The 501,617-nt window shown below is 39.6% G+C and overlaps 8 protein-coding genes and 4 pseudogenes across 15 annotated transcripts; 6 read left to right on the top strand and 6 right to left on the bottom strand.

Moving 5' to 3' along the window:
- The first annotated feature begins 18,813 nt into the window (after positions 1–18,813).
- LOC147644313 (uncharacterized) lies at positions 18,814–21,024 on the top strand. The gene has a single exon (XM_086829180.1). It carries the CDS (start codon positions 18,814–18,816, stop codon positions 21,022–21,024), a length of 2,211 nt encoding a protein of 736 aa, XP_086685306.1.
- Positions 21,025–28,028: 7,004 nt separating this feature from the next.
- Positions 28,029–96,553, top strand: kl-3 (dynein heavy chain 8, axonemal kl-3). The gene is made up of 6 exons (XM_086829172.1): positions 28,029–28,269; positions 57,817–58,625; positions 59,238–60,698; positions 85,448–88,323; positions 95,613–95,791; positions 95,851–96,553. The coding sequence occupies exons 1-6, from the start codon at positions 28,177–28,179 to the stop codon at positions 96,520–96,522; spliced, it is 6,090 nt and encodes a 2,029-aa protein (XP_086685298.1). The 5' UTR covers positions 28,029–28,176; the 3' UTR covers positions 96,523–96,553.
- A 39,484-nt stretch (positions 96,554–136,037) lies between these two features.
- Positions 136,038–138,836, top strand: LOC147644315 (uncharacterized). Its single transcript, XM_086829181.1, has one exon. The coding sequence runs from the start codon at positions 136,038–136,040 to the stop codon at positions 138,834–138,836; it is 2,799 nt and encodes a 932-aa protein (XP_086685307.1).
- An 11,524-nt stretch (positions 138,837–150,360) lies between these two features.
- On the bottom strand, positions 150,361–161,741 carry LOC147644316 (uncharacterized). Its single transcript, XM_086829182.1, has 4 exons — positions 161,549–161,741; positions 160,397–160,465; positions 150,426–150,511; positions 150,361–150,372 (listed from the first exon to the last, which is right to left on the bottom strand). Exons 1-4 carry the CDS (start codon positions 161,739–161,741, stop codon positions 150,361–150,363), a joined length of 360 nt encoding a protein of 119 aa, XP_086685308.1.
- A 167-nt stretch (positions 161,742–161,908) lies between these two features.
- LOC147644317 (uncharacterized) lies at positions 161,909–164,023 on the top strand (annotated as a pseudogene).
- A 27,336-nt stretch (positions 164,024–191,359) lies between these two features.
- Positions 191,360–192,597, top strand: LOC110182447 (serine/threonine-protein phosphatase alpha-1 isoform pseudogene; annotated as a pseudogene). Its single transcript, XR_015270806.1, has one exon. The product of XR_015270806.1 is annotated as a serine/threonine-protein phosphatase alpha-1 isoform pseudogene (transcript).
- A 21,502-nt stretch (positions 192,598–214,099) lies between these two features.
- Positions 214,100–215,488, bottom strand: LOC110182446 (Succinyl-coenzyme A synthetase alpha subunit 2). Its single transcript, XM_086829183.1, has 2 exons — positions 215,357–215,488; positions 214,100–215,285 (listed from the first exon to the last, which is right to left on the bottom strand). The coding sequence occupies exon 2, from the start codon at positions 215,245–215,247 to the stop codon at positions 214,189–214,191; it is 1,059 nt and encodes a 352-aa protein (XP_086685309.1). The 5' UTR covers positions 215,248–215,285; positions 215,357–215,488; the 3' UTR covers positions 214,100–214,188.
- Positions 215,489–219,005: 3,517 nt separating this feature from the next.
- On the bottom strand, positions 219,006–220,083 carry LOC147644318 (succinate--CoA ligase [ADP/GDP-forming] subunit alpha, mitochondrial pseudogene; annotated as a pseudogene). Its single transcript, XR_015270807.1, has 2 exons — positions 219,952–220,083; positions 219,006–219,880 (listed from the first exon to the last, which is right to left on the bottom strand). The product of XR_015270807.1 is annotated as a succinate--CoA ligase [ADP/GDP-forming] subunit alpha, mitochondrial pseudogene (transcript).
- Positions 220,084–239,506: 19,423 nt separating this feature from the next.
- Positions 239,507–485,756, top strand: LOC110180214 (dynein regulatory complex subunit 3). 5 transcript variants are annotated; one of them, XM_086829175.1, is made up of 7 exons: positions 239,535–239,722; positions 239,775–239,851; positions 262,367–262,650; positions 267,831–268,009; positions 278,015–278,591; positions 283,885–284,219; positions 485,469–485,756. In XM_086829175.1, exons 2-7 carry the CDS (start codon positions 239,833–239,835, stop codon positions 485,593–485,595), a joined length of 1,521 nt encoding a protein of 506 aa, XP_086685301.1. In that variant the 5' UTR covers positions 239,535–239,722; positions 239,775–239,832; the 3' UTR covers positions 485,596–485,756. The 5 variants fall into 5 exon arrangements, with proteins under 5 accessions (XP_086685300.1, XP_086685299.1, XP_086685301.1 ...); XM_086829174.1 differs by lacking the exon at positions 485,469–485,756 and adding an exon at positions 480,633–480,750 and having other exon boundaries at positions 239,507–239,851; XM_086829173.1 differs by having other exon boundaries at positions 239,508–239,851.
- LOC147644319 (small ribosomal subunit protein uS9 pseudogene) lies at positions 292,415–292,981 on the bottom strand (annotated as a pseudogene). The gene has a single exon (XR_015270805.1). The product of XR_015270805.1 is annotated as a small ribosomal subunit protein uS9 pseudogene (transcript).
- Positions 313,648–313,983, bottom strand: LOC147644320 (uncharacterized). The gene has a single exon (XM_086829178.1). It carries the CDS (start codon positions 313,981–313,983, stop codon positions 313,648–313,650), a length of 336 nt encoding a protein of 111 aa, XP_086685304.1.
- On the bottom strand, positions 412,857–423,215 carry LOC147644321 (uncharacterized). Its single transcript, XM_086829179.1, has 3 exons — positions 423,165–423,215; positions 413,548–414,614; positions 412,857–413,483 (listed from the first exon to the last, which is right to left on the bottom strand). Exons 1-2 carry the CDS (start codon positions 423,213–423,215, stop codon positions 413,703–413,705), a joined length of 963 nt encoding a protein of 320 aa, XP_086685305.1. The 3' UTR covers positions 412,857–413,483; positions 413,548–413,702.
- Positions 485,757–501,617: the final 15,861 nt, after the last annotated feature.

Genomic DNA, 501,617 nt, shown 5'->3' on the forward strand with positions numbered 1-501,617 from the left:
GTTACAAATATCGCGGATTATTCTAATCTAGCGGTTTTCGTTACATTACCCCCCTCTCAGACTCGAGCCTCCTGGCCGAGTAATTCTGGATTCGGATCCCGATAGGGTGACAGGCGGTTGACATGAACGGTCCTTGTGGTACGCTTCCTCGGTAAGCGGATCTCGTACACTAGGTCAGAGTGACGTAGATGACGGTGGCGGGTCCAATCCAATCCGACTGCAACTTAGGGCATCGTCCTACCCTTCGGGTAGGAGCGTATAGCCATACTTCTTCTCCAACGACGAACTCCACTGGGTGCGATCGAAGGTCATAGCGTAACTTGTTGACGTTAGCGGCCGCAATTAAATGTCGTCGTCCGAGCTGCTGCGTTTGTCGGAGACGGTTCTGCAGTTGGTCCACGAATGCTGGGTAACTTTCCGGATTCGGGGACGGTCGCCCATACAAAAATTCGCCTGGTAGCCTGAGTTCACGTCCCAGGGTCAGTAGTGACGGCGAGAACCCAGTCGCCTCATGTGGGGCCGATCGATAGGCCCACAGAGCTAGCGGCAACAATTGGTCCCAATCGCGTTGATCTGCGGCAACGAATAGTCCAGGAGAGTTCGGTTAAACCTCTCAACCATTCCGTCTGATTGAGGGTGCAACGGCGTCGTACGAGTCTTTTCCACATCAAGCAGGCGCAGGCAAGCTTGGAATATTTCTGACTCAAAGTTTCGGCCTTGATCTGAGTGAAGGATAAAGGGGACTCCAAATCGGCAAAAGACTTCTTGCACTAGCGCTCGGGCTACCGTTTCAGCCGTTTGATTATGCAGCGCTATGCATTCCGGCCATTTGGTTAAGTAGCACATCACTACGGCGATGTAGCGGTTTCCTAATTCTGTAGTGGGCAGCGGACCCAGTATGTCGATTGCAAGTCGCTCGAATGGAGCGTCTAGAACTTTGGGTTGCAGTTGGCCTACCGTTCGACGAGTAGGTCCTGTTCTGGCATTGCATTCCGTACAGCGGGCGCACCAAATGGCTACGTCGGCTGTTTGTCCAATCCAAAAGTAGCGTTTCTTCAGCTTGGCAACTGTCTTCTTGATGCCAAAATGTCCACCGGTCGTAGAGTTATGGGCGCTACGAATGGCTCCTTCCTGAAGAGAGCGCGGAACTACCAGAGCTGGGTCGGCTGTTTTGGTAGTAATCATCAACAGGCCTTTATCCATGAGAGCTGTTCGAACAAATGCCAATAAGCTTTTACTTCGGGGCTTTCACTCCATGTTGCAGGTTTTGCTGGTCGCTCTCCCTTCTCTACCAATTGTAAAATCAATCCGACAGTGGGGTCCTTTTCCTGGCTGCGAGCGATGTCGAGGGGTTGAGTCTGCAGAAAGAGGATCTCGTGACCATCGTTTTGCTCGGCCCTGGTACATACGCGGCAGTCACCGCAGGGTCGACGAGACAAGGCGTCGGCATTTCCATGTTGCTTTCCGCTGCGGTGCTGGATGTCCATGTCATACTGTTGGAGTCTTTCAATCCATCGAGCTAGTTGTCCTTCAGGCTCCCGGAAGTTAAACAGCCATCGGAGACATGAGTGATCCGTGCGCAGTAGGAATCTCCGGCCATATAGGTAGTGGTGGAAATGCTTCGTAGCCAAAACAACGGCTAGCAGTTCTCGTCTAGTTACACAGTATTTTCGCTCCGCAGCGCTAAACGACTTGCTGTAATACTCCAATACACGCTACGTTCTGCAATCTATCGAAGACTTGCTGCAAGTGGTCCAGGTGTTGCTCGGCGGTACGAGAATGTACAATAATGTCGTCGAGGTACACCAGAGTGAATTTCCTTGTAGAACCGGAGAAAAATCCGTCCATCAATCTCTCAAAGGTGGCTGGCGCGTTGGTCAAGCCAAACGGTATTACGTTGAATTCGAACAGACCAGCGTCATACGTAAACGCGGTCTTAGGTCTAGAGTCCTCGTCTATCTCCACTTGCCAGTAGCCGCTCTGGAGGTCTATGGTAGAGAACCAGCAGGCTCCGTGCATAGTGGCGAGGATGTCGTCCATTCTCGGTAGGGGGTATGAATCTTTGACGGTGATGTCGTTCAGACGTCGATAATCCACACAGAACCGTGTGAAACCGTCCTTTTTCTTTACTAGGACAACCGGCGAGGCCCATGGGCTGGTGGACGGCCGAATTATGCCTCTAGTCTTCATATCGGCGACGAGCTGCTCTACCTCGTCCATTCTTGCCATCGCTATGCGACGCACTGGCTGTTTAATGGGTCGAGATTGACCCGTGTCTATGACATGCCGTGTTAAATCGGTATGTCCTGAATCATCGTCGTTGCTGGCAAACACCCGAGGGAAGCGGCCGATCAGTGCCGTCCATTTTGGGTGAAGGTGGGCCGTCAAATCCGGGGGCACCTCTGAGTGGGAGGATGCTCCGGCCCCGTCTACTTCTGGGATCGAGGTGGGCATGGGTTCCACGGGCTCCACCTGTCCCACTATCATCTGCGCGGGTAGCAGGTATTTCTGTGCGCTAAGGTTTACTAGGTGCAGGGTGTTAGTGTCGTTGGAGGTGTCCACCAAAGTGCTGCCTAGTAGAACATGGGGTGGCAGTTGAAGCTTCCCACGTTCTAGCAAAGCCAGAGGGAGCAGTTTTTCCGACCTGCATCGCACTGCTACGTGGATGTCGCTATGTGGCAGGATAATGGTGGGAGCAGTCGAATAAAGCAAATTTCGATGCTGGGTATCCGGGGCATATAGCGGCAGAGATCCCCACGGGAGTCGTAACTGAAGATCCTTTTAGATCCACGGTGGCCTCATGGCGCAGCAGAAAGTCCATACCCAAGAGGCTAGGAGTGCTGCCCTCCACCAGTAAGAATTCGTGGGTGACCGGCCTTCCGGCAATTTCCAGTCTGGCGTTGACTCGAGCGGTGGCCACGAATTGTTCTGCCGAGGGTCCTTGTAGAGTCACTCGGCACGGTGTGCTCGGCAGTCGTTCTGGCAGAACGCTACCATTTGGTAAGGAGACAGCGGCTCCGGTGTCGACGATGTGAGGCGAACCGGATGCTTCTGTAAAAACATCAAACAATGTAAATGTGGGCCACTAGCGGCACTACACGTATACGTAGCTTGACTGGGGGAGGCTGGATCCCGCGAAGCTCCAGGGTCAGGATTTCCAGGTTTCCTCCGGTTGGGTGGTGGTACTTAGGGTGGGCGTTCGGCAAAACGGAACGGCTCAAGATGGAGTCCACATGGGTCAGGTCCGAATCCTCTTCCTCGGCTGGCGGCGGAGATACTTGTCCAGCGTACTCGGCAGCGGTCGTATTTCGGATCGAAGTCCTTGGGCAGAACGGCGGGCGGAAGGCGCTCTCGCCTGGCCCGGCACCGGGACTCCGGCAACTTGGGCCGGCCATTTCGTTTCTGTGCGGGCCTCGATTTCCTCCTCGGGATGCACCGAAGTGATCGGCTGTAGGCACGGCGGCGACAGTCATCACGGCAGCCGCTGGGCGTCGTCGACATTGTGCTTCGATGCGGCAGGCCATGTCCAGAGCCTGGGTCAGCGAGCGCGGATTGCTGCTGATGATAGGGACCTGGTATCCAGTCTCCGGATCCGTCGGTGAAGCGTTGTACTATGATGCTGTTGCAAGTCGCGGGCGGTAACTTCGCCAGGACGCATCTGCCTAAACGCTCCAGCTCCATTGCGAAGTCCTCGAATGACTCTCGTGGTCCTTGCATCCGATTATGAAAGGCGTGATAGCCGGCGTGCTTGCCAGACTGTGAAATATTCGCGCATGGCGGCGGTTACGGCGTCATACGAGCGGAGTGTGGCCTCTGGGAGGGTGGCGTGAAAACGCTGCCCACGCCCTCGAAGGCTTGTATACAGCTTCCGGCACCTCTTCCTCTCTGACCAGTGGTATTCCTCGGCCATGTCATCTAAAAGGCGCTGAAATTCCGGCCAGGGACGAGTGCCGTCGAAGGTGGGCGGTAGTTCTGCGTCCGACACTTCCAAAATTCCCCAATGTGAGGTTAGGTCGCACGCTGTGGGCGGCGCAGAGATTGGTGCTGCACCTGGCCCGGTACCCATCCCTCGATGAAACACCTGCCGCGCCTGTCCGGAGTCCACGTTCGATGCCTCGACTACGCGCGCGGTGCTCGCAGAATGTCGTTCTTCCCTGGCTGACGGCATGCTACCACAACGGAGGGCCTGCTGGCTGCCGTTGCTTCCAGAACGGTCACCCAGCATAGTCCTCTCAAAAGTCGCCCACATTTGCTCAAACTTCTGCTCCAGTTTAAGGTGGAGCGACTGATCCAACGCGTCCACTTTCTGCTCCATTCGCCGGAACGAGCGGTCGACGGCTCGGTCCACGGCGTCCATCGCTGCGACTCCTTCTCGCAGCTCTCCCTGTTTACCACCTTCGGGTGAGGCCTGACGGCGGTGGCGAGCTGAATTCTTAGGCATTTTCATAGGTCAGGGTTTTCGCAAACCCTAGTAGCCCGCATCTGGCACCAATGTAACGAATTTCCTCTGTCCTGGTTGTTGTTGGGCCACAGGCAGAGTTAATTACGGAAAGCCGAGCGGAACTTTTTATTAGGTGTGGCTGCCTAGAACCCGGTCTGACTCGACTCATTCGTCCAAATCTACACTTGGCCCGATGTGGAAAGGTGGTTATTACTTAGCGTTTCTTTATTGGTGATCAGAGACGCGTGCTTTTCCGGACACGTCCGTAAGAAGAGAGAGAATATCGAGAGCGCTTAGAGAGACCAGGCATCCTGGCTGTCAAAAGCTCTAATAATTGCGCCTATAAGGGATTTCGCGGTTTCTCGCGTTGCCAACGGTTACAAATATCGCGGATTATTCTAATCTAGCGGTTTTCGTTACATTACCCCCCTCTCAGACGCGAGCCTCCTGGCCGAGTAATTCGGGATTCGGATCCCGATAGGGTGACAGGCGGTTGACATGAACGGGCCTAGTGGTACGCTTCCTCGGTAAGCGGATCTCGTACACTAGGTCAGAGTGACGTCGGATGACGGTGGCGGGTCCAATCCAATCCGACTGCAACTTAGGGCGTCGTCCTACCCTTCGGGTAGGAGCGTATACGCCATACTTCTTCTCCAACGACGAACTCCACTGGGTGCGATCGAAGGTCATAGCGTAACTTGTTGACGTTGGCGGCCGCAATTAAATGTCGTCGTCCGAGCTGCTGCGTTTGTCGGAGACGGTGCTGCAGTTGGTCCACGAATGCTGGGTAACTTTCCGGATTCGGGGACGGTCGCCCATACAACAATTCGCCTGGTAGCCTGAGTTCACGTCCCAGGGTCAGTAGTGACGGCTAGAACCCAGTCGCCTCATGTGGGGCCGATCGATAGGCCCACAGAGCTAGCGGCAACAATTGGTCCCAATCGCGTTGATCTGCGGCAAACCATTCCGTCTGATTGAGGGTGCAACGGCGTCGTACGAGTCTTTTCCACATCAAGCAGGCGCAGGCAAGCTTGGAATATTTCTGACTCAAAGTTTTGGCCTTGATCCGAGTGAAGGATAAATGGGACACCAAATCGGCAAAAGACTTCTTGCACTATCGCTCGGGCTACCGTTTCAGCCGTTTGATTAGGTAGCGCTACGCATTCCGGCCATTTGGTGAAGTAGCACATCACTACGGCGATGTAGCGGTTTCCTAGTGCTGTAGTGGGCAGCGGACCCAGTATGTCGATTGCAAGTCGCTCGAATGGAGCGCCTAGAACTTTGGGTTGCAGTTGGCCTACCGTTCGACGAGTAGGTCCTCTTCTGGCATTGCATTCCGTACAGCGGGCGCACCAAATGGCTACGTCGGCTGTTTGTCCAATCCAAAAGTAGCGTTTCTTCAACTTGGCAACTGTCTTCTTGATGCCAAAATGTCCACCGGTCGTGGAGTTATGGGCGCTACGAATGGCTCCTTCCTGAAGAGAGCGAGGAACTACCAGAGCTGGGTCGGCTGTTTTGGTAGTAATCATCAACAGGCCTTTATCCATGAAGAGCTGTTAGAACAAATGCCAATAAGCTTTTACTTCGGGGCTTTCACTCCATGTTGCAGGTTTTGCTGGTCGCTCCCCCTTCTCTACCCATTGTAAAATCAAGGCGAGAGTGGGGTCCTTTTCCTGGCTGCGAGCGATGTCGAGGGGTTGAGTCTGCAGAAAGAGGATCTCGTGACCATCGTTTTGCTCGGCCCTGGTACATACGCGGCAGTCACCGCAGGGTCGACGAGACAAGGCGTCGGCATTTCCATGTTGCTTTCCGCTGCGGTGCTGGATGTCCATGTCGTACTGTTGGAGTCTTTCAATCCATCGAGCTAGTTGTCCTTCAGGCTCCCGGAAGTTAAACAGCCATCGGAGACATGAGTGATCCGTGCGCAGTAGGAATCTCCGGCCATATAGGTAGTGGTGGAAATGCTTTGTAGCCAAAACAACGGCTAGCAGTTCTCGTCTAGTTACACCGTAGTTGCGCTCTGCAGCGCTAAACGACTTGCTGTAATACTCCAATACACGCTCCTGGCCGTCTTGCCGTTGTCCGAGCACCGCCGGCACCGTGGTTTGACGCGTCGGCATCCACGATGAATATCCCATCGGGAGCGGGAAACGTTAGTACCGGGGGCGTGGTTAGTTTGATTTTGAGCGCCTCGAAGGCGCCGTGAGCAGCTGTTGACCATGTGAAGGAGCGCTTAGCTTCCGTTAGGTCATGTAAAGGGCGCGCAATTGTGGCGAAGTCCGGAATAAACTTCCGATAATAAGAACATAGCCCCACAAAGGAACGCACTTCCTTTTTGTTTCGAGGTGGTGGCCAATCGACGACTTTTCGAACCTTCTCTGGGCGCGCTCTTAAGCCCTTGCGGCTGACAATGTGACCCAGATAGTTAACCTCGGTCCGATGAGGAGCTCAGCCGCACGTTCTGCAATCTATCGAAGACTTGCTGCAAGTGGTCCAGGTGTTGCTCGGCGGTACGAGAATGTACAATGATGTCGTCGAGGTACACCAGGGTGAATTTCCTTGTTAGAACCGGAGAACAATCCGTTCCATCAATCTCTCAAAGGTGGCTGGCGCGTTGGTCAAGCCAAACGGCATTACGTTGAATTCGAACAGACCAGCGTCACACGTAAACGCGGTCTTAGGTCTAGAGTCCTCGTCCATCTCCACTTGCCAGTAGCCGCTCTGGAGGTCCATGGTAGAGAACCAGCAGGCTCCGTGCATAGTGGCGAGGATGTCGTCCATTCTCTGTAGGGGTATGAATCTTTGACGGTGATGTCGTTCAGACGTCGATAATCCACACAAGAACCGTGTGGAACCGTCCTTTTTCTTTACTAGGACAACCGGCGAGGCCCATGGGCTGGTGGACGGCCGAATTATGCCTCTAGTCTTCATATCGGCGACGAGCCGCTCTACCTCGTCCTTTCTTGCCATCGCTATGCGAACGCACTGGTTGTTTAATGGGTCGAGATTGACCCGTGTCTATGACATGCCGTGTTGAATCGGTATGTCCCGAGTCATCGACGTTTCTGGCAAACACCCGGGGGAAGCGGCCGATCAGTGCCGTCCATTTTTGGTGAAGGTGGGCCGGCAAATCCGGGGGCACCTCTGCGTTGGAGGATGCTCCGGCCCCGTCTACTTCTGGGATCGAGGTGGGCATGGGTTCCACGGGCTCCACCTGTCCCACTATCATCTGCGCGGGTAGCAGGTATTCCTGTGCGCTAAGGTTCACTAGGTGCAGGGTGTTGGTGTCGTTGGAGGTGTCCACCAAAGTGCTGCCTAGTAGAACATGGGGTGGCAGTTGAGAACTTTTCCCACGTTCCAGCAAATCCAGAGGAAGCAGTTTTTCCGACCTGCATCGCACTGCTACGTGGGTGTCGCTATGTGGCGGGATACTGGTGGGTGCAGTCGAATAAAGCAAATTTCGATGCTGGGTATCCGGGGCATATAGCGGCAGAGATCCGCCACGGGAGTCGTAACTGAAGATCCTTTAGATCCACGGTGGCCTCATGGCGCAGCAGAAAGTCCATACCCAAGAGGCTAGGAGTGCTGCCCTCCACCAGTAGGAATTCGTGGGTGACCGGTCTTCTGACAATTTCCAGTCTGGCGTTGACTCGAGCGGTGGCCACGAATTGTTCTGCCTTGTAGAGTCACTCGGCACGGTGTGCTCGGCAGTCGTTCGGGTAGAACGCTACCATTTAAGGAAGAGAGACAGCGGCTCCGGTGTCGACGATGAGGCGAACCGGATGCTTCTGTAAAAACATCAAACAATGTAAATGTGGGCCACTAGCGGCACTACACGTATACGTAGCTTGACTAGGTGGAGGCTGGATCCCGCGAAGCTCAGGATTTCCAGGTTTCCTCCGGCTCCCCGCAGTTAAGGGGATGGGTGGTGGTTCTTCAGGTGGGCGTTCGGCAAACAAACGGCTCAAGATGGAGTCCACATGGGTCAGGTCCGAAATCCTCTTCCTCGGCTGGCGGCGGAAGAGACACTGGTTCCATAGTACTCGGCGGCGGTCCGTATTTCGGATCGAGGTCCTTGGGCAGAACGGCGGGCGGAAGGCGGTCTCGCCTGGCGCCGGCTCCTGCGACAACTGTGAACGGGCGGCCTGCGCCTCCTCCGAGGGGGGGCCCGTTGGGACAGTTCTTCTCGGGGTGCTCGACGACTCTCTTGGTCGGCGCAGCGTGGCGGTATTCTATATTGCGGCAAGCTCTGACGCTCGGGGACGGGGCGGCAGTCTCTCGGGCGGCGGCAGCGAAAGCAAGGGGGCGAGGCCGGCTTCGATTCCCTTCGAGGAGGAAGGCTGTGGCGGGCACCAGGTCGCTCATTGGGTGGCGGCGGCGGCGCAATGAGGTGCGGCGAAGGGTCGCGGAGGGGAGGAATCCGGTCCAGGGTTCCGTGTACGAAGGGAAGTGCCATGTCCGGGCACTCCTTTTGAAAGGCAGAACGGCGGGCGGCAGGCGATCGTGCCTGGCGCTGGCTCCTGCGACAACTGTGAACGGGCGGCCTGCGCCTCCTCTGTGAGGGGGCGCCCCTTGGGGCAGTTCTTCTCGGGGTGCTCGACGACTCTCTTGGTCGGCGCAGCGTGGCGGTGTTCCGGATCGCGGCAGACTCTGACACTCGGGGACGGGGGGGCATTCTTGGGCGGCGGCGGCGAGAGCAAGGGGGCCAGGCCGGCTTCGATTCCCTTAGGAGGAAGACTGTGGCGGGCGCCAGGTTGCTCATTGGGTGGCGGCGGCGGCGCAATGAGGTGCGGCGAAGGGTCGCGGAGGTAGGAATCCGGTCCAGTATTCCGTGAATGAAGAGAAATACCGTGTCCGGGCGCTTTCTTTGAAGGGAGGCCCGTTGGGACATCGGTTATTTGGGGGGTGCTCGACGACACTCTTGGTCGGCGCAGCGTGGCGGTATTCTGGATTGCGGCAGACTCTACACTCGGGGACGGGGCGCCATTCTTGGGCGGCGGCGGCGAGAGCAAGGGGGCCAGGCCGGCTTCGATTCCCTTAGGAGGAAGGCTGTGGCGGGCACCAGGTCGCTCATTGGGTGGCGGCGGCGGCGCAATGAGGTGCGGCGAAGGGTCGCAGAGGTAGGATTCCGGTCCAGGATTCCGTGCACAAAGAGGGGTAGGAGACGTGGGGAGCGGATACTCGCTGGGGCTTTCGGTGTGGGATGTCAACCTGAGAGAAGTTGACGGCAGTTAGTTTCCCGAGGACGACACGGGATTCCGGGAGGAACTTGGGCCGGTCATTTCGTTTCAGTATGGGCCTCGATTTCCTCCTCGGGATGCACCGAAGTGATCGGCTGTAGGCACGGCGGCGACAGTCATCACGGCGGCCGCTGGGCGTCGTCGACATTGTGCTTCGATGCGGCAGGCCATGTCCAGAGCCTCGGTCAGCGAGCACGGATTGCTGCTGATGATAGGGACCTGGTATCCGGTCTCCCGGATCCCGTCGACACTTCCAAAATTCCCCAATGTGAGCATAGGTCGCACGCTGTAGGCGGCGCAGAGATTGGTGCTGCACCTGGCCCGGTACCCATCCCTCGATGAAACACCTGCCGTGCCTGTCCGGAGTCCACGTTCGATGCCTCGACTACGCGTGGGGTGCTCGCAGAATGTCGATCGTCCCCGGCTGACGGCATGCTACCACAACGGAGGGCCTGCTGGCTGCCGTTGCTTCCAGAACGGTCACCCAGCATAGTCCTCTAAAAAGTCGCCCACATTTGCTCAAACTTCTGCTCCAGTTTAAGGTGGAGCGACTGATCCAACGCGTCCACTTTCTGCTCCATTCGCCGGAACGAGCGGTCGACGGCTCGGTCCACGGCGTCCATCGCTGCGACTCCTTCTCGCAGCTCTCCCTGTTTACCACCTTCGGGTGAGGCCTGACGGCGGTGGCGAGCGGAATTCTTAGGCATTTTCATAGGTCAGGGTTTTCGCAAACCCTAGTGACCCCACACCTGGCACCAATGTAACGAATTTCCTCTGTCCTGGTTGTTGTTGGGCCACAGGCAGAGTTCATTACGGAAAGCCGAGCGGAACTTTTTATTAGGTGTGGCTGCCTAGAACCCGGTCTGACCCACTCACTCGTCCAAATCTACACTTGGCCCCATGTGGAAAGGTGGTTATTACATAGCTTTTCTTTATTGGTGATCAGAGACGCGTGCTTTTTCGGACACGTCCGTAAGAAGAAGAGAAGGAAATCGAGAGCACTTAGAGAGACCAGGCATCCTGGCTGTCAAAAGCTCTCATAATTGCGCCTATAAGGGATTTCGCGGTTTCTCGCATTGCCAACGGTTACAAATATCGCGGATTATTCTAATCTAGCGGTTTTCGTTACAATATGTTGTCTGGCTTATACAAGCTTCTTGCCTTCTGGTATACTTCAATTTGCCACTTTAACTTTTTGAGATTTCTAGCCTGATTTAACATTGATTTATTCGATCTAACATCTTGTATACCTTCTAGGAAGTACACTATTAGACTTTCATCTTCCAAACGTATAGGCTTAGCTATCTCCATTAGGGCATATAAAAACCCTCACCCTCAACCATCAACACAAAATGAGTTACCAATCATTGTTTTAAATTGTTAAATCATTGTTACGGGAGCTATATGATTTCATTTTCATTAAATTAAAACTGATATTCTAGAATAATATAAAACGGCTATATCTCAAATTTGATGAAAATCTGTTGAAAACTGGAAAAGTTTAAAATTTTAATTGTTTTATTTTCTCGATCGTTCCTATTGCAGCTATATGATATAGTAGCCTGATTTTCATATAACACATAATTGTAGAATAATAAAAAAAAGCTATATCTTAAATTTGATGATAATCTGTTGAAAACTGAAAGATATAGTTTCTAATTGTATTAATTTCTTAATCGTTCCTATCCGATTTCCTGATTTTCATAAAATTTTACTTAAAATTTTAGAATAATATGAAATGGCTTTAACTTAAGTTTACTAAAAATCTGTTGAAAACTAAAGGAGTTATAATTTTAATTGTATTAATTTCTCGATCGTTCCTATGGGAGCTATAGGATATAGTAGTAGCACAAAATTGATGAATAAAATATAATGGCTATATCTTAAGTTCTTCTGTTGAAAACTGAAAATGTTATATTTTTTTTTTAATTTTCCGATCATTCCTATGGCAGCTATATTATGTAGTCGTCCGATCTGGCTCGTTCCGACATATATACGAGTGAGAGTATATAGAAGGCTTACTACAAAGTTTAACTCAACTTCAAAACTGAGAAACTAGTTTGCGTACAAATGGACAGACTGACAGAAGGACAGACGGACAAACGGACAGACGGACATGGGTAGATCGACTAGGCTGTTGATGCTGATCAAGAATATATATACTTTATATGGTCGGAGGTGCCTCCTTTACTACGTTGCAAACTTCTGACTCAAATTATAATACCCTGCAAAGGTATAAAAACATTGGTTACCGCAAGATGGCGCACCTTGTATAAACACACAGCTTAACTGGTGAGAAAATATTTAGTAGCTGCAAGCAACCGTCGGGTGGTCATAGTACTTTTGCACTTAGAAGTGCTGACCACTAAAGTTTAATGTTGGGACTTATTCTTTTGGATACTCTGTTGGTACATTATGATCTTTATATATACGCATCCCAAAATTTTGTAATCCTTTAAAGTTATGGAAAATCCAATAGCTTAACTTTTTCAGCATGCATTTGGAAATATTTGAATTGTTTATTAATAATCCAATATATTTACAGCGCATTATTGAATCGTACGTCGAAAAAAGGCAAGGCACAACATATGGACCACCAAATCAACGTTCCATGACCATTTTCATTGATGACATTAATATGCCAGTCATTAACGAATGGGGAGATCAAATAACCAACGAAATAGTGCGTCAAATGATAGAACAACATGGCTTTTATTCTTTGGAGCGCCCTGGTGACTTTTCAACAATAATGGATATTCAGTTATTGTCAGCCATGATTCATCCAGGAGGAGGAAGAAACGATATTCCTAACCGTTTAAAGCGACATTTGAGCATATTTAATTGCACTTTACCCAGTAATAATTCAATGGATCAAATTTTTAAGAGTATTGGGGCCGGATATTTTTGCCCGGGCCGATTTAATGACGAGGTTGTTGTTGTAGTCCCTCTTTTGGTACCATTAACTAGAATGTTTTGGCAAAATGTCAAATCCAAAATGTTACCAACACCAGCCAATTTTCATTACGTATTTAATTTGCGTGATCTTTCTCGAATCTGGGAAGGAATTCTTAAAGTGAAAGGTGAAGAATGTCAAACTGCACAGCAGGTCCTAAAATTATGGTGCCATGAATGCACCAGAGTTATAGCTGACCGTTTTACGGCTGAAAAGGACAAAATTTGGTTTTTGGCAAAAATGAGAAGTGATGCAGAGGCAAATTTATCAGATATTTTTGAGCACTATCCGGAAGACGCAACATATTGGGTAGACTTTTTGCGTGATGCGCCAGAAGGCCAAGAAGAAGAAGATGAAGATATGTCGTTTGAGCCCCCTAAAATATATGAAGAAATACCAAGGTAACTCAAAATATATATCAGATATAACATATATAATGTATATCAATTTTTGTTGGCCTTTTATGTTAAATACTACCAATGGCCAGTGATAAATAGTTGACATTACACAGGCCGACAAATTAAAAAAGAAATGCAAAACCAAGATCCAGAATATACTTTGTACTCGATTTCGACCTCAGAAAATCCCCTTTACGCCAGGTTCCAAAGGTGTGATAAGTTCCCTAAAAGTGTGATAAGTTCATTTTTTTTTCAAACGATCCGTTTTTTTTTTTTGTTTGCCTGACCCGCTTGCCAACGCTGGACTCGAAAGCTCTTCCTCTACTTGTTTGCGAATTTACCGAGGAATTTTCCCCAAACTTTTCTTACTCAAACTTTTTTTTTTTAAGTTCTAAAGCAGTACTTTAAATGACATCTTATAAAAGGTTTCGAGTCCAGCGTTGGCAAGCGGATCAGGCAAACACGTATATTTATGGTTAGATTCCCAAAACATAAGAGTTTCAACATATGATGTCTCATAATCTTGGTTCTAAAATTTGTCGGCCGGTGTTCATGAACCATTGCAAATATTTGCAAGTGAAAATATATATATATATATTTATTTTCATTTACAGTTTTGAATTTGTAAGAGCGAAAGTTATGATATTTATGGCCCAATTTAATGAATACATACGGGGATATCACATGGATCTAGTCTTTTTCACGGACGCATTAAAACACCTTATGATTGTTTCCAGGATTTTAAGTAATCCAAGAGGTAACGCCTTACTTGTTGGTGTGGGAGGCTCCGGAAAGCAAAGCTTGACTAGATTAGCTTCATTCATAGCTGGATACAAATTTTTTCAAATTACCCTCACACGCTCGTATAATACCGGAAATTTAAATGAAGATCTGAAATTATTATATCGAACAGCAGGACTCGATGGAGATGGGATGACTTTCATATTTACAGATAATGAAATCAAAGAGGAATCATTTTTAGAGTTTATTAATAACATTTTAAGTTCTGGTGAAATTGCCAATCTCTTTGCTAAAGATGAGCTGGACGAGATGTATTCCGAGCTTATACCAATAATGAAGAAACTTCAGCCTAGACGACCAGCTACACAAGACAATCTCTACGACTTTTTCATTTCACGCGCTCGCTACAATCTTCACATAGCTCTTTGTTTTTCTCCAGTTGGTGAAAAGTTTCGAATGCGGTCTCTAAGGTTTCCTGGCCTTATATCGGGATGTGTTATCGACTGGTTTCAAAAATGGCCGGAGGATGCGCGAATTGCAGTTTCCAGACATTATTTGTCTGAATTTCAACTAGTTTGCACGGATAAGGTAAAAGAACAAGTTATTGATATAATGAGCTGGATTCACGAGTCAGTTCAAGATTCATGTATAAGTTACTACGACAGATTTCGCCGAGTTACTTTTGTCACTCCAAAGTCACTAATATCTTTCCTCGAAAGTTATAAGTTATTATATAAAGACAAGCAGGACCATATTGTGATCATGTCAGAAAGAATGAGCTCTGGATTAGACAAGCTTGATGAGGCTGGAGCTTCAGTAGCAATTTTAAAAAAAGATTTAATTGAAATGAATAAAGTGATTGCTGTTGCAAGTGAAGAGGCGGAGGAAGTTTTAGCAACTGTTGAACTTTCGAAAGCTGCGGCGGAAATAGTAAAAATAGAGGTAGCAGAAAAAAAAGGACAGGCTGAAGTTCTTGTTAAAAATATTTCAGCAGTAAAACAAGTTGCTGAAGCAAAATTGGAAAAAGCTCTACCAGCTTTAGAAGAAGCAGAAGCTGCCTTAAAAACTATCAAAGCGGCTGATATTGCGACAGTAAGGAAACTAGGAAAACCTCCATACCTCATAACATTAATTATGGACTGCGTTTGTATATTATTTAGAAGAAAAATAAAACCCATTCGACCAGATACCGATAAAGCGTTTATACAGAATTCATGGGAAGAATCTTTAAAAGTCATGTCGGACACAAGTTTTTTAAGAAAAATTGTAGAATACCCAACCGATTTGATCAATGCAGAAATGGTCGATATGATGGTTCCATATTTTCAGTACCCGTAAGTAGTAACCAGGCAATTACTAAGTATGCATTCTACAGTGAACATATTTTCTTATTAACATTGACATACATAAATTGCATTATATGCGCATTTACAGTTACAGTTTTACCTTCACAGTTTTGCATTTTTCACAATATTTAACAATTGATTTTTATACCCTTGCAGGGTATTATAATTTCAGTCAGCAGTTTGCAGCGCAGTAAAGGAGGCACCTCCGACCATATAAAGTAAATATATTCTTGATCAGGATCAACAGCCGAGTCTATCTTGCCATGTCTGTCTGTCCGTTTCTACGCAAACTTGTCCCTCAGTTTTTAACCTATCTGAATGAAACTTTGTTATTACCCTGCAGTACCGCATGTCATCAACCCGTCATCAATGCGCCGACTGCGACTTTTATAGAGTCGACGCTCTGCCGGCTGCGCCTTCTATAAAGTCGACGCTCTGCCGACTACGACTTGTACGGATCCTACGCTCTTATGTATGTTGCCATGGTGATTGTCTCTCTCACTGCCTCACTCACTCTTCAAACGAGCGAGATGAGCCAAAAGCAAATAAGTTAATAATTAAAATCGAACCAACTGTTTCGCACCCTAGAAAATTAGCACCGCTCATCAGTGATGCCATATATTTGAAAAAAAAAAAGACAGATTGAGAAAAAACAAGAAAGGAAGCTAACTTCGGTACATCGAAGTTTATACACCCTTGCAGATAGAATTTCGATGACTAGGAATCCATACAATATAAAATATATATATTAATATTAAAAAACAATGAAGTAATAACTGCTTTCATTTCATTCACCTATACATATTATATTTTCAGTTTTACATTCACAGCTTTGCATTTTTGCTCCACATCTAACGATCTTTTTATATGGCACCTATGTGATATAGTCGTCGGATTTTCATAAAATTTTACACAAAATTTAAGACTGATATAAAATGGCTATATCTCAAATTTTATAAAAATCTGCTGAAAACTGAAAACGTTATAATTTTTAATTCTATTCATTTTTTGATCGTTCCTATGTCAGCTATGTGATATAGTAGTCCGGCTTTCTTATAACTTTACACAAAATTGTTGTTTGGGAACGAGACACCCTGTAATATTTGTTTTGTTTACTGGCTTTGTCCGCCGCTTATCAGCGGAATCAATTCGAGCTTCTCGCCGCTGCACTGGCTATAGAGCTTACCTAGTACTTTTCCATAACTTCATAACTGTAACTTGTTTACATCGTCGACTCAACTTATCGTATGATGTGCAAGCTTTTTTTTTATTCACATTTTTGCTCTCAATGCAATCAAACGCATCGCGGTCGTCGTAATCATTTCGGGTATTTAAAATTAACCAAAAAACATACAAAACAGGAACACTGGTGGATTCGTTTATAAACATTAAAAATCTGGTCCTTCGAGCCGGATTCGCCAGTAAAGCGTTACTTTTGGATATTTTATTTGATTATTGTTTTTTTTTGTAAACGGCGATCTGGACATTTCTTATCTCGATCACGATGCGGAGTGTGATTCAACAACGGGGCTTCTGCAAAAGCCAAATTACTCGGGCATATAACAACGCAGTCAAATTTGTTGATGACATTCATTCAGTGCAAACTATAGAGGTTCGCCTGGCGCAACTGCAAGACAATTATATGCGGTTTGTGCGGCTCTCGGAGGAGCTGTATGCGTTTCAGTCGGAACCAGATTGGGAAAACCCCGACGCCGATTTTGATGCCTATGAGGAAAAACACTACGCTACACACGCCATTTTGAGCACTTTGGAGGAATTACGACGTGATCTCCCATCTCAAACCAGTATTTCGGCCACTGTCCAAGCAGCGGATGCGTCTCAAAGAAGCCAGGTGGATTTTCAGTTCGAGCGAATCAAACTCCCAACATTTTCCGGTAACTATGAGGACTGGAAACATTTTTCGGATATGTTTACTGGATCAATCGCTTGCAATCCGAGCCTGACGGATTGCCAACGATTTTATTATTTAAAATCGTACCTTTCCGGAGACGCGCTGACATTAGTTAAACATATTACGGTTACCAATGAAAACTATCGTGAAGCATGGTATCGCCTGGAACAGCGATATAACAAACAATCGCTAATTATCCGATCATTTCTAAACAGTTTTATGACGCTCCCCAGTACTGCAACCTCTAACATCAGTACAGTGCGTAAACTTGCCGATGGTGCAGATGAAGTTATTCGTGGCTTACGCGCTCTTAACTGCGAGGAACGGGATCCCTGGCTAATCTTCATATTATTGTCAAAGTTGGATTCGGAGTCCCGCCAAGCTTGGGCTCAGTGCCCAGACTCTGAGAAGAAAGGCGTGACGATAACTCAATTTTTGAAATTTCTCACCGCACGCTAAGACACCTTGGAGGCCTATCACTTAGTTCAACCAATCCAAGCTCGACGCGCAGCTACAACGCATCACGCAGATATGCATTCAAGACGAGACGAACCTAAGTGTACATCGTGCCAGCAGAATCATCAAATGTTTAAATGTCCGCAATTCATCGCCCTCGACATTGCATCTCGCCGGGAGTTCCTCAAGTCGAAGAAGCTCTGTTTCAATTGCCTCAGCCCCACTCACATGGTGGGAAACTGTACCTCAAAGCATACTTGTCGGATCTGTCGCCGCAAGCATCATACTTTTGTTCATGGCTCGTCCCAGCCAAGTCAAAATGTTAACTACGTTGCGCCAGCCAATGTGGACAGCCATGAGCGAACATCACAGCAGGAATCTACAATTGGCCATAATCAACCGCCTGTTCGAAGTCATCATTTAGCGAATGAACCTCCCATGGAAACCAATTTCACTCATCATACTCTGGAGAATATTCCTGCACACTCTTCGCACACTCTATTGCCAACCATCCTCGCAGACGTCGTCGACGCTTGGGGAAGCACTACAACTTGCAGGATGCTCCCGGACACTGGATCTACAATTACCTTGGCTTCGGAATCATTCGTTCAGCGAATAGGCGTGCGTCGAACGCACGCAAGGATTTCTGTTCTCGGTCTCGCCGCCAACAGCGCGGGCGTTACCCGAGGACGCGCACATATCAAGTTGCGCTCTCGCCATTCGGACCAAACTATCGAATTGGTCTCATTCATTCTCAGCTCGTTGACGTCATCACTTCCAGCCCAAGCTATTGACACCTCATCTTCTACGTGAAAGCACATTTGCAAGCTTCCTTTGGCAGACCCAACGTTCTGCACGCCAGGATCCATCGATGTCATCGTTGGATCAGATCAGCTGTGGTCTCTTTATACTGGAGAACGCAAATATTTTGGTAACGACTTTCCTATTTCTCTGAATACTGTTTTTGGTTGGATTATTGCAGGCTCGTACAATGCATGCGATGATCACCTGACTTCTGCCGTGACACACCACGCGGACTTAGTTACGATGGTTCGCTCATTCATGGAAATGGACAGTATACAGCCAAGCCAGGCTCTTCTGGACGCCAATGATCCCACCGAGCGACATTTTGCTGCCACACATACGCGTTCTGAGAGCGGGGCTTATATCGTTCAGTACCCTTTCAAGGAGGAGGCACCGCCTATTGGCTAAACTTTGCAGCAGGCTATTAATCGCTTCTTCTCGCTAAAACGCAAATTTTGTCGGTCTCCGGAATTGAAGCAGCAGTACGAAGCGTTCCTGGACGACTATTTAAAACGTGGACACATGGAACAAATAACATCAACTCAAGTGGACGAGTCCCTAGAAGGTTGCTTCTACCTACCGCACCACGCTGTTATCAAACTTGACAGTTTGACTACCAAATGCCGTGTAGTTTTCGATGGATCGGGAAAGGACAGCCGTGGACTATCACTTAATGATCGACTTTATGTTGGTCCTCCAATTCAACGCGATCTCCTTGGCGTTTGTTTACGTTTCCGTCAGCACCAATATGTTCTATGTGCAGATATCGAAAAGATGTTCCGAGGGATTCACGTATATAAGCCGCACACCAATTTTCAGTTCATTGTTTGGCGAAAGAATGAGAATGAGCCGCTACGTCATTTCCGCCTTTTGACGGTAACTTATGGATTGGCACCGTCCCCGTTTCTGGCCGTTCGAGTTCTAAAACAATTAGCTGACGATCACCGCCAAGAGTTCCCTGCAGCTGCCCATGCCCTCCAACACGATGCCTACGTGGATGATATCCCAACGGGATGCAACTCATTCGGGGAACTTATGAATCTAAAGAACGAGCTAATTGGACTTTTGGAAAAGGGGCAATTCAAACTCCGGAAATGGAGTTCCAATAGTTGGCGTCTTCTAAAATCATTGCCAGAAGAAGATAGGTATTTTGAGCCTATCCAGCTCCTTAACAAATCTGCTGCGGACTCACATGTAAAAATTCTTGGTATCCAATGGAATCCCGGAAAGGACGTCATGTATCTTAATCTCAAGGAATGTGATACGACTATTTCACCTACAAAACGAGAACTCTTGTCGCAACTATCGAGAATCTATGATCCGCTTGGACTTATAGCGCCGGTCACAGTTTTACTCAAGCTTATATTTCAAGAAAGCTGGACAAGTGTACTGCACTGGGATGAGCTGGGACTTCATCCGTCAAAGCTTCTGGAGCACCGGCTGTGGTGGAAAGGTCCGTCTTGGTTGGCCGCACCGACTTCGGATTGGCCACCTTCCACAAGCAAGTTCAGCGTATCTTCAAATTTCTATGTCAACGCCGAAAAACGAGCTATAAAACCTACGACTCTGCATAACTTTCTTGATGAAAGTTTTAACGAGTTACTTATCCACAAATTCTCTACCTGGACGCGTCTAATAAGGGTATCTAGTTATTGTTATCGCTCTATTCAAACTCTTCGATCTCATCATCGGAATTCTTCATCATTCCTTACGTCCAAAGAGCTGCTGGAAGCACGACTACGACTCATTCGACATGTGCAACTGAAATTCTTTGCCAGAGAATATGCGCAGCTCGAGAATATACGCCAGCTTAATGCTAAATTGCATTTACTCCGGTTCTCCCCATATCTAGATGAAAATGGGATAATGCGAGTCGGTGGAAGAATCGAGCGGTCTACATTAAACTACAATGCTAAACACCCAATCCTAATACCAAAGGAGACACCACTAGCTGGACTACTTGTTCGACATTTTCATATCTCCAATCTGCACACGGGAGTTGATGCAACGTTTACGAATCTTCGTCAGCAGTACTGTATTCTGGGTGCTCGAAATCTCGTCAGAAGGGCTGTTTTCCTTTGTAAGCGCTGCATCCTACAACGCAAAGGCACCAGTCAACAGATCATGGGAGAACTACCAATACCTAGAGTGCAAGCTAGTCACTGTTTCCAACATACAGGGCTAGACTATGCTGGGCCAATCGCAATCAAGGAATCCAAGGGACGAACTCCACGGATCGGAAAAGCATGGTTCGCTATTTTTGTGTGCCTCACTACAAAGGCTCTCCACATCGAGCTTGTCAGTGATCTGACAACAAAGGCCTTCATCGCCGCCTTTCAACGATTCATTGCCCGCCGAGCGAGGCCCACTGACCTTTATTCGGACAACGGAACCACATTTCATGGCGGCAGGCAAACCCTAGACTACATGAGACGCCTGGCCATCGAGCAAGCAAAGGATGGAGAATTAGCTGGGTTTTTCGCCAATGAAGGCATTTCTTGGCACTTTATACCTCCTTCTGCTCCCCATTTCGGAGGGATGTGGGAAGCCGGAGTCCGCTCCATCAAACTTCATATGCGACGGATTCTTGGATCGAAGGCCCTAACCTTCAAGGAACTATCAACTGTACTGACTCAAATTGAAGCCATTCTGAATTCCCGCCCACTGTCTCCCAATGGGGATACTCCGTTGGATCCGCTGACGCCGGCTCATTTTTTGACTGGAGCTCCATAAACAGCGCTACCTGAACCTTGTCGTCTAGATACGCAAATTAATCGATTGGAAAGGTGGAATCAGCTACAAGCCATGGTCCAAGGTTTTTGGAAACGCTGGCATATGGAATACCTGACATCGCTTCACGAACGTACAAAATGGCATCTAGAAACTGAGAATTTAAAGATCGACACACTGGTAGTCCCCAAGGAACCTAATCTACCACCCTCTAAATGGATCCTTGGACGTATGACGGAGGTGTACCCAGGATTGGATGACAAGGTCCGGGTCGTAACGGATAAAACTGCCCACGGATCATTCAAACGCCCAATTTCCAAGATTGCTGTCCTGCCTCTGTGCCTCATAACTGTAACTTGTTTACATCTTCGACTCAACTTATCGTATGATGTGCAAGCTTTTTTTTTATTCACATTTTTGCTCTCAATGCAATCAAACGCATCGCGGTCGTCGTAATCAAATCGGGTATTTAAAATTAACCAAAAAACATACAAAACAGGAACACTGGTGGATTCGTTTATAAACAAGTACATTTATCTTAAACATTGCAATGTATGATTAACATAAACAGTACCAACTTAACCTCCGAAAAGACAAGTCGTATACATTTATCTTAAACATTGCAATGTATGTTTAACATAAACAGTACCACTTCAACCTCCGAAAAGACAAATCGTATTAGAACATCGTCGATCCCGCGTTCGCAAAAAAACCCATTGAGCTTATCAGCAAAAGTTGAAAAACAAATATTAAACACAAAACAAAAAAAAAAACAACAACAAAAAACACACAATTTCTTACTACTCGGGCGCAAGCCCTTTACACGTAACCATGCACGAGCCACCAGACATAGCTAAATACACTACGAGATTGTATCAACTACGAGATCGTATCAACGAGATCGTATCAACTATTGTCATTAAAAGTAAAAATGAATCCTCATTTAAAACTGTTTCACCTTGCATCATCGAGAAATCTGTGGACTTCGCCTACGGAGGAGGAGTTGATTCTGTTAAAAAAAATACCAGAGACGGCGGACTATTGATAAAAACAAAAAACAACACACAAGCCACAAAACTTCTTAAACTTACCAAAACCGCAGATATGGATATAACAGCTACCGAATACAAGAAACTTAATTTTTCAAAAGGCGTTATCTACTGTAATTACCTTAGATACATAGACCAAGAAACAATCCTCCAAGAACTAAAACCACAGAAAGTAATTGAAGTCAAAAAAATTATGAAGAGACAAAACACCAACAATAACACCAACACCAGCACCAACAACTACAGCAACACCACCAACAACAAAAACACCAACAACAACAACAACACCAACAACCTAACAGAAACCGGACTCATAATAATTACTTTCGAATCCCATCAACTCCCTGAAATACTGCGAGTCGGCTATGAAACTGTTTGCGTACGCAACTACATCCCTCTCCCACTGCGTTGCAGAAAGTGCCTCCGCTTCGGACACCCTACACCCATATGCAAAAGCACCGAAAAATGCTTAAACTGCTCAAATGAAAAACACACCAGCGAAGGAGAACTCTACAAAAACGAAAAAAAAAAATGCCTAAATTGCGTAAACAATCCTGAAATCGATCCCCAACACAGCCCTTTGGACCGCAAATGCCCCACATTCCTTAAACAACAAGAACTCACTGCCATAAAAACGACCAATAAAGCCGATCATAAAACTGCTCTGGGTATTTACTTTGAGCGACACGGATACAAAACAAGAAACTCTTATGCAAACACACTTACAAACACCACAACTACAATAAGAACTAGATCTCCAAATACGCTCACCTCAACATCTTCAAATGCACAAACTACATCCACATCCTGCGATCACAGCCATTCAAACACACCTTCAACCTCATATGCATCAATCAAAACAACACCGGCACCGGAAAAAATGCTCCAAAGCCACAACCAACACGACAAGGACAAAAGATAAGTTAAACCCACTGTGTTTTAACTTCAAACCACCTAAATCAAAAGCCAAATCCTCTAACAAAAACAAACATTCCACTAACAGCGACAGCGATTCGGTTTAAAAGCCACAGATCTCCTATACTTTAAGGTTCAACCTTAGAACTCCTTACACTACTAGTATGTCACAAATTTTAATTTAATGGAACATACAAGGATATACAAATAACTATTATAATCTTATTCTGATCAAAAAATACCCTCCGCAAATCATTACACTTGAAGAAACTCACATACAATATACAAACAATATACCAACTCCAATAAATTACACACTACTAACAAACATAGCCACCAATAGATTTGGCGGTGTAGCGCTATTAGTACACAAGTTAATTCAATATTCCATAGTTAACATTCCAAACGACCTCGAGGCTCTAGCAATACACATAAAATCGAAGAAGAACATGCACATAAAGACAACATAGATCGCCCCAAACAGAACCGTCACAAACCAAATGCTTGAAAACACTTTGTACATTAACCAAACACCATCACTAATTCTAGGAGACTTTAACGGATGGCACCCTGCCTGGGGTTTCCCGAAAGCAAATTTCTAGAGGACAAAGAATACAACAATTTATTGACAACATACAGCGAACCTTACTAAATGACAAATCCCCCACACATTTCACGACACAACACATACACGCATATCGACCATTCACTTTGCTCAGCTACACTAACCCCACACGCCAGGTGGGAAATACTTAATGATCTCCACTGCAGCGACCACTTTCCGATAGTTATCTCTCTATTCCTTCCAAACACTATAAACTAATTTTCATAACCATTCTTTATATTAAAAAAAGCCAACTGGGAGCAATACGAGACTCTCACACACAAAAATAACGAAATATTCCCCACTTCACTAAACGTCAACAAAGAAAGCCGCATAACTTAACAAAATTATATCACATACCGCAAACATTTCCATCCCACAAACTTCAGCAAATACAAAGCCCTACAAGGTTCCCTGGTGGAACAAAAAACTAGCACAGCAAAACAAAAAAAAACAATTAGCTTGGAAAGCACTTAATCGCAACATCAACCTTACAAATATTATACTACTGACGCTTAAACGCCAAGTACAAGTTCGAAATTAAACAAGAAGGAAAGCTAACTTCGGCACGCCGAAGTTTATATACCCTTGCAGATAGAACTTCTATGAATAGGAATCCATACAATATAAATTATATATATTTGTGTTAAAAAACAATGAAGTAATAGCTGCTTTCATTTCATTCACCTATACATATTATATTTGCAGTTTTACATACACAGATTTGCATTTTTCCTCTACATCAAACGATCGTTTGTATGGCACCTATAAGATATAGTCGTCCGATTTTCATAAAATTTGACACAAAATTTAAGACTAATATAAAATAGCTATACCTTAAATTTGATGAAAATCAGTTGAAAACTGAAAAAGTTATAAATTTAATTGTATTAATTTCTCGATCGTTCCTATGGGAGCTATATGATATATTAGTCCGATTTTCATAAAATTTTACACAAAATTGTAGAGTATAGTAAAATGGCTATATCTTAAATTTGATCCAATTCTATTAAAAACTGAAAAAGTTAAACATTTTTTTGTAAAAATTTTACGATCATTCCTATGGCAGCTATATGATATAGTCGTCCGATCCGGCCCGTTCCGACATATATAGGAGTGAGAGTATACAGAAGGCTAACTACAAAGTTTCATTCAGATAGCTTTAAAACTGAGAGACTAGTTTGCGTAGAAACGGACAGACGGACAGAAGGACAGAAGGACAGACGGACAGACGGACATGGCTAGATCGACTCGGCTGTTGATCCTGATCAAGAATATATATACTTTATATAGTCGGAGGTGCCTCCTTCACTGCGTTGCAAACTTCTGAATGAAATTATAATACCCTGCAAGGGTATAAAAAAAGTAAAAGCGAAGCTTCCAGCTCCTTTACATCAACCATACAGCCACAAACCCCGTCAACTAAAATATGGAGCAACATAGGGCGCTTCTGCGGTCTTAACCCAAGCAAACAAATTCACGCCATACATAATCCCAAAAACAACACAACAACAACAGATACTCTCGAAATAGCCAACTTCCTCTCGCAACACTTCTCAGAGCTCTCAAGCGACCTAAACTTCTCACACGAATTCCGAAACAACAAATATAAAAACAACACAACCAATTATACACCGACCCCAACAGCCAAAACTATAAAGGAAAACATAACTCACCTTGAATTAATTGCAATACTACAAACACTTAAAGGATCCACTCCAGGATTAAATGATTTAATGATACGCAACAGCTCCCCTACCACAAAAAATAGAATCAAAAACCTCTTTAACCAAATTTTCGACAGCCACATACCTCAAGCGTACAAAATAAGCCTAGTCATACCGGTACTTAAACCTAAAACTGACAAAACAAACATCTCTTCGTACAGACCCATTTCCCTCAATTGCTGTCTAGCAAAAACACTAGACAAAATCATAGCGAAAAGACTTTGGTGGTTTGTGACCCACAACAAATTTTTAAATACAAACCAATTCGGCTTCAAAAAAGGCAAATCGACTTCGGATAGTCTCCTATACGTAGACCATCTCATAACGAAGTCGAAGAGGCACACCTCCCTCGTCACTCTTGACTTTTCAAGAGCCTTTGATCGAGTAGGTGTACACACTATAATTGATCAACTCCAGGAATGGAAAACAGGCCCTAAAATAATCAACTATGTCAAAAATTTCATGCTCAAACGTAAAATAATTGTCAGAGTCGGTCCACACATATCAAATTCACTTCCAATTATCCCACAAGGATCACCTATACCGGTAATCCTATTTCTCATCGCATACAACAAACTCTCAAACACAATATCTCTACACAGAGAAGCTAAATTTAACGCTTACGCTGACGATTTTTTCTTAATAATAATAAACTTCAGAAACAACAAAAGCCTTAATATTAACCTAGACAACCTATTACATGACATAAGCAACTGGTGCTCATACTCAGGGGCATCTCTATCCTTAGTTAAATGCCAACACCTCCATATATGCCAAAAACACAATTGCACCAGCACCATAAGCTGTAGCAATACACCAATAAAACAAGTTACAGCACTTAAAATCTTAAGGATAACAATAAACAGTAAATACAAATAGGACACACACATAAAATCACTTCTGCCATTACTACACCAAAAATTGAATATCATAAAATGGCTATCCAACCTCAAATTCAATTGTAACACACAAACACTACTTCACGTCGCAAAAGCAACAGTCATAGCAAAAATCGAATATGGCCTGTTTCTATACGGACAGGCTCCGAAAAGCGTTCTAAACAAATTAAAAACCCCCTTTAACACTGCAATCCGTCTAGCCCTTGCCGCCTACCAAACCACACCCATAAATAACTTGATATACGAAGCCAACATCCTCCCATTAGAGCAAAAACGAGACCTTCAAACAGCCAAACTCACAAAAAAACCTTATATTTTCCAAAGATACACCAATACACAAACTTGTCAAACAAAGAAAATCAAAAATGAACCCATCAACCATAGACCGCACAGTAAACCTCTGTCAAGCACTAAACCTACCCTACGAACCAGTTAAACAACACAAATACCAGCCACCTTGGGATCTCCCAAACCTCATAGACACAACATTTAGAGCGCACAAGAAACAAACCACACCACCAGATACATACATGAAACTATACGAACATATCAAAGACAGCCATAAAACACACAAATTCATATTTACGGATGGATCAAAAATGAACTCCACTGTATCATGTGCAATCACAACAGACACTTATATTATTAAATATGGTATCCTACCCTCGCACTCATCAGTACTCTCCGCAGAAATAATAGCCATATTAGTAGCGATCGACCAAGTCAAAAGCACAAGGGGAAAGTTCATGATCTGCTCTGACTCTCTCTCAGCAATTGACGCCATAAGAAACACAAACATCAACAATTTTTACCCCAACAAAATTAGATTACTTCTTACAAAACTAGCCCCAAAAATTAAAATATTATAGATCCCTGGTCATGTAGACATAGCAGGCAACGAGCTAGCCGACCAAACAGCAAAATCGACATGCAATATGCCCCTTATTTACACCCCAAACATTAATTTAACAGACATAAACAGACACTTAAAACTAGAATTCCTAACAAGGAAGAAACTAAACATAGAACACTGCAATCAATGGTATAAAAGCATTAACAAAGACAATTTAAACATCGGCAATTATTGCTGATCCTTCCATCCCAAATCGAGCAGGCTCGATCAAATTAAAATAATACGCCTTAGACTAGGCCACACAAAACTTACACACGAGCACTACTTTAATCAAATCCAAACCCCACCCTGCCCCTTCTGCCAAGGCGACAATACCTTACCCCACCTATTAAATTCATGCCCATCACTCCTTTCTACTAAACTGTCTATCTTCAAAAATACATTAAATCTCCTTAACAAACTCACCCCCGATAATTTAGAAAAATTCTTAATTTTCTTAAAAAGTTCTAACCTATACCACAAAATTTAATAATATCAAAAATATACATAAATATAATCTACCAACTAAGTAGCCTTAATACAACCAAGAATATGAAATTAATTTAATAGACTTAAAGACTATCATTAACCTTATAAGCCGTAGGCCTTGCCGCCAGCGCTTTACCACCTATGTTAAGTTAGTCTAGTTTTGCAAACTTCACTATCTTTAATAATAAATAAATAAATAAATGTTTAACATAAAACCGTTTAACTTAAAAAGTTATTTTTACCTATTTTTATTTTTATTTAATTATTAATGTTTGATGAGGAAAAAAACATTTTGGGTTCTATATTTATTACTACACTATTTTTTAACATCATTTTAGGTTGGCCTAAGCGTGGAGCCAATGAGACAATATTTGAGTATTATGTAGATGAAAACGGAAACTGGCAGCATTGGAGCACTAAAGTAGAGGAATTTCGATATCCTGAGGACGAAACTCCGGAATTCGCATCTATCTTAGTTCCAAATGTAGATAACGTACGCACTGCATTTTTACTTAATAATAGTGCTAAGCAACTTAAACAAGTTCTATTAATCGGAGAGCAAGGTACTGCAAAGACGGTAATGATCAAAGCATATATGGGTCTCTATGACCCAGAAGTGCACATTTTCAAATCATTTAATTTTTCTTCTGCGACGACACCCAATATGTTTCAGGTAAGATAAAATATTTAATTGTATTCCATTTGAGTGAATATTTATTATAATAATAATTAAAATAATAATTTTGACCAGTAGCTTGGGACAAAGTCAATGAGTCATTTCCCATCCTATAAAGAATATATCTTAGATCAATATAAAAAACTTGTACGAATTGCTATCTTTTTGGTGGATGTAGCATATACATAAGACATATACATGGCCAGATCGCACGATCATACAAAATTACTACCAAATACTCTTCTATTTATGTATATATATTTTTATGTTTTCTTTTTACACCCATGCAGGGTATTATAATTTCAGTCAGAAGTTTGCAACGCACTGAAGGAGGCACCTCCGACTATATAAAGTATATATATTCTTGATCAGGATCAACAGCCGAGTCGATCTAGCCATGTCCGTCTATCCGTCTGTCCTTCTTCCGTTTCTACGCAAACAAGTCTCTCAGTTTTAAAGCTATCTGAATGAAACATTGTAGTTAGTCTTCCATATACTTTTACTCGTATATATGTCGGAATGGGCCGGATCGGACGACTATATCATATAGCTGCCATAGGAATGATCCGAAAATTTTTACAAAAATAATTATAACATTTTCAGTTTTCAACAGAATGTAATCAAATTTGAAATATAGCCATTTTATGTTACACTAAAATTTTGTGTTAAATTTTATGAAAATCAGACTACTATACCCTATATCTTCCATGGGAACAATCGAGAAATTAATTCAATTAAAACCTATAACTTTTTCAGTTTTCAACTAAATTTGATGAAATTTGAGATATAGGTATTTTATATTAGTCTTAAACTTTGTGTCAACTTTAATGAAAATCGGACGACTATATCATATAGGTGCCATAAAAACGACGAGGCAAATCTGTGAATGTAAAACTGTTAATATTTATTTATTTATTTATTTACTATTAGCTTATAATACATAAAAATATTTATAATATAATAACTAATCAAAGATAAGAGTAACTAGCTACTAAGGCCATCGACTCGATAATTAATATTGCAATTTGTTTCAGTGGGCTTAATACTTAATGAGAGTTATAACATGTCGTGCTATTTAAATTAGGTGTATGATTTTACTTTTTCTTAAGAACGATATTATTAGGTTTAAGTTAGTAGTTGTTAGGGTAGCTAATAAGTTGGAGGGCGGTGTTGTAGCGCTTGCTCGGTATGAGATACTTTTATTAGCGCCATCTGTTGGTCGATCATATGTCGAAAGGCGGCTTTGCCAGTGTAGCAAGCGTAGGTCGGCTAGGGCACGACAGATCGGGTGTGAGAGCAACAGAGGCATTTGTCAACGGTCTCCCCGTTTCCCCCACTTTCACATTGGGTTACCGCCACTTTTCCGGCGTCATCTTCCAGCATTCCATTTTGGGCTGCTGAAGCGTAGTGACTCCCATATTTTGAGCTGGCGACAGATTTTCGAAAAAAGTATTCGCGAGTGTGCAAAGTGCTGAGAATAAAATTTTGGTTATTGGCCACTGAGCCGCGAACAAAAGGTGAGCGTACAGAAAGGGGAAAGCATAGGCAGCTTAAACTTATTTAAGAATTTTAAAGGCTGCATTTGTACCGCTCGAAGGCCCGAGGAGAGGCGAGGGGCAGGCAACGAAACGACGCCGGCGCAGCTTCTTGGATTCTTTTAAGCGGCTGGATCTGAATTCTAGGAGGAGGACTTCCCCGTCGCCCCGCTCACCAGAGGTGGGGAAAATATTACTTTTTATATAATTTTATGGGGTTGAAGCATAATTAATCGCCGAATGCGGTAGAACGACCTTTGTCCCCTTGGCGAACAGCTCTAGAGAGCACAACTAAGAAGAGAATTCGGTAGTAGTCGTACGAGCTTTTATGCCGGAGTCGGTGTAGGCGTAGGCTTCGGCAAAGCATTGCGATTAGTTTAATGTAATTCTTTCGGGCGTTTTGAACTCGCCGCCGCAATGCGATCCCGGCCAAAGTACATTTAATTCGAGCCCCATGCCTCATCGCGACGAACTATTATAAAGAAAAAGGGAATTTTCGACCCCCATTTTGCTCCAGTGTCAGTGAAGATGATATGGGAAAATTAGTGTAAGAAAAAATATAAATTTTAAGTTAGGTTAAATTTCGGAAAAATTGCAAGGAAAAAAAGAATGATGTGAAATGAACATAGGCATATGTAAAGAGCAATGTGCGGCAAAGAGAAATGTTAATTCGTTGCATTCCGGTGAAAATTAATGAGAAAGTCGATTTAAATAGCGCGGGCCGTATGCGTCTCTTTTTTTTTTATCCCCCCCCCATCTTCGTAATCTCTTTTAGGGATGTGAATTTCTTTTTTTTGCATGTATCATTTTCATCCCAATTTTCAGCTAGCCTCCGAGGAAAGCGCTTTCATCGGTGGAGTTAAGAAAATGGTGAGTGTCGAAGTAATAATTTAAATAATTTCAAGTACAAGAAAGAAAGAAAAAGAAATAAAATGAGAAGAAAGAAAATGTCCCAAATTATGAGCCGTTAATATAAAAGAAAGATCGAAAGTCAACCGAACCAACGGCAGAAAACGAAGAGGGAAAGAGAAAGAAAAGAGAAACGCTGATACATAAGGCGTTTGCGTTTAAGGCTATTTATGCTGAGAGCTTTTATGCTTCTCCAATTCGAATTATTATTTTTGTTGTTGCAACATGTAAAATTTAACTTTAGACGGCGCGAATAATATTTTCCTTCAACTTGCCAAAGATTGTTTTGCCATCATTTTTATTAAGGCCCGAAATTGAGTCGAAGGGCGTATATTTATTTATCATTGGTATTCTAAGTTTTAATGTTTAATTGTCTATCTACGCCTTCTAGTTTAAGTAATGAATTTATATTTTTCTAGTTTTAAATAAAATTATTATAATGTTTTAAAATGTCGGGTATTGGCCGCAGCTGGCATGCGTGGTGATGTAGGATAGCACTTGTCGAAGGGGTCGCTCAAGCTATATAGCTTTGAGGATGGGAGCGACCATAGGAAGGGTGGGCAAACTAGAGCCTCCAGAACACCAGGAGTGCTAAAAAAAGGGGAAGTAAGCCGAAGAGAGTTCAATTTTCTTCAACTTTTATTTATGTGTTGTTTGTTTCTCTGTCCCGGTTTAAGATTGTTGTAGCACGCAATTTTTTTCTGTTTAAAATTATGCAAAGGCAACCCGAGATCTGAGCAAGACCATCACTCCCGTAGCCGACGAGCCGACGAGCCGAAGCCTGAAAAATATCTTGCGTGCGCTCCGATCTCGAGCTAACAACTTGCCTGTGACATTTGTTTTGAGTGTAGCGATTCGTTACATTTATAAATAATATGTTTATCTTTTTATAATTTTAATAAAATTGGCGCCCAACGTTAAGGCCACATACATATCATATATGATTATCATTTATGATTATCAGTTCATAGTTTTAATAAAATTGGCCAACGTGAAGGCCACATATATGTTCAATGTGACTCACACAGACACACACACAAATAATTGTTAAACTTTTCGTCCAGCCAAGGGGTGGACTAAGACTAGGTTGTGCTTACAGGTAGTCACCAAGCCACGGTTGCTCCAGCTGGTAGGAAGGCATGTCAATTCCCACTCATAGTTGTTCGGAAGCATAGGAACACGGAAGAAGATGACTCAGGTTTGAAGCATCTAGCCGGCCGCAGACGACAACAGAGGAATAGGGAGTAGACAAACTCGTGTATACTCTACACCGTGTAGCCCGAGTCGGTGCATATCACACGCATAGGACTAGCAGGTGCATTTGCTTTCAGAAGCGATCACTTGACCACGGATGATAGGCATAGGCAAAGGGACACAACAGATTTCATAGGGGCTTATTAATTTTGTTATTATTTGCATAGGACTTACTGAGCGTTTATCTTTCAGAAATGAAACTCAGGCCACGGATATTAGCAGAAGGCATAGACCCAACATTGACGGAAGAGTAGAAGCGTGGGCCGATCGGATAGCAGACAGCGAAGCTTTCGTCTGACCACGGCAACACGCTCTGCAGTGTTGTTGTTATTGCCAAATAGCGATTAACAACGCTCGTCATAATTTTTTTCTCGATTCTCTTTTGTGCTTACCGAAACCTTTTGTTTGTATATGTATAAGTGCATTTTAATTACAAGCATTGCTATGCTTGCTGGCCAGACTTTTTGTATTGATTTGTTTATTGTCGATTTTTGATTTGATTTGATTTTCGTTGCGAAACAAAATTTTATTGCTTGTGTTTATATTTTTCTATATTTCAGGTGTTATCATTGTATTTCTTCAATATTATTATTATTATTAATTACATTTAATGAAGGGATTTGAGTTGAGGCTTCGATCTATATAGATTCCATAGCGATCTTAAGGTTCGGAACTTGGATAAATTCTTCATTATTTATGTTCAATTCTTTTTTCTTGTATATTAATTTTAGATTAATTTTCTAGCTGGTTTTAGGTATTATATAGGGATATAAGATATTAGGAGTTTCTATTTTGAATCCGTTTCGTTTCGACTGGTAGTCGTCCTGAATTTATTATTCCGCTTCGTTTTTATTTAAAAACTAGCCATGGATCCAAAAGCTTCGGGATCCACGAAATGCATGCTCTGCGGAAAGGCTTTGTCACCAGATCAAGTAAGCCGTGGGAGTTGTGGGCATATATTCCACAAGGAATGTGCAGACGCGTTGGTCAAGAAGCAGGGCAGCTGTCCTGGTTGCGAGGCCAAGGGAAATTCCGCCAAGGCGAAGACCCCAGCTCCAAAAAAGCAAGCGATGAGCAGCATTGATGCTGAAGCGATCAGCGACATTGTAGCGCAACAACTAAGGGCAGTGCAGCATAATTTGCTTACCAAGCTTACGGAACAGATGGGCCAAATAATTCAGGCAAATTTCGCGGCGCAGATGCAGGAGCCGCCAAGGTCAAACGAATCTGTCCATAACTTCGGAACTCAATCAGTAGCGGGGGATATTGAAATCCCAGACAGGCCCACGTCAGCTTTTTCTAGCTCCGATTTAGGTAGTCGTCCGGATAAGGTTGGACAAATTATTAGCAGTTGGAAGCTGCGATTCAACGGGTCTCCAGACGGATTGAGCGTAGATAAATTTTTGTATCGAGTGGAGGCGTTAACTCGACCAACCCTCAACTTGCATTTTGATTTGATTTGCGGAAATGCCAGCGTACTGTTCGAGGGACAAGCGAGAGAGTTTTATTGGCGGTTTCATAAAGAATCCGATAGTTCCAGTTGGGATTTGCTTACTGAAGCTTTACGAAAGCAGTTCCGAGATATGCGTACGGATGTGGATCTGAGAGAGACAATTCGTGACAGAAAGCAGAGAGAGAGGGAAAGCTTTGACTCCTTTTACGATGCTGTGGTACAGATCACAGACTGCCTAACAGTTCCCATGCCAGAAAAAGATCTGGTAGAAGCTCTTAGCCGGAACTTGCGGCCGGAAATAAGGCACGAGCTGTTGAACGTGAGCATAGACTCAGTCCAAAAGCTTCGAGATATCTGCCGGCGTAGGGAAGGTTTCCTTGAAGATGTGAAGCGTACGTATGGGTATCAGAAACCTGTTCCTTTTCGGAAGCAAGTGTCTGAACTTGTGCAGGAGTATCTGTCGGACGTTGAGCAGGTAGCAGAGGTAGATGTTCTAGCATTGGTATGCTGGAATTGTAGAAAGGAAGGGCACCGGTATCACGATTGTGAGGAAAGACGGAAAATATTCTGTTACGGTTGCGGTACCCCTAATTCTTACAAGCCGTCCTGCCACAAATGCCAAAAAAACGGGAAGTTGAACACACGACCCCGACAACAGCCGTGTGTTCTCCGAAACAAGCCAGCGAATTCCGATGTCAGTCAGCAATGAATACTAGCTTAGAGGAGGCAGCTACTGATGCAACAGTTTTTTGGCATCAGCAAATACAGCACAGACAATTACCGGACTTATCGATAAACCCAGTTAGAACTCATTCTCGAAATGCAAAAAGAATGAGAGACTTTTGGCGAGCGGCTGAAACGATAAATGCCATCAGATACAAAAACATGGATAGACGGCCGTACGCAGAGGTTCAAATTCTAGGCAGATTGGTGCTCGGTCTTTTAGATACTGGTGCATCTATGAGTGCCGTCGGTGGGAATTTGGCCAACCAAATTGTTAAGCAGGGAATAGCGTTCAAAAGGGTGGCAACTACGGTAAATACAGCCGATGGCCAACAGCAAAAAGTGGTAGGCCGATTAAAGACTCCAATTCAGTATGAGGGAAAGATACATGAGCTTGATTTTTATATTATTCCTTCTCTGAGTCAGGACCTGTATTTGGGTATTGACTTTTGGACCAATTTCGAACTTTTGCCCCCTGAAATGAGTATAGATGAATTAAGTAGCGATGCCCATGTTTTGTCTGACATCCAGCAGTCTAAATTGCAGTCAGTCATTAAGCAGTTTCCATCTTTTCCGGTTTTAGGTTTGGGAAAAACTTTCTACTTTCTACTTTCTCATTCTATCGATGTTGGAGATGCCAAGCCTGTGAAACAGAGACATTTTCCAGTTTCGCCAGCTGTGGAAAAGTTGCTTTACGAGGAAGTCAACCGTATGATTCAGCTAGGCGTAATTGAGGAATCAGATAGTCCTTGGTCTTCGCCCGTCGTGTTGGTGCAGAAGCCAGGAAAGGTACGACTCTACCTCGATAGCAGGAAGGTAAACGCCGTAACCAAGAAAGATGCGTACCCTTTGCCACAAATTGATGCCATATTAAGTCTTCTTCCCAAAGCCAATTTTATTTCAAGTCTGGATCTTAAGGACGCCATTGGCAAATCCCATTAGATCCACAGTCACGCGATAAAACCGCGTTCACGATCCCTGGCAAGCCGTTATACCAGTATAAGGTAATGCCTTTCGGTTTAACTAATGCTTCGCAGACGATGACCAGGTTGATGGATAAGGTAATACCCGCAGAACTCAGAAATGAAGTCTTTGTATATCTAGATGATCTCTTGATTGTATCAGATAGTTTTGAGGGTCATCTAAAGGTTTTAGAAACGGTTTCCAGTCGCATAAGGGCCGCTGGATTAACTTTGAATGTGGAGAAGAGCAAATTTTGCATGAAAAGTGTTAAATTTTTGGGCCATATTGTGGGCGAGGGAGTAGTTCGAACAGACCCCGAAAAAATATCGGCAATGACGGATTTTCCACTGCCATGATCTTTGAAGGCACTGAGAAGATTTCTCGGAATGGTCGGATGGTATCGGAAATTTATCAGTAATTTTGCAGCTGTATCAGCTCCTTTGACAGACCTTTTAAAGCCTAGGCAGAAGTTTGTGATGACTCCGAAAGGAGAAGAAGCGTTTACTAAATTAAAGGAAATGCTTTGCTCGGCTCCAGTGCTTCGTAGTCCTGATTTTAGTAAACCATTTTACATTCATTGCGATGCTAGCAACTCCGGAGTGGGAGGAGTTTTGGTTCAGAAAACTGAGAGTGGTGAAGAATGCCCGATAGCCTTTGTAACGAAAAAGTTAAACAAGGCTCAAAAGTCGTACACGGTTAGCGAAAAGGAATGTTTGGCGGCAATTATTTGCATAAAACGGTTTCGAGCGTATGTGGAGGGCCACGACTTTACAGTCATTACGGATCATGCGTCCCTCAAATGGTTGATGTCCCAAACGGATTTGAACTCCAGGCTTGCTCGGTGGGCGTTGAAACTTCAAGGATTCACGTTCAAAATTGAGCATCGAAGTGGTAAGCTGAACGAGTCCCTGACGCGTTATTCCGAGTCAATTAGTGGATTATTAGATGATTTGCAATCTGCACATTTTCGTGATCCTGGCTATGTAAAGTTGATCGAAAAAGTTAAGGCTAACGCTAGCAGTTTGCCAGATTTAAAAGTAGCGGTCGGATTTCTCTATAGGAAGACAGATCATTAACAGGGGATACTATGCATGACTGTTTTTGTTGGAAACTATGGATTCCGGCGGGCTTGGTGCCCGAAGTTCTTAAAAAGGCTCATGATGATCCTTTAGCGTCACATGGAGGTGTCCATAAAACTCTAGAGAGACTAAGGAGGTATTATTATTGGCCAAGACTGGTGAAGGATGTGAAGGAATATATTCAGGCGTGCGACATCTGTAAGACGACCAAGGCTCCCAATAGCACTTTAAGACCACCTATAGGAGTAGCACCAGAGTCCGCGAGGCCTTTCCAAAAACTTTACGTGGATTTTTTGGGCCCGTATCCTAGGTCAAGAAGTGGAAATGTGGCCATATTTATCGTGCTAGATCACTACAGCAAGTTCGTTTTTCTGAAGGCGGTGAAGAAATTGACAGCGGGCGTGGTTGTGAAATATATGCTGGATGATTTATTCCATACTTTTGGGGTCCCAGAGACCATTGTTTCAGATAATGGGTCTCAATTTAAGTCAGAATTGTTCCAAAAGCTGTTGAGGGAGTACAAAATTTCACACACTTTTACCGCCGTTTACTCGCCACAAGCTAATGCATCCGAGAGGGTAAATCGATCGGTGATAGCTGCCATACGATCGTATGTACGCAGCGACCAGAAAGATTGGGACGAGCAGCTAAGCAGCATCTGCTGTGCTCACAGATCAGCGGTTCACTCTAGTTTAGGCACTTCGCCCTATTATATGATTTTTGGGCAGCATTTCATCTCATCCGGTGCAACGTATAAGGTGTTGAGAGCTCTTAGTTTGCTTGAAGATAGGTCTTTGGCATTCACGAAAGAGGATTCTTTAGAACTTGCTCGCAGCAAAGCATTGGAGATAATGAAAAACCAATTCGAAAAGAATGAAAGAAGATATAATCTGCGATCGAAGTAAGTATCTTTTAGTAAAGGCCAAGAAGTTTATCGAAGGAACTTTAAGCAGAGCAACTTTGCAGCTGGTTACAACGCGAAGTTGGGTCCGTCTTTCATTAAAGCTAGAGTAAGAGATAAGATTGGACAAGTTTACTATGATCTTGAAGATTTGCAGGGGCGTTATGTAGGCCGATTCCACGCCAAGGATATAAAGCAGTAGCCTCGCAAGCTGTTTATCAGTCTTGGAGTGTTGATCCCCAAGCCTGATCTTGCTAGGGGGGTATTTTGTAGCGCTTGCTCGGTATGAGATACTTTTATTAGCGCCATCTGTTGGTCGATCATATGTCGAAAGGCGGCTTTGCCAGTGTAGCAAGCGTAGGTCGGCTAGGGCACGACAGATCGGGTGTGAGAGCAACAGAGGCATTTGTCAACGGTCTCCCCGTTTCCCCCACTTTCACATTGGGTTACCGCCACTTTTCCGGCGTCATCTTCCAGCATTCCATTTTGGGCTGCTGAAGCGTAGTGACTCCCATATTTTGAGCTGGCGACAGATTTTCGAAAAAAGTATTCGCGAGTGTGCAAAGTGCTGAGAATAAAATTTTGGTTATTGGCCACTGAGCCGCGAACAAAAGGTGAGCGTACAGAAAGGGGAAAGCATAGGCAGCTTAAACTTATTTAAGAATTTTAAAGGCTGCATTTGTACCGCTCGAAGGCCCGAGGAGAGGCGAGGGGCAGGCAACGAAACGACGCCGGCGCAGCTTCTTGGATTCTTTTAAGCGGCTGGATCTGAATTCTAGGAGGAGGACTTCCCCGTCGCCCCGCTCACCAGAGCTGGGGAAAATATTACTTTTTATATAATTTTATGGGGTTGAAGCATAATTAATCGCCGAATGCGGTAGAACGACCTTTGTCCCCTTGGCGAACAGCTCTAGAGAGCACAACTAAGAAGAGAATTCGGTAGTAGTCGTACGAGCTTTTATGCCAGAGTCGGTGTAGGCGTAGGCTTCGGCAAAGCATTGCGATTAGTTTAATGTAATTCTTTCGGGCGTTTTGAACTCGCCGCCGCAATGCGATCCCGGCCAAAGTACATTTAATTCGAGCCCCATGCCTCATCGCGACGAGCTATTGTAAAGAAAAAGGGAATTTTCGACCCCCATTTTGCTCCAGTGTCAGTGAAGATGATATGGGAAAATTAGTGTAAGAAAAAATATAAATTTTAAGTTAGGTTAAATTTCGGAAAAATTGCAAGGAAAAAAAGAATGATGTGAAATGAACATAGGCATATGTAAAGAGCAATGTGCGGCAAAGAGAAATGTTAATTCGTTGCATTCCGGTGAAAATTAATGAGAAAGTCGATTTAAATAGCGCGGGCCGTATGCGTCTCTTTTTTTTATAGTTTCCCCCCCCCCCATCTTCGTAATCTCTTTTAGGGATGTGAATTTCTTTTTTTTGGATGTATCATTTTCATCCCAATTTTCAGCTAGCCTCCGAGGAAAGCGCTTTCATCGGTGGAGTTAAGAAAATGGTGAGTGTCGAAGTAATAATTTAAATAATTTCAAGTACAAGAAAGAAAGAAAAAGAAATAAAATGAGAAGAAAGAAAATGTCCCAAATTATGAGCCGTTAATATAAAAGAAAGATCGAAAGTCAACCGAACCAACGGCAGAAAACGAAGAGGGAAAGAGAAAGAAAAGAGGAACGCTGATACATAAGGCGTTTGCGTTTAAGGCTATTTATGCTGAGAGCTTTTATGCTTCTCCAATTCCAATTATTATTTTTGTTGTTGCAACATGTAAAATTTAACTTTAGACGGCGCGAATAATATTTTCCTTCAACTTGCCAAAGATTGTTTTGCCATCATTTTTATTAAGGCCCGAAGTTGAGTCGAAGGGCGTATATTTATTTATCATTGGTATTCTAAGTTTTAATGTTTAATTGTCTATCTACGCCTTCTAGTTTAAGTAATGAATTTATATTTTTCTAGTTTTAAATAAAATTATTATAATGTTTTAAAATGTCGGGTATTGGCCGCAGCTGGCATGCGTGGTGATGTAGGATAGCACTTGTCGAAGGGGTCGCTCAAGCTATATAGCTTTGAGGATGGGAGCGACCATAGGAAGGGTGGGCAAACTAGAGCCTCCAGAACACCAGGAGTGCTAAAAAAAGGGGAAGTAAGCCGAAGAGAGTTCAATTTTCTTCAACTTTTATTTATGTGTTGTTTGTTTCTCTGTCCCGGTTTAAGATTGTTGTAGCACGCAATTTTTTTCTGTTTAAAATTATGCAAAGGCAACCCGAGATCTGAGCAAGACCATCACTCCCGTAGCCGACGAGCCGAAGCCGGAAAAATATCTTGCGTGCGCTCCGATCTCGAGCTAACAACTTGCCTGTGACATTTGTTTTGAGTGTAGCGATTCGTTACAGTGTAAGCCCGAAGAGGTTGGTCCTAAGTTTATGGTAGTGTCTGCATGAATCCAGTATTTGTTTGACTGATAGATCCTCCTCCCCACAGTTAGGACAGTTTTGCCGCCTATCGCCGTTTAGTATGTGCTTGTGTGTGAGTTTTGTGTGTCCAGTTCTTAATCGACTGATAATGGCGCATTCTCTTCTGTCGCACGACGCAGGGTATTTGGTAGCCTTTTTTTCAGGGTTAAATTGTTTATACCAGTGGACAAATGACGACCAGTCTTCCAATTCGATGTCAAGCAGTATCTGTTTGATATTTTTCCAGATGTCCTGCTGTACTCCAGGTATAATTGTATAGCACGGAGCCCTGCCGGCTAACTGCTAAGCTGCCTTGTCAGCTAACTAGTTCCCAGGTATTCCTATATGTGCTGCTACCCATAGTAGCTTAATTTTGGCACTATTATGTATGCAGAGGTGACGAATTTCACATAGAAGGTTGCTGTTATTGTAGAAGTTTTGGACTCCTTGCAGGGTTGAAAGACAGTCACTGCAGATGATATATCTTCCTTTTAGTTCGAGGGCCAGTTTGATTGCTTTAATGATGGCTACTGCTTCTGCAGCAAAAACCGAGTAGTGGTGCGGTAGTTGGCCCCACGAGATAATTATTCCGCGATCGTCTACCATTGCGAAGGAGGTTGTGGCTTCTGACTTGGATCCGTCCGTATAGAACCATTTCCAGTCAGAGTAGTTGTAGGTAACTTCTTGAAATAGCTGCATAAATGTTGTGACCGGTGTCCTGGATTTTTGCAGGATATGGAGTGACGTGTCGATGGTCGTGGAGCGAAGTTTCCATGGGGGAGACGGGATGACTTTATTCCATCGGTAAGGCTTTTCAATGTTGTTTCTCTTCACAAACTGTATACATCTTCGAATTGTGGATTGTACTTTGAATTGCCTTCGATGCTTCAGGGCCACATCGTAGTCCTTGCAGAGAATGGAGTTCGTGGAGCACATATGGTTTGGTATCAGTTTAAAAGTGGTTTGGGCTACTCTGGTTTTGATATCTGGTAATCCGGCTTCGGCCAGGAAGCATTTCGTTGGAGTCGTTGGAAAGGCGCCAATACTCCGTCTCACAGCAGCGTGATAAGGAGGAAGGATCTTATTTAGGTTAGATGGCGCACACCATCCGTAGATAGGGAGGCCATACTCAATTTTGGATACCATCAAGGCTCTCGTCGCTTGTATAAGTGTTGAGGGGTGGATTAATGAATGCTTAGTTGTTAAGAATTTTATAATGTTAAGTCTATTGATAAGGTTTATTCTAAGATCTATACAATGTTGTTTGAATGTGAGTCGTTTATCGATAGTCAGGCCGAGAATTTTAAGGAATGGAACGAGTTCTATGTCTATGTTATTGAAAAACAAGAAAGGAAGCTAACTTCGGCCCGCCGAAGTTTAAATACCCTTGCAGATAGAAATTCTATGACTAGGAATCCATACCATATAAATTATATATATATGTGTTTAAAAACAATGAAGTAATACCTGCTTTTATTTCATTCACCTATACATATTATATTTGCAGCTTTATATTCACAGATTTGTATTTTTCTTCTACATCAAACGATCGTTTGTATGGCACCTATATGATATAGTAATCCGATTTTCATAAAATTTTACACAAAATTGTAGAATAATATGAAACGGCTATATCTCAAATTTGATGAAAATCTGTTGAAAACTGGAAAGTTATAATTTCTCGATCGTTCCTATGGGAGCTATATGATATATTAGTCCGATTTTCATAAAATTTTACACAAACTTGTAGAATAATATTAAATGGCTTTATCTCAAATTTGATCCAATTCTATTGAAAACTGAAAAAGTTAAAATTTTTGTTGTAAAAATTTTCGGATCATTCCTATGGCAGCTATATGATATAGTCGTCCGATCCGGCCCGTTCCGACATATATACGAGTGAGAGTATATAGAAGACTAACTACAAAGTTTCATTCAGATAGCTTCAAAACTGAGAGACTAGTTTGCGTAGAAACGGACAGACGGACATGGCTAGATCGACTCGGCTGTTGATCCTGATCAAGAATATATATACTTTATATAGTCGGAGGTGCCTCCTTCACTGCGTTGCAAACTTCTGACTGAAATTATAATACCCTGCAAGGGTATAATAATTATGGATATTTACAGTGTTGTTTTTTACAAATATGGAAGAGTTTACATTTATTTACAGCAAGGGTAGCACCGGAAGTGTTTCCCCATTTTTGGATTTCATTAAGAATGTCTGTGAACTTATTGTTGAGTAAATTTGTATTCTTACATTTGCTAAAAATAATGGCATAATCAGCATAGATTGAAAGGTTAATTTGCTTATATCTTAAAATTATGGTATTTAAGGATTGGAAGGCAATCATGAACAACACCCCAGAAAGGGGCGATCCTTGTGGGATGCCATTGTGGAGAGTATAGAACTTTGATAGAGTGTTGTTTACTCTTACTCGAAATGAACGGTTGATCATGAAAGCCTTCTCTAAGTTGAAGGTCTTTTGACCTACCCTCCACCGGGAAAGTTGATCCAGTACTGTATGCACCCCTATGCGATCAAAAGCCCTTTCGAAATCAGTTGCCAGAATGGTAACATGATTTTTGGTGGAAAGGACATCAGATGCATAATGATGGAGATGCAGAAGAGAGTCAAGGGTGCTATGCTGTTGTTTGAAAGCTGTTTGGTGGGGACTGATAAGTCTTTGTTTAGTAATAAACCACATAAGTCTTTTGGCTAACATTTTTTCCAGAATCTTGCTTAAACAAGGAAGGAGAGAAATGGGTCTAAATGAAGATATTTCGTGAGCTGGTTTATTTCGTTTTAAAATTGGGATTATAGTGGCGGATTTCCAGACGTGGGGGTAGGAGCCTTTACTAAGCATTACGTTGTACATTTCTAATAGGCAAAGTTTAGCTTCGGAGGGCAAAGGTTTGAGCATTGGGTATGCGATCCGGTCTATACCGGGAGTTTTACATTTCGCGTACTGAAGGGCATAATCCTGCGAGAGAATATCGCCTTTTCGGGTCTTGTATTGGTGGGAGAAGTTGTCGTCCTTGGAATAGTCCGACCAGAAGTTCCCAAAAGCGTCGCGAATGTCTGTAGAGTGATGCAGCTCTTTATCTTTATATTTAATTGTTTTGAGGCTATATGAGGAGTTACAGATTAGGCGATTTAGATCGGACCATGTCTTCTTAGTAGAAGAAAGAGGGTTAATATTTGATGTGAATCTTTCAAAGGATTCCCATTTTGCTCTTTTAGCTTTGTATTTAAATAGGGCATTGGATTTCCTGTAAGATATCAAAGCAGCAGTGCTCCTAGTTTGTTTATAACTATGCCAAAGGGATTGCTTTAGATTCCTCAGATCTTGAAGCGTTGGACTCCACCAAGAGACAGTTCGCTGATGCTGGCAGGGTTTGGTTTGCGGAATTGCTACATTAGCTGCTGCTTTAATTCCTTTTGTGATTTTGGCTGCAAACTGATTTAGGTCGTTGGTTGAAGGAAAATTTAAGTTAACTTTGCATACGGCGCGGTACAGATTCCAGTTTGCCTTATCTAATTTAAATTTCGGAGGAAGTGGAAAGTCTTTGGGATTGGTTTGCAAATGTATATGTGTTACTATAGGATAGTGATCACTTCCATATAGAGAGTCTTTTACGGACCACTTACAGAAAGGGAGCAACGATGTGGATGCTAAAGTAAGGTCAATGGACGTGAAGGAGTTGTGGGTGGAATGGTGGGTAGCTGAGCCATCATTGAGAATAGTCAAGATTGATTTCGTAATTACCTCTTCTATTTGGAGGCCTCTTGAGTTATATGAAGTTGACCCCACATTGGACTCCAAGCATTGAAATCACCAACATACAGGATTGGTTTCGTGGTAAGATCTACTATTTGGAGTATTTCGTACTATAGTACGTATTGAAAATACAGATATTGGGTTGTAGGATTTCGATACCTAAAGAGCATGTACTGCCATTTATTGGTATAGGCTTGTGAGGAATGTCTTTCCGGATGAGTATGCTAACACCTTGCTTAGAGTTGGCATTAAAGATTGAGTTGTAAAAAAATGCAGTACATTGCTTGGGGGAGGCAACATTCGTAAGATTGGCTTTTATATGCGTTTCCTGCAGGCAAATAATATCCGGGTTGGTAACGTTAATCAATAGTTGTAGTTCGTGATAATTGTTAAAGTAACCATTCATTTTCCATTGTACTAAAGTAATGGACATAAGCGGGAAAAGAAATTGGATATTAAAGGGTAGAGATCTGGATTAGACGATTTTATGAGTCACTCATAGCATCGTCAGACAGGTCATTTTTATGTTTTTGGGTATTCGATTTATTTGTGTCGGGAGTTGAAATATTATGGTAAGAAGATGTTGTTGGGCTATTTGCTTCATGTTCAGCATGCATTTGTTGTAATAGTGCAAAAGATGCAGGGGATAGGTTATATTTGTTTTGATCATGTAGAGCGGTTCGGTTGGACTGATAAGAGCTTGTGTGGATAGTGGAAAGGGGGAATGAGGGAGAGGGAGGGGAAGGGGAAACGGAATGGGAGTTGTTTGGGATTTCATCGGAGGAGATGTTTTTGGTTTTGTCATTTGTTTTGTTTTGGTTTGCGTTTTCGCTGCGTTGGTGTGATAATTTAGCTACCGAAGAGTAGGAAGCGGCATTACCCGAAGAATTTGACGTTGTCTTGAATATTGTTTTGGCCTCTCGCATGGTTTTTTTTTTTGTTGTTTTAATTCTTAGTATTTCCTTTTGTTCTTGGTACTTCGGGAGGAGGCGGGGTGCTCACCACCGCAATTGGCGCAGCTAGTTTTTGTGCATTTACTTGGGGTATGTGGGGGAAGGGCACATTCGGAGCAGCGAGGAGAGTTTTTACAGTGCTTGGCTGTGTGGCCGAGCAATTGGCATGTCTTACAACGCATAGGGCTTGGTATGTACTCACGAACTTTAACAGAGTGCCAGGAAATTTCGACTTTAGCTGGGAGGCTATATAGTTCAAAGGTTAATAGGATGACTCCACTCGGCTTGGAAACACCATCGTATGACTTCATAAATTTGTACACGTCCGTCACTTTTTGTGCTTTAAGTTCGTTGACAATTTCTTCATTTGGGATGTCGGAGAGATAGGGAGCATAAACCGTTCCTTTTACAAAATTGAGGGCCTTATGGAGTTTGCACTTTATTTTGCATAAACCAGTAAGTTCGGTAGTGTTTATAAATTTTTCAGCATCGGCTTGGGATCTTACTAGCATTAGTAAATTTCCGTCCCGGAGGATCGAAATAGACACAATGTTTTTGGAGATCATTTTTAAGGCACGGTGGACGGCAAAGCATGAGAATTGGGAGATTGTCTTTTCGTTGTTGGTGGAGGCAATTATTATATACTTTGGATTGTCCGATTAGGTTGGAGGAGGGCGGGGAAAGCCATATCCAGTTTCTGGGGTTGTTTTCTTTTTTTCGATGAGGGGAGGGAGAAGGCGAGCGGTGCGAACCGGTTGTCGCCCAGGTTGGGCGGTCCTGGGGCCATATTAAAGCTTCACGATTATTAATTCGTATATTATGTAAGTAATTGTTTCGGAAATTAACGCGAGAGAATAGGATGAAAAAGAAGGAAAAATAAAGACCACGAGGGTCGATAAGAGTAGAGACTGATCGAGAACCGCTGTTGGGAGATAAGAGACGTCCGCTCGCAACGAAAGATAGTCGAAGACTGAAAACTGTTAATATAATATGTATAGGTGAATGAAATGAAAGCAGGTATTACTTCATTGTTTTAAAACATAAATATATATAATTTATATTGTATGGATTCCTAGTCATTGCAGCTCTAAATGCAACGGTATATAAACTTCGGCGTGCCGAAGTTAGCTTCCTTCTTGTTGTTAAACGGTTTTATTTAGCTCACCCTGTTTGTTTTATTATTTAGTCTTGGGTCAAATTTAGTAATTCAAATTTGACCCTTTTCCTGTCAACCGATTAATCTGAAATTTTGTATACACTTTGGATTTTGGTGACAATATAATTATCTTTATTCATTATCATTATAAATTTAAGATGGCCGCCGCTACAAAATGGCGGATAACTTAGGTTTTATCAATCCCATCAACATGGGTATCAAATGAAAGGTCTCAACAAGTATAATGCAATTTACTATGCAAAATTGAAATCTAAGATGGCCGCCGCTACCAAATGGCTGATATCAAAAGCGCAGGATCAGCTAGTACACGCCACACGAAATGCAGACAATGTGGATATAGCTACTATAATACCAGCTGATATCAATAAAACTGGGGGTTTACCAGCGAAACTGGAAATATTTGTGGGGGCAAAAGTCATGCTACGGTCCAATATTGTCGTTCCAAAGGGATAAGTAAATGGCGCTGTAGGCTACATCAACGAAATCGTTTGGCCTCAATTTCGTCGAACTCAGATGTATGCAACAGATGTACCTTCCGTCCGAAGTGATTTCGCAAGAGACGGAGTACATCTTATACATCCGAGAGCCATACAGTTTCCAGCTAAGTACTATTACGGGACGGCTGAAAGAAGAATGTTGCCTTTAATACTATCATGGGCTTCTACAATACATAAAATGCAGGGCAGCACTGTGGATCACGCAGTCGTATACCTAGGTGCGAAACTGTTTGAAGAAGGTCAAGCCTACGTGGCTCTTAGTAGAGTAAGATATTTGCAGGGTCTACGTATAGAGGAGTTGGACTGCAATAAACTAACGGGCAAGAAACCTTGCAATAATGATGCACCTAATGAATTAAGCAGAATGCGAAATAAAAACTAAAAACTAAAACTAAAAAAACTAGAATATAAAAATAGGCAAAAAAAACTGTTTAAGTTAAACGGTTTTATGTTAAACATACACTGCAATGTTTAAGATAAATGTACTAAGAACCAAAAAATAATAAAATAGATACAGTCGTAGGAATTGTAAACATATGCATAGACTAGACCAAAATAAAACCAGCGGGCACATCAATTGTCGTGCCAAAGTTAGCTTCCTTTCTTGTTTTATGCTCATTATTGTGTGGTATCTCGTATTAGGGGACTGGCGTTTTAGACGTCCAACAAAAGTTTTCCCATTGGGTTCCATACTATTTAACTTGTTAACATTTTATCCCAAAATAAAATGACTTTCTTAGCTTGGGTCTTTGCAAAGAACGAACGCGTTTTAATATTTACCTTTGACAGGAGCTTTTTCCTTCTGCCTATGCATTTATAGAGCCCAGTTTTATTTAGCCTCCGATGTACTCATTCGATTTGATCCTTTCGAGGCCTTTACATTCGAATATTTTGTTTTGTCATATACAAAGAACTTGTATTTACTAATGCCATTGCATTCTATAGCATTTTTCAAAAACAATCCATGATTTTACCTATTTTAGCACGTGATTGGATCCTTTAAATTCTTTGCTTTTTTAAAGTACAAGTTTTTTTCTACTTATTTAAGCTTAAATGTAGTACAAGTAACACTAATTAAATTACAAAGAACATAAAATAGCGTTCTTGACATAAAATGTGGTATGTTACCAACGGTTTGTCACTTTTGTCTTCCGGCTTTTGTATTCACTAAAAAAAACTCTACACAGCTCTCGACAATTCTCGCTATCTTCTCTTTCACCTTGGGAATGTAATAAGACTTTTCGATCAACTCTTGAGTATTTTTTTATGAAAAATGTCTTTGCTTACGGGCTTTTTGTATTATTTCATCTTCCATAAGCGATGGAACTACAAGCAACTCCCTATTCGGGTCTTTGAATAAATTTCCTTTCGATGTATAGAAATCTTCATACTCTTTTGCTTCAACAATACTCTTCTTAGCCTTGGTCCAATCATCTGATAGCTGTAATTCTCGCAAACGGTTTATTAAACTATCTGTCACAACAAAACAGAACACCCTGCTTAACGCTTTCACATGACTCATCTTGTTACCTGATCTATGTTCGATTTCATAGTCTGTCTTGCAAGTACTCTGCCCAATGCCAAACCCTAAGCGGAATCTCCTTCTTCCTCATAGTCATGTCAAATTCATTGCAGTCTGTGACTATTTTAAATTTTTTCCCAAGAACGTACACTCGCCACTTAACATCTTCCTTGTCTTTTGAAGCGTCAGTAATATTTCCGTTTCGAATTAAGGGGGTTGACCACCCTGACATTTTTTAAGAATCTGATTTTTTATTTAATCTTGATGCCGATATTCTTACGGCCATTTTAAGACTTCGGGCTTAAAAATATCTCATTACTTGTGGATTCTACAGCCATTAGAAGTGAGCGCTGCCGGTATACCATAGAGTACCTTCTTTATCTTCTTTTGCGTTTTTCTCAAAACTACGTTTTTGAAAACGGTGTACATGATTTCTCAAAAACTGTTGGACCGATTCTCTTCAAATTTTTTACACAGCTTCTCTATAACGTCCTCTATGGCATAAGTGATAGATGATTGATATAATTTTTCGTTTCGAAGTTCTAAATTTTTAATTCCAAAATTTTGTAAAAATTTTTTTTTTTCAAAATGCTCCCATTTGCTCAAAAAAAAATTATTCAAAAAACGGCTACGTCATGCATTAGCCATACTTATATAGTTTATAAAAAAACTTTGTTTTTGACCATCCATTTTGACCATCCGACCATTCCCTAAAAAAACTGGCTATACCTCCACCATTCGTAAATATTTTTTTTCTTTCAAGAAGTATTTTTTAGTTTAACATATGTACTTTTATGTACTAATAAATAAAAAGGTGTATTCTTAATAATTTTGTCAAAATGAATTTTTGAAAAACCCTCAAATTTTCGGGCCTTCAGGGTGGTCCTACCCCCTTAAGGGTTATAAAATTTTAGAACGATCCCATTCATAAGCGCTGCTTTCAATTTATCAAACGCTCCTACTGCTTATCCTTGAACTTAAACTTAGCTTCTTTACACAATAGATCAGACAATGTCTTAGCAATCACTGAGAAGTTTTCTACGAACCTCCTGAAAGACGAAGTCAAAACTAAAAACCTCTGGATTCCGTTTTATTTCGAGGAATTTGAAAATCAGCAACCGCTTTTGTCTCCTCCTTACCTGGTTTGATTGTAACCATTTCCACGATATATCCTAAGAAATTTACTGTCTTCTTTAATACCTGTCAATTGCTCCAACCTTTACGCCACTTTTAATACTTTTAATCTCTACGTCCTGTGCTGCACTCTGGCAATGATCACATCGTCTATGTACACTACGGCATCATCGTTTCTTAACACCTTTCAAAGGACGGCCATTATAAACCTGATAAACACTGCTGGCGAATTTGTGATACCGAAAGGTACAAACATGAACTCGTAGTGCCCCCTCATATTGTAGTTACAAATGGTTTGTACTTCTGAGATTCTGGTGACACAGGAAAAAGAAAGCATTCATTTGTCAAATCCAGAGTCGTGAAAATCTCTCCACCATGAAGTTTTTGCAGCACAAACTATGATTACAATAGGCCAAACGCCTTGGATGTTGTAATAAGCAGCTCGCCTGTCACCAAAATTCGGCTTGTCATTTTTCACCAACTAACTAACTCTGCTTCTGCAGCGACATTTTCACTTTTATGATCAAATTTCATGCTTAACTTACTATCTTCGGTGCTTAAAATGCAAAGGCTGCCAAATTCGTTCATTAGCTGCATACTGGAACTTTCCCTTGCCCTCGCCTCTTCTGGCTGCACACTTTGACCCCTTTTGAAAACACGGTTCCTTTCTTTGTAACCATCATGTCTACGTTTTCCGAATTTGTAGTATTCCTAAAATTGCATCAAACTTCATGTCCTCATCCGGGATCACGTGGAACTCCAGTTAAAACTTTTTGCCTGCCATAAAACTGCTAACGCTCACATTAAGCTTTAAAAATCCACGCCTACGCATCTAACACGCAGAGTTGTGTTCCTACAAGTGCTTTGAGTTCAACATCCAAACAAAATACGGACTTTACTTCTAGAGCACAAGGTGCACGGGAATGCTTTGGCATTATTTTCTGTGCCTGAACCACATTAGTTGTTTTTTCCTTTTTCAGTTGAGCCTCTACATTAAAATTCGCTGCTGGATGCCCTGTCCGATTACACTTTGAAACATTTCTCTTGTACTGGACAGTCTCTCTTCGGATCTCCGCACCTGAAACATTTCCTATCCGAATCTGTTGTCTTTTCGCTGACCGATTCTTTAGCTACCTTACTACCTTGGAAAGTATATATTGTAACGAATTTCCTCTGTCCTGGTTGTTGTTGGGCCACAGGCAGAGTTCATTACGGAAAGCCGAGCGGAACTTTTTATTAGGTGTGGCTGCCTAGAACCCGGTCTGACCCACTCATTCGTCCAAATCTACACTTGGCCCCATGTGGAAAGGTGGTTATTACTTAGCGTTTCTTTATTGGTGATCAGAGACGCGTGCTTTTCCGGACACGTCCGTAAGAAGAAGAGAAGAATATCGAGAGCGCTTAGAGAGACCAGGCATCCTGGCTGTCAAAAGCTCTCATAATTGCGCCTATAAGGGATTTCGCGGTTTCTCTCGTTGCCAACGGTTACAAATATCGCGGATTATTCTAATCTAGCGGTTTTCGTTACATTACCCCCCTCTCAGACTCGAGCCTCCTGGCCGAGTAATTCGGGATTCGGATCCCGATAGGGTGACAGGCGGTTGACATGAACGGGCCTAGTGGTACGCTTCCTCGGTAAGCGGATCTCGTACACTAGGTCAGAGTGACGTCGGATGACGGTGGCGGGTCTAATCCAATCCGACTGCAACTTAGGGCATCGTCCTACCCTTCGGGTAGGAGCGTATAGCCATACTTCTTCTCCAACGACGAACTCCACTGGGTGCGATCGAAGGTCATAGCGTAACTTGTTGACGTTGGCGGCCGCAATTAAATGTCGTCGTCCGAGCTGCTGCGTTTGTTGGAGACGGTGCTGCAGTTGGTCCACGAATGCTGGGTAACTTTCCGGATTCGGGGACGGTCGCCCATACAACAATTCGCCTGGTAGCCTGAGTTCACGTCCCAGGGTCAGTAGTGACGGCGAGAACCCAGTCGCCTCATGTGGAGCCGATCGATAGGCCCACAGAGCTAGCGGCAACAATTGGTCCCAATCGCGTTGATCTGCGGCAACGAAGTTCGCCAGATAGTCCAGGAGAGTTCGGTTAAACCTCTCAACCATTCCGTCCGATTGAGGGTGCAACGGCGTCGTACGAGTGTTTTCCACATCAAGCAGGCGCAGGCAAGCTTTGGAATATTTCTGACTCAAAGTTTCGGCCTTGATCCGAGTGAAGGATAAGGGGGACACCAAATCGGCAAAAGACTTCTTGCACTAGCGCTCGGGCTACCGTTTCAGCCGTTTGATTAGGCAGCGCTATGCATTCCGGCCATTTGGTAAAGTAGCACATCACTACGGCGATGTAGGGGTTTCCTAGTGCTGTAGTGGGCAGCGGACCCAATATGTCGATTGCAAGTCGCTCGAATGGAGCGCCTAGAACTTTGGGTTGCAGTTGGCCTACCGTTCGACGAGTAAGTCCTCTTCTGGCATTGCATTCCGAACAGCGGGCGCACCAAATGGCTACGTCGGCTATTTGTCCAATCCAAAAGTAGCGTTTCTTCAGCTTGGCAACTGTCTTCTTGATGCCAAAATGTCCACCGGTCGTAGAGTTATGGGCGCTACGAATGGCTCCTTCCTGAAGAGAGCGAGGAACTACCAGAGCTGGGTCGGCTGTTTTGGTAGTAATCATCAACAGGCCTTTATCCATGAAGAGCTGTTCGAACAAATGCCAATAAGCTTTTACTTCGGGGCTTTCACTCCATGTTGCAGGTTTTGCTGGTCGCTCTCCCTTCTCTACCAATTGTAAAATCAATCCGAGAGTGGGGTCCTTTTCCTGGCTGCGAGCGATGTCGAGGGGTTGAGTCTGCAGAAAGAGGATCTCGTGACCATCGTTTTGCTCGGCCCTGGTACATACGCGGCAGTCACCGCAGGGTCGACGAGACAAGGCGTCGGCATTTCCATGTTGCTTTCCGCTGCGGTGCTGGATGTCCATGTCATACTGTTGGAGTCTTTCAATCCATCGAGCTAGTTGTCCTTCAGGCTCCCGGAAGTTAAACAGCCATCGGAGACATGAGTGATCCGTGCGCAGTAGGAATCTCCGGCCATATAGGTAGTGGTGGAAATGCTTTGTAGCCAAAACAACGGCTAGCAGTTCTCGTCTAGTTACACCGTAGTTGCGCTCTGCAGCGCTAAACGACTTGCTGTAATACTCCAATACACGCTCCTGGCCGTCTTTCCGTTGTCCGAGCACCGCCCCGGCACCGTGGTTTGACGCGTCGGCATCCACGATGAATATCCAATCGGGAGCGGGAAACGTTAGTACCGGGGGCGTGGTTAGTTTGATTTTGAGCGCCTTGAAGGCGCCGTGAGCAGCTGTTGACCATGTGAAGGAGCGCTTAGCTTCCGTTAGGTCATGTAAAGGGCGCGCAATTGTGGCGAAGTCCGGAATAAACTTCCGATAATAAGAACATAGCCCCACAAAGGAACGCACTTCCTTTTTTTTTCGAGGTGGTGGCCAATCGACGACTTTTCGAACCTTCTCTGGGCGCGCTCTTAAGCCCTTGCGGCTGACAATGTGACCCAGATAGTTAACCTCGGTCCGAAAGAAATGACACTTGTTGAGGCTCAGCTTCAGCCCTACGTTCTGCAATCTATCGAAGACTTGCTGCAAGTGGTCCAGGTGTTGCTCGGCGGTACGAGAATGTACAATGATGTCGTCGAGGTACACCAGGGTGAATTTCCTTGTTGAACCGGAGAATAATCCGTCCATCAATCTTTCAAAGGTGGCTGGCGCGTTGGTCAAGCCAAACGGCATTACGTTCGAACAGACCAGCGTCACACGTAAACGCGGTCTTAGGTCTAGAGTCCTCGTCCATCTCCACTTGCCAGTAGCCGCTCTGGAGGTCCATGGTAGAGAACCAGCAGGCTCCGTGCATAGTGGCGAGGATGTTGTCCATTCTCGGTAGGGGGTATGAATCTTTGACGGTGATGTCGTTCAGACGTCGATAATCCACAAAGAACCGTGTGGAACCGTCCTTTTTCTTTACTAGGACAACCGGCGAGGCCCATGGGCTGGTGGACGGCCGAATTATGCCTCTAGTCTTCATATCGGCGACGAGCTGCTCTACCTCGTCCTTTCTTGCCATCGCTATCCGTGTTAAATCGGTATGTCCCGAATCATCGTCGTTTCTGGTAAACACCCGGTGGAAACGGCCGATCAGTGCCGTCCATTTTGGGTGAAGGTGGGCCGGCAAATCCGGGGGCACCTCTGCGTGGGAGGATGCTCCGGCCCCGTCTACTTCTGGGATCGAGGTGGGCATGTGTTCCACGGGCTCCACCTGTCCCACTATCATCTGTGCGGGTAGCAGGTATTCCTGTGCGCTAAGGTTCACTAGGTGCAGGGTGTTGGTGTCGTTGGAGGTGTCCACCAAAGTGCTGCCTAGTAGAACATGGGGTGGCAGTTGAGAACTTTTCCCACGTTCCAACAAATCCAGAGGAAGCAGTTTTTCCGACCTGCATCGCACTGCTACGTGGGTGTCGCTATGTGGCGGGATACTGGTGGGTGCAGTCGAATAAAGCAAATTTCGATGCTGGGTATCCGGGGCATATAGCAGCAGAGATCCCACGGGAGTCGTAACTGAAGATCCTTTAGATCCACGGTTTCCTCATGGCGCAGCAGAAAGTCCATACCCAAGAGGCTAGGAGTGCTGCCCTCCACCAGTAGGAATTCGTGGGTGACCGGTCTTCTGACAATTTCCAGTCTGGCGTTGACTCGAGCGGTGGCCACGAATTGTTCTGCCTTGTAGAGTCACTCGGCACGGTGTGCTCGGCAGTCGTTCGGGTAGAACGCTACCATTTAGTAAAGAGACAGCGGCTCCGGTGTCGACGATGAGGCGAACCGGATGCTTCTGTAAAAACATCAAACAATGTAAATGTGGGCCACTAGCGGCACTACACGTATACGTAGCTTGACTAGGTGGAGGCTGGATCCCGCGAAGCTCAGGATTTCCAGGTTTCCTCCGGCTCCCCGCAGTTAAGGGGATGGGTGGTGGTTCTTCAGGTGGGCGTTCGGCAAACAAACGGCTCAAGATGGAGTCCACATGGGTCAGGTCCGAATCCTCTTCCTCGGCTGGCGGCGGAGATACTGTTCCATAGTACTCGGCGGCGGTCGTATTTCGGATCGAAGTCCTTGGGCAGAACGGCGGGCGGAAGGCGGTCTCGCCTGGCGCCGGCTCCTGCGACAACTGTGAACGGGCGGCCTGCGCCTCCTCTGAGGGGGGGCCCGTTGGGACAGTTCTTCTCGGGGTGCTCGACGACTCTCTTGGTCGGCGCAGCGTGGCGGTATTCTATATTGCGGCAAGCTCTATGCTCTGGGACGGGGCGGCACTCTTGGGCGGCGGCAGCGAAAGCAAGGGGGCCAGGCCGGCTTCGATTCCCTTAGGAGGAAGGCTGTGGCGGGCACCAGGTCGCTCATTGGGTGGCGGCGGCGGCGCAATGAGGTGCGGCGAAGGGTCGCGGAGGTAGGAATCCGGTCCAGGGTTCCGTGTACGAAGGGAAGTGCCATGTCCGGGCACTTCTTTTGAAAGGCAGAACGGCGGGCGGCAGGCGATCGTGCCTGGCGCTGGCTCCTGCGACAACTGTGAACGGGCGGCCTGCGCCTCCTCTGAGGGGGCGCCCCTTGGGACAGTTCTTCTCGGGGTGCTCGACGACTCTCTTGGTCGGCGCAGCGTGGCGGTATTCTGGATTGCGGCAGACTCTACACTCGGGGACGGGGCGGCATTCTTGGGCGGCGGCGGCGAGAGCAAGGGGGCCAGGCCGGCTTCGATTCCCTTAGGAGGAAGACTGTGGCGGGCGCCAGGTTGCTCATTGGGTGGCGGCGGCGGCGGCGGCGCAATGAGGTGCGGCGAAGGGTCGCGGAGGTAGGAATCCGGTCCAGTATTCCGTGAATGAAGAGAAATACCGTGTCCGGGCGCTTTCTTTGAAGGGAGGCCCGTTGGGACATCGGTTATTTGGGGGGTGCTCGACGACACTCTTGGTCGGCGTAGCGTGGCGGTGTTCCGGATGGCGGAAAGCTCTATGCTCTGGGACGGAGCGGCATTCTTGGGCGGCGGCGGCGAGAGCAAGGGGGCCAGGCCGGCTTCGATTCCCTTAGGAGGAAGACTGTGGCGGGCGCCAGGTTGCTCATTGGGTGGCGGCGGCGGCGCAATGAGGTGCGGCGAAGGGTCGCGGAGGTAGGAATCCGGTCCAGTATTCCGTGAATGAAGAGAAATACCGTGTCCGGGCGCTTTCTTTGAAGGGAGGCCCGTTGGGACATCGGTTATTTGGGGGGTGCTCGACGACACTCTTGGTCGGCGCAGCGTGGCGGTATTCTGGATTGCGGCAGACTCTACACTCGGGGACGGGGCGCCATTCTTGGGCGGCGGCGGTGAGAGCAAGGGGGCCAGGCCGGCTTCGATTCCCTTAGGAGGAAGGCTGTGGCGGGCGCCAGGTTGCTCATTGGGCGGCGGCGGCGGCGCAATGAGGTGCGGCGAAGGGTCGCAGAGGTAGGATTCCGGTCCAGGATTCCGTGCACAAAGAGGGGTAGGAGACGTGGGGAGCGGATACTCGCTGGGGCTTTCGGTGTGGGATGTCAACCTGAGAGAAGTTGACGGCAGTTAGTTTCCCGAGGACGACACGGGATTCCGGGAGGAACTTGGGCCGGTCATTTCGTTTCAGTATGGGCCTCGATTTCCTCCTCGGGATGCACCGAAGTGATCGGCTGTAGGCACGGCGGCGACAGTCATCACGGCGGCCGCTGGGCGTCGTCGACATTGTGCTTCGATGCGGCAGGCCATGTCCAGAGCCTCGGTCAGCGAGCACGGATTGCTGCTGATGATAGGGACCTGGTATCCGGTCTCCCGGATCCCGTCGACACTTCCAAAATTCCCCAATGTGAGCATAGGTCGCACGCTGTAGGCGGCGCAGAGATTGGTGCTGCACCTGGCCCGGTACCCATCCCTCGATGAAACACCTGCCGTGCCTGTCCGGAGTCCACGTTCGATGCCTCGACTACGCGTGGGGTGCTCGCAGAATGTCGATCGTCCCCGGCTGACGGCATGCTACCACAACGGAGGGCCTGCTGGCTGCCGTTGCTTCCAGAACGGTCACCCAGCATAGTCCTCTAAAAAGTCGCCCACATTTGCTCAAACTTCTGCTCCAGTTTAAGGTGGAGCGACTGATCCAACGCGTCCACTTTCTGCTCCATTCGCCGGAACGAGCGGTCGACGGCTCGGTCCACGGCGTCCATCGCTGCGACTCCTTCTCGCAGCTCTCCCTGTTTACCACCTTCGGGTGAGGCCTGACGGCGGTGGCGAGCGGAATTCTTAGGCATTTTCATAGGTCAGGGTTTTCGCAAACCCTAGTGACCCCACACCTGGCACCAATGTAACGAATTTCCTCTGTCCTGGTTGTTGTTGGGCCACAGGCAGAGTTCATTACGGAAAGCCGAGCGGAACTTTTTATTAGGTGTGGCTGCCTAGAACCCGGTCTGACCCACTCACTCGTCCAAATCTACACTTGGCCCCATGTGGAAAGGTGGTTATTACATAGCTTTTCTTTATTGGTGATCAGAGACGCGTGCTTTTTCGGACACGTCCGTAAGAAGAAGAGAAGGAAATCGAGAGCACTTAGAGAGACCAGGCATCCTGGCTGTCAAAAGCTCTCATAATTGCGCCTATAAGGGATTTCGCGGTTTCTCGCATTGCCAACGGTTACAAATATCGCGGATTATTCTAATCTAGCGGTTTTCGTTACAATATGTTGTCTGGCTTATACAAGCTTCTTGCCTTCTGGTATACTTCAATTTGCCACTTTAACTTTTTGAGATTTCTAGCCTGATTTAACATTGATTTATTCGATCTAACATCTTGTATACCTTCTAGGAAGTACACTATTAGACTTTCATCTTCCAAACGTATAGGCTTAGCTATCTCCATTAGGGCATATAAAAACCCTCACCCTCAACCATCAACACAAAATGAGTTACCAATCATTGTTTTAAATTGTTAAATCATTGTTACGGGAGCTATATGATTTCATTTTCATTAAATTAAAACTGATATTCTAGAATAATATAAAACGGCTATATCTCAAATTTGATGAAAATCTGTTGAAAACTGGAAAAGTTTAAAATTTTAATTGTTTTATTTTCTCGATCGTTCCTATTGCAGCTATATGATATAGTAGCCTGATTTTCATATAACACATAATTGTAGAATAATAAAAAAAAGCTATATCTTAAATTTGATGATAATCTGTTGAAAACTGAAAGATATAGTTTCTAATTGTATTAATTTCTTAATCGTTCCTATCCGATTTCCTGATTTTCATAAAATTTTACTTAAAATTTTAGAATAATATGAAATGGCTTTAACTTAAGTTTACTAAAAATCTGTTGAAAACTAAAGGAGTTATAATTTTAATTGTATTAATTTCTCGATCGTTCCTATGGGAGCTATAGGATATAGTAGTAGCACAAAATTGATGAATAAAATATAATGGCTATATCTTAAGTTCTTCTGTTGAAAACTGAAAATGTTATATTTTTTTTTTTAATTTTCCGATCATTCCTATGGCAGCTATATTATGTAGTCGTCCGATCTGGCTCGTTCCGACATATATACGAGTGAGAGTATATAGAAGGCTTACTACAAAGTTTAACTCAACTTCAAAACTGAGAAACTAGTTTGCGTACAAATGGACAGACTGACAGAAGGACAGACGGACAAACGGACAGACGGACATGGGTAGATCGACTAGGCTGTTGATGCTGATCAAGAATATATATACTTTATATGGTCGGAGGTGCCTCCTTTACTACGTTGCAAACTTCTGACTCAAATTATAATACCCTGCAAAGGTATAAAAACATTGGTTACCGCAAGATGGCGCACCTTGTATAAACACACAGCTTAACTGGTGAGAAAATATTTAGTAGCTGCAAGCAACCGTCGGGTGGTCATAGTACTTTTGCACTTAGAAGTGCTGACCACTAAAGTTTAATGTTGGGACTTATTCTTTTGGATACTCTGTTGGTACATTATGATCTTTATATATACGCATCCCAAAATTTTGTAATCCTTTAAAGTTATGGAAAATCCAATAGCTTAACTTTTTCAGCATGCATTTGGAAATATTTGAATTGTTTATTAATAATCCAATATATTTACAGCGCATTATTGAATCGTACGTCGAAAAAAGGCAAGGCACAACATATGGACCACCAAATCAACGTTCCATGACCATTTTCATTGATGACATTAATATGCCAGTCATTAACGAATGGGGAGATCAAATAACCAACGAAATAGTGCGTCAAATGATAGAACAACATGGCTTTTATTCTTTGGAGCGCCCTGGTGACTTTTCAACAATAATGGATATTCAGTTATTGTCAGCCATGATTCATCCAGGAGGAGGAAGAAACGATATTCCTAACCGTTTAAAGCGACATTTGAGCATATTTAATTGCACTTTACCCAGTAATAATTCAATGGATCAAATTTTTAAGAGTATTGGGGCCGGATATTTTTGCCCGGGCCGATTTAATGACGAGGTTGTTGTTGTAGTCCCTCTTTTGGTACCATTAACTAGAATGTTTTGGCAAAATGTCAAATCCAAAATGTTACCAACACCAGCCAATTTTCATTACGTATTTAATTTGCGTGATCTTTCTCGAATCTGGGAAGGAATTCTTAAAGTGAAAGGTGAAGAATGTCAAACTGCACAGCAGGTCCTAAAATTATGGTGCCATGAATGCACCAGAGTTATAGCTGACCGTTTTACGGCTGAAAAGGACAAAATTTGGTTTTTGGCAAAAATGAGAAGTGATGCAGAGGCAAATTTATCAGATATTTTTGAGCACTATCCGGAAGACGCAACATATTGGGTAGACTTTTTGCGTGATGCGCCAGAAGGCCAAGAAGAAGAAGATGAAGATATGTCGTTTGAGCCCCCTAAAATATATGAAGAAATACCAAGGTAACTCAAAATATATATCAGATATAACATATATAATGTATATCAATTTTTGTTGGCCTTTTATGTTAAATACTACCAATGGCCAGTGATAAATAGTTGACATTACACAGGCCGACAAATTAAAAAAGAAATGCAAAACCAAGATCCAGAATATACTTTGTACTCGATTTCGACCTCAGAAAATCCCCTTTACGCCAGGTTCCAAAGGTGTGATAAGTTCCCTAAAAGTGTGATAAGTTCATTTTTTTTTCAAACGATCCGTTTTTTTTTTTTTGTTTGCCTGACCCGCTTGCCAACGCTGGACTCGAAAGCTCTTCCTCTACTTGTTTGCGAATTTACCGAGGAATTTTCCCCAAACTTTTCTTACTCAAACTTTTTTTTTTTAAGTTCTAAAGCAGTACTTTAAATGACATCTTATAAAATTCTTCGAGTCCAGCGTTGGCAAGCGGATCAGGCAAACACGTATATTTATGGTTAGATTCCCAAAACATAAGAGTTTCAACATATGATGTCTCATAATCTTGGTTCTAAAATTTGTCGGCCGGTGTTCATGAACCATTGCAAATATTTGCAAGTGAAAATATATATATATATATTTATTTTCATTTACAGTTTTGAATTTGTAAGAGCGAAAGTTATGATATTTATGGCCCAATTTAATGAATACATACGGGGATATCACATGGATCTAGTCTTTTTCACGGACGCATTAAAACACCTTATGATTGTTTCCAGGATTTTAAGTAATCCAAGAGGTAACGCCTTACTTGTTGGTGTGGGAGGCTCCGGAAAGCAAAGCTTGACTAGATTAGCTTCATTCATAGCTGGATACAAATTTTTTCAAATTACCCTCACACGCTCGTATAATACCGGAAATTTAAATGAAGATCTGAAATTATTATATCGAACAGCAGGACTCGATGGAGATGGGATGACTTTCATATTTACAGATAATGAAATCAAAGAGGAATCATTTTTAGAGTTTATTAATAACATTTTAAGTTCTGGTGAAATTGCCAATCTCTTTGCTAAAGATGAGCTGGACGAGATGTATTCCGAGCTTATACCAATAATGAAGAAACTTCAGCCTAGACGACCAGCTACACAAGACAATCTCTACGACTTTTTCATTTCACGCGCTCGCTACAATCTTCACATAGCTCTTTGTTTTTCTCCAGTTGGTGAAAAGTTTCGAATGCGGTCTCTAAGGTTTCCTGGCCTTATATCGGGATGTGTTATCGACTGGTTTCAAAAATGGCCGGAGGATGCGCGAATTGCAGTTTCCAGACATTATTTGTCTGAATTTCAACTAGTTTGCACGGATAAGGTAAAAGAACAAGTTATTGATATAATGAGCTGGATTCACGAGTCAGTTCAAGATTCATGTATAAGTTACTACGACAGATTTCGCCGAGTTACTTTTGTCACTCCAAAGTCACTAATATCTTTCCTCGAAAGTTATAAGTTATTATATAAAGACAAGCAGGACCATATTGTGATCATGTCAGAAAGAATGAGCTCTGGATTAGACAAGCTTGATGAGGCTGGAGCTTCAGTAGCAATTTTAAAAAAAGATTTAATTGAAATGAATAAAGTGATTGCTGTTGCAAGTGAAGAGGCGGAGGAAGTTTTAGCAACTGTTGAACTTTCGAAAGCTGCGGCGGAAATAGTAAAAATAGAGGTAGCAGAAAAAAAAGGACAGGCTGAAGTTCTTGTTAAAAATATTTCAGCAGTAAAACAAGTTGCTGAAGCAAAATTGGAAAAAGCTCTACCAGCTTTAGAAGAAGCAGAAGCTGCCTTAAAAACTATCAAAGCGGCTGATATTGCGACAGTAAGGAAACTAGGAAAACCTCCATACCTCATAACATTAATTATGGACTGCGTTTGTATATTATTTAGAAGAAAAATAAAACCCATTCGACCAGATACCGATAAAGCGTTTATACAGAATTCATGGGAAGAATCTTTAAAAGTCATGTCGGACACAAGTTTTTTAAGAAAAATTGTAGAATACCCAACCGATTTGATCAATGCAGAAATGGTCGATATGATGGTTCCATATTTTCAGTACCCGTAAGTAGTAACCAGGCAATTACTAAGTATGCATTCTACAGTGAACATATTTTCTTATTAACATTGACATACATAAATTGCATTATATGCGCATTTACAGTTACAGTTTTACCTTCACAGTTTTGCATTTTTCACAATATTTAACAATTGATTTTTATACCCTTGCAGGGTATTATAATTTCAGTCAGCAGTTTGCAGCGCAGTAAAGGAGGCACCTCCGACCATATAAAGTAAATATATTCTTGATCAGGATCAACAGCCGAGTCTATCTTGCCATGTCTGTCTGTCCGTTTCTACGCAAACTTGTCCCTCAGTTTTTAACCTATCTGAATGAAACTTTGTTATTACCCTGCAGTACCGCATGTCATCAACCCGTCATCAATGCGCCGACTGCGACTTTTATAGAGTCGACGCTCTGCCGGCTGCGCCTTCTATAAAGTCGACGCTCTGCCGACTACGACTTGTACGGATCCTACGCTCTTATGTATGTTGCCATGGTGATTGTCTCTCTCACTGCCTCACTCACTCTTCAAACGAGCGAGATGAGCCAAAAGCAAATAAGTTAATAATTAAAATCGAACCAACTGTTTCGCACCCTAGAAAATTAGCACCGCTCATCAGTGATGCCATATATTTGAAAAAAAAAAAGACAGATTGAGAAAAAACAAGAAAGGAAGCTAACTTCGGTACATCGAAGTTTATACACCCTTGCAGATAGAATTTCGATGACTAGGAATCCATACAATATAAAATATATATATTAATATTAAAAAACAATGAAGTAATAACTGCTTTCATTTCATTCACCTATACATATTATATTTTCAGTTTTACATTCACAGCTTTGCATTTTTGCTCCACATCTAACGATCTTTTTATATGGCACCTATGTGATATAGTCGTCGGATTTTCATAAAATTTTACACAAAATTTAAGACTGATATAAAATGGCTATATCTCAAATTTTATAAAAATCTGCTGAAAACTGAAAACGTTATAATTTTTAATTCTATTCATTTTTTGATCGTTCCTATGTCAGCTATGTGATATAGTAGTCCGGCTTTCTTATAACTTTACACAAAATTGTTGTTTGGGAACGAGACACCCTGTAATATTTGTTTTGTTTACTGGCTTTGTCCGCCGCTTATCAGCGGAATCAATTCGAGCTTCTCGCCGCTGCACTGGCTATAGAGCTTACCTAGTACTTTTCCATAACTTCATAACTGTAACTTGTTTACATCTTCGACTCAACTTATCGTATGATGTGCAAGCTTTTTTTTTATTCACATTTTTGCTCTCAATGCAATCAAACGCATCGCGGTCGTCGTAATCAAATCGGGTATTTAAAATTAACCAAAAAACATACAAAACAGGAACAGGAACAGAACTGGTGGATTCGTTTATAAACATTAAAAATCTGGTCCTTCGAGCCGGATTCGCCAGTAAAGCGTTACTTTTGGATATTTTATTTGATTATTGTTTTTTTTGTAAACGGCGATCTGGACATTTCTTATCTCGATCACGATGCGGAGTGTGATTCAACAACGGGGCTTCTGCAAAAGCCAAATTACTCGGGCATATAACAACGCAGTCAAATTTGTTGATGACATTCATTCAGTGCAAACTATAGAGGTTCGCCTGGCGCAACTGCAAGACAATTATATGCGGTTTGTGCGGCTCTCGGAGGAGCTGTATGCGTTTCAGTCGGAACCAGATTGGGAAAACCCCGACGCCGATTTTGATGCCTATGAGGAAAAACACTACGCTACACACGCCATTTTGAGAAACACTTTGGAGGAATTACGACGTGATCTCCCATCTCAAACCAGTATTTCGGCCACTGTCCAAGCAGCGGATGCGTCTCAAAGAAGCCAGGTGGATTTTCAGTTCGAGCGAATCAAACTCCCAACATTTTCCGGTAACTATGAGGACTGGAAACATTTTTCGGATATGTTTACTGGATCAATCGCTTGCAATCCGAGCCTGACGGATTGCCAACGATTTTATTATTTAAAATCGTACCTTTCCGGAGACGCGCTGACATTAGTTAAACATATTACGGTTACCAATGAAAACTATCGTGAAGCATGGGATCGCCTGGAACAGCGATATAACAAACAATCGCTAATTATCCGATCATTTCTAAACAGTTTTATGACGCTCCCCAGTACTGCAACCTCTAACATCAGTACAGTGCGTAAACTTGCCGATGGTGCAGATGAAGTTATTCGTGGCTTACGCGCTCTTAACTGCGAGGAACGGGATCCCTGGCTAATCTTCATATTATTGTCAAAGTTGGATTCGGAGTCCCGCCAAGCTTGGGCTCAGTGCCCAGACTCTGAGAAGAAAGGCGTGACGATAACTCAATTTTTGAAATTTCTCACCGCACGCTAAGACACCTTGGAGGCCTATCACTTAGTTCAACCAATCCAAGCTCGACGCGCAGCTACAACGCATCACGCAGATATGCATTCAAGACGAGACGAACCTAAGTGTACATCGTGCCAGCAGAATCATCAAATGTTTAAATGTCCGCAATTCATCGCCCTCGACATTGCATCTCGCCGGGAGTTCCTCAAGTCGAAGAAGCTCTGTTTCAATTGCCTCAGCCCCACTCACATGGTGGGAAACTGTACCTCAAAGCATACTTGTCGGATCTGTCGCCGCAAGCATCATACTTTTGTTCATGGCTCGTCCCAGCCAAGTCAAAATGTTAACTACGTTGCGCCAGCCAATGTGGACAGCCATGAGCGAACATCACAGCAGGAATCTACAATTGGCCATAATCAACCGCCTGTTCGAAGTCATCATTTAGCGAATGAACCTCCCATGGAAACCAATTTCACTCATCATACTCTGGAGAATATTCCTGCACACTCTTCGCACACTCTTCGCACCCTCTATTGCCAACCATCCTCGCAGACGTCGTCGACGCTTGGGGAAGCACTACAACTTGCAGGATGCTCCCGGACACTGGATCTACAATTACCTTGGCTTCGGAATCATTCGTTCAGCGAATAGGCGTGCGTCGAACGCACGCAAGGATTTCTGTTCTCGGTCTCGCCGCCAACAGCGCGGGCGTTACCCGAGGACGCGCACATATCAAGTTGCGCTCTCGCCATTCGGACCAAACTATCGAATTGGTCTCATTCATTCTCAGCTCGTTGACGTCATCACTTCCAGCCCAAGCTATTGACACCTCATCTTCTACGTGAAAGCACATTTGCAAGCTTCCTTTGGCAGACCCAACGTTCTGCACGCCAGGATCCATCGATGTCATCGTTGGATCAGATCAGCTGAGGTCTCTTTATACTGGAGAACGCAAATATTTTGGTAACGACTTTCCTATTGCTCTGAATACTGTTTTTGGTTGGATTATTGCAGGCTCGTACAATGCATGCGATGATCACCTGACTTCTGCCGTGACACACCACGCGGACTTAGTTACGATGGTTCGCTCATTCATGGAAATGGACAGTATACAGCCAAGCCAGGCTCTCCTGGACGCCAACGATCCCACCGAGCGACATTTTGCTGCCAAACATACGCGTTCTGAGAGCGGGGCTTACATGGTTCAGTACCCCTTCAAGGAGAAGGCACCGCCTATTAGCTCCACTTTGCTGCAGGCTATTAATCACTTCTTCTCGCTAGAACGCAAATTTCGTCGGTCTCCGGAATTTAAGCAGCAGTACGAAGCGTTCCTAGACGACTATTTAAAACGTGGACATATGGAACAAATAACATCAACTCAAGTGGACAAGTCCCCAGAAGGTTGCTTCTACCTACCGCACCACGCTGTTATCAAACTTGACAGTTTGACTACCAAATGCCGTGTAGTTTTCGATAGATCGGGAAAGGACAGCCGTGGACTATCACTTAATGATCGACTTTATGTTGGTCCTCCAATTCAACGCGATCTCCTTGGCGTTTGTTTACGTTTCCGTCAGCACCAATATGTTCTATGTGCAGATATCGAAAAGATGTTCCGAGGGATTCACGTATATAAGCCGCACACCAATTTTCAGCGCATTGTTTGGCGAAAGAATGAGAATGAGCCGCTACGTCATTTTCGTCTTTTGACGGTAACTTATGGATTGGCACCGTCCCCGTTTCTGGCCGTTCGAGTTCTAAAACAATTAGCTGACGATCACCGCCAAGAGTTCCCTGCAGCTGCCCATGCCCTCCAACACGATGCCTACGTGGATGATATCCCAACGGGATGCAACTCATTCGGGGAACTTATGAATCTAAAGAACGAGCTAATTGGACTTTTGGAAAAGGGGCAATTCAAACTCCGGAAATGGAGTTCCAATAGTTGGCGTCTTCTAAAATCATTGCCAGAAGAAGATAGGTATTTTGAGCCTATCCAGCTCCTTAACAAATCTGCTGCGGACTCACATGTAAAAGTTCTTGGTATCCAATGGAATCCCGGAAGGGACGTCATGTATCTCAATCTCAAGGAATGCGATACGACTATTTCACCTACAAAACGAGAGCTCTTGTCGCAACTATCGAGAATCTATGATCCGCTTGGACTTATAGCGCCGGTCACAGTTTTACTCAAGCTTATATTTCAAGAAAGCTGGACAAGTGTACTACACTGGGATGAGCTGGGACTTCATCCGTCAAAGCTTCTGGAGCACCGGCTGTGGTGGAAAGGTCCGTCTTGGTTGGCCGCACCGACTTCGGATTGGCCACCTTCCACAAGCAAGTTCAGCGTATCTTCAAATTTCTATGTCAACGCCGAAAAACGAGCTATAAAACCTACGACTCTGCATAACTTTCTTGATGAAAGTTTTAACGAGTTACTTATCCACAAATTCTCTACCTGGACGCGTCTAATAAGGGTATCTAGTTATTGTTATCGCTCTATTCAAACTCTTCGATCTCATCATCGGAATTCTTCATCATTCCTTACGTCCAAAGAGCTGCTGGAAGCACGACTACGACTCATTCGACATGTGCAACTGAAATTCTTTGCCAGAGAATATGCGCAGCTCGAGAATATACGCCAGCTTAATGCTAAATTGCATTTACTCCGGTTCTCCCCATATCTAGATGAAAATGGGATAATGCGAGTCGGTGGAAGAATCGAGCAGTCTACATTAAACTACAATGCTAAACACCCAATCCTAATACCAAAGGAGACACCACTAGCTGGACTACTTGTTCGACATTTTCATATCTCCAATCTGCACACGGGAGTTGATGCAACGTTTACGAATCTTCGTCAGCAGTACTGTATTCTGGGTGCTCGAAATCTCGTCAGAAGGGCTGTTTTCCTTTGTAAGCGCTGCTTCCTACAACGCAAAGGCACCAGTCAACAGATCATGGGAGAACTACCAATACCTAGAGTGCAAGCTAGTCACTGTTTCCAACATACAGGGCTAGACTATGCTGGGCCAATCGCAATCAAGGAATCCAAGGGACGAACTCCACGGATCGGAAAAGCATGGTTCGCTATTTTTGTGTGCCTCACTACAAAGGCTCTCCACATCGAGCTTGTCAGTGATCTGACAACAAAGGCCTTCATCGCCGCCTTTCAACGATTCATTGCCCGCCGAGCGAGGCCCACTGACCTTTATTCGGACAACGGAACCACATTTCATGGCGGCAGGCAAACCCTAGACGACATGAGACGCCTGGCCATCGAGCAAGCAAAGGATGGAGAATTAGCTGGGTTTTTCGCCAATGAAGGCATTTCTTGGCACTTTATACCTCCTTCTGCTCCCCATTTCGGAGGGATGTGGGAAGCCGGAGTCCGCTCCATCAAACTTCATATGCGACGGATTCTTGGATCGAAGGCCCTAACCTTCAAGGAACTATCAACTGTACTGACTCAAATTGAAGCCATTCTGAATTCCCGCCCACTGTCTCCCAATGGGGATACTCCGTTGGATCCGCTGACGCCGGCTCATTTTTTGACTGGAGCTCCATAAACAGCGCTACCTGAACCTTGTCGTCTAGATACGCAAATTAATCGATTGGAAAGGTGGAATCAGCTACAAGCCATGGTCCAAGGTTTTTGGAAACGCTGGCATATGGAATACCTGACATCGCTTCACGAACGTACAAAATGGCATCTAGAAACTGAGAATTTAAAGATCGACACACTGGTAGTCCTCAAGGAACCTAATCTACCACCCTCTAAATGGATCCTTGGACGTATCACGGAGGTGTACCCAGGATTGGATGACAAGGTCCGGGTCGTAACGGTTAAAACTGCCCACGGATCATTAAAACGCCCAATTTCCAAGATTGCTGTCCTGCCTCTGTGCTGAACGACCGTTCAGGGGGGCCGGTATGTTTGGGAACGAGACACCCTGTAATATTTGTTTTGTTTACTGGCTTTGTCCGCCGCTTATCAGCGGAATCAATTCGAGCTTCTCGCCGCTGCACTGGCTATAGAGCTTACCTAGTACTTTTCCATAACTTCATAACTGTAACTTGTTTACATCTTCGACTCAACTTATCGTATGATGTGCAAGCTTTTTTTTTATTCACATTTTTGCTCGCAATGCAATCAAACGCATCGCGGTCGTAATCAAATCGGGTATTTAAAATTAACCAAAAAACATATAAAACAGGAACACTGGTGGATTCGTTTATAAACAATTGTAGATTAAAATAAAATGGCTATATCTCATATTTGATGAAAATCTGTTGAAAACTGAAAATGTTATACTTTTTAATTGAATTAATTTCTCGATCGTTCCTATAGGAGCTATATGATATAGTCGTCCAATTTTCATAAAATTGTACACAAAATTTTAGAACAATATGAAATGGCTATATCTTAAATTTGATTAAATTCTGTTGAAAACTAAAAATGTTATCGCCACCGCGATTGTCAGTCTTCCGACAACAGCCACCGCCATTCTCATTCCTCTCAAATTTCTCGATCGTTCCTATAGGAGCTATATGATATATTAGTCTGATTTTCATAAAATTTTACACAAAATTGTAGAATTATATGAAACGGCTATATCTCAAATTTGATGAAAATCTGTTGAAAACTAAAAATGCTATACTTTTTAATTGAATTAATTTCTCGATCGTTCCTATGGGAGCTATATGATATAGTCGTCCAATTTTCATAAAATTTTACACAAAGTTGTAGAATAATATGAAATGGCTATATCTCATCATCGTTTTCCTGTTTATTTTTCACCTTCTTGCTCCTCTCCTGCGCCGCCGGGCTAGTGACCGTCTTCTTCTAAAGTGTCGAGTTCGGGGTTTCGATCACTGTATTGCCAGGTACGTATTCATTGGCTTTTTTTGTTTCCTTTGACCTCGCCCTTTGTAGAATAATATGAAACGGCTATATCTCAAATTTGATGAAAATCTGTTGAAAATTAAAAATGTTATACTTTTTAATTGAATTAATTTCTCGATCGTTCCTATAGGAGTATATGATATAGTCGTCCAATTTTCATAAAATTTTAGAAAAAATTGTAGAATAATATGAAATGGCTATATGTCAAATTTGATTAAATTATGTTGAAAACTAAAAATGTTATAATTTTTTTTGTAAAAATTTTCCGATCCTTCCTATGGCAGCTATATGATATAGTCGTCCGATCCGGCCCGTTCCGACATATATACGAGTGAGAGTATATAGAAGCACTAAGCAAGAAACACATAGAGGTGTCAAACAGTACCAAAAAGTACTATCACAAAAACGGCTGAGCCTGGAACCCCAGAGCACCCGAACGATATGTCTAGAACCCCAGAGTGCCTTCGGCTTTTTCGAGTTCGAAGCAGTCGTTCGAAACCGAGCACAACAAGAATTCACTTTTCAGTGGCAGATCGACCGTGGAAGGATGAGCGGGGGTGCGTTTCTTTGCGCTGTGCTCTCGTTTCTGTGTATATGTGTATATGTGTACAAGCGCTCACACGTTTGTATGCGTGTGCAAATTTCTGTTCGCAGAGTCTTTTTTAAAGATTTTAGGCGGCCACAGCCAGTGGGCCGAAGCGGCGGCTCACTTGCTTATGACGTCACAGCAATACTTAGCCAGCGCTTGCATTGGGGGACAAATTATTTAAGTTATCTAACTATAATTACCAATTATTTTAATTTAATTTTTTTCGTCTGACAATATGTTTCCCAAAAGTCATTTTGTTGATGAATCATCGAAGAATTTGTTGAGGAATTGTTGATGAATGATCGATGAATTGTTGATGAATGATCGATGAATTGTTAAATATTGGAATTAAACGAAGTATTTTTATTTTTTGCATTACTTATAAAAATAATATAACTAAAAATAAAGAAAAAAAGAACAATATAAAGGGACTCAGGCACTTTAAAAATGTAAACAAACTAAAATCAAAACAAACAAACACATCGATATGCACATGTATGTATACATCAGCTGTTTTTGCTGCCGTTCTCGTCCCCCTCTCTACCACACAAGCGGTCTTCAGCCAAAATATAAAATTTTAATTTTTCGTCGTTGGGCATGCGAACAGAAGCACACACATATTCACGCACACATGCGCACTTTTTTGTTCTGTGTTTACTCATACATGCAAACGCATTCTATTTTTAGATATTTACGCTCTCAACTTTGTGAGAGCAGGGAGAGCGCCATTGTCGTTTGAATCAAAAAATTAGCCTCATATTGCAAAACGAATGTATGGCCGTGAGGCATCTTATAAGTTATTAAGTCTTTGATCATACCAACATTTAAATTTTGCAAGTTTTCTGTGATGATAAGGGGGTGCATATCATCCAAAGGAGTTGGTGAGCTGCGGATTTTTAATGATATAATGACGAAGGAGTTTTATTTGGACATCCTTAAAAAGGAATTGAACAGAAGCGCGGAGAAATTTGGTCTGCATGACGTAACTTGTCCAAAAAAGAAATAAATATTAACTGCACCAGGAAAACGAACTCCAGCTCAAATCGCAGCTGTGCAGGACCTGGCTCCTGTTAATTGCAAAAAAGTCATTGACACTCGGAAAGCCCAGATATAAATATACAGTTTGTCAAGTAATTCTTTGCAAAACGAAAAATCCCTCACAATTTTGGGTTTAAACTGAAAATTTATTGACAAATACAAGAATTTTTAAAAATTTTCTTTTATAATATTATTAGGATAACTTTAATCTATAAATATAAAAAACAAAACTTAAATATTTTAACTTAAAACATAGTAAAAAATAACAAAAACAAAAACATTGCAATTCGTATGCTGTCAATTAATTCTTTGCAATTTGCAAAGACGTTATAGTTAACCAAGGATAACTTAAAAATTATAATAGCTGCGGCGTTAATATTTTATATGGAGTCCATTTGCATCAATTACAGCATGGAGGCGTCGCGACATTGGCATTATTAGCCCTTTCAAGTCGTAATATTCTGGAATTTTCTCCCATTTCTCCTCTATTACTTTAATTAAACCCTTTTTATTTGTTGGAGTCCGTTTAGTCACTTTCTTTTCCAAAAAATCCCAAAAATTTTCTATTTATATTTATATCTGGGCTTTCCGCAGGAGTGTCAATGACTTTTTTGCAATTAACAGGAGCCAGGTCCTGCACAGCTGCGATTTGAACTGGAGTTTGTTTTCCTGGTGCAGTTAATATTTATTTCTTTTTGGACAAGTTACGTCATGCAGACCAAATTTCTCCGCGCTTCTGGTCAATTCCTTTTTAAGGATGTCCAAATAAAACTCCTTCGTCATTATATCATTAAAAATCCGCAGCTCACCAACTCCTTTGGATGATATGCACCCCCTTATCATCACAGAAAACTTGCCAAGTTTGAATGTTGGTATGATATTCTTCGGCTGGACACCTGTGTTTGGTTTCCTCCAAACTTTATTGGGTCATCCATGAGTGTATAGCATTATTTTACTCTCGTCACAAAAAAAAACTTCATCCCCATACTCAGGAGGCTGGTTAACGTGGCCGATAGAGAAATTAAACCGCCATTCAATATTTATAGCTGAAAGCATTGGTTTCTTCCTGGCAATGTGTGAGGAGTATTTGTGGAGATTCAGGACTTTCCTCACAGTCTCATGGCAACCTGTTTTTCTGCAATCATTTTATAAGTCCAAAGCCAACTTTCTGAGGGTTGTTGGCGGGTTTTTATCAATTTGTTTCGAAATTTTATAATGGTCGCGTTTGGAGAGCTTTTGGTAATCTGCCTGTAGAATTGTACAGGTCAAGTCTATTTTTCTTTTTAGGCCGTTTAATTATTTTATACATTGTTCCTAACTTAATATCAAAAATTTTTGAATGTTCCGACGCCGATTACCCTTTATAATGGTTAAAGTAAACCAATTCTATGTTATTATCGTCAATTCGTTTGCCGAGCATGATTAAAATTCTGGACTCGATCAAACACGAACTTTTTCCAACGAAATTTTTCAAGAATATAAAAGTAAAGACCACTAAGAAGTGGCAAGCGTTAATTTTCCTCAGAATTTGCTTTGCGTTGCTTAATTCTAGGAACCTCTTCAACTCCTGTTTGCATTTTGCAAAGAATTAATTGACAGCATACGAATTGCAATGTTTTTGTTATTGCTATTTTTACTATGTTTTAAGATAAAATATTTAAGTTTTGTTTTTTATATTTATAGATTAAAGTTATCCTAATAATCTTATAAAAAAAAATTTTTTTTAATTCTTGTATTTGTCAATAAATTTTCAGTTTAAACCCAAAATTATGAGGGATTTTTCGTTTTGCAAAGAATTACTTGACATTGTATTTACACTTAGCTATTTACATATAGTACATACATTAAAATATAATCTTAACAATAAAATTTTGGTCTTACACATTTTTCTATTTCCCAGCTTGTGCGTTTCGGTTGAGTTTTGCCTTTGTTTCGGAGATCTTGTTGTTGAAAGGAATTTTGGTACTGAAGGGAAGCAAGTGCGTATGTGTGTGTATATGTGTGCGCATATTTTAAATTGTATTGTCTTTGGTTAGGGTCCAATGTCTCAAAAAAGATGATGCAATTATGCACCATCACCAGAGCTGTCGACCGATTTTTTTCTTGCGCTCTCGTTGCGAGCATGATACAATTATACAAGGTAGTCTCGTCGGCTGCCTAACCGTTCGGCTTATTTTCAGTGCGTTCGTGTTTGTCAAACAGAATTGTTGTGTGCGGACGATTTTTTTGTTACTTTTAACCCTTGTGTGCGATGTCGTTCTGCTAAGAACATAAACATTAATTTAGATATAAAAAAATTTTAATTTAAGATTCGGATATATTTTAAAATTAAGAATTTAAACAAAAAAATAGCTTTACAAAAACAAAAACAAAGATTAATGTCAAATTCCAAACTATTAAAAATTAAGTTATAAAACACTTCAACTCCTTTTACTATGTATGAACAATTTAACCCCCATGGACCATCTAAGGGCTAAACTAAAAGCTCTTTTGTCGTTTCACTCGCACTTACTACGCAGACTCCTCTCACTCGCACTTGTTGTGAGTAATGAATAGGGGAGTGCTTTTGCCGACGAGACTACCTTGTATAATTCTACCATGGTTGCGAGCACAACCGAAAAAGTTCATACTCTCTCGCTCTCGCTCTGAGCAAGAGACTCTTGCTGTATTCTTTTATGTTTTCTGTTGAACGTTTTTCGTTGAGCTCTTTGTGTGTCGCTCTTTCAATGAGCATTGCGAGCGCGAGCGAGCTGATTTAAGCACTCTTATTTCGGTTGCACTCTGAGTTTTTTCGAAGTGTCAGGAAAAAACACTTATTTGCAGACAACGAGAAACAGTCGACAGTTATTTGCGAGCTCTGACCATCACGGATGTAGGCATACATATACATATACATATGAATGTTTATGTACATGCTTGTTTTTTGACTACTTATTGCAAATAATATAGTTAATATTGAGTTACTTACATTACGCCCGAGTTTTTTAAGGTTATAAAACTCCACGGCCACAGCAGCAAGCTCCGTTGGAATTTCCCCTCGAAATAAACAATAATAATAAACTTACCTTCAAAAATGTTGAACATCATATCCCTGTTCAATTTTTTTTTTAATTTGCTCCATGGGTGCACTTTTTAGTTATACGCGACTTGACTCTTTGATCTTTTCAAAACGCACTAAAAACCCGAAGCTAATCCTTACCCCTAACACGATCTGAAATCCCGAAGTCCTCCCGAAGTTTTTTTTAAAAAGAATACCGAAAACACTTTCCCAAGCCTGTGAAACAGAGGCATTTTCCAGTTTCGCCAGCTGTGGAAAAGTTGCTTTACGAAGAAGTCCACCGTATGATTCAGCTTGGCGTAATTAAGGAATCGGACAGTCCTTGGTCTTCGCCCGTTGTTTTGGTGCAAAAGCCAGGAAAAGTAGGACTCTGCCTCGATAGCAGAAAGGTAAACGCCGTAACTAAGAAAGATGCGTACCCTTTGCCACAAATTGATGCCATATTAAGTCTTCTTCCCAAAGCCAATTTTATTTCAAGTCTGGATCTTAAGGACGCCATTGGCAAATCCCATTAGATCCGCAGTCACGCGATAAAACCGGGTTCACGATTCCTGGCAAGCCGTTATATTAGTATAAGGTGATGCCTTTCGGTTTAACGAATGCTTCGCAGACAATGACTAGGTTGATGGATATGGTGATGCCCGCAGAACTCAGAAATGAAGTCTTTGTGTATCTACATGATCTCAGATAGTTTTGAGGGTCATTTAAAGGTTTTGGAAATAGTTTTCAGTCTTATAAGGCCCGCTGGGTTAACTTTGAATGTGGAGTAGAGCAAATTTTGCATAAAAAGCGTTAAATATTTGGGCCATATTGTGGGCAAGGGAGTAGTTCGAGCAGACCCCGAAAAAATATCGGCAATAACGGATTTTCCACTGCCACGATCTTTGAAGGCATTAAGAAGATTTCTCTGAATGGTCGGGTGGTACCGGAAATTCATTAGCAATTTTGCAGCAGTATCAACAAGCAAGGAGATGCTTTGTTCTGCTCCAGTGCTTCGTAGTCCGGATTTTAGTAAGCCATTTTACATTCATTGCGATCCTAGCAACTCCGGAGTAGGAGGGTTTTTGGTTCAAAAAGCTGAGAGTGGTGAAGAATGCCCGATAGCATTTGTTTCAATGAAGTTAAACAAGGCTCAAAAGTCGTACACGGTTAGTGAAAAAGAGTGTTTGGCGGCAATTATTTGCATAAAACGATTTTGAGCTTATGTGGAGGGCCATGACTTCACAGTCACGGATCATGCGTCCCTCAAATGGCTGATGTCCCAAACGGTTTTAAACTCCAGGCTTGCTCGGTAGACGTTGAAACTTCAAGGGTTACCTTTTAAAATTGAGCATTGAAGTGGTAAGCTGAACGAGTCCCTGACGCGTTATTCCGAGTCAATTAGTGGATTATTAGATGATTTGCAATCTGCACATTTTCGTGATCCTGGCTATGTAAAGTTGATCGAAAAAGTTAAGGCTAACGCTAGCAGTTTGCCAGATTTAAAAGTAGCGGTCGGATTTCTCTATAGGAAGACAGATCATTAACAGGGGATACTATGCATGACTGTTTTTGTTGGAAACTATGGATTCCGGCGGGCTTGGTGCCCGAAGTTCTTAAAAAGGCTCATGATGATCCTTTAGCGTCACATGGAGGTGTCCATAAAACTCTAGAGAGACTAAGGAGGTATTATTATTGGCCAAGACTGGTGAAGGATGTGAAGGAATATATTCAGGCGTGCGACATCTGTAAGATGACCAAGGCTCCCAATAGCACTTTAAGACCACCTATGGGAGAAGCACCAGAGTCCGCGAGGCCTTTCCAAAAACTTTACGTGGATTTTTTGGGCCCGTATCCTAGGTCAAATCTGGTGGAAATCTGGCCATATTTATCGTGCTAGATCACTACAGCAAGTTCGTTTTTCTAAAGGCGGTGAAGAAATCGACAGCGGGCGTGGTTGTGAAATATATGCAGGATGATTTATTCCATACTTTTGGGGTCCCAGAGACCATTGCACTATGGGGCATTTGACTCGTTTCGTTGGCTTTAATTGATTTTTTACAAGTATTAAAAATAACGATATTTTAATGCAAACACATTTTAAATACATCAAAATGTTATGTTACATACCAGAAATGTTAACTCAAAATGGCACTGTTAAAGTAGCAGCTGTTAAAGTCAGCTGTTGTAAACAAGAACCACGCGGCTTGTTTAAGCTTAATTTTGAAGTGCATTTTCGAATTGTTATAAAACGAGAAAAAAAAAGAAAATAACTAAAATTTGAAATGAATAATATAAATACAGGTTTGTTTTATGTGTTTTTACTAATTCGTTGTTTTATTTGTGCGTGTCTTTCTAACAATTTGTATATTTAACATGTAGTGTCAACAGCTGACTTTTGGAAAAAAAGTTCAACTTTGATAAGATTTTTAATCAACTGTTGAAGTTTGTTGAGTAAGTGTCTATATCCATGTCGTAGATTTATCATTTCCTAATTCAGAGCATCCAATCTTAATTTCCACTTTTCTCTACCCTTTACGTAATTTCATTTTTAAGGAAGCAACCTCTTATTTAAAAATGTTGACTTGTTCGAAGTGTGGCGAAAGGAAAGGTGCCGCCGTGACAAAAATGATGCCGTTTTTAATTTTATATGTCGCCATGTTGATTCGAGTACTCTGGCTTTAAATAAAAGCTATTTTAAAGAAAAATCAAGAATGTTTTGCACAAACTTGTTTGTCATGTGGCAAAAATGTAAGGCAAACATTAAATATTTTTCAACTCGAAATTCAAAATGGCTTCAAGACAATTTAAGCATCTCTTTAAATAAAGAAGATGGTAACAGAAAACTAAATAGACCCGGACGTCCAAAAATATCATTTAACTTTAAAGGGAAAAGAGCGCAGAGAAAGCAAGCAGCTGATCTTTCCAAGGCGTATAAACACAATGCACGTTTGCTAGTTCAAGCTGCCAGTATAGCTGCCCGTAAGCGCGGGCTCCTCGATATTGCTGCCGTTCTAAAGTTGCTAGCGCTCAACCCTGCTAAAGCCAAGAGCATCAGGAAGCTATTGAAGACACCGATTACGAAACCTTTGCGTTCTTCCCCAGAAGAAGCCCTGGCTTTGATTTTGGACCAAGGCTTAACTAAAAATCAGTATTGCGCATTGCGAGAGGACGCTAAGTGCAGAAGGGCGGATATCTATCCAAGATATAAAGAAGTGGCGGAGAAAAAAAAGGATTGCCGGCCACCAAATATTGAAGTTAGTGACACAGTAGCTAAAACTTCACTTCAGGACCCATTAAATCACACAGCTATTCGGATTGTGGCCTTACAGGAAGCAAGCATTGCAATGGCAATGAAAAATCAACAAACTGACTTCTTATCAGACGAATTAATATTAAGTTATGGCTTTGACGGAAGTACGGGACAGGCCAATTATAACCAGGCATACACTGATAATCACTCACATGATACAGATTCAAGTCTATTTGCTACAACAGTTATGCCTTTACGCCTTATTGATAGCTCGGCAAACATTTTATGGAACAATCGCACTCCTCAGAGTATACGATTCTGTCGTCCATTAAAACTGGAATTCCTTAAGGAAACAAAGGAAGTTATTATAAGAGAAAGCATGAATATAAGAAAAGAAATTGACAACTTGATGTCTTGCAAAGTACTACTCAACGAGAGGCAATGCATATATGTTCAATTTAGTCTTTACTTAACCGTTATCGATGGCAAAGTGCTTAATGCTTTAACAGGAGCAAAATCATTTCAAGCTTGTCCTATTTGCAGTGCGACACCCAAAGATTTTCTGGGTAACAAGAACTTTAAGTGCCTCAAATTTCTTCCTATTTTAGATAACTTAAAACATGGAGTCAGCCCACTACATTGCCGGATCAGATTTTTTGAATTTTTGCTGCATGCCGGATATAAAACAGGTATACAAAAGTGGAGAATTTCAAACCCGGTCGAAAAAAGTCTTGTCTCCGAGAGAAAAGAAAGTATTCAACGTATGTTTTGGGAAAAACTTTCATTAAAAGTTGACCAGCCAAAACAATCAGGATTTGGGAACACAAACGTGGGAAATACCGCCCGACGAGCATTCAATAGCTATAAAATATTTTCTGAAATAATTGGCATTGATGAAGAGCTCATATTTAACATGAGGACAATATTAATATGCCTGTCATGTCAACTGCCCATAAACCTGGAAAAATATGAAAAATTGTGTCAAAAGACGGGAGAATTAATTATAGACAAATATCCTTGGCTTGCAATGACAGCGACAGTTCATAAAATTTTGGTGCACTCAACAGAAATACTGCAAAATACAGTACTTCCAGTCGGTTATTTTGGTGAAGAGGCGGCTGAATCGCGAAATAAAATTTATAAATCAGACAGACTACACCATGCAAGGAAGAATAGCCGGTTATGCAACTTCACTGACGTGTTCCATAGAGCATTGGATACGTCAGACCCCATAATTTCGTCAGTAAACTTAAAGAGGCGCATACGAAAACATAGGCGCATTTCTCTTCCAACTGAAGTCATAGAACTGCTATCCTGCGAATTTGACGAATTGGATGAATCTTTGGATGATTGCATTGATGAATTAGATGAAACTTTGATTGATTGTTATGTAGACGAAGAAATCAATGATTTTTTGTTCAATATAGAACTTGATAATGAGGAAAATATTGAGTAATATATACATATATATACATATTTATACGTTATTATTAAAATATAAAAAATATCTATATTTGGTATAAAAAATTGTACTTTATGCTCAAAAAAAAAAATGGTGGCGGGGGGTAGTGACACGCCCACTTTTCAAAATATTTCTAAGAGTGTTTTTAATACTAAAAAAAAAACCCCAGCAAAATATGTTTTCATTTTAAGGAGTTATTAATTAAAGCCAACAAAACGATAGCATACAAATTTGGTACACCCTAAAAGGGGCGGTGCCACGCCTCCATTTTTTTACAGTTAAATCTTATCAATAACACGAACTAAATACCGAAAACCAAATCAAAAAATCTCTTTTCGTTCTCAAGTTATTAATTAATGCCAACGAAACGAGTCAAATGCCCCATAGTGCATTGTTTCAGATAATGGACCTCAATTTAAATCAGGATTGTTCCAAAAGCTGTTGAGGGAGTACAAAATTTCACACACTTTTACCGCCGTTTTCTCGCCACAAGGTAATGCATCCGAGAGGGTAAATCGATCGGTAATAGCTGCTATACGATCGTATGTACGCAGCGACCAGAAGGATTGGGACGAGCAGCTAAGCAGCATCTGCTGTGCTCTCAGATCAGCGGCTCACTCTAGTTTAGGCACTTCACCCTATTATATAATTATCGGGCAGCATTTCATCTCATCTGGTGCAACATATAAGGTGTCGAGAGCTCTTAGTTTGCTCGAAGATAGGTCTTTGGCATTCACGAAAGAGGATTCTTTAGAAATGGCTCGCAGCAAAGCATCGGAGTTAATGAAAAATCAATTCGAGAAGAATGAAAGAAGATATAATCTGCGATCGAAGGAAGTATCTTTTACTAAAGGCCAAGAAGTTTATCGAAGGAACTTTAAGCTGAGCAATTTCGCAGCTGGGTACAACGCGAAGTTTGGTCCGTCTTTCAAAAAAGCTAGAGTAAGAGATAAGATTGGACAAGTTTACTACGCTATTGAAGACTTACAGGGGAGTTGGGTTACCGCCACTTTTCCGGCCTCATCTTCCAGTATTCCATTTTTGGCTGCTGAAGTGTAGTGACTCCTATCTTTTTCGACTGGCGGGCAGATTTTCGATACCAAGTATTAAAAGACTAAATAAACAACAGGGCTTCGATATCTACCCACCATATTCGAAAATAGTGGAGGAGAAATTAAAATGTAGGCCTAATGCAATAGTTTGCAGCGAAAATGAAGCTCAAGTCTCCTTACAAAACTTGTTGAACCATACCGCTTCCCGAATACTAATCATGCCAGAGGAAGTCTGTGAAACGCTTACGGATATAACTCAGTGCTTACTTATTTTCAGGTTTTGATGGTTCTACAGGTCATAGCTTATACGAACAAAAATTTAACATAACTGAATCTCCAACTTTAGATGACTCTCTTTTTGTGACCTCAATAATACCCATTAAAATGGTAGATCAAGCAGAAAGAGTTATTTGGCTGAATAAATCGCCGCAATCCACAAGATTTTGCCGTCCTCTGAAAATTTCGTATATTAAAGAATCAACATCTCTCATAATAAACGAAAAAGAAAACTTAGACACTCATATTAAAAATCTGAATGTCTGCATGCACTCTTATAAGAAAAGCGAAATATCAGAGAAATTTGATGGTCACCTAACCCTAATAGACGGCAAGGTTTTAAATATATTAACAGGAACGAAATCTTGTCAGTCATGTCCAAAACCAAGTCAAATTCTTGAAATAAATGATTTCTATTCCAAAACATTTGGTATGAAGCCAAATACGGATCAATATGGAAGCCCCCTTTAAGCGTAGATACGTTGTTTTAAATTAGTACTTAAATTATCATATAGAATCGAGCTAAAAAAGTGGCATGTCAAAGGTATAGACAAAGACAAACTGGCGGCACGGAAACAGCAAATTCAAAATTCGTTTTGGAAGGATATGGGACTTCATGTAGACAAGCCGAGGCAAAATGGTATGAGCAAAACAGTAATGACGGAAACACGGCAAGAAGAGCATTCTCTAATTTAGAACAACTGTCTTCGATTTTAGGAGTTGACCACCATTTGATTCATCGCCTTTACATTATTTTGATTGCTATAAATTGTAATAATTCTATAAATTTTGAAAAATTCAAATTATTTTGTTTTGAAACTTTCGCCACATATATATATGTCGAGCTATTCTTGGTACCCCATGTCTCCGACTGTAAACAAAATGTTAGTACACGGATATAAAATCATACAAGGCTCAATCGTTCCAGTTGGCTCTTTGGGAGAAGGTGCATCGGAAGCAAGGCACATATTATTTAAAGCTGACAGAAAGCATCACGCAAGAAAATGTAGCCGCATTGACAATATGTCTGATGTGTTTCACAGGGCTATGGATTCGTCCGATCGTTTACTCTCTAATCTCCGCATCACCAAAGGGCAAAACAAAAGAAAGCGTCTTCCAGCAGAGGTTACCTATCTTTTTGAGGAGCCAATATTGAATGAAAAGGACACCTCCGTAAGCTCGTCCGAAGATGAATCCGATTACGATAATGAAAGTGATTGTTAGGAAATATATTCAGAGGAAGAGGAATCTGATTAAAAGAAGACCACAGAGGCCTTGGTGGAGCTGGAAGGCGCGGTGCTGCTGGCGGCCACGAAGCTGCTGGAAAGAAAAGGACAAAGATACCTACGTATGTAACCTCGTCCGAATATGAATCCGATTACGATAATGAAAGTGATTGTTTGGAAATATATTTAGAGGAAGAGGAATCTGATTAAACTGTACATTATTTATAATCTATATATATAAAAATGCTCTGTTCGTGTCTACATCCTTCATAGACTCGAAAAGTTCTGAACCGTTTAAGCCCAAATTTTTACACAACATGCGTTGAGGTTCCAGCTCGGTTATTGACTACTTTTGATGTTGATAGCTTATCTGCGGTTGCGAATATATCTATTTTTTTAGCGTTTCCAAGTGCCCCTACTGCTGCGCCATCTACAGGCAGCCAGCTGAATCAAAGCATTTCCTGTCAAACATTCAAAACATATTGAAAGAAGAAACTTGAAAAGTTCTGAACCGTTTAAGGCCAAATTTTTAGAGAACATGCGTTGAGGTTCCAGCTCGGTTATTGACTACTTTTGATGTTGATAGCTTATCTGCGGTTGCGAATATATCTATTTTTTAGCGTTTCCCCGTGCCCCTACTACTGCGCCCTCTACAGGCAAATCAAAGCATTTCCTGTCAAACATTAAAAACATATTGAAAGAAGAAATTGGAGATAAAAATTTTATTTTTTGTTCAGGTTCAGTAAGAAACGAAGTCATGCCACCAAAAAAGTCGAGATTGGGTCGTTGTATTCGCAATACAGAAGCAAAAAGACGTAAGATTACGAAGAACGGGCCTCCTTCCGAGAGACTGAGCGGCTGAGAGCAATGCATGGGAACGCGTTAATATTGCTCGCAGGGGATTTCAGACAAACGTTGCCTGTGATTTCCCGATCGACACCAGCTGACGAGATAAATGCTTGCCTGAAATATTCTATATTGTGGAAACATGTACGTACATTACAGTTGAAGACGAATATGCGTGTCCAGTTACAGAACAATGACTCAGCCGACGTATTCTCACGACAGCTACTGGACATTGGGAACGGAAAGCTGCCAGTCAATGAGACGTCGAGAAAAATAGTATTGCCCGGGAATTTCTGTAATTTAGTTACATCGAAGGAAGAACTTATCCAAAAAGTGTTCCCCAATATCCGAATAAATTATAGGAATCACGATTGGCTCAGTGGACGAGCGATTCTCGCTGCCAAGAACAAAGATGTCTACCAGCTCAATCATGTAATCCAAAAAAGCATAGAAACTGACGAAATTACATATAAGTCGATAGATACCGTAGTGGAAGCAGAGGAAGCAGTTAATTACCCTACCGAATTTCTAAACTCACTTGATCTGCCTGGAATGCCACCACACATATTGAAATTAAAAACAGGTGTGCCGATTATCATGCTCCGGAATATAAATCAGCCGAAACTCTGCAACGGTACGCGACTCGCAGTCAAGAAATTGATGAACAACATAGTAGAAGCAACGATCATAACTGGTCCTTTCAAAGGTGAAGATGTCCTCATTCCTAGGATTCCTATGATCCCGACAGATACACCGTTGTAGTTCAAGAGATTGCAGTTTCCCATTCGTTTGGCGTTTGCAATGACCATAAATAAAGCTCAAGGTCAATCTCTGGAGTTGTGTGGTCTGGATTTGGATGAAGATTGTTTTTCAAACGGACAATTATATGTTGCGTGTTCACGAGTCGGAAAACCAAAAAGTCTTTATATTTACGCGGAGAATGGAGAAACAAAGAATATTGTATACCAACAAGTATTACAGAATTAAATTAATTTGAAAATGATTATTTTTTGTTTGACTTATTTCTTATGCGTTCAACCACAATATGCCACAGAGAAACGTGGCAGTCCATTTGGAGAATCGTCAACGTGTCTATTCCACAGAAAACAAGAAAGGAAGCTAACTTCGGCACGCCGAAGTTTATATACCCTTGCAGATAGAACTTCTATGAATAGGAATCCATACAATATAAATTATATATATTTGTGTTAAAAAACAATGAAGTAATACCTGCTTTCATTTCATTCACCTATACATATTATATTTGCAGTTTTACATTCGCAGATTTGCATTTTTCCTCTACATCTAACGATCGTTTGTATGGCACCTATATGATATAGTCGTCCGATTTTTATGAAATTTGCCACAAAATTTAAAACTTATATAAAATGGCTATACCTCAAATTTGATGAAAATCAGCTGAAAACTAAAAAAGTTATACATTTAATTGTATTAATTTCTCGATCGGTCCTATGGGAGCTATGTGATATAATAATCCGATTTTCATAAAATTTTACATAAAATTTTAGAATAATATGAAATGGCTATATTACAAATTTGATTAAATTCTGTTGAAAACTAAAAATGTTATCGCCACCGCGATTGTCAGTCTTCCGACAACAGCCACCGCCATTCTCATTCCTCTCAAATTTCTCGATCGTTCCTATGGGAGCTATATGATATATTAGTCCGATTTTCATAAAATTTTACACAAAATTGTAGAATAATATGAAACGGCTATATCTCAAATTTGATGAAAATCTGAAAACTGAAAATGTTATACTTATTAATTGAATTAATTTCTCGATCGTTCCTATGGGAGCTATATGATATAGTCGTCCGATTTTCATCAAATTTTACACAAAATTGTAGAATAATATGAAATGGCTATATCTCAAATTTAATCAAATTCTGTTGAAAACTAAAAATTTTATAATTTTTTTTGTAAAACTTTTCCGATCATTCCTATGACAGCTATATGATATAGTCGTCCGATCCGGCCCGTTCCGACATATATACGAGTGAGAGTATATAGAAGGCTAACTACAAAGTTTCATTCAGATAGCTTCAAAACTGAGAGACTAGTTTGCGTAGAAACGGAAAGACGGACAGACGGACAGACGGACATGGCTAGATCGACTCGGCTGTTGATCCTGATCAAGAATATATATACTTTATATAGTCGGAGGTGCCCCCTTCACTGCGTTGCAAACTTCTGACTGAAATTATAATACCCTGCAAGGGTATAAAAATTATAAGTGGCTTGCAGCAATTTTAGAAATTTAACTTATTAAAAGGGTAATGTGATAAATCTAATCACAAAGGTCAGTTTCTTTATATGCGGCGTGAGGGGGGTCCGATTTAAAAAGCAACAAAAACCGAAATTACACATTAATCTTAATGGTATATATAAAAAATTTCAAGTTTTTATCTTTAAAACTAGAGTTTATGCCAAAAAAAATCGACGTTTTTTTCCATAGTGCAGTGTAGCAAGCGTAGGTCGGCTAGGGCACGAGAGATCGGGTGAGAGAGCAACAGAGGCATTTGTCAACGGTCTCCCCGTTTCCCCCACTTTCACATTGGGTTACCGCCACTTTTCCGGCGTCATCTTCCAGCATTCCATTTTTGGCTGCTGAAGTGTAGTGTCGCCTATCTTTTTCTACTGGCCGGCAGATTTTCCGTCCAAAGTATTCGAGAGTGTTTAAAATATCGAGATTACGATTTTGGTTGTTGGCCACCGAGCCGCGAACAGAAGGTGAGCGAATAGAAGGGGGGAACGCATAAGAAGCGTGAATTTATTGGAGAATTTTATAGGCTGCAGTTTGTATCACTCGATGGCCCCAGGAGAGGAGAGGGGCAGGCTGAGAAACGACGCCGGCGCAGCAAGCTTCTTGGATCATTCAAGCACGTGGAGCCAAATCCCTGGACGAGGACATCCCCGTTGCCCCGTTCAGCAGAGCTGGATAAAAATGTTATTTTATTTTGAGAACAGCTCTAGAGAGCACAGCTAAGTAAAAAATTCGTTAGCAGCCGTACGAGCTTTTATGCCAGAGTCGGCGTAGGCGTAGATATTATCTACGTTCTCTATTTTAAGGAATGAATTTATACTTTATAGTTTTAAATAAAATTATTATAATGTTTTAAATTGTGGAGAATTGGCCGCAGCTGGCATGCCTTGTAATCGAACTTGTAGCACTTGTGAAAGGGGTCGCTCAAGCTATATAGCTTTGAGGATGGGAGCGACCATAGGAAGGGTGGGCAAACTAGAGCCTCCAGAACACCAGGAGTGCTGAAAAGGGGCAAGTAAGCCAAAGAGAGATCAATTTTTCCTTAACTTTTATTTGTGTGTTGTCTGCATCTCTGTCCCGGTATAAGCTTTTTGTTGAACGCATTCATTTATGTTTAAAATTATGCAAAGGCAACCCGAGATCCGAGCAAGACCATCACTCCCGTAGCCGACGAGCCGAACCCGGAAAAATATCTTGCGTGCGCTCAGATCTCGAGCTAACAACTTGCCTGTAATATTCATTTGTGAGAGTAGCGATTCGTTACAATTTTCTCCTGTAGAAAGATGTTTGGATAATAAAATGGCTCTGTACAGCAGTTGAAAGACCCATACCTTCATACGGAGCTCTAGTATGGTGGCTAGTACTAACTGGGTTCCACAACAACAAGAAAGTCTGAAGAATTAAAAGCTGAAAGCAAGCCAAAGCTGGAAGAGCCACACCAGGCAGTACAGAAACCCGGACGACATAAACGCGAAATAATCGAGGTAAGGCAGACAGCCAGGCGGCTTGCTTGAAAGCGCAAGAACTAAATTTACATTATTGACCAAAGGCAAAGAGTCACTAAATAGACTCGCAAAAGAGAACAAAAGGGAATACAACGACATCCATGGAAGCAAGAAGGATAAGAAGCTGGTCAAGAAACGGTCAGAGGGAAATTCAAGTACAGTACACATTCAGTACTTAGTCCAGTCGGAAATTCATGACCATTTCAAAATATCATATTGCTGGCATAGAAACAATCGGAAAATGTTTAGAGTTAAAATTATAACTTTTCCAGTTTTCAATATATTTTCATCAAATTTAATATATAGCTATTTTGTACCGTTCTAGAATTTCGGTTTAAGTTTTATAAAAATCAGACGTCTATATTATATACATAGTTGTCATGTAAAAATGTAACTGTGAAACTGTGTATGTATAGGTAAATATTACATACCAAAAGTCGTTATTAATTCAATGTTTTTCATCATAAATATATAAAATGTATATTGTATTTATTATTAATAATCTAATTAAAATCAGCAAGGATATTCAAAACTTGGTGTGCTAGCTTCCTTTCTTGTTATACTTTATATTTAAACTTAGAACTACTACTCCAAAATTATCAATATTTGTAACGAACCCCGACAACGGCGAGCTGCGCTTCTATAGAAGCGATTTATTATAAAAAAATCTTTTTATTTAAACTATTGAAATAAAGTATGAACAAAACGATGCAACAAAAGAATTTAAATAAAGTGCTGAAGTCAGTTTATTTGAATTGATTGTTCTTGTAACACTAAAAACCTAATTGGTTAAAATTATTAGATATATTTTTAACATACAATTTATATTTGTGCAATCCATAAGCTTTTTAATTAATTTTTTATAAATCTAATAATAACTTCAATTTTTTCTACTTTTTAGGCAGTATACATTTGAAGCTGCAAAAGTTGCATGTGGTAATGTAGCTGGCCTGTTATCATGGACAATGGCAATGGCAAAATACTTTGAAGTAAATAAAGAGGTTTTGCCGTTGAAGGCTAATCTAGCTGTGCAAGAGGCTAAATATCAAAAAGCTTCTGGTGACCTACAGGAAGCTGAAGACTTACTACAGCAAAAGGAAAATGAATTGGCCGATGTACAACAAACATTGGAGGATGCTGTTTCAAAGAAAGATGCTGTATTAGCTGAGGCTAAAAAGTGTCAAGATAAGATGGATGCAGCAACAGCACTCATAGGTGGATTAGCAGGCGAAAAAATACGATGGACCGAACAAATAGCTTCTTTTAAAACTGAAACAGATCGATTGGTAGGTGATGTAATTCTCTTGACAGCTTTTTTGTCATACACTGGACCCTTTAATCAAGAATTTCGAAGTGACCTCCAAAATATTTGGACGAAAACTATTATTGAAAAAATGATACCCATATCGGCAAACGTAAATATAATTGAAAGCCTTACTGATCGGTCACAAATTGGTGAATGGAATATACAGGGCTTACCAACCGATGAATTGTCAATTCAAAATGGAATAATTGCTACAAAGGCTATGCGATTTCCACTATTAATAGATCCGCAATCTCAAGGAAAAGTTTGGATCAAAAACAAGGAGAAACAAAATAAATTAATTGTAACAGCTCTAAACCATAAATATTTTAGAAATCATTTAGAAGATTCTGTTAATTTAGGAGTTCCTATTATTATAGAAGATGTTGCAGAGGAATTGGATCCTTGTTTAGATAATTTATTAGATCGCAACCTATTAAAAGTTGGAACTCAATATAAAGTTAAAATAGGTGACAAGGAAGTAGATTGGAATCCTGCATTTAGGTGCTACATAACGACAAAACTCCCAAACCCAGCATACACACCAGAAATTTTTGCACGCACATCAATTATTGACTTTACTGTAACAATGCGTGGATTGGAAGACCAATTACTAGGAAGAGTTATTCTTGCTGAAAGAAAAGAACTGGAAGACGAACGCGTGCAGTTGGTCGAAACTGTAACAGGAAATATGAAGAAAATGAAAGAACTTGAAGCTAACTTGCTTCATAAACTGTCCACTACTCAGGGAAGTCTGTTAGATGATGTCACAGTTATTGAAGTTTTAAATACTAGTAAGAATACCGCCATTGAAGTAAAAGAGAAAATTGAAATAGCGAAAGTTACAGAGGCAAAAATTAATGCTGCTCGAGAGGAATATCGTGTCGTCGCTACCAGAGGCAGCGTATTATACTTTCTTGTATGCAGCATGGCAAGAGTTAACAATATGTATCAAACATCACTAGTTCAATTTCTTGAACGTTTCGATGCTTCTATGTATAATTCAGCAAAAGCTCATATAACACAAAAACGCATTAAACGAATTATTAACTACTTAACATTTGAAATATACCGATACAAGTCTCGTGGACTCTATGAAAAAGATAAATATTTACTTGTCCTGTTAATGGCTTTAAGTATTGATCGGCAGCTTGAGCTTATTACCTTCGATGAGTTTCAAACATTTATAAAAGGAGGGGCAGCCTTAAATTTAAATGATTGCCCCCCAGTACCTTTTCGGTGGATGACTGATGAAACATGGCTAAATCTAGTCCAACTGACAGTTTTGTCACCTTTTGTCAACATACTGTCAAAAGTTAGTGGTAATGAACGAGGTTGGCTTACATGGTACAAAAAAGATGCCCCTGAAAATGAAATTATACCAGATGGATATAATGCGTTAGACCCATTTCGCAAAATGTTACTTATACGTTCATGGTGTATGGATCGAACTATTGCGCAATCTCGAAAATATATTGCAAACTCATTAGGTGAACGATTTGCAGAGCCTGTTGTTTTGAATTTCGAAGAGTTGTTATCAGAAAGTAGGGAATTAATGCCAATGGTTTGCTTTTTATCCCTTGGCTCGGATCCTTCGTCGAATATAGAACTTCTAGCAAAAAAAAATGAACTCAAGTGTCATCCTATATCCATGGGTCAAGGTCAAGAGATTCATGCGAGAAAGCTAATATTAAACTGCCTGGAAGATGGGGGATGGGTTTTGCTACAAAATTGCCACCTTGGGTTAGAATATATGGTTGAACTGACACTTCAAATATTAGACCTAGAGCGCCAAGGCAAAGATGCTGTCGTCAGCCCGAACTTTCGAATTTGGATTACAACTGAACCCCATCCTAAATTTCCAATAACATTGCTGCAAATGGCTCTAAAATATACTAATGAACCACCAGCTGGAATACGTGCGGGACTAAAACGAACTTATACAAACTTATCTCAGGATTTTTTGGACTACTCACAGTCACCATTTTATTTACCAGTAATCTATTCGATATCATTCCTTCACACTGTTGTCCAGGAAAGACGAAAGTTTGGTCCACTAGGCTGGAACATACCATATGAATTTAATTCTTCTGACTGGTATGCTAGTTGTTTATTTGTTCAAAATCATTTAGATGACTTAGAGCAAGGAAAAGGTATAAGTTGGGTGACTGTGCGCTACATGCTGGGAGAAGTACAATACGGTGGCCGAGTAACCGATGACTATGATAAGCGTTTGCTCAATACATTTACTAGAGTATGGTTTCATGATGCTCTTTTTGAAGAAACGTTTCAATTTTTCAAAGGGTATAAGGTGTATAGTTTTAAAGAGCAAGAGGCCTATTTGTCAGCTATTGACGAAATGCCAAACGTGGATCCCCCTCAAGTATATGGATTTCATTCAAATGCTGAAATAACTTATCAAACAAATACAATGAGAAATATTTTGGAAGAAATAATGTCAATTCAGCCTAAAGGTAATTATTATAACTGGGACTTGACCACTTGTATAGGGTAAAACATGATGTGTCTCCTTCAAACTTTTTGACACTATTTGCTCGTGTGACTCCTGTGGGCTTACGCAGCAAGCTCTCGTCGATGTATATTGATAGCTTCTCTTTTGCATACTTTGCTCCGAAATTCTTCCGGATAAGTACACAATTTATCGATTAGACCATCTTTCCCAGCGATGAGGTGGAGTTTTAATTGCCGTTGACTCCTTATCGCGAAACTGGTAGTGTCTGAAGATTTTACGGATATAGAATTTATTTGTGTGAAACTTTCATTTCCAGTAGCTTTATTTATATTCCATGTTCGTATATCCCTCTATCGTCTGAAGAGCCAACTTATTGGAAACACCTTTCGGCAATTCGGGCAGTTTCCAAAAGGCTTTCAAATAGAGACCAACAATTGGGGACTTTAATATACCTGGAGCTCGTTAGTCTTCTGATGGTGTGCCAAATGTCCTTCAGACTGCAGCATAACATGACCCCATAAATGGCTTGCTTGATTTGTTCATCTCAAGTTAGCCATGTCCATAAGTCATTAAACCGCATATCTGTGCTTCATCTCTGATCCTGTAGGCTTAGTAGAGTTCTTCCATTGACGCAACCTGAAGATCCTTACCGAGCGCATATTCCTTGTTGTGCAGGGCCCTCTCAATGGTGGCTACTAACGAACGCAGCGCCGTCTCCACTGATTTCCTTTTTGTGTATGCGTGCTGGTTGGTTGACAGTGATCTGCCCACATCGTTTCTGATGTATAAGTTCAACAGCTTTTCTAACGTTTTGAGTAAAAAGGAGGTGAGGCTTATCGGCCTGTAGTCCTTTGGACAGACGTGGCTGCTCTTCCCTGCTTTAGGCAGGAAGATAATCCTCGAAGTCGTCCATTGAATTGGGATAAAGACCGTACTGAGACAGGCTGTATATATTGCGTATAGCCATGGAGTGATGACTTCTTTGGTCGCCTGCAGCATGGCTGGAAATATTCCATCTAGTCCTGGCACTTTTATCCCCGCGAAGGGGTCTATAGCCCAGTGAATTCTTCTAGAGGATATGAGATCATTTGGGAGATGCTCTTCCCTAGTTGCTTGTACCTGGTGCTCGTTGTCATCGGTGATTTCTGTGCAACTTGGGAAGTGCGCGTGCATTAGTGCTGTTAGGGCCTCTTCGCTGCTTTCAGTCCATATATATATATATCTATACGGTGTGTTGCTTTCAGCAGAAATTTCTCCAAGAGCTTCTTTGCGGCCTGCGTATTTCCTCGTTGATTAAAGCATCCTTCGCCTGTTTGGCGAGTTTGATGAATTCTCTGAGGTTATCGCATTGAAGCGAGAGGTCCTTGTTCAATCGGGCATGATGATGATATGCGCCTAGTAATTCCTTTGATAGGATCTCTTTTCTGTATCTTCAACGGACTTTATTGTGCCCGGACAAGTCGCGAGTTTACGAGAGATTATTTCTTTGAACTCTCCCGAGTTTGTGTTCCGCGGGTTTGTAAAGACTGTTAGTTTGGAATAGTGATCGAATTCGCATTGGAACTTTATGTACCAATGGTCTGGGAAGGATGGTCTCTCAAGGAATTTCCAATCTGACCATTGTGCTTTTTCCCGCTACGAGTGTTATATCTAGAACGTTGGACGAGGTGGACCCCACAAAGGTGTGTTCCTTTTTGTGGCTCCGGTATACGCTACCCATGCCCCACGCCATCTTCCCGTATCAGTAATACAGGATGTCCTCCGCCTCCTTGCTTACCTGGAGGACCACGCATTGGCCCCCCTCTTGGGCAACGGGCTCATAATGTCCAGTACCTTTTAGTCTGCGGATGGGGTATCAGGATTCTGACGCTGCAGCAGCTTTTGGGCCTGCTTCCTTGGGCACGCTTTTCTTTTGCTCGGCGGAGTTGAGCTTTACCCTCGCCTTCGGATAGGGCAGCTTTTGTCTGTGCTTGGCATTGAACTCTCCGCCTATGACAAACATTGAAAGCCTTCATCGATACAAAATCAAATTTGTTTAACCATTAAAAAAGTAGCTTATGAGATTTTCGTTAAAAACAATATTAAATTTTAATAGCATTAAACATGGGACGAAAACAAATTATGTCTAAATATTGCACTGTAGATGCATCTATTCTATTACTTATAGCATTTTTCTATGAACCGTTAACTTTCGAATTCATTTTTGGCTTGCTTCTGCATAGATCAGTCTACGCGATAAATAAAAAAATCGGTCAACAAAAAGAATAAAAACTAAAGGAAACTTGGCATTGGAAATGGTCTTTGTGTAAATACTCTGATCACCTACAGCGTGTCAAGTAATTTATTGCAAAACGAAAAATTCCTTATAATTTATTATTAAATTTATTAACAAATAAAAGAATTTTTCAAATTTTCTTTTATAATATTATTAGGATAACTTTAATCTGTGAATATAAAAAAACAAAACTTAAATATTTCAACTTAAAACATAGTAAAAAATAACAAAAAACAAAAACATTGCAATTCGAATGCTGTCAATTAATTCTTTGCAATTTGCAAAGACGTTATAGTTTACCAAGGATACCTTAAAAACTATAATAGCTGCGGCGTTTATTTTTATGTGGAGTCTCTTGAAATCTCTTACAGCATGGATACTTCGCGACATTGGCTTTATATTATCTCACATTTATGGCTTTAATTAAAGCCTTCTTATTTTTTCTATACAGCCTACAGATTTTCTATGGGATTTAAGTCTGGGCATTGCGCAGGAGTTGCATTTACGTTTTTGCAATTATGGCATTACATTTTTTTTTTTTTCAAATTGAACGCATAATATCTAAAGAAAATTGTGTTACAATTTCAAGTCAATTGAAGCAAAATTGACAAACTTATGAGTATATTTGCTTATGAACGTTTTTGTGTTTGAAACTCTATAGCGTTTGTCCCATATTTTATGTCTGTCGACCTGGGGTAAACTATTATTATAGGAATGAACTCCAGCACCAAGTTATGAGGGGCACCGAAATTCAACTTTTTTCGAGACACGTCCGGACATTGCCATATATTTAAATATTTCTTTGTACAAATTTGGTAAGTCATTCTTCAAATGTCATACTTTAATGTAATGTTCAGTTCGCAGCAAAATAAAATTTGACATCCAACGACCCAGTCAAGAAAACTCGGTGCAATGTGCACAAAATTCCGTAAACACCACCCACGGCGACATAACAGTAGCCATTACCCAATGTCCTCCCAAACACTGGGCCACGAATGAGGATTTCTGCATTTTTATTAACAGCCCAGTCGGTATTTTTACCCAGATTCCTTCTAAATTTCATGCGAACTCGTTCAGTGGGTTGGACCCACTGTTAATGTAAAGTTCTCACTCGCTTTTATTCATGCGTGGCCGGGGTAATTCATGATGCTGACCTCTGCTTGATTCATTATGAAATTCACCCTCAGCGCTCATGGTGCCATAATGAAATTAGGCTCATAATGAAATTCATCATGAGAGGTATAAAACAAATTCAAGAAAAAATGTCGATTCCAAAAAATAAAAATCTATATATATTTGATGCTTAGATGTTTTTACAAGGTGTTTTTTTTCATTTAAATTGTAAATTCAATTGAATTATTTTCAACGATACTCACAAACTTTTTTAGAATATTAATGATTAACAGTTCTGTTTTTACTTTATTTTTTCATTTGTATTTTCTCTTAAAAAATGTTGTTTCTGTTCAAGATTGATGTAATTAACGTATACAAAATTAAATAAATCAATAACTGTGATTAAATAAGATTGCAACATTATATAATTTTACCTATAGTTTTATGCTTCTAAAATTATGCAACATTTTCCAACATTTCCAGAGCAAAAGGTTTGAGTTAAAAAAAAAGTAGACAAACTCCAGAAAATATATGATTTAGTTCATATTAATAGGATAGGAGTCTCTAGATTTCTTCTGATTTGTATTTAAAGAAATTCTACATAGTTTGAAAAGCATAACATAAAATAATTGCTAAGTTTTTCGTTTTTTTTTTTTGTCGTCGGACTTAGTGTTAAAAAAATGAGTAACAGCCGTTCCTAGTGCTTTTAGTATTAAGGGGGTAGACCACCCTGAACGCATGAAAATTGGAGGTTTTTTCAAAAATTCATTTTGACTAAGTTATTGGAAATACAACTTTTTATTTATTAGTACTTGTTGAAAGAAAAAAAATATTTACGAATGGCGGAGATATAGCCAGTCAAAAAACGAATTTTTTTTAGGGAATGATCGGATAGTGTACATGCTGCACACCACATTTGTAATCCGAAATTAAAAATTTTTTATAAACTATATAAGTATGGCTATAGCATGACGTAGCCGTTTTTGGAAATAATTTTTTTTGAGCAAATGAGAGCACTTTGAATTTTTTATTTTTTTTACGAAATTTTTATTTTAAAAATGTATAAATTAAAAAGAAACAAGAAAGGAAGCTAACTTCGGCACGCCGAAGTTTATATACCCTTGCAGATAGAACTTCTATGAATAAAAAACCATACAATACAAATTATATATCTTTGTGTTAAAAAACAATGAAGTAAGTAATACCTGCTTTCATTTCATTCACCTATACATATTATATTTGCAGTTTTACATTCACTGATTTGCATTTTTCCTCCACATCAAACGATCGTTTGTATGGCACCTATATGATATAGTCGTCCGATTTTCATGAAATTTACCACAAAATTTAGGACTTAAATTAAATGCCTATACCTAAAATTTGATGAAAATCAGTTGAAAACTGAAAAGGTTATAAATTTAATTGTATTAATTTCTCGATCGTTCCTATGGGGGCTATATGATATAGTAGTCCGATTTTCATAAAATTTTATGCAAAATTGTAGAGTATAGTAAAATGGCTATATCTCAAATTTGATCCAATTCTATTGAAAACTGAAAAAGTTAAAAGAATTTTTGTAAAAATTTTCCGATCATTCCTATGGCAGCTATATGATATAGTCGTCCGATCCGGCCCGTTCCGACATATATACGAGTGAGAGTATATAGAAGGCTAACTACAAAGTTTCATTCAGATAGCTTCAAAACTGAGAGACTAGTTTGCGTAGAAACGGACAGACGGACAGACGGACAGACGGACAGACGGACAGACGGACATGGCTAGATCGACTCGGCTGTTGATCCTGATCAAGAATATATATACTTTATATAGTCGGAGGTGCCTCCTTCACTGCGTTGCAAACTTCTGGCTGAAATTATAATACCCTGCAAGGGTATAAAAAACATATCGAAAAAATCCTACGTCATGCCATAGAGAGCGTTATAGAGAAGCTGTGTAAAAAATTTGAAGAGAATCGGTCTAGCGGTTTTTGAGAAATCATGTACACCGTTGTAAAAAACGTAGTTTTGAGAAAAACGCAAAAGAAGATAAAGAAAGTACTCTATGGTATACCGGCAGCGCTCACTTCTAATGGCTGTAGAATCCACAAGTAATGAGATATTTTTAAGCCCGAAGTCTTAAAATGGCCGTAAGAATATCGGCATCAAGATTGAGTAAAAAAAAATTACATTTTTAAAAATTGTCAGGGTGGTCTACCCCCTTAAAGGTTAGCTTCGATTAAACTTTGTATTGATGACCAACGACAATATACATAAGATATAAGAGAGTGGGAGGTAAATTCAAGGTTATACGAGGGGCCGAAACTTTGTATAACTTTTTATGAATATTGGACTACTATATCATACAGTTTCCAAAGGAACGATCCAGAAATTAATACAATTAAATATGATAACTTTCCCTTTTTATAACAGATTTTTATTAAATTTAAGATACACCCCTTTTATATCATTCTAGAATTTCGGTTTTATTTTATGAAAATTGTACGGCTATTTCATACAGCTGGCATACAAACGACCGTTAGACATAGAGGAAAACGCAAAACTGTGAATGTAAAACTGTTAAATTAAATTAAATTAATACAATATAATTAATTAATTCCTAGTGATCGAATATCTATCTGCAAGGGCATATAAACTTCGGCGGGCAGAAGGTAGCTTCCATCGTTCCTATGGCAGCTATGTGATAAATTATTGTGATTTTTATAAAATTTAATCCGAAATTCTAGAATAATACAAAATGGTTAGATCTCAAATTAAAAGAAAATTAGTTAAAAACTGAAAAGGTTTAACTGTTTTTTTTTTAATTTTCCGATATATGATACAGTTGCCCAATCCGCCCCGTTCCGACTTATATACGAGTAAAAGTATATAAAAGACTAACTACAAAGTTTCATTCAGAGACGAACAGACATGGGTATATCGACTCCGCTGTTGATCCTGATCAAGAATATATATACTTTATGTGGTCGGAGGTGCCTGCTTTACTGCGTTGCAAACTGCTGACTGAAAATATAATACCCTGCAAGGGTATAAAAATCGAATGTTAAATGTTGTGGAAAATGCAAAACTGTGAAGTAAAACTGTAACTGTAAATACCCTTATAATGCAATTTATGTAGAAAGGAACAGACGGACGGACAGAAGGAAATGACTACGTCGACTCGGCTGTTGATGTTGATCAAGAATACATGCAATACATGCGTTGCAAACTTCTGACTGAAATTATATTACCCTGCAAGGGTATAAAAAGAATTTAGTGTATATCATATATTGTATATTGTTTAGCAATAAAAAATGGAACATATTGAATAGATTTTTTTTCATGACATCATACTAATCTCTTTACTTTCAATTATTTTAAGAGGATGAATTACACACGAAATGGATGATAAGCCACCTTTTAAAATTTTCTTAAGAGAACCATAAAGTCTTATTTATCTAAATTTTAGTGTGAAGAGCTATAATAAGTCAAATTGATACTTGTAAGGTTATAATTAAAAACCGCTATAAAGACACCCATGATTGCCAATAAGTAGGGGAAAAGTAGATCCAACGGTATTACTTTGGACCTACATGCAGGTGGCGGCGGGAGCTGTATTAGCTTAGACTAGTCACAAAGCAATGTGTTTCAAACAGTATAATTTATTGATTTACCAAGCCTTTAGGGTTTCCCTCTCATATGTTTTAAAGTCGTGGTTTTATTATTTATGGAATCTAAATTAATTTACACAAACAAACAAACATTTTTCCCATATTAAGATGATTTTCAAGAAGATCTTTCAAGATAATTTAAGCTTTGGACCCCGGAGCTAGTTTTAATTTCAGTTTTCGTTAATATTAAATATATATATATATTTTTTTTTTCATTTATTTTGATTTAATAAAGAGTCATCCGCTGGTACTGGTGAATCGAGAGAAGATCGAGTAGCGCGACAAGTCAAGGAAATGTTAAGTAAGACCCCGTTAGCTTTTGATTTATTCGATGTAAAACAGCACCTTATTGCAATGGGAGCAACAAGCTCAATGAATATTTTTCTCCGCCAGGAAATTGACCGAATGCAGCGTGTGCGTAAAATTAAGTTGCTTTTACTGTCATTTGTTCTAATTTAAATATTTTTTTACAGATTATAGTATTAGTACGAACTACTTTTAAAGATTTATTGCTGGCCGTCGAAGGAACTATTATAATGAGCGAGAATCTCCGAGATGCTTTAGATAATATTTTCAATGCCCGAGTGCCAACTATTTTTAAACGTGGTAGTTGGGTATCTTCAAGCTTGGGTTTTTGGTTTACAGAACTCCTTGAACGGCATACTCAATTTTATAATTGGTGCTTTGGATCTCGACCAGTAGTATTTTGGATGTCCGGATTTTTCAATCCACAAGGGTTCTTGACGGCAATGCGGCAAGAGGTAGCTCGAGCCCACCAAGGATGGGCTTTGGATCAAGTGACAATGCATAACGACATACTAAAAGTAGGACCCGAAGAGTGTAAGAAGCCACCGAAAGAAGGAGTCTTTGTATATGGACTATTTGTCGATGGGGCTGGCTGGGATAGGCGCACCTCCCGCTTGGTTGAAGCAACAAATAAGGTTCTTTTTACATTAATGCCGGTTGTTCATATCTATGCTATATTCTCAACTGCTGCAAAAAATCCAAAATTATACACGTGCCCAGTATACAAAAAAATTAATAGAACAGATTTAAATTATATATGTGCTTTGTGGCTGCAATCCAATAAACCTCCCGATCATTGGACTTTAAGGGGTGTTGCACTCTTATGTGATGTAAAATAAAGTGAAATATATATAAAGTATATTAAAATTATATTTTTATGTGATTTCATTGTAGTGCTTATAATCATTAATCTTTTAATATCAATATCAAAATCTTTTCCACAATGATAGATCTATGTATATATATTTATATGATCATTTCCCATCTCAGTAAACGTCCAAAACCTAAACACAGATTGTGGTGTTTCCTACTCAAGTATTGTGGACTTAGTCGAGGAAAGTCCTTAGCTTACCGTGTAATATTAAATATAATGCACGCTAAATCTTTCTCTTACTGAATATTTCTTTTATAGTAGTTAAGTAGTAGTAGTTAGTAGGCAGATTTCTACTGTTTGGAGATATTTTTGTCAGCAGCTTGGATTCGGATGCCTCAGAATGGAGAGTGGCAAACATAACAAAAGTGAATCAGGCACAGCCAAACATCATTAAGCATCATTGAACATTCATCGCCAGCAAAGCAAAGAGTCAAAACGGAAAAGTCACAAGCGACTCATATACATATCTAAAAATTCGATGAAACTATGTTGCAAACTGATCAATCGTTCCGATGGAATCTAAATGATATAGTGGTCAGAGCCTACCCCATACGTTGCAAACTGAAATTATAATACCCTGCAAGGGTATAAAAACTACCAAGCATATCTGAGTTTTATAGTTAAAAGGAAATAATTTCAAAAGAATTATTCAAATATTTTAGTACCACAGCTTTTCTATTATGTTAGTAAAGTACGGATCGCTCTTAAATTTGATTGTGTGGCATTTATTGAGGACAAATGATGAGGCAAATGGTGGGTACTTTCAATAAGCTGGCGCTTGTTTACATAATACATGTATTTGATAAATTTTATGAAAAATTAACAATAGTCTCAAGACTACTATTTCTATGGCAGTAATCATTGCCTTAAAGGATGAGAAGATGCGGCCCAAGTATTGGGTAAGCCCATATCTGCGGCAGAGATCTTCCCATATAAATATTGTATACATATTTGTATGTCAATAATTATATACTTATTATTATCTTTTCGTTGTGTTATAGTTCGAAAATTTGATGCAAACTTTCGTTATGTTCTTTAAAATCTTCCACATGATGGAGAACAACTTTAACAAACTGTTCGGATTGGTAAACCAGTACCTTGTCCGGAAGCGGAATACGCGCCATGGTGCTATATCACCAAAAACCAAATTGGCTACCGTTCTAGGATCATTGAATTATGAAATTATTTAAATAATAAGGTCAAATATTTTAATCATAGCAAAAAAAAAAATTGGAAATATCGGCCGACTATATCCTATAGCTAACATACAAATTCTCGGAACAAATTTCAAACGCGTTGCTATTTTCAGTTTTAAACTTTTTTATTTAAGTATTATGTTATTAAATGTACTTAAATAATATTTGAAGAATAAGAAGCGTGGTTTATTATCCACCCACCAATATTACTCCGTTAATTTAGAGCCTTTAATTTAATTTCTTAGCCTTTAACAGTTGACTGTAGCTTGAAAAAAAGGCCACAGGATGTCTTTGCGTTCACATAGCTTCGAATGAGAAAATATTGATGCTTGCTCAAGTTTGCCTCCATGAGAAGCGATAGGACTTCATCGATGTTAGCTTTGCTACATATTGCATTCGATTGAAAGGTGCACGATCGGAAGTCACAAGCTGCAGATTCATTAATTATTGAAAGCTCAGCAATTCTTCGTCTTTCTTTTTGATGACTCCACGCTTAGCAGTTTTGATCTTTTCTTGAGGCTTACTTGGAGTGCGTTTTATTAAAACTGGTTCCTTTTCGTTAAGATTGGAATTCAAGAACGTATGCCGTTTTTCGTTTATATTGTGTCCAAAACGAATCAATTTTTTTGCAAATGTATCCAATTCATTTCGTTAACATGTCCATCTCGGACACGTAGCCAATGTTTTCAAAACTGCTGTTCACATAATCGATGACCTTCCGTAATTTTTCTGCATTGGTGCCGATTGATGTACACCTATAATTGAATATGTACAACTGAGTACCAAAATTAAATTAAACAAAAAAGGAAGCTAACTTCGGCACGCCGAAGTTTATATACCCTTGCAGATAGAACTTCGATGACTAGGAATCCATACAATATAAAATATATACATTAATATTAAACAAGAAAGGAAGCTAACTTCGGCATGCCGAAGTTTATATACCCTTGCAGATAGAACTTCTATGCATAGGAATCCATACAATATAAATTATATATATTTGTGTTAAAAAACAATGAAGTAATACCTGCTTTCATTTCATTCACCTATACATATTATATTTGCAGTTTTACATTCACAGATTTGCATTTTTCCTCTACATCAAACGATCGTTTGTATGGCACCTATATGATATAGACGTCCGATTTTTATGAAATTTGCCACAAAATTTAAGACTTATATAAAATGGCTATACCTCAAATTTAATGAAAATCAGCTGAAAACTAAAAAAGTTCCTATGGGAGCTATATGCTATAGTCGTCCTATTTTCATAAAATTTTACACAAAATTTTAGAATAATATGAAATGGCTATATTTCAAATTTGATTAAATTCTGTTGAAAACTAAAAATGTTATCGCCACCGCGATTGTCAGTCTTCCGACAACAGCCACCGCCATTCTCATTCCTCTCAAATTTCTCGATCGTTCCTATGGGAGCTATATGATATATTAGTCCGATTTTCATAAAATTTTACACAAAATTGTAGAATAATATGAAACGGCTATATCTCAAATTTTATGAAAATCTGTTGAAAACTGAAAATGTTATACTTTTTAATTGAATTAATTTCTCGATCGTTCCTATGGGAGCTATATGATATAGTCGTCCGATTTTCATCAAATTTTACACAAAATTGTAGAATAATATGAAATGGCTATATCTCAAATTTGATCAAATTCTGTTGAAAACTAAAAATTTTATAATTTTTTTTGTAAAACTTTTCCGATCATTCCTATGACAGCTATATGATATAGTCGTCCGATCCGGCCCGTTCCGACATATATACGAGTGAGAGTATATAGAAGACTAACTGCAAAGTTTCATTCAGATAGCTTCAAAACTGAGAGACTAGTTTGCGTAGAAACGGACAGACGGACATGGTTAGATCGACTCGGCTGTTGATCCTGATCAAGAATATATATACTTTATATAGTCGGAGGTGCCTCCTTCACTGCGTTGGGTATAAAAACAATGAAGTAATACCTGCTTTCATTACATTCACCTATACATATTATATTTTCAGTTTTAAATTTTTTCCTCCTTCATCGCGTTGCAAACTTCTGACTGAAATTATAATACCCTGCAAGGGTATAAAAATCGACCTACCTTTTTTTAAAGTTCTCTCTGTCCTGTTGAAAACTGATCTGCACGCAATAATAGGTTTTTTTTTATATTCGAATTTATTCCTGTTATTTTAGGTTAGAAACAACACCTAAAGTAACATAAATACTTAAAACTAGGAACGAGGCAAGGACCCATATTGTGCGGTACGGCCGCAAAGCAATGCTTCGCACAATAGTAGGCCTCTTAGCCCGTCCGCTCCCTTCTACCCCTCTCCAGCACTCTGAGAGCCTTCAGCACCTTGGCAGAGAATGCTGCTGTCGCTTCCCACATCCTGGGAGTATCCATCACCAGCGGCACCAGCGTGTCAACCCTGATCTCCGCTCCAGCTACCTCCTCCAGGGCGGCCCTCTCATCGTCGAATCGGCAGCATTCGAACACTATGTGGTGCACATCCTCCGCAACTCCAGTTCCCACTCCGGCCAACCAACCTCATCGTCACGGCCGAACCTCTTGAGGTAGCTACGGAAGCAACCATGCCCGCTCAAAACCTGGGTCAGGTAGAAATCCATCTGCCCATGCTTCCGTTCCATCCATGCCACTAGATTGAGGATCAGCCTGTGCGTCCAACGCCCTTTCGTCTCGTCTGCTTCTGCCCACTCCGGCGCCGGATACAAGATTTGGGAAGTTACGACGCTCGTCAGCAGCTTCCTGGTGATCTGCTTGGGCCCTCTAGTGTTGAGCAGTATGCTGGTGAGACGTCCTGCCGTCCCGCTGGCCTGCTTCTGGGCATACTCCAGGTGCTCCCTGAATGACAGCCGTGTGTCGATTAGGACGCCAAGGTATTTGATCGCCCTCTGCGATCTGATCACGGTTCCACTGACCCGGATCTCGGCCGTTTCCACCGCTTTCCTGCTCGAGATCAGGACTGCCTCCGTTTTGTGCGCCGCTAGTTCCAGGCCAGCGCTCGTAAGCCATGCCTCCATCGATCCGATCGCTTCGTTCGCCAAGTCTTCCGCAGCGGTACGCTCCTTGGCGGTTACGACCACTGCCACGTCGTCGGCGAACCCGACGACATTAGTCCCACTGGGCATAGGGAGTCGCAGAACCCCGTCGTACATGGTGTTCCAGAGCAGGGGTCCCAAAACGGAGCTTGGGGACTCCGGCAGAGACTTCGTACGCTCTGAAACCCATAGCTGACGCCACTAAAAGCACTCTCACTAAAGTAGCTCCTTACTACTTTTAGTAAGTACCCTGGGATATTCAGGGCGACGAGGGACTCCAAGGTTCGGTTCCAGTCCGCGGTGTTAAAGGCGTTCCTTATGTCCAGCGTTACCACAAGACAGTAGCTCTTGGAGCCGCCTTTCCACCTCTTACCCGCGGGCGAACGAGCTATATCCTTGACCATCTCAATGGCGTCAAGCGTGGACCTCCCTTTCCGGAAACCGAACTGGCTCGGGGAGAGACCTCCGAACTCCTCGATGGCCGCAGTCAGTCTGGCTGCCACGATCTTCTCGAACACCTTGCCAGTGGTGTCAGTCAGGCAGATTGGCCTATAGGAGGATGGCTCCTCCGGTGGCTTGCCCGGCTTGGAGAGCAGCAGTAGCTTCTGCCTTTTTCACCTCTCCGGAAAGATTCCCTCCTCCAGGCACTTGGAGTACATTGTGGCGAACTCCCCCGGGTGAAGCGCTATAGATATTTTCAGAGCCCTGTTGGGTATGGCATCCGGCCCCGGCGCCTTCTTGTGGTGCACGCTCCTTCACAGTCGGATAACCTCCTCTTCCGAGACTTCGCAGGCGGCATTGGGGTGGCGGTCCGCGCTCGTGAACAGCGCTCTCACGATGCCATCCAGCTCCTCGGGGTCCGATGGAGCTGTGTTGTCAGTTCTCAGGCCCTTGACCACCATCCGGTAAGCTCCGCCCCAGGGGTCGTCCTCCGCGACCAAGCTCGCGCACCGTCTGCGTCAGCAGGTCCTGCTCAGCCCTACAGTGGTTTAAGTTGAGCTGGATCAGCTGCATTCGGATCTTGAAGGGACAAGCCCGCCATTTGTGCCCGGAATCCTTTTTCTGCCCGGGTGATGGTTCGCCTCTCCAGGCTGACTAATCTGCCGGAACTGCAGCCAGCAGCCTTGTGGCCTGCTTCGCCACCCTTGATGCAGCAACCGCTTTTGTCCACCAGGCTCTTACACCTGATGGCGATGTGCCCAAGTTCCAGGCATCTAAAGCAGCGAGGGGGGTCCTCGCGTTCTCGGACTCTACATCGGGTCCATCCTATGCGGACCACGCCTCGCCGACGCCAAAGAGCTAGGCAGGCTGAGGACCGCCGTTTTAGTTTTCCCATACCCGGGGCGGAGGCTTCGGATCCTCACTGCACCTTCACTCAGCTGGTATTGCTCTGAGAAGGCTGTGCGGATCTCGCTCTGTCGTGATCGCGTCAAGGTTACGAATCTCGAAGACGCAGACCTTCGAGAGATGCTGTCCCTCAAGGACTCGGCACTCTCGTGACTCCCTCTGGCTACCACCAGGAGCAAGTTGCCCCTGGCCGTCCTACGCACCTTGCTGACTGACCCTCCGAGGTTGGTCAGCTTGCTGTCCTCCCTTCTATTAACTAGCGCCAGGATCTCGTTGTAGCTTTTTCCTGGTGCCTCTACTATCACCGCGTCGGGGCGAGCTTTGCGGGTCTGACCTCGGTGCTCCACGAGTCCCCGCCGTTCGCTGGCACGGGATCTGGTGGTCTTGTTGGTCCTGCCGCGTTCCCTGTCCCGTACTCTGTTGGCCGAGACTTTGCTTGGGGAGCTCGTTGGGCATTCCGGATACCCCTCGCCGTAGCTGCAGGAGCTGTAGGTTGGATTTGTGGGGCTCGCGTCCGAATTGGGACTTCGCTACTCGCACGCGCGTCTGTCGGCTGGCTGACCCTTCGCCACGGCTCCGTCTGGACTGCCCGGTCCTTCCTCCCTGCGGCAACCGTTTATTGGGCCTTGCTTACACCAGGCTTGCCGCCAGGCGCGGTCTGAGAGAACTTGGCGCAGACGCTCTCCCGAGCGTACGGCTCCCTGGGCTCCTCAGGTCCTTTGGCCGCCAGCTCTGTAAAAGATTTCAGCTTCCGCATCTCGTTAATCATCGACTTCATGGCGATATTGATGTGGCGAACCTGCTTCTCGTGAACAAGGCTGTGAAGCTCGTCCAGCAGCTTTCCAAACCTGCAAGCGCTCTCTGTGCGCGTAAGCGTCCGCTCCTTGTCCCCCTCAGTGTCGGATGGGGCTCGACGATGGTAGATTTGCTCCTTTTATGAAGCGTGCCCCTGGAACCGCTCACCGGGCTGGCCGGGTCCCTACCTCTCTTGGCCGAGTCCGCGGGATCGCCGGTTTTACTCCTCGCCGGCGCCGGGGACGCCGCGAGGGGTGGGGATCGGGCCATCAAGCTGCTCTTCCTGAATGCAGCAGGATCCCCCTTGCCCATTACCGTCTCCTGGCTTGGTGCAGTACCTACCGCGGCGGCCAAGTCAGCCACCGCCACGACGGGGTGTGATGGAGTGTTGGGTATGGCCTCCAGAATCCTTGCCCTAGCCGTGAGATTCCTCACGGGTGGATTTCCACTTTTGTGGCTGCCACCTGGAGTCTTTATGTTATATTCCAACATTCCAATAAAGGGTGCATTGTCGTCCAATGCAAGGCTGCATTTTATACCTTCTGCCAGGTTCTTTGGCTGCCGGCCACTATGGCACAGGCGCAGACCAGGTAGTCGCCCACTGTGGGTCAGACGCTACCTGGGTTTGGAATTTATGTGCAGCTTACGCCTGCTGCCAGGCATGTTCCACCGCCGGCCACTATGGCACCGACGCGGATCTCGCAGCCGCCCATTTTGGGACCGACGCTGCGAGGGGGTTGGGTAGGACAGACAAAACGGCCAGTGCACTTTCGGGGTCCCACGTTAGCCAGGAGTTTCTCCGTCACTGAACAGGTGGGAGTTATACCGCTGCTGCTCGGTCGCCAGAGCCCCGTTTGGAAAGGTGAGCCGCGTAGCGGTGGGGTTGGCAGTTGGTCAGATTCTTGACCTTTACCACCCTCAGGCCTCCCAGTGCAGCCTAAGGCTCGGGTTTCACCCACTTCCCCTCACCTCTTGCCAGAGATCAAGAGCAGCAGCCCAAAAATGTATGCTACCTCCAGCATATGCAGAGCAGACGTGGGTGTCGCAACATGGAGCTTTCTACAGCGTGAGAAGGGCTTAAGCAAAGGGCTTGAGAGCGCCACAATAATAGGTAGTTCATGACATCTGTGTTTGTTAAAGTACAAGAAACTTTCCAGCGGGTAATTTTTAAACTTCTCGACATTAATTTGTATCCCGAGGCCATGGCTTGCAAAAATGTTGCACATCCATGAATCAAAGGTGCATCAATTCATGTTATTTCGGAACTCAAATCTGCATTAAAAAAGAATTTTCTTCTTATATTTTCTTCGTTTGAAGATCTCCTATCCCATCTCTAGGTTTGTTCACTAGTATTCCCATTTTTTCGCGAAATTCCTCCTGAATGTATTTCTTCCTGTTCAATATTTGAATCTTGTTTTCCTCATCTCGTAGTTGCTACATTTTGACCTCTAGCTTATATGAAATGTGTAGAAAGTATTCACATAAGAGTATATAAGAATTCAGTGGAGATAGGCCAAATTTTTAAAATCTTGGGCGAACATTTTTGTATAATGTTCATTTCTATTGGCTTTGCTCCACTGATGGCGTTGCACAACTTTCCATCTACCATAGTAAGATGCAAGCTTCGCGTAATAAGAACTTTTTCATTAGAGAAGTTTAATTCTTTTGGCTTTCTGCTTCATCTTCTGCCACCTTAGCCGTCTCTTTCTTAAATTTAAATCTAATCGACAGTAACTAGTTAATGATGGCCGGGGGTTTTCAAAAAATGCTGACCAATTGTAGTCGGGCGGACCTAAGCAAGTCTTCAAACAGCCTCCCCTCAAGTCAAGTCGCAGCTGAGGGGTTAATCTAGCTGTATCTGTACGGAGACTTCCCAGGGCGTGGGAACCCTGGGTCGGAAGTGGCCTTGCCGCAGTTTTGGGGTGAAGCTGCGGTTTCGATGCCCCAAACCCCCTCAGGCCCGCTGCGTTTGGCAGGTCAAAAGAAAGAACAAGCACAGAAGGTCAAAGGAATGATGGCCGAAAAACGACAAAAAAAATAAAGGTTTCCTTACTGACTCTGGTTGGTACTGATAGTGATCAGGACCACCAATAACAAACAGAGGGAGTGGAGAAAAAAGGAGCTTAGCTCTAATTGGAGGCTCTAGTCTTGGGCCTCACCCTACAATCTACCTACCGTGATAATTGGGAACAAATTTAAGGGATATTTTACTATTTATAAAGTTTCTTAACAGCAAATATTGGTGTTTCGTCCTCCATTAAAGCGAAATAACTTCCATGGGATATGCCGGCAGGAAATTTTGGCTTCGATAATCATTGCGTAGAGCTGAAACAGCGGACATTAATTTTAATGAGCTGACCTACATGTCGTCGCTTTGTTCTCTCTGAATCCTCCTCAAAATTAAGTTTAGGTCTGCGCTGTACTATGCGCACTTATCGAAACTCCACTGTATCTAAGTACGAGTGTAGAGGTACACATAAATTATATGTTTGTATACACTGTGACACTTTGTCGCAGTGTTCAAGTAAATATTCAAGTTTAAGTGCATTTGTAACATGATCGCAATTATGCGCTATGCACTTGAAGTGCTGACCACGCGTTTACCCGCTAGCCGTCGCACACATAAGTACATAACAAAGAGCGTGCATTTCGCATTCTCTCTCTGCAACATATGTAATGCATAAGTTACTCATAAGCATATATACATAAGGTAGCTGAGCTGCTGCAGCGCAGCCCCGCTGTTTAGCCTAAGAGTAGCCTTAAGCAATTTTTGTAAAACCAGAAGGGTTTCAGACTTTGAAGCGACATATCTAGTCGCTCCAGAGAAACTAACCAAACTAATAAAAATAAACCCTAAAATCAATCATTACATGGCGACCGTGACGAGAGGTCCTGGAGGACCTCAGGACTAAAGACAAACACAACCATAATACAAATTGCATGGACGATTGGGCAGCAGCAAAAAACTGGAGGAGAGAAACAACAACAAAAAAAAATATAAATGAAATATTCTAAAATTAAAATGTTCAATATAAACTATGCGCAGTAATAGTATTAGCAAAGATTATTATACCCAAAGAGACATACAAGAAAATACAGACAAAAGAATAGGACAATACAGAATAATATATAGGAATAATTCATTAACCGACATGGGGTTAATAGACACAAAAACAGTGGACTCCACTGCAAACGTCATTAATAAAGTTGAGGTTGAAAATAAAGACATGGGTTTAGTAACCACACTCTTAATAATCATCGTTGTCATTATGTGCGCAAATGTATTCTTCAAAATTTATAAACTGCACAATAAGTGCTTAAGAAAAAAATATATATAAGCAAGGCTAATGACCTTGACAAAATTTAAAAAAAAAAAAAAAATTTTTTTTTATTTTAATATACAAATATGAATACAATTGAAGCCATAAGTAAGACACATGAATATGACACATATATACAAACTAAGACAAATATGCTATGGAATGGCATAAAATAAGTATTGAGCTAACTAATATAAAAACTGAATTCGATAAATCATATAAATGTTTATCGCAAAATAGACATATTACAGACGTGACTATAAGCAGACACGCAACAATACTAGTTGCATGCTTTAACCAAGCACGATCATTAATACACGACAATAGAGAGAAACTCAGTTCTCACCACTGGTCGTACGTATCTAGACTCCTAAACAGGTTAAAGACTAACTTAACCAGTGTCAAGACAAAGTTTTTACTTGACATAACAATACCTTCGATACTTAACACACCTGTAGTAATCGAAGAAGTATCAAACACGGAGACAGAAGCAGCAAGCGACTCCGATATCAGTGACCCTGAACAAGCAATTAAAGAAGAAAATCTACACTATCTAACAATACCTGCGGTAATAACATTACCAGAATATTTAAAGTCAGAGTCACCTGAACCATTAAACATGGACGAATTAACAACTACTCAGCAATTTGTCAAATACGTCTCGTCGACAGTACCGAGCTTTGATGGAAAGAGGGATAACCTTAAAAGTTTCATCAATGCCCTGGAAATAGTCGACTTAACAAAAGGTGAAAATGAGGAAATTGCATTGCGAGTTATTAAATCCAAAATATTAGGAACAACCGCAAATAGAGTAGAAGATGAGATGTCGATAAGAGCTATAATCGAGAAATTAAAATCGACAATAGTGGGTGAAAAATCAAGCAATGTCAAAGCCAAGTTGAAAACAATTCAACAAAAAGGTAAGACATCTACACAATTCACCACTGAGTTAGATAGTTTGAGGAAACAATTAGAATCGGCATATATTGATGAAGGTATGCCAGCGGCTCATGCAGACAAAGTAAGCACAAACGATGCTATAGAAGTTCTGATCGAAAAAGCCGAATACGAAAGTATAAAAGCAACCCTAGAGTCAGGATCATTCATCACCATGGATGATGCCATAGGTGCATACATACGGACTTGCACCAGATTAACTGGAAGCGTAAATACCGTATTTTATGCAAAAAGAAACCACTATCGCGGAAATACATACAGAACGAATTTCCGAGGTAGAGGGAACCCAAGATTCAACAATAATTACGGAGGTAACTACAACAACAACTACAATGCTACAAACAGAAGTAATGGAAATAGCAGGGGACGTGGAAATTTTGGACGGGGAAATAATAATAATTACCGACCACGTACCAACACTAGCAATTCAAATGTCAGAGTTACCCACAACACTTCGGGAAACTCCCAAGCTCCCTTAAATACTCAAAATAAGATTATAAAATACACACCATAAACTTTAGTCTCAACATGTTTGTAACACTTAAAAACGTAAGCACCAATAAAAATCTAATATTCTTGCTCGATACAGGAGCTGATATTTCACTGATAAAAGAAAACTCAGATTTTTTTAATAATGTCCAAAAAGAGAACATAATAAATATTCAAGGCATTGGACATGGAGTAATCATGTCCAATGGCCTTACTCAGATTGAACTACAGTCCGATAAGTACATTATTCCATATAAATTTCATTTAGTTTCAGCAGATTTTGCAATACCGTGTGATGGAATAATAGGACTTGACTTCATACAAAAATTCAATTGCAAAATTGATTGCAAACCCTCTAACCATTCTTTCATACTAAGGCCAAATAACCTCAAATATCCAATCAATATCCCGATCGAGTTTAGTCCGGGTAATAATTCAATATTATTACCAGCAAGGTCTGAAGTTGTTCGACAGTTAGAATTAAATACAACAGAGGACTCTGTTTTAATTCCCAACCAAGAAATTGCACCAGGCATATACACTGCCAACACAATTTCTACATCCAAAAACACATTTGTCCGTTTGCTAAATACAAATAGCACCAACCAACTAGTTAACGTAAATAATCTAAAGTATGAAAAACTCTCGAATTATGAAATAATAAAAATAAACTCAAATACCAGAAAACAAGAAGTCATAGCCCAATTACAGAACAATTTTCCAATACAATTCAAGCCACAATTAACTGAATTATGTTCAAAATATAGTGACGTATTCGGACTTGAAACCGAAGCAGTCACGACAAATAACTTTTATAAACAAACATTGAGACTTAAGGATAATGAACCAGTGTATATTAAAAATTACAGATGCCCACATAGTCATGTTGAGGAAATACAGAAACAGGTTGGCAAATTAATAGATAACAATATTGTTGAACCGTCTGTGTCTGAATACAATAGCCCACTCTTATTAGTACCCAAAAAATCGCTCCCAGGTTCAGATGAGAAAAAATGGAGATTAGTAATTGACTATCGCCAAATAAATAAAAAACTACTGTCCGACAAATTTCCGCTACCTAGAATTGATGACATTCTGGATCAACTAGGTAGAGCTAAATATTTTTCATGCCTTGACTTAATGTCAGGTTTCCATCAGATTGAACTTGAGGAAAGTTCAAGAAACATAACGTCATTTTCAATAAACAATGGTTCATATCGCTTTACGCGACTACCCTTTGGACTAAAGATAGCAACCAATTCATTCCAGAGAATGATGACCATAGCATTCTCAGGGCTAGAACCCACTCAAGCCTTCCTCTATATGGATGATTTAATTGTTATTGGATGTTCAGAGAAACACATGATTAAAAATTTAACCAATGTGTTCGAACTATGCAGAAAAAACAATCTAAAATTGCATCCGCAAAAGTGCAAATTTTTCATGCATGAAGTTACATTCCTTGGTCACAAATGCACAGACAAAGGAATTCTTCCCGATGACAAAAAATATGACGTTATAAAAAACTATCCAGTCCCACATGACGCGGATAGTGCAAGGCGTTTTGTTGCATTTTGCAATTACTATCGACGCTTTATAAAAAACTTCGCCGACTATTCACGGCACATAACTAGTTTATGTAAAAAGAACGTTCCTTTCCAATGGACGAGGGAATGCCAAAACGCATTCCAATATCTAAAAACAAAATTATGTGAACCAACTCTGTTACAATACCCAGACTTCACCAAAGAATTTTGCATAATTACCGATGCTAGCAAACAAGCGTGTGGAGCTGTTTTAACTCAAAACCATAATGGACTCCAACTTCCAATTGCATATGCATCAAGAACATTTACCAAAGGTGAAAGTAACAAGAGTACCACAGAGCAAGAGTTAGCTGCGATCCACTGGGCAATACAACATTTTCGACCATATATATATGGCAAACATTTCGTAGTTAAAACAGACCACAGACCCTTGACATATTTATTTTCAATGGTAAATCCAAGTTCCAAATTAACACGTATGCGTCTAGAATTAGAAGAATACGACTTCACAGTAGAGTATTTAAAGGGAAAAGACAATCATGTAGCAGATGCGTTATCACGCATAACAATTGACGAATTAAAAGATATACAAAATAAAGTCCTGAAAGTCACTACCAGGCACCAAAGTAGACAAAAATCCTGCGCAGGAGAAAACATTAAAGTAGATACGCCTAAGCAATCTACAGATAAAGCTTCAAAGCCCAATGTATACGAAGTCATTACTAATGACGAAGTACGCAAAGTAGTGACCTTGCATATGAGCTATTCTGAATGTTTATTTAAACATGGGAAAAGGATTATAGCAAGATATGAAGTTAACGATATATGTACCAATGGAACCTTCGACTTAGGTCAATTCTTCCAAAGGCTTGAATTGCAAGCCGGTATGTATTCAATCAGCGAACTTAAATTGGCACCTTGGGAAAACATCTTTGAACATGTTTCAATTGATGAATTTAAAAATATGGGCAATAAGAAATTGAAAACATTGAGAGTAGCGCTACTCAACCCACAATAACAAATAATAAAGAGAAAGAAGCACTATTGTCTACATTACATGATGATCCAATACAAGGAGGTCATACAGGCATTACAAAAACCTTGGCCAAGGTCAAAAGAAATTATTATTGGAAAGGTATGACTCGAGATATTACTGAGTACATACGCAAATGTCAAAAATGCCAAAAATCAAAGATAACAAAACATAATAAGACCCCTTTAACTATCACTGACACACCTATACATGCCTTCGACAAGGTCATAGTAGACACTATTGGTCCACTACCCAAGTCAGAAAATGGTAACGAATACGCAGTCACATTAATTTGTGACTTGACTAAATATCTAGTCGCGATTCCAATACCAAATAAAAACGCTAATACAGTAGCTAAGGCAATATTTGAGAATTTTATTCTGAAGTTCGGTCCAATGAAGACGTTCATTACAGACATGGGAACAGAATACAAAAACTCAATAATTAATGACATGTGCAAATACTTAAAAATCGATAATATAACATCAACTGCACATCATCATCAGACAGTTGGAACAGTAGAAAGAAGCCACAGAACATTTAACGAATATATACGATCCTATATATCAACAGATAAAACTGATTGGGACGTATGGCTCCAATACTTTGTGTACTGTTTCAACACTACCCCCTCTATGGCACATAATTATGCCCCATACGAACTTGTGTTTGGTAAAACAAGTAATTTACCAAAATATTTTAATACAATAAATAATATAGACACTATATACAACATTGAAGACTATGCTAAGGAAAGTAAATATAGACTAGAAATAGCACATAAACGAGCTAGAAATATGCTAGAGAAATATAAGGATAAAAATAAAGAATTATATGACTTAAAAACTAGAGATATAAAATTATCCGTAGGAGATAAAGTTTTATTAAGAAACGAAGTAGGTCATAAACTAGATTTTAAATATACGGGACCCTATAGAGTAGAACAAATAGAAGATAGAGATAATATAGTCATATCAGGGAATAAGAACAAAAAACAAATAGTGCATAAAAATAGACTTAAACGGTATAATACTTGACAAGAATACTTTCATTTGATAAAAAAAAAAATAATAAGTTCGAACAAATAATACAAAATTTTTATAACCTGTTCTATTTTTGTTTATTAAAAATATATTTTTTCTTTGAACACTCTGATTATTAAGAATATATAAAAAAAAAATAAATAAATAAATAAATAAATAAATAAAAAAAAAATTACTTACAAAAATGACTTCACTATGTACATATGTTACGTCATTTTTCAAAAGGAGGGAGATGTACTATGCGCACTTATCGAAACTCCACTGTATCTAAGTACGAGTGTAGAGGTACACATAAATTATATGTTTGTATACACTGTGACACTTTGTCGCAGTGTTCAAGTAAATATTCAAGTTTAAGTGCATTTGTAACATGATCGCAATTATGCGCTATGCACTTGAAGTGCTGACCACGCGTTTACCCGCTAGCCGTCGCACACATAAGTACATAACAAAGAGCGTGCATTTCGCATTCTCTCTCTGCAACATATGTAATGCATAAGTTACTCATAAGCATATATACATAAGGTAGCTGAGCTGCTGCAGCGCAGCCCCGCTGTTTAGCCTAAGAGTAGCCTTAAGCAATTTTTGTAAAACCAGAAGGGTTTCAGACTTTGAAGCGACATATCTAGTCGCTCCAGAGAAACTAACCAAACTAATAAAAATAAACCCTAAAATCAATCATTACAGCGCCGATAACCTCTTTCCTCTATTTAATTTGATTTGCAATAGGGGCGATGTTTTGAAATGTATTGTTTTTTATTGAGCCATCCAGATTGATATTAAAGATTTGGATATTGAAGATTTTTTGTGTTTGTACTTTTTCCAAAAAGTCCCAATAGTTTTGGAGATGTTTTGATTGGTTTTTGATTGGTAGCGCTGAAGTATTTCAATATTTGAATTGCTAGCTATTCCCCAGAGCTGGATAGCGTAGATCCAAACAGGCTTCAAAATGGCTTTGTAGAGGAGAATTTTGTTTTTCAAAGTGTCTGCTGATTTTCTTTTTAGTAACCAGGACATTTTCAGAGTTTTTATTTTGAGTTGTTGATATTTTGCTTGTATGTGTGGTTTCCATGTTAGTCTGCGGTCGAGGTGCATGCCAAGATACTTCACACGGAATCTTGTGGAATTGCTGAGCCGTAAAGTGTGACAGCTTCCTGGTCTTAGTGCAAGAGTTATTTGAACAGACTTTAGGGAGTTAATTTTAATTTTCCAACTAAGAAACCAGGCTTCAATCAGACTGAGCTCACATTGCAAGAGTTGAGATGCTTCGTCTCAAGGTGAGCTTGTTGCCAGAATGGCTGTATCGTCAGCACATGTTGCAATGGTGCAGTTGTTTGTTACAGGCTTATCTGCCGTGTATAGAGTGTAAAGGACTGGTCTCGCTCGCGTTCAACAATCCGTGATAATTTACAAAAAAATTCTACAGAACTTTGTATGGAGAGGCGGGGAACAACACAAAACTTGGCGACACTGCTGCCAATTTGTATTTTTCCCCGTCAAAACTGTATTTTTTACGGCTAACAGCGGGAAATGTTGTGAAAAGCGGGCATTCTGGCTTATTTAGAAATTAAGTTGGCTTTTCCCGAATTTTTTTTTGTGTTTTTAACACTTAAGTACAAAGTGACAGCTTTACGATTATAAACAAACCAGATAATGTGGTGGCGTATCGATTGTTTTACTCGATATATGCTAATGTCATAACTCGCTTAGTGTTTCCATCTTTATATAATAAGTGCTCGTAAATTCTTAGCAATTCTCGATTAGATCAATTGGTACAACACCAGCGACAAATAACAAATTTTAATTTGAGGTGCTACACTTTACAGATTCTGGTGGAAACCGCAGATTTTTTGAGTTGGCAACTGAAGCCATCCAAATATTTTGTTTGCCCTGATCAAACACGGAAATAGAAAGGGTTTTTAACAAGGTTAACCTAATTAAATCAAAATTAAGGAACTCGATAGGCCTCAACACGATTAACTGCATTCTAAGCATAAGGTATTGTGTTAATTTTAAGCAAAAGATATGCTGTATTTATTATACCCTTGCATGGTATTATAATTTCAGTCAGAAGTTTGCCGAATCGGACGACTATATCATATAGCTGCCATAGAAATGATCGGAAAATTTGTACAAAAAAACAACAGAATTTAATCAAATTTGAGATATAGCCATATTATTCTACAATTTTGTGTAAAATTTTATGAAAATCGGACTACTATATCATATAGCTCCCATAGGAACGATCGAGAAATTAATACAATTAAAAGTTATAACTTTTTCAGTTTTCATCAGATTTTCATCAAATTTGAGATATATTAGTCTTAAGTTTTGTGTCAAGTTTTATGAAAATCGGACGACTATATCATGTTGGTGCCATACAAACTATCGTTGGATATGGAGGAAAAATGAAAATCTGTGAATGTAAGTCTGCAAATATAATATGTATAGGTGAATGAAATGAAAGCAGGCATTACTCCATTGTTTAAAATAAATGTATATTTTTTTTTTATTATTACTATTATTCACAGATAAACGAAAATTATAAATTCGCGCTTAACTTATAAATTGAAGCTATAGCAACTAAGGCCTTAAGCTTATTCGATTTAGTATCTTTGTACATATATGTATGTACACGGTATAGTTTTTAGTTATTGGGATGGACGCTTATGTACAGGGGTTTGTTTTTTATAATATTTCTTAGATATTGCTTATGTACAGGCGTTTGGTTTAAGATATTATTACATAGGTGTTACATTATATATTAAATTAAATGGTAAAGCTTTGTGTCTTTGAGAAAGTCTATTGTTTTGCTTAAGTTTTTGTAGGATGTGAATTCCTCTATAGTTGATTCAAAGTGTTTGTTTCTTTGGCTGTTGTAGAGAGGGCAATCTATTAGGATGTGGGGAATTGTAAGGGTTGTGTTACAATTGGGACAGAGTGAAGGGGGGAATTTATTGAGGATATGGTTGTGGGTTAAATTGGTGTGTCCGAGTCTGATTCTACTAAATTTCTTAAAGTCTGTTCGTAAGGTATTATTGATTATTTCAGGAGAAGGTCTTATGTGGCTAATTAATTTGTAGTATGGTGATGTTTTCCTTAATGTCCTTTCGTTTAGTATTTGTGAGTTTTGTTTGATGTATTCATTTATTTCTGATGGGTTGTAGTTGCGTTCGGTGATAAGAGGAAAGTTGAGTGCGTTTTTAGCTGCTTTGTCTGCATTATCATTTCCTTTATCCCGCTGTGCCCGGGAATCCAAAGCAGTGTCAGTTTGTCCGTTTTGTATTTTCCTACTATGTTTCGAATTGAGTTTGTGTAATAGTTTTGGTTGTTGGTGTTATTAATTGCTTTTAGTGAGGATAGGGAGTCGGTGCATATAACGTATTTTCCTCTATGTCGGCTAGCATATAAGCATGCGGCGAGGATTGCCACAATTTCCGCAGTAAAAATGGAAGAAAATTCGGGGAGCAGTTTGGTAAGGATTGTTTCGGTATCAGTTGTGACACTGTATGATACGCCTATTGGTGACTTGGAACCATCGGTGTACAGAAATGTATGGTTTTCCATTGAGTTTAGAATTTCCTTAAATTTTTGTTGATAGGCAACTGGGAGTGTGTTGGTTTTGCTGACTGAACTTAAGGAGGTGTTGGTCATTGGCTGCTTATTTAGCCAGTTGGGTGTTTTTTCTTTTTTGCTCGTTATTGGGGAGAGTGAAATATTTAGTTTGTTACATAGATGAATAGTGTTGTAAAGGGAGGAGGGTATCTTTGGCACTTTTTTAGCATTAATAATATGTTTATATATTTGTTCGATGGGTGAGTGTTTTGAGTTTAAGATAATTTTAAAGTTTTTTTGGGTAGCATGAATCTTTCTAAACTCAAGGGGTGTTATATTTGCTTCTATTCAGAGATTATTTATTGGTGTTGTACGGTGAGCAGAGAAGGCAAGTCGGATGGCTGAGTGGTAGAAAGTTTTTATTTTGTTTAGGATGGACTTTGGGGCTTTTCCGTATAGGTGAATTCCATAGTCAATTTTGGTCAGTAGGATGGTTTTTACCACGTAAAGAATTGTGGTAGTGTTGGTTTCGCACCTGTTGTTGGATAGACACTTGATTACGTTAAGCCTTTTTGTTAGTTGCAATGATAAGTTTTCAATGTGGTTGTTTATTTGTATTTCCTATTTATTGTTATTCCTAGCAGTTTTAGTACTTCTACGTTTGGAATGGAATATTGTGTGTTTGAATCGAAAAGTTACAGTTCCTTTTCCTGCATACATGTAAGTGATTACATTTGGTTTCTGATAAAGAGGCTCCTGAGTATTCACACCATCTTTGGATTTCTCTAAAGAGTGGATTTATGTTAAGGTTATTAGTTTTTTTGTTTAATTTGTAAATAATGGTGTAATCGTCTGCGTAGGCCGTGAATTGACAGTTGTTTAGTCGGCTTATTATTTGATTGAGTTTATTGTAGGCTATGACAAAAAGGATAACCGAGAAGGGTGAGCCTTGTGGTATTCCGTTGTCTAATGGTCGGGAATATGAATAAGCTTTATTGGAAAGGACTGTAATTTTTCTGTTGGTAAGGAAGTTAAATACGTATTTCGCTATCATTGGTCCTATTTTCCAAACTGAGCTCGTCGATGATGGTGTGGATGCCTATCCTGTCGAATGCTTTAGTGAAGTTTAATGAGATAATGGAGACGTGGTTTTTGTTTGATAAGGAGGAGGTTATCTGGTAATCTAGCATAGCTAGTGAATCAGATACTGATTTTCCCTTTTTGAATCCAAATTGATGGCTGTCTAACAGTTTGCCGTTTGTAGCAAGCCACCACAGCCGTTTAGAAATGATTTTATCTAAAACTTTTGCTATGCAAGGGTTGAGAGAGATTGGGCGGTAAGAGTTTGTAGAAGTCTTGTCCGTATTTGATTTGGGTATGGGTATGACTGTGCTGACTTTAAATTGGTGAGGTATTATTGAGTTAATAATGTTGTTAAAAAGATTGAGGAGTCTTAGCATTAGGCTTGTGGGTAGGTTTTTTATCATTGGGTAGCTAATACGATCTCGGCCAGGGGTTTTTCCTTTTAATTGGTTGATGGAGGCTAACATTTCGATCATGGTAATGTCCTTTTCGATACTAAGTGCTATTTGGGATGGGGTGTGGGATATGTTGGGGTTAAGGTTATTTTTTTGTTGTATAAAGGTTGGGTGGAAATTACTGTCTAGCGCTGAATTCGACCAATGGTCAGTAAGAATGTTGGAGATTTCATTTTTGTCGAGAATGTTTTGTGTTGGGTTATTAGGGCCTGTGAGGCAATGGATATCGTGTCGATTTATGTTTGACCATATTTTGGGGATAGACGATTTTGGATTTATCTCGGCAGTGAAGTTTAGAACAGATTTCCGTTTCCTAATCTTAATTTCCCGTTTAAATCTGGCGTTTGCTTTTTTGTAGGCAAGTATAGTTGTCATGTTAATGTTGCTTTTAAGACTCTGCCAACATAAGTTTTTTTCATTCTTAAGTTTTTGAAGGGTTTGGTCCCACCATGGGACAGATTTCTGTGTCTTGAATGTCTGTGTTTGGGGGATGGTTTCGTTAGCTGCTTGTATAATTATTTTCGTTATGTTAGCTGTTTCATTATTGACGTTTGAGCTAGGAGATATTTTAATGGATAGTTTTTCGGAAATTTTCTGGAACAGTGGCCAATTTGCTTTTTTAAGGTTAAATCTTGGTCTTTCAATAGAGACGGTGTTGGGTTCATCAAAAATGTCGATATGTATGGGGTAGTGATCACTTCCAGCTAGGAAGTTCTCCGTATGCCATTTAGAGTTGATAGAGAGGGGGGGGGGGGGGGATGCTAGGGAAAGGTCTATGTGGGTGAGAGTATGATGTGTGGAAAAGAGAGTTGGTGAGCCATTATTGAGAGTTATGTGTGAAGACTGGTAAATGTATTTAAATAATATGTTGCCTCTAGTGTTGTTGGCTAGTGAGCCCCAGCTTCTGTGCCAGCTGTTGAAATCTCCAGTTATAAGTAAGGGACGTTGAATTGTATCGTACATGTTTCTAAGGTTATGGATGTTAAAGGTTTTATTGGGAGGTATGTACGAGGAGACTATTGTGAATTTGATCTTGGAGTGGACTGTTACTGCTATTTTATCGAAGTCGGAAGCATTAATTGTGACGTTTTGTTGTTGTATGGAGTTGTGGAATAGGAGCGCCACGCCTCCATATCCGTTAGTGGCAGTATTAGTGTGGTAAAGCCTGTAGGTTATTGGGATGGGGATATTTTGTATAGAGAATAGGTGGGTTTCTTGTAGGGATATAATTTTAGGATTGTGGATTTTAATGAGCGTTTGTAATTCGTAATAATTATTTATGTATCCGTTTTAATTCCATTGAAGTACTTTTACCATTGATTAAGCGAAGTATTGTATGTATACAGACTTACTTATGTACTAAAGTGTGGGTGTATTTGGATTGGATTAGATATAATTAAATGCTGTCGCTGTCACTATTGAGTAGAGGGTTTTTGTTTTCATTATTCTTTTTAGGTTTTTGTTCGTTTTTTTCTTTGGTTTGGAGGGGTTTGGCAAGTGTGTGTTAATAAAAGTGTTAATAAACATTAGAATAAATTCTAAGTTTTAGACAGGTGATAGGGATGAGCTGTGTGAAGGTATTGATGTTGATGATGATGTTGATGCTGATGTTGATGTTGATTTTGTTGTTGCGTGAGAGGGGGTGAGGTGTCCATGGGAGTGTCGAGGTCGTCGTATGTTATTGATTTCCTTTGTTGTGATTTGGGCGGATTTGACAAGGAGCCAGGTGGGTTTGCTGGTATAGTTGAATTTTTGTTAGGTTGTTCTGTTAATTTTGTAGAGTATAGTGTTGTTTTGTGGATTTGACGAGTGTGGTATATTTTAAGAGCTGTTTTGTGGTCGACTTTTTCCAGTGTTTTGATTGCTGTGAGCTGTGGGCTGTGTTTGTTGTTTGGTGTTTCATATTTGCAGTTTATGCAGAATTTTTCGTTGTTACATGTTTCTTCTGAGGTTGTGTGTTTCTCAGCGGAACAGTTGTTGCATAGTGCGGGTCCTTTACAAGCTGTTGTGGGATGTCCAAGTTTATGACAGTTGCGACATCTGAGTGGGCGTGGTACGTATGGTCGTGTGTTTACCTTTTCATAACCGATCATCATTGACCGTGGGGGAATTAATGAGGCAAAGGTTATAATGATGAGTCCTGTTTCTTTAAGTTCTTTTCGTTCCATTTTTTTTATTTTGCGTATTTCTGTTACTTTTTGAGATTTCAGTTCTTCCAATATAGTTTCTTCATCGATGCCTCTCAATTCGTTAGAGTAAATAACTCCTTTGGAGAAGTTAAGAGTTCTATGCTCAGAAACTGATACAGGGAAATCATGAAAGGTATTAAGTCTTAAAAGTTTCATTGCTTGGAGTGTGTTTTTGGTCTTGATAAGTAGTGTGCCGGTTCTTGTTTTTTTACGAGATTCAACTACACCGTTGCATGTATGATCGATTACTTCTTTTATTAGAAAGGGGTTTATATTTTCAAATGATTTATTGTCCGTTCTGTTTATGACGATGAATTTGGGTTCTGTTTCACTTGCTTTAAAAAGTCTATTATTTTTCAATATTCTTATATTATATTTAATAATTTCGTTGATTGTTATTTTATTTATTTTTACCTGTTATTTATTTATTTAATAATTATTATTTTTGACTTTTTAATTAGGGTCTCTAAGATTGGGTTCTAAGGGAATTTTCATAAATAGAAATTAAATATATTAGAGCTAAATATCAAATTTAACGGCTTTTAGCCAACCGCCATGGAAGGAGCAGAAGCTACGCAAATCAACTGCATCTTGTGCGGGAAGGAGTTAGGGCAAGAAGGCATCTTCAAAACCCGATGCAAACAGGAGTACCACAAAGCCTGTCTTGTGGCCTACTCTAAGTAGCATGGGAAATGCCCGTTCTGCAATACGGTTTGCTTTGAAGTAGCGTCTGCGAGCTCAACAGCGCAAGGCCCGAAGCAGGCGTCAGGAAGTAAAGAACGGCAGCTAAGAACTTGGAAGAGAGAAGCGGAAGCGAAACAACATCGCAGCCGGCCATCTCCACCGATGCGGTAGGAGCCATGATTACGGAAGCTGTAAAGAACATGCAAAGTGAGATGATGGCACAGTTGTTCGGTCATATGGCTCAACTGATCCAATCAAATGTAGCTGCGCAGTTCCAATCTCTGTCCTTAGGGAAAAATACTACTTCAGTATCTTTAGGGTAGGATCAATATCCGTTAGATTTTCAGATACCCCCAGAATTCCAACCTGAGGGAAGACAAACTCCCCGAAGCCAAACATCTGATCTAGATAATAGGCCAGACATAGGTTGTCCAGATCATAAATGGCTGGAAAATACGCTTCGACGGTAGTCCAGGAAGTATTCCTGTGGATCATTTCATGTACCGAGTCGAAACCAAGACTCAACAGACTTTCGAGGGAGATTTTCCAATACTGTGCAGCAATGCCAGCATTCTTTTCGATGGTAAGGCAAGGGAATTTTATTGGAGGTTGCGCAAAGCCTCGAGGAATATTCGGTGGGACTTGCTCTGCCAAGCATTGAGGAAACAGTTTAAGGACACTCGGTCAGAGGGTGACATCGAGTAGGCTAAAAAGGGCCGAAAACAGCAAGAAAAGGAGAGCTTTGATTGCTTTTACAAGGCCATTCCTCAGCTGATGGACAGCTCTGTCGGAAAAGAGATTAGTGGATATATAACGGAGAAATCTCAGGCCCGAAACAAGGTACCAATTGGTGAATTTCAAAATTGAAACGGTAGAGGAACTTAGGAAGAAGTGTAGACGGAGTGAGGAGTTCCACGAAGAGAGGAAACAAAATTTTGGGTATCAGAACAATGGGCTAGCTCGAAAGCAGGTGGCCGATATCGTCGAGAATCAGTTAGTTGAAGATGCGACTGAGTTTTTAGAGAGCGAATTGGTGGGATGCGAAATAGAGGCGTTACCTTTGATCTGTTGGAACTGCCGCAAGGAGAGTCATCGCTACCAACATTGTGGGGAAAAACGAAAAGTTTTTTGCTATGGTTGCGGTGCAGTGTTGCCGTTTTATCCTTTTTCCGGACAGAGCTGTCCGGTTTTTTACTGCGTCAGCCGGAAAAAAATTATAACATCCCCTATCCTTTTATCTGTCCTTTTTTTATTTTGCCTTTTTTATCCGCTTTACATTACACACATTACATTACTTTTATAGCAGCACTTTAAAATAATTGCAACTCTTTTGTAATCGTCAATCGTATATATCGTTATACAGTGCTATCAGTTGTTACTTTTATTGTGAAATTTGTGCGGGAAAGATGCCAAAATAAGTTTAAAAACAAAAGTTCCGTGATTCTGGGCTAAATCAGCCGGATCTGGTGCAGTGGATGTGTCGTGATCAAAAAGACCATGAAAAGGAGTACTGCAAATACTGCAAATGCAGTATAAACCCGAAAATTGACCAGATCCGTGCACATATGGTGACGAAAAAGCACATACAAAATGCGCAGCCTTATGCCCAGGCTAATAAAATTAATTTTAAGCCGATAGCAACAAATTCAAGAAGCGGCACTGGCTATGTTTGTTGCACAGCATGCTGCCACGAATCCAGTTGGCCACCTCAGCAAATTATGCAGTAGTCATTTTGGCGCCAAAGATTTGAGCAATATTTAAATATAATTGGAAGCAACCAATCTACAAAAATCAAAGTTTAGAAGCTTGCAATGATGAGCTCAAAGAAGCTCATGGGCAACATGGGCAAACGATGGGCAATCGATTCCAGCTTTCAAATTTAAAAAAAAAAAAGTTTACGAACCCAGTTTTTTTGAGCTTGCAATGATGACATTGACGATGTTTTAAACGAGTTGGAAACCAATAAAGATTGATATTACATAAAATGTATGGAAAAAATATATTTTGTCTTGTTTTTTGTCCTTTTTTTTGTTCTTTTCAATTCTTTTTTTGTAATCAATCTAGCTTTTTTCTGTAACGAGCTGACGGCAACACTGTTGAGGTGCCGCAAACACATACAAACAATCGTGGGAAAAATGCTAGCAAAAAAACCCCATGGCGAACACACAGCCTCGTCAGCTGACGCGTGTTTGTCGACCTCAGCCCTCGAATCGCGACGACATCTAGGAAAAATTAGTTCTAATAGAGTTAGTAATAAAATCGTCGAGTTAAGTCCTATAAGTAGCAAGGTAGTTTATAACAAGAAAGGAAGCTAACTTCGGCACGCCGAAGTTTATATACCCTTGCAGATAGAACTTCTATGAATAGGAATCAATACAATATAAATTATATATATTTGTGTTAAAAAAAACAATGAAGTAATACCTGCTTTCATTTCATTCACCTATACATATTATATTTGCAGTTTTACATTCACAGATTTGCATTATATACATATTTTATGATATAGTCGTCCGATTTTCATGAAATTTAACACAAAATTTAGGACTAATATAAAATGGCTATACCTCAAATTTGATGAAAAGCAGCTGAAAACTGAAAAAGTTATAAATTTAATTGTATTAATTTCTCGATCGTTCCTATGGGAGCTATATGATATGGTAGTCCGATTTTCATAAAATTTTATGCAAAATTGTAGAGTATAGTAAAATGGCTATATCTCAAATTTGATCCAATTCTATTGAAAGCTGAAAATGTTAAAAAATTTGTTGTTAAAATTTTACGATCATTCCTATGGCAGCTATATGATATAGTCGTCCGATCCGGCCCGTTCCGACATATATACGAGTGAGAGTATATAGAAGGCTAACTACAAAGTTTCATTCAGATAGCTTTAAAACTGAGAGACTGGTTTGCGTAGAAACGGACAGACGGACAGAAGGACAGACGGACAGACGGGCAGACGGACATGGCTAGATATATATACTTTATATAGTCGGAGGTGCCTCCTTCACTGCGTTGCAAACTTCTGACTGAAATTATAATACCCTGCAAGGGTATAAAAATGTAATAATTAAGCCGAACATTTTAGCGAGTGAGGATAATGTCCGTACAAAAGCCACCTTAAGAAGGTCTAGGCGAATGAGGGCTTTTTGGGAGGCAGCCAAAACAATAAACGCCATTCGATACAAGAAAATGGATAAACGACCTTAAGCTAGAAACACACAATGCAAAGAATTTGCAGCAAGTTGATTGCTGCAATCAAATTTGCACGTATAAATACGAGTGAAAACATTTTACTGCAAACAAAGAACTTGCAAAGTTTTGTTGTATAAATATTTGTTGCTTGTCGTCTGAATAAATTTTCTTTTACCGCTATCTTGGTTGCGTCAGTCGAAATAGCTATGCAAAAGATTGCGTGCAAAACAAAAATTTATTGGAGCAAGAAATTTTCTTGCAATATTTGCATAGGTGTACCCATTTGTGCAAACTTTTTCTGCAAATTATTTTCAACTTGCTGCAATTTGTTTGCATCGTGTGTTTCTAGCTTTACGCTGAAGTAAAAGTTATAGGCCAGACATTTTTAGGCCTGCTAGATACAGGCGCAGCCATGAGCGTAGTAGGTGAAAATTTGGTAAGGGAACTCAATACAGAACGGATTCCGTTCAAACGAAGTCAGTCCGTGGGGCACACCGCCGACGGTGGCCAGCAACAAGCCATTGGGCGATCACTAAAACACTAGAATTTTTTGTTATTCCATCCCTAAGTCAGGACATGTATCTAGGGATCGATTTTTGATCCCTTTTTAATCTTCTACCGCCAGAAATGCAGGTGGCCGAGCTAAGCCCGGAATTGTATGATTTGTCCACCGGCCAGAAGCAGCAGCTGGACAAAGTTATAGGGAAATTCCCTTCGTTTGCTATTTCAGGATCGATGTAGGAGATACCAAGCCCGTAAAGCAACGGCATTTTCCGGTATCTCCAGCTATTGAAAAACTCCTTTATGCGGAAGTAGACCGAATGTTGAAGTTTGGAGTTATAGACGAATACGAGAGTGCATGGTCCTCTCCAGTAGTGCTTGTACAGAAACCGGGAAAGTAAATGCTTTTACGAAAAAGGATGCTTATCCGTTGCCGCAAATAGATCGCATTTTAAGTCGTTTGCCAGAACAATGATTATTTCAAGTATGGATTTTAAGGATGCGTATTGGCAGATACCTTTGGATTCAGAGTCACGAGACAAAACAGCTTTTACTATCCCTGGCAAGCCATTATATCAATATAAACTTATGCCGCTCGGGCTCACCAATGCGTCTCAAACGATGACTCGGTTGATGGACAAGGTAATACCGGCGGATTTGAGGAATGAGGTATTCGTCTATTTAGATAATTTGTTGATAGTTTCCGATAGCTTTGATTCACACTTAAAATTTTTTAAGAGAGTAGCTTGATGTATTAGATTGGCGGGTTTGACCTTAAATGTATAGAAGAGTTCTGCATTCGTTCAGTGGAGTATCTGGGACACTTCGTTGGAAAGGGGGTCATAAGAACGGATCCGGAAAAACTTTCGGCCGTGACTGACTTTCCAATACCAATTTCTTTAAAGGCTCTTCGGGGATTTCTTGGAATGGTGGGGTGGTACCGGAAGTTTATAAACAATTTTGCCTCGGTAGCTTCGACACTCACAGATTTGTTGAAACCTAAATGCAAGTTTGCCATGACTCCAGAAGGAAGAAGGGCGTTTGAGAGCCTAAAAAGTATGCTATGTGCGGCACCAGTTTTTCGTAGTCCCGATTTTGGCCATAGTATGCATCAATCGCTTTAGAGCCTATGTGGAAGGACATGAGTTCACGGTGATCACCGATCACGGGTCGCTTAAATGGCTCATGTCCCAGTCAGACTTAAATTCCCGATTAGAAAGATGGGCTTTAAAACTGCAGGGGTTTAGTTTCAAAATAGAGCATCGCAGCGGGCGGCTGAATGTGGTACCGGATGCCCTTTCTAGGGTTAATCAGGAAGACTTGGCGGCGGTGGACACGATTCCCGGGATTGATTTAGAGTCCCCAGCTTTCAAGTCGGCAGAGCATCTAACCATGGCAGACCAAGTCAAAGCTAATTAAGATAGTTTGCCGGATGTTAAGGTTGCGGATGGGGGTCTGTATAAAATGACACAGCATGCAACAGGCGATGGGCTCCATGATACTTATGTATGGAAACTTTGGATTCCGCGAGAACTAGTACCCGAGGTTTTAGCGGAAGCGCATGAAAGTCCCCTTGCTTCGCATGGTGGCATCCATAAAACGCTGGAGTGAGTGAGGCAACTTTATTATTGGCCAAGTTTCGTTAAAGACGTTAAGGAGCATGTCCTCGCTTGCGACACTTGCAAGACGACAAAGGCACCGACTGGCGTGCCAAGGCCGCCAATGGGAGCAGCCATAGATTCTCAGAGCTTCTTTCAGCGGTTGTACGCAGACTTTTTGGGACCATATCCATGTTTGAGAAGCGGGCACATAGGCATATTTATAGTGCTTGATCACTATTCCAAATTCTTGTTTTTGAAGACGGTGAAAAAGTTAACGGCGGATGTGGAAATAATCAAGTATTTGCAGCAGGAACTTTTCCAGACTTTCGGATTTCCGGGAACCATAATCTAGGATAACGGATCACAATTTAAATCGGACCACTTTCAGAAATTCCTTAGCAGTTGCAATGTAAAGCCTGATCAAAGGAATTGGGATGAGGAACTGAGCAGCATTGCTTGTGCGCTTGCGAACGGCTGTCCATGCAAGTTTGGGTACTTCACCGTACTATATGGTGTTCAGCCAGCAGTTCGAGTCATCTGGTGCGAACTATAAGTTATTAAGGGCTCTGAAACTGTTAGAAGATAGGTCTATCGGGTTTTCTAAACCGGATTCCCTGGAACTGGTAAGAATCAGGGCTCTTGAGGTAATGGGAAAACAGAGGGCTAAGAATGAAAGGATCTATAACCTAAGAACAAGGGTCGGCCAGGAGGTATTTCGGAATTTTAAGCAGAGTAACTTCCAGGCCGGTTACAGCTCAGTTGGGCCTTGCTTACGTCAAGGCCAGAGTGCGCAAGAAAATAGGCAGCGCGTATTACGAGTTGGAGGATCTCCAAGGTCGTCCGGTTGGGCGCTATCATGCCAAGGACTTGAAGCAGTAAGGATCCAAGCTTAGTTGGGATCAGCCTTGGCTAGTCTACCCCCAAGTCTTATCTTTGGTGGGGGGTATTTGTAACGCTTGGATACGAATATCCGTGGCGTTATCTAGGAGTCTGCAAGTGAGTTGTTAAGCGACCCCTGGCAGTAGGCATAGGAGGGTTGCGGAGCGTTTTAAACTTTAAGAGAGTTTAACAGGGCCAAGGTTTCGCCTTTCACCCGAAAAATTAGCTATCTTCGGGAAGGTCGATCGGCTCTTCTCGCTTGTAGGTATAGCGGGCTGCTTCTAACTCGCAACCGAGCAGTTAAATGCAGCTGAAGACAAGCTCTAAGTTTAATAAGTGACACTCAAGAAGATTGGAAAAGAAGGAAAAAAAGAAAGAACCTTTTGGTAAGCGAGAGACTTTGAAATAAGCACGGCGCTAAGAAAATTCTTGTGTAGGAATATCGACAGCTTTAAATTTTCGTCGCCGAATTGGGCAGCCGAAAAACGCTCACCCTGAGAGGGGAACGTAGCAAGCCAAGCCCAAAGAAGAGGAGACGAAGAAGCGGTACTCATCCCAGCGCGGGAGACCGGCGTCGGAAGGAGAAGGAGGAACTGAGGCGGGAAATGAGCCCCGTCAGAGTTGGCCTAAAAGAAGAGGCATTAGGCGCAATCGCCATTTAATTTACAATTTCTTTTTTGTATTTTTCATTATGTCAATTTCTGAGATCCAATGCCCAGAAGCGTCAGGAAAAAGCTATCGGCAGCTCAACAAAGAGTTTTATTATGAACATTGGCTTATTGAATTTAAGCATTCGGGAAGAGGGCCAAATTTTCGGTAGGATAGGAGTAAAATTTTTGATTTGCAGCCTCCTCATCAACAGCTCTACGCAGGAAAGCGCTTTCTTCGCGGGATGATTACTGGTGAGTAAGTAAGTGGATGGCTCGTAGCCATTAATTTGTAATTACGGCCCAAATGCGCCATGCAAAGTCCTCCTAGACTTTGAGTCCCAGTTCCATATAAAAAAAAGGAAAACCCAGAGAATGCTAGCTTAAAGTAAAAAGGAAAATAATAATCGAAAGCCTTTAAAACCTAATTAAGAGGTTCTTTGCGAGCCTCGATCTGTTCCCTATGATTTTGACCTCTACACCGAGGGAAATTGTGTTTCTGTTTACAAATGCGAATGTTTGCAGAGGATATTTTATTTTGTTGTTTGTATATCGATTCGCAATTAAAACAATATTATTGTCGTTCAATTTCCAAATAGTTTAATTTCGGTATAAGTTTTATGGTACATGGTTAATAAGGAATTTACATTGTCTAATTTCATGGATGCAGTTTTAGATTTTAAGGAATAAACTTTTTATAATGAGGTAAACAGCCACTCTCAATATGTCTTCAGCTAGCCAACCTTCCTTAGGTATGCCTTGATCAGGATTAAAAAGGGGTCATCAAATGGCATGTAGAATGTGATGACCATGGAAGGGACGGCAAAGCCGCTTCAACTCCATCAGGAGTTGTAGTCTCAGTGTATGTGTTTGTTTGGTTATGTTTTTATTTTTGTCGTAGCACGCATTGATGTAAACTATGGGATTTATTTAATAGCCATTTCCTGGTGAGGCAAGAATACCACCCATTAGCCGACGAGCCCGAGCTAGGAATGCTGGGAATAAGAACATCTGCCAGAATCGTTACAAGAAGTAAGCAAAGTTTCAATTTCATCACATATCTGGAAACCTTCAAAATAGTGTATAAAGATTCAATTACATACATACACACATCCATCCCGAACTAATAAAAATGTATTAAAAACAGACGATGTTAGTGTATGGTTATTATGCACACATCTACAAATATCTGCAGGTTTGTTGATGAATCATCGATGAATTGTTGATGACTTGTTGATGAATTGTTGATGACAGCCTAGGACATGCCTATGTTAAATTCACCAACAATTTGTATGGCCATTCATTGATGAATCAGGAATTTAAATTGTACAGCGCACTATGGGAAAAAAGTCAATTTTTTTGGCATAAAATCAAATTAATAAATTAAATTAATTTTGAATTTACATACCCTAGGCAAGAACCGTTATCAAAGATTTTTTACTAACAACACTATAGTGTTGATAAACGAACAAAGTCAGCTGTTCGATTGACTTTGTTGTGCGCTTAAATTAGTGAAAATTCTTTGTAAGCTTTCACTGTTTATTTTGTGGCGCAACAAATTGATTTATTATTTCTGATTATGGCAAATCGTAGCAAAGGTATTTATAAATGTATTTTAGATTACATGTTTTGATTATTATGACTTGTTGTCCAACTGTGATCTGTTTTATATGTGTATCTTTATACCCTTGCAGGGTATTATAATTTCAGTCAGAAGTTTGCAACGCAGTGAAGGAGGCACCTCCGACTATATAAAGTATATATATTCTTGATCAGGATCAACAGCCGAGTCGATCTAGCCATGTCCGTCTGTCCGTCTGTCCGTCTGTCCGTCTGTCCTTCTGTCCGTCTGTCCGTTTCTACGCAAACTAGTCTCTCAGTTTTGAAGCTATCTGAATGAAACTTTGTAGTTAGCCTTCTATATACTCTCACTCGTATATATGTCGGAACGGGCCGGATCGGACGACTATATCATATAGCTTCCATAGGAATGATCGTAAAATTTTTACAAAAAAATTTTTAACTTTTTCAGTTTTCAAGAGAATTGGATCAAATTTAAGATATAGTCATTTCATATTATTCTACAATTTTGTGTAAAATTTTATGAAAATCGGACTAATATATCATATAGCTCCCATAGGAACGACCGAGAAATTAATACAATTAAATTTACAACTTTCTCAGTTTTCAACTGATTTTCATCAAATTTAAGGTATAGCTATTTTATATTAGTCTTAAATTTTGTGTCAAATTTTATGAAAATCGGACGACTATATCTTATAGGTGCCATACAAACGATCGTTTGATGTAGAGGAAAAATGCAAATCTGTGTATGTAAAACTGCAAATATAATATGTATAGGTGAATGAAATGAAAGCAGCTATTACTTCATTGTTTTTTAACACAAATATATATAATTTATATTGTATGGATTCCTATTCATAGAAGTTCTATCTGCAAGGGTATATAAACTTCGGCGTGCCGAAGTTAGCTTTCTTTCTTGTTTTAGCTTAAAACTAACAAGTTTGTTTGCGTTCTGTGGTTTTTAACTTTTAAATGGCACAAAGTGCAAACAGTTACCAATTACCAAATGTATCCTTAATATCGCAAAACTTATCATTTTTGCAAAAATGATGAATGAAAGCTAACTTCGGCACGCCGAAGTTTATATACCCTTGCAGATAGAACTTCTATGAATAGGAATCCATACAATATAAATTTTTGCACGTTTCTTCAAAAAAATGACTTATGGCCAGCAACTTATGAGCTGCACTTCACGAAGTTTTGGAGAAAAACAGCCACTCGAAAGATGCTCTAAGAAGCTACATACAAACACAATTTTACGGCGAGCAATTTGATGAAACTTTAAATCAGCAAATATCAACCAAAATTAAATGTTTCATTGGTTATATTATATTGCCAAAATGCTACCCTATTACGGACCAATTTAAGAAAAAACACTCTTTGTGGTTAGCCGGCAATATGAGTTTAAGCTTTTGTGCTCAAAATATGTCATCAAATAATCGAGTTTATAATATATATAATATATAATATATATATATAATATATATAATAGTTTAACTAAACAGCAATAACAAAATACTAAAAAACTAAATAAACAACAGGGCTTAGATATCTACCCACCATATTCGAAAATGGTGGAGGAGAAATTAAAATGTAGGCCTAATGCAATAGTTTGCAGCGAAAATGAAGCTCAAGTCTCCTTACAAAACTTGTTGAACCATACCACTTCCCAAATACTAATCATGCAAGAGGAAGTATGTGAAACGCTTACGGATATAACTCAGTGCTTACTTATTTTCAGGTTTTGATGGTTCTACAGGTCATAGCTTATACGAACAAAAATTTAACATAACTGAATCTCCAACTTTAGATGACTCTCTTTTTGTGACCTCAATAATACCCATTAAAATGGTAGATCAAGCAGAAAGAATTATTTGGCTGAATAAATCGCCGCAATACACAAGATTTTGCCGTCCTCTGAAAATTTCGTATATTAAATAATCAACATCTCTCATAAAATCTCATAACATCTCTCAAACGAAAAAGAAAACTTAGACACTCAAATTAAAAATCTGAATGTCTGCATGCACTCTTATAAGAAAAGCGAAATATCAGAGAAATTTGATGGTCACCTAACCCTAATAGACGGCAAGGTTTTAAATATATTAACAGGAACGAAATCTTGTCAGTCATGTCCAAAACCAAGTCAAATTCTTGAAATAAATGATTTCTATTCCAAAACATTTGGTATGAAGCCAAATACGGATCAATATGGAAGCCCCCTTTAAGCGTAGATACGTTGTTTTAAATTAGTACTTAAATTATCATATAGAATCGAGCTAAAAAAGTGGCATGTCAAAGGTATAGACAAAGACAAACTGGCGGCACGGAAACAGCAAATTCAAAATTCGTTTTGGAACGATATGGGACTTCGTGTAGACAAGCCGAGGCAAAATGGTATGGGCAACAGTAATGACGGAAACACGGCAAGAAGAGCATTCTCTAATTCAAAACAACTGTCTTCGATTTTAGGAGTTGACCACCATTTGATTCATCGCCTTTACATTATTTTGATTGCTATAAATTGTAATAATTCTATAAATTTTGAAAAATTCGAATTATTTTGTTTTGAAACTTTCGCCACATACATATATGTCGAGCTATCCTTGGTACCCCATGTCTCCGACTGTAAACAAAATGTTAGTACACGGATATAAAATCATACAAGGCTCAATCGTTCCAGTTGGCTCTTTGGGAGAAGGTGCATCGGAAGCAAGGCACATATTATTTAAAGCTGACAGAAAGCATCACGCAAGAAAATGTAGCCGCATTGACAATATGTCTGATGTGTTTCACAGGGCTATGGATTCGTCCGATCGTTTACTCTCTAATCTCCGCATCACCAAAGGGCAAAACAAAAGAAAGCGTCTTCCAGCAGAGGTTACCTATCTTTTTGAGGAGCCAATATTGAATGAAAAGGACACCTCCGTAAGCTCGTCCGAAGATGAATCCGATTACGATAATGAAAGTGATTGTTAGGAAATATATTCAGAGGAAGAGGAATCTGATTAAAAGAAGACCACAGAGGCCTTGGTGGAGCTGGAAGGCGCGGTGCTGCTGGCGGCCACGAAGCTGCTGGAGGCCGTGGATCTGTTAGCCTTAACCCTCACCTTGCATAACGCAACCAATGTAACCATTATACACAAAAAAACGAAAAAAAATTGACAAAATTTAAAAACCAGAATTCCCGCTGCCCGCTGTTTGCCAATTTTTTCTAGCAAATGGCATTTAGAATTTGTGAAAAAAAACGTATCAGGCAACAATGGTGTTTATTGAACTAACAGTAGCAAATGTGTCAATAACACCCCGTTTACTTCGCGTATGCATGCAGCTATTCTGATTTGTGTTTATAATTCGTTTTATTTCCAAATTTAGTTGTGCTGCTAGTGCTAGCTTTTGCATATTTTGCATTCCTTTTTGTGCCTTCTTCTTTTTGCTTTTGTTTGCGCCGTGGCAACAGCTGAACGCTCTCTCGCTTTCGCTGTGCCGCTGCACTTCTGATCTTATGTGGTCTCCAACGCTCTTCCGCTCTCTCGCTCTCGCTGTGACTCTTCACTTCTTATCTTCATAGCTCTGTTGTTTTTTGCCTCTCTTTTTCTCAAGTACAAGTACAGTGGTAAGTCTTAATAATATCCGGAACTATTGTATTTTTCGCCAAAACCTGCAAAAAGGCTATTTCTGCAGGTGACCTTATAATTGGTGTTGCAGCTCGTACAGTGGACGATGTAAAAATAATCGGCCTACATATCTGCTGCGAGGCTTGTCGCGGTGTAGAAAGGGAAATTATGTCTTTTATGCTGCAAACCAAAAGCTGATTTAAGGGCATATTGACGAGTTTTCGTAAAACTCTTGATATGTTCTTGGAACTGGACACCCAATTTAATAGCCCTACGCTATTAAATAAGTCTCCTAGGCGCAAAAAACTGCTATTGGTGGGCAGCATGCAGACGGACCCCAACTACCTGCAAAGGGCTCTCAGCAGAAGCCTCCCTCGGCACAGCCCTCGACCTCAGCATTAATTCCAAGAGTGCTGAAATCGAGCGCTAAGAAAGATTGGGTACCCGAATGTGCAGCGGGAGTTCCCGTACCGTATCTGCCCAGGGTGTTAGGTCCGAAATACCGGCCGACAATGGCACGGATTATAGAGGTGGATTTCTTATAGAGGTGGACTCCTCACTCACGTCTGAATTATTAGCCTTCGAGGAATGCAACGATGTTGAATTTCTTTGTGTGAAGGTATTTATCAAAGGTAGCTCCATTTTTATTACCTGTTCCTACATTACCTCCATTGTCGGGTCTTCCTATTTATTGGAATCACCTTTCCGCTATTCAGATGGTTTCCAGTAGACTTTTGGATAGAGACCAGTTGGTAGTCCTAGGAGATTTTAATATGCCTGGTTCTATTTGGTGCTTAAGTAATTCCACAAATACTCTCCATACACCTACACAACATGACTTTTTCGCTGGCTTGTTCGACATTTCGCTGTCTCAAATTCCTTACAGCGCTTGCTTGATCTTTGCTTCGTCTCTGATCCTGCGAGAGTCAGCTTAGCCTTATCATTCAACTTTCGATTTGACTCTTGATATTGGGTGTGACGTACAGAATATTTCTGACCGTCCTGTCAATAATTTTATAAACGAGTTCAATTGGTCCGATCTATACATGTGCACTGACATGGCAGTTGCCGTGGATATTTTTTACAGTGCAATGAATTCATTTCTTACTGAATGTGTTTCGTTATATTATCCGCAAAGCTCGAATAAACCGCTGTGGTTTACTAAAGAGTTGAGCCGACTTAAGAATAAAAAATCTAGTGTATGCTACATTTTGTGACCGAATGTTAGTGTTAATAACTTTCCTTATTAATTATTTTATTCTGTTCTTAATTGTTCAAAATACTGTTTTATACTTTATTCTTGTCTTGTCTGTTCTTTACTTTAACACGTCTTATCTTATTCGGCTCTTCTTAAACAGTGATCTGCCGCTCGCAGGCAACTTCTTTTCTACCCCTTTTTCACATAGAGGCCCTTCCTCGAAAGAGTAACATGCTCTCTCGAGAGAGCGCATCTCAACAAATAGTGTGCCCATAGTCTACTTTTATTAATTGCAGTGTTGCCAGGTTAGCTTATTATAAGCTAGTTCTAGCATATTTGAAACTAGAAAAGTTTGAAAAATTTCCATCTAGCTTATAGCTTGAAATATAGCTTATTTTTAAAGTCACCTAGCATATCTTAGCTTTTTATGTATTTTTGACATCCACGAAATGTTTTGTACGAAAAATATGCTTTATGGCATGAAAATATCGGAGTTTGTTCTTTTTTTGCCGATGGTTATGTGCATTTCATGTGATCATGAACTTATTTCTAATCGAAAGTGTCATCGGAGATCGATTTGTTGGCTGAAGTGTTACCACCAATAATTTTGTTGTGTTGTGAAAATAAGTAAAACGTGTGCTCAAAATGCCGAAAGTTATATACAAACAGATTTTTCGGGATGCCTTGCACCAAAAGAACGAATTCAAGGCGTGGTTACGCAGTGTCAAGAGAAGGAACCAAAGCATATTGTTGCTACTGTAAGTCGACAATATCAGCCAAAATCTTTGAAATCTGGCAGCATGCGGCATCGAAAAAGCACACTTTCAATGGGATCAGTTGCTGAATCGCAAAAAATAAATTTTCCGGTTAAGTGTTGCAAGACTCAGGATCAGGAAGCAGCGGTTTGTTTGTTCATTGCCGAACACTCGGCAATATTGCCAGTGGACCATTTGTCGCGGTTGTGCACAACTAAATTTAATTTTAATTTTAACATATTCAATAAATTATCGGTCCATTAACAATAAATTGTGAATTAAAATTTAAGTTTAAAGACCTTATCATAAATATAGCCCCCAATGATTGTTGCCATCCATATAAAAGAATAATAATGTTTCGTGTTTTCTCTAATTTGGTTGTAGCTTGTTTTTTTAGCATTTTTAAAAAATTTGTTAGCTTATTCTAGCTTTTTTTTAATCTAGCTTATACGGGCGCTCAATACCTGGCAACACTGATTAATTGGCCTGTTACAATTTAAGTTCACCGGCTCTCAACCTGCCCTTTCATTATATTTATCAGCTCGGTCAAACTTTACCGTGCTGAACGCGCAGTGTTATAAAAACTATTTAACTCGTAGTAGAGCCCAGTTCTTACAGGACCAAAACAGTTTTATAATTTTGTTAACACCAAACGTAAGCCTTAAATAAATCATCCTCGCTTTCATTTGGAAATACTACCGCAAATAATGATCAGGCAAATCAAACTTAATTTTCTGTCCTGGCCTAAACGAAAGCTCTCTCCTTTTAGATCTTCATCGTGTCAAGCCAGTTTATTCGCCAGGTCCCGACGGAATTCCTGGCTGTGTGCTCAGGTATTGTGCCGACGCCCTGTGCTATCCCCTTCTGAAATTGTTTACCTTGTCCTTATAAACCTCCCACTTTCCCATTATTTGGGAGGAATCGTTTATTATTCCTCTCCACAAAAAAGGTAGCAAATTGGATGCCAGCAATTATAGAGGAATCTCTTAGTTGTCTGCTATCCCTAAACTATTCGAAAACATAATTACTCCTCACTTGCAGAACCTTTACAGATCAGTTATTTCAACATGGTTTTATTAAGCGATGATTAACAACAATAAATCTTTTGGAGCTCTCTTCCTATATTATAAAGGGCTTCCATAATAATTTTTAGACAGATGTAATCTATACTGATTTAAGTAAAGCATTTGACTCTGTTAACCATTCTCTCCTCGTAAGGAAAATTCGATTTAATTGGATTCCCAGTTGATCTTCTAAGTTGAATTTCAAGTTATCCGAATGGCAGGACGCAAAAGGACCTTTTTAAGAATAATTTATCTAATGTTCTAAGGGTTACTTCTGGCGTTCCGCAAGAAAACCATTTGGGACCATTATTGTTTACATTATTTATAAATGACCTGCCCAAAGTCTTGACTAACTCCAGAGTGCTTATGTACGCTGAGGACGTCAAGCTTTGCGTGCAATACAAGGGCGTCCCCTGTCAGGCGGGTTTAAAAACAGATCTCAATAATTTCCAAACTTGGTGCCGTGTAAACTTAAACAACTCGAAATGCAAGCTAATGAAATTCTCTCGTGTCGCTCCTAAGCGTTGACGATTTGGGCCTCCGCTTGGACCCAAAACTTGACTTTATTGATCATATTTCGTCTATGGTGAATAGGTGCTTGGATTTATTAAACGGTGGTCGCAGGAATTCAATGACCCCGATGTCACTAAATCCTTAGATACCTCTTTGGGGCCAGTTGAGTGTACTGACCGTAGTGCATCAACGTCAATATTTATTAGTTTTCGTATTGTATTAACAACCATGAGTTTCAAATATAAGGCCCTTAAAAGCCGAAGCAAACGATGATATGATGATATTTATTGTGAGTCACAAAAACATTTTAAAACTTGCGGGAAATCAAAAGTTGACATTGGACATCGCGAAATATTCGAAATGAGTGGGGAACGTAAAACAAATAATATAAACGTTTTAATAAGCTCGGAAAATAATAAGAGTTTTGAAAGAAATTAAAGCAACGAACAGTGAAGTGATAATATTCAAAATCCAAATGACCAGCTAAGAAAGTGGTAAATAAATTATTTGCAAAAGTACATCAAGTGATCTATTACTAATACTACGTGAAAATAGTTTAAGTATACCCAAAGACTGCCGGACATTAAAAAGAACCCCAAGAAACTCGATTGCGTAAAAAATTAGAGATGCATATTATACCCATTGTGGTGTGGAAAATGCCATATTCAATTTGTTTATAAAAAAATATATACGAAAATAAATGGCTGCATATTAACACTGACGGGTAAGTTTTATTTTTTGGGGAGAATGGGGGGGGGTATATAAGGTAAAGTGTCTTATTGCATTCAACTTGGTGAATGCCAGCATGATCCTTATCACTGCTCTCCCCAAGCCGACGCACTACCTCCACGTGGTTCTCCCTGGATTGTCACTCAACACCCGTTGTTTGACAAACTAAAGCGCGCGACGAGAGTCCTAGCTCTTCAAACTAGGTTGTGGCGTAGGACTTGAAATCCACCCACGGAAAACAAATCTTTAGTGAAGGAAGCAGATGAAGCCTCGGAACGGAACCGATCTAAAGTTGACGACCATGGCACACGTAAAAAGGACAATGATTTGAGAGTATGCACTTGGAATGTACGCACATTGTACAGACCAGGTGCTGCTCAACAACTAGCAGATATCCTCAATAAATGTAGGGCTGACATCACTGCTATCCAGGAAATGCGATGGATAGGACAAGGTTGCCTTAAGAAGAAGAACTGCGACATTTACTACAGCTGCCATCCAGAACGGCATGAATTTGGCTGTGGCTTCGTTGTAGGCGCCAGACTGCGGCGCCGGGTCTCTCACTTTCTGCCAATAAACGAGAGACTTGCAACGATCCGAATTACTGCCAAATTCTTCAACATCAGCCTGATATGCGCGCATGCCCCAACCGAAGAAAAGGACGATGTCACCAAGGATGCTTTCTATGCGGAGCTCGACCGGGCTTATGGCCGCTGTCCTTCCCATGACATTAAGATCCTCCCTGGGGATTTTAATGCCAAGGTAGGGCGAGAAGACATCTTTGGTGCCACCGTCGGGCAATTTAGTCTACACGAGACCACCTCGAGCAATGGTCTCAGATTAATAGGCTTTGCTGCAGCGCATAATATGGTAGTTCGTAGTACTGGGTTTCGTCATTTGGACATACACAAGGCATCATGGCTCTCTCCTGATCGACTGACCAGAAATCAGATCGATCATGTTGTGATCGATGCAAGGCATGCACCTAACGTACTCGACGTGCGATCCTGTCGGGGTCCCAACATCGACTCCGACCATTATCTTGTTGCAGCTAAGATTCGCACACGGCTATGTGTTGCGAAGGTTGCACGTCGAGGACTGTTGAGAAAGCTGGACATCGGGAAGCTGCAATCACAACGGACAAGGGATGCATTCTCCACTCAAGTCTCAGGCCTGCTGAGCCGAGCAACTCCAACACCTGAAGACATCAGCAATATGTGGGCACTCATATCCCACTCCCTGCGAACTTCTGCAGAAGAGGTCATCGGATTCCAACGTGCCCCAACGAGGAATCCATGGTACGACCAGGAGTGTCGCGACGCAACAGCTGCAAAAGACGCCGCCTACAGAAGAACACTGCAAGCTGGGGCCACAAGGGCTGTTGTCGAGGTCTACAGGTCAAGGAGGAGAGATGAGAAACGCCTCTTCAGACGCAAGAAGAGAGAACAGGAGAGGCGTGAGTGTGAGAGCATTGAGAGCAGCAGATGCCGGAATGAAGCTCGTAACTTCTACCAGAGGGTTAAGCGTCTGACCCAAGGTTTTAAGACTGGAGGAGTTGCGTGCAAGGACGATGACGGAAACCTAGTCACTGATGCAGAGATTGTGCTGAGGTTATGGAGGGAGCACTTCTCAAGTCTATTAGCTGGCTCTGGCTATGATGACTATGGAGAGTATGATCCACAAACCCCAATCTATGGTACTGATGTGGACGTACCGACCCCAAGCCATGCCGAAGTCAAGGTTGCAATCCAACGACTTAAAAACAATAAATCCGCAGGTGCTGACGGCCTGCCGGCTGAATTGTTTAAGGCTGCTGGTGATATGTTGGTAGGGAGCATGCACCAACTAATCAGCAAGATATGGCTAACGGAGAGCATGCCCGACGATTGGAACCACAGCATGATCTGTCCTATCCTGAAGAAGGGTGATGCCACATTGCGCACCAATTACCGTGGCATTAGTCTTCTTCCAGTCGCATACAAGGTCCTTACGAGCGTACTATGTGAAAACCTGAAACCCCATGCTGAAGCACTGATTGGACCTTATCAGTGCGGGTTCAGGCCTGGCAAATCCACTATGGACCAGATTTTCACCTTGCGCCAAATCCTGGAGAAGTCCTACGAAAATCAGATCGACACATATCACCTCTTCGTCGATTACAAGGCTGCATTCGATAGTCCCCGGCGAGATCGCCTGTATGCCGCCATGTCTGAGCTTGGTATACCAGCAAAGCTAATACGGCTTTGCATGATGACATTGAGCAACACCATCAGCTCTGTCAGGGTAGGAAATGACCAATCCGAAACCTTTTATACCAAGTGTGGTCTCAGACAAGGCGACTCGCTGTCTTGTATGCTCTTCAACATTCTAATGGAGAGTATTATAAGGAAGGCTGGAGTGCATCGGACGGGCACTATTCTAACAAACAGATGTGTCCAACTCCTTGGCTACGCTGATGATATTGATATCATTGGCCGAACCAAGCGTGATGTTACAGCAGCCTTCGGGGCTATTGAAAAAGAGTCAGCTAAAGTAGGACTGGCAGTTAACATGGATAAGACAAAGTTTATGGTGTGCTCTAGCAGGGAATCGCGGCGTCTTGATTCCCAGCTATCTGCAGGAAGCCATAGCTTTGAGTTCGTGAAGGAATTCATTTACCTTGGATCTGCAATAAGTGGCACAAATGATGTCAGCCTGGAGATTAAGCGAAGAATCACACTTGCCAACAGGTGCTACTTTGGGCTCAGTAGGCACTTTAACAGTAGAGCTCTCTCTCGACCGACAAAAATAACACTCTACAGGACACTCATTCTTCCAGTACTCTTATATGGTGCGGAGTGCTGGACAGTGGTGCAATCCGATGCAGCTGCTCTTGGAGTGTTCGAGAGAAAGATTCTCCGCAAAATCTTTGGTCCAATCTGCGTTGGCGATGCTTATCGCATCAGATGGAACCACGAGCTGTATGAGCTGTACGGGGATGTTGATATAGTAAGCCGAGTCAAAATTCAAAGACTCCGCTGGCTGGGTCACATCGCCCGCATGGAAGAAGACGCTCCGGCTCGTAAGGTATTTGATGCGGTAATCGTCGGAAAACGGAGGAGAGGACGACCCCGGATACGTTGGCAGGACCAGGTGATGGAAGCCCTGTCTACATCTGGTGTTACCAACTGGCGAGCGCGGGCCCAGGACAGGGAAGCGTGGAGGCAGATTGTGCAACAGGCTGTGACCCGATAGGGTTGTGATGGCCATTAAAAAAAAAAAAAAAAAAAAAAGTTTTATCCATTGCCAATACTTGCAATGTTCCATGGTTTGAAAATGTTATGTTAATTGGAGCTTACGAAGGTTACAGCAAACCGAAACACTGAGACAATATTTTTTGCAGTTTACCAATGAGATGAACCATTTATCATTTATAAACTAAAAATCAGGTGCTTCATAATGCATCAGCACGATCATTTGCATTAGAAATTAAAGGACACAACGTGTTTTATTCGTGCACGAGATGTACACACAATGGAGAAATGCTTTAAAACCGCCTTGTTTTTCCCAGTGCTGCAAAGAACCGATGAATCATTTAGAAGTTGACATCAGCGTCAGCATCATAATCAAGTCTCAGAAACTTCCATTGAAAAGATTTTTATTAATCTACTCAAAGAAGTGGGATTAGATTATTAGCACATTGTATGCCTTGCTGTTACCAGAACTTTACTGAAGGCCTGGGTAAGAAGTATTTGTGACAATATTGAAAAATATTTTAACGAATTACATATATGTGTTAATTTTATGAAATTGTTTCTGGCTGTTCGAATTTTATTTTACAAACGCCAAAATAATATTTTTGATAACTTTGCAAAATACCTATTTTTTGTACAATAAATGCCTAAATTTTACGATAAGTCGTATCTTACTACCAATTTTCATTACTTATTGCACCTCCAGGAAGACGCATCAATGTACAACAGCTTGAAGACAATGAGTGCATTTAACAACTAACTTTAAAAATGAAAAAAAAAGAAAACCAAACTTTGTTGCTGCTTAAGTTTTTAAAAGAATATCCACAGAAAAATCCATCAAATCCAAAGAACGAAATAATTTTGTTGAAGATTAAACCGAGCGTTTTAATTCGTACTTTTTTATTTCACTCATCACAACCGAATGTTCACTTCTCCCGTTTCACATGATTTTTACATCCCTTAACATAGGCTTAACATACATAGGCTTAACATACATACGCTTAACATAGATAAGCTTAACATATATGGCTCTCTGCTAGCCTACTACAATTCGGCCATTCTGACCATCTAGATCCCCTGATCCAGGTTTCTTTTGAAATAAACATTTTTTATAACCAATTCTTCATTTTCTTATAGTAAATTTATCGAATAATGGTTTCTTTATGACTTCGTTCGTTTTCCTATCCAAGGTTTTATGTTGTGAGCACTCCAAACACCCCTGTATGGATTCCGAGAAACTTGAAAACCTTCAACATCCTTTAATAAAAACCTGTCATTACGAAGCACTTGAGCTATTACATACGGCACCTTATTCTTTGGGATTAACTTCCTAGGAACTCCCATAGTACTGTCAAAATTTTTAACCATTACATAATCTCCTATAGCATAATCCTTTGGCTTTTTCCTTCTTTTATCATAATATGTTTCGTTATATACCTGTGCTCGATTTTGATTATCCATAGATAGTTTTCTGATTTTCTCTAAGCTTTCTACCTGTGTTGTATCGTTAATTTCTACCAATCCCTGAGCTCATCAATAATTTGACCTTTTTGCTCTACACCGAAGTGCATCTTGCTGGGAACTTGTTTAATATTTCGGTGTATAGTGTTATTGAGTGTAAATTCTACTTGCCCGATTACATTGACCCAGTGTATTCCATTTTCAGGCTCAGTTAATTTTGCTATCATAGGTCCCATGGTCCTGTTTATGCGTTCCACTTGTCCATTTGCTTGTGGGGAACCTGTCGCTATCTTCAAATGTTTAATATTGTTTGCCGTTGTAAATTGTGCGAATTCATTAGATGTGAAACAACTGCCTCTATCAGAAACTATACATTTCGGTTTGCTGTACGACCTGAAATAATCGGCTAAAGCTTTCAGAACTTCAATTGTGCTTGCCGTCTCTGTCGTATATAATCTAACAAATTTCGTGAACCCATCTACTATTAAAAATATGTGTTTATTTGCTCTTCCTGCCGCAACTGGTCCATAATGGTCGATGTGTATCAATTCAAAAGGCTTATCCCCTTTTGGAATGCAATGTAAGAAACCTTCTGATTTTCCAGAGTTTGGAGAAAATGCTACACATTTTAGGCAGTTCTCTACGTGATTTTGGATTTTTTCTTTGATGTTCTTAAACCAATAACCCCTTGTAATCGCTATCATTTTATCCCTGCCAATGTGCCCAAGCTCATTGTGGTATTTGTGTAAAACGTGACTTTCCATTTCTTCAGGGACAAAGAATAATAAACGGTCGTCAATAGTTTTCCTGTAAACAACGCCATTTCTCATTTCGAATAGTTTCTGCTGATTTTCTTTCTAGTTCTTCTTTAATTTGTTGTATTCTTAAATCTTTCGATTGACAGATTAAGAGATTGTCTTCAAAACTAGTGGTTTCTACGACTAAAATGTTACATCTGCTCAAAGCATCTACGTGTTGCATCTTTGTCCTGGATCTATGGATGAGTTCAAAATCATAATTTTGAAGTTCAAGTGCCCATCGTGCGATTCTAGGACTTAGTTCGACTCTGTTCAAAGAAAGCGTTAGAGAATTGCAATCGGTTATTATTTTGAAATGTCTGTCTTGTAAATAGATTCGGAATCTACGCAAGGCGTAGATAATGGCCAGAGTTTCCAGCTCAAAGCTGTGATACTTTGCTTGAGTCTCAGTGCTTCGCTTAGAAAAATAGAACACAGGATGGAGTTTTCCATCTCCCTTTCTTTGCATCAATACCGCACCAAAGCCCATAGAACTTGCATCGCAATGCAATTCAACCTCGTCTGTGAGATTATAAATGGCTAAAACCGGTGCCTCTATAAGTGTTTTCTTAAGGTTTAAAAAACAATTTAGCTCTCTTTCAAAAAAAAAAAAATCCTTTTCTTTTTTTAAGTATCGTAAAGTGGATTAGCTAACGTAGAGAAATCTTTTATAAATCTTCTAAAGTAGGAACATAAACCTAAGAAACTTTGGACGTTGTGTACTTTTTCAGGAATTGGAAAATTTGTAATAGCATCAATACCCCTGTCATTAGCTCTGATTCTTTTTTTATCAATGAAAAATCCCAGGTACTTTATACTGGATTGCATAAACTCACATTTGTCCATACGAAGTTCTAACTTGTTGTTAAACAATCTTATGAACACTTCTTTTAATACGATTAAATGATCTTTCATGTTTGCGCTGGCTATCAATATGTCATCAATGTATACTATGACTTTATTTACGCGTATTAAATCCGAAAAAATCGTATTTACAAAGCGCTGGAATACTGCTGATGCGTTCTTGATGTCCATGGGCATCCTTAAAAATTCCTTCGAATTGTCCAAGGGGGGTGACAAATGATGTGTATTTGACAGAATCTGCGCCAACGAATACGTGAAAATATCCATCTGGTCTCTTTGCTTTGACATGAAATTCTTCGAACATTTTGACAAATCTACATTTTGTTTCACAGTTTACATCACACCCACAGCTGTAGTCTAAGAATTGATCATCGACTACGTTTATTATCAATATTTCGTTTTCAAAGTTGTCTGTTAAAAGTTATGTTCTTTCAATCTGCGGCATCTCATCAAAGTTTTGAATGTTTCTTACATGTGGTTCACTTCCTACGTTCTTTCCGCAATCAGTTTCTTTTTCCGAAATTTTCCCATAACAGTTGAGTTTATAAACGCTTGTTCCTTGACGGTTCATCTTCTCTTCGCAATCTAACATTTTCTCTTTAACAGTTTCATTTCCTAACAGTTGCTCTTTAACAGTTTCAATTCCTAACAGTTGCTCTTTAACAGTTTAATTTCCCAATAGTTTCTCTCTAACAGTTTTATTTCCATTAATATTTTCGCTGGAATCGCAATTGGGTACTATCACTAAGCAAGAAATACATAGAGGTGTCAAACAGTACCAAAAAGTACTATCACAAAAACAGCTGAGCCTGGAACCCCAGAGCACCCGAACGATATGTCTAGAACCCCAGAGCAGTGCTGCCAACTTTTGACCAACAAAAAAAGCTGTTTTTGACGGGAGAAGTGAAAAAAAAAGCTTAAAAAATTTATAAAAAAAATCCAAAAAAAGGCTGAAACAAATCTATAAAAAATAGAAAAAATGTCAAAAAATATAACAATTTAATAAGTTCATTTTTGTTCAAAAGATTTCCATAATTTGATCAATTTCTTCATGGTCTTCCTTATTTTCGTAAGACCTAATAGTTCCTATAATCTGCAGATATTTGATTGGCACTGCATAGTCGACGCAGCATTTCCCGACCCTTCGCAATCTGTTTCTGTATATTAAAATAAAAATGAATATAAATAGAAATGAATATCTTTTGCTTGCACAAGTATGCTTCTTTGTTGCAGCGTGAGCTCGCAGATCACTAAGTTTAGCTGTAATAGTAGTCTTGCAATAGTTGCAATAAACCCTTTGCAGGTCTGTGTCATCCCTGCGAATCCATGCCTTAAATTCATCACTTTTAAGCCAGACATCGCGGCATTTTTGTTTATACTCCTTCGGCATTTTAGAACTTGCTAACAATTTACGCGCACTTTTTATATAGAGATGGAAACACTAAGCGAGTTATGACATTAGCGTATATCAATTAAACCAAACGATACGTCGCTACATTATCTGGTTTGTTTGTAAAGCTAATTTTTTAGCTGCCACTTTTTCATATTTTGTATTTAAGTTTTAACAACACAAAAAAAATCGGGAAAAAGCCAATTCAATTTCCAAAAAAGCCAGAATTCCCGCTTTTCACAATTCCCGCAATTCACAAATTTTTCCAGCAGTTAGCCTTTAAAAAAAGCCAGTTTTGACGGGAAAAAATCCAAATTGGCAGCACTGCCCCAGAGTGCCTTCGGCTTTTTCGAGTTCGAAGCAGTCGTTCGAAACCGAGCACAAGAATTTACTTTTCAGTGGCAGATCGGCCGTGTAAGGATGAGCAGGGGTGCGTTTCTTTGCGCTGTGCTCTCCTTTCTGTGTATATGTGTACATATATGTGTACAAGCGCTCACACGTTTGTATGCGTGTGCAAATTTCTGTTCGCAGTCTTTTTCATAGGTTTCGGACGGCAACAGCCAGTGGGCCGAAGCGACGGCTTACTTGCTTATGACGTCACAGCAATACTTAGCGGCTAGCGCTTGCATTGGGGGACAAATTATTTAAGTTATCTAACTATAATTACCAATTATTTTAATTTAATTTTTTTCGTCTGACAATATATTTCCCAAAAGACATTTTTTACCGACCAGAAATTATTATTGCCATATTGTATTAAAACATTTTTATTTGTTTCTGTACATTTGCATATTAATAAAATTATAATTAGAAACTAATTGTATAGTTAATTTATTATTTGTAAACTAGAAAATAATAGATTTATGACATTATTTTTCAACTATGAACAGAACATACTCACATACATACTTATGTATGTATGCAACAATACACCCGAAATCGTCTTTTGTTGAGGTAGGTCTCAAAGTTGACGAAATGCGCGTTAGGTGCCTGCATGTATGTTTGTATACATACATATGTGTGTGTGTTCATATGTTGTTGTTGTCTATAAAAGTGATTTGCGAGTGTCACTTTTTGTTTTGTTTTGATTTTCCAAGATTCTTTGATTTGTTTTGATTATGCCTATGTCAATATGTATGTATGTATGTATGTATGCATATTTGGGCGCGCTTTTGTTTTAGCGCACTTCTTTGTTGTTGCTTCTGCATGTGATTTTCTTCTTGCTTTTTGTTTTGTTTTGATATCTATTTGTTTTAGAGCTCATAATTGGGCGCGCTTTTGCTACCGCGCTTTTAGTGCATCTTCAGTGGTCGACTAAATTAGATCTCGCGCGTGTTTGCGAAAGTTTAAAATTCGTGTGTGGATAATTGGTGAAGTAATATTAATTAAGAACAATGCTTAAAGCAAAGTTATGTGATGGCAGGAAAAGTGGGTTGAAGTGCGCTATAGATTCATGCATGCGAAGCTATAGAGACAGCACAGAACATTTCCCCGTCCGCCTTTTTAAGTTCCCCAAAAATGAACTTATGCGTCGCCAGTGGATCTCAAAATGTAAATTGCAAAGCGGCACCAATGTTAATGTTGCACTGATTTGCAATTTGCATTTTGAGTCAAAGTACATTGGCCAAAAATATTTAAAAGCGGGGGCTATACCGACTCTGTGCTTGAGTGATGAGCCAAATTTAAATTTAAATATATTCCAAGAAAAAGAAGACGTGTTTTCGTTTAATGAAGAAAGCGTGACGGACAATGATATGTATATTTTTCAAACTGCTCGTAGGCCCTCGGCAGGAATGATGAGCACTGATATTGCTGAAAGCCCGATAATAGATTGTGAAACCGGCAGCTCCATTTGTGAAATTAATAATAATAATATTGTATATTGCGCGAATTGTTTAAAAAAAGAGAAAACTGAATTATTTTACAGAAATAAATATTGGAAAGTAACAGAAGATTTAAAAAAAGAGAAGCAAAAGTCTAAAGTTTATGCCAAAAAGATAAGGCAGTTAAAAATGTTATTGCGAAGCGATAGAGCCATGAAGCTAAAATATTTAAGAGATAGAAAAAGTAAGGGCAATATAAATAAAACCATTGATAGGATTGGTTTATCTGAAAATACAAATACTGTTTGCAAGATGCTGATAAAGAACAAAAAATATATTCGAAATTAACAACATATGAACACATATGTACATACAATTTGTCACAAAAGTGTTTTCGCATGAACTTTTTCTTATATTTTTCCCAATTTTATTAATATAAATCAACTATGAAATAAGTTTTGAACAAATTTTTTTATTATTTTATATTCTACATTTATTTCTTAATAGTATTCAAAAAACAAAACTTAAATTCTTCAATTAACAAAAAACATATAACAAAAACAAAAAAAGTCTCCCTAAAGCCCACTGTCACAAAAGTGTTTTCGTTTTTACCATCTCTGCTGTTTCTCGTCTTTCGCATATGCTTGTACCGTTATAACGGTAGTTTTTCTGCGAATAGATGAAATTAATGTGCATTTCGAGCATTTCGTGGTCATTTTTTGGTTATATGCAGACCGACAGTAAAATTCGGCAAATTGGTGTGGGGGTGCATCTCCATCAAAGGTGTCGGCGATTTGGTTTTTATTGAAAGTACAATGGATGCTAATCAATATCTAGATATTTTAAAAACCAATTTAGTAAATAGCGCGAAAAAATTTTGATTTGGACAGAGCTTTAAGTTTTACCAAGACAACGACCCAAAGCATAAAGCTCAGAATGTACGACTATGGACACTGTATAATTGCGGTAAAGTGATCGACACTCCTGCTCAGAGCCCGGATATTAACCCCATAGAGAATGTGTGGGCGTTTTTAAAGAAAAAGGTCGCAAAAAGACATCCCACATCCCGACCAATGCTAAAAGCAGTCATTTTGGAAGAGTGGAATCAGATCCCACTGGATTATATAGAAAAATTAATAAATTCGATGAATTCACGACTAACATCTGTTATTAAGGCCAAAGGTCATCATACAAAATATTAATTTCTTCTAATTATAAGTCTAGCTTTAAAATATCACCGATATGTTAAAAACGAAAACACTTTTGTGACAGTGGGCTTTAGGGAGACATTTTTTGTTTTTGTTATATGTTTTTTGTTAATTGAAGAATTTAAGTTTTGTTTTTTGAATACTATTAAGAAATAAATGTAGAATATAAAATAATAAAAAAATTTGTTCAAAACTTATTTCATAGTTGATTTATATTAATAAAATTGGGAAAAATATAAGAAAAAGTTCATGCGAAAACACTTTTGTGACAAATTGTATGTACATATGTGTTCATATGTTGTTAATTTCGAATATATTTTTTGTTCTTTATCAGCATCTTGCAAACAGTATTTGTATTTTCAGATAAACCAATCCTATCAATGGTTTTATTTATATTGCCCTTACTTTTTCTATCTCTTAAATATTTTAGCTTCATGGCTCTATCGCTTCGCAATAACATTTTTAACTGCCTTATCTTTTTGGCATAAACTTTAGACTTTTGCTTCTCTTTTTTTAAATCTTCTGTTACTTTCCAATATTTATTTCTGTAAAATAATTCAGTTTTCTCTTTTTTTAAACAATTCGCGCAATATACAATATTATTATTATTAATTTCACAAATGGAGCTGCCGGTTTCACAATCTATTATCGGGCTTTCAACAATATCAGTGCTCATCATTCCTGCCGAGGGCCTACGAGCAGTTTGAAAAATATACATATCATTGTCCGTCACGCTTTCTTCATTAAACGAAAACACGTCTTCTTTTTCTTGGAATATATTTAAATTTAAATTTGGCTCATCACTCAAGCACAGAGTCGGTATAGCCCCCGCTTTTAAATATTTTTGGCCAATGTACTTTGACTCAAAATGCAAATTGCAAATCAGTGCAACATTAACATTGGTGCCGCTTTGCAATTTACATTTTGAGATCCACTGGCGACGCATAAGTTCATTTTTGGGGAACTTAAAAAGGCGGACGGGGAAATGTTCTGTGCTGTCTCTATAGCTTCGCATGCATGAATCTATAGCGCACTTCAACCCACTTTTCCTGCCATCACATAACTTTGCTTTAAGCATTGTTCTTAATTAATATTACTTCACCAATTATCCACACACGAATTTTAAACTTTCGCAAACACGCGCGAGATCTAATTTAGTCGACCACTGAAGATGCACTAAAAGCGCGGTAGCAAAAGCGCGCCCAATTATGAGCTCTAAAACAAATAGATATCAAAACAAAACAAAAAGCAAGAAGAAAATCACATGCAGAAGCAACAACAAAGAAGTGCGCTAAAACAAAAGCGCGCCCAAATATGCATACATACATACATACATACATATTGACATAGGCATAATCAAAACAAATCAAAGAATCTTGGAAAATCAAAACAAAACAAAAAGTGACACTCGCAAATCACTTTTATAGACAACAACAACATATGAACACACACACATATGTATGTATACAAACATACATGCAGGCACCTAACGCGCATTTCGTCAACTTTGAGACCTACCTCAACAAAAGACGATTTCGGGTGTATTGTTGCATACATACATAAGTATGTATGTGAGTATGTTCTGTTCATAGTTGAAAAATAATGTCATAAATCTATTATTTTCTAGTTTACAAATAATAAATTAACTATACAATTAGTTTCTAATTATAATTTTATTAATATGCAAATGTACAGAAACAAATAAAAATGTTTTAATACAATATGGCAATAATAATTTCTGGTCGGTCAAAAATGCCTTTTGGGAAATATATTGTCAGACGAAAAAAATTAAATTAAAATAATTGGTAATTATAGTTAGATAACTTAAATAATTTGTCCCCCAATGCAAGCGCTAGCCGCTAAGTATTGCTGTGACGTCATAAGCAAGTGAGCCGTCGCTTCGGCCCACTGGCTGTGGCCGTCCGAAACCTATGAAAAAGACTGCGAACAGAAATTTTCACACGCATACAAACGTGTGAGCGCTTGTACACATATACACATATACACAGAAAGGAGAGCACAGCGCAAAGAAACGCACCCCTGCTCATCCTTACACGGCCGATCTGCCACTGAAAAGTAAATTCTTGTTGTGCTCGGTTTCGAACGACTGCTTCGAACTCGAAAAAGCCGAAGGCGCTCTGGGGCATGGTAGAATTATACAAGGTAGTCTCGTCCATGGTAGAATTATACAAGGTAGTCTCGTCGGCAAAAGCACTCCGCTATTCATTACTCACAACAAGTGCGAGTGAGAGGAGTCTGCGTAGTAAGTGCGAGTGAAACGACAAAAGAGCTTTTAGTTTAGCCCTTAGATGGTCCATGGGGGTTAAATTGTTCATACATAGTAAAAAGAGTTGATGTGTTTTATAACTTAATTTTTAATAGAAGATTTAAAATGCGTTTCGCAAAGCTTGGACTTTTCGCCAAGTTTGCAGCCAAGGCTTTCCTCCGACAAAGTCCTTTTTGTTACGCATTTTGGCTTTTATAAATTTCACGCCATGCACGTGTTTCCGACACAAATTGCAGAACGACATCGCACACAAGGGTTAATAGTAAGAAAAAAATCGTCCGCACACAACCTTTCTGCTTGACAAACACGAACGCACTGAAAATAAGCCGAACGGATAGGCAGCCGACGAGACTACCTTGTATAATTGGATCATGTTCTAGACATATCGTTCGGGTGCAGTGCTGCCAATTTAGATTTTTTCCCGTCAGAACTGGCTTTTTTTAAAGGCTAACTGCGGGAAAAATTTGTGAATTGCGGGAATTGTGAAAAGCGGGAATTCTGGCTTTTTTGGAAATTGAATTGGCTTTTTCCCGATTTTTTTTTTGTGTTGTTAAAACTTAAGTACAAAATATGAAAAAGTGGCAGCTAAAAAGTTAGCTTTACGAACAAACCAGATAATGTAGCGACGTATCGATTGTTTTAATCGATATACGCTAATGTCATAACTCGCTTAGTATTTCCATATCTATATAAAAAGTGCGCGTAAATTGTTAGCACGTTCTAAAATGCCGAAGGAGTATAAACAAAAATGCCGCGATGTCTGGCTTAAAAGTGATGAATTTAAGGCATGGATTCGCAGGGATGACACAGACCTGCAAAGGGTTTTTTTCAACTTTTACAAGACTACTATTACAGCTAAACTCAGTGCGAGCTCACGCTGCAACAAAGAAGCATACTAGTGCAAGCAAAAGATATTCATTTCTATTTATATTCATTTATATTTTAATATAAAGAAACGGATTGCGAAGGGTCGGGAAATGCTGCGTTGACTATGAAGTGCCAATCAAATATCTGCAGATGAAAGGAACTATTAGGTCTTACGAAAATAAGGAAGACCATGAAGAAATTGATCAAATTATGGAAATCTTTTGAACAAAAATGAACTTATTAAATTGTTATATTTTTTGACATTTTTTCTATTTTTTATATATTTGTTTCAGCTTTTTTTGGGATTTTTTTATAAATTTTTTAAGCTTTATTTTTCACTTCTCCCGTCAAAAACAGCTTTTTTTGTTGGTCAAAAGTTGGCAGCACTGTTCGGGTGCTCTGGGGTTCCAGGCTCAGCTGTTTTTGTGATAGTACTTTTTGGTACTGTTTGACACCTCTATGTATTTCTTGCTTAGTGGTACTATGGCAGTTGCTAGTTGTTGATGATTTTCCTCTGAACGCGAGTTCAAATGATAGGTGCCTTCCTTACTAATATTAATATCTCCGTCAATACCAAGGGTGCCTAGATTTATGCACAAACCATAATGATCCATGAAATCCCTTCCTAGGATTGCATCGTGTTTCATTGACTCATTAGCGACAACAATAATTTCAAATTTAATTTTTATTTTTCCTTTTAAAACGTAACAGATAGTTTTTCCAAAAATTTCAAGTCGGCTCTTGTTTAAACAATGATAAATTTCGTTCACGTTTCCCAATGATACTTCAGATGGAATTTTGGATTGAAAGATATCGCGTTTCCTGAGTCTATGAGGCATTCTGCAATAATGGGTACAGTAAAATCAATAAAAAAAAACTCTTAATCTTCTTACGTAGTTGTTAACGTTGCTGCCGTTACTTTTTCGTTGGCGGCATTCTCCTACGAAATGGCTCATCTCACCGCAAGCATAGCAGGATCAAAGACTTTATAACTTAATATTAAGTTCCTAATAAATATTGGTTTAAATCGTTTCCACACCACCACAGAGGTAGATTTTCTGGCGCGTTTTATTTATTGTGGTACCCCCAATAGACCTAGTCCACATTCATTATCAAATCATAAAAATCATTGCCGTTTATTATTTATTACATAAAATACTGAGCTTAGCATGCTTCTTCTGCTTATCAGCTATCACAGTCCATTTACAATGCTTAAAAAGTAAAACTTTTACAAGTTTATTTAAGAGATCAATCTTATGCACATAACATTCATTATTTTTATCGAACCATAATGAGTAATCAATACTTTCATTTGTGCATTTAATGCATTGTTCCACAATAAATTTTCTAATATTAATTTGTTGTTTATTATTTTTGAAAATATTTTCAAAAACCTTTATATGGATTTTGCAGACATTAAAAAATATATCAGATGGTGCTTTTAATTTTCCAAAGTCCGAGTCGCTCGAGTAGTTTTTTTCATGTATAAAAAGCTCGGATGGAGCTGTTAATTGCTCGTCTTCTTTAATCAGTAACGATCTGCAATTATCACAACTCGATGCCTTTGCAATATATCCACAAAAATATCTACTCGAGGTTAATTCAATGGGTACAGTATTGCTCAAAAAATTATCCATATTTTTGTCAAAGTACCTCTCATTGTCTTGGATAATTTCTGAATATGATACAGAAAACTCTTGCTTCTGTATTTCTTTCTTTTCAATGCCAGGTTGATATATAATTGAATCAAACTCTACTGGCAACATAACATCCTCATCTGATTCGCAATTTGTCTTTTGGGAAAATTTAAAAATATGCAAAGATATTAGTTTGGCTATTATTATATTAAATTCATTAACTGAAGGGTTTCTGCAGTTACCACCTTTTGCACGAACGCACGCAAATATATTTTCTAGCGGATCCTGGTTAACTCGACTAGTCAAGAAGAAAAAATGATCCGAGTGGTCTTTAAAAAGATCTTTAACGAGTCCAAACATAGCCTCAGTAGTTTGGAGCAAGCCATCAAGACAATATATATTATTTCCTTGGTATTTAACGTTCTTTAGGTATTCCTGCATTTCCTTCAGTTTGTTTCAAACCATATTATCAATTCGCAGTGCACATTTCATGGGGTTTTTGTCAGTTAATACTCTGCTATTCAGGCAATCAAAGTAATCATTAACTCTTTATACAAATGCAGCAGTAGAGGCTGCCACTTCTGAACTATTTCGTTGGAGCTGCTTGTTTTGATTACAAGCTTTAATTGCCGCAGAAACAGTGTGACTAAATGTCTGTGTCGCCAAACATACCCGCATAAGCTCAAATCTATTTGGATTAACGTGACTTTTTGTTAATTTAGTCATTCTCGTTACTGATCCCTGCTCTAATTCGTATACCTCTCGTATAACATCGAAATCAACTATTCCATCAGGGGTTTCAAACTTAGCTTTTAGTAAGTTATTTCTTATTGATTTGAAAAGATGCGGAATGTCATAAAACATATAATATTTCTGATTATTGAAGCTAAAGTAAGGTTTCTCATTCGTGACTTCAAGTAACGAGGTACATTTTCTATTGTTACCTCCTTGATCATACACAACACCCCTTACTTTGAACCCAATATTTTCAGCAATATTAATGTTTTTATGAATAAGCCTTTTAAGGCATTCTCCTTTAATGTTTGTTTCTGCCACAAAATAGTTCAATATAAATTTCCATTTTTTTAAAATACCCCTTATAACAAATACGCAAATGTGGCTTCCCATTTTATCTGAGCGTTCAAGTAAATGCTCTAAGCCATCAATTACGTCAACTGAGGAATTGTATGTTAAATTTATTTTTATTGCAACTTCATCACATGTTATTATGCATTCTTTTTCAGATTCTGTCATTTCCTTAATAGTGTCTTTAAGGGCTGAGTACAAACATTCGTTGTCTCCCGGCTGTAATTTTTTTATGCTGTTCCACTTTTGCAGAGACGATGGACTGGGAAGATTTAATTCCAAAGAGTCCCTTAAAAACATATACATATGTTGACGTCGACCTGTAATAAATGCTCTGAGCAACAACTTTTCGGAATCATTCCATCTCATATTTGTTCCCTTTTTTTCTTTTAGAAGCATTTTCGCCAATATCTTTTCGTTTCCAGTTAAATTCATTTTCTCAATTTCAGAAAGTAGGTTTTTTTGCGTCTTTGCTTCTAACCTAATCACCTTTCGTTTTAAATTCGAATTTTCTTTTTGCAGCTTCTTTATTCTTATTTGTCTATCATCAGACAATTTCCTGAAGGCAAAATATTTCTTTTGGAAACATTTTAAAGTTTTTATGCTTTTATGGCACTGACGACAAATTTCAACAGGTGACTGTGAGCGGCGTCTTTTTAGTGGAGGGAAGCTTACAGCATTAAAATCTGTTTCAGCATTATCACAACTGTAATCTATTACTAGATTGCAATCTGGGATTGTTCCTCGCCTCAGATATTTTATCCCAATATCATCTGGGCAGAAATGATCTTGGCATAAAAACAGTGATGAAGTGTTCGCCACAAAATCCTCACTAAAATTGCATTTTTCTGCCCATTTCATTAGAATTTCTGGGTCTTTTTCTGGAAATTTGAACAATTTAAGGGCGGGGAAATCGCGCTTAGATTTTTGGCAGTGGGGCAGGCTGCACTTGTTTCCACTGATTTGTGCTCTCTTTTTATCTGCCATTGTCATAAGGGCTTTTAAATGGCCTTATTTTTAACAACTAAACAACAAATAATGCTAAAACTCAAACCTGTGTCAATAGCAGCAGCACGTAAAATTGGCGCGCAAAGTTCCGAAACAACGAAAAAAGTTGTAATTTGCTATTTATACCACTTATTTGCACAATTTTTACACTCATTTATTATAGTTTATGTCACAAATGCAACGGGTTAGATTTTTTTTTTGATAACAAAGCGTTTGAATAATTAATAATCTTATTAATCGCCACTCTATGCCGATGTAGGCCTTTAGCGATCGCAAGAAGAGAAACAAAAGGGGGAATACAAAGAATTGGCGCGCTTTTCTTGCTCGAGCTTTTCTTGCCCGGGCGCGCAAATCAAATAAATTTGAATTACAGAAAATCATGTAACTAAATTTTATTTTCATATCAAATACTAAAAATGGGTTATTTACATAATATGTACATACAGAATATATAAATATGTATGTATATTATATATTTGAATTATTAAATATATACATATATTAAATATTATTATTATAATAACAAAAAATACCATTTAAATTCATATTTATATATGTATTTATAATTATTTAATTCAATTGACTTAGAAATAATATTTATATATATATATTTATATATATATATATATATATATATATATATATATAGTGAAGTGTTTTAATATTGTGAGTCGAACTAATGTCCCGTCAATTGACTAAGGACAACGCTAAGTTGAATTAAAACAACGAATATTCCGCTTCACGTCTTTATTCAATTGATCTCAGCTTAAGACTAAATTATTGTGACAAAAATCTTACTTCTACTGCCCTTTGTTTACAAGAGTTGGGGAGCGAGATCGCCCGCTTGGGATATTGATTGAAGAATTATTTATGTTATTGAGAAGGAGCATTGCTTGCTCCGGATGTGGATTGTTTACATTGGTTCAGCGTGGGATCGCCTACGCTGCAGATTCATATTTCTTGGAACATAGCTGAATTTGTGAATATGTCACTTCCCTCCCCTTACAAGGGTTGCCTATGATTGGGTTGGCATTTCAGGGTACAATGCAGGCAACTGATTTTGTGCCGGTTCTAATTCTTGTTGTGGTTCTTGATTATTTTTTGCTTGTTTTCTAAATTTTGTATATAAAAAGGTAAGTGAATTTTGTGTATACAATTTTGATAGGACAACAAAAATAATAAGAACGATAACTACTAATATTATAATTACGTAAAGTGTGGTATTATTTTCTGAAATTAGTTTTAAAACGTCATTATGTTCTACTATTTTTATCTTAGTTACATTAATCGGTGAATACAATGCTGTTAAATCAAATTCTGGACGTAATGAATTTTCGCTTAAAATAACATTTCCAATTTTAACTCTACATTGTTTTATTCTAATAATTTTGCTTCCATTTATTTTAATATCGCCATTTAATTCTTGACAATTTTGTTCGATTGTAGTTTCAGTTAGATTCCATGTAAGTATAATATTTGGTTCTACATATTGAATCATTTCTTTTGTAGGAGTTGGTATAAAATTACAAATTGGATTTTTACGCTTAATTATATTTTTAATGCATTCATTATTAACTTCTTTATTGTCTTGATTATAAATTTTATTCTTATCTTCAAAATATGATTGTTGATCTGAATAGTCTAACTGATATCCATTATGGTCGGGATAGGGAATTATTTTAATGGTGTTAATGGTTTTGTGGTTAATAGGGATATGTGAAATAAGTAACAATTCGTTATTTTTGTAGTCAATCCACGTAGATGTTTTGATTAAAAGTATATTTTGGCTGTTAATGCGTTCTAGTTTGTCGTAATTGAGTAACTTTGGGTTAAAAAGTGAATAATAGAAATAACATCATCGTACAGAAGATTCCTTTGGAAGTTTAACGGTATTAGTTTTCTTTTGTTTCTTAAATTGTGTTTTGTAGTATTGGGTTTCCCTATTTCGATTAATAATTTTGTAATGGTCTTCGTCTATTTTTTCTACATTATACCCTTGCAGGGTATTTTAATTTCAGTCAGAAGTTTGCAACGCAGTGAAGGAGGCACCTCCGACTATATAAAGTATATATATTCTTGATCAGGATCAACAGCCGAGTCGATCTAGCCATGTCCGTCTGTCCGTCTGTCCGTCTGTCCGTTTCTACGCAAACTAGTCTCTCAGTTTTGAAGCTATCTGAATGAAACTTTGCAGTTAGTCTTCTATATACTCTCACTCGTATATATGTCGGAACGGGCCGGATCGGACGACTATATCATATAGCTGTCATAGGAATGATCGGAAAAGTTTTACAAAAAAAATTATAAAATTTTTAGTTTTCAACAGAATTTGATCAAATTTGAGATATAGCCATTTCATATTATTCTACAATTTTAAGTAAAATTTTATGAAAATCGGACTTATATATCATATAGCTCCCATAGGAACGATCGAGAAAATTGAGAGGAATGAGAATGGCGGTGGCTGTTGTCGGAAGATTGACAATCGCGGTGGCGATAACATTTTTAGTTTTCAACAGAATTTAATCAAATTTGAAATATAGCCATTTCATATTATTCTAAAATTTTGTGTAAAATTTTATGAAAATCGGATTACTATATCATATAGCTCCCATAGGAACGATCGAGAAATTAATACAATTAAATTTATAACTTTTTTCGTTTTCAGCTGATTTTCATCAAATTTGAGGTATAGCCATTCTATATAAGTCTTAAATTTTGTGGCATAAAATTCGGACGACTATATCATATAGGTGCCATACAAACGATCGTTTGATGTAGAGGAAAAATGCAATTCTGTGAATGTAAAACTGCAAATATAATATGTATAGGTGAATGAAATGAAAGCAGGTATTACTTCACTGTTTTTTAACACAAATATATATAATTTATATTATATGGATTCCTAGTCATAGAAGTTCTATCTGCAAGGGTATATAAACTTCGGCGTGCCGAAGTTAGCTTCCATTCTTGTTTTTATTTGCTTTAAATGGATTTTCTAATTTTCCCTTTTGAAGTGGACCTTTTCTGTATCTAGTGTCAATGTCAAATTCCTGTCGATCTTCATTTATTTTATCTATTTTCCTTTCTTTAATATTTTGAGTATTTAATATTGGATGTCCAGCGTATAAGAATATTTGAGCAGGTGTATGTCCAGTGGTGTCATGTTTTATTTTATGATTGTATGTGTAAAGAATTGTCTCTATCTGGCTTAATTTTACTTCTTCATCATCGGATGAGTTGATTATTCGGATTTTTTCATTTATTGTCTTATGTAGTCTTTCGACGTCTGCTACACCGGTTTTTGCCATGTTAAGTTGTAATTCAATTCCTTCTGCTTCAAGCCATCGCTTTAGAGTCAAGCTGGTGAAAGCTCCGTCTCTGTCTGCTTTTAGTAATTTGAGTTTACCTAACTGATTAAAAATGCGCATTAGTGCGTTCCTGCATTCTATCCAATCCTTTGATTTAATAACATATGTTCAAGTGTAGCGAATTTTGAATAAATGTCAATGCAACTGATGTAATGTTTTCCCTCAGATGAATAAATATCTACCACAAATTTGTCTCGACAATGTTCAGGGTTGGGTGTGATTTTAAGAGGCATTTTGGTATTTCTGTGTTCTGTTTTAGCCAAATTGCATATGTTGCATTCATTTATTATATTCTGAATTAATAGTTGGCTATTTGGAAAAAAGTGATTTTCTTTGAATAATTTAGTCATTTTCTGTATACCTGGATGTAAAAGTTTTTCATGTGATTGAAGTATAATTTCTTTGAATTCGGCGTATGAACAAACATTCTTTAATAAGTGGAGGCTGCGAATTACTTTAGTGTAAGTGGTATTAATAATTTCTCTGTGTGCTCTTTGAATGATTTCAAAATCTACATCGCTTTCAATATGAATGGTAATGTTTCTATGAATAAAATGATCAAGTAAAATTTGTTTGGCTTTGTCGAGTGTCATTACATTATATTGGATTGTTGTAATGGAGTTACCGAATATTGTTGAATGCTCTACTTTATCGTTATCGGATTTAATGAAAATTATTTGTTTTTTGAAATAGTTTATTGGTTTTTCTGTTAAATGAATTAGGTTACTATTATCTTCTTCTGCACTATGTTGAGTAACTTCACTATGGTGATTTTCTTCAATTTTAATTCTTGATAATGCATCAGGTTTTTTGGGTACTACCCAGGTAGGACTATTGTATGGTGAATTACTTTCCCTAATTAATCCCTGATTAAGCATTTCCTGTACTTGGTTATCAACTTCAATTTGTGAGCTTGAGCAAGTGGGTACTGTTTTGAATAAATTGGGGAGTTATGTGTTGTATTTAGTACGTGTTTAATGGTATTTGTAAATGTTAGATTGTCTCCTTCTTCATATTGAAGATTTTTGAATTTATTTAAAAAACCTTTCAACCTCGAAGTTTCCTCCTGATTTAGGTGATCTAATCGAAATAATCCGAAATCAATTTTTTTTGTTGATGCCTAAGGTGATTTTTTAATTGGTTCTATTGGCTTTTGGATATAAAAATTTTGGTTCTTTTCTGACTTTGAAGTTATTAATTTATATGTTTTATCAAAAAGGGTAACTGTACTATTTTTGTAATTTATAATTGATTGTGCATTTTTCAACAATTTTCTGCCAATTAGTATATCATAATTATTAGAAAAATTGTGTACATAAAATGGTTCAGTTGTTTTAAAAATACTATTGCTGGGTAAAATAATTAAATTGTTCAATGTAATGGGGCCATTTGATGTCAAAACTTCACATATAGTATTTTGAATAGGAAGGCAAAATATATTTTTATTGATTTTATTGGATCCTGTGTCTATAAGGCAATTGTATGTGCAACCTTTGTATGCTATTTCTATGTATTGGTGTTGTCCGGGGCTGTTAACCGAAAATTTTCGTTTGGTTCTGAGCTATTTAGATTTTGTTCATCTTTATTTTGGGTGTATTGGACCTGTTGTTGCTGTTGTTGTTCATTAATCAACCTATGGTATTGATTGTGGTCATAATACTGTTGTTCATAATAATTAGGTTGTATTTCTTCGTATTCGTGTTCGTGTGCGTCTTGAAATCTTAATTCGTCAATAGATATTTTGGTTTGTTCACTGTCCGATGGTCTTATTCGTTTGGTAACCGGAAAGTTAGTATTTTTAGATGTAGAGGGTTGTTGTTGTTGAGGGTATGTATTTCCTTTAAAATGTGCTGTTTGAGGATTTTGAATTTTATTTGAATATTGTGGAAAAAGATTTTTGTGAGTAAATGGTTGTGTGTTCATGTATTGGTTGGGTCCGAAATGATTTGGCCACATAGTTTGGTTGTTAGGTATCTGTTGTGTATAGGTGGGTCTAAACGATTGTGTGTATTGATTAAAATTAGGTTGGAATGGTTGAGAATATTGTGGGTAACTTGGTCGATATTGGGTTTGTGTATTTGTATTGAATTTGTGTGGCTTAGAATTTTGATTAGGGTTTGAGTTTTTATTACGATTTTCTGGAATTTTATTTAATTCAAAATTAACATGTTCTTCATATATTCCCTCATTTTGTGCGATAGTGATTAATGATCTTAAGTCTTCAATGTTATGATGAGCCAAAATAGTGAATAATTGTATTGGTAATTTTCTGATCAATATTTTAATGGAATCTTTAATCGCCTGAAGATAAATAAGAAAGTCTGGCTGGTTACCTTCTAGATGCAATTTCGAAATTAGTATTTGACGTCGTCTTTCTGCTTCTTCGCAGAATGCTCTCAGATTTCCCTTGTAAGGTGTCTCCCTGAAGTTCTCCAGTAGTTTGTAGTTCGGTGTTTGGGGTTTAAATTCTGCAACTAGTCTCGATCTAAGGGTAGGCCAATCTTCAATGTTCGGAAGGCCCAATGATCGTGTTACGTGTCCGTCCAAGTTTCTTTCGATGGCTCCAAGAAGAATCCTCTGTTGTCGCACATCGTTAGTTTGGTAGAGTGAAATTACATAGTCTACTCTGCTGACGAAAGTGTAGAGAGTTTCTGGATCACCCTTAAAAGGCATGATGTCTTTTAGTTGCCGACGAGCTTCAGCAAGGTTGTTGTCGCTTAGTGCAACGATTTGGGGTGCGGCGATAACTGGTTGTGCCATTGTTACAGTAAATTTGTTGTTATAGTAAAATAAAAATTTATTTTAGTTTATTTTTTATTTCACTTTTTAAAGTTGAAGTGTTTGTTTAAATTAATTTTCTTAAAATTTATTTGTTGTTATTAACTTTTAGGTGCCGTTGGACTTATTGTGTTTTTGTTTTGTTTTGTTCTTCCACTTTTTGTTGGACAACCGAATTGGAATTATAATCCAAGTTGAAGTGTTTTAAAACGTTTTGCGTAATTATTGTTCGAGAACTGAATTATAAAATTTAATTTATTTTTCACTCGAGGTTCTTTTTTTTCGGACACTTTTTGTATCCTACCGACTGCGCCAGTGAAGTGTTTCTGTTTTGTGAGTCGAACTAATGTCCCGTCAGTTGACTAAGGACAACGCTAAGTTGAATTAAAACAAACGAATATTCCGCTTCACGTCTTTATTCAATTGATCTCAGCTTAAGACTAAATTATTGTGACAAAAATCTTACTTCTACTGCCCTTTGTTTACAAGAGTTGGGGAGCGAGATCGCCCGCTTGGGATATTGATTGAAGAATTATTTATGTTATTGAGAAGGAGCATTGCTTGCTCCGGATGTGGATTGTTTACATTGGTTCAGCGTGGGATCGCCTACGCTGCAGATTCATATTTCTTGGAACATAGCTGAATTTGTGAATATGTCACTATATATATATATATATATATATATATATATATATATATATAAATAAATATATTCATAAATTATAAAAATAAAATAAAATAAATGTACAAATTTGTAATAAATTCAACCGCGAAATCGGTATTTTGAGGCACGCCATGTTGCTGTATGCGTATGAGAGAGCTGCTGGCACGAGAGAGCGGCTGGCTCTAGAGCGCTCTCTCGCGGGCTTTTGTACGAAGTGCGAGAGAGCCTGGAGCCACTTCAAAAGCCAGCACGAAAAAATCATGTGCAAAAAAAATCGTATGGCGTTACTAATCTTATACTTATACATCTTTGGCAGGATCCTGGTGGCCTTGTTGGTTTGCGATAGTCCTTCGCAAAATGGCTCTTGGAGTTGCAGTTCCTACAGCGCACTATGTGGAATTTGACCCGTTTTCGTGGCCAAAACTCATTTTTCGCAAGTATCCAAATTTGCGTATTTTCAATGATATCATGTTATGAATTGATCAAACTGCTATGTTACATACCCAAAATGTTAACTTAACAGTTCAATGTTAAAATAACAGCTGTTAAAGTCAGCTGTTGCAAGCGAACACCACGGGCTGTCTTATAAGTTGACTTTGCGGTGCAGTTTCAAATTGGCATATCTCTGACATAAAATCATTAAATAACCTAATTCAAACTGAATATTAATTCTTCAGGTTATTACTATGTGTTGATACTAATATGTTGCGTGTTGCTTTCGTATTTTTCTAAAAATTTGTACATTTAGCAAGTGGTGTCCATTTGTCACTTTTGGAAATAAAGTTGAACTTTCCAAAGGGTTTTAAAAAAAGGTTCAAATTGTATCAGCGAGTGTCCATATACATTTTGTAGGTTTGTCAATTCTGAATTCAAAATATATAGGCTCATTGTGCGTTTTTTGCGGTCTTTTGCGTAATTTGAATTATTATGGAGCAACATCTTGGTCAGAAATGCAGAACTGCTATTAGTTTGGCGTAAGCAAGGGAGGTTCAATTTCTCCGGAAATATATTGTGGAATAATCAAACTCCGCAGAATATAAGATTTTCTTAATCGTTAAAACTGATATCGACGTTATGGAAGACGACAATACATATTTTTTTATAATAATAATGAAATTGATGACAATGATGAAGTTAATAATTAATATGTAGAATAATAAAACCAAACATAATGATGTTCTTAAATAACTTCTACATTTATTATCCGATCTGAACCAAATTTACAGGACACATTTAAAATAAGAAAATCAGCCTGTGTTCCAAAATTGGGGTCTCTAACTTGAAAATGGCTTTAAATATTAGATTTGTTCGATTTCTGTGGGCCGAGGGGGGCGTTGACACTCCCACTTTTCTAAAATAGCTTCCTATAGTCATAACCATAACTATATAAGAAACCAGCAGTAAAAAATGTTAATAATTTCAAAAATTTTAATTTTGACCACGAAAACGGGTCATATTCCACATAGTGCAGCGCAAGTTGTTGGCCTCCGACGTCTCCGGTGTCGACTTCTTCGTGGCATAGTTTCCGGCTTGTGGAAGGCGCACGTTGGCAAATGCCAGCAGCATTTGCTCAGGATCAGCGAATCTCTGGATGCGGGCTTGATCACGCAAGCTCGCCGTTGGGATTCCGTCAATAAGATGCTCGAGTAGTTCCTCCGTGTCCATGTTGATGGTTTGGGACATTATTAATTTCTCTTCGAAATACATGGTGAAACGCTCATCCCTGTTCCATTTGCGTTGCTCAAATTTTCTGACGACGCCGTTTCACCAAAAGCCACGATCAGTTGCTCGCACAGCCGTTCAAACGAATCCAGCATTCGTGTAGCGTTGGCATGCAGCCAGCGTTGTGCGTTGCCTCTCAGTTTGTTGACGAGCAACATCCGCAGACTGTCGCTGTCAAGATTGTAAATCTGACCGAGGTTCCTGAGGTGATCCACCCACTTTCGAGCGCAAATGTCGCGCTATCGATAGTTTTTGCTCCAAAGTGAACAGAGCTTAGCATAGTGTTGGAGAAATATCGATAGTGATCACTATCTTTTTTAAATAGATATTGTTTTGGCAGGGTTGTGTGGAGTTGTGTGGGCAGTGGAGGAGTTAAAAATGGATCGTTTTGTAAAAGGTAAGTGCAATTTCATGAGAATTTGCATATATGTATGTATATGCAAATGTGTGTGTGAGTTATTCGCGCGCTTCTGTATGTCGCGGCTTCTGTACGTCGTGTTGTGATGTTGTTGGTTGTGCTGTACACTAAGTTAAAATATATTTTAATATGTGTAATTTTTTTTTATTTTCAGTTCAAAGGAAAAAGAAAAGGAAAATCAGCCGTCACCAGAACCGCTAAAAAGGGGAAGAGGGTCGTCGGAAGTTTGGCAGCACTTCAAAAAATTAAATGACAAGAAGCATGCGAAGTGCAACTATTGCGGTAAGCAATACCAAACTTCTGGCAATACATCGAACCTGTATGATCATTTAAGGGGAATGCATCAGCATTATTAAAAAAATGACGCAGATAACAATGAGCCGGCTATAAAAAAATATTTCCAATCGGAAAACTCGTACCCAAATGGGTCTGCGCGAAAGATGGAGCTGAATGCCAAAGTGATGCGCATGATTGCCACTGATGTTCAGCCATTTAGCGTTGTAAATGATAAAGGATTCAAAGACCTCATATCTGCTTTGGATCCAAAATATGTGTTGCCAAGCAAAAGTTACTTCCGAGACGTTGAGCTCCCAAAAATGTACGAAACACTAAAGTCTTCTCTAAAGTCTGAACTCGAAAAAGTTGAGTTCCTTTCGATTACTACAGATTGGTGGACCTCAAATGCAAATGATGGTTAACTCTCGCTGACTTGTCATTTTGTCGATTCAAACTTTAAGCTAAAGAGCGCTGTATTCTCAACTGAGAAACTACTTACCCCGACAAATCATGCAGCAAAAAATATAGCTGACACGCTAAAATCAATTTTGTCAGAGTGGGGAATATTGAATAAGGTTGTGACGGTAGTGACTGATAATGACAACTCAATGAAGAAAGCGTGCGAGATACTCTAAAAAAAGCATTTGCCTTGCTTCGCACACACCATAAATTTGTTGGTGCAAGATGCCTTAAAGTTTCATTCTATTTCGCACATTTTGGAAAAATGTAAAAAAAATTGTGACTTTTTTTAAAAGTAGCACTGTGGCCACTGCAAAATTTAAAGAAGCACAGAACTGTGAAAAACCATACAGCCTTATCCAAGAAGTGCCCACTCGATGGAATAGTGCTTTATTAATGATAGATCGAATTTTATTGACGAATGACTATAAATGCAGTTCTATTAAGCACTCCCAAAGCGCCGCAGACATTATCCGTCGAAGATACGGATATACTAAAGGATCTGTCGAACCTTTTTCGACCATTTTATGATGTAACAGTGCAAGTTTCTGGAAATAAATATGCCACTTCGTCGCTCATTATCCCATCAATCTGTGAAATGCAGCATCACATTGCTACATTAACATAGAATTAAAATCGGAGGCTGCAATCGAAGTGTGTGAAAATTTGAAAAAAGGTTCCCTGAGCGTCTTTGCCAATATGATCAACAAAAAGGAAGGCTTCGCCACGCATACCAATGCTGAAATTGCAGGGAAGGCTCTGGAACTTGAAGTTTACAGCGAGAAATCCAAAATTCCTCCAGAGACGCCTTCGCTTCCCTAATCACAACCAGCCATGTTTAAATTTATGCAAAGCAAACTCGATGCCAAAATCCAGTCAAATAAAGCCGATGCAATTATATGCCTTAGGCAATATTTTGAAAAGCCGCTCGAAGCGCAAAACTCCGACCCCCTTGATTACTGGAAGGTAAGTGTTTATTACGACATTAAAACATGTGTAATTAATCATTATATTTTTTTTTTAGAGAAATCCAGACAATATGAAGGAGCTCCAAAAATTGTGGGGAGTCTGAGAGGTGCTTCAGCAAAGCTGGGGAACTGATCTCAAAAAAACGAAGCCTTTTGAAGGCTAAAAACGTTAATATGTTGTTATTTATTAACAAAAATATGGACTTAATTGAAAATAAATGATCTCTGTAAACAAAAAAAATTGTATTTAAACTATCGATACTATCGATGTTTTCAACTATCACTATCGAAAACATCGATAGTGATCACTGTCGATGTTTCTCCAACACTGCTTTTGCTTGTTGCAACGCATTTTCTTGCGAAATGAGTGTGGCCCGCAGTTGTGTGATGATTCGTATAAGTTCACGGTGGTCTGAAAAACTTTCGGCATCACTTTCCTGCAATGATTGGGTTGCATTTCCCGTCTCGGAGTCAACCTGTTGGGGTCCGGTGCTGGAGGTACCGGTCTGATCCTCTCCAATTATCTGGCAGACTTCCTCTTCTGGCAATTGACCTTGTTGTTCAGGTGGTATTTGCCCTATATGCGCCATCAATTCGGTTTTAATACCTTGGGTTGGCAGCCCCAACGCTGATAGCCACCTTTCCAGCTGAATGACCGAAAAACCGTTTAAATTAACTTCGTTCATTTCGTAGATTGATCCCACTTCTGAATTTGTGGAAGGTTAAACCGAGCATTTTATTTCGTACTTCTTTATTTCACTTCACTCAACCGAATGTTTCACTTCTCCCGTTTCACATGATCTTTAATCTCTTAACATAGGATTAACATAGATGGCTCTCTGCTAGCCTACTACAATATATTCTTGATCAGCACCAACAGCCGAGTCGATCTAGTCATGTCTCTCTGTCCGTCTGTCTGTTTGTCCGTTTCTACGCAAACTAGTCTCTCAGTCTCTGAATGAAACTTTGTAGTTAGTCTTCTATATACTCTCACTCGTATATATGTCGGAAAGGGGCGGATCAGAAGACTATAATCATATAGCTGCCATAGGAATGATAGAAAAATTTTTCAAAAAAATATTTTCAGTTTTCAACAGAATATGATCAAATTTGAGATATAGCCATTTTATATTACATTACTTTTGTGTGTAACATTTTATGTATGTATGTATTTTATATATCATATAGCTCCATAGGAACGATCGAGAAATTAATACAATTAAAAATTATAACTTCTTCAGTTTTTAATAGAATTAACATAATTTAACAGATGTAGTCGTTTCATATTACTCTACAAATTTGTGTAAAATTTTATGAAAATCGGACCATTATATCTTATATCTCCTATAGGAACGATCGAGAAATTAATACAATTAAAAATTGTAAAAACTTAAGATTTTGCCATTTTATAATATTCTACAGTTTTGTGTAAAACGATCGAGAAATTAATACAATTAAAAATTAAAAGTTTTTTAGTTTTTAACAACTGTTTATCAAACTTAAGCTATAGCCATTTCATATTATTCTACAATTTTATGTAAAGCTACATACATATATGAAAATCGAACTACTATATCATATACATAGCTGCAAAAGAAACGTTCAGGAAATTAATAACATTAATAATTATAACTTTCTCAGTTTTCAACAGATTGTTGTCAAACTCAAGTTATATCCATTTCATCTATATATATAAAAATGCTCTGTTCGTGTCTACATCCTTCATAGACTCGAAAAGTTCTGAACCGTTTAAGCCCAAATTTTTACACAACATGCGTTGAGGTTCCAGCTCGGTTATTGACTACTTTTGATGTTGATAGCTTATCTGCGGTGGCGAATATATCTATTTTTTTTAGCGTTTCCCCGTGCCCCTACTGCTGCGCCCTCTACAAGCAAATCAAAGCATTTCCTGTCAAACATTAAAAACATATTGAAAGAAGAAATTGGAGATACAAATTTTATTTTTTGTTCAGGTTCAGTAAGAAACGAAGTCATGCCACCAAAGAAGTCGAGATTGGGTCGTCGTATTCGCAATACAGAAGCAAAAAGACGTAAGATTACGAATATGACTGACGAAGAACGGGCCTCCATCCGAGAGACGCGGCTGCGCGATGAACTTTTACTCATACAGGTTAATGGTTCGGAGGACCGATTGCAATCATATATTGAAATGTCGTCAGTTGTTTCATCAGTACATTGTCGATATGTATGCAAAAATTGAAACAACGTTTGCTGTTCCTCCGATTGAATCAGAAGAAACTTCGGTCCGAGGAATATATCCATTTGCAGGATGCTGTGATGAATGACCGTAATACAACCAACGTTGGAAAGCTCACGATTTTGCCATCCTCATACATAGGTAGTCCGAGCCACATGCATGAATATGCTCAAGATGCCCAGGCATATGTTCGTTGCTACGGCCGTCCAGACTTATTTATCACCTTCACATGCAATCCAGCTTGGGACGAGATAGTTCAGCTGTTATTTCCTGGACAATCATATAGGGATAGGCATGACATCACAGCCCGTGTTTTTAGACAAAAGCTCAAGTCACTGATGGATTTCATTGTGAAACATGGAGTTTTGGGATCTGAGCGGTGCTGGATGTATTCAGTAGAATGGCAGAAGAGAGGATTGCCGCATGCGCACATACTGATTTGGCTGTATGATAAAATTACTCCAGACGAAATTGACAATGTAATATGCGCTGAGATTCCACGGGCAGAGGTTGATACAGATTTGCATGCAGTTGTCATCAAGAACATGATCCATGGCCCATGTGGTACCCTCAACCGAAGTTCACCATGCATGGTAGACGGGAAGTGTTCCAAGCGATATCCTCGAGCATTTACAGCCAACACCGTAACAGGGGACGATGGATATCCTCTGTATAGGAGACGGTCAACTGAAGATGGAGGGACTTCGGCAACTTTAAACATGAGAATTGGTGATATTGAGGTAGACAATCGTTGGGTGGTTCCATACTCACCACTATTGTCAAAATCATACAAAGCGCACATCAACGTAGAATATTGCAATTCCGTGAAATCGATTAAATATATCTGCAAGTACGTGAATAAAGGCAGCGATATGGCAGTTTTTGGTGTTCAGGCAGAAAATGGGGACAGCAATGCAGTACGAGTTGTCGATGAAATATGTCAATTCCGGGCTGGAAGATACAAAAGCAGCAACGAGGTTGCATGGAGAATTTGTTCGTTCCCCATTCATGAACGCTATCCAGCTTTAGTTCACTTGGCAGTCCATTTGGAGAATGGTCAACGTATCTATTTCACAGAAAGAAATGTGCAAGAAAGAGTCCTGAATCCGCCAGCGACAACTCTGACTGCCTTCTTCACCTTATGCCAGGAAGATGATTTTGCCGGAACATTGATGTATTCAGAAGTGCCCTCTGAACTACAATATGCCACAGAGAAACGTGGCAGGGTACAGCTAGTATTATTATAAAACTTTGTGTAAAATTTTGTGAAAATCGGACTACTATATCATATATCTCGCATAGGAACGATCTAGAAATTAATACAATTAAAAATTATAACGTTTTCAGTTTTCAACAGATTTTCACCAAATTTGAGGTATAACCATTTATAAAATATATCCCCATATATTAGTCTTAAGTTTTGTTTTAAATTTCATGAAAATCGGACGACTATATCACATTGGTGCCATGCAAACGATCGTTTGATGTAGAGGAAAAATGCAAATCTGTGAATGTAAAACTGCATATTATATGTATAGGTGAATGAAATGAAAGCAGGTATTACTTCATTGTTTTTAAACATAAATACATATAATTTAAATTTGTTTGGATTCCTAGTCCTTGAAGCTCTTATGCAACGGTACATAAACTTCGGCGTGCCGAAGTTAGCTTCCTTTCTTGTTTTTTAAGCTCAATATATATAATTTATATTGTCTGGATTCCAAGTCATCAAAGTTCTATCTGCAAGGGTATATAAACTTCGGCGTGCCGAAGTTAGCTTCCTTTCTTGTTCATAATACAACAATATTTTTTTTATTTTTTTTGCAATGAACAGAAAAAAAACTACTTATTTTAATTGTACTTATTAATTGCCCCTTGTTTTTGTATGTGTCAATGTCACCTTCAATGTCAATGTCAATTTTTAATTTACCACTTTTGTCGACCCGGCCATGAATTTTGTATTTGGTTTATTATAAATAAAAAAAAGCGGAGACCAATTTTGGTTCCTACTTCCAACGCTTGTACTTAGAACTTATCTTAACAACGTAATTCGCAAAGAGCGAGAGATCTTTACTGTGCTTCCGCCGTCGTCATAAAATAAATTACGCTAGACTTCAAGATTTTATTTTTTAAGATAATTATCAAAAAAAAAAAAAAAAAAAATAAACAAACGTATATTCAGTCAACAGTTTTTTCCAGTCCGGCTTCATTCAGGCCGGAATCCAAGGTGACTGGAACTGAAGAGTAAGAATTGGACGTGGAAGAAATTTCGGTACTAAAAGGTGACAGCTTGTAGTCTACTGAGTATTGACCTGTAACGTAGTCTTCTGGCCGGGATAGATCTCATACGCAGCCATATCCTCCTCCTACTTTTGGGGTGCAACGGACACACGTCTCTCTTGACGGCTTCAGTGTCGCCTGGTAGTGTCCGTACTCGTTGTCTGGATCTAAGATGGCGGCAGTTGTGCGGTCCTCCAGCACAGGGTGCATGTGTTCCATCAGGACGTAAGCGGTGCCGAAATTTCGATCTGGTCTCCGCCTCGCTGTGGCTGGACTCTGATTCTCACTGCATCGCCTTGCCGGTGGGAAACTGGAGTTCAGTACGGGGTTCAGTGGCGACGGGGAACCTCGAGCTGGCGGTTGGGTCGTCAGTCACGGGGGGGGGGCCATTTCGACGGCATTGTCATCGCTGACGTGGGGAACTCTTGGCGAGTCCCTTTCCTGCCGGGAAAGACTGGGAGTGCTGGCGAGAACGGATAGGCTGAGGTGGCCTCCTTTACCTCCTTTACCTCAACGCCTCGTCGGGGCCCATAAGGCATAGTCACACGGGGGCGCTGGAAACGTCACGACGGGATCCGGCGTCTGTCGAAACGGGGCCTCGATCAGGGTAAATCGATTTGTGGTGCGGATCAGTTGGACCCACTCAATATCCGAACCGTAGTGTGCCGCTGGCTCTGGGGCATACCCCGCGGCATTCTCGTTGCTTGTCTCTTCAAGAGGCCGGAAATATGGATCCTTTTTGGGATTATACTTCGCGTGAACTTTTTGGTTCCGCAAACCAGTTCATATCCGGTGTAGATCGGCCTCCCTATTGATGCTTCTCTCGCGGGAAGAAGACCTGGGCTTCAGTACCGACATTGCCAAAGCTAAGATCTACGAACCCTATATCCCAAAACTTATGGCCTTTTTCTTTACTATGGTCATAAATAAGTCAAACCTTTGGAACTAGATAATAATTAAAATAAAGAGCCGACTCCCTGTCGGGGACAAGTCTACTCGGTATTTGTGCGCCTCATGGCAGGGGCGTGTGAAACGAACACGCATCTCCTGACGGCTTCAACGTCGCCTTATAGTACCCGTCCTCAGCACTGGGAATTTTGGGTTCATATGTTCCATCAGGATGTCTATGGTGCCGGCCGACAAAGTGATGAAGGTGCTCGTCTGAGGTCTCCTTTCTGGAGCGTCCCCGTCGGGCATGACTGTTCGAAGCTCTCGGGTACGCCGTACATGGCGATTGTTTTCATATTGTCGTCGGAACTGTGGAGAGAAGAAAACTTGCTGAAATTCGACTCTTTAAACTTAGCATTAGTGTCCTATAGGGGAGTAGTAAAAAAGGAATCTCCTAGAGTGGGCTTTGGTTTGAACAGGGCTCTTAGTATACGCGGGAGATACAACGTGGCATTGGAGAACTTAAGATCACCCCTCGCTGATTTTGTTGGTCGGCGGTCGTCGGTTGCAGGTCCCGGGATGGTCGCCGGTGTTGTCCTCCACTGTGTCGTTATCTTCTGCGCCGGTTTTACTTGCGGGGGGAACAATAAACTCTTTAAGGTCAAACAGGCGGATACTGAAGAGGTAGGGTGAGGGAGCGCGACTACTTTGTTGGACCCGTCAAACTGGGGGGGGGGGCAGTTTTGCAGCAAATTCTTCGGCGGCCTTCGGGAGATGATGCTGCCGTACGAGGACAACCGATCCCACGGTGGGTTTCCAGGCCCGGCGACGCAAGTCGTGGGGCCATCCTTGGTGACGGCTGACCTCCTGCAGTTTGGTTTCTTCGAATTGGAATATTTCCCTCAATCGTGCAACATGCCGGGAGTGTAATAATTCTAGGAAAATGCTCGCAATTGTTTTCCGGATGCCCAGGTCTCCAGCATTTAGGGTATCGTGGCATTCCTGGAGCCGATGTTCAGCCGCAACGCAGAGCTTCCGCGAAACGTAGTTCTGGTCGTCTGGTAAACAAAGCAATTTAAATAATATTTTCGGACACAATTGGTGGCATTTATGACACCCACGCCCATCCTGTGATATCTCCGGGTTATATCGGGCACCACCCATCTCCAGAGAACCGAACCATATCCAGGCGGTCTGGCGACCGGCTGAAACTGCGATTGTAATACATAAAGCAACAACAATTTAATCTCGGGAGCGAGCTTTTCACTCAGAGCTCTAGAATTAAGTATTTAGGAATTTAGGAACAGAAAAAACGATCGTGTGCTACCGTGGCCGCGATCCTGCAGCTGCGGAGCATATATTAGGGTATTTATTTATTTACTCATTTATAAACGAAAAAGCAATATATCTGCCATTATTAATCTATACCCTGAACTCTACGCAACAAAATTGAGTGTTTTTTAATGATGTGCTCCGACTCACATCAGGTGGGCAGAGACAAGGATAGGTGTCTTAACATATTAAGCACATTTGTTTCGATGGACAGTTCAACATGTAACATAAAATAATAATTATTTTACATGGCACATAGAACACTGATTATGTTCGTCAAGGTTCGTCTTACACATATTAAGAGCTATTACACGAAAATGACGAGATGGCCTGACCGGGACAGAGAGTCTTAATTTTCTTATAAGATATGTGGAGCAAATTTGTCCGTTAATAAGTTAAATCATGAACATCATACCGTGGCAGGTTCGAAGATTCTTTAGGGTGTGGGTCCCAGCTTAATTCTCGTAGAGCAAACAAAAGAAAATGTTTCTGAACAGATTCAATAAGGTCTTGATACTTCGCATATTGAGGTTACCATACACACGAACAATATTCAAGAATAGAACGAACGAGTGAGATGTAAAGAAGTTTTTAAGTATAAAAATCATCAAACTCCGTTGATCATCGCTTAACAAAAGTAAAAACCGCTCTAGCTTCACCAATGATACCAATGTGGTCATTAAAATTTAGGGCATGGCTAAACAGTACTCCGAGATCTGTATACCGTATAGATGCGTTCAAGATCGCTCGCACCTATAGAGTAATTGGCGTGGAGGTCCGTTTGTAGAAGCGTATGTAAATGAGAATTCGTCAATGGCAAACATACATATGTAGTTTGCCGGTTTGAGCGAGAGCACTTAAAGGCAACACGTTTAGTACGGTTGGATAAATAAGTTGCAATTAAAACAGGGAAACCCAAAAGTATACGTTTTTAGTAGTAGTAGGTGATTTACCGTGTCAAAAACTTTGCTGAAATCGGTGAAGATAACGTCCGTTTTGAAATTAAATTTGAAAGCAAAAAAATCGGGATAGTTTGTAGACGTTTATCTGTTTTTCATAAAGCCGTGCTGAAAGATGGACATAATTGACCAGCATTGGTGCTGCAGCTGCGTAGTAATCAGAAGTTCGTATAACTTGGAAATAGCACTTAGCTTTGCAATCCCTCTGTAGTATTCGATATCGGATTTACTGCCCTTTTTATGGAGAGGAATGATGAAAGATTTCTTCCAACTTTCTGGAAAGTTCTCTGAAAAAGAATTGACGGAGGTCGGCATAAAGTACCAGCACAGTGTCTCAAAACACAGCTAAAGATCTCGACCAGAAGAAAAGAAAGGCTTTAGTGTCTTAAGATTCTGCAAAACATCGTCTTCGCATATAGTGGGAATGAATATGGAATTAGAGTGTGGAAGGAAATAAGGTTACGAAGAGGTTGTATTGTAGTCAATGGATGAATACGTATACACCAGAGTGCGGATCTACTCGGATAGCCAAGCGGCTATGGAATCCCTAGCTTCCGTGTTCCAAACTCACGACTAGTGGCAGAATACAAGAAGGCCCTTAATAGACTTGCTGACAAAAATGAGGTACAAGTGACCTGGGACCCGGGACACAACGAGATCCCAGGAAATCCCAGGATCGGCAGGGCTTAGTACAGATTTCGAATTACTGATCTCCCTAAACGCGATCCAGAGAAGGATCCATGACCACTTCAAGCAGGTATCTAACAAAGAATGGCTAAGGAAGGGCGAGCACAGAAGGTCAAGGGAATTTTGGCCGAGGTACGACAAAAAACGAACCAGTGAACTGTTATCCAACAGCAAAAGGGATATTAGCAGGATCACGGCAGTCACCACGGGACATTGGACATTCGGATTGCACGCAATGAAGATGGGACTGCCATACAATACAATCTGTAGAAGCTGTAAGCAAGCTACAGAGCAAGAGACACTGGAACATCTGCTCTGTTTCTTCCCAGCGCTAAATCACATCAGACTCGCCACATTAGTGCTTACCAGCTGGAGTCACTGGGAAGTATAGATAAGCTGAAAGTTTCGGCAATGCTGGGTTTCCTTACTGATACTGATAGTGATCAGGATCACCAACAACAAACAGAAGGAGTGGATCAAAAGGAGCTTAGCTCTAATTAAAGGCCCAAGTATCGGCCCTTACCACTGTAACCTACCTACCTACGTATACTGGACAAATTTTGCGAATAGGTTCTTTAATGGAGTCGTCTATACAATCTAAAAAAGTCCAATTAGCTAATGGATAAATAGGAGTGAAAGCCATATAAATTAGCTTCTCGGAAGCAGCGAAAAGTTGTTGATTCGACTTCTGGACTATGAAGTAAAGGAGACGACGCATCAAGAATTATCTCCAGTGTGAGGTGATAAGCGTCTTCAGGACAGGAGATAGACTTAATTCTTGAGACAAGGGCGTTGGCAAACTCAGATGCAAAGATAAGGTCCAAGATTTTATCACTACAGTTCTTGACGTAGTTCAATTAGCCCAAAAACCTTGGACTAAGTCATGAGTTGCAGTGGGAACCAGAAAATTGGTGTCAAATGATGGCATCCAAGATATGGAAGGAAGGTTAAAATCGCCCATAGCTATCAAATGGTCATTAACACCCAGAGTTGAGTGAATTCCCTGGATTAAGGACAGGTGCTGTAGATAAATAGTAGCGTCAAACCGGGGTGGGATGTAAGAGCATGATACATAGAGAGAGTAGTCGTGAACTTGAACACGAACCCCAACAAACTCCAAAGTATTATCTGAGTAGGTTATGGGAACCAGTTCAGAAATAAAGTCTGATTTCACAGCAATAAGAACGCCACTGCCAGTACGCATTTGACGGTCACGCCTATAGACAATATAGTTGCCAGCGAATAATTCGCAATCTGAAACAGAGGAGTTAAGCCACGTTTCGATGAAAGAAATATCGTTGGCATCGAAGGAGGCACTATTAGCGTGCAGCTTGCTAAGTTTCCCCAACAAACTACGAGCATTCTGATAGTGCAAAGAAAACGAATTAATTAGTTTTTTGGAGGTCTGGTTGAGGGAGTCAGCGGCACTCCAGCCCGAGGGTTGCTCTTGTAAAGAAATTCATGAACAATAGCATGTACGGGCCATACGGAAGCATCAAGAACCTTACCATATAACGCGTCGGAAAGTGCAATTTTAAATGAAGAAATATCTGGTTTCTGCTTAAAATTGAATTTTGAGACAGAGAATTCAGTTAAAGGAACATTCAATTTGTTGCTCAAGTGAATAGCGACGTCTTTCACGGTTGCATCAGGATTAAGGCGAGAGATAGTTGAAAGGGGTAGTCTTGGACTAGAAGTCGGAGGAGATGCGATGGTGACCGCTGGGCCGATCGCAGAGTGAGCATCCTTTAGTTGGTTTGAGGCCAGCAGGGCTTTGCTTGCTGCAGCAGCATGCGACGTATATGCCAGATCCACGTTGACTGGCTGCAAGGTCGGAGATGCGACGATATCAGCTAGTCCAGGGCAAGGGGAAGCATTCACTGCTTGACCCGACGCAGCGACATTGGCAGCTGAGTCATCAGCAACACTCGTGGTATGACCATTGGGTGGGTTGCGTGGGCTAAACAGCAAAAGGGGTCTCGCAGGGTGTGCAACAAGCAAACAATTATTAGGAATAGGTCCCGTATTGCTATTTGGCGTGACACTTATCAGTTTCATTGATTTAAAAAAAGATTCCGTTTTCTGGAAACGGCTTGCCAAATCCTTGACCCCAGCCGCCAAGGATTGAAACTCCAAATGGGTTTGTCTCATAAAAATCCGGATGTTGGATTTAATATGAAGGCAGCTCGGGCACGTCCAATCCAAGCCAGCGTATGCGGTCGGCGATGCGCGGGCCAACATGCCTAAGATCGGCGCAGCCAGGGTGTGCGGCATTAGTACACAGCCAACAATAAACAGTGGCTTGTGTGTGTGTCGACTCCAAACAAAATGGTTAGAACTAATTACAAGTTCTCGGAAAACGAATCTGACGAATCTGACCTTGAAAATGGACACTATTGATTTTTAATTACTTTTACAAAGTCAGAGTTCGATCAACTTATTATGAAAACTTCTAAAAAGTATAGGGAAAATAAATGTGCTATTTGTCAAAGGGTTTTAAATATCCTGCATCCTCATAAATTGACTCTAAATAAGTTTATGATGAATTCCGACTGTTCCATGGATATAATTTTAAAACCCATATTACCAACTCTGACAAGGCGACAGGAAAATTTCAAGGTATGCATTACATTCAAGGGTGGTCAAAAGTACATATATACACTACGGCCAAAATATTGCAACTCGCAACTTATATTCCTTGTTATTCTTGTTGCTGTTGATTATCTTTAAAATAGTTATTATCTCGAAGCTTGATCAGTGCAAAAGCTCCTCGAAAAGAAATACGAAAAATAACGGTGCATAGGACAAAGCTAGAAGCAAAAGAAAAAATTGATCCAAGTTGTCAAAAGTATTTACACACATTTTATTAGCGTCAATATTATTTCAGCTTAATATCTAATATAAACAAAAGATTTTCTTAATTTTATAAAAATACGTTACTAATATTTAGTTAAACAGCATTTGGCATCAATGATTGCTTGGAGTCTGTTGGGTATTGACCTTACCAAAGTTTGGGCAAATTTAATTGTCAATTTGTACCAAATTTTAGTTATTTCAACGATGGTTTTTATAGAAGTCCAAACATTTTCAAAAATATTGAGGTCTGGGCTTTGTGGGGCCAGCATACAATTTTTAATGTATGACCCCACGTACTGGAATACAGCCTCATCCATCCATAAAATCTTATACCAGAAGTCAAGAGTCTTTTTTATGTACCCCAACGCAAATTGGAGTCCTTTGACTTGGTTTTTTCGAAATATCATACGTCTTAGCGATTACGGCTGCAGGAGTACCAGTTTTAAACTTGGTCACAATTTCAGACCGGAGATCAACGGCTAACTCTTTTTTTGGGCATTTTATGAGCAAACTGTAAAATATAAATGCTTATTTTTAATTTTTTTTTTTTTTATAATTACATCCTTCAGAGCAACTGAACCGACACCGGTCACTGCAAACCAAATACTAAAGAAGAACTTGCGTTGTGCAAATACTTCTGACGGTAATAAAATGTGTGTAAATACTTTTGAAAACTTGGATCCATATTTTCTTTTGCTTCTAGCTTTGTCCTATGCACCGTTATTTTTCGTATTCTTTTTCGGGGAGCTTATGCACAGATCGGGTGCACAGAACACCGAATGCTTGCAACAAGCATAGATTTGTGTGGGTGTTTGTTATTTTACTTTAGTGCCCAGTGGTGAGTGACACCGGCACCTTTTCAGTTCTCTGATACAAACGTGAGCTTTCATGTATTGAGTGAGTTAAAGCCGTAAGCCGTATTATAACTTTTTCGAGTATTTGCGTGCAAGTACATACATATGAATGTACTTATGTAAATTAATAGAATCACTGGATGCACGATGAAAAGGTCCCTCTGGTAGTAGCGGGTCTTCGTGTCTGGGCTGGGTTGGTCCCATGCCGCTGACGTAATCAGTAAGTAGGCCAAGTATTGATGTTTTCTGGTGTTCTCCTAATGGTAATTAGGTTGACTAGTGTGTGACTCGGTATAAGATACTTTTATTAGCGCCATCTGTTGGTCGATCATATGTCGAAAGGCGGCTTTGCCAGTGTAGCAAGCGTAGGTCGGCTAGGGCACGAAAGATCGGGTGAGAGAGCAACAGAGGCATTTGTCAACGGTCTCCCCGTTTCCCCCACTTTCACATTGGGTTACCGCCACTTTTCCGGCGTCATCTTCCAGCATTCCATTTTTGGCTGCTGAAATGTAGTGACTCCTATATTTTGCGACTGGCGACAGAATTTCGAAAAAGTATTCGCGAGTGTTCAAAGTGCTGAGAATACAATTTTGAGTATTGGCCACTGGCCGCGAATAGAAAGGTGAGCGTACAGATAGGGAAAAGCATAGGCAGCTTGAACTTACATATTTATGAATTTTAAAGGCTGCAATTTGTACCGCTCGAAGGCCCGAGGAGAGGCGAGGGGCAGGCAAGGACACGACGCCGGCGCAGCTTCTTGGATCTTTTAAGCGCCTGGTTCTAAATTCTTGGAGGAGGACTTCCCTGTCGCCCCGCTCAGCAGAGCTGGGGGAAAAATATTCCTTTTTTTATTTATATGGTTGAAGAATTATTAATCGCCGAATGCTGTAGAACGACCTTTGTCCCCATTTTGCGAACAGCTCTAGAGAGCACCACTAAGAAGCGAATTCGTTAGCAGCCGTACGAGCTTTTACGGCAGAGTCGGCGTAGGCGTAGATTTCGGCAAAGCATTGCAATCAGTTTAATGTAATTTGTTCGGGCGTTTTGAACTCGCCGCCGCGATGCGATCCTGGCCAAAGTATGTTTAATTTGAGCCCCATGCCTCATCGCGACGAATAATTGTGAAAAAAAAGGGAATTTTCGAGCCCCAATTTGTGCCAGTATTAGCAGAGAAAAGAAATGGAAAAATTAGTGTAAGAGAAAATATAAATTTTAAGTTAGGTTAATTTGCGGAAAAATTGAGAAAAAAATAATGGAGAATTAACCTATGTATATTCTTGGACGTTGATGCACTAAGGTCAGTACATTCAAGTGGCCCGTATGACACCAGGCACGTGCCTGTTTGGGTTAGGTGTTAGTAGGCGCGATGAAAATATAGGACAGGATACGAGGAAAATTGACTACCGGCGTGCTACCAGATTGTTAGCTTGCATGCTAAAGTGTGTTAGTATTAAAGATTTTAATTTGGTAAGGGTATCTACGTTAGAGATTAGTGTGTACAAATCATTATAATTTGCACATAGCACTCTAAAACGTTCATGCAGTTCAAATGAGGTTCTACAGTGGCGCAACACTAATGGGATATAGGATCTAGTGGTTCTACATGGTACATGGAAATTAAGCTGACTCAACAAGACAGCACTTTCCACATCACCATGGATAAGGTTAAAAATAAAGGTTATTCCTAGCATCGTTCTCCGATTGGCTAAGGACGGCAAGTTTATTAATAGGAGTCTACTAGAGTAGGAAGGTAATCTTTGGTTTGCATCCCAATTTAAACCGCGTAGAGCGAAAAGTAAAAAGTAAAAGTATGGACGCCGTACTGAGGGCTCCAAACGCAGCATCCATATTCTTGGATAGGACGAAATAAGGAAGTATATAAGGATTTAGTAACATAGGGGTCATTGAATTCCTTCGACCACCGTTTAATAAATCCAAGCACACCCCTGGCTCTATTCACCATAGACGTAATCTATACTATTATATAAAGAGGTAATGTAAGTTTGTTTGTTTGTTTGTATGAATTGAATAGGCTCCGAAAGTACTTGGCAGATTTGAAAAATTCTTTCACTATTGGAAAGCTACATCATTCCTGAGTGTCATAGGCTATATTTCATTTAAAAAAAAAATAGGCATCCTTACTAAAATTAAGATAACGTAATCCAAGGTGTTAAAAAAAAACAAAAAACTACCTTACATCTACCGCCCTCTACAGGCAGCCAAAGCATTTCCTGTCAAACATTCAAAACATATTGAAATAAGGAATTGGAGATAAAAATTTTATTTTTTTGTTCAGGTTCAGTAAGAAACGAAGTCATGCCACCCAAGAAGTCGAGTTTGGGTCGTCGTAATCGCAATACAGAAGCAAAAAGACGTAAGATTACGAATATGACTGACGAAGAACGGGCCTCCATCCGAGAGACTGAGCGCCTGAGAGCAATGCAGATGCACAAGGAAGAATCAGCAGAAAGACGAGCAGATAGGCTTGAGAGAAAACGATTAAGATCGATTTGATTCACTCTCAAAATAATGAACGCGACAGGGCAAGGGTAGCTGAAGCGCGTTTACAGCTTGCAGAAGATCAGATATAATCCAACTATTGATTACAGCTAGAATCGAATGTCGTTATTGGCCGGATGCATCAGGTCTGCATATACTGTCAGGCCTCTTAGATTGAATCAGACGAAACTTCGGTCCGAGGAATATATCCATTTGCGGGATGCTGTGATGAATGCTGCAACTCTTTTGAAGGATGGTAAAACTGCTCATTCTACTTTTAAACTTCCACTATCCGTCAATCTTGAACAACAATCTACATGTTCAATACGCAAAAATGGACCTATTGGTAAATTACTACAAGAGGCATCATTGATTATGTGGGACGAATGCACGATGAGCCATAGAGCACATATAGAGGCCGTGAACAGAACCCTTACAGGATCTAAGGAACTCCTCTGCAGTCATGGGCGGGATTGCTTTTGTATTTGCTGGAGATTTTCGACAGACTCTCCCCGTTATTAACAGAGGCACGCGAGCAGATATCATCAAGGCATTCTTGAAATCGTCTCCCATATGGACTACGATTGAAACGTTAAAATTAAGGACAAATATGAGAGCTCATCTTCATGGAATCACTGATAGCGATTTCCCACAGCAACTGCTAAAACTTGGGGAAGGAATTTTTCCAACTCCAAATTTAAGCGGTCATTGTGACATTCTTCTGGATGAGTCTCTAGGCCAAATACTCCATAATTTGGAAAATTTAATAGATTCTGTATACCCTGATATCGAGAATTTGCACGAAAGAGACTTCCATTGGCTGTGTTCTCGGGCTATAGTATCACCTAAGAATGATACTGTCAATGAAATAAATAATCTGATTGTTCAAAAAGTCCCCGGCCAAACAAAAACATACAAATCGATCGACACTGTAACGAATATTGAAGATGCAGTCAATTATATACAGGAATTTTTAAATTCGTTGAACCCTTCTGGACTGCCACCCCATGAATTGACGTTAAAAATCGGAATCCCAATCATGCTTTTAAGAAATTTAAACCCTCCGAGCATGTGAAATGGGACGAGGCTGCTTATTAAGGAGTTAAAGGACAATTTAATAGTAGTAAATATTATCACTGACCCAGCAAGTGGTCAACTAGGTCATATACCGAGGATTCCGATGATCCCAACTGATCTGCCAATCCCATTTAAACGGCTTCAATTTCCGGTAAAAACATCTTTCGCATTAACAATTAACAAGTCCCAAGGCCAAACCTTCGAATTAGTAGGGATCGATCTGCGAAATAAATGTTTTACTCATGGTCAACTGTATGTTGGTCTATCGCGAGGCGGAGCCCCTGAAAATCAATTTATTTTGATGCCACAAAATAAAACAACATCAAATATTGTTTACAGAGAAGCACTAACTAAATAAATGTAATGAACTCAATAATTGAAAAAAAAAAAAAGGATGAATATGTGTCATATTATTATTATTATTATGAATGTGTTAAAATTGACTAATCTAAATGTAATGTTTAATTCCCGTGCGAAGCAGGGACGGGCCGGCTAGTATTATCAATAAAGTCAAGTTTTGGGTCCAAGCGGACGCCCAAATCGTCTACAAAATTAATTCTTTCCAAAGAGCAGCAGTTCAGCGTGTAAGTAGCAAGCTTAGGAACGACACGAGAGAATGTCATTAGCTTGCCATTGTGTCATTATGTAAAGAGCAATGTGCGGCAAAGAGGAATATTAATTCGTTGCATTCCTGTAAAAATTAGTGGAAAAAAAAATCAAGTTAGATAGCGCGGGCCAAATGCGTCGTTTTCTTGTAGTTAATGAAAAATGAAAAAGAAAAATGCGAAAATTTAATCGAACCAACGGCGGAAAACGAAGAGGAAATGGGAAAAGAAAAGAACGCCGATACATAAGGCGATTGCGCTTAAGGCTATTTATGCTGAGAGCTTTTATGCTTCTCCTTATCTAATTGATGTTTTTATACACTTGCAGGGCATTCTAATTTCAGTCAGAAGTTCGCAACGCAGTGAAGAAGGCACCTCCGACTATAAAAGTATATATTTTCTTAATCAGGATCAACAGCCGAGTCGATCTAGCCATGTCCGTCTGTCAGTCTGTCCGTCTGTCTGTCCGTTTCTACGCAAACTAGTCTCTCAGTTTTGATGCTATCTGAATGAAACTTTGCAGTTAGTCTTCTATATACTCTCACTCGTATATAAGTCGGAACGAGCCGGATCGGACGACTATATCATATAGCTGCCACAGAAATGATGGAAAAAAAAAATAACATTTTCAGTTTTAAACGGAATTTAATCAAATTTGAGATATAGCCATTTAAAATTATTTTACAATTTTGTGTACATACACAATATAAAAATAAAACTACTGTATCATATAGCTCCCATAGGAACGATCGATATATTAATACAATTAAAAACACGAAAGGAAGCTAACTTCGGCACTCCGAAGTTTATAAACCCTTTCAGATAGTACTTCGATTACTAGGAATTAATACAAAGTAAACTATATTTATTTATATTAAATAACAAGGAATAATACATGCTTTCATTTCATTCACCTATACATATTTTACTTATAGTTTTACATTCACAGCTTTGCATTTTTCCTCTACATCTAACGATCGTTTTGTATGGCAACTATATGATATACACTCATAAAAATATTTTTCTAGATTTAAAAAAAATCGCCCTTAAACTAAGAATAGTTTTCTAGAATTAAGAAGAGGTTTTCATACATTTAGGGAATGGCACCATAAAATCAAGACAAACCACCATAAACACATACAAACAAATACACACACACATACCCACACACCCAGCAAACCAAAACTATCGCGATCAAATTGATCGCTCGCGACATCGCTATCTGATCTTCCGTCGGGAGAAAATGGGACACGAAAGCGACTCTTCTAAAGGCGACTCTTCTAGAAGAGTCTTTCAGAAGATTCGCAGAAGAGTCTTCCATAAGAGTCGCCAGAACTAGCATTAGAAGAGTATAAGAGTTTTTGTTTTTTTTTTTTTATTTGTCATTTTTTGTTATTATAATTCAAAAAGAAAAATTATAGAAATTAAATTCATTTTCAGCTTAGCCAGTCTTAATTTTAACAATTTTAAATTTCAGTTTTAACTTAAAAGTTATTGCTTAGATACTTAATATATATGTAGGTTCTCATTTTGTTATTTTACTTGTAATTAATTCTTTATTTTTATTTTTTTAAATGTATTTTCTTATTAATTCGATCTTGCGCATGAACAAGGTGCTGCTGACATATTTTATTTATTTCTTGTTCGCAAGTATTTGGAAATTTTCGTATACCAACACCTGTAAGATGTAAATGTATTATTTTTACCTTTGTAAATAATACCTTTTATTACTGAAAATATATTAAATTGTTGAATTAATAAATTAGTGTTTGTTCCGCGCCAAGTCAATTCAACGCACAATTTATCCGATAGAAGGGCTTTTAATGCGTTTCTGATAAAATTTGGCACATCGTTCCCACCTATTTGGTGCATCTTATTTTTCTGAAATAAAAAATAAATAATTCAGAATGATAAAATAATTTCCAAAAAGTTAGTCCTCACCATTTGTTCCATCGTCTCTTCATCAGACCTATGGCCGTGTCAAACTTATTTAAGGGTTCCATTGTTTCAAATGGTAATTTAGGCAATTTATTTATTTTTTCCAAGTATGTTTTATTCATTGTCTTTTTTATGTCCTGAACTTCGTTTTTTAATAGAACTACCTCCTCTGATAGTTTTTTAATTAGGTTGTTTTTGGCTTTTAATATTGGTAATATTTGATTATTTGTTACACCACCTAAAAATAAGGGAAATATATATTTTAAATATTTAATACACTTATTTAAATTGTTCAATATAATTTCATATTGCTACGCACCGCTGTATATACTATCCAAAACTGTATATTGGGCTTTGTTTGCATCATGTTGTAATTCTTCTGTAAAACAATTAATTATTATCGGGTAAAGTAAACAAATTTAAGTTTAAAAAACTTACCATATACCGAAAACTGGTTTCTGGCACAGACATAACTGAGTTTATGGAGAAAAGGAAATAATAGCATACGAATTATCAATATTTTTTAACGCCACAGCCTTGCTATTTATATTCGTATACGGGAATACAATTTTCTCATCTGCATCCAAATTAGTTGCTTTGAAATATTGAAAAAGATCGGAAAGTACAGGTTCCTTAAAAACGGACTCGATATTTTTTAAAATTTGTCCTTCAAATTTGGGCTTTTCGTTGTCTCTAAATATTTTTTCAATTTTAACAATTTGGTCCTTAACAAAACAAATATTATCCGGTTCTTTCGTTGCAAAGTGAAGATTATTCATTTTTACATAAGCATAGCATAACTATCTGAATGTTTATGTTTATTTCCAAATATTATGTCGTTCTTCGGATTTTGTATATTTTTTTTTTTTTTTTTCAAAAAACTCTTCCGATATTGTATTAAATACTTAAGCAGCGACAAAGTTTGGTTTTAATATTTGAAGGCAATTTTCAAATCGAAATGCACTAATTGTTTCCAAGCTATTATACATTGACGCGTCTTCATGACGCAACAAGTGCAACAAGTAATGGAAATTGGCTGTTAGATAGGACTTATCGTAAAATTTAGGGATTTTTTCTACCAAACTTTTTAAAAGATCTTTTGCAAAATTATTAAAAATTTTATTTTGGCGTTCGTCCAATAAAATTCTAACAGCCAAAGACATTTTCATATAATAAACATATAGGTCATTTGTTAGAATATTTTTCAGTAGAAAGGGACCATAGTACAAGAGAAAACTTCTTAATTCTGTTGCTTTCCACCTATCTAATTCTTTAAGAGATCGGGGTTTCCGTGAAAATTCGTTTGGAACGTATTTTCCTATAAATTCCATTGAATTTGATAATGACCTTATATGCCAGGATGGGAGGCAAAAATGTTCACCCCTTGTTTTTACGCAGGCCGTTAGTAAAGTAACGCCAAGGCATACAACGTGCATATAATCTAATCCAATTTGATTAATCATATTAATAGGGAGCTTTTCAATCGAAGTTTCTGACAATTGATTATGATGCTCAGGCTGATGTCGCTTTCTAAAAACCCAGTGTGTCCTTTAATTCCTAATAAAAATGATCTTGCTGGTGCATCCATTATAAAGCACCTTATTTTTAACTCATAAATTTAATTCTCAAATACCAATCCGAATTCTAGCAAGTGGTTTTTCTCATTGGCAAACTGCATTAAAAATTCATCGCAGTTTTTTGGTTTGCTGTAACCTTCATAAGCTCCAATTAACATAACATGTTCAAACCCTGGAACACTGCAGAGTATTGGCCATATTTTCTTATTTGAACTTTTGTATAAAGGTAACCCATAAGTGTTAACATCAAGCTCTATACAATCTTTCCTATATTTATTTTCTATTAAAAAATCGGATATAGAATTTTCCACACCGTAATGGCTATAATGTCCATCCCCTATTTCTGACGTAACTGGGTTTCTTGGGGCTCTCTTCAAAGTTCGGCAGTCTTTGGGAACACTTAAATTATTTTCTCGCAGTATTAATAATAAATCATTTAATGCACTATTGCAAATATTATGTTTTATTGACCACTTCCTTAGTTGGTCATTTAAATTTGGAATACTATTACTTTCACTCTCAGTGTCTTGATAGCTTTTAAAACAATCATTTGGTTCAGAGCTAATTATGTTTATATTATTTATGTCATTCCCTTCGCAGCTTTCGCGATGTCCAATTTCAACTGTTGATGTCCCGCACGTTTTAACATGTTTTTCAGGCTGAGAATAAATAGCGTTGCTTCGCGTTTCCTCCGGCTTTTTATGGCCTTTGATGTGGAACTCACAGTTGTTAATATAAAACGAAAACAAATAAACAACAAATAAACAAATAAAACAAATATACATGAATATATATCTACATATATATGTACATGAACATGTATGAAGATGTATGTAATTGTGTGTTCCTATATATATGAAATAAAAAAAAATTTAATTAAAATTGTATTTTTAAGATTATATTTTAATATATGTACTTTATGTTAATGCTAAGTGTACATATTTTAAATAATGTAAATATTAATATAATAAAAAACAAATTCAAATAAAAAATAATGTTTTTCTTTAAGACCTAAAAAATTAAAAATGCACCCCAAAATCAAGAAAATAGATTCTTATATATCGGGCCAGTTTTCTTAATTCAAGAAAGCTTGCCCTTAAATTTAAAAAAAAAACGTCGCATTTTAGTGGTCAAAAAACCCTAAAACTAAGAAAATTCTTTCGAAATTTAAGAAAAAGGTACCTTTAATTTTAGAAGCATTTTCACATATTTAGGGCAAATCGCCCTAAAAACAAGGAAATGTTTTCTACATTTACGAAAAATCGCCTAAGATTTGAGGAAGTTTCTTTCCCGAATTTAGGGCAAATTTTTCTTAAATTTAGGGCGACCCGCCTTTGGATCCATTTTTAGGGCGTACTTCTTAGGGCGATTTCGGGTTAAAATTTTAATTTTTTTTTCGATCGTTCCTATGGGAGCTATATGATATAGAGTCAGATTTTTATAAAGTTTTACACAAAATTGTAGAATAGAATGAAATGGCTATGTCTTAAATTTAATTATATACTGTTAAAAACTGAAAATGTTATAATTTTTTTTTTTACAAATTTTTCGATCATTCCTATAGCAGCTATATGATCGTCCCATCCGGCCCTTTCCTACATATACATATACGAATGAGAGTATATAGAAGACTAAATTCAAAGTTTCATTTAGATAGCTTCAAAACTGAGAGACTAGTTTGCGTAGAAACGGACAGACGGACTGACGGACTGACGGACTGACGGACAGACGGACAGACGGACAGACGGACAGACGGACATGGCTATATCGACTCGGCTGTTGATCCTGATTAAGAATATATATACTTTATATGGTCGGAGGTGCCTCCTTTACTGTGTTGCAAACTTCTGACTGAAATTATAACACCCTGCAAGGATATAATAACAATAATCGTAATGTTACGTTCAAGAAATTTTAACAGAGCGCGGCACTGTTAGGTTAACAACTGTTAAGTCAGCTCTTAAGCCCTCATTATCTAGCGATAACCGATTTTTGGGTAATCGATACAAAATGTCAAAAAGTTTATAAAACATTAACAAATGTGCTATTATTGAAGTGAAGTCCAATTCTTGTGGTTTGTTATACAAGAATACAATTCTGGACTCGATCAAACACAAACTTTTTCCAACGAAATTTTTCAAGAATATAAAAGTAAAGACCACTAAGAAGTGGCAAGCGTTAATTTTCCTCAGAATTTGCTTTGCGTTGCTTAATTCTAGGAACCTCTTCAACTCCTGTTTGCATTTTGCAAAGAATTAATTGACAGCATACGAATTGCAATGTTTTTGTTTTTGTTATTTTTTACTATGTTTTAAGATAAAATATTTAAGTTTTTTTTTTATATCTATAGATTACAGTTATCCTAATAATATTATAAAAGAAAATTTTTAAAAATTCTTGTATTTGTCAAAAATTTTTCAGTTAAAACCCAAAATTGTGAGGGATTTTTCGTTTTGCAAAGAATTACTTGACAAACTGTATGTATTTGTGTTCATCTATTGTAAAAAATAGCTGTGGTGTCTTCTGCAAATTCTTCTGTAATGCTTAAGCCAAAAATTTGGAGTATATTCTAATTTTAAAATAGAGCTACAAAACTTGTTACATGTTGTAAAGTTATCTATTCTTTTTATGTCATGTTAGTATAAAAGTGCACTTTTGAGCGCTTTCTCTAAACTTTAACTTTTTTAGTGGAAAGCAGATACGACGACCAATGAAAAAGCCAATGCAATTTTCAATTGTTTTTAGGCGATGATGTCGGGACCTTGTTTGGAGCTACACAAAGACATTTTATAAACAAAAAGAAAAGACATGTCTTTGAATTTGCGAATATCCTATCGAAACTTAATAGAGTTTAAAAAAACACATTCTCATTGGCTTAGCTCTGATACATAAATATTACTTATCTGTCAAGATCTGTTGGGCGGCCTGCTGTAACAAATAAGGCAGGAAATGTTAAAGGTTTGACTCAAGCTGCGAGTGCTGCTGCTCAAAAGCGGCCGCACCCTGTCCTTTCCTATGTACTAAAAGAGTTAGCTTTAATTTATTCAGGCGTCAAAAGAAGTAATACTTCAAGAAAATAAATCTTTGGAAAACGATACCCGGAATTTAAAGCCATGCTAAATTCTTATAAAAAATTGAAACTTCGGAAAACTTCGATTATTTCTAACGGTTATCGATGGGAAAGTGCTCAACGCATTAACGGGAACTAATTCATCCCAAGCTTGTCCTAATTTTGGAGCCAAGCCGACGGCTTTTTGTAACAATAAGAATTTGAAATGCAAAAAGTTTATACCGGCTTTGAAATTCTTTTATTTAAATTTGTTTTGCACGCTGGCTATAAATCTACATAAATAGCAAAACTTTAACAATTTTACGCGAAATGATAAAAGAATAATCGCTTAAAGAAAAGCGCACATTAAAACCCTATTTTGGAAGCAAATGTGGCTAAAGGTTAAGGTTAATCAACCTAAAGTTGGTAGATTTGATGGATATACCCAACTAAATTTTCTCACATTACGGGTATGAGCCAGCGATTAATTTAAAATCTGAGGACAATATTAACTTGACTTTCGTGTCAGTTACCCATTAATATAGAAAAATTAAAAGCTTCTGCTTTGCAACTGAAAACAATGATCATCGAAGAGTATCCTTGGATGCCAATAACTGCTACGGTGCACTTGTACACTCTGGCGACATTATAGAAAACACCGTCCTTTCAGTAGGTTACTTAGGAGAAGAAGGAGCGGAATCAAAAAAATCTCGAGCATTGCTTAGCAAGATTTGCTATCTCAAAGGAAAAAAAATCACCATGGCATCACCTAGCTCGTTTAAAAGGAATTAGACGTTGTATATGTGTGCTTACATTTTCAGATTCCTCCAACTTTATATACTTGTATGTACAGTTTGTCAAGTAATTCTTTGCAAAACGAAAAATCCCTCACAATTTTGGGTTTAAGCTGAAAATTTATTGACAAATACAAGAATTTTTAAAATTTTCTTTTATAATATTATTAGGATAACTTTAATCTATAAATATAAAAAACAAAACTTAAATATTTTAACTTAAAACATAGTAAGAAATAACAAAAACAAAAACATTGCAATTCGTATGCTGTCAATTAATTCTTTGCAATTTGCAAAGACGTTATAGTTTACCAAGGATAACTTAAAAACTATAATAGCTGCGGCGTTAATATTTTATGTAGAGTCCATTTGCATCTATTACAGCATGCAGGCGTCGCGACATTGGCATTATTAGCCCTTTCAAGTCGTAATATTCTGGAATTTTCTCCCATTTCTCCTCTATTACTTTAATTAAACCCTTTTTATTTGTTGGAGTCCGTTTAGTCACTTTCTTTTCCAAAAAATCCCAAAAATTTTCTATTTATATTTATATCTGGGCTTTCCGCAGGAGTGTCAATGACTTTTTTGCAATTAACAGGAGCCAGGTCCTGCACAGCTGCGATTTGAACTGGAGTTTGTTTTCCTGGTGCAGTTAATATTTATTTCTTTTTGGACAAGTTACGTCATGCAGACCAAATTTCTCCGCGCTTCTGGTCAATTCCTTTTTAAGGATGTCCAAATAAAACTCCTTCGTCATTATATCATTAAAAATCCGCAGCTCACCAACTCCTTTGGATGATATGCACCCCCTTATCATCACAGAAAACTTGCCAAGTTTGAATGTTGGTATGATATTCTTCGGCTGGACACCTGTGTTTGGTTTCCTCCAAACTTTATTGGGTCATCCATGAGTGTATAGCATTATTTTAGTCTCGTCACAAAAAAAAACTTCATCCCCATACTCAGGAGGCTGGTTAACGTGGCCGATAGAGAAATTAAACCGCCATTCAATATTTATAGCTGAAAGCATTGGTTTCTTCCTGGCAATGTGTGAGGAGTATTTGTGGAGATTCAGGACTTTCCTCACAGTCTCATGGCAACCTGTTTTTCTGCAATCATTTTTTAAGTCCAAAGCCAAATTTCTGAGGGTTGTTGGCGTGTTTTTATCAATTTGTTTCGAAATTTTATAATGGTCGCGTTTGGAGAGCTTTTGGTAATCTGCCTGTAGAATTGTACAGGTCAAGTCTATTTTTCTTTTTAGACCGTTTAATTATTTTTTACATTGTTCCTAACTTAATATCAAAAATTTCGGAAGGTTCCGACGCCGATTACCCTTTATAATGGTTAAAGTAAACCAATTCTATGTTATTATCGTCAATACGTTTGCCGGGCATGATTTAAATTCTGGACTCGATCAAACACGAACTTTTTCCAACGAAATTTTTCAAGAATATAAAAGTAAAGACCACTAAGAAGTGGCAAGCGTTAATTTTCCTCAGAATTTGCTTTGCGTTGCTTAATTCTAGGAACCTCTTCAACTCCTGTTTGCATTTTGCAAAGAATTAATTGACAGCATACAAATTGCAATGTTTTTGTTTTTGCTATTTTTTACTATGTTTTAATTTAAAATATTTAAGTTTTGTTTTTTATATTTATAGATTAAAGTTATCCTAATAATATTATAAAAGAAAATTTTTAAAAATTCTTGTATTTGTTAATAAATTTTCAGTTTAAACCCAACATTGTGAGGGATTTTTCGTTTTGCAAAGAATTACTTGACAAACTGTATGTATTCTAAACCAAACTCCATTCTTTCAAGTTCATGGACCATCCTAAGGAATAATAACTTCAGATCTCTTTCCGAAATAGCCACCTCGCGTTGACATCTCTTCTTCTGAATAAATCGATTTACTATGTATGCCATAATCCATAAGCCATAATTCAATTAAAAAGTATAACATTTTCAGTTTTCAACAGATTTTCATCAAATATAAGATAGAGCCATTTTATTTTAATCTACAATTTTGTGTAAAGTTATAAAAAACCGGACTATTATATCACATAGCTGCCATAGGAACGATTAAAAAATGCATAAAATTAAAAATTATAACGTTTTCAGTTTTTATCAGATTTTAATTAAATTTGAGATATAGCCAATTTATATCAGTCTTAAATTTTGTGTCAAATTTTATGAACATCGGACGACTATATCACATAGGTGCCATACAAACGATCGTTAGATGTGGAGCAAAAATGCAAATCTGTGGATGTAAAACTGAAAATATAATATGTATAGGTGAATTAAATGAAAGCAGGTATTACTTCATTGTTTTTCAACATTAATATATATATTTTATATTGTATGGATTCCCAGTCATCGAAGTTCTATCTGCAAGGGTATATAAATTTCGGAGTGCCGAAGTTAGCTTCCTCTTGTTTTTTATGAAATAGACTGCCACTCAATTTTTGTTTTAGGCCAACTGTCTCAGGTGAAACTTCAATCTGATGAGAACGAGGTAACTCATCGGATTTCGGAAAAGAAATTTGGTCCATTTTCCAATAGAGACTGTAAACCATCTGTTCCATGTGAAACCATTCTGCATGCACATGACTCCAGACCAATTTCTCTAAGAGATCTTGCATTTCAAAAACTATTTGCAACATATGTTGTAACTTCAGTGTCCGACCAGAAGTTAATGCTTTCCAACTCTAATTTGTTAACCAAAGGAAATACTTGAGCTCATAGTTTGGCAAGAATGGCTGTTAGCAACCAGCTGTTTGTCCCAGCTATGGCTCGAAAATAAATGCAACAGCCGTAGGCGGGGCTTGATGCGTCTGCGAAAGCGTGAATTTGAACTGTTTTGTAGTTAAACAGACTGATATATTGAGGAATGGATATCTTGTCAATTTCTAGTCAATTCTGCTTAATTGGTTCCAAGTGGTATGCAAATTCATGGGAACCGAACCGCAAACAGCATAATTATTTAAACAGTCCCATTGGTGTTCAGGAAATCATATTACGTCGAGTCAATAATTGGAGTAATTAAACGCTTAGTTTTTTATTTGAAAAATAGCTGAAAATACTGGCAATTCAAGGGGACAATTGAAAAATATACATAGTTACAAATTTAAGCATAGTAAAACATATAAAAGTATAATAATATAAAAATACAATAAACAAACATACATAATACTGTTTCAAATTCTTTCTTATTGCAACATCTCTTGTCCTCAAACTGTATTGCCGCTCGTTTCTGCCCACCTCCACAGAATCTTCTCAAGTAAAATAAATTTGACTTACATATACATATGTACATGAGTCCTTAGTCTACGGTCCCAAACTGACTTCGAGTGCAGTCAGGGACACGTCATTCGCCACCGGGAACTCTTGGTTGACTGCTATGCTTTTTGCCCCTTCGAGGAAGGCATTAATCATAAGGTGTTGGCCTCCACACTCCAGGAGTTGCTTTCCGCTATACAAAGTTTATATAATCTTGAGCAGCATCAGCAACCGAGTCGTTCTAGACATTTGCGTCTGTACGTTCGTCCGTCTGTCAATACCTGATATAGGAACGAGACATTAATACAATTAAATATTATACCTTATTCGGTCTTAACTATTTTTTATCAAATTTGAGGTATAACCATTTTATATTATTCTTGAAGTTCGGCTTTAAATTTATGAAATTCGGCAGAAACTATCGTTACATGTAGAGGAAAATGGCAAACTGTGAATGAAAAACTGTGTAAACTGTGTAAAACTTTTAATATGTGCAGTAATGTAAATAATTAGTGTTTTTTAAATATATTTATCAGTGTGGCATGCCAAGAGCGAATAATCACAATTATTATATATATTTCAAATATTTTTAACGAAAGGTTTTTATTTGTAACAAAATTCCGGTTTGTGTCGCCTAGGACGGAAAAAATGTCGCAGCAAATGACAACCGTCACAGACCTGAATAATATAGACCAGCTCATCTTACGAATCATCGACACTCGGCGTCTGAAGCAGCTTAACTTGACCGAAACGGACATAAGGCTTTTGTGCAACAAGTCGCGTGAAGTCTTTATGTCACAGCCAATGCTTCTTGAACTGTCAGCTCCAGTAAAGATCTGTGGCGATATTCACGGACAGTTTACTGATCTTTTGCGTCTTTTCGACTACGGCGGATATCCACCGGCCTCAAACTACCTTTTTCTTGGAGATTACGTGGACCGCGGGAAGCAATCCATCGAAACCATCTGTCTGTTGCTGGCCTATAAAATTAAATATCCCGAAAATTTTTTTCTTCTTCGCGGGAACCATGAATCGGCCGGAATTAACCGCATATATGGGTTTTATGATGAATGCAAACGTCGTTACACCATAAAGTTATGGCGAACATTTGTCGACTGCTACAGTTGCATGCCTGTATCCGCAATTGTTGATGAGAAAATCTTCTGTTGTCATGGCGGACTGAGCCCGGATTTACTAAATATGAATCAAATTGGCCAGTTGGCCCGTCCATGTGACGTCCCTGATAAGGGATTACTTTGCGATCTCTTGTGGTCAGACCCAGACCCCAAAATAATGGGTTGGAGCGACAACGACCGTGGCGTTAGTGTCACTTTTGGTGCTGACATTGTGGGCAAGTTCGTTCACCGCCATAAGTTCGATTTAATCTGTCGTGCACACCAGGTCGTTGAGGACGGGTATGAATTTTTCGCCAAGCGGCAGCTTATAACTATATTTTCGGCCCCCAACTACTGTGGGGAATTCGACAATGCTGGTGCGATGATGTCCGTCGATGAGACATTGATGTGCTCATTCTATGTTCTTAAGCCGTCAAAAAAGCCTGGCATGCGAAAGGTTCATTCGAAAAGCTGAAGCTGAATACATGGTTGCATGTGAATTTTCAACATGAGTGTATAATTTCCAATCATTTTGGCGGTTGTTTACCTTTTCGAGTCAAAATTTCGGGTTTCCTTATTGCATTAACGTTTTAATCTATATTTTCGAGGCCAGCCCCACTTCGAGTGGGCACATTGCTTATAATAAAAGTGCTACTACATGTCTATAACATTTTCTGTATGTTGTATGTATATATATAAAGCGTCGAAAATGGTAAATCCGATGGTATCAAAGAAATGCTGGGAATCAATACATATTTTCTGGTACCACATCTGTAAGTATTTTAGAACTTTTTTGCATTCTTAGTTAAAAAAGGACTGACCATTTTCCCATTCTAGATAAAGTAAAAAAAAAATAAAAAACTTACTCAATTTAATGTCCTAAAATTAGGAAATTCAAAAACTTTTAAATCACAAACAACAAACTGATATGGCTTACTAAAGTTGTATTTTCTTCCGATATTGTGCACCAAAGACAGTGGAAGCGCGATAAAAAACAAATAAAACCTCAATACAAGTTAATAATTAAAGAGTGCAAGCAGCACCATAATTTATCACACCCATGACATTATTTAAGGTTAACCGGACGGCTCTCATTGGGCCGCACATATGTGTGGTACAGTACAGTGCAGTTTTACATATTGTTTATATTTATCAACCGTTTTCTTGGTAGATAGCATATAAGCAACGACAATAGAGCCTTGGAGATGAGTAACTCCATGCGATTTCCTTACACACGATTTTTCAATGCTGGCTTTTGAACTGGCTTCAGGCTCTATCACAGATCGTTCAAAAGCCAGTGAGAGCGCGCTAGAGAGCCAGTCGCTCTCTCTCACGCGTACTGCGATGTTTTCGTGCTGGCTTGGGGGCAGTGTTGCCAGGTTAGCTTATATAAGCTAGTTCTAGCATATTTGAAACTAGAAAAGTTTGAAAAATTTCCATCTAGCTTATAGCTTGAAATATAGCTTATTTTTAAAGTCACCTAGCATATCTTAGCTTTTTATGTATTTTTGACATCCACGAAATGTTTTGTACGAAAAATATGCTTTATGGCATGAAAATATCGGAGATTGTTCTTTTTTTGCTGATGGCTATGTGCATTTCATGTGATCGTGAACTTATTTCTAATCGAAAGTGTCATCGGAGATCGATTTGTTGGCTGAAGTGTTACCACCAATAATTTTGTTGTGTTGGGAAAATAAGTAAAACGTGTGCTCAAAATGCCGAAAGTTATATACAAACAGATTTTTCGGGATGCCTTGCACCAAAAGAACGAATTCAAGGCGTGGTTACGCAGTGTCAAGAGAAGGAACCAAAGCATATTGTTGCTACTGTAAGTCGACAATATCAGCCAAAATCTTTGAAATCTGGCAGCATGCGGCATCGAAAAAGCACACTTTCAATGGGATCAGTTGCTGAATCGCAAAAAATAAATTTTCCGGCTAAGTGTTGCAAGACTCAGGATCAGGAAGCAGCGGTTTGTTTGTTCATTGCCGAACACTCGGCAATATTGTCAGTGGACCATTTGTCGCGGTTGTGCACAACTAAATTTAATTTTAATTTTAACATATTCAATAAATTATCGGTCCATTAACAATAAATTGTGAATTAAAATTTAAGTTTAAAGACCTTATCATAAATATAGCCCCCAATGATTGTTGCCATCCATATAAAAAAAATAATAATGTTTCGTGTTTTCTCTAATTTGGGTGTAGCTTGTTTTTTTAGCATTTGTAAAAATTTTTTTAGCTTATTCTAGCTTATTTTGTTTTAAAATCTAGCTTATACGGGCGCTCAACACCTGGCAACACTGCTTTATTTTACGGCGAGCAATTTGATGAAACTTTAAATCAGCAAATATCAACCAAAATTAAATGTTTCATTGGTTATATTAAAAACGTTTGCCAAAATGCTACCGTATTATGGACCAATTTATGACAAAACACCCTTTGTGGTTAGCCGGCAATATGAGTTTAAGCTTTTGTGCTCAAAATATGTCATCAAATAATCGAGGTCGTCCAAAAATGAATTATGAGGATGCTGGCGTAAGATGCTTGCAGAAGAAAATAACAATTCAAGTTCTCTTCTACTCCACGCTGCCACCATTTCGGCAAGAAAATCTACTGAAAATAAAATGCATTTTGTTCTAAAAAAAAGCGGCTTCAACAGAATCTGTTGGTCAGTTAAAAGAGAAAATTAGTAAAACTGATTCCAGTCCCATATCTTCTGAAAAAGCCCTATCCTTTTTTATGGAAAATAGCTTAACTAAACAGCAATAACAAAATATTAAAAAAACTAAATAAACAACAGGGCTTCGATATCTACCCACCATATTCGAAAATGGTGGAGGAGAAATTAAAATCTAGGCCAAATGCAATAGTTTGCAGCGAAAATTAAGCTCAAGTCTCCTTACAAAACTTGTTGAACCATACCACTTCCCAAATACTAATCATGCAAGAGGAAGTATGTGAAACGCTTACGGATATAACTCAGTGCTTACTTATTTTCAGGTTTTGATGGTTCTACAGGTCATAGCTTATACGAACAAAAATTTAACATAACTGAATCTCCAACTTTAGATGACTCTCTTTTTGTGACCTCAATAATACCCATTAAAATGGTAGATCAAGCAGAAAGAGTTATTTGGCTGAATAAATCGCCGCAATCCACAAGATTTTGCCGTCCTCTGAAAATTTCGTATATTAAAGAATCAACATCTCTCATAATAAACGAAAAAGAAAACTTAGACACTCAAATCTCAATGTCTGCATGCACTCTTATAAGAAAAGCGAAATATCAGTGAAATCTGAAATCTGACCTAACCCTAATAGACGGCAAGGTTTTAAATATATTAACAGGAACGAAATCTTGTCAGTCATGTCCAATGTGTGGAGCAAAACTAAGTCAAGTTCTTGAAATAAATGATTTCTATTCCAAAACATTTGATATGAAGCCAAATACGGATCAATATGGAATTTGTACTTAAATTATCATATAGAATCGAGCTAAAAAAGTGGCACGTCAAAGGTATAGACAAAGACAAACTGGCGGCACGGAAACAGCAAATTCAAAATTCGTTTTGGAAGGATATGGGACTTCATGTAGACAAGCCGAGGCAAAATGGTATGAGCAAAACAGTAATGACGGAAACACGGCAAGAAGAGCATTCTCTAATTTAGAACAACTGTCTTCGATTTTAGGAGTTGACCACCATTTGATTCATCGCCTTTACATTATTTTGATTGCTATAAATTGTAATAATCCTATAAATTCTGAAAAATTCAAATTATTTTGTTTTGAAACTTTCACCACATATATGTCGAGCTATCCTTGGTACCCCATGTCTCCGACTGTAAACAAAATGTTAGTACACGGATATAAAATCATACAAGGATCAATCGTTCCAGTTGGCTCTTTGGGAGAAGGTGCATCGGAAGCAAGGCACATATTATTTAAAGCTGACAGAAAGCATCACGCAAGAAAATGTAGCCGCATTGACAATATGTCTGATGTGTTTCACAGGGCTATGGATTCGTCCGATCGTTTACTCTCTAATCTCCGCATCACCAAAGGGCAAAACAAAAGAAAGCGTCTTCCAGCAGAGGTTATCTATCTTTTTGAGAAGCCAATATTGAATGAAAAGGACAAAGATACCTCTAATCTAAATCTAATCACAAAGGTCAGTTTCTTTATATGCGGCGTGGGGGGGGGTCCGATTCAAAAAGCAACAAAAACCGAAATTACACATTAATCTCAGTGGTATATATACAAAATTTCAAGTTTTTATCTTTAAAACTAGAGTTTATGTCAAAAAAAATCCCATAGTGCAGTGTAGCAAGCGTAGGTCGGCAAGGGCACGAGAGATCGGGTGAGAGAGTAACAGAGGCATTTGTCAACGGTCTCCCCGTTTCCCCCACTTTCACATTGGGTTACCGCCACTTTTCCGGCGTCATCTTCCAGCATTCCATTTTTGGCTGCTGAAGTGTAGTGTCGCCTATCTTTTTCTACTGGCCGGCAGATTTTCCGTCCAAAGTATTCGAGAGTGTTTGTCCCCCCTTTGAGAACAGCTCTAGAGAGCACAGCTAAGTAAGAGATTCGTTAGCAGCCGTACGAGCTTTTATGTCAGAGTCGCCGTAGGCGTAGATTTCGGCAAAGCATTACACTCAGTCTCATGTATGTTTATTCGTACGGGCGTTTTTAACTCGCCGCCGCGATGCGATCCCGGCCAAAATATGGTTAATTTGAGCCCCATGCCCCATCGCGACGAGTAATTGTGAAAAAAGGGAAGTTTTGAGCCCCGAATTTAGTGAAGAAAAGATGGAAAAATTAGTGTAAGAGAGAAGAGAAATTATAAGTTAGGTTAATTTGCGGAAAAAGAATAATGGAAAATGAACCTATGTATTTGTTAAGATTAATGTGCGGCAAAGAGGAATATTAATTCGTTGCAGCTACCTTCCGAGGAAAGCGCTTTCATCGGTAGAGATATGAAAATGGTGAGAGTTGCACTTATGATTTAAATAAATTCAAGCAAGAATAAATTGGAAAAAAAAAGAGAATAGCCAAAATTATGAGCCGTTAAATAAAAAGAAATAAAAGAAACTGTAACCGAACAAACGGCGGAAAACGAAAAGAGAAAGCAAAAAGAAAAGAATGCCGATACATAAGGCGATTGCGCTTTAGGCTCTTTAAGCTTTTATGCTTCTCCATATCTAATTGTTATTTTTGTTGTTGCAACATGTATGTTGATTTTTAGTCAACGTGAGCAGGGAAAGCGAGAAATAATATCTTCCTTCAACTTGCCTTAAATTGCCTTTGCCATTATTCCTTATTAATGTCCGAAATCGAGTTAAAGGGCGTATACCTATTTATTACTTGTATCTACGTTCTCTATTTTAAGGAATGAATTTATACTTTTATAGTTTTAAATAAAATTATTATAATGTTTTAAATTGTGGAGAATTGGCCGCAGCTGGCATGCCTTGTAGTGTAGGGTAGCACTTGTGAAAGGGGTCGCTCAAGATATATAACGCTGAGGATGGGAGCGACCATAGGAAGGGTGGGCAAACTAGAGCCTCCAGAACACCAGGAGTGCTGAGAAGGGGCAAGTAAGCCAAAGAGAGATCGATTTTTCCTCAACTTTTATTTATGTGTTTGCATCTCTTTCCCGGTATAAGCTTGTTGTTGCACGCATTCATTTCTGTTTAAAATTATGCAAAGGCAACCCGAGATCCGAGCAAGACCATCACTCCCGTAGCCGACGAGCCGAAGCCGGAAAAATATCTTGCGTGCGCTCAGATCTCGAGCTAACAACTTGCCTGAAATGTTCATTTGTGAGTGTAGAGATTCGTTACAATTACCAGAAAGTTTTCTTGAAACACTTGACCGTCAACTTTAAACTCCTCTTTAAATGAGCCGAATGGTTTCACCACCATCGAAAAGAACAATGTTATTAGCACTCAGCTCAGGCTTATTCAAATTAATGTATGTAAATACGTATGTATGTCGCTTCACTTATGATGTTGAATTTGCTGCCAGTGTTGCTAAGGGCCGTATATTTCTTTTGCTTCATAAAAATGTCCTTGCACATCGACGATTTCTCTTCGGAAATTTTACGCGTATTGCTCGAGTTTGCTAACGGTTCGCTTTTGCCAACTGTGCAATCTTTCGAAATATGGCCATACTTGTTATAATTAAAGCACTTTCAACCGTTCTCTTATTACCGCACTGAGCGCGTAACGAATGTCAACGTCATCTGTAATCGGTAATCTGTGACACCATATCAATAACAAAAATATAACATTTCAATTAAAAACAATAAAATAAATATAGTTTTGGCATTTGTCTTTAAGGTGGTAAGTTGAAATGTGTTAATCATGTGGATCGTGCATTTGAAGTTATAGTCCAAAAAGGACGACGTGCGAACGAACATCATCACAAACAAGTGTATTCACCGAACTGTTACAGAACTGCCTTTTCCTTGGACAACGCCGTGCTAGCTCATAAGGCCTAGGGCTGGGTTCGACCCAATGCCCGCAGTCCGCACAATAGAACATCGAACTAGTCTGACGTCTCAGACAACACTGAACTATAACAAAACTGTCATCACTAATTACAAAAAAAGGAAAATAAACACAGAAATATAGGCGGAAGGCACGGCTGGGACAAATTGGTGGCATTGGTGTTTCCGCCATGACGCACCCACCCATCCTGGGATGCCTCCTGGTCATTTAAGAGGCATCACCCATCTCCATCACCATACCCTATTCCATTCTTATATCTCTGTTTAATTACTGTTCAACAAAATTGTAGATCTTATATCTAACATGGCAGGTGAGTGATGTGTATCAGGCGTAACCTCACTCCCGGCGAGAGCGTGGCCTCAGCCAGGGATACGCTCGCGCCTAGGATGCCTCTTTTGGGGACTTAAAATTCCCGAAGGAGAAGCGCCTCAGTAATTTGGCCTCAATCGGGCCACCAAAACACAACTCCCTTTTTCGTCCCTAATCCCTGATGGGATTAGGCCTTTTAGCCGGAACGGACTCACCGGATGTAGCCCTGGCGGTGGGCAAAGCGACGGTAATGCAGCTATCGGGAAACGTAGTCCACAAAACTTAACCACGGTCACGTCCACAATCTTTGGAACTCACGTTTTTTCTTTCCAGCACCTCCCTTTTATGGTTCGTTCTCTCAGCTCCGTACCTCCAGCCCGTTACTTCTTCATCTCTTAAGTGCCTCGGCCGAGAGAAAGGGTAAGAACCCTTTCTCTTGATCCGCATCCGAGTTTCCCGATTCGCTCATTTGCCTCACCTACTTGGAAAAGTGGTCCACCACGATAAAAATCCAGGCATGTCCTTTCTTCGACCTCCGTTACTTGCCAAGGAAGTCGATGCACAGCTTCTGGAATGGCCGCTCTGTCTCTACCCGCTTGACGATCCCGATTCCATCATCCGGTGATTCGGTGTCTTCGATTCCTTGTAGAACTGGAATCTTCGGACAAATTTCCGCACCTGCAGTACAATCCTGGGCCAGTAGAACTGCCACCGAAGGATCTCCAGTGTCTTTCCCATTCCGCCGTGAGCAACTTGGTCGAGTCCAATGAGTCCTATAAGATCGGATTTCGGCTAGGATTACTCGGTCCATGAGGCCCACCTACCTCTGAGCCGCAATACAGAGACCGAACGGCATCACCCTGAATTGATAGAGGGGCCGACCAGAAACCGCGAACGCCGTCAACTTCCTGCTTTTCTCGGACCTGTTCCAGTTCGATCTGCCAGAACTCGAATTTCAAATCCACACTGAAGATGAAGAGCGTTTGATCGATTCTGGACAGGATTCCATCGATACTAGGTATGGGGTAAGAATTCTTGCCGGTCACTTCGTTCAGCTTCCTAGCGTCTAGGCACATTCTGTCCTTTCCAGGCTTCGGCACTACTGTCGTCTAGTTGCTCCACGGGCTTCAGCTCTCCTCGATGACTCCCAGGGCTAGCATCTTGTCGACCTCGTCCTCGACCACCTTCTGCTTTGCCGGAGACATGGGATGGGGCCGGTCTTTAAAAATCTTCGCGCCTACCACCAGCTCTATGGTGTGCTTCTCCACGCCAGTGGTACCCAAGCCGTCCTTCTCGAAGGTGAGAAACCCCTGCTTGATTTCCTCCAACCCCAGGGACTCGGCTTCGGATAGCGTCCAGGATTCGGTCGATCGACCGATCCTCGCCAGCAGATGTTCGTACCACCAAGACACCCAACGCGTCCACCAGCTGCCTGCTGCCTTTCCCGAGCAGACTGACACTCGCTCCGGTGTCTAACAGCCCAGTCAACTGCTGGCCTAAGACCGTTATTTGGGCAAAGAGTCTGGGATCGTGGGTGTCACCCACCTTGACGGCCGCAACGACTTCTCTCCGCTTCTCCAGCTGTTGTTGTTTGAAAATCCTGTTTCTTACCTCTAAATACTGTCGCATGCGCGCATGCGTAAATATCTTAACCTAGCCGTATTATTACTCTTATATAATTTCTGCTTCCTTTCTGGCTCCTCTATTTGGCGGTGTTCCTCCCTGGGTTAGATCCTCCCGCTTTTGGATTGCCCAGCCATCCTTTCCCGCACAATTCGGGCATTTTGGAGCAACACCGTCAGCCTTTCCACAGCGGAAACAGAACTCCTTGGTCAGCTCCTTATCGCAATGGCGGAAACCGTGGTCCATGGCTCCACAATTCCACCAGCCATCCCGAAAAGGACTTCAATTCCGCTCCCGGACTTCCTACACTTGCAGTGGTTGCTCGCCTTCAACCTCCTCAGGCTCTGGAGCAAACGCCTCGCTGACTCCGTTCCGTTCCGCTCCTTGGTATCACTACTAAGCAAGAAATACATAGAGGAGTCAAACAGTACCAAAAAGTACTATCACAAAAACGGCTGAGCCTGGAACCCCAGAGCACCCGAACGATATGTCTAGAACCCCAGAGTGCCTTCGGCTTTTTCGAGTTCGAAGCAGTCGTTCGAAACCGAGCACAACAAGAATTCACTTTTCAGTGGCAGATCGACCGTGGAAGGATGAGCAGGGGTGCGTTTCTTTGCGCTGTGCTCTCGTTTCTGTGTATATGTGTATATGTGTACAAGCGCTCACACGTTTGTATGCGTGTTCAAATTTCTGTTCGCAGAGTCTTTTTCAAAGATTTTGGACGACCACAGCCAGTGGGCCGAAGCGGCGGCTCACTTGCTTATGACGTCACAGCAATACTTAGCGGCTAGCCCTTGCATTGGGGGACAAATTATTTAAGTTATCTAACTATAATTACCACTTATTTTAATTTAATTTTTGTTTTTCCTGACAATATATTTCCCAAAAGTCATTTTGTTGATGAATCATCGATGAATTGTTGATGAATCATCGATGAATTGTTGATAAATTATCGATGAATTGTTGATGAATCATCGATGAATTGGTAATGAATTTTTATTGATGACAGCCTATGACATGCCCATGTTAAATTCATCAATAGTTTGTGTGGCCTGTCATCGATGAATCATCAACAGCACCCCCTTGACTGTTGATGAATTACTGATGACAGGTACTGCAGGGTATGTTGTTGTTGTCTATGCAAGTGATTTGCGCGTGTGACTTTTTGTTTTGTTTTGATTTTCTAAGATTCTTTGATTTGTTTTAATTATGCTTACATACATATGTCAATATCTATGTATGTATGTACATATGTATGCATATTTGGGCGCGCTTTTGTTTTAGCGCACTTTTTTGTTGTTGCTTAGCAAAAAAATTAAATTAAATAAATAAATACTTAAATAAAAATGCATTAACAATTCATCGATGATTTATTAACAATTCCTTAACAAATTCAACAACAATTCATCGATGATTCATCAACAAAATGACTTTTGGGAAATATATTGTCAGGAAAAACAAAAATTAAATTAAAATAAGTGGTAATTATAGTTAGATAACTCAAATAATTTGTCCCCCAATGCAAGCGCTAGCCGCTAAGTATTGCTGTGACGTCATAAGCAAGCGAGCCGCCGCTTCGGCCCACTGGCTGTGGCTGTCCGAAACCTATGAAAAAGACTCTGCGAACAGAAATTTGCACACGCATACAAACGTGCGAGCGCTTGTACACATATACACATATACACAGAAACGAGAGCACAGCGCAAAGAAACGCACCCCTGCTCATGATACAATTATACAAGGTAGTCTCGTCGGCTGCCTAACCGTTCGGCTTATTTTCAGTGCGTTCGTGTTTGTCAAACAGAATTGTTGTGTGCGGACGATTTTTTTGTTACTTTTAACCCTTGTGTGCGATGTCGTTCTGCTAAGAACATAAACATTAATTTAGATATAAAAAAATTTTAATTTAAGATTCGGATATATTTTAAAATTAAGAATTTAAACAAAAAAATAGCTTTACAAAAACAAAAACAAAGATTAATGTCAAATTCCAAACTATTAAAAATTAAGTTATAAAACACTTCAACTCTTTTTACTATGTATGAACAATTTAACCCCCATGGACCATCTAAGGGCTAAACTAAAAGCTCTTTTGTCGTTTCACTCGCACTTACTACGCAGACTCCTCTCACTCGCACTTGTTGTGAGTAATGAATAGGGGAGTGCTTTTGCCGACGAGACTACCTTGTATAATTCTACCATGCCCCTGCTCATCCTTACACAGCCGATCTGCCACTGAAAAGTGAATTCTTGTTGTGTTCGGTTTCGAACGACTGCTTCGAACTCAAAAAAGCCGAAGGCACTCTGGGGTTCTAGACATATCGTTCGGGTGCTCTGAGGTTCCAGGCTCAGCCGTTTTTGTGATAGTACTTTTTGGTACTGTTTGACACCTCTATGTGTTTCTTGCTTAGTGGTATCGCGTTGGTGGCAGGAATTGGTCCGGGCTCAGCGTTCGAAGCTACGCTCCACACCTCAAGGTTCTCTTGCCGCAAGTCATCCACGGTGAGCAGCTCCATCGCATACACGAAGCGGGCAATACCCTTTCTTAAGCCCTTTTTCATAATCTTTACCAGGTGGAGCTCAGGCTTTGGCTTCATTATGCGGGAGGCAAGGGTTTGCATCGCGTGCAGGTAATCATCGACGCTCTCCCCTGACTGCTGCTCCTGCTCGGGACACCTGATGCGAACTGTCCTGTCGGTGCTGCTGCACGTGAATCCAAAACCACTCCAACGCCCTACTCATCAGCAACGTGTGGAAGTTACGCAATACTTCGACACACGAGCAACGAGATTGCCTCTGGAATTACTTCAAGCGGAACAGGAAGCCCTTGACCTCACCGCTGAACGAGACGTTCCACCTATCCACCCTTGTGCCATAGGAACTGTCTCCCGCGTCCCAGTTGACGTACATCCGTTCGTCACGGAAATCGCCAGCTCGGCGGTCGACGCGTCTCTTCAGCCTCGGTGGAACCATCGGGGCTGTTGGAGAAGCTCTCGGTTGGATCCGGTGCCCTCCGGGGTGGCTTTGGTGAGACTCGTGGAGTTGGCCGCGCCGCTTGCCCGGCAGCTGTCTGCCCGTGCCTGGGTATAGCTTCCCTCGATCGTCCAAACGGCGGTGGCTGCTGCTGTTGGCGTTGTTGTGGTCCTGCTGCCATCGGCTGCTGCTAAACACCCGCGCTCTCTCCTGGAACGTGTTGTTGCTTTGTGGAGGGTCACAGCACCTCGTTAATTAATTTCATCATTTCCAGAAATCCGGCCCGCATCGCGTCCTGCAAGCTCTGGCTGATCCCAGCTTCTTGGGACTTGCGGTACGTTTCTGCCGCCTGAGTCAGGGCGAGGTTCACCGCCGCCTTGGCTGTGGGAACGCTGAGCGGGATCCATCTCTACAAGGTGGTCAGCTGCTGCCCCGATCGCATCGAAGTCCAGCAACTTTGGATGAATATGCTCCTCCGGTGGCTGGTCTTACCACTGAGATGGGGGTGTCCTCTGCAACCCCATTGAGGCCCGCGGCGGCGCGATCCCGACAGCACCCTCAGCATCCGTGGACCACAACTCCTCTTCCTGAGCTGAAGAACCCTTCGACCAGAGCTGGTAAATATTTCCCTTAACCCCTGCCATTATCCAATTTCCTTGATTCCTAACAGCTAACGGCATTATTCGTACTAAATAAATATCTCTATGCTAAATAAATAATTCAACTTGCAACAAATAAATAATTAAATAGACAATTATATAAATAAATAAATAATAACAATAAATAACAAGTCGGTAAGAAAGTGAATAATTCCTGCAATATCAATAAATAATTATTTTTCTTTAAATACCAGCGGAGATGGCCGATCAACCGACGGTGGACTCCGCGTCAGATGCTTGCGTCTTCAATTGTCCCGTGTTGTCCCTAATCCGGCCATTCGTCATCTGGACTAACTTTCCAGCTGAAAGTTACCTGAAAGCACTAAGCAAGAAATACATAGAGGTGTCAAACAGTACCAAAAAGTACTATCACAAAAACGGCTGAGCCTGGAACCCCAGAGCACCCGAACGATATGTCTAGAACCCCAGAGTGCCTTCGGCTTTTTCGAGTTCGAAGCAGTCGTTCGAAACCGAGCACAACAAGAATTCACTTTTCAGTGGCAGATCGACCGTGGAAGGATGAGCAGGGGTGCGTTTCTTTGCGCTGTGCTCTCGTTTCTTTGTATATGTGTATATGTGAACAAGCGCTCGCACGTTTGAATGCGTGTTAAAATTTCTGCATGCATAGTCTTTTTCAAAGATTTTAGACGGCCACAGACAGTGCGCCGCGGCGGCGGCTCACTTGCTTATGACGTCACAGCAATACTTAGCGGCTAGCGCTTGCATTGGGGGACAAATTATTTAAGTTATCTAACTATAATTACTACTTATTTTAATTAAAGTTTTTTTTTCTGACAATATATTTCCCAAAAGTCATTTTGTTGATGAATCATCGATGAATTGTTCATGAATTTGTTGATGAATTGTTGATGAATGATCGATGAATTGTTGATGAATCATCGATGAATTGGTAATGCATTTTTATTGATGACAGCCTATGACATGCCCATGTTAAATTCATCAACAGTTTGTATGGCCTGTCATCGATGAATCATCAACAGCACCCCCTTGACTGTTGATGAATTACTGATGACAGGTACTGCAGGGTATGTTGTTGTTGTCTATGCAAGTGATTTGCGCGTGTGACTTTTTGTTTTGTTTTGATTTTCTAAGATTCTTTGATTTGTTTTGATTATGCTTACATACATATGTCAATATATATGTATGTATGTACATATGTATGCATATTTGGGCGCGCTTTTGTTTTAGCGCACTTTTTTGTTGTTGCTTAGCAAAAAAAAATTAAATTAAATAAATAAATACTTAAATAAAAATGCATTAACAATTCATCGATGATTCATCAACAATTCATCAACAAATTCATCGATGATTCATCAACAAAATGACTTTTGGGAAATATATTGTCAGGAAAAACAAAAATTAAATTAAAATAAGTGGTAATTATAGTTAGATAACTTAAATAATTTGTCCCCCAATGCAAGCGCTGGCTAAGTATTGCTGTGACGTCATAAGCAAGTGAGCCGCCGCTTCGGCCCACTGGCTGTGGCCGTCCGAAACCTATGAAAAAGACTCTGCGAACAGAAATTTGCACACGCATACAAACGTGTGAGCGCTTGTACACATATACACATATACAAAGAAACGAGAGCACAGCGCAAAGAAACGCACCCATGCTCATCCTTCCACTGTCGATCTGCCACTGAAAAGTGAATTCTTGTTGTGCTCGGTTTCGAACGACTGCTTCGAACTCGAAAAAGCCGAAGGCACTCTGGGGTTCTAGACATATCGTTCGGGTGCTCTGGGGTTCCAGGCTCAGCCGTTTTTGTGATAGTACTTTTTGGTACTGTTTGACACCTCTATGTATTTCTTGCTTAGTGCTGAAAGTCGCCAGTAAAGGACATGGGCCTTCAGCAGTATTCCGTAGGATTTTCCTTGATGGCTGGGACTCTGAGGCCCTGATTGCGGTAGTCGTGCAGCGAGCAGTGAGACCTGCGGGTCACGACTTTACCAATAGGGTAATACCAGGAAATCCCATCCACCAGGAAAACTCAAGGATCTGCACAAATTGACTTGGAAAGCAAACATCTTTACGTTATTAATAAACAAAATGTATCCCTATCTCCTAAATTATCTTACAATTGTTCTCATCGCGTGCTTTATGCATGGATCTGTGGGCCGAGGTATGCAAATCCGTCTTTTACACGCCCGGATGCCACCCCACAATATGGAAATTGACCCGTTTTCGTGGCCAAAATTAAAATTTTTGAAATTATTAACATTTTTCACTGCAGGTTTCTTGTATAATGATGGGTATGACTATAGGAAGGTATTTTAGAAAAGTGGACATGTCAAAGCCCCTCTCCGCCCACAGAAATCGAAAAAATCGAATATCCAATCCAATCCAATTTTGGAACACAGAATGAATTTCTTATTTTAAATGTGTCCTGCAAATTTGTTTCAGATCGGATAATAAATATAGAAGTTATTTAAGAATAATTTTTTTTTGTTTTATTATTCTTTGTATTCATTTTCAACTTCATCATTGTCATCAATTTCATTATTATTGTGGGAATGGGTCTGGCATCTCCTTAGAGTCAATCCCACCACACTCCAGAAGGAGAAAAATGCAAGGGGTGAAGAGGGGGAGTTGGCGACGAAAGACGACGAGAATAAGACGTGCGAGCTTACGACGGTTAAAACGACGACTATCAATAGCAAACGACTTGGTTAAAACCTAACTAAAACTACGTGTATCTATCAAGTATATTCACTTTATATTAATCTAAACTAATTAATCCATAATATCATTAAATACTATAATAAAACTTAAAAACTAGTGGGACTTCTTATTTTAAAAAGAAACCAATCCCGCAAATATGGGGGCTCAACCTACGTTATAAAGTGAAATTAACAAAACGACGAAAAAATAAAACAAAATAAACAAGAAAGGAAGCTAACTTCGGCACGCCGAAGTTTATATACCCTTGCAGATAGAACTTCGATGACTTCCTGGATTCCTTCCATACAATATAAAATATATATATTAATGTTAAAAAAAAACAATGAAGTAATACCTGCTCTAATTTCATTCACCTATACATATTATATTTTCAGTTTTGCATTCACAGATTTGCATTTTTGCTCCACATCTAACGATCGTTTGTATGGCACCTATGTGATATAGTCGTCCAATTTTCATAAAATTTGCAACAAAATTTAAGACTGATATAAAATGGCTATATTTCAAATTTAATGAAAATCTGCTGAAAACTGAAAACGTTATAATTTTTACTTGTATTCATTTTTTGATCGTTCGTGATATAGTAGTCCGGTTTTTTTTTTATAACTTTACACACAATTTCGATTAAAAAAAAAATAATATTTGATGAAAATCTGGTGAAAACTGAATAAGTTATAATCTTTAATTTTATTAACTTCTTTTATTTCTTATAAAATGGCTATGTATCAAATTTGATGAAAATCTGTTGAAAACTAAAATTGTTATACTTTTTAATTGAATTAATTTCTCGATCGTTCCTATAGGAGCTATATGATATAGTCGTCCAATTTTGATAAAATTTTACACAAAATTGTAAAATAATATGAATTGGCTATATCTCAAATTTGATTAAATTCTGTTGAAAACTAAAAATTTTATAATTTTTTTTGTAAAAATTTTCCGATCATTCCTATGGCAGCTATATGATATAGTCGTCCGATCCGGCATATATACGAGTGAGAGTATATGGAAGACTAACTGCAAAGTTTCATTCAGATAGCTTCAAAACTGAGAGACTAGTTTGCGTAGAAACGGACAGACGGACATGGCTAGATCGACTCGGCTGTTGGTCCTGATCAAGAATATATATACTTTATATAGTCGGAAGTGCCTCCTTCACTGCGTTGCAAACTTCTGACTGAAATTATAATACCCTGCAAGGGTATAAAAAAAAACGCACAAATATAGGCGGACGACACAGCTGGGGCAAATTCGTGGCATTGGTGTTTCCGTCACGACGCACCCACCCATCCTGGGATGCCATCACTCATCTCCGGCGGGCCGGAGCCTATTCCAGGCGGTTTGGCGACCGGCTCATCTCCCCCAGGTAAAGTACCCTATTCCTTACTTATATCTCTGTTCATTTGCTGTTCAACAAAATTGTAGGTCTTATATCTAACATGGCAGGTGAGTGATGTGTATCAGGCGTAACCTCACTCCCGGCGAGAGCGTGGCCTCAGCCAGGGATACGCTGGCGCCTAGGCTGCCTCTTTTGGGGACTCAAAATTCCCGAAGGAGAAGACCACCAAAACACAATTCCCTCTTTCGTCCCTAATCCCTGATGGAGCTCCAAGAGGAATTAGAAGGGTTCGGGTGTTTGCAAAAAAGGTAAGAACAACGTCCTGGCTTCTGTTCCGTTTCCCTTCGATCACAGCGCTTGTGTTGCACAAATCCCGGACCCAGGATACGGCCAAGCAGAGGACAAGGATCACGACACTAACACTAACAATAAATAAATAACACTTAACTAATTCGATTTTACTCCACAGCAGCAACGGGGTAGGCGGCCTGAAAAGTGGCGGCGTATTGCCGGAGCAAAAAAAATGGACAACACCCTTGTGTTTGCCCTTTAGCCGGAACGGACTCACCGGATGTAGCCCTGGCGGCTTCGGGCGTCGGAGCTGGCGGCGCTCCGGGCTTCTGCGGCGGCCCTGGCGGCGCTACTGTGGCTCTGGGCTACGGCTCAGGTTACGGCTTTGGCTACGGCTTTGGGTTACGATAAGGCGGTGGCTCTGGCGGCGCTGAGGCGGCGGCAAGGCGGCGCTACGGTGGCTCTGGGCTACGGCTCTGAAAACGGCTCTGGCGGTGGCAAATATAAAACAGAACAAAAATATGTAATTTCTTCAATCAGCAAACGAAATGTTACATAAAACGAAGCCATCTGGTGGCGAAACGAAGTTCACCAGGTTTCCTAGTTCCAAATAAAAATGATTGTGCTGGTGCATCCATTATGAAGTACCTAATTTTTAATTCATAAATTTTATTGTCAAATATCCGGCTTCTAGCAAGTGGTTCATCTCATTGACAAACTGCAAATAAAAAATCGTCTCAGTGTATCGGTTTGCTCCAATTTACATGACATATTCAAACTATGAGATTTATATAAAACAAAGTTTATACAAACTCCAAGAACACACCAGCCAGATTTGCCAAATAGTAAAAACACTTTAATTGTAGTTTTACTTAATTTTTATTTCACAACCGCACGCTCTCGTTGTCTTCAAGCATGAGCATGCAAAAGGAAGGTTAAAGCAAAGATGTATAAGTATAAGTTATAAAGTCTTTGGTTAAAGCGTTCTTAAGCAGAGAGGGAGAGCTTTGGCTCTCTCTGACATCATTGTTCATCCCCTGCCCACACACACGCACAATGTGTATGTGTATAAGTGTGACTTTTGGTATTCTCAACACAAACCATAGAACATTGCAAGTATTGGCCATATTTGTGTATTTGAACTTTTGAATAAATGTAACCCGTCAGTGTCTAGTAACAAATTGGATATGGCATTTTCCACACCACAATGGGTATAATATGCATCTCTCATTTTTTACGCAATCGAGTTTCATGGGGCTCTTTTTAATGTTCGGCAGTCTTTGGGAACACTTAAACTATTTTCTCGTAGTATTAGTAATAGATCACTTGATGCACTTGGATGTTCTGTCCGCTCTCTCATTCCCAATCATTTCTGATTGCGCCTGGGTAGTAGGAGTGGTTGTTGGAGTTGGTTATGGCTCTTAACGAAGATAGGGAATCAGAGCATATAGCGAACTTCCCTGAATTTTTCTTGCAGAATTGTACCGCTTCTAGTATGGCTATAGCTTCGCTTGTGAGGACAGAAGAGTAATAGGGTAGGAGTCCGGTTTTAATGGTGTTGTGGTCGTTGGTTATGCTAAAGCTAACAATTTCGTTAGTCTTTGAGCCGTCGGTGTAGAGGAATTGATGGTTGGGGAGGGAGTTTTTTATAGAATGGAAAAGTTGGTGGAAGGTTATAGGGGGTGTGGTGTTTTTGTTGTAGTGGGATAGGGATGTGTTTGTGGCTTTTATGATTATTTCTGGGTTGTATTTTTTGGATGGGTAGTTTTTAGCAGGGGAGAGATGGAAGGATTGGGATTTGCAGGAGTCAATTATTGTATCAATTGTGCTGGAGTACCTGTATTTTTTTTTTTGTTGGTTTGAGGAATTTGCCAATTGGGGAGTCATGCAAGTGGATCAGTTTAGTTGCTAGTTTTCTAGTGTGGTATTTTTGTCTGATTAAAATAGGGCTTATTTTTGATTCAGTCAACAGATTATTTGTTGGTGTTGTTCTGAAGGCACCAAGCGCTGCTCTTATAGCTGTGTTTTGTGAGGATTTGAGTCGGCTAAGGATGGAGGTTGGAGCTTCCCCGTAGATGGGTAGGCAGTAGTCTACTATTTCCGGTTGGACATGAAGTTGTGGACGTATCTTATAATGCGGGGGCCTAGTTTCCATTCCTCCAATTGGCGGATGAGGGTGTGGATGCCAATTTTATCAACGGCTTTAGCAAAGTCAAGAGATATTATTGTTAAGTGTCTTTTAAGAGACAAAGATCTGGTTGCTAGATGATCTACGTAAAGTAGACTATCTAGAACAGATTTGCCTCTTTTGAAGCCGAATTGGTTGTTATGAATGAGTTTGTTTGTTAAAACAAACCACCATAACCTTTTCGCTAGGATTTTGTCGAGAACTTTGGCCATGCAAGGGTTGAGTGAGATGGGGCGGTAGGAGTTGGGGTTGGTTTGGGGTTTATTGGGCTTGAGGATGGGTAGTACGAGGCTGATTTTATAGGATTGGGGGATGTGGGTCTAGGATGTTCTTGAAGTGGTGGAGGATTCGAAGCTTATAGGAGATGGGTGCATTTTTAATCATAGGATAAGAGATGCGGCCAGGTGTGTGACCTTTTAGAGAGTTTATGGCTGCGTTAAGTTCAATAAGTGTAATGTTTTTTTCAATTTCGAGGGCTGTTGGGGATAAGGGGTAGGGAAAGGGTGGTGTAAGGAGAATTTTGTTGGTGCGGAATTCGGTAGGAAAGTTGGAGTCCTTTGCCTCTTTTGACCATAGGTCTCCTAGTGTGTTGCCTATTTCGGTTGGATCTACAGAAGTTGTTTGAGTGGAGGGGTTGTGAATGCTATGTATGTGTTTGGAAGGGTACATTCCACAGAGTCTTTTAATGTTGGGTCGGAGTTTGGGTGGATTGCCGATGCCAATTTTAAGATGGAGGATTTTTTGGCTTCCCTAATAGATTTTCTGAAGATGGCATTAGCTTTTTTGTATTCGATTATGTTTTTAGTGCTGATATTGTTTTTTAAAGTTCGCCATTTGAGGTTTCTATTTTTTCTTCTGTAGAGCTAGAGTTTTGTTCCACCAGGGAACAGTGTGTGGGAGGGAGTAGGTGGTGTTCTGGGATATGGATAGGTGGGCAGATTGGATTAGGATTTTTTTAAGAGTAGGTGCTTCTTTGTTTGTGTTACTACTGGGTTGATTATGAGTGGACTGATTGGAAATATGAGTTCTAAAGAGGCCCCAATTGGCATTTTTAAGATTGAAGGAGGGTTTGGATGTGAGGTTCGGGGATGAATGTGTAGGGAACATTGAGATTAGAATAGGGAAGTGGTCACTTCCGTGTAGATCATTGAGGACCCTCCAATAGATCTCTGGGGCGATATTGGCTGTGGCGAGAGAAAAGTCGATTTGCGTAAATGTGTTGTGTGTCGAATAGTGGGTTGGAGATTTGTCATTTAGTAATGTGTAGTCGGATCTGTCAATGAATTTAGCTATTGTGTTGCCTCTGGAGTTGGATCTAGGGGAGCCCCAATAAGGATGCCAGCTGTTAAAATCCCCTAGTACGATAGTAGAGGGGGATGTAGGGGTTAGAACATTTTCTAAGTTTTTAATGTTGAATTGTTTGGTGGGGGAATTGTGGGCTGAGGATTTTATGGGAGTGAGAGATGGAGTTATGCACCAATAATGCTGCTCCTCCGAAAGCGTTGGTGCTGTCACTGCAGTATAGGGAGAAGTTTCTGGGGATTGGTAGGGAAGATGTATTGGTGAGGTGGATTTCTTGGAGCGCTATGATTTGGGGGTGGTGATGTTTAATGAGGATTTTTAATTCTGGGTAGTTGTTTTTGGAGCCTTTGATATTCCATTGTAGTATTTTTAACATGGTTTGACTAGTTGTTTGATTAGTTTTGATTAAAATGTGTCCATTTCCCCTGAGTCGCTAGATGCGTCTGAGTTAGTTTTGGTGTTTGGTTTAGGGTTTTTAGCATCTTTTTTCATGGAAGCAATTAATCTTTTAGGTGTGTTTAGGGGTAGGATTTTTATGGATTTGTTTGTGGATTTAGTGGTTGTGGAGGGGATAATCTTATTGGTTACGTTGTTACTGGAGCTGGGGTAGATGTCGGCGTATGATATAGGTGGTGATGGTAGGAGTGAAAGTTTTGAGCTGCATGAGTTTCAATGCTAGTACATTTGTTTTTGTTTTAATGAGCAGTGATCCGTTGCGGAGTTTCTTGCATTCTTCAATTTCTCCACCACAGGCAAAATCAATTTGTTTTTTAATGAGGAAAGGGTTGACGTTGTTGAGGTCAAGGCCGGTGTCAGATCTGGAGACAATTAGATTTAGATTTTAGATTTTATTTAGGTCCTGGGGATTTCAGGAGCTGTCCAGTTGTTACAGCATTTGCTGGGTCGGGGTCGGGGGGGTCCCCCATACCTACGACTCTGACTTATACCGTTGGTAGTTTTTTCAGTTCTCTTGCACTTGTACTTATACTTGCACTTGCACTTGTACTTGCACTTGCGGTTGTTGGTAGTTTTTGTAGGTTTTTATTTGTATTTATTATTTTTATTTTATTCTCTTTAGAGTTTGGAGAAGTAGACGTCTGCTCTTGACAGTAGAGGCAATGCCAATGTATTATTTATATATATATATATATATTATATAAATATACATATATAAAAACAATGAAGTAATGCCTTCTTTCATTTCATTCATATATACATATTATATTTAAATATAAATTACTTCATTGTTTTTTAACATAGATATATATTATTGATATTGTTGTTGCCGAAGTTATCTTCCTTTCTGTTTTAATCCAAAATAAACACTCTCAGAAACTCATCTAAATGCACAGTAAGTTAGAGTAACCTGATTTAGCAACTTTCGTATTTCCCGCTCCCTTGGTTAGTACGTTTGAACGTTTTTATTCCTTGAAGATTGCACTTTTTCGCTCTCTCTGTCCACAAATATAGTTCACACACTGCATGCGCCCCTTAAGTTTATAACCATCTGCTACGATCGTTACAAATCCACTATCAATGCAGCCTTAAAAATCGCCTTTGGAGCTTTCAGAAAGAAGCTGAACCTGCCTAACGTCACTCATACCCCAGTTACTATTAATCTTCACAGCAGAGCTTCTAGCCATTAGAGGCCTTAGAGACCTACAAAAAGATAAGACGAAAATTCTACAATGCTCAGACTCACTCTGTTATTAAAGTCATACAACATTTTAAGAACAGTTTATAAGCAATATGATGTGTTAAATTAAGGGGAACGTTTTACGAATTGCAATACGATAGAGGAGGTGGCGGTTAATCCAATTAATATTTACTACATTTTTTGGTAAAATGATAGATTATTGGCCATACAAAATATCCCTTTTAAAAATATGGAAACTCCCAAACGATAATGCTGTCAATAACCCTGATAAGGACGGTAAACTTCAACTTAGACTACCTCCAAAGTTACGTACGACAACCTTCACTTGCTGACCGACTTACTTAACTAAAAAGAACGTAATATGGGTTTTAGAAAAGTATTCTATGAATGTGTTACGTTACGCAGCTATATGATATAGTCGATTTTCATAAAATTAAAATGGAAATTCTTGAGTATAAAAGGCTTTATCTCAAATTTGATGAAAATCTGTTGAAAACTAAAATAGTTGTAATATTTAATTTAATTATTTTTTAGATCGTTCCCATAGCATCTACACAAAATTGTTAAATGATATAAAATGCCTATTTCTTTAATTTGATAAAATTTTGTTGATTAGAGGGGAACATTATTGAGTTTATTTTAAACTTTAATATATTGGTCAAATACACCAATTCAAAAGGCTTCTCCTCTGTGGTCACTTGTTACTTCCCACCGGCCTGCTTATGGTCCACCTGGGCATTTTTGTCCGGCTGTGGGACCAGTTTTAGGCGCACCATTTCCTCGAGCAGCGTGGATCCCAGGTGGCAAGGGTTCTCCGCCACCCGGACGCCCGCCTTCCGAAGGGCCTCCACTTTGTCCTTAGCCGCGCCCTTGCCGCCAGAGATAATAGCGCCGGCGTGGCCCATCCGACGTCCTGGGGGTGCCGTTTGGCCAGCGATGAAGCCCACGACCGGCTTGGCTTCACAGCCTGTATTGTTTTTAAGTAGGTAGTCGGCAGCTTCTTCCTCGGCAGTGCCTCCGATCTCGCCAATTAATATAATACCCTTAATTTCCTTGTCGGGCAGAAAGACACGAAGGGCGTCAATGAAGCTGGTACCGTTAAAGGGGTCACCGCCACAACCCACGCAAAGGGCCTGTCCAAGGCCCACCTTGGTGGTCTGCTGAACCGACTCGTAGGTTAGCGTTCCCGACCGAGATACAATGCCCACGGCGCCTCTTTTGTGGATATCCCCTGGCATAATTCCGATCTTGCATTGGTCCGGCGAGATTATGCCTGGACAGTTCGGACCCAACAAACGACTCTTTTCTTGCGAGCGCAGCATCTGCATAATGCGAACCATATCTGTCTGGGGTATGCCCTCGGTAATAGCAACGATTAAACCAATCTCACTCTCGATCGCCGAGCAAATGCCCTCAGCAGCGGAAGGTGGCGGTATGAAGATTACTGTGGCATCCGGCTTGACCGCATTTACCGCTTCCGAGACGGAGGCGAACACAGGCTTGCCGAGATGTTCTGTTCCACCCTTTTTGGGAGACACTCCGCCCACGATTTTGGTGCCGTACTTGAGCGAAGCCTCAGAATGAAAGGTTGCCTGCTTGCCAGTAAAACCCTGTACTAGAACCTTGGTTTCCTTGTTGATCTTAAGATTGCACACGGTTTTTCCGTAGTCGGCCTTTTCCCGCAGTATTTGAAGAGGAATCCGAATACGGGCCTGGGAGCGCAGCAGAGCGCAGCTCCTGATGACTCGGGTCATAGACATTTCGTGCTGGTGGACTTACTGGCACCGATTTTTAATACCTATGAATGAAAAATTGAGAGCGCTGTTTTAATTATTAAATTTTTTTTCTGATTTTGAGTCGAACTGTTACCGAAAAAGTTTCCCTTACAAGTGAATCCGGCGAATAGTTCACGTCAAGTGGTGAAATGCTGACGTGACAGGTGCGGCAGCGTTTACTTAGTAAGGTGTGGAAACTATTTTTTAGCATGGATTCAAATACGACAAACTCACTTGAATAGTGATATTTCACACAAGTTATCCCAAATTTACCTTGCCTTAGGTCGATTGCGGTTCAATTGATTTTAAGCTTCAGCATACGAACTTAAATTTTTTTAATTCGAAATGTAATCAACCACCTGTCTTTCACCCTGGTTATTAGCTACATAGGAAAATTTAGATTCTCTAACAAGACATCTTCTGTGACTAATATATACTCCCAAAATACCATTCTCCTTTTAAGCAGTCAATAAGTCCAGCGCAATAAAATTCATCAAATTTCTAAACTCCCAAAGGCGTACTACCTTTATTACCTATTGATTAACGTATGTAATATGTTTACACAGCGACAAAAAAATATATATTTTAATACATTTCGAGCTCCTGTATGGGACCCACCTATCGTAAGATATTCTGACCCACTTATTGACAAGCCCAGCTCTATTTAACCCCAATGGTTCTGGCCCAAAACGCAGCCAAATAAGGGATACAACATAAGATAAGAATAAGTGAATAAAACTTTGACTTTTTATCAATATCATACTAAACAATAAAGGAAGTTAACTTCGACGCGCCAAAGCTTATATATGTACCCTTTCAGATAAAACTTCGATCATTAGGAATTTATTTATTTATATAAAGCTAGCGGTTGGTTGTAAACTAAAGGAAAACATAGGATATTGAGCATTGGCTGCTGTGGCCAACCGCTCGATTAAATGTATACAGATTTTAGTATTATACAAAGGACTTAAAGGCTAAATTTTGTGGGTGAGGTTAGCTTTGTGAAGAAAGGAGAGGATTTTCATTGAGTTTTCTGTTGTTGGGTTTGCGAGGAGTTGGGTTGGGTTTTCGTGGGAGAAGGATGAGGTTCTATGTTGGGAAAGTGTAGTGCAGTCGATTAATATGTGTTTTATATCTATTGTGGTATTATTGCATAAAGATCAAGTGTTTTGTATTGTTCTATTAATATAGTGGGCGTTTGTGATTTGTGTGTGGCCTAGACGTAGTCTATTGATTATTATTTGTTGTTGTCTGCTAAGGCTTGTGGTTTTGAGGGAGTAGTTTGAAGGGGTGTTGAGTGCAATATGGTTGTACCAATGGTTGCATTGGTTTTGCAGATCTTTTTCTATGTGACTGTAGTAATTTTTGAGGTGTTGTGTGATATCTTTGGAGTTGAAGTTTTTGGTAAGAATGAGTGGATAATTGTAAGCTTCCTTGGCTGTTCTGTCCCCTCTCTCATTTCCTTTTATGCCAATGTGGATTAGGATCCAGATAAGTATAATTTTGAGGAAGAGTTTGGTTATTATGTTTCTGATTGCGCCTGGGTAGTAGGAGTGGTTGTTGGAGTTGGTTATGGCTCTTAACGAAGATAGGGAATCAGAGCATATAGCGAACTTCCCTGAATTTTTCTTGCAGAATTGTACCGCTTCTAGTATGGCTATAGCTTCGCTTGTGAGGACAGAAGAGTAATAGGGTAGGAGTCCGGTTTTAATGGTGTTGTGGTCGTTGGTTATGCTAAAGCTAACAATTTCGTTAGTCTTTGAGCCGTCGGTGTAGAGGAATTGATGGTTGGGGAGGGAGTTTTTTATAGAATGGAAAAGTTGGTGGAAGGTTATAGGGGGTGTGGTGTTTTTGTTGTAGTGGGATAGGGATGTGTTTGTGGCTTTTATGATTATTTCTGGGTTGTATTTTTTGGATGGGTAGTTTTTAGCAAGGGAGAGATGGAGGGATAGGGATTTGCAGGAGTCAATTATTGTATCAATTGTGCTGGAGTACCTGTATTTTTTTTTTGTTGGTTTGAGGAATTTGCCAATTGGGGAGTCATGCGAGTGGGACTTCTTTCTTTCTGTCCTTAGGCGCAAGTTGGTTTTCACGGCAGCTAGGGATTTGATAGTCCATAGATCCGTAGTTTGGCGTCGTTGAAAAGTTCGGTTTCCCTTATGTCTAGTAACTCAGCCTGAAAGGCCGTCGCTGAGTCTGAGAGTTTGAACGCCTTTTCAGTCCCCCAATTCTCAGCTTAGATCCCAGCCCCTACGTTACAGGTCAACTTGGAATCGTCGGTGTAGAGGGATACTTCCTCCTCCACGGCCACTCTGTCCCCGCTCCAGGCTTCCCTTGCTGGGTATGAGGTCGAGAATGCGATATAAGTACACATATGTGCAGTTTCTAATTTCCGTATATTTCTTTCAAGTTAACCATATATTTCTTATTTTTATTATTCTTATCTTTTTTTAACATCCTCTGTTCCAATGGTGTTAATTTAACATCATTCTTTAAACCGTTTTACAAAATATATCTAAAAATTTTTGATTTTAAACGCTTTATGTAAATTAGAACTGTGAACAAAAAAAATTCATTAATCAGCGGAACGTAAGATTATTTTTAGATATATATAGAAAAACATTCAGTAAATTTAATGCTGATTTTGCACAGAGTTTCTCGCCGCACACATTTTTCAAATGAATATCATGAATCTAGCAAGACTATTTTTTTACGTTGACGTCGGATAAAATAGGCATAGATATATCGAATAGATATACAGATAGTTGGACCGATAGGACCAACGGTGGGGGACTTAGGATGGCGCGAAAAGGGGGTCGGTTACGCCTCCAAGATCTCTTCAGCTCGACCGTTGCCCTGAGCGTCAACAGAACCGTTTCCCAAAGTTGAAAATCGGGTAACGGACTGAGGCTATGTAGGGAAGTTCCGGCAGACATGCTAGGGCAGTAGGAAAGATAAAGAATATGTGCAGCAACCAGCGGAGCTGGAAATAAAACAAAATAATAACGTGAGTGGAAAAAGGCCGCAAGTGGAAAGCAGAAAATGTATTCATTCTACAGTGTCGCAATGTTGAAATCACTGGACATGGCATTATTATACCTATGCAGGGTATAAGAATTTTGGTCAAAACTTTTAAACGCAGTGAAGGAGTCACCTCCAACCATATATATATACGCAAACTAGTCTTTCAGTTTTAAGGCTGAATAAAACTTTACTCTCACTCTTATATATGTATGTCGGATCGGACGACTATATCATATAGCTGCCATAGGAATGATCGGAAAATTAAAAAAAAAAATATACCTTCTTCAGTTTTCAACAGATTTTTATCAAATTAGAGATATAGATATTTAAATTATTCTACAAATTTGTGTAAAATTTTATAAAAATAGGGCCACTATATCATAAAACTATCATAGAAACGATCGAGAAATTAATACCATACAAAATGATAACTTTTTCAGTTTTCAACAGATTTTCATCAAAATTAAGATATAGCTATTATATATTATTATTTATATATTTTACAATTTTATGAAAATCTGAGGTCTATAGCTGTCATCCAAAATATGGTAAGATATAGAGGAAAAATGAAAAGTGACTGTAAAACTGTAAATATAATAAATATATATATATATATATATATATATATATAACATATATATGTAAAGGTAAATGAAATGAGAGCGGACATTAGATCGTTGTTTTTAAACATAAATATATAAAGTATATATTGTATTAAATCATTGTGATCGAAGTTTTTTCTGCACCGGCTTGGCTTCACAGCCTGTATTGTTTTTAAGTAGGTAGTCGGCAGCTTCTTCCTCGGCAGTGCCTCCGATCTCGCCAATTAATATAATACCCTTAATTTCCTTGTCGGGCAGAAAGACACGAAGGGCGTCAATGAAGCTGGTACCGTTAAAGGGGTCACCGCCACAACCCACGCAAAGGGCCTGTCCAAGGCCCACCTTGGTGGTCTGCTGAACCGACTCGTAGGTTAGCGTTCCCGACCGAGATACAATGCCCACGGCGCCTCTTTTGTGGATATCCCCTGGCATAATTCCGATCTTGCATTGGTCCGGCGAGATTATGCCTGGACAGTTCGGACCCAACAAACGACTCTTTTCTTGCGAGCGCAGCATCTGCATAATGCGAACCATATCTGTCTGGGGTATGCCCTCGGTAATAGCAACGATTAAACCAATCTCACTCTCGATCGCCGAGCAAATGCCCTCAGCAGCGGAAGGTGGCGGTATGAAGATTACTGTGGCATCCGGCTTGACCGCATTTACCGCTTCCGAGACGGAGGCGAACACAGGCTTGCCGAGATGTTCTGTTCCACCCTTTTTGGGAGACACTCCGCCCACGATTTTGGTGCCGTACTTGAGCGAAGCCTCAGAATGAAAGGTTGCCTGCTTGCCAGTAAAACCCTGTACTAGAACCTTGGTTTCCTTGTTGATCTTAAGATTGCACACGGTTTTTCCGTAGTCGGCCTTTTCCCGCAGTATTTGAAGAGGAATCCGAATACGGGCCTGGGAGCGCAGCAGAGCGCAGCTCCTGATGACTCGGGTCATAGACATTTCGTGCTGGTGGACTTACTGGCACCGATTTTTAATACCTATGAATGAAAAATTGAGAGCGCTGTTTTAATTATTAAATTTTTTTTCTGATTTTGAGTCGAACTGTTACCGAAAAAGTTTCCCTTACAAGTGAATCCGGCGAATAGTTCACGTCAAGTGGTGAAATGCTGACGTGACAGGTGCGGCAGCGTTTACTTAGTAAGGTGTGGAAACTATTTTTTAGCATGGATTCAAATACGACAAACTCACTTGAATAGTGATATTTCACACAAGTTATCCCAAATTTACCTTGCCTTAGGTCGATTGCGGTTCAATTGATTTTAAGCTTCAGCATACGAACTTAAATTTTTTTAATTCGAAATGTAATCAACCACCTGTCTTTCACCCTGGTTATTAGCTACATAGGAAAATTTAGATTCTCTAACAAGACATCTTCTGTGACTAATATATACTCCCAAAATACCATTCTCCTTTTAAGCAGTCAATAAGTCCAGCGCAATAAAATTCATCAAATTTCTAAACTCCCAAAGGCGTACTACCTTTATTACCTATTGATTAACGTATGTAATATGTTTACACAGCGACAAAAAAATATATATTTTAATACATTTCGAGCTCCTGTATGGGACCCACCTATCGTAAGATATTCTGACCCACTTATTGACAAGCCCAGCTCTATTTAACCCCAATGGTTCTGGCCCAAAACGCAGCCAAAAAAGGGATACAACATAAGATAAGAATAAGTGAATAAAACTTTGACTTTTTATCAATATCATACTAAACAATAAAGGAAGTTAACTTCGACGCGCCAAAGCTTATATATGTACCCTTTCAGATAAAACTTCGATCATTAGGAATTTATTTATTTATATAAAGCTAGCGGTTGGTTGTAAACTAAAGGAAAACATAGGATATTGAGCATTGGCTGCTGTGGCCAACCGCTCGATTAAATGTATACAGATTTTAGTATTATACAAAGGACTTAAAGGCTAAATTTTGTGGGTGAGGTTAGCTTTGTGAAGAAAGGAGAGGATTTTCATTGAGTTTTCTGTTGTTGGGTTTGCGAGGAGTTGGGTTGGGTTTTCGTGGGAGAAGGATGAGGTTCTATGTTGGGAAAGTGTAGTGCAGTCGATTAATATGTGTTTTATATCTATTGTGGTATTATTGCATAAAGATCAAGTGTTTGGTATTGTTCTATTAATATAGTGGGCGTTTGTGATTTGTGTGTGGCCTAGACGTAGTCTATTGATTATTATTTGTTGTTGTCTGCTAAGGCTTGTGGTTTTGAGGGAGTAGTTTGAAGGGGTGTTGAGTGCAATATGGTTGTACCAATGGTTGCATTGGTTTTGCAGATCTTTTTCTATGTGACTGTAGTAATTTTTGAGGTGTTGTGTGATATCTTTGGAGTTGAAGTTTTTGGTAAGAATGAGTGGATAATTGTAAGCTTCCTTGGCTGTTCTGTCCCCTCTCTCATTTCCTTTTATGCCAATGTGGATTAGGATCCAGATAAGTATAATTTTGAGGAAGAGTTTGGTTATTATGTTTCTGATTGCGCCTGGGTAGTAGGAGTGGTTGTTGGAGTTGGTTATGGCTCTTAACGAAGATAGGGAATCAGAGCATATAGCGAACTTCCCTGAATTTTTCTTGCAGAATTGTACCGCTTCTAGTATGGCTATAGCTTCGCTTGTGAGGACAGAAGAGTAATAGGGTAGGAGTCCGGTTTTAATGGTGTTGTGGTCGTTGGTTATGCTAAAGCTAACAATTTCGTTAGTCTTTGAGCCGTCGGTGTAGAGGAATTGATGGTTGGGGAGGGAGTTTTTTATAGAATGGAAAAGTTGGTGGAAGGTTATAGGGGGTGTGGTGTTTTTGTTGTAGTGGGATAGGGATGTGTTTGTGGCTTTTATGATTATTTCTGGGTTGTATTTTTTGGATGGGTAGTTTTTAGCAAGGGAGAGATGGAGGGATAGGGATTTGCAGGAGTCAATTATTGTATCAATTGTGCTGGAGTACCTGTATTTTTTTTTTGTTGGTTTGAGGAATTTGCCAATTGGGGAGTCATGCGAGTGGGACTTCTTTCTTTCTGTCCTTAGGCGCAAGTTGGTTTTCACGGCAGCTAGGGATTTGATAGTCCATAGATCCGTAGTTTGGCGTCGTTGAAAAGTTCGGTTTCCCTTATGTCTAGTAACTCAGCCTGAAAGGCCGTCGCTGAGTCTGAGAGTTTGAACGCCTTTTCAGTCCCCCAATTCTCAGCTTAGATCCCAGCCCCTACGTTACAGGTCAACTTGGAATCGTCGGTGTAGAGGGATACTTCCTCCTCCACGGCCACTCTGTCCCCGCTCCAGGCTTCCCTTGCTGGGTATGAGGTCGAGAATGCGATATAAGTACACATATGTGCAGTTTCTAATTTCCGTATATTTCTTTCAAGTTAACCATATATTTCTTATTTTTATTATTCTTATCTTTTTTTAACATCCTCTGTTCCAATGGTGTTAATTTAACATCATTCTTTAAACCGTTTTACAAAATATATCTAAAAATTTTTGATTTTAAACGCTTTATGTAAATTAGAACTGTGAACAAAAAAAATTCATTAATCAGCGGAACGTAAGATTATTTTTAGATATATATAGAAAAACATTCAGTAAATTTAATGCTGATTTTGCACAGAGTTTCTCGCCGCACACATTTTTCAAATGAATATCATGAATCTAGCAAGACTATTTTTTTACGTTGACGTCGGATAAAATAGGCATAGATATATCGAATAGATATACAGATAGTTGGACCGATAGGACCAACGGTGGGGGACTTAGGATGGCGCGAAAAGGGGGTCGGTTACGCCTCCAAGATCTCTTCAGCTCGACCGTTGCCCTGAGCGTCAACAGAACCGTTTCCCAAAGTTGAAAATCGGGTAACGGACTGAGGCTATGTAGGGAAGTTCCGGCAGACATGCTAGGGCAGTAGGAAAGATAAAGAATATGTGCAGCAACCAGCGGAGCTGGAAATAAAACAAAATAATAACGTGAGTGGAAAAAGGCCGCAAGTGGAAAGCAGAAAATGTATTCATTCTACAGTGTCGCAATGTTGAAATCACTGGACATGGCATTATTATACCTATGCAGGGTATAAGAATTTTGGTCAAAACTTTTAAACGCAGTGAAGGAGTCACCTCCAACCATATATATATACGCAAACTAGTCTTTCAGTTTTAAGGCTGAATAAAACTTTACTCTCACTCTTATATATGTATGTCGGATCGGACGACTATATCATATAGCTGCCATAGGAATGATCGGAAAATTAAAAAAAAAATATACCTTCTTCAGTTTTCAACAGATTTTTATCAAATTAGAGATATAGATATTTAAATTATTCTACAAATTTGTGTAAAATTTTATAAAAATAGGGCCACTATATCATAAAACTATCATAGAAACGATCGAGAAATTAATACCATACAAAATGATAACTTTTTCAGTTTTCAACAGATTTTCATCAAAATTAAGATATAGCTATTATATATTATTATTTATATAATTTACAATTTTATGAAAATCTGAGGTCTATAGCTGTCATCCAAAATATGGTAAGATATAGAGGAAAAATGAAAAGTGACTGTAAAACTGTAAATATAATAAAATATATATATATATATATATATATATATATAACATATATATGTAAAGGTAAATGAAATGAGAGCAGACATTAGATCGTTGTTTTTAAACATAAATATATAAAGTATATATTGTATTAAATCATTGTGATCGAAGTTTTTTCTGCAAGGGTATATAAATTTTGGCGTGCAGAATTCAGCTTCCTTTCATGTTTTTAATTGCGATTGTCCAGGTGCCAATAGACACTAACAGACCAGTTACCACCTAAACCTCGAGCAGCTACTTGTTGCCAACCACCAGTAGAGCAACTTCCGGCAGAGCATCAGCAAATCCGGTGAGCCATTTCCACAGAGGAGATGGCACACTGAGCTGGAAGATAATTTTTTTTTAATTTTTAATTTAAGTTTTTTCATAATGCTACACTTGTTGACTTTTAGGTAATATTTAACAAATAAAATGTAACCAATAGGCATTGTTTATAAGCTAAACTAAAATCTAAGCTCAAGAATTGACAGTTCGGCTTGGGCTTGTAGAGCGTCCATTATTTGACCTTTCCTAGCTATAAAATCCAATGCTGAGAAAAGCCGGCGACTACAATAATACTGCAGGCCGCATAGGTCTTTCCTAAATCAGAAACAATTTTGATCAGGCGGGACTTTGGAAATGCAAAGAAAAAAACCAAATCAACTCATGGTAAAGCAGTAAGGAAGCTAACTTTGGCACGCCGAAGTTTATATACCCTTGCAGGTAAAACTTCGACCACTAGGAATTAAAACAATATAAATTATATATATTTATGTTAAAAAACACTGAAGTAATCACTGTCAACCAGTTGGGACGTCTCGTTTTTATTAAGCTCGGAAAAAAAAAAAAAAAAAACTACGGAAATATCGAATCTACAACTAAATTTTTCTACATTTCATTTTGGAAAATTCTTCAAAACAATTTAAAAAGAAAACAGTATTCATTGTGCGAAGCAGGATACCTTGCCCGGCTGTGGCTTGGTGGTTTCTGCTATGCAGAAGCCACCCACAGCTGGCCCCTCGAATAAGGAGGAGGCTACTCTATCTCGACGGTTAACCCGCGAAGACAACTCTCGATCGGCTACCCCTACTAGCTCAATTGACGTTGCGGCTGAGCTCCGCAGCGCTGCTCTCAAACGTGCCCAGCCAAAGAAATCCCTTGGATCCTCCCAGAGTACTGTCGCTGACCTTCCCGAATGGAAAACTAAAGGAATCAACCATGTCTTTAAGTCGAGCACTATTGATTGGCAGCGGGTGCAGCCCAAAAGACGACGATTGCAAAATCAGGCACCGCAGTTCAAAAATGTTATAGCTTCGCAACTGCCCACTGTATCACGTTCTCAGCAGTCAAATACTCCACTTGGCCATAATCAGTTTGCCTCGCTGATGAGCGTTGATGATGATGACATCGTGGAAGTCGATGAAGTGAAGGATGCGGTCAATACAAAGCCAGATTCCCCATTGAAAATCAAGAAACCAAGGCCCATTAGAATTCCAGATGTCGTTGATATTAATGCATTGGAGGCCTTCCTTTCCCCCATTATCCCATCTGATGATTTTGAATTTCGGTTGTCTCCTGCTGGGGATGTCAGAATTTACGCAAAGGATTCTAACACCCACCGCCAGATACTCAAGTTGCTTAATGCTCATAATGTTGAGTATACCCATTTCTGCCTAGACGAGGATAAAACGTTCCGTATAGTGGTGCGTAATCTACCTGCCTCAACTCCTGTAGACACGATTGTCCAAGAGTTTAAAAAGCAAGGCCACTCGGTTGTCAATGCGTACAATCCGAAGTCGAGGCTTCCTCATCGAGTCAACTCTGATGGAAGTATCAATGCCCAGCCGAAACAGAATATATGGTTCCTAAACCTGTCTCCAGCTCCCAACAACAGGGACGTTTTCAAGATTTCTAGAGTTGGCCGAATGCGAGTATCAATTGAAGTACCCAGAAAGAATAATACTCTGAGGCAATGCTTCAGGTGTTTCGACTTCGACCACACTAAAAATTACTGTCTAAAGAGGCCCGTGTGTGGACGATGTTCACTTGAACACCCAACTGGTTCTATTCTGTGCTTGGCAAAGACTACCAACGACCTCATTTGTGTAAACTGCCTGGGTAATCACGCGGCTTATGATCGAGCTTGTCCTGTATATTCCCTCAAACTGAACAATCGTCGATCTGGGATTAACCTTGCCGCTCCACGACAACCAAGTTCTAGATGTCAAAACCAATCTATCCCGTCCTTGGCTGTCCGCAATGGACTGTCCTTTGCGGATGTTATCGGGCAACGTAGTAAGCCTATTTCTCAAATGGACTCGTCTCCTCGTAACTGGAATACAAACAACTATAACACGGAGTTTCCTAACCTTCTTGGTAATGGCAAGAGAGCGAGATCCAGAACTAGAGTCCGTGCTCCTTCCTCTGCGCATGTTGCTCCTTCTGCCTCCACTCCTGACTTGTTGAGTTTGTTCCAAATGATGCAAGAGCTCCAAAGGGTGGTCGCTCAGCTATCCCTCTCAGTGGCAGCAATAGCCCAGAATGTGAGCCAGATTCAGGGAGGATCCTCTCTGACAATTCCCAGATATAGTGCCCATTATGACTAATGATCTCCGCATTGGATTCTGGAACGCCCGCAGCCTGGCATCAAATGCGAATGAGCTGCTTATATTTACTCTACAGCATAAAATTGACATCATGTTAATTGCGGAGACTTATTTACACCCTGGAATCAACTTTACTCTTGCAGGATTCGAATGCCTGAGAGCTGACCACCCTGGCAATACTCGCCGAGGTGGCTCAGCCATTCTGATCAAGGAAGGAATTTCCTATTACCAACTTCATGTTGTCAGGGATTGGAAAGTTCAACTAACTACCGCCATGATCTCATCTAGCAGTGGAGAGCTATTGATTGGTGCAGCGTATCTTCCTCCTTCATTAGGTTGGACTAGTGCTGAATTTGATCACCTCCTTTCAGAACTGGGCCATAAGTTCATCCTAGGCGGGGACTTCAACGCAAAACATCGACTTTGGGGTAGCTACAGAGCCGACGGTAGAGGGAGCGCTCTACATGATGCTATTACGAATTCTTCAGCACAAATTCTAGCAACTGGAAGCCCTACGTGCTTTCCATCCAATTCTAGGGCCACCCCGTCCTGCATTGACTTTTTTATCTACAAATCGATTACAAGTAACCTGCTTTCCATCAGGAACGAGCATGATCTTAGCTCTGATCACTTGCCGCTGGTAGCAACATTTGCGTCTGCTCCTACAACCATTGTCTCTAGATCCAGCCTGCTGAAACCTGGATTTTGTCTCTCCGCCTTCCAAGATTCACTGGATAACTCCCTTGAGCTTTCCACCTCCCTAAACACGAAGGAGGACGTGGATTCAGCCATTAACATCCTTCTTACTAGGATTGGGGAGGCTGCTGCAGTTGCGGCCCCTTCGGTGATTCCAGGCTCTCTTACGGCAAGGCGTCATTGTGTGCTCTCTTCTGAAGTTGAGGGATTGCTGTTGCTGAAGAAGAGGCTTAGGCGAGAGTACATCCGCACATCCGACATGAGAATCAACAGATTGTTCAGGAGGATTTCCAACAGAGTACGTAAAAAATTGTCGTTACTCAAGGCTGAAGCTACGGATCGCATGCTGGAAACCGTGACAGCTGATGCGAGCTCCAACTATTCCCTTTGGAAGCTGACTGGATCCTATAAAAGGCAAGCTACTCCTAAGTTTCCAATCAAAACAGAGGATGGTACATGGGCAAGATCAACACAAGACAGAGTTGAAGCTTTTGCTCAAAGTCTAGAAGATAGATTTACTCCCTTCGGAACAGCCTCTGTCCGGAGACAACAGATTGTGGCTGACAAGCTTGCGATTACACACCAAATGGAGCTTCCGGTGCCACCTATAACTGTGCAGGAGGTTAAGGAGGACATAAAAAAGTTACATGTCAAGAAAGCCCCTGGAGATGACCAAATTGATAATCGTATTGCACGAACGCTACCTCTTAGAGCACTGCTATACCTTATACTCATCTTCAATGCTTCCCTGAGGTTGAGCTACTTCCCAAAGGCTTGGAAGAGTGCTCGGATTGTAATGATCCTTAAACCTGGGAAACCACCCGAGGACCTAAACAGTTATCGGCCTATTAGCCTCCTTTCCACATTTGGTAAGCTGCTGGAAAGATGCATCCTTAGAAGATTACGTCAGTCTCAGTTGGCAATGAACGCTCTTCCCAAATTTCAGTTTGGGTTCAGACTTAGGCATGGCACCCCTGAACAGCTGCACCGTGTTGTTGAGTATATACTCGAGGGGTTTCACTCTAAACAATACGTGGTGGCTGCCTACCTGGACATACAGCAGGCTTTTGATAGGGTGTGGCATCCAGGGCTACTCTATAAACTCAAGCCATTACTAAACCCACAACTGTTCGAAATGGTTAGAAGCTTCCTCTCTGAAAGGACATTCAAAGTGGTTCAGGACGGTACCCTATCCTCTCTAAGGCCGATAAAGGCTGGAGTTCCCCAAGGAAGCGTGCTGGGACCGACGCTGTACAGCTTGTTCACTCATGACATGCCGAAGTCCATGGGACATGATCATAATTCTATGCTGGCCACATTTGCTGACGATACTGCTGTCCTCTCCAGATCCAACTGTATCTATGACGCCACTGATATGCTTCAGCTATACCTCAAAAGGTTTGAGAATTGGGCCTGTCGCTGGAACATTTCAATTAATCCGGCAAAGTGTGCTGTAGTGACGCACTCCCTCAGAAAGGAGTCGTGCCCTGGACTGTTCCTGCATGGAGAGCTTCTTGAGCAGGTCAGAGATTATAAATACCTGGGGGTCACCCTGGACACTAGATTAACCTTCGCCAAGCATACAAGGTTAGTTAGGCGTTCATTGGAGGATAAAGCCAGAAGGCTGTACTGGCTCTTAAAGGCAAATAATCACCTGAGTCTGGCGAATAAGGTACAGATGTATAAGTCCATACTTGCCCCTACTTGGAGATATGGGATTCAAGTTTATGGCATAGCGGCCAAATCTAATCTGAGTTACATCCGGGTCTTCCAAAGCAAGTTCCTGAGGAGAATTACTGGTGCTGAGTGGTTTATTCGGAACACTGACCTAGCGAGGGACCTTAAAGTTCCCTTGTTAGGGGATATTATCAATGAACAAGCCGAACATTACAAAAATAAGCTCATGTCTCACCCAAACATTCTAGCCAGGAGACTTGCGTCTCGGCGGGCAAGGCGGAGACTTAAAAGGATTCATCCCTCGGACCTACCAAGAAGGAAAATTTATTAAACACTAACTAAACTCCCTGCCACTTGTTACTTCTTCACTTCTTACACTTTGTAATAATCCAATGAACTCCTCCGCTCACTATTGCATAAGTTGCTACACTACAGTAATTTGCAATAATAAATTCAGTCAAAATGGAAAAAAAAAAAAAAAAAAAAACTGAAGTAATGTCTTCTTTCATTTCATTCACCTATACATATTATATTTACAGTTTAACATCTGCGGTTTTCATTTCCCAGTCTCAGTTATATGATATAGTCGTCCGATTTTCATTAAATTAAAATGGAAATTCTTTAATAATAAAAAAGGGTTATATCTCAAATTTGATGAAAATCTGTTGAAAACTAAAAAAGTTATAATTTGTAATATTATTAATTTCTCCATTGTTCTTATGGCATCTATATGATAAAGTAATCCGATTTTCAAAATTAAACAAAAAATAAAAAATTATATACAAATCATCGCTGAATTGTTGATGAATTTTTATTGATGACAGCAACAATTCATCGATGATTCATCAACAATTGTTGACAGCCAAGGACATGCCCATGTTAAATTCATCAACAGTTTGTATGGCCTGTCATCGAGGAATCATCAACAGCACCCCCTTGACTGTTTATGAAACGTTGATGAATTACTTATGACTAGTTTACAATTAATTAATTAATTATACAATTACTTTTTAGTTATTATAATTTTTTAAATTTGAAACAAATTACTGCAACAAATAAAAATGTTTGGGAAATATATTGTCAGAAAAAAAAAAACTTAAATTAAAATAAGTAGTAATTATAGTTAGATAATTTAAATAATTTGAACCCCAATGCAAGCGCTAGCCGCTAAGTATTGCTGTGACGTCATAAGCAAGTGAGCCGTCGCTTCGGCCCACTGGCTGTTGCCGTCCGAAACCTATGAAAAAGACTGCGAACAGAAATTTGCACACGCATACAAACGTGTGAGCGCTTGTACACATATACACATATACACAGAAAGGAGAGCACAGCGCAAAGAAACGCACCCCTGCTCATCCTTACACGGCCGATCTGCCACTGAAAAGTAAATTCTTGTGCTCGGTTTCGAACGACTGCTTCGAACTCGAAAAAGCCGAAGGCACTCTGGGGCAGTGCTGCCAATTTGGATTTTTTCCCGTCAAAACTGGCTTTTTTTAAAGGCTAACTGCTGGAAAAATTTGTGAATTGCGGGAATTGTGAAAAGCGGGAATTCTGGCTTTTTTGGAAATTGAATTGGCTTTTTCCCGATTTTTTTTGTGTTGTTAAAACTTAAATACAAAATATGAAAAAGTGGCAGCTAAAAAATTAGCTTTACAAACAAACCAGATAATGTAGCGACGTATCGTTTGGTTTAATTGATATACGCTAATGTCATAACTCGCTTAGTGTTTCCATCTCTATATAAAAAGTGCGCGTAAATTGTTAGCAAGTTCTAAAATGCCGAAGGAGTATAAACAAAAATGCCGCGATGTCTGGCTTAAAAGTGATGAATTTAAGGCATGGATTCGCAGGGATGACACAGACCTGCAAAGGGTTTATTGCAACTATTGCAAGACTACTATTACAGCTAAACTTAGTGATCTGCGAGCTCACGCTGCAACAAAGAAGCATACTTGTGCAAGCAAAAGATATTCATTTCTATTTATATTCATTTTTATTTTAATATACAGAAACAGATTGCGAAGGGTCGGGAAATGCTGCGTCGACTATGCAGTGCCAATCAAATATCTGCAGATTATAGGAACTATTAGGTCTTACGAAAATAAGGAAGACCATGAAGAAATTGATCAAATTATGGAAATCTTTTGAACAAAAATGAACTTATTAAATTGTTATATTTTTTGACATTTTTTCTATTTTTTATAGATTTGTTTCAGCCTTTTTTTGGATTTTTTTTATAAATTTTTTAAGCTTTTTTTTTCACTTCTCCCGTCAAAAACAGCTTTTTTTGTTGGTCAAAAGTTGGCAGCACTGCTCTGGGGTTCTAGACATTTCGTTCGGGTGCTCTGGGGTTCCAGGCTCAGCCGTTTTTGTGATAGTACTTTTTGGTACTGTTTGACACCTCTATGTGTTTCTTGCTTAGTGGTGCGGATCTATTGGTTTCCCAGCCACCAGGGCTTGGATGACAACGAGACCGCAGACGTACTTGCAAAGGAAGGCATCGGGCTGAAGAGAGACAGAAAGGAAAATGTCCCCGTCTCCCTAAGAACGATCCAAAGTGAGCTGGAAAGACGGGTTGATACACTGGCAAGAAGCAGATGGAGAAGAAATTCAACAACCTGCAAAATATCAAAGATCATGTGCAAAGAGCGCAATGACAAATTCAGCCATTACGTGCTGCATCTACCACGGAGTGACTGCAGAACGCTAGTGGGAATTCTCACAAGACACTATCTAGCTGCAGCACAGTCAAGCTAGGCATAACCGACAATGGCAACTGTAGGAAGTGCGATGAATCCAAGGCAACTTAAACTTTTGAACATCTTATTAACACCTTGATCTTCAAGGACTTCGAAACCGTCTAAAAATCTTAAGGTCCATACGAAAACAACATCCGGACAACTAAGAGCTAAGGTCTAACCTAACCTAACCACGATGAAAATGCCAAACTGTATGAATGCAAAACAATAGCTGTGAAACTTTTTATATAATAAGGATAAGTTAACTGTAACAAACGAATGAATTTGTTGTTTTTTGAATAACTTATTAATTTTCGAATTTCAATCTGCAAGGTTATAAAACCTTCGACGTGCCGAAGTCTTCCTTTTTTTAACTCCCTCATGTTGCATTTTTAAATTCATTTTATTTAAATTAAACATATTTAAGAAGAAATTGTTTTATACTTATATATACATATTAAAACTATTATTCATAGAAAATTAATAAATATGCATAACGGACCGTCAGCCAACCCACGGACGAAAGCCAGCTAGGGAAAAGAAAACATGTTTCATATTCGGCGAGATAGCTAAGAATGAGGCTGAGGACGAGACCGGCCGTAGGATCGCCGAAGACAAGGCCAAATTCTTTTCGGATATCGTGGAATATGAGGCACATAACAGGCCAATTGAAAAGTTCCCGGCCTAACAAAGTAAAACACATATTTTGGCATAATGTTTATACCCTTGCAGGATATTTAATATCAGTCAGAAGTTTGCAACGCAGTGAAGGAGGCACCTCCGACCATATAAAGTATATATATTCTTGATCAGAATCAACAGCCGAGTCGATCTAGCCATGTTTGTCTGTCCGTTTCTACGCAAACTAGTCTCTCAGTCTCTAAATGAAACTTTGTAGTTTATCTTCTATATACTCTTACTCGTATATTTGTGGGAACGGGCCGGATCGGACGATCATATAGCTGCCTGTCGACGATCGAATATTGTAATCGATAGGCGCGGTTAGTATATTAAGTGTCGACGAGAAAATACTGATGGATTTTGAGCCCAAGTGTGTACGGGCATATTTTTATTGATAAGTTAACCGCCAAAGTTGGGCATTCTTATTGTCGTGCGAAAGTAGGAGAACACACTGCGGTAAGCGCGTGTGAGACTTTAAAGAAATGTAAAATTAAGGTTAACTTCATCTTTTCACAGAATAAAACATACGTAGTGCTTCGCTTCTGCTTGTCGGCCTCTGGCCACGGGTGTTCCCTTTGTTTGGCGGGAACTAGAGATGTGGAGCAGTTAAAGGCAAATCCAAGGGACGCACGACAACTTCATTTTTCGCAGTCCGAAGGAGACTGCAGGAGCAACTTGGGGGCGCAGGCTGCGCCAAACGTGTCGATTAAGGAGTCGACGACAACTCCATTTATTCGCAGTCCGATAGAGACTGCAAGAGCAACCTGGGATCGCAGGCAGCGCCTCACGTAACGTGGGCCACGTGTAAATTAAGGAGTCGCAGTCAGCGACAAGGAGACGCCGGCAGCGTCAGTTGAGGAGTCGAAGGAAGCGACGTAATGGAGACGCAGACAGCGTCAGTCGAGGAGCCGCAGTCAGCGACGTAGAGAAGCGCAGTCAGCGCCGAATAAGTTGACTCGCAGTCAGCGACAAGGAGACGCGGGCAGCGTCAGTTGAGTCGCAGTCAGCGACAAGGAGACGCAGACAGCGTCAATTGAAGAGTCGCAAGTAGCGACGAAATGGACACGCAGACAGCGTCAGTCGTGGAGTCGCAGGCAGCGACGTAGAGGAGCGTAGTCAGCGCCGAATAAGTTGAGTCGCAGGTAGCGATATGGAAACGCACACAGCGTCAGTCGTGGAGTCGCAGACAGCGACGTAAAGGATACGCAGTCAACGACAAGGAGACGCGGGCAGCGTCAGTTCCGTCGCAGTCAGCGACAAGGAGACGCAGACAGCGTCAGTTGAAGAGTCGCAAGCAGCGACGAAATGGACACGCAGACAGCGTCAGTCGTGGAGTCGCAGGCAGCGACGTAGAGGAGCGTAGTCAGCGTCGAATAAGTTGAGTTGCAGGTAGCGATATGGAAACGCACACAGCGTCAGTCGTGGAGTCGCAGACAGCGACGTAAAGGATACGCAGTCAACGACAAGGAGACGCGGGCAGCGTCAGTTCCGTCGCAGTCAGCGACAAGGAGACGCAGACAGCGTCAGTTGAAGAGTCGCAAGCAGCGACGAAATGGACACGCAGACAGCGTCAGTCGTGGAGTCGCAGGCAGCGACGTAGAGGAGCGTAGTCAGCGTCGAATAAGTTGAGTTGCAGGTAGCGATATGGAAACGCACACAGCGTCAGTCGTGGAGTCGCAGACAGCGACGTAAAGGATACGCAGTCAACGACAAGGAGACGCGGGCAGCGTCAGTCGTGGAGTCGCAGGCAGTGACGTAGAGGAGCGCAGCTAGCGCCGAATAAGTTGACTCGCAGTCGGCAACAGGGAGACGCGGGCAGCGTTAGTTGAGTCGCAGTCGCAACAAGCAGACTCAGACAGCGTCAGCTGAAGAGTCGCAGGCAGCGACCTAATGAAGACGCAGACAGCGTCAGTCGTGAATTCGCAGGCAGCGACATAGAGGAGTGCAGTCAGCGCCGACAACAGTTGAGTCACAATCAGCGTCACAGAGACGCAGACAGCGTCATTTGAAGAGTCGCAGGCAGCGACGTAATGGAGACGCAGAAAGCGTCAGTTAAGGAGCCGCTGGCGGCGATGTAACGCCAGTCGTGTCAATGCCAGAGAGGATCCCATATTGGATCTCCTGGCGAGGATGGCAGCGTTGGAAAAGGAGCTGCAGCAGGTTTAAGCCCTGAAAAGCGTGCGCCTTTCGCAGTTGGCACGCACAGTGTAGCGTCAGGGCGGCCACCATTTTGGAGCGGTCCGCCATCAGCGACATCGATCGAGGAGACCTAATGTAACGGGGTCGCGTCGGTGCCCTATGTCGGTCGGCGTCCAGCACGCTGCCGCCACCTTGCTGTGGCCCGCCGTTCACAGTAAGCACTGCGCAGACAGCGCATGGATTCACACTACCAGGTGTGAACATCCGCACCGTGGCTTCCGTATCGCCACTTGTCGGATTCCCCACCATAATGACGTCGAACGGAATCCAAGGAGCATACGGACCACGAAAGCTCCCAGATCTGCCTATATTTAGAGGGCAGCCCGAGGAGTGGCCGATCTTCAGCAGTGCCTTCACGGAGACGACACGAGCGTATATCTGCACGGATTTGGAGAACTATCAGAGGTTGCTGAAGGCGTTAAAGAAAAACGCTCGCGACGCAGTGAAGTCGCTTTTGACTCATCCAGCGAACGTCAGCGCCGTGATAGAGCATCTGCGCTTTAGGTTAGGCCAACCGGAGCAGCTAATACGCAGTCAGCTGAAAAACGCGGTAAACACGGAGCAGCACATCGGCGCCAAGAAATGCGATCGACAGGATGATCGGCACGGATGTTGTCGAGTCTGTGGAGGACAACACGCAGTTACACACTGCAAGGAATTTATTGGAACTTCGCCACCGGACAGGTGGAGCATTGTGAGGGGGCATAGACTCTTCTTCTCATACTTACGACTGACTACATCCTGCAATGTGCATAGTGAGTGCCAGATTAATGACTGTCGCAAGTCTCACCACCGTCTGCTGTATGACGCGGACGACGAGCTAAAGCTGCAGCAACACGGTGGGTACAATCGCCACAACGAAGGGAACCAGCAGTCAGCGGTTTCCAGAAATAGCCCGGACAGGAGGTCATTGCCACGAGATGGTTACAGGGACCACGAGGCGAACCAGCAGCCCGCCATAAGCAGCCTGGAGAGAAGTGCACCGCAGGAAGCGGATGCGTAGTGCAGAGGAATTTAAGCTGCGTTGACGCCGAGGGAGACCGCCTTCTATTCCGTATACTGCCAGTAACGCTGTACGGAGCCAGTCGGACGGTGAATACGTACGCGCTCTTTGATGAAGGATCCTCCGTTACGATGATCGACGACGAACTACGGAGGAATCTGGGAGTACAAGGAGAGCGCCGACAGCTAAATATCCAATGGTTTGGAGGAAGGGTATCCAGAAAGATCACAGTGGAAATATATAATAAGTGGAGTTGGAAAGTCCACTCGCCATGTAGTGAGAAACGTGTATGCCATTTCGATCTTGGGCCTACCGATGCAGACGTTAAGCCGGAAGGATGTCCAGGGCGTGCATAAGGATGCGCGTCTGCTGATGATGCCTTACAGCAATGTGGTGCCGAAGTTGCTCATCGGAATGGATCACCGACATCTGGGATTGCCACTGAGAACAAGGCGATTTGCCAGGGAGGGACCGTATGCGGCCGCAACTAAGCTAGGCTGGGTTGTGCTCGGGCCCGTAAAGGGGCAGTTCACTTCGCCATCACCGAGGTCCTGCCTACTTGCCGTGTCGATGAATAATACGGCGGAAATCTGGAAGGACGACCATGTTAAGCTACCACAGAGCTATGAGATGGCGTACAAACGGCTGGTCAACGTCGAGAAGAAGCTGAAGCGCAATGAACAGTTAGCGCTGGAATACTGTAGGATCATCAAGGATTATGTGTCAAAAGGGCACCGAGCAGTTAGAGCTGCGCGTGTTCGTGAATTCAAGTCAATCTGCATTCGCGGCGGTGGCCTACTAGAGAGTCACATATAAGGACGACAACGTGCTGGTATGCGCAAAGACGAAGTGCGCCCCGATGAGAACGATGTCGATCCCACGGCTGGAGCTGCAGGCTGCAGTTCTTGGAACGAGACTAATGAACACTGTCAAGGAGGAGCACAGTGTGGTCATCGATGACTCGAAGACGGTGCTGAGATGGATTGTCCTGCCTTGCCCCGACGATAGTGGCGTAAGGGCATCGAGGAGGAGGCCTACACCGGAGCTGATGGAGTCGCCAGAAGTGCTACAGTGCGCATAAAGCACAATGGCCTATCTCGGACAATGATGCGATCCATCTCCAAACTTGCAGTTTTGAATTGAGTGAAGCGGTTCTTTACGGGGTCGGGCATGTCGACTATCGAATATTGTAATCGATAGGCGCAGTTGGTATATTAAGTGTCGACGAAAAAATAATGATGGATTTTGAGGCCAAGTGTGTACGAACATATTTTTATCGATAAGTTAACCGCCGAAATTGGGCATTCTTATTGTCGTGCGAAAGTAGGAGGACACACTGCGGTAAGCGCGTGTGAAACTTTAATGAAATGTAAAATTAAGGTTAAGTTCATCTTTTCGCAGAATAAAACAAACGTATTGCTTCGCATCTGCTTGTCGGCCTCGGTCCAGGGGTGTTCCCTTTAATTAGGGGTAAGTAGAGATGTGGAGCCGTTAAAGGCAAATATAAGAGACGCACGACACTGCCATATTAATGAACGGAACATTTTTACAAAAAAAATTATAACATTTTCACTTTTCAGCAGAATTTAAATTTGAGATATAGCCATTTTTATCAGTTCTCAAACGGTTTTATATAGCCATTTCACATTACTTTACAATTTCGTGGTAAATTTTATGAAAATCGGACTACTATATCATAGGAACGATCGAGAAATTAATACAATCAACATGAAAGGAAGCTAACTTTGGCACTCCGAAGTTTATATACCCTTGCATACAGAACTTCGATGACTTGGAATCCATACAATATAAAATATATATATTTATGTAATAAAACATTGAAGTAATACATGCTTTCATTTCATTCACCTATACATATTATATTTTCAGTTTTGCATTCACAGATTTGCATTTTTGCAACACATCTAGCGATCGTTTGTATGGCAGCTATGTGATACAGTAGTCCGGTTTTTTTAAGAACAATACAAAAAAATGTAGTTTAAAATAAAATAGCTATATCTCATATTTGATGAAAATGTTGTGAAAACTGAAGAAGTTATAATTTTTAATTGTATTAATTTCTCGATCGTTCCTATGCGAGCTATACGATATATTAGTCCGATTTTCATAAAATTTTACACAAAATTTTAGAATAATATAAAATGGTTATATCTCAAATTTGATTAAATTCAGTTGAGAACTGAAAATATTCTCGCCACCGCGTCAGTCTTCCGTCAACAGCCACCGCCATTCTCATTCCTCTCAAATTTCTCGATCGTTCATATGGAAGCTATATGATATATTGGTCCGATTTTCATAAAATTTCACACAAAATTGTAGAATAATATGAAACGGCTATATCTCAAATTTGATGAAAATCTTTTGAAAACTGAAAGTGTTATACTTTTTAATTGAATTATTTTCTCGATCGTTCCTATGGGAGCTATATGATATAGTCGTCAAATTTTCATAAAATTTTACACAAAATTGTAGAATAATATGATATCATAAATTTGATTAAATTCTGTTGAAAACTAAAAATGTTATAATTTTTTTTGTAAAAATTTTATATATAAAAATACATATATAAGAGTGAGAGTAAAGTTTTATTCAGCCTTAAAACTGAAAGACTAGTTTGCGTAGAAACGGACAAACGGGCGGACAGACGGACATGGCTAGATCGACTCGGCTGTTGATGCTGATCAAGAATATATATATTATATGGTTGGAGGTGACTCCTTCACTGCGTTGAAAAGTTTTGACTAAAATTATTATACCCTGCATAGGTATAATAATGCCATGTCCAGTGATTTCAACATTGCGACACTGTAGAATGAATACATTTTCTGCTTTCCACTTGCGGCCTTTTTCCACTCACGTTATTATTTTGTTTTATTTCCAGCTCCGCTGGTTGCTGCACATATTCTTTATCTTTCCTACTGCCCTAGCATGTCTGCCGAAACTTCCCTACATAGCCTCAGTCCGTTACCCGATTCTCAACTTTGGGAAACGGTTCTGTTGACGCTCAGGGCAACGGTCGAGCTGAAGAGATCTTGGCGGCGTAACCGACCCCCTTTTCGCGCCATCCTAAGTCCCCCACCGTTGGTCCTATCGGTCCAACTATCTGTATATCTATTCGATATATCTATGCCTATTTTATCCGACGTCAACGTAAAAAAATAGTCTTGCTAGATTCATGATATTCATTTGAAAAATGTGTGCGGCGAGAAACTCTGTGCAAAATCAGCATTAAATTTACTGAATGTTTTTCTATATATATCTAAAAATAATCTTACGTTCCGCTGATTAATGAATTTTTTTTGTTCACAGTTCTAATTTACATAAAGCGTTTAAAATCAAAAATTTTTAGATATATTTTGTAAAACGGTTTAAAGAATGATGTTAAATTAACACCATTGGAACAGAGGATGTTAAAAAAAGATAAGAATAATAAAAATAAGAAATATATGGTTAACTTGAAAGAAATATACGGAAATTAGAAACTGCACATATGTGTACTTATATCGCATTCTCGACCTCATACCCAGCAAGGGAAGCCCGGAGCGGGGACAGAGTGGCCGTGGAGGAGGAAGTATCCCTCTACACCGACGATTCCAAGATGACCTGTAACGTAGGGGCTGGGATCTAAGCTGAGAATTGGGGGACTGAAAAGGCGTTCAAACTCTCGGACTCAGCGACGGCCTTTCAGGCTGAGTTACTAGACATAAGGAAAGCAGCCGAACTTTTCAACGACGCCAAACTACGGATCTATCGACTATCAAATCCCTAGCTGCCGTGAAAACCAACTTGCGCCTAAGGACAGAAAGAAAGAAGTCCCTTAATAGACTTTCTGAGGTACAAGTAACCTGGGTACCGGTACATAACGAGATCCCCGGGAACAAAAAAGCAGACGAGCTAGCCCGAGCAGGCTCTGCTGGGCTAAGCACTGACATATAAATTCCGATCTCCCTAAACTTAGTCCATACAAGGATCCACGACCATTGCAAAGAGACAGTCCACAAGGAATGGTCCGGAAAGAGCGAGCACAGGAGGTCAAAGGAATGTTGAACAAGAACAAGAGAACTGCTATCAAACATCACATGGGATATTTGCAGGATCACGGCAGTCACCTTAGGACATTGGGCGATTGAAAATGGACTGCCGCACAATCCAATATGAAAGCAAACTACAGAGCGAGAGACACTGGAACATCTGCTCTATTTCTGCCCAGCGCTAACACACACGCCATCTTGGTACCTACCAGATGGAGTCGCTGGAAAGCATAGGAAAGCTGAGAGTATCGGCAGTCCTAGGCTACCTTACAGACTCAGGATGGTACTGAGAGTGATCGAGATTACAAGTAGTCAACAGAAGGAGTGAATAAAAAAAAAGCTCTAATTGTAGGCTCTAGTTTTGGGATTTTTTAAACTATCTAACATTACCTACCCCAGTGTACTTAGAAATTTAAGTCAAAGATTTTAGAAGTTTTTATAATTATTCAAATGCGCACATCAAAAAAGTTAACTAATATCACTATATTATTTGATTTTTATTTTAATCAATATGGATGGAGATACAACAAAAGTCGAAGAGCAGAAGCCGCTTTTAGACGAGGTCATTTATCCAGATATTGAGCCAGGTATCATAAATCGATCTATGATTGAAACTTCTTATATACATGAAGTTCGTAGCGGGCAGGAGCGGAAGTTACATGAACAAGAGCCAATTATATTAGATAACATAATAACGATGCGCCTGGAGTTCAAGAGTGAGTTTATTTTTTTTTAATTATTTTATTTTTATTTTAACCTAGATCAACAAGCAAGTATATTATAATGTGTTTGTAATATATATACGGGAATTTCGTAGGCTGTATTCCCTTCCAGGTGTATATCCAAAAAATGTTTAATACATAATTAAACGTTTAGTCAATGTGCACAGATATTTAAACAAACAAGAAAACCATTTAACGATGTATGATAGAACTAAAAAACTAAAAAGAACTATTAGCAACTTGTTTGATTCAGTTTAAATCTCATTAATCGACTCGAAATGCGTTCACCGAAAAGTTCGGTTAAGTTTTGGGTATTGCCAGAAGTCACAGAGTCAGATAAGGAAAATACACTTGTTGCGGAACGTTACGCGTCGAATTTTTGCCGAAATGGCCAAAAGACTCTTGACTTTTTCTTGGCCCAAATGGTCTTTCCTTCTGATATTTCGATCATAACACTAAAAGTACTCTACAGTAAGACCTCTAGAACAACCGGCGTTGCAAAAATCAAGAAATTCATGATCGGAAAACGCAGAATCTTTTCGATAGGATTTCAAATCTGCTTCCCAAATAATTATGGGAAATTTTAAGATATAAAGAGTAAAAGTTGATATTTTTTTGGTGTTTTGCATAATCAAGAATAATATTGGAAAATTTGTCAACTTTTAGCTAATATTACTGAAAAAAAGGTAGATCATAGATACATTCATAAGCTGTAAACATAAAATACAAATAAATCGTATAGCTAAATTGCTACTTCCCAAGTATCCATTTTATATATTTTTTTGGCTAAAGTAGTCATTAAAAACTAACGAAAGCCATCGACAATACTAGTACTATTACCTTTGGGGATATTTCCTTAACCAATGTCAATGTCAATGTCGGCAACGTCGATCTGCAGTAATGCAACGCCAAAAAAACCAAAAACAAACTCATGGTAAACAAGAAAGGAAGCTAACTTCGGTACGCAAAAGTTTGTATAGTCTTGCAGACTTCAGTTCGATCACTAGAAATTAATACAACTTAAATTATATATTTCAATATCTAACGATCGCTTGTATGACAGCTATTTGATATAGTCGTCCGATTTTCATAAAATTAAAATCAAAACTATAGAATAATAAGAAAGTGCTATATCTCAAATTTGATGAAAATATGTTGAAAACTGAAATGTTATAGTTTTAATTGTATTCATTTCTCGATCTTACCTACATACTTCAGTTGTATGGTTTAGCAATCTTATTTTCATTAAATAATACACAAACTTTTAGAATAAAATAAATGACTATATGTCAAGTTTGATAAAAATCTGTTGAAAATTAAAAATGTTATAATTTTGTTTGTTTTCCGATCGGTCCAATGGCAGGTATATAATATAGTTGTCCGATCCAACATATATACGAGTGAGAGTATTTAGAAGACTAACTGCAAAGTTTCATTCAGATTATTTCACAACTGAGAGACTTCTTTGCGTAGAAACGGCCAGACGGACATGGCTATATCAAAGATTGTATAAGTATAAGTTATAAAGTCTTTGGTATAGCGTTGAGAGAGAGAGAGAGAAATAAGGCGGTGGACAAATCAATTTTGACCATAAATTCATTAAGCTCTAATTTGTTGGATGCGCCTTAACGACAGCTTTTTATACCCTTGCAGGGTATTCTTATTTCTGGCACATCCGACCATTTAAAATATTTATATTCTTGATCACCATTAACAGCCAGGTCGATATAGCCATGTCCGTCTGTCCGTCTGTCCGTTTCTACGCAAACTAGTCTCTCAGTCTTGAAGCTATCTGAATGAAACTTTGTATTTAGTCTTCTATACACTCTTACTCGTACAAACGTCGGAACGGGCCGGATCGGACAACTATTGCATATAGCAGCGAAAGGAATAATCGGAAAATTAAAAAAAAAAAATATTATAACTTTTTCAGTTTTCAACAGAATTTGATAAAATTTAAGGTATACGCATTTTATATTACTTTACAATGTTGTGTAAAATTTTTTGAAAATCGTACTTCGATATCATATAGCTCCCATAGCAACGATAGAGAAATTAATAAAATTAAATATTATAACCTTTTCAGTTTTCAACTGAATTTCATCAAATTTAAGTTAGAGCTATTTCATACTATTCTAAAATTTTGTGTTAAATTTTATGAAAATCGGACAATATCCTATAGGTGCCATACAAACGATCGTTAGATATAGAGGAGTAATGCAGTTCTGTGAATGTAAAACTGTAGATATAATATGAATCGGTGAATGAAATGAAAGCAGGTATTACTCTATTGTTTTTTAACATAAACATATATTATTTATATTGCATTGATTCCTAGTCATCGAAGTTAAATTTGCAAGGGTATATAAACTTCTGCGTGCTGAAGTCAGCTTCCTTTCTTATTGTGTTTAAGTTATTTATTTTTGGTTTTTGAGTAAGTTTTTACACCGTTCGATTTAAGTGAATTCGGGTTTTTTCATAAAAAAAGGACGTCGCGATTTGAAGGAAAACACTAAACGAAGCTTTATTTAGCTTGCCGAAGTTTTTATACCCTTGCAGATTGTAATTCGATCATTAATAATTAATAAATTATAAATTTTCAATATTTATTAAAAAAAAATAAACAAAGTAATGCCTGCTTTCATAATAAGTAAAAAAATGCCTATAAATATTTTGATAAATAATCTAATTTTTTTTTTTTTATTTCTTGATTGTTTCTATGGCATCTATATTTTAGAATAAAATATAATAGCCATATTAAAATATATGAAAATATGTTGCAAACTGAAAGTTATAATTATAAAGTAATAATACATTTTTTCTAAAAATTTACAGCGCCAGTTTAAGAACGCAACTCCATGTTGGGCTAGATGCCCCTCCTCCAGTGGAACGCCTCCTCAGCACAATCATCCAGTGGTTGGGTCCTTCCCAGGTCCTCCAGAATTCCCTTGACCGTCCAGTTTTCGCCAACGTGCTGCGACCAAGTCCATCAAGGCTTTCAAGATCTGTATACAGGGGGCAAAAACACAATAAGTCCATGCATGAATCTCTATATTTGCATGCTCAGGGGTCTCCCATGCAGAAATGCATTTAACGACCCATGCCCTGTAAGTAGGAAGAACGCCGTCATCGAGAACCCATTTTGGGTCTCTATAGATCAACTCGGTGATAAACTCGCCATTCACGCGGAGGCACCCACTTTCGGTACACTTTCTGCGGCCTCGGCAAATCTTATAGACGCGCCACCATGGATCATCAGAATAATTTCCCTGAAGGGGTTTTAACCCAGATGAAGTCGGCAGAGGCACGCTTCAGTAACATCGTCATAACAACGCCGGGCATCGTGGAGTCGGCGTCAAGGTCTCCGGACTTCGCGCCTTGCAGCGCACAGGTTGGCGGATCACCAACGTCCTCCTGCTGGGCGATCCAGGCGCTATTCTTCTCAGCGCAATATCGCACACGTCAAAGGAGCTATGCTCTCGACTGCGTTCGTGGTTCGTGGTTCGGCCACTAATAATGTTGTGATAACTCGACTCCCACACGACCACACTCTACTCAGATGTGGCCTCATAGATGCTGCCTCATTGATGATTGTGACGTCGACATCACTACGAGCTCTGTAGTTGTCGAACGTGTACACCTCGGTTGACTCATTTAGGGTGTCAGTTCTTGCCTCCAGCATCCATTTAGACAGCAGCTCATCCCAGCTCAAAAAAGCAGGGTTCGGAAATTTTTTTTTATTTGAAAGCTGGAATCGTTTGCCCATGTTTGGCCACCCTTAATTTTTTTTTGCCCACGTCCAGTTTTAAAAATATTCGACTTTTCGAAAAACCCAAAGTTGACTTTTTTCAAATTTTTTGTTTGGAAATCGCAATAACATAGTTTGCCCACGTTTGTCCACCCTTTAGAATTTTGAAAAAACTTTAAGTTTAGAAAATTTTCGAAATTGTATTGGGAAATTTTAAATTTTGAAAATTTTAAAACTGGAATCGTTTGCCCATTTGTTGCCCATGTTTGCCCACCTTTTACTTTTTTTGGCCCACGTCCAGTTTTGAAAGTAATCAATTTTGAAAATTTTTCAAAATTATAACGCATTTAAAATTAAACAAGAAAGGAAGCTAACTTAGGCATGCCGAAGTTTATATATCCTTGCAGATAGAACTTCTATGAATAGGAATCCATACAATATAAATTATATATGTTTGTGTTAAAAAACAATGAAGTAATACCTGCTTTCATTCATTCACCTATACATATTATATTTGCAGTTTTCCATTCACAGACTTGCATTTTTTCTCTACATCAAACGATCGTTTGTATGGCACCTATATGATATAGTCGTCCGATTTTCATAAAATTTGACACAAAATGTAAGACTAATATAAAATGGCAATACCTCAAATTTGATGAAAATCAGCTGAAAACTGGAAAAGTTATAAATTTAATTGTATTAATTTCTCGATCGTTCCTATGGGAGCTATATGATTTAGTAGTCTGATTTTCATAAAATTTTATGCAAAATTGTAGAGTATAGTTAAATGGCTATATCTCAAATTTGATCCAATTCTATTGAAAACTGAACAAGTTAAAATTTTGTTTGTAACAATTTTCCGATCATTCCTATGGCAGCTATATGATAAAGTCGTCCGATCCGGCCCGTTCCGACATATATACGAGTGAAAGTATAAAGAAGGCTAACTACAAAGTTTCATTCAGATAGCTTCAAAACTGAGAGACTAGTTTGCGTAGAAACGGACAGACGGACAGAAGGACAGACGGACAGACGGACATGGCTAGATCGACTCGGCTGTTGATCCTGATCAAGAAGATATATACTTTATATAGTCGGAGGTGCCTCCTTCTCTGCGTTGCAAACTTCTGACTGAAATTATAATACCCTGCAAGGGTATAAAAATATCGTTGCCCTCCCTCTAAAACTAAATATTTTTAACAAAATACGTTTGCCATTGTCTTAAAACTGAATATTATCGTTTGCCCACCCCTTAATTTTAAATATTTGTATTAAAAAACGTTTGCCCATGTCTTAAAACTAAATAATATTGTTTAATCCCTAATATTGGTGGCAGAAGTACTTGTTACGAAAAAAAAAAACAAACAAATATTACAAAATTATTATAAAATCTGGTCATCAACAAAACATGATACAATTTTCAAAATTCTAAAGGGTGGGCAAACGATGTTATTGCGATTTCAAAAAAAAAAAATTTTGAAAAAAGTCAAGTTTTTTGAAAAATGATGAACATTTTCAAAGTCGAATATTTTAAAAACTGGACGTGGGCAAAAAAAAGTAAAGGGTGGGCAAACATGGGCAAACTATTCCGGCTTTCAAATTAAAAAAAAAAATTCCGAACCCATCTTCTTTGAGCTGCTCATCCCGACTATAGTTAGCTTGCCCCTCGGCATGCCGAGAGTTTGCTAAACCACATGGGGGTACAATGCATTCACGTCGAGGCCCAGGGTTGCGGTGTTCTGCAGGCCTGCGACAGAACCGCATTCATGTACCGAATGTACGGTTCCAAGGGTACATCGAACTGTCAGTCCGCCGAGCAAAGGAAAATTGAGGAAGTTTCCCTTTAACGACCAGACATACACCAAACTCATTGGTGAGGGTCTCCATTGGCGTGCAGATGGACTCCGAGCTCGATGATCGCAGCTCGGCCTCGGCCACAGTTCACTTGGGTGAAGCTAAACATTAATGTCTAGCTTGCAACCTCACTAGCACTGCGCCATAGAATGACCACGCGCTCGTGAGCATGCGATTCCCCGAGGGTTGCCCTTTATGCTGGCAGTTCCAGCAGTCCACCAGATTCGGTGAGCCATTGTTGTCCGCACTGGCGGTAGACGTTCGCCTTCTGTCTGCACTCTCGAACCTTGTGGTCGAGTTCCACGTACCTATGGCAAGCTTAAGTGTTGACCTGTGCTTGTAGACCCTGCCTACATCGAGCTTCGTTATAGCCCTGTTATTGCCCTCCAATGTCCCGTTGACAGTGATACCGTCAGTCGCAAACCAGGGCTTGGTCACCAGTTGAACGACCTTCTTGTACTCTGCCGCTGACATCTCATAGTCGAAGATTTTTTTCCAGGACCCCTTTCATGAACTCCTCTGGGCCAATTGCGGTGTTCACGTCGTACACCACAATTTTTCCCTTCTCGGCGGCGTTTCTTGCCACGATCAGCCCCACTTCGGCGAACTTTTTAGAATTCACCACTTTTTGGAGCTCGCCAACTGAGAGTCGCACTATCACCACGTTGAAGCTCTCGACTTCGTCCACCCTGACTTCGAGGGTGGGCGCCACCATGGTCCTGACCTTTTCAGCAATCGCTTTTTCCGAATACGCTGTGTCATCGCACTTAACGATGGCTGACCACATGTCATGCACCTATGTGGCACGCTGGTTGCAACTGGTAGGAACGTCCGCAGCAGCCAACGCCGCAGCTTGGTTTGCGTTGGAGCAGAGCTCTTTGAGGCAAAGCCGTCTTTTACGAAATCTCCGCTATCCGAGCTATCGCTCTTCATTTCACTTACCAGCTCCACCTGTTATCTGTGTTGGTAAGGTTTTAGCTTGGACCAGACCACAGACCACTTGCCAGTACACAAACCTGCGTAGAGGAGGAATGAACCGCGTTCAATAGGTAACCTAAAAGTCCTAATACAACACGTGCTCTGTTTGTGCAATTATTTGCAAAAATAAATTTGCAATTAATTGCCAAACAACAATGTTTCCACTTGCGAAAATTTATACACTATCTCCGCGAAGCATTCAACAACCGACTTCACTTATATAAGTTTATTTCGCAAGGAAACACAGTTTTTCCGCTGTAAGATTAAGAGCGCACCGAAAACACGCCCGTCGTCTATCCATTCATGAGCGTCGCTGAAGTACCGATATAATGGCCATCTGAACTATCTTTTCTGTTTAATGATGAAAACAAATCATTTTAACCTTCGAGGAATGCAACGATGTTGAATTCCTCTGTGTGAAGCTATCTATCAAAGGTAGCTCAATTTTTATTACCTGTTCCTACATACCTCCACTGTCGGAACTTCCTATTTATTGGAATCACCTTTCCGCTATTCAGATGGTTTCCAGTAGACTTTTGGATACAGACCAGTTGGTAGTTCTTGGAGATTTTAATATCCCTGGTGCTATTTGATGCTCGAATAATTCCACCAATACTCTCAATACACCTACACAACATGACTTTATCGCTGGCTTGTTTGACATTTCGCTGTCTCAAGTCAACCATGTTCGAAATTCCTTACAGCGCTTGCTCGATCTTTGCTTCGTCTCTGATCCTGCGAGAGTCAGTTTAGCAAGGGTGGCGCCTCTGACGCAACCCGAAGATCCTTATCATCCAACTTTCGATGTGACTCTTGATATTGGGTGTGACGTACAGCATATTTCTGACCGTCCAGCCAATAAAGTCCTATGTTTTCGCAAAACGGACTTTGAACGGCTGAATAATTTTATAAACGAGTTCAATTGGTCCGATCTATACATGTGCACTGACATGGCAGTTGCCGTTGATATTTTTTACAGTGCCATGAATTCATTTTTTACTGAATGTGTTCCGTTATATTATCCGCCAAGCTCGAATAAACCGCCGTGGTTTACTAAAGAGTTGAGCCGACTTAAAAATAAAAAATCTAGACTGTATGCTAAATTTAAAATCACCGGTTCTCAATCTGCCCTTTCATTTTATTTATCAGCTCGGTCAAACTTTTCCGTGCTGAACGCGCAGTGTTACAAAAACTATTTAACTCGTTGTAGGGCCCAGTTCTCACAGGACCCAAAACAGTTTTATAATTTCGTTAACACTAAACGTAAACCTAAAACAAATCCTTCCTCGCTTTCATTTGAAAATACTACCGCAAATAATGATCAGGCAATAGCCGATCTATTTTCGCAGTTTTTTCAAACAACCTATTCTAGCTCTTCGTATATATACCAGACTTATTCCTACGACATACCCAAATCGAACTTAATTTTCTGTCCTAGCCTAAACGAAAGCTCTCTCCTTTTAGATCTTCATCGTGTCAAGCCAGTTTATTCGCCAGGTCCCGACGGAATTCCTGGCTGTGTGCTCAGGTATTGTGCCGACGCCCTGTGCTATCCCCTTCTGAAATTGTTTACCTTGTCCTTAGCAACCTCCCACTTTCCCATTATTTGGAAGGAATCGTTTATTATTCCTCTCCACAAAAAAGGTAGCAAATTGGATGCCAGCAATTATAGAGGAATCTCTAAGTTGTCGGCCATCCCAAAATTATTTGAAAATATTATCACCCCTCATTTACAGCACCTTTGTAGATCGGTTATTTCTCCATGTCAACATGGTTTTATTAAGCGAAGATCAACAACAACAAATCTTTTGGAGCTCTCTTCCTATATTATAAAGGGCTTCCATAATAATTGTCAGACAGATGTAATCTATACTGATTTCAGTAAAGCATTTGACTCTGTTAATCATTCTCTCCTCGTTAGAAAACTCGATTCAATGGGTTTTCCAAGTGATCTTCTTAATTGGATCTCTAGTTATTTGAATGGCAGGACGCAAAAGGTCCTCTTTAAGAATAATTTATCCAATATTCTAAGGGTTACATCTGGTGTCCCGCAAGGAAGCCATTTGGGACCCTTATTGTTTACATTGTTCATAAATGACCTGCCCAAAGTCTTGACTAACTCCAGAGTACTTATGTACGCGGATGACGTCAAGCTTTGCGTGCAATACAATGACGTTGCCTGCCAGTCGGATTTACAAACAGATCTTAATAATTTTCAAACTTGGTGCCGTGTAAACTTATTAAACTTAAATGGCTCGAAATGCAAGCTAATGACATTCTCTCGTGTCGCTCCTAAGCTTGCTACTTACACGCTGAATGGCTGCTCTTTGGAAAGAATTAATACAGTTGACGATTTGGGCGTCCGCTTCGACCCAAAACTTGACTTTATTGATCATATTTCGTCTATGGTGAATAGGGCCAGGGGTGTGCTTGGATTTATTAAACGGTGGTCGAAGGAATTCAATGACCCCTATGTTACTAAATCCTTATATACTTCCTTAGTTCGTCCTATCCTAGAATATGGATGCTGCGTTTGGAGCCCTCAGTACGGCGTCCATAGTAAACGCATTGAGTCGGTTCAAAAGAACTTTTTACTTTTCGCTCTACGCGGTTTAAATTGGGATGCAAACCAAAGATTACCTTCCTACTCTAGTAGACTCCTATTAATAAACTTGCCGTCCTTAGCCAATCGTAGAACGATGCTAGGGATAACCTTTATTTTTAACCTTATCCATGGTGATGTGGAAAGTGCTGACTTGTTGGGTCAGCTTAATTTCCATGTACCATGTAGAACCACTAGATCCTATATCCCATTAGTGTTGCGCCACTGTAGGACCTCCTTTGAACTGCATGAACCTTTTAGAGTGTTATGTGCAAATTATAATGATTTGTACGCACTAATCTCTAACGTAGATTCCCTTCCCAAATTAAAATCTTTGATATTAACATACTTAGTAAGCATGCAAGCTAACAATCTGGCAGCACGCCGGTAGTCAATTTTCCTCGTATTCTGTCCTATATTTTCCATCGCGCCTACTAACACCTAACCCAAACAGGCACGTGCCTGGTGTCATACGGGCCACTTGTATGTACTGACCTTAGTGCATCAACGTCCAAGAATATTATCGACTTTTGGGTTTGCGATAACATTCCGTTGGCCGAGTTTCATCTTCAGACAACCTTTATTTTGGGCGTTCATAAACGTTTTCTGTTATAAAGAGCTTGCCGAGGTCAAAGGGGTGCCACCGATATTTTTGTCTCCAGAATCTCCTTCATATACTCTCCGGCCAATGGCGATTTCAACGTCGTACACCACAATTGTTTGCTTATTAGCGGCGTTTCTTGCCACACTTAGCCCCACATTGGCGAATTACTTGGAGTGCACCACCTTTTGGAGCTTTCCTACCGAGGAAGTGCGGATAATCGCACTACCACGTCAGAGCTAGCTCACTTCGTGCACCCTGAAGGTCATCTCCAGCTCTTCGTCCCTCAGCATCCGTGCCATGGCTAGCTCGATATGGCGACTGATGGCTATTGGACGGCACCTACCATCATGGCAGCTTGCCCAGCCTGAGTGGCAGCGTCAGACGTTAACGCCCGGGGCTTTTCTTCGTGAGAAAACCGGCTCCTCAAGAGTGCTGACGGGCTCAGGCACTCCCTTTGCGGCCAACGCACTGTGGTTGGGCTTGTATAGAGCCGCGGCAATAAATATTTCCCGTTGAGATATCGTTTTAAAATTTTTCCCAAAAATCTAAGAAAATATTTTCAACATATGGTAAAAAAATTGGCTACATCGGACGATTATTCTCTATAGCTCACATAGCACCGTATTAAGGCTGATTTGGCGATTGTGCGCAAAAATACTTTCAGTAGAGTTGAATTGCCTAAATTTCATTGTTGGCACATTAACATAGATGTGTGTGAAAGGGTAACTCCTCCCTTATACCCAAGCCATATCCCTCCCCTCCCCCTTCCCCCATCATTCCCTTCTAAAAACTACGATATACAAACAAATTAGGTTCTTTAGTTCTTGGAATCATATATAATAATAAACCATTAATTTCAATTAATAAAACTAATTTCAAAATTTAAATGAAAAATTTTAATAAAGATCTTCTAACAAGTCAAATGTTGATAATAAAAATTTGGATTTATCTCTCTTTGGCAGTTTTCTTTGACCTGTTATAAAGGGGTCAGAACGTAAAAGAAGTATATTTATTAAATCCTTATTTGTCAATATGCGAGACATTTTCCGAGTATGTTGAAGCCGGCATTTCTTTCTTTCTTTTTTGTTGGACGTCGCATCTTCCTCTGAGAGTTCTCCAATTGACAGCAACGCATTTTCTATTACCTGTGCACCGTGAATTAAAATTTTGTGGACTGTCGCTGGAAGATAGTACAATGGATATTTTTTTATTAACTGCTTAGCAGTATCCAAGGCATAGCTTTAGAAATTTTTAACATTAATAGAATATCCTGAAGCTAAAGCTTGCAAGATCGTCGCGCATCGGATTATCACATCTTCATCAACGCCTGTAATCTTAGATGCCAAACTTGGTTACCAAAAAATTTCCTGGCAGTATTTCCATCGTTGGAAGTTCCTTTTCCTCCGTCTCTTGGCTTATCAACAATTATTCCCATTTCTTCGCGAAATTCCGCTTGAATTAGTTGTTTTCTTAGCAGTACGTTAAGCTTTTGTTCAGCGGATCTTGCTTGCCACATTTTTGTTTCCAATTTGTATGAAATGTGCAAAAAATACTCAAAAAAACGTATGTAGGAATGAAGTGGAGATAGGCCGAATTCGAAAAACTTTTTCTCAACTTTTTTTGTAAGACATATTTCTAAGTCATTCATTTCGGTGGGTTTGGCTTAACGCATTGCAAACTTTACGATCTACCATAGTAAGGTGCAGGCTATGATTTATGAATATTTTCCTATTGGAAATTTTAAATTCGGTAGGCATTAAGTTCTCTATTTTATTTTTTTTATAAACGATTCTTCTTCAATGGATAGTGTGGCGGTCTCCTTTTTAAATTGAATTCTTACTGGCCTACAATAACGTTTAGATGATGGCCTTGGATTTTTCCATATTATTTTTGAGTTGTTTTCACCTATAAGCTGAAGAGGGACGTACGATGTTCCAAAAATTCATCTATCATCGTCATTACAATTTGAGAATTTCTGCTTGTATTCACTGTGCCCAGTACTACCATCAAACCCCCATTTTCCAATTAATGTTAAGGCGTTCTCCGTGTCATCAAGAAAATTTTCAATTGCAGTTTTTTGGAGCTGTAAAATACCAATAGCTGTATTGTCTAGTAGACTCTGCAGTTCACTTCTGCACATGTTTCATCTACAGTTATGTCCTTTGTGTATCTGGATGTCTTAAATCTGAGATTTTTTTCATAGCTTGGCATTACGCATGAAGAAGTTTCACTATTTATGAATTCACGAATAAGCAAGTGTTTCGTAATTCCAGTATCCATTACAAGGGATAAAACCTTTTCAATATCAGCTTCGGATGACTTCAAGATCGGTGGAAAATCGGCTGAGCGCAAAACAGAAACTGCAGACTCATCATGTTTTTCGAGCAGCACTATCCGACGACGTTTGGTCCTTTTTGAGGATTCAGCAAAATCAACTTCTTATGGTCGTCCACGTTCTGCACTTGAAACTTTTTTACAGGGGCTCAATTGCAATGGTTTCAATAGAGTTCAGCCAATTGGATTGATATTGTACAATTGATCTTTTGATTCGACCGTATTCAGCCCAAAAGGCAATAATTTTTTTGCAAATGTAAGTAATGCAATTGTCAAGATAATTTACATATATGAACTGTGTAGCCTTTGTTTTCAATACTTTCTTTTGCTAAACCTATCACATCATGAGTTTTTTTCTGAATTTGTCCCCTTTTGAGTGCACCAAAGATCAAAAATGTACCTCCGTGAAAATTCACAGATACATGAAGCACCTAAAGAAAGCGATGAAACAAATATTGAAAAAAATAAAAAGCAAAATTTTTGGTAAACAGAAATGACAACACGAATGACGAACGCAAAAGAAACATCACAAAAACAAACGAAGAACAGCAGATTGCGTCGAAAATTTGACCTTGAAAACGGTAAGAGAGCTTGAGATTATTAATTATTGTATACAAACACTAAGCAAGAAATACATAGAGGTGTCAAACAGTACCAAAAAGTACTATCACAAAAACGGCTGAGCCTGGAACCCCAGAGCACCCGAACGATATGTCTAGAACCCCAGAGTGCCTTCGGCTTTTTCGAGTTCGAAGCAGTCGTTCGAAACCGAGCACAAGAATTTACTTTTCAGTGGCAGATCGGCCGTGTAAGGATGAGCAGGGGTGCGTTTCTTTGCGCTGTGCTCTCCTTTCTGTGTATATGTGTATATGTGTACAAGCGCTCACACGTTTGTATGCGTGTGCAAATTTCTGTTCGCAGTCTTTTTCATAGGTTTCGGACGGCAACAGCCAGTGGGCCGAAGCGACGGCTCACTTGCTTATGACGTCACAGCAATACTTAGCGGCTAGCGCTTGCATTGGGGGACAAATTATTTAAGTTATCTAACTATAATTACCAATTATTTTAATTTAATTTTTTTCGTCTGACAATATATTTCCCAAAAGGCATTTTTGACCGACCAGAAATTATTATTGCCATATTGTATTAAAACATTTTTATTTGTTTCTGTACATTTGCATATTAATAAAATTATAATTAGAAACTAATTGTATAGTTAATTTATTATTTGTAAACTAGAAAATAATAGATTTATGGTAAATTTATGACATTATTTTTCAACTATGAACAGAACATACTCACATACATACTTATGTATGTATGTAACAATACACCCGAAATCGTCTTTTGTTGGGGTAGGTCTCAAAGTTGACGAAATGCGCGTTAGGTGCCTGCATGTATGTATGTACATATGTGTTCATATGTTGTTAATTTCGAATATATTGAATTCTTTTGATTTTGTAATGATAATTTACATACATATTTATATTTTAAACTACTTCGCCGCTCGAATTTGCTGCCGATTATAAAATACATTGCGTACATACATATGTATGTATGTATAATCGGTACCCAGGGAACACCACGAGGAGGCCATTGTAATAACAATGGGGTCATCAAAAGATGACCTCCGAGTCGACTTGAGATAATTAAACATAGTTTAAAAACCTCCTTGTTCCCCAAAAAAAAAAAAAAATAATAAGCATGGATGTACCGACCCTGATTTTGAAGTTGATGGTGAGTTATTATTAAATATTTTAAAAGCTCTTATTTTAAAAATGGACAGTAGGAGTAGAAATGCCGTAATAATTTTTGACGAAATTTCTATTAGAAAAGGGCTGCAATATAATTGCCTTCGAGATGAAGTAGAAGGATTCGTTGATGATGGCAACGAAAAAAATAACACATTGTGCAAGCAGATATGCGTTTTCATGTTGCGGGGATTGTATGACAACTGGAAGTTTGTCTTGAGTTATGTCGCAACGACCAATGGCCTTAAAGCTCGTAAATTACAAGACTTAATAACAGAAAATATTAAAGTCGCCAAGAGCTTAGGCCTTAGTATAAGAGCAGTGGTATGCGACCAAGGGTCGAACAACCGAGGAGCCTTTACAAATTTCGGGGTGAAGGAAGAAGAGCCTTTTATATCTGTTGACGGTCAGAAAATTTACACAATATATGATATCCCCCACTTGTTTAAATCGCTTCGCAATATTTTGATGAAAAATTCCATTATGACTCCAGATGGCGAAGTCTCATGGAAAATTATTGTTAAGTTGTTTGAAATTGACACAAACAACTCGTCAACTCGGTTATGCCCAAAGCTATCTCGGAAGCATATAGACCCAAACTCCTTTAAAAAAATGAAGGTCAAATATGCTACGCAGGTATTTAGCCAAACAGTCGGTTCTGCCTTAAAGACGCTTATTGAAAATGGCGCATTTAATGACTGCGAAGAACAGGCACTTGCAACAGTAAAATTTATTGAAAAAATTAATAAGCTCTTCGATTGCTTGAACCGCAATAATATATATAGCAAAAATCCGTTCAAAGCCGCCATGCAGAAAAATAGTGATACTGAAAAATACATAATTGAAATGAAACACTATTTGAAAAAATGTAAATACGCCAACAAAGTGTATTGCATAGACGGATTAATTCTTTCCATTAATTCAGTTTTGATGCTTGCGCAAGATGTCTGGAGTGAAGGCAATGAATATTTTTTGATATTGTCCCGTCTTAATCAGGATGCTCTGGAGCACTTATTTTATTTAATAAGAAGCAGAGGCGGTACAAACGACAATCCAATGCTATTTGAGTTTAATGCCATAATTTCCAAGATGTTGTCAATGAAGGTCATCTCTTCTAAAAGAACCACTGGAAACTGCGAGCCAGATGACGATGAAATGATCATTAATGCAGTTGAAAACGTAAATGAGGAACAGGCCGCCGATATAAATGACCAAGAACAGGTGTATTATAAAGATATAGTGATACAAATCATCAAATATCAGCAGCTACACTTAACATTTTTATTACCTTAAAACATTGACAAATACCCTGATAACACTTATAAAGGGGGGATCGGAGGGCAACATATCTAAAAATCTACTTAAACAGAGAAAATGACGATCACAATTCACTGAAAATTAGTTTTCATTAAAATTAAACAATAACAAATAATAAATATTTCAAATTAATTTCAGTAAAAGAACTTATTCAAGTAAATACCCTGCGAACGTCCGATCACTTTGAATTTTACTTTTGTTTTGACTAAAAGCTCACTAAACGCAGCTGCAGCAGCAAAATTGAAACGTGTTCACACTTTGCATTCTATTTTTAGAATGTCCCGTTAGATTTCCGGAAAAAACTAGCTTGCAATGACAAAATGTGGACATTTTTGAGACAAATTCTTTACATTTTGAATAATTATTTTTAAGTAGATTTTTCGATGTATGGCCTACGAGCGCAACCACTGTGCAACGCCAGCTACTTGGCTTGCATTGAACCGGAGCTCTAAAAGGCTAGCCCGCCTCTTTCTTTTCACTCTAAAAAAATAAAGCAATTTTTTCCGCTGAGCACAACACCACCGATAGTAACTTTTCATCGATTTATTTTGCTTGTAATCACAGTTTTACGCAATCTGAATACGAGTGCACCGAAGGCACTTCTGTCGTAAATACATTCATGCGCATCCCTAAAGTACATCGAGAATTGGATCTCTCCGTAATAGTTTTATGTGGCGTGCTCCGCATTGAAAGGAGTAAAACCACATAATTTGAATGTGGTCGGCACTGACCACATAATGCAACAGTCTGGAATAAGCACCACCCAACCGCCCCGGTGTATAAGCTATTGCTCTGTACATGCCGACGGTACAAATTGATAAACCCGTGGACACTTTCACTCACTGGGAAAGTATTTCAACGGATGTATCGGGAAAAAAACAATATTGAGGTATGGCGCGCCAAACTTCTTCGCAGATTGTACCATTGATGCAGTCCAAGCCGCGAAATTGCTAGCTCTTAAACCTGGTGACACAGGCATCAACCAACTAGTGAAAAGTTGCGGAGGATCACTTGAGTACAATCACCACAATCAGTAAATAATTCGCGGCAGGGGATGTTCCAGCGAAGAGAATTGCTCCTCTTAAACCCCGATGGGATTGGGAGTTCCCATTGCAGACAGCGCAAACAACTTCGACGGACAGACGGCTAGATAGACTGGGATCTTGATGCTGATCAAGAATATTTGATTTAATTTCTCGATCGTTCCTATTGGAGCTATATGATATAGTAGTCCGATTTTCATAAAATTTTACACAAAATTTTAAAAAATAAAATTAAATGACTATATCTTAAATTTGATTAAATTTTGTAGAAAACTGAAAATGTTATAATTTTTTTTGTAAAAATTTTCCTATGGCAACTATATGATGAAGTCGTCCGATCCGGCCCGTTCCGACAAATATACGAGTGAGAGTATATAGAAGACTAACTACAAAGTTTCATTCAGATAGCTTCAAAACTGAGTTTGCTAGTTTGCTTAAGAACAGCTAGATCGAATGGGATCCTGATCAAGAATATATATACTTTATATAGTCGGAGGTGCCCCCTTCACTGCGTTGCAAACTTCTGACTGAAATTATAATACCCTGCAAGGGTATAAAAAGTAATTGACGCTAAAAGTGGATACAAGTTAACACATCTAGTTACCACAGACAGAAACTGTCGAGTTGCAGGCCATATCCGGTGGCCAACACGCTCAGTAAAGTAAAGTAAAGAACTGCCGACTCCACACCCTGGGGGCAATTGCCGGCCAAAACACTCGGTCAGCAAATAATCGCTACTGGCAGCATATCAAATGCAGACCCAAAAACATTGGCGGAAGCGCTGCCGCTGCAGCTGGATTATATGCTTAGTTAGTCTTAAATTTGTACTCCACAGCCTAAGCCGTGCTTTAATAACTTTTTAAATATTATCTTTATAATAACCTTGGCATTAGCAAGCTTAGGGGACATAAATGATTATTTGATAAATAAACGTTTAAATTTAGTTAACTGATGCCCAACGTAACCGACCCAAGCACTTTTCGGTACGGTGCATTTTTACAAAAGTAAATGCAAATAATACGGAGTTCACCTTCGACAGCTGAAGCGATCGGTTGTGTTCTTCCGCGAAACGTCTAACGCAGCATCCAAGCACAAGACAAACGAGAAGAAAAAGTCTCTTATCTACATCTCGAGCGAAGAAGCAGACAATTTTGGCAACTTTAAGCGACCTTATAGTTTGTTGACCCCAACATGTTTGAACCAACAGACATCTGGAAGAAACATCCTCCCAACGGCTTGTTCCTAGTAGCAGCAAGCACGGATGAGCATTTTAAGTTACTGGCAGAAATCTCACCATTCATCGTCAAGAAAACCATAGACCACACAATCCAAGGAGAAGTCATCAGTTGCAGGAAAACAAAAGACGGAAACCTTCTAATCAAAACTAAAAACAAATTCACAAAACTCATGAAATTAATCAGTATGCCGTCCAACATTCCTTACCTCAACATCCCCATCAAAATCACCGAACATCGATGTCTAAACTCCACCAAAGGCGTAATCTATTCAAATGACCTAAGAGGAATAAGCGAAATACTGGAGAACCTCAAATCACAAAAAGTAGAAGCCGTGGAAAAAATCTACAAATATATGCCCGGACAACCTCTTGATAAAACTCAACAAAACGAAACTGGCCTCATAAAAATTTCTTTCAAACTAACGAATCTACCAGAATTCTTGAACGTCGGTTACGAGAAAGTGCAAGTTCGCCCCTACATCCCTTCTCCTATGCACTGCAAAAACTGCTTTCGCTTCGGCCATACTACAAAGTTCTGCAAAAGCCCCTCAACTTGCGCAAACTGTGGACTCCCATCCCACCTTGGTCTCACCAACACAGAAATATGCCAAAATAAACCAAACTGCATCAACTACACCTCCAAAAATCTGCCCGAATGCAACCATCATGCCCGCAACAAGGCCTGCCCAATCTTCCTCTCTAACAAAGAAGTCCAAGCCATCAAAACACTGGAAAAAGTTGATACCAGGACTGCCTGGTCCATCTACACCAAACGACACCACGACGGCTCACTTTACTCCACAACAACAAGACACAACTAAACAAAATCACAACCGTCAACAAACAGGAAAAAAATAAGCTTCAGTTCCAACGAATTTTACCCACCCATCGCATCCAACCTCATCTCAGACGAACCCATGTCAGCATAATCGGATACACCCAGCACCTCCCAAGCCGATACCACAAAGAAAAAATCTACAAAAATTCTCCCCCTAAACACATCTAATAGAACTAAACGTCTCCTCAAATCCGTACAAAACACAATAATAACTAGGTCTTAACTAAAATCACTCTCCGCCTTAGAATCTATAATCTCAGATCAGAAATCAATTTAATTTATATCTATAAGCACACCTTAACATCTCATGAACATGCTTAAAATCATACAATGGAACATACACGGCTATAGAAACAACTACACAGAACTACAAATGCTAATTAAGGCACAAAGCCCACACATCTTAGCCCTTCAAGAAACCCACCTATCAAATCTCTCCTCACTCCCCACCCCCATCAATTACACTCTACACCAGCGTCAGCAACAATAACAGCTTCGGTGGCTCTGCCCTCCTAATCAACAATTCCATACCCCGCTAGACACTGACTTCGACGCAGTTGGAGCAAAAATACACTCGAAAATCAAATTTAACATAATATCTGCATATATATCCCCTTTCAAGATATTTAACGTAAGAAATTTAGAGAATGTCCTCAACAACAAAACGCCCACACGCTGGTGCTGGGAGACTTCAACAGTTGGCACCCCCACTGGGGTTCACCCAAACATAACAGTAGAGGTAAAATTATTGCTGAATACTTAGACAGATCCGACTATATACTGCTCAATGACAAGACCCCCACACATTTTTCCACCCATAAGACCTTCACACACATAGACCTAAATTTTGCCTCAGCCTACATTTGCTCCAGAAATCCACTGGAAAGTACTCGACGACCTCTATGGAAGTGACCACTTCCCTATACTTATATGTATGTTTAACAACCCTATCTCTCCCACCTTTATTTCTAAACCATCATTTAATCTTCAATCCACAGACTGGGATCTCTTCAGGAAAATTGCACACAACCTTAACTACTCATCCCAACCCAGTTCTAATGCCAATCGAGAAGCAGCCCTATTAAAAAAAATTATAATTGAAAGCGCCCAGTTTTCAATTCCTTAAAACACTACATTTTCTCTCAATCGCACGGTCCCCTGGTGGAACAAAGAGTTAACTCTTCTAAAAAAATTAAATCTAATAAATGGAATAAATTAAAAAGGGAAATTAACACATACAATAACATAGAATACAAGAAAGCGAATGCCAAACTTAAAAGAGCAGTAAGACTAGCAAAGAAAACATCCATCCATAAAATTCACATCCAGCATCAATCAATTCTTCGACCCCACAAAAACGTGGGCAAACATAAAAAGACTATGCGGCCTTTACCCGCAAAAACACATACACTGCATATGCAACCCCACTGAGTTAACCGATCAAGCCGAAATTGCAAATGCTTTTGGCCAAACTTGGTCAGATCAAGCTGAAGATAGAAATTTCTCATCCCAATTCAGACTTAACAAAGAACTCCTGAACGCTACCCCAACATATTAGCCCTCCAACCCAGCCTTAGAAATAGAAAAAACATCTCCTTCATAGATTTCTCATCAGCCCTGCACTCGACCGAATTTCCTATCCAATGATAAACAACTTACCTATCACAGTAAAATATAGAATTATCAATCACTTCAATAGCATACTCCTAACCCACATTCCTCAATCTTTCAAACTTAGCCTCGTTCTTCCCATAGCTAAACCCAAAACAGAAACTGCTTCCTATAGACCCATCTCCTTAAACCCATGCCTAGCTTAAGTTCTGGATAAAATTATGGCTAAAAGATTGTGGTGGTTCGTTTTAAATAACGATCTCATTCACAATAGCCAATTCGGCTTCAAAAGAGGCAAGTCTGTACTAGACAGTCTACTCTACGTAGACCACCTAGCCTACAGATCCCTAGCCCTCAAAAAGCACCTATCAATCATATCTCGAGACTTTTCCAAATCATTTGATAGAATAGGCATCCACACAAAAATACAACAACTACAAAATTGGAAAATAGCCCCGAAAACGATCAATTACGTAAAAAGCTTTATGACAAATAGGAAAATTATAGTTAAATCAGGAAAATGCCTCTCCAATTCATTCCCCCTAAACAACGGCATCCCACAAGGCTCACCAATCTCAGTTATACTATTCCTAATAGCCTACAATTCACTTTCCAACCTCATTTCTCTATCTAAAGAAATCAAATTATGTACCTACGCCGACGATTTTCATCTCATTATACAACACAATAAACATAAAAACCCTTCAACCAAACTTTCAACCACTTTCAACCACATAAACGAATGGTGCTCTCACTCTGGCTCAATTCTCTCAGTAGACAAATGCAAAATCCTCCACATCTGCCGCAAACACACCTGCAAAGCCAAAATCTACTAAGGAGGAACCATTATCCCAAGCACCAACACCCTGAAAATCTTAGGCCTTACTATAAACCACAGATACAATTGGTCCTCTCACATTAACAATACAAAATTAGCACTCACTAAGCCTCTGGGCATTATCAAACATCTCTCCTCCCACAAATATAATACCAACACATTAACCCTAAACCACATAGTCAAATCAATCATAGTTTTAAAAATAGACTTCTGCCTCCCCATATACGGACACGCCCCAAAATCTCAACTCAACCGCCTAAAAACCATTCTTAACTCAGCAATCAGATCAGCTCTGGGAGCATACCGCACTACACCCCACAAACAACCTACTGGTTGAAGCCGGCATCAACCCAATAGAACTCAAGAGAGACTATCTTACCGGCAAACTCTCGAAAATTCTAATCCAAGCCATAGATACCCCGTTAAAATCTCTCATCAAACCCTCTAAAAAAAACCTTCAGATACACCAGTACTATAGACCAGATAATAAAAATATGTAAAACACACTCCACACTCCCTTCTAAGAAAAAAACCTGCAATAAATTTAACATGCAAAACATCCTCAAAGCCACCAACACCTCACTTGCAAATTTCAACAAAAACACTACCCCTCCTATAGTTTTCCAACAACTTTTCCATACTCTCAAATCCTCCCTTCCCAATCATAACTTCATTTACACAGACGGCTCTAAAGCCAACCGAATTACAACCTACAGTGTAACCACCGATATACTCACTTAATGTGCTCTTTGCACATCTTTCTGCTTTATTCCAATCTTTATCTATGTAGTTCTTTTGGTTCCTGCTCATCAATCACTTTTAAAACATTTAATTTAGCAAGGAGTACACGTATTCTAAATTTCCACATGGCGTATTTTTCGCCGTCAAAAGGTTTTATGTTGCGCTTTGCTTTGTCACAATAATATATATAATATATATTTATGTATAAGGGAACGAAAAACTTTTTATTTTGATTTAAAACTTTGAAAACTTTTTAGTGTATGTTTTATATTATTTATATTTATTTCACGAGCACACAACCAATCCAGTTTCACGCTTTCAGAATAAGAGACAGAAACACAAGCAAGTGTGACCGATCTTTTATAGATTTAATATGCAATTTTTGGACATATTTATATACTAGACGTATATGACAAGGGATATTTAACATCCGCAAATACATATATCTTTAGGCTAGTATCGGCTGGATGGCTTAACCAGGTTTATATAACAAAAAACAAACAAAATTATTAAATTCAGAGCAATAGTATATATTTATAAATAAGATCACTAAATTCTGAGTTAAAAGCGTGAGGTGTAGGAATTTTTATATATTCATAATTCCCCCCTTACAGATAGTTGCCCTTAGAATAATTGCATTATTGATTATAGTTGCACCCCACGCTTTTAACTTTGAATTTAGTGATCTTGTTTATAATTATACACTATTGCTCTGAATTTAAGATATTTTTGGTAACTATGAATTATTTTCTTCATTTTAGTTCGGTTATTTATAAAAGCGTGTTTTTTTTTTTAGTTTTTTAAACTATTATTTATTTGTCTTTACTCGCAATACTGAGAGAAGAATCACAGTCGGAGAAAACTCTACATGTGCATTTGTTACAGTATGCATAAAGAAGTACTCAAACAAACTGATGATAAATATGTATATATAAATATGTAGACGTAAATGGAGATATAAGTATAAATATTGTTAACTGTTTCTGATTAAATCTTCTTACTTCTCTTAGATATTCTGCGGATTGATCATTTATGGATATTACCTAATTTAACAAAGCTTTGCCTAAATAGTAACAAAATCGAAGTGATTGAAAATATTGAAATGTTAATTAACCTAAAAGAGTTAAATCTTAGTTTTAATTTTATTGAAAAAATAGAAAATCTTGAAACCTTAGTAAATTTGGAAATCTTGTCGCTTTTTAGCAACAGAATAGAATTAATTGAGAACATGGATACTTTGGAAAAGCTAATAATCATAAGCCTGGGAAATAATTTAATCGAGACTGTCGAAGGTGTAAGTACAAAAGAAAGTAGGTAAGTAAGTAAGTTTATATATTTGGTACTCAAAACATTCCCAATTCACTTTGTATAATAAATCTCAAATGTATGAACTACTTAAAATAAACTGCATGAAAGTAAGTAGAAAAGTTGACCACTGAAGGCAAATATTCATATTAAAATAAAAAATTATTTAACTAAAAATTTAGATGTTGCAGAACTTCAAGAAACAGAGTCTTGATCCAATTTTACCAAATATCTTAAGAAACGACCACACGAGCCTAATTATTAAATATTAATTTAAATAGAAAGCAAACCTAATTTGCGGGGCAATTTAAAGTTGCTTACTATGGTTGTGAATTACACTAATCAACCAATTAAAAGGGTCGACTAATAATTATGTATGTATTTAATATCAATTATGCAATTAATTAAGGGGACTGATTTCGTTGTGTGAGGTCTTATTAGAAACATGAGTGAAAGCTCTACCGACACGAATACACGTTTTATACAGATATTAGTTGAATTATGAGGGTGCAATACCGTCAAGGGTGCGATCCACGATCGAATCACATACCAAATGCAGAGGCAGTGTCAGGAACCACACACAAAAAGCGAAACATAACACAAATGTATTAGCAGGCAAAAGGTCTTAACAAAACAAAATGTTGTTATCTGTTGTATTTTTTTTTTTATATAAGGATTAGAAAAGTACTGATATAGACACCCTTAATGCAAATGCATGCTACAGAATAATGTCAGCATCTTTATTCAAAATATTTAACTTTAGCTAAAACATAAGTAGTTACCTGAATATTATCAAAAATATTTTATATGGGTAATTCTCTGGAAACCCCAACCCCTAGTAAAAGCCAGTAAAAGTATTGTTTTCTCACTTATGTTTATAGCGAAAATAAATCAAATTTAACTAATATAAAAGCTTATTTTACATATACTAATAAAACATTTCGGAATTTTTCAATTCAAATTCGAAGAAATGTTAAAGTTCTGTTTCGAAAATTTCTACTGCACGTTTTGTTTTAATTTTTTTTTTCTTAAAGACTCACTATGCATTGATATTCGCAATTTTAAAATGTTGTTTACATTCAAAGAACATAAAGAAAATGCAAAAGCAACAAAGCAATATCTGAATACTGTAAATTTTTTTAAAAGTGGATAAGTTTATATTTCTGTCCGGTGCGACATTGATAAAGGCATTTGTTATTATTGCATCTAAAGCCTTTATCGAGTGATAATCTCATATTGCGCTCAACCAGATAGTTCGATACCAAATTTAATAAAAACACGATAGAACTTCGATGACTAGGAATCCATACAATACAAATTATAAATATTTATGTTAAAAAACAATGAAGTAATACCTGCTTTCATTTCATTCACCTATACATTTACAGTTTTACATTCGCAGATTTGCATTATTCCCCTATATGATATAGTAGTCTGACTTTAATAAAATTTGACATACAATTTTAGAGTAATATAAATTTTATAAAAATATGTTGAAAACTGAAAAAGTTGCTAATTTGCTTTCAACAGTATATGGGCAATTTTCCAGAAATGTGTACCGCGGCAAAAAATATGAAATTGCTTAAAAACGAGTATTTTTAACATGATTACATAAAAAATTGGTCAGGATGATCAAGACTAAAAGAATTTTTCATTTTCTAAAATAAGTTAAAAAAAAATCGATGTCAAACACGCGCAAACGCAAATAATGCCATTTGTATCAAAAAAAGGCATAAAAAATGGCTTGTTTTGTTTTGATGGCAATCTCTTAAATCGAAGCATTTTGCTTTGACTTTTGGTTTCTAAAATGACATAAAAAACCCAAAGAGTCAATATAAAGTGCAAAAGGATATATGCGATCACCAATATTAGTACAGTTTTAATTTAAATTATCGCTTTCCAAAATGTCGCGTGCGACCGGGACTAAAATTGAATTTTAAAAATAGCTACTTAATATTTTAAAATGAAACAAAATAAATTATTAAGAGAAATCATTGCGTAATTAATTAAAATTTATTGAACTAAAATTGTTCATCCCTTTTTGCTAAAATCAGAGCTTAAACTGTTTTTTTGGAAATGTAACTTCTATTATTGTCGCGTGCGAACGCAGATCGTTTTAGTGAATATCTTGAAAACAAACAAGGGTTCAAAATCGACCTTAGCACCAATTATAGTGCTAACCAAGAGCTATGCGTTTCAATTTTTATAAAATTAAAATAAGGTCTTGGCACATGTGTTTTTTTAGTTTGAATGTGTACGAATGTCGCATTCGACACCACAGAATTGCCCATATATATTTTATAGCTTCTTTTTTATTTAATATAGATGAAAGAAGTCAATGAAAAAAAAAAAAAAAAACAAATTAAGATGCAAACAGTGGACATAAAACCGAAAAAAAAAGAAAGAAAAATGGAAATGTTTTATTTGAAAAACGGACAGACGTGGAAAAGGCTGGCTAAAAGTAATGCCAAATAACAAAATAAGATATGTTCGCATACAACAACGGGATAAGAGCCAAAAACTTTTCGATATTTCACTTGGACGCCAACAACAACTGGGCATTACAGCTGCAGAAAAACCCTATTGAAAGCTGTAAAAAAAGGGGAAAGCCCAAAAACTTAAAAAAAGACTTTACAGTTCTCAAAGTTCTGGGAAAACAATATAACAAGATTGGAAAAAATTAAAATATTTACAAATCCAGCAAAAAAATATCTGAAATCTTAGGGAATGTCATTACAGAATCTACATACCATCTACACCATTATTGTTGGGGGCAATTTAGTGTCCAAGCGTTTCATGTTAATGACAGTTTTCGAAACCTATGAATTACCTTTATTTTTTAATTGACAGTTTTCGAAACCTATGAATTACCTTTTTTTTTAAATCCGACCTCGTCCTGTCCAATTGGCCAATTATAATATAATATGTGCATTTGCATGAATCATGCCAATTTTGATTTTCTTTTAAAAACGTGTTCGAATGCGATTCCATAATTTTCCAGCACGTTTAAGACATTTCTTAAGGCAGTTTGCTGCGATGTTCAAGATGAATATTGCATGTCAAGCAAATGTATAAATAAAATAACAGAATTAAGAGATGCATTAATTCCTCTTTCATATTTAGCTAATATTTAAGATGAAGTAATCTGGCAACAATTGTGTTAAATTGAAAATGATTTAGCCATTTCAAATATAACTTCAAATGTATTTGATATAGTAAGTACCATAGAAGCTAAACTACCATCATTTAAAACCCATTTTTATATTTAAAGAGCCCAGCAAAAATATTTTGAAGAAATAAAAGCAAACGTAAAGCGATTGAGCCTTCTAAATAATTTTGCAGAAAATTATCGGTTAACAAAGCAAAAAGATATACAAAGTGCTAATTTCAGCTACCAAGAGGTCAACATTTTCACTTGGGTAGCTTGGTTGGTTGGTGCCTCACAGCCGTTTTTAATTATAAGTGATAAACTCCCGCATAATATATGTAGATGATGCCTGTATTATAGCCCTGCAGGGTATTGCAATTTTAGTCAGAAGTTTGCAAGTGACCATCAACTGCCTAGTCCATACAGCCATGTCCGTCTGTCCCATTTTCTGTCTGTCCGTACTGTCCTTCTGTCCTTAACTGCGCAAACTAGTCTTTCAGTGTTCAAACTTTACTGTTTCTATAAACTCTCACTCGATATATCGGATCGGACTACTGTATCATATAGCTGCCATAGGAAGGTTTGTTAGATTTTTATAAAATATGTAACTCGCTAGGCATTGAAAGAGGCATCAGAGAGTGCTATGCTCACGAGTCGGACTATCATAGCCGAACTGGGTGGCACTCACCTCACGCGAGTAGTGAAAAGAAGCACACCCCAGGGCGGAGTTTTATCGCCCTACTCTACTCTTGCAGGAAAATGTTTGGAAAGAACATGGAACTATGGAACTACCATAAAGATATGATTCTATAAACTGAACTTCAGTACTTGAAAATTTTTAAAGGTTTCTTAGTTTGTGCTTTACTGTGGTTACAAAGGGTTAAAAAAGTCACACAGCTATTGTCATGTTTTTCAAAAATATTATTATTACATGATATTTTTTATTGCACTTGCGGAACTTTTTTTTTTCTAAACCCTTACTGCTTCTGTGACAATAACAACTTTCTTTTAAGAATCTTTTGTATTTACAGCGACCTTAAATTTAAAATACTTTAGCTAGAAAAGATAGAAACGAATCTACGCAAACTAGTCTCTCAGTTTTAAAGCTATCTGAATGAAAGTTAGCCTTCTATATACTCTCACTCGTATATATGTCGGAACGGGCCGGACTATATCATATACATAGCTGCCATAGGAATAATCGGAAAATTTTTACAAACATTTTTTTAACATTTTCAGTTTTCAATAGAATTGGATCAAATTTAAAATATAGACATTTTATTATACTCTACAATTTTGAGGTATAGCCATTTTATATTAGTCTTAAATTTGGTGTCAAATTTCATGAAAATCGGACAACTTTATCATATAGGTGCTATAAAACCGTCGTTTGATGTCGAAGAAAAATGCAAAAAGATGCAGATTAAAATTCGATTATTAAAATTAAATTATATCATTTGTCATATTTGTGCAACAACAACAATTCTTACTATCGTTAAAGTCACTTATACTTATTATATTTAGAGCTTTTCAGTTACAGTTTTACATTCATATTTTGGCAGTTTCCTGTACTTCTAACGATATTTTCTATGGAAGATACATTGCATATACTATAATCAGCCGATTTTCTTAAAACTTAAATTTTAGAATGATATGAAATGGATACATCTCAAATTTGATGAAAATCAGTTGAAAACTGGAAAAGTTATGTGGCAAGATGGATAGTCATAAGTCATAAGGCCTTATATAGAATATATCACTATGTATTTGCGGAGGTTTATGCAAAGGAGCAAGTTCAAATACCAGTTAGAATTGTAATTGCATCAATAGATTTAATGTATACCTCCTAGCACACCCATACATATTAAGTGCATAAGAAAAATTTAAGAAGCGTCATTCGGTGGCTGGTTCTTAAAGAACGAAGTTTTTAAAAAGATAGAACATTATTTACGTATATTAATAATAGTAAAGTAATTGTAATAATAAAATAATTTTACATTAATTTCGGTTTTTTTTTTCAGATTGAACGATTTCGCTTTATGCATAATTTAAAGGTTTTAAACTTGGAAGGAAATCCGATTGCTAAGAAAACAAACTTCTCCTTATTGAAATATATAATTGCTATATTACCAAAACTTAATTATTATGACTATACATATATAAAAAGTGAATTACGTGAAGAAGCTTGCGCTCAATACTAGTAAGTAAGAAAAACCCAATAACTTTGTTAGAACATTTGTCAAATGTATGAACTATGAATGCAAAAAAGAAATTAAACATTCAATATGTACGTTAACAAATAATTTTTATAACAAGAAAAAAAGGTATCTTCGGCACGCCGATGTTTTTATACCTTTGCAGGTTGCAGTTTGATCACTAGGAATTAATACAATATAAATTATATACATTTTTGTCAAATAATCATATTTACAGTTTAACAGTAACAGTTTTAGATTCACTGTTTTGCGTTTTCCTCTATATCTAACGATCGTTTATATGACAGCTGTATGATATAGAAGTCCGGTTTTCATAAAACTAAAACCGAAATTATAGAATAATATAAAATGGCTGGCCGTCAGCCGATGGGGTACACAGGGGGATCAACGGAAGACCGAGTCATCTGCCGTAACTGTGTACTCCATCGGTAGTGCGACTATACCCTCCAAGTGAGAGCGGCTGGAAGCAGCTCCCCAGTCGAGGTTCGACCGGGGATGCTGACCAATTGTAGTCGGGCGGACCTAGGCGAGTCTTTAAACAGCCTCTCCTAAAGTCAGGTGTGTAACGCGACCCGTGCGCACTGCCTTCTAGGTTCGAAGCTGAGGGATTAACCCAGCTGTGTCTGTACGGAGCCTTCCCAGGGCCAGGAAACCATGGGTCAGAAGTGGTCTTGCCGGAGTTTTGGGGCGAAGCTGCGGTCGACATGTTTCGATGCCCTAAACTTCCTCTGGCCCGCTATCTCATATAGTATCGGAGACCGACGAAGAAGAGTCGCAATCCGAGGGGAGAGCAAGTAGCACTCTCCAATCAAAACACACAGGTGGGGCACCACCGCAGAATAGGCAAAAATGTCGCAACACCAGAGGCGAGCGAGGGTCCACAGAGCCAGCTTTGTTCTCAGCAAGATAGCCAAGAAGGAGGCTGAGGGCAAGACCGACCCTCGGGGCGCCGAAGACAAAGCCTAATTTTTTGAGGAGATCGTAGAGTATGAGGCTTACAAAACGAAGGCGAACTGCATTCGGTCACAGGAAGTGAGTAAGAGCGTACCTAAGAGGGCGAAGGACCCACAGGGCAAGCCGAGAGCGCTTATCTTTGTCAGAAGAAGAAAGAAGTTTAGAGAGGTGCCCAGAGACAGTCTGGCTATGGCTCTGGTGGATGAGCCCCACGATGACGGTCGCCTGCTGTCGGAGAATTGGGGGAGATAGAGGCCAAGTTGGCCGACATGGTAACTGACAGGTTGGTTAGCATGCCGACTGGTCCCATCCCCTCCTTCGACTCAGGTGGCACCAGGTCCTAACACCCGGACGTCCATTCAGAGGACTGGACCATCCTCAGAGCGGAACAAGAGATGAAGGTGAGCCAACCTTTCCCCCTACTGATTAACCAGCGCTACCTGCTGCAGCTAGAAGCCAACGACCACAAGGTCAGGTACTGCACTAGGAAGGCCAAGATAAAGGTCTTCTTTGCCGAGCCGGACGAGATAGTGGAGGAGGTAGATGACACCAACAAACTGTTGGACGACTTGGGATGCGAATGCGAGGCACACGCTCTGGGGGAGCTCGGAAACCAACGAAAGAGGTGAGTCACTCAGTATTATATCTAGAAACGTTACGATATGTAACAAAGGATGTGAAAAGGGTGTTAGATCTCACCTTGCAAATCGAACACGGTAAATACAAAATTGACATCTGGAGGGTATCGACAGAACACTCTTTCTAAATTTTCTTTGACTTAACGGCCCTTGTAAGTAAACAGGTATCAAAATGAAACCCTCGTATGACAGATTGGAACAAAAATTTAGCGAAATTTTTCAATCCAATGCAAACGGTACGAGGATTAAGGTACAATCTTCCTCAAAGGCTCTCGACAAGGAGGTGGAGGACCTCACGAACATTTTGAACAACGCCTTCAAAGTGACATGTAAGGTATCGTTCCCAAAGAAGCTGTATCCACCGTGGTGAAAAAAGAACTGAGCGATCTCAGAAAAAGAGCGCGTAAGTCCTTAAACACTAGCTATGTGACACGGGAATGCAAACAATACAAAGAAGCACAAAAAGCATACAAAAAAGCAGTATATGAGGCCAAGAAAGAATCCTGGCATAGCTACTGAGAGTCACTGGATGGCATAAAGGACACGGCGAGATTAAGCAAGATTCTCACCAAATGGCACACAAGCCCTACTCTTAACAACAGAGCAGATGTTACTACTACAACGACAATTGAGGAGTCACTAGAGATAATAGTTGACACCCACTTCCCAGGGAATCTACGAGAGAACTCGGAACCCGTGGACGAAACGAATACTCAAACGGACACGCCAACGAAAGACATTATTACCACGGAGCGAATTCAGTGGGCATTAGATCCTTTTGACAGGCAATGCTACAATCGACCAATAAAAGCATTTGTAGATTGCCAAAAGCCATTTACGAAGCTTGTATAAGATTGACGCACATCCCACTATTGTGGAGGGAAGGAAAAGTCATAAAAGGATTAAAGACCGATAAGTCTCACCTCCTTCGCACTGAAGACACTAGAGGGACTCCTGGACGTCCACATCCGGAAGTCGCTAGTGGGACATCGACTTTCGGATGCGGAGCAAGCGTACCGTAAAGGCAAGTCAACGGCAACAGCACCACACGAAGTTGTACATCATGTCGAAAGATATTACAACACAAGGAATATACCATGGCCGCCTTCCTAGACATCGAAGGCGCGCTCAATAACGTGAACCATCCTGTGCTCCCTCACCTTGTTGTTAGGTATTGAAAAAGGTATCAGAGAGTGGATCGGAGTTATGCTAAAGAGCAGGACGATCACAGCCGAACTGAGTGACACTCACCTCACGGGGACTGTGAGAGAGATGCACACCTCAGGGCGGGGTTCTATCGCCCCTACTGAGGCTTATAAATATGAACGCCATATTGGTAGAATCTGTCCTGACGTTATCAGCGAAATAATCAGTTACAGTTAAAGTTACAATTTTGTATGGTATTGTTTTCCCCATCCTTCCAATAGCAGCTTTATATGGTATTCCTATTTTCATAAAATTTTATACAGTATTGTAGAATAATCTAAATAGGTTTATGTATAAATATAGGTTTTATGTCTGTCGATAACTGGAAAAGTTATAATTTTTTATTTAATAGCTTACAGCTAAAAGGATATATTTAACAACTTTAACAATAATTTATTAATTTTAGTACTTTGTGTGCCCCCCTTAGCATTTACTACACGCTGGATGCGTTTTTTCATGGAATTGATTAGCTTTTCCATGTCATATTCCAATGGAATCCTCTGCCACTCTTCCAGCACTGCTGTTTTGAGGTCAGCTCGATTCCTCGGACGCCTTTTAGCCACTTTTTTCTTTAAATAAACCCAAAAATTTTCAATTGGGTTCATGTCAGGGCTCTGAGGAGGTGTATCTATAACCTTTTGGCAGTTATATAGGAGCCATGTCCGCAAAGTTTGGTCCTTATGTTTGGGGTCATTATCTTGGTAAAATATGAATTTCTGCTTTTCTTCGTCCATTAAGCCAAATTTTTTAGCACTCTGACTCAAATTTGATTGGAGTATGGAGAGATACTGCTCAGCATCCATAGTGCTTTCTATGAATGCGAGCTCCCCGACTCCCTTGCTGCTTATACACCCCCAAACCATAACCGATAATTTTCCAAATTTTACGGTAGGCACAATGTTGCGCTGATTTAATGCGGTTAACGGCTTGCGATACCTGAATATTGTAAATTTTTTAAAAAGTGGATACGTTTATATTTCTGCCCGGTGCGACATTGATAAAGGCATTTGTTATTATTGCATCTAAAGCCTTTATCGAGTGATAATCTCATATTGCGCTCAACCAGATATTTCGATACCAAATTTAATAAAAACACGATAGAACTTCGATGACTAGGAATCCATACAATACAAATTATAAATATTTATGTTAAAAAACAATGAAGTAATACCTGCTTTCATTTCATTCACCTATACATATTATATTTGCTGTTTTACATTCACAAATTTGTATTTTCGTTCCACATCTAACGATCGTTTGTATGGCACCTATGTGAAATAGTCGTCCGATTTTCATAAAATTTGACACAAAATATAAAACTAATATAAAATGGCCATACCTAAAATTTGATGAAAATCTGTTGAAAACTGAAAAAGTTATAATTGTTAATTGTATTCATTTATTGATCGTTCCTATGGCAGTTATATGATATAGTAGTCCGATTTTCATATAACTTAACACAAAATTGTAGATTAAAATAAAATGGCTATATATCGTATTTGATGAAAATCTGGTGAAAACGGAAGAAGTTATAATCTTTAATTTTATTAATTCTTTGATCGTTTCTATGTTAGCTGTATTATATCACTAAGTAAGAAATAGCACCCGAACGATATGTCTAGAACCCCAGAGCAGTGCTGCCATGTGTTGAGCGTCCGTATAAGCTAGATTAAAAAAAAAAAAGCTAGAATAAGCTAAACTATTTTTAAAAAATGCTAAAAAAAACAAGCTACACCCAAATTAGAGAAAACACGAAACATTATTATTTTTTTATATGGATGGCAACAATCATTGGGGGCTATATTAATGATAAGGTCTTTAAACTTAAATTTTAATTCACAATTTTTTGTTAATGGACCTATAATTTATTGAATATGTTAAAATTAAAATTAAATTTAGTTGTGCACAACCGCGACAAATGGTCCACTGGCAATATTGCCGAGTGTTCGGCAATGAACAAACAAAGCGCTGCTTCCTGATCCTGAGTCTTGCAACACTTAGCCGGAAAATTTATTTTTTGCGATTCAGCAACTGATCCCATTGAAAGTGTGCTTTTTCGATGCCGCATGCTGCCAGATTTCAAAGATTTTGGCTGATATTGTCGACTTACAGTAGCAACAATATGCTTTGGTTCCTTCTCTTGACACTGCGTAACCACGCCTTGAATTCGTTCTTTTGGTGCAAGGCATCCCGAAAAATCTGTTTGTATATAACTTTTGGCATTTTGAGCACACGTTTTACTTATTTTCACAACACAACAAAATTATTGGTGGTAACATTTCAGCCAACAAATCGATCTCCGATGACACTTTCGATTAGAAATAAGTTAACGATCACATGAAATGCACATAACCATCGGCAAAAAAAGAACAATCTCCGATATTTTCATGCCATAAAGCATATTTTTCGTACAAAACATTTCGTGGATGTCAAAAATACATAAAAAGCTAAGATATGCTAGGTGACTTTTAAAATAAGCTATATTTCAAGCTATAAGCTAGATGGAAATTTTTCAAGCTTTTCTAGTTTCAAATATGCTAGAACTAGCTTATAATAAGCTAACCTGGCAACACTGCCCCAGAGCATGGTAGAATTATACAAGGTAGTCTCGTTGGCTGCCTAACCGTTCCACTTTTTGTCAGTGCGTTCTCGTTTGAGATAGACGAGATTTCGCACGGAGGTCTTGTAAAACCGTCCATTAATTTCATGGTGAAAATTAAGGAGCTGGAAATTGTTGTTTATATATAGTTTCTGAATATTTTAGTGCTACAAAAAACGTTACGGAGAAACTATTAATAGTTGCTAAGAATATAAACATTAATTTAGATATAAAAAAATTTTACTTTAAGATTCGCATATATTTAAAAATTAAGAATTTAAATAAAAAAAATAGCCATACATTAACAAAAACAACGATTAATTTCAAATTCAAAACTATTAAAAATTAAATTATAATACACTTCAACTCTTTTTACTATATATGAACAATTTAACCCCCATGGACGATCTAAGGGTTAAACTAAAAGCTCTTTTGTCGTTTCACTCGCACTTACTACACAGACTCCTCTCACTCGCACTTGTTGTGATTAATGAATAGGGGACTACTTTTGCCGACGAGACTACCTTGTTTAATTCTACCATGCTCTGGGGTTCCAGGCTCAGCCGCTTTTGTGACAGTACTTTTTTGTACTGATTGACTTCTCTATGTATTTCTTGCTTAGTGATACAACTTAACTTAAATAAAAACGATTTGGAATTGTTGTATGTTTGCATTAATAAAATAATACAAAATTTATAAGTAATGGCGTGCAGGCAATTAAAATTAATACAAACAAAAAAAAAAGTTAACTTTGGAACGCCGGAGTTTTTACACATTTGCAGTTTGTAATTCGATCAGTAGAAAATAATACAATATAAAATTTATATATTTACATATTAAAAAAAAACAATAAAGTAGTGCCTAGTTTAATTACATTCACCTATTACATTTACATTTTTACATATTCTTTTATATTCAACGAGCGTTTGTCTGACAGGTATTTGATATAGTCGTCCGATTCTCAAAAAATTTGAAGCAAAATTGTAAATAATAGGAAAAGTTAGAATTTTTTCAAAACATATCCGATCGTTCCTATAGCAGCTATATCCAGTCTGTTCCGCTCCGTCATATATACGATTAAGAAGAAAAATGCTTACTTTTCCAACTTACATATATCCTTGTTTTTCTTCTTACCGTGGCACTGGGGCAGGGGTCACAAAATTTGAATATAATAACTGGGTTCTGTGAATCTCTTAACATTATTCCGCCCCGAAACCTTCAAGTCCTACCTGTCAGGTGGCATTATATTCCCTAATGCTACACTTTTACTGCACCACAACATTTCATTGCTGGCTTGTTTAACATTTTACTGTCCCAAGTCAATCATGTACGATTTAGTTTTTTGACAATAAGTTATGCAACGGTGAAGCCGCTGAAAAAAATTAAAAAATCTATGTAATCCTATTTTCCATGTAACTCACGACAATGAGACTGATTTACATAATAAACGGTGCGCCATCTAGCGGTAGCTAATTTTTTTCTTGAAAAACTTCCTTTGCCGATGTGCGATTGATTTAGGCCGCGTCCGCGGCAAAATAATGAAGCCATTGATGCCGTACGAGCCGATTTTCAACACCAGTAGAATACCATAAATAGTCGGTGTTCTCAAGACTTTAGCCGTATTTGACTTCTCCTGATTTTTTCTTATGGTGGTACTTGATAAGTAAGCTTAATCACTCGCTCAACGTATTTCCAAAATTTCATGTATTATTACTATTACTATTATTATTACCTGGAAATATTAAAAACAAGAAAGGAAGCTAACTTCGGCACGCCGAAGTTTATATACCCTTGTAGATAGAACTTCTATGAATAGAAATCCATTTGGTAGTCCAAGGAGATAATATTCCTGGGGCTCTTTGGTCTTCAAATAATATCACATATACCTATTTGACTACTACACAACATGATTTTATTGCTGGCAGCCCACCGCCTCGCAGCATTGCACATATGTAGCGCTTTTAGGACGGTGTCTGATCAGGCCACACATATCCTTGCTGGGACCCCCCCCCATGGGACCTGCTAGCAGCAGAGAGGGCCAATTTCAAGGCCAGGTGTATTGCAGAGATCTGTCAGAGCTGGGTAAAGAGGAAGCACGAGCAGGTCAGGCTATGAAAGATTAAGTTACGAGGAGTGGGGCGGCTGTAATGGAGACGTAGAGGAGACAGCGGGCAGCTCTGGAGGCCAGGCTAATCACGGTGGTGAGCCTGGTGCCGCTGATTTGCTGACCGAAACGAACTGGCAAGGGGTGTCGGACTTTGCCGCCAAGGCAATGGTCAAGCTTTGGACAGAGGAGCGTATGCCTCGAATCCGTAGCGCGCGAGCTTTTCGTCCCCGTATCGAAGCAACTTATCCACTTTGCCCCACTTTCTAACGGTGGGCCGTTAAAAATGTTCAAAGTTCGAAGTGTTTGGGTTGGGACCGAAGTATGGGCTACGCAGCAGCAAATCCAACTTAGGGGTCACATATGCTAGAGTATTCTTAGCCTATCTTGCATACATATATAAAATAGGTGCTGTTATTTCTTCTTCTTAAATTTTGGGTACTTATCAGTGCTGACCAATGCATAAGAAAAACAAATAAGCTTTAGTAAAAAAACAAGAAAGAAGGCTAACTTCGGCACGCCGAAGTTTAAATACCCCTGCAGATAGAACTTCAATGACTAGAAATCCATACAATATAAATTATATATATTTGTGGTAAAAACAATAAAGTAATACCTGCTTTCATTTTAGTCACATATACATACATTTATATTTACAGTTTTACATTCACAGATTTGCATTTTTCGTCGATATCTAACGATCGTTCCTATAGGAGCTATTTGATAATGTTGTCCGAATTTTACACAACATTTTAAAGTAATATAAATAGGCTATATCTCAAATTTGATCAAATTCCGTTGAAAACTGAAAAAAATTATAATTTTCAATTGTATTAATTTCTTGATCATTCCTATGAGAGCTATAGGATATAGTAGTCCGATTTTCATAAAATTATACACAAAATGTTGTTGAAAACTAAAAATGTTATAATTTTTTTTTTTTTAATTTTCCGATCATTTCTATGGCAGCTATATGATATAGTCGTCCGATCCGACCCGTTCCGACTTATATACGATTGAGAGTATATAGAAGACTAACTACAAAGATTCATTCAGATAGCTTTAAAACTGAAAGACTAGTTTGCGTAGAAACGGACAGACGGACATGGCTAGATCGGATCGGCTGTTGATCCTGATCAAGAATGTATATACTTTCTATGGTCGGAGGTGCCTCTTTCACTGCGTTGTAAACTTCTGACTGAAATTATAATACCCTGCAAGGGTTTAATATGAGAACACTAAACTGGTTACAAGTACTACAGGCTAGAAGTAATTGTCTGCAATACATGTAGGTCAAGATAAACTAATTTTCATTAATAGATAACTTTATATAAAGATTAAAAGATTAGCTGAAAGCTTTCTTCAATAAATTTCAAAACTCACTGATCACTGCTCCTTACAGTGTTAAACACACTTAAAAAGGCCCTTTTAAGAATATATATGGGGAAAACTAAAAATACATCTGAACAAGAAAAGAAGCTAACTTCGGCACGCCGAAGTTTATATACCCTTGCAGATAGAAATTCTATGACTAGGAATCCATACCATATAAATTATATATATTTGTGTTAAAAAACAATGAAGTAATACCTGCTTTCATTTCATTCACCTATACGTATCATATTATATATGCAGCTTTACATTCACAGATTTGCATTTTTCTTCTACATCAAACGATCATTTGTATGGCACCTATATGATATAGTCTTCCGATTTTCATGAAATTTGACACAAAATTTAAGAATAATATAAAATGGCTATACCGCAAATTTGATGAAAATCTGTTGAAAACTGAAAATGTTAAAATTTTATTTTTACTCAAGACTCTTGGTATCTTACCATCGAACCTCACTTAGCAGCTGAGCGTCTCTGCCTCTGCTGCCGTGCTTTCGATCAATATCAGCTAGTAAAGCAGAAGCAGGGAATTCCACGAATTCCCAAATTACCTGAATGCTACATTTACTAGGAATCACACTGCGACATATGTATACTTTATATAGTCGGAGGTGCCTACTTCACTGCGTTGCATACTTCTGTCTGAAATTATAATACCCTGCAAGGGTATAAAAATGAAGCTCAAGAAATCCCTTCTGACCTTACAATGGTGCTACAAGATATAAAAAGCTCTGTTTTAAGTTTAAAGAGGTTGTAATGTCGTTAGAAAGGGCAAAAAATAAGTTCTCAAGTATAAGAAAAATATTACATTTAAAGAAAACTAACATGTTTTTAGTAAATATTTAAAAAAATTAAGGAATTTATATTGGTCACAGCTTTGCCATCAACGATTAATTTGTATTGTTATTGTTTTGACTGAAAACCAACTTGTCGTGTCTTATTTAAATACTAGAACACCTTTCATAAAATTATATGTTTACAAATAAAATATATATATTTTGTCCGAGACTCGTCTAACAGGTTTTATTGAAAAATATATATATATTTAAAAATTAGTTTGTAATCCTTGATTCTATTTATTTATTCTTTACAGTCGAGAATTACGTGAAATTGAAGACAAGCAGGAAAAAGAAATACAATCACGAGAAATTCTAGAGAAAAATGAAGCGGAAGCAGAGCGCCTAGCGTCAAGCTTTGTTGAACATTTGGATGGTCATCAACTTTTTCAATCACTTTGGGATGGTGATGAAGACGGACGGGTATTAATGCTTGTTGGTTCACAAGCTCTAGAGCTTGCCGATGAGTATGACAAAGACGTCTTCGATCTAACTCAAGAAATCTATAAACTCGGCTTGGAAAGATTTGTTGAGCGGGATGAAGAAATTAGAGATTTTATGAACAATCTTCAAGACGGCCAAGAAGAACTTTTCAAAATGGGACAAAAAGAAATAGAAGATTTTTTACAATTCAAAGAACAGATTTTTGAAGAGACCTGTGCAATTTTACGACAGTTAGAATTAAATTCCATGCATGGTGATGATGAAGACACTCCAGAAAATTTAAAACTATCTGATGCCGTCGATAAGTTAAACGTTCAATTTGAAGATGCAATGAATGAAATGTGGCAAACTTTGATGACACAAGAGTTGTATTTACATGAGGCCATTGAGGTAGTATTGTTTGTTTCTGAAGTACAAATGTAAACCCTGCATTCATCAGTAATTTATCAACATACACGCCGGTGTTGTTTATGAAATATCGACGAATTTCCATACAAAATTGCACATAAAAGTAACATTGGCATGCCTTAAACAGTCATCGATGAATATTAAATTATGATCATGAAACATTGATGAATTTGGCCTACAGGATACTAAAACACTAAAAAACAACCTTGAATCTACTCTTTATTGGGCGGCATACCCTACTACTTTCTTGTATTTTCGTTGGCTTACCATTATTGCAAGAATGATTTTCTTTGTATTTATAAATTCTTACCTGAAAGTAACTCCATTTTATTTCTCATTAGAAATAAATAATCATTAAATTTTGAAAAAAAAAAGTTCCGCTTTAACGATCTAATAGTCTTCTGACTAAAAAAAGGCTTTATAAATTAATGAAAAATGAACGCATAGAAAAGTTCTTCTCAGATTTAGCAGAAATAGATTTTAACAGAAGAAAATTTATTTAAATTAAAACAAAATTGCCACAGATTAGGTTAGGTTAGGTTAAAGTGGTGGGGATACCTTGATAGCCTCCAATTAGAGCTGAGATCCGTTTTGATCCACTACCTCGTAGGTCGTGACGACGCCTCATTTTCAGTACCAGCCCGTGTCATTCAGGTAGGCTAGGATTGCAGACACTGACTGTCTCCAAACTTCCCCTAGTAACCCGAGCTGGTGAGTACCAAAAGCGTTGGGCAGTGACAGTAAATGCTCTAGTGTCGCCTGCTCTCCCGGTTCCTTGCAACTTCTGTAGTGTGTGTTGTAGGGTAGGCCCATCTTGCACGCGTTCGTACAATTTCTATTTTGTGTCAATAACTTCCCGTTCACTTCGCGTGTGCGTGCAGCTATTCTGATTTGTGTATAGAATTGGTTTTATTTCCCAATTTAATTGTGCAGCTAGTGCTAGCTTTAGCATATTTTGCATTCCTTATTGTGCCTTCTTCGTTTTGCTTTTGTTTGCGCCGTCCCAATAGCTAAACGTTTTAGTTATCCATCTCTCAAACTCTCCTGCTCTCTCGCTTTCGCTGTGCCGCTACACTCCTTATCTGATCTCCCACGCTCTCTCGCTCTCGTTGTGACTCTTCACTTCTTATCTTTATAGCTCTGTTTTTTTTTTTTTTTTCTCAAGTATAAGTACAGCGGTAAGTCTTAATAATGTCCGCAAATATTGTCTGTTTCGCCAAAACCTGCAAAAAGGCTATTTCTGCAGGTGACCTTACGACCGAGGCGCAAAAAACCCTCTATTGGTGGGCAGCATGTTGGCGGATCCCAACTACTCGCAATACGCTTTCAGCAGCAGCACTCTTCGGCACAGCCCTCGACCTTATCATGAAATCCAAAGGTTCTGAGATCGAGCGCTAGAAAAGATACGGTGCCCGAATGTGCCGCGGGAGTGACCGTGCTGCCGGTAATTTCCGTTTTGTCCCCTGGAGGGTCTTAAATTTTCGACTCCTCAGAGCCCCGTCAATCCTCCAGGCTCGGACTACCGCCCGAAAACGGTGCGGCAGATAACCCGTCTGTCATGCCACAAGCCCTTATAGCAGTTCCGCCCAAGAGACATATATTTGTTTCGCGGGTCTTCCCTGCTCAAACATCGGAAGATGTTTGAGCCTTTATACAAGGCAAAACAGAGCCGAAAAAATTAAGATAAAGGGACATTTCATCTTTCAAAATAAATGTCCCTTACGAACTCTTTGAAACGATTTGCTCTACCAAATTCTGGCCAGAGTACATTTTTGTCAAGAAGTTCAAAGCTAAGAAGAAGAAAAGCGGTCTGTAGGAATAATCTTCCCAGGCCTGATCAGACCACTGCGCCTTCTACATCTTCTTATCCCGACACAAAAACCTAACCCACTCCCTAGGTATTTTCTGTCAGAATGCAAGAGGGTTACGTAGTAAGCTTCCTAACTTGTATTCTGATGGCATTTCATTTGCTTCTCAGCTTATTGAGCTCACAGAAACATGGTTAAAGCCGGAGATTCTGAGCTCCGAAGTTTTTCCAGGTGTGTTGACAGTATATCGCTAGATCGCCCTACCAGACGTGGGTGTGGAGTTTATATAAGGGTTGACTCCTCTCTCAAGTCAGAATTATTAACCTTCGAGGAATGCAACGATGTTGAATTCACTTGTGTGAAGCTATCTTTCAAAGGTAGCTCCATTTTTATAACCTATTCCTACATACCTCCATTGCCGGAACTTCCTATTTATTTTAACCACCTTTCTGCTATTCAGATGGTTTCCAGTTGCCTTTTGGATAGAGACCAGTTGGAAGTCCTGGGTGATTTTAATATCCCTGGTGCAATTTGGTGAATACTCGTCAGTTTCTGGATGTTGTAGGCCTTTGTTAATGCTGGCCACCACACTTGCGTTCCATATGTAATTATGGGTCTTACAACCGCTGTGTAGAGCCATATTATTATCTTGGGGTGGATGCCCCAGTTTTTTCCGAACGTCTTCCTACAGGAGTAAAAAGCTATGCAGGCTTTTTTGACTCTTTCGTTGATGTTTTGTTTCCATGACAACTTCGCATCTAGTATCACTCCCAGATATTTTGCTTGTAGCGATAGTCTTAGTTCTATACCTTCTATCTGAAGCTCATTGAAGTTAGGGATCTTTGTTCTTCTCGTGAAGAGCATAAGATTTGTTTTATCTGTGTTATGTGATGCCCAGTCCACAGGCTTTTTCTCATGCATTGAGTTTGGTGAGTGCCCGTGTCATCAGCAGATGACGTTGGGGAAGGTTCCTGAAGTCAGTAGGACTACGTCGTCTGCGTATGCTTCCACTTTTACACCTTTACTGTTACGCTATTTCAATATATCAGCCATAGCAGCGGAAACAGAACTCCTGCCTGAGGTGTGCCTCTATTCACAAATCTTGTGTGATGAGCGCCACTCTGTTCAGCTGTTATCCGTCTGCACGTAAGCATTGCACCGATCCAGGTTCTGATGTCTTCTTTAATCCTATCTTGTTGAGGGAGTTCAGAATGGAGTCTGCCTTTACGTTATTGAAGGCCCCCTTCTTGTCTAAGAAGGTGGCCAGAGTGTAATTCTTGAAGAACAGTGCCTTTTCTATGTATCGTACCACTTCATGTAGTGCGGTCTCTGTGGATCTACCTTTCCTGTATGCATATTGTGCGTTAGAAAGGCTTTTCTTCGTTTAACTTCTGATCTGATATCTAGTATACGTTCCCGTGTTTTCATGAGGAATGAGGTCAGGCTAAGCGGCCTGTAATTCTTATCATGGATGTGTCCGCTTCTTCCTAGTTTGGGTATGAAAACTACTCTTACTTCCTCCCACGAAAGTGGTATGTGTGCTAGTTTTATACGTGCTTAGAAGATTGCTTGTAGCCACCTACCCATGCATGTTTTTTTTTTTTTTTTTTTTTTTTTTGTAGCATTGCTGGTATAATTCCGTCTGGGTCCGGACTTTTGTACTTGTCGAATGAGTCGATCGCCCAATGGATCCTTACCATAGTGACTATCTCGTCCACTCGTATTTGTCGGACCGCCATTTGCCTTTCCGTTGTTCCAGATTCTTCTTTCTGGTTTCCTGGGAATTGTTTCTAGTTCTGCTGACGTCGTTCCTGTGCCGTTAGGCATGTTTATAAGTGTAGGGCTAGTTCGGCCTCTTTGCTAGTATCTTGCTCAGCCTACCCGTGTCTTTTATTACTTCTAGCGATTCGCAATAGCTACTCCAAGAGTGTTTCTTGGCTGCGTATATTGCTGTTTTGTATTCTTCCTGTATCTCCTTGTACGGTCGCAAATTCTTGGCTTCGTAGCTTTTATTTAAGGCATAATTCTTTGTTCCACCACTGTGCGTATGTCTTCTTTCAGTACGTAAGTCTGCATGACTCCTTGTACGCGTTGTTGAGAATGATACTGAAGTCCTTGACGTCCTTGTCGATACCTTCAGGGTACGACCGAATCCTTCTTCCTTCGACTCACCTTAGACTGAACAATTTGTGAGGTCACGACATATAATTCTATCGAAAAGACACTCACCTCTATCGTTTGTTTCCTTACTTCCCCATAGCGTGAGCCTTTCTGCAGCTTTAAACCTGGCCATTGCTAGATCTGAGTTGCTAATGTTGGGATACAGAAGTCCGTTAAGCTTGTTTTTGATAATGCCCTCGTCCTACCTGTCGAGTTGGTTTATATAATTGTATGACCTTTTAGAGCCATGCCAGAGAATTGCTCGTCCCTAGACCATGGCTCTTGTATAAGGTAGATGTCGATGTCGTTATCTCGGCGAAGTACTGCAAGATTTGCTGAAACGTGCGAGCTGGCTTGTCTTCATCTCAGGCTCCGCCTTGAGGTAGCCCAGTCCTCCAAAAAGACTGGATAGATCTGGATTCTGTGCCCGCAGCGTCTTGAGCAACCTTTCATTCCTTGCAACCAGATGCAAGCCCGGGGTCTCCTTGGGGTATGCTTGGCAGACACTAGCTTCATGCTAATCCCCTTCCATGCGTTGCTAATCTTAGCAACGCAGTCTGCCAAGAAGTCCCTCGATGACTTGTCGTCGCACCTAGTCCCCCGATGCCCTCTAACCATGTCTAAAGAGTTAAAGGAGGGTGTCGGACCAGATGGCTCTGATAGACATTTGTCTGTTACCATCTCAGACAGTCTGGTCTCGACCTCCTCCCTTTATCCATCAGCAGGAGCCCAGCGACTTTGAGCTCACCCATCAGTGCCTTGTCAAGGCCACCTCACTGAATTTCATCGCCGGTCTGACAAAGAATGTCGCTCTCGGGGCCCCCTTCTCGGTCTGCGGCCAGTCATGAGATGAAACCTATTTTATCTATCTTTTCTTCGACTCGAAAAAGGCACAAATACTAGCTGGAGAGTTTTATTTCTTGTACTCTTAGCGATAAGGCCTCGAAGTTTTTTCCTCATATAAAAAAAATAGATCTCTAGAATTAATAAATAATAAAAATATTTAAAGGGAGTGGCACTTCCACATAGTCAAAAAAAACCTTTAGTTCTCGATAAGGGCTTGTTAGAGATTAGCCGCTAAGCCCATAAGCGCCCATAGTTCTTAATCTTATATAATAACGTTTGAACTCTGGCACCCCAAAGAAAAAAAAAGAAAGAAATAATACATACATTTGGTTAAGCTCGACACCTTTGCCCCTTTACTCTCCCAACCGGGGAAACCAAATTTTTCCACAATTATATTTACCTTTATAATTTATATGTACCATAAATTACAATACAATGCCTAAAAACCCTATTACTTTCAGGAATCAACCATTAACTTTCATCGTAAAATTTCGGAACTAATGGCGAAATTTGTCGAACAGGCTCAAGCTTTTTTTGTTCAGCTACGGGAAATTTCCGTTCATTTTTCTGAAAATATGACCGAAATTTTGACGCGTTTTATAACTACAAAATTGGCTCTTCAGGATTTTGACGATGTACCACTGGAGTTGCGTGTATGTATGGACGATCGGGATGCTATTTTAAATTTAATTGCTGGCATGAAAGACTATCACACGTTACGGATAGATGAGCGAGAAGATCAAATTGCTACCAGAACAAAAGACTTTATTGATGGCATGATAGACAAACTTAATAGGTAAGTGAATGTGAAAATTGTTTTAAAAGTCGAAGACCAATGTAAGGTGAAACTAAAATTGAACCCAAATAATATAAAACGAGCCAAAATTAGTTTATTAGTTATCATCATATGCCGGGTTATAACGATCGGCCAGATTCCCGCGTTTAGCGCATCTGGAAAGCCTTCGCTAAAACGATATATAAATAAATATAAATCAAAGTCAAAAACCCTAAAGTATTTTTTTTCTTTTTTCTTTTTTTTTTTTTTTTTGAAACGATTTTATTTACAATCTGTCTATATTAAAGACAATAAGCAAATTTTTTAACAATCACATTGACAGGAACAGAAAGCTTTCAATAAAGCTTACTATTATATTACATACTATTTATAATTTTACAAATACTGGAGATCGAGGACATGTTTTCTTTTAAGCCTTCTAATTTCTGAGCTATTATCTGCAAGATTAATTCCTAAAGTATTTGTATGGCTTTGTAATTTGTTTACATATGCTATACTGTGTTTTCTTATTACATCTTTTACAAATGGGATATTCAGGTCATTATGGATGTTTACATTTGTCACATAAAAAGGAGCATTTACAATTTTTCTTAACATTTTTGATTGGAATCGCTGGAGGATCTCTATATTTGAGTTGCTGGCTGTTCCCCACAATTGTATACCATATGTCCAGACAGGCTTGAGAATCGCTTTATATAGCAGTATTTTGTTCTCTATGCTGACTTGAGAATTTCGACCCAGTAACCAGGTCATTTTGCTAGCTTTTATAGTTAGCTGTTGTCTCTTTGCCTTTATGTGATTCTTCCATGTAAGCCTGCGATCAAAGTGCATGCCAAGATATTTAACTGTGTCACTTTGTGGAATAGGTGAGTTATTGAGTCTCACTTCTGGGCAGTTTCCAGCTCTTAAAGTAAATGTTACCTGTACAGACTTAAGCGGATTTACTTTTATTTTCCATCGCTGAAACCACTCATCAATAAGGTCGAGCTCGTGTTGTAGGTATACAGATGCTTCTTCCCTAAGGGAGCTATTTGCTATGATGGCTGTGTCGTCTGCGTAGGTTGCTACTCTTACATTATTTGCTATCGGCATGTCCGCAGTGAATAGTGTATATAATACAGGACCTAGGACGCTACCTTGTGGGACGCCAGCATTTATGTCTACTATTGAAGAAGCCTCCCCTCTTTGCTGAACGTAGAAGCGGCGTTTATCGAGATACGATTTAAGCAGCAAATAGTATGGTGCAGGCAACCATTTTTTTATTTTATATAGTAGGCGTTTGTGCCATACTCTATCAAACGCTTGCTGGACATCGAGAAATGCTGCAGTGCAGTATTCTTTACACTCAAATGCTGTTATAATTTCATGCATCACCCTGTGGCACTGCCTTGGGGTTCCGTGTCCTCTCCTGAAACCAAACTGGTATTCGGGAATGATGGCGAGTTCGTCCATAATAGGCAACATTCTCTTCAAGAGTATTTTTTCAAATACCTTAGAAAATGTTGACAGTAAGCTTATGGGACGGTACGACGATAACTCAGTTTCAGGCTTCTTTGGCTTTAAAATCATCACCACCTCAGCACATTTCCACTGAGTAGGAAAGTGGTCTAGCCTCATGATCGCATTAAATATAAAAGTTAATAAACGAATGCATTTTGGTGGTAAGTTTTTTAAAGTTAGTCCATCAATTTTGTCCAGGCCGGGCGCTTTGTTGTTTTTTAAGTTCTTAATTTCCATTAAAACTTCCTTCGTTTGTATACGATGAATTGGTAAGCTCATTTGGCACGGAGAAGCTAAAAATCTCTCTATATCTTTCTCGACAGTTTCGTTTACCATATTATTTGGCTGAAATACAGAGTGCAAGTGGAGCGCAAAAGCTTCAGCTAGCTTGTCATCAGATCTACACCACTCACCGTTGTTGTTCTTAACAACTGTGCTTCTCTTAGCCGGTCTTTTGAGATATTTTGTTGCTCTCCACAGATTATGTTCATAGTTTGATGATTGAGGATCAAGACTTTTAAGGAAGGTGGTAAGAGATTCATTCTTTAGGTCTGATAACATTTTTTTTTAGATCTGATGTGGCCTTGTTATACAGTCGCTTGTCAGCGGGATATCTGCTTTCCTGCCATCGTTTTCGCAAATTCCGTTTATTCTGTATCATTGTCCGGATTTCAGTTGCTATAAATGGTGGTCTTATATGTTGGGAGTTAGTTGCAGGAGCAGTAGATATATAACTCGCTGAATGTATTGCGGCTGTTAAATACTCTACTGCATCTATATCGTCTCCTGTTTTTAAAGATAAATTGGAACTTACATTTGGTTGAAGATAGTTTTTAAACATATCGATGTTTGTAGTTGATGAGATTATTTTATATGGCTTTTTTGCATACAAGCTACAGCGCAATATGTGGCTATTATAGGATAGTGATCAGAGCTTAAGTCAAAATTTTCAATAACATTCATGTGTGATTGTGGAATTCCAGAAAAAACTATAAAATCAATCAAGTCAGGAATTTTGCGGCTGTCGGTAGGCCAGTATGTTGGTTTTCCAGTTGAAAGGCTTACAAATTTATTAGCTTGTATGCATTTGTAAAGCTCGCTTCCTTTAGGGTTTGCTAATCTGGAACCCCACCATGGATGTTTTGCGTTAAAATCACCTCCTACAATGAATCTCGGCCCAAGTCTCTGAAAGAAGTTATTGAAATCCGCTTCTTTGAGTGAGTATCGAGGAGGCAGATATATAGCAGATACTGTCACATCTGCATGCACACATTTTATTTCTATAACGGCTGCTTGTATGGAGTCTTCCCTGACGCTGTCCATAATTGTAAATTTTATTCCATTTTTTACGAGAATGGCAGAGCCTCCATGAGCTCTATTCGCAGGGTGGTCGGCTCTTATTAAATCATATCCGATTATCCGACAGTAAGATTTGGTGGTAAAATGAGTTTCAGATATGAGCATGACTATATTTTATTTGTTTTTAAAAACATAGATATTTCATTGACATGGTTGCAAAGCCCATTGGCATTCCATATTCCAATATTAAGATTTATTTGCATATTTTGTTTACAAGTAACATAATCATATTAAGCAAATTATTCGTAAGTTCAGACTGTTTCTCCAATAGGTGTTCTATTCTCTCTAATGAATTGCTTGTGTTACTATTATCTGATGTCACTTTAGCATATGTTTGGTATTCGTTAGATATTTTGAACGGCGCTGCATTCGGCGGAGCAAAATTGTAGGTTGCTTCGGTTTTATTGACTGCGTTCATATTTGGTTTCCGACCTGTTGATGTCTTTTTGGACATGAGTTCCTGGTAGATACTGCACCCCTTGTAGCTTGCAGCATGATTTCCATCACAGTTTGCACATTTTGCTGGAGACTCTTTATCTTTTGGGCAGCAGATGCTTGGATGTGGAAGAGAGCATTTAACGCACTTGAAGTCTTTTGAGCAGTAAGCTTTAGTGTGTCCATATTGTTGGCAGCGATAGCATTGTACTATATCATTAACTTTGCGAACTGGCTCGACGTTGACTATAGCATTTTCAATATGTTTCAGATTATATATGTCCTCGTTGTTTTTGTCTGGCTCAATGTCAAGAAAGAATAGATTTAATGGCTCCTTTGTGACTCGGCTTTTAATGTTACTTATGTTTCTGACCTTGTGTCCCTTAGATTCCACTTCATTTTTAATCAGTCCAGTGTCTGTTGAGAAATGAAGATTTTTAATAACTACTCTAAAGGCTCTCTCTTGTTTAAGTTGATAGGTATGGAACGTAACTAGATCATCACTTAAAGTTTTAATTAGTTTTCTATACTCTTCTACAGTTTTAACCATTACTCGAACATGTCCATCGCGTTGACTTTTGTAGTGAAAGTGTTGCTTATCAATTTTTTTTACCAAGATATGACAGCATTTGTGTTATATTATCAACATCAGATATAAATATTGGCGGTGGTTTGTCCGAGTCGTTGCTTGTAGTTGTCGTTTCTTGTATTTCTTGTTCTTCAGTGGCGCAACACTAATGGGATATAGGATCTAGTAGTTCTACATGGTACATGGAAATTAAGCTGACTCAACAAGTCAGCACTTTCCACATCACCATGGATAAGGTTAAAAATAAAGGTTATTCCTAGCATCGTTCTCCGATTGGCTAAGGACGGCAAGTTTATTAATAGGAGTCTACTAGAGTAGGAAGGTAATCTTTGGTTTGCACCCCAATTTAAACCGCGTAGAGCGAAAAGTAAAAAGTTCTTTTGAACCGACTCAATGCGTTTACTATGGACGCCGTACTGAGGGCTCCAAACGCAGCATCCATATTCTAGGATAGGACGAACTAAGGAAGTATATAAGGATTTAGTAACATAGGGGTCATTGAATTCCTTCGACCACCGTTTAATAAATCCAAGCACACCCCTGGCTCTATTCACCATAGACGAAATATGATCAATAAAGTCAAGTTTTGGGTCCAAGCGGACGCCCAAATCGTCAACTGTATTAATTCTTTCCAAAGAGCAGCAGTTCAGCGTGTAAGTAGCAAGCTTAGGAACGACACGTGAGAATGTCATTAGCTTGCATTTCGAGCCATTTAAGTTTAATAAGTTTACACGGCACCAAGTTTGAAAATTATTGAGATCTGTTTGTAAACCCGACTTCATTGTATTGCACGCAAAGCTTGACGTCATCCGCGTACATAAGCACTCTGGAGTTAGTCACGACTTTGGGCAGGTCATTTATAAATAATATAAACAATAAGGGTCCCAAAAGGCTTCCTTGCGGGACGCCAGATATCTGGTTGATTATGCTTACATCTGCAGCTAGCTTTAAATTTTTATGTACCTTAAGATATTTACAAATACACTGAATAAAAAATAAATCGGGGCATCTTAGGGTATCACAGTTACTTTTATAAAACATACAAAATACGAATTTGGGTACTTTTCGCAAATTTCTGCTGTTATGACTTTTTGAATTATGTCCTAGGGGTGCAACTACTGTACAGATGGTACCTTCGAACATTGGATAAATTATTCTATAAGAGGACCTTTTACAGGTCATTCAAAAAACTTGAGATCCAATTAAGAAGATCACTTGGAAAACCCATTAAATCGAGTTTTCTAACGAGGAGAGAATGGTTAACAGAGTCAAATGCTTTACTGAAATCAGTATAGATTACATCTGTCTGACAATTATAAAAGATTTGTTGTTGTTGATCTTTGCTTAATAAAACCATGTTGACATGGAAAAATTACCGATCTACAAAGGTGCAGTAAGTGAGATTCAACTTAGAGATTCCTCTATAATTGCTGGCATCCAATTTGCTACCTTTTTTGTGGAGAGGAATAATAAACGATTCCTTCCAAATAATGGGAAAGTGGGAGGTTTCCAAGGACAAGGTAAACAATTTCAGAAGGGGATAGCACAGGGCGTCGGCACAATACCTGAGCACACAGCCAGGAATTCCGTCGGGACCTGGCGAATAAACTGGCTTGACACGATGAAGATCTAAAAGGAGAGAGCTTTCGTTTAGGCTAGGACAGAAAATTAAGTTCGATTTGGGTATATCGTAGGAATATGTCTGGTATATATACGAAGAGCTAGAATAGGTTGTTTGAAAAAACTGCGAAAATAGATCGGCTATTGCCTGATTATTATTTGCGGTAGTATTTTCAAATGAGAGCGAGGAAGGATTTGTTTTAGGTTTACGTTTAGTGTTAACGAAATTATAAAACTGTTTAGTGTCCTGAGAGAACTGGGCCCTAAAACGATTTAAATAGTTTTTATAACACTGCGCGTTCAGCAAGGCAAAGTTTGACCGAGCTGATAAATAAGATGAAAGGGCAGATTGAGAGCCGGTGATTTTAAATTTAGCATACAGTCTAGATTTTTTATTTTTAAGTCGGCTCAACTCTTTAGTAAACCACGGCGGTTTATTCGAGCTTGGCGGATAATATAACGGAACACATTCAGTAAAAAATGAATTCATGGCACTGAAAAAAATATCCACGGCAACAGCCATGTCAGTGCACATGTATAGGTCGGACCAATTGACCTCGTTTATAAAATTATTCAGCCGTTCAAAGTCCGTTTTGCGAAAACATAGGACTTTATTGGCTGGACGGTCAGAAATATTCTGTACGTCACACCCAATATCAAGAGTCACATCGAAAGTTGGATGATAGGGATCTTCGGGCTGCGTCAGAGGCGCCACCCTTGCTAAACTGACTCTCGCAGGATCAGAGACGAAGGAAAGATCAAGCAAGCGCTGTATGGAATTTCGCACATGGTTGACTTGAGACAGCGAAATGTCAAACAAGCCAGCGATAAAGTCATGTTGTGTAGGTGTATTGAGAGTATTGGTGAAATTATTCGAGCACCAAATAGCACCAGGGATATTAAAATCTCGAAGAACTACCAACTGGTCTCTATCCAAAAGTCTACTGGAAACCATCTGAATAGCGGAAAGGTGATTCCAATAAATAGGAAGTTACGACAGTGGTACAGAGGACAGAGTGGACAGAGGTATGTTAGAACAGGTAATAAAAGTGGAGCTACCTTTCATAGATAGCTTCACAAAGAGGAATTCAACATCGTTGCATTCCTCAAAGGTTAATTATTCTGACGTGAGTGAGGAGTCCACCGCTATAAGAACTCCAGCCCCGCGTCTGATAGGGCGATCTAGCCGATATACCGTGAACACAGCTGGAAAAACTTCGGAGCTCAGAATCTCCGGCTTTAACCAGGTTTCTGTGAGCACAATAACCTGAGATACAGACGAAAGGCTATCAGAATACAAGTTAGGAAGCTTACTACGTAAGCCTCTTGCATTCTGATAGGAAATACCTAAGGAGTAGGTTAGGTTTTTGGGTCGGGATTGGAAGACGTAGAAGGCGCAGTGGTAACATCAGGCCTGGGAAGAGTTATTCCTACAGGCCGGTTTTTCTTTTTCTTCGCCTCGAACTCCTTAACAACTATGTACTCTGGCCAGAAGTTGGGAGAGCAAATAGTGTTAAAGAGGTCGTTAGGGACATTTATTTTGAAAGATGAAATGTCCCTTGCGTAACAAAAGTTTAACTTTTCCACCTTTATCTTAATTTTTTCGGCTCTGGTTTTGCCTTGTATAAAGGCGAGAACATCTTCAGATGTTTGGTCAGGGGAGAGTCGCGAGACAAAAATATGTCTCGTCGGTGGAAGGATAAGGGATAAGGGCTTTTGGCAGGGCAGATTGGTTATCTGCCGTGCCTTTGTCGGCCGGTATTCCGGGCCTAACACCCTGGGCAGATATATCGTTAAACACGGGACTTTGAGGGGTCAATATTTGCGACCCCCCAGGGGACAAAACAGAAATTACCGGCGGTACGGCCACTCCCGCTGCACATTCGGGTACCGAATCTTTCCTAGCGCTCGATCTCAGCACTCTTGGAATTAATGCTGAGGTCGAGGGCTGTGCCGAGGGCGGCTGCTGCTGAGAGCCCGTTGCAGGTAGTTGGGGTCCGTCTACATGCTGCCCACCAGTAGCAGTTTTTTTGCGCCTAGGAGACTCATTTAATAGCGTAAGGCTATTAAATTGGGTGTCCAGCGCCAAGAACATATCAAGAGTTTTACGAAAACTCGTTAATATGCCCTTAAAACCGCTTTTGGTTTGCCGCATGAAAGACATCATCTCCCTTTCTACATCGCGACAGGCCTCACAACAGTAACGCAGGCCGATGTTTTTTCTTACATCGTCCACCGTCCGAGCTGCAACTCCAATACACTTGGCGTGCATGACGTTGTCGCACAGCCAGCAGCCGATTGTAAGGTCACCTGCAGTAATTGCCTTTTTGCAGGTTTTGACGAAACAGACAATATTTCCGGACATTATAAGGACTTACCACTGTACTTGTAGTTGGAAAAAATAACAACAGAGCTATGAAGAAAGAAGTGAAGAGTGACAGCGAGAGCGAGAGAGGGAATGATAATAAGTGCAGCGGCACAGCTAAAGTGAGAGAGTGGGAGAGCGTGGGAATTAAGTAAATAAAACGTTTAGCTGTTGCGACGGCGCAAACAAAAGCTACACAAAGAAGGCACAAAAAGGAATGCAAAAGCTAGCACTAGCAGCACAACTAAATTGGAAAATAAAACCAATTATATACACAAATTAGAATAGCTGCATGCACACGCAAAGTGAACGGAAGTTATTCGTCTGTACAGTTAATTATTCCGTTTTATTCGCACTCGCGTGCAAACACCATTTTCAAATTGTAAAAATAGCTCTAATCCAAAATGAAAACCAGACAGAGTAGTTCAACGGTACGACTTCTGGTAGCGGACACGGGCACCTGGACCGCCGAACTTCTTGGGCTCGCAGCGACGCGGATCGCCGACCAGCAGGGTTCTGTCGTATTGGACCAGAATGTCCTTGATCTCCTTCTTGGAGGCCTCATCGACGTACTTCTGGTAGAAGGCAACGAGGGCCTTGGAAATGGCCTGGCGGATGGCGTAGATCTGGGCCACATGACCACCACCATTGACGCGCACACGGATGTCCACGCCGGCGAATTTCTCCTTGCCGAGCAACAAGATGGGCTCCTGCAGTTTGTATTGCAGGACCTTGGGCTCAATCTGCTCCAGGGGGCGACCGTTCACCCTCAGGAGGCCATTGCCACGCTTGCAGTAGGCCACAGCGGTGGCGGTTTTCTTGCGTCCGAAGACCTGGACAGCCTGAACGGGTTCTCTGCGCTTCTGCTGCATTTTGCTTCGCGAGTTGGGAGAAAAAGTAACGCAAGTTAGAAAATTTAAGTTAACCCCGGTGGTTAGATTCAATCTTTAATACAAAACGAGAGCGCAAGAAAAAAACACGTCCGTTCACTTGGAAAGATGAAAGATTATGATATGTACTTGGACTCTTTTGTATGTATATAAATCGCAAAGGGCCGGATCGTACGAGCATACCATATATGTAGCTGTCATAGGAATGGTCGGAAAATTTTAAGAAAGACTAGAAAGGAAGCTAATTTCGGCACGCCGAAGTTTACATACCCTTGGAGATAGAACGTTTAAACTAGGAATTGTTAGAATATAAATAATATATAATATATTTATGTTAAATACAATGAAGTAATGCCTGCTTTCATTTCATGCCCCTATATAGTTGATATAGATATTGAGCGAAATGCAAAACTGTGAATGTCGTCCGATTTTCATAAACTTTTAAAAAAGAATTCTGAAGTACTATAAAATGGCTATATGTCAAATTTGATCAAATTCTGTTGAAAACTAAAAAAATTTATAATTTTTAATTGTATAATTACTCGATCGTTTCTATGGGAGCTATAGGATATAGTAGTCCGATTTTCATAAAATTTTACACAAAATCGGAGAATAATATAAAATGGCTAAAAAAGTTATAATTGTATTAATATCTCGATCGTTCCTATGGTAGCCATATGATATTGTCGTCCGATCCGGTCCATTCCGACATACATATATGTACGAGTGAGAGTAAATTGAGAGACCAATTTGCGTACAAACGGACAGACGGACATGGCTACATCGACTTGGCTGTTGATGCTGATATAGAATATATGTATGTATATACTTTAAATGGTCGGAGGTAAATTTTTCACTGCGATGCAAACTTCTGAAAGAAATTATAATACCCTGCAAGGGTTTCTTAAGACCCTCCGTGGGGCCTCTTTCACTCCGTAGATTAGGCTCTTGTGTGCCATTTTAGTTCAGCCATGTATAAAGATGGCACTAGCTATACAAATGCACCCCGCACAAGATCAGTTTTGAAGGTGGTACTCCCAGCACAGCTTGAGATAACTTATGTATTGTCTCATGGCCTTGGCATATCTCCTAAAAAAAAAAATGGCTCTGTAGGTCCTTCAAATCATAGTAATCATTTGCACCTTTCTTTTTCACCCTGGCTTTCAAAGATCTCGGGTGTAATATTGGCATTGGCATTGGCTTGGAAGTTTCTTTGCCTAAAGTTCTTGCGAATCGCTTCCTGTCCAACGTTGCAAGATACTTCTCTGGACCGAAGATTGTGAAGCAGCTAATTTTCTTAATTTTGCTTTTTCATCAGCAACAGCCTTGCCCTGTATATTCACTAGAGAAAACAACCAAGCGATTTTCCAACAATCCCAAATACCTGAACAAATTTTAGGTCGATCCATACAAACTACTGGTTTAAAATCTATGCCTACGCAGAAAAACTTCTGGTGGGTTGAATCTAAAAATGTTTCGGTTAAATTACAGTAAAGCTGCAGTCAATGTATAAGTTGTTGGATTTCTGACTCACGAAACTGTCGCGACAGTCAATTTCAGTCATCATTACGTACCAGATTATGCTAGTGTTTTTTGTTGTTGGCTTTGCAAACTGCAAATAACTGTCAGCTGCAGTCAAGATACTGTAGGTTTTACGTAGTTTTATGTAGTTCGTATTCTTGTTTGATCTGGTACATCAATTTTTGTACAGCCAATTGAAGTATCGAATAAACTTCTTCCCAGATCCATAATAATAATTTATTTATTTTTTTTTTATTTATTAAAATCCAGAAACTTCTCAAACTACCAAAATATTTTCTGGTACATTTTGAAATCATAAAAATCTTTTGACAACGATCTCAGGCTCACTTACATATCAATACCGTGTTTTTTGTGTGACGAAGTCGAGAGTTAACCGAGTGGCATTCTATGTTATACAAATTTCTAATAATATATTTAGTAAACGGTTATTTATAGGATTCGATGTTTCTACTGCCTCGCTTATTCACGTTTTACTCCGCCCGCAGTCGCTACGATCAACTAAAACAAGAAAGGAAGTTAACTTAACGATCGTTTGTATGGCACCTATATGATATAGTCGTCCGATTTTTATGAAATTTGACACAAAATTTAAGACTGATATAAAATGGCTATACCTCAAATTTGTAAATCAGCTGAAAACTAAAAAAGTTATAAATTTAATTGTATTAATTTCTCGATCGTTCCTATGGGAGCTATATGATATAGAAGTCCGATTTTCATAAAATTTTACACAAAATTGTAGAATAATATGAAACGGCTATATATCAAATTTGATGAAAATCTGTTGAAAACTGAAAATGTTATACTTATTAATTGAATTAATTTCTCGATCGTTCCTATGGAAGCTATATGAAATAGTCGACTGATTTTCATAAAATTTTACAAAAAATTGTAGAATAATATGAAATGGCTATATCTCAAATTTGATCAAATTCTGTTGAAAACTAAAAATTTTATAATTTTTTTTGTAAAACTTTTCCGATCATTCCTATGACAGCTATATGATATAGTCGTCCGATCCGGCCCGTTCCGACATATATACGAGTAAGAGTATATAGAAGACTAACTGCAAAGTTTCATTCAGATAGCTTCAAAACTGAGAGACTAGTTTGCGTAGAAACGGACAGACGGACAAACGGACAGAAGGACAGACGGACATACGGACATGGCTAGATCGACTCGGCTGTTGATCCTGATCAAGAATATATATAATTTATATAGTCGGAGGTGCCTCCTTCACTGCGTTGCAAACTTCTGACTGAAATTATAATACCCTGCAAGGGTATAAAAAAGGATGGACTCAAATCAACGATGGCAGGCTCGCAGTTGGCATTCTTGTTCCACGTTGAAGTTGTAAACGACGTGGAAAACAAAATTGACCAAATTAGAACTAATTTTCAGAACCGAAGTGAAACTTTTCACCCAGTTATTGTGTGTGGTAATATTATGTTTATTTCGATGCTATAAAAAATGAACTGTAATTATTTATTACGACATTTTATATTTGCGAAATATTAAATTATGTCTTAAAATGAACTCTTAAGGGGTTACATACATTTCGAATTTAAAAAAAATAAATTTTTTTAATTTTTATTTTCTTAATGTAAATATATTTAAGAATATACATTTCATTTAGTTCCGGTGAATATTTTCTGAGTTATAAGTAAATTTGAAAAGGCGTTTCAGAGTGCTCAATGTAAAGTGCTCCTATGTAAAGTGCATTTAAAATTTTAAATGTGTTTTTCTCAAAATGGTGTTTTCAAAGCCGGCGACCAATATTTCTCGAAATCGGCTAGCTCGATTAGTCTCAAATTTTAACACGATCTCCAAAAAATATTTTTTATTTTTTATAAACAATGTAAGGCGGAAATTTCCTTGAAAAGTCGATTTTTTTTTTTGCGAAACCGCCATTTTGTCAATTTTTTTTGCTTATTCCTCCGATTAATTACTAGGTTTGACATTACTCTAACGAGATCTGTTTGGTGTTTAATACGCTTTTATTAGTTCGGGATGTATGTATGTATGTACATATGTATGTATGTAACGGAATCTTTGAAACTTTGCATACTTCTCAAGGACTGACACAATGCAATAATTTGATAAAAAGTTTTCATTATCCTGATTAGGATCGTCAGGATTGATAAATTCTTAGATAGGCCCTCCGTAAAGGAGTAAGAGAAACAGAGCTAGCGCGCGATCTGCGCATGCAATTTAAATTCGTATATGTTATGAACGCTTAGGGTACGCTTATTTGGATTTTCCAAACTTTTTTGAATATAGATGTCAGAATAGAGATGATGCACCCTTTCGGTAGAGAGAAATATTAAGATGATCTGTAATGGTTCCACTCCTTCCTTATGTATATGCAATTAGTACAATCGAATCTTATACACGCTAATTACTGAATATAATTTCTATCTAATATTATACTTTGATAAAAGTGTAATCTAATAACCGTAATTTACAAAATGCTTCTAAAGTACAATCAAATGATTAGAACAGTAGTTTTGATCTATTATTTTATGGAACGAAATTTGGTAAGCAGTAAAGCATTGAAGTTACCGTCGGTAAAGAAGAAATTTAATAGAATAAAAAAAATTGTAATAATAAAGCCCGATATTGATTAACATGCAAATAAATAATATTTATTATATAAACAACGCCGGGACTGTAATTAACTAGACATGTGGAGAAATGAATGCTCGCGATTCAATTATGTCAGTATATTTTGTAATTAACACTTTGTTTAAAGAGTGGATAATTTGCGCGCCTGCTGTCTTCCTTGGATGTGCTTTCGTTCTCCAGGCACCCTCCCCGGAAATAAGTTCTTACTCCAGGTCTGCGCTGAAGCCCCAGCCGCGGAGTTTGAATAAAAGTCAAGATTAGCCGGACAGGTCAGTACTTACATGTTAATAAATCAGACCGGGTTCGATTCCGGCATGCATCGATTATTTTTTTTTGTCTAACTCATTAAAGAAATCAGTAACTAAAGGTTAGTAAATTCGGAAATTCTACGTTTATTGAAACTTTGAAAAATTGAAAAGTAGAAAATTTGAAACATTGTCGCTATTCATTTCGGAATATATTAAAATATCATTGTGACCATGCTATTAAGCGAAAACAATTAATGAAAGCAAACTCCGGGATTTACCTTAAATGCATCTAATATATCATATTACATATTTACTACGATACTATATATTCGCGTTCATAAAATTTTCAGTTATAATCGAAAATTAGCAAAAAAAATTTAGCATAAAACACAAATTTCAATTTCCCTATTGTACAAATAATTAAAAGCCTTCCCCTTCTATCGAGCCTCTGGGTAGGTCGACCGATTAATTGTCCGTTACTCGTGGGAATAAAGATGACGAAAGAAACCAAAACACAAAAAAAGAGAAGATTAGCAAAAAAAAGAGAAAAATTTAAGGAAAAACTCAGAACTTTCGACCAACTGATCAAGAGAAAAAAATAGAAAATAAATAATAGTTTAAAAAAAACTAAAAAAACGCTTTTATAAATAACCGAACTAAAAAGACGAAAATAATTTATAATTACAAACAAAATTATTAAGTTCAGAGCAATAGTATATAATTATAAACAAGATCACTAAATTTAGGGTTGAAATCGTGGGAGGCATCCGGAGACACGCCTGTTATTTGTTCTTCTGTAATTAATTATATCAATCATTGTTTTGACATGTATTCAGTTCAACTATTGCTGTGAATTTGTCATTTGACTGATATACATAATGCTGTCACTAAGCACAACGTTTAAATACATACGTGACGAGATATTCTACAGCTGCACTGTTTTTGTTAATCTAATACATTTTTGTAAATATCAGACATTTTCTTTTATATCTTATGTTCACAGAAATACATTTGTAGGATTGTTCTATATTTTCATAATTATTCCCTTATAGATATTTGCCCTTAGAATAATTGTAACATTGATTATAGATGCACCCCACGCTTTTAACTCTGAAGTTAGTGATCTTTTTTTATATTTTATTATAATTTTTATTATTTTATTTTATTTATAATTATATACTATTGCTCTGAATTTAATAATTTTGTTTGTAATTATAAATTATTTTCTTCTTTTAAACTGCTATTTATTTTATATTTTTTTAGTATTGGTACCTATAAACGCGTTTTTTTTAATTTTCTAAGCCTATGAGTTATTCGTATTTTAGTTCGATTACGATCTTACGAACTATTTCGTAATCGCATTATTTCATTTAAGACCTCTTTGTTGCATGGTGTTTTACTGTTATCTTTGAGAAATCAAGTTCTTCAATCCGTATACCGCCTAAGGTTCTTACACGACTAAGTGCTACATAAGCTTGTCCAGCAGCAAACAGGCGTCAGCCTAGATAAATGATTGCATCTTGTGAACAGTCGAAGCCCAACTTAGGATTAATGGCAACATCCGTCTGCCAGTAGTTCCATAGCCGTATTTCGCTGGAAACTGTTACGATATCGGCTTAATCAGGCTTAATGCACACCATCTGATCCGAAATCAACACGGACTGATGGAATATCCTCCGCGTACAGTTGGCCTCTGCGAAAATTTGGCCAGATAATTTCGGTGATGAAACCCATATTGCCATTTACTAAACCTTTCGACACGTCAATGTTTGACCTTAACATCACTTTTGCTGCTACCAATATTTTAAGTTAATTTGGAAGACCTCCTGTCTTATTAATATCATTAGGTATCATAGAATCTAATTCCTTGTTATCTAGATTTCGAGTAGCATTAATGAGTTGGTCTTGTGCTTTTATCATATAAATAACTGTCCCTCTATTCTCAAAACTCTGGAGAACTTTTTCGTGTGTCTAGCAACTTGACCATTTGCTTATCATTTGATCTAAGGGCGTTAAGCACATCTATAAATGTAGTGTCTCATTGTTGACGCATGTTCTGTTTGAGCTTAACTAAACGAAACTGACGCCACAAATGTGTTTTTTTTTTTTATATTCGACTTCGTTCGTGTTATTTCAGACTGGAACAAGAAAGGAAGCTAAGTTTATATACCCTTGCAGATAGAACTGCGATGACTAGGAATCCATACAATATAAAATATATATATTAATATTAAACAAGAAAGGAAGCTAACTTCGGCACGCCGAAGTTTATATACCCTTGCAGACAGAACTTCTATGACTTGGAATCTCAACAATATAAATTATATTTATTTGTGTTAAAAAAAAATGAAGTAATACCTGCTTTCATTTCATTCACCTATACATATTATATTTGCAGTTTTACATTCGCAGATTTGCATTTTTCCTCTACATCAAACAATCGTTTGTATGGTACCTATATAACATAGTCGTCCGATTTTCATGAAATTTGACACAAAATTTAAGACTAATACAAAATGGCTACACCTCAAATTTGATGAAAATCAGCTGAAAACTGAAAAAGTTATAAATTTAATTATATTAATTTCTCGATCGTTCCTATGGGAGCTATATGATATAGTAGTCCGATTTTTATAAAATTTTATGCAAAATTGTAGAGTATAGTAGAATGGCTATATCTCAAATTTGATCCAATTCTATTGAAAACTGAAAAAGTTAAAAATTTTTTTGTAAGTATATGGAAGGCTAACTACAAAGTTTCATTCAGATAGCTTCAAAACTGAGAGACTAGTTTGCGTAGAAACGGACAGACGGACAGACGGACAGAAGGACAGACGGATAGACGGACAGACGGACAGACGGACATACGGACATGGCTAGATCGACTCGGCTGTTGATCCTGATCAAGAATATATATACTTTATATAGTCGGAGGTGCCTCCTTCACTGCGTTGCAAACTTCTGACTGAAATTATAATACCCTGCAAGGGTATAAAAATAATGAAGTAATACCTGCTTTCATTTCACTCACCTATACATATTATATTTTCAGTTTTACATTCACAGATTTGCATTTTTGATCCACATCTAACGATCGTTTGTATGGCACCTATGTGATACAGTCGTCCGATTTTCATAAAATTTGACACAAAATTTAAGACTGCTACAAAATGGCTATATCATAAATTTAATGAAAATCTGCTGAAAACTGAAAACGTTATAATTTTTAATTGTATTCATTTCTTGATCGTTCCTATGGCAGCTATGTGATATAGTAGTCCGGTTTTTTTTTATAACTTTACACAAAATTGTAGATTAAAATAAAATGGCTATATCTCATATTTGATGAAAATCTGGTGAAAACTGAAGAAGTTATAAACTTTAATTTGATTAATTTCTTGATCGTTTCTATAACAGCTGTATTATATGGTAGTTTGAGTTTCATAAAATTTGACATAAAATTGTAGAATAATATAAAATAGCTATGTATCAAATTTGATGAAAATCTACTTTTTAATTGAATTAATTTCTCGATCGTTCCTATGGGAGCTATATGATAAAGTCGTCCAATTTTCATAAAATTACACAAAATTTTAGAATAATTTGAAATGGCTATATCTTAAATTTGATCAAATTCTGTTGAAAACTAAAAATGTTATAATTTTTTTTTGTAAAAAATTTTCCGATCATTCCTATGGCAGCTATATGATATAGTCGTCCGATTCGACATATATACGAGTGAGAGTATATAGAAGACTAACTGCAAAGTTTCATTCAGTTAGCTTCAAAACTGAGAGACTAGTTTGCGTAGAAACGGACAGACGGACGTGGCTAGATCGACTCGGCTGTTGATCCTGATCAAGAATATATATATACTTTATATAGTCGGAGGTGTCTCCTTCACAGCGTTGCAAACTTCTGACTGAAATTATAATACCCTGCAAGGGTATAAAAAAATACCTAAATTAACACAAACCCTTATAACTAGGAACGGGGCAAGGACCCATGTTGTGCGGTACGGCCGCAAAGCAATGCTTCGCACAATTGTAGGCCTCTTAGCCCGTCCGCTCCCTTCTACCCCTCTCCAGTACTCTAAGAGCCTTCAGCACCTTGACAGAGAAAGCCGCTGTCGCTTCCCACATCCTGGGAGTCTCGATCATCAGCGGCACCAGCGTATCCACCCTGATCTCTGCTCCTGCTACCTCCTCCAGGGCGGCCCTATCATCGTCGAATCGGCGGCACTCGAGCACTACGTGGTGCACATCCTTAGCAACTCCAGATCCGCACTCCGGCCAACCAACCTCATCGTCATGGCCGAACCTCTTGAGGTAGCTACGGAAGCAGCCATGACCGCTCAATACCTGGTTCAGGTAGAAATCCACCTGCCCATGCTTCCGCTCCATCCATGCCACTAGGTTGGGGATCAGCCTGTGCGTCCAACGCCCTTTGGACGAGGCGTCCCACTTCGCCTGCCAGCTCTCATAGCTCCTTCTTCTGGCCGCGCTTTTCGCCTCGGCCTTAGCTCCGCCTCCTGGTCCTTCGTGCCCTCGCAGCGCACACCGAATCTCTACCTTCTCGCTGACCAGCTCCCTCAGGGGGACCATGCCGGCTATAACCAGAACGGCGTCGTCCGAGACCGTCCTGAATGCGCTTGCCACCCTAACATCGCACAGTCTGTAAGTGGCCTCTACGCTCCGCATGTACGATTTCGTCTCGGCTGCTTTTGCCCGCACCGGCGCCGGATACAAGATTTGGGAAGTTACGACACTCATCAGCAACTTGCTGGTGATCTGCTTGGGCCCTCTAGTGTTGAGCAGTATGCTGGTGAGACGTCCGTTCCGATCCGATCGCTTCGTTCGCCAAGTCTTCCGCAGCGGTACGCTCCTTGGCGGTTACGACCACTGCCACGTCGTCGGCGAACCCGACGACATAAGTCCCACTGGGCATAGGGAGTCGCAGAACCCCGTCGTACATGGTGTTCCAGAGCAGGGGTCCCAAAACGGAGCCCTTGGGGACTCCGGCAGAGACTTCGTACGCTCTGAAACCCATAGCTGACGCCACTAAGAGCACTCTCACTAAAGTAGCTCCTTACTACTTTTAGTAAGTACCCTGGGATATTCAGGGCGACGAGGGACTCCAAGGTTCGGTTCCAGTCCGCGGTGTTAAAGGCGTTCCTTATGTCCAGCGTTACCACAAGACAGTAGCTCTTGGAGCCGCCTTTCCACCTCTTTCCCGCCATGGCCGAACGGGGTATGTCCTTGACCATCTCAATGGCATCGAGCGTGGACCTCCCTCTCCGGAAACCGAACTGGCTCGGACCTCCGGACTCTTCGATGGCAGCAGCCAGTCTGGCAGCCACGATCTTCTCGTACACCTTACCAGTGGTGTCGGTCTGGCAGATCGGCCTATAGGAGGATGGCTCCCCTGGCGGCTTGCCCGGCTTGGAGAGCAGCTTATGCTTTTTCTACCTCTCCGGAAAGATTCCCTCCTCCAGGCACTTGGAGTACATGGTGGCGCTCTCACGATGCCATCCAGCTCCTCGGGGTCCGATGGAGCTATGTTGTCAGCTCTCAGGCCCTTGACCAACATCCGGTACGCTCCGCCCCAGGGGTCGCCCTCCGCCTCGTCGCAGAGCTGCAGGAAACGGTCCCTTTTTGCGCCTCTTATGGCCACCTTGAGTTTCTTCCTCTCTGAAGGCCTCGCTACACTCCAGAGCTCGCGGAGAGCCACGCGCACGAGTCAGCTGGCAGGCTCGATGGCAGGTGGATCTCAGATCGGCGATCTCGTCGCTCTACCAGAATACTGGCCTGCGACTTCCCCGAAACGACCCTCTCAGCCGCATCCTCAGGTTGTAGGCATGCTCCAGCGCTACTGCAACGTGATTTGCTGTATCTTCGGCTCCACCTGGCTCACCTGTTACCATGTCTTCCAACGCATTTGAGAAAGTCCGGATGTACAGCGTGTCCGGCAGGTATGCTTTTGTGGGCCGTAGTGCAGAGCGGGTGCCTTCCTCAGGTACTCCGACAGAGCACAGGATCACCTCGTGGTCGCTCCCGGTGTAGACATCGCTAACCTCCCATTTGGCAGAGTGAGAGATTGCTCTGCTCGTGAATTTGAGGTCGATGATAGAGGCGGCTCCCGTTCTGACGCCACAGATGTGTAGCCGGCTCCATATGTTGAGGTTGCTGAAAAACTTGATATCCTCGCACAAGTGGTAACTGCAGCTGTCGCAAACGAGAGTCAACCATACACAGCATCTCATAGGGTACCATAGAAATTTCATCTATGAACAGAAACTTAACATATTGCCATAATTGACGCATTACTCTCAAATAATTACCAGTAAGAAGAGGCATACTCACAAGTACTCCCATCTTTTTACTGGTAGTTTAAGCAAGCGGTGTAACGTAGATCCACCGACCAACCGTGCTGCAACTCCAGTAAGAGCACTAACTTTTACCACCGATTTTGCATAACATCGGTTCACTTGGTTTTTCAATAGATTGAAGAGGAATGTTTTCCCGGTACCTGCTCCACCAGTTACGAACATTTTCTCTCGTTTAATATCACCATTGGGTTGGTTCTTGGTATTCTCTGTGATATGAATGAACAATTGTCTTTGATCAACATTCATAGCATGTTGCGCTGTTCGAAATTTATCATTGCTCATTTCTCTCTCTAGTAGCTCTTCTTCTTCAACTTCAGGATTTATAATCTCTGGCTGTTCTAAAATTTCGAAAGCATCAATTTGATTAAATGCGTTTTTGAGTTGTTGGTCCCGCTCTCGATATTGACACATATATCTACTTGTTTCTTTTAAACGACTCTCTTGAGCTAAGAAAGCTGCTTTTGCATTATCGAAGCCGTCCAGCAATTCAGTTTCCGAACAGTAAGGCATATATTAAAGGAGTAAGCTGTAGGAAAAGTTTTCTGGCTCTGAAGCTGATATGAAATATTGTACCCTGACAACTGCATTAGCATTTCTTACAACCATTTTGCTGTCATTCAACAGAGTGATGAGTGGACGAGATAGTCGTCGAGAAAGAGATAGTCGTTACGTTGAAGTTTTGTATCACTTCCCAAAATTCTTAACTGATAGTAGTCTAATGCCAATAGGTTGAGCTTCCTCAACAGAGAGTATGTGGAACCGGAATTATTTATGTGTTGTCCGAAAACATTATAGTAGGGAGAAGTACCTAAGCTAGAATGTACGGAAGATCTCAGTGCACAACTAATCCTGTTTACGTATTCGTCCCAGTCATTTTGATCGGGCCGCAAATACGCTCTAATAGCAGCGATAACTGACCTGTTAACGCGCTCGGAGGCGCTAGCTTGTGGCGAATGCACAGCAGTCAGTGTATGCGTAATATTACATTGCTACATCAACTTTTGAAATGCGTGCGACCGGAATTGAGATTCATTGTCAGACACTATAGTTTCGGGAGTGCCAAAAGACAATAATAATTCTCCTTCCAGATATTTTACTACGACACTAGTATCTATCTTCTTTACCGGTTTCAAAAACACATATTTAGAAAAATTATCAAGAACTATAAAAATACCTATATTTCCACCTCTGGATGTAGGATAAGGTCCGAGAAAATCTATAAATAACCGCTGGAAAAATCGCAGACTTTCTGGTGCTTTTCCTAATGGTGGTCGCAAAACATAATTTGGTGCTTTCGTTGTTTTGCACACTTCACAAGCATTGATGTAGGCTTTTAACGTCTGCCACGAGTCCTGGCCAAAAATAGTACCTCCTGACTCTTTCAATTGTCTTGTGTATTCCGCCATGAGCAGACAACGAGCTATCGTGAGCTCGAGAAAGTATCTCAGGCTCCAGTTCCTTAGGCACCCACAACTCCCAAGCATATTCGTCGTGCACTTGCTCTCCTGTCAAATGCTCTGCATTTCGATAAACATATCCGCTATCCGCTCTGAGATTAGGAAAATTTGCTTGATTTCCACTCACTTTTTGTACGAGCTGCGTATATTCTTCTGATTTAAAGTGATCGAAGTTTAGATCCACGAGAAATCCTTCTCGCAAGTCTATTGCCGCTATAACGTCCTCGTTTACCCGAGGCAAAGAGGCGGGAACTATATTAGCGAACCTTTTCTATGCTCAATCTTAAAATCATACCTTTGCAAGGCCAAAGCCCATCGAGCTAAACGCGAATTTAGATCGTGATTAGATATTAACCATTTTAATGAAGCCTTGCTAAGGCATAGTTTTAGTTCTTCAAACGATTTTATTGCAGCCTCAGTCAAACTAAATCTTCTTTTTGTAGTCATCAGATCTGTTAACGGAGCAGAAAGAGATGCAAAATTTGGGACGAACTTGCGATACCATCCGCACAGACCTTTAAAGCTTCGCAAGCTGCGCAAAGTTGTAGGCAATGGGAAATTTCTAATTGCTGCAACCTTATCAGGGTCAGTTCGAATCCCACCATCGCCGATTATATGGCCCAAATATCGAACCCTCAGCTTGCACAAGTGACTTTTGCCAATTATGATCGTCACGCATGCCTTAAGTGTAATGCAACCTCTCTTAGCACTTCTAAGTGCCTCTCAAAGCCTGATGACACTACCAGCAGATCATCTAAGTAAATAAACACCTCATTTCTAAAATGAGCTGGCACTATTTTGTCCATCAATCGGACATTGTACTAGTGGCATTGCAAAGCCCGAACGGCATTACTTTAAACTGATAGAGCGGTCTACCAGGAACAGTGAACGCTGTCTTGTTGCGCGAAGCCACGTCTAAAGGCACTTGCCAATAAGCGTCCTTTAGATCAAGGCTAGTTATATATTCTGCCTTCGGCAAGCGACTCTAAATGACACTAATCTGAGGTAAAGGATATGTATCCTTTTCGGTGAAACTGTTCACCTTGCGACAGTCCAAACAAATTCTAACCTTTCCAGGCTTCGTTACCATAACGATTGGAGAAGACCATGCGCTGTCGGACTCTTCTATAACCGCCAGCTGCAACATCCTGTCAATTTCGGCATACATTGACTTTTCTTCGGCCGGTGAGACAGGGAAATGGCGTTGTTTTATTGGTTTAGCATTGCCCACGTCAATGGAATGGGATATAAGGTTGGTCCTACCAAGTCCTTTTTGACTAAATGATGGAAAACAATTTACAGCATTCGCCAACGTGGCTCTATTTATGTTGGACAATTGATGCTGATCAGCTTTGTCCTTGCAGTCAGTCTCCGTTGTGTCTAATTTGAATATATGCAAATTTCTGGACAGAAGATCGTAAAGCTTCCAAAAATCTATCCCAAGATAAAAATTCTGCTTCAGTGAGGGCACTATGTAAACTTTCAACAGCCTCTTTACGTCGTCGTACTCCACATCCGCTTTGAAATACCCTAGTATCTGCTGTGATCGGCCGTAGTAGCATTGCTGTTAATTGCTTTGTAATCTAAGCTAAGTTACCTCCTACGCTACTTATTGATGCGCCGGAGTCTAACAGGCCATAAAGTACTCGACCTAACATATTAATTGGCAAAAAGAATCGAGAATCTTTTGGTCCTGTCGGTAGAGAGCTTATGTACTCGATGCCAATTCTACATTGTTTAACATTTTGCCAGAATGATTTTATGCGACTAGAATTGCGAGACCTGTGTTGTTGTACATCCTGTAATTTAAAGTTATCTTCCGGTTTAATTATTTCTCTTAAGTCTGAGATTTTGCTATGTAGCAAGGGACTAGCAGGTAGTTGTTGAATGTCAGGGAAAGGAAGTTGAGCAACATCAGCTGCATGTTCTATTCTTTGGTCATCGTGGCTTGGTTCCGTGAGGCACTCGAAAACTTCTGTCTGAATTGCGAATTCGACATGCCGGCTTTGGAGTTTTTTGAGCACTTGCTGCAACTTGGCTTGTAAGTATTTGCAGCTCCACAACCGTAGCAAAATACTCTTCTCTCCAAAACGCAATCTTGATATCGGTGGCCTTCTTTGCGGCAAATCCAGCACAACAAAGAAAACGCTTCGATATCACCATCTGTTTCCGGTTCGGAATCTATCTGAGCCTTATATTCCTGACCAAACTCTGACACTTCCCTTCTAAACGGAGTGCTTCGCGCGTAGCCACTGGACCGTTTAACATCGGCTAAAAAGGCTTCGCGCCTGCGACAAATCTCTCTTAACTTCGAAACTGTATTGATCTCAATATTTAATATTTCATGTCGAATCTCTGGCCGCAAAGTGTTTCGCAGGACACGAATTAACTTATTCGATGTCCAGAGATGTTCCAGCTGATCGACTAGTGCAGTAATTGTATCATAAAAGCAATCGAACGAATCGGGCTTTTGTTTAGTGTTTCTAACTAATTCTTCGATATCGCCATCGTCTCTGCTCTGCCGAAACTGAAGGCGCAAAGCTGAACAGAAACTGTCCCAATTAATTTCTCCATGAGCTTTATGGTATCGCCAGTAAAACTCGTTTGCTTTGACATCAAATAGGACACTAGCGTGTTTGCACAGCAAAGAGAAATTGTTGCCTAACGTCTCCCTAGTCAACGTATCAACTCTATAAATAAAATTGTCTACAGATACTCCTGTTTTTTTTTTTTTTTTTTTTTTTTTAAATATTAAAATAAATGGACTTCATGTCTTTTAGTTTTGCATTTTTTTTCTTAATTTCAGTTGTTGCAATAGTTTAAGTGGATTTCATTTAGTGTATTTTAAATTTTTTTCGTTTTCAAATATTCTCATTTTTCTTGGCATTTGTATGTTTTCAACTCTATAAATAAAATTGTCTACAGATACTCCTGTGCCCGAAAATTTGATTTTACATCCGTTTAGGATATGCACGACTTTATTTGGTCGGTTTACTAAGTCGGACGTAGTGTTTCCTTGAGAAGCGGGAGAACAAGGAGCCAAGAGGACTTGTCTTGATTCGCTTCTGAATTCATTTCTAGATCCGCCCCTATCATCATCGTTTCCAAGCGAACGCCGTGAAGAATGCTCACTCTGAGCATTGTTCATACCTCGACTTGAATTAGCTAACGCCCTGGTGATACAATCTGAAACGGAATTTTGAATTAAATCGGTCAGGATAACCGACCAGTAACCTTCGCTCCATAGCCAGTAAAGTAAAAGCATTAGCCGTCAAAACGCTTGAATTGCTAACCCCAGTTGTGTTCGTTTGTGAACTTTGTCCTGAGGTTGAAGCTGTATTATCCAATGCGTGCTGAGAAACTGTATCTAAAGGCTGCCGTTTCTTCGAGCCACTTCGGGTTTGCCTGTCAGATCCATCTATAGGCTTTGAGATAGCTGGTCTACAAGATACTTTGCACACCGGACATTGTGCGCTATCCTTCCAATGAGCTTCTATGCATCGCTTGTGGAACTCGTGTTGGCATGAGGTTGCAAAGACCTCGGCAGTGCTTATGTCTGCCTTACATATCGGACAATTATAGCTTGGGCTTGATTCAAGCCCCCCTTTCTGGAGAGCGGTCTAGCCCCATCGTTCCCAAGAAAATCTAAAAAAAAAAAAATTGAATTCGAAAAATGAGATCTCGTTCCGATAGCAGTTAACTTGCTGCAATCAAATTCTCAGAACCCTTTGCTTCTTTGCGATAAATATAGCCAAATGTTTAAATAAATTAAGCCAAAAAATATAGAAAATTATGAGATAAAATAGCGCGATCAAATCAAAAATAAAGTCATCAAATTGTATTTACCGAACTCTAGATGTCACACGTATCAAAGGGTCAGTTAAGATTAATTTTCTCAGAAGTTGAAAGATTGGAAAAATAAAAGATTTTTGATTAGGTTTAAAACCTATTCAAAACAAGGAAAGCGATATTTATTTATTTCGAATTCGGACAGCGAAGAGTTCAGAAACACGTTCGCATGTATTCCAGAATACGATCTTAAAAAATAAAGCTTCAAGGAAAAATTAGAAAGAAAGTTAAAGAAAGCTGTAGAATACTTTTTCAGGATATGGCACGACTCGAAAGAAATGCCAGTATTTTCCATAGAGTTGAGTTTAAAGTCGAGACTAGTTTTATGACTTAGTGCTATATAAATGGAACAGAAAATGAGCTCTTTGTATTGTTTTTAACAGGCACCTTGTCACTTCCTCTCAATATACAAAAATCTTTTGTTTCCCTTTAAGTCTGACCAGTTGGAAATACTAATATTTATCACAACTGTTTTCCAAGACTAATTAAGACAAAACAAAAAAATTCAACACTAGTTTGAAGAAGTCGAAAGCTAGTTCAAATTAACAAAAATAGAAAGAATTTATTTACACTTGAGTCTTAATAAAAAACGGTATTTTTATTAAAACAAACAAACAAACAAACTTTAAAATTCTGGACAGTTACAAATACTAAAATTCAAAAAGCTGTTATCCAAGAATTAATAAAACGAAATTGTTGCAAATTAGGGTATACAATAAAAGAGAGAGTTAACGTAGAATGTGTTGAATTTGTTTATCCGCGAGTCTTAATAAAAAATAATTTTTACTAAGGCTCCACACGTTGGGGCGCCACTTTTCTTATTATTAATAATGAATTATAACTGTAGTGTGCAACCATATAGTTAGTCGGGGGTTGGCGAGGATCTGAGCTGCTGGGTCACGCTATAAATTTCCGGCTCTAGCTCGTCGGCTTTGGGGGTGTTGGTCTTGCTCACCCAGATCTCGTTCGACGACTATACATAATTATTAACAAGACAAGAAATTAGCGTGCTGCGACAAAACAATAGCTAGAAGTTAATCGGAAGAACGATAAACAAAATTTACACTAATAAGAAAGTTAGAAGAAAAGCGGAAGTAGAGAAAACAGAAGAGAAGGCAGAGAGAAAATCAATACATTGCAGAGACACAGATGTTGTTGTGCTCGCTTTGTGCCCACCCAACCTAAGATCACCTGCCGCAAGAGCATGGCTCTGGTGACCCCTTTAGAACCCTACGACCGTGGAGTCATCCTACGAGTCGGTAAATTACGGTTTTTAAGCTTCCATGATTTCAAAAGTTAAAACAGGTTTAATAAAATAAATTTAAAACTTAAAGCTAACAAAGAAGGTAAATATAAGCTAAAATTAAAATGTAGAATATAAAAGATGTATATATGTGAGTGTTAAAAATTGTAAAAAAAAATAAAAGAAATATTTTCTCATCTTAAAAGTTTAAATTATATCGAAATTGTATGCGTAAGTGTTATTTTACTTCATGTTTTTTTTTTTTAACTTCTTTTAGTTTTGAATTTTTTTCTCAATTTCAGTTGTTGCAATAGTTTAAGTAGATTTCATTTAGTGTATTTTAAATTAAATTATTTTTAATTGTTTTCGTTTTCAAATATTCTCATTTTTCTTGGCATTTGTATGCTTTCATTCGAATCAATAACTTCTTTCAAAACTCACTCAAGTTATCCTTCGGTGAAGATCGATCTCCTTCGACGATTTGCTGAAAAAGAGGGTTAAAGTTCGTTGTTGGCCAGTTGGCCAGTTCACCCTATTTTCATTTCACTATTATCTTCGCTATGCAACAAGAGAACTCCATTTGTAATTGTAATGTATTGTGAAGGCATATAAATTTTAAATAAATGTGTGTAAAATTAAAGTTAAGCCTAAAACTAAATTAATTATAAATTAAATTAAAATGTTTGCAATTCAGCATAAATTCACATCATTTTTGGCTTCATTAAATTTTAGGCTAGTCGCAAGCAGAGGTATATGTCGAGCATCAATTTTTCAAATTCAAAAGGCCAACGTTAGCAACAGTTTTGGGCCAATAATCTCACTGACTTTCTTGGAGCAAATTGGTCGAACAATAATTCAGAAAAAAGGAAGTAGTCAAAATGGGCTTAAAGGGTAAAACCCCATTTAAGGTTCTTTTACACTTGCACTAATATACTCTAAGGAGGTAAGATCACAGAGGGCAAATGAAGGTTAACCCGCGAGGTCAAAGTCACTTGGGGTCATTGCCCCGGTTACGTAAACAATATTTCACAAAAAAAAAATTAATCCTCTCTACAGACGCGAAGCTGGCCAAAAAATGGGTTGGACATCCGCGCTGTTGGCCAGATTTTTATTGAGAATCGGCTCCTCCTGCGCTGGTTTTGTTCCTCGTCACCTCATCCCCTCAGCTTAGGGGTACCCCTTGCCTAGGGACTTCAAACTATACTGCAGGGCCCAACCTGTAAATTTTTTTAAATTCACAGTAAGCTCTGCTTATAAAGAACACTGTATTCCCATATTTACCCACTGGCTGAGCCCTGGTACAAAATTTACGCTTTTTCCCTTTCGGCGACCCTTGGCACTGGTCGTGGATTGGTACTGCTTCGCTGCCTCCACTTTTTTAACCTTTTTGATCTGTACAACAAAAAGGGTTATTAACTGTGTCTAAATTTTTGCACTCCTGTACTCACTTTTATGTAGAGCTTTAAGCGGCCACTTTACAGAATAAATTCCTCGAAAACCCCGAGTCACTGGCACTAGTTAATATTGGCTCTTACGAGCACTTCTTTGAGTGTATTCACTCGCGAATCTCGATCAGAAAGATCCCCACGGAAACGGAAAGAGCTCGTTCAGCCGCAGCGAAAAATTTCCTAATTGGCTTTCAAGCTCTTTTCCCTTGGCTTGGCTTGGACCTTACGAAAAGTGTAGCATTCTTTTAGGACAACTTTATTTTCCAGGTTCTTCAGTCGCCACTACAAGTAGTTCAATTTATTAAACGTATCGATTATTATTTAGAGTAATTTAAAATGAGTCTGTAATGTGGTCTCGTTGAGATCGGTTGTGTCACGGACAATTCGTATTGATCTATTTCTTATCGTGTGCAAAAGAGATTTTGCGATAATTTTCGGACGCTGTCTTGCACAGTGTCGGCAGCTGGACAATAAGAAAAAGTAAACAAAAGTTTGATAAGACTGCATACCTGCCCATTTGGGCAAAGCTTCTCCCCTCACTCTGCGCTCAGCCGCACAGAAGGGAGACAAAGCTTTGTGTTATCAGTTGTTTTGATTGGACCTACTTTTGTATCTGCGGAAAATGTGCATAATAGATTGCTTAAAACACCAATTTTTAGCAATTTAGTTTTATAGCTGCAATGGATGAAAACATTTTTTCTGACTCTCAGCTTAGCAATAAGCAGATTGATTATGAAGAAATGCTTCGAGTAGCGGGTAAAACTCCGTCGGAAATCAGAGCAGAGCTTCTAAGCTCTCAACGCCTGCCTGGTACTCACAACATAAGTACTATAACAACAACAATCACTTTCACTAGCGCCAATAGTAGCTCCTTAGTTACTACAGGAATTGCAACAACTAGCAGTGCTCGTCATGGTGCAAGTATTGTATTACCTATCACCTCAACTCCAATTTTAAGTGGAGCTGCGACCAATGCGTCAATAACACCATGTGGAGCTGCTGCGAGATTAATAGATGCTCAAAAGCTTCAATTAAATAAACGAAAGAAACCGATCTCTCCGAACATGAGCCCCAAAAGGGAAAATGTAGGGGACTAAACTCGTCAGTAACTAACAATGTGGATAATACTAACCGTTTTGCCATACTAGATATGGAGTGCGATGAAGAGAGTGTTAACAATATTGAAGTGAACACAGGTGAACCAGATAATGTTCCTAATGAGCCCACAGCAAATTGACAACAGTCAACTGCATCCGACACCTAAACCACCGCAAATTGTAATCAGCATCACCAACCTCAACGATTTGTTTGAAATCATTAGCGAGGCTACGAGTTTAAAAAACGGGGTTGTCAAAGTTAGTCAAGGGGTAACAGCCCGCATTTTCCCAAAGAATAGCGACGCTTATAGAGCCATAGTAAATCACTTCGATAATATTGGAATTCAATTTCATACTTATCAATTAAAAGAAGAGAAGCCTCACAAAATTGTAGTTTAGGGACTTCATCATAGCACCCTACACGGACAAATTGTTGAAAACTTAAAAAACCTCGGTTTTGAAGCTGTGCAGATTTATAACCTGAGATCAAAAGTAAATTGTTTATGGAGATGACAACGAATTTGCCACCCTTTAGCAATAATTAACGCTCGAATTAGGTTGATTAATCGCTGTGTATATTTTCGTTTTCACTTCTCTGGTCGGAGCTGCAACTAACGACCGAATTATTGACTTCAACAAATACTTATAATCTTAAAATGTAGCTTAGCATAGATAAGGCGACAGAAGAAGAAGAGAGAGAGAAATAGACAATAGATAGACCAAAGAGAAGTTAAGAGCGCAGCAGGTGCAGCCATACACCCATGCGCGCATGATTAGGCGCTAGCGGTCTGCTCAGAACATACTCCCCCCGTTGGAAGAGGTACTGTTCCAACTTCGTCGGAATCGTGGGGCAGAACGGCTAGCTTGGCGACTGCCCTCTTGATCAGACCCGTAGCAGTACGGACCATGGCTACTCGGATGACGCCGTCCTTGCCAGGAATTATTTCCTCAATGCGCCCAAGCTGCCATTTCATGGACGGGATGTTATCCTCCTTCAGCAAAACTATGTTTCCAACTTTGATGTTGGACGTATCGAAGCGCCACTTGCTCCTTTCTTGAAGTATGGACAAGTACTCGCTGCTCCACCTCTTCCAAAAGTGCTGCTGCATCTGGGTCACCCGTTGCCATCTGCTGAGGTGGCCTTCTCGAAGATGAGTCACGTCAGGTTCAGGAAATCGGCCGTAGCTGGAACCCCTTAGGAAGTGAGCTGGCGTTAGCACCTTCAGGTCATCCGCGCTTTCTGTAAGTGGACAGAGTGGTCGAGAATTGAGAATGGCGGAAATCTCATACGATAGGGTTCGCAATTCATCAAGGGTCAAGATGGAGCGTCCGCCTCCCATAAACCTCCGAAGTGAGGGTCACGCGGAGGGATGAATTTCCAGTCGATCCCATCCGCGAAACAAGCAGATGATATCGATGCCGTGTGTTGCTCGCTCAAAAACAATGCCTTTAACTCGGCAAGCTCGCTCTTCGCGCTGTCGAAGTTTGTAGCATTGTCGCTCCAAATGATACGCGGACTGCCCCTAAGGCTAATAAACCTTCTGAGGGCTGCGATGAAGGAATCAGTTGTGAGGTCCTGGACGACTACCAAATGTGCCGCCTTCGTGGAGAAACAGACAAACACGGCGATATAACACTTGTGAGGTGCATTATTTCTGCTTTCCGCTTTGTAATAGAAGGGCTCACAATAGTCCACTCCTGTGGCATGAACAACAGGATTAAGCCTCACTCTATCTGCTGGCAGGCTACCCATAACGTGCTCCCAAGTTACTGGCTTCATTAGAAAACATCGGATGCATTTGTTGACGACGCTAGCTACGAATTTGCGGCCTCCAATTGGCCAATAACTTTGCCGCAATGTGGCAAGCAATGCTTGGGTCCTGCATGTAAATATTTTCTATGAAAATAAATGATGATCGCCTTTGTGACTGCGTAATCCTTGGGTAACAATATCGGATGCCTCATATCGTAGTCCAACTTTCAATTTTGCAGCCTTCCGCCAACGCGCAGTAATCCATCGAATCCAAGCATCGGCCTCAGTGAGATCAGCTTGCTCTCCGGACGTCACGGCTTGTCCTGGCTGAGAACCCTATATTCCTTGGCAAAGTGAACCTGCTGGATGCTCCTCAGAAGCAGCACAGTACCAAGGTTGATCTCCTCAACCGAAAGAAGGCCTTTTAATGGAACAGCTTCGCCTTTGCAATTGGCAATGAAACGATGAATATATCCAAATACGCACTGCAACTTATCGAAGGTGTTGATGAATTTGCAGCTCGATGAAACGTCCATGCAAACGGCTCCAACTAAAGCTGCAGATCGACGCTCTGGAAGATCCTTAACTGGCTCCGGCAGAGAGGGCCAATTCGACGCGCTTTGCAGCAGGAACGAAGGTCCGTTAGCCCAAAGGGAATGATCCAGCAATTCTCTTGGGGTACATCCCCCCGACACGACATCTGCCGGGTTTAAAATTGTCGGAACGTGATGCCAAGTCATGTCTTTCGTCATCTCCTGTATTTTCGCGATTCGGTTTGACACAAATACGTTGAACTCCCTCGGGGGCTGGCGAATCCATGCCAACACAATAGACGAGTGAGACCAGCAATGAAATGCGCAGTCGAAATTTATACTTTCCTTGACGTTTGCTATAAGCTTAGCCAATAATAGTGCTGCTGAGAGTTCCAATCTTGGAATTGTCAAAGCCTTCAAGGGAGCTACTCTCGACTTGGCGCAGAGCAAATGGACCTTTAATTCTCCATTAACCTCCGATCGCAAATATAAACACGCTCCATACGCTGACAGGCTAGCATCGCAGAATCCATGCAGTTCAACGGCAGCATGTGGTTGCATTGCGAATCGTGGAAATTTTATGTTCTGGATGACTACCAACTGAGAGGTCAACTCCCCCATGGCAAAACGTTATCCCAATCCACGTTAGCACTCCATAAGGATTGTTGAAAGATTTTAGATTTTGTGATGATTGGTGGGATTAGTCCAAGCGGATCATAGAATTTTGCAATTGTTGACAATACGATTCGTTTGGTGGGTCGATGAGTTGCCGGTATCTGAGAGAAATTAAATAGGAGCTGAACAGACGCCGGATCCCAGGCCAAACCTAAGGCCTTGGCGATGTCCGATCCATCATGAAATTTTATTAACTGCTCCCTGTCGCAGTCAGACTCCCCTTCGAGCGCTCCTGCATCATTCGAACACCATTTGCGGATTAGAAAGTGCCCTCTCGACAGTAGCTCCTTTACCTGGCGACGAATTTCTCTCACGTCTTCGACTGAACAACCACCAGAAATTAAATCATCCACATAGAAATCTCTACGAATAATTTTGGCTCCAACCGGGACTGATTCCTCCTCATCATAAGAGAGCTGATGCATGGCTCTTATAGCCAAGAAGGCACCTGGCTTAGTTCCATAATTCACTGTGTTTAACTTAAAAACACTCAGCTCGTCCGTGGAGTTCTTTCGCCAAACGATGCACTGCAAAAAGTCATCAGGATGCAAAACTCGCACGCAGCGGTACATCTTACAGATATCTCCACATGGGGCAACTTTGAAGAAACGAAAGCGAAGCAGGATGTTGAAGATTTTCCCTTGAATTGTTGGTCCGGCAAGAAGTAAGTCATTCAGGGACCTACCAGAAGTCAATTTAGCAGATCCATCAAACACGACACGAAGCTTGGTGCTCGTGCTTTCTTGCTTATGTACGCAATGGTGAGGAAGAAAGAATTGCGGTACCGATGCTACCCTTGTTATACGAGATATGTGTCCTAGCTCCATATATTCCCGTAAAAATGCGGAGTACTGAGTCTTCAACGCTAAGTTCCTATCCAATTTGGCTTCCAAACTTTTAAAGCGACGACGAGCCAGGCAATAGGAATCACCTAAAGATTCGAATCCTGATGTGGACAAGAGACGAACAGAGTACTGCCCATTTTCAAACCTAACGCAACTTTCCTTGAAAAGCTGCTCGCATCGCAAATCCTCAGGCAACAATTCTGGTTCTGACGAACTGAAGTCCTCGATTTCCCAAAATCGCTTTACTACGGAAGCAAGTGTGTCATCATCCGATTGATTAATAGGATCCCTGACGATGGCAGCCAATACAGACTTATGAGTTGACGCACTCGGCAGCCCTCCAGACACGATCCAACAAAGTTTGGTGTTCTGGAGTGTTGGCAACGCGCTATCCTAGTGAATTTGCCCCGTAGCAATTATTTCGAAAAAAAAAGTCCAGCACCAATTAGAAGATCAATCCGCTCCGACCAATAAAAATAAGGATCAGTAAGCGAAATATTTTGCGGAATTTTCCACGATGTGGCATTTATGTTAAAATGAGTCTGATAATCCGTGATACTGCTCGTTAAACCGCGGAGAATGAGGCACGATAGCTTTCGTCCCGGTATTGCGCTACAATGTCGACTGCCTTATTGGAATTCAGAGAGGATTCCCCAATCCCAGAGACTAGGGTATGCGACTTTCGATGATTTGAATTGAGCTGCTTCGCTAGGCAAGAAGTTATGAAATTTATCTGAGATGCCGAGTCTAGGATGGCTCGGCATGGCATAAATTCTCCAGCCTTATTCCTCACATAGATGATCGCGGTTGGAAGCAACACGTAATCAACAGGCGTCACCACAAAATGTAAATGGGGAAGACAACGAATTTGCCACCCTTTAGCAATAATTAACGCTCGAATTAGGTTGATTAATCGCTGTGTATATTTTCGTTTTCACTTCTCTGGTCGGAGCTGCAACTAACTACCGACTTATTGAATTCAACATATATAATCTTGAAATGTAGCTTAGCATAGATAAGGCGACAGAAGAAGAAGAGAGAGAGAGAAATAGATAAACAAAGAGAAGAGCTAAGAGCGCAGCAGGTGCAGCCATACACCCATGAGCGCATGATTAGGCGCTAGCGGTCTGCGCTGAACATACTCCCCCCGTTGGAAGAGGTACTGCTCCAACTTCATAGGCATCGTGGGGCAGAACGGCTAGCTTGGCGATTTTGTGGCCTTCAATTGGCCAACAACTTTTTAAGAAGGCAGCTGGCCTTCCTACGGGTGCAAGTGTGCCACCATCAAAATGATTCGTAGGATCCTTGACGACGGCAGCTGAGACAGACTGAGGAGTTGACGCACTCGGCAGCCCTGCAGACACGATCCAACCAAGTTTGGTGTTCTGAAGGGTTGGCAACGCGCTACCCAAATGAATTTGTCCCGTAGCCATTATCTTAAAGAAGAGTCCAGCACCAATTATAAGATCTATTCGATCTGATTGATTGAAGTGAGGATCAGCGAGCGATATATTTTGCGGAATTTTCCATGATGTGGCATTTATATTGAAATGAGGCTGATAATCAGCGATACTGTTCTTTACAACCGCGGAGAATGAGGCACGATAGTTTGCATCCCGGGATTGCGCTACAATGTCGACTGCCGTATCGGAATTCAGAGAGGATTCCCCAATCCCAGAGACTAGGGTATGCGACTTCCGATGATTTAAATTGAGCTGATTCGCTAGGCGAGAAGTTATGAAATTTATCTGAGATGCCTAGTCTAGGATGGCTCGGCATGGCATAAATTCTCCAGCATTATTCCTCACATAGATAATAGCGGTTGGAAGCAACACGTAATCAACAGGCAAAATATCTGTGGGGCTTGGTGGGCGATGATGAATGTGATGATGCTAATGCTGATGAAAATGATGTTGATGGCTGAGAGTTGGGAAATGGATCGGATGATAGAGATGAGGCGGTGGATGGTACAGATTGGTCCTGATTAAAATGCAACAATGAGTGGTGCTTCATACGACAGTATCTGGAGTGTGTTAACTTGCATTGCTGCAAACTATGCCCCTTGCGCAAACAGTTGAGGCACAGGTGCAACTTCTTTGCTTCTCTAAATCGAAGATTCGGGCTCAAATTTAGAAATCGAGAGCAGTTTGGCAAATAATGATCCCTCGCATCACAAAACGTACATTGGGGAAGATTTGAGCTACCAACTGAAGCAATGAAGCTATACCCATGCAGGGCTTTTCCCACCTGCCGGCTTGGTGTTTGCGTTAGCAAGGCTTGATCCGAATTTGCCATAATCCTACACCTCCTTTGTAAGAACGACTCCATAGAATCCCACGTAGCTAGGTTGTTGATGGACAAATCCTCTTCCCATTTTTCCCGCGTCCTCTGATCGAGCTTCCGTGCGACGATGTGAATCAGCAATCCGTCCAAGATTTGTTGCGTAGTGGCCAGGGTACGGATTGCTCGCAGATGCGAATTTATGCAATCGCTTAACTCCCGAAGACCCTTGGCTGATCCCTTCTCGACACCTTTTAACCCAAATATTGCCTGTACGTGTGCCTGAAAATGTAGAACTTTTTTTCGATTTTTGAGTAAGTCCTAAGCCTTTGTATAATTGGCATTCGAGGGCTCAAGCGAACGTATGGTCTCTAGAGCCACGCCACCTAAACTTGACCTGGCCGACTGCCAGCTCGAACGCACGCTGCTGGACCGATTCCACGATCGTGCTGGCCTGGTTACGAAAGCCTGCTTGCAACTGGACCACGTTTGTGGCCAACAGAGTTGCCAAGATAACCCAGGCGATACCAGTTGACTGCTGGGCACACGTTCGATCCGAACAGAACTCCGTCGAGGCGTGTCCCTACACGAGTTAGCGGACAGTCAACTGTGGTGGAATGGACCTGAGTGGTTGCAAGGGCCACAAGAGCTATGGCCAGTGCAGAGCGATGTGCACCCGAACGCAGAGCTAGAGCAGCGGGCGGTCAGGGTGCATTTTAGTAAGGCCCCCTCTGACGAGTTTCTGGAACGCTTCTCGAAGCTGGACAAAGCGTTGCGAGTCCTGGCGTATGTTCTACGATTCTTCAAGCGCTGCCGCAAGGGCTCAATTTCGCCCACTTCACGACTCACGAGTGAAGAAATTCGAGAGGCAGAACGAGCGCTGATCTCCATTGCGCAGCGTAGAGCATACGGCCAAGAGTACAAGTGTTAGCGAGAAAAAACGACCCCTTCCAGTGGCATCTTCAATTGTGAACTTATATCCGTTTATTGACCGACACGGTCTTCTAAGGGCATGTGGGCGCGTCACGGCTTCAAAAGCTCTGCAGTACGATGAGCGACATCCGATCCTTTTGCCCTACGACTGTAGGCTGGCCCGCCTTCTCATTCAGTTGACTTAACAGATTACGCTCCACGGCGGCAGTCAATTGATTGTGCGCCTGATCCGATCAAAGTATTGGATTCCGAAGATCAAGAATCTTGTAAAGGCTGTAGTGAATCCGTGTAACAATATATAAGAAAAGACTTCAAACACAGCTGATGGGCGACCTTCCGAGAGACCGAGTCTCCTTCTCCAGGCCCTTTACCTACACGGGGATTGATTATGCTGGCCCTTTCGAAATCAAAAATTATACTGGGAGAGCATGTCTCGTTACCAAGGGATACGTGTGTGTATTCGTGTGTTTCTCTACTAAGGCTATCTATTTGGAACCCGCATCCGATCTTACAACCGAGAAGTTCCTAGCAGCCTTTGCTCTATTTCCCTCCATTTCCTAATTGGAGGGCCGTCGGCTGAGCCCGAGATAAAGGGCGAAGCAAAATCGATACTGAATCGATGGCAACATTTGAAGGCCCAACACCAGCAGTTTAGTGCACGATAGAAAGAGGAGTATTTAAAAGAGCTCCACAAATGCAACAAGTGGCAATTTCCGACCACGAATCTCAAAATAGACGATATGGTAGTCGTCAAGGATGACAATCTGCCACCGAACGAGTGGCGGCTCGGGAGAATCGTTTCGGTTTGTCCGGGCGCTGACGGCTGAGTTCGAGTGGTGGAGATCTACAAGGTCATCTGCCTCCCTGGGGAGAGTAAAGTCCCCTACGCGTCCAACGAGGAAAAGATTTCCGTTTCCAACCACATGACCGACTCCCATTAAAGTTTTTCTTTTTCGTTTCCCCGCAGAACAACTCGACATCATGGTGCCGCGTCCTCGAACCGCCGAAACCCTGGACAGCAGACGTTCACGAGATATGAACTCCTACCGCTGCCGAGTCTGCCGGGGAATCCATCCTCTTCGGAAGTGCAAGAGGTTCCTGAAACTGAGCACTGAAAATCGCCTTCGAGCAGCACTGATCAACAAGTACTGCTCGAACTGCCTCGCCCACCAACATTCAGAAGGAACGTGTCGCAGCACCGATGGCTGCAAAAAGTGTGGCGAGAGCCACCATACGCTGCTGCATCTGCACGAAAAGCCGCCTTGTTCATCGCCACCAGCACCTCCTTCGAAACGCCTAATCCGCGTCGGGCGAGGGAGCTGCAGCCGTCCGTGATGACCGTCTCCAGGTCTCCGTCGCCAGCCATCGAGGAAACCCGTCCTGCGGCCTCCACTCCATCCAGCGTTGCTGCACCAGAAGGTCATTCATGTGCTCCCGACGGCCTGCGTCACGCTTGATACCGGGAAGACGACCTTCGAGGTGGGGGCCATGATTGACCCGTGCATGGCGGTCAGCTCCATTGACCGATCGTTGGCAGCGGCGTATAGGCTACCCACAGTGGACGCAGGAGAAGACGAGGTCTGCTCGGCGACCATCCGGTCCCGGACCGGCAGTTTCAGCCTCGAGGTGATTTTGAGGCTCGATCCCAGCCTCAAGATCAGAACCCTTACACGGACTGTGAGCGACGCCACCCGGGCGAAGTTTGATGACATCCGTCTCGCTGATCCCTTGTTCCATCGCCCAGCGACAATCTCCCTCGTGTTGGGATCTGACTTGTATCCAAAGCTGATCCAACCGGGGTTCCTGAAATTGGACGAGGGATTGCCCGTCGCCCAGAGCACCGTATTCGGATGGACCGTCTCCGGAGCATGCCGAGAGGCCTAACGTGGTCTTGCGTGCGCAAGGGGGGGGGGAGAATGTTCGCGCCACAAGGGCGCTTAATTTCGAGCAGCAGTGTGGGAGCACGAGCTTTCGCTCTCGCTGCTCCCGGCCGTCGCTCGCTCCCTCTCGTCTCGTAGCCGAAGGCGACTCTACCGGTCCCAGCAGCCCTTGAGCGGGGCTTTAGATTTAATTGGAAACAAAGTGCCTAATAAAACATACCAAAGTGAAGCCAACTTTGCTCTTTTTACTGTGGAAGAAATATAAAGTAGAACAACAACAACAACAACATCAAAATCAACCATCGACCACGAGGAATTACTGGCTGACGACGGCTATAGAGTTTTGGACACCATCTGCCCACTCCATTTCAGTAATTTTTATACCCTTACAGGGTATTATAATTTCAGTCAGAAGTTTGCAACGCAGTGAAGGAGGCACCTCCGACTATATAAAGTATATATATTCTTGATCAGGATCAACAGCCGAGTCGATCTAGCCATGTCCGTTTCTACGCAAACTAGTCTCTCAGTTTTGAAGCTATCTGAATGAAACTTTGCAGTTTATCATCTATATACTCTTACTCGTATATATGTCGGAACGGGCCGGATTGGACGACTATATCATATAGCTGTCATAGGAATGATCGGAAAAGTTTTACAAAAAAAATTATAAAATTTTTAGTTTTCAACAGAATTTGATCAAATTTAAGATATAGCCATTTCATATTATTCTACAATTTTGTGTAAAATTTTATGAAAATCGGACGGCTATATCATATAGCTCCCATAGGAACGATCGAGAAATTAATTCAATTAATAAGTATAACATTTTCAGTTTTCAACAGATTTTCGTCAAATTTGAGATATAGCCGTTTCATATTATTCTACAATTTTGTGTAAAATTTTATGAAAATCGGACTAATATATCATATAGCTCCCATAGGAACGATCGAGAAATTTGAGAGGAATGAGAATGGCGGTGGCTGTTGTCGGAAGACTGACAGTCGCGGTGGCAATAACATTTTTAGTTTTCAACAGAATTTGATCAAATTTAAGATATAGCTATTTCATATTATTCTACAATTTTGTGTACAATTTTATGAAAATCGGAAGGCTATATCATATAGCTCCCATAGGAACGATCGAGAAATTAATTCAATTAATAAGTATAACATTTTCAGTTTTCAACAGATTTTCATCAAATTTGAGATATAGCCATTTCATATTATTCTAAAATTTTATGAAAATCGGATTACTATATCATATAGCTCCCATAGGAACGATCGAGAAATTAATAAAATTAAATTTATAACTTCTTTAGTTTTCAGCTGATTTTCATCAAATTTGAGGTATAGCCATTTTATATAAGTCTTAAATTTTGTGGCAAATTTCATAAAAATCGGACGACTATATCATATAGGTGCCATACAAACGATCGTTTGATGTAGAGGAAAAATGCAAATCTGTGAATGTAAAACTGCAAATATAATATGTATAGGTGAATGAAATGAAAGCAGGTATTACTTCATTGTTTTTTAACACAAATATATATAATTTATATTGTATGGATTCCTATTCATAGAAGTTCTATCTGCAAGGGTATATAAACTTCCGCGTGCCGAAGTTAGCTTCCTTTCTTGTTCAATATCACTTAGCTCGTCATCATTTCCGATGACCGTGCTGAACGTCGCAATAAAATCCGGCTAATCAGAGTAGGATCCATGGAACCGAGCTTTATCCAAAATTGGCAACCGAGGCTTTCTAGATCGGAAATAAAAATCCGGATGATTAATAATGTCTATGGATGTTGAATTTGTAGCGGTTGCAGCCGGCAATTGAGATTTGCGAAGCGCCGCTAAACCTCGATTTATCTTGTTGCATTTCGGAGTTCGGAGGGGAAGAGGCTATCGATGTATCGATAGAGAGAGGCAGGATCGGTGGTCCCAGGGGGGGAGGAGGAAGCTGAGCGAACCGGGAACTTTCAAAGCAGGCTTAAGAGAAAGGTTTTTTACCCTTTCTCTCGGAAGGGCAAGGAGGAAAGAAAAAAAGGTAACGGCGTGGAGCTTTGGGAACGGAGGCAATAAAGGGAGGTGCAGGAGAAAAAAAACGAGGAGTCAAAATTTGAAAAGAAACGTGGCGCGAGGTTATTTTTCGAAAAGGACAAAAAAATCTTAACCGTTGACTGCCTGAGAGTGCGCGCGTGCCGATCCGTGGACACCGCCTCCGCGCTGCCCAGTGCCGCCGCCCGAGCTGAGAGCCCAGAGCCGCAGCGTGCCGCCTTAGTACCGCCCGTGCCGCCACTTCAGCGCCGTCCGAGTTGGGAGCCGCAGCGCCGCCGCCCACGCCACCTTAGCACCGCCAGTGCCGCCGCTTCAGTGCCGATCCGTGGACACCGCCTCCGCGCTGCCCAGTGCCGCCGCTTCAGTGCCGATCCGTGGACACCGCCTCCGCGGTGCCCAGTGCCGCCGCTTCAGTGCCGTTCCGTGGACACCGCCTCCGCGCTGCCCAGTGCCGCCGCTTCAGTGCCGATCCGTGGACACCGCCTCCGCGCTGCCCAGTGCCGCCGCTTCAGTGCCGATCCGTGGACACCGCCTCCGCGCTGCCCAGTGCCGCCGCCAGTGCCCCGCCTTAGCACCGCCCGTGCCGCCGCTTCAGCGCCGTCCGAGTTGAGAACCCAGAGTCGCCAGGACAGAGTCGCCAGGACAGCGTGCCGCCCGCTCCGACGCCGAAGCCGCCAAGGGCTAGTCCGGTGAGTCCGTTCCGGGTGGAGGGCCCTACCGGAGTTAAATTTAAATTTAAATTTCAATTAGGTTAGGATAGTTTAGTTCGTATTTTGTGTCTCTGTATTTGTAAGGTTGTCTCTGTTTTCCGCTTGGCCGTATCCCGGGTCCGGGATTGGTGCAACACAGGAGCTGTGACGAAAGGGGGAACGGGGAAGAAGCCCGGTAATTGTGTTTCCTTGACCTTTTGTTTTGTTTTCTTTTGGTCGTGAACCCCTGTCCCTAGATTTCTCTTGGAGCTCCAGCAGGGATTAGGGACCCTAAAGAGGGAGTAATTGTCGTGGGGCCGTTTGAGGCCAAATGTTTTAAGGTGCTTCTCCTCCGCTAGCTTCTTAAGTCCCCCAACATCGCAGCCTTGGCGCAAGCGCATCCCTGGCTAGGGCCACGCTCTCGCCGGGAGTGGAGTATACCACCTAGAAAAGGAGATATTAATATTACAAGGAATGTTTATATAAAATAAATAATAAAAATAAAAATGGAGTAGAGTAAATACCTGGGGGGGAGATGGGCCGGTCGCCAGACCGCCTGGAATAGGCTCCGGTCCGCCGGAGATGGGTGATGCCCCGAGACACTCAGGAGGCATCACAGGATGGGTGGGTGCGTTGTGGCAATAACACCAATGCCACCAATTTGTTCCGGCAGTGTCGTCAGTGTATATTTGTCGTTTGTTTACCTTTGTTTTGTGTTTAGGGATGGTAGTTTTTGTCAGTGATGAGAGTCCGAATTGTCCGATATTTTATTGTGCGGACTGCGGGCACTGGGTCGAACCCAGCCCTGGGCCTCCTGAGCTAGCCCGGCGTTGCCCAAGAAAGCAGTTCCGTAACAATCTTCGCCTTCACATCCATGAACGCCGTAGAGAATTCAATCCGATGGTCGCTTGCTATCTCCGAAAGGTACAATTTTTCCAGCGAAGTCTGTGCAGAATCAAAGGCCAGATTTAAGGAATTAATCCACTCCAGTCGCGCCAGTAAATCAGCTTCATCAAACTGATCTACAGTCTCCGGATTTATGTAATATGGCGGCTCATTTTGATGCTGAACCGCATTTTCCGTGTTACACATCTTTATTTTCTCACGCGAAAAGAATTAATAAAGGGAAAATGTCTGACCGCTTCGGTATATATGAACCCGTTTAATTTTCACCGCGCAAATTAAAGGTTAATCAGCGTCACCGATATGCAATGGAACCTCGACAATGTTGTTATTGTAATTGTCTGCCTCGAAACAACGGAGTTTGGCACACGCACGTCTATGCTATATATGCATAGGTATATAGTGAAGAGTTTTAAAATTGTGAGTCGAACTAATGTCCCGTCAGTTGACTAAGGACAACGCTAAGTTGAATTAAAACAACGAATATTCCGCTTCACGTCTTTATTCAATTGATCTCAGCTTAAGACTAAATTATTGTGACAAAAATCTTACTTCTACTGCCCTTTGTTTACAAGAGTTGGGGAGCGAGATCGCCCGCTTGGGATATTGATTGAAGAATTATTTATGTTATTGAGAAGGAGCATTGCTTGCTCCGGATGTGGATTGTTTACATTGGTTCAGCGTGGGATCGCCTACGCTGCAGATTCATATTTCTTGGAACATAGCTGAATTTGTGAATATGTCACTTCCCTCCCCTTAAAAGGGTTGCCTATGATTGGGTTGGCATTTCAGGGTACAATGCAGGCAACTGATTTTGTGCCGGTTCTATTTCTTGTTGTGGTTCTTGATTATTTTTTGCTTGTTTTCTAAATTTTGTATATAAAAAGGTAAGTGGATTTTGTGTATACAATTTTGATAGGACAACAAAAATAATAAGAACGATAACAACTAATATTATAATTACGTAAAGTGTGGTATTATTTTCTGAAATTAGTTTTAAAACGTCATTATGTTCTACTATTTTTATCTTAGTAACATTAATCGGTGAATACAATGCTGTTAAATCAAATTCTGGACTTAACGAATTTTCGCTTAAAATAACATTTCCAATTTTAACTCTACACTGTTTTATTCTAATAATTTTGCTTTCTTTAATATTTTGAGTGTTTAATATTGGATGTCCAGCGTATAAGAATATTTGAGCAAGTGTTTGTCCAGTGGTGTCATGTTTTATTTTATGATTGTATGTGTAAAGAATTGTCTCTATCTTGCTTAATTTTACTTCTTCATCATCGGATGAGTTGATTATTCGGATTTTTTCATTTATTGTCTTATGTAGTCTTTCGACGTCTGCTACACCGGTTTTTGCCGTGTTAAGTTGTAATTCAATTCCTTCTGCTTCAAGCCATCGCTTTAGAGTCAAGCTGGTGAAAGCTCCGTCTCTGTCTGCCTTTAGTAATTTGGGTTTACCTAACTGATTAAAAATGCGCATTAGTGCGTTCCTGCATTCTATCCAATCCTTTGATTTAATATGTTCAAGTGTAGCGAATTTTGAATAAATGTCAATGCAACTGATGTAATGTTTTCCCTCAGATGAATAAATATCTACCACAAATTTGTCTCGACAATGTTCAGGGTTGGGTGTGATTTTAAGAGGCATTTTGGTATTTCTGTGTTCTGTTTTAGCCAAATTGCATATGTTGCATTCATTTATTATATTCTGAATTAATAGTTGGCTATTTGGAAAAAAGTGATTTTCTTTGAATAATTTAGTCATTTTCTGTATACCTGGATGTAAAAGTTTTTCATGTGATTGAAGTATAATTTCTTTGAATTCGGCGTATGAACAAACATTCTTTAATAAGTGGAGGCTGCGAATTACTTTAGTGTAAGTGGTATTAATAATTTCTCTGTGTGCTCTTTGAATGATTTCAAAATCTACATCGCTTTCAATATGAATAGTAATGTTTCTATGAATAAAATGATCAAGTAAAATTTGTTTGGCTTTGTCGAGTGTCATTACATTATATTGAATTGTTGTAATAGAGTTACCGAATATTGTTGAATGCTCTACTTTATTGTTATCGGATTTAATGAAAATTATTTGTTTTTTGAAATAGTTTATTGGTTTTTCTGTTAAATGAATTAGGTTACTATTATCTTCTTCTGCACTATGTTGAGTAACTTCACTATGGTGATTTTCTTCAATTTTAATTCTTGATAATGCATCGGCAACTGAATTTTCTTTCCCTTTAATATAGTCTATTTTAAATTGGTATTCGTTTAACTTGGCTTTCCATCTTTGTAACTTGGCATTTGGTTCTTTTAAAGTATGCAGCCATCTAAGAGGTTGATGGTCACTAGCAATGAGAAAATGTCGTCCTAGTAAATAATGTCGAAAAGTTTTAGTGGCCCAAACAATGGCAAGTAATTCCTTTTCGATAGCACTGTAATTTAATTCATGTTCATTAAGTGTTCTGCTAATAAAGGATATAGGATGACCATTTTGAGAAAGTACGGCTCCAAGGGCTAGATTACTGGCATCTGTGGTTAAAGTGAATTTTTTTTCGAAATCGGGTAATTGGAGAATTGGTTCTCTAATTATTAATGTTTTAAGTTTTTTGAATGCTTCTATGTAGTCGATATTTTGTGTATCTATTTTTGCTCCTTTTTTTAAACATTTGGTCATTGGTTTTGCTATGTCTGCGTAGTTTGGGATAAATTTACGATAATAACCGGTTAATCCAAGGAAAGCTCTGATCTCTTTTACTTTTGTTGGAATTGGATATGAAACTATGGCTTTAACTTTAAGGGGGTTTGGTTTTATACCATTGGGGGTTACGATGTGACCAAGAAAACTAGCTTCCTTTTTTAAGAATTCACATTTGTCTAACTGTAACTTTAAATTTGCTTCTGCAAGTTTGGAAAAAACTAGCTGTAATGAATTTAAATGTTCGGTAAGGGATGTGGAAAAAATTATTATGTCATCTAAATACACTAAACAGTGTTTATTAAGCAACGGTCGAAGGATATTATTCATACACCTTTGAAAAGTAGCAGGTGCATTTCTAAGGCCAAATGGCATTCGAAGGTATTCGTAATGACCGCTTTTGGTGGAGAATGCAGTTTTAGGTATTGATTCTGAGTCCATTTCTATTTGATGAAATCCCTTTGCCAAATCGATAGTTGTAAAATATTGGCATTTACCTAGTTTACCAAGGATTTCGTCCATGTTTGGTATTGGATATCTGTCGGGAATAGTTATTTCATTTAGCTTTCTATAATCAATTACTACTCTATACTTAATTTTTCCAGATGCATCAGGTTTTTTGGGTACTACCCAGGTAGGACTATTGTATGGTGAATTACTTTCCCTAATTAATCCTTGATTAAGCATTTCCTGTACTTGGTTATCAACTTCAATTTCGTGAGCTTGAGCAAGTGGGTACTGTTTTGAATAAATTGGGGAGTTATGTGTTGTATTTAGTACGTGTTTAATGGTATTTGTAAATGTTAGATTGTCTCCTTCTTCATATTGAAGATTTTTGAATTTATTTAATAAACCTTTCAACCTTGAAGTTTCCTCCTGATTTAGGTGATCTAATCGAAATAATCCGAAATCAATTTTTTTTGTTGATGCCTGAGGTGATTTTTTAATTGGTTCTATTGGCTTTTGGATATAAAAATTTTGGTTCTTTTCTGACTTTGAAGTTATTAATTTATATGTTTTATCAAAAAGGGTAACTGTACTATTTTTGTAATTTATAATTGATTGTGCATTTTTCAACAATTTTCTGCCAATTAGTATATCATAATTATTAGAAAAATTGTGTACATAAAATGGTTCAGTTGTTTTAAAAATACTATTGCTGGGTAACATAATTAAATTGTTCAATGTAATGGGGCCATTTGATGTCAAAACTTCGCATATAGTATTTTGAATAGGAAGGCAAAATATATTTTTATTTATCATATTTATTGTGGATCCTGTGTCTATAAGGCAATTGTATGTGCAACCTTTGTATGCTATTTCTATGTATTGGTGTTGTCCGGGGCTGTTAACCGAAAATTTTTGTTTGGTTCTGAGCTATTTAGATTTTGTTCATCTTTATTTTGGGTGTATTGGACCTGTTGTTGCTGTTGTTGTTCATTAGTCAACCTATGGTATTGATTGTGGTCATAATACTGTTGTTCATAATAATTAGGTTGTATTTCTTCGTATTCGTGTTCGTGTGCGTCTTGAAATCTTAATTCGTCAATAGACATTTTGGTTTGTTCACTGTCCGATGGTCTTAGTCGTTTGGTAACCGGAAAGTTAGTATTTTTAGATGTAGAGGGTTGTTGTTGAGGGTATGTATTTCCTTTAAAATGTGCTGTTTGAGGATTTTGAATTTTATTTGAATATTGTGGAAAAGGATTTTTGTGAGTAAATGGTTGTGTGTTCATGTATTGGTTGGGTCCGAAATGATTTGGCCACATAGTTTGGTTGTTAGGTATTTGTTGTGTATAGGTGGGTCTAAACGATTGTGTGTATTGATTAAAATTAGGTTGGAATGGTTGAGAATATTGTGGGTAACTTGGTCGATATTGGGTTTGTGTATTTGTATTGAATTTGTGTGGTTTAGAATTTTGATTAGGGTTTGAGTTTTTATTACGATTTTCTGGAATTTTATTTAATTCAAAATTAACATGTTCTTCATATATTCCCTCATTTTGTGCGATAGTGATTAATGATCTTAAGTCTTCAATGTTATGATGAGCCAAAATAGTGAATAATTGTATTGGTAATTTTCTGATCAATATTTTAATGGAATCTTTAATCGCCTGAAGATAAATAAGAAAGTCTGGCTGGTTACCTTCTAGATGCAATTTCGAAATTAGTATTTGACGTCGTCTTTCTGCTTCTTCGCAGAATGCTCTCAGATTTCCCTTGTAAGGTGTCTCCCTGAAGTTCTCCAGTAGTTTGTAGTTCGGTGTTTGGGGTTTAAATTCTGCAACTAGTCTCGATCTAAGGGTAGGCCAATCTTCAATGTTCGGAAGGCCCAATGATCGTGTTACGTGTCCGTCCAAGTTTCTTTCGATGGCTCCAAGAAGAATCCTCTGTTGTCGCACATCATTAGTTTGGTAGAGTGAAATTACATAGTCCACTCTGCTGACGAAAGTGTAGAGAGTTTCTGGATCACCCTTAAAAGGCATGATGTCTTTTAGTTGCCGACGAGCTTCAGCAAGGTTGTTGTCGCTTAGTGCAACGATTTGGGGTGCGGCGATAACTGGTTGTGCCATTGTTACAGTAAATTTGTTGTTATAGTAAAATAAAAATGTATTTTAGTTTATTTTTGATTTCACTTTTTTTTTGTTTAAGTTGAAGTGTTTGTTCAAATTAATTTTCTTAAATTTATTTGTTGTTATTAACTGTTAGGTGCCGTTGGACTTATTGTGTTTTTGTTTTGTTTTGTTCTTCCACTTTTTGTTGGACAACCGAATTGGAATTATAATCCAAGTTGAAGTGTTTTAAAACGTTTTGCGTAATTATTGTTCGAGAACTGAATTATAAAATTTAATTTATTTTTCACTCGAGGTTCTTTTTTTCGGATACTTTTTGTATCCTACCGACTGCGCCAGTGAAGAGTTTTAAAATTGTGAGTCGAACTAATGTCCCGTCAGTTGACTAAGGACAACGCTAAGTTGAATTAAAACAACGAATATTCCGCTTCACGTCTTTATTCAATTGATCTCAGCTTAAGACTAAATTATTGTGACAAAAATCTTACTTCTACTGCCCTTTGTTTACAAGAGTTGGGGAGCGAGATCGCCCGCTTGGGATATTGATTGAAGAATTATTTATGTTATTGAGAAGGAGCATTGCTTGCTCCGGATGTGGATTGTTTACATTGGTTCAGCGTGGGATCGCCTACGCTGCAGATTCATATTTCTTGGAACTTAACTGAATTTGTGAATATGTCACTATATATGTTTAGTAGGCACTATTTACGACGCTTAAGCGGGAGCCACCTTTCTATTCAAGGTTTAGCACAATACAGCTTTTGTTTAACAGCGCGATTAAACCGAAAATCAGCGGCCGGCTATATGCACTCAGCTTGTTATGTTTAAGGTATGTGTGTATGTGAGTTTGCTTGTGTGCTTATGACCGAATGAGGGTAAGCGACAGCGAAGCAAAGCGATTTGTTTAAACGATATTAAACAACGAACACCGGGTTGCAGGCTCCGAACCAAAGAATCACGTCGGGGTCACCAAAATGTTTATCGGGAAGACAACGAATTTGCCACCCTTTAGCAATAATTAACGCTCGAATTAGGTTGATTAATCGCTGTGTATATTTTCGTTTTCACTTCTCTGGTCGGAGCTTCAACTAACTACCGACTTATTGAATTCAACATATATAATCTTAAAATGTAGCTTAGCATAGATAAGGCGACAGAAGAAGAAGAGAGAGAGAGAAATAGATAAACAAAGAGAAGAGCTAAGAGCGCAGCAGGTGCAGCCATACACCCATGCGTGCATGATTAGGCTCTAGCGGTCTGCTCTGAACATAAATAAAGACCAAAATCTAAACATATTTTTCATTAATATTAAAAAATGTCCCAATATTAACGCTGTCTATGACATTAAAATGCTTTGCCGACAAAAAGTATCTGTTGAGAGGATGAGAAAAAGATCTAAAATGGCGCACTGCACTCGTTGTCAGGAATATGGACACACAGCGAAATACTGCCGCCGGCAGGTTTTTTGCGCACGATGTGGCGATAAACATCCCACCAAGGAGTGTGTTCGTCCTCAGGATCAACAACCTACTTGTTTACACTGTGGAGGTAGCCATATGGCCAGCTACAGGGGCTGCCAGTGGTACCAGGAATATCTAAAGAAATCAATGGGGTCCTCTAGGAAATAATAACCAGCATTCCGGGAGTTCACACTTCTGGCTTGTCTTATGCATCTGTTACAAGAAATAGCTATGCTCCTGCCGATCGCCGATTACATGACCTCCAGACTCAACTACAGTCTTACAACTCCAATGGAAATAGAACGCAGCAGCAGCTCCCAGTTGACGTTCAAACTCTAATTAGACAACAAAATCAGCAATTTATGGAATGGCAGCAGCAACAACAACAACAGCAGCAACTGCTACAGTTTCTGCAACAGCAGCAACTGCTACAGTTTCTGCAACAGCAGCAACTGCTACAGTTTCTGCAACAGCAGCAATATGACCAACATAAACTGACCGAGCAAAATAGTCAAATAGTCGGCTTGAAGGTATGGTTTATGAATTAATAAAAACGATTAAGCAAAGGAATGGGGATTCCTCGAACCCCCACATCCCGAACAACGCCCAAAATACACAATGAGTACACTTAAGATTTTAATTTGGAATGCCAATGGCATCGAAGGGAAAGCTAAAGAAATTAAGCTCTTTGCGCACAATAACAAGGTTGACATTATCCTTCTGAGTGAAACACGGTTAAACAGAGAAACCATCGTCAAAATACACGGCTATGTCATTTACCCAGCTTTTAAACCATCTCATAATAATAGGAGCGTAGGTGGAGCTGCGGTTCTGGTAAAAACCTTAAGAAAACATTTTCCACAAAAAGTCATTGAAACATTAACTATCCAAATGTCATCAATTAAGGTAGTCACCGGGCTCGGTGACTTACCTCCATAAGTGCCATTTACTGTCCTCCTGGAAATAGGCTACTCGAGAGAGATTTTACAGACATCTTTAGGAGGCGATTAGAATGCGCGCCACTAGTTGTGGGGTGACACCTACAACTCGCCAAGAGGGAGAGAATTAGCTGACGCCATATCTGTCTGTGGTAACAAAATACTTCCAACAGTATCACCTACTAGGTATCCATATGTATCCTTTCACACGCCGTCCTGCATAGACTGCAAAAAAAGCCACTGTTGGGATCTGGACTCGGACCACCTTGCTCTGGTAGCCACAATAACAACAGAAGTAGTAGTTAATTACTCCAGCCCTAGACTTGTTACTAAATACACTAACTTGGCCATCTTCAAACAGTGTCTAGACACGACATTCCAGCTAAATGAATCGCTGAACACAGGGGAAGATATAGAGGCCGCTATAGATAAACTCACCACCAAAGTTTACACGGCAGCTGCTGCGGCAAGGCCTCTATGCCCTCCGACAGCCCAGACTAACTATGGCATCGTGCTCACAAGAGAAGCCAGAGAGCTCCTCAAAATCAAAAGGCGCCTTCGTAGACGATCAGTTCGATCCCAAGATCCTTGGGAACGCATTTTGTGGAACAGAGCAGCGAAACTACTCCGCGAAGTCCTGAAGGAACTTCGAAGTGATTTTTTCGAAAAAAAAGTTGGCTAACATGGATTACACCGTTTGATGCAAACTATTCGCTATGGAATTGTACAAAATCACTTAAAAGGCAGCCTTTCAGACAAGTTCCAAGTGACACCACTGCAGATGTCCATGCCTATCCGCCCTATCACGATTGAGGAGATTATTGGCATTACAAAGACACTGCCCAAAGCCCCAGGTGCAGACAGGATCTGCCATGCCACATTGAAGGCTTTACCAACCAAAGCGCTCCTGTACATTGCGCTAATATTTAACGCAATAATCAGAGTGGAGGCTTATCCCAAGCAGTGGAACATGGCATCAATCCTGTTGATCCATAAGCCAGGTAAACCGGAGGAAAATCCTGAGTCATATTGCCCCATAAGTCTTCTCCCTGCTTTATTCAAGGTGTGGGAGAGACTCATTGAGAGACTCAATCAGCAACACTTACTTCCGGACCACCAGTTTGGGTTTAGACAGGGACACGGCACAGTGGAGCAGGTCCATAGACTTGCACTACATATCCTCCAGGCGTTTGATGACAAGGAATACTGCAACGCAGTCTTCATTGACATGCAACAAGCATTTGACAGAGTTTGGCATGATGGATTGTTATGCAAGATAAAAAACTTATTGCCAGCACCTGGAGGATCGATTCACTCCGCATGAGTTTGCTTCACTCCAGCATATAAGCGAGACTCGGAACACTCTACTGACACCACTGCAGATGTCCATGCCTATCCGCCCTATCAGGATTGAGGAGATTGTTGACATTACAAAGACACTGCCAAACAACAAAACCCCAGGTGCAGACAGGATCTGCCATGCCACACTGAAGGCTTTACCAACCAAAGCGCTCTTGTACATTGCGCTAATATTTAACGCAATAATCAGAGTGGAGGCTTATCCCAAGCAGTGGAACATGGCATCAATCCTGTTGATCCATAAGCCAGGTAAACCGGAGGAAGATCCTGAGTCATATTGCCCCATAAGTCTTCTCCCTGCTTTATTCAAGGTGTGGGAGAGACTCATTGAGAGACTCAATCAGCAACACTTACTTCCGGACCACCAGTTTGGGTTTAGACAGGGACACGGCACAGTGGAGCAGGTCCATAGACTTGCACTACATATCCTCCAGGCGTTTGATGACAAGGAATACTGCAACGCAGTCTTCATTGACATGCAACAAGCATTTGACAGAGTTTGGCATGATGGATTGTTATGCAAGATAAAAAACTTATTGCCAGCACCTGGAGGATCGATTCACTCCGCATGAGTTTGCTTCACTCCAGCATATAAGCGAGACTCGGAACACTCTACTGACACCACTGCAGATGTCCATGCCTATCCGCCCTATCAGGATTGAGGAGATTGTTGACATTACAAAGACACTGCCAAACAACAAAACCCCAGGTGCAGACAGGATCTGCCATGCCACACTGAAGGCTTTACCAACCAAAGCGCTCTTGTACATTGCGCTAATATTTAACGCAATAATCAGAGTGGAGGCTTATCCCAAGCAGTGGAAGATGGCGTCAATCCTGTTGATCCATAAGCCAGGTAAACCGGAGGAAGATCCTGAGTCATATCGCCCCATAAGTCTTCTCCCTGCTTTATCCAAGGTGTGGGAGAGACTCATTGCCAACCGGCTCCGTGAAGTTATAAATCAGCAACATTTACTTCCGGACCACCAGTTTGGGTTTAGACAGGGACACGGCACAGTGGAGCAGGTCCATAGACTTGCACTACATATCCTCCAGGCGTTTGATGACAAGGAATACTGCAACGCAGTCTTCATTGACATGCAACAAGCATTTGACAGAGTTTGGCATGATGGATTGTTATGCAAGATAAAAAACTTATTGCCAGCACCATACTATGGACTCTTTAAATGATATCTGAACGACGGGTTTTCAAAGTCAGGATCAGAGACACAGACACGGCAGCTTGCTCTATGAGAGCAGGGGTGCCGCAATGCAGTGTGCTTGGGCCTCTGTTATACTCGCTTTACACTGCAGACATACCTACGCCCAATGATGACTTTATAGAATCGCCCTCAAAATCATTAATTGCCACATACGCGGACGATGTGGCTGTTCTGTACAACTCCAAGAACCACGTAGAAGCTTCTAACGGATTGCAGGGCTATCTTGCCACTCTGGCAGATTGGTGATGGAGATGGAATCTGAAGATAAATCCACTAAAAACCGTACACCCATGCTTCACGCTGAAAACGCTATCGACCACGCCCCCTATTCAGCTGGAAGGAGTTACCTTAGAGCAGCCGAATGTAGCCAAGTACCTGGGTATCACACTAGACAAACGCCTTACTTTTGGTCAACACCTCATAGCCACGAAGAAAGCAAGCCAAAGAATGCAGCAACTGCGATGGCTAAACAAAAGGAGCAACATCCCACTTAGGGCTAAGAGGGCTGTGTATGTCCATTGCATAGCTCCAATATGGTTATACGGCATACAAATATGGGGGATTGCGGCTAAATCTAACCAAAAACGCATCCAAACTCTGCAAAACCGAGTACTTAGGCAAATAACGGACTGCCCCTGGTATGTGCGTGGCTCTTCATTACACAGGGACTTAAACGTACATATATACCATTGAGGAGCAGATCGGTCGTCACACCAGCCGATACAGCGACAGTCTGCTGAGACATCAGAGTCGAGTCGCAAGACGATTACTACCTGCCCGTCCACTAAGACGACTGAAACGCCAAGGATTCGCCAAGACCATGACACGTCAGTGAAGTAGAAATTAACTGTTGTATTCCTTGTACGATGATACACGGTTGGGCCTGCATTATATAATTCATTCATGTTGTGTGTTGTCAAAGTATATTTTGTTGTACTGCTTCTGCACTTATAAATAAATAAAGAAAACAAAAAAAAATTAAACGTATCATAGTAATAACTTATTTTATATAAGTTTGTATTGCCACTTCACCATCAGGGGAAACAAAAAAAAATTAAATTCTTCCCGAATATCTTTTGCTTGAGTAGAGTTTTGCGTACTTCTTTGAATTGGTATGCAGTTTCCTTCTAACGTCAGATCTGTACGCCAATTTCCCGGTACCACTTCTCCATCAACTTCATTGTCGAATGTTCCATTCGGAGCATATTTTTCTTTTGACTCTTTCTTGACTATCAACCAGTTATGTAATGCGCAAATTGCAGAGACAATATCTATTGTCTTTTCTGGGCCAAGTTCCAACGGCTTTCTCAAAACCCGAAATCTATTTGCCATTATGTCAAAAACATTTTCTAACACTCTTCTTGCTCTGGAAAGACGGTAGTTAAAAACACGATTTGGAGCTGGTTGATTTTTGAATGAATATAGCTTCATTATGTATGTTTTCAATGCGAATGCATCATCCGCTACAAGTACATAGGGTACTTTTAAAACTAAACTTTCATCTTTCCAAGTGAACGGACGTGTTTTTTTCTAACCACCGGGGTTAACTTAAATTTTCTAATTTGTGTTTATAACTTCCCGTTCACTTCGCGTGTGCATGCAGCTATACTATTTTGTGTACATAATTGGCTTTATTTTCCAATTTAGTTGTGCTGCTAGTGTTAGCTTTTGCATATTTTGCATTCCTTTTTGTGCCTTCTTCGTCTAGCTTTTGTTTGCGCCGTCGCAACAGCTAAACGTTTTATCTATCTATCTCCCACGCTCTCTCACTCTCTCGCTTTAGCTGTGCCGCTGCACTTCTTATCTAATCTAATCTCATTCGCTCTCCCGCTCTCTCGCTCTCGCTGTTCATATCTCTGTTGTTATTTTTACCAAGTACAAGTACAGTGGTGAGTCCTAATAATGTCCGAAAATATTGTCTGTTTAGTCAAAACCTGCAAAAAGGCAGTTGTTGCAGGTGACCTTACAATCGGCTGCTGGCTGTGCGACGTCATGCACGCCAAGTGTATTGGAGTTGCAGCTCGGAAGGTGGACGATGTAAAAAAAAAACATCGGCCTGCGTTTCTGTTGTGAGGCCTGTCGCGATGTAGAAAGGGAGATGATGTCTTTCATGCGGCAAACCAAAAGCGGTTTTAAGGGCATATTAACGAGTTTTCGTAAAACTCTTGATATGTTCTTGGCGCTGGACACCCAATTTAATAGCCTTACGCTATTAAATGAGTCTCCTAGGCGCAAAAAAACTGCTACTGGTGGGCAGCATGTAGACGGACCCCAACTACCTGCAACGGGCTCTCAGCAGCAGCCGCCCTCGGCACAGCCCTCGACCTCAGCATTAATTCCGAGAGTGCTGAGATCGAGCGCTAGAAAAGATTCGGTATCCGAATGTGCAGCGGGAGTGCCCGTACCGCCGGTGATTTCTGTTTTATCCCCTGGGGGGTCGCAAATATCGACCCCTCAAAGTCCCGTGCACACACCATTATCTACCCAGGGTGTTAGGCCCGGAATACCGGGCGACAATGGCACGGCAGATAACCAATCTGCCTTGCCAAAAGCCCTTATAGCTGTTCCACCAACGAGACATATTTTTGTCTCGCGGCTCTCCCCTGACCAAACATCGGAAGATGTTCTCGCCTTTATACAAGGCAAAACCAGAGCCGATAAAATTAAGATAAAGGTGGAAAAATTCAAATTTTCTTACGCAAGGGACATTTCATCTTTTAAAATAAATGTCCCTAACGAGCTCTTTAATACTATTTGCTCTCCCAACTTCTGGCCAGAGTACATAGTTGTTAAGAAGTTCGAGGCGAAGAAAAAGAAAAAGCGGCCTGTAGGAATAACTCTTCCCAGGCCTGATGTTACCACTGCGCCTTCTACGTCTTCCAATCCCGATCCAAAAAACTAACCCACTCCCTAGGCATTTCCTATCAGAATGCAAGAGGCTTACGTAGTAAGCTTCCTAACTTGTATTCTGATAGCCTTTCGTCTGTATCTCAGGTTATTGTGCTCACAGAAACCTGGTTAAAGCCGGAGATTCTGAGCTCCGAAGTTTTTACAGCTGTGTTCACGGTATATCGGCTAGATCGCCCTGTCAGTCGCGGGGGTGGAGTTCTAATAGCGGTGGACTCCTCACTCACGTCAGAATTATTAACCTTCGAGGAATGTAACGATGTTGAATTCCTCTGTGTGAAGCTATCTATCAAAGGTAGCTCCATTTTTATTACCTGTTCCTACATACCTCCACTGTCGGAACTTCCTATTTATTGGAATCACCTTTCCGCTATTCAGATGGTTTCCAGTAGACTTTTGGATAGAGACCAGTTGGTAGTTCTTGGAGATTTTAATATCCCTGGTGCTATTTGGTGCTCAAATAATTCCACCAATACTCTCAATACACCTACACAACATGACTTTATCGCTGGCTTGTTTGACATTTCGCTGTCTCAAGTCAACCATGTACGAAATTCCATACAGCGCTTGCTTGATCTTTCCTTCGTCTCTGATCCTGCGAGAGTCAGTTTAGCAAGGGTGGCGCCTCTGACGCAGCCCGAAGATCCAACTTTCGATGTGACTCTTGATATTGGGTGTGACGTACAGAATATTTCTGATCGTCCAGCCAATAAAGTTCTATGTTTTCGCAAAACGGACTTTGAACGGCTGAATAATTTTATAAACGAGTTCAATTGGTCTGATCTACACATGTGCACTGAAATGGCAGTTGCCGTGGATATTTTTTACAGCGCCATGAATTCATTTTTTACTGAATGTGTTCCGTTATATTATCCGCCAAACTCGAATAAACCGCCGTGGTTTACTAAAGAGTTGAGCCGACTTAAAAATAAAAAATCTAGACTGTATGCTAAATTTAAAATCACCGGTTCTCAATCTGCCCTTTCATCTTATTTATCAGCTCGGTCAAACTTTACCGTGCTGAACGCGCAGTGTTATAAAAACTATTTAACTCGTTGCAGGGCCCAGTTCTCACAGGACCCAAAACAGTTTTATAATTTCGTTAACACTAAACGTAAGCCTAAAACAAATCCTTCCTCGCTTTCATTTGAAAATTCTAATGCAAATAATGATCAGGCAATAGCCGATCTATTTTCGCAGTTTTTTCAAACAACCTATTCTAGCTCTTCGTATCTACACCAGACCTATTCCTACGACATACCCAAATCAAACTTAATTTTCTGTCCCAGCCTAAACGAAAGCTCTCTCCTTTTAGATCTTCATCGTGTCAAGCCAGTTTATTCGCCAGGTTCCGACGGAATTCCTGGCTGTGTGCTCAGGTATTGTGCCGACGCCCTGTGCTATCCCCTTCTGAAATTGTTTACCTTGTCCTTGGAAACCTCCCACTTTCCCATTATTTGGAAGGAATCGTTTATTATTCCTCTCCACAAAAAAGGTAGCAAATTGGATGCCAGCAATTATAGAGGAATCTCTAAGTTGTCGGCCATACCTAAATTATTTGAAAACATTATCACCCCTCACTTACAGCACCTTTGTAGATCGGTTATTTCTCCATGTCAACATGGTTTTATGAAGCGAAGATCAACAACAACAAATCTTTTGGAGCTCTCTTCCTATATTATAAAGGGCTTCCATAATAATTGTCAGACAGATGTAATCTATACTGATTTCAGTAAAGCATTTGACTCTGTTAACCATTCTCTCCTCGTTAAAAAACTCGATTCAATGGGTTTTCCAAGTGATCTTCTTAATTGGCAGGACGCAAAAGTTCCTCTTTAAGAATAATTTATCCAATGTTCTAAGGGCTACATCTGGTGTCCCGCAAGGAAGCCATTTGGGACCCTTATTGTTTACATTGTTCATAAATGACCTGCCCAAAGTCTTGACTAACTCCAGAGTACTTATGTACGCGGATGACGTCAAGCTTTGCGTGCAATACAATGACGTTGCCTGCCAGTCGAATTTACAAACATATCTTAATAATTTTCAAACTTGGTGCCGTGTAAACTTATTAAACTTAAATGACTCGAAATGCAAGCTAATGACATTCTCACGTGTCGTTCCTAAGCTTGCTACTTACACGCTGAACTGCTGCTCTTTGGAAAGAATTAATTCTGTTGACGATTTGGGCGTCCGCTTGGACCCAAAACTTGACTTTATTGATCATATTTCGTCTATGGTGAATAGAGCCAGGGGTGTGCTTGGATTTATTAAACGGTGGTCGAAGGAATTCAATGACCCCTATGTTACTAAATCCTTATATACTTCCTTAGTTCGTCCTATCCTAGAATATGGATGCTGCGTTTGGAGCCCTCAGTACGGCGTCCATAGTAAACGCATTTAGTCGGTTCAAAAGAACTTTTTACTTTTCGCTCTACGCGGTTTAAATTGGGGTGCAAACCAAAGATTACCTTCCTACTCTAGTAGACTCCTATTAATAAACTTGCCGTCCTTAGCCAATCGGAGAACGATGCTAGGAATAACCTTTATTTTTAACCTTATCCATGGTGATGTGGAAAGTGCTGACTTGTTGAGTCAGCTTAATTTCCATGTACCATGTAGAACTACTAGATCCTATATCCCATTAGTTTTGCGGCACTGTAGAACCTCCTTTGAACTGCATGAACCTTTTAGAGTGCTATGTGCAAATTATAATGATTTGTACACACTAATCTCTAACGTAGATACCCTTCCCAAATTAAAATCTTTAATACTAACACACTTAGTAAGCATGCAAGCTAACAATCTGGCAGAACGCCGGTAGTCAATTTTCCTCGTATTCTGTCCTATATTTTCCATCGCGCCTACTAACACCTAACCCTAACAGGCACGTGCCTAGTGTCATACGGGCCACTTGAATGTACTGACCTTAGTGCATCAACGTCCAAGAATAAATCTCGACCTGCAAGTGGCTGTTCCTCAGAAAGATTAAGTTGTTCATTTTGTGGCGCATATGATAGACTACATGCGTTAAAAATTCCTCCATCAGAAATTCTTCCTTTGCCTCCCACATCGAAGTAAATTATTTTATAGTTTGCATCTGCTAACACCATTAGCACAACGCTATGCGTGTCTTATAGTTGAAGTAGGTACTTCCACTGTTGGACGGAGCTTTCATAACTACATGTTTTCCGTCTAATGCACCGATACAATGAGGAAAGCTCCAAATACTTTCAAAATCGGATAAAATTTTAAGCCACTCGTTTGTAGAATTGAGAATTGAGAAGAAAATTAAAATAACCTATTAGTATTTCTCAACATTTTCATTTCGCACTTTTTCATATACATATATTTAGGATCTAAGTGACAGCGCCGTTAACACAATGTTAGGAGAGGTACCATGTTCGGCTAATTTTTCGATATCTGATGACGTACCAAGTACATCCAAAGGCAAAAAAAGAAAGCGTGACGAGCTCGAATTTAAGGAGGAAGATCTGCTGCTTAAGAAGGTCAACGCTTTACTTGATAAGGCAGATGAACATCAAGTATTCGGTGATTTCGTTGCATCTGAGCTCAGAATGTTGAAATCACAGCAAAGTAGACTTCAGCTTCGCAGAAAAAATTCAAAGAGCTATTTTGGAAGTATCGGAAACTGATAGCGCAGACACTTTTTCTTCTTCCACACCTAATTTCGTGTACTCGTCTACCAATTCTCCAGTTTTTGCCTTTTCAGATGGTAAAATGGGAAAAGCATTTTTAATTTACATAATTACTTTAAGATGTTCTCTTTTCAGGCATTCATATTGTTGGCTGAATTCATAATTTTTGAAGTCTAGTGTAGTTAGTTTAGGGCGAAGGCGAGAGCGCAATAAAGCTCTCTCGCGCTCTTCGCGAATTCGCCTCGCCTTCGCCAACCTTAGATAAGCTAGGCTAAGCATATGAAATATAGTTAATTCGCATTTTTTGAACTCGAAGCGACGCACCACTTTTTTCGTTCGTGCCAAGTCTGCCACCACAACTCGGTTTTCGTTAATTTTAATTTTTTAATAAACTAATTAAAAAATTCATGGCGCCCCCGGGTGGACAAGACAAAAATTGGCAACATAATTAAATAATAAATAATAGTGACAGTGACACAGAATATTTATATATATATATACATATAAATACATACATATATATATAAAAAATATAAAAATACATAAGTGCAGTTGAACAAGCCAGTGATTAGTGCTTGTAGAAATTGTTGCCCGCGACGCGCTGTGTGAAATAAATTTAATTAAATAATTTTAATAAATTAACCGTGTCGGTCGGGAAAAAACTCTGCTGCGCCAACTACTGCCATCAACGAGGGAGCAAGAAGCACAGGAAAGTGGCAGCTGGAATATATATACATATATATATCACCAAGCAGAGGTATTTGTGCAAAAAATTGAAAGCTGGAGTAAAATAAATTTATTGTTTATTGTCTTGTGCTGAAATATTGCACCTCGCTTTCAATTCTTGGCACATACGTACGTATTTATAGTAGAGCAACATTGCATGTATTTATTCAATTATATACACTCGAATCCCGATAATTCGTACCCCGCTAAATCGAAAATCGCGATAATTCGTAAAAAATTCTGTCCCCTTGAAAAAAAAATCGTTAATTCGTAAAAATTCCATACATTTTGGTCCCCTCGTTAATTCGTAGTATTTGGCGCAACGCAAAGAATATTGAACCTCTTATAAATAGTAATTTTGTTTCGAAACGTCTTATAAATCGTAATGCGATGCGAAATATTTTGTTAGATTTTGCAGAAATCAGAACGGAGAAGAAATTTTATAGAATTTACAAACCAGAGCATTAATTCCTCAACTTAAACATTATTTTTCGACTCATGATGTGCCAAATGGTGTGTGACAACCTAATAGGTTTAGAAAACGCAATGGAAAAAATAAAAGAAAAAAACACGAAGCAATCAAAAATTACCAATTATTTTAAAGCTTGAAATTTCGTTTTTAATAATTTAATGTTTCTGCTTAATTTTGTTTGTTAATTTTTTGTTTAATTTTCCTTTAATTTGAAAAACGTACACATGAATGTAAATATTTATTATGTTTGTTTAATTTTAATAAAGCTAAACACATATGTAAACATGATGTGAAATGTAAGTACCCCGTTTATTCGACTCTTTCATTTTTGAGCCCCTTTAAATAGAAATCTCGATAAATCGAATTCCCGTCTAATTCGTAAAAAAAGTGATCCCCTTGCCATTTCGAATTATCGGGACTCGACTGTATATTGTCTAAAATTAACATATACATGCATACATAAAATTGAACCGCACTTGGACGCAACATTTATTTACATATGTTATTTATTGTATTATATTGTAATCACTGTCGCCCCCTTCCCCTCCTCTCTCGTTAGAACTCGCTTTAATAGTTGGGAAGTTAATCCAAGCTTGCGCACCAATACATAAAGCCTTATATACTAGCAGCTGCAGCGGTGAACTTTTTCGTTTTCGCTTTCGCTTGTGTGCCGGTGTAGTCGTTGTATACTCTTTTTCGGTCATTTGATTGGCGGACCGCCAAGTGACGCGCTACCCTGTTTTTGTCGGGTATACACTTTTCGGCGTCACTTGCACCCACTATTATTATTGATACTGCGTGACTCGTTTTAATTAAATAAATTATTGTCATCAGAAAAAATATTTAATAGACTTTTCGAACAAAATAAAAATATTAATTTGTAATATTAATTAATTAATTATTAATATTAAATATTTATTAAATTAAAAAGAATATTTATATATATATATATTTTTATTACATTTTAATTGAGTGTTTATTTGATATTATTTTGATATTATTTATATTAGATTCGAAAGCTATAATTAATACTTTCGTCGTCTTTCTGCTTTAAACAATAATTTTCGGCCATTATTATCATTCTTGGGAAAATTAATTTAATTAATTCGTAAAAATGAATAAAAATAAAAATAAACAAAGAATAAATCTCTTCTGGAGGAGTTAAAAAGCAAGCTCCAAAATAGGGTCAGAACCATTCGCCGATTAAACGAGCGGCTGGAACAGGGTTCGATTCCGATTTTAGAAGAAGAATTGAAATGTCGACTCGAAAACTTAAATGCTTTAATTACCAAGGCAAATCAAATCCAAGAACAGATAGAAGAAATAGATAGTGGCGATGAATATGGCGACGAGTTGGAAGAACTTAGCTTCGTGACCAAGGCAAAATTTATGTCATTATTATCTGCCATTAAGACAGCAGCCAGCAGCGATACTCCGGGATCAGCTGCGGCAGCACCAACTCGTGCGCGACTTCCGAATTTGGCATTGCCAAAATTTAGTGGAAATTATTCGGAATTTAAAAATTTTATTAGCCTCTTCGAAACTTTGGTTCATAAACATGCCAGCATTCCAGTTATCAAAAAATTTAACCATTTAATTTCATGTCTCTCTGGTGAAGCTTTAGGAACAATTAAAGCTTACCAAGTCACCGAGAGTAATTACGAAAAGGCGATGGCCAGTTTAAAAAAGGTTTACGATAACGAATGCCTCATCTTTATGAAAAATATTTCAACATTGTTTAGTCTTCCAAAAATATCGCATCACTCCGCATCCTCCTTGAGAAATCTTATCGACACTGTTTCGTCGATTTACGGTTCTCTGCTATCGATAGGAGATGATACAAAAATTTCAAACGCAATGTTGATATATTTGGTATTAAATAGAGTCGACCCAGTGACCAAACAAAAATGGGAGGAACAGCTCGATTATGAGACATTGCCACTTTGGTCCGATTGTGAGAAGATGTTAAATCGCCGATACCAGCATTTATCGGCTGAAGAATCGACAAAACCAAAGCTGGAAAAATGACCGTCAAGCAAATCACATAATCGAAGCTCATTTTCGTGTTCCTCCTCCAACAGCAAGCCTCAGCAAACTTGTAGCTATTGCAATGCAGAAGATCATTCACTACAGAATTGCAGCCCGTTTGGGCGTCTCTCTGTAATGCAAAGGTTCGAGTTTGTTAAGTCAGCCTCCTTATGCATCAATTGTCTGCGAAAAGGCCATACTGTGTCAAAATGCAAGGGAAAAAAGTGTAGAGCTTGTGACCGCTCACATCAAATTCTGCTCCACAGATACACAGTGCCTGATAAAAGTTTAGCGTTGCGACCCCTTCAAGAGAATATTTCTCCTCCCTTTAACCAAGAGCAGCCTTCCACGTCACATGTTATGCATGCTACGTCATTGGACAGGGTAATCTTGGCTACGCCAATCGTAAGCGGGCGGCGAATACGTTTTAGCCAGAGCACTTCTGGACTCTGGGACTCAAACGAATTTCATAACAGAAAAATTAGCGAACCGCTTACAGATTCGTAGAGAGGAGTCGTGTATCAACTTACTTGGTATTGGCGAATCCAATTCTCAAGTCAAGAAAAATATACACACCGTGGTGAAGTCACGAATCAATGGGAGTGAGTTCTCGTTCGATTTTTGGATCTTAAAATCGATCACCGGTTATCATCCCGATCAATCGGTGAACGTCAGCGATTGGAAGATCCCAAAGAACCTCCCATTAGCAGACCCCTACTTTTACAAGTCTCAAAAAATTGATATGCTAATCGGAGCCGAATCATTTTTCGAATTGCTGGCTGTTGGCCAAATTAAACAAGGTCCTGACTATCCAACTCTTCAAAAGACCCTTCTTGGTTGGGTTGTCTCGGGGAGATATAAATCTGCAGCCCCGAAGCAAGTTGTGAATAGTTTCAGTTGTAGTGAAGAATCGTTGGTGTCGATTGACACCACGCTACAGAAATTTTGGTCACTGGAGGAAATGCCAAATCCAAAGAAAATTCTGTCGCCTGAGCACAAATTATGTGAAGAGTACTACAGGAAGACTACTCAGGTATTGCCATCAGGTCGGTTTGAAGTAAGGGTGCCGTTTAAATCTGACCCTAAGGGGTTAGGCAATTCTTTTGATGTTGCAAAACGGCGGTTTTTGTCGCTTGAGAGAAGGTTGTCTCGAGATCCTGACTTAAAGACCATGTATTTGGAATTTATGGAAGAATATCTTGCCTTAGGTCATATGTCGCCTACAGACAACAAAATTCCTTCCACTCCACATTATGTCATTCCCCATCAGTGTGTGTTGAGGCCCCAGAGTACGTCAACAAAGTTGCGCGTTGTTTTCGATGCATCGTGCAAAACATCGACTCAGGTGGCCTTAAATGACATCTTGATGGTGGGACCGACAATCCAAGAAGAGTTGTACTCCACTCTACTCCGCTTCCGGCTGCACAGGTATGCCCTGACTGCCGATGTAAAAAAGATGTATCGCCAAGTGATGGTTAACGAAGCGGATAGGCAGTTTCAACTCATAATGCGGAGATGAGACCCCTCTGAATCCTTGAGATTATACAAGCTTAACACCGTTACATATGGTACTGGACCAGCCCCTTTTCTTGCTATTCGGTGTTTAAATAGAATGAGTGAATCTGCGAAACTTTCATTCCCTAGAGCTGCCGACGTAATTGGATTCGATTTTTACGTCGATGACATGCTAACTGGTGCTGCATGCGTAGAGGAGCTACGGACAATCAAGTCTGAAGTGTCTCAGGTTCTTCAAACAGCAGGTTTTGAATTGACAAAGTGGTTTTCAAACTCAACAGTGGCTACTAGGACGGATCGTCGGGACGCACGCAGGGGAGAAGGGCATGGTCAGGGTCGTCGATCTTAGACGGAGCGATGGAGCCATCTTCCGAAGGGCGATCCACAAGCTGGCGCCGCTTCCAGGATGTTGAAGCCGTGGAGGCGTTCAACGGGGCCGGTGTTGGCTGAATTCATAATTTTGAAGTTTAGTGTAGTTAGTTTAGGGCGAAGGCGAGAGCGCAATAAAGCTCTTTCGCGCTCTTCGCGAATTCGCCTCGCCTTAGCCAACCTTAGATAAGCTAGGCCATGGTAGAATTATACAAGGTAGTCTCGTCGGCAAAAGCACTCCCCTATTCATTACTCACAACAAGTGCGAGTGAGAGGAGTCTGTGTAGTAAGTGCGAGTGAAACGACAAAAGAGCTTTTAGTTTAGCCTTTAGATGGTCCATGGGGGTTAAATTGTTCATACATAGTAAAAAGAGTTGAAGTGTTTTATAACTTAATTTTTAATAGTTTGGAATTTGACATTAATCTTTGTTTTTGTTTTTGTAAAGCTATTTTGTTGTTTAAATTCTTAATTTTAAAATATATCCGAATCTTAAAGTAAAATTTTGTTATATCTAAATTAATGTTTATGTTCTTAGCAAAACGACACCGCACACAACCTTTCTGTTTGACAAACACGAACGCACTGAAAATAAGCCGAACGGTTAGGCAGCCGACGAGACTACCTTGTATAATTGTATCATGCCTATGCCCGTCTCTGAAAAAACTGGTGATCGAGCTTTTTTTTCCGGCGGCCATTCCTTTTTCACCGAGTCGGCAGCTGAAACAGAAGTTTGTTCCTGCTACTAAATAAAGTGGAAAATATACATACTTCAAAAGTGCGAAATATTAAATTGGGTGTTTGCATCTAGCGAGCTATAGTGTCGCCTATTTGCGGGAGCCGCAATTCAGTGCATAAAAGTGAGTGAGTTTGCGTCTGCATTGGTGTTAATAAATTTAAACCCCAAATTCCTGCAGCTCGTAACGGAGGCTTTCGACCGGCACCACCGAAGCTCGAACGGCATTTGCCGCCGTTGCTGCTGACATACAAGTTGCGCAGCCAGCCTCTTCTTAACGATCCGTGGAGAACCCGGAAGGAAACTCCCGTGATTGTGGATTATTGGCGCATAGGTGGGTTTCTAACCTCGAGTGCGCACAGTGCGACCCGGCTAATAATCTCTATCTTTTTTAGTAAGTGCCCGCGGGTGTACGCTCACATATAGCGTCCCGTAGGTCAGAAGCTGGGAATTTTTGGGAAGCTAAAGATCCAAAGATCTGAGTCCTAAGAGAAGCTAAGGACCCGAAGACCTAAGCCCTAAGGAGAGCAAAGGCGGAAGGACAGAGAAGCCCTTAAACTTGGCTTAAGGGGCACCCTGTGATGGTGTTCCCCTAGAAGGGGCTCCCGAGCCCGACGAGATGGCAGACTAGGATTCCTGCGCTGCTGCCCCTTCGAAGCAAATATCCGTCAGCAGCGTAGCTACACTTATAAAAATGTTAACCCGAAATCGCCCTAAAAAGTACACTTTTCGCCCGTAGATTTAGAAATTCGCCCTCAAAATGGCTCCAAAGGCGAGTCGCCCTAAATTTAAGAAAAATTTGCCCTAGAATCGGGAAAGAAACTTCCTCAAATTTAAGGCTATTTTTCTTAAATGTAGAAAAAATGTCTTTGTTTTTAGGGCGACTTACCCTAAGTATGTGAAAAATTTTCTGTAATAAAAGGTACATTTTTCTTAAATTTAGAAAGATTTTTCTTAGTTTTAGGGTTATTTGACCACTAAAATTCGACTTTTTTTTCTAAATTTAAGGCCAAGCTATCTTGAATTAAGAAAACTGGCCCGAGATATAAGAATCTATTTTCTTGATTTTGGGGTGAATTTTTAATTTTTAAAGGCCTTGAAAAAAAAACACAATTTTTTTGTTGCTTTTTTTTATTTGTATTTTATTAAATTAATATTTACATACATATATTTATACACTCATAAAAATATTTTTCTAGATTTAAGAAAAATCGCCCTAAAAAATAATCGCCCTTAAACTAAGAAAAATTTTCTAGAACTAAGAAAAGGTTTTCATACATTTAGGGAATGGCACCATAAAATCAAGACAAGCCGCCATAAACACAATTTTTTAGGGTTAATTTACTTTTTTTTTCGAAAGTTTAGGGCGATTTTTCCTGATTTTGTTCGTTTGGCGTCTTTCTCAATATACGGGCGAATCGCCCTAGTTTTGAAGGTCAATTTTTCGTGTAACCAAGTCGAACTCGCCCTAGAACTACAGGATACAGATGTAAGTTTAAAGGGGAATGCATGAGAATGACAGAGACGGAGATATTTTCGGTATTCTTCGGGAGGGCTTCGGGGTTTCAGTTCGTGTAAAGGGTTAGCTTCGGGTTTTCAGTGCGTGCAAACAGATCAAAGAGTAAAGTTGCGTGTAAAAAGTCCAGCGATGGAGACATTTAAAAAAAATTTGAACGGGGATATGTTGCTCAACATTTTTAAAGGTAAGTTAATTATTATTGTTTACTTAAAGGAATTTATAGATATATAATCTTAACCTAATAGAAGATGAAAAGCGGAAATTCACAATTAGTGCAACTTGGGACCAACTTCGAGGGGAAATTCCAACGGAGCTTGTTGGTGTGGCCGTTGAGTTTTATAATCTTTGAAAAAACTCAGGCGTAATGTAAGTAATTCAATATGAACCATATAATTTGTAAAAATTATCAAAAAACAAACATATACATCCATATACATGCATATATACATATATATGTACATGCCCTGCAGTACCGCGTGTCATCAATAGCCACTGTCATCAACCCGTCATCAACGCGCCGACTGCGACTTCTATAGAGTCGACGCTCTGCCGACTGCGACTTCTACCGAGTCGACGCTCTGCCGGCTGCGACTTGTACGGAGCCTACGCTCTAATGCTGCCATGGTGATTGCCTATCTCACTGCCTCACTCACTCTTCAAACGAGTGAGATGAGCCAAAAGCAAATAAGTTAACAATTAAAATCGAACCAACTGTTTCGCACCCTAGAACCTTAGCATTTTTATGTGTATAATATATTATCATTAACAATTATAATGATGGTATTAGGAATAAATATTCTTTAAATATAAAACGCGAATGAAAAAATAATTGCATATCGAACAAAATTGTTTGAGCTGCAATAACATTTTAAGTAACTTGTTGCCTCGTCGGATATATCCTTTATACCCTGTTTACAAGGAAGCAAAACACTCGGACACAAGATAGCCAAACGGGACTTTGTGAAACGAAACGAACAATAAGAGAAAAAAAACGGACTTGAGGATCCGTTTTTCCGAATCGTGGTTCGTTTTGTTGTTGGAGGCACAGTCCTTTTTTTCTATTGCTTATTCATGTTTTCACTTGCAGTTAAACAGTGAACTAAGTGAGAAGTGTGCGCACTGCGCAGGCCAAATTAAAAAAAAATTTGTACATATGTACATATATAAATATTCTGTTTAGTTTTCAATAATTGAAATTATATATCAGGTGAGTTTTTATGTAAAGATTTAAAAAAAGTTTACTTTCGTATTAATTCTGTCTTCTATTTTGAGTACATCTTCCCGTCCTCCCACTTCGTGTCTGCATGCAGCTATTGTGATACAGATGGTGCGAAGTGTAAGAAAAGGCTTCGAGACCATAAGAAGTTCTACTCTGCACTCTTAGGTAATTATGTATTTTTTTTTTAGATTTTGATATCAATTTATTTTCCAAATTTTCCTTTTCAGATGCAATAAGTCAAGTTGATGCAACGGAGCCGCTTGCCAACCGTTTAACTAAAAGCCTTCCTTGCGCAAAAAATTTGGAGGCGCAACATAAAAAAAGGAAAAGGGATGAAGACGTGTTAGAATGTGGTCCGAGCGTTTTTCAATACATTAATATTTAATTTTTAATGTTAATTATTATAATTATTATTATTGTATTATTATTTTTTAAAATTTATTTTGTATTATTATAAGAAATATTTTTAATTTGATTATTTGTATTATTTTATGTATAATTTTAATTTTATTATGTTAGTTTTTAAGAGGATATAATAAAAGTGAAGGAATTGAAATATGAAATCCCTTATTTATGTTTTTTAATTAATTTATTATTGATGACACATCGATGAATTGTTGATGAAACATCGATGTTTCATCGATGTATCATTGATGTTTCATCGATGTATCATCGATGTTTCATCGATGTTTCATCGATGTATCATCGATGTTTCATCGATGTATCATCAATGTTTCATCGATGTTTCATAAATGTTTCATCGATGTTTCATCGATGTATCATCAATGTTTCATCGATGTTTCATCAATGTTTCATCGATGTGTCATCAACAATACATCGATGAATTGTTGATGAAACATCGATGAATTGATGATGAAACATCGATGAATTGTTGATGAAACATCGATGTGTCATCAACAATACATCGATGAATTGATGATGAATCATCGATTTATTGTTGATGAATTTCTATTGATGACAGCCTAGGACATGCCCATGTTAAATTCATCAACAGTTTGTATGGGCTGTCATCGATGAATCATCAACAGCACCCCCTTCGCTGTTGATGAAACGTTGATGAATTACTGATGACAGGTACTGCAGGGTGCATATACTTATATACATATATACCTACAAACGTGTTGGTGCATGATTGCATCATCACACACACACACACACACACACACACACACACAAAGACACACATATTCACACACACATGCACACTTGGTCCCCTTATTCAAAGACGTAAAAACTGGAGGAATATACAGTTACATACATACATGTACATTTGTATATATACATATATATATGTATAAAATTAAAAAATTTGTTAAGCCAAAATTGTATTTTAAGATTATATATTAATATCTGTACTTAATGTAAATAGCTAAGTGTAAATATCTTTATATAAATATATGCATGTAAATATTAATATAATAAAATACAAATAAAAAAAAGCAACAAAAAAATTGTGTTTTTTTCAAGGCCTTTAAAAATTAAAAATTCACCCCAAAATCAAGAAAATAGATTCTTATATCTCGGGCCAGTTTTCTTAATTCAAGATAGCTTGCCCTTAAATTTAGAAAAAAAAAGTCGAATTTTAGTGGTCAAATAACCCTAAAACTAAGAAAAATCTTTCTAAATTTAAGAAAAATGTACCTTTTATTACAGAAAAATTTTCACATACTTAGGGTAAGTCGCCCTAAAAACAAAGACATTTTTTCTACATTTAAGAAAAATAGCCTTAAATTTGAGGAAGTTTCTTTCCCGATTCTAGGGCAAATTTTTCTTAAATTTAGGGCGACTCGCCTTTGGAGCCATTTTGAGGGCGAATTTCTAAATCTACGGGCGAAAAGTGTACTTTTTAGGGCGATTTCGGGTTAACATTTTTATGAGTGTATAAAGATATTTACACTTAGCTATTTACATTAAGTACAGATATTAATATATAATCTTAAAATACAATTTTGGCTTAACAAATTTTTTAATTTTATATATATATGTATATATACATATGTACATGTATGTATGTATCTGTATATTCCTCCAGTTTTTACGTCTTTGAATAAGGGGACCAGGTGTGCATGTGTGTGTGAATATGTGTGTGTTTGTGTGTGTGTGTGTGTGTGCGCGCTTATTTTAAATTCTATTGTCTTTGGTTAGGGTTCCATTTGTCAAAAAAAGATGATGCAATCATGCACCAACACGTTTGTAGGTATATGTATATGTATGTATGTATATGCATGTATATACATATATATGTATATATGCATGTATATGTACATATGTACATGTTTGTTTTTTGCTAATTTTTACAAATAATATGGTTCATATTGAATTACTTACATACATTACGCCTAAGTTTTTTCAAGATTATAAAACTCAACGGCCACACCAACAAGCTCCGTTGGAATTTCCCCTCGAAGTTGGTCCCAAGTTGCACTAATTGTGAATTTCCGCTTTTCATCTTCTATTAGGTTAAGATTATATATCTATGTATATAAATTCCTTTAAGTAAACAATAATAATAAACTTACCTTTAAAAATGTTGAGCAACATATCCCCGTTGAAATTTTTTTTAAATGTCTCCATCGCTGGACTTTTTACACGCAACTTCACTCTTTGATCTGTTTGCACGCACTGAAAACCCGAAGCTAACCCTTTACACGAACTGAAACCCCGAAGCCCTCCCGAAGAATACCGAAAATATCTCCGTCTCTGTCATTCTCATGCATTCCCCTTTAAACTTACATCTGTATCCTGTAGCTCTAGGGCGAGTTCGACTTGGTTACACGAAAAATTGACCTTCAAAACTAGGGCGATTCGCCCGTATATTGAGAAAGACGCCAAACGAACAAAATCAGGAAAAATCGCCCTAAACTTTCGAAAAAAAAAGTAAATTAACCCTAAAAAATTGTGTTTATGGCGGCTTGTCTTGATTTTATGGTGCCATTCCCTAAATGTATGAAAACCTTTTCTTAGTTCTAGAAAATTTTTCTTAGTTTAAGGGCGATTATTTTTTAGGGCGATTTTTCTTAAATCTAGAAAAATATTTTTATGAGTGTACTGCACGAAGCAACTTTATCTGATCCGGGAGCGTCTCCGATCATACCACATGGTTTTGCTTGATTTTTGTTTGTCGATTTTGCGAGACTTTACACTTGGCCTGCGAGCCATATCAGCCTTAACCTAATTTTTGTTCTTTTGCTTGGCAAGATCGAGCCCAACCTCGTGTTGTCTGCTGAGTTCGGATATAACCTGAAATTTTGTGAGATCAGAACTTACACAACCTGAATCAGAGATGAGGTTATGAATTGATTGGCATTTAATTGCGATTTAAAAGGAAATACTTCAAGCATGGAGCTTTAAGAATTAGGAGTAATGAAATTTCGAGTTTAAATTTAATTAATAATAGGTACAAGAAGTACTCGTTTTGAATAATGTTTGAGATCTCGGTGTAGACTAAATGAGCAAATAATGAATAGGCTTAAATCATTAATTAGCAAAGGCAGCTTGTTGTCAAAGATTGTTTTCAGCTTAATCACGTCGGAGATTGATCTTTATGGTTGGATTTGCCTGAATGAGTTACAATAGAGTGTCAACGGCCTCACAAAAGGTGGTTCTTTTAATTTTGCCTCATTTATTTGCAAACTTATTCTTTCCGAGCTATTTTCTCAAAAGAAGAACCGATTGATAGAAATAATTCTTAAAAGTCAAAAATCAAAACTAAATATGAATTTAATTAGGTTAATTAAACTATTCTTATAATTAACTTTCCAATTATCGAGTACACTCCAACTAAAGAAATTAATGCGAATACGCAAATATTGTAAGGAAATCTCATTTACATTCAAATTTAAATATTGTTATATTACATTCCTTATTATCTAGCTATCATATCTTTGCATATACATCTACCACTATACTATAATGTTAAACCATTTAAATTTTAAGGATATTTAGAAAACAAAGGATAAAAACATGAATACCTAAAAACTAAACAACAGAACTCGGCTGATGCTTCCGTTATCGTAGGGTGTCGAAGGGGTCACCGGAGAGATACTCCTAGGAAGGTGATCATGGCAGGGCGGGCTAAATGCGACCACAATACCACCAGTGGCGTCGCTTTCTTTCCGAATTTCTCCTTGTTTTCTTATTCTTCGACTTCTTTCTTGAATTTGTTTATCCTCTTTTCCGGTTTCGTTAAATTTTAATCTCTTGTCGCTAGCTCGATATATTTTAGATCTTTAATATAATAATGTGTAGTCAGTGGAAGGAACTGTGCGCGCAAGACCACCACCACCAAAGCCGACGAGCGAGACCCGGATACTAAGGCGAGCACCGCAACCACAGATTCCTTAGGTCCTGAACAATAACAACCGTTACACGCTACACTTGCTGCAAATTGTTTGCATCGTGTGTTTATAGCTTTAAGAGTTCATTTTAAGACTTAATTTAATATTTCGCAAATATCGAATGCCGTAATAAATAATGACAGTTCATATTTTATATCATCGAAATAAACATAAAATATTGCAACAGGATATGTAAAGCCCACAGCCACAATAACTGGGTGAAAAGTTTCACTTCGGTTCTGAAAATTAGTTCTAATTTGGTCAATTTTGTTTTCCACGTCGTTTACAACTTCAACGTGCCAACTGCGAGCCTGCCATCGTTGATTTGAGTCCATCCTTTCTTTAAGTTTATCGTATCGGCTGCGTGCGGAGCAAAACGTGAATAAGCAAGGCAGTAGAAACATCGAATCCTATAAATAACCGTTTACTAAATATATTATTAGAAATTTGTAGAACATAGAAAAAGAATTTAGAAGTTGTAATAAGTAGTACGCAATTCGAAGAGCGATCAGCGTATAGGCTTACAAATGTACATAGGTATGTACATATGTCCATATGGAAGTGTGTACGGCGAGCGAGTGCGAGCGAGCAACCGACCAGTCGGTAGGCAACGAGCCTCCGGCTAAGCCACCCAGAGCTACCCTAGGAATGCAACTATTTTGTAATCCATACACTATACCCAAGTCTGTCAACAACCCACTTGAGTGTTGCCCAACTAACATAATGCTGACACTGCAACAGGACGCCCAAGACCACTTGAAATCGTTGAACCACCAACGTTATGCAGACATTGCAAAAGGATACCCCAACCCTTAGCCACAGAAAGTCGACCAGGTCAGCCACTTCAGCAGTTCTATGCATAAACACTTTTATTTCCACTTTGTATTAATGTATAAGCATTTATGTACTAGTATATACAATAAACAAATTGAGTCTAGAAAATCAACTCAAAGGCTAAAGTTTTATTCTTAAATATATCAAAGAAGTATAATTTTGAAAATACCAACTATCACTTTGGGCGACTGGACTATGGCAGACACCCCGATTACCCTAGGACCCCTGGGCGGTTATTATGGTATAACTGGCGCAGCCGGTAGGATGGATCTTATTATCTTAGTAACACTGTAAGCACGTACACATACACGTACACAACTTAAGGTGAAGTGTTCTTGTGAATTATGAAATGATTAGAAATAAAAAGTATTAAAGCTGTGACAAATGAATAACAAATACGACATGGGAAACAGAATAGAAGTTAAAAGAGAAAGTAAAAAAAAACAAGAAAGGAAGCTAACTTCGGCACGCCGAAGTTTATATACCCTTGCAGATAGAACTTCTATGAATAAAAAACCATACAATATAAATGATATATATTTGTGTTAAAAAACAATGAAGTAATACCTGCTTTCATTGTATTCACCTATACATATTATATTTGCAGTTTTACATTCAAAGATTTGCATTTTTCCTCTACATCAAACGATCGTTTGTATGGCACCTATATGATATAATAGTCCGATTTTCATGAAATTTGACACAAAATTTAAGACTAATATAAAATGCCTATACCTAAAAAACAATGAAGTAATACCTGCTTTCATTGTATTCACCTATACATATTATATTTGCAGTTTTACATTCAAAGATTTGCATTTTTCCTCTACATCAAATGATCGTTTGTATGGCACCTATATGATAGAATAGTCCGATTTTCATGAAATTTGACACAAAATTTAAGACTAATATAAAATGCCTATACCTAAAATTTGATGAAAATCAGTTGAAAACTGAAAAGGTTATAAATTTAATTGTATTAATTTCTCGATCGTTCCTATGGGAGCTATATGATATAGTAGTCCGATTTTCATAAAATTTTATGCAAAATTGTAGAGTATAGTAAAATGGCTATATCTCAAATTGGATCCAATTCTATTGAAAACTGAAAAAGTTAAAAAATTTTTTGTAAAAATTTTCCGATCATTCCTATGGCAGCTATATGATATAGACGTCCGATCCGGCCTGTTCCGAAATATATACGAGTGAGAGTATATAGAAAGCTAACTACAAAGTTTCATTCAGATAGCTTCAAAACTGAGAGACTAGTTTGCGTAGAAACGGACAGACGGACAGAAGGACAGACGGACAGACGGACGGACGGACAGACGGACAGACGGACATGGCTAGATCGACTCGGCTGTTGATCCTGATCAAGAATATATATACTTTATATAGTCGGAGGTGCCTCCTTCACTGCGTTGCAAACTTCTGACTGAAATTATAATACCCTGCAAGGGTATAAAAAAAAACAAGAAAAGAAGCTAACTTCGGCACGCCGAAGTTTATATACCCTTGCAGATAGAACTTCTATGACTAGGAATCCATACAATATAAATTATATATATTTGTGTTAAAAACAATGAAGTAATACCTGCTTTCATTTCATTCTACTATATAGATTTGCATTTTTCCTCTACATCAAACGATCGTTTGAATGGCACCTATTAGATATAGTCGTCCGATTTTCATGAAATTTGACACAAAATTTAAGACTAATATAAAATAGCTATACCTTAAATTTGATGAAAATCTGTTGAAAACTCAAAAAGATATAATTTTTAATTGTATTAATTTCTTGATCGTTCCTATGGGAGCTATATGATATAGTCGTCCGATTTTCATAAAATTTTACACAAAATTGTAGAGTATAATAAAATGGCTATTTATCAAATTTGATCAATTTCTGTTGAAAACTGAAAATGCTATAATTTTTTTTGTAAAAATTTTCCGATCATTCCTATGGCAGCTATATGATATAGTCGTCCGATCCGGCCCGTTCCGACATATATACGAGTGAGAGTATATAGAAGGCTAACTACAAAGTTTCATTTAGATAGCTTCAAAACTGAGAGACTAGTTTGCGTAGAAACGGACAGACGGACAGACGGACAGACGGACATGGCTAGATCGACTCGGCTGTTGATCCTGATCAAGAATATATATACTTTATATGGTCGGAGATGCCTCCTTCACTGCGTTGCAAACTTCTGACTGAAATTATAATACCCTGCAAGGGTATAATAACAAGAAAGAAAGCTAACTTCGGCACGCTGAAGTTTATATACCCTTGCAGATAGAACTGCTATGAATAGGAATCCATACAATATAATTTATATATATATATATATTCCTATGGGAGCTATATGATATAGTAGCCCGATTTTCATAAATTTTTACACAAAATTGAAGAGTATAGTAAAATGGCTATATCTCAAATTTAATGCAATTCTATTGAAAACTGAAAAAGTAAAATTTTTTTTGTTAAAATTTTTCGATCATTCCTATGGCAGCTATATGATATAGTCGTCCAATCCGCCCCGTTCCGACATAAATACGAGTGAGAGTATATAGAAGGCTAACTACAAAGTTTCATTCAGATGGCTTCAAAACTGAGAGACTAGTTTGCGTAGAAACGGACAGACGGACAGACGGACATGGCTAGATCGACTCGACTGTTGATCCTGATCAAGAGAGGTGCCTCCTTCACTGCGTTGCAAACTTCTGACTGAAATTATAATACCCTGCAAGGGTATAAAAAGGAAAATGATACCCACATCAAAAAATATAAATTTATCAGTGTGGATGAAATAGCTCTACAATCCCATCGCGAGTTTTGAAAGAGTGTCAGCTACAAAATTTATGGCAAATTTTGTAACCTGTTTTCATTTCAGATAAATATTATATATTTTGTTCTCAAAAAAAAAAAAATAATAAAAAAAATATACTAATTGAATGAAACAGTAGCTGTGTACACTATTTTACGAAACAATCCTTACAATCCCATGGCGTGTTTTGAAAAGGGTGCTCAGCAAAGGAAGTTCATGCGAATTTCATGAAAAGCTGGTTTCAGTTGGAACTTAAGTTTCTTCAATATACAAAATTTGATTAAAAAAAATTTTTTTATTAAAATTATAAGCCTTGCAACTACACATCGATTGAGAATCTATATTCAAATCAAAACAAGAAGACTAATATTAATTTTTTTTTCACAGGTAAATTCACAAGAGTACAACACCTCTACACAAGCCATGAACAAGCAGATAACGAACAAATCTGTCAAGCAAACCCTCTGTCCTTAAGACCAACAACTACCCCTTCGCTAACAACCATGGATTCTAGTACAAACTCCTCACCTACTTTGTGGGTAGTACTCACCCCAACAACGCGGTTGTTAATCCGGCCGAATTGTTCTCTTCAATGAGGATTCCGGTTTCAATCCGCGCCTTACCTCCTTATTCAGGGGACCCATTCACTTTGAATGAGTTCATCAATAATGTAGAAGAGATTATATTAATGATCAGGGGCACATACCAAACACCGTATGGCCAAATAATACTTAGAACAATTAGGCAGAAAATAGAAGGAAAGGCGAACGAAGCAGTTATTTCATCAGGAGCCGGACTTATTTGGGATGAAATTAGAGACGCCTTAATCAGGCACTGTAGATAGATAGATAGATAGAAGAGACGAAGAAACACTAATAATGGAATTATTTAATTTAAGACAAAAGCAGTTGTCTTTACAAAGATCATACGAACAAATCACTAAAATAAGATTAGCATTATTCAGAATAATCGAGACCGAAGAAACTGTTTGAGCCTTCTGACCGACTTATCTAGAGGAAGCTTATAATAGAGCAATAAAAGAAAGAAGTATTTATTTTACGGAAAACGCTACGCAGTTGGCACAAAACAGACAACCAAATAGACAGACCGACCGTTTCAGGCCAAATCAAAATCAATATCAAATTAGAGGGTCTAACCAATACCAAGACAGAGACTATAATCGCTACAACCGAATCGATAGACCCAATTATAACCAAACAAATTTCAACAATAACAATCGCAACTCCAGATACCCAGCCATTTCGGCAAGAGACGATGTGCCCAGTACATCGAACGCTGCAACCAAAAGAAATTCAAACAAATTTCAATCAAACGGACAAAAAATATTTAATTTTGAGAATAAACAGCCAGACAAGACTGAGACTTAACATAGTATTGACGAAGAAGGAAATTTTCGTGCAAGAGCCTTAAATCACGAACAGTCTTGAGCAAGATCCACTTAGATGCAAGTTTAACGTATACAGAACACTCACTTTTTAAAAACCAAAACTTAAAATTCCTGATAGATACGGGGGCGAAAGGCTTACTAATTAACAATAAATTTGTACCGGACAATAAAAAGATCAGATTAAAGAAACCAATTTCAATTTCTACCGTTCTACAGGAACACCCAATAACTTACATGACAACATTGCCTATATTTAAAGACATCAATGATCAAAGAATATTTCCTTTCTTATTATTCGAATGTAACCAATTTTTCGACGGCCTAATCGGGATGAATATCCTAACACAACTTCCAGCAATAATCGATATTCAACACCTAACATTTACTACGCCAATATTCAAAATCCCTTTACGTGTGGCACCCAATCGTTCCTCTAAAGTATATGTCGGCGGCAAGGGTATGTCATCCATGTCAACACTTTTGATATTTGACGCAGCTGCACAGCGAGTTCCGATCGGTTCGAATACCCAAGTTCCACTAACTGACCATTTCAGCATACGCGCTCACGTCATAAACTCACTCAAGTCGAGCGTATGCAGCCATCTCTGTCTTACTCAAGACTCTTGGTATCTTACCATCGAACCTCACTCAGCAGCAGAGCGTCTCTGCCTCTGCTGCCGTGCTTTTGCTCAATATCAGCTAGTAAGGCAGAAGCAGGGAATTCCCCGAATCCCCAATTTACCAGAATGCTACATTTACTAGGAATCACACTGCGACACGGCCTTCCTGACTTATCACACGTCCTCGTGTGCTACATCCACCACCCATGTCCAAGTCACATACTAGACTCTTTTAATTATGGTATCTCTTAGTTTTAATAACATAACTTTCTCTAACAATTTACAAACTTACAGAGCCGCTTACACAAGCATTAACTGACAATTTTTCTTATCTAGGAAACACAATTTCCTTTCGTTATAAACATAATACTTTTTCAACTTCATGATCTTATTCATATCATTTAATTCTAATCAGAATTTTCCAATAATTCAGATTTTACATACTTAGATTTGTCTCTTAGTTTCTCAATTTAATTTGGTGTGCACACTTACACCCAATCACCTTGACCCCCGCCATAACACTTCTCATCCCTGTGAGACAGCTGTTATGGTGCGGTCCTCAATTCCCCTCTTGGGACACAGGCGCATGCTTACTAACGTCGTCTTTTAGTTCGTTCCCCTCCTGGGAATCGCCATCCCTGTGGCCATCGAATTCTTCGTTTAATTCGTTAATTATTTGTCTGCTTGGTAGCGCTCTTAGCCACTCATGTGAATATTTATACGTTCGCTTATTAATTAATGATTTTAGTTCATATCGATCGCCGTCTAAGACTTTGATCACCTCAAATGGACCTTTAAATTTGGGGTCAAGCTTTGTCTGATGCCGTTCTTCGTTTTTCAGCAAAACATGATCACCTACTTTATGCTTCCTAATCTTTGCCTTATTTTTGTCAAATCTTTGTTTGTCATATCTTGCATTATTTTCCATATTTTCCTTGTCTTGAATTCTAATCTGCTCTCTATCTACTTCATTGTCTTCTTCGTTTATTGACAATAAACCAAAAGGCCTAGCTTCTTTTCCTATTAATAGCTCTAAAGCGCTAAACTTGGTGACTCGATTTGCAGTACAATTCATGGCCAGTTGTACTTCAGCCAATGCCTCCTGCCATGATCTCTGACTCGTTTCAACTGCTGTCAGCATTGTCTTGAGTGTGCTCATCACGCGTTCAACCTGTCCATTTGCCCTACTGGCTCCCGTAGCGATCAAATGCAGCTGAATCTTTTGAGCGGAACAGAAATTGCGAAAGCCTGAGCTAGCAAAACAACGACCTTGATCCGCTATTATTCTAGTTGGCAATCCAAATAGCGCCACAACCGATTTCACAGCTTTAATACAGTTTTCGGTGTCTATATTCAATGTGTGGTAAAAATAAACGAACTTGGTGAATGCATCTATTAAAACAATGACATATTCTTTTAAGTCGTTCTTGCCACTCATTTTACCCGTTATGTCGATGTGTACTGTGTGCCATGGTATCTCTATCTTAGGAATTGGATGCAATTCTGCCTGGACCTTTCCATTTGTGGGTTTTGCTAGTTTGCACGTGATACAATTTTCCACAAATCTACGTACATACTTGGTCATATTCTCGAACCAGTAATATCCATATACCTTATCTAATGTTTTTTCCCATCCCAAATGCATAACAGATTCGTGTACGTGGTTGATCACTGCCCACCTAAACGCCCTTGGAATTACCGGCAAGCACCTTGTTTTACCATTCCTCTGTATTTTCCTATGCAATATACCCTTTCTTAATTCAAATGTTTTATTTAAATTTTCCGGTAACTCGTTATTGCGTAGTTTGGATGAAATATTGATTATTTCAGGATCGCGCTGCTGTTCGGACACCAACCAATTGTCGGTCACTTCAGTAAGATTAATACGCTTCTCAATTATTTTATCCACACAATTATTTCCTTCTGACAGTGGATTTCGGGAAAGGAAATCGACATGCGCCATTCGCTCCCCTTTTCTATATTCAAGATCGAAATCAAATGACTGTAAAAACCCCCACCATCTATGCACTCTCGGTGTTAATTCCATTTTGGTGCGACTGGCCTTTAAAGAGTTACAATCAGTGTAAACGACAAATCTACGACTTTGTAAATAATGCCTAAAATGCTTCATAGCATTGACAACTGCTAAAGTCTCGAGTTCGTACGAGTGGTATTTTGCTTCTGCCGGAGAAGTACATTTGCTATAATACTCCACTACATAGGATTTATTTTCGATTTTATGTAACAATATCGCCCCGTAACCAATGGAGCTGGCATCTGTGTGCAATTCTATTGGATATTGTGGATCAAATATAGTTAATACTGGGGCCTGTGTTAATACACCTATTATTTTCAAACGTATTTGTTCATGTTCTGGCAACCAGACAAAATTAGCATTATTTTTCGAAGTAAGCGTAAACAATGGTTTTAATATTTCGGAAAATTTTGAAATGAATTGTCGAAAGTAAGAAGCTAAACCAATAAACTATCGTAATTGAGTAACAGTTTCCGGAGGTGGCAACCCTATCAATGCCTTGATCTTTTGTGTATTTGGCCGAACTTCTCCATTCGTTATTTCAAACCCTAGGTACTCGATTTTAGTTTTAAGAAACGAACATTTCGTTATATTAAATGAAAATCCGGCTTTACTTAAGGTGTCCAACACTATCTCTAGTCGTTCTAACTCTTCATCTTTTGTTTTAGCTACTACCATAACATCGTCAATGTAAACAATTGCGAATGTGTGTGCCAACGGACCCAGGGCTTTTATTATTGCACGCTGAAACACAGAAGGTGCGTTCTTCAGACCAAAGGGCATGGTTAAGAATTCGTACTGTCCATCGGGTGTAACGAAGGCCGTTCGCTCAATTGAATCTGGGTGTACAGGGATTTGGTAAAATCCACTTGCCATATCTATACACGAAAAGTACCTTGCACCACGAAGACGAGCTATTTGATCCGAAATAAGAGGCAAAGGATATTTATCGGCAATTGTATTGTCGTTTAAAACGCGGTAATCTACACAAAGACGATCTGTGCCATTTTTCTTCTTAACCAGCATCATGGGACTAGCAAATGGTGAGCAGCTGGGACGAATAATTTTTGATGTAAGCAATTCATCAATTTTGCACCGAACGTGTTTCCTCTCATCTTCGCTAAGCCTATAAGGTCGGCGTTGTACAGTCTTTTGTGGATCTATTAGCCTAATTTCTAATTGACCCGTCGTCACACGAGTCATTGGAATTCCGTCAATAAACCTATCAGAATGACATCTCAACATATTGTTTAATATCATCTTATCGGAATCGTTTAAATTGGTGTCAGAATTTATGATTTCTTCATACTTCGCTAGGCTCAGAACATTAACTCTTTTTGTCTTATAAAAGCAAAATTTATCTGCATCAATTGATACACCAAAGCCCAGGCCTAAAACTTCACGGCCAATCAACACGTCATGCTTCAAATATTTGTCCATAACTACATGTAATAAAACTTCTTAACAATATTGTTCAATATTAATATTACTCAGAACTTGCAATGTGCTACAAATTGAATCGTTACTTATGCCATTTAAAGTTACAATATTGTTAAATCGTTTTCCGGTGAATTTATCAGCAACACTCTCCTTGACCAGTGAACATTCGGCTCCAGAATCGAAACAATATGGAATAGACTCACCGGATAAGGTAATTGTTCCACTTGGTGGAGCTACGGTACAAACGTCAACTCGCCTCTCGTAGCTCTTGTTGTTTCCACCAGTACGATTTTTCGGGCATACAGAAGCCACATGTCCGTTTTCATCGCACTTAAAACATTTAATTTTTGGTCGATCCTTCACTCCGGCCGTGCTGCTCACGCTATAACTCCTTTCTGTTGGGGTTGATGCTTTTTCCATTCGAGAGCGGCATTCTGCATATTTGTGGCCAGCCTTTCCACAAAAATGGCACTTCACCTGCAACTGCATTCTTGTTTTCTTCTTATCCGGACCCGTCGAATATCCATCCTCCTCGTTGATACGCTTCTTGAAAGCGTAAGCCTGTAGCTGCTGCTGCAGCTCATTACGAGTCGTCACATTCGTTGTAAACAGCCAACGCAACAAATTATTGTCAATTTGAGCCATGTGAGCTAACGCTACTGATACCGCAATCTCCTCCAAATTCTTTGCCTTCCACTTAGAGAGCAATAGGGTGACAATGCGACTCCCGTACTCAGCGAAACTCTCTCCAGTTTCGGGACGTCCGTTCAGAATGTTCATCAGTATGGCAGAAGTTGTCTCAATGCCCACGAAACGTTGGATGAAGAGTTCCTTAAACTGCGGCCATGTGATGCCAGCGAAGCATATTTGGGACAGCCATTGCGATGCACTGCCTTCTAATGCTTTGCTTAACGCAATCACAAGCGTACTGCCTTCGAGAGCATTATCCGCAAAAATTAAGTCCACTGTAGTACACCAAGCTGATGCATCTGCTCCAGCTGTGTCAGGGCAAAACTTGGGTAGAGTGACGTGGAGTGCTCTCCCGTCTATTGTCGGTGCTCTTGGTGCCTGCATGGATTTTATTATTTCCATTAAATTCCGATTTTGTTCTTCTAAGGCTGCCCTATATAGACTAGAGCTGTCCTCTTTTGGCGGAGCCAATCCCACTTCTGATGTCGGCGGCAAGGGTATGTCATCCATGTCAACACTTTTGATATTTGACGCAGCTGCACAGCGAGTTCCGATCGGTTCGAATACCCAAGTTCCACTAACTGACCATTTCAGCATACGCGCTCACGTCATAAACTCACTCAAGTCGAGCGTATGCAGCCATCTCTGTCTTACTCAAGACTCTTGGTATCTTACCATCGAACCTCACTCAGCAGCAGAGCGTCTCTGCCTCTGCTGCCGTGCTTTTGCTCAATATCAGCTAGTAAGGCAGAAGCAGGGAATTCCCCGAATCCCCAATTTACCAGAATGCTACATTTACTAGGAATCACACTGCGACATATATGATATCGAGGAAGAATCTAAATCTCTAATCGAAGTTCCAGTAAGCATGAATAAAGGAGCATTCCTTTGCAATAACATTCAATTAGAAAAGGATTTTTTCATAACAGCAGGAATTTACAAGGCTTTTAATAATCTTAGTCGGGTCGAAAATAATAATTACTCTACTTAACCTAAGAAGTTCTTCTTGGATTCGAGATTGGAGGTAGACAGATTTAATAACAACGATTTTGTCATTACTGATGTTTTGCTTAATGATATCGAATACAAGAACGAACATTGTTATTCAGGTTTTAATAAAATTTGAACAGAACATCTAAATGAAGAAGAGAAACAAAAACTAACTCAACTTTGTAACAAATTTCCAGACTTGGTATTTCACGAAGGTGACAAACTTTCATTCACAAATCAAGTTAAACACGAAATAAACACCACAGATGACAATCCCGTTTTCTGTAGACCATTTCGATTCAGCCAACTAGAATCAACCGAAATCAAAGACCAAATAAACCAACTTTTAGATCAAAATATCATTAAACATAGTCATTGACCTTGGAGTACTTCAGTCTTCCTTGTTTCAAAAAAAACCAGATGCTTCCTTAATTAAGAAATGGAGAATTGTCGTAGATTTTAGAAAGCTTAACGAAAAAACAATTAAAAACAGATATCCATTGCCAAACATTAACGATGTCCTTGACAGAATTGGAAGAGCTAAACATTTTACAGCCCTAGACCTGGCTAGTGGTTACCATCAAATCGAAATGGAACCTAAAGACACTCCGAGGACAGCCTTCACGGCACAAGGAGGACACTACAAATTTATTCGTATGCCCTTCGGTCTTACTAATGCTCCGGCAACTTTCCAAAGAGTGATGGATAACGTTTTAGCCGATCTCAACGGAGAATGTTGCTTAGTTTTTTTAGATGTCATTAAATTTTTTCACCCTCCTTACAAGAGCATATAGCTGACTTGAACTTCGTATTTTGCAGATTAAGCCAAGCTAACTTGAAGATCCAACCAGACAAATCCGAAATTCTTCACAAAGAAATAGAATACTTAGGACATATTGCCACGGAAGAAGGTATTAAACCTAACCAAAAAAAAAATTATTGCTATAAAGAAAATCTTTTCTAGGACTTCTGGGGTATTATAGAAAATTCATTCGAGATTTTGCCAAATTAACCAAACCTATGACTCAACAACAAAAAGGAAAAGCTCCGGTATTAATAAACGAAGAGTTCAAAAAATCCTTTGAAAACTGTAAAACCTTGCTTTGTAACGATCCTCTATTAAAATACCCTGATTTTAAAAAAAAACCTTTCATGTTAACCATTGATGCCAGTACTGTGGCAATAGGAGCGGTTTTGTCACAAGGAACATTAGGTTCCGACAGACCGGTATCATTCGCTAGTAGAACACTTAATGAACGGGAAGCAAATATTACAATTCTAAAGAAATTCTAACACCTAATAAGCTACACGCCATTTTTGCACCCGACACTGTCTATAAATTGATAAGGGAAGCCTGTAGTCAAAATTTTCAAACATACAAACTGGTCAGATGTTAAAATATTGTAACAGATATAACATCGAAAGAAGCACAAGAAACATTAATTAAAGATTATCACTTAAAGAATAAACACCGTGGAATAGAGAATTTTAACCATCTAAAACGAACTATATACTTCCCCTACATGAAACAGAAAATTACACAAATAATTAATCCATGCGATACGTGCCAAACACTTAAATATGACCGAAAACCACTACAAATAGTACACATGTATAAAATTCCAGCAAGGAGCTGTATAAATGTAGTGAAGTCGTTAAGACATTATTTCTGTTTTGTGGACATTCCAACGAAACTAATATTCGATCAAGGCGCTGAATTTTCCGGAAAAATATTTATCGATTTTTGCAAACAACGAGTAATTCACCCGTTAAAAGATTGCATTCATCTCTTACGGAAATTTACAGGATTATCCTGGAGAACAGGAAGGCTAAAAAGCTAGATTGTGATCATAAAGAAATACTGTTCGAAACCTTAGCTACCTATAATAACACCATTCACTCAGCTACCAAATTCACACCGTTCGAATTATTCTCTGGTAGAACACACATTTTTAAAAGAGAGATCGATTATAACAAAGAACACGACTACCTGCAAAAACTTAACGAATTTCAAAATACATTATATCCAAGAGTCAAAGCGCAACTAGAAGAAAAAATGAACCATAGAATTGAAAAATTAAATGAACATCGAACCCAACCAACCTCAGTTAATCCAGATGATATAATATTCAGGAAAGAGAATAGAAGAAATAAAATAACCCCTCGTTTCTCTAAACACAAAGTCGTAGACAACAAAATTACACCAATTTCAACAAGATTACAAAAATTACATAATTCCAAAATCAAAAACAAAGTTAAAACGAACCCAATACCTATTGATCTTACAGATTCGCGCAAATCACAGCCCAAGACTTAAAGATGCAACTATTATGAAACGACACCCCATTACTTAAGATAAATTTAGGACAACCCAAGATCGTTCAATCACATAAATATCTCACACATATAATTAATTTACAAGATTTTGTAGATGGCGATAAGTTACAAAGAAATTTGAAGTCTGACGACGCGGTTGATAGTCTATCTACAAAACTTTAAGAACTAAAAAACAGAGTAGAAATGTTGTTACCCAAGACAAGACAGAAACGGCCAGATTTAAAAATATCACAGATCACATTAACAAGGAACAACAAATAATTAAACATTTCTTAAACAATTACAAAAATACTATTTTTAAAACTATAAATTCGGAACACCAAATACAACATACAATTCAATATAAATATATAAAAATAAATATTAATATAGATGTATTATCAAACTATTTACGTAATATTGAAGAAAGTTTGCTATTAGCCAAACTAAAGATCGTACCAACCTTCATTGTATCTGAACAAGAATTAAATTTAATCAGACAAGAACTAAACGATTCAGATCTACATAATTTGTCAAACAAACATATTAGAAAAGCTAGAATTAGATACATTTATTTTCGGAATTAAGATAAATTTTTGAATAAGAATACCTACCTTTAAACAAAATTGTTACCAATTTACACACGTTGTTCCCTTACCCATTAACGAATCTTAATTTTCTAATTTTTCCGAACTATATGGCATATTATAATCTAAAAGATGTATACTATTTCACGAACAAATGTAACAGAGTAGACAAATATTTCATATGTGAAAACACAATAACAACTCAAGAGAACATTATGTAACGAATCGCTACACTCAAAATGAATGTTACAGGCAAGTTGTTAGCTCGAGATCTGAGCGCACGCAAGATATTTTTCCGGCTTCGGCTCGTCGGCTACGGGAGTGATGGTCTTGCTCGGATCTCAGGTTGCCTTTGCATAATTTTAAACAGAAATGAATGCGTGCTACAACAAGCTTATACCGGGACAGAGAAGCAGACAACACACAAATAAAAGTTGAGGAAAAATTGAACTCTCTTCGGCTTACTTGCCCTTTTTTAGCACTCCTGGTGATCTGGAGGCTCTAGTTTGCCCACCCTTCCTATGGTCGCTCCCATCCTCAGCGTTATATATCTTGAGCGACCCCTTTCACAAGTGCTACCCTACACTACAAGGCATGCCAGCTGCGGCCAATTCTCGACATTTTAAAACATTATAATAATTTTATTTAAAACTAGAAAAGTATAAATTCATTCCTTAAAATAGAGAACGTAGATAGACAATTAAACATTAAAACTTAATATACAAGTAATAAATAGGTATACGGTCTTTAACTCGATTTTGGAAAATAATAATGAATAATGGCAAAGCAATTTAAGGCAAGTTGAAGGAAAATATTATTTGCGCTGACTGAAATTCAACATATGTACATGTTGCAATAACAACAAGAAAGGAAGCTAACTTCGGCACGCCGAAGTTTATTTATTTATTTATTTATTTATATAAAGCTAGCGGTTGGTTGTAAACTAAAGGCTAACATAGGATATTGAGCATTGGCTGCTGTGGCCTACCGCTCGATTAAATGTATACAGATTTTAGTATTATACAAAGGACTTAAAGGCTAAATTTTGTGGGTGAGGTTAGCTTTGTGAAGAAAGGAGAGGATTTTCATTGAGTTTTCTGTTGTTGGGTTTGCGAGGAGTTGGGTTGGGTTTTCGTGGGAGAAGGATGATGTTCTATGTTGGGAAAGTGTAGTGCAGTCGATTAATATGTGTTTTATATCTATTGTGGTATTATTGCATAAAGGGCAAGTGTTTTGTATTGTTCTATTAATATAGTGGGCGTTTGTGATTTGTGTGTGGCCTAGACGTAGTCTATTGATTATTATTTGTTGTTGTCTGCTAAGGCTTGTGGTTTTGAGGGAGTAGTTTGAAGGGGTGTTGAGTGCAATATGGTTGTACCAATGGTTGCATTGGTTTTGCAGATCTTTTTCTATGTGACTGTAGTAATTTTTGAGGTGTTGTGTGATATCTTTGGAGTTGAAGTTTTGGGTAAGAATGAGTGGATAATTGTAAGCTTCCTTGGCTGTTCTGTCCGCTCTCTCATTCCCTTTTATGCCAATGTGGATTAGGATCCAGATAAGTATAATTTTGAGGAAGAGTTTGGTTATTATGTTTCTGATTGCGCCTGGGTAGTAGGAGTGGTTGTTGGAGTTGGTCATGGCTCTTAACGAAGATAGGTAATGAGAGCATATAGCGAACTTCCCTGAATTTTTCTTGCAGAATTGTACCGCTTCTAGTATGGCTATAGCTTCGCTTGTGAGGACAGAAGAGTAATAGGGTAGGAGTCCGGTTTTAATGGTCTTGTGGTCGTTGGTTATGCTAAAGCTAACAATGTCGTTAGTCTTTGAGCCGTCGGTGTAGAGGAATTGATGGTTGGGGAGGGAGTTTTTTATAGAATGGAAAAGTTGGTGGAAGGTTATAGGGGGTGTGGTGTTTTTGTTGTAGTGAGATAGGGATGTGTTTGTGGCTTTTATGATTATTTCTGGGTTGTATTTTTTGGATGGGTAGTTTTTAGCAGGGGAGAGATGGAGGGATTGGGATTTGCAGGAGTCAATTATTGTATCAATTGTGCTGGGGTATCTGTATTTTTTTTTTGTTGGTTTGAGGAATTTGCCAATTGGGGAGTCATGCGAGTGGATCAGTTTAGTTGCTAGCTTGCTAGTGTGGTATTTTTGTCTGATTAGAATAGGTCTTATTTTTGATTCAGTCAGCAGGTTATTTGTTGGTGTTGTTCTGAAGGCACCAAGTGCTGCTCTTATAGCTGTGTTTTGTGAGGATTTGAGTCGGTTAAGGATGGAGGTTGGAGCTTTCCCGTAGATGGGTAGGCAGTAGTCTATTTTGGAGATGAGGAGAGAGTTTGTGATTTGGATGAGGGTGGCGGTGTTGCAATTGTATTTTTTTGAGGAGAGGTGTTTAATGATGTTAAGGGGACGGGAGAGGGATGTTTTTAGGTTGTTTATGTGAGAATGCCAGTTGTACCGGTTGTTGATTGTCAGGCCAAGGATTTTTATGGAGTCGGTGGTAGGGATGTTAATTGAGCCAGTGACTATTTTTGCTGTGCAGTTTCTTTTTCGGCATATATTTAGGACTTGACATTTCTCAAGAGAGAGGGAGGATCCAGAGGATGAGCACCATTCTCGGATATGTTGGAATAGGGTTGTAAGATTGATTTGGGGGTTTTTGTTCCGGTTGTGTTGTATAATAAGATGGAAGTCGTCGGCGTAGACAGTGAACTTGATTTGTTTTGAAAGGGAGATAATGTCGGTTAGGGAATTGTAGGCTATTAGGAAGAGGATGACTGAGATGGGGGAACCTTGTGGGATACCATTATCGAGGGGGAAGCTATGGGAGAGGGATGTGCCGTTTTTTATTATTATTTTCCGGTTGGACATGAAGTTGTGGACGTATCTTATAATGCGTGGGCCTAGTTTCCATTCCTCCAATTGGCGGATGAGGGTGTGGATGCCAATTTTATCAAAAGCTTTAGCAAAGTCAAGAGATATTATTGTTAAGTGTTTTTTAAGAGACAAAGATCTGGTTGCTAGATTATCTACGTAAAGTAGACTATCTAGAACAGATTTTCCTTTTTTGAAGCCGAATTGGTTGTTATGAATGAGTTTATTTGTTAAAACAAACCACCATAACCTTTTCGCTAGGATTTTGTCGAGAACTTTGGCCATGCAAGGGTTGAGTGAGATGGGGCGGTAGGAGTTGGGGTTGGTTTGGAGTTTATTGGGCTTGAGGATGGGTAGTACGAGGCTGATTTTATAGGATTGGGGGATGTGGGAGTCTAGGATGTTGTTGAAGTGTTGGAGGATTCGAAGCTTATAGGAGATGGGTGCATTTTTAATCATAGGATAAGAAATGCGGTCTAGGCCAGGTGTGTGTCCTCTTAGAGAGTTTATGGCTGCGTTAAGTTCAATAAGTGTAATGTTTTTTTTAATTTCGAGGGCTGTTGGGGATAAGGGGTAGGGACAGGGTGGTGTAAGGAGAATTTTGTTGGTGCGGAATTCGGTAGGGAAGTTGGAGTCCTTTGCCTCTTTTGACCATAGGTCTCCTAGTGTGTTGCCTATTTCGGTTGGATCTACAGAAGTTGTTTGAGTGGAGGGGTTGTGAAGGGGTATATTCCACATTTTACAGCCCTAGACCTGGCAAGTGGTTACCATCAAATCGAAATGGAACCTAAAGACACTCCGAGGACAGCCTTCACGGCACAAGGAAGACACTACAAATTTATTCGTATGCCCTTCGGTCTTACTAATGCTCCGGCAACTTTCGAAAGAGTGATGGATAACGTTTTAGCCGATCTCAACGGAGAATGTTGCTTAGTTTTTTTAGATGTCATTAAATTTTTTCACCCTCCTTACAAGAGCATATAGCTGACTTGAACTTCGTATTTTGCAGATTAAGCCAAGCTAACTTGAAGATCCAACCAGACAAATCCGAAATTCTTCACAAAGAAATAGAATACTTAGGACATATTGCCACGGAAGAAGGTATTAAACCTAACCAAAAAAAAAATTATTGCTATAAAGAAAATCTTTTCTAGGACTTCTGGGGTATTATAGAAAATTCATTCGAGATTTTGCCAAATTAACCAAACCTATGACTCAACAACAAAAAGGAAAAGCTCCGGTATTAATAAACGAAGAGTTCAAAAAATCCTTTGAAAACTGTAAAACCTTGCTTTGTAACGATCCTCTATTAAAATACCCTGATTTTAAAAAAAAACCTTTCATGTTAACCATTGATGCCAGTACTGTGGCAATAGGAGCGGTTTTGTCACAAGGAACATTAGGTTCCGACAGACCGGTATCATTCGCTAGTAGAACACTTAATGAACGGGAAGCAAATATTACAATTCTAAAGAAATTCTAACACCTAATAAGCTACACGCCATTTTTGCACCCGACACTGTCTATAAATTGATAAGGGAAGCCTGTAGTCAAAATTTTCAAACATACAAACTGGTCAGATGTTAAAATATTGTAACAGATATAACATCGAAAGAAGCACAATATAAATATGACCGAAAACCACCAAAACCTTATTTTCAAAAAACTGAAACTCCTAGAGTACCACTACAAATAGTACACATGTATATCTATACTATAAACGGTCAAACTATCCTTACATTAATTGACAAATTCTTAAAATTTGCCAGCGCTCATAAAATTCCAGCCAGGAGCTGTATAAATGTAGTGAAGTCGTTAAGACATTATTTCTGTTTTGTGGACATTCCAACGAAACTAATATTCGATCAAGGCGCTGAATTTTCCGGAAAAATATTTATCGATTTTTGCAAACAACGAGTAATTCACCCGTTAAAAGATTGCATTCATATCTTACAGAAATTTACAGGATTATCCTGGAGAACAGGAAGGCTAAAAAGCTAGATTGTGATCATAAAGAAATACTGTTCGAAACCTTAGCTACCTATAATAACACCATTCACTCAGCTACCAAATTCACACCGTTCGAATTATTCTCTGGTAGAACACACATTTTTAAAAGAGAGATCGATTATAACAAAGAACACGACTACCTGCAAAAACTTAACGAATTTCAAAATACATTATATCCAAGAGTCAAAGCGCAACTAGAAGAAAAAATGAACCATAGAATTGAAAAATTAAATGAACATCGAACCCAACCAACCTCAGTTAATCCAGATGATATAATATTCAGGAAAGAGAATAGAAGAAATAAAATAACCCCTCGTTTCTCTAAACACAAAGTCGTAGACAACAAAATTACACCAATTTCAACAAGATTACAAAAATTACATAATTCCAAAATCAAAAACAAAGTTAAAACGAACCCAATACCTATTGATCTTACAGATTCGCGCAAATCACAGCCCAAGACTTAAAGATGCAACTATTATGAAACGACACCCCATTACTTAAGATAAATTTAGGACAACCCAAGATCGTTCAATCACATAAATATCTCACACATATAATTAATTTACAAGATTTTGTAGATGGCGATAAGTTACAAAGAAATTTGAAGTCTGACGACGCGGTTGATAGTCTATCTACAAAACTTTAAGAACTAAAAAACAGAGTAGAAATGTTGTTACCCAAGACAAGACAGAAACGGCCAGATTTAAAAATATCACAGATCACATTAACAAGGAACAACAAATAATTAAACATTTCTTAAACAATTACAAAAATACTATTTTTAAAACTATAAATTCGGAACACCAAATACAACATACAATTCAATATAAATATATAAAAATAAATATTAATATAGATGTATTATCAAACTATTTACGTAATATTGAAGAAAGTTTGCTATTAGCCAAACTAAAGATCGTACCAACCTTCATTGTATCTGAACAAGAATTAAATTTAATCAGACAAGAACTAAACGATTCAGATCTACATAATTTGTCAAACAAACATATTAGAAATGCTAGAATTAGATACATTTATTTTCGGAATTAAGATAAATTTTTGAATAAGAATACCTACCTTTAAACAAAATTGTTACCAATTTACACACGTTGTTCCCTTACCCATTAACGAATCTTAATTTTCTAATTTTTCCGAACTATATGGCATATTATAATCTAAAAGATGTATACTATTTCACGAACAAATGTAACAGAGTAGACAAATATTTCATATGTGAAAACACAATAACAACTCAAGAGAACATTATGTAACGAATCGCTACACTCAAAATGAATGTTACAGGCAAGTTGTTAGCTCGAGATCTGAGCGCACGCAAGATATTTTTCCGGCTTCGGCTCGTCGGCTACGGGAGTGATGGTCTTGCTCGGATCTCAGGTTGCCTTTGCATAATTTTAAACAGAAATGAATGCGTGCTACAACAAGCTTATACCGGGACAGAGAAGCAGACAACATACAAATAAAAGTTGAGGAAAAATTGAACTCTCTTCGGCTTACTTGCCCTTTTTTAGCACTCCTGGTGATCTGGAGGCTCTAGTTTGCCCACCCTTCCTATGGTCGCTCCCATCCTCAGCGTTATATATCTTGAGCGACCCCTTTCACAAGTGCTACCCTACACTACAAGGCATGCCAGCTGCGGCCAATTCTCGACATTTTAAAACATTATAATAATTTTATTTAAAACTAGAAAAGTATAAATTCATTCCTTAAAATAGAGAACGTAGATAGACAATTAAACATTAAAACTTAATATACAAGTAATAAATAGGTATACGGTCTTTAACTCGATTTTGGAAAATAATAATGAATAATGGCAAAGCAATTTAAGGCAAGTTGAAGGAAAATATTATTTGCGCTGACTGAAATTCAACATATGTACATGTTGCAATAACAACAAGAAAGGAAGCTAACTTCGGCACGCCGAAGTTTATTTATTTATTTATTTATTTATATAAAGCTAGCGGTTGGTTGTAAACTAAAGGCTAACATAGGATATTGAGCATTGGCTGCTGTGGCCTACCGCTCGATTAAATGTATACAGATTTTAGTATTATACAAAGGACTTAAAGGCTAAATTTTGTGGGTGAGGTTAGCTTTGTGAAGAAAGGAGAGGATTTTCATTGAGTTTTCTGTTGTTGGGTTTGCGAGGAGTTGGGTTGGGTTTTCGTGGGAGAAGGATGATGTTCTATGTTGGGAAAGTGTAGTGCAGTCGATTAATATGTGTTTTATATCTATTGTGGTATTATTGCATAAAGGGCAAGTGTTTTGTATTGTTCTATTAATATAGTGGGCGTTTGTGATTTGTGTGTGGCCTAGACGTAGTCTATTGATTATTATTTGTTGTTGTCTGCTAAGGCTTGTGGTTTTGAGGGAGTAGTTTGAAGGGGTGTTGAGTGCAATATGTTTGTACCAATGGTTGCATTGGTTTTGCAGATCTTTTTTTATGTGACTGTAGTAATTTTTGAGGTGTTGTGTGATATCTTTGGAGTTGAAGTTTTGGGTAAGAATGAGTGGATAATTGTAAGCTTCCTTGGCTGTTCTGTCCGCTCTCTCATTCCCTTTTATGCCTATGTGGCTTGGGATCCAGATAAGAATAATTTTGGGGAAGAGTTTGGTTATTATGTTTCTGATTGTGATGGGGTAGTAGGAGTGGTTGTTGGAGTTGGTTATGGCTCTTAAGGAAGATAGGTAATCAGAGCATATAGCGAACTTCCCTGAATTTTTCTTGCAGAATTGTACCGCTTCTAGTATGGCTATAGCTTCGCTTGTGAGGACAGAAGAGTAATAGGGTAGGAGTCCGGTTTTAATGGTCTTGTGGTCGTTGGTTATGCTAAAGCTAACAATGTCGTTAGTCTTTGAGCCGTCGGTGTAGAGGAATTGATGGTTTGGGAGGGAGTTTTTTATAGAATGGAAAAGTTGGTGGAAGGTTATAGGGGGTGTGGTGTTTTTGTTGTAGTGAGATAGGGATGTGTTTGTGGCTTTTATGATTATTTCTGGGTTGTATTTTTTGGATGGGTAGTTTTTAGCAGGGGAGAGATGGAGGGATTGGGATTTGCAGGAGTCAATTATTGTATCAATTGTGCTGGGGTATCTGTATTTTTTTTTTGTTGGTTTGAGGAATTTGCCAATTGGGGAGTCATGCGAGTGGATCAGTTTAGTTGCTAGCTTGCTAGTGTGGTATTTTTGTCTGATTAGAATAGGTCTTATTTTTGATTCAGTCAGCAGGTTATTTGTTGGTGTTGTTCTGAAGGCACCAAGTGCTGCTCTTATAGCTGTGTTTTGTGAGGATTTGAGTCGGTTAAGGATGGAGGTTGGAGCTTTCCCGTAGATGGGTAGGCAGTAGTCTATTTTGGAGATGAGGAGAGAGTTTGTGATTTGGATGAGGGTGGCGGTGTTGCAATTGTATTTTTTTGAGGAGAGGTGTTTAATGATGTTAAGGGGACGGGAGAGGGATGTTTTTAGGTTGTTTATGTGAGAATGCCAGTTGTACCGGTTGTTGATTGTCAGGCCAAGGATTTTTATGGAGTCGGTGGTAGGGATGTTAATTGAGCCAGTGACTATTTTTGCTGTGCAGTTTCTTTTTCGGCATATATGTAGGACTTGACATTTCTCAAGAAAGAGGGAGGATCCAGAGGATGAGCACCATTCTCGGATATGTTGGAATAGGGTTGTAAGATTGATTTGGGGGTTTTTGTTCCGGTTGTGTTGTATAATAAGATGGAAGTCGTCGGCGTAGACAGTGAACTTGATTTGTTTTGAAAGGGAGATAATGTCGGTTAGGGAATTGTAGGCTATTAGGAAGAGGATGACTGAGATGGGGGAACCTTGTGGGATACCATTATCGAGGGGGAAGCTATGGGAGAGGGATGTGCCGTTTTTTATTATTATTTTCCGGTTGGACATGAAGTTGTGGACGTATCTTATAATGCGTGGGCCTAGTTTCCATTCCTCCAATTGGCGGATGAGGGTGTGGATGCCAATTTTATCAAAAGCTTTAGCAAAGTCAAGAGATATTATTGTTAAGTGTTTTTTAAGAGACAAAGATCTGGTTGCTAGATTATCTACGTAAAGTAGACTATCTAGAACAGATTTGCCTTTTTTGAAGCCGAATTGGTTGTTATGAATGAGTTTATTTGTTAAAACAAACCACCATAACCTTTTTGCTAGGATTTTGTCGAGAACTTTGGCCATGCAAGGGTTGAGTGAGATGGGGCGGTAGGAGTTGGGGTTGGTTTGGAGTTTATTGGGCTTGAGGATGGGTAGTACGAGGCTGATTTTATAGGATTGGGGGATGTGGGAGTCTAGGATGTTGTTGAAGTGTTGGAGGATTCGAAGCTTATAGGAGATGGGTGCATTTTTAATCATAGGATAAGAAATGCGGTCTAGGCCAGGTGTGTGTCCTCTTAGAGAGTTTATGGCTGCGTTAAGTTCAATAAGTGTAATGTTTTTTTTTAATTTCGAGGGCTGTTGGGGATAAGGGGTAGGGACAGGGTGGTGTAAGGAGAATTTTGTTGGTGCGGAATTCGGTAGGGAAGTTGGAGTCCTTTGCCTCTTTTGACCATAGGTCTCCTAGTGTGTTGCCTATTTCGGTTGGATCTACAGAAGTTGTTTGAGTGGAGGGGTTGTGAAGGGGTATATTCCACATTTTACAGCCCTAGACCTGGCAAGTGGTTACCATCAAATCGAAATGGAACCTAAAGACACTCCGAGGACAGCCTTCACGGCACAAGGAAGACACTACAAATTTATTCGTATGCCCTTCGGTCTTACTAATGCTCCGGCAACTTTCCAAAGAGTGATGGATAACGTTTTAGCCGATCTCAACGGAGAATGTTGCTTAGTTTTTTTAGATGTCATTAAATTTTTTCACCCTCCTTACAAGAGCATATAGCTGACTTGAACTTCGTATTTTGCAGATTAAGCCAAGCTAACTTGAAGATCCAACCAGACAAATCCGAAATTCTTCACAAAGAAATAGAATACTTAGGACATATTGCCACGGAAGAAGGTATTAAACCTAACCAAAAAAAAAATTATTGCTATAAAGAAAATCTTTTCTAGGACTTCTGGGGTATTATAGAAAATTCATTCGAGATTTTGCCAAATTAACCAAACCTATGACTCAACAACAAAAAGGAAAAGCTCCGGTATTAATAAACGAAGAGTTCAAAAAATCCTTTGAAAACTGTAAAACCTTGCTTTGTAACGATCCTCTATTAAAATACCCTGTGTTTATGGGGAAGACAACAAATTTGCCACCCTTGAGCAATAACTACGAACGCACGAATAGGTCGATTATATGCTGTATTTTATTTTCGTTTTCTCTCTGGTCGGAGCTGCAACTACCGATCGAATCATTGACTTCAGTATATATACATAATCTTAAAATGTAGCTTAGCATAGATAAGGCGACAGAAGAAGAAGAGAGAGAGGAATAGATAAACAAAGAGAAGTAAAGAGCGCAGCAGGTGCAGCCATACACCCATGCGCGCACAATTAGGCGCTAGCGATCTGCTCCGAACATACTCCCCCCGTTGGAAAAGGTACTGTACCAACTTCATCGGCATCGTGGGGCAGAACGGCTAGCTTGGCGATTTTGTGGATCCTTGACGACGGCAGCTGAGACAGACTGAGAAGTTGACGCACTCGGCAGCCCTCCAGACACGATCCAACCAAGTTTGGTGTTCTGAAGGGTTGGCAACGCGCTACCCAAATAAATTTGTCCCGCAGCCATTATTTTGAAGAAGAGTCCAGCACCAATTATAAGATCAATCCGCTCTGAACGATTAAAATGAGGATCAGCAAGCGAAATATTTTGCGGAATTTTCCACGATGTGGCATTTATGTTACAATGAGGCTGATAATCAGCGATACTGTCAGTCACAACCGCGGAGAATGAGGCACGATAGCTTGCATCCTGGGATTGCGCTACAATGTCGACTGCCGTATCGGAATTCAGAGAGGATTCCCCAATCCCAGCGACTAGGGTATGCGACTTTCGACAATTCAAATTAAGTTGATTCGCTAGACGAGACGTTATGAAGTTTAGTTGAGACGCCGAGTCTAAGATTGCTCGACAAGGCATAAATTCTCCAGCCTTGTTTCTCAAATATATGATCGCGGTTGGAAGCAACACGTAATCAACAGGCAAAATATCTGTGGGGCTTGGTGGAGGGTTCGATGAACGGTGATTAGGTTGGGATGATGAATGCGATGATGAATGTGATGATGATGGCTGAGAGTTGGGAAATGGATCGGATGATAGAGATGAGGTGGTGGATGGTACAGATGGGTCCTGATTAAAATGCAACAATGAGTGGTGCTTCATATGACAGTATCTGCAGTGCGTTGACTTGCATTGCTGCAAACTATGCCCCTTGCGCAAACAGTTGAGGCACAGGTGCAACTTCTTTGATTCTCTAAATCGCAGATTCGGGCTCAAATTTAGAAATCGAGAGCATTTTGGCAAATAATGATCCCTCGCATCACAAAACGTGCATAGGGGAAGATTTGAGCTACCAACTGAAGCAATGAAGCTATACCCATGCAGGGCTTTTCCCACCTGCCGGCTTGGTGTTTGCGTTACCAAGGCTTGATCCGAATTTTCCATAATCCTACACCTCCTTTGCAAGAACGACTCCATAGAATCCCACGTAGCTAGGTTGTTGATGGACAAATCCTCCTCCCATTTTTCCCGCGTCCTCTGATCGAGCTTCCGTGCGACGATGTGAATCAGCAATCCGTCCAAGATTTGTTGAGTAGTGGCCAGGGTACGGATTGCTCGCAGATGCGAATTCATGCAATCGCTTAACTCCCGAAGACCCTTGGCTGATCCCTTCTCGACACCTTTTAACCCAAATATTGCCTGTACGTGTGCCTGAAAATGTAGAACTTTATTATCAAATCGATTTTTGAGTAAGTCCAAAGCCTTTGTATAATTGGCATTCGAGGGCTCAAGCGAACGTATGGTCTCTAGAGCCACACCGCCTAAACTTGACCTTAGATATTGTAATTTTTCAATATCACTTAGCTCTTCGTCGTTTCCGATGACCGTGCTGAACGTTGCAATAAAATCCGGCCAATCGGAATAGGATCCATGGAACCGAGCTATCTCCAAAATTGGCAATCGAGGCTTCCTAGATCGGAAAGAAAGATCCGGATGATTAATAATATCGATGGATGTTGAATTTGCAGCGGTTGCAGCCGGCAATTGAGATTTGCGAAGCGCCGCTAAACCTCGATTTATTTTCGCCTTTACATCCATGAACGCCGTGGAGAACTCAATCCGATGGTCGCTTGCTATCTCCGAAAAGTCCAATTTTTCCAGCGAAGTCTGTGCGGAATCAAAGGCCAAATTTAACGAATTTATCCACTCCAGTCGCGCCAGTAAATCAGCTTCATCAAACTGATCTACAGTCTCCGGATTTATGTAATAATTCATCGAGCTCAATTGCCGCAAAAGGGATTGGGCCTTGGCTCGGTAGAAGTCCACGTCACTTGGCGGCTCATTTTGATGCTGAACCGAATTTTCCGTAGCCATCTTTATTTTCTCACGCGAAAAGATTTAATTAAGGGAAAATGTCTGACCGCTTCGGTATATAGGAACCCGTTTAGTTTTCACCGCGCAAATTTAGGTTAATCAGCGTCACCGAGATGCAACGGAACCTCGACAATGTTGTTGTTGCAATTGCCTGCCTCGAAACAGCGGAGTTTTGGCACACGCACGTCTATGCTATATATGCATAAGTATATATATGTTCAATAGGCGCTATTAACGACGATTAAGCGCGAGCCACCTTTCTCTAAAATATTTGGCACAACACAGCTTTTGTTAAACAGCGCGATTAAAACGAAAATCAGCGGCCGGCTATATGCACTCAGCTTGTTATGTACAAGGTATGTGTGTATGTGAGTTTGCTTGTGTGCTTATGACCGAATGCCAGTAAGCGACAGCGAAGCAAAGCGATTTGTTTAAACGATATTAAACAACGAACACCGGGTTGCAGGCTCCGAACCAAAGAATCACGTCGGGGTCACCAAAATGTTTATGGGGAAGACAACAAATTTGCCACCCTTGAGCAATAACTACGAACGCACGAATAGGTCGATTATATGCTGTATTTTATTTTCGTTTTCTCTCTGGTCGGAGCTGCAACTACCGATCGAATCATTGACTTCAGTATATATACATAATCTTAAAATGTAGCTTAGCATAGATAAGGCGACAGAAGAAGAAGAGAGAGAGGAATAGATAAACAAAGAGAAGTAAAGAGCGCAGCAGGTGCAGCCATACACCCATGCGCGCACAATTAGGCGCTAGCGATCTGCTCCGAACACCCTGATTTTAAAAAAAAACCTTTCATGTTAACCATTGATGCCAGTACTGTGGCAATAGGAGCGGTTTTGTCACAAGGAACATTAGGTTCCGACAGACCGGTATCATTCGCTAGTAGAACACTTAATGAACGGGAAGCAAATATTACAATTCTAAAGAAATTCTAACACCTAATAAGCTACACGCCATTTTTGCACCCGACACTGTCTATAAATTGATAAGGGAAGCCTGTAGTCAAAATTTTCAAACATACAAACTGGTCAGATGTTAAAATATTGTAACAGATATAACATCGAAAGAAGCACAATATAAATATGACCGAAAACCACCAAAACCTTATTTTCAAAAAACTGAAACTCCTAGAGTACCACTACAAATAGTACACATGTATATCTATACTATAAACGGTCAAACTATCCTTACATTAATTGACAAATTCTTAAAATTTGCCAGCGCTCATAAAATTCCAGCCAGGAGCTGTATAAATGTAGTGAAGTCGTTAAGACATTATTTCTGTTTTGTGGACATTCCAACGAAACTAATATTCGATCAAGGCGCTGAATTTTCCGGAAAAATATTTATCGATTTTTGCAAACAACGAGTAATTCACCCGTTAAAAGATTGCATTCATATCTTACAGAAATTTACAGGATTATCCTGGAGAACAGGAAGGCTAAAAAGCTAGATTGTGATCATAAAGAAATACTGTTCGAAACCTTAGCTACCTATAATAACACCATTCACTCAGCTACCAAATTCACACCGTTCGAATTATTCTCTGGTAGAACACACATTTTTAAAAGAGAGATCGATTATAACAAAGAACACGACTACCTGCAAAAACTTAACGAATTTCAAAATACATTATATCCAAGAGTCAAAGCGCAACTAGAAGAAAAAATGAACCATAGAATTGAAAAATTAAATGAACATCGAACCCAACCAACCTCAGTTAATCCAGATGATATAATATTCAGGAAAGAGAATAGAAGAAATAAAATAACCCCTCGTTTCTCTAAACACAAAGTCGTAGACAACAAAATTACACCAATTTCAACAAGATTACAAAAATTACATAATTCCAAAATCAAAAACAAAGTTAAAACGAACCCAATACCTATTGATCTTACAGATTCGCGCAAATCACAGCCCAAGACTTAAAGATGCAACTATTATGAAACGACACCCCATTACTTAAGATAAATTTAGGACAACCCAAGATCGTTCAATCACATAAATATCTCACACATATAATTAATTTACAAGATTTTGTAGATGGCGATAAGTTACAAAGAAATTTGAAGTCTGACGACGCGGTTGATAGTCTATCTACAAAACTTTAAGAACTAAAAAACAGAGTAGAAATGTTGTTACCCAAGACAAGACAGAAACGGCCAGATTTAAAAATATCACAGATCACATTAACAAGGAACAACAAATAATTAAACATTTCTTAAACAATTACAAAAATACTATTTTTAAAACTATAAATTCGGAACACCAAATACAACATACAATTCAATATAAATATATAAAAATAAATATTAATATAGATGTATTATCAAACTATTTACGTAATATTGAAGAAAGTTTGCTATTAGCCAAACTAAAGATCGTACCAACCTTCATTGTATCTGAACAAGAATTAAATTTAATCAGACAAGAACTAAACGATTCAGATCTACATAATTTGTCAAACAAACATATTAGAAATGCTAGAATTAGATACATTTATTTTCGGAATTAAGATAAATTTTTGAATAAGAATACCTACCTTTAAACAAAATTGTTACCAATTTACACACGTTGTTCCCTTACCCATTAACGAATCTTAATTTTCTAATTTTTCCGAACTATATGGCATATTATAATCTAAAAGATGTATACTATTTCACGAACAAATGTAACAGAGTAGACAAATATTTCATATGTGAAAACACAATAACAACTCAAGAGAACATTATGTAACGAATCGCTACACTCAAAATGAATGTTACAGGCAAGTTGTTAGCTCGAGATCTGAGCGCACGCAAGATATTTTTCCGGCTTCGGCTCGTCGGCTACGGGAGTGATGGTCTTGCTCGGATCTCAGGTTGCCTTTGCATAATTTTAAACAGAAATGAATGCGTGCTACAACAAGCTTATACCGGGACAGAGAAGCAGACAACACACAAATAAAAGTTGAGGAAAAATTGAACTCTCTTCGGCTTACTTGCCCTTTTTTAGCACTCCTGGTGATCTGGAGGCTCTAGTTTGCCCACCCTTCCTATGGTCGCTCCCATCCTCAGCGTTATATATCTTGAGCGACCCCTTTCACAAGTGCTACCCTACACTACAAGGCATGCCAGCTGCGGCCAATTCTCGACATTTTAAAACATTATAATAATTTTATTTAAAACTAGAAAAGTATAAATTCATTCCTTAAAATAGAGAACGTAGATAGACAATTAAACATTAAAACTTAATATACAAGTAATAAATAGGTATACGGTCTTTAACTCGATTTTGGAAAATAATAATGAATAATGGCAAAGCAATTTAAGGCAAGTTGAAGGAAAATATTATTTGCGCTGACTGAAATTCAACATATGTACATGTTGCAATAACAACAAGAAAGGAAGCTAACTTCGGCACGCCGAAGTTTATTTATTTATTTATTTATTTATATAAAGCTAGCGGTTGGTTGTAAACTAAAGGCTAACATAGGATATTGAGCATTGGCTGCTGTGGCCTACCGCTCGATTAAATGTATACAGATTTTAGTATTATACAAAGGACTTAAAGGCTAAATTTTGTGGGTGAGGTTAGCTTTGTGAAGAAAGGAGAGGATTTTCATTGAGTTTTCTGTTGTTGGGTTTGCGAGGAGTTGGGTTGGGTTTTCGTGGGAGAAGGATGATGTTCTATGTTGGGAAAGTGTAGTGCAGTCGATTAATATGTGTTTTATATCTATTGTGGTATTATTGCATAAAGGGCAAGTGTTTTGTATTGTTCTATTAATATAGTGGGCGTTTGTGATTTGTGTGTGGCCTAGACGTAGTCTATTGATTATTATTTGTTGTTGTCTGCTAAGGCTTGTGGTTTTGAGGGAGTAGTTTGAAGGGGTGTTGAGTGCAATATGTTTGTACCAATGGTTGCATTGGTTTTGCAGATCTTTTTTTATGTGACTGTAGTAATTTTTGAGGTGTTGTGTGATATCTTTGGAGTTGAAGTTTTGGGTAAGAATGAGTGGATAATTGTAAGCTTCCTTGGCTGTTCTGTCCGCTCTCTCATTCCCTTTTATGCCTATGTGGCTTGGGATCCAGATAAGAATAATTTTGGGGAAGAGTTTGGTTATTATGTTTCTGATTGTGATGGGGTAGTAAGAGTGGTTGTTGGAGTTGGTTATGGCTCTTAAGGAAGATAGGTAATCAGAGCATATAGCGAACTTCCCTGAATTTTTCTTGCAGAATTGTACCGCTTCTAGTATGGCTATAGCTTCGCTTGTGAGGACAGAAGAGTAATAGGGTAGGAGTCCGGTTTTAATGGTCTTGTGGTCGTTGGTTTTGCTAAAGCTAACAATGTCGTTAGTCTTTGAGCCGTCGGTGTAGAGGAATTGATGGTTGGGGAGGGAGTTTTTTATAGAATGGAAAAGTTGGTGGAAGGTTATAGGGGGTGTGGTGTTTTTGTTGTAGTGAGATATGGATGTGTTTGTGGCTTTTATGATTATTTCTGGGTTGTATTTTTTGGATGGGTAGTTTTTAGCAGGGGAGAGATGGAGGGATTGGGATTTGCAGGAGTCAATTATTGTATCAATTGTGCTGGGGTATCTGTATTTTTTTTTTGTTGGTTTGAGGAATTTGCCAATTGGGGAGTCATGCGAGTGGATCAGTTTAGTTGCTAGCTTGCTAGTGTGGTATTTTTGTCTGATTAGAATAGGTCTTATTTTTGATTCAGTCAGCAGGTTATTTGTTGGTGTTGTTCTGAAGGCACCAAGTGCTGCTCTTATAGCTGTGTTTTGTGAGGATTTGAGTCGGTTAAGGATGGAGGTTGGAGCTTTCCCGTAGATGGGTAGGCAGTAGTCTATTTTGGAGATGAGGAGAGAGTTTGTGATTTGGATGAGGGTGGCGGTGTTGCAATTGTATTTTTTTGAGGAGAGGTGTTTAATGATGTTAAGGGGACGGGAGAGGGATGTTTTTAGGTTGTTTATGTGAGAATGCCAGTTGTACCGGTTGTTGATTGTCAGGCCAAGGATTTTTATGGAGTCGGTGGTAGGGATGTTAATTGAGCCAGTGACTATTTTTGCTGTGCAGTTTCTTTTTCGGCATATATGTAGGACTTGACATTTCTCAAGAGAGAGGGAGGATCCAGAGGATGAGCACCATTCTCGGATATGTTGGAATAGGGTTGTAAGATTGATTTGGGGGTTTTTGTTCCGGTTGTGTTGTATAATAAGATGGAAGTCGTCGGCGTAGACAGTGAACTTGATTTGTTTTGAAAGGGAGATAATGTCGGTTAGGGAATTGTAGGCTATTAGGAAGAGGATGACTGAGATGGGGGAACCTTGTGGGATACCATTATCGAGGGGGAAGCTATGGGAGAGGGATGTGCCGTTTTTTATTATTATTTTCCGGTTGGACATGAAGTTGTGGACGTATCTTATAATGCGTGGGCCTAGTTTCCATTCCTCCAATTGGCGGATGAGGGTGTGGATGCCAATTTCATCAAAAGCTTTAGCAAAGTCACGAGATATTATTGTTAAGTGTTTTTTAAGAGACAAAGATCTGGTTGCTAGATTATCTACGTAAAGTAGACTATCTAGAACAGATTTGCCTTTTTTGAAGCCGAATTGGTTGTTATGAATGAGTTTATTTGTTAAAACAAACCACCATAACCTTTTCGCTAGGATTTTGTCGAGAACTTTGGCCATGCAAGGGTTGAGTGAGATGGGGCGGTAGGAGTTGGGGTTGGTTTGGAGTTTATTGGGCTTGAGGATGGGTAGTACGAGGCTGATTTTATAGGATTGGGGGATGTGGGAGTCTAGGATGTTGTTGAAGTGTTGGAGGATTCGAAGCTTATAGGAGATGGGTGCATTTTTAATCATAGGATAAGAAATGCGGTCTAGGCCAGGTGTGTGTCCTCTTAGAGAGTTTATGGCTGCGTTAAGTTCAATAAGTGTAATGTTTTTTTTTAATTTCGAGGGCTGTTGGGGATAAGGGGTAGGGACAGGGTGGTGTAAGGAGAATTTTGTTGGTGCGGAATTCGGTAGGGAAGTTGGAGTCCTTTGCCTCTTTTGACCATAGGTCTCCTAGTGTGTTGCCTATTTCGGTTGGATCTACAGAAGTTGTTTGAGTGGAGGGGTTGTGAATGCTATGTATGTGTTTGGAAGGGTATATTCCACAGAGTCGTTTAATGTTCGCCCACATTTTTGTTGGGTCGGAATTTGGGTGGATTGCAGATGTGAATTTTAAGATGGAGGATTTTTTTTGGCTTCCCTAATGGATTTTCTGAAGATGGCGTTAGCTTTTTTGTATTCGATTATATTTTCAGTGCTGATGTTGTTTTTAAAAGTTCGCCATTTGAGGTTTCTATTTTTTTTTTTCTGTAGAGCTAGAGTTTTGTTCCACCAGGGAACAGTGTGTGGGAGGGAGTAGGTGGTGTTCTGGGGTATGGATAGGTGGGCAGATTGGATTAGGATTTTTTTAAGAGTAGCTGGTTCCTTGTTTGTGTCACTAGTGGGTTGATTATGAGTGGACTGATTGGAAATATGAGTACTAAAGAGGTCCCAATTGGCATTTTTCAGATTGAACGAGGGTTTGGATGTGAGGTTCGGGGATGAATGTGTAGGGAACATTGAAATTAGAATAGGAAAGTGGTCACTACCGTGTAGATCATTGAGGACCTTCCAATAGATCTCTGGAGCGATATTGGCTGTGGCGAGAGAAAGGTCGATGTGTGTAAATGTGTTGTGTGTCGAATAGTGGGTTGGAGATTTGTCATTTAGTAATGTGTAGTCGGATCTGTCAAGGAATTTAGCTATTGTGTTGCCTCTGGAGTTGGATCTAGGGGAGCCCCAATAAGGATGCCAGCTGTTAAAATCCCCTAGTACGATAGTAGAGGGGGATGTAGGGGTTAGAACATTTTCTAAGTTTTTAATGTTGAATTGTTTGGTGGGGGAAATGTATGTGCATATGAGATCTATTTTTCTTTTTGAATTAATTGTGACGCAAGTGGCTTCAAAGTCTGGGCTGAGGGTTTTATTGGAGTGTGAGATGGAGTTATGCACCAATAGTGCTGCTCCTCCGAAAGCATTGGTGCTGTCACTGCAGTATAGGGAGAAGTTTATGGGGATTGGTAGGGAAGATGATGTTTTGGTGAGGTGGGTTTCTTGGAGTGCTATGATTTGGGGGTGGTGGTGCTTAATGAGGATTTGTAATTCTGGGTAGTTGTTTCTGTAGCCTTTGATATTACATTGTATAATATTTAACATGTTTTGCTTAGTTGTTTGATTTTTTTTTTGTTTAAAATGTGTTCATTTCCCCTGAGTCGCTAGATGCGTCAGAGTTAGTTTTGGTGTTTGGTTTAGGGTTTTTAGCATCTTTTTTCATGGAAGCAAGTAATCTTTTAGGTGTGTTTAGGGGTAGGATTTTTATGGATTTGTTTGTGGATTTAGTGGTTGTGGAGGGGATAATCTTATTAGTTACGTTGTTACTGGAGCTGGGGTAGATGTCGGCGTATGATATAGGTGGTGATCTGGTTATTTCGTGGTTGTTGGGTCCGGGTCCTTTGAGTTGTTGAGGTCCATCTGCGTTCCGGCTTTGCTGGGAATTTTGGTTCTTGATGACAGATGAGTAGGAGTGCGGTGTGTTATCTGAGGTGCGGGCCTTGAGGATTGCGTGGGCTGTTTTGTTGTCGCATTTGTGTGTCGTTTTTATGGCTTGAAGCTTTTGTTGCGTGAGGAATACTGGGCATTTTTTGCTAGAGGAGTTGTGTGGGCTTGTTTGTTGTTGCTCTTCGTTACAATTGATGCATTTCTGGGGTCTTGAGCATTTTTCGTTTGTAGATGGGTCTAGGTGTTGCAGTGAGCCGCAGTTGTAACAAATTTTATTGTTATTGCAGAATTTGTTAAGGTGGCCGAATTTAAAGCAATTGTTACATCTTAGCGGCAAAGGGATATAGGTCCTGACCGCTGTTCTCTGGTAGCCAATCATGATATAGTCGGGAAGGTTGTGTGTGTTAAAGGTGATAATAATGAGTCCAGTCTCTTTAAGAGAGCCGTTGTCTCGTTTTAATATCTTCCGTACGTCAGTTACTTGTTGTGCCGCTAATTCTTGTATTATGATGTTCTCTTCAATTCCTCTTAAGTCGTTGGAGTATATTACACCTTTGGTGCAGTTAAGAGAGCTGTGTAGTGTGACTGTGACGTTTATGGTAGGAGTGAAGGTTTTGAGCTGCATGAGTTTCAACGCTTGTACATTTGTTTTAGTTTTAATGAGCAGTGATCCGTTGCGGAGTTTCTTGCATTCTTCAATTTCTCCACCACAGGCAAAATCAATTTGTTTTTTAATGAGGAAAGGGTTGACGTTGTTGAGGTCAAGGCCGGGGTCAGATCTGGAGACAATTAGATATTTAGGTCCTGGGGATTTTAGGAGCTGTCCAGTTGATACAGCATTTGCTGGGTCGGGGTCGGGGGGGTCCCCCATCCCTACGACTCTGACTTGTACCGTTGGTAGTTTTTCAGTTCTCTTGCACTTGTACTTGCACTTGCACTTGTACTTGCACTTGCGGTTGTTGGTAGTTTTTGTAGGTTTGTACTTGTATTTATTATTTTATTTTTTTCTGTTTAGAGTTTGGAGAAGTAGACGTCTGCTCTTGACAGTAGAGGCAAAGCCAATGACGCCGAAGTTTATATACCCTTGCAGATAGAACTTCTATGACTAGGAATCCATACAATATAAAATATATACATATATTAATGTTAAAAAACAATAAAGTAATACCTGCTTTCATTTCATTCACCTATACATATTATATTTGCAGTTTTACATTCACAGATTTGCATTTTTGATCCACATCTAACGATCATTTGTATGGCACCTATGTGATACAGTCGTCCTATTTTCATAAAATTTGACACAAAATTTAAGACTGATATAAAATGGCTATATCTCATATTTGATGAAAATCTGGTGAAAACTGAAAACGTTATAATTTTTAATTGTATTCATTTTTTGATCGTTCCTATGGCAGCTATGTGACATAGTAGTCCGGTTTTTTTATAACTTTACACAAAATAAAATGGCTATATTTCATATTTGATGAAAATCTGGTGAAAACTGAAGAAGTTATATTCTTTAATTTTATTAATTTTTTTTATTTCTTATAAAATGGCTATGTATCAAATTTGATGAAAATCTGTTGAAAACTGAGAATGTTATACTTTTTAATCAAATTAATTTCTCGATCGTTCCAATGGGAGCTATATGATATAGTCGTCCAATTTTCATAAAATTATACACAAAATTGTAGATTGTATGAAATGGCTATATCTCAAATTTGATCAAATTCTGTTGAAAACTAAAAATGTTATAATTTTTCTTGTAAAAATTTTCCGATCATTCCTATGGCAGCTATATGATATAGTCGTCCGATCCGGCCCGTTCCGACATATGTATATACGAGTAAGAGTATATAGAAGACTATCAGCAAAGTTTCATTCAGATAGTTTCAAAACTGAGAGACTAGTTTGCGTAGAAACGGACAGACGGACAGACGGACATGGCTAGATCGACTCGGCTGTTGATCCTGATCAAGAATATATATACTTTATATAGTCGGAGGTGCCTCCTTCACTGCGTTGCAAACTTCTGACTGAAATTAGAATGCCCTGCAAGTGTATAAAAACATCAATTAGATAAGGAGAAGCATAAAAGCTCTCAGCATAAATAGCCTTAAGCCACTAAGCAAGAAATACATAGAGGTGATGAATCATCGATGAATTGTTGTTGAATTTGTTGAGGAATTGTTAATAAATCATCGATGAATTGTTAATGCATTTTTATTTAAGTATTTATTAATTTAATTTAATTTTTTTCATTTGCTAAGCAACAACAAAAAAGTGCGCTAAAACAAAAGCGCGCCCAAATATGTATACATATGTACATACATACATAGATATTGACATATGTATGTAAGCATAATTAAAACAAATCAAAGAATCTTAGAAAATCAAAACAAAACAAAAAGTGACACGCGCAAATCACTTGCATAGACAACAACAATATACCCTGCAGTACCTGTCATCAGTAATTCATCAACAGTCAAGGGGGTGCTGTTGATGATTCATCGATGACAGGCCATACAAACTGTTGATGAATTTAACATGGGCATGTCATAGGCTATCATCAATAAAAATTCATTACCAATTCATCGATGATTCATCAACAATTCATCGATCATTCATCAACAATTCATTAACAAATTCATGAACAATTCGTAGATGATTCATCAACAAAATGCCTTTTGGGAAATATATTGTCAGGACAAACAAAAATTAAATTAAAATAAGTAGTAATTATAGTTAGATAACTTAAATAATTTGTCCCCCAATGCAAGCGCTAGCCGCTAAGTATTGCTGTGACGTCATAAGCAAGTGAGCCGTCGCTTCGGCCCACTGGCTGTGGCCGTCCGAAACCTATGAAAAAGACTGCGAACAGAAATTTGCACACGCATACAAACGTGTGAGCGCTTGTACACATATACACATATACACAGAAAGGAGAGCACAGCGCAAAGAAACGCACCCCTGCTCATCCTTACACGGCCGATCTGCCACTGAAAAGTGAATTCTTGTTGTGCTCGGTTTCGAACGACTGCTTCGAACTCGAAAAAGCCGAAGGCACTCTGGGGTTCTAGACATATCGTTCGGGTGCTCTGGGGTTCTAGGCTCAGCCGTTTTTGTGATAGTACTTTTTGGTACTGTTTGACACCTCTATGTGTTTCTTGCTTAGTGGTAAGGGCAATACCCAACAGACTCCAAGCAATCATTGATGCCAAATGCTGTTTAACTAAATATTACTAACGTATTTTTATAAAATTAAGAAAATCTTTTGTTTAAATTAGATATTAAGCTGAAATAATATTGACGCTAATAAAATGTGTGTAAATACTTTTGACAACTTGGATTAATTTTTTCTTTTGCTTCTAGCTTTGTCCTATGCACCGTTATTTTTCGTATTTCTTTTCGAGGAGCTTTTGCACTGATCAAGCTTCGAGATAATAACTATTTTAAAGATAATCAACAGCAACAAGAATAACAAGGAATATAAGTTGCGAGTTGCAAGTTTTTGGCCGTAGTGTATATATGTACTTTTGACCACCCTTGTATGTAATACATACAGAGTTGGTAATATGGGTTTTAAAATTATATCCATGGAACAATCGAAATTCGTCATAAACTTATTTAGAGTCAATTTATGAGGATGCAGGATATTCAAAACCCTTTGACAAATAGCACATTTATTGTCCCTATACTTTTTAGAAATTTTCATAATAAGTTGATCGAACTCTGACTTTGTAAAAGTAATTAAAAATCAATAGTGTCCATTTTCAAGGTCAGATACATCAGATTCGTTTTCCGAGAACTTGTAATTAGTTCTAACCATATTGTTTGGAGTCGACACTTTCCCGTTATGCACATTTTGAGGTCAAAACGATTGTTGATTATAACCTTTTTGCCTACGAGTCGGACGTGTTTTCCTTCGCTCTACCTTCGCTTAAAGTTTTCACCGTGAATATTTATTCTAAAACGCCCAAATTTTTGGCAAGTGATCAGTGTTTTGGAGATCTTTATTTAACCACAACATCTGGATCATCTCATTTAAAGACAGTGACTTTAATTTCCGAAAACATCATCGGCGAAAAATATTCTTTCGCCCTTGTTTTCTTGCGCCGTGTGTTTACCGCTTTCTGCTGCGCCGATCTCAGTGTTGTTGTTGCTGCAAGTGATCTGCAAGCCGCGAACAAACATACAATCTCATACTTTCTTGAGCTGAGATAAAAGCTTATATTTTTGTGTCGCTCTATTTTTGTTTTGATCGGTTCCTTCGCCACTCAAGTTAATTGCCTTTCTATTAGTTGCGCGTTGCTTCATACGATTTACTATTATTTCAACATAATGTCAACTTGTTGTGCCACGGATTGTCCACATGGCCGCAAAATTACTTCGCGGCAAGCCACTGTTTATTGTTGGCTGTGTACTAATGCCGCACACCCTGGCTGCGCCGATCTTAGGCATGTTGGCCCGCGCATCGCCGACCGCATACGCTGGCTTGGATTGGACGTGCCCGAGCTGCCTTCATATTAAATCCAACATGCGGATTTTTATGAGACAAACCCATTTGGAGTTTCAATCCTTGGCGGCTGGGGTCAAGGATTTGGCAAGCCGTTTCCAGAAAACGGAATCTTTTTTTAAATCAATGAAACTGATAAGTGTCACGCCAAATAGCAATACGGGACCTATTCCTAATAATTGTTTGCTTGTTGCACACCCTGCGAGGCCCCCTTTTGCTGTTTAGCCCACGCAACCCACCCAATGGTCATACCACGAGTGTTGCTGATGACTCAGCTGCCGATGTCGCTGCGTCGGGTCATGCAGTGAATGCTTCCCCTTGCCCTGGACTAGCTGATATCGTCGCATCTCCGACCTTGCAGCCAGTCAACGTGGATCTGGCATCTACGTCGCATGCTGCTGCAGCAAGCAAAGCCCTGCTGGCCTCAAACCAACTAAAGGATGCTCACTCTGCGATCGGCCCAGCGGTCACCATCGCATCTCCTCCGACTTCTAGTCCTAGACTACCCCTTTCAACTATCTCTGGTGTCGCCCCAAGGAGTCCGGCGCCTCTTGCTGGCGTTGCCCCAAAAAGGCTAGTTTTTGTCTCTCGCCTTAATCCTGATGCAACCGTGAAAGACGTCGCTATTCACTTGAGCAACAAATTGAATGTTCCTTTAACTGAATTCTCTGTCTCAAAATTCAATTTTAAGCAGAAACCAGATATTTCTTCATTTAAAATTGCACTTTCCGACGCGTTATATGGTAAGGTTCTTGATGCTTCCGTATGGCCCGTACATACTATTGTTCATGAATTTCTTTACAAGAGCAACCCTCGGGCTGGAGTGCCTCTGACTCCCTCAACCAGACCTCCAAAAAACTGATTAATTCGTTTTCTTTGCACTATCAGAATGCTCGTAGTTTGTTGGGGAAACTTTGCAAGCTGCACGCTAATAGTGCCTCCTTCGATGCCAACGTTATTTCTTTCATCGAAACGTGGCTTAACTCCTCTGTTTCGGATTGCGAATTATTTGCTGGCAACTACATTGTCTATAGGCGTGACCGTCAAATGCGTACTGGCAGTGGCGTTCTTATTGCTGTGAAATCAGACCTTATTTCTGAACTGGTTCCCACAACCTACTCAGATAATACTTTGGAGTTTGTTGGGATTCGTGTTCAAGTTCACGACTACTCTCTCTATGTATCATGCTCTTACATCCCACCCCGGTTTGACGCTACTATTTATCTACAGCACCTGTCCTTAATTCAGGGAATTCACTCAACTCTGGGTGTTAATGACCATTTGATATCTATGGGCGATTTTAACCTTCCTTCCATATCTTGGATGCCATCATTTGAAACCAATTTTCTGGTTCCCACTGCAACTCATGACTTAGTCCAAGGTCTTATTGACCTTTCTTTGGGCCAATTGAACTACGTCAAGAACTGTAGTGATAAAATCTTGGACCTTATCTTTGCGTCTGAGTTCGCCAACGCCCTTGTCTCAAGAATAGACCCTATCTCCTGTCCTGAATATGCTTATCATCCCACACTGGAGATAATTCTTGAAGCGTCGTTTCCCTTACTTCCTAGTCCAGAAGTGGAACCGACAACTTTTCGCTGCTTCCGCAAAGCTAATTTCGATGGCATTAAATCCTACTTATCCCTAGCTGATTGGACTTTTTTGGATTCTCTAGACGACCCCAATTACATGGTTATGCGCTTTTATGATATTTTATATTCTGCCTTTGACATTTATGTCCCATCCTTTCCTTCACCTGATGCGTCTTACAAGCCCCCATGGTTTTCTCGTCGACTTTCTTACCTTAAAAACTTGAAGTCTAGGCTTCACAAGAAATTCACTAGGTGGACCTTTCTAGATACTTGACAGCTCGCACAAAATTCGTAGCCCACAATTCTGAATGCTACAGAAACCACCCCTAAGCAATAAAACAAAGATACCAAAATTTTCCTTATTGTCTTCATCTCAATACTGAGTCCGCGTCTAACGAGCCTGATATAGCGAACCTATTCGCAAAATTTCCAGTCTACGTACTCATCCATTGACTACAATACAACCTCTTCGTATCCTTGTTCTCTTCCACTTTCTTATTCCATTTTCATACCCGCTATTTGCGAAGACGATGTTTTTAAGAACCTCAAGACACTAAAACCTTCCTTTTCTTCTGGTCCTGATCGCGTTCCTTGCTGTGTTTTGAGACACTGTGCTGGTGCTTTATGCCGACCTCATTTTTCCCAGAAAGTTAGAAGGAATCTTTTATCATTCCTCTCCATAAAAAGGGCAGTAAATCTAATATCGAAAACTACAGAGGTATTCCAAAGCTTAGTGCTATTCCGAAATTATTCGAACTTCTGATTACTGCGCAGCTGCAGCACCAATGTCGGTCAATTATGTCCCCCTCTCAGCACGGCTTTATGAAAAACAGATCAACGTCTACAAACCTTCTAGAATTTAGTGCTGTCCTTAGAAACGGTTTCAAATTAAATTTTTAAACAGACGTTATCTTCACCGATTTCAGCAAAGCTTTTGACTCGGTAAATCACCTACTATTACTTTGAAAACTTACGCTTCTGGGCTTCCCTGCTTTATTGACTAACTGGATTGCAACATATGTCTCCAACCGTAGTCAACTTGTTGCCTTTAAGCGCTCTCTCTCTCAAACCGGGATTTTGTTACTTCTGGTGTTCCTCAAGGGAGCCACCTTGGGCCACTTCTGTTCGGCCTCTTTATCAATGGCTTGCCTGAAGTGGTTCTACACTCAAGTGTGATGATGTACGCAGACGACGTCAAACTTTGTTTGCCATTGAACTCTCATTCACACAACCTTTTACAAACTAACCTCAATAACATGCAATCCTGGTGCATTAATAATCTCTTCTTTCTCAACAACTCCAAATGCAAATTTATGTCATTTTACCGGAAGAATTGCCTGCTCGCCAATTACTCTATAGGTGCGTGCGATCTTGAACGCATCTATACGGTAACAGATCTCGGAGTCCTATTTAACCACACCCTTAATTTTAATGACCACATTGGTCTAATTATTAGTAAAGCTCGAGAGGTTTTCGCCTTTGTTAAGCAAGCGATGGTCAAAGGAGTTTGATGATCCTTACACATCAAAACTTCTTTATATCTCACTCGTTCGCCCTATTCTTGAATATTGTTCGTGTATGTGGTCACCTCAATATGCGAAGTATCAAGACCTTATTGAATCTGTTCAGAAACAATTCCTTTTGTTTGCTCTACGTGGCTTACACTGGGATCCACATCGTCGTCTTCCATCCTATGCCGACAGGCTAAGACTTTTAAGCCTCCCCACCCTAAAGGATCGTCGAACCTGCCACGGCGTTATCTTTATACTTAAGCTACTCAATGGTCAAATTTACTCCACGTATTTATTAAACATTTTACGTCTCCCTTTAAGGCCTTCTCGTCATTTTCGTCCAATAGCCCTTAACGTTTGTAAGACGAATAATGACGAGCATGATCCTTTCCGTGTTCTACAGCATTCGGCGATTAATTATTCTTCAACCCCATAAATAAAAAAAAGAATATTTTCCCCAGCTCTGCTGAGCGGGGCGACGGGGAAGTCCTCCTCCAAGAATTTTGCTCCAGCCGCTTAAAAGATCCAAGAAGCTGCGCCGGCGTCGTGTCCTTGCCTGCCCCTCTCCTTTCCACGGGCATTCGAGCGGTACAAACTGCAGCCGTTCTATTCGCGGCCAGTGGCCAATACTCAAAATTGTATTCTCAGCACTTTGAACACTCGCGAATACTTTTTCGAAATTCTGTCGCCAGTCGCAAAATATAGGAGTCACTACATTTCAGCAGCCAAAAATGGAATGCTGGAAGATGACGCCGGAAAAGTGGCGGTAACCCAATGTGAAAGTGGGGGAAACGGGGAGACCGTTGGCAAATGCCTCTGTTGCTCTCTCACCCGTTCTTTCGTGCCCTAGCCGACCTACGCTTGCTACACTGGCAAAGCCGCCTTTCGACATATGCTCGACCAACAGATGGCGCTAATAAAAGTATCTTATACCTAACAAGCGCTGCAATTATCACTGTATGTTTAAATAACATACTCTCATTAAACACTACAAATTGTTAAGTCAAAGACATTGGAAACCAAGAAATAATTACAGAAATAGAACCAGCACACATATTAATTGTAAACACAATAAACACTACAATCGAATCCAATTGTACTACTAATATTGTTGTAAAAGGATCTGCTCTAGTTACTTTTAAAAATTCTGAGGTATACATAAATCAGATTCCCTACGATAAAGAGTTGTCCAAATTTGAAGAAAAAATATAAGCAACCATTCCTATCATTCAAAACGTCAACTTTACAGAAAACATTGAAGGTATTAACTTACACATACTTTTATAAAATCCATCAACGCTACCAATTCAATTATCTACTGAAAGAAGTTTACAACAAATAATTTTGGAGCTATATATTTAATATTATTAGTTGGAATCGTAGCAACACTCCTTTTGATCAACACAAAGAAAAAAGTTGTATTCGCCACTATACCGGAGCCAAGTTTCGTGACATCCATTCCTTCGCTATGGGCATCACATCAATCCAGGAGGGGAGGAGTTACCGACCAGTCGGTATGCAACGAGCCTCCGGCTAAACCATCCAGAGGTACCCTAGGTATGACACATTGACTAGTGACCACACACATACACTCATGGATGCAACTATGTTGCAATCCATAAACTATACCCAAGTCAGTCAACAACCCACTTGAGTGTTGCCCAACTAACATAATGCTGACACTGCAACAGGACGCCCAAGACCACTTGAAATCGTTGAACCACTAACGTTATGCAGACATTGCAAAAAGATACCCCAACCCTTAGCCACAGAAATTCGACACGATCAGCCACTTCAACAGTTCTATGAATAAACACTTTCATTTCCACTTTGTATTAATGTATAAGCATTTATGTAATATATATAAGATAATGTATATAAGATTGTACTCGGCAGCGGCGGCTTCTTAGCCACCGCTAAACAATAAACAAATTGAGTCTAGAAAATCAACTCAAAGGCTAAAGTTTTATTCTTAAACATATCAAAGAAGTATAATTTTGAAAATACCAACTATTACTTTGGGCGACTGGACTCTGGCAGACACCCCGATTACACTAGGACCCCTAGACGGATGTTATAACTAGCGTGCAGGCGATGACTTCATATACGCTGATCGCTATTCGAATTGTTTAGCAGAGGCAGTCGAAGTGCACAATTTGGTAGAATGTATGTAAACAAATGCATATATATATATATATATATATATATATATATATAAATATAAATATACATACATACGTACTTGGTATAACTTTAAAATAATCTTATTGAGATAAACGTACATGTACATATGTACATACATACATACCAGAGAACTGCAACGATCAACATTTTTACAATCATACCCGATCATTGAGTCGGATTTTTTGTGACGCAAAACTTTGCATCAACAAAATTGTATGATCGTAAGGGAGCATGTTCGAAGCGAATATTCAGTTCCGATCACTCTTGCCCGGTCGCGGAATGATTGCTTTTGATCAAACGTTTTGTTTGTATTGCAAAGAATGATCGAGACTGCGCTCCTTGCATTCAGGCCGATCACAATCATTCATTTTGGTCAAACCGGGATTGATTCAATCCGATTGAATTTTTTAATTAGTTTATTAAAATTAAAATTAACGAAAACCGAGATGTGGTGGCAGACTTGGCACGAACGACAAAATTGGTGCGTCGATTCGAGTTCAAAAAATGCGAATAACTATATTTTCTAGCTTAGCCTAGCTTATGCTAAGGTTGGCGAAGGCGAGGCGAATTCGCGAAGAGCGCGAGAGAGCTTTATTGCGCTCTCGCCTTCGCCCTAAACTAACTACACTAAACTTCAAAATTATGAATTCAGCCAACACCGGCCCCGTTGAACGCCTCCACGGCTTCAACATCCTGGAAGCGGCGCCAGCTTGTGGATCGCCCTTCGGAAGATGGCTCCATCGCTCCGTCTAAGATCGACGACCCTGACCATGCCGTCCTCCCCTGCGTGCGTCCCGACGATCCGTCCTAGTAGCCACTGTTGAGGCGGCAGGTTGTCCTTTGTCACGATGACGAGCTGTCCCTCCTTGATGTTTTCCTGGTCGTGGTGCCACTTGCCTCGGATTTGAAGGCCCAGCACATACTCCCGGGACCATCGCCGCCAAAACATTTGCTTGGCTGACGAGACAAGCCGCCATCGCCGCAAGCAGCTGAGACCCGCCTGGTCCGGGGTCCGCAGTGCTGGTGCTGCGACGAGGGGCCCGCCTGTCAGCAGGTGTCCTGGAGTGAGTGCCTCTCCGTCGCTTGGGTCCTGGCTGAGAGCTCCGAGGGGCCGCGAGTTCATCATGGCCTCGATTCCGACGAGGACTGTCCCAAGCTCTTCTGCGTTGAGGAGTGCGCCGCCCACCGCTCGTAGGAGTAGGTGCTTGGCAGTTTTCACACTGCCTCCCATAGTCCGCCCATGTGCGGAGCCCGAGGGGGTGTGAACGCAAATTCGCATCCGCTTTTTGATGCGAATTCGCGAATCGCGTCCGCCTGCTCCTCGAGCCTCTCGCGAAGAGCCTGAAAGTGGCGACTCGCTCCGACGAAGTTCGTCGCGTTGTCGCAATGCACGGTCTGGGAACATCCTCGGCGACCAATAAACCTTTGAAAAGCCAATAAAAAAGAGTCTGTACTTAGGTCTGAAACAATTTCTAAATGAACCGCCTTGGACGCAAAACAAACAAATAAGGCAATGTAGGACTTATATGGGGGCCTTCCTCGTATTTTCAATGTCGTATAAACAGGGCCAGAAAAATCAACGCCACATATTGCAAATGGGCGGAGAGCACGGAGTCTTTCTGCGGGAAGATTTCCCATAATTTGAGTCATCAGTCGGGGCTTGTATTTAAAACAGCGCACACACGATCGAACGGTCTGACTGCAGAGTTCCTGAGCGTTTATGGTCCAAATACGCTGTCGTAGGATGCTCACAAGTGCTCGAGGACCGACATGAAAATTTGTGTGGTGCAGATGCCGGACGTAGCTCTGCACAAATTGGGAGCGTTTCGTCAACAGCAAGGGAAACTTGGCATCGTAGGATATAGGAGCGTTTGCTAGTCGCCCCCCAACTCGCAACAACGAAAAATTGCACCAAGTGCCGGTGTCTTCATGGATGAATGGGTTCAATCGCTGAAGACTTGGGCCGACCTTGGAACCTTTACGAATTTTTACTATTTCTACTTGATACTCGTGATTCTGAATTATTTCGACGATCTTATTAAATGCTTCAGTATATTCAGAAGGTGACAGAGTTTTTTCGAAAACTATACTCTTGTCTTTACATTTTCTTATAAAGCGGAACATATGAGCGAACACTCTCAGCAGTTTCAGGTGTGACGAGAATCCCTCGATGACGTCCAGCAAATCGGAAGTTTGCACCGCAGCGGTCAGTCCGACCACAGTCTTTCTTGATTCCTGCCGCAAGACTTCCTCATCCGGTTCGAAATGAACATTTTTGGGCCAGTTCTCCTCCTCGTCCTTCAGAAATTAAGGCCCCGTGAACCAGATCGACTGTCCAATTTCGTCGACGTCACAACCTCTAGACACTATATCTGCTGGGTTCTGCTTCGTTGGAACATGTCGCCATGTAGCCTGTCCTGACCATTCTTGAATCTCCGCAACCCTGTTCGAAACGAATATCGACAACGACGATGGATGAGATCGGATCCAATGGAGAGTGACTTCCGAATCCGACCAGTAAACGATTCGCTCGATAGGGACATTTATTAGCGGTTTGATTCTCTGGCAGAGATCTGCGAGAAGGTGAGCGGCACATAACTCAAGCCTTGGGAGCGTTTTTGTCTTGAGCGGCGCTACTTTCGACTTTGAAGTCAACAACGATACTTTGTAACCTTCAGCAGATTTGCTACGAACGTAGACGCAAGCTCCATAAGCTCTCATGGATGCGTCGGCAAAGGCATGTAATTGCACCGGTGACATCGGATCAGTATGCACAAACCGAGGAATAGCTATCTTATCCAATTGAGACACGGCGTTTTTTAGCATATTCCATGCAGTTTCTAAATTCAGCGGAATTGACTCATCCCAGTCTAACTTCTTAAGCCACAGTTCCTGCAATAGGATCTTTCCTTTTATTACAATGGGACTTAATAAGCCGAGGGGGTCAAACAGCTTGGATGTCACCGATAAAATGTTCCGTTTTGTCGCTCGGAGACCCATGACAGAATCGTCAATTTTAAATTTGAAGGCATCTTCGCTAGGCAACCAAGATATTTCTAACGCCTTAGTTGACTCTGAGTCCGAGATTGGTATCGACTTAACTGTGCTCTCAGATGCAGTGACCTCAGGTGAGTTTGAAAACCACTTTGTCAATTCGAAACCTGCTGTTTGAAGAACCTGAGACACTTCAGACTTGATTGTCCGTAGCTCCTCTACGCATGCAGCACCAGTTAGCATGTCATCGACGTAAAAATCGGATCCAATTACGTCGGCAGCTCTAGGGAATGAAAGTTTCGCAGATTCACTCAACCTTTTCAAACACCGAATAGCAAGAAAAGGGGCTGGTCCAGTACCATATGTAACAGTGTTGAGCTTGTATAATCTCAAGGATTCAGAGGGGTCTCTTCTCCACACTATGAGTTGAAACTGCCTATCCGCTTCGTTAACCATCACTTGGCGATACATCTTTTTTACATCGGCAGTCAGGGCATACCTGTGCAGCCGGAAGCGGAGTAGAGTGGAGTAAAACTCTTCTTGGATTGTCGGTCCCACCATCAAGATGTCATTTATGGCCACCTGAGTCGATGTTTTGCACGATGCATCGAAAACAACGCGCAACTTTGTTGACGTACTCTGGGGCCTCAACACACATTGATGGGGAATAACATAATGTGGAGTGGAAGGAATTTTGTTGTCTGTAGGCGACATATGACCTAAGGCGAGATATTCTTCCATAAATTCCAAATACATGGTCTTTAAGTCAGGATCTCGAGACAACCTTCTCTCAAGCGACAAAAACCGCCGTTTTGCAACATCAAAAGAATTGCCTAACCCCTTAGGGTCAGATTTAAACGGCAGCCTTACTTCAAACCGACCTTATGGCAATACCTGAGTAGTCTTCCTGTAGTACTCTTCACATAATTTGTGCTCAGGCGACAGAATTTTCTTTGGATTTGGCATTTCCTCCAGTGACCAAAATTTCTGTAGCGTGGTGTCAATCGACACCAACGATTCTTCACTACAACTGAAACTATTCACAACTTGCTTCGGGGCTGCAGATTTATATCTCCCCGAGACAACCCAACCAAGAAGGGTCTTTTGAAGAGTTGGATAGTCAGGACCTTGTTTAATTTGGCCAACAGCTAGCAATTCGAAAAATGATTCGGCTCCGATTAGCATATCAATTTTTTAAGACTTGTAAAAGTAGGGGTCTGCTAATGGGATGTTCTTTGGGATCTTCCAAACGCTGACGTTCACCGATTGATCGGGATGATAACCGGTGATCGATTTTAAGATCCAGAAATCGAACGAGAACTCACTCCCATTGATTCGTGACTTCACCACGGTGTGTATCTTTTTCTTGACTTGAGAATTGGATTCGCCAATACCAAGTTAGTTGATACACGACTCCTCTCTACGAATCTGTAAGCGGTTCGCTAATTTTTCTGTTATGAAATTCGTTTGAGACCCAGAGTCCAGAAGTGCTCGGGCTAAAACGTATTCGCCGCTTTTGGTGCGCACGCTTACGATTGACGTAGCCAAGATCACCCTGTCCAATGACGTAGCATGCATAACATGTGACGTGGAAGGCTGCTCTTGGTTAAAGGGAGGAGAAATATTCTCTTGAAGGGGTCGCAACGCTAAACTTTTATCAGGCACTGTGTATCTGTGGAGCAGAATGTGAAGCTCTACACTTTTTTCCCTTGCATTTTGACACAGTATGGCCTTTTCGCAGACAATTGATGCATAAGGAGGCTGACTTAACAAACTCGAACCTTTGCATTACAGAGCAATTCTGTAGTGAATGATCTTCTGCATTGCAATAGCTACAAGTTTGCTGAGGCTTGCTGTTGGAGGAGGAACACGAAAATGAGCTTCGATTATGTGATTTGCTTGACGGTCATTTTTCCAGCTTTGGTTTTGTCGATTCTTCAGCCGATAAATGCTGGTATCGGCGATTTAACATCTTCTCACAATCGGACCAAAGTGGCAATGTCTCATAATCGAGCTGTTCCTCCCATTTTTGTTTGGTCACTGGGTCGACTCTATTTAATACCAAATATATCAACATTGCGTTTGAAATTTTTGTATCATCTCCTATCGATAGCAGAGAACCGTAAATCGACGAAACAGTGTCGATAAGATTTCTCAAGGAGGATGCGGAGTGATGCGATATTTTTGGAAGACTAAACAATGTTGAAATATTTTTCATAAAGATGAGGCATTCGTTATCGTAAACCTTTTTTAAACTGGCCATCGCCTTTTCGTAATTACTCTCGGTGACTTGGTAAGCTTTAATTGTTCCTAAAGCTTCACCAGAGAGACATGAAATTAAATGGTTAAATTTTTCGATAACTGGAATGCTGGCATCTTTATGAACCAAAGTTTCGAAGAGGCTAATAAAATTTTTAAATTCCGAATAATTTCCACTAAATTTTGGCAATGCCAAATTCGGAAGTCGCGCACGAGTTGGTGCTGCCGCAGCTGATCCCGGAGTTTCGCTGCTGGCTGCTGTCTTAATGGCAGATAATAATGACATAAATTTTGCCTTGGTCACGATGCTAAGTTCTTCCAACTCGTCGCCATATTCATCGCCACTATCTATTTCTTCTATCTGTTCTTGGATTTGATTTGCCTTGGTAATTAAAGCATTTAAGTTTTCGAGTCGACATTTCAATTCTTCTTCTAAAATCGGAATCGAACCCTGTTCCAGCCGCTCGTTTAATCGGCGAATGGTTCTGACCCTATTTTGGAGCTTGCTTTTTAACTCCTCCAGAAGAGATTTATTCTTTGTTTATTTTTATTTTTATTCATTTTTACGAATTAATTAAATTAATTTTCCCAAGAATGATAATAATGGCCGAAAATTATTGTTTAAAGCAGAAAGACGACGAAAGTATTAATTATAGCTTTCGAATCTAATATAAATAATATCAAAATAATATCAAATAAACACTCAATTAAAATGTAATAAAAATATATATATATATAAATATTCTTTTTAATTTAATAAATATTTAATATTAATAATTAATTAATTAATATTACAAATTAATATTTTTATTTTGTTCGAAAAGTCTATTAAATATTTTTTCTGATGACAATAATTTATTTAATTAAAACGAGTCACGCAGTATCAATAATAATAGTGGGTGCAAGTGACGCCGAAAAGTGTATACCCGACAAAAACAGGGTAGCGCGTCACTTGGCGGTCCGCCAATCAAATGACCGAAAAAGAGTATACAACGACTACACCGGCACACAAGCGAAAGCGAAAACGAAAAAGTTCACCGCTGCAGCTGCTAGTATATAAGGCTTTATGTATTGGTGCGCAAGCTTGGATTAACTTCCCAACTATTAAAGCGAGTTCTAACGAGAGAGGAGGGGAAGGGGGCGACAGTGATTACAATATAATACAATAAATAACATATGTAAATAAATGTTGCGTCCAAGTGCGGTTCAATTTTATGTATGCATGTATATGTTAATTTTAGACAATATACAGTCGAGTCCCGATAATTCGAAATGGCAAGGGGATCACTTTTTTTACGAATTAGACGGGAATTCGATTTATCGAGATTTCTATTTAAAGGGGCTCAAAAATGAAAGAGTCGAATAAACGGGGTACTTACATTTCACATCATGTTTACATATGTGTTTAGCTTTATTAAAATTAAACAAACATAATAAATATGTACATTCATGTGTACGTTTTTCAAATTAAAGGAAAATTAAACAAAAAATTAACAAACAAAATTAAGCAGAAACATTAAATTATTAAAAACGAAATTTCAAGCTTTAAAATAATTGGTAATTTTTGATTGCTTCGTGTTTTTTTCTTTTATTTTTTCCATTGCGTTTTCTAAACCTATTAGGTTGTCACACACTATTTGGCACATCATGAGTCGAAAAATAATGTTTAAGTTGAGGAATTAATGCTCTGGTTTGTAAATTCTATAAAATTTCTTCTCCGTTCTGATTTCTGCAAAATCTAACAAAATATTTCGCATCGCATTACGATTTATAAGACGTTTCGAAACAAAATTACTATTTATAAGAGGTTCAATATTCTTTGCGTTGCGCCAAATACTACGAATTAACGAGGGGGCCAAAATGTATGGAATTTTTACGAATTAACGAGTTTTTTTCAAGGGGACAGAATTTTTTACGAATTATCGCGATTTTCGATTTAGCGGGGTACGAATTATCGGGATTCGAGTGTATATAATTGAATAAATACATGCATTGTTGCTCTACTATAAATACGTCGTATGTGCCAAGAATTGAAAGCGAGGTGCAATATTTCAGCACAAGACAATAAACAATAAATTTATTTTACTCCAGCTTTCAATTTTTTGCACAAATACCTCTGCTTGGTGATATATATATGTATATATATTCCAGCTGCCACTTTCCTGTGCTTCTTGCTCCCTCGTTGATGGCAGTAGTTGGCGCAGCAGAGTTTTTTCCCGACCGACACGGTTAATTTATTAAAATTATTTAATTAAATTTATTTCACACAGCGCGTCGCGGGCAACAATTTCTACAAGCACTAATCATTGGCTTGTTCAACTGCACTTATGTATTTTTATATTTTTTATATATATGTATGTATTTATATGTATATATATATATACATATGTATATACTGTGTCACTGTCACTATTATTTATTATTTAATTATGTTGCCAATTTTCGTCTTGTCCACCCGGGGGCGCCATGAATTTTTTAATTAGTTTATTAAAATTAAAATTAACGAAAACCGAGATGTGGTGGCAGACTTGGCACGAACGACAAAATTGGTGCGTCGCTTCGAGTTCAAAAAATGCGAATAACTATATTTTCTATCTTAGCCTAGCTTATGCTAAGGTTGGCGAAGGCGAGGCGAATTCGCGAAGAGCGCGAGAGAGCTTTATTGCGCTCTCGCCTTCGCCCTAAACTAACTACACTAAACTTCAAAATTATGAATTCAGCCAACACCGATTATTCCATGAAGAAGAATTTGTGTTCTTTAGTGTTCTAAGCATACTATTTGTTGAATTTTAGTTTTTAGGATATAAAATGACAAATAAATGAAGTTAATCTGTTTCAGTTAATTCTATTCATCGCAACTTATTTTCTGCGCACATATAATTATGTACATATTTTCGGTCTGATTGCATCATTCACAATCAAATCAAATCAAACATGAGCAAACCCCGAGCTGTTATGAATCGTTGGGCTCGATCGTTCTTTTTCTGCACGATCAGTTCCGATCATCATACCGATACCAACCAATCAGTTTGAATCAGCCAGCAGAACAAATCAAGTCAACTGAACGTACTTGTTTGTATTGTGCCCAAAGCTTGATCGAAAATGTTGTAACGAACCGTTCTGTTAAGTTTTGATCGGTTTGTTTGTTGCTGATCAAACCGGACCGACCACACTTAATGCAGTTCTCTGATTAGCATTATAAATTCAAGATGGCCGCCGCTACAAAATGGCGGATAACTTAGGTTTTATCAATCCCATCAACATGGGTATCGAATGAAAGGTCTCAACAAGTTGAATACAATTACAACAGAATGCGAAATAAAAACTAAAAACTAAAAACTAGAAAATAAAAATAGGTAAAAAACTTTTTAAGTTAAACGTTAGTAGTATAGAAACGGGATTTTCGGGACCTTTGATGTCGGCAAAAGGGCTAATAAAAATGCTATGAATGGGTTAGCTGTCAAAACATTTAATTGTTTTGAGTAATAAAAATGCAATTAATGAGGGTTAGCTGTCAACCTGTCAATGGATGGGGGTAATAAAAATGCAATTAATTAGGGTCAGTGTATGTAAAAGGACACTTGAACAAGTGTTCAAGCGCCCTAACAAGGATGTGGATACGATTGCGAAAGGGAGGGGGGCGATCCCGAGCGATCCCGGAGCGCACGTGTACGTTCCCACGACCCTCACTTAAAAAAAGGGACGGGGGAGGCAATTGAAAAGGTCGCACCGCAGCGATCCTGGGCCGCATCGATCCCGTTCACGCACCTGCACGTTGACCCACAATCCTCACTTAAAAAAGGGACGGGGGTGGAATTGTAGAAGGTTGCTAACGGAAAAATCCACGCTCTGCTCGATCCTCGAGCACACTTGGACGTTGACCCTCAATCCTCACTTAAAAAAGGGACGGGGGTGAAATGCAAAATTCCACGCCCACGCTCTGCTCGATCACGTTCACGCACGTGGACGTTAACCCACGATCCTCACTTAAGAAAGGGATGGATGTGATTTTCCTTGAGAGATACTTGAAAAGGTCATTTGTTTTCCCATAGAAGGAGAGAAACACACAATTCCCTCCTTGAAAAGGATGGGAGGAAGGGGTTTTCCCACACTCATTGCATCTGGAGTTGTTCGAATGCGTGTGATGACATATACAATTAGCTTATCTAAATAGGGGTGGTGGGTGAAAGGGATACACTTGTAACGGTTTCTCAGTGAAGGCGGAGCTGGCTTTAAAAAGGATGGAAAGGGTAAGAAAATGTCAAGTGTTTGCTGTACATTTTCTGATTTTCGTGGGTCCGCGTATGGACTAGTTGAGTACTAAGAATCACTTCTAGTTGGCGGTTTGATCTATCCAGAGTGGAAAAATTAAATAAATTTTAAAAAGTTTGTTCAAAATTTATAAAGTTTACACAAAATTTATAAAGTGCAAACGTGCAAAACTACAAAAGTGTAAAAGCACAGAACAGAAAAAAAAAAAATTTAAATTAAATTAAATAAAAATCAAAAACAAAAAACAATCAACAAAAAACAAAATCATCATCATCATCATCTTCATCTTCATCATCATCATCATCATCATCATCATCTTCATCTTCATCTTCATCTTCATCACCATCATCGTCATCAACACCATCAGTACCAAAATGTTTGCCAACAACAACAACTTCAACAACATGCAAGGAATTTTCTGCAACTCCTGTCAGCAGAACCTTCCAATTAATGTGCAATGGCATCACCATGTTCGCACAGAACAGCACAAATATTTTGCTACCCGACCCCTAGATGGACAAGTAAAACAAATTATTGATGGATACAAGGGACGTATCCTTCAATATATGTTTACGAATGAGGGAGCAGCTCTACGGATTCCTGGTGAATTTTTGCATGAAGCGGGCCAGGCGCTGCTCCCTCATATTGAAAGAGTCCTCAGTTTCCATACAGCTTCAAAAATAAATTTTGAGCTGTTTGCGGAGTACATGTTAGTAAAAGAACATGAAACGCAAGTGGAAATTAAATCGTTCCAAAGTAAGATGAGTTTGGTTACGATATCATCCAACTTATTTGATTTATACGAATCCCATACGGATAGTATAAAATCGAAAATGGATGAGTTCCAAGAGAAGGACAGTGGATGGACCCTAACACGCATACTTAGGGTGGAGTTGAACATGCTTCAATGTGTTCCTCTCAAAGGATCGGAATATTTCGATCTACCTGTACGCCTTAAAGCCCGTAGAGCATGCGTCAATGTACAGAACAAGGATGTTTTCTGTTTTAAGTGGGCAATCGTATCCGCATTAAACCCAAAGGAAAAGGGAGAGCGGTGTTGTGTGTATGATGTTGATATCAAATCAACCATCATACACACAAACAACATCAGGATCAATTTCACTGGGCTGACATTCCCAATGAAAACAGACAAAATAAATGTATTCGTCCAACAAAACCCTCACATAAGTCTTAATGTGTTTGAGTATGACGAAGATAAGGACACTATTTTTGGACCCCTCTATACAAATGGAACTAAGAAGCAGCATCATCTCAATTTGCTGTATCTGGATGGACCTACAACCGATATTAATGGACATTATGTGTGGATCAAACTTATTTCCGGGTAAGCACACTCAAAAAAAAAATAAATAAATAAATAAATAAAATAAATAATAAAACAAAAAATAAAAAAATATATAAATATATGGTATGATGATAATTGACTAACTCAATTTTTAATTGTTAAATTCCAGCCTCCTATCTTCACAGTTAGGAAAAAAAGGAAATAGGCGATGGTTCTGCAACAAGTGCCTATCCTTTTCAACGAGTGAGGAAAGGGCTCACAGGCACTCTGAAAGATGCAGCAACATTGTGACTCAACAGCCTAAGGAAGGGGAAAATGAGGTCAAATTCATGAATGTCCATCGCCAGCTGGAGGTGCCCTTCGCTGTGTATGCAGACTTCGAATGCATACTTGAGCCCACAACAATGGTAGGTAGGTTTCAGTGGTGAGGCCCACTGCTGGGGCCTCCAATTAGAGCTAAGCTCCTTTTTGTTCCACACCCTCTGTTTTTCTTGTTGTTATTCACTATCAGTACCATCCTGAGTCAGCAAGGAAGCCTAGGATCGCTGAAACTTTCAGCTTTCCTATGCTTCTCAGTGACTCCATCTGGTAGGCACCGAAGTGGCGAAACCTGATGTGGTTTAGCGCTGGGCAGAAGCAGAGCAGATGTTCCGGTGTCTCTTGCTCTGTAGGTTGCTTACAGCTTCTACAGATTGCGTTGTATGGCAGTCCCATCTTCATTGCATGCGAACCGATCGCCCAATGTCCCGTGGTGAGTGCCGTGAACCTACTGATATCCCGCTTGCTGTTGGATAGCAGTTCCCTGGTTCGCTTCCTATCGTACCTCGGCCAACATTCCCTTGACCTTCTGTGATCGCTCTTCCTTTGCCATTCTTTACTGGCTATCTGTCTAAAGTGGTCATGGATCCTTGTCTGGATCGCGTTTAGGGAGATCGGTAACTCGAAGTCAGAGCTTAGCCCCGCCGAGCCTGCACGGGCTAGTTCGTCTGCCTTCTCATTACCTGGGATCTCGTTGTGTCCCGGTACCCATGTCACTTGTACCGTGTTTTTGTCGGCAAGTCTATTAAGGGCCTTCTTGCATTCTGCCACTAGTCTTGAATTTGTTTTTACTGCAGATAGGGATTTTATAGCCGCTTGGCTATCCGAGTAGATTCGAACTCTTTTGCCCCTGAGTTCCTGCCTTAAGGAAAGTTCGACTGCTTCCCTTATGGCTAGTAACTCAGCCTGAAAGACCGTCGCTGAGTTAGAGAGATTGAAAGCCTTTTCAATTCCCCAGTTTTCAGCGAAGATCCCAGCCCCTACGCCGCAGCTCATTTTTGAGCCATCGGTGTAGAGGGACACCTCGTTCTCCACTACTACTCTGCCCCTACTCCAGTCGTCCCTTGATGGGTATGATGTCGAGAATGCGTTCCCGAAATTCATTTCCGCGATCATATAGTCGGTCTTAACGTCTGTGTTAATGCCGCTGTTTGCAAGGATCTTTCCGTGCCCGGCGCCGTAGTCCCTCCAGCAATTGCTCGCCTTCAGTCTTACTGCGCTCTGTGCCGCAGTGTCCTTCACGAACAGCTCTATCGGCATTATATCTAGGATAGCGTTGAGAGCAGCCGCGGGGCATGAGCGCATTGCACCCACTGCTCCCGCACTCGCTGCCCGTTGTATCCGTGTCAGCTTCGTTCTGTTGTAAGCCCTAGTTAGTGCCGGCCACCATACTAGAGCTCCGTATGTTAGAATTGGCCGTACCACTGCAGTGTAGAGCCATAGAATTATCTTAGGGTGCAGTCCCCATTTGTTCCCAAACATTTTCCTGCAGGAGTAGAATGCAATGCTTGCCTTCCTAACTCGTTCTGCAATGTTATCTTTCCATGAGAGCTTTTTATCCAGAATCACTCCTAGATATTTCGCTCGCTCCGATAGTTTTAGCTCCATGCCGCTAATACTGGGCATGTTGAAGGGAGGTATCTTAGTTCTCCGTGTGAAGAGCATAAGTTCCGTTTTAGTGGGGTTGATACCTAGTCCGCAGGTTTCTGCCCATTTGTTTAGACGACCTAGCGCACCCGTCATTATTTCGCTAATGACGTCGGGGTATGGTCCTGATACTAGCAGTACTACGTCGTCCGCGTATGCAACTGCTTTGACTCCACCCGTATTGAGTTCTGTCAATATGGCGTTCATATTTGTGAGCCAGAGTAGGGGCGATAGTACCCCGCCCTGAGGTGTGCCTCTCTTCACAGTCCGCGTGAGGTGAGTGCCACTCAGTTCGGCTGTGATCGTCCTGCTCTTTAGCATGACTCCGACCCACTCTCTGATGCCTCTCTCAATACCTAGCAAGTTGAGGGAGCTCAGGATAGAGTCGGGGTTCACGTTATTGAACGCGCCTTCGATGTCTAGGAAGGCTGCCATCGTGTATTGTTTGTGTTGTAATGTCTTCTCGACATGATGTACAACTACGTGTAGCGCTGTTTCCGTAGATTTTCCTCTGCGGTACGCATGCTGCGCATCCGAGAGTTGCTGCCCTTCTAGAGACTCTCGGATGTGGGCGTCCAGGAGTCTCTCTAGTGTCTTCAGGGTGAAGGAGGTAAGACTTATCGGTCTATAATCCTTTGCTAGGATATGCCCTCTTCTGCCCGGTTTCGGTATAAAAATGACTTTAGCCTCTCTCCACAGCAGTGGGACGTGCGTCAGTCTTAAACAAGCTTCGTAAATGGCTTTTAGCCATTTGCAAATACTGTCCTTAGCTGATTGTAGCATTGCCGGTAATAAGCCGTCTGGGCCCGGGCTTTTATACTTATCGAAAGAATCTATTGCCCACTGTATCCGCTCAGTGGTAATGATGTCTTTCGTGGGTGTGTCCATTTGAGAGCTCGTTCCCTCCACGGGTTCCGAGCTCTCTCTCAGGCTTCCTGGGAAGTGGGTGTCAACTAGTAGCTCTAGTGACTCCTCAATTGTCGTCGTAGCGGAGCCGTCTGCCCTATTGATCAGGGTAGGGCTTATGTGCCCTTTGGCGAGAATTTTGCTTACTCTCGCCGTGTCCTTTATGCCTTCCAGTGACTCGCAGTAGTTTTGCCAGGACTCTTTCTTGGCCTTGCATACTGCCTTCTTGTAGATTTTTTGTGCCTCTTTGTATGGTCCCCAATCCCGGGTTGCATAGCTGTGGTTAAAGGACTTCCTCGCGCTCTTCCTGAGCACGCTTAATTCCTTCGTCCACCACAGTGGGTATTGCTTCTTCGAGAATGTAGGCTTACAAGTCTCTTTGAAGGCGTTGTTCAGAATATTCGTTAGGTCCTCAACCTCCTTGTCGAGTGCCTTTGCAGTGGATATTGTCTTGATCCTCCTGCCGTTTACTTTGGATCGGACAATTTCGCTGAAAACTTTCCAATCCGTCTTACGGGGGTTTCTCCTCGGCACCTGCTTCTTAGCTGGTACCGTTATATCAAAGAAAATGTATCTATGGTCTGAGAAGGAGTGTTCTGTTGATACCCTCCAGTTCTCGACCCTGTATTTATTTTGTTCTATAAGTAATGTGAGGTCTAGCACCTCTTCCCAACCTTGAAAGTTTTCCGTGCTCGGAAAGATAAAGGTCGGGGTATTACCCTTATTGCATATCGTTACATTTCTACATATAATATTGTCAAAGAGTGACTCACCTCTTTCGTTAGTCTCCGAACTACCCCAGAGCGTGTGCCTCGCGTTCGCATCACACCCGAGCACCAGGGTCGTCTTCGTCACTTCCGCCCATTGCAGCAGCTTGACTACCGGCTCAGGCGGGGCCGGCTCGTCATGGGCCATATACGCTGATGATAGAGTGACTCCGCTCCCATCCTCCGCCACGAATCTGGCCACTGCTAGGTCAGGTGTGCTGAGATTGGGACAGAGAAAAGAGTTAAAATGATTCTTGATTACAATGCAAGCCCTCGACCTACCATCCGAGTTTGTGCACAGTAGTGTGTATCCTTGGATTCTCAGTCCAGCGACTTGCCCGTCCCTGGTCCAAGGCTCCTGTATCAGACCGATGTCGATATCCCTCTCCCTTAGAAGGATCGTGAGATTAGCTGAAGCGTGCGAGCTGCGCTTCAGGTTAATCTGCACGATTCTCGACATCGATGTTAGTGGGGGTGGCGTCCGGAGATTTGTCGTCGATGACCATGTCGTCCAACAATTTGTTGGTGTCATCGACTTCCTCCAGAATCTCGTCCGGCTCGGCCAAGAAGACCTTAATCTTGGCCTTCCTTATGCCGTACCGGACCTTGTGGTCGTTCGCCTCCAGCTGGGGCAGACATTGCTGGTTAATCAGCAGGAGGAAAGGCTGGCTCGCCTTCATCACCTGCTCTGCCCTGAGGATGGTCCAGTCCTCTGTATGGATATCTGGGTTCTGGGCCTTCAGACAGGCGATCACCCTTGCATGGTCAGTTTGGCCCTTAGGTAACCAGATGCGAGCTCTGGGTCTCCTTGGGATCTCCCTGGCGTGGACTAGCCTAATCTTAAGGCCAGCCCATGTGTCGCTAATCTTTGCCACACACTCCGCCAGGAAGCTTCGGGAGAACCCGTCGTCGCACCTGATGACCCGGTGCCCTCTGACCACGTCTGAGGAGTCGAAGGAGGGGATGGGGCCGGTCGGCATGCTGACCAACCTGTCGGTCACCATGTCGGCCAACTTGGCCTCGATCTCCTCCCACTTCTCCGACAGCAGGCGACCGTCGTCATGGAGCTCGTCCACCAGTGCCATAGCCAGACTGTCTCTGGCCACCTCGCTAAACTTCTTTGCCTGGCTGACAAAGTTTGTCGCTCGCGGCTTACCCTGTGGGTCCTTCGCTCTCTTAGGCGCGCTTTCGCTCACTTCCTGTGAGCGAATTCGCTTTGCCTTCGAGGGCTGGAACGCCGCCGGGTTTGCCGCTTTGTATTGCTCAAATTCCGCGATCTCCGCAAGGAATTTGGCCTTGTCCTCGGCATCCCGAGGGTCCGTTTTGCCCTCAGCCTCATTCTTGGCTATCTCGTTAGAAGAATTTGTAACTAAAACCGGATTAAATGTCCCGGGCACACTTTTGTAGATAGTTTAACATCCGATTTGTCCGCTATTTACCAAAACTACATGAATTATGTAGTACCACTCCAAATGAGTGCACAGGATTCATATGATTTTGACGAGGCCCTCAATTGTCACATATGTAAGGGAATTTTAGGTAGCGATAGAGTCAGGGATCACTGCCATTTTACTGGGCAATTTCGAGGTGCAGCACATAGTGAGTGCAACCTTAAATATAAGACAGGAGATTTTATACCTGTTTTCTTCCACAATCTATCCAAATACGATTCACACTTGTTTGTGAAAGAACTTGGGGAGATTGATGGAGAAATTAAAATAATTCCTTTGAATAAGGAATTATATATTTCCATTTCTAAATATATTCCATTAGGGAAAAATAAGATGGAAATTAGATTTTTAGATACCATTCGCTTCATGCCCTCTAGCCTAGACAAACTTGCAGGAAATTTAAATGAAGGGGATTTCAAAGTTCTTCGAAATCAATTTCCAGACATAAAAGATTTCTCCCTACTTCGTAGGAAAGGTGTATTCCCATATGAATACTTGGATTCTGAAAAAAAATTATTAGAAACCTCTCTCCCACCTCGAGAAAATTTTTATAGTAAATTAACAGACTCCGAATGCTCTGAAGCTGATTATCTTCATGCCGTTTATGTTTGGAGCCACTTCAACTGTCAAACACTTAGAGATTATTTGGAACTCTATTTAAGACAGATGTTTTGTTGCTCACAGACGTTTTTCAGAACTTTAGGGCTATTTGTTCAAATATCTACCAACTCGATCCTGCCCATTATTATACAACTCCAGGCTTGTCATGGGATGCGATGTTGAAAACTACAGGAATATCCCTCGAATTACTGGCTGATATTGATATGATAACATATATTCAATCTGGAATTCGAGGGGGACTTGTTCAAAGTAGTCATAGATATACCAAAGCAAACCACAAATATCTTCAAGATTTTGACCGGAGTAAGGAGTCAGAATATTTAATGTATGTGGATGCTAATAATTTATATGGATGGGCAATGTCAGAAGCACTCCCTTATGGAAATTTTAAATGGTTAAATTAACCAGAAATAGAAATGTTCAATATTAATTCTATTTGTGATGAAAGCGAGTACTCGCTTCACGATGAACACAATGACCTGCCTTTCTGTCCTGGAAACAGACTCCCTTCAAAAACCTCAAAGACTCCCAAATTAAAAGCCGATCTTTGTAATAAAACCAAATATATCATACACTATAAAACTTTAAAGCAGTGATAATGGTTTAGAACTCGAAAAGGTACATAGTATCCTCGAATTCAAGCAAAAACCTTGGCTTAAAAAATATATTGATATTAACACAGAGCATAGGACTAGGGCTAAAAGTAATTTTGAGAAATTTAGTAAAACATGTATGCAATTCAAATGAATAGACTTCATAACGTTTGTGATAAGCCAACATACCTGGGTTTTGTAGTGTTGGAGTTATCCAAATGGAAGATGTATGATTTTCTTACTCATATATGAAACCCAAATTTCAGAATGCACTTGAATTAAACTATATGGATACAGATTCATTTATCTACTCTATTAAAACAGAGGATTTATATAGTGACATTCGTGAAGATGTTGCTTTAAAATTTGATACATCTGAATATCCAGATCAATTGGCTAGGCGATATAATTTCCAGCAGTGTAATAAGAAGCGCTTAGGGTTCTTCAAAGACGAACTGCAGGGTAGGTCAATGACTGAGTTTGTGGGTCTTCGCTCAAAAATGTATGCCTACACAGCAGCGGGTGTAGGTAGCGAGCCTGAAACATGTGTTATAAAAAATAAGGAAGTTAAACGAAGTTGTTTGGAGAAGATAATTTTTAACAATTATAAAAATTGTTTGTTCGCAGGACAACAAGAAAGTGATAGCATGTACATGTTTAGGTCGAGAGGGCATGAAATTAGTACATTAAAAATAAGGATGACAAAAGAGTTATATGTGATGATGGAATATCCACTCTAGCAATAGGTCATTATAAAACAGTTCGTAGGGAAATTGAAGGCTGTATGGCAGCTCTAGAAGCAGATTCAAGGGTTTGGCTTAGCCGAATGTCTGCTCTAGGAAACACCCCAAATAATGAGGGTGAGAGAGGAACTCTTAAAAGAAAATTAGAAGATACCGAAAGTGCGCTCGACGAATTCGAAGAAAATTTAATTTGGCATTATATTCCAATGGATAAAATGAGAGATCCAAAAATTGTATTTAAATAAAAACATCATTTATTTGTATATTTATATGTATATATATATATACATATGTATATACTGTGTCACTGTCACTATTATTTATTATTTAATTATGTTGCCAATTTTCGTCTTGTCCACCCGGGGGCGCCAAGAATTTTTTAATTAGTTTATTAAAATTAAAATTAACGAAAACCGAGATGTGGTGGCAGACTTGGCACGAACGACAAAATTGGTGCGTCGCTTCGAGTTCAAAAAATGCGAATAATATATTTTCTATCTTAGCCTAGCTTATGCACTTAAAAATAATTCATGTCTATTTTTTAAAATAAAATAATAAATGAAGTTAAACTGTTGTTAATTCTATAGGAACTTATTTTCTGGAATTACAATAATTATTAAAAATTTTCTCTCAGTCAAGTCAACTGAAAGTACTTGTTTGTATTGTAAAGCTTGATCGAGTGGTCAACGAACCGTTCTGTTAAGTTTTGATCGGTTTGTTTTTCTGAACCACCACACAATGTTGATTAACATTAAATTCGATGGCGCTACAAAAGGATAATAGTTAAATCATCAACATGGGTATCGTAGTCTCAGTTGAATACAAACAACAGAATGAAATAAAAACTAAAAACAGAAAATAAATTAAAAAACTTTTTAAGTTAAACGTTAGTAGTATAGAAACGGGATTTTCGGGACCTTTGATGTCGGCAAAAGGGGTAATAAAAATGCAATTAATGGGTTAGCTGTCAAAACATTTAATTGCTTTGAGTAATAAAAATGCAATTAATGAGGGTTAGCTGTCAACCTGTCAATGGATGGGGGTAATAAAGATGCAATTAATTAGGGTCAGTGTATGTAAAAGGACACTTGTGAACAAGTGTTCAAGCGCCCCAACAAGGATGTGGATACGAGTGCGAAAGGGAGGGGAGCGATCCCGAGCGATCCCGGAGCGCACGTGTACGTTCCCACGACCCTCACTTAAAGAAAGGGACGGGGGAGGCAATTGAAAAGGTCGCACCGCAGCGATCCTGGGCCGCATCGATCCCGTTCACGCACGTGGACGTTGACCCACAATCCTCACTTAAAAAAGGGACGGGGGTGGAATTGAAGAAGGGTGCTAACGGAAAAATCCACGCTCTGCTCGATCCTCGAGCACACTTGGACGTTGACCCTCAATCCTCACTTAAAAAAGGGACGGGGGTGAAATGGAAAATTCCACGCCCACGCTCTGCTCGATCACGTTCACGCACGTGGACGTTCACCCACGATCCTCACTTAAGAAAGGGATGGATGTGATTTTCCTTGAGAGATACTTGAAAAGGTCATTTGTTTTCCCATAGAAGGAGAGAAACACACAATTCCCTCCTTGAAAAAGGATGGGAGGAAGGGGTTTTCCCACACTCATTGCATCTGGAGTTGTTCGAATGCGTGTGATGACATATACAATTAGCTTATCTAAATAGGGGTGGTGGGTGAAAGGGATACACTTGTAACGGTTTCTCAGTGAAGGCGGAGCTGGCTTTAAAAAGGATGGAAAGGGTAAGAAAATGTCAAGTGTTTGCTATACATTTTCTGATTTTCGTGGGTCCGCGTATGGACTAGTTGAGTACTAAGAATCACTTCTAGTTGGCGGTTTGATCTATCCAGAGTGGAAAAATTAAATAAATTTTAAAAAGTTTGTTCAAAATTTATAAAGTTTACACAAAATTTATAAAGTGCAAACGTGCAAAAGTGCAAAAGTGCAAAAGTGCAGAACTGCAAAAGTAAACAAAATTTAAATTAAATATAAAAGTACAAAATCAATAAATAAAAAACAATCAACATTAATAAACAATCAACAAACAATCAACAAAATCATCATCATCATCATCATCATCTTCATCTTCATCATCATCATCATCATCATCATCATCTATCATCTATCATCATTCATCTTCATCTTCATCTTCATCACCATCATCGTCATCAACACCATCAGTACCAAAATGTATGCCAACAACAACAACTTCAACAACATGCAAGGAATTTTCTGCAACTCCTGTCAGCAGAACCTTCCAATTAATGTGCAATGGCATCACCATGTTCGCACAGAACAGCACAAATATTTTGCTACCCGACCCCTAGATGGACAAGTAAAACAAATTATTGATGGATACAAGGGACGTATCCTTCAATATATGTTTACGAATGAGGGAGCAACTCTAAGGATTCCTGGTGAATTTTTGCATGAAGCGGGCCAGGCGCTGCTCCCTTATATTGAAAGAGTCCTCAGTTTCCATACAGCTTCAAAAATAAATTTTGAGCTGTTTGCGGAGTACATGTTAGTAAAAGAACATGAAACGCAAGTGGAAATTAAATCGTTCCAAAGTACGATGAGTTTGGTTACGATATCATCCAACTTATTTGATTTATACGATTGCCATACTGATAGTATAAAATCGAAAATGGATGAGTTCCAAGAGAAGGACAGTGGATGGACCCTAACACGCATACTTAGGGTGGAGTTGAACATGCTTCAATGTGTTCCTCTCAAAGGATCGGAATATTTCGATCTACCTGTACGCCTTAAAGCCCGTAGAGCATGCGTCAATGTACAGAACAAGGATGTTTTCTGTTTTAAGTGGGCAATCGTATCCGCATTAAACCCAAAGGAAAAGGGAGAGCGGTGTTGTGTGTATGATGTTGATATCAAATCAAGCATCATACACACAAACAACATCAGGATCGATTTCACTGGGTTGACATTCCCAATGAAAACGGATAAAATAAATGTATTCGTCCAACAAAACCCTCACATAAGTCTTAATGTGTTTGGGTATGACGAGGATAAGGACACTATTTTTGGACCCCTCTATACAAATGGAACTGAGAAGCAGCATCATCTCAATTTGCTGTATCTGGATGGACCTACCACCGATATTAATGGACATTATGTGTGGATCAAAAATATTTCCGGGTAAGCACACTCAAAAAAAAAAAAAATAAATAAATAAATAAAATAAATAATAAAACAAAAAATAAAAAAATATATAAATATATGGTATGATGATAATTGACTAACTCAATTTTTAATTGTTAAATTCCAGCCTCCTATCTTCACAGTTAGGAAAAAAAGGAAATAGGCGATGGTTCTGCAACAAGTGCCTATCCTTTTCAACGAGTGAGGAAAGGGCTCACAGGCACTCTGAAAGATGCAGCAACATTGTGACTCAACAGCCTAAGGAAGGGGAAAATGAGGTCAAATTCAAGAATGTCCATCGCCAGCTGGAGGTGCCCTTCGCTGTGTATGCAGACTTCGAATGCATACTTGAGCCCACAACAATAGATGTAAGTGAAAAAACCCAATTAGTAAATAAGCATGTCCCGATAGCCTTTGCATATTATATAAAATGTTCATTCGACCCCTCGTTAGAAAAATTTGTATCTAAGACCGGATTAAATGTCGGGCGCACTTTTGTAGATAGTTTAACATCCGATTTGTCCGCTATTTACCAAAACTACATGAATTATGTAGTACCACTCCAAATGAGTGCACAGGATTCATATGATTTTGACGAGGCCCTCAATTGTCACATATGTAAGGGAATTTTAGGTAGCGATAGAGTCAGGGATCACTGCCATTTTACTGGGCAATTTCGAGGTGCAGCACATAGTGAGTGCAACCTTAAATATAAGACAGGAGATTTTATACCTGTTTTCTTCCACAATCTATCCAAATACGATTCACACTTGTTTGTGAAAGAACTTGGGGAGATTGATGGAGAAATTAAAATAATTCCTTTGAATAAGGAATTATATATTTCCATTTCTAAATATATTCCATTAGGGAAAAATAAGATGGAAATTAGATTTTTAGATACCATTCGCTTCATGCCCTCTAGCCTAGACAAACTTGCAGGAAATTTAAATGAAGGGGATTTCAAAGTTCTTCGAAATCAATTTCCAGACATAAAAGATTTCTCCCTACTTCGTAGGAAAGGTGTATTCCCATATGAATACTTGGATTCTGATAAAAAATTATTAGAAACCTCTCTCCCACCTCGAGAAAATTTTTATAGTAAATTAACAGACTCCGAATGCTCTGAAGCTGATTATCTTCATGCCGTTCAGGTTTGGAGTCACTTCAAGTGTCAAACACTTAGAGATTATTTGGAACTCTATTTAAGACAGATGTTTTGTTGCTCACAGACGTTTTTCAGAACTTTAGGGCTATTTGTTCAAATATCTACCAACTCGATCCTGCCCATTATTATATAACTCCAGGCTTGTCATGGGATGCGATGTTGAAAACTACAGGAATATCCCTCGAATTACTGACTGATATTGATATGATAACATATATTCAATCTGGAATTCGAGGGGGACTTGTTCAAAGTAGTCATAGATATACCAAAGCAAACCACAAATATCTTCAAGATTTTGACCCGAGTAAGGAGTCAGAATATTTAATGTATGTGGATGCTAATAATTTATATGGATGGGCAATGTCAGAAGCACTCCCTTATGGAAATTTTAAATGGTTAAATCAACCAGAAATAGAAATGTTCAATATTAATTCTATTTGTGATGAAAGCGAGTATCTCGCTTCACGATGAACACAATGACCTGCCTTTCTGTCCTGGAAACAGACTCCCTTCAAAAACCTCAAAGACTCCCAAATTAAAAGCCGATCTTTGTAATAAAACCAAATATATCATACACTATAAAACTTTAAAGCAGTGATAATGGTTTAGAACTCGAAAAGGTACATAGTATCCTCGAATTCAAGCAAAAACCTTGGCTTAAAAAATATATTGATATTAACACAGAGCATAGGTACGTGCGAGGGACTTAAAGCCAGGTCAATTTTCAAGTACAACAAGTTTAGTAAAACATGTATGCAATTCAAATGAATAGACTTCATAACGTTTGTGATAAGCCAACATACCTGGGTTTTGTAGTGTTGGAGTTATCCAAATGGAAGATGTATGATTTTCCTACTCATATATGAAACCCAAATTTCAGAATGCACTTGAATTAAACTATATGGATACAGATTCATTTATCTACTCTATTAAAACAGAGGATTTATATAGTGACATTCGTGAAGATGTTGCTTTAAAATTTGATACATCTGAATATCCAGATCAATTGGCTAGGCGATATAATTTCCAGCAGTGTAATAAGAAGCGCTTAGGGTTCTTCAAAGACGAACTGCAGGGTAGGTCAATGACTGAGTTTGTGGGTCTTCGCTCAAAAATGTATGCCTACACAGCAGCGGGTGTAGGTAGCGAGCCTGAAACATGTGTTATAAAAAATAAGGAAGTTAAACGAAGTTGTTTGGAGAAGATTACTTTTAACAATTATAAAAATTGTTTGTTCACAGGACAACAAGAAAGTGATAGCATGTACATGTTTAGGTCGAGAGGGCATGAAATTAGTACATTAAAAATTACAAAAATAACTTTGGATAATAAGGATGACAAAAGAGTTATTTGTGATGATGGAATATCCACTCTAGCAATAGGTCATTATAAAACAGTTCGTAGGGAAATTGAAGGCTGTATGGCAGCTCTAGAAGCAGATTCAAGGGTTTGGCTTAGCCGAATGTCTGCTCTAGGAAACACCCCAAATAATGAGGGTGAGAGAGGAACTCTTAAAAGAAAATTAGAATATACCGAAAGTGCGCTCGACGAATTCGAAGAAAATTTAATTTGGCATTATATTCCAATGGATAAAATGAGAGATCCAAAAATTGTATTTAAATAAAAACATCATTTATTTTGTATTTCTAGTATAATAATTTATTTAAAAATACTTACTTTAAGACTAAAAATAAATTAAATCTATGTGTATATAATATTAAGATTATTAGAATAAAATTGAATCAATGAAAAAAAAAATGTATAAATAAATAAATAAAAACTGCTTGTGTCTTTATTTCATTATACAATTTCAGAGTTATTTATCCAGTTGTCGTCGGTTTTCGGAAACCCAACCAACGTACAAGACATCTTTTTCCCTCTCTTTTAAGTACCTTCTCAACTAGGTAGGTATTGGGAAATCTAGTTTTTTTTAGCTCTTCCTTATAGAATCCTCCCTTAATAGGATTTCCAAGTCTTCTAATAGATATGTGGTTGGATATGTATTTTGAACTTTGTATATCCTAAAAATTTCAACATTCCAATTAGGAGTGTACGATTTCTCAAATACTCCCTTATATTTTGAAATTCGAACATTGTCACCAATTTTCAGTTTGCTACCTGTAAACATTTTTATATTATTGTATACCGTTCCCAAGATGTATTTCTCATTCTCAACATTCACATCGATAGGAGCCATTTTTATAGTCCTGTGTATTTTGTTGTTGTTAAAGTTAATTAATTTTTTATAGATTTCAACCCACTTATAGCTCCCGTTGTAAGAAAACTCTTTCCACATAAGTTCTTTTAATGTTATGTTGAATCTCTCAACAATTGAAGCCTTTAAAGTACTAAATGTTGAATAATTATTTATTTGATGTCGTTTCATCAAAGACTTAAATTGTTCGTTAAAAAACTCTTTTCCATCATCTGTTTGTAGATGTTTTGGTACTCCACGCCCAGATTTAAATATTTTCTCCATTGCTTCAACAACATCTTTTGCAGACTTAGACTTAAGTGCTTCACCCCACGCAAATTTCGAGAATGTGTCAATTACTGTTAGTAGGAAGCGATATCCATTATTCGAGGCAGAGTACTTTCCCATTTCCACCAGATCAGCCTGCCATAACGAATTTATTCCCTTTGTAATAACCCTCCGACGTTAGAAAATCCTGCGTTTGCGCGCAGGAGCGTGTAATTCATTAATAATTCCTCGTCTACTCATTATCAGGTAAAAGACTATTCAATTATTTCGAAAATCTTATTTTTTCAATAATAGATGAGACAACAACCTTAAGTCTCTCTATTCGATCTTCAATATCTCTAGTTTTCTCATCAGGAATACTAACAATTAAATCTTGTTGATGTGAAATAATAGAATCCCTCAGCCTCTTTACAGACTTGTCGACATATTCCTTGTTCGCTATATCTTTAGCTTCTTTGGGAATCCCAACATTTTTTTCACGTTGAATATTAAAATTACCCTCTGTATCAGTATCGATTCCCGTAACACCATCAAAACTTTGACCAATTGCTTCTTGAAATTTTGTAATCAATGATGTTAAGGATACTCTCAACTCATGAATAGCTTTATCAACATATTCTTTGATGACGATGTCTGCGTTTTCTTTTGGGAAGCCACCATTTTTTATACGCCTTTTTTGTGTATTAAAGTTTCGATCAGTATCGTCCAAACTTGTCAACGGTCATGATGAGTATAATCTCATTTGAATATTACAACATAAATATATACTAAATTAGAATATAATTTTGGCCTCTCGGAGCTCTTCAATTATCGATGTAATTTCGTTTGTGTGATTTGTATTTCCAGCTGTTTCCGAAGCTATTTAAAGTTTAAGTCGTTCCACTAACTCATTTGGATCGTCCCAGTATACATAATTAGGTTTATTCATTTCAAGTGACATGAAACCAGACCCGGTTACGTTTTCTTTATTGCGTTTAGGTGTAGACTTGGTGACGGGAAAATTAGCTAAAAGTGGTTTGATAATTTGAGAATATTTTAATGCTCTCGTTCCTTTCACTTGTCCGTTTGGTAGAAAATTTCTTCGGTAGGCATTAGTTTTTTGTAAAATTTCTCTATATAGCTCCAGATCATCTGTATTATAATTTTTTGGAAGATGGTGGAATATTAAAGAATATAATCCGCTAGTGAGTTTCCAGTTTTGCCCATCCTCAAACTCAATTGTATTATTTGATACATTTATTTGATTATTCCCTAACATTAATTGAACAGAGTCATTTTTGTCCATATGTATAGTATGTATGTATAATCCATATGTTTTATCCAAAATATGATCTCGTGCTAGTTCACTAACATTAAAATTTTTTGAACTCTCTTCAAGGACTGAGGGTGGAGATCTCATCAATGGAGATGTATTGTGATAAAATATTTTGGTTCATTGTGATGTAATTTGAAAATATTTAAATTCGAAGAGTAAGAGTGGTTTTTTTTAGTCTTGAGGCTGGGAATGTACTGAGAAAAAATTTATTAATCATAAGCATATATATATATGTGGTATTATCTGATCTGATCTGATAAACAGACCTGGTTGTACGACCTGATCTGATCTGATAAACAGACCTGGTATTAACTGGTCTGATAAATAGACCTGGTTGTACGACCTGTTCTGATCAGATAAACAGACCTGGTTGTACGACCTGATCTTATCTGATAAACAGACCTGGTATTAACAGGTCTGATAAATAGACCTGGTTGTACGATCTGATCTGATCTGATAAACAGACCTGGTATTAACAGGTCTGATAAACAGACCTGGTTGTACGACCTGATCTGATATGATAAACACCCCTGACCTGATGAAGAGAACATCAACTAAAATTGTGAAAAAAATATACCCAATTTTATTTCCCAATAATAAAAAATTTTGAATTTTATTTAATTTAATTTATTATGATAATTGTTTTTTTTTTTTTTTTTGTAATTTTAAAGAATCTGAAAAATAAATGCTGAAAAAACAACCCCAATTCCCATTTCCCAATATTAAAAAAATTTTGATTTTTAGTTTACATTTTTTATTTTTTATTTATTTAATATTCTTTTCTAGTTTTGTAAGTTCTGAAAAATAAAAATGTTGAAAAAAAGATCCCCAATACCCATTTCCCAATAATAAAAAGTTTATCATTTAAGTTTAAAAATTGCTTTTTATTTATTAATTTTTTAATTTTTAAAAGCTACTTGACATTTTTTAAATTAAAGTCGATATTGACATTATCCCTTTTGATAAGGGTGTAGCATTTAGAATTAAAGAAATAAATTAGGCTATCTTCAATAGAATTGTATCTATCTGGAAGATAGACATTGGCAAGCTCGAGCATTATATTTTGCCCAAACTTGCCAGCTACCCTCCTCGCTGAAAAAATGTCAAACTCCATGTTGACTGGGAGTTTGCTAAAGCTGATCTTACCCTTAACCCTGCATTCGTTAAGGGCAAGCATCAGCGGATCCTGCTCGATGTCCCTCATCAGGGTATTGACGTCCTCCTCTGATACCCCTTCGGGTAAATTGGTGATGGTGGTGGAGGTGGTGGAGTTGGTGTTGGTGCCGGTGGAGCTGGTGGAGGCGGTGGAGCTGGTGGAGCTGTTGGAGGCGGTGGAGCTGGTGGAAGCGGTGGAGCTGGTGGAGGTGGTGGAGCTGACAAACATCTTCATTTTTTTTTTTCGGTGTTTTGATGTGGTGGTGTTTAGCTGGTGGCTGGTGGCTGGTGGCTGGTCTTGGCGGTTGTTCTTCGCTGAATGATATTTTTCCTAGACGAGGTCCCTGATTTTATACCCGACGAGGAGAACATTTCTCCTCTTCCGACTACACAGCATGTGTGGAATGGGAGGGAATTCTAAGAAACGTCTATCGACTCATATTGTCCACTTCATGTAAAGTGAAGGTTAGGCAGGACATGGCTTGAATTGCACTCTAGTAAAATTTTGATACATAAATGCCCACAGTTAAAATTACCAAATTTTCGGAAACGATTGTAATTATATTTTATATTTTTACCCAAATATCTTATTACTTCTAATGGAGTTTGAAAATTTCCAAAACTATCAAAGTAAAACGAGTGAGTTCGAGTTCCCTTCTTAAAATAGGCTACCCAATGCGTTCCTTGTGATGTCGAGTCTGCTAAATTTATTATTCCACATTCAGAAAGATGAAGAAATTTCGTGCTCTCATCTTTCATATAAACTCCTCGAAAATGAGGAATATTTTTAAAGGCAAACTTCAATATATCAAAATTCGATAACGCAAATAATAATAGGTACCAATGGTAAAAAACCACCAATTTTAGGGACTGCTATAACCCGTGGAATTACAATATTTTTCCTACACCCCATAGAGTTAGATACTGCAGAGCGAGCCACTTTTACTGCATTCAATAAGTCAAGAGGTTTATTCTTTCGCAATTCGATTGTTGCCTTTCTGATGATTGAGGCAAGAGTTTTTTACAACTTTCTTTTTCTGCTGCTTTGTTCCCATCCCAAATTTTTTCTTTAGCTTCATCACGTTGCTCACAAAATATGCTGCAGCTCTTTCACTAATGCTGCTATTCAATGCTTTTACACGATCCCGAGCCCTATCAATTAAGATGGAATCTGCTCTATGTCGTTCACTCAAGTCCTTGCTATTTGAATATGCTATGTCGTGTTCCCGACAAGCCTCCTCTAAACCATTGATCCCTCGGTCACCACGAAGTAATCGTTTCTCAAGGTTTGTGCCAGGTCCACAGTAATTGTACCCAGGTATATGCGCCTCAAAGGGTAAAGTGTTTATTTAATTATTTATGATACCAGTTCCCTGTTTCACATTTGATTTATGACTGATTATATTATAAAAATGTTTCCCCATTTTATATCAACCTCAATTAACGAATGATTGTCTTCGAATAAAAGTATCACAGTAAGAAACATTGAAGGTGGTGTGCATGGTGAAATTACTCATCCACGACACAGTTCATTGTTACCAAACACAATTAGAGCTTTAATTGTTGGACCATCCAATTGTGGAAAAACCAATGTGATGATAAGTCTTATCGAAAGTCCAAATGGCTTAAAATTTGAAAATATTTACGTATTTTCAAAGAGTTTATATCAACCAAAATATGAGTACATATTTGGAAAATTTTGTGAAACCAATACGAGGAATGGGATATTACATATTTTCGTCAAATGATAGTGTTTTGTCACCGGAAGAAGCAAAAAACAATTCCATTATGATATTTGATGATGTCGCATCCGAAAAACAAGATAATATTCGAGATTATTTTTGTATGGGACGACATAGGAAGATTGATTCATTCTATTTATCTCAAACGTATACACATATTCCGAAACATTTAATTCGAGACAACGCGAATTTTATTATAATGTTTAAACAGGATGACTTAAACATGCGTCGTATATATTGAGATCATGTTAACATCGATATTCAGCGATAATTCATTCATGAATATATCAAGATGGTGTTGGGAAGATAAATTTGGATTTCTTCGAATCTCTAAGGATGATGATATGAAAACTGGACGATACAGAAAAGGATTCGATCAGTTTATTATTCTCGAATAAATAATAATATAAGTAAAATGAAGTTAATAAAAAAAAGACAGTTCACGATTAAGCTTCATAATGAGTACATCGCTAACAATTGCTTTAAATGGAAACACATCTGTACTAAGCGAACATTTTTTTCCTCAAATTGAGTTAAATCGTAATTATGAATGTGCTCTAATCGACTTTTATACATTCAATTCGATACCGAATGTAGATAAGGGGAATAATCTATTTCATATTGGACACAAAGTCATAGAAATACCTATAGGCTCATATGAGTTTGAGGATATAATAAAATATATTTTGAATAAGCTCAAGGAATATGAACTTCACAATAGTGTAACAATTGTATGTAACACCAATACTTTACAAGTTCAAGTTGTTAGTAAAAAAGAGACAGTATATTTTAATCATGAACGATCAATTGGACGATTATTTGGATTTAATAAGCGTAAATTAAGACCAAATGAAAATGAAATTTACGTCTCGGATAACCCTGTAAATGTTTTTAAAATAAATTCTGTTAAATTGGAGTGTAACATTGTTAGTGGATCATATGTGGGGAATAAACCAAATTATGTGCTTCATGAATTTGGAATCAATGTTCCGCCTCGATATGAAATGAACATTACACCACACAACTTGATTTATTTACCTGTCAACACCAGAGAAATAAGCACACTCGAAGTACGGATAACTGATCAAAACGGAGAATTAATTAATTTGCGTGGAGAAACTGTATCAATTCGTCTTCACTTACGATCAACAGAATGATTATTTATAATAAAAAGACATTACATAGCTCCTTTGATAACATTATTAAACCTACAGTTGAAGTGAAAGCATCATCATCTTCAAAATCATCATCATCAACCCGAGGTCCTTCAAATCAACGGCCGACTCTCACATTAAAAAATAAATTGATTTTAAAATCATTGGGATTTAATATTAAATAAATAATTCAAATGAATGAGATTTTTTATGTTCAAGAAAAACCCGTCAATGATGAAAGCATTGTTAAAAAAGAACTACATACTTATTATCCATATCAACAAAACTTCAAGCCAAATGATGAAGTTCGTATCACAATACAGAACCAAGATTTGTATGTCCTTCGATGTGAAAGTTTTCTCCACTTTGAGGGAACACTTAGCAAAATTATTGACACAAATACAGGAACGACTTCGACAAATGGAGTTACTGGGATGCTTAAAAATAATTGCATGGCCTATTTTCTAGATGAAATAAGATATGAGTTGAACGGGTGTGACTTGGATATGACACGGTTTACTGGAATTACAACAACTATTAAGAACTTTCTCTCAGTCGGTCAACAGGAAGGAATTCTTTGTCGTAATGCCGGGTGGAGTGGTGGAGACAATATTCCTTCGGGAGGACATTTCAGCTTTTCTGTACCTTTGAAAATGTTGATGGGATTCGCTGAAGACTACAAGAAAGTAGTGTTAAATTGTAAACATGAGCTCGTTCTCTTGCTTACAAAAAACACTGATTATATGTATATTAAAACAGTTGATGGAAAAACACACAATATTGCTATACATAACATATGTTGGAAGATCCCCCACATCGTTCCAAGTGACAGTGCTAAAATTAAAATGTTTAATGTAGTGAAAAGTGAAGCTACTCTCCCACTCGCATTCCGGAGTTGGGATTGTTATATTAATCCAACATTGGTACAGGGAACACATCATATCTGGAATGTAAAGTTGTCTGCAAAGAGGGAACGCCCACGTTTTGCTGTCATTGCATTTACGTTAAATGGACAGCTAATTACAAACAATTTGAGAAATGCAAAAGTATATCTAAATTCTGAAGTCTATCCCTATGAGGATTTGAATATTAAATATAATGAGAATCGGTTTGCCGTCTTGTACGACATGTATACAAAATTCCAAGAGAGCTACTACAATCGAGAACCACTGGCACTTCTATCACCCATCGAGTTTATAAGGAAGGCTCCTGTCGTTGTTGTTGATCTCTCATACCAGAATGAGTCTGTAAAATCCACAGAGCTAAGTGTGGCGAGTGAGATGAATACAAAGTATATTGCCTTCTCATCCATGATCGACTAGTTGAATATACACCATTGAGTGAATTAGTTCAACGTATCGTCTTAAAATTTTTAGAGGATAAGATCATTCAATTTTTATAATCATTGGGAGTAGACGTCCACGGAGCAATCAAAAATGATGTCATTAGAAAACAAAACCAAATCCACAACCTCTTTTACAATACATCAACTTGTAATTAGAATAAATAATTTCATGAAAATGTATAAGAATAAAATTTTCCCCGAACACGAGCAATATCTGGAGGATTCGATAAAATATTTCCATCAGAGGATGCCTGATACACCGCTGGTTTCAAATATACATGGACAACATTTCACATCTTGCTCTTGGGCGAATGATAATGTCAACAATGGTCTCGATACTTGCGCCTGTCATTTTTTTAGTGTTCGCTCTCAAAAATCATTAAAAATTATGAAAATGTATGTTAATTTAGAACATCGCTTCTGATATTTATATTTGATAAATAAAATTATAAAATATATAAATAAATATATATCCATTTTTTATTGGGAAAAAAGGGCTTGGGGATTTTTTTTTTTCAGTATTTATTTTTCAGATTTACTCTATCACTTAAAAGACACAATTCCATACCAAAGAAGGTCACATCTTTTGGTCAATGAAAGAAAGGGTGGTGAGGGTGATCCTTCCTCGAATTTGTAAAAGGATGGGGTGGTGGTGTGTGTAAGCATGTACTATCTCACAGGGAAAATCCACGCTCGTGGTATGCGTCATTCATATGGTTGTAGTTTGGTTATTCTGTTACATGACATGTAGCCTTCTTCAATTCCACCCCCTTTCTTAAGTGAGGGTCGTGGGTGATCGTCCAAGTGTGCTCGAGGATCGAGCAGAGCGTGGGCGTGTAATTTTCCGTTAGCACCCTTCTTCCATTCCACCCCCGTCCCTTTTTTAAGTGAGGATTGTTGGTCAACGTCCACGTGCGTGAACGGGATCGATGCGGCCCAGGATCGCTGCGGTGCGACCTTTTCCTCCCCCGTCCCTTTCTTTAAGTGAGGGTCGTACGAACGTACACGCGCGCTCCGGGATCGCTTGGGATCGCCCCCCTTCCTTTCGCACTCGTATCCACATCCTTGTTGGGGCGCTTGAACACTTGTTCACAAGTGTCCTTTTACATACACTGACCCTAATTAATTGCATTTTTATTACCCCCATCCATTGACAGGTTGACAGCTAACCCTCATTAATTGCATTTTTATTACTCAAAGCAATTAAATGTTTTGACAGCTAATCCATTAATTGCATTTTTATTACCCCTTTTACCGACATCAAAGGTCCAGAAAATCCCGTTTCTATACTTCTAACGTTAAACGTTTTACGTTGTGGCTCGGCCAGCGGATTGGGCCCTGCAGCAAGAAATTTAAAACGCCAAAGTAGGGACACCCCTAAGCAAGGGGGCATGAAGTGAAGGGGAGTTGCACCAACACCTGAGGAGCAGCGCTGAGCAACGGCTGACCAACAGCGCGGATGCGCAACTGATTTGCTGGCTAGTGGCGCCGCCCAGAGAGGCGATTTTTTTGTTGTGCGGGAAACCTAGGTCATGTAACCAGGGCAATAACCCCTAGTGACCCCTAGTGACCCCAACCATGCGGGTTAGCCGCCATATTGGCTGGTGAAAAATTTAACCTCCATTAGTGAGAATCTGTGCTAGTGCCAGACGTTCATTAAATGGGTTTTAACCCTCTAAGGCCTATTTTGCCTTCTTGGTTTTTCCCGATTTTGTTGTGCTAAATTTGCTCTGAAATACTTGCCTAAATTTTGACACAAACTGCTGCTAACTCGTGCTTCAATTATTGAAATTATGTTCGACCTTTAAAAGCCTTCCTACTTGCACTCGCCTAAACAAAAATGACTGAAGCCACAAAAATCCTATGAATATTATGCTGAATTTGAAACGATTTTCTATAGATCTTAAACTTAACGATTTTATAAATTTATAAATTATGTAACCTTAAAAAATTTAAAAATACTATATTTTTCCAAATATTTAATTTAAAATTATTAAACGAATTCTTCTGTTGCGTAGGAATAGGAAAAAAATAATAATAATGAAGAATGAAGTAAACCCAGGTTACAGCCAGTGGCCTTTCGAACTATAACCTTTTTCCAGCTATTCTTCGAGGGAGATCGATCTTTCGCCGATGGAAAAGATGAGTGAGTTCTACAAAAAATTGTGTAGTTTCGAATGAAGATATATAATGAATTTAAAAGAAAAAAAAACGAATTCAAAACAAACAAATCAAATTTGCCATGCACTAAATAAAAATGACCTACTTAACCTATCGCAACAACTGAAATTAGAGAATTAATACGCACAGAAAAAAAATGTAGTTACTCCATTCTATTATTTAAAATTATAAAGTTAAAAGAACATTTAAAGATAAAATTTAAATTAAACTCAAACTAAAAAAGCATGCATGAATATATTTTTCTTAAATTTTATAATTTTTTATTGCACATAAACACAAATACATCTCTTTTATAAGTTATATTTTTATCTCATACTCGTACATTATGTTAACTTTAAATAATATAATCACATTAAACTTGAACTAACAATCCGAAATTATGGAAGCCTAAACACTTATAAATACCGACTCCTAGGATGACTCCACGGTCGTAGGGGTCAAAAGGGATCACCAGAGCCATCCTTTCGGCAAGTGATCATAGGTTGGGTGGGCATAAAGCGAGCACAGTAACATCCGTGTCTCCGCAATGATTGAATTTTCTCGCTGTCTTCTTTTCAGTTTTCTCTACTACCGCTTTTCTTCTGTCTTCTTTTTATGGTGTGAATTTTGGTTATCATTTCTTCAGGTTTAGTTCTTGCTTTTATTTTTGTCGAAGCAAGACCTCCACCCCCAGAGCCGGAATATAAAGCGTGCCCCAGCAGCTCAGATCCTCGAAAACCCCAACAATTACAAGGTTACACGCTACAAGATACTGTAGGTTTACATACAAAGTTTTATGTATTTCGTGTTCTTGTTTGATCTGGTACATAATTTTTTGTACTGCCAATTGGAGAATCATAATAATAATTAATTTAAACATTTTATCAATTATTGTATTAAAATCCAGAAACTTCTCAACCTACTTAAATACATTCTGGTACATTTTGGTATTTTTTTATGATATCTTTTAACAACGATTTCAGACACACTTCCATATCAATACCGCGTGTGTTGTGTGACGGACTCGAGAGTTAAAAAGTTATTAAAAGTAGATGTGTAAATTATATACAGTTTGTCAAGTAATTCTTTGCAAAACGAAAAATTCTTTATAATTTTTTTTTATAGTATTATTAGAATAACTTTGATCTATGAATATATAAAATAAAACATAAAAATTTCAACTTAAAACATAGTAAAAAATAACAAAAATAAAAATATTGCAATTCTTATGCTGTCAATTGATTCTTTGCAATTTGTAAAGACGTTGAGTTCAATAATTATAACTTAAAAACTAAAAACTAAAAAAGCTGCGGGGTTAATATTTTGTGTGGAGTCCCTTCACATCTATGTTATTACAGTCTGAAAGCGTCGCGACATTGACTTTATTAGCCCATTTAAATCGTAATATTCTGGGATTTTCTCCTATAGGAATATATATACATATATATAGGAATATATTCCTCCTGTATGGCTTTTATTAAGGCCTTCTTACTTGTTGGAGCCCGTTTAGCCATTTTCTTATTTAGTAAATCCCACAAATTTTCTATTGGACTTAGATCTGGGCTATGTGCTGGAGTGTCAATTACTTTTCTGCAATTATACAGGAGCCAGTTCCTGCACAGCTGCGATTTGGACTTGGGGTCGTTGTCCTTGTACAGCTTATATTTATTATTTTTTGGTTGATTCGTGTCATGCCAAGCAAATTACGCCGCGCTTCTTGTTAATTCATTTTAAAGGATATCCAAATAAAACTCCTTCGTCATAATATCGTTAAAAATGCGCAGCTCACCAACGCACTATGTGGAGTTTGACCCTTTTTCGTGGCCAAAATTAAAATTTTTGAAATTAAGAAAGAATTTATTGCAGGTTTCTTGTATAATGATGGTTATGACTATAGGAAGGTATTTTAGAAAAGTGGGCGTGTTAACACCCCCCTCCGCCCACAGAAATCGAAAAAAAATCTAATATTAAAAACAATTTTCAAGTTAGAGACCCCAATTTTGGAACATTTTAAATGTGTCTTGCAAATTTGGTTCAGATTGGATAATAAATATAGAAGTTATTTAAAAATTACATTTTTTTTTTGGTTTTATTGTTCTATATCTTCATTTTCAACTTTATCATTGTCATCAATTTCATTATGATTATAAAAAAAATATGTATTGTCGTCTTCCTTTACGTCGATATTAGTTTTAACGGTTAACAAAGCCTTATATTCTGCGGAGTTAGATTGTTCCACAATATATTTCCGGAGGAATTAAACCTTCCATGCCTACGCCACACTACAAGCAGTTCTCCAATTATGACCAAGATGTTGCTTCCGAATGATTCAAATTACGCAAAAGACCGCAAAAAACGCACAATGAGCTTATATATGTATATTGAATTCAGAATTGACAAACCTACAAAATGTATATGGATACTCACTGATACAATTTGAACCTTTGTTTAAAACCCTTTGGAAAGTTCAACTTTGTTTTCAAAAGTAACAAGGGGACACCACTTGCTAAATATACACATTTTTAGAAAAATACGAACGCAACACGCAACATATTAGTATCAACACATAGTAATAACCTGAAGAATTAATATTCAGTTTGAATTTGGTTATTTAATGATTTTTTGTCAGAGATATGCCAATTTGAAAGTGCACCTCAAAGTCAACCTTTAAGACAGCCCGTGGTGTTCGTTTGCAACAACTGACCTTAACAGCTGTTTTTTTAACGGGTCAAATTCCACATAGTGCAACGCCTTTGGATGATATGCAGCCCCATATCATCACAGACAGTTTGCCAAATTTCACTGTCGGTATAATGTTTTTTAGCTGAAAAGCTGTTTTTGGCTTCCCCCGAACTTTATTGGGTCTTTCATGAGTGTATAGCATTATTTTTGTCTCGTTTCAAAAATGAACCTCATCCCAATAGTCAGCAGGCAAGTTAACGTGGGCGATAGAAAAGATAAGCCGCCTTTCAATATTTGAAGATGAAAGCATTGGGTTCTTCCTGGCTACGTGTGAGGAGTATTTGTGTAGATTCAGGACTTTCCTCACAGTCTCATGGCTAACTGTTTTTCCGCAATCATTCTTTAGGTCCAAAGCCAACTGTCTGAGAGATGTTTGCGGGTTATTATCAATTTGTTTCAAAATTTTCGAATGGTCGCGTCTGGATAGCTTTGGTGGTCTGCCTGTAGAATTGTTAAGGTGGAGTCTATTTTCCTTTTCAGCTCGTTTAATTATTGTTCTTAACTTAATGATAAACATTTCTGAAATTTCCAACGCCGATTTGCCTTTGTAATGTTTAAATTAAACCAATTGTATGGTATTGTCGTCAATTCGTTTGCCTGGCATGATTAAAATATTGGACTCGATCAAACACGAACTGTTCCCAACGAAATTCTTCAAGAAAATAAAAGTGAAGACCACTAAGAAGTAGCACACATTCATTTTCCTCATAATTAGCTTTGCGTTGCTTAATTCTAGGAATCTTTTTAACTCGTGTTAGCATTTGGCAAAGAATTATTTGACAGAAATATGTTATTTGTTTTATTCATATCAAACATAATTTTATTATATAAAACAAAAAAAAATTTAATGGGTTTTGTCGATAAATTTTCAGTTTTAAAAATAAATTCGATGTCTTTTTTCATTTTGCAAGAATTACTTGACAAACTGTACATATGAACATAAATATATATGTATATAAAACTGCTCTGTTCGTGTCTACATCCTTCATAGACTTGAAAAGTTCTGAACCGTTTAAACCCAAATTTTTAGAGAACATGCGTTGAGGTTCCAGCTCGGTTATTGTCTACTTTTGATGTTGATAGCTTATCTGCGGTTGCGAATATATCAATTTTTTTTAGCGTTTCCCCGTGCCCCTACTGCTGCGCCCTCTACAGGCAGCCAGCTGAATCAAAGTATTTCCTGTCAAACATTCAAAACATATTGAAAGAAGAAATTGGAGATACAAATAGTATTTTTTTTGTTCAAGTTCAGTAAGAATCGAAGTCATGCCACCAAAGAAGTCGAGATTGGGTCGTCGTATTCGCAATACAGAAGCAAAAAGACATAAGATTACGAATATGACTGACGAAGAACGGGCCTCCATCCGAGAGACTGAGCGGCTGCGCGATGAACTTTTACTCATACAGGTTAATGGTTAGGAGGACCGATTGCAATCATATATTGAAATGTCGTCAGTTGTTTCATTAGTACATTGTCGATATGTATGCAAAAATTTAAACAGAACGTTTGCTGTTCCTCCGATTGAATCAAAAGAAACTTCGGTCCGAGGAATATATCCATTTGCGGGATGCTGTGATGAATGACCGTAATTGCCATCCTCATACATAGGTAGTCCACGCCACATGCATGAATATGCTCAAGATACCCAGTCATATGTTCGTTGCTACGGCCGTCCAGACTTATTTATCACCTTCACATGCAATCCAGCTTGGGACGAGATAGTACAGCTGTTATTTCCTGGACAATCATATAGGGATAGGCATGACATCACAGCCCGTGTTTTCAGACAAAAGCTTAAGTCACTGATGGATTTTTGTGAAACATGGAGTTTTTGGATCTGTGCGGTGCTGGATGTATTCAGTAGAATGGCAGAAGAGAGCATTGCCGCATGCGCACATACTGATTTGGCGGTATGATAAAATTACTCCAGACGAAATTGACAATGTGATATGCGAGGTTGATACAGATTTGCATGCAGTTGTCATCAAGAACATGGCCCATGTGGTACCCTCAACCCAAGTTCACCATGCATGGTAGACGGGAAGTGTTTCAGCCAACACCGTAACAGGGGACGATGGATATCCTCTGTATAGGAGACGGTCAACTGAAGATGGAGGGACTTCGGCAACTTTAAACATGAGAATTGGTGATATTGAGGTAGACAATCGTTGGGTGGTTCCATACTCACCACTATTGTCAAAATCATACAAAGCGCACATCAACGTAGAATATTGCAATTCCGTGAAATCGATTAAATATATCTGCAAGTACGTGAATAAAGGCAGCGATATGCCAGTTTTTGGTGTTCAGGCAGAAAATGGGGACAGCAATGCAATACGAGTTGTCTATGAAATATCTCAATACCAGGCTGGAAGATACATAAGCAGCAACGAGGCTGCATGGAGAATTTGTTCGTTCCCCATTCATGAACGCTATCCAGCTTTAGTTCACTTGGCAGTCCATTTAGAGAATGGTCAACGTGTCTATTTCACAGAAAGAAATGTGCAAGAAAGCGTCCTGAGTCCGCCAGCGACAATTCTGACTGCCTTCTTCCCCTTATGCCAGGAAGATGATTTTGCCTTCTAGTGACTCGGAGTAGTTATGCCAGGACTCTTTCTTGGCCTTGTATACAGCCTTCTTGTATACTTTTTGTGCTTCTTTATATGTTCCCCAATCCCGGGTTACATAGCTGTTGTTGAAGGACTTTCTCGCGCTCTTTCTGAGCTCGCTTAGTTCCTTTGTCTACAACGGTGGGTATTGCTTCTTCGAGAATGTTAGCTTACAAGTCTCTTTGAAGGCGTTATTTAGAATATTTGTTAGGTCCTCCACCGCCTTGTCGAGTGCCTTTGCAGTGGGTATAGTCTTTATCCTCCTGCCGTTTACTTTGGATTGGGCAATTTCGCTGAAATTGTTCCAATCCGTCTTACGGGGGTTTCTTCTTGACACCTGTTTCTTAACTGGTGTCGTTATTTCAAAGAAAATGTACCTATGGTCTCAGAAGGAGTGTTCTGTCGATACCCTCCAGTTGTGGACCCTGTAATTGTTCTGTTCTATATGTAAGGTGAGGTCTAACACCTCTTCCCAACCATAAAAATTTTCCCGTCTACCATGCATGGTGAACTTGGGTTGAGGGTACCACATGGGCCATGTTCTTGATGACAACTGCATGCAAATCTGTATCAACCTCGCATATCACATTGTCAATTTCGTCTGGAGAAATATTATCATACAGCCAAATCAGTATGTGCGCATGCGGCAATGCTCTCTTCTGCCATTCTACTGAATACATCCAGCACCGCACAGATCCAAAAACTCCATGTTTCACAAAAATCCATCAGTGACTTAAGCTTTTGTCTGAAAACACGGGCTGTGATGTCATGCCTATCCCTATATGATTGTCCAGGAAATAACAGCTGTACTATCTCGTCCCAAGCTGGATTGCATGTGAAGGTGATAAATAAGTCTGGACGGCCGTAGCAACGAACATATGACTGGGTATCTTGAGCATATTCATGCATGTGGCGTGGACTACCTATGTATGAGGATGGCAATTACGGTCATTCATCACAGCATCCCGCAAATGGATATATTCCTCGGACCGAAGTTTCTTCTGATTCAATCGGAGGAACAGCAAACGTTCTGTTTTAATTTTTGCATACATATCGACAATGTACTAATGAAACAACTGACGACATTTCAATATATGATTGCAATCGGTCCTCCTAACCATTAACCTGTATGAGTAAAAGTTCATCGCGCAGCCGCTCAGTCTCTCGGATGGAGGCCCGTTCTTCGTCAGTCATATTCGTAATCTTATGTCTTTTTGCTTCTGTATTGCGAATACGACGACCCAATCTCGACTTCTTTGGTGGCATGACTTCGATTCTTACTGAACTTGAACAAAAAAAATACTATTTGTATCTCCAATTTCTTCTTTCAATATGTTTTGAATGTTTGACAGGAAATACTTTGATTCAGCTGGCTGCCTGTAGAGGGCGCAGCAGTAGGGGCACGGGGAAACGCTAAAAAAAATTGATATATTCGCAACCGCAGATAAGCTATCAACATCAAAAGTAGACAATAACCGAGCTGGAACCTCAACGCATGTTCTCTAAAAATTTGGGTTTAAACGGTTCAGAACTTTTCAAGTCTATGAAGGATGTAGACACGAACAGAGCATTTTTATATATATAGATAATGAATTATAACTGTGGAAAAATGCCATCTTCATATGGTATTTTATAGACCGACAAGATTGTTGAATGCTGGTAACACTTCATCTTACTCTCCCTCTTATTTCGTGACATTAGAACGGACAATTTGTGAAACAGAAACTAAAGTTAATAATTTAAATGATAAACTTTGAACTACAATTAAATCAAACATACGTGTATTCAATCAGAAAGGGAACACGGGAGAAGGCCTTTTTACAACAGGTTATGGGCCCAGTGTTTCGCTAACCTCGAGTTAAAGTCACAATTAGAAAAATTGCAAATTTCTGGGAATTGTAAAACTGACGAAAGCGTAAGTGTGTGTGTGTGAGCACATTGAAATCAAAAAGGTATGAAAACCACAATATACAAACAGTGAAGAATATTGTTATAAAATAGAAGCTTGTATGAAACATTTAATTTCTCATTTTACCAAGGAAATTTGTGTACATTTTACCAAGTGCATACATGCTGCAAATGGCAAGTATGAGTGAATCTCTATATGTACATACGTGAGGCCCGTTTTTTTTTCTATTTCACCATATTGCCTAAGTGAATCTCATGTTTGATTGCATGTGTGTGTGAGGCCGCGTGCTTCTTATTTTCTATTTCACCATATTAATAGGGTAGATCTCGCATATACTTATATACATACATATGTATGTATGTATGTGTATACATGTAGGCACTTGGTACAGTATTTGCTTAACATTAATTCGTTTTCATCTCTCTTTCCTTCTTCTCGAATATACGATATTCTTTTTAATAAAATACATATCAAGAATAAACATGAATAAGGAAAACAAATTCAATAATATTTCACCTTTTCGTGGTGAAAAATATTCCGTATGGAATTTTCGTGTGAAATCCCTTTTAGCTGAAAATAATGTTTTATTTGTAATCGAAAAAGAAAAACCACTAGAAATTGATGAGAAATGGACAAATGCAGAGAGATCAGCAAAAAGCATTATAATAGAATTTCTTTCGACTCATTTCTTTCTTTTGCTGATAATAATTCGACTGCTAAGGAGATTTTTGAAAAATTAGATTCTATCTATGAGGGTAAAAGTTTAGCAACGCAACTTTCGGTGCGTAAGCAATTATTGACATTTAAATTAAATGGTGATACTCCTCTCATTATTCATTTCAATAAATTTGATGAATTAATGGCATCGGGAGCAAAAATTGAGGAGGTGGACAAAGTAGCTCATCTTCTTCTGACTCTACCTTCTATTTATGATTGCATTGTATGACAGCACCTTCATTGCGTGCGAACTGATCGTCCAATGTCCCGTGGTAAGTGCCGTGAACCTGCTCATATCCCGCTGGTTCGTTTCTTGTCGTACCTCGGCCAACATTCCCTTGACCTTTTGTGATTGCTCTTACTTTGCCATTCTTTATTAGCTATCTGCTTAAAATGGTCATGGATCCTTGTCTGGATCCCGTTTAGGGAGATCGGTAATTCGAAGTAAGAACTTAGCCCTGCCGAGCCTGCACGGGCTAGTTCGTCTGCTTTCTCATTTCCTGGGATCTCGTTGTGTCCCGGTACCCAAGTTACTTGTGCCATATTTTTGTCGGCAAGTCTATTAAGGGCCTTTTTGCATTCTGCCACTAGTCGTGAGTTCGTTTTCACGGCAGCTAGGGACTTTATAGCCGCTTGGCTATCCGAGTAGATTCGCACTCTGTTGCCCCTGAGGTCCTGCCTTAAGGAAAGTTCGACTGCCTGAAAGACCGCCGCTGAGTTAGAGAGATTGAAAGTCTTTTCAATTCTCAAATTTTCAGCGAAGATCCCAGCCCCTACGCCGCAGCTCATCTTTGAGCCATCGGTGTAGAAGGACACCTCGCTCTCCACTACTACTCTGCCCCTACTCCAGTCTTCCCTTGATGGGTATGACGACGGGAATGCGTTCCCGAATTTCATTTCCGCAATCATGTCGGTCTTAACGTCTGTGTTAATGCCGCTGTTTCCAAGGATCTTGCCGTGCCCGGCGCCGTAGTCCCTCCAGCAATTGCTTGCCTTCAGTCTTACTGCGTTCTGTGCTGCAGTGTCCTTCACGAACAGCTCTATCGGCATTATATCCAGGATAGCGTTGAGAGCAGCCGCGGGGCATGATCGCATTGCACCCACTGTGCCCTTATGTGCCCTTTAGCGAGAATTTTGCTTACTCTCGCTGTGTCCTTTATGCCTTCTAGTGACTCGCAGTAGTTTTGCCAGGACTCTTTCTTGGCCTTGTATACAGCCTTCTTGTATACTTTTTGTGCTTCTTTATATGTTCCCCAATCCCGGGTTACATAGCTGTTGTTGAAGGACTTTCTCGCGCTCTTTCTGAGCTCGCTTAGTTCCTTTGTCTACAACGGTGGGTATTGCTTCTTCGAGAATGTTAGCTTACAAGTCTCTTTGAAGGCGTTATTCAGAATATTTGTTAGGTCCTCCACCGCCTTGTCGAGTGCCTTTGCAGTGGGTATAGTCTTTATCCTCCTGCCGTTTACTTTGGATTGGACAATTTCGCTGAAATTGTTCCAATCCGTCTTACGGGGGTTTCTTCTTGACACCTGTTTCTTAACTGGTGTCGTTATTTCAAAGAAAATGTACCTATGGTCTCAGAAGGAGTGTTCTGTCGATACCCTCCAGTTGTGGACCCTGTAATTGTTCTGTTCTATATGTAAGGTGAGGTCTAACACCTCTTCCCAACCATGAAAATTTTCCGTGCTTGGAAAAATGAAGGTCGGCGTATTACCCTTATTACATATCGTAACATTTCTACAAATAATATTGTCAGAGTCACTCACCTCTTTCGTTAGTCTCCGAACTCCCTCAGAGCGTGTGCCTCGCGTTCGCATCACACCCGAACACCAGGGTCGTCTTCATCACTTCCGCCCATTGCAAGTTCTCGACCTACCATTCGAGTTTGCGGACAGTAGTGGGTATCCTTGGATTCTCAGTCCAGCGACTTTCCCGTCCCTGGTCCAAGGCTCCTGTATCAAGCCGATGTTGATATCCCTCTCCCTTAGAAGGATCGTGAGATTAGCTGAAGCGTGCGAGATGCGCTTCAGGTTAATCTGCTCTTTGTCTCCTTGGGATCTCCCTGGCGTGGACTAGCCTTATCTTAAGGCCAGCCCATGTGTCGCTAATCTTAGCAAGACGCTCCGCCAGGAAGCTTCGGGAGAACCGATCGTCGCACCTGATGACCCGGTGCCCTCTAACCACGTCTGAGGAGTCGAAGGAGGGGATGGGGCCGATCCGTATGCTAACCAACCTGACGGTCATCATGTCGGCCAAATTGGCCTCGATCTCCTCCCACTTCTCCGACAGCAGGGGACCGTCGTCATGGAGCTCGTCCACCAGTGCCATAGCCAGACTCTTTGGCCACCTCGCTAAATTTCTTTGATTTGCTGACAAAGTTAGTCGCACGCGGCTTACCCTGTGGGTCCTTCGCTATCTTAGGTGCGCATTCGCTCACTTCCTGTGAGCGAATTCGCTTCGCCTTCGAGGTGGTGCCCAGCTGAGCCCCACCTGTGTGTTTAGATTGGGAAGTGCTACTCGCCCTCCCCTCGGATTGCGACTCTTCTTCGTCGGTCTCCGATACATTGTGAGATGCCGCGACCAATCTCGGACTCAGCATCCCCTTCTCGCCCTTCGTTGACAGTTTTTGGGGTTCATCCTCCCCCGGAAGTTCCGAAGCTCGGTTTAAGGAATTCATAACATTTCATGAACGCCCGCTTTTCTCGTCTTGGCAAGCGCAGCGGGGGTTTGGGGCTTTGAATAAGGGTCGACCGCAGCTTCGCCACAAAGCTGCGGCATGGCCACTTACGACCCAGGGTTTCCTGTCCCTGGGAAGGCTCCGTGCAGACACAGTTGGATTAACCTCTCAGCTGCGAACCTGGAAGTCAGTGTGCACGGGTCGCATCACACACCTGACTTGAGGGGAGGCTGATTAAAGACTAGTCTAAGTCCGCCCGACTACAATTGGTCAGCATCCCCGGTCAAGCCTCGACTGGGGACCTGCTTCCAGCCGCCCTCGCTTGGAGAATATAGTCGCACTACCGATGGTGTACACAGTTACGGCGGATGACACAGTCATACGTTGATCCCCCCTGTGCAACCAATCGGCTGACGGCCGAAACAGATTAACTTCATTTATTTGTCATTTTATATCCTAAGAACTAAAATTCAACAAATAGAATGCTTAGAACACTAAGGATCACAAATTCTTCTTCATGGAATAATCGGATTGAATCAATCCCGGTTTGACCAAAATGAATGATTGTGATCAGCCTGAATGCAAGGAGCGCAGTCTCGATCATTCTTTGCAATTCACACAAAACGTTTGATCAAAAGCAATCATTCCGCGACCGGGCAAGAGTGATCGGAACTGAATATTCGCTTCGAACATGCTCCCTTACGATCATACAATTTTGTTGATGCAAAGTTTTGCGTCACAAAAAATTCGACTCAATGATCGGGTATGATTGTAAAAATGTTGATCGTTGCAGTTCTCTGGTATGTATGTATGTACATATGTACATGTACGTTTATCTCAATAAGATTATTTTAAAGTTATACCAAGTACGTATGTATGTATATTTATATTTATATATATATCTATATATATAAAAATGCTCTGTTCGTGTCTACATCCTTCATAGACTTGAAAAGTTCAGAACCGTTTAAGTCCAAATTTTTACACAACATGCGTTGAGGTTCCAGCTCGGTTATTGTCTACTTTAGATGTTGATAGCTTATCTGCGGTTGCGAATATATCAATTTTTTTAGCGTTTCCCCGTGCCCCTACTGCTGCGCCCTCTACAGGCAGCCAGCTGAATCAAAGCATTTCCTGTCAAACATTCAAAACATATTGAAAGAAGAAATTGGAGATACAAATTTTATTTTTTTGTTCAGGTTCAGTAAGAAACGAAGTCATGCCACCAAAGAAGTCGAGATTGGGTCGTCGTATTCGCAATACAGAAGCAAAAAGACGTAAGATTACGAATATGACTGACGAAGAACGGGCCTCCATCCGTGAGACTGAGCGGCTGCGCGATGAACTTTTACTCATACAGGTTAATGGTTCGGAGGACCGATTGCAATCATATATTGAAATGTCGTCAGTTGTTTCATTAGTACATTGTCGATATGTATGCAAAAATTGAAACAGAACGTTTGCTGTTCCTCCGATTGAATCAGAAGAAACTTCGGTCCGAGGAATATATCCATTTGCGGGATGCTGTGATGAATGACCGTAATAAAACCAACGTTGGAAAGCTCACGATTTTGCCATCCTCATACATAGGTAGTCCAAGCCACATGAATGAATATGTTCAAGATGCCATGGCATATGTTCGTTGCTACGGCCGTCCAGATTTATTTATCACCTTCACATGCAATCCAGCTTGGGACGAGATAGTACAGCTGTTATTTCCTGGACAATCATATGGAATAGGCATGACATCACAGCCCGTGTTTTCAGACAAAAGCTCAAGTCACTGATGGATTTCATTGTGAAACATGGAGTTTTTGGATCTGTGCGGTGCTGGATGTATTCAGTAGAATGGCAGAAGAGAGGATTGCCGCATGCGCACATACTGATTTGGCTGTATGATAAAATTACTCCAGACGAAATTGACAATTGATACAGATTTGCATGCAGTTGTCATCAAGAACATGATCCATGGCCCATGTGGTACCCTCAACCGAAGTTCAACATGCATGGTAGACGGGAAGTGTTCCAAGCGATATCCTCGAGCATTTACAGCCAACACCGTAACAGGGGACGATGGATATCCTCTGTATAGGAGACGGTCAACTGAAGATGGAGGGACTTCGGCAACTTTAAACATGAGAATTGGTGATATTGAGGTAGACAATCGTTGGGTGGTTCCATACTCACCACTATTGTCAAAATCATACAAAGCGCACATCAACGTAGAATATTGCAATTCCGTGAAATCGATTAAATATATCTACAAGTACGTGAATAAAGGCAGCGATATGGCAGTTTTTGGTGTTCAGGCAGAAAATGGGGACAGCAATGCAGTACGAGTTGTCGATTAAATATCTCAATACCAGGCTGGAAGATACATAAGCAGCAACGAGGTTGCATGGAGAATTTGTTCGTTTCCCATTCATGAACGCTATCCAGCTTTAGTTCACTTGGCAGTCCATTTGGAGAATGGTCAACGTATCTATTTCACAGAAAGAAATGTGCAAGAAAGAGTCCTGAATCCACCAGCGACAACTCTGACTGCCTTCTTCACCTTATGCCAGGAAGATGATTTTGCCGGAACATTGACGTATTCAGAAGTGCCCTCTTAACCACAATATGCCACAGAGAAACGTGGCAGGGTACAGCTAGTATATATATATATATATGCATTTGTTTACATACATTCTACCAAATTGTGCACTTCGACTGCCTCTGCTAAACAATTCGAATAGCGATCAGCGTATATGAAGTCATCGCCTGCACGCTAGTTATAACATCCGTCTAGGGGTCCTAGTGTAATCGGGGTGTCTGCCAGAGTCCAGTCGCCCAAAGTAATAGTTGGTATTTTCAAAATTATACTTCTTTGATATGTTTAAGAATAAAACTTTAGCCTTTGAGTTGATTTTCTAGACTCAATTTGTTTATTGTTCAGCGGTGGCTAAGAAGCCGCCGCTGCCGAGTACAATCTTATATACATTATCTTATATATATTACATAAATGCTTATACATTAATACAAAGTGGAAATGAAAGTGTTTATTCATAGAACTGTTGAAGTGGCTGATCGTGTCGAATTTCTGTGGCTAAGGGTTGGGGTATCTTTTTGCAATGTCTGCATAACGTTAGTGGTTCAACGATTTCAAGTGGTCTTGGGCGTCCTGTTGCAGTGTCAGCATTATGTTAGTTGGGCAACACTCAAGTGGGTTGTTGACTGACTTGGGTATAGTTTATGGATTGCAACATAGTTGCATCCATGAGTGTATGTGTGTGGTCACTAGTCAATGTGTCATACCTAGGGTACCTCTGGGTGGTTTAGCCGGAGGCTCGTTGCATACCGACTGGTCGGTAACTCCTCCCCTCCTGGATTGATGTGATGCCCATAGCGAAGGAATGGATGTCACGAAACTTGGCTCCGGTATAGTGGCGAATACAACTTTTTTCTTTGTGTTGATCAAAAGGAGTGTTGCTACGATTCCAACTAATAATATTAAATATATAGCTCCAAAATTATTTGTTGTAAACTTCTTTCAGTAGATAATTGAATTGGTAGCGTTGATGGATTTTATAAAAGTATGTAAGTTAATACCTTCAATGTTTTCTGTAAAGTTGACGTTTTGAATGATAGGAATGGTTGCTTATATTTTTTCTTCAAATTTGGACAACTCTTTATCGTAGGGAATCTGATTTATGTATACCTCAGAATTTTTAAAAGTAACTAGAGCAGATCCTTTTACAACAATATTAGTAGTACAATTGGATTCGATTGTAGTGTTTATTGTGTTTACAATTAATATGTGTGCTGGTTCTATTTCTGTAATTATTTCTTGGTTTCCAATGTCTTTGACTTAACAATTTGTAGTGTTTAATGAGAGTATGTTATTTAAACATACAGTGATAATTGCAGCGCTTGTTAGGTATAAGATACTTTTATTAGCGCCATCTGTTGGTCGAGCATATGTCGAAAGGCGGCTTTGCCAGTGTAGCAAGCGTAGGTCGGCTAGGGCACGAAAGAACGGGTGAGAGAGCAACAGAGGCATTTGCCAACGGTCTCCCCGTTTCCCCCACTTTCACATTGGGTTACCGCCACTTTTCCGGCGTCATCTTCCAGCATTCCATTTTTGGCTGCTGAAATGTAGTGACTCCTATATTTTGCGACTGGCGACAGAATTTCGAAAAAGTATTCGCGAGTGTTCAAAGTGCTGAGAATACAATTTTGAGTATTGGCCACTGGCCGCGAATAGAACGGCTGCAGTTTGTACCGCTCGAATGCCCGTGGAAAGGAGAGGGGCAGGCAAGGACACGACGCCGGCGCAGCTTCTTGGATCTTTTAAGCGCCTGGAGCAAAATTCTTGGAGGAGCACTTCCCCGTCGCCCCGCTCAGCAGAGCTGGGGAAAATATTCTTTTTTTTATTTATGGGGTTGAAAATTTATTAATCGCCGAATGCTGTAGAACGACCTTTGTCCCCCTTTTGCGAACAGCTCTAGAGAGCACCACGAAGAAGCGAATTCGTTAGCAGTCGTACGAGCTTTTATGCCAGAGTCGGTGTAGGCGTAGATTTCGGCGAAGCATTGCAATCAGTTTAATGTAATTCGTTCGGGCGTTTTGAGCTCGCCGCCGCGATGCGATCCCGGCCAAAGTATGATTATTGAGCCCATGCCCCTTCGCGACGAATAATTGTAAAACTAAACTTAAGACTAATATAAAATGCCTACACCTAAAATTTGATGAAAATCAGTTGAAAACTGAAAAGGTTATACTTTTTAATGGAATTAATGTCTCGATCGTTCCTATAGGAGCTATATGATGTAGTCGTCCGATTTTCATCAAATTTTACACAAAATTGTAGAATAATATGAAATGGCTTTATCTCAAATTTGATCCAATTCTATTGAAAACTGAAAATGCTAAAATTTTTTTTGTAAAAATTTTCCGATCATTCCTATGGCAGCTATATGATATAGTCGTCCGATCCGGCTCGTTCCGACTTATATACGAGTGAGAGTATATAGAAAGCTAACTACAAAGTTTCATTCAGATAGCTTCAAAACTGAGAGACTAGTTTGCGTAGAAACGGACAGACGGACAGACGGACATGGCTAGATCGACTCGGCTGTTGATCCTGATCAAGAATATATATACATTATATAGTCGGAGGTGCCTCCTTCACTGCGTTGCAAACTTCTGACTGAAATTATAAACCCTGCAAGGGTTTAAAAAAGGAAATTTTTTTCGAGCCCTATTTTGTTCCAGTGTCAGTGAAAAAAAGATATTGAAATTTAGTGTAAGACAAAATAGAAATTTTAAGTTAGTTTAATTTGCGAAAAAAATTGCGAAAAAAAATAATGGAGAATTAACCTATGTATATGTAAAGAGCAATGTGCGGCAAAGAGGAATATTAATTCGCTGCATTCCTGTAAAAATTAGTGGACAAAAAAATTCAAGTTATATAGCGCGGGCCAAATGCGTCGTTTTCTTGTAGTTTCCCCCGATCTTCGTATTCTCTTTTACGACGGCCCCTTTTGGATGTGGATTTCTTTTTTGCATGTGTCATTTCCTCCCAATTTTCAGCTAGCTTCCGAGGAAAGCGCTTTCATCGGTGGAGTTAAGAAAATGGTGAGTGTTGCGGTAATAATTTAAATAATTTCGAGTAAAAAAGGAAATAAGTTGGAAAAAAAGGAAATATCCCAAATCATGAGCCGTTAATGAGAAAGAAAGAAGCGAAAATGTAATCGAACCAACGGCGGAAAACGAAGAGGGAATGGGAAAAGGCGATTGCGCTTAAGGCTATTTATGCTGAGAGCTTTTATGCTTCTCCAATTCTAATAATTATTTTTGTTGTTGCAACATGTATGTTGAACCTCAGTCAGCGTAAATAATATTTTTCTTCAACTTGCCTTAAATTGCTTTGCCATTATTCCTTATTAATGTCCGAAATCGAGTTAAAGACCGTATACCTATTTATTACTTGTATATTAAGTTTTAATGTTTAATTGTCTATCTACATTTTCTATTTTAAGTAATGAATTTATATTTTCCAGTTTTAAATAAAATTATTATAATGTTTTAAAATGTCGAGAATTGGCCGCAGCTGGCATGCCTTGTAATGTAGGGTAGCACTTGTCAAAGGGGTCGCTCAAGCTATATAGCGCTGAGGATGGGAGCGACCATAGGAAGGGTGGGCGAATTAGAGCCTTCAGTTCACCAGGAGTGCTAAAAAAGGGCAAGTAAGCCGAAGAGTTCAATTTTTCCTCAACTTTTATTTATGTGTTGTCTGTTTCTCTGTCCCGGTTTAAGCTTGTTGTAGCACGTATTCATTTCTGTTTAAAATTATGCAAAGGCAACCCGAGATCCAAGCAAGACCATCATTCCCGTAGCCGACGAGCCGAAGCCGGAAAAATATCTTGCGTGCGCTCAGATCTCGAGCTAACAACTTGCCTGTAACATTCATTTTTAGTGTAGCGATTCGTTACAATACTTGTAAGTCTTATTTAATATTAAATCCCAATGATTTTAAAATCAATTTATTTTTTAATGTGAGAGTCGGGCGTTAATTTGAAGGACCTCGGGTTGACGATGATGATGATTTTGAAGATGATGATGCTTTCATTTCAACTGTAGATTTAATAATGTTATCAAATGAGCTATGTAACGTCTTTTTATTATAAATAATCATTCTGTTGATCGTAAGTGAAGACGAATTGATCCACGCAAATTAATTAATTCTCCGTTTTGATCAGTTATCCGTATTTCGAGTGTGCTTATTTCTCTGGTGTTGACAGGTAAATAAATCAAGTTTCGTGGTGTAATGTTCATTTTATATCCAGGCGAAATATTGATTCCAAATTCATGAAGCACATGATTTGGTTTATTCCCCACATATGATCCACTAACAATGTTACACTCCAATCTAACAGAATTTATTTTAAATATTAGCAGGGTTATCCGAGATGTAAATGTAATTTTCATTTGGTTTTAATTTACGCTTATTAAATCCAAATAATCGTCCAATTGATCGTTCATGATTAAAATATACTGTCTCTTTTTTAGTAACAATTTGAACTTGTAAAGTATTGGTGTTACATTCAATTGTTACACTATTGTGAAGTTCATATTCCTTGAGCTTATTAAAAATATATTTTATTATACAGTACCACTTCAACCTCCGAAGAGACAAGTCGTATTAGAACATCGTCGTTCCCGCACAAACTCAAAACAAACCAAAAAAACAACAAAAAACACACCATTTCTTACTACTCGGGCGCAAGCCCTTTACAAGTAACCATGCACGAGCCACCAGACATACACTACGAGATCGTATCAACTAGGAGAACCCAAACTTATTGTCATTAAAAGTAAAAATGAATCCTCATTTAAAACTGTTTCACCGTTCATCATCGAGAAATCGGTGGATTTTGCCTGCGGAGGAAGAGTTGATTCTGTGAAAAAAACCAGAGACGGCGGACTTTTGATAAAAACAAATAACAACACACAAGCCATAAAACTTCTTAAACTTACCAAAATCGCAGATATGGATATAACAGCTACCGAACACAAGACACTTAATTTTTCAAAAGGCGTTATTTACTGTAATAACCTTAGATACATAGGCGAAGAAACAATCCTCCAAGAACTAAAACCACAGAGAGTAATTGAAGTCAAAAAAATTATGAAGAGACAAAACACCAACAATAACACTTACACCAGCACCAACAACTACAGCAACACCACCAACAACAACAACACCAACAACCACAACAACAACCTTACAGAAACCGGACTCATAATAATTACATTAGAAACCCATCAACTCCCTGAAATACTGCGAGTCGGTTACGAAACTGTTCGCGTACGCAACTACATCCCTCTTCCACTCCGTTGCAGAAAGTGCCTTCGCTTCGGACACCCTACACCCATATGCAAAAACACCGAAAAATGCTTAAACTGCTCAGATGAAAAACACACCAGCGAAGGAGAAACTCTGCAAAATCGAAAAAAAAATGCCTTAATTGCGTAAACAATCCTGAAATTGACCCCCAACACAGCCCTTTGGACCGCAAATGCCCCACATTCCTTAAACAACAAGAACTCACTGCCATAAAAACCACCGATAAAGTCGATCATAAAACTGCTCTGGGTATTTATTTTGAGCGACACGAATACAAAACAAGAAACTCTTATGCAAACACACTTACAAACACCACAACTACAATAAGAACTAGATCTCCAAATACGCTCACCTCAACATCTTCAAATGCACAAACTACATCCACATCCTGCGATTACAGCCAATCAAACACACCTTCAACCTCATTTGCATCAATCAAAACAACACCGGCACCTGAAAAAATTCTCCAAAGCCACAACCAACACGACAAGGACGACACCGAAGCCATGGAAACGGACAACATGAACCTCACCAGAATATCAACCTCATACGGATCTCAACTCACAAAGGACCTTAAACAAAAAATTTTCCCTAAAGATAAGTCAAACCCTCTGTGTACTAAACCACCTATATCAAAAGCCAAATCCTCTAACAAAAACAAACATTCCACTAACAGCGACAGCGAATCGGTTTAAAAGCCACAGATCTCCTATACTTTAAGGTTCAACCTTAGAACTTCTTACATTTCTAGTATGTCACTAATTTTATTTCAATAGAACATTCAAGGATATACAAATAACTATAATAATCTCCTTATCCTGATTAAAAAATACTCTTCGCATATCATTACACTTCAAGAAACTCACATACAATATACTAACAATATACCAACTCCAATAAATTACACACTACTAACAAACATAGCCACCAATAGATTTGGCAGCGTAGCGCTATGAGTACACAAGTCAATTCAATATTCCAAAGTAAACATTCCAAACGACCTCGAAGCTCTAGCAATACACATAAAATCCATGCACATAAAGACAATATACATCGCCCCAAACTGAACCGTCACAAACCAAATGCTTGAAGACACTTTGTACAATAACTAAACACCATCACTAATTCTAGGAGACTTTAACGGATGGCACCCTGCCTGGGGTTTCCCGAAAGTAAATTCTCGAGGACAAACAATACAACAATTTATTGACAACACACAGCTAACCTTACTAAATGACAAATCCCCCACACATTTCACGACACACAACACATACACGCATATCGACCTTTCACTTTGCTCAGCCTCATACTAGCGCCACACGCCAGGTGGGAAATACTTAATGATCTCCACTGCAGCGACCACTTTCCGATAGTTATCTCTCTATTCCCTCCAAACACTATAAACTAATTTTCAAAACCATTTTTTATATTAAAAAAAGCCAACTGGGAGCAATACGAGACTCTCACACACAAAAATAACGAAATATTCCCCACTTCACTAAACGTCAACAAAGAAAGCCGCATAACTTAACAAAATTATATCACATAGCGCAAACATTTCCATCCCACAAACTTCAGCAAATACAAAGCCCTACAAGGTTCCCTGGTGGAACAAAAAACTAGCACAGCAAAAAAAAAAAAAAAAAAAAATTAGCTTGGAAAGCACTTAATCGCAACATCAACCTTACAAATATTATACTACTGACGCTTAAACGCCAAGTACAAGTTCGAAATTAAAAAAAAGTAAAAGCGAAGCTTCTAGCTCCTTTACATTAACCAAACAGCCACAAACCCCTTCAACTAAAATATGGAGCAACATAGGGCGCTTCTGCGGTCTTAACCCAAGCAAACAAATTCACGCCATACATAATCCCAAAAACAACACAACAACAACAGATACTCTCGAAATAGCCAACTCCCTCTCGCAACACTTCTCAGAGCTCTCAAGCGACCTAAACTTCTCAGACGAATTCCGAAACAACAAATATAAAATCAACACAACCAATTATACACCGACCTCGAGGAAAACATAACTCACCTTGAATTAATTGCAATACTACAAACACTTAAAGGATCCACTCCAGGATTAAACAGAATTTCGTACGAAATGATACGCAACAGCTCCCCTACCACAAAAAATAGAATCAAAAACCTCTTTAACCAAATTTTCGACAGCCACATACCTCAAGCCTACAAAATAAGCTTAGTCATACCGATACTTAAACCAAAAACTTACAAAACAAACATCTCTTCGTACAGATCGTATTTCCCTCTATTGCTGTCTAGCAAAAACATAGCGAAAAGACTTTGGTGGTTTGTGAGCCTCAACAAACTTTTAAATACAAACCAATTCAGCTTCAAAAAAGGCAAATCGACTTCGGGTAGTCTCCTATACGTAGACCATCTCATAACCAAGTCGAAGAGGCACACCTCCCTCCTCACTCTTGACTTTCAAGAGCCTTTGATCGAGTGGGTGTACACACTATAATTGATCAACTCCAGGAATAGAGAACAGGCCCTAAAATAATCAATTATGTCAAAAATTCCATGCTCAAATGTTAAATAATTGTCAGAGTCGGTCCGCACATATCAAATTCACTCCCATTATCAAACGGAATCCCACAAGGATCACCTATATCGGTAATCCTATTTCTCACCTCATACAACAAACTCTCAAACGCAATACCTCTACACAGAGAAGCTACATTTACCGCTTACGCCGACGATTTTTTCCTAATAATAAATTTCAGAAACAACAAAAACCTTAATTTTAACTTAGACAACCTATTACATGACATAAGCAGCTGGTGCTCATACTCAGGGGCATCTCTATCCTTAGCTAAATGCCAACACCTCCATATATGCGAAAAACACAATTGCACCAGCACCATAAGCTGTAACAATACACCAATAAAACAAGTTACAGCACTCACAATCTTAGGGATAACAATAAACAGTAAATACAAATGGGACACACACATAAAATCACTTCTTCCATCACTACACCAAAAATTGAATATCATAAAATGCCTCTCCAACCTCAAATTCAATTGTAACAAACAAACACTACAACACCACGTCGCGAAAGCAACAGTCATAGCAAAAATCGAATATGGCCTGTTTCTATTCGGACAGGCTCCGAAAAGCGTTCTAAACCAGTTAAAAACCCCCTTTAACACTGCAGTCCGTCTAGCCCTTGGCGCCTACCGAACCACACCCAAAAATAAGTTGCTATACGAAGCCAACATCATCCTTGTCAAACAAAGAAAATCAAAAAAGAACCCATCAACCATAGACCGCACAATAAACCTTTGTCAAGCACTAAACCTACCCTACGAACCAGTTAACCTACACAAATACCAGCCATCTTGGGATCTCCCAAACCTCATAGGCACAACATTTAGAGCGCACAAGAAACAAACCACACCACCAGATACATACATGAAACTATACGAACATACCAAAGACAGCCATAAAACACACAAATTCATATTTACGGATGGATCAAAAATGAACTCCACTGTATCATATGCAATCACAATTATAATTATATTATTAAATATGGTATCCTACCCCCGCACTCATCAGTACTCTCCGTAGGATTAATAGCCATATTAGTAGCGATCGACCAAGTCAAAAGCACAAGGGGAAAGTTCATGATCCGCTCTGACTCTCTCTCAGCAATTGACGCCATAAGAAATACAAACAACAACAATTTTTACCCCAACAAAATTAGATCACTTCTTACAAAACTATCCCCAAAAATTAAAATATTGTGGATCCCTGGTCATGTAGGCATAGCAGGCAACGAGCTAGCCGACCAAACAGCAAAATCGACATGCAATATGCCCCTTATTTACACCCCAAACATTAATTTAACAGACATAAACAGACACTTAAAACTAGAATTCCTAACAAGAAAAAAACTAAACATAGAACACTGCAATCAATGGTATAAAAGCATTAACAAAGACAATTTAAACATCGGCAATTATTGCTGATCCTTCCATCCCAAATCGAGCAGGCTCGATCAAATTAAAATAATACGCCTTAGACTAGGCCACACAAAACTTACACACGAGCACTACTTTAATCAAAACCAAACCCCACCCTGCCCCTTCTGCAAAGGCTATAATACCTTACCCCACCTATTAAATTCATGCCCATCACTCCTTCCTACAAAACTGTCTATCTTCAAAAATACAAACCCATTAAATCTCCTTAACAAACTCAACCCCGATAATTTAGAAAAATTCTTCATTTTACTAAAAAGTTCTAACCTATACCACAAAATTTAATAATACCAAAAATGTACATAAATATAATCTACCAACTAAGTAGCCTTAATACAGCCAACAATACGATATTAAATTAATAGACTTAAAGACTACCATTAACCTTATAAGCCGAAGGCCTTGCCGCCAGCGCTTTACCATCTAAGTTAGTCTATTTTTACAAACTTCACTATCTTTAATAATAAATAAATAAATATTTTATTATATCCTTAAACTCATATGAGCCTATAGGTACTTCTATTACTTTGTTTCCAATATGAAATTGATTATTCCCCTTATCTGCATTCGGTATAGAACTGAATGTATAAAAGTCGATAAGAGCAAAAAAAAAAAAAAAACAAGAAAGGAAGCTAACTTCGGCACGCCGAAGTTTATATACCCTTGCAGAGAGAACTTCTATGAATAGGAATACATACAATATAAATTATATATATTTGTGTTAAAAAACAATGAAGTAATACCTGCTTTCATTTCATTCACCTATACATATTATATTTGCAGTTTTACATTCACAGATTTGCATTTTTCCTCTACATCAAACGATCGTTTGTATGGCACCTATATGATATAGTCGTCCGATTTTTATGAAATTTGCCACAAAATTTAAGACTTATATAAAATGGCTATACCTCAAATTTGATGAAAATCAGCTGAAAACTAAAAAAGTTATAAATTTAATTGTATTAATTTCTCGATCGTTCCTATGGGAGCTATATGATATAGTCGTCCGATTTTCATAAAATTTTGCACAAAATTGTAGAATAATATGAAATGGCTATATCTCAAATTTGATCAAATTCTGTTGAAAACTAAAAATTTTATAATTTTTTTTGTAAAAATTTTCCGATCATTCCTATGGCAGCTATATGATATAGTCGTCCGATCCGGCCTGTTCCGACATATATACGAGTGAGAGTATATAAAAGACTAACTGCAAAGTTTCATTCAGATAGCTTCAAAACTGAGAGACTAGTTTGCGTAGAAACGGACAGACGGACAGACGGACAGACGGACATGGCTAGATCGACTCGGCTGTTGATCCTGATCAAGAATATATATACTTTATATAGTCGGAGGTGCCTCCTTCACTGCGTTGCAAACTTCTGACTGAAATTATAATACCCTGCAAGGGTATAAAAATGGGAAAAAATGTTCGCTTAGTACAGTTGTGTTTCCATTTAAAGCAATTATGAAGCTTAATCGTAAACTGTCTTTTTTTTATTAACTTCATTATACTAGAATTAATTGACAGCATACGAATTGCAATGTTTTTGTTTTTGTTATTTTTTACTATGTTTTAAGTTAAAATATTTAAGTTTTTTTTTATATCTATAGATTAAAGTTATCCTAATAATATTATAAAAGAAAATTTTTTAAAATTCTTGTATTTGTCAAAAATTTTTCAGTTTAAACCCAAAATTGTGAGGGATTTTTCGTTTTGCAAAGAATTACTTGACAAACTGTATATCCATACTCGCTTTCCTCACAAATAGAATTAATATTAAACATTTCAACCATTTAAAATTTCCATAAGGGAGTGCTTCTGGCATTGCCCATCCATATACATTATTAGCATCCACATACATTAAATATTCTGACTCCTTTCTCGGGTCAAAATCTTGAAGATATTTGTGGTTTGCTTTGGTATATCTATGACTTCTTTGAACAAGTCCCCCTCGATTTCCAGATTGAATATATGTAATCATATCAATGTCAGTCAGTAATTCGAGGGATATTCCTGTAGTTTTCAACATCGCATCCCATGACAAGCCTGGAGTTGTATAATAATGGGCAGGATCGAGTTGGTAGATATTTGATAAAATAGCCCTAAAGTTCTGAAAAACGTCTGTGAGCAACAAAACATCTGTCTTTAAGTAGAGTTCCAAATAATCTCTAAGTGTTTGACAGTTGAAGTGGCTCCAAACATAAACGGCATGAAGATAATCAGCTTCAGAGCATTCGGAGTCTGTTAGTTTACTATAAAACTTTTCCCGAGGTGGGAGAGAGGTTTCTAATAATTTTTTATCAGAATCCAAGAATTCATATGGGAATACACCTTTCCTACGAAGTAGGGAGAAATCTTTTATGTCTGGAAATTGATTTCGAAGAACTTTGAAATCCCCTTCATTTAAATTTCCTGCAAGTTTGTCTAGGCTAGAGGGTATGAAGCGAATAGGACCTAAAAATCTAATTTCCATCTTATTTTTCCCTATTGGAATATATTTTGAAATATAAATATATAATTCCTTATTCAAACGAATTATTTTAAGTTCCCCATCAATCTCCCCGAGTTCTTTCACAAACAAGTGTGAATCGTATTTGGATAGGTTTCGGAAGAAAACAGGTATAAAATCTCCTGTCTTATATTTAAGGTTGCACTCACTATGTGCTGCACCTTGAAATTGCCCAGTAAAATGGCAGTGATCAGTTACTCTATCGCTATCTAAAATTCCCTTACATACATATGTGACAATTGAGGGACTCGTCAAAATCATATGAATCCTGTGGACTCATTTGGAGTGGTACTACATAATTCACGTAGTTTTGGAATATAGCGGACAAATCGGATGTTAAACTATCTACAAAAGTGCGACCGACATTTAATCCGGTCTTAGATACAAATTTTTCTAAAAAGGGGTCGAATGAACATATTATATAGTAAGCAAAGGCTATCGGGACATGCTTATTTACTAATTGCGTTTTTTCACTTATGTACATCTATTGTTGTGGGCTCAAGTATGCATTCGAAGTCTGCATACACAGCGAAGGGCACCTCCAGCTGGCAATGGACATTCTTGAATTTGACCTAATTTTCCCCTTCCTTCGGTTGTTGACTCACAATGTTGCTGCATCTTTCGGAGTGCCGGTGAGCCCTTTCCTCACTCGTTAAAAAGGATAGGCACTTGTTGCAGAACCATTGTAACGAATCGCTACACTAAAAATGAATGTTACAGGCAAGTTGTTAGCTCAAGATCTGAGCGCACGCAAGATATTTTTCCGGCTTCGGCTCGTCGGCTACGAGAGTGATGGGCTTACTTGGATCTCGGGTTGCCTTTGCATAATTTTAAACAGAAATGAATACGTGCTACAACAAGCTTAAACCGGGACAGAGAAACAGACAACACATAAATAAAAGTTGAGAAAAAATTGAACTCTCTTCGGCTTACTTGCCCTTTTTTAGCACTCCTGGTGATCTGGAGGCTCTAGTTTGCCCACCCTTCCTATGGTCGCTCCCATCCTCAGCGCTATATAGCTTGAGCGACCCCTTTCACAAGTGCTAACCTACATCACAACGCATGCCAGCTGCGGCCAATACTCGACATTCTAAAACATTATAATAATTTTATTTAAAACTAGAAAAATATAAATTCATTACTTAAAATAGAAAACGTAGATAGACAATTAAACATTAAAACTTAGACTACAATTGATAAATAAAAACACGCCCTTCGACTCGATTTCGGGCATTAATAAAGAATAACGACAAAACAATTTTTGGCAAGTTGAAGGAAAATATTATTTACGCTGACTGCAATTAAATATACATGTTGAAATGATAAAACCAACAATTAGATAAGAAAAGGCATAGTAGCTCTCAGCATAACTAGCCTTACGCGCAATCGCCTTATGTATCAGCGTTCTTTTCTTTTCCCCTTCCCTCTTCGTTTTCCGCCGTTGGTTCGGTTAAATTTTCGTTTCTTTTACCTTAACGGCTCATTATTTGGGTAATTCTCTTTCTTTTAAATTTAGTTCCTTCTTTTTTTTTGTACTTGAAATTATTAAAATTATTACTGCAACACTCACCATTTTCTTAACTCCACCGATGAAAGCGCTTTCCTCGGAAGCTAGCTGAAAATTGGGAGGAAATTACACATGCCAAAAAATAGAAATTCACAATCAAAGGGGACGCCCTAAAAGAGACTACGAAGATAGGGGGAAAATTAAACTGATTGGGGGGAACATTAAACTGATTGCAATGCTTCGCCGAAATCTACGCCTACGCCGACCCTGGCATAAAAGCTCGTACGACTGCTAACGACTTCTCTTGCTTAGTTGTGCTCTCTAGAGCTGCTTGCAAAGGGGTACAAAGGTCGTCCTTTGGATGGAGATGGAGATGGAGATGGAGATGGAGATGGAGTAGATGAGTAGTACTCAACTACACTACACTACACTACACTAGTACTCAACTAGTCCATACGCGGACACCCCCAATGTATAGCAAACACTTTATATTTTCCTACCCTTTCCATCCCTTTTAAAGCCAGCTCCGCCTTCACTGTGAAACCGTTACAAGTGTATACTTTTCACCCTCCACCCCTACTTAGATAAGCTAATTGTATATGTCATCTCACGCATTTGATCAACTGCAGATTGAATGAGTGTGGGTAAACCCCCTTCCTCTCATTCTTTTTCAAGGATCCGATTGCGGGTTACTGTCCTTCTATGGGAAAACAAATGACCTTTTCAAGTATTTCTCAAGGAAAATCACATTCATCCCTTTTTTAAGTGGGGATCGTGGGTGAACGTCCCACAATCCGAGTGTAGATTTTCCGTTACAAGACATGTACCCTTTAAGACCTTTTTAAGTGAGGATCGTGGGTGATCGTCAAAGTGCGCTCCAGGATCGAGGAGAGCGTGGATTTTTCCGTTACGAGTCTAGCACCCTTCTTCAATTCCACCCCGTCCCTTTTTACGTGAGGATCGTGGATCGATGCGGTCCAGGATCGCTGCGGTGCGCCCTTTTCAATTGCCTCCCCCGTCCCTTTCTTTAAGTGAGGGTCGTGGGAACGTACACGTGCGCTCCAGAATCGCTCGGGATCGCTCCCTCCCTTTCGCACTCGTATCCACATCCTTGTCGGGGCGCTTGGACACTTGTTCACAAGTGTCCTTTTACATACACTGACCCTAATTAATTGCATCTTTATTACCCCATCCATTGACAGGTTGACAGCTAACCCTCATTAATTGCATTTTTATTACTCAAAGCACTTAAAATTTTGACAGCTTACCCATTAATTGCATTTTTATTACCCTTTTTGCCGACATCAAAGGTCCCGAAAATCGGCTTTTCTTACTACTGGGGTCGCTCAAGCTATATAGCGCTGGAGATGGAAGCGACCATAGGAAGGGTGGGCAAACTAAAGCCTCTAGAACAGTGGAAGTGCTGAAGAGGGGCAAGTAAGCCGAAGAGAGTTCAATTTTTTCTCAACTTTTATTTATGTGATGTCTGCTTCTCTGTCCCGGTATAAGCTTGTTGTTACACGCATTCATTTCTGTTTAAAATTATGCAAAGGCAACCCGAGATCCGAGCAAGACCATCACTCCCGTAGCCGACGAGCCGAAGCCGGAAAAATATTTTGCGTGCGCTCCGATCTCGAGCAAACAACTTGCCTGCAATATTATTTGCGAATGTTGCGATTCATTACAGAAGTTGGCTTAGGGTGCACTCGCTTTTGGTTCCCAACAATGTGTAATTAACTTTGGGCATTCCGGTGCACTTGCGTTCTAATGCTGGGGATGAATTATATTAGTGAATTCGGGGACTTTCCTTGAGGATATCATACGGATTAATCGCAGCACAGTTTGTTCGTTTAGGCGTTGTGGAGGGCGTGGATACTGCGTGAAGCGCACATGGCCCGATAAAAGTCAGGATTGTTGCGTAAAACCAGCAAAATCATAAACACAGTAAGGCAAAAAACTTGACAAAAATAGTTCGGTTCCTTCAAAATAGTTACATGTCGAATTTGGCTGCAAGTCCTTAATTCCCAAAAGGGGTCAGACCGTCGAAGGGGCTCTCCGTTGCTGGGTACTTGAGCATAGGTCTAGGTAAAGGTATTTGCCCTGGAACCACATGACTTAATGGCCATCAGGACAAGGTTTTCTTTATACTGCTATTTTATATTTATCATCTTTGGAAATTGTAGTTTTTCATGAAAGTAATTTAATAAAAGTCTTCATTTGGTAGATAATTTTAAAATTTACATATCTGTCTAGTTCATAAATGACAGCTATCTGCCACTGGCGGACTAGAATACAAATACCTTATTATGTACTTGGAGTATTTTTCCAATTATCCAATTCTTTTTATACACATTCAGGATATTATAATTTCAGTCAGAAGTTTGCAACGCAGTGAAGGAGGCACCTCCGGCCATATAAAGCATATATGTACATATAATTGATCAGCAACAACAGCCGAGTCGATCGAGCCATGTCCGTCTGACCGTCTGTCCGTTTTTACGCAAACTAGTCTCTCAGTTTTGAAGCTATCTGAATGAAACTTTGTAGTTAGTCTCCTATATACTCTCACTCCGGAACGGGCAGGATTGGACGACTATATCATATAGTTCCCATAGCAACGATCGAGAAATTAGTAAAATTAAATGTATAACTATTTCAGTTTTACATAGATTTTGATCAAATTTGAGATATAGACATTTTATATAATTATACATTTTTGTGTAAAGTTTTATAAGAATCAAACTACTATATCATATAGCTCCCATAGAAACGATAGAGAAATTAAATAAATTAAAAATTATAACTTTTTCAGTTTTCAACAAAATGTGATTTGAGATATAGCCATTTTGTATTACTCTACAATTTTGTGTAAAATTTTGTGAAAATCGGACTCCTATATCATATAGCTGCCATACAAACGAACGTTTGATATAGAGGTAAAATTCAAAACTGTGAATGTAAAACTGAAAATATAATACACTAGCGGCCCGTCCCGGCTTCGCACGGGCATTAAATATTACATTTAGATTTGTTAATTTTAACACATTCATAATAATAATAATAATATGACTCATATTCATCCTTTTTTTTATTTATTTATTTTTTTTTTCAAATTTTGAGGTCATAACCCTAAAAGAAAATACATTTATTTAGTTAGTGCTTCTCTGTAAACAATATTTGTTTTTTTTTTATTTTGTGGCAGCAAAATAAATTGATTTTCAGGGGCTCCGACTCGCGATAGACCAACATACAGTTGACCATGAGTAAAACATTTATTTCGCAGATCGATCCCTACTAATTCGAAGGTTTGGCCTTGGGACTTGTTAATTGTTAATGCGAAAGATGTTTTTACCGGAAATTGAAGCCGTTTAAATGGGATTGGCAGATCAGTTGGGATCATCGGTATCCTCGGTATATGAGCTAGTTGACCACTTGCTGGGTCAGTGATAATATTTGCTACTATTAAATTGTCCTTTAACTCCTTAATAAGCAGCCTCGTCCCATTACACATGCTCGGAGGGTTTAAATTTCTTAAAAGCATGATTGGGATTCCGATTTTTAACGTCAATTCATGGGGTGGCAGTCCAGAAGGGTTCAACGAATTTAAAAATTCCTGTGGATAATGGACTGCATCTTCAATATTCGTTATAGTGTCGATCGATTTGTATGTTTTTGTTTGGCCGGGGACTTTTTGAACAATCAGATTATTTATTTCATTGACAGTATCATTCTTAGGTGATACTATAGCCCGAGAACACAGCCAATGGAAGTCTCTTTCGTGCAAATTCTCGATATCAGGGTATACAGAATCTATTAAATTTTCCAAATTATGGAGTATTTGGCCTAGAGACTCATCCAGAAGAATGTCACAATGACCGCTTAAATTTGGAGTTGGAAAAATTCCTTCCCCAAGTTTTAGCAGTTGCTGTGGGAAATCGCTATCAGTGATTCCATGAAGATGAGCTCTCATATTTGTCCTTAATTTTAACGTTTCAATCGTAGTCCATATGGGAGACGATTTCAAGCATGCCTTGATTATATCTGCTCGCGTGCCTCTGTTAATAACGGGGAGAGTCTGTCGAAAATCTCCAGCAAATACAAAAGCTATCCCGCCCATGACTGCAGAGGAGTTCCTTAGATCCTGTTAGGTTCTGTTCACGGCCTCTATATGTGCTCTATGGCTCATCGTGCATTCGTCCCACATAATCAATGATGCCTCTTGTAGTAATTTACCAATAGGTCCATTTTTGCGTATTGAACATGTAGATTGTTGTTCAAGATTGACGGATAGTGGAAGTTTAAAAGTAGATTGAGCAGTTTTACCATCCTTCAAAAGAGTTGCAGCATTCATCACAGCATCCCGCAAATGGATATATTCCTCGGACCGAAGTTTCGTCTGATTCAATCTAAGAGGCCTGACAGTATATGCAGACCTGATGCATCCGGCCAATAACGACATTCGATTCGAGCTGTAATCAATAGTTGGATTATATCTGATCTTCTGCAAGCTGTAAACGCGCTTCAGCTACCCTTGCCCTGTCGCGTTCATTATTTTGAGAGTGAATCAAATCGATTGCTGCAGAACGCGTCTGTCTAACTCTTAATCGTTTTCTCTCAAGCCTATCTGCTCGTATTTCTGCTGATTCTTCCTTGTGCATCTGCATTGCTCTCAGCCGCTCAGTCTCTCGGATGGAGGCCCGTTCTTCGTCAGTTATATTCGTAATCTTACGTCTTTTTGCTTCTGTATTACGACTTCTTGGGTGGCATGACTTCGTTTCTTACTGAACCTGAACAAAAAAATAAAATTTTTATCTCCAATTCCTTATTTCAATATAATTTGAATGTTTGACAGGAAATCCTTTGGCTGCCTGTAGAGGGCGGTAGATGTTAGGTAGTTTTTTGATATTTTGTTAACACCTTGGATTACGTTATCGTAATTTTAGTAAGGATGCCAATTTTTTTTTAAATGAAATATAGCCTATGTCACTCAGGAATGATGTAGCTTTCCAACAGTGAAAGAATTTTTCAAATCTGCCAAGTACTTTCGGAGCCTATTCAATTCATACAAACAAACTCACCTTTCCTCTTTATATAATAGTATAGATATGTATAGGTGAATAAAATGAATATATATAATTTATATTGTATGGATTATAAGTACCGAAGTTCGCTTCCTTTCTTGTTTATAATGACTTTTCCTTCAATATACACTTAGTTTGTATCCTACCGCAAGGTTATGTAAAAATTCGGTTTGTCAAGCAAAATACCACGTGTATAAAGACACGTATCCCAGCTGTGTGAGTTCTCTGCCATTCTTTGCTTTTTGGTGATTTATGCCCTCCATTTCTCATATCCTCTTACCACTGTACACATCAATATGATTGACCCGTTTTGGTATTCTTTTTTTTTATTTTTTCTGTATAGAACTTTTTTAATCCAGTTTTTTCTGAATCGATTTTGATTTCCCTCCTGCATTCGTGCTCTCTGGATGACAGGTGTGAATAACGGTTCTCCTATGTCTCAAAGATATACTGATCTGTAGAAGTGAATCCTTGCATTTGGCGCTTATTAGTTGCTATTATTAATCGTTTTTATGAAGAACCTTCATATCTGGGTCCAATTTAATAAGAGTTAAGTCAAGACAAACTAGGGGCATTGTTAATAAAAAAAAACAACGAATTTGCCACCCTTGACGAATAATAACTACCGCACGAATAGGTCGAATATATGCCGTATTTAATTCTGGTTTTATTTTCGTCGGAGCTGCAACTGCCGATCGGACGCTTGGCTTTAATTTTATATAAGCTTACAAATGTAGTTTTGCTAAATAGATAAGGCGACAGAAGAAGAAGAATAGAGAGCAACAGGTAACAAAGAGAAGAACGAGCCACCGAGCAGGTGGTGCAGCGATACACCTATGTGCGCATAATAAGGCGCGAGCAGTCAGCTGCGAACATACTCCCCCCGTTGAAAGAGGTGCTGTTCCAACTGCATCGGCATCGTGAGGCAGAACGGCTAGCTACAAATTTGCGTAATACAATTGGCCAATAACATTCCCGCAATGTGGCAGGCAACGCTTGTGGACCTGCACGGAAATATTTCCCATGAAAATAATCGATGACTGCCTTTGTGACTGCACGATCCTTGGCTAACAATATCGGATGCCTATATCATAGTCCAAATTTGTGTTTGCAAACTTCCGCCAACGCGAAGTAATCCATCGAATCCGAGCATTGGTCTCAGTGAAATCAGTTTGCTTTCCTGAGGGCTCGCCTTGCCCTGGCTGAGAGCCCTTTACTTCTTGGCAAAGTAAAGCTTTTGGATGCTAATCAGAAGCAGTACAGTACCAAGGTTAATCTTCCCTTTAACGGAACAGCTTTGGCTTTTCAATTGCCAATGAAACGATGACTGTATGCAAATACGCGCTGCAACTTCTCAATGGTGTTGATGTATTTGCAGCTCGATAAAACGTCAATGCAAACGGCTCCAACTAAGGTTGCGGAACGACGCTCCGGAAGATCCTTATCTAGCTCCAGCAGAGAGGGCCCATTTGACGAGCTTTAAAAAAGGGAATGTTCCAGCAATTCTCTTGAGATACATCCCTGCGACACTACATCTGCCGGGTTTAAAAAGTCGGAACGTGATGCCAAGTCACGTCTTTTGGCATCTCCTGTATTTTCGCGATTCTGTTTGACACAAATACGTTGAACTCCCTCGGGGGCTGGCGAATCCATGCCAACACAATAGATGAGTCAGACCAGCAATAAGAATATCGAAATCTATACTTTCCTTGACGTTTACCATAATCTCAGCCAATAATAGTGCTGCTGAGAGTTCCAATATTAGTATTGTCAAAGCCTTCAAAGGAGATACTCTCGATTTGGCGCAAAACAGATGGACTTTTAATTCTCCATTAACTTCCGATCGCAAATATGAACACGCTCCATACGCTGATAGGGTAGCATCGCAGAATCCAGGAAATTTCAGTACACGCAGTACGTCATCCCAATCCACACTTGCACTCCATAAGGATTGCAGATTTTAGATTTTGTAATGTGGAAATATATTATTGAAAGCAAAAATAGTATATTGATATATATCGAATATCGATAGTTTTGGCATTTTTGTATTATGCAGCCTTACTATTTTTATATACTTTTTCGTTCTCTTCCTGGTTGGTTCCTTACTGAATAAACACGTGTGTCAGCTATAAAATTAAATACCCGCAATAAAGTGTTTTATTTAATTATTACTACTGGACATATATAAAAACGATAAGTCAGGACAGACCAAGAGGAATATCAACGAGTAATATCTGTGTTCCATTGCACTATGGTCCAGCGGACCACTTTTTTTGGCCAAAATTAATAACTCCGGTAATTTAAAAGATATCGACTTGAAACTTTACCAATCGTAATTAAATACTTATATGATGATTCTGAACAAAAATTGTCCGGATCAGAAAACTATATCCTATAGCTGTCATAGGAACGATAAAAAAATTTTTTGAGATAAATTCATAAAACTTCGGTTACATAAAAATAATGTAATTTTAACTAAATTCACAACATTTTATCAAAATCGGTTAACCAATTACCATAGTTTTCATTAAAAGAATCATACAAAAAATAATATTCATACAAAATTTGGTGATCTTTTAAGGCAAATTCCAAGAAATGTGGTCAAAAGTGGCATTTCTCACTATATGCAAATGAACAAGTATGCAATTCCCTACAAATCCCAATAGGTCTCAAGGTGGGACTAGGTGGGACTCACTTTGTATAGCTTTTTAAAAACAAGTTTTTAATGAAAAGTTACATATTTTTGAAGACAAAATTTAACATCAAATAACAAAAGTAGCAGATTAGCTTCGAACATTTCACATTACAAAACAAGTAGTTCAAACGTTACTTATTCAATTTGAAAAAAAAATTGGTTCAGTTCTGTTTGTTTTTTCCGAGTTTTCGTAATTTTAAAATTGCCATTTTTTACTCATTTTCACTCTACCCGTTGGCCTGCGAACAAACAGCTGACTTTAAAGGCGTCGTCCGCTAGAGTGGCGCCACCTATGAACATTTTGAGTATGCCACGTTGATGGTCACTCTATTTCTAACCCATCGAGACCAAAATCATTTTATTTTGACCACTTTCAAAAAATGGGTTTTGGCCAAGAAAAGTGGTCCGCTGGACCATAGTGCATTGCCTGGAGGCTCTGCAGATTGATCTATTATCTACGGATTTTCTACAGGTTATGGGGCTAAATCCCCATTGCAGATAAGTACACCTTGTGATTTACATTTATTATCATGGAAAAATCAAAAAGAAATATAAAGCCGTTCGACGGTGAAAAATATGCTGTTGTAAAAAGGCCTTCTCCCGTGTTCCCTCACTGATTGAATACACGTATGTTTAATTTAGTTGTAGTTCAAAGTTTATCCTTTTAATTATTCACTTTTATTTCTGTTTCACAACTTGACCGTTCTAATGCCACAAAATAAGTGAGAGAGTAAGATGAAGTGTGACCAGCATTCAACAATCTTTTGCATCTATAAAATACCAAATATATTTCCACACACCTCCTCAAAAGATATGTTGAAAAATTAAATTAGTTTTATTCTTATTTGGACAGTTGTTTATACTGGGAATAATAATAATGATCCATATTCATCTAGAAATAGTTTTGTTAAAATCAAATCAAACTAGTTTTAGGGTTAAGGGAAACCCAGTAAAACCTTAACCGAATCATAGGTTAAAGAAAAATATTTCATTTTGACAAATTAAATGTTTCTTAACTATTAGTTAATAAATGCACAAAGTTCATAATCTTTGGTTAAATTAAATTATCAGTTCATCTGTTTCTTTAAGCTAAGTTCTAAATCAAATATTAGTTTCCAATAGTTTCAGTTTCTGAGACCCATCTCATGTCTCAGTGTCAAGAATCTTGCGGCAGGTAACGGCTTCGTGAGGACATCAGCAACCTGGTGTTCTGTGGGAATATATTGTAAGACAATTTAATTAATTTCTTTAATTTTATTTTCAATTTGCTCTCTTGAGAAATGGTATTTTATATAAATGTGTTTGGATCGTTTGTGGCATGTCGGATTATTAGCTATACTTATGCAACCTTGGTTATCTTCTAATATTTTGATTGGTTTGTTTAATTCAAATTTTATACTAGATACTAACGATTTTAACCATAAAGCTTCCCTTACGGCTTCAAATAAAGGCATATATTCCGCTTCAGTGGAAGAAGCAGCCACTGAATTTTGCTTCTTCGTATTCCAGCAGATCACATTAGAGTCAAACATTTTAAATATAAAACCTGTTGTACTCTTTCTATCAGATTCACTTCCTGCCCAGTCAGAGTCAACATACCCAATAATTGTATCGGTAAAATTTTCATTTTGGATAAAAGTTAATTTTATATCAACAGTACCCTTTAAATATCTCAAAGCCCTTTTAAAACTTTGCCATAATTCTGAATTATTTTTGTTTGTATATCTACTAAGTATACTTATAGCTGTAGGGTAGGTTTCAGTGGTGAGGCCCACTGCTGGGGCCTCCAATTAGAGCTAAGCTCCTTTTTGTTCCACACCCTCTGTTTTTCTTGTTGTTATTCACTATCAGTACCATCCTGAGTCAGCAAGGAAGCCTAGGATCGCTGAAACTTTCAGCTTTCCTATGCTTCTCAGTGACTCCATCTGGTAGGCACCGAAGTGGCGAAACCTGATGTGGTTTAGCGCTGGGCAGAAGCAGAGCAGATGTTCCGGTGTCTCTTGCTCTGTAGGTTGCTTACAGCTTCTACAGATTGCGTTGTATGGCAGTCCCATCTTCATTGCATGCGAACCGATCGCCCAATGTCCCGTGGTGAGTGCCGTGAACCTACTGATATCCCGCTTGCTGTTGGATAGCAGTTCCCTGGTTCGTTTCCTATCGTACCTCGGCCAACATTCCCTTGACCTTCTGTGATCGCTCTTCCTTTGCCATTCTTTACTGGCTATCTGTCTAAAGTGGTCATGGATCCTTGTCTGGATCGCGTTTAGGGAGATCGGTAACTCGAAGTCAGAGCTTAGCCCCGCCGAGCCTGCACGGGTTCGTCTGCCTTCTCATTACCTGGGATCTCGTTGTGTCCCGGTACCCATGTCACTTGTACCGTGTTTTTGTCGACAAGTCTATTAAGGGCCTTCTTGCATTCTGCCACTAGTCTTGAATTTGTTTTTACTGCAGATAGGGATTTTATAGCCGCTTGGCTATCCGAGTAGATTCGAACTCTTTTGCCCCTGAGTTCCTGCCTTAAGGAAAGTTCGACTGCTTCCCTTATGGCTAGTAACTCAGCCTGAAAGACCGTCGCTGAGTTAGAGAGATTGAAAGCCTTTTCAATTCCCCAGTTTTCAGCGAAGATCCCAGCCCCTACGCCGCAGCTCATTTTTGAGCCATCGGTGTAGAGGGACACCTCGTTCTCCACTACTACTCTGCCCCTACTCCAGTCGTCCCTTGATGGGTATGATGTCGAGAATGCGTTCCCGAAATTCATTTCCGCGATCATATAGTCGGTCTTAACGTCTGTGTTAATGCCGCTGTTTGCAAGGATCTTTCCGTGCCCGGCGCCGTAGTCCCTCCAGCAATTGCTCGCCTTCAGTCTTACTGCGCTCTGTGCCGCAGTGTCCTTCACGAACAGCTCTATCGGCATTATATCTAGGATAGCGTTGAGAGCAGCCGCGGGGCATGAGCGCATTGCACCCACTGCTCCCGCACTCGCTGCCCGTTGTATCCGTGTCAGCTTCGTTCTGTTGTAAGCCCTAGTTAGTGCCGGCCACCATACTAGAGCTCCGTATGTTAGAATTGGCCGTACCACTGCAGTGTAGAGCCATAGAATTATCTTAGGGTGCAGTCCCCATTTGTTCCCAAACATTTTCCTGCAGGAGTAGAATGCAATGCTTGCCTTCCTAACTCGTTCTGCAATGTTATCTTTCCATGAGAGCTTTTTATCCAGAATCACTCCTAGATATTTCGCTCGCTCCGATAGTTTTAGCTCCATGCCGCTAATACTGGGCATGTTGAAGGGAGGTATCTTAGTTCTCCGTGTGAAGAGCATAAGTTCCGTTTTAGTGGGGTTGATACCTAGTCCGCAGGTTTCTGCCCATTTGTTTAGACGACCTAGCGCACCCGTCATTATTTCGCTAATGACGTCGGGGTATGGTCCTGATACTAGCAGTACTACGTCGTCCGCGTATGCAACTGCTTTGACTCCACCCGTATTGAGTTCTGTCAATATGGCGTTCATATTTGTGAGCCAGAGTAGGGGCGATAGTACCCCGCCCTGAGGTGTGCCTCTCTTCACAGTCCGCGTGAGGTGAGTGCCACTCAGTTCGGCTGTGATCGTCCTGCTCTTTAGCATGACTCCGACCCACTCTCTGATGCCTCTCTCAATACCTAGCAAGTTGAGGGAGCTCAGGATAGAGTCGGGGTTCACGTTATTGAACGCGCCTTCGATGTCTAGGAAGGCTGCCATCGTGTATTGTTTGTGTTGTAATGTCTTCTCGACATGATGTACAACTAGTGCTGTTTCCGTAGATTTTCCTCTGCGGTACGCATGCTGCGCATCCGAGAGTTGCTGCCCTTCTAGAGACTCTCGGATGTGGGCGTCCAGGAGTCTCTCTAGTGTCTTCAGGGTGAAGGAGGTAAGACTTATCGGTCTATAATCCTTTGCTAGGATATGCCCTCTTCTGCCCGGTTTCGGTATAAAAATGACTTTAGCCTCTCTCCACAGCAGTGGGACGTGCGTCAGTCTTAAACAAGCTTCGTAAATGGCTTTTAGCCATTTGCAAATACTGTCCTTAGCTGATTGTAGCATTGCCGGTAATAAGCCGTCTGGGCCCGGGCTTTTATACTTATCGAAAGAATCTATTGCCCACTGTATCCGCTCAGTGGTAATGATGTCTTTCGTGGGTGTGTCCATTTGAGAGCTCGTTCCCTCCACGGGTTCCGAGCTCTCTCTCAGGCTTCCTGGGAAGTGGGTGTCAACTAGTAGCTCTAGTGACTCCTCAATTGTCGTCGTAGCGGAGCCGTCTGCCCTATTGATCAGGGTAGGGCTTATGTGCCCTTTGGCGAGAATTTTGCTTACTCTCGCCGTGTCCTTTATGCCTTCCAGTGACTCGCAGTAGTTTTGCCAGGACTCTTTCTTGGCCTTGCATACTGCCTTCTTGTAGATTTTTTGTGCCTCTTTGTATGGTCCCCAATCCCGGGTTGCATAGCTGTGGTTAAAGGACTTCCTCGCGCTCTTCCTGAGCACGCTTAATTCCTTCGTCCACCACAGTGGGTATTGCTTCTTCGAGAATGTAGGCTTACAAGTCTCTTTGAAGGCGTTGTTCAGAATATTCGTTAGGTCCTCAACCTCCTTGTCGAGTGCCTTTGCAGTGGATATTGTCTTGATCCTCCTGCCGTTTACTTTGGATCGGACAATTTCGCTGAAAACTTTCCAATCCGTCTTACGGGGGTTTCTCCTCGGCACCTGCTTCTTAGCTGGTACCGTTATATCAAAGAAAATGTATCTATGGTCTGAGAAGGAGTGTTCTGTTGATACCCTCCAGTTCTCGACCCTGTATTTATTTTGTTCTATAAGTAATGTGAGGTCTAGCACCTCTTCCCAACCTTGAAAGTTTTCCGTGCTCGGAAAGATAAAGGTCGGGGTATTACCCTTATTGCATATCGTTACATTTCTACATATAATATTGTCAAAGAGTGACTCACCTCTTTCGTTAGTCTCCGAACTACCCCAGAGCGTGTGCCTCGCGTTCGCATCACACCCGAGCACCAGGGTCGTCTTCGTCACTTCCGCCCATTGCAGCAGCTTGACTACCGGCTCAGGCGGGGCCGGCTCGTCATGGGCCATATACGCTGATGATAGAGTGACTCCGCTCCCATCCTCCGCCACGAATCTGGCCACTGCTAGGTCAGGTGTGCTGAGATTGGGACAGAGAAAAGCGTTAAAATGATTCTTGATTACAATGCAAGCCCTCGACCTACCATCCGAGTTTGTGCACAGTAGTGTGAATCCTTGGATTCTCAGTCCAGCGACTTGCCCGTCCCTGGTCCAAGGCTCCTGTATCAGACCGATGTCGATATCCCTCTCCCTTAGAAGGATCGTGAGATTAGCTGAAGCGTGCGAGCTGCGCTTCAGGTTAATCTGCACGATTCTCGACATCGATGTTAGTGGGGGTGGCGTCCGGAGATTTGTCGTCGATGACCATGTCGTCCAACAATTTGTTGGTGTCATCGACTTCCTCCAGAATCTCGTCCGGCTCGGCCAAGAAGACCTTAATCTTGGCCTTCCTTATGCCGTACCGGACCTTGTGGTCGTTCGCCTCCAGCTGGGGCAGACATTGCTGGTTAATCAGCAGGAGGAAAGGCTGGCTCGCCTTCATCACCTGCTCTGCCCTGAGGATGGTCCAGTCCTCTGTATGGATATCTGGGTTCTGGGCCTTCAGACAGGCGATCACCCTTGCATGGTCAGTTTGGCCCTTAGGTAACCAGATGCGAGCTCTGGGTCTCCTTGGGATCTCCCTGGCGTGGACTAGCCTAATCTTAAGGCCAGCCCATGTGTCGCTAATCTTTGCCACACACTCCGCCAGGAAGCTTCGGGAGAACCCGTCGTCGCACCTGATGACCCGGTGCCCTCTGACCACGTCTGAGGAGTCGAAGGAGGGGATGGGGCCGGTCGGCATGCTGACCAACCTGTCGGTCACCATGTCGGCCAACTTGGCCTCGATCTCCTCCCACTTCTCCGACAGCAGGCGACCGTCGTCATGGAGCTCGTCCACCAGTGCCATAGCCAGACTGTCTCTGGCCACCTCGCTAAACTTCTTTGCCTGGCTGACAAAGTTTGTCGCTCGCGGCTTACCCTGTGGGTCCTTCGCTCTCTTAGGCGCGCTTTCGCTCACTTCCTGTGAGCGAATTCGCTTTGCCTTCGAGGGCTGGAACGCCGCCGGGTTTGCCGCTTTGTATTGCTCAAATTCCGCGATCTCCGCAAGGAATTTGGCCTTGTCCTCGGCATCCCGAGGGTCCGTTTTGCCCTCAGCCTCATTCTTGGCTATCTTGCCAAGAACGAAGCGGGCTCTGTTGACCCTCGCTCGTCTCTGATGGTGAGACATTTTTGCTATTTCTGAGGTGGTGCTCAGCTGAGCCCCACCTGTGTGTTTCGATTGGGGAGTGCTACTCGCTCTCCCCTCGGATTGCGACTCGTCTCCGTCGGTCTCCGATGCAATGTGAGATGCAGCGACCAGTCTCGGCCTCTGCATCTCCTTCTCGTCCTTCGTTGACATTGTTTGGGGTTTATCCTCTCCCGGGAGTTCCGAAGCTCGGTTTTTTGTAGTCATTTTCATTTCATAAACGCCCGCTTTGCTCGACCTGGCAAGCGCAGCGGGCCAGAGGGGGTTTGGGGCTTTGAAGAAGGTCGACCGCAGCTTCGCCCCAAAACTGCGGCAAGGCCACTTACGACCCAGGGTTGCCCGGCCCTGGGAAGGCTCCGTGCAGACACAGCTGGCTTAACCCCTCAGCTGCGAACCTGAAAGTCAGTGTGCACGGGTCGCATCACACACCTGACTTGAGGGGAGGCTAATTAAAGACTGCCTAGGTCCGCCCGACTACAATTGGTCAGCATCCCCGGTCGAGCCTCGACTGGGGACCTGCTTCCAGCCGCCCTCGCTTGGAGAGTATAGTCGCACTACCGATGGTGTACACAGTTACGGCAGATGACGCAGTCATCCGTTTATCCCCCTGTGCACCCTATCGGCTGACGGCCCTTATAGCTGTACTTATGTAACATTAGATACATCAAACATCCAATCAGATTTCGGCATGGCGCGTTATATTCTTGATCCGAGTCTAAGGCCTCATAATTTAACTTAGTTGGAAGTGGTGTACTGACTGCATGACATTCTTCCATATTAAACCTTTTTAAAATATTATCAATGTATGCTGATTGACTAAGATATAAATAACCACCTTGTCTTTCTATTTTTATTCCAATGAAGTGTCTTATTTCATATAAATCTGTCATCCTGAATTTAGTCATTAGAAATGTTTTAAGATTATTCATTGTGTCAATGCTCTTTGTTGCAATTTCAAGATCATCAACATATAAGAGCACATAGATATTTTTTAAGATATCCCCATGGTCTAGTATGTAGATACATCTATCCACTGCCGAATTAATAAAACCCATGCTCTTTAATACACTTTCAAATGTCTCGAACCAACATCGTGCCGCTTGTTTCAACCCATAAATAGACTTATTCAATTTACAGACTTTACCTTCCTCATATGGCAAGCCCTCTGGAATCTTCATAAAGATTTCCTCTTTCAAAATACCATTTAGGAATGTCGTTTTAACATCCATATGGTGAACTTTTAAATTGAATTGGTTTGCTATGGATAAAATGAAACGAAAGCTGGATATTCTTGCAACTGGAGCGAAAGTCTCATCATAATCTAAAAGATACTCTTGAGTGAATCCCCGAGCTACTAATCTGGCCTTTTATTTGATTTGTTTGCCAGGCCCATTATTTTTATAGAAAACACCCATTTGCAATCAACAATATTTTTATCTAGAGGGTGATCAACTAAAGTCCAAGTTTTATTATAAGAATGCGAATCTAATTCTTCTTTTACTGCTTCTTCCCATCTAGTTCTGTCTGTTCTATTTTTAATATCATTGTAGTTACTTTGGGATATCATCACAAAAAGCGTGAGCATTCATTAAGCAATCGTCTAAGAACCGATATGACCTTTTTGGCCTATCTTTCACTTCTTCTGACTTCACTTTCATCTATTTCTAATAGCTTACTAGGCAATTCTTCACCAATGATTACAATTGGATTACAAGTCGTTGATTCACTAGGCTGTTTATCTGATTCAAAATAATCAGATTTTCCATCCGTACTCTCATTCAGGATAATCGACTCCTCTGCTCCTAAATTCATTTCAGTCGACAGTTGAAGATTATTCATACTATCATTCTGAATACTTTCTACCAGTTCCATACTCTCATTCTGAAACTTTGAGTCATACACCACAGTCCTAGAGTTTTCCATATTTATTTCATCAACAACTACATCTCTAGCTACCAAAAACTTATTTGAATGTATGTCCCACAACTTATAGCCATTATGTTCATAACCAACCAGTATACATTTGAATGACTTGTCGTCAAATTTTCGTTTCCGCATTTTATCATGCACATATACGGTTGAGCCAAATATCTTTAAATATTTCAATTTTGGCTTTCTGTTGTGCCACATTTCAAATGGAGTTTTCTTATCCTGAGACGATCTACTTGGAGTTCTATTAATTAAATAAGTTGCCGTTAAAACAGCTTCGCCCCAAAAACGTTTATTTAATTTAGAGCCACTAATCATTGCTCTAGCCTTTTCAGTTATGGATCTGATCATACGTTCTGATACTCCATTTAATTGCGGTGTATGTGGAACCGTCAAATGGTAACTTATGCCTCTTTCACTACAATAATCCTTCATCTCATTTGACAAATATTCTCTGCCATTGTCTATGTATAGATTCACAACCTTTAAATTGAAATGAGCTTCACTCTTAGCGATGAAATCTTTGAAGAATTTAAATACCTCAGATTTATAAGTCATCAAATAAGTAACACAGTAATGTGTATATTGATCGACGAAAATTACATAATAGTTTCTTACATCAATACTAGAAGGGGTTATCGGACCACAAACATCTGAATGAATTATAAATAAAGACCTCCTAATATATTCATTATTCTTAGTTTTCTCTAGAGGAAGTCTAGCTTGCTTACCGTTTATACAAGCTTCGCATAATTCATTATTAAATGTAATATCTTTTACAAGTTCTACATCTTCAAACATTTTATTCCGTATAATTTCTAAAAATTTTCCTTGCTAATGTGTCCTAATCTTTCATGCCACAAACTATAGTTTTGATATTTATTTGGGTAAGTTGTATAAGCTTTATGGTTTATTTTAAAATTCACAATAGATACATTGCTTTTACACATACCTTCGAAAATACCTTGTCCATTCATGGAAATTTGTACTCCCTTTGAATTGAATTCAATTGTCAAACCTGCAGCTTACATTTTCGAAACGGACAGTAAATTCTGTGGAACGTCTTTGCAAAACAGAACATTTTCCAGAGTAATGTTCTTATTAAGATTGCTTCGGAGTTGAACTGTTCCCCTTGCAGAAGCATATATGTATGCACCTTGCTTTGCAATTGCAATCTCAATTGGCGTATCCAGTGTAGAATAGGTTGAAAACAGATTTATGTTGTTTATCATGTGGTCCGAAGCTCCTGAGTCCAATATGAAGGATATATCAGCGTCACCTGTATAGTTCCTGCCCTGCCTTAACATGAACGCAAATGGTCTACCCGTTTCTACATTCGCAACTTGGGCACGTCTTTCTTTATCGTTGTTTTCTAGGCCCCTTTTGAAAATAAAGCAATCTTTCTTAAAGTGACTTTTCTTCCCGCAATGATGACATTTCAAATTGGATTTAAAGTTCTTCGAGGGTTTTGCCTTGAACTTGGATTTCACATGCAATGCCTTTTGTTTGTTGTTATTTAGAGATACAGCTTGGAGAATTTTATTGCTTGTGTCCTTAATTTAATTTAATTTAATTAATTTGATTTCGTGGTCAAGTAAACGGTTTTTAACAAAAGAAAGGGTAACATGTTCGGCAGACAAAGTTTCTATGGCGGTCACAACCCCATCATAAATAGAAGGTAGAGTCAGAAGAAGATGAGCTACTTTGTCCACCTCCTCAATTTTTGCTCCCGACGCCATTAATTCACAGATTAATTCATCAAATTTATTGAAATGAATAATGAGAGGAGTATCACCATTTTATTTAATTGTCAATAATTGCTTACGCACCGAAAGTTGCGTTGCTAAACTTTTACGCTCATAGATAGAATCTAATTTTTCAAAAATCTCCTTAGCAGTCGAATTGTTATCAGCAAAAGAAAGAAAAGAGTCGCTTAGAAATTCTATTATAATGCTTTTTGCTGATTACAAATAAAACATAATTTTCAGCTAAAAGGGATTTCACACGAAATTTCCATACGGAATATTTTTCACCACGAAAAGGTGAAATATTCTTGAATTTGTTTTCCTTATTCATGTTTATTCTTGCTATGTATTTTATTAAAAAGAATATCGTATATTCGAGAAGAAGGAAAGAGAGAAGAAAACGAATTAATGTTAAGCAAATACTGTACCAAGTGCCTACCTGTATACACATATGTATATATAAGTATATGCGAGATCCTAAAAGCACGCGGCCTCACACACACATGCAATCAAACATGAGATTCACTTAACCAATATGGTGAAATAAAAAAACGGGCCTCACATACATATAGAGATTCACTCATACTTGCCATTTGCAGCATGTATGTACATATGTACATATGTACTTGGTAAAATGTACACAAATTTAGAAAATTAGAAAATAAAATGTTTCAATTAAAAATTAGAAATGAAATGTTTCACACAAGCTTCTATTTTATAACAATATTCTTCACCGTTTGTATTTTGTGGTTTTCATACCTTTTTGATTTCAATGTGCTCACACACACACACTTACGCTTTCGTCAGTTTTACAATTCCCAGAAATTTGCAATTTTTCTAATTGTGACTTTAACTCGAGGTTAGCGAAACACTGGGCCCATAACCTGTTGTAAAAAGGCCTTCTCCCGTGTTCCCTTACTGATTGAATACACGTTTGTTTAATTTAGTTGTAGTTCAAAGTTTATCCTTTTAATTATTCACTTTAATTTCTGTTTCACAACTTGTCCGTTCTAATGGCACAAAATAAGTGAGAGTAAGATGAAGTGTTACCAGCATTCAACAATCTTTTGCATCTATAAAATACCATATGAAGATGGAATATTTCCACATATGCGATTTGGAAATTTCGAGTTGGAGCGCTCTTATGCGAAATGATTCGATTAAAGTGATTGATGAAACTGGTGGTGAATTTACTTATGTTGAAAAAAGTGATGAGTGGAAAAAGTGAGAGAAATTGGCCATAAATAAAATTATTGATTCCTTCTTAAGTTTTGTCAAAAATGATTGCAGTGCTAAAGAAATTTTTCATAATTTAGAATCAATATATGAACGCAAAATTAAAAGATGATATGGATTTGATAAACCATTTTAATATTATTTGATGATCTAATAACAGAACTTTCTGCATCCGGCGCGAAATTAGATGACATGAACAAGGTGATCCATCTTTTGATTTCTCTACCCGTTTCGTATGATGGCGTCATTACCGCCATTGAAACACTCGCAGAAAATAATTTGACTTTGGCTTTCGTCAAAAATAGATTACTTGATCATGAAATTAAATTAAAGCAAAAATCTAAAGATACATGTTTAAGAGTATTGCAAGCTGTGAATAAAATAAATAAAGTAAATAATTTTCAAAATAAAAATAATCAGTTTCAATATAAAGATAATAAATATATAAATATAAAATATAAAAATAATAAATATCAAGATAAAGTTCAATTTAAATCCAAATTCAAATTTAATAAACAAGAATGTTTTTACTGTGGCAAGAAAATATGAATAATAAAGAAAAACAGGCACAATTAGCTCAAGGGAAAAAAGAGACAGAGAGATCTGGTTTTGCATTTATGCTCAAACGTCAGAATAACAGTGATGGGCATCTTTCTTTCCTATTGGATTCGGGTGCATCTGATCACTTGACCAACAACGAAAACCTACTCTCAATTGTTTGTCATCTTGAATCACCAATAAAAATAGCTGTTGCAAAGTCGGACGAATTTATATTTGCAACTAAAAAGGGATCAATGGAATTGCTAACTGATACTTATATTAACGTTACTCCAAATTATGTGCTATTTTGTATCACAAAACCTTATTTCTGTTAAAAAGATGCAAGATGCTGGTTTTACGATTGTATTTCATCCAGGAGGTGTACTTGTAAGTAAAAATAGAATAAATATAATGGATGCACATTTTATTGATAATGTACCTTCTGTGAGATTTACAATACCTAAGAATGCATTTGTATCAAGAAAAATAAATTATAACATATGGCATGAGATATGGCATCAAATATTGATAATGAAAATGTCCTCAACAACAAAAGGAAATCTGATAAAGCAGATGAACAGCCTAGTGATATGGTAGAATTTGAGACTGCCGATCCAGAAATGTCTGGTGAAAAGTCTTATGAAAAAGAAGACTTGGAATCGCAGATAAATATTAGAAAAAGTGATCGAATAAAGAATAAACCAAAAATATCTTATCAAGATTTAATAAATAATTGTGTAATGCATACTCAATCTTTAATCTATTCCATACCAAATAAATTTGTCGAAGTTAAATATAGTAAATATAGAACATATTGGGAGAAAGCTATTAAAGAAGAATTGGACTCACACTCATTAAATAAGATTTGGTCAATTGTACAAAGGCCTAAAAATAAAAATATAGTTGATTGTAGATGGGTTTTTACAATCAAAGAAAATGAATTCGGCGAACCAATAAAATATAAAGCCAGACTTGTTGCTCGTGGTTTTACGCAAGAATACTTAGTTGATTATAATGAAACATTTGCACCTGTAGCAAGAATCTCGAGTCTTAGATTGATTATTTCTATAGCAAATCAATATGACCTTTTAGTACATCATATGGATGTTAAAACAGCCTTTTTGAATGGAATATTAAAAGAAGAAATTTATATGCAAATACCCGAGGGTCTAATAAGTAAAGAAAATGAAGTTTGTAGACTACATAAAGCTATTTATGGCCTAAAGCAAGCTACGTGTTGGTTTGAAATTTTCGAGAAAGCATTGACAGAAATAGGCTTTGTTAATTCACCAGTAGATCGTTGTATATATCTTCTTGACAAAGGGAATATATTATCTAATATATATATTCTATTATATGTAGATGATTTAGTAAAAGATAATCAAGTAGTGAAATGTTTTAAATTATACCTAATGAACAAATTTATAATGGTTAATTTAAATAAGATTCAATTTTTCTTAGGTATAAAAGTTGATAAAAGTGATGGTCATATAAGTCTTAGTCAATCTGCTTGTATAAAATCAATATTTTAAAAATATAATATGGAAAATTGCAATCCTGTTAAATGTCCTCTGCCAACTAAACTTAATCAACTTTGGCAATGCCTGAAGAAAGTTTTAAGGTACCTAAAAGGTACATTTGATTTAAAGTTATCTTTTCAGAAAAAGTCAATGAGTTTTTGGTCGGCTATGTGGATACACGGATTAAGGTGGCAGTGAATCAGATAGAAAAAGTACTACTGGGTACATATTTAAAATGTTTGATTGCAATGTAATTTGTTGGAACACAAGGAAGCAAAATTCAGTAGCAGCATCATCAACAGAGGCAGAATATATGGCCTTATTTGAGGCAGTTAGAGAAGCCAAGTGGCTAAATTCAATATTAGTAAGCTTAAAGATAAAAGTAAATAATCCAATTAAATTGTATGAAGATAACCAAGGATGTATAAGTATTGCCAATAACCCCCCTCATGTCATAAACGTTCAAAACACATTGATATAAAATATCATTTTACAAGACAACAGGTTGATTAGAACCTATTTGAAATTGTTTATATTCCCACAGGTAACCAAATCGCAGATATGTTACCAGCGCAACGTTTTTGTGATCTGTGATATCAAATGAATTTAATGAACTGAACAAAGGACTGAAATGAAATGGATCTCATAAAAAATCAAGTGGCTGCCTCAACTTTAAGTTTTTTTATGTTTTTTTTTATTATATTATTTTTAAGGATTTGAAATGAAATTGTATAACGTAAATTATAATTTGTACAGTCTATTTGGGTTTTTGTGGGCTTTCCCCAATCCTTGCAACAAATGTTGGACTGAAATTGTATTACTCCCACTATAGCATATGCTGATACTTTCTTATGTAAACTATAAAGAATATATATATATACTACTTTTGAGGAGGTGTGTGGAAATGTCATATTATTGAAAGCAAAAATAGTATATTGATATATATCGAATATTGATAGTTTTGGCAATTTTGTATTATGCAGCCTTACTATTTTTATATACTTTTTTGTTCTCTTCCTGATTGGTTCCTTACTGAATAAACACGTGTGTCAGCTTTAAAATTAAATATCCGCAACAAAGTGTTTTATTTAATTATTACTACTGGACATATATAAAAACGATAAGTCAGGACAGACCAAGAGGAATATCAACGAGTAATATCTGTGTTCCATTGCCTGGAGGCTCTGCAGATTGATCTATTATCTACGGATTTTCTACATGTAATGATTGGTGTAATAAGTTCAAGTGGATCATAGATTTTTGCAATTTTTGACAATGTAATACAATACCCTCGCGAAAGTAGTTTCTGGCAACGAATTTCTCTCACCTCTTCAACTGAATCACCACCAGAAATTAAATCATCCACATAGAAATCCCTACAAACAATTTTGGCTCCAACCTGGAATGATTCCTTCTCATCATAAGAGAGCTGATGCGTGGCTCTTATAGCCAGAAGGCAGCTGGCTTGGTTCCACAAGTCACTTAAAAACACTCATCTCGTCCTCGTCCTCTCGGCAAACGATACACTGCAAAAAGTCATCAGGATGTGAAACGTGCATGCATCGGAACATCTTACAGATATCTCCACAAAGGGTAGACGTCAATTTAGCTTATCCATCAAACACGACACGCAGCTTTGTGCTCGTGCTTTCTTGCTTATGTACGCAATGGTGAGGAAGAAAGAATTGCGGTTCCGATGCTACCCTTGTTATACGAGATATGTGTCCTAGCTCCATATATTCCCGTAAAAATGCGGAGTACTGAGTCTTCAACGCTAAGTTCCTATCCAATTTGGCTTCCAAACTTTTAAAGCGACGACGAGCCAGGCAATAGGAATCACCTAAAGATTCTAATTCTGATGTGGACAAGAGACGAACAGAGTACTGCCTATTTTCAAGCCTAACGCAATTTCCCTTAAAAAGCTACTAGCACCGCAAGCCTTCAGGCAACAATTCTGGTTCTGACGAACTGAAGTCCTCGATTTCCCAAAATCGCTTTACTACGGAAGTAAGTGTGTCATCATCCGATTGATTAATAGGATCCCTGACGATGGCAGCCAATACAGACTTATGAGTTGACGCACTCGGCAGCCCTCCAGACACGATCCAACCAAATTTGGTGTTCTGAAATGTTGGCAACGTGCTGTAGGTCGATTACATGCCGTATTTAATTCTTGCTTTATTCTCGTCGGAGTTGCAACTGATGATCGGACGCTTGGCTTTAATTATATATAAGCTTACAAATGTAGTTTTGTTTTATAGATAAGGCAACAGAAGAAGAGAGAGAGAGAGAGAGAGCAACAGATAACAAAGAGAACGCCTAAGAGCGCAGAAGGTGCAGCGATACATCTATGCGCGCATAATTAGGCGCGAGTGGTTTGCTGCGAACAGGAATAATAAATCAGTTTTAAGGGCTTAGCGCTTAGTTAATTGTTTTACCAACCCTTATTATACCCTTGCAGGGTATTATAATTTCAGTCAGAAGTTTGCAACGCAGTGAAGGAGGCACCTCCGACTATATAAAGTATATATATTCTTGATCAGGATCAACAGCCGAGTCGATCTAGCCATGTCCGTCTGTCCGTCTGTCCGTTTCTACGCAAACTAGTCTCTCAGTTTTGAAGCTATCTGAATGAAACTTTGCAGTTAGTCTTCTATATACTCTCACTCGTATATATGTCGGAACGGGCCGGATCGGACGACTATATCATATAGCTGTCATAGGAATGATAGGAAAAGTTTTACAAAAAAAATTATAAAATTTTTAGTTTTCAACAGAATTTGATCAAATTTGAGATGTAGCCATTTCATATTATTCTACAATTTTGTGTAAAATTTTATAAAAATCGGACTAATATATCATATAGCTCCCATAGGAACGATCGAGAAATTAATACAATTAAATTTATAACTTTTTTAGTTTTCAGCTGATTTTCATCAAATTTGAGGTATAGCCATTTTATATAAGTCTTAAATTTTGTGGCAAATTTCATAAAAATCGGACGACTATATCATATAGGTGCCATACAAACGATCGTTTGATGTAGAGGAAAAATGCAAATCTGTGAATGTAAAACTGCAAATATAATATGTATAGGTGAATGAAATGAAAGCAGGTATTACTTCATTGTTTTTTAACACAAATATATATAACTAGCTGTACCCTGCCACGTTTCTCTGTGGCATATTGTGGTTAAGAGGGCACTTCTGAATACATCAATGTTCCGGCAAAATCATCTTCCTGGCATAAGGTGAAGAAGGCAGTCAGAGTTGTCGCTGGCGGATTCAGGACTCTTTCTTGCACATTTCTTTCTGTGAAATAGATACGTTGACCATTCTCCAAATGGACTGCCAAGTGAACTAAAGCTGGATAGCGTTCATGAATGGGGAACGAACAAATTCTCCATGCAACCTCGTTGCTGCTTTTGTATCTTCCAGCCTGGTATTGAGATATTTCATCGACAACTCGTACTGCATTGCTGTCCCCATTTTCTGCCTGAACACCAAAAACTGCCATATCGCTGCCTTTATTTACGTACTTGCAGATATATTTAATCGATTTCACGGAATTGCAATATTCTACGTTGATGTGCGCTTTGTATGATTTTGACAATAGTGTTGAGTATGGAACCACCCAACGATTGTCTACCTCAATATCACCAATTCTCATGTTTAAATTTGCCGAAGTCCCTCCATCTTCAGTTGACCGTCTCCTATACAGAGGATATCCATCGTCCCCTGTTACGGTGTTGGCTGTAAATGCTCGAGGATATCGCTTGGAACACTTCCCGTCTACCATGCATGGTGAACTTCGGTTGAGGGTACCACATGGGCCATGGATCATGTTCTTGATGACAACTGCATGCAAATCTGTATCAACCTCTGCCCGTGGAATCTCAGCGCATATCACATTGTCAATTTCGTCTGGAGTAATTTTATCATACAGCCAAATCAGTATGTGCGCATGCGGCAATCCTCTCTTCTGACATTCTACTGAATACATCCAGCACCGCTCAGATCCCAAAACTCCATGTTTCACAATGAAATCCATCAGTGACTTGAGCTTTTGTCTAAAAACACGGGCTGTGATGTCATGCCTATCCCTATATGATTGTCCAGGAAATAACAGCTGAACTATCTCGTCCCAAGCTGGATTGCATGTGAAGGTGATAAATAAGTCTGGACGGCCGTAGCAACGAACATATGCCTGGGCATCTTGAGCATATTCATGCATGTGGCTCGGACTACCTATGTATGAGGATGGCAAAATCGTGAGCTTTCCAACGTTGGTTGTATTACGGTCATTCATCACAGCATCCCGCAAATGTATAAATTCCTCGGACCGAAGTTTCTTCTGATTCAATCGGAGGAACAGCTAACGTTGTTTCAATTTTTGCATACATATCGACAATGTACTGATGAAACAACTGAAGACATTTCAATATATGATTGCAATCGGTCCTCCGAACCATTAACCTGTATGAGTAAAAGTTCATCGCGCAGCCGCGTCTCTCGGATGGAGGCCCGTTCTTCGTCAGTCATATTCGTAATCTTACGTCTTTTTGCTTCTGTATTGCGAATACGACGACCCAATCTCGACTTCTTTGGTGGCATGACTTCGTTTCTTACTGAACCTGAACAAAAAATAAAATTTGTATCTCCAATTTCTTCTTTCAATATGTTTTTAATGTTTGACAGGAAATGCTTTGATTTGCTTGTAAAGGGCGCAGTAGTAGGGGCACGGGGAAACGCTAAAAAATAGATATATTCGCAACCGCAGATAAGCTATCAACATCAAAAGTAGTCAATAACCGAGCTGGAACCTCAACGCATCTTCTCTAAAAATTTGGGCATAAACGGTTCAGAACTTTTCAAGTTTCTTCTTTCAATATGTTTTGAATGTTGGACAGGAAATGCTTTGATTCAGCTGGCTGCCTGTAGATGGCGCAGCAGTAGGGGCACTTGGAAACGCTAAAAAAATAGATATATTCGCCACCGCAGATAAGCTATCAACATCAAAAGTAGTCAATAACCGAGCTGGAACCTCAACGCATGTTGTGTAAAAATTTGGGCTTAAACGGTTCAGAACTTTTCGAGTCTATGAAGGATGTAGACACGAACAGAGCATTTTTATATGTATATATAGATTTATATTGTATGGATTCCTATTCATAGGAGTTCTATCTGCAAGGGTATATAAACTTCGGCGTGCCAAAGTTAGCTTCCTTTCTTGTTTTTTACTAAATTACTAAATTTTAGCAGCCGGATATAGATTTATCCGTTGGCGGAATACAAAAAATTATTATTTATTCGATCAACATTTCTATTAATTAGCTATTCTTGCCTACTCCACATTTTCTTTTTTTTATATTTCTTTTCAGCAACGAAGTTGAACGGCATCGAGCGAAGATTCTCGAAATTAACTCATTTATTGAAATGATGACTGAAGCCATGTCCAACCTACCACACATTATAAGAGAAGAATTAGTAGCTGAGGATTATATGTAATCTAGGAGCAGTTAATTTTCTTATAAACCTTCATGATGTATGCAGACGCAACCTGATGTTTCCGTCTTTGAACTGTTGTGTTAAGTGCTGAAATCTATTTTAAATTATGCTAGTAATCTTTGTTATAAATAAAACTCCGCACCTAGTTTAATTATATTTAATATAATTTTGTTTTGTTTTCTGGTCATCTGACTATTTGCAAAATTGTGCACATTAAATTAAAATTATCAGCAGGGCTCAACTAACAATACATAAAATGGGTATGTTTTTTTCTCCTTTGCAACAATGCGCAATTTATTTTTTTATAAATATGTAATAAAATAATATTATTCCTTTTTGTGTAATGGTTAATTAAGCAAGATGCTAAGATTCATAGAGGGCCGTACTATTTCTGTCCGGCTGAAGGGTTTGCAATTTTAGTCAGAAGTTGGCAACAGTAAGCGAGTTATTTCCGACCTTATGAAGTATATATAAAGTTCTTGATCAGCCGCTAAGTCGATCAGCTATATAAATATGGTCGTAAGTCATCTTATATACTGAATAGTCTTTGGTTTTGACGTCTGTAGAAAGGCAAAAGCACCAAACAGAGAGCAACGACCACCGCTAGAAATTTCTTGTTGCCTACATGCCATATCAACTGTTATTTGCTTTTTCTACTATGTTTCCATGTCACCTGTTCCTCACTGTTAACTTAAATAATTTTTATGTTAAACTAATGTTACGCGGCCGGCGAAGAATTCGCAGCCACGGGTTAGTTGCCCAATTTAAATAGACTTTTTTTTTGTAAATTGCACTTACATAATACTGATTTACTGGCAAAGATGTAAGCGTCATCGGAAATTCAAGAACGGCAAAACCACAAGTGTAAGAAATAAAGTGAAAATTCGTATTATTTAATAACGAGTTTAATAAGGATTTTAGCTTATTTGTATACTTACCAGAAGCTCGAAGCACGTACCAACAACTAAAACAAAAACAAAAAATTTAGGACATCCAGTAGTTAACTACAGTACAGTTACAGTAGTAACTAGCCTGAAAAAAAATAACACAAATAAAGAGACATGTAAAATCGTACGTTCGCGACCGGTAAAAAAGGATATATTTCCATGCTTTAGAAGGTAAGTTCGCGACCCCTGGAAATGACCATATCAAATTATTACAAAACTATATCTGGAACAAAAAATCATCTTTTATCTTTCCAAGTGAACGGACGTGTTTTTTTCTTGCGCTCTCGTTTTGTGTTAAAGCTTGCAAATAACCACCGGGGTTGGGGTTAACTTACATTTTCTATTTGGTGACAATAACTACCCGTTCACTTCGCGTGTGCATGCAGCTTTTCTGATTTGTGTTTATAATTGGTTTTATTTCCCAATTCAGTTGTGCTGCTAGTGCTAGCTTTTGCATATGTTGCATTTCTTTTTCACAACAGCTTAACTTTTTTGCTTTAAGTCTTTAAAATGTCCGTAAATATTGTCTGTTTCGTCAAAACCAACAAAACGGCTATTTCTGCAGGTTACCTTACAATCGGCTGCTGGCTGTGCGACGTCATGCACGCCAAGTGTATTGGAGTTGCAGCTCGGAAGGTGGACGATGTAAAAAAAAACATCGACCTGCGTTACTGCTGCGAGGCCTGTCGCGATGTAGACAGGAAGATGATGTCTTTGATGCGGCAAACAAAAAACGGTTTAAGGGCATTTTGACCCTTGAAATGTTCCTGTCTCAAGACACCCAATTTAATAGCCTTACGCTCTCCCAGGCGCAAAAAAACTGCTATTGGTGGGCAGCATGTAGACGGACCCCAACTACCTGCAATGGCCAATCAGCAGCAGCCTCCCTCAGCACAGCCCTCGACCTCAGCATTAATTCCAAGAGTGCTGAGATCGAGCGCTTGGAAAGATTCGGTAGCCGAATGTGCAGCGGGAGTGCCCGTACCGCCGGTGATTTCTGTATTGTCCCCTGGAGAGTCGCAAATTTTTACCCCTCAAAGTTCCGTGAATACTGATATTTCTGCCCAGAGTGTTAGGCCCGGAATACCAGCCGACAATGGCACGGCAGAAAACCAATATGCCTTGCCAAAAGTCCTTGTAGCGGTTCCACCGACGGGACATTTTTTTGTTTCGCGGCTTTTCCCTGATCAAACATCGGAAGATGTTCTCGCCTTCATACAAGAAAAAGCTAGAGCCGATAAAATAAAGATAAGATGGAAAAGTTTAATAGGGATATTTCATTTTTTAAAATAAATGTCCCTAACGAACTCTTTAATATTATTTGCTCTACCAACTTCTGTGGAATAACTCTTCCCAGGTCTGATCATACCACTGCGCCTTCAACGTTTCCAATCCCGACCCAAAAAACTAACTAACTAGCTATTTCCTATCAGAATATAAGAGGCATACGTAATAAGCTTCCTAATATGTATTCTGATAGCCTTTTGTTTGTTTTTCAGATTATTGTGCTGATAGTAACTTAGTTAAAGCCGGAGATTCTGAGCTCCGAAGTTTTTCCAGCTGTGTTCACAGTATATCGGCTAAGTCGCCCTATCAGACCTCCTCACTCACTTCAGAATTATTAGCCTTCGAGGAATGCAACGATGTTCCTTTGTGTGAAGCTACCTATCAAAGGTAGCTCCATTTTTATTACCTGTTCAAACACACCTCCATTGTCGGAACTTCCTATTTAATGTAACCACCTTTCCGCTATTCAGATGGTTTCCAGTAGACTTTTGGATAGAGACCAGTTGATAGTCCTTGGTGATTTTAATATCCCTGATGCTATTTGGTGCTCAAATAATTCCACCAAAACTCTCCTAACTTCTACACAACATGACTTTATCGCTGGCTTGTTCGACATTTCGCTGTCTTAAGTCAACCATTTGCGAATTCTCTTACAGCGCTTGATCGATCTTTGTTTCGGCTCTGATCCTGCGAGAGTCAGTTTAGCCAGAATGGCGTCTCTGACGCATCCCGAAGATCCGTATTATCCAACATTCGATATGACTCTTTATCTTAGGTATGACTTACAGAATATATCTGACCGTCCAGCCAAAAAAGGCCTCTGTAACTTTAAACGGCTTAATAATTTTATATACGAGTTCAATTGGTCCGATCTATACGTGTCCACTGACATGGCAATGGCCGTGGATATATTTTACAATGCCATGAATTCATTTTTACTGAATGTGTCCCGTATCCTATCCGCCAAGCTCGAATAAACCGCTGTGGTTTACTAAAGAGTTGAACCGACTTAAGAATAAAAAATCTAACCTGTATGCTAAATTTAAATTCACCGGTTCTCAATCTGCCCTTTCATCTTATTTATCAGCTCGGTCAAACTTTACCGTGCTGAACGCGAAATATTATAAAAACTATTTAACCCGTTGCAGGACCCAGTTCTCACAGGACCCAAAACAATTTTATAATTTTGTTAACCCAAACGTAAGCATTAACAAATCCTTCCTTGCTTTTATTTGAAAATACTACCGCAAATAATAATCAGGCAATAGCCGATCTATTTTCGTAGTTTTTTCAAACAACTTATTCAAACTCTTCAAATTTACACCAGACTTATTCCTACGACATTGTAGCTCTTGCTCGGTATAAGATACTTTTTATTAGCGCCATCTGTTGGTCGATCATATGTCGAAAGTCGGCTTTGCCAGTGTAGCAAGCGTAGGTCGGCTAGGGCACGAAAGATCGGGTGAGAGAGTAACAGCGGCATTTGTCAACGGTCTCCCCGTTTCCCCCACTTTCACATTGGGTTACCGCCACTTTTCCGGCGTCATCTTCCAGCATTCCATTTTTGGCTGCTGAAGTGTAGTGACTCCTGTATTTGGCGACTGGCGACAAAATTTCGAAAAAGTAATCGCGAGTGTTCAAAGTGCTGAGAATACCATTTTGCTTATTGGCCACTGAGCCACGAATAGAAAGGTGAGCGTACAGATAGGGAAAAGCATAGGCAGCTTGAACTTACATATTTATGAATTTTAAAGGCTGCAATTTGTACCGCTCGAAGGCCCGAGGAGAGGCGAGGGGCAGGCAACGAAACGACGCCAGCGCAGCTTCTTGGATTCTTTTAAACGCCTGGATCGGAATTCTTGGAGGAGGACTTCCCGTCGCCCCGCTCAGCAGAGCAGGGGAAAAATATTCTTTTTTTTATATAATTTTATGGGGTTGAAGCATAATTAATCGCCGAATGCGGTAGAACGACCTTTGTCCCCTTGGCGAACAGCTCCAGAGAGCACAACTAAGAAGAGAATTCGGTAGCAGTCGTACGAGCTTTTACGGCAGAGTCGGCGTAGGCGTAGATTTCGGCAAAGCATTGCGATTAGTTTAATGTAATTCTTTCGGGCGTTTTGAACTCGCCGCCGCAATGCGATCTTGGCCAAAGTACATTTAATTCGAGCCCCATGCCTCATCGCGACGAACTATTGTAAAGAAAAAGGGAATTTTCGACCCCCATTTTGTTCCAGCGTCAGTGAAGATAATATGGAAAATTAGTGTAAGAAGGAATATAAATTTTAAGTTAGGTTAAATTTCGGAAAATTTGCAAGAAAAAAAAAATGATGTGAAATGAACTTAGGCATATGTAAAGAGCAATGTGCGGCAAAGAGAAATGTTAATTCGTTGCATTCCGGTGAAAATTAATGAGAGAATCGATTTAAATAGCGCGGGCCGTATGCGTCTTTTTTTTATTTATTTTATTTTATTTTGTACACTGCACTATGGGGCATTTGACTCGTTTCGTTGGCATTAATTAATAACTTGAGAACGAAAAGAGATTTTTTGATTTGGTTTTCGGTATTTAGTTCGTGTTATAGATAAGATTTAACTGTAAAAAAAATGTAGGCGTGGCACCGCCCCTTTTAGGGTGTACCAAATTTGTATGCTATCGTTTTGTTGGCTTTAATTAATAACTCCTTAAAATGAAAACATATTTTGCTGGGGTTTTTTTTCTAGTATTAAAAACACTCTTAGAAATATTTTGTAAAGTGGGCGTGTCACTACCCCCCGCCACCATTTTTTTTTTTTGAGCATAAAGTACAATTTTTTATACCAAATATAGATATTTTTTATATTTTAATAATAACGTATAAATATGTATATATATGTATATATTACTCAATATTTTCCTCATTATCAAGTTCTATATTGAACAAAAAATCATTGATTTCTTCGTCTACATAACAATCAATCAAAGTTTCATCTAATTCATCAATGCAATCATCCAAAGATTCATCCAATTCGTCAAATTCGCAGGATAGCAGTTCTATGACTTCAGTTGGAAGAGAAATGCGCCTATGTTTTCGTATGCGCCTCTTTAAGTTTACTGACGAAATTATGGGGTCTGACGTATCCAATGCTCTATGGAACACGTCAGTTAAGTTGCATAACCGGCTATTCTTCCTTGCATGGTGTAGTCTGTCTGATTTATAAATTTTATTTCGCGATTCAGCCGCCTCTTCACCAAAATAACCGACTGGAAGTACTGTATTTTGCAGTATTTCTGTTGAGTGCACCAAAATTTTATGAACTGTCGCTGTCATTGCAAGCCAAGGATATTTGTCTATAATTAATTCTCCCGTCTTTTGACACAATTTTTCATATTTTTCCAGGTTTATGGGCAGTTGACATGACAGGCATATTAATATTGTCCTCATGTTAAATATGAGCTCTTCATCAATGCCAATTATTTCAGAAAATATTTTATAGCTATTGAATGCTCGTCGGGCGGTATTTCCCACGTTTGTGTTCCCAAATCCTGATTTTTTTGGCTGGTCAACTTTTAATGAAAGTTTTTCCCAAAACATACGTTGAATACTTTTTTTTCTCTCGGAGACAAGACTTTTTTCGACCGGGTTTGAAATTCTCCACTTTTGTATACCTGTTTTATATCCGGCATGCAGCAAAAATTCAAAAAATCTGATCCAGCAATGTAGTGGGCTGACTCCATGTTTTAAGTTATCTAAAATAGGAAGAAATTTGAGGCACTTAAAGTTCTTGTTACCCAGAAAATCTTTGGGTGTCGCACTGCAAATAGGACAAGCTTGAAATGATTTTGCTCCTGTTAAAGCATTAAGCACTTTGCCATCGATAACGGTTAAGTAAAGACTAAATTTAACATATATGCATTGCCTCTCGTTGAGTAGTACTTTGCAAGACATCAAGTTGTCAATTTCTTTTCTTATATTCATGCTTTCTCTTATAATAACTTCCTTTGTTTCCTTAAGGAATTCCAGTTTTAATGGACGACAGAATCGTATACTCTGAGGAGTGCGATTGTTCCATAAAATGTTTGCCGAGCTATCAATAAGGCGTAAAGGCATAACTGTTGTAGCAAATAGACTTGAATCTGTATCATGTGAGTGATTATCAGTGTATGCCTGGTTATAATTGGCCTGTCCCGTACTTCCGTCAAAGCCATAACTTAATATTAATTCGGCTGATAAGAAGTCAGTTTGTTGATTTTTCATTGCCATTGCAATGCTTGCTTCCTGTAAGGCCACAATCCGAATAGCTGTGTAATTTAATAGGTCCTGAAGTGAAGTTTTAGCTACTGTGTCACTAACTTCAATATTTGGTGGCCGGCAATCCTTTTTTTTCTCCGCCACTTCTTTATATCTTGGATAGATATCCGCCCTTCTGCACTTAGCGTCCTCTCGCAATGCGCAATACTGATTTTTAGTTAAGCCTTGGTCCAAAATCAAAGCCAGGGCTTCTTCTGGGGAAGAACGCAAAGGTTTCGTAATCGGTGTCTTCAATAGCTTCCTGATGCTCTTGGCTTTAGCAGGGTTGAGCGCTAGCAACTTTAGAACGGCAGCAATATCGAGGAGCCCGCGCTTACGGGCAGCTATACTGGCAGCTTGAACTAGCAGACGTGCATTGTGTTTATACGCCTTGGAAAGATCAGCTGCTTGCTTTCTCTGCGCTCTTTTCCCTTTAAAGTTAAATGATATTTTTGGACGTCCGGGTCTATTTAGTTTTCTGTTACCATCTTCTTTATTTAAAGAGATGCTTAAATTGTCTTGAAGCCATTTTGAATTTCGAGTTGAAAAATATTTAATGTTTGCCTTACATTTTTGCCACATGACAAACAAGTTTGTGCAAAACATTCTTGATTTTTCTTTAAAATAGCTTTTATGTAAAGCCAGAGTACTCGAATCAACATGGCGACATATAAAATTAAAAACGGCATCATTTTTGTCACGGCGGCACCTTTCCTTTCGCCACACTTCGAACAAGTCAACATTTTTAAATAAGAGGTTGCTTCCTTAAAAATGAAATTACGTAAAGGGTAGAGAAAAGTGGAAATTAAGATTGGATGCTCTGAATTAGGAAATGATAAATCTACGACATGGATATAGACACTTACTCAACAAACTTCAACAGTTGATTAAAAATCTTATCAAAGTTGAACTTTTTTTCCAAAAGTCAGCTGTTGACACTACATGTTAAATATACAAATTGTTAGAAAGACACGCACAAATAAAACAACGAATTAGTAAAAACACATAAAACAAACCTGTATTTATATTATTCATTTCAAATTTTAGTTATTTTCTTTTTTTTTCTCGTTTTATAACAATTCGAAAATGCACTTCAAAATTAAGCTTAAACAAGCCGCGTGGTTCTTGTTTACAACAGCTGACTTTAACAGCTGCTACTTTAACAGTGCCATTTTGAGTTAACATTTCTGGTATGTAACATAACATTTTGATGTATTTAAAATGTGTTTGCATTAAAATATCGTTATTTTTAATACTTGTAAAAAATCAATTAAAGCCAACGAAACGAGTCAAATGCCCCATAGTGCATATTGATGCGTTCAAGATCGCTCGCACCTATAGATAATTTGCGTGCTCGATAAAACGACATAAATTTACATTTTGAATTGTTAAGAATCAGGAGATTATGCATTTATTCACCGGGGTTGTTATTCAAGTCAGTTTGCAGAAGCGTATGTGAACGAGACTTCGTCAGCAGCAAACATGTTTTTACGCCACCTTCGTACATCATCCCATGCGAGTGTAGACCCATGTCAGGCAAGTCGTTGATAAAAAGGCCGAACAGAAGTGGACCATGGTGGCTCTTTGAGGAACAAGAACCCGGTTTAAAATAGAGCTTTTCAAAGCAATACGTTGAGTACGGTTGGAAAAATGTGTTGCAATCCAGTTAGTCAATAAAAGAGGGAAACCCCAAAATCGAATAACTTGGGAAACCCCAAAATCGAATAACATGGGAAGAGCACTAAGTTTTACAATCCTCTACAATTTTCGATGTTGGATTTACTGCCCTTTTTATGAAAAGGAATGATGTAAGATTCCTTTCAGCATAGAGCACCAGCACAATATCTCAAAACTCAGCTAGGTACGACATCTGGACCAAAGAAAAATTAAGGCTTTACTTTTTTAATATTTATGAAGTTAGTACGAGCTGTCAAATATCTAGAAAGTTCGACCTGCAACCCTGCCCTTGTGAATTTCTTGGAATGTCTAGACTTCAATTTTTAAAAATTAAAAAGTCGACGAGAAAACCATGGCGGCTTGTGGGATGCCTTGGGCAAAGGAAAGTATGTGACATTTAAGACAAAAGCTCAGTGTAAAGTGTCATAGAAGCACTTAACCATGTTTAAAAGGTCGTCTATAGAATTAAAAAAAGTTCAATCAGCTAAGCATAAATAGGAGTTAAAGTCATTGCAATAAGCTTTGCGTAAGAAGCGTAAAGTTGTTGGTTCGACTTCTGGACTAGGAAGTAAAGGAGACGACGATTCAAGAATTATCTCCAGTGTGGGGTGAAAAACATCTTCAGGACAGGAGATAGGCTCATTTCTTAAGACAAGGGCGTTGGCAAACTCAGACGCAAAGAATTGGTGATATTGAGGTAGACAATCGTTGGGTGGTTCCATACTCACCCCTTTTGTCAAAATCATACAAAGCGCACATCAACGTAGAATATTGCAATTCCGTGAAATCGATTAAATATATCTGCAAGTACGTGAATAAAGGCAGCGATATGGCAGTTTTTGGTGTTCAGACAGAAAATGGTGACAGCAATGCAGTACGAGTTGCCACAATATGCCACAGAGAAACGTGGCAGGGTACAGCTAGTTTTAAATAAAATTATTATAATGTTTTAAAATGTCGAGAATTTGCAGCTGATGGCATGCATTGTAATGTAGGGTAGCACTTGTCGAAGGGGTCGCTCAAGCTATATAGCGCTGAGGATGGGAGCGACCATAGGAAGGGTGGGCAAACTAGAGCCTCCAGATCACCAGGAGTGCTAAAAATAGGGCAAGTAAGCCGAAGAGAGTTTAATTTGTCCTCAACTTTTATTTATGTGTTGTCTGCTTCTCTGTCCCGGTTTAAGTTTGTAGTAGCACGCATTCATTTCTGTTTAAAATTATGCAAAGCCAACCTGAGATCCGAGCAAGACCATCACTCCCGTAGCTGACGAGCCGAAGCCGGAAAAATATCTTGCGTGCGCTCCGATCTCGAGCTAACAACTTGCCTGTAACATTCATTTTGAGTGTAGCGATTCGTTACATCATTGATTATGTGATCCCGGTGCCTTATCAGCGTTTGATGGGCACATATTCGGTCACAAATCTGTATGAGTTCTTCTTTGCATTTGGTTATGCATGTGTGATTTTATGCATTTGTCATTTTATTTTTTCCAGAATGCGATCCCGGTGCCTTATCAACCTTTGATGTACACATATTCGTACGCAACTATTGTGAACACTAACACTTGTACACTTCCATGAATTTGGTTCGTCACTTTTTTTCTTCTTTTCTCTTTATATTTTTAAGCAATTAATATTTTTTTTTTTTTTATTCCTTTATTCCTTTCTTTTCATTTTTCCTCTTAATTTTTGCCACCATTTGTTCGCTTACCTATCTTACAGGTATAGTATGATCAGGAGGTGGAGCATTTTGCGATCTCCTAGTCCGAATCCGGCTGCGCCTATTACAGTATATATGTATATACTGGGGTCGAGTCCAATTTGCTTCAATTCGAATCCAGTGTGTTTCAATGTATAATATGTATAATGGAACTTCAATGAATGCCAACCTTCTTAGTCTGCGGTCAAAATTATAATAATTCTTTATTCTTGTACAAGACTAAAAGTAACTTGAGGAATACAATGGAATATATGGGAATGGAATGGTGTGATTGGGAATATGCATATCTAGCAGATTCGAGTGAGAATCTACATAGATGGCAGATTTGGCGCAGCTGATATGCTGGTTCTGTTTACTTCCGCTGGTTTCCAAACTCAGCGTTATTACCCAGTGTTTGGGTTAATGGCCATTTGTCCGAGACGCTGAGGTTTGGGGGGCGGCGATGTGTCCGCAGCAATGTGTGCGGTAACTAGCGCGGCAGAGCTCGGAAAACTTCGCGAGGCGGCACAATGGGCCTCACCTAAACATCTTAAAATTTATTTGTTGTTATTAACTGTTAGGTCCCGTTAGATTTATTGTGTTTTTGTTTTGTTTTATTCTTCGACTTTTTGTTGGACAACCGAATTGGAATTATAATCCAAGTTGAAGGGTTTTAAAATGTTTTGCGTAATTATTGTTCGAGAACTGAATTATAAAATTTAATTTATTTTTATTATTTTCACTCGAGGTTCTTTTTTTCGGATACTTTTTGTATCCTACCGACTGCGCCAGTGAAGTGTTGATATTAAGTTGAGTCGAACCACTAAGCAAGAAACACATAGAGGTGTCAAACAGTACCAAAAAGTACTATCACAAAAACGGCTGAGCCTGGAACCCCAGAGCACCCGAACGATATGTCTAGAACCCCAGAGTGCCTTCGGCTTTTTCGAGTTCGAAGCAGTCGTTCGAAACCGAGCACAACAAGAATTCACTTTTCAGTGGCAGATCGACCGTGGAAGGATGAGCAGGGGTGCGTTTCTTTGCGCTGTGCTCTCGTTTCTTTGTATATGTGTATATGTGTACAAGCGCTCACACGTTTGTATGCGTGTGCAAATTTCTGTTCGCAGAGTCTTTTTCATAGGTTTCGGACGGCCACAGCCAGTGGGCCGAAGCGGCGGCTCACTTGCTTATGACGTCACAGCAATACTTAGCGGCTAGCGCTTGCATTGGGGGACAAATTATTTCAGTTATCTAACTATAATTACCACTTATTTTAATTTAATTTTTGTTTTTCCTGACAATATATTTCCCAAAAGTCATTTTGTTGATGAATCATCGATGTTTACAATTAATATGTGTGCTGGTTCTATTTCTGTAATTATTTCTTGGTTTCCAATGTCTTTGACTTAACAATTTGTAGTGTTTAATGAGAGTATGTTATTTAAACATACAGTGATAATTGCAGCGCTTGTTAGGTATAAGATACTTTTATTAGCGCCATCTGTTGGTCGAGCATATGTCGAAAGGCGGCTTTGCCAGTGTAGCAAGCGTAGGTCGGCTAGGGCACGAAAGAACGGGTGAGAGAGCAACAGAGGCATTTGCCAACGGTCTCCCCGTTTCCCCCACTTTCACATTGGGTTACCGCCACTTTTCCGGCGTCATCTTCCAGCATTCCATTTTTGGCTGCTGAAATGTAGTGACTCCTATATTTTGCGACTGGCGACAGAATTTCGAAAAAGTATTCGCGAGTGTTCAAAGTGCTGAGAATACAATTTTGAGTATTGGCCACTGGCCGCGAATAGAACGGCTGCAGTTTGTACCGCTCGAATGCCCGTGGAAAGGAGAGGGGCAGGCAAGGACACGACGCCGGCGCAGCTTCTTGGATCTTTTAAGCGGCTGAAGCAAAATTCTTGGAGGAGGACTTCCCCGTCGCCCCGCTCAGCAGAGCTGGGGAAAATATTCTTTTTTTATTTATGGGGTTGAAGAATAAATAATCGCCGAATGCTGTAGAACACGGAAAGGATCATGCTCGTCATTATTCGTCTTACAAACGTTAAGGGCTATTGGACGAAAATGACGAGAAGGCCTTAAATGGAGACGTAAAATGTTTAATAAATACGTGGAGTAAATTTGACCATTGAGTAGCTTAAGTATAAAGATAACGCCGTGGCCGGTTCGACGATCCTTTAGGGTGGGGAGGCTTAAAAGTCTTAGCCTGTCGGCATAGGATGGAAGACGACGATGTGGATCCCAGTGTAAGCCACGTAGAGCAAACAAAAAGAATGGTTTCTGAACAGATTCAATAAGGTCTTGATACTTCGCATATTGAGGTGACCACATACACGAACAATATTCAAGAATAGGGCGAACGAGTGAGATATAAAGAAGTTTTGATGTGTAAGGATCATCAAACTCCTTTGACCATCGCTTGCTTAACAAAGGCGAAAACCTCTCGAGCTTTACTAATAATTAGACCAATGTGGTCATTAAAATTAAGGGTGTGGTTAAATAGGACTCCGAGATCTGTTACCGTATAGATGCGTTCAAGATCGCACGCACCTATAGAGTAATTGGCGAGCAGGCAATTCTTCCGGTAAAATGACATAAATTTGCATTTGGAGTTGTTGAGAAAGAAGAGATTATTAATGCACCAGGATTGCATGTTATTGAGGTTAGTTTGTAAAAGGTTGTGTGAATGAGAGTTCAATGGCAAACAAAGTTTGACGTCGTCTGCGTACATCATCACACTTGAGTGTAGAACCACTTCAGGCAAGCCATTGATAAAGAGGCCGAACAGAAGTGGCCCAAGGTGGCTCCCTTGAGGAACACCAGAAGTAACAAAATCCCGGTTTGAGAGAGAGAGCGCTTAAAGGCAACAAGTTGACTACGGTTGGAGACATATGTTGCAATCCAGTTAGTCAATAAAGCAGGGAAGCCCAGAAGCGTAAGTTTTCAAAGTAATAGTAGGTGATTTACCGAGTCAAAAGCTTTGCTGAAATCGGTGAAGATAACGTCTGTTTAAAAATTTAATTTGAAACCGTTTCTAAGGACAGCACTAAATTCTAGAAGGTTTGTAGACGTTGATCTGTTTTTCATAAAGCCGTGCTGAGAGGGGGACATAATTGACCGACATTGGTGCTGCAGCTGCGCAGTAATCAGAAGTTCGAATAATTTCGGAATAGCACTAAGCTTTGGAATACCTCTGTAGTTTTCGATATTAGATTTACTGCCCTTTTTATGGAGAGGAATGATAAAAGATTCCTTCTAACTTTCTGGGAAAAATGAGGTCGGCATAAAGCACCAGGACAGTGTCTCAAAACACAGCAAGGAACGCGATCAGGACCAGAAGAAAAGGAAGGTTTTAGTGTCTTGAGGTTCTTAAAAACATCGTCTTCGCAAATAGCGGGTATGAAAATGGAATAAGAAAGTGGAAGAGAACAAGGATACGAAGAGGTTGTATTGTAGTCAATGGATGAGTACGTAGACTGGAAAAATTTTGCGAATAGGTTCGCTATATCAGGCTCGTTAGACGCGGACTCAGTATTGAGATGAAGACAATAAGGAAAATTTTGGTATCTTTGTTTTGAATTAACAAACGCGTAAAATTGCTTAGGGGTGGTTTCTGTAGCATTCAGAATTGTGGGCTACGAATTTTGTGCGAGCTGTCAAGTATCTAGAAAGGTCCACCTAGTGAATTTCTTGTGAAGCCAAGACTTCAAGTTTTTAAGGTAAGAAAGTCGACGAGAAAACCATGGGGGCTTGTAAGACGCATCAGGTGAAGGAAAGGATGGGACATAAATGTCAAAGGCAGAATATAAAATATCATAAAAGCGCATAACCATGTAATTGGGGTCGTCTAGAGAATCCAAAAAAGTCCAATCAGCTAGGGATAAGTAGGATTTAATGCCATCGAAATTAGCTTTGCGGAAGCAGCGAAAAGTTGTCGGTTCCACTTCTGGACTAGGAAGTAAGGGAAACGACGCTTCAAGAATTATCTCCAGTGTGGGATGATAAGCATATTCAGGACAGGAGATAGGGTCTATTCTTGAGACAAGGGCGTTGGCGAACTCAGACGCAAAGATAAGGTCCAAGATTTTATCACTACAGTTCTTGACGTAGTTCAATTGGCCCAAAGAAAGGTCAATAAGACCTTGGACTAAGTCATGAGTTGCAGTGGGAACCAGAAAATTGGTGTCAAATGATGGCATCCAAGATATGGAAGGAAGGTTAAAATCGCCCATAGATATCAAATGGTCATTAACACCCAGAGTTGAGTGAATTCCCTGAATTAAGGACAGGTGCTGTAGATAAATAGTAGCGTCAAACCGGGGTGGGATGTAAGAGCATGATACATAGAGAGAGTAGTCGTGAACTTGAACACGAATGCCAACAAACTCCAAAGTATTATCTGAGTAGGTTGTGGGAACCAGTTCAGAAATAAGGTCTGATTTCACAGCAATAAGAACGCCACTGCCAGTACGCATTTGACGGTCACGCCTATAGACAATGTAGTTGCCAGCAAATAATTCGCAATCCGAAACAGAGGAGTTAAGCCACGTTTCGATGAAAGAAATAACGTTGGCATCGAAGGAGGCACTATTAGCGTGCAGCTTGCAAAGTTTCCCCAACAAACTACGAGCATTCTGATAGTGCAAAGAAAACGAATTAATCAGTTTTTTGGAGGTCTGGTTGAGGGAGTCAGAGGCACTCCAGCCCGAGGGTTGCTCTTGTAAAGAAATTCATGAACAATAGTATGTACGGGCCATACGGAAGCATCAAGAACCTTACCATATAACGCGTCGGAAAGTGCAATTTTAAATGAAGAAATATCTGGTTTCTGCTTAAAATTGAATTTTGAGACAGAGAATTCAGTTAAAGGAACATTCAATTTGTTGCTCAAGTGAATAGCGACGTCTTTCACGGTTGCATCAGGATTAAGGCGAGAGACAAAAACTAGCCTTTTTGGGGCAACGCCAGCAAGAGGCGCCGGACTCCTTGGGGCGACACCAGAGATAGTTGAAAGGGGTAGTCTAGGACTAGAAGTCGGAGGAGATGCGATGGTGACCGCTGGGCCGATCGCAGAGTGAGCATCCTTTAGTTGGTTTGAGGCCAGCAGGGCTTTGCTTGCTCCAGCAGCATGCGACGTAGATGCCAGATCCACGTTGACTGGCTGCAAGGTCGGAGATGCGACGATATCAGCTAGTCCAGGGCAAGGGGAAGCATTCACTGCATGACCCGACGCAGCGACATCGGCAGCTGAGTCATCAGCAACACTCGTGGTATGACCATTGGGTGGGTTGCGTGGGCTAAACAGCAAAAGGGGGCCTCGCAGGGTGTGCAACAAGCCAACAATTATTAGGAATAGGTCCCGTATTGCTATTTGGCGTGACACTTATCAGTTTCATTGATTTAAAAAAAGATTCCGTTTTCTGGAAACGGCTTGCAAAATCCTTGACCCCAGCCGCCAAGGATTGAAACTCCAAATGGGTTTGTCTCATAAAAATCCGCATGTTGGATTTAATATGAAGGCAGCTCGGGCACGTCCAATCCAAGCCAGCGTATGCGGTCGGCGATGCGCGGGCCAACATGCCTAAGATCGGCGCAGCCAGGGTGTGCGGCATTAGTACACAGCCAACAATAAACAGTGGCTTGCCGCGAAGTAATTTTGCGGCCATGTGGACAATCCGTGGCACAACAAGTTGACATTATGTTGAAATAATAGTAAATCGTATGAAGCAACGCGCAACTAATAGAAAGGCAATTAACTTGAGTGGCGAAGGAACCGATCAAAACAAAAATAGAGCGACACAAAAATATAAGCTTTTATCTCAGCTCAAGAAAGTATGAGAGTGTATGTTTGTTCGCGGCTTGCAGATCACTTGCAGCAACAACAACACTGAGATCGGCGCAGCAGAAAGCGGTAAACACACGGCGCAAGAAAACAAGGGCGAAAGAATATTTTTCGCCGATGATGTTTTCGGAAATTAAAGTCACTGTCTTTAAATGAGATGATCCAGATGTTGTGGTTAAATAAAGATCTCCAAAACACTGATCACTTGCCAAAAATTTGGGCGTTTTAGAATAAATATTCACGGTGAAAACTTTAAGCGAAGGTAGAGCGAAGGAAAACACGTCCGACTCGTAG

Source organism: Drosophila serrata, unplaced genomic scaffold, assembly GCF_035046125.1.
Source record: "Drosophila serrata isolate PLE 108 unplaced genomic scaffold, ASM3504612v1 contig_187, whole genome shotgun sequence".
NCBI lineage: Eukaryota > Metazoa > Arthropoda > Insecta > Diptera > Drosophilidae > Drosophila > Drosophila serrata.

What these genes read in the sequence shown, in the direction of transcription:
- LOC110180214 (XM_086829173.1), top strand. Translation starts at nt 239,647, where the DNA reads ATGGATGGAGATACAACAAAAGTCGAAGAGCAGAAGCCGCTTTTAGAC. An exon ending in GATGCGCCTGGAGTTCAAGA is followed by an intron (nt 239,852 to 262,366) that starts GTGAGTTTATTT and finishes TACTTCTCTTAG; the next exon opens with ATATTCTGCGGATTGATCAT. An exon ending in GAAGCTTGCGCTCAATACTA is followed by an intron (nt 268,010 to 278,014) that starts GTAAGTAAGAAA and finishes TATTCTTTACAG; the next exon opens with TCGAGAATTACGTGAAATTG.
- kl-3 (XM_086829172.1), top strand. Translation starts at nt 28,177, where the DNA reads ATGATCAAAGCATATATGGGTCTCTATGACCCAGAAGTGCACATTTTC. An exon ending in GTTCCATATTTTCAGTACCC is followed by an intron (nt 60,699 to 85,447) that starts GTAAGTAGTAAC and finishes TCTACTTTTTAG; the next exon opens with GCAGTATACATTTGAAGCTG. An exon ending in AATGTCAATTCAGCCTAAAG is followed by an intron (nt 88,324 to 95,612) that starts GTAATTATTATA and finishes GATTTAATAAAG; the next exon opens with AGTCATCCGCTGGTACTGGT.
- LOC110182446 (XM_086829183.1), bottom strand. Translation starts at nt 215,247, where the DNA reads ATGTCTATGACCCGAGTCATCAGGAGCTGCGCTCTGCTGCGCTCCCAG.
- LOC147644315 (XM_086829181.1), top strand. Translation starts at nt 136,038, where the DNA reads ATGCGATGGATAGGACAAGGTTGCCTTAAGAAGAAGAACTGCGACATT.
- LOC147644313 (XM_086829180.1), top strand. Translation starts at nt 18,814, where the DNA reads ATGGAACAAATAACATCAACTCAAGTGGACGAGTCCCTAGAAGGTTGC.
- LOC147644316 (XM_086829182.1), bottom strand. Translation starts at nt 161,741, where the DNA reads ATGGACACGGAGGAACTACTCGAGCATCTTATTGACGGAATCCCAACG. An exon ending in GTCGGAGGCCAACAACTTGC is followed by an intron (nt 160,466 to 161,548) that starts GCTGCACTATGT and finishes AATTCCACATAG; the next exon opens with TGCGCTGTAGGAACTGCAAC. An exon ending in CAAACCAACAAGGCCACCAG is followed by an intron (nt 150,512 to 160,396) that starts GATCCTGCCAAA and finishes TATAAAGTCTTT; the next exon opens with GATCCTGCTATGCTTGCGGT.
- LOC147644321 (XM_086829179.1), bottom strand. Translation starts at nt 423,215, where the DNA reads ATGGCTCCTATCGATGTGAATGTTGAGAATGAGAAATACATCTTGGGA. An exon ending in AGAAATACATCTTGGGAACG is followed by an intron (nt 414,615 to 423,164) that starts GTATACAATAAT and finishes TCTTCTAACGAG; the next exon opens with ATAGCCAAGAATGAGGCTGA.
- LOC147644320 (XM_086829178.1), bottom strand. Translation starts at nt 313,983, where the DNA reads ATGCAGCAGCACTTTTGGAAGAGGTGGAGCAGCGAGTACTTGTCCATA.